This window comes from Megascapheus bottae, chromosome 13 (assembly GCF_031878675.1).
Source record: "Megascapheus bottae isolate mThoBot1 chromosome 13, mThoBot2.hap1, whole genome shotgun sequence".
Lineage (NCBI taxonomy): Eukaryota > Metazoa > Chordata > Mammalia > Rodentia > Geomyidae > Megascapheus > Megascapheus bottae.
In genome coordinates this window covers 54692482-55269197 of record NC_143521.1, presented here as the reverse complement: position 1 = coordinate 55269197, position 576716 = coordinate 54692482, and the positions used below count along the sequence as shown (strand labels likewise).

Genomic DNA, 576716 nt, shown 5'->3' with positions numbered 1-576716 from the left:
CTTTCATTTCCTTATGAATGGGGCAATGCCATTCTTTCTGATGAGAGTATAGAATTCCATGGTGTAAATATACCACATCTTCTTGATTCATTCATCTACTGAGGGGCATCTGGGTTGGTTCCGTATCTTAGCTATGGTAAATATGCTGCATTGAACATGATTGTGCTGGTAGCTTTAGTTTGCCTTTGTTTCTGGACATTTGGGCAGATGCCCAGAAGTGGGAGTGTTGGGTCACAGAGGAGCTCTATGTTTATTTTGTCTTTTGAGGAGCTTCCATACTCCTTTCCAGAGTGGTCTCTGGCCATAAAAGATATATGATTCAAAACAACTTTGAGATTCCACCTTACCCCAGTAAAAATGGCCATTATCAAGAAATCTAATAACAACAGATGCTGGCCAGGATGTGGCCAGAAGGCAAGTTACTACAGTGATGGTGAGAATGTAAACTTGTTCAACTACTCTGGAAAGAAGCTTATTTCTTACTCAGTCTCTCTGGCTCAAAGGAAACACAGGAAAACACAGCCTGGCCTTACTTCTCACCTCATTTCCTGAACATTGAATGAAAGAGAAAGAACCAAGGGAGAAAGAACAATCATCAGACTTAATGCATGCTGAGTCTGTAAAAAGGGACTGAGCATTTTCAGTTTGGGCCTCCTGTATTACCAGCATTCTTCCAAGCATACAAAAAGTTATTTTAAGAGTTCAGTTCATTTTATAGCAAAGATTATGCCAGTTCCATTCAGCAGATAATGTTGATAATGTATGAATAAATACTCATGGAAGTCATCATGAAGCAAGGAATGGATTTGATAAACAGAGAGGATAAGTTGAAGGTATCTTTTCCTATCCTCCATTTTTGTATTTATTTTTTTTCACCAGTCCTGGGCTTGAGCTCAGGGCTTGAGCACAGTCCTTGGACTTTCTCAAGGCTAGAGCTCTATCACTTGAGCCTCAGCACCACTTCTGGCTTTTTTTTCCATGTATGTGGTACCAAGGAATCGAACCCGGGTCTTCGTGCATGCTAGGCAAGCACTTTAACCACTAGGCCAAACTTCCGGCCCCTAACCTCCATTTTTGAAGAATTACAAAGGCTTGCTAGAGGTAAAGTCAGTAAGACCAAAGAGCCCATTCCAAGTGGTGGTTAACAGGTAATCAGGAAGCAGTAAAATTACCTAAGGGTGCTCATCCTACATTTTGACAAGGTTACTGCAGAAAGTCAAATACTCAGAATCCTGTGTCATTACTTAGATATAAGACAAACATCACATAACCAGCAGTTTTCCAGTGGCACCTGGCATTCTTCCATGCATATGGTTCATTTATATTTCCTGTACCCAGACATATTTCCCACAGGGTCCTGGGGTTCCCACAGGTTTAAAGAGTCCTCATGGGGGAAGCAAGATTAGATCATTGGCAATGAGTTACAGCTTGAGTAAAAGAAAAACACATGGAAGTGAGCCAGGTAAAACTTATTTACAGATATAATCTGAAGCTTGTCTGAAGGGAGAATTTCTTCTTTCTTAGGGAAAGGTAGTCCTTATGCCCTACTAAGCCTTCAACTGACTTGATAAGAACTACACATAAACTGCCTTACAGGAACATACAAATAGTCACCAAATATTAGAACACCGTGATATGCAAAATTAATTACCTTATATTCCTTTCCTGCATCTTTTAAAAAGATGGCTTTAAGGGAAAATATTAATTACACAGAATTGTACTCACAAATGATTTTAATAAATATCAACCCCTTTGTACAACTACATAAAGATAATAAATAAATTAATTAATTAATAATTAAAGCAGATTTGTAAGCATCTAGTCCTTTTTTTAAATTTGAAAAATGCTAAAAGTAGAGACTTTAAAGTTACATAAACCAGGGGAAAAAAGTAAATTTTTGTTTAACCCATGTCACCCTTTCCCTTGATCTCTCCCAATTTGTCCTTTCCAACCCACCAACAAGTTGTATATTTCATTTCCAGCATTATACATCTATTTCTTAAAAATTACATTATTATCAGCAGCTGGCTGGATAGAGTCACAAGTAGAAGATATATTAGATGAATGTTGACAGAAGTACAACTGTTCCTATCACATTTATTAAAAATAAAACTGATATTTAACTCTTCTTCAATCGGTCCTGTCTTAAGTAGAATATGTGTTGTCATTATAAATATGGGTTTATAAGGTTAGGAACTGTGTATTGAACTCTTGCCCATGAAGTGTAGATCCAATGAGGCTTTGGCTTAGCCAAGTTAAAGTATTTTAAGGATTAAGTATCTATTTTTGTTAAAGTCAGTTCAAATCACCAAAGTGCAGCAGCTGCTCCCAGTTGCAGTTGATCATAGACTCGGAGCTATTTTAAAATGTGAGGAACTGAGTGTTCTTTCTCTGGCTTTTATGAAGCCTTGCCAGGTGGTCTTAGCGGGCAAGTCACTGTAACTTGTCCTGACAAGAATCTCACCATGGTGTGAAACACAGAGTACATATAAAAGTGAAGAAACTTGAACCAAGTAACAGGAAATGAAGAGGTGCCTTAGGCTTAGGAGTTGACCTGATTTGTACTCTCATCTTTAGCGTTTGTTCCTTTATAGTTTTGCTTTACCACATTTCAGACCCCCAGAAATATAATCAGGAAGGCATCTGAGTTCAATATAAGCTGCAAAACAAATTCCAGTTTTTTGCATTTCTAGATAGCCAAGACACATACTCTTAAATTAGTGCCTTTGATAACAGAGATGTAGCTTCTAAGGTTAGTAAAATAAAGGCTAAATACTGATGCATCTTGCCTATAATATTAGGTACTATGGAGGCTAATATCTGAATATTGCCATTTAAACACAGTGTAGGATGGAAAATTTATTCTTATCTCCAACTAAACACACACATACACACATGCGTGCACAGAGAGAGAGAGAGAGAGAGAGAGAGAGAGAGAGAGAGAGAGAGAGAGAGAGAGAGAGAGAGAGAGAGAGAGAGAGAGGGAGAGCTAGAAATGCAGCTGTGTCTTAATTGGTAGACAACTAACCTGGAGCAAAAACTCTCTAGGACACCACAAGGCCTTGAGTTCAGGCCTCACTGTCAGCAGGAAAAAATGAATAATAAAATGTTAGAGAGAATTTTACTAACAAATAAGTGAAAACATACGTGATTGTAACCATATAGGAAATACAACATACTTTTGGATCTAAATAGAAAGTACTTCAGTAGAGTATTGATCACCTTAAAATTTTAATTATAAAAATCATTAGAATATGAACTGCTGTTACAGTAGCTAAAACATCCACTTTTTCTCTAGGAATTGAATTGTTTGTACAGTAGAAAATGTCCTTGTCTCTAAGATGGATTTTGTACCAATGAGGCCACAGAGAATGGCCAAGAAAGAGGGAACGTGATATATACATTCACTCAATGATTTTTATGACAGTTTAGAAAAGAGGTAAAACTCTGGTTAATATGGTTCTGAGTAGATTATGCCTTATTCTAAATCATGTATAAAAATCAGTTTATTTAAAGGAGATGAGATTAAGAGATCCCTAGGTATAGAACAAAATACTTTTAAAAATTGCATTATATTACAATGTGAAAGCTTCACAAAAGGACCGCTGTAGTAGAGGGAGAAGACAAGATGAAGAGTGATATTGACTGCTTAATGCTGTTCAGAGTATATTCCCAGTAGCACAGTGACTCTGATCAAGGACTCGGCTATCGTAGTCATTTGAGCTGTTGTACCTGAACTCCTGGGACCCCGAAAGAACCACCAGAGGCCGGAGCCAAAGCAAAGGGGCAAGGGTCGTTTATTACGAGTTCGAACCTGGACCTCCGCGCACTTGTTGCCAGTGATGCTGAGAGGTCCTGAGCAAAGATTTTACACAGCTTTTATAATCATGTACAAACAAGTTACAGCTACAGGCTCATGACTGGATAATATTTAGTTTGACATTTAGTTTGATTCATAAGTGTATTTCTGATTGTTTTGGGTATAGGTGACTAATGGTTGGGTCCTGGTGAGCGCTGGACCCTGTAAACAGGCCAGTTATTAGAATTTATGTACATTAATTGTGTTCCTGGAATAGATGTTTACCATGACCACTGGACTCTAAAGTTTTTACTTCCCAGAACAAGGTGGGAACAAGGTGGGCCTAGAGCGGGTTTCTTAGCTTGTCCATTCCTTCTTCAGAGCATCATAGAGATGGAGAGAGATGAGCCCAAGGAAACAGTAGCATTTACACAGGAACTAAGCAGGGAAGCCACAGGCGAAGCACAGGCTTTCCATAGGGGTTCTTCTAACCCCAGGATGGGTTTATCCTATTTAGAAGAGTAAAAGAGAACATAATATTGTTGAATAATGGATGATTTTTCTAAGACTGAGAAAGCCTTAACTTTTTTCATTTTTTTAATCAAATAGAGAAGTGAGCTCTCTGCTTTTGTGTATCTTCCTTCCTTTCTTTGTGTTGCATTCCTTTTCGTATCTTCAGAAATCTAGAGCATTAATCATAGATTGCCTTAGTTCATGCTTATATATAATGTAAAGTTTAAATGATAATTTTGTTAGATGTAGAAGTCATATTCAACAGAGATATTTTGACTTCAAAGATTTCAGTCCATGCTTTCCTTGACTCTAGTGTAATTACTATTTAAACTGACTGGAGCATGAGCTCACAACCTTGTTCTTTTCATGCTTTCTTGATTACAGCTGGTGTTCTGTCACTTCAACCATGCCTCTAAGTGTGGCTTTTGTCTGGTTATTTGGAGATGGAGTCTCTCATATCTTGCCCAGTGTGGCTTTAAAACATAATCCTCCAGGTCTCAAGCCCTGTAGTAGGTCATATTATAGTCCAGGTCTGTAATAGCTTTTAGACGTTTTGAGAGGTCTGTTACTATTTGTGGAGGAAAATTGCCTTGTAACTAACTTGGGAACTCACTCCTGAAGTTTCTGGTTTTTGTTTAGTTTTGTTTTCTGCATCTTAACTGTAAAATTATGTGGAGTGGTTCTTTTTATCATATCATTTTGGTATGCTACATGCTTCGTGCACTTGGATGTTGATTTCACCTGATTCAGAAAATAGTTTTATTATAATTTAATTGAATGAATTTTCTATGTCTCAGATTTTTGTTTCAGTTCCACCTTCTATACTATAGATTCATTGGTTTAGTCTTTTAGTCGTCTGAGAAGTCTTGGCTATTTGAGTTAGGACAAATTTCTGATGATTTTTAAATTACTTTCTGAATGCAATAACTATTCAACTCTTTTCTTGAATTGCTAATATTGTCTCTCTCCATCCCTGTCTAGAGTCTTCATGATTTGATTTGATTTGTTGAGTGTTTGCAATGTTTCCATTTGATTATTTATTTTAGAAAGTGTCTTTGTCAATTTTCTCATCCATGGTTCTTTAACTAAGTACCCAGGCAGGTTGTTGATTTGCTTATCTGTATCAAATTGATTACTTATAACTCTGGAAGCAACACTAATTTTTGCAATAGCAAAAACAAAATTTTTTGCCTCATTGTGGCACTTGAACTCAGGGTCTAGGTGTTCTCAGTGCTTTTTCAGGTTCAAGACTAAAGCTCTTCCACTTTGATTCCCATAGTCACTTCCAGTTGTCTGATGGTTAATTGGAAATAAGAATCTCACTGCTGGTTTTTAACCTTGATCCTCAGCTCTTACCCTCCTGCGTAGCTAGGGTTATAAGCAGGAGCCACTGGTGCGTGGCTATCACAAGAACTTTAATTCTTTGGCCTTTCAATAATTTCAAGATCTTTAGGTTCCATTGAGGACTAACCTTTGCAAACAGGCATGTTCCTTTTTCATCCCAGATATACTAAATGTTCTTCCTGTTGAGTAGACCATTTTCTTTAACGTAGTTCAGTGGCACAAGTTTCACTCTGAGAATGTTTAACACAGAATGACATCCCGAAGAAAGCAAGGAATTTTCTGGGTTAGCAGTTCTGTCACTCTGAGATTCCAATGGGCCCTTGGATCTGTACCAGTAATTTGCTTCTACATGGCAGCTAGTGCTGCATATTATGGCCCAATTTTACTTGTAATAACTAGTTTTAATATCTATGAGGCTTCTACATTTTCAGTTTATATATATTAATTATATATATATATATTTTTGGGGGGGCCATGGAGCTTGAACTCTGGCCTGGGCACTATCCCTGAGCTCTTCAGCTCAAGGCTTGAGCCACAGTACCACTTCTGGTTTTCTGGTAGTTAATTGGAGATAGGAATCTCTTGGCTTTGCATTGCCTGTGCTGGCTTTGAACCTTGATCCTCAGATTTCAGCCTCCTGAGTAGCTAGGATTACAGGTGTGAGCCACTGTGCCCAGTTATTTATATTTTTGCCAGTCATAGGATTTGACTTAAGTCTGGGTGCTATTCCTGAACTCTTTTGCTCAAGAATAGCACTCAACCACTTTGAACCACAGTGTCACTTCCAGTTTTCTGGTGATTATTTGGAGATAAGTTTCCTGCCTGGGCTGGCTTCAGTTCTAGCCGCCTATGAACTAGGAATATAGGTGTGAACCACTAGCACCTGCTTAATTTTTTCAGTTTAGATCGAGTTGAAGTAATTATATTCCTTAATACAGATCACATTGTTCTTTTAGTCAATAAGAACTTTTCCTTTAAACAAATGTACTTCTGTAACTTCTCTCTCCTCCCAATAAGCATCTCTGCAAATATATTTGATATTTATCTCTAGTTGTCCTACCTTTATCTAAGTAGATGAAAGGGAAGCCCTAGCTAATCTATTTAAAATCTCATTCCAACTTTTATCCCTAAAATATTTTCTGACTCCTTGCTTTGTACATTTTTCACATTTTGCATAGGTCAACATCAAACATGCATATATTTTGCCTGCTCATGCATTTTTTACATTTTTACCTTTCCCAACTGAATGTAAATTTCATGAGCAAAATAGCATCTTTCTGCTGTATCACTGACTTCAGGAGTAGGAACTGGCACACAATAGTTTCTTATTAAATATTTATTAAGTGAGTGACTGAATGAATGATTAAGTACTAAAACTAAATATTCGTTTTTTTCCTTGTTGTTCGGTCAGGCCATGAGGAAGTATATAACGTGCTTATTTGTATCTGGGTGCTTAAAATCCAGACGCATGGCAGAGTTTCTGATCAAGTAACTTACCTGCAGAAATCAGGAGGTGACTCCACACATTCTGGAGAGCCGATAAAGAGTGTTGTTGTTAATTAAAATTAAAGAAAAAATGGCATGGTATCATCAAGCTTCACGTATTCTATGAGGAACTGATAGTGGAAACATCTTTTCCTGCACTTTTGGGAGTATTTGGTGTTGAATTAATTGCTCTGATTGAATACCTTTACACTGTTAGATAAAGTTGCTTTTTTGTTTTGAATTGTTTTGTTTTGTGGCAGGATGTTGCTATGTTGTGCACTCCGGCCTCTAGCTCTTCATCCATTTGTCTCTGTCTCCTGAGTGCTAGAACTAAACGTGAGTGTCACACATCAGACTCAAAGCTTTTTTATTATCCATATTTTAAAATCAGCATCAACTAGCAGTACAAGGGCTTCATTCTGACATGTCTGTCTGTGCATACAGCATGCCTTAATTATCTTGCCCTCCTCTGTCACTCTCCTCATTCCCCTTCTCCATCCCAAATGAATCTCAATGAGCTGCATTGTTCTGTTATCATCCATGTACACAAAGTATTTTGACCTTATTTGTGACTCCCACTAGTGCTAACCTCCTGGAAAGGGTGGGTTTCATATTCTTGTCATTCACTTTTTAAGTGCATGTTAATAATTCAAAGGAGTTTCACCCTAACGATCCATGCAAATACTGTACTTTAATCTGATTGGCCCTCTAGCTGACTATTGCTTTCCCCATGCCCTGTATTCCTGATTATTCAGAGGCTTTTACTGAATTTCATTTGTTTTTACCTTTTATTCAGAGGTCAAGCATCAGAAATATAAAAAAAATAGAGCAAGAAACACATTTGATTCACTATCAACACAAAAGAACTTTGATTTGCAAAGCATTCTGCCCTACTCAGCCTTGGAAAAAGAAAGAAAACAAAGGAACAATGCATTGAATTGAGAAAACTAAAAATTACTGGTGAAGAGATATCCTGTCTTCTAAAAACTGCTGCTCTGGACTCCCGTGGAACATTATACATGCCTTCATGAATGTTCACTGATAACACCAGTTTATGGAAACATCTGCACTTTTGGTTACAGAGGCCCATTTACCTGTCTTTCTGCTGTTTACATAGAGCAAAGGAATTCTCCTTCAGTTATGGGCACACGAAGCTTATTCTTTTCTTCTTGCCCTCTTTATCAACCTTCTTTGTGACAAAGTGGCTTATTTTGCTTCTGTAGTCAAACAAAAGATAAAGATAAAGAATTTAAGTTTTTTTTTATTGTTGTTATTTGTGGGCATTGCTTGAACTCAAGGACTGGGTGCTCAAGGCTACTGCTATACCACTTCAGCTGAAGGGCTACATCTTTTTTTTTTTTGGTGGTTAATTGGTGATAAGAGGTTTATGAACTTTCCTGCCTGGGATAGTTTCCAATCATTATCTTCAGATCTGTCTTCTGAGTAGCAAATATTATAGGTATGAGTTAACTGGTGCTGGATCTAAGCTCTTTTCTTTTTTTGTTCTCTTTCTGGGGGCCATATTTTTCTCTTGAGTTCCTTGGAAAACATTCCCTAGACCTAAAGCCTTGTGGGAAAATAAAGTTGGATTTATCAGGATGAGTCACACTAAGATGTTTAGTTGTAGTTACAAAACGTCACACACTTTCCAACACTACTTACCATTAATGAAGCTGATAACTTAAAATCTGTTCTTTTTTCTAATTCTCAAGGTATTTCAAACTCAGAAAGAGAAACAGTACCAATTGTCTTTCTAGCATATACAAAAATAGATTTGAAGTCTTACTCACTTAAGTTTATAAGGAAAAAAATAAGTTGCTTTTTAAAGTATTGAAATTCCTTATCACCAGAAGTTAAGGTACCCTGTCCAGTTAATTTTGAGAGGCTCCTTTCATCAAGGAAGGGTCTGACTTATTATAAAGTAACAATGTTTCCTCCATTTGTGATGGAGATAGTTTACAGAGGCCTTGTGCTACACCATTCCTCTTAATATGAGATCTTACAAACTTTTCTTATATTTATGTATCTAATTAATTAGCAATGATTCATTATTCTAATTTCAGTGCTCAAGTGAGTCATCTTCCAAGTAGACCCTACAGGATATATTTGATTTACAAAGCAATAATAGACACAAGTTATTGTTATCAGTAATATTAATATCAAAACTTACATATATTATCATTACTTCAAGCTTGGTGACAGCATGCTTTGCAATGTCTCTTGCGATGAGAATTCTGTAACTTTGGTAGATTTATTTTCTATTTTAGTTTTAATTGTATAGATTCCTAAAAGGTGATCTACAACCTGTTATAAGTCAGTGATCCAAGAAGTATGACATGATTTTAATTCATTGATCATCTATCTATCTATCTATTTATCTATCTACCTATCTGTCTGTTTATCTGTCTCTATTATCTACTTACCTAGCTACTTACAAATTCTCTTTTTTTATTTTAAGGAGCAATCCTATATTTCATAGTGCTTTGTGCAAATGCACTTCAAAATAAATTCAAGCCCGGCAAATGGTTTCGTAATGCATCACTGTGTTATAGTGCAAGACTTTTCAGTTCTGTCTAGTCTGAACCAAGTGGCATGTGACTTATTCTGTCTTCATAATTATTATTTCTAGATCAATGCATGATGCTGATGAAACTTCTAAACCTTGGATTCCTTAGCAGTGAAAATAATATAAATCTAATGAACATCTAATGTCTAGATTTTCTGTTAATTATGGAAGAAGAAGCTAAGATATAACAACTGTTCAAGAAATGGTCCAAGAAACACACACAAGGCCAAGGCATTTGTCCAACTCGTAGGATTCCTTTAGTAATTTAAATCTTAGTTTGATAAAGATAATTGCCTGTTTAGATTAGAAAGTCAGTCGTTATAACAATGCTCCCCCCTTCCTCACCAAAGCTCAGCAAAGAATGGCATGCAGTCCAGAAATTGGCTTAAAGCTGTGTCCTTACAACTGAGAAGGCCAGTCACTTGGGAGTAAGATTTTAAATTTTTCAAAAGAAGATCAGCTCTAGCATAATAATATAGGATAACTTTCCCTGGAGCTATACTTTGTGTGTACTCTTCCTTTCTTGCCAGGCTTCCCTTTGTTACTCTGCTTTCATTTGCCTTACAGATTCAATATAATTCAGGAAGGAAGTCAGATTTGAAGATAATAGCCCCTGGCAATTCACCTAAGCTCTTCTCACTGGAGTCTGCAGTTACTTTATAACTCTTCCTTTGTGTGGTCCCAGCAAGAGTGACAGCTTTGAGACCCTGTTCCTGTATGGTACAAGTCTCTACACAAAGTTAAGAAGGATGTCTTGAGGAAGAATGGCACTTGAGGAAGACCCACTGACTGAGCCCGGGTCTTGAGCACCTGCCTCTTTTCCTCTTTGTGTTTCATCTTTTTACAAAGTGGTTCTAACATTTGGGAATGGAAGAAGAAAACACTTAAAATAATCTAAGACATTGACCTTTGGAAAAATGGGTTGAGAACTGCAGATCATAGTAATCCAGAAACAAATCACTGGAGTGGAGACTGCAACACACCACACCCTAAAACCTGTGACTGGGGGACCAGGAGTTTGGCCTAGTGGTGAGAGTGCTTGCCTAGCATGCATGAAGACCGGAGTTTGATTCCTCAGTACCACATACAGAGAAATAAAAAAAACAAAAAACCTGTGACTGTGCTAGTGAGAACTGGAGCAAACAAAGGCAAGCTCATTACATTTTATAAAATATCAAAGACAAAAGAAGGAACAATTGCTGGAGCAGAGACCTGCTTTTCCAAGCACAACTGCAAATCCTGATACAGAAACAGTACTAGAAGTGGATCATCGACAATGTCAATGCAAAGTTTACTTTTTAAGATATTTACATGATGATTCCTTACAAAAGTGTTTAGTGATTAAAAAATAAATAAAGGGAGCATGTGAGACCCTATCTTAACAAACTAGCCAATGTGCTGGTGCATATCTCTCACCCAGTCCATACCAATAGGAAAATTACATGTAAGGCAACTCCCTGGCCAAACAAGCTGGGCTGTGGTTGAGTTGATAGTTTGTGTTCCCGACAGGCATAAAGTCCTGAGCTAAAAGAATTACATTACTAACAAAAAGCAATTGTGATTTATCTAGTAAGTCGTCTACTAGAAATAACATATTATTGGGTGAGGAAAGTCGTTGGTAGAGTGTCTGGTAAGTGAGAGGGCATGAGTTTAATTCCTAGAAATACAGAGGGGGAAGGGAGAAGAGAAAGGGGGGAAGAGATAGGTTCACTTTCTAACTTTTCTTCATTGGCTTGAATTCTCTGTTGTCAGAGAAAATATCTTTATATTTCCATTATGACAGAGGGAATATTCAACAGAGTATGGTTGGCTAGCTGAAAGACTGGATTGATGAGTCAATGATCAGATAAAGAGGAATGGGTTGGGATGTAAGAACTAGAAGAATGCTTCTGCCCTTTGACAAATTGAAATTAGAATCATGATTGCCCCATGTTTTAGCTGGTTTAAACACTCATACTCTTAGCTATAAAAATCTACATCTTAAGACTTATGCCCAGAATTGTCAGTATAAAGGTAATATCTGTGAGATACTTCTGGTACTTACCCAAAATTTCAGTGTGAAATCTCTGTCATCTCTATCTATTGTGCATCTGTCTATCATCACCATCATCTAACGATCTAATTTATCTATCTGTCATCTGAATAAGCACCAACAATGATAACTAGCTTCATTCTCCATTATATTTTTTAAACATTTGTCGGCATTGTTTAGGAGTGAATTCAGTTCATCAAATTGCTAGGCAAGCATTCTACCACTTAGACACACCTTCCAGCCCCTTTATACAGTAGTTATTTGTGTCACAGGGTCCTTCTTTATGCCTGGTCAGCATTTTTACTATTTGTGCTTCCAAATGTTACAAGTGTATGCAAGTCTTGGGTTTTCAAGTATACCCCACCTTACCTGGCGATTGATTGTGATGTCCAGGCTGGCTTCCAGCTACAGCCCTCTTATTTCTGCCTCTCCAGTCACTAGGGATATATACTTGAGTTAGTATGTGGCACTTGGTAGATCCCCTTTCCGAATTAAAAGTAAATCAAAGCACACTAGCTCTGAGTGCTAGTCCTAATTTTCTACATGGCTATGCTCAAGTCACTTAATCTAGACAGAGAGGTTTTCATTCATGTAGAACAGGACCAGAAACGGCCATGGGCACACACTGGATACCCTTTCACACCATGCTGTTCATTATGTCCCGACTTCAACATGACTGAGAACTGAATGCAAATGGAATCTCCTCACCATCAGCTCTGCTTTGTTTTATTGAGATTTAGGTGTGTTTCTCCCCCAACCCTAAATTTTACTATTTTTAACATGGCTGTTCAAATGACATCCTTAAATATCAAATTTGGCATGTTTAAAATGGCCCATCGTCTCTCTAAATCATGCTTATCTTCACTTTTTTTCTCCATTCCCTTTTTTAATTAGTAACTTCCCCATTTGTCAGGAAATTAAGATGAAATTACTATTTGTGGGATTTTCACATTTGTATTATGACTACCTCAGGCTATGGTTTAGATTTTAACTATTTATGGATTACTTACACTCATTTCCTCGACATCATGGCATGTTAATGACAAAATGATTAACTACCATTATTGTTGGGGTTTTTAGACCTCGGTCCCTCCCGACCAGCCAGAGGGATAGGGAGAACACGCCAAGAACACGAGCCAAGAAAGGAGAGGGCCGGCTGACCTCCCACACCCAGCCCTCCCTCACCGGAGGACAATCAGATGCATCAGGGATTCCCCTCAAGGCAGGAGCTCATTTATTGAGGAAGTACATTCAGCTAATATAGGGTATAATCAGCACAGAATTGGGCAGGGTGGGGGAGGTCCATGCCTTTACATTCACTATAGGTCTCAGCAGAGAGTAATAAAGCAATAACACATTCGCACCTATTATTCATCAAATCTCAGCAGAAAGTGATTCACAATACCAACGAAATAGTTCAAAGTTAGGCATGTCATTCATAACATGACAGCTCATTTCTTTGTGTGGTTATCTTACTCAGTGATGCAGATTCACAGGCCAGCCTGACCCTGCACTCGGCTCCCAACACATTATCACCTTCCATCTGAATCTGAAATCAGGTGACAATCCATGGCCACTCTTCTGCAATTAGAGTCTGCCCCCAGCAAGGTGAAACATGGATTGTACCTACTCAGTATGTTTCTATGGTGCCTAGAAATAGGCACTATTCTTTGTTGAGTACATGAATGGATGTTGAATGAGGTCAATAGGTCAAAATCTAGAGACGAAATATTAAAAATAAAGCCATGACAGATAAAGGGAAGCTTGGTCCAGAGAAACCCCATAATGTGAAGATGTTTGTTATGGAATGTTCCACTGGGATTTCTCTGGACACTGCAATAGAGAGGAAGGCATTTTAAAAACCCAGACACAACTAAAAGATTCTTGGATGTGCAAAGTGGATTTCTGCATTTTCTCTATACTCCTTGAGTAGTGTGAAATAGTGGACAAAATAAATTCCCATCAAATTCATTTCTGAGTTACTTTTTACACAGAAATCACATTGCGACTATCATTTATCTGAAGCGCCACGACTAAGTGTTTTTGTTCATTCGTCACTTCACACGGATCATTTGCATGTTATGCAAATCAGCAAATGCATATTGTTTCAATAATGCATTTTTTAAAAAGTCACATCACCAAGGTAACTCGAAGGAAGATGATTATCATCAGCAGCCTGGAACATGATTTCTTTAGGCATTTCAAAAAAAATCTTGAAATACAACATATGGTATTCTTTGGGGAGACTGTATATGAACAGGCAGGGAGATGGGAGGAGAGGGAAAGAAATAGTCATTCTTGTATGCTTGAACAAGGCAAAAGACAAAGCATTACAAAAACATGTTTAGATCTCATGTCTCCCTTGAAATGAAAGTATTCATCCTCTAATAGGCTAAACCACTGCAAATTTATATATTGCCTATGTCTGGTTATGAAGAAATGTGAACAATGGAGGAGGAAGTGTAAAATGTCTTTCTTTTAAGTTGCCATTTTTGCTCTTAGCTGAAAGAGGAGAAGTTGCAGGTTATCTATGGCAGGTATTTTTAATCCCTCTTCCTCTTCCAGTCCAACTTCCTTTCAAGACATCTCTGTGTTTTTGACATATATCAACACCTCCTTACATCTCCTACATGAGACTCCTTCCTGAGTTTGCCTCTCAAAATTGCATTTTCCTTTATGGTTCCTTCAGTGAATCGCATTTATACTCACCCTGTAAATTCCTTCAGAGCTGATATCACTTTACATTTATTTTGTTCACATTTGCCTCCCCACATCAACTACAAGTTCTTGAGCCCAAGGAAGGTTTAAGCATCTCTACCTTCTCTATGTGCTGAGGAGAATGCCTGGAATACAAGCTTCAAATTTAGAGTAGAATTTCCAAATAACTTTATCTAAAACTATGCTTATTTTTATTTCCTTTCAACAATCAATTCATGGTTCTTAAATAAAATTGATCAAAAAGAAATATGGGTAGGAGAACACATCCTAATATGCTAAATTTTACATTATATAGACTCCTTTAGTGAACAATTTTAACATGATTACAATCATACTTTATTTTTTATTTTATTATCAGAGTGATGTATAGAGGGGTTATAGTAACAGTCATAATGTAATAAGTACATTATTCTTGAAATTTCCCCTTCCAAATCATACTTTAGGTACAGTAGTTACCCTATTGTTTCCCTTAATAAAATACTTGTCATTTATTACATCCTTTTCACAGGCATTCAGTTTAAATGCTGTGTAAATATTCCAATAAGTTATATGTATGATCATTTACTTAATCATTCCAATTTTGATTATTTGTTTCAGATTTGTTGGTTTTATAAATAAAGATGTCTAAAAACTTTGTTTGCAATGGTATTTCCAAATTTTGGATTGTTTGTTTAGCAACAAGTTCCAGAAATGCATTTTCTGGTTCTAAATTCACAAAGCATTGACCATTTTACTAACAACCACCTCCAAAAGGCTTTCCACAAGGGACATGCCAGTGGTGTCACCCACTAACTGTTTACATCATCATTGCCAGCCTCAGAGATGATGACAATGATGATGACAGAGAAAACAATAATGACATCTGGCCCTATTTTAAATTTATTGATGCCTTTCTTATATTACAGTATCAACGGTAAAGGTAAGATTATAAATATAAAGGTATAAGATAGCATTTCATGCAAATGTAAGCAATACTTGAATGTCTATCTTTTTGACACACGTAGAATAAAGTTAATTTTAAAATGAGGAAGGATCTGAACATGGAAGAGAGCTTTAATCCTTCTGGAATATTCGTATTTCTCAAGCTTTAAATTGCTGATCAATTCATATTGAGAAATAGCAATGGTTAAGCAATTTCTTCCATGTATTTTGTCATGGCCAGGCATTCTGGAACTTGACAGAATATATTCCATTGAGGTCTCTAGGGAATACAAGTGCATAGTCAATGACAGGTTCTGTCTACAAGATGCCATTACATAGAATGCAGAAAAGCAGTTTCATTGCTAATAGTAAACTTTCACCCTTAAATTAGCTACTCATTTTGCCAACCAATTAGTTGGATAATAGCAGTCTGACTAATCTGAAAACAAGTGTAGTAAAGATCACTGGCTCTAAAGCACTTCAATACAAATCTTATTATCAAAACTCTTTTCTTCTGGAAGAACGAGAGCCAGAACAAATTTTCTATTCCATTTAGATTCAAAGATGGACAATTGTAGCTCAGAGGTGCTCTGATAAACATAGCTAATAAGGCAAAGTTCAGCAAAATAAAACAACAGGATACAGGTATTTAAAAAGGCTAGGGTGGGGTGGGGTCAAAGGGAAAGGGATGGACAAATACAGAGGAGAAGAGGGAAAGAATGTAGTCAAGAATCCAATGTATAGTCTACAAAACTAAGAAAAATGAGAGAAGAAACCTGGGCGCAGTGGCTCACGCCTGTAACCCTAGCTATTCAGGAGGCTGAGATCTGAGGATCAAGGTTCAAAGCCAGCCCAGGCACAAAAGAACCTGAGATTCTTATCTCCAATTAGCCTCTAGAAAACCAGAAGTGGGGCTTGGATCAAGGGTAGGTGGTGGCCTTGAGCTGAAGAGCTTAGGGACAGCGCCCAGGCCCAGTTCAAGCCCCATGACCCACTAAAGAAAATAAAAGAAAAATGAGGGAAGAGGTGGGAGGACTGAGTAGGGAGAGGTAGGTGAGAAGTTTGAAAGTGGTAACATTGACATTGAGCTATATCGTACTCAAAAACTGCTTTGTTAAATGGTAACTTCTTTGTACAACTACGTAAAGATAAATGAATGAACAAACAAGCAAACATGGATTTTATCCTTCATCATTTCCTATCCTATTTTATAGGCTTAAGCAATCTTATGTCCAAATTTTCTTTCTCTGGCTTCCTCTCCATTTCTGGTCTGACTGCTAACATGAAAGAATTTGTATTTTATTTTCATGGTTTTCCTCTCTCTGGTCTTTACTTTCTTCTTTTATTTCAAGTGATGAATAATACCCTAGATAGGATTCAATTATTCTTTAACCATTTAACTACCCTAGCTAGGGTTCACCTATCCTTCAAGAAACTCATGGGATGGAGTTGAAAAGACTAGGCATGGAAGGAAGGAGGTAAGACAAAACAATGTTATTCCCAGTGTATTTGTTTGTTGTTTGATCTGTTTTGGCCCTCAGTGACCTTAGCAAAAGAGAAATTTGTAAACCAAGCACTGTAAGTGCTCAGTCCCAGGAGGCAAACACCAGTAAACGTTAAACTTTGAAGATTACAAAATTACTCAAATATGAATTGCAATGTCCAGGAGGTGGGAATAGAATTTTCTTTTTAGTTCTGGTCATGGAGCTTGAACTCTGGGCCTGGCTGCCGTTCCTGAGCTCTTCAGCTCAAGACTACCACCCTACCCCTTGGGCCACAGCTCCACTTCCAGTTTTCTGGTGGTTAATTGGAAATGAGTCTCACAGACTTTAGTGTCCCAGCTGGCTTTGAGCCAGGATCCTCAGATCTCAGCCTCCTGAGTACCCAGGCATGAGCCTCCATGTCCGGCTGGGAATAGAATTTTACTTCACCCATCTCCATACAGCTTTCCTATACAAAGGTTTCCAGGATTCTCTTTCAAGTTTGTGGCTGGAGGAAATAACGATGTGGTCTTAGGTTAGGGAATTGGGAAGACCCACAGATACCTCACAAACTTCCCAGGGATTCACAGTAAATTCCAGTGCACACTGGGCACATTTTTGTCAACCTAAATTTGAGCCGTGAAGTGTGCTTATTGGAAATGAGCTAAGATTATCACTGAGGCTAGGTGGGTTTTAGAAGTAGCAATGGTGTCTGCAGATAATCTCCTCAAAACCGTGTGGCACAGGCAGGAAATCTTAGTCAAGACAGGAAAGGTTTGCACATGGTGTAGGCAGAAAATCAGTACTGGGATGTTATACAATCTCTGTTGTTGTTGCATGTTCTATTAGTGAAATAGTGGTTAAGAAGATAAAAGGTTAGAATGAATAATTGTGACTGTCCCAGAAATGACAATGAGAAAACTTACAGTAATGTCCTCCAGACTCCTGTTTTCTGTGTCTTTCTCATTAACTATCCAGTGCTGCTCAGAAAAAAAAAGTAAAGATTCTTTTGAAAGAGTGGGACTCTTTTTGATGTCCTACATTGTCATTATACTATATTTTTAACCCCCAGAACACTACACACTATTAGCTTATCTGGGTGCTGGTGGCTCATGTCTATAATCCTACATCTGAGGATTGTGGATAAAAGCCAATCCAGGCCAGAAAGCCTGTGCTACTCATATCTCCAATTGACCAAAAATAAGCCAGAAGTATAGCTGTGGCTCAAGTAGTAGAGCAGTAGTCTTGAGTAAAAAAGCTAGACACACACACACACACACACACACACACACACACACACACACAATATTAGCAAATAAAATTTTCCTGAGACACACATAGGTAGATTATTCTACTGACATATTCAGCTACAAATACTCTCATGATCAAGGTCCAAAAATGACATAATTGACTAACTGAGATCATATTGAGGAAAAAAACTCCAAACATTTGTGGTATAGGATGAATATAAAGCAGGAGTGTGTAAGACCAGGCTTGTCTGACAGTATTATAATACAGGCTTCTAGTCACCAGACCCAATAATCTTTCCTTTTTTGCCACATACCCCTCAGCAACTCCTGTGGTCATTTCCTGTACCATTGCTCCATGTTTCTGGAGTTGCAACTAGATTTATTACAGCTGAATAGCCATTATTCAGAGGGCATTTGGCTACTGAAATCTGTCTGTTGTTTGCAGGCTTATATTATGCTCATATAAAGAACAATACATCAGCAAGAATGAACCTCCAAGACAGGAAAATAAAATCAGATTGAAAAGTGTTCAATGTAATAGCACAGCTGTTCCATTAAAATATCAGTTTTCTTTCCAAAGCCCCTTTTTAATCCTTTTTTCCAAATATTTATAGGGCAGAAAATCATTTTTGCTAGACTGTTTAGGAGCACAGAATTCTTTCTTGCTGCCTGCTTATTACTAAGGCTTGCCAGGAACACCTGCAATATCAGATAAAAGTTAAATCGTAAGTCAAATAGAACTTACAATTCCCAGAAGATGAAGAATCAGAAGGTTACATTTTTGTTTTAGAAAAATGAAAACTCTAGTCCTTTCAATACTGTTTCGATAGGGATTTTTAAACCTCAAAATTTGTACCCGATGACAGTGAGGATCATGTTAAAACATTCTGTTTTTCTTTTCTCTTCATCTAATCTTCCCAACAAACACATTATCAATCTGAAACAATATGACACATACCTTTTTGCATTCTGAACCTAGGTAACATAAATGTATGTAATGTATATTATATGTATAATGAGGCACATGGAACTTTTCTATTTTGAAAAGATGAATTAAAATACTTAAGCACCTGCTCTCACCCATATGGAAAAATCAATGATAAAAGATGTAAATAAGTCTGCCTTACTCCTTAGTGGAGATCTGAGCTTGTGTCCCAGTTCTTTTACCAGGTGACTATATCCATAATTCAGGAAAACAGGACTTTATGGCCTGAATAATGGTTTCCACTGATTATCTGAGTCCTAATTCCAGGAACCTGTGAATGTTACCTTACCTTACAAATGAAAATTTGCACATATGACACACTTTAGAACTTTGATGTAAGAATAATCATAGATTATCCACATGAATCTTGATTATGCAGTTTCAAGTACAGTTCTAAGAGGGAAAAAAAAAGATTTACTACATCAGCAAAGGAAGAAGGTAACGTGGTTACGATAGCAAAAATGTTACACTGATGATTCTGAAGATTGAGGAGGAGGGCAAGAGCCAAAAAAAGCAAAGGATGTTATTTTTAGACAGAAATAAGACACAGATTCATGACCTCACAAGCTTTGGACAAAGTATGGCCGTGTAGGCATATTGATTTCAGGCAGTGAACATTTGACTTTGATTTCAAGAGTTGGAAGATAATAAATGTGCATGGTTTAAGCTACTAAACTGATGATAATTTAGGGAACTAATAGAATATATTAATTATTTATTAAAATAATTCAGTGTGTTAGCAAATTAATTATTTATTGAATTAATACGTGGTATTGTAGGATTGTTGCTGGAATTAAATGATCTCTTGTGAGTCAATGCCAAACAAAAATCAGGCTAGGCATGTTAATTTAAGACCTCAAGTTTTGCTTTGTTTTGTTTTGTTTTCCCAGTCCTGGGCTTGGGCTTAAGGCCTGAGCAAGGTCCTTGGGCTTTCTCAAGGCTAGAGCTCCACCATCTGAGCCACAGCACCGTTTCTGGCTTTTTTTTTTTCCTATGTATGTGGTACTGAGGAATTGAATTGGAACTTCATGCATGCTAGGCAAGCTTTCTACCACTCGGCTCAAGACCTCAAGTTTTGATTTAGCCAAATCTTTCTGAAAGACCTAGAGCATAACAAAAATAGATAAATAGATTCACTTTATTTCCATCTCCTTTCAAAAGTTTAACATCTCATATTAAGATCTCAGTTATACTATAACAAATATTGTTAATATTTGAATGTTTTATGGGATACCACAAAAGCAATCCGTACTTCTTTGATTTGACCTTTACTATCGCTATAAAAACTTTCAAAGGTATAGCTTTCAGAACCGAACACCTTTCATAGAATTATAAGATAGGTACATGTATAGTCAAGCTGACTAACGTACAGCATGTACCTTTGAAAAATTAATTGACAAGTTAACAAAATGAATTCCAGGAAGTTGAAACATGTCTTATCTGAATAAAAATTGGGCTGTAGGGAAGGGGTAGAAGAATAGAGAGAAGAGTGAAGGGCAAATACAGGCAGAATACTTAGTGTACATACATTAAGATGGAACTCTAAAACTTGAGATAACAGGTGGGGCTGGAATATATAAGAGGGAGGGGAATGATAAAATAGAGGATATTGACAAAATTGCATTATACACAAAAATTGGCATGTTGAACTGAAATTCTTTATACAAGTAATTAAAGATAATAAAGCAAACATATAATTCAGTAAGAACATAAAACAAATAAATCATGTGTGTGTGTGTGTGTGTGTGTGTGTGTGTGTTTGTGTTTGCAGGCTTGAACTCTTGGCCTAGGCGCTGTCCCTGAACAATTTGGCTCAAGGTTAATGTTCTACCATTTGAATGACAGCTCCACTTCTGGTTTTCTAGTGGTTAATTGAAGATAAAATAGACAAGTGAAGAAATGCTCAACATCTCTGGCCATAAAAGAAATGCAAATCAAAACAACTCTAAGATTCCACCTTACTCCAGTTAGAATGGTCAGGGTCAGGAAAATGAATAACAACAGATGCTGGAGGGGATGTGGCCAGGAGGGATCACTACTACACTGTAGGTGGGAGTGCAAACTCGTTCAACCACTATGGAAAGCAGTATGGCAGTTCCTCAAAAGACTAAACATAGAGCTCCCCTATGACCCAGCAATTCGACTACTTGGCATTTACCCATTAGTCCAGAAACAAGGACCTACTACATCGATGTTCATTGCAGCACTATTTACCATAGCAAAGATACGGAACCAACCTAGATGTCCCTCAGTTGATGAGTGGATCAACAAGATGTGGTATTTATACACAATGGAATTCTATGCTGCTGTCAGAAAGAACGATATTGCCCCATTTGTAAGGAAATGGAAAGAGTTCAAGCCCCATAACTGACAAAGAAAGAAAGAAAGAAAGAAAGAGAGAAAGCAAGAAAGAAAGAGAGAAAGCAAGCAAGAAAGAAAATATAAAGCACCATTAAAATCCCTTTATACAACTACTTAATAAATTTCAAATGTAATATATAAGGGAATTGTTCATCCAACGGCTTTGAAAACACCAACTATAATGAGTAATAACCTTCATTTTCATCCACTGCCAGAGAAATCTCTAAAGAAAGCTCTCTTGCCTACTGGATATTATTTCTAAAACAAAAATATTATACAATTTAATTAAATCTCTCTCATCTCTCTTTTCCTTTGCCTTGCTAAAAAGCATCCTTCTCAAGTGATATCTCCTGTTGCTCAACACCTGAACTTAAATTAATTTCTTGGGGTATTTTTCATGGAGGATGAATCATCTCTGGGATAGAGTGAACAGTCCCACAGATGCAGATCTTCATATTAAGGCTTTTATTCTGACAAAAAAATTCCCCCAAAGTCTTCCATTCCTCTCATTGCATTCTCTATTACACACCTTACCTCATCTTGAGTTTGGAATCTGTGATTCCTCAACAAATCGGTTACAATAAAAATGATGACTTTGTTGCCTCAGCCCTTTAAAAAGTGGGCAGCATCCACCTCATGGTTTTTGTGATGCCTACACTCAGAACACAGTTGCTCTGTTGCACGTCATAAGAACAAGTTTTCCCATCCATATTTCCATCTTGACAATTGCATCCACCACTAGACATGTGAATGAGTCAGCATATAATTTATTTCAGCCTCTAGCACTGTGCAGTCCCTTCTCTTTCAAGCTCCTGGGGTAAGAGATAGAGATGGATGACCCTCCCAGTCCTGCATAAACTGCAAATACATGAGAAAAAGGATTGATTTTGATTATTTTATGCTACCTCTTTTGGAATGTTTCTTCGTATAGAAATGCAAAAGTGGGACGATTATTTTTATTAAAAAAGATCAACTTGCATGCAACGTGCTTGGCAGTCTAAGGGCTTCTGTGTTACAGGAGTTGTCTATGGGACATGGAGAAGTGGAAGACTATTTGACAGCCCTATGCATGTGTGTGCACAGATGTTCAAAGGATATATAGCATTCAGATGAAAGATGGACTGTTTTAAAACAAAGGAAAAATATAAGAAGAAACACAACAGAATTAAGGTTCCTATGCAAGAGGTCAGTGATTCAAAGTAATCAGCATGAAAGAAAGTTCATTTTTCAATGTGAAGTATCATTTTAGTGATTAGCCAAGAAGGTTGCCTTTTACTCACAGTTCCCCTTTTGCATGGTTCTAATGTCTTTCCTGTTGTCAAGGACAATGAGATTCATAAGACCACCTTAGTGAGACTACTTTAACATTCAAGGTGTGCTAAGCACATAACCTAGGAAGATCTATCACCAGAGACTCCATTTCATGACTGTTGCAGGAAACAATTGCTCTTTATGGCTACCTACATTTTTTCAATAACGCAGCAGATATCTTAGACCTATAAAAGTGTGACCCAGAGCCCAGGAGATTTACAGTAAAAGGACAAGATGTTGCACTCAGCAAAACAATAGTTACAGTTTCCAAAGTTATGGACTGGAAAACAGCACAAGATGAGGCAAGTCACCGCAGTGATACAAATGGACTCAGGAGAAATAATTGGAATGAATGAGATTCCAAAGACAGAGGCACACGTACTTATTGACTTACATTGCTTGTTCAAAGTGTAGACTCCTAGGAACAGCCATGAGTGGCTGGAATTCACAGTCCATGATGGTTTGGCTTGGCTCTACACTTCCTATCATTTTCCTTGGCAATTTTGACAGAGTGATATTAAACTAGGTATTGAATTTGGGGGAAGGAAAGAATTCAGTGATTCAAGATATGTTAGATTTTATTTATACAAAGTTACTCCTATTTAAAGTGAATTCAAGCAATTTGTCCTCTAGTTTCCATTCCCTGCGACAGGAAGACACAGGATGCTCAGTTCCCTTGTGATTAACCTGTTAACAGACTGTGCATATTGTGTGTAGAATAACATTCCTCAGTCATTAACTCTTCTTGTTCTGCTCAGAATTTTTTAGTCCAGCCTTGAACATTTTTTTCTTATTGAGCAAGGCTTTAGTATAGGCAGTTTCATATGTAAGATTACTTGAAGATAATGAAAAAGAAGCTACAAAGAAAAAAGAGGGAGACTAAATGGTTAGATCTGGTCTATTAAGTGTGAGGCTCTGAGTTCAATTCCTAACACCACTAAAAAAAAGTAGAAGAAGGAAAATACAGAATAAAGTAATTATCTAATCTGTAGAGAAAAGGAAAGAAATGGGAATCGTCACGTTAAGTGAAGTGAGCTGGTTTGATGAGGACAAGTTTTACACCTTTTCTCTTCTTTATAGACTGTCTGACATGGGAAAAAAAACAGGAAAATATTAAAAGGACTACTGAGAACACATGAAGGGGGAAAGAAAGAAGGGTATAAGACTGAGTAATAAGGTAATACAGTAAAAGGACCTTATATGAATATATAGTCATAATAAATCATCTATTATAAATACTTAATATATATACATACATATATATGCATATATATAAAGATCAATTTTGCTCTAGCTCTCTTCTAGTTGTGTAGAGTGGTCTTTTCTCAATCTGACTTCTGTCCTCTTATTTATCAGCTATTATTCCACAACAACTTACTTGTACTTCTTTTTTTTTGCCAGTTCTGGGCTTAAGCTCAGGGCCTGAGCACTGTCCTTGGCTGTTCTCAAGGCTAGAGCTCTACCACTTGAGCCTCAGCACCACTTCTGGCTTTTTCTAAGTATGTGGTACCAAGGAATCGAACCTGGGTCTTCACGCATGCCAGGCAAGCACTCTACCACTAGGCCAAACTCCCAGCCCTTACTTATACTTCTAACTCCAGTCCAGTATATGCTTTCCAAAAGATCCAAATGAATCTCTTTTTCTATGAATTTCTTGAGCTATCTAGTTAAGGTTATGCATACGCAAGATGGTGAATCATATAGAAGAAAGTACAGCCCCACACCCACTAGTCAGAGGAGGAAGTCTCTATAGGATGGAATATCAGCAGGAATCATTCCACATGGCGAGAGAACATGTATGTTTGCCATGGATCAGCATCAAGTCTCAGAACCCAAGCACGGGACCCTGGAGGAGCATGCTTCCTAGGCATGTGACTATTAATGGAATAAGGCTGGTGCCCATTTGTCACAAGGGTGCAACGAGTAAGAAAGCTGGTGTGAAGAATAAAAGACTACTGGAGTGGAAAGGATATGTGTTTGGACACATGAACTCAGGAGTAGAGTGCTCAATCAAAGGGAGAGGAGGGGCCTCACAAGAAGCAGCTGGTGTGGGAATTCAGAGATAAGTAGAGTGAGGAACGATCCAGATATCATGCAGACTAGTGAAAGGAGGAAGCTATCTGAGCAACCTAGGGCAAAATACAAGAAGACTGGCAGTCCACAAAGACAAGGTAGTGACAGAAAAATGAGAATTATTCATTGCCTATGGAAAAATTAATCAAGTCAATAAATATTCTAGAAAAAAGGAGAAATTTATTATGTCAGCGTATGGAGTTACAATATGGAAAGAAGAAAAAGAAAGACAGGAAGGAAGGAAGGAAGGAAGCAAGGACGGACGGGAGGCAGGAAGGAGTGAAGCCAATAATGCTGAATAATAATTATTGGATTGTACCTATTGTATGAACTCATAGCTTTATGGATTTCAGTATTAGAAATGTGTAGTGGCTATTGATATATGTGTAAATCTCTTTATGTGTGTAATTTGGGGGGCATCTCATATATCTATTTAAGTGTGTATGTCATTATCTTTCATCTGTCTATATATCCGTTTGTCCATCCATCCATCCATCCATCCATCCATCCATCCATCCATCATCTATCTGTATCTATCAAGAGATAGAAATAGATTTACACACCATATTTTTTTCCTTCTACTTGTGAACTAGCAGGGACACAAGAATATTTACAGTCCTTCTGGATCTCTTGGAATGTTGCCAGACACCTCCTTCAAAATGTGGTGTTTGTACATATTTTGATTTGTGTAGGCAGGTATTAATTCCAGAGATTATATGTCTGACTTTGAAAGTTAGAAGACGAAGGGGAACAAAGGTTCCACTTATATTTCTCTGTTTTCTGGGAGCACTCATTCTTAGAATCGTGTGATAAGGAAGTCCAGGGCTCAGAGAGGAAGTATGCTTCACTAGAACACATAGTCTTAGGACACAGAAGCTATGCTATAAGCGAGCCTAGGCCTCATGTCCATGACCTGGCTACAGTCTTAGACAATGTTTCAATCTGTAGTCACCCCAAATTAATACGCCTGCTCCTAGGTAAAATATCAGACAATTCTAATCTTGTTTAACAGATTCCTCTGAGAACAGAAATACACTCCACCAGCCAAGTCCTTCTAAGATTAAAGATTTATGACTGAACAAGTGGTTGGTCCAGGGATGTTGGGAATTGTTATAATGCTCTAAAATATTATCCGTATTTCTGTTTTAGGTATACTTTTCTTTCAGATGCTTATTAAATACCAAATAGAAAGTGAGGAGGATAACTCAGGTAAAGTTAGAAAGTTAAGAGAAGATTCTGAAGACATAGTAAATATATCTTGACTCGTCTTCCCAGCAATGACAGTATTGGGATAGTATTTCTTAATGCATTGCTTACCAAAGTGAAAATGAATAAGAATGCACAAAATAGCACAAATGTGGAACCGATATTTTTCAGTGCACAAAGAGAAATTTGACTGTGGCTGAAACCAGAGTACTATAAATATATGAGAATGATTCTGAATTAGAAAAATCAGTCCTGTTATGTGTCAACAACCAGATTGATAAGGACACCTCACATTTACTCTTTTTCATTTTCAAGAATATGCTTCTCAATTATGATTATGGATCTCAAGATTTTTTATCTCAACTTAAAAATTCACTTAACATAGGATGACAAGAAATTAAAGAGCCCTGATTGTCAATACTGAGATCAGAGATCCACACCAGTGATGAGCATCTTTTGCAGAATAGAAAACCACGAATAAACATCCAGAAATGGAATTATATTTTGTTTGTGCCGTTTACTCTCTCTCTTACTTCCTACATTTGTAAAATAAAAGCAATATTATTTGCCTTGCAGGCAAAGATAAAATAAACTATGTAAACAAGTTAAGACAGGGCGTGGGACAGAATCAGTTCTTCTGCATTAAGTGGATCTGAATTTGGGGAGCTCAAGCATTTGACAGAGTATATGATTAGAAGGTATAGGGCTTCATATTTTCATCTGATGGTATTAGTTCCCCTGTTCTGCTAACCTTCCAATCGATAGTGCATTAGGACTTCCACGGGACAGAAGCAGGTTGATTGACCAGATGTCACTACGAAGCTAGAGGCCAACAAAGAATGACGATGGAGCTGGAGCTTAGGTTAACAGGAGAAAGACAGACACCATTTCCTTAATTTTTTCCCCTAGGCACAAAATGATTTTATTTCAGGACCAGGATTCAGTCTGGTCATTTAGTGTATCCATCCTACACATCCTGACCAACCAGACAATCAATAAAAAAACTAATCTACCACAATATTGACTCCCTCAGGCAAAGACCCTCCTGAAATATTCCTGCCCCCCAACATTTGCAGATCTGTAGACACCTATGGAGATAACTTGCAGCATCTGCAAGAAAAACAAGTATGTGAACCTGTTCAATGGAGGATAAATAAAACTGTAAATCACCAACCTCACTTTTGAATTCCTAAAAAAAAAATGGAAAATCTGAGCAAGAAGTAGAGATTCTCTCTCATTTTCCCTCCCCCATCTCTCTCTCTCTCTCTCTCTCTCTCTCTCTCTCTCTCTCTCTCTCTCTCTCTCTCTCTCTCTCTCTCTCTCCATTCTCTCCTTTTCTCTCCCTCTCCCCTTCCCTTCCCTTTCTCTCTCATTATTCTGAAAACTTTACCAAAAATGTGACATGAAATTTATTTTCAACTTTACCTGGAAGATAAACATTGGTAAATTGCACCTTTACCTCTCAGACAAGTGAAAGATTGAACTATTTTATGTTAAGAAATTGCAAAGTGTGGGTATGCTCTAACTTTATGGTAAAGGTTGCCCACATCTTCTGAAATATTATTTACTGGATATTATTTCCAAGTTGAGTTAATCATTTACTTAGTGTCTACTCTTCAGGCTTTTCCCTAACATTGAAAATTGTGGAATAGAAATCACAGTATTCCCTGAGTTATAGAAGAGTCTGGGATCTAGAGTGAAATGCATATACTAATGCTTTTGATGAAGCATAAAAACAATGTGCTGAAGTTTGATCCTTTATTGGCTGTGCTATTCAACCTGGTCAATTAAGATGATTAGATACATTTTACCCCCAGAGAGATAAGTCTAAGGGACCTACCTGCACGTCTGCTGGTTCTAGAAGGTTACCTGAGCTACAATTAGGTCATGTTGCTATCCTGCATAGTTGGGTTGCTTTGAGCAAGCCCTTGGTCTTGGTTGTCAGGTTCCAAGTAATCAAAAGCCAACACTTTATAAAGTGTGTGTGGTGGTGGGAGGAGGTGGAGAATAATAAGAATTGCTCTTTTTCTTTGCTCTCTCATTCAGTCATTCCCCGAAAAAGATTTTTTTTTTTGAAGAACAAGGAGCCTCTTCCTTTACAGCACCTGTGCCCATTCCCTGTCTGCCAGGCTGATCCATATGTGAATCTTTTCAGAAACAATCATGTCCATAAAAGAAAAAGAAAAGGGAAAAAAAGAGTTTACTTTGCCTTTAAATGCTCCCAGGGGACAAAACATGAAAAACATTTCACCTGTCAATAGTGTTTACCTACACTCTGGAGAAAATGTAAATTTTGATGTTTTCTCAGGCAGTTGTGGATAACTTTTCATGGACAATGACATATCCGTGGACTCTGACATTTCATTTTGTGTGCCTGGGGCTTTCTGATTTCTCCTGTAACGGCTTGTCAAAATAACGAGATATCGCCTGCTTCTTTAGCACAACCTGCTTTATAACTGACAGTCTAATCCAGATATAGCCAAGTGTGTTGACCTAGCTAAACAGATCAAGAGGGATTTTGTATTTGTATTTTTTTTGGAATTTTTAGGGATGCATTGATATAAATAATAAATATCAAATTTTAGTATTTGTTCACCAAGCACAGTGAGATGAAAACAGTACAAAAATACTAGATGGGCCAAAAGGCCAAAATAAACTTCTTTCTAAATCTTTTTAAGTAAATAAATATATATATATATATATATAGCAAAGTGATATTTTACATAATGTTTAGTTATAGAATTTCCTTTTTGGAAGAAAACTGAGTGTAGCAATCAGTCTGAAGAAGCAGGGATCAGAAATCACCTAGATTTAAAGTCTTTTCTTGGACCTCAAGTGATTTAATTAATTGATGTATTTGCATAGCTGGGGTTTGAATGAAGTGGATCCTGGGCATCATAGATAGAATGTTGAACTACAGCATTAGCCCAAGCCCTGTGATTCTGAGTTAATGAGTCAACATCTCGGAGCTTGTTCCTTTATGCAAAGGGAGGATGGCATTCTCTTTACCATGCATGCTCTTGGCGAATATGAGAATTTTATATGGTTCTAGTAAAAAGCTAGTCCTGATTATGTACATGCTTGTTAATTTGTTCATGGCTGCTTTGTTCAACAAGCAATCTCTTCAATGTCATCTTCTTTCTCTCCTTAACCTATTACTCTGGTCTCTGAAGCTTTCTAGTGTTTGGTGCCTTCCTGGCTTTCTTGATGGGTTATCCCCCACTCCATCTATTCCATTCCTGCTGCCTGAGTGAATTACTGCCTCAAGGAATTTTTAATTTCCGCTTTCAAGATGGTGCTTCTCTCCTTAGGTTTTTTTTTTCAGAGCAGGTTTATTGCTTGTAGACCACCTTTTCCATATGTTCACCTCTCCTAATCATGCTCCCTTACTTTATTTTTTATCAGAATTCTTACCATAATTGGCTTTCTTCTTGGCTGTTAACTTCTGTAAATGTCACCTCCTCAATAGCCCCATTTTTTCTCATATTTTAGTTGTGTTGCACGCTTTTAATAGTGAGCCCATAATGAGCCTTTTAAGGAATCTTGTTAAGAGAATAATATAATCAACCAGTTGGTTAATGGATGACCGAATGAACAATCGTTTTATTTATACTTCATTATAAACATCAGAAAGGTGATCCATTAGTGCATACCATTACTCACAGCGATCTTGGTTCAAAGCTGACACTCACTGAAGACTTGGTGTTGATTTCTTAATCATGAAAGTTTTTTGTCATTTTTTTTAATGGTGGAGATTTTGTAAATCACAGAATTTTATAAGGATTAGAGAAATCATGCAATTAAAGCACTTGAAAGACATCTTGGAAAATGGTTGTTTGTTGTTCTTTCCTGTGAGAACTGAGTGCCATCTAACAACAGTGTGGACAGTTTGCCCTACAGCTCTCCCATCTATGTGTGTCTTTGTGTGTTTCATACGCATGTCTGCAGAAAACAAATGGTTTTCCTCCTAAGGTGAACTTCACTCCTCCAAAGTTATGACCTACAACATTTAAAATGACAAAATTCAGTGTTTTAATTATGTTCTCAGAGTTGTGTAACCTTCATCATATGTAATCTCCAAACATGTTCTAATCTCAAAACCACACCACACACCCATGAAGTCCAGTCAGTGTTGCTGAGTAATCTACCATGTGGATTTGACTATTTTAGACATTCTCTGTGAGTGGAATAACAAGGGTCTCATTTTCTTCAATTTAACTTACTGTTTCCAAGGTTCATCCATGCTCTGTCTTGAATTCATAATTCATTTTGGTTGTCAAATTATATTCCAATTATTCAATACAATCATGGTATGGTTTTCCATGAACTAGGTGATGGGACTTCACATTATTTTGATATGTCAGTATTTAAGACTAATGCTACTATGCACATTAATGTACAAGTGTGAGTATGGACATATATATATGTATAAAATGGGTGGTTATGTAGTAAATTTTTATCAAATAATTTGAAAAACACTGAGGCTTGTTTTCAAAGTGATTGGAAACTACTTCACATTCCATCTGGAAGTCAGTTCTTATTTGTGACAACAAAAATGGTATTTTGCATGTGGACAAAGTTATCATCTGCCATTTTTTTTGGCCAGTCCTTGACTTGAGCTCAGGGCCTGAGCACTGTCCTTGGACTTTCTCAAGGCTAGAGCTCTACCACTTGAGCTACAGGCACCATTTCCAGCTTTTTTCCATGTATGTGAGTACCGAGGAATCAAACCTGGGTCTTCGTGAATGCTAGGCAAGCACTCTACCACTAGGCCAAACTCCTGGCCCTCATCTGCCATTTTTATCTGCCAAAATAGAGAATGCAAAAGGACTTCCAATTATTACTCCAATCTTCCTTTTGTAATTCCTAACAATGTTAATCTCACATATACCTTCTTAGAGAAAGGTGGATCCGAATTTTCTCAAACAATCCAGCCTCTTAATTATTTAATTGTAAGAGTGTTTTTTTAATCATGTACAAATTTCTTATCAGCATATGATTGACAGTTGTTTCTTCTCATTCTGTGTTATTTTGAGAAGAAAAGTTTTAATTCTAATAAGACTTAACCTATGTACCGTTTTGCTGCTAGTCGTGATGTCCCATATAAGAAATTACACCTGGTTTACTACTATTGCTTTCTTCTAAGAGTGTCATTGTTTAACTCTTATGGTTAGATATTCAATTCCTTGAGTAGTTTCTAACTATGATGTGAGGTAGTGGTAGGTATAAATAAATAAATAAATTCCAAGACTGTTAGTTCTTTACTCTCAAGACCACACAATGCTATTCTTTCAAATCAACAGAAGCATAGGCACACGAAAGAAAAAAAAGACTGAGTAAATATTCACTTTTATTTTAAATTAAATTATTTCATGGTATTTTTAAATTATTTAAACATTATAAATTTAGCTCTGCTATAGATGGGGAAATTTTGGAAAAATACTTGCGAATTTTACTGATCCCACTGAAATATGAAAAACTCCATTACTTCCCATAGTCCAGTCCCATCAAACTGGAGGTAAGATTTCAGCTGACAAATCTACAGATAGCAAAATGTTCAGACTAGAATAGTGTCATCACAGAAGACAAAATGATTGCCATCTTTGGGAGGTAACTTCAAACTCATTACCAAAGGGTCAGTCTAGATCCTTATTTTCATGCTTTTAAGTGGCGACAATGTTAGCTCTTTGGGTCAATCACAAAACTAATCTCACAATAACACCAATATACCAGATTCTGCAGTAAGTGTCAAATTAGTGATGAAAATTGGTGTCAGGGAGCTAATCCAAGGACTGTGGGCTTCTTGGAAGAATGGGACACACAGAGTTGTCCTCTGACTGAGAATTGTATAATTAAATAAAAACGAGCATGACTTTGCCACTCTTTATACTTACTTGAGAGAGCAATTTACTCCCACCTATATATTGTATTCAAGATTTATTGTAAGGTAAAAGTCAAAAACCTTAAAAAATAGGTTGATGACAAGTGAGGCAGGTGAAACTGAAAAATGAGACACACCAGTAGACCACATGTCTGCCTTTTAATTCTACTTCCCATGTTGAGTATCAACATGTTCATTCTCTTCTTCCCAAATGAAAACTCCCCAATTGTTATGAAACAGATGCATTCACTGGAAGCGCATCTTTGTACTCAATATTTGATATTAAATTATACCACCGACTTTTATCCTTCTCTAGCGGTAATAAAATGTGGTGGAATAATTACACAGGCAATTATCTGCTAACATTTCAATTAGAGCATTCTGTGGTTTTCTTAATTGTCTTCTGTGGGGGTACCAAAAGTCACTCTTGAGCAGCAGCATACACAGAACACTACTTTATTTTTCAAGTCAGTAGATACACATAAAAAACCACAGATAGCACCCCTCAATATGAATTTTGGAGAGATTCACATGTTTAGAACAATTCTTGTTGTATTTTCCCTGTGGAGGAGCACGGAGGAGGCCACCATGCTGCTCTGCTGAGCACTTGAGTTCCCCCAAAATGTGTTGCACTGTTTTACAGCTATCATAAAAGAATGGTAAGCACAGTGACCACAACTCTTCTGAAATTCTTAAACCTCTAGCAGTAAACTCACCCCATAGGTCTTTCCTCTCTGTGGGGGACAGGTGTGAAGCTGCATATCAATCTGCAAACCCTTAGGATCAGAATGGCACCCCTGTGGGTCGAGCTTAGCAGTTAGTGCAGGCTCTTCAAAGTACATGAAACCCCACTGCTGGCATGGCTATGTCCAGTACTTTTCTCTCTTTGTGCTGTTTTCCAACCACACTTTTCCTTCTTTGTGTTTTCTCTTCTATGGTGAGGCCTCTCGGCAGTAATTTCTTTGTTTTAAGGGGAAATAGTTAGATCTTACAACTTCTTCAAGGGATCATCTACAAGATAAGCTGTTGCCTCGCGTTTGTTAATTTCGACTATTTTCACAGATTTAAAAATCTTTCATATTTTGTGAGTGTTTATTCTCTTAGAAAGACCTCTAGATATGCGAACTGGGGCAAGTACAAGAAAGATAAAGAAATGCTAAGCTTACAAAACTTGAGTGTGTGCAGTTTTGATATGCACAACACTCTGATATACATAACAAAATAACAATACTGATTAATTGGGATCCTTAAACAATTAAATACCAGGATGTAGCTGATGAAGTTTGCCTGATTGTCTGGAAGCAGAAAACAATGAGGTTATTACCTATTACTTGATTATTAATATGTACCAGGTTTTGGATGGGTTAAATGTAAAATATATTTAATTACATATATCATGTTAATTGTTTCTTAAAATACACAGCAATTAGAATAGTGATATTCTTTAGATACGTAATATTTAACAAGAAGCCATATAACACAAAGATATGAAAACAATGGAATCTAATTTACATTTGCACTGTCTCCAGACTTCTCTGGAACCTCCCTTCCCTGATCGAGACCAGCTTTTCTAAGTGTGGCTATATGCCCTGGAATCAGTTTTGCTTAAATTTCCTTTGCAACAATTTTCTTCACAAGATGGACACTGTAGTTCTAGCTGCTTACTAAGGAATCAGTGAGTTAATAGCTATGAAGGGCTGGGTCCAATGACAATGTCCTTATGGTTTACTTATTTAAATTAAGGGTTAGCATCCCTTTGCTTCTACGCCTAGACACCAAGGATGAAAAGTATGTATAGACATCAGAAAGTCTTCATGGCTCTCATTTTATTTGTTTTGGTTCCTGGATTTTAGTTTGCGGGACTTTTCTTTTTTTATGATTTAAATTTTATTGGTCATATTTTGTTTTAGATTTACTATTGTTGATAATGGGATCTGAATTCAAGGCCTTGTAGTCACCAGTCCTTTTTCCCTTAGTTATGCTTCAGGTTCTAGTCCCATGTATTTTGTCTAGACCCCCAAAGACCATGATTCTCTTTCTTGTACCTCCCTTACAGATGGGATTACAGGTGTATTACTTGTGTGGGCCATTACACCTAGGTTTTCCTTGTCAAGCTAGCTTATTGCGTGGGTTGACCTCTAACAGCCATCCTCCCCAGACTTGCCTCCAAAATATTTGACATATACATTTGCCTCCCAAATATACATGGCCATAGAGCCTGGCTACACTGTCTTGAATTCTAATCAAATGAGAGGCATGAGGGTCCGATAAAACTTAAAATCAATTTATTACAGCTGATATTTCTAATGTTTTCTGGATTTTATATAAAGTGTATGGTGAAGAGGCAGAAGTTGTTATCGACTGTTAAAGATTTGAAAACATGTTCTTTTAATTATTATTGTTATTATTTGTTCAATGAAGACCTCTTGAAGATGTTTGATATTTATATCTACAAATATAGTGATAGTTGATTGCGTGAAATTTTGTTTAAAAGAGTATCTCACTTTGTTATCTGATATATTGAATTTATTTGTATTTGGATATTTGAAATTTGATAGGGAAGGGGGGAAAACCAAGACGGGTGGGGGGTGTGGGGGGGAGAGGGAAATGGGTACCAAGACATGTGAAAGGGTATCAATGTATGTGAATTAATGCACCTTCTATCTGGAAAATATCATGTAACCCTTTTACTAATTACAATAAAAAAATGAGCCAAGTATCAAAAAAAAGAGCCTATTAACAGTTATAAATTGAAATAAATTGATTTTTTTCTTTAACCTTCCTCTCAGAAATTTGTATTTCTTTTATTGATCAACATTGTTTTTGTATTTAAAAGGATGCTGCCTAGATGATCATATTCATTCATTATTCATAAATTCTCAATTTTCCTAACATCTTGGAAGTTAGGAAAAGTTCCTGAGTTCTGGTGATCTGATGCATCAGATGTATTTAGAAAAAGTGGATGGAGTTATCAGATTCAGTCAATCTGACCTTCCCATGAAATCTAAAATTGATGATGATGAAACAAAATTGTGTATTCTTCTATAACTCCTACAGCCTCAACCTCATTTAGAAGTAGAAATGATGATATCAGATTGACTCAAGTACTACAAAATTCTTCTAGGAAAAAGGTAGTCAAGAAGCTTTCATTCCTCTGCCACCTACTTCTCACTGCCATTACAAAAAAAAAAAATGAAGCTTCGAGAGCTGTCCAACGTGCATTCAAATTTACTAGTCGGATAGAATATTCCTAAAATAATAGGATCAATTTGAAAACACTGAGTGAACTGAACAATTTTGTTCATAAACAAGATGATAAACATGTACTAAAAGGAAAACGCTATCTTATGCAAAGTATTCATTATCTTGCTTTGCTAGTTATTTTGGTCTCTGATTTATCTCCTTATTATTGGTTTTGGTACTCCTTCTTGACATGATTTCCTAGAGGTTATTTACATCCAATGATATTCAATTTATGTCTGATAATATTCGAGGCCTTTCATTATCAAGCTCCATTTGCCCCTCAATACAGGCCCCAAATCATGTTTACCAACAGAGACAGTGATTTTCAGTGGTATGATTTCATCTCAAAGACATTTTGTTCCAATAAGAAAATTTGTGTGAAGTGGCTTTGGGCCTATGGATAGCTTATCTGACAGTTAAACTGTGAAATAATGGCAGGAACTGTAGCAGTTCTGTAAGTTGGAAAAGTGAAGCCAAATAGGTGTTGACTTTTCATTTCTCAGGGAGGTCCTAATAGTATTCTAGTAATCCCCAGTCCATGGGCTTCCATTTTCTAAATGACACATATGCCAGCCAGAGTGTAAATCACAAAAGAATGCAACTATCACAGCACAGGAGGTCTTTCATCATCATCAAGACTAAAAATAAGAATTCCATTTCCTCATCTAGTTGTTTATCGAAAAACAAACCCTAGGGAGAAAATGCAATGATAATTCCTTTGCATCAATAAAACCACATTCTGTTCCCTTTTGGTTGCAAGCTGAAGCGATTGTCCACACCACTGACTGTTGTTATAGGAAGGTGAGATGTAGGAGTGGCTAAACACAGGAGAAGTGAGTTCTAGTGGCAAATTTACATATGTCCACATGAAGCAGATATTCTATAAGAATTTTGCCAAATTTTGCGGAACATTGAGAAATAAATTTATTTAGTCTGAAAGAAGACCAGCATCCTTGGGTAACAAAAGTTGATCTTAAATATCTAAAGAGATGGCACAAAATTAAGAAAAGAAAAAAATACTTTGTTGACAAGAAGGCTAAAATAAAATCTGTGTGTAGATGGGATATTGAAGATAATTTACAATAATCATCTGTCTTGTGGACGATGTGTCTGTATTCCTAAGAGATGTTTGTGACAGAGATAGAAGGTGAGTTTTATCCTAATTCGTTCTATTTCTTTTTAATTCCATCTGCTCCCACCTGGAACATTGGGAATAAATGATATATGATGGCTTTCATGATATTAATTTTAAATTCATTCTCTGTATAGAAAAAAAGTTAATCTAAATACCTGTAATGAAAGTTAAAAATTGACTGAAATTAAAATATAGTGAAATGCTCTTAATGCTAGAGTGGCCCTTTCAGACAAAGAAAGGACTACCAATTTATTCATAACCTAACCTATTTATGCGTTCTGGAAACTGGTCCCAAGGAAAACTTCAGCTTCATGAAATATGTGAAATTTTGTTTCATGTTTCCTGTGGTTCGCACTGCATCAGAAAACAGCCTCACTGTGTTCATTTGGAATTCCTGAGCTTGAATGGTGTGCAGGTTACTGTACTGAAATCATACTGTTTGTGGAGAAATTTCTCACTGTTATGATATCTTTCATTTCTACCTAATCGTCTAAGACAAGAATAGCATGTGGTGCCTAGGGGAAAAATTTTCTATTACTACCAAAATGATGCATGGTAGAAAGCAAAATGAGCCAGCCTCATTACAAGCTTCCACAAAACAAAGGGAAATCAGTCTTCAGAAGTGATACAATATAGCAGGGTTGGTAGTTTTAATGCATTTCTATTCAAGGTATTCATTTTATATCAAGGTATTCATAATGTGCAATACAAACAGTTATTGCAAACATTTGAAATAGCACGTGATACCTAATATTTTTAACTACAATTCCTCTGGAACATGTTCCTGTCAGAAAATCTCAGCTCTGTTTTTTTTAACCAATGCTGACTATAAATGAACAGCGAGATTATATTTAAAGACCAACTGAAAGTGAACTGAAAGATTATATTTAAGGCTGCAGCATCATAATCATTCATTTTGCCATAGCTGTTTTTAATCTCTATAAGAAAGGCTGTAATGTCACTTGATAAAACCATGAAAATGCTCCAATTTCTAAGAATGGTTAAAAGCAGAAAAGCTCATTTGATGCTTTAAATATCTGATGAGCTGTTAGATGACAGAGTTGAAGGGAAGATTGATTTTTCAGAGCCAAATACAGTCTACAGTAATAAGCCAATTTCTTGCTAGTGATTCATTTGAAGAAGCAATTTCTAAACATATTTTCATTAGCTTGCAATGAGCATCCTTAAGGTTTCACATCTCCTGTATCAACTTGACAGGGGTGCTAATTCACTCTGCAAAATGGGTTATTTCATGAGTATGGCAGTTACGGATCATCACCTGGGAATCCTACATACATAAAAAAAATGCTATTCCTATGAAATGTATGTTCTTCAAGTATGCATTTCAAAGGAGGCCTGGGTTTAGTTACACCCCAAACCAGGCAGAGCAAGTGAAACCATGTTTAAGAGGATTATATATGAAGGTTCATGTGATAGTTTCAAACTAAAAGTCATTCAAAAGCTGTGTGCTAAAGACATGGTTCCAAACTGGGGAGCTTGGGGAAAACCTCATGTGGGCTAAGCCCTCATCAAAGGGCTAATCTCTTAATAAGTTGATAGTTTCCTGGGCTCTTTAGGGGTGGGGCCTAAATGGAGGAAGTTAGGACACTGGGAGAATATCTTGAAGGGTGTATTTGTTTCCTGTCTCATCCTCTTTCTCTCTTACCCCATCCTCTTTTCTTCCTCTCTCTCATCCTCTCTCTTCTGCTTCCAACTCCCATCAGATGGGCAGCTTCACTTCACCACAGGCTCCATAACCTGCTGCTTCACCATACCATAACTTAAAAACAATGGATCCAGCTGAGCACAGAAGTGAGCCCTCTGAAAACATGACCCCAGATGGCAACTCTGTAATGGAGTTGTGTGCATCTGTAGACTCATCATTTGGAAACAGTGGAGGCTCTTAAACTTTATCCACAAATGAAGGACTACAGACATATTGATGAAGATTTATTGTCATTAGGTAATGAGGAGAAAATAAGAAAGCATTTGTTATAGGGCCCAAACCAGACCTTATCAGATAAATGGCAAGGAATTTCTGTCCACATCCTGGTTAGATACTCTGGCATTGGTATTGGTTTTACCAACATTATTGCTATTCTGTCAAGCTAACTGTAGTGATGGAGCCAGTGCTCTGCATTTTCCTGCAGAGCTGTTGCCTCAGGGAACTCTCTCATGTGTTTCCTGGAACAGGAAAGACAGTCCATAGCTCCAGCTTGACTCTGTGGTTGGTCCAGGCCCAGCAGCTTGTATTATAGTCTGAGGGTCCCTATATAAGTGCATGTATGGGGCTCACACTATCTGTCCCATCTCATTGTCCTTTAGAGTCACCTCTACCTAGGTCTCTCTTAGAAAGACTGCTTTCATTGCATGGTCCAATCCAGCTCAGTGTCTTCAAACAATCCAGCTCAATGTCTTCAAAGCCCATTTTTAAATCTATCGTCATATCTGAAAATTCCAGGACCAGTACATGTGCATGCTTTTGGAGTGGGGCTTACCATAACCTACAAGCCAAATATATCTGTAATTTTGAATTCTAGCTTATATAGAGGATTCTCCTTGAGCCTTGCCCTTTGTTTCCAGCATGTTGGATGATCTTCTTTTATACTAAGCAGTGTCAGTGAACCCAAGATTTTAGTATTAATCATGACATGACTTTTCTTATTTCCTAAATAATTTGATATAACTTGGGTCTTCCTATTTCTCACACCCAGCTCCTGCACAATAGTAAATGCTGAATGAAACATAAGGTTAAGTTCAATGAGATGTTTTCTAACATTCTATGTTTATGTTCTACTTCAAATGAAGTATAACCCTAAAAAAAGACTTATAAGCACCCATTTGGTAATTTTTTTAAAGGAAGAGATTCTGCTCTTAATCTGTGCTTTTCTTTGAATACATAACAGACTTGATGTCTGAATAGCCTAGATTTCTTCAAGAATTTTCAAGCAGTGTCTGACAGTGTAAGCAAGGTCACTAAGCAGATGAGCATGGAACAAAAGCCTTCACTGGTGGTAGAGCAAGTGTAGTGACAAGATGATGGAAGAAATTGCAAGTGGTGTGTCTGTCTTCAGCCTCTTCTTTTATCTCAGATGCTTTGTAAAGCTGCCCTCAGCTACAATTCTTAGAGAACTTGAGATTTAGCTCCCAGAGCAGTATGTTTTCTCATCTTCATCTGTTTGTCTAGTGTTGAACATGGCTTAACCCTCCTACAATGTAGGAATCTCTATTTCCCTCATGTATTCCAGAACACCGTTATATTCTGCTGATCCTCTTGGCCTAAATGAACTAGTTTATTTATTTTTTTTAAGTTTGCTAAATACAGGCGTGGGCAGGAAAGTTTGTAGGAAAGAATTTTATAGAGTGTAAGAGTTCTCGAAGCTGGAAGTCTATGTATTGAGGACTTTGGCAAGAGTCCTTACGGGACACACGAAATCAGGACATGTGTGTTTCTATATATGGGGGTCTGTTCCTCACCTTATTCATTCACCAAGATTCAATCATGACTTAAACTAATCTGCACACCTCCCAAAGACCACCACCTTTAAACACCATTGTTAGAATGCATGTTTTCCCTCTACTTTCCACCATCAACATACAACTTTGTATTAAACTTTGTACGAGTTGGAGGGAGGACAATAAACCACACAAAATATTCCTTCCTTCCTTCCTTCTTTCCTTCCTTTCTTCCTTCCTTCCTTCCTTCCTTCCCTCCCTCCTTCCTTCCTTCCTTCCTTCCTTCTTTCCTTCCTTTCTTCTTTTCTTCCTTTCTTTCATCTCAATTTGACTTCTCCTTCCCAGAGTTGTGAACTCTAATTTTTGCTTCCAGATGGGAAGCAGAAATGGGAATGATGGTCTTTATTATGGAGGGAGAGGCTATAAGCGAATGTACATAGGCAGATTCACTAGAAAGTAAAAAAATGAAGAAAATCAAGGTTTTGACATGGGTCTTCATAAAGAGCATCACTACACCCTAGTTTTGTTTGGGGAAAAATGGATTATAGGCTTTCTGACCTCCAGAATCATAGAGCAATACATTTGTGCTGTTTTAAGCCACTAATTTATAGCATTTTATTTACAGCAACCATAAGGAACAAGTACTAACCCTAATGCCAATGAGAAGATTCCCAGCTGATACATGCAGATTATTACAGAGAATGGTGAGAAAGAGCACTACTTAGAAAAGAATCATCACTAAATATATCTATATTCCTGACTGCTATATAAAAGTGTGTCATGTTGGTTTGTTCAAAAGATGTTTTGTCTAAGCAGTGAGCTCAAACAAGAAAATTCTGTTTAAATGCGATTGATAGTAATAGTTTATAATTTTGTAGGCCTATTCCCTGAGCTGTTTTGCTCAAGGCTAGCATTCTACCACTTCCGGTTTTCTGATAGTTAATAGGAGATCAAAGTCACATGTTCTTTCCTGGATGGGCTGGGTTTGAACTCAGCCTTCAGAGTAGCTAACATTATAGGCATAAGCTACCAGTGCCTGGCTATCTTTCTGTTTTAAGGAAAGAAAGTTCTTCAAGATGACAAGAGCCAGAAAGAAAGAAGAATTTCTGTCTGGATTTTTCCCTCACATTTTAAACTCTATGATTCAGATATGAATGTCATCAATGAGGAATTTAATACATTGTCATTCCATCTTCTCAACAGAATCTACATGTAATAGAAATCTAGAGTCATATATTGCATTAAAGTAATTCCTTCTCAAGAATGTGTCTAATAGAAAATTTGTTCATAGACAATGATGGAAAAATACACAGTGCTCCACTTTCTTACCGAACTAAAAATATCAAAATTGGTTTATCAGACTAGAGGAATGCTCAGGCTATAGAGTTCTCTCATGTCCAGCTGGTACATGATTTTGACATCAAATATCATTACTGCTAAAAATCAACACACATCAAACAGTATATATTTAATGTATACAAGACAATGAGTTTGGCAAAAAGTATATATCTATGAAAGCATCTCCACAATCCAGGCCACAAACATACCATTCTAAATGGAAATGTGCTTCCATTCTATTCATTCATTATTAGTAATATTTATAATCAAATCCACTAACATATTTATAACTTGCTGGAAAATACCATGTTGCTTCCTAGGATGTGACCATCTCTGCTTACAGTTGTCCACTCATCCTTGTTCTTTTTTGTGTGTGTGCTAGTCCTGGGGCTTGAGCTCAGGGCCTGTACACTGTCCTTGGGCTTTCTCAAGGCTAGAGCTTTACCACTTGAGCCACAGCACCACTTCTGACTTTGTCTATGTATGTGGTACAGAGGAATCAAACCCAGGTCTTTGTACATGCCAGGTAATCACTCTACCACTAGGCCAAACTCCGGCCCTTCCCATTCTTTTTGTTTCACAGAATTTAAGTAGCCCTCACTTGCTTCATTACCTAGTTTATTCACATATTAATTCCTGAGCTCCCAAAAGTAACATTACTATTCTCATCCCATCTTTCTGATCACTCTTCATAGCAGACTCAGGAGATCAAAAGTTTTGTCTGTTCGATGTCTAGATCTGAGTAGATACTCAAAAATTGCATATTGGGAAAAAAGTAATGACTACAATCTGACATTTTCACATTATAATCCAAAGTTAGGCCAACAGTCATTATGTAATTGTGGTTTAACTTGGTAAGTTATTTATTCAAGTTTTAAAAGCATTAAAAATTCTGTTCATGAGTCTTTGGGAAATTCAAAGACTTTCCTGATCTAGTACTTATCTCAAGTTTGTATTTCAGGCCCCTTAAATGTCCTTATTAAATACAGATTGAACATATTTTGTTCATGAATGTGGAAGACAAATCCAGGAGAAATAATTTTTTAATGTTGTTTTGATTTGTATGTCAATAGTAAATGGAAAGTTCATTTGCCTTTTGTCTTTGCCCAGTAAAATACTTTAGGCCACTGCCTTTATTCTTAAGACAAACTCACAGAAATTATCAGCAGAATGAGACAAACTCATCCCAGACAGCACATTTACCACAGCAATCGTTCTTGTTGAGGCAGTTACAAAAACAATAAAATGTAAGCAAATAAAAGAATAACAACACTATATTTTGGTATTCACAAGACTATATTATTACATAAAGAGATATATGAATAGTTTTTGTAATATGACAAATTATCTTAGCTAAATGATGGGTAAATATCACAATAAAGTCCAAATCTAGCAAATATATCAGTGATTCAGTCTTCAGACATTTATTTTTAAGTAGTGTCTGAATACAGAAAGTAGATTGGTTTTAAGCATTTTCCTAAATACCTAGTATTGACACTACATATGCTGTTCTAGAGCAAGGGGAAAAAGAAATTCAAATTAAGAATGCAAATTAAAATAACACTGATAACAAAATTAAAATATTAGAAAACATCACAAATATACAACTACAAGTTTGTCTGATAATTAGAGGCACAAAACTCAAAATCATATAAGCAAGCATAAAAGACAGAGGAAGCATGTTAAATTTATATATCTTTTCTAGGTTTGGCTTTTTGCTTCTGTAAAATTCAGATTATAATATTTATCCCCAAAATTAGTTATGGGAAATGTATCTATAATAAAATTGGTACTGGAATGCCTAAAATAATTTAATCTATATTGACCACGGCCAAAGGTAAATATTATTTCTGGACTGATGCATTATTATTTGTGCATCAGTATTCATTTTTTGAGAATATCATTCTTCAGGATTTTCTCTGAATAAATCTGCTAACCTTTTTACATAAAGACATTGGCTTTGGCAAATTCAGACAAAAACTTTTACATGATTGTTTCCTTGCTTAAACATAAAGGGGAATTTATCTTTAAGGCACAAACTTATTTTTTTTAATATTTTTATTATAATTAATATAAGGGTTACATTATATTCACCAGATAGAAGGTATATTACTTCACATACACTGATACCCTTTCTCATGTCTTGGTCCCCATTTCCCTCCCCCTCCCCCTATTGTTTTCCTCCGTTCCCTATCCTATTTCAAATAACCAAATAAACTTTTTTTTTTTTGTCAAGAAGGGGAAGAAATTAGATTTGCATCAGGGCTTACCTTTTTGCAGTCCAGCATCACAATATCCTTTGCCCTGGAACATCTTGATGAGAATAGTCTAGAGCATCACATTCAAAATGATAATCTTCTTAACCTGACTTTGTAGCTCATTTCTAAATCAAGCACAGGCTCATTTTGAAAGGAAAAACAGTCAAGGTGAAGGGTTCTGAAAATAAATGTGAATGTTGACTCTTTTTTCCTCTGGCCTTTCCTACATTTAAGAGGCTGGTTTCAGGGGTTTTTATTATACCACTCATCACTGTGAACTTCTAGATGCTAAATTATTTTATGAAAGTCCTTGGGTCATATTCCTGTATAATATGTCATTTTAATAGCCCTTTCCTAGGTTTGGCCCATGATTCTTTTTATTTCCCTTTGCATTTTATTTTGTAACAGGGAAGGAGATGTGCAAGAATTGCAAATAGGAAATATGTAAAAAGTACAAAAGGTTGTGATTGAAGGTCAGTCCAGATAGGCAAGTCCAAGAAACTCTTATCCTCAATTAACCACTAAAATCCAGAAGTAGAGCTATAGCTCAAGTAGCAGAATGCTAGCCTTGAGTACAAAAGCTCAGAGACAGTGTGGTCACTGTCCAGAGTCCACTTAGGACTCTCTCTCTCTCTCTCTCTCTCTCTCTCTCTCTCTCTCTCTCTCTCTCTCTCTCTCACACACACACACACACACACACACACACACACACACACAGTGGAAGAGAAATTGAGGCCTAGGATCTGATGTCAGCATTACTTTTCTTTAGAGCAGAGCGAGGAGCGAATAAGGAAAGGGAGAGAGGAAAATGACAGCTCTATGTTGCCTCAGCTGTGAAACAGCAGCCAATACTTTAAAAATGTGAGTGTATTTAACCCTTTGTGAACTTTGTAAACTCTTCCTCCATAACAACAGATACTGAGTGTAAGAAACAATAAAGGCAGTATTCAATTAACTCTCCAAGTGCATTATTCTGTAGTATATTGTATGTTCATTAGTAACGATTCATCCGTACAGCATTCCCGTACAATAAAGACAATAAGCATGGATCGGCAATCACCAATGAACAACCAAACCCTGGGAAGACAGTTTCATTTCTGGGACTACACTGGGACCCACAAAGAATGGACACCAAAATATGAATGATAAGCATAGAGAAAAGCTGAATTGCAATTCAAAGTCACAAAATCCAATAAAATAGCTACAAGGAATCAAAGTAGACTCCGTAAAACCAGAGCTCCAAATATCAGATTTTTTTTATAGATAAGAACTTATTCAGAATTAAGAAGTAATATATCCATTACCTGGTGAATGTAACCTTAACCCCTCTATACATTATACCCACAATGAAGTAAAAGAAAAAGAAAAAGTCAGGCAGAAAAAATATGTCAATTAATGTACAAATATATTGAGTTGTTATTTAGTTCTGATTTTATCTTTTACTGGAAGGTGATAGGTTATTTAATTTGAAAACTGAAGACTATTATGGAATCTTTCAATAAAATGTAAATGTTAAGGCTCCATCTTAGCCTTATTTATTTTTTGCAATTCTGAACTCTAGAACTTTGCCTCCATTCTCTAAATGATGCTCAGTTCCTTAAAAGGCACAGGAACTTTTCTCTAAAATTCCACTTTCTACAAGAGCTTTCTCTCCGAATTGTAGAAAATGGGAAATAACTTCTGACCTTCAAATTTAAACTATCTAACCAAGTCCCTTGTTCAATTTCTGATTTAGATCCAATCTTCAAATAATTGAAATTTGCATAAATTTACATAAGTATTTTATAACGATCTTAGAGCTTTATCTGACATCTTGCAGTACCAGCCTACTTCCTTCAAAAACACAAATGGAGGAAGTGGCATTGTGGATCAAAGGGTAGGGCAGTAGCCTTGAGCTGAAGAGCTCAGGCCCAGAGTTCAAGCCCCATGACAGACAAAACGAAAACAAAACCACAAATGGATTAGCCTCTAACCCTTTGGCTCACCTCTGCTATATGGTATGCAAGTGCTTTTTGCAACATCATTGCCCCCAGAAATTTCCTGAAGAGAAGCTAGACTGGGGCTTTTACTTCTCTTCTTTTTACTGTTGGGTAACACAAGTGTCAGGAGTCAGCTGTTCCCTGGTTTTCAAGACATAGATTGCCTAGAACCACTCTGATGCCAGTTTATTGCAGGATGGGAATGTCTAGTGTTTTATCTCATCCAAGAAATTGGAATCACTGTGACAAGACCTGTTCTGAAATCTATCTGTCCCACAGAAATTTAACGTATAGCTGGGCTCAAAGAAGTCACTGAAGGCTTCACCCTCAGACTAGAAGCTGTTGGTGCAAAACCATGGGATTGTTTGGTTTTGAAAGAAGATAACAGGATATGCTTGTAAAGTTTGGGGTGGAAATCCTGTGATGGGATTCTGACACACCAGCAGTGATGGGTGGGGGAAGTGATCAAAGATGAGCACAAGGTCGGATAGCCTGATGAAAGATCCACTGAACATGTTCAAGTGTATCAGAAAGCCATTATTGTGCAGAAAACCAGAGTTCAGAATAGATCTCCTCTGAAAGACAATGACTCCTTTGTCTTTATCCAGCTGTGTCCATTTGTAAATCTGTACACTCAAAGAAGACAGATTTTCCAAATATACAGGAATGATGCATCTGCTAAAAGCATTACAAAAGTTGGATGCTCTCGATACTGAATACAAACCATGAGATTTAGCAAACATCAGGTATGTGGTGAAAGCAAAGCACAATTTGAAGCATGTTCAGAAGTGCTGTCTCACTCAACCTAAGGGCTGAGTCACGATTCAGGCTGGCATTTATTCTGGCAGCTTTTCCAAGTGCACACAATTCTCAATATTCTCTTTTGGAATTTTTGAATTGTTGTAAAGTCAGGACATGGAGTAGAGAAGATCTAGTCTGTCTTCTCATAGCTATTCCCAAGTGAATGTTATAAGAAATGTTCACATGAAATGATTGCCATTAAACCTTCATGCAATACTTAATGCACCTTTTTTAGAATTGCTGGACTCCATGCACTTCCTTTAAAAAACAAATAAAGCAAAGAAGCATAGATATAGTTGATTCAGGAGAGTTGAAGTCATCATGGGTAGAGTAGAAATAGGAATATACATCTGCCACACCCTAAATGTCCTGACAGTTCCAAACCACATTCTCTTACAGCAGGGATTATCAGCTTGAGGTTATCACAACTTGACAAGACCACAAGGAGCCAAAGCACAGGAGGAGGGTTTCAGTCTTGTGTGATCCGGACATTTCAGTTCAGCACCTTCGATCCACTTCCCAAACACCCACTTGGATTCATTTCAACCAACACTGGAGTTCTCGCTTGTCTGCCATACTGACCTCCGTCAGTTCTTTCCCCAGGAAGTCTAGACAGGGAAAATGTGTAGATAAAATCCAGTGTTGAAATAATTGAGGCCTAGGGAGGTGTTGCAAGTCACGTGTGATCACAGACACTAAGGCAAGTGCCATTTCCTCCGGTAGAGGCTGGAGTGTAACAGGTGACAGCACCACGGCGGTCTCTGTGCCCATCTACTTCCTCCTCCGCCTTATCTCCCCCTGTTCAGTCAGCCTACCTTGCGATGTTTCTCAGTAAGTGGAAAATACAGCTGCTTCAAATAAAAACAGTCATTACTATTTGCAAAACAGTAGTTTGCTATTTGAAGAATGGGGCTTAAAATAACGCAAAAGATCACATGTGTATTCTGTCCCACAACCTTCCACTTTTGTATACACTTAAAGTTTACACGATTTTTACTGTGTGTGTGTGAGAGAGAGAGAGAGAGAGAGAGAGAGAGAGAGAGAGAGAGAGAGAGAGAGAGAGAGAGAGAGAGAGAGAGAGAGAGAGAGAGAGAGAGAGAGAGAGAGCTGAACTCAAGGCTTAGGGGTGATCCCTGAACTCTTTGCCCACAGCTAGCACTCTGTCACTTGAGCCATAGCTCCACTGCCAGGCTTTGTTCTTTCTCAGTCGCTAATCTACCCAACCTGGCTCAACACTGCCATCCTCAGGTATCAGTCTCCTGAGGCACTAGCAGCCCGCTTACATAAGTTTTTTTTACTTTGTTTCGTTTTGGGGTTTTCTTTTTGCCAGTCCTGGGCCTTGAATTCAGGGACTGAGTACTTTTCTTGGGCTTTTCCTTCACGGCTAGTGCTCTACCACTTGAGCCACAGCACCACTTCCAGCTTTTTTCTATGTCTGTGGCACTGAGGAATGGAACCCTGGTCTTGGTGCATGCTAGGCAAGCACTCTACCACTAGGCCAAACTCCCAGCTTAGCCTACATGAATTTTAAAGGTGCAGATTTATGTGAATTTTGTAGCAAACATTTATGAGACCTGTAAGCCTATCCATCTTCTAGAGATTTTTGTTGGGCATAGAGTCATTTTCAGTAAAATAGTAACAACAATATTCTGTAGACATTGAAAGAGATAAACACAGAGAAAAATACATATCAGAATGAAGAATTGGACAAACAAACTCCTTAAGCATGCAATTAACTATAGATTGACTTTCTAATTAAACATAGAGGCTTCTATGGCCTGTTTGGAAATACAATTATTGACAATCACGTTTACAAGGAAATGAAGACTTATTTTAGATAATAGATAAAGATAAGCAAGAGAAAGATAAAAAGGGTAAGTGAACATTTTTGCCCAACAGAATAAATATTGTGGCAAAAATGAACATGGTTTTAGGAACTATAGAGGGTGCTTTGTGGCACCCTCTTCAAGTAATGGACTTGAAGAGAAAAGAAAAATTATATTCGAACCATGTTTATTATCATTGGACCGTTAAAAAAAAGTTTAATCTGGGAAAATTTGTGCCAGGAAACCTTTGGACAAAAATTCCTTTTACAGAGGTTAATGTTGCCATATATATAATAATCTTTTCTTCCATTGTGTGGATAAACATTGTGTGGATAAAGAAAAAGTAGTGATTACTATTTCTTAGCAAGATAAATTCCAACAGAGCCATTCCTGCTCATAGAATTTCAAGGAAACCCTACACTTCTAATAAAGGACTGAAATTTGCATGTCATCCTCCATATTCTTCAAACATGAGATGGATCAGCCATCCCCTCCTCTGAATAAAAGACCTCATAATATCCAGCAAAAATATATTGTGAGTGTGTCTTCTCTCCTTCCAAAATAATAATATCAAGATGTGCTTCCTGCTAAGAAAGCACGAATGTATCTCATAAGCAGTGTGCTGGAGTCATTGTGGTAATTTCGATTTGGGTTTCATATTGTTTTGCATAGGAAATAAAAAAAGCAGAGTAATACTATTCTTACAGTCTTTTCCAGTTCCTCAGTAACACGAACGTTCAAATTTAACTTTCATCTCAAAGGAACTCAATAATGTATCCAGCCAACAGAAAGATATTGCAAGATTCCTGGGTAATTTCCAGATGAGTGCTTCACACTAAAATGCTTCAGCACTTCAGTCAGTCTTGAGCTGTTACACTGGGTGTTTATGATCTCCAGGATTCTTAATCAATTGAGAGTTCTGTAGTTCTAATAAAATTACCTAGAACTGGAAGTTTCCCCAAGATACAAAAAGGAAACTAGATTTAGGGAAATCTCAACCACATGAAAATACATTATTTTTTTATTATCTGTTAGGTAAAATCCAGAATAATTATGGAATCTCTCCAGTTGCCTTTAAAACCTTTAAGAGAAGGTTTTGCTATGAAAACACTGTTACCTATAATTTTCCTAGGAAGAACTATTTTTTTCTTCTAAAATTTAGTCATGTTTAAATCAGCCACTGTCATTTGTGACTCAGGCACTGTATATAATTCCCACATTTATTTTTGGATAAATTAAAGATGGAAACAATAAATCCTATTTTATTGTGAGTGAAAAATGTCAACACATTGTTTCTTAGGAGCTCTAATGTCTGTAATACAAGAATGCGATGATGTTTTTGTTATCAAAATGACAGTCACTTGGCAATGAATGACATGGCTGTGATGCCATTTAGGAAAAAAAATGGCCCATCTTGTAAAATTGGAAAGAGAATGGTGACCCCCTGGATGCTTGCCTTGAGTGTATCATTTACTATTCAAACCACCATTTATCTCAGATCTTTGCTTCCAAAGTCAGAAAGGTGGAATAAGTTGACTGAGCATAATCCAACTTCATGTAAGTTATACACTAACACTAAGAGATCTGTGACTTCCAATAGCTTTCCTCATCTTGCAGAAGTTATCGAAGATACAATGAAAATATATCCAAATAGAAAGCAGAGTGGGTAGGCCAACCCAGTCAAAAAAGATATTCCATGTCCTTAATATTCTTTTTCCTCTTGATAACATGGACAGATATTTCTAGTTGCTTAAGTGCTGAAGTAGACATGCACACACATATACACATACATCCATGTATGTATATACTTGACATCTTAAAATGAGCTAAAAGACATGATGAGTTTTCCTCATTTATCAATGGATTTTTGACTTGTTTATTCATTTTTATGCCTCTTGACCATTTCTTCTCTCCAAATGGTCCTTATACTTTGTTCCCAGGTCCTCACACCAGGAAGCAAACTACACACCTGCTGTAATTCCAAGGCTCCTGAGGTGCTTTGTTGCTCTTTCCCTCTAAGATGCCACCCCAGAGCAATTTTTCACCTTTTCAGCTCAATCAAATGCATTGACTATTTTTATTTTTACTACTATCATTTACTCCTATTTTCCTTGTCATATACAATGAGCAAAAATACCATTGTAACCACGTTTCTGAACATAAACTCTGTTTCTTTTCCATGGTCTCCTTTCACAAGTATAGAAGTTCATTTTCTTCAGCCAAGACTTCTGACTAGAACGAACTGTGACCTTCTCCTTTTATGTTCTCAAAAGGCCCATCTCACAAGATCATTGTCAGCTTAGTGACAAAGCTGGGGTAAACATCTCTGTGAGCTATATGAGCTTTGGATCTTGATCATGAGACAGAAAATTACCTGAAAATAACCGTGAAAGTTCTTTTGGCAATGGACACATTCATCTTGCGAAGTAGGTGGTATTTATATGGCTATATAAGTTTTTTCATGTTCACCAGACTGTATGTCTTGATCTGTACATTTTCTTCTCCCAAACTTTTACTTAAGTTTCGGCCTCCAAATGAAAATTAAAACCAGAAGCTAGAAAATCGATTCCATTACATAAGACTAACTAGAGAACCAAGACAAAGAAAAAGGGAATACTGAAGATTTAATATAGAGTGGGTAAAAAAAGGAATACTAAGAGATTAGATGGAAGGTAGAGGGAAATATGAAATAAAAATGACATTCTAATGAATTAGAAAAGGGTATTGAATAACATAAGCAAAGAAATATAAAGCTTAAATAGCCAAGGATTAAAGAAACTTTCAACATGGAGGTTTAAAAAAGGTTGATTTTATATAGTCTCAATAAAAGGTCATAAAAGCTAGAAGAAAAGTTATGCTTTGTAGATTGATCATTTTATTCCCTCCACTGTCCATAGCATGCACATTATTCTTGCCCTTGGGACTTAAAAAAAAACAGTTGTCCTTCTATTTCTTTCATTCTATAGCTCCTAAAGTACAAATGGAAACCCACTGAGGTGTGATCCAAACCAAGGTTTTATAAAAGACTTACAGTGCAGAAATAGTTCTACAGCTTTTAACCACTATGTAGATTTAACTCCATTAAGCAGGGGCAAGTAGCAACACCATTCAAAACGTGGAATATAAAGACATTTATGTATAAAGAAAATCTGTCCCCCAATGAGCAAAATTACTGTAGACAATTCACATGTATGCTATTCATTTTTTTGGTCATAGAACTTCCTTAGTTATCAAAGCAACTGTCCCTACTCAATACTTGCTGGGAGGCTGAGAATCAGTTTCTATGTATGGAGAAGAGCAGATTATAAATATTAATACACTCTTTTAGTGGGTGGTAGCTTGATATCAGCCATGGTGGGATTGTTCACACCATTCTAATCAATAAATGTGTCAAATAATTGTCAAAATTAAATAAAATAAGGCTGTTCATTGTTCTTTCTAGAGAACCAGTTTATCACTACACTGCTTGTGTTCTTGTTTTTCTTTTAATAGCGAATTCATTTTGTTAACTTTAATGTGTGTTCCCCATTAAATAGCTCTCCATGAGCGTTCCACACTGTAACTTAGCTTATTTTGGCCCCAGCAGTGAGTCATCCTGATGAATCATATAATTTCTATTGTACTGGTGGAGACATTAAATTCTACAAGCTTCATAACTTAGCTAAGTTCAGACAGAAGTTTATGTAATGTGTACTCATCAACACTCTGATCACTCTTGGAAACAGGAGGGTAGACGTTAAAAATTAATTTGAATATAGAAACAAGAGAATCAAGTTGATCTTTTTCTTGACAAAAAGGTTTGAGTCAAATAACATGTGGAGCAATTGCATATTGATCTATAGGACATACTAATATTGTTTTATTGTGAACATAAACATTGACATTTTACATACCAACTCACAATTAAAGAAACCTGTCCAATACATTATTATATGGTAATGAAATTTAACTTTTTTAGTAGTATCATGGTTAAAACTTTGAACTCTAGCCTTTACCTTGATTCAAATCCTACCTGTAACAAACTTCTTGCATTTCTGGAAATCTTACTTAAAGAAAGTCACTCAATAGCTCTTAGGTTTCAGTTTACTTTAAAAAATCATCAACAACAAACTAAAAACATGTCATAAAATATAGAATCTAGAATAAAATAAGTAGAGTAAGTTAATAACAGGTGTAACAAATCGTGCAGGTACTTGCTTATGACTAGTGTTAATTTTCAAAGTGATATGCATACGTATAACTTTAAATAAAATTAGCTTTTATTTTTCAAATTAACAATGAAATGAATCATCTATACAGGATTAACTCAAAATATTGTGATGGTGAATCTCAGTTGTGTGTGGTAATACATGCGTATAATCTCAGTAGCATTATTTTATTCATTTTAAGTTGGATCACATATTTACAAAATACTTAAAATCATGAAATAGTTAATGGTATCTACTTGGCTATTTGCAATTTCAAGAGTGCTTAGTTGTATTGTATCATTTAATGAAATCAATTGTTCATAAACAGAACTCTTTAATCACTAGGTAAATAAACAAAAGAATATTTGTCCCCATTTTCAAGTAACCAAATACAAATGTATCCAATATATCAGATAACAAAGTGAGATAGTGTGACAATATGAGATAACAAAGGAACAGCAAAAGAGATGAGAGTTAACATAGCACCTTAAGGACAGCAATCATTCGTTATATGGCTTTTGTTTCAATATCCTAGAGGTCCATTCAATTAGCTTCATAATATATGGCCTTCTGTATCAAGTTTTTGCCCTATTGCAAATCTTTGCTATTAGAGCCCAAGGTTTCTACTGGTTATGATGAATGAGGGAAACCATTGAGCCTAAGTTCCTTTGAGTCTGGCTTACTTCGCTTAATATAATTTTTTCTAAGTCTTTCCATTTCCTAACAAGACATGTGGACGGGTATCAATGTATGTGAATTAATGCACCTTCTATCTGGCAAATATCATTTAACCCTTTTACTAAATACAATAAAAAATATATAAAAAAAGAATAATCTGAATGTATTAAAGGAAGGCTTTCAGACAAAATTAGGTGATACTAGTATTTATTGATTGATTTATTTTTAAATTATAGTTGGCAATATTCATATACATATGAATATACTGAAATAGAATTACTTAAAAACAAGTCACTAGAACTCTCCAATTAACATTAAATGCAGCTTGTCATTAAGTTCATTTATTGTATAGTAATTGACTTAAATCATTACATTGCAAATAGTGTTTTCTTAAAATAATTTAATCATATCTACCAAATCTTTGTACTTGCAGTAAAATATTATTCTGGTTGCAAGTGAGAATGATTGGTAATAAAGTTAATGACTCCACTCTGAAAGAAATGAACAAGAGGAAGACAGCTACCAGCCAGGTCAGGGTGATTTTTGCAACAAAAATTAAAGCCGATTGCCAGTAGGCAGACACCTTGACATTTAGACAGCCAACCATGCCTCTGTAAAACCATGCACTCCACTGTCCTGTGATCCAAAGCACTGTAAGTTAATCATATCACTTCAAAACCAAGAGCTATAGTGAAGAAAATTCTGAGTAAGTATCATTTTGATTAGTTCGTTAGACACGTATGCGCACAAAACTGGCTGAGGTGAGAAAAGGCATCTAGGAATGGCTCCAGCCAGAACGAGCCCTGGAACTTCTCTGTGGACTTCTCCCAGACCTAGCGACTCAAGATCCCTAAGGTGCAACTTCCATGGAACTCGAGCCCCCTCTTCAGCCTCATTAGGCACTTGAGTGAGAAGGAATCAATTGTCCTGTTTTATTAATGTGTCCAGTGAGTAAGCACACTTTACACACCTCAGTGTAAGTCGGATGACCATCTCCGATGGAGCCATGAAGGGTGTGTAAGGACCAATAGTTGTATCAGAACCTGTTAACCACTGAGGCAGAGCTTTCTCTCAAAGAAGCGATATTGAACATACATCTACTATAGTAGAGTCAACATGCTTTTCTTCAAGGAGAATTCTAATAAGCTCCTCTGATTTGCAAGCCTTTAGGTTCACCCATCTTGTTCACATCTTAAGAGCAAACTCATTGGCCTGACATAAAATTTATCAAATTAAATGTGAAGTTCATTCTTTTCTATATCCACCATATTCCTTCCTCTATACTGTATCAACCTGAAACAATGAATGTTTCCCCAAGTAAGATAACAGAACACACACAAACACACACACACACACACACACACACACACACACACACACACACTCGTGTCAACATACATAAACTCACAAAATATGTACTTTTTCCTTGGTGATCTCTCTTTAACATGCCTCTTTTTATTCCTGTCTGGCCTTCCACCTCTTCCTGCCATTTCAGTTACTCCTAATTACTTGTTACAGTCTGAGGAAAATGGGATTTTTTTTCTATAAGTTAAGGGAGAGTCATTAATTCCCTTGTTCACATTTGAATAAATTTTGATTAGAGCAATAATGACAGTACTATTTGTGCATTTAATATGAATAACTTTTATGTAAACACCTATGCTAAAACACACTGACATTGATGTGGACTCCATGACTCTACATTGATGCTGGAAGGGTGAATTACCACTTGGAGACTCACATTACTTACCTGTAAGATATCATACTGATACCCGTGACAGTGCAGATTAATGGTATGGTCTTGCTCCCTTTTATCTTCAGGTCCCTGTGTTACCTTAGCTCTCTTCTAATGTCACTAACATATTTATCCTGGTTTCTCTACTTGTTCCCCTCCCATGGACACAATCTTTAATTTCTTTAATACATTCAGAGCTTGATACTAAATTTTCTTCAACTATATACATAGGTTTGCTACAAGAACTCACTTGATCCTGAGAGATCAGGCCAATATATGATGAGAGCATGCTAGTATTTTATCAGCAATCATTACCTTGACATAAGACTTCAACTTGGAGTATCCAAGTGGATTTTAGATATGCATGTCAAGCTGATCGATCCCAAAGCAAAAAAACAATCTTCATTTATCTTCAGTTTTCATAATTTTTCATATTCAATCCCTCATAAATTCTGAAGTCTAGACATTAGAAATGAGTCTGTGTCAACAAATTCTCACTGTCTCCAATACCACCAATTTCTTCAAACTATCATTTTCCATCCACACTCTCCAAAACAAAATCCTAACTGATGCTCATGCATTGTCCTCACTGGCTTAGAGTCTTTCCCTGTTATATGTGACAGTGTATTTTTAAACATAATGGTACTTTCATCACTCTTGCCTAAAATCTAACAGTCTCCCGTTATGCTCTGAAAAATATCCAATTGTGTATATGATTGGCAGCTGTCTAATTTTATGTCGTTCTGTTCAGCCAAACAAGAAAACTGAATTTCTTATCATATTTAAAGACACAACCACAAAAGGCTCCTTAAAAGGAGAAAAACTGCCTAAATTGGAAGCTCAGTTATGCCACATATAAATGTGAGTGATTTACTTGTCCTTGCTGACTCCATTGTCTCAAATTTAAAATGGGAATATAAAATAATTGTCCCTATTTCATGAGGCTGTAGTAAAGTTTTAAATAAGTTAGTGTACATTAACTGTATGGATGGGTCCCTAGAATATGGTAAATATCACATATATGTTTACTACCATTATTAATTACTATGTTATTTTCTTATAGACTACCAGGAATACTCTGGAAAAGCTAGGGATATTTTGTGAGGCTGCATCCCAAATATCTAGATCATTGTCTATCTCAGCAAAGGCTCAAGAAATATTTTCTTGGATAGAATGTAAATGAACCATGCATTCAAAGTACATGAGATATGTATATAGTAGAAATTCAGCCCACAACTGCCATTTTAATTGCTCTTAGTAATGTGAACTTTTGGGGCTGAGAGATGAGTAATAGGCCATGATAAAGTGAACACATGCTATGATAGAGGATTTCTAAACATATCATATGAATTACACCACATCATCCTCATAATAGTCATATGAGAGATAAGTTGTGTATGGTGTGTGCTGGTATCACCTCTTAAATTCAACACATCTTACTCTCAGTGTCTTTGCTTATAGAGGACTCTACCACTTGAGTCATGTCTCCTACCCTAGGTTTCTCAGAATTTTTATACCAAGGTGGCTTGGATCCTTCAGGTCTCAGCTTCCTGAGCAATAAAGAATATGGGTACAGATCTCCACATTCACTGATACCTCTTTTTTTTGAGAGAGATTAATTAATTGGGACCAAGGTTTGCTTAGATTTTAGAATTAGTAAGTAGTTCAGCCAAGTCTTTAGATCCTCAGAGCTATTTTCACTCTCCTTACCACAGTAAACTTTTACATTATTTACTTTGTGTCTATTTTGAATCCCCATGTGTATTCTAGGATAGACTTGTAATAAACCTTTATGAATAAAATGTATACAGGCAATTCCAAACAGGCAGAGGTTGAAAGAAACCTACCCGAACTGAAGCTGCAGACATTGTTTTGGAAGAAAGGAACACAATTTCACAAGATGAATATTCTGATCAATGCAACTGCTAAAACTTCTTACACATGTTCAAAGATGATTATCACACGTATTTTTGCATGGTGGAGATGTCAGAAACTCAGAGCTATTCTGGCTTCACATTGCCCTGCTGCTGCCTTCATGGTCCAATTATTGTAATTATTACTGCAAATTGAAGAGAATTCCAGCTTAACTGATCAGGGAATTAATGAGCTTTTAGGATACCAAAATACCTTAGTCTTACTCATTAGCATTCATTTTTTTGGACAAATGTGTTAAATTGCCAATATGATTAGAGTACTGTCAAAGGTATTTTAATTGTGACATACATTTTGTCTGATTATACTTATCTTTGCACATCTTCCATTATGAAACTTTAACTACCAAAGACTTTTGTCTGCTTTGTGTAAGAGTTTGCAAAAAGAATAATGAATTCCACAAAACAGACCCTTTAAAAAATATAGAGATTTCTTTTAAAACCCTCTTAAATTTTATCCACCATAAAGTTTATAACCTTAAAAATCAAAATTCAATGTGATGAATAGTGGAATAATTATTACTTAAATGGGAAAATATTTTAATTCTCTTTTCTGCCAGAAATTTCATGTGTGATAACTATTTTAATATAGGTAAACTAATTGACGCTATGACCTAATTGCACTATTATAATAGAACTGTTAATATTTCTGTTGATGTGAATTGTCATGCATAGTTGAAAAAGGAAATTTATATCTGAGACCTGAAAATGAAAAGTGGAGCATATTTAAACAGCGAATGGGGAATTATAGGAGCATGAATTTAGTATGAATACACATCTTTATTTAGCACTAAGAGGATAACCTTTTCCCTCAGCCACAAACTAACTCAGCAGCCTCTAGTTAATGCTCATGGAATTTGTATCCTACTGTGAAAAACTTCAGAAGCCTCTCCGACAGCATTCTCAAGAGAGATACTAAGACTATATAACTGAGAACAGAGGAATACTTTTTCTCATGATTGATATGAACATTTGATTAGCCATTTTCTCTACCGTCTGTAGGATCCTGGCCTTCAGGCTACTTTTTGGTCTCAGGCAGTTGCATCATTCTTACAACTGATTCACTAAGATGGGAAGTGGTTGCTAGTTTGGGATTTTGAGAAATATGAGTTCAAAATTCAGTTTGGACTCAGATTTGACTGTGAAGAATATGGTTTTGATACTTACCACGTGTACTTAATTCCATGTAAGTAACAGAAAACCACAACAAAGCAGTACTTCCATAAGAGGGAGGCAATGGTCCTTGAAAATGAACACATTTGTAAAACTAAATACTAACCCTCTAAGAAACTACCAAAATAAACTTTCTCAGAAAAGATGAAAATTTACCAAAAGTTTGAAAGAAGTTAGTATTGTTGAGAGAGCCAAGTGACTATGAGGGAGAGGGCAGTTCTGTGGTGCCGTTTTCCCATTTTCCCAGCCCTTTCTTTAGCTCTGTTGCAGTCAAGAAAACCAGCTGTCTCACAGCCATGGCAACAGTAAAAACTAGTAGACTGGATATGAACAGAGACATTCTGTAAGGTGTTAAATCTTGGGTAGTGAATACAGATCACTAGTAGAGTCTGTGCTTAGCATGGTCATGAAAGAAGAAAGAGAGAGAGGGAGAGAGAAAAGAAGACAAAAGGGAAGGAAGGAAGGAAGGAAGGAAGGGATGGAGGGAGGGAAAAAGAAAGAGAAAGAAAGAAAGAAAGAAAGAAAGAAAGAAAGAAAGAAAGAAAGAAAGAAAGAAAGAAAGAAAGAGGAAGGAAGAAAAAGGAAGGAAGGAAGAAAAAAGAAATGGAGAAACGGGGAAAAAGAGGAAGAGAAAAGGGGAGGACAGGAGAAAGAAAAGATGAGAGAAAGTGAAGAACTGAGGAGGAAGAGAAGAAAGAGGAGGGAGGAGGGGAGGTGAGGGAAGAGGGGTCAGGGAGGAAGGGATTAAAGCTCTATACTCAGAGAACTACCACAAATGACCTGTCTGGCAGTCTCATGGAAATGTCTTATTTGCAGGATTCATCACTATTTGGCATGAAATAGAAGCTATTTATGACAATGACTTGAAATCAGAGCTATATCCAGAACTCAAAAGAAAAGAAAAAAGTTGGAAGAAATATGAATAAATGATAATTATGATCAAGTCTTACAAAACTTTTACACATCAAGAGAAAGAAGTAGCTAATTCAATTAAGAAATGTGAAATATGTTTTAAAAAATATTCCTCCAAAGAAGATACAATATGATCAATAATTACATGAAGGGCATTCAAAATCATAAATCATAGGAAAATTCAAACCAAAGCACAATAACACATACCTTCCTTCTTTCCTTTCTTCCTTTCTTTCTTTCTTTTTTCCTTTCTTTCTTTCTTTCTTTCTTTCTTTCTTTCTTTCGTTCTTTCTTTCTTTCCTTTTCTTCCTTTCTTATATACGTATGTGTGATCTTTCACATCTACTCTCAAGATGGCATATAAAACCCCTAGTAGACAATAGTAGGGTAAGTGGAGGGTAATGTGGTATAATACATCAATAGTTCAACGTGTTGAATATGGTGATATGAACCAAAAATTCTAATCTTACATTCATATCCAAGATAATATAAAACATCTATCAACCAAAATCCTGGATATTGATGGTGGTATCTATAATAACAAATTATAAATAAAATGCTTTGTAACCATATTGGCAAATTAGAGAATCATGATAAAACAGAGATGAATCTTGACCATGGAATGTTAAGTGAAAAAAATCTACACATCTTGGATTCTCCTAGCAGAGGATCACAATAGCTCAAATCCTATGTACATATGGCCATATAGAATGAGGCTAAAGGAACTGACTCCAGGATATGGAAACAAGAGATTTTTTTGTGATTGTTGTTCTTAAGTTAGTATGTAATTTCTTTTCTCTTTTTTCCTTTATGGTTTATCTCATGTGGTTACTGTATCTGACATCTGTACCTGGACTATTGTATATACCTTTATTTGTTTATTTGAAATAGGGAAGGCAAGGAAAAATTAAGATGATTTGGAGGGGTGGGGAGAGGGAAAATGGGAGAAAAACATGGGAAGGGGCAACAATGTTCAAGAAGTAAAATACCCACTACCTGATGAATGTAACTGTAACCCCCCTGTATATCACCTTGACAATAAAAAAGAAAAAATCCACAAACTAAAAGATATATGTAGTATGATTCCATGTATAGAAAATTCCCAGAAAGGAAATATCTACTGAGACAGAAGTTACATGGGTGGTTGACAGGGTGTTGGTAAGGACTTGGTGTTGCAAAAACACTTTGAGTTATGATAAAAAGTGGTTGCATATGTTTACAGATATAATTAAAAAAGGAATAGTACACTTTAACATGGTGAGTTTTATAGAAGGTAAATTATATTTCTAATAAAACTAATATGTGGAGCTACAATGTTGACTAACTCATCCACAATTCCAAAAATCTCCCATTGCTGTATGTCAAAATATGCAGTGTATAAACCCCTGCTCTGTGTCAAGTGGAATGAATTAAAACTGGACTAATTGTAGAGTTAACTGGTTTACTTTTTATAGTACTGCGACATTGGTCCTTAACTTTGAGCAGGTAGTTCATTACTTTACCTCCAGAACATATGTCCCCCAGATCTAGGGATAGTGTCAGGAACATGAAAATGAAGAGGCCACGTTAATCGATGCATTCTGTGTATAAAATGTTACTGTTGGATGCACAATTCTGCAAATACAGTAAAAAAAAAAGCACTTGAAGGTATAATTTCAAAGCCAAACTTTATGTGTGTTCTAAATCTGAATAATCTGAATCTAACAATTAGAAAAGAGAATAAAGAAAAGAAGTATCTGGGTCATTTGCTGAAAGAAATGACAACAATATCCTGCTCATAAATAAGAAGTTTTAAATAGGACATTTTGTATTTAGTAATGTTTAACTGTGTCTTCCTTGCTGTGCTAAGTTTCACCATGACCATGACCTGATGGGGGTAGATACTCTTATTAATGTCTTAGTATCTTCAGTATGTGTATAAAAAGGAACATTTGGTGATGATTCCTATCATTTCTGAAGACAAAATTTTTTTTGGTCAGTCTTGAGACTTGAACTCGGTCTGGGCAGAGTCCCTGAGCTCTTCAGCTCAAGGCTACTGCCCTGCCCCTTTAGTCACACCTCCACTAGCTTTCCATCTTCACATTGTATGTCTCTATACATGTGACACTATCTGCTTGTGGAACTATTACCTCCTCCCAGTGGACTGTTTTCCAGAAAGATTACAAGATTACAGTACCTTCTCCCTATGATGTCAGCTTCTATCTCCTTCTCTCCGTGCTAGACCCTTCCAGAGTTGGCTCTGGGAACTCTGTCACTGAGTCAGATTCCCACTGTTTGACATGAAGTCCAATTTTGCATGATGAATTTAGTATGACTCTCTTTGTAATTTGACAGCATCCCCCAGCAGAAAAGCTAAGCAATCATTTTAGGGGATTCAAGAAGTCCCATTATAGAGTTTGCATAAGGAAGGTAGCTGCAACTTACATAAGGTCTGAGGCAGCTTGCAACTAGAGTATCAGAGCCATTTGTGTAGATAACAGAGGACATTCTCTTGTTCCACGTTTCTGTGCATGGACACATCAATCCATGGAACATCTTTGCCAATCTTTTCCCATTCATCAATTCTTTCCAAAAGAGTATGGCATTATTATATTGGCCACTTGAATCTGGATTTCAGTGGTTCTAATATCAAAGGAGCAACCCCCACCCCCCAACTCCAGAGAGGGCTCCTCAGGGAAGAATAGCAAGAGCACTAATTATGAGAACTGAAATTAAAAAATGAATAGCTTTGATTTGTATAACAGCTGTGAAATGGCGAAGTGAAGATGCTTCAAGTTCAAAGCATTGAAAGAGCCATTATTTTGCTGAGACAATTGCTTCCTTCTTTTAGAAGTGACTCACATTTCTGTAGTTTTAGAAGGGAAAGGCCATACGCTTGAAGTTAGTAGCAGTGTGCAAAAGGAATTTTGGAGCTATTACTTTTTTTCATAGATGGAAAGCCTAACACTGCATATTCCTGTTCCTGGGTGCTCATCTTTGACTTCTAACTTGACTTCTAACTCCTTTCTGTACCCAGCCCAGTATATTTTGAGAGAGTCTTTGCATTCATGGACGATTACTGAGTATGTCTTAAGATTCTTCACCAAAGTTGAACTGATTTGATTCTTAATGTGGGAAAATGAAAGTGGTCTCACTAGTTCCAGGCTATTCTCTGCTCAGTCAGAGGAAATGAACATACTGAAATCTGAGTCAAACCATGACATTTTCCAGCCTAAAGGGTTTTTTTTTTAGGAACTCCTTGTGATTTTCAAAATGAAACCTACGCTTTGAAATATAAGAAAAAGGGATCTCCACCATCTTATTTTACCTGTTCTCAGAATAATTCAGGTTCTTCCACGGTGCATCCTGTTGATCATCCATATTGAGTATCTTCACCTTCACAAGAATGTGCCTTGGTGCTCTGGCAAGTGTTCTCTTCTCTTCCAGATGGCCCTTCTCCTTTCCCTTGATTCATTACAGATTGGACAGCCAACTCCACATTCACAAAGAACCAGTACAAGAATCTTTCCAATCACTAGCATTGACTATTTCTCTACACCAGAACTTCAAAACTCAAATTCCAAAGTAACTCACATCATCATAAGTACTAGGGGTATGTGAACCCAGTTCTAGGGGTATGATAAACCTCCTGCAGGTTTAGTTTAATTGACTTTGAAGCATAAAAGATAAAATTACACTTGCCTTTAATGTACATTAGGAGAATTTATTAATATGATCCAGATAAATTTCTGGGATCTCATAATGTCTAGAACTTGAGGAATATAGTAAGCTGCTATATTTTTATTACTGTTTTCATCTTTAATATTATCTAATGTTATCATTGGCATTCTACTTTAATCTCCTTTTTCCAACACTCATAATTTCTTCCTCTGCTGGAAGAATGAGAACATCTAAGCTAGGGGTTACTGTATTTTTTTTCTGGACCTCATGGCAAAGAGGTAACAGAGAAAATGAGCCTTTGTAGTGATTTGTCTCCAAACTTGGTTACTCAATGATCCAGGCAACATTGCATGCCTGGAGCTTGCATAGACTTGACCAAAAACTAAATCGAATTAGAACATCTGTATACTATGTATGTATGTTTATACCATAAAATAAGTTTCAAATAAAAATGTGATCCACAAAAATAAAAGACAAGATGAGAGTAAAGAATTGGCTAACTTGGTGGAAGATAAATTGTGGGGGTGGGGGGAAGAGTTTAAGAAGGATGCTCATGAGATTACTTTTCTGGAAGCAAGTAACCAAAACACACAGACAACAGACACAGACATGCCTCCCCCACCCCCCACATACACACAGTGAATGGTTAAAAGACATTTGCTCTCTCAAAGTTCCTTAGGCTGGTGGTGACAAGGTTAGGTGGTTAGTTCTCTCAAGGACTGTCTTCTGGCCCCAGTGACTGAACACTTGCTGTTTCCTGTGGTGCCCATGTCACCATGCAGGTGTATCCTGGTGCTGTTTTTCCATCTCTCCTTTCCTCAGCCTATAATGATGCCATCGAGATAGCATTAAACCCATACTCCAATGGATTCACTAGTTTACTCATCTGTTGAAAGGCCCCATTGACAAAGGCAGCCACATTTTTGAGCAACTGTGGATTAGGATGTCAAGATGTGATGAATGTTGGAGGGCTATCATTCAGTCTGTATCATGAACCAGACAAGACAAAATCACCTCATAAGAGCAAGCCTGTAAAATATTCTGAAACGGGTCTATATTGTACTAGGTAGGATCCCAACTCAATACCACACATACCCCCTTTTCTCCCCTTATACCCAACACTTTCCTTCATTTCCTTTCCTTTTGATCTCTTCATTTTCTTTGTTTTTCCTCCAGTTGCATTTGCCTTTGGTTTCCATGGATCTGAGGACCCAGGGGGTGTTTCTCTTACATTGCTGCAATTCCCTTCATAGCCTTGAGAAGTGGGTATCGCCTATCCCAAGACCCCACAAGCCATCCTCCTTCTCCTACCACCCCTTTTACCTTCCTTCATTCTAAAATCTCTAGAAATTCCCAACATAATGTTGATAAGACAAAGATTGAATGCGTTGGGCCAACAGTGTGACCTAGTGGTAGTATTCCCCTAGCATGCATAAAGCCCTAGATTTGATTACTTAGTACTATATACACAGAAAAAGCCGGAAGTGGCACTGTGGCTCAGGTGGTAGAGCATTAGCTTTGGGCAAAAAGTGTCCAAGGACAGTACCCTGAGGTCAAGTCCCAGAACTTAAATAAATAAAAAAAATAATAGAAAATAGTTCTTTAAAAATTGATTGAACAGACCTCTGGAAATTGACATCTATTTCTAGTCCCCATGTTCCATTAGAAGGCTTTGTAAGTCTATTCAGTTAATCATAAATTTACTTAGTTATTCTTCAAGAGCAAAGATGCTGCTGGGATTTTTATTCTTAAAGTTCTAGCTTCCAAATAATGTTAACCTGTGCAGTAGGTCGATTCTGTCTTTGTGATTTAATGCTCCTTATTTCTTCAGGCTTCCTTGGAATGCAAACCTTTTCTATTTGGGTTAATTTCACACTTAAGATTTCACTGAAACTTGATTATTCCTTTTTTTTTAGTTTAAAGGATTAGCTCTGCTGAATGTTAGGTGTGATGATAATGGGAAAATATGTAATATTGTTTCATACAACTTTAAAATTAGTGGAATCAGCAGGAGAATGGAAGCTGAGTGTGTATCAAAACAAAATTTGTTTCTCTTAGATATGAGAGTCCAGACTCAGGTTTTAGCTGGGTTCTATGATTGTCTATGTTGCTCAAAACTGCCATGCAGTACTAATGCAGAAAGATGTTTCTGTATTCATGAAGGCCTTTCCTGAGGGATTATGCAATTAGCTTAGACCAGAACACAAACATGAGGAAGATAAAGAGAAGCATAAGAACAAAAAGAATGATTGAAAAAGACCTGAGGGAGAAACACACACACACACACACACACACACACACACACACACACTTATATCCCTTATACACATAAACGTATATCTAACACAAGGTAAAGGTAAACAGAATAAATAGCATTAAGAATCCTGAAAAATATGACAAATTACAGATGCAAAAGCAAGATAGAGAAAGGAGAGAGAGACAGAGAGGGGGGGGCAGAGATAGGAAAGAGGTGACCTATATAATTATGAAAAACCAAAAGTACCCTTAAATCCTGAATTTCATAAAGCTTATCACAGAGAATTGCCAACTTAATGAGCAATTAAGAAAAGACAATTTGGAGAAAAAGTAAGAGTAAAATTTTGTATAAAAATAGAATGTAAGCACTTATTAGCACAGGCTTTGGCGGAATAGGAGTCCTTTGACGACATCAGGTGGCAGCTGAGGTGGTGGTGGTACTGGGATGTACACCCAGGATCTACACTCAAACCCCAGTGATTGTTGCCAGAATGTGGGGGGGGGGGTAATTGTGATATTTGTCTTTGATACATCATTTTAATCTTTTAAATAATTTCATTTAATGTTTCATAAAACTTACATTATCATTCTAGAAAAAGAATAGAATGTAAGTATTCTTCCTAGGATTTCACTTAAGGATATGGAGAATTGTGATTTTCCACACTCTGGATTATTCAGTGCTGAATTATGCCATGTCGTTATTTCCCGAGTTTCCCATCTTGGAAATAAGCAAGCTGCCAAACACAAGAGGAATTTTTTTTCTTCTGCAACAGGAAATAGGAAGGTAAAAGAAACAAAGAAGAAATACACCCTAACTTGCTCTAACTGAGAAGGCATCTCTGCTTCTTATGGCTTATGTCATAACACAGTCATGTGGATGTGTGAACAAAACACACTTACTATGGCCACATCTTGAACACTAAGAACATTTCTTCTAGCACCAGGAGAAAAGTTTCCAGACACCCAAATGCTTTCTGTTCATACTGGATTCATACTGACTCATTAAAAACAGAACAAGATACACTTTTACAGTTATTTCACTTACTAAAATCTACATCTATTTCTGATCCGCTGTTTTGTCAGGTTATCTCACAAAACTACTTGAGATAAGACAAGGAGTTGACCTTTGTCTATTGAAATTTATCCTACATTTCTACCAGTCTTGTTTGTAACACTTTCTTTGAAGTATCTCTAGTTATTTGCATAGAAGACCCATGGAGTTAAGCACGAATAGCATGGTTCACTGGAAAGAATATAAACTGGGTTCCGTGTTAGCTTCCTCACTTGCACGAAGCATTGATAAATTTCCCAATTTTACTCTCTGTGATGAAGATGGTACCAATATCAGAGACTGCATAGTGTAGTTGGATTCAGCTACAGCTATTATTTTCTGACCAAACTATAGTAGGATTATTTTATGATCACACTGGACTGTCATGTCTAAGTGGCTAGAGGTTCATTCCACATAATATAGGATTGTAGAACAATTTCTTATTTTCTTTGGAATTACTATTTAGAATTGAACTTTAAACATATATTAGAATTTAATGTGATTTTCCCCCAAATGTGATGTTCTCTGGTGAATAAAAATTGGGAGAAATGATTTTGTAGGCAACTATAGCATTCAGTAAGGTAATACATCACATATGTTCAAGCGAATCAATATCCCCTCAGTGTGACTTGATTATAAATCAAAATTTATGATCCAAATACAGCATACTGTGTCCACAGTGTAGGAATAAGAGGAAGTAATATTAGAAACACACATTTCTGTTTCAAAATAGATGACCATTATTTGTTATAAAAGAATGGAAAGGCAACAGAGTGAGAGACACATTTGCATATAAAAACTAACATGTTCTTCCCTAAAAATTCAATAGGTCTGAGAATTCTAACATTATACTAAATTCTTTGTGTTCATAATAGCTAGTTGTATAATACTAACAAGGAAACATATTCCCCCAAAAAGCCTCATCGTGGCTATTATCTAAAAAGAGTAAAAATTAAAGAAAATAGGCTAATAGGGTCTCTAAATGTACCAGTACAAAGGCAGGCTAAATTGGCTTTGATCAGAGGGCTGGTTGGCAAGAGAGCTCCCATTATCAGCTCTTTAAATAATCACCAAATTTATATTTTGCATTCATGTCTCTGTGATACAATCACAAATCTATATCATCCATACCTCTGTAAGCTGGTTTTCAGGATGCTCATTCAAATGGAATTACAAATACATAATCAAATCCATTCAATTTGAAGGGTATGCTGATAATAAGGATAATAATTCCTGGGGAATTTTAAATTGGATGGGGGAGGTTATATATTTTATCTGCAACTTTTTACCCACTAAGGAACTAGGACAAAATATTCAAAGCCAAGCTTGTTACCCTCACCTTAAACTTGACCTTCTTCCATCTACTTGTTCTTACCTAGAGACCTTCCCATTTGCCAGGTTACCCAGGCCACGATCTTGCTATTATTCTCCATCCCTCCTTCCTACAGAGAAAACTCTCCTTAACACCTAAAAAAACCCTCCATTTCTCAGCTTACACAACTGTCACTTAGTTCTGCTTATCCTAATAAGCACTGATTCCTACAATGTCTCCCTTACCTATCCCCAACTTCAGACAATGAAGATAAAATCAACCATGTGACCATCTCCTAAACCAGCTTGTCACTTTTAATCACCTCTCAGTAACAAGAAAGGAGGTCCTAGAACATACTCAATTCAAGACCATTCTAAATCTGCCCCTGGTTTGCAGTAGAGGCTTGAAGTCATTCAATAGTCTCTTGCTCTTTAAATCCCAAGCCAAAAGTCTAAACACTCACTGTACTGCCTGATATGCAAAGAAAATTATTTTATATTTACATACTGTGGGTGTCTTCTCTACTACTGCACAACTAGTTGCAACTGATTGATGGGCTGCAAAGACTGAAATATTTACTATCTAGACTTTCATAGAAAGTGTATAATTGCTCTTGCTCTAGACATACTAAATTATTTGTTACGCTGTGGAACTCACTGTGCTCTATTTCACCATGACGACAAAATTAATCACCTCTGTCCAAAACACCCTTCTCTTTTGCAAAAGCCACTACGGTTCTCTAAAACCTCACTCTTTGTTTAGGCTTTGACACAAGAAACCTCCAAGTCTACCAAAACTGATAGGAAGCTCTCACTCATCTCTATGGCCATGTAGCCATCCATCCCTTCACTAGCTCTTTGCTAAACTGATCACTTATTTACATTGTGCAAAATTTCTCTTTCAAGCTGGTGAGGTTAGTGTCTCTTTTCCTGTTCAGCCTTAACACAGAAAAAAACCAAACAAACAAGCAGCTTCCAGGTGTCCAGTGTCATTTAGAGATTCCTGTTGCTCTGACATTCTTCCATTTTCCTGTGTTTCTAGCCTTGTGTGTGGGGGACACATACATGAAGCATCTCACTTTTGCTACTGCAATTTGAAAGTCATTGTGTAAAGATGACAATTAGATGACAAGTTAGAACTAGTCTATTACAAGACTTTGGGAGTAAAACCCAAAGGAAGAGTAATGATATGAATTAAAAATAACAAAATGATTCAGGAAAAGTTGCAAAGACAATTCAGATCATCAGAGGAAAACCTCACAGGTGCCCGAAATGATTTGATAGCATTGGAAATCACTTTATATCTTTATTCCTTTTTTTTCTTTTTGTGGGTTATGGAGATTGAACTTGGCCTGGGCCAAGTCCCTGAGTTTTTCAGCTCAAGGCTACCGCCTACTTCCCATTTTCTAGAAGTTAATTGGAAATAAGAATCTCATGTCCTTTTATGGCCGGGCTTTCAACCTTGATCCTTAGATCCTAAGTAGCTAGAATTAAAGGCCTGATCCAACAGGCCCTGCTAGATCTTTACTCTTATTGCTATTTGTTCTCTTTTTCTTTTTTCCCCCCACTGAGACATCTGGTATAACATATAATCAGATACTGATTTGTCAATGCTTATCATTATGTATTAATTCTTCAAGACAATTCACATCATTGTAGGTCTCTAATCAAGTCTGTCTTCTCTGAGAATGCAAAGATATTATCTGCATCCCTAGAAATGCCTTACAAAATGTACCCCAAGCTAGTAGATATTTAAATATATTTAGTATTGTAAAAGCAATTACATCTATGAAAAAAAGAGATTACACTATAAATTTTGAAGAAAATGAATAGGAGTTAGGAGGTAATGGAACAAGAATAGCTGCAACTAAAGTAGTATTTCTAAAGATAATGTGTATTTGTTCAAGTAATCAGCGAAGAAATAACTATGTAAATTGTTAGTAGCAGTTATTCTGATAGTCACATCAATAAAAAGGAGTAGTAAAATGGGCTATGATACTTTCTTTTTAATAATCAGGTTACCTTCTGTATTATTTTTTGTTCTAGGCACCATTTGATAATTAAAAGTAATAACTTTTATCTTCTAACCCATAATATCTAACAATTGCATTTTAATCTTTATTCATGGAATTATATTGGTGTTACTCTTATTAAAGTCAAAGTCTCATATAACTCTCTGAAGCTTCAATTCTTTAATTTCTCATTTTGTTTACAGTTAGCTCAACATTTGCTACATAGCTTAGGTCCACTGCTGAATCACTAGAGCTACAGTGATGAGGACAAGAAGGTCTACAGCTCCAGGTCATACTAAGTTATATAGCAAGACTCTTCCACAAGGAAATATTTGCTTGCTATCTCCCAGAAGTCTCCAGTGGCACTGAACCCCAATAGGTACCACGGCTGTTAGGGTGCTAGCACCCACTGTGTTGAGCCTCCTCCTCTTTGCTCTGTGTCATGCCCCCATTCTTTTACTATAGCACTTACCAACACTCTGTATATAAAGTATTTACCATCAAAAGTCCTGAATAAAGATTGGCTTTGGGCACAATACAATGTATCCTCATTGGAAATTGGATTATAAACCCTACAAAACACAGGCAAAGGTTTCTGGGATTAGATAGCTAACTTGCCAACTAGAAACAGAGTGAGTAATAAACTAACTGCCCAGTCGTCACCGAGTGTGTGGTAAGTCAAATGAAGTTGCTTGTCATCCTGATGAGTATCGATAGGGATTAGGTGTAAGAAGATGGATTGTAAGAACAGAGGAAATTGAAGAATTCTGGCTGCCAACAACAGTCGTAGAGTATTAAAGTAAGGAAGTTCTATTGAGAGTTTTAACAACTTCTAATCCAGGGCAGGTTATAAAAGCTACAGGGGCTCAATGACAGTACTCAAAAATCTCTCATATTCACTGTGAAGACAGACCTTCTAACCATCAGGTCCAAGAGAGGTTTTATAGTTGTCATGAATGGTAATTTCAGAACTCCAGCAAGTCTTCCACAGTAATGCCAGGTTCTTTGTCTCTGAGGAAAAGAAAACAGAGAGACAGACAGACAGACAGACAGACAGACAGACAGACAGACAAAGAGAGGAAGAGGAAGATCAAAGACATAGACACACTGGGAAGACAGCGTGAGAAACTTGAATTGGTGAATTCTACTTGAATTGTTCTGTTTTCCTAAACCTATTAAGGTGACAGATAAGTTTCTTACTATTTACTGAAGAATAATTGTATCTCATTTGAATACAGTGCAGGTGTTCTGCCCACAGACAATGCCAACCAGTATATTTGTTCCTCTCAAGATCTTCCCCATCTACTTTCTTAAACAGTATATATATCAACAGAAGGGGCTGTGGAGTTTAGATCAAGTAGTGGAGCACATGTCTGGCAAGCCAGAAGTCCTAAGTTCAAACCACAGTCCTACCTGTAAAAATTATAAATCTAGTATCAGCAGGGACCAAACCAAAGGAAATGTGTATTTCATTAACAAGATAGGTAATGCGCACCACCAAATATCAGCAGAAACCTGGTCTTGGTGCTCACACCTCTAATCCCAGCTATTTTTGATATGGAAATAGTAATATTATAGTGTAAGCCAGTCTAGACACACTCACCAAAAATGAGTGAGACTCTCTCTCAAAGAAAATTCTGAGGTTCATGGTACACACTTATAATCCTAGCTAAATGACAAATGACTGCAGTGGAAGGCTAGCCCAGGGAAAATCACATCTAAAATGTATGACTCCCCTTGAAAAACAACTAAAGCAAAATGGGCTAGAAGCACGTTTCAAGAGGTAGTGGAGGGTTTACTTTATAGACACCACACTCTGAATTCTATCCAAAATATTGCCAAAAGAAGTAAATAAATAAAAGGCAAGTCCTTAGAATATAACACTGTTGGAGATACACCCAAGGTTCAGAACCATTTGTAGCTAGATGAAAGAGATATTTTTTCTATGAGACACCATACTGTGATTTGGGATTTAAAGCCTAGTTTGTTTTTTGAATAATCATTGTGCACAAATATACTTTACTAGATAATGACAGAGAGATTTCACGACTGCTTCAATACAAGGGGTAAAAGAATTTCAGAATATGTGAGGCCAGCAGTGTTTGGTAGAGAGAATTATGTTAGCTACAAACCATATTGTGAACAGGAAATTCAGACAGTCAATCAAGGATTTAAAAAAATGACATTCCCAAGGGAAAAATGAGTAAGTTGAAAAATGAGTAAGAATAATGCTCCATTTATATGATTTTCATCTTAGATAAACAATCCAGAGATGATAGGTAGGACGCTGATGTCAGACTTTCCCATGGGAGCATCTCTCTGCGACCCAGTTTCCAGATCTAAGTTAGTTAATTGCTCAATCTGAGCCTATTGATTGAAAGGAATACCATGTCTATATATGAAATGGCCTTGTGGAGCCACAGAATAACGAACAATAGATATGTCTTTGCAAAGCAATACACTAACACTGGCATCTATTATAAGCAACTATTGGTGGGAGAAATGTCTAGATGTTGAGAGGATTCATGACTACAGGATCTGAACTACCACCAGTAACAGGAGAATTGCTGTACCCTCTACCACCACCCCGATACACCTTCTTTTAGACTGTGAATGAACACAGCATGGATCATACTTGGTCACCTGACACAAATATGCCTCCATCCAGTTTCTCAGTGTGCACGACTGGGCCATACCTGCAGCCTTGGAAAGCATAATTGCCACAGATATATTTATCAGGTGGCAGAAACATCCTATTGTCCCTCATCTGAGGATGAAGAGTTATTATGCTATAAAAGGCAAAGCAGAAGCTTGTGAAAATGTCCCCTCTCCTCATTTATAGTAAATCACAAGAATACCGCAACCCAGAAAAAGTGGCAGAGATTAATGTCACCCTCAAAAACTTTGAGGATAGGATAATGATATTCCTTATTACACCCCTGATTAATTTATCGACATGATACAGAAATAGATCTCACCAAAGGACGGTAGCCTGTTGTAAATTTAACAGAATATGTAATGAAATGGTGGCCTCGATATTTTTTGTGTTGAGGTCCTATGGGAAAAAAAACTACCACTCTTACTTATTTCTTGCTAGCTTGCTTATTGATCTGAGAAAATTCCACTTTCCAGTGCCTAGCAGGGAACATGATCACAGCAGTACACTTTCCTCTCACAGACAGGTAAAAGGAACTCTGGTCACACGGACATGCTGTTGTTCTTCTGTTCAGAATCTCACCAAGCTTTTTTCTACAAGGGCCTTGTTAGGAACAGCTTTAGACTTTTTAGACTAGAGTCCTTGTGAAAATCACCAGACTGCTAATGAACAGATATAGATATCATTTAAATTATCCCAATAAAACTTCTTATACCAAGATAAGTGAAAGACCTCATTTTTCCTGTGGATCAATATTTTTTTTGCAGGTCAACAATATACCAAAGGCGTCATGTCAATCTGATATGGTGGCCACAAGTAGCATGTAACCTAAATACTCTGAAAAGGAAACTATTCCCAGATTCTGACCCTCAAGCCCTGTAAATTACCAGAGGTGTGCCATATCTAAATCAAGAATGTGTCTTTCAAAGCAAACTTCAGGGTTTTTTTTTTTTAACCTCATGCTTCCCTCAATTAAGAAACTAGGGCAGCATTCAGAATTTGTATCACTTTTATCAATAGAGCTCTGACTCATTCATTTCATGACTTATAAGCCTGGTTTTGAGTGCAGATCAAACAATAGACCCCTTTATAATATATTCAGCAATGATTTCAAATGTATCCCAAGAAGAAAAAAGAAAGGTGTTCTTTACTTTAACGGTACTATGACTAAACATTTGAGAGAAGCACCTTTAGGAAGGAAGACTATCTAGCTCATGGTTTTGGAGATTTCTACCCGTGATTTATTGGGCCCATGCTATTGGATAGAACAACAGACAGACCCACAGAAGCCTATGGTCAAATTGCTCATGTTATGGAATACGTGAAACAGAGGGAGCCCAAACCAAAGGGAGCCAAGGAAAGACACAGTTCCCAAGGGCATGTCCCCAGTGACCTTAATTTCTTCAACAGGACTCCATCCTCTACCACTTCCCAACAGGCTAGACAAAACTTTTAAGGTGTCAACAGAATAATGCATGCCTGATGTCAGCTTTCTTAGAACCTAACCATCCATGAAAGTGCCCTTACAGATTCACCCAGAAGTGTATTTTACTAATCACTTGGATTATTCCTGAATCTAATCAAGCTGACAATGAAGATTAACCATCTCAGTGAACATATCTATCCATGTTTTATCCATGATAGAACCCCGCCTGCTGGCTTTTTGAAAAGCTTCAAAGTAGTGATGCAATCGAAACTCCCAAGGTTAGGAAGCAAGGCTTTCCAATAAACTACAGTTTGCATTTGAGAACTGCCCTTGACAAGCCACTGAACATATATAAGTAACTAAAATAGACCATGGGACATTTAATTAAGGCAAAAGGAAATGTTCAGCCTGAGCCAATCACCAGGAGTGCACAGAATTGATGAAACTGGGACTGCCAGCACTGAACAGGTCAGGAGGTCTATATAATTTTGTTCAAATGGGTGGTCCCACGCCCTGGGCTACTTCACATTATTGTAACGTGGTCCATTTTTTAGATTATACATTATAACCTGGTTTGGTAGTCCATGAATATCTCACCTGTGAGTAATAATTGGAACTGGATTATAAATGCATAAACTCACATGTCAATGCATGAAGAGAGTTGTCACAGTCAAGACAACCCTAGGCATGAATTGCCGTTAAAGGCAGTGCCCCCCCTCCACCCAGCAGAAAAATTGGGTAAAAATGGTCCTAGTTTGGAAAAAGCAGAGATGTTTGAGCAAGTGCTAATCAGGAGGAGCCTGAAGTTGAGAACAATGAAGGAAAAGGAGAATTTGTTTGGAGTTCTGGAACCTACAAAAAGAAAAGGGAATTCTACCCCAGACAAAAAGCTAAAAATTCAGATGGAGAGGATGAACTCACCCAGTGATTTCATTCGTGCACCCTTGCCACTGTCTTAGTGTCTAAACAAGGTGTCTACAAGTCCAACAGTCTTGGGGATAGAACAGAGGCCAACATGGAGTCAACATTATAGGTTTCCTTCAGTATGGATATTACATAAACTGTAGAGCTGATGCCATCCTCTCTAGCAGCAAAGTCATAAAAGTATGGACTAAGGCAGTCCTAAGGAGAAAGTAAATCAACCAACCCCTTCTAAAGAAGGTGAGTATAGAAGAATGCCACAGCAACAGCTCTTGTAAGAACTGATGCTTTCTAGAGCAAACCTTAGGTTACACATCCATGAAAGTGCTGCTAAGAATCCACATGCATCCCCATTGCCATCAGGATCCCTGGGTAGGGCTGGCTTGCTGGATCACTGCTAAGGAGTGCCTGAAAGTTTCATCTAGTCACTGGAATGGAGGTAGCTCTCACAAGGACAATGCCAGTAATTTAGCAAAGTATAAGTTGCATCCAATTGATGAGTAACACAAGATGGGGATTAGAATACCACTTGGTACTTACTTCAGAGCAGCCACAATATAAAATGGTAGATGTATTTATTCATCCTTTAGATCATTTAAATACCATATTCTAAGGCTTATTCTCAAGTGTATCTGATGTGTCCAGCAGGATAGTGATATCATGTTCAACATTCAAAAATCAATAATAACATGGACTGATTTTAGCCCCTTTCCGATCACGTCTTCACTCTCCTCCCCTAGTTTCCTGGGATCACTTTGCCAAATAACTAATTTTCAGTTGAACTCTGTCAAGAATTCAAATCTTTATACAATTAGATTTACAAAATTAAATATAAAACCAAACTAATTATTTAAATGATAATGCACACTTAAATTTTCTTTTAAAATACTCATTGTTGCCAGGCACTGAGAACTCATGGCTGCAGTCCTAGCTATTCAGAAGGCTGAAATATGAGAATTGTGGTCCAAAGCCAGCCCAGGTAGGAAAGTTCATGAGATTGTCTTCAATGAATCACTAGAAAATGCAGAGTGGAACTGTGTGGCTCCTTGAAAGCTAGTGGAAATCAGCCCAGCTATATTTATAATACGAAGCAATGTACCCTTTATCCATTTGAGAGTCAAATATACTTAAGTTAGAATATAGCATTCGGAGTTCTTACCAGAGTACTCAGAAGGGATAGTAAGGAAAAGAAATGAGACAAAAGATAGAAGGAAATCATGAGAGGAACACTATAGGCAGTTCAAGGTTGGAAGTAGTGCCATATTTAAAGCTGTGAGGGAGTCCTATCCATGAGTTACTTCTTCAGCTTAAAGAACATCTATGCAGATAAAATAGGGAACAATATTACATGCCAAAGAAGCAGCATGTAAAAATCACTCATGGTGATGTCATCCAGGGGGAGGAAGAGAATATTTCATTGTTCTTGGTATTCATTTATTTGTTTAGGGACTAAAATGGAACTTTGAAGGATTTGTTATTATAATGCCTAATTTTTTGCCTTGGAAGCATGTCCAGTTAACATTTCTTCTAGAAGATATATGAGCTTTCAACACTGAACCAATGAATATACTTCTGAGGCTCTTATTTCTTTAATAATAAAAATTTCATGAGGTAAGAATTACAGCAACAAGTCATGCTCCAAATAGTAAATGCATGTCTAAAATTCTCACATCTCTGTGACATATTTAGATGCTTGGTTCTACAGATCAACACATCTATCATTAGGGAGGAGGTGCAGTGAGAGAAGTGGCTGAGAGCATTCTCCGTACACTTTACAGAGAGAATCTGAAACACACACACACACACACACACACACACACACACACACACACACACACACACACACAGCAGTGGTTAGATTCACAAAGCAATATGACCCTAGAAGGTTTAACTCATATTTGAGTCACTCCCAGCTCCAGAGGTGATGATAGAGCTCAAATTAAAAGCAAACAAAACAAAAAAGGTATCTTGCTAAAAGCAATGTGGATGTCACATCCTGCTTCAAAATTTATACCAGCCCTTCCCTGTTGTATAGGGAAAAGCCCCATTCTATAGATCTGTTCTATTTTAGACCATACTTAAACTTCCAGTAATATTCAAGATTCCAATAGAAGGAAACATTGTTGTTTTCTTGTGTTTTCTCTTTCCCTCTCTAGTTGACTTCCTTTCTGCATTTCCATCAGTGTTTTACATGGCCAATTTTTTACTTCTTTCACTTTATCCAATTCAATGGATACAGTCTATACTATTGACTTTTTCTCTTCCTTCAGTCATTTTTGGACCTAACTCTAACCTTTCTTTTTCTAACTTTAATGTATAGAGGGGTTACCGTTATATTTGCCACATAGAAGGTGCATTACTTCTCACAGATTGATACCCCTTCTCATGTTTTTGTCCCCATTTCCCTCCCCCACCCCTTCCATCATTTATCCCCTCCTATTTCAAATGAACAAGTAAATATCTATATAATATACCAGGTAACAAAGTGGGATACTGTATCAATATGAGATTAACCAAAGGCAACACAAGAGAAGAGAGGAAAACATAGTACATTAAGAACAACAGTGACTCATAATTAAGCTCTTGTTTCCATGTCCTGGAGGTCCACTAAGTTGGCCTCATCGTCTATGTGCATAGGTTTTGAGCTATTGTAATCCTCTGTTAGGATAGTCCTAGATGTGTACTAATTATTACAAATGAGAAAAACCATTGAGCCGATGTTCCTTTGGGTCTAGCTTACTTCACTTATTATGATTTTTTTCCAAGTCTTTCTATTTCCTTACAAATGGGGAGATGTCGTTCTTTCTGACAGCAGCATAGAATTCCATCGTGTACAAATACCACATCTTGTTGATCCTCTCATCAACTGAGGGACATCTGGGTTGGCTCCATATCTTTGCTCTGGTAAGTAGTGCTGCAGTGAACATTGTTGTGCTAGTGGGTTTAGTCTGTCCTTGTTTCTGGATGGTTAAGTATATGCCAAGTAGTAGAATTGCTGGGTCATAGGGGAGCTCTGTGTTTAGTCTTTTGAGGAACCTCCATTCTGGTTGAACGAGTTTGCACTCCCACCAACAGTGTAGTAGTGATCCCTCCTGACCACATCCCAGCCAGCATCTGTTGTTATTGGATTTCTTGATCATGGCCATTCTAACTGGAGTGAGGTGGAATCTTAGAGTTGTTTTTATTTGTGTTTCTTTTATGGCCAGAGATGTGCAACATTTCTTCATGTGTCTATAGGTCATTCTTATTTCTTCTTCAGAGAAATCTCTCTTTAAGTCTTTGACTCATCTTTTAACCTTTCTTTAGTTAGATGCATACCTTGTTCTATCAATTTGAGGGAGAGTGAAGGAAAGAATGAGACACACAGAGAGAGACAAACAAAGGGACAGATGGAAAAAAGAGACAGCAGGAGTTTATGTGTTCATGTAGACTCTTCAAGCTACCAAATAACACTAGTCTATGGAGCTTCCACTCCGGGTTGCTCACAGAATCTAACAGACTGATGGCAATGATTCTTGACTCCTAATTTGTGATTTTCACTCTTCTGAGCAAGGAACTTAAAGGAGTTGAGTCTCCCAGTGCATCAAAATGAAGAAAGGTGCCACACTGAAATAATGTATGTATATTTTGTCTACTTTTTCTAGAAGTATATTAAAAGAAGATAACTGAAAATCCATTTGGCACTTAACAATGAGCATTTTCACTGTTAACATATCAGAATCCCTTTCTTTCCTAGAATCAATACTAGTTACATGTATTACTTCATTCGACATTCCAGTGACCTTGATAAATGAACATGATCATTTTAATTTTCAGTGTGAGAAATATTATCTCTATTTGCCCAAATAGTTTACGCACAGCAGACTCATTTCTTATCAGGACTCATACATCCTCCGAATCCAATACACTAAAACAAACTGCCTCAGCCCCAAAGATAAAGAAAACTATTTTCCCAAGATATTATGGATGAAGAAGCTTATGAATAATGACTGACTTCTAACAAAGTCTTATTATGTATCATTTTTCTAAAAATTGGACATGAAAAATAACATCTCCTCAAGATTCCCGAATGACTAAATTCTTTCCTGAAGATAACATACTGAGAGAGTCTCAGCTCATTTTTTAGGACATAGCAGAGTGATATAATTAACTCCATTATACAGATGAAAAAATATTTGAGAAGCTGACTAAGTCCTGCCACATCTAATCTAAAGAACTCCTGCTCTAGGGCTCAAAGCAAGTTCTCTGACTTTAGAGTCATGGTAGGTCCATAGAGTAGGACTACACAAAGGTAAAATAAAGCTCAAGAAGAAAGAAAGAAAGGCAGAAAGCAGGCAGAGACCATGGCAACTATCAGCTCTTCCTTGGAGAGAATGTATACTGAAAAGGACAAACACATTTTTTGAGACGTAGGGTGAATATTTGGAAGAAAGCTCCATAGACAGAATACTTACGACTTGCTTTTGAGAAACAAACATAAAGCTTCCAGAGATGCCAACGGAAATGATGCTGCTTACATCAACCATATCAATTTCCCCCTGTGTGGATGCTTGTACTAGGCTATTTCATCCTTTTTAGAAAGTACAGTGGTATTCCCAAATTCATTACCCTTCCAGAGCAAGCTGTACAGTTATACAAATGCTTTAGCAAATGTCTTTCAGGATCTTGTAATTCCTTTAAGGGGAGCATGGGAAACCCCTCGTCTGCTTGATTTATAAAAGGCAGATGGTTAGTAATTCCTGAATTGTTATTGATGTCTCCTAACATCTTCCTCAGCACCCTTAAAGAGAGTGGCATAATTCTTGAAGACGTAATATTACACCTAGGAATTGCTCTATAAGATCATTAATCTTTTGTCCGAGACTCTGAGTGCTCAGCTAGTGTTAAATAAACCATGACAAGAAATGAAATTCAAAATACTTTGAGTGATTTCGGCAAAATGCTCTCCATTTGCCAATTATACCCCACCATATTTCATTTTTATCAGTTGTTCATTATTCTTAGCTAAAAATACAGTGGTGACAAATAGTGTATCTCAGAGGAAGTTTTGTAATTTTCCAAAGAAATACGATCAATATGTTTGAGCCAAGCCATTGCTTGTATTTTGTACTTGGTGAAAGTAATATTATAAGTGATGATGTTGACTTTATTTTTAGTTACTGATGAATTTGTCTTTGGGAATATAAATTTAACTAAGAGCCTGACCAAACCCAAGTGGAATAATTATCAAAAAATATCTGCTAAATATAGAATGGTTTTTTTTCACCAAGAAGAAACACAATCAGTAGAAAAAAATCCTTTCTTTTTATATAGCTTAGAATCTACAAATTGAACTCAAAATTAAATAGACAAGAAGGGGACCTCTATTCCTCTTACCCCATACTTCCTAGAAATAAGCTAAATACACAAACACATACACAATCAAAGCAATAGAAAATATATGACTATTTTTCAATATTTAAATGTTGGAACTTCTTTGATACTGTGTAACTAAAAAAACCACAGTCTCTCTGAATTTCAATTTTATTATTATTACAAGTTTTTTGTAGGCAAGTGTTCACATATTGAATGCACTAATGATCTAAAAAGTTTAAATATTAAAATTCTTCTAATATAAAGAGTCATTCTGTTATAACATATAACTTACAGAAAAAGTGTTTTCCCAGCACCAAAACAAGTATAAAATTAAAATCATGTGTTATTCATGACTATTAGCTCTAAAACTATATAAATGTTAATAAACTTTATAGGGTAAAAATGCATATATGAATTAATAGATTTATGAAATTAATTAACAGCAATTTATATATAGACATCTATCACCCTTACAAGCAACCTGCTGTAAGTAACAATTGCTGTTTGAGGTATTCAACAGCATAATAAAATCCATCTACGCATCTTCCACCCTGCTGTGCTTCTGGGATCCATCCAACAGTTTTTCTGGTACTCAAGCCAACAAGCAGCTTGAATTTGAAGATTATCTTCCCTCACCATGGCTACCCCAAGCTTTAAGGGATTGCAGTTTCTGTTTCAATGAGAATTACCATGGAAATTTTGATTAGAAGTGAAATCTTCAAAGTTAGCAGGAGTGGTCATTTGTGCAAGGTGAGTACAGATAGTGTCACAGGTCACAGCCACATAAAGCTAGCCCACATTCAGCTAGCTCCCAGTGCAGGCACAGGGGAGCCTGATGGAAGTGCCGAGGGCAGAGGATTCCAGTATGAGCACCCTGTGAGATCAGGCTTGCATGGAGATAAGTTAGGCTACAGTAGACAAGACAAAACACCACTGTGAAGAATCTTCTTTAGGAGCCAGGAAGGTTTAGTGCAGGGTAGTGAGCTAAGCAGATGCTTGCTTGAGGCCAAACTTGAGGTTAGAGTGCAGAGTAAGAGACATAAAGGACTTCAGGAAGGAATGGAAGAGAAGGAAGATAAAATGATCCAGGAAAGAAGGGTAGATAGGGAAGATAAAAGAAACTTGGAAGGAGAGAGATGGAGAAAAATGAAGGGAATGGCGACAATGAAAATACATTATATTCATAAACTGACAGGTTGGATTGAAATCCCTTTGTACAGATACCTAACCCCCACCCCCACCCCATACATCACCTTGACAGTAAAAGAAAGTAATTGTTTTCAAAAGTTGGAAAAGTAAATAAATAAATAAAATGAAAAAGAAGAAGGAAAAGGAAAAACAAAAAGAAACCTGGAAGGAAGGATAGATAAGCAACTACATTGTTCCTCAACATCTCTCTTTCTCTGGACTGATCTTCTTTTCCTGAGTGATGGCTCTCTTCTAGTCTATCACACCGAGAGTGAAGTTCTTAAGTCATTTCTATGTCCAAAAACAAAAAAACTTAAGTTTTAGAATCCAGCAAAGTCAGATGCAAATCCATGCTCACAAGGCACTAGCTGCACAGGAGAAAGGAGTACCATCGTTAGATAAAAGCTCTATTGTGAGGTCTGGTGACTATTCAATAACAATGCTTTGCTTTCTTGGAAATTGCCCCAAGAGTAGATTTTAAGTATTTGAACCAGGAAAAAGTGAAGTAATCATATATTGAATAGGCTGATGAAGCCATTCACAATATGTACATATTTGAATATATGAATCTGATGTAATATATGTTATTTATATTTATATGAATGAAAATAACATATACTATCTGAATGAACCTGGAAATGTTGCAAAACTGTTTCCTAATCTACACAAGAGGAATAGCAAAGCCTGGCACAGTGGCTCAGGCCTGTAATCCTAGCTACGTCAGGAGGCTGAGATCTGAGGATCTCTGTTCAAAGCTAGCCCGGGCACCAAAGTCTGTGAGACATTTATCTAGAAAACAAGAAGTGGTGCTGTGGTTCAAGGGGTAGAGTGGTAGCTTTTTGCTGAAGAGCTCAGGGACAGCTCCCAAGCACAGAGATCAAACCCCACAACTGACCAAAAAAAAAAAGGAACAGCAAAAGCAAGAGTTAACGTTATGAAGCTTTCATGAAGACCTAGAGATAAACTATGAGCATTACAGCACAGCAGGCTCTCAGAAAAGGAGACTCGGGAATGATTACCTTCCTATCTTTACTCTGATAAGAGAACATGACTGGGAAGGAAAAACTAAACTAACAAGCCTCAGGGAGTTCTGGACATGGAATCTTCCCTTCTCAGAGTACAGAAGCAACATGCTGATATGAATAGCCCTCTTAACTACTCTCAATGTCCAGAAGCATGCTCAACAAAGGCTACGATCTCTTAGCCTTGGCTGGAACCATTGCAATTGCTTGCATATTCCGTGGTTGGGTATCTCTATTTCACTAATATCATACATATTAAATCCTATCTCCTGTCATGCTAATTAACTAAAGAAAAACTTGCTTTCACATATTATTTCAAAGTATTTATAAGCCATATTTTAACCCTTATGTGCTATCTAATTATGTACAGTTTTGATTTGCCTGAGTCCTCTGGATTTCTACTTATTATTAATTTTGAATTAAATGACAAGGTCTGTCAAGGCTTCCTGAATATACATTTCCTGGATAATGATGGAAATTGTAATAATTTCCAACACTCATTGTTTTCATTATGGGTTACTACTGAGCACTTCAAAGGGCCTATTCAATGCATGGAGAATAATTTGTCATTCTTAACAAATAAGAGCAGTTCAAGACTCAGATTCAGATAAGAAGTTGAGATTCATCCCATAACAATGCTATCCAGGTAAACTGAGCTGTTGAGCAAAGGTTCAGAATGCTATCAATGTAGCATAGGGATACAGTAAAGAAGAAAATCAGACAAAATAATGGAAAATAGAAAAAGGTTGTGGATAATTTTACTTGGGAACGAGCTGGGGAAATAATAGAAGTAGAGTAGAAGCAGTAGGCATGTATCTCAGCAGAATGGAAAGATGAAAATAAGAATTGACACACAGAAGTAAGATTCAGGATGCAAGGAGATAAAATCATACTTATACTGGCATCATGCAATTTTAGCTATGGTCACGGGCTATCACTGTGCTTGAAATTTTGCTAGAAGAAAGTAAGCCTTTTTTTTAGTAACGTTAAGCTAAACACAGATTTAAAAGGGATTTACAGAAGAAAATATGGGAATGATTTTGGAAGAAAGAACAAAGCAAAATTCCCTAATAATTTTATTTTTAATGGCCTTAGGTCTTAGTCATGGAATGTCAAGTAAATTGCATCCAAAATATTGGATTATCTCAATATCATTACTGCAGTTAAAACTACCAATAATAGTTACAGGATTTAGTGAAGGAGAGGATGAGAATGACAGTAAGTCAGGTGTTAAAGACATCGGAGAATGAGGGTTACCAGCTGGTTCAGAGTTGATGAGAACAATAAAGAAAGAAATAAGGTGGCATTGAGTAATAAAATTTAATGGCAACATTAAAGGAGCAACATTTTTTAGCTACAAGAGAAATTGCTTGGGAGTTGTAATGAATGAAAAGCAAACAGAAAAGAATTCCATCCAATACAAGAATTGATAAGGGCTCTCTCTCCCTCTCTCTCTCTCTCTCTCTCTCTCTCTCTCTCATTTGTATAGTACAACCTTTATGGAAATTTCTCAAAAAAATAGTTTTTAAAGCTGGTTGTGGTGTGTGGTGGGGAAAATCTCCAATCTCAGTATTCAGAGGAGATATTGGAAATATAATGAGTTTCAAGACAGGCAACATTACAAAACACAGAGTCAAATGAATGGTTCTTTAATTAAGAGAGATAGGATTGAAACTGGAATAAGAATAGTAATAAAGTATGTCATTGAACCTTCTTCCTGGGCACAATTGTTTTGCACTGGCAGGCATATGTCTTAGGACTCCACTATCTATGTCCCCTTCTTTCTAATATCGATACTTAATACATATTATCAGTTAGTGGATGTCTATATCTATATATTGTCCCCAAATTAGAGATAACCCAATTATTTTTTGTGGGTCATGGGGCTTGAACTGGACCTGGGCACTGTCCCTGAGCTCTTCAGCTCAAGGCTACCACCCTACCCTTGAGCCAAGCCCCACTTCCAGTTTTCTAGAGATTAATTGGAGATAAGAGTCTCAGGTCTTTTTGTGCCTGGGATGGCTTTGAACCTTGATCCTCAGATCTCAGCCTCCTGAGTTGCTAGGATTATAGGCGTGAGGCACCACGCCCCTGACTAAGATAACTCAACTTTTAAGCAGACAGTTTGGGCTCCATAGTGTAATTGGTAATAATGGCTAATATAATTTTTTGTATTGCAGCTGAGAAAAATGTGGCACAAACTAGCTTATCAAGCAAATATCCTAGTCATGGTAGGAGGAAACAAGTAATATAAGGACGCCTGATATGCATAAATAACTCTCATTTAGAGACCACTTGTCCTTAATGGAAATAGCAATCCTCTTTCTGTCTCCCTGCCTAGGGCTTCTCCCTATTGCCTTCTGCTATTGTAAATCCTGCCATCTAAAGAGACAGCAAAATTGATAGAGCATGCAAATTTTTGTTTTCCTTCTGTTTGACTGCAAGTCATTTTTCTGTTCAGAGCAGGTGGGAAGAAACTCAGTGTAAATAATACAATGCTTTGGGTCTGTGAAACTGTTGAGGATTGTGAATCTGTCTACAAAGATGATGAAGGAGGAGAGAGTGATATAGAGCGTGGGGGTTTGGGAACGAGACTCATTTGTCACCTTTTAGACAGGTAACACATCTTCTCTGGATTCAGGTGAAGACTGATGTGCCAGGTATTTACCTTGACAGTGCCTGCAAAGTACAGCAAGAGAAGGAAGAGAGGAAAGGAGGGAGGAAGAAAGGCTATTTTGTCTCCGACATCTACCACATGTGAGATACTATGCTATGGATAGATGGGGTGCTAGACAGACAGATAACTGATAGAATTTACACAAAATAGTAAAATATATATTAAAACATTAATATACATACATATATATGTATATACATATGATTCCTCTGATGGTGTCTTAGGAATTAATATTCCTCCAGGGAAATCCCTGCTATAAATACAGATGAGTCACCAATAGAAACTCCAGTGCCAGAAGATATAGAAGATATTAATTCTTTTCTTTTAGAGGAAAGACTACCCTGAGTTTTGTTTCCTTTTTTTCTTTTCTCTAAGTTGGAATGTTTCAGTGAATAAGGTATGAAGAAATTGAGACTCTCTCACCCAAGTTTTGGCCAATGCAGTCAATAAATCCATTTTTCTATTTATTGCTATTATATTCTGTTTTCTCTTCAGGCAGGTAATCATTTCTACACAGAGACAAGCATTCTGGCCCAAAGCTGTGGTAAAATTATTATAAAGATCTCTCATGTTTATGTCTTACCTCCTATTCAGTAGTCTTGAACTTCACATCCTTAGGATGAGCTGACCTTTTGGTTCTTGGTAAGCAAAATATGTACATGTATATATGTATCAAGTACAATATGTTTATATATATATGTTTATATTATATTTATATATTGTACTTATATATATATATTGAGTGATATTAGACTTAAATTATTGTAACATCTAAGCTATTTAGTGAACAGATGAGAATTTAACTGTTATAAAAAATATTGTAGTTGCTGGATGATTGTGATTCATGCCTGTAATCCTAGCTACTCAGAAGGCTGAGATCTGAGTACTGTGATTTGAAACCAGCCTGAGTAGAAAAATCCCTTTGAGACCCTTATCTACAATTAAAAAATAGAAGTGGCTCAAAGTAATAGAGGGAGAGGCTTAAGTGAAAAACACTCAGGGACAGTGCCCAGGTCCTGAGTTCAAGCCCCATGACTGGCAACAACAAAACAAAGTTTTATTTACAAATCTTATATAAACTGTATCAGGGATATTGCTAGAATTAATCTGTGTTAAAACAATAAGTTTAAGAAATACATTCCTCGGTCCACTTGGTCATATGCATCAAAGCTTTCCCAGACGAAAATGGAGCATTGTTACCACAATGACTACAGGTAAACACTCTAGAATGTTAGGCCCTTGAGAAGTAGAAAGCAAAACAATTGTTATAAACAACTGGTAAAAATCAGCTCTTTCCATAGGTTTTAGGAAAGTTATAGGTAGAATGGAGATAATGACACTTTGTGTGTAAGGGAAATGCTACAGGAAAATTAACTCTACGTTTGGATTTAGGAACTATTTCCTCAAGGGCTAACCCATCATCTGCTCCCCATCCATTTCCTCATTTGACCCAAGATGTTCTTTGAAATCACACACAAATTCAAGTACCAGCCCATGTCTTCTCTTTTAGCATGGAAAAATGGCCCAAATCATCTGTCTGTCTTCTTTTTAAAAAAAAATCGCAGCTGCACAGATCATGAAGTGTTTGTGTCATATATGTGATCAAATTTATATATGCCCTAGTTGAGTTCATAGAATTCAGTAAATGTTCAAATGCATTACTTTGGTTTCTTTCTTCCTCATATTTACATAAAATTTTAATTATTATTTACCTTGTAGTTATTCCATCCAACTTCTGTTTCCATGCTATTAGATATTATTTTAGGTTAGAAATCAAGTCCTTGTAACCATTGTGATATTAGTAATATTATTCAACATTTCAGAGAGAAAATAAATTTATATATGTTTTGAGAAAGCCTTTATTTTATTCTTAAAGTGTATCAATAAATTAATCAGCCTCTCCAAAAATGACAAGGATAAGCCTTAAAAATCTATGTAATTTGACAAAAATTAACACACAGAATGTCAGGTCCTCTGAGACACAGCAAATGCAGTACTCAGAGGAAAATATATAGCTCTTAGTGCCTACATGAACAAATTAAATTGGAGAAATCTCAAATCTACAATATAATGATGCACCTTGAGCTCCTTGAAAAGGAGGAATAAGTTAAACCCCAAACCAATAGATAGAACAATCAATTTAAATCAGAAATAAATGAATTAGAGTCTAAACAGCCCTAGAAAGAATCAGCAAAACAAAGAATCCAAGGAAAGCTCAGTATCAGATGGATTCACAGTTCAATTCTATAGTCTTCAAAGGAGAACTCACTCCAATACCACTGAAACTCTTCAACAAACTAGAAAGGAAAATACTATTACCAAACTGATTCTATGAAGCCAGTATAACCAACATCCCAAACCAGATTAGAACTCATTCAAGAAAGAGAACTATAGACCCATCGCTTTGATGAACATTGATGTAAAACTGTTCAATAAAAATACTGGCTAACTGAATTAAGCAACTCACGGCACCCCCGACACATACACACAAAAGAAAGTTTACACTGTGATAAAACGAGATTCATTCCAGGGCTCCAAAGCTAGTTCAATGTATGCAAGTTTATTAATGTTGAAAAGTTAAACCCATTTCCTCTAAAATCAGAAACAAGAAAAAAATATCCACTCTCTCTACTCTTTTTCCATAGAGTACTGGAATTCCCAGCAAGAACAAGGAGGCAAGAGATAAATATAAAGGAAATCCAAATAGGGAAAGAAGAAGTAAAACCATCCCTCTTTAAAGATGAAATGATTTCACAGTTAAAGTATGCTAGATTCCTCTTCCAAATTTGTTGAGGGGATCCAAAACTTTGGCAAAATAGCAGAGTATAAAATTAATGCACAAAAACAAGTATCATTTCTGTATGCCTACTGAAATCAGGAAAGCAGCTACATTTGTAATAGCTTCAAAAAAATATACCTAGGGGGACCAGGAATTTTGCCAAGTGGTAGAGTGCTTGCCTAGAAAGCACAAAGACCCCGGTTTGATTCCTCGGAACCACATACATAGAAAAAAGTCAAAGTGGTGCTGAGGCTCAAGTGGTAGAGCTTGAGCCTTGATAATGTCCAAGGACAGTGCTCAGGCCCTGAGCTCAAACCCAGAAATGGAAAAAAAGAGAAATGTACCTAGGAATTAACCAAATATGTGAAGGACCTTTATTATGAAAACTTTAGAAACAAGATTAAAGCAGATCTAAAGAAATGGGAAAAAAAACCTAACATGCTCCTAGATTGGAAGGATTAACATCATGAAAATGGCAATATTGCTAATTCAAAATCCCATCAAAATCCCAACAGCATTGTTCAGTGATATAGAAGATGCAATCCAAAACTTCATATGTAATAACAGAATACCTTGAATAGCTAAAACTACCTTTTGCAGGAAGAATAATGCTGGAGGAATATCAAACCTCAAACTCTATTACAGAGCCATAGTAAAAAAAAAAACAGCTTGGTGCTGGCACAAGAATAGGCCTGAGGACCAGTGAAACAGAATTAAAGACCAGAAATTAATCCACAGACCTATAGCTACTTAAAAATTGACAAGGGAGGCAAAAACACAGGTTGAAAGAAAGACAGCTTCTTCAACAATTGGTGCTAGCAGAAATTTCTACATACATACTAAAAACTGAAGCCTGTCCCAGAATCAATTTCAAATGCATCAAAGTCCTCATTATAGGGACAGTACCAAGAAAATATTACAGAAAGGGTCAGGGGAAGAAACACTAAGACTCTTAGGTATGGTTGATACTTCTTATATAAAGATCCAGAAAAGCAACAAATCAAAGACTGAATAGGAAATGTAAAGTCTTACAAAAAGTTATTATAAGCAAAGTAAGACATTTGTAGATGCACAATTTCCTTCATCTGTAGTAATCAGAATGTGCCTATAAATCTACACATAAACTCAATGGTAAAAGACAAAAAATTACGTGGGTATGATAAATTAAATAGGACTAAACATTCACATCATTAGACAAAAGGAGGATACTCTTAAGAGAAGACCACAAAGGCTCAATAGCAATTTGTATGTGATCATAAAAAATAATGATGTTTATCAAAATGAGCTCCAAGAAATGGAAACAACAGTGTTTTATTTTACTTTTTGTGATTTTTAAGGGGGGGGTTGTTTGGCTTTGTTTTGGTTTTACCCCTTTTGTTGCTGTTTTTGTGGGTTTTGTGTGTAAATTTCTCTGTTCTGGGGAACATAAGAGGATGCATAAAAATGGCGGGACAAAGGCTGAACTAATTCAACAGTGATATTAGACACTGTTGAATATAAATTACAGAACTTGTAGTCGGAGGTTTAAAGAGGGAATAATTTGTTAGAAAGTAGGGAAAGAGGTGACATTGTTATAAAAGAAATGTACCCATTACCCAACCTAAGTAACTGGAACCCCTCTGTACATTACTTTTACAATAAAAATTAAGTTACAAAAATACCTACCACCTCCACTGCACACCATTAGTGCTGGATTGAATATCTGAGATTGATAACCCAACCATGTTGATATTTAAAAAATAGTCATCACAACAGCTTCAAAAGAAACTATTCTATCATTAAGTAAGAATAATTCATTGAATCCTAGTATTACATTATGTTCAAAGTACTCTCAATTCCCTGTCTCAATGAATGTAAGGCCAATATTGGTATTCTCACTTAAATAAGGCTAATAAAGAATACACCAAAGAGTAATGTAAAATCAAATAGTCATTAAAACGTCTTCCTTTGGTGGAAGCTGAGCCCATAACCAAGGAACCAAAACACCAATCCATGTACCAAAAGAGCTGTGTCAAACTGTTTTGCAACTGCAGTAGCTTCCTCCTTCTAACAGACAACACAATCCTCTTTTTGTGGCCAAATTAGAGACCACATATCGATGTGATGAAAATGACAATTCACAGAAGGAGTGTGGATCCATAAATCACTTGGAATTTCAGTAAACAAGAGATCATACAATCAAGAAATTATTCGCTTAAACCACTGACATTTGGAAGCTGAAGATGATCAAAGGAGAACCCAGGCCTGTTGAACTCATTCGCTCCTTGAACACAGTCTTAGTAAGTCGGTTAAAGAACTGGATGGGATAAGAGATGTGAAAATATTAGAGGATAAGAGTTATTGTGCTTCAAACCTTGCAGCTGTGTTTCAATTAAATCATCAGCAGTTGTAAACAAGCCTGGACATTATAGCTGACTTCACTCCCTGGATAATACTCTTTTCAACAGGACAATATACCAGCTGGGTACGTCAAATTGTTATTTCAATTTTAATTTGGCAGCAAAATCGAGCTCTTGCACTACAGAAATACAGCTAGAATTAGACTTACTGGAAGCGAATTGAGCTTTGGAAGATAATTATTGGCCTCTGTACCCATTGCTCAGTTCAAGGGCAGAAACATAACAGCCATTGATGCATTTATGTTTCCACACTGCCAAATAACGCTTTGCTCTAAGCATCTTTCTAAAATTAGTCATACATACCAATATGTCCTGTCCCACTTGACATAGACTTGGTAGGTAAAACGTCACTCAGGTAAGTCAGTAAGTTACAAAAAGGAGAGATTTTACCCCAATTGACTGTATTTACCAGGGACATTATAAACCATCCTGTACATGAGATGTTGTGTTTTCACCCATTTTCACTGAAACTACATAGTTATTTTGTTCGCATACTGCAGCAAGTATTTTGTTCAGAAAACATGGATTCTGAACAAAAAAAATCAAATTCCAGTTTGCATAGTTTTGAAAAAACAAAAATGCATGAAAACCAATGGGTGAAAAATGGCAACAACAATTATACCAAAATAATTCTTTAAAAATTCAGACTGAAGCAGGAGAGAGATGACATTCTGTGCAACCCTTCTGAACAATAACACAAATACAGTACTTTTAGTGCATTGTTTTTCTTCGGTATGCCTATGTGCTGTCATTTATTGAAAAATAACAATCAAAAACTTCATTTATTGGGCTATATCAGAAAATGGTTAGAGAGATTACAAGTATCACCTCATCAAACTTTTATAAGGAGCACAGGAGATAAATATCTTCATCCATATTTTCCAGACAAGGAAATGGACATCAATGTCGCCAGCAGTTATGTAATGTTTAATTTTTGTTATTGTTGTTGTTGTTGTTGTTGTTGTTGTTGTTGTTGTTTTCCAGTTCTGGGGCTTGAACTCAGGGCCTGAGCACTGTCTTTGGGCTTTCTCAAGGCTAGAGCACTACCACTTGAGCCACAGCACCATTTCTGGCTTTTTCTATGTGGTACTGAGGAATTGAACCCGGGTCTTTGTGCATGCTAGGCAAGCAGTCTACCAGTAGTCCATACTCCTGGCTCTAATATGTTTAATGTCTGCTAAACACCAAATCATAAAGAAAGAACTGAATAGATATCATTTTTTCTTTGTTAGAAACCAGAAGTTGAAACATTAAAAGACATATCTTAATTTAAAGTTTCTGAAGCCAATTAGGGACAAATGTTTGAACTCCTGAGCCAGTCATATTTTTTCCAGCAGGTTGGGTTTTATTTATGGGGAAGGAGGGATCGCATGTGTCTACTGTCTAATGCAGCCTCAGAGTGATTATTTTACTTTTATTTTTTGTCAGTAATGGGGCTTAAACTCTGGGCCTGGGTGCTGTCCCTGAGTGCTCCACCCAAAAGCTAGCATTCTACTACTTGAGACACAGAGCTACTTCCCTCAGCCTGATTAAGACACCTTTCATAACCTTTACTGCATCTTTTTCTAGTTCACTGGAAATTCTAAGTAACCAAACTTACTTAACCCAGAAAGAATTGGCTTTAAAATGTCTATCTGCTTGACAGGCACCCATTTCTCATTCCTAAGCCAAAGAAGCCTTAGAAGTTAAAAGAAGCATAAATATTTTATTTGTAAATAGATGAACTGACTCTTACTAGACAAGCAAAATCACTTTGATGAATTTAGGCAAAATTTGGAGTAAGTTATTTTTGTAAATTAAGTAGGTCATGTGCACCTGGTTTCTGTAGCTAGGTAAGTGTAGATAGGGAAAAAAAGGTATTATGACCCAGCAATTCCACTCCTTGGCATTTACCCAATCATCCAGAAACAAGGACATACTAAAGCAACTAGTACAATGATGTTCGTTGCAGCACTAGTTATCATAGCAAAGATACAGAACCAACCCAGATGCCCCCTAGTAGATGATTGGATCAAGAAGATGTGGTATTTATACACAATGGAATTCTATGCTGCCATCAGAAAGAATGATATCACCCCATTTGTAAGGAAATGGAAAGACTTGGAAAAAATCTCATTAAGTAAAATAAGCCAGACCCAAAGGAACATACGCTCAATGGTTTCCCTCATCTGTAATAATTAGTACACACCTAGGACTCTCCTAACAGAGGATTACAATAGCCCAAAACCTAGATACACAAATAAAAGGATCTCCAGAATGTGGAAATAAGAACTTCATCTTGTATGATGGTTGTTCTTAATGTACTATGTTATTTCTCCTCTCTTTTATTGCTCTTTGGTTAATGTCATATTGCTATAGTGTCTGACTTTGTTGCCTGGTATATTGTCTGTATATGTATTTGTTTATTTGAAATAGGAAAGGGAAGGAGGGAAACAAGATGATTGGGAGGGGTAGGAGGAGGGAAATGGAGACAAAAACATGAGAAGGGGTATCAATGTGTGAGAAGTATCTGGCAAATATAACTGTAACCCTCTATACATTACAATATAAGAAAGAAAAACAAATAAAAAAGAAACTGACCTTAGCAAAAAATATGCCACTCTGTCTGAAAAATAAAGCACAAAACACACTGAGCACACAGTTCAAGTGGTAGGTTGCTTAAATGGAAAGTTCAAGGCCAAAAGTCCAGTCCCCAGTACTGCCAATATATACATGGGCATGTAAGTATTCATTCACAGAAGAAAATACGGAATAATAAAAAAAGCATTTTTAAAAATCTGAGTTCAGATGGTATTACCTATTTTGTTACTTTTGGGGTATAATATGAAATCTGTTCCCTGCACTTTTTCAGGAAGATATTATCCCCTTCCTACCACTTCACTTTCCTAAAGTGAAGTTCTGCTGAGCCATATTTTGCCATATCCAGGGTCCTCTCATTCTAGGTACAAAGCCCAGAAGCTACTCAGAATGAAACAGCCCCTCCAATGGAGCTTGGCTGTCCTTTCTCCATGGCTCAGCACATTGGTCTCATCCAGGCCCTCACCCTACTAGCCCATCAAGTCTGCTTCACACAGATGTCCTTAGAGGACAAATAAGTCCTCTAAATGAACAAGCAGCAGGAACATAATTTTATTATTATAAATGCTGTTCTCTATGACCTAATAAATTTGACCAACAGCCAGGAGTAGAGACTTGTTTGGAAATTTTACTTTACCTGTGAGTGCCAGACCTAACAGATGAAACCTTGACATCAGTAAAGAGCAACAACAAATTGGAAACGATTCTAGAAACAGCTCGCGCAGTGACAGCGAAGCATGACTACTGAGAAATAGCCCCTTTCATAGTAGTTTGTCATTCTTTGACATTGTTGAAAGATGCCTTATTTTCCCTCAGAATGATACAATACATACACACACACACACACACACACACACACACACACACACACACACACACGGGCATTCCTACAAGCATGAATAGACATCTAGCCCTGAACACACAGGTGTGTGCAATCCTTAGCTAGCTTGTACATGGAGGAGCTATGCATGTTCTCTCATATCCATGTTCACTTACATACATGTTCAATGCATACACCTTATGTACCGAAGTGTTTATTCACCTGTGTGAACTTCCACAATGGCATAGACATAGGCAAACCTGCACATTGTAAAGTCATCCACACAGGAAATCATTCATTCACCTCTGAATTGATAGGCTTGTCTGATTTGTCATAGGCTCATTCACATATCTGAAAATGTTTTCAAAAGGTCATGCATGCAGTTACATTTCTCAGACTTGTATTGGGATATTTTCAAATGTCTGCTATGAGCTTAAATAAAAGTTCAAGGAAAACCAGTCACAGATGGCTCATGCCTCTAATCTTAGCTACTTGGAGGCTGAGATTTGAGGGTCAAGGTTCAAAACCAGTAGGGTTAGGAAAGACTGTAAGATTCTTATCTCCAAACAAAACTACTTAGAGAAAAAAACCAGGAAGTTGTGATGGGGCTCAATTTGTAGATCACTAACCCTGAGCAAAAAGAAACTCAGGGGCAGAGTCTAGGCCCAGAGCTCAAATTAAATTAATACATTAATAGTCTAGGGAATAAACAACTAGTAAAATTCATTGAAGGTACATTTTTCATTAACATTGGAAACTGCAGCTGTTTCTATCTACTCAAAGTCATCACAGTGCAGAGTAAACAAAGGAGCCCTTTCCCTACTTTCTGGTTTCAATACATTCAACTGTGAATAGTTTTATCACTCTTTCTCCTTCTTCTCATCCTCTCATTGTTCTTCTCTTCTCCTTTATCCCTGCCATCACTCCTCTATTTTTCTTCTTTCTCCACTTCCCTACTTCTTACTTTTTTTCTTGCCCTTACTCTCAACCTAGCATTCAGGGTACTTGGGTAATGTTTATATAATAACAAGGTCTTGAAACATTTTATCAGACTAGTATTTCACTTATATGAAAAGATTCTGCCATGAATGGATGTTGTCAGCTGTGACTTAGAACCATTGATTCAATGGAGACACTCTATGGCTTCTAAACTGGTAGGTTGTGCACAAACCACATCTCTCCACTTCATCTGCATCTTGTAAACACCTCTGATAACTTGCTGATCTCTATCAAGAAAAAGACAGACAGATAGACAGACAGACAGACAGACAAAAGGAGGAAAGAAAAGAAGGAAGGATGGGGAGGGAGTAAAGAAAGAAGGGAGGGAGGGAAAGAAAGATGGAGGGAGGAGAGAAAGAAAGAAAGAAAGAAAGAAAGAAAGAAAGAAAGAAAGAAAGAAAGAAAGAAAGAAAGAAAGAAAGAAAGAAAGAAAGAGAAAGAAAGAGAGAAAGAAAGAAAGAAAGAAAGAAAGAAAGAAAGAAAGAAAGAAAGAAAGAAAGAGAAGAGAAAGAAGGGGAAGGAAGGAAGGAAGGAAGGAAGGAAGGAAGGAAGGAAGGAAGGAAGGGAAGGAAAAGAAAGAATGTAGAGAAAGAAAGAAAGGAAAGAAAAAAGGAAGGGAGGAACAGGAAAGGAGGAGATAGGAGGGAGGGAGAGAAGGAAGGAAGGAAAGAAGGCAGGCTGGTAGGCTACAATTACAAGTCTTCTTTTCTTATGATTATCTGGAGTGGAAAAGAAAACAGCTTCATTAACACTTCCACTGGGAGCAGAAGAAAGGGAAGAAAGAATATGTTGTGTACACCATAAGTGAGAACAGCTGGAATGGAGGATATCAGCAGCTTTATTGATTGAGGTTAGAGCCACACTGCTGGAACCCGGCTCTATAATGATTTCACGGATGATGAGTGGAGTGATTGGAGCGGAAGCCAGCGTGCAGCGTCCTCCACTGGGTTGCCTGAGTGACTCAGCTAAGCACAGTCAACATGAGTGGAAGATGGAGGCAGTATCTCACTGAACTGTGGGTAACACAAAAATAATATGTGTGTACTTCCTTCCTTATACCCATCAGGAATAAAAACCTTTTATTCTGTGAAATGACTACAGATCTTAATCATTAGATTATCTGAAATATGCGGGTAAATATCAGATACATAAAATATTCTCACTGAGCATTAGATGACTTAGGTCATCAAACATCCCCAAATGGACTCCGACTTTTTATGAAAGATTAGTACAAAAATTAATATAATGATGAACATAAAATCAGTATAAGAACGACACAAAAACCCCTGTTATTCTTCCTATAAAAATCATAGTTAAAACTGGGGGTGTAAGCCATTCCTCACTTTTTCTCCCAGCCTTACACAGCCCAACAAAGAGGGCACGTAGTACATGTGTTATGAGTCAATAAATAGCAATAGTGTTTGTGTAGGAACAAAAATGTAAAATGCTATTAAAGTGGTTTAGTTGAAATAATAAATAAATAAAATCTCAAAGGTGCTTCAAAAGCTCTGGGCAGGTTAGTGCTTTTTTGCTAAATCTTTTCAATCTGCCTAATTTTATACCTTAGCATACTTGAATCCCGTTGCCAGCTTCCACTTACTCTCCTTCCTTATAGCCTTCTCTCTGCCCCTTTTAGTCCAAGTGTATCTGTCTGGCTCCCTTTCTTTCTTACTGTATAAATCTACGCATCAAGCAAGGTGTGAGAGGCCCTCTGATATAATAGAACTACATAAGCTATAAATGTATCCTTAAATGATGTAAAGGTATACATGGCTTTGAACAATAATCAACTGTCAAAGAGAGTAAAGGTCAAAGACAGTTGCCTAAAAGATGTCTGTCATGGAAAATCTATCCCACAAAGGATATTCGACTCCCAGAAGGAAGTTTCACCCATAAAGAGCAATTGCAACCCCTGTTCATGTCATCATTCCAGAGCGTCTACCATATACCTTCCCGCAGCACTGTGATATAATGTTATATAATTGAAACAGGAGGGCCCCTGAGAATGTTTGTATTTTTCATTTCTGTACAAAAATTCTTTGAATTCACTTTTAAATTATTTTAAGTAGCTATGCAAAGGAAGTACCATTTAACAAAGCAGATGATAAAGAGAAAGGACCTTGATCAATGTCATTCTCAACATTTCCACCCACCCCTCCCTTACCCCACTTCATTCACTTTCCTTAGTTTCATTCTAGCCTCCCCTCTTCATTGGTCTACCCCTCTCTCCTTGTCCATATCCCTCTCTGTTGGATGCATCCATTTCCTGGTATTGATTTTGTTGGGTTTTGACCTAATCTTTCTAAAAGATTATACTGTTTGAGCTCTCCATAGAGACTATTATACTTTAGTCAATGCCTTTCTAACAGCTTGCATGCCAGCCAGGGTATTTATCTACAAGTAGGGGAAACCATGCAATCTTTGGTCTCTGGGTCCAGCATACTTTACTTTTAATATAATTTTCCAAGTCTTTGTGCTTCTTTCAGAGTTGTATATCATTCTTTTGAATAGGTGAGTAAAATTCCACTGTGTTTCTATACCATATTTTCTTGATCCCTTCATCCACTGAGGGGCATCTTGGCTGATTTCATATCTTGGTTATGGTGAATAATGCTGCAACGAACATGGTTGTGCTGGTAGCTTTACTGTAAGCTTCTTTGTAATCTGTTGGATACATGCTCAGTAGGAGCATGAGCCATTTATTATTATTGAGGAGAGAACTTGAGTTGCAAGAACCTTGGATGCTGCTAATCTCTGCTTTGTGGGAAGAAGTAAGGCTCAAATAACATAAAATCTCACAGCAGAGCTGAATAAGCTACTACCTAAGAAAGGTTCTGTTGATGAAGCAAGTGCTGTCTCTGGCATGATTCATTCTTCTGTATACAGCTATTTTCATAAGAACTCATTCCACTCAAAGATGAGAAGTCATTGCAAGGGATCAGCATAGAATTCATCATAAAGCATTGAAGACATAAAGGGGGAAATGGGGGAGAAAAGTAAAGCTGTGACTAAGCTTCACCAGCAAAAGAATGGTAGCACACAACAGATGTGAAGTATGAATAAACATATGGTCCATAAATAAAACCTCAAAAATATTCTTTTAAATGTGTATGTGAGTAAGCTACACGAAGAGAACCAAGAGATGAAACATGAGCTGGAGATGTCAGGAAATAAGTGGGAAAGTAAAAAGAAATAACAGCATCTACAGAACCAAGTACACACTGGAATCAACTCAACATCAGTGTGGCTGAAGCTGCTCATAACACAGCAAAGCATGAAAGCCTGAATTCCAAAAATATAAACTATTGCTGATGGCAGCTATGAAATGCAGGAAAGGCAATAGGAGTTTGTACTCAGGCAAATATGCCCCCTCACCACACATATACACACAAAACCATAGTGCCCACATGCTCTCACCCCAAAAGTGGGATATCCATGAGATAACAAACACTTCCAAATATAAAGAAAATTTAGTTATATACATTGAAGTGATGCACTATGAACAGCTTCTTGTCTTTTATTGCTTTTTTTTTTGCCAGTCCTGGACTTGAGCTCAGGGGCTGAGCACTGTCTTTGGACTTTCTCAAGACTAGAGCTCTACCATTTGAGCCTCCGCACCACTTCCAGCTTTTTTTCTATGTATGTGGTTCTGAGGAATCGAACCCTGGACTTCGTGCATGCTAGGCAAGCAATCTACCTCTAGGCCAAACTCCCAGCCCCAGCTTCTTGTCTTTTAATTTTGAAAATGATCTTTTTTGTGTGTGGGTCATGGGGCTTGAACTTGGCCTAGGTGCTATCCCTGAACTCTTCTGCTGAAGGCTACTGACCTACCCCGGGGCCTGGGAGTTGTCCCTGAGCTCTTCAGTTCAAGATTACCGTTCAACCCTTGAGCCAAGCCCCACTTCCCATTTTCTATAGGTTAATTGGAGATAAGAGTGTCAGGTCCTTTTGTTCCCAGCTGGCTTTGAACTTTGATCCTCATATCTCAGCCTCCTGAGTAGCTAGTATTACAGGAGTGAACCACCCTGCTAGCTTCATTTGGAAAATTATCTTTAAGTAGTTGTATAAAGCTATTGCAATTCAGCCCATTGAAAGGATTTGTTAATTACAGGACACCTTAGAGCATATGATACAATAATAACAAATACAAATATCTATAGTTGTTTTAAAATGTGCAACTGCATTCTAGCATTTTATTAAGGATATTTGGATTTTGACTAACAATATAATCATTTGCTTATATTGATTTTATATCTGTCTATTCTACATGAACTCCCTTAATATACTGGAGTAGTGATAGAATTCATGACCAGTGAAGCCAAACTGTTAAGAATTTTAAGTCAATTGTCTTCTTAAAATTTTATGCATATATACATGCATAAAAGAACAAACAGCTCTCCACAGATATAATGGAGAAAAGATGGTAATATTTTTAATTTCACAAAGTGGTAACCGACAAAAGTACAAAATACTGGTTAATGCTGATGAGTTTTCATGGTGATATTATCTATTAAAAACACAGTTGAGCTGGGTGCAATGGTTCACACCTATAATCCTAGCTACTCAGGAGGCTGAGATGTGAGGATCAAAGCCAGCCCAGGCATGAAAGTCAAGTCCCTAAGATTATCTCCAATTAACCACTAGAAAACAGGAAGTGGTAGTGTGGCTCCAGGGATAGGGCAGTAGCCTTGAGCTGAAGAGCTCAAGGACAGTGCACAGGTCCAGAGTTCGAGCCCCATGACTGGCAAAACACACACACACACACACACACACACACACACACACACACACACACACAGTTGAAGATCTATTTTAACTATTTAAATTAAAAAGATCAATATATATTTATTGCAGGATGCACTTATTTGTAGCTCTTAAATCAGATTCTTGTCAGACTTATTCACGTACTTCAATTGTTCATTTCAGATATACTGACATAATTTCAACAAGAGATGATTTCAAGATAACTCAGCACAAAAACTGTTCTGGAAAAGCTCTGCCTTCTAAAGCCACTGTCCTCCCTTTATCCCCAGGCTCCAGTGTAGTGCAATACCATACTATGGGAGCATGCTGATTCGTGGTGGGGACTCACCAGGCAGAACTCTTTCTGATAAAGTTATTAAAATGGATCATTTGGAATGAAAGGAGAAGTGTGATTACTGAACCATTGGCTGAAATCTCCAACATCATTCAAACGATCTCCTTGGCTTGCCAAGCGTGTTTTACTGCTAGCAATCTATAGGAGAATGGCAGCTCAGACATCGAGCAGTGTGGTTTTCTCATGGACATAGGTAGTACATTTAAACCAACTGCAGTCCCAGTGCCTGCTCCTGTATCACAAGTATTTTGCCTTGCCAACATTGAAAAGAGCCCATAAAAAATGCAAATGTCGTACAACAAAGGCACAACCCCAAAGGGAATGGGGAGAGCACTGAAGCATCTGCAAAAATATCCTGCCAAATTGCTGATTATTTATAGAGAAAACATTTTTAGATCAGGAGAGTGGATCATCCAGGCAATTGCTAAATATATTACAACATGATCTTTCTGAAAATGTATTCCCTGGCATAAAAGTCCACCATGGAAATTTTATTTCCTCAGTGAAGTTTTGACCCTGTTTATCACTTCTAGAGATACCTTCCAAAGGAGACTATGAGGTTGATATAAACTAATGAGTAAATACTTTGTGCCACAGAGGTATAGTAGCATTGATTTTTATAGAACTTACTTCTTGCTTCTCTGTCCCCAACATCAAAATATGTCTACATTGCACAACAAAGTTTTAAAAGTTAATGATATTCAGAAGCAGAAAGCTAGGGAAAAAATCCTTTAGAATTTATCGAATTCCCATGGAGATACACTTACCCTTTCCATTCTTGAATTCCATTCATGATAGTTATTTTGGTTCATTAGTGAAATATATCTTGAGGTTTTAGCTTTAATCTAACACTGTCTCTACAAAGTAGACTCGCAATTTCCATTGTAGAGGAAGCTTGGTGGGTGGTAAAATAACTTGCAGATGGGCAATGTATGAACCATAACAGATTTTACACAGGACTAGAGGCTAAAACCCCTCCCACTCTACTGTGCTGGTACAACATGGACAACGTTCCTGGAGTTGTTGAAAAGGAAAACAAGGAAGATTACACTTGAGCAAGAGTGAACCATCACAGGTCACAGGGATTTAACCAGATGACCTGACTTTATATGTGGATTTGATCAATGTGGCTTGGCCTCCTCTACACATTGCATTGCTAATAGTTCATCTTTAATCTAACCTTTCCCCAAAGCTTTGCTTGGTTTGACTTTCCTTCACAGGATCTATAACTGTTGGAAATTTTGATTCAGATGTATCCATTTTTTTTTGTTTCTCTGGGTCTGTCTATGTTGTTTGTCATTTACGGTAGAGAGTGTGCACCTATAAAGCTAGAAGTAAACACTTCAGTTGGTAAACAAGTGATTACAAATGAATTGACTGAACTATGATAGTCTCTACGGACAGTTCAAACAATATAAATTTTTTAAAGAGACTAAGTGAAAGCCCACAAAATCAGCAACAGGAAATGGTTACAGTCAAGATGGGGCAAAGGGAAGAGGTTTAAATGAATGGAAGGGGGGAGGTAATGGAGAATACAGTCAGGAATTCACTGTATATATGACAAAATTTTAAAAAGCAAGGGAAGGAGTTGGTCACATGGGGGAGACTGTTGAAGGGGTGACACTGATCAAAATGTATTGTATTCATAAACTGTTAAATGACATCTCCATTGCACAATTACTTAAAGATAATAAAAAATGGAAAAGCATTCAATAAATTTCAAAAAAATTACAAATATCTTTATGACCACTGGCATAAAGAGTTCACAGTTGTGAAAAATTCCATCTGTGCCATTATTTAAGCAATCATGGGGGGAAAAAAAGACTTATCCATACCGCTTTCCAAATGTTTTATCTTCATATATTACATTGCATATTTTTTCTTGGATAAAATGCACTATCTGAAAGCAAGAACTTCATTGTCATCTATTAATTATACTGGCTTTCAGGGTGGCAAAAAACCAATACTTGCAATATATTAATGAAATAGCAAATGAACAAATACCTTGTCCACAAATTTAGCTCCTGCCAGAGTGATCCTCCATGTGTGTCTGAGTCTTCTCTCCATTTTATTTCAGCAAGGAAACCAACTCTACCTACATCTTCCCAGTCACCCACATGCACGTACTTAAGTCATTAATTCACATGTTCAAAGTCTAATGAGCACCAGAAGCATGTCTGGTATTCGGAGTACAAAACAATTGGCTAACTAGGTTCCACTAATCAAATTTACATTTTAATCATACCCTTTGACATGGAAGGTTAAAAGTACTAATTCATAAGGAGATGCTGAAAGTAATGGAATTCTCACCTGGATTGAAAAGAACCATGTCATGATATAACCAAATCATGTGAGATTAAACATTGCAAACAAGGAAACAGGGACACAAACAGCATAAATTACTAGCCCAAAGCAGAGAAAATAAAGGTTAACTACTAACTATCCCCAAATCACCACAATTCTAATATTAAAATCTGATTCACCTCAAGAATGCGATCATTTAGATCACATCATTAGGTCAAACAGAAGCCTCACATGTAAAGCCTAGGTAAATGCCAGGCCATGGAACAACACCACATATTGTTTTCTCTCCCATTTGTCAAGCAAAACTTGTATCATGATACTTTCAGTGTTGTTGGGTGAAACCAACATGAATTACTTCCCCCTGACTCCTTATCCTATTCAGTGCCTAAAACTTGGGGACTGACATCTTGAGTCAAGAGGAAGTAATTCATGTGATAATGTGCAATCCAGGACAACTTTTTTTTTTATTTTTTTTATTGTAATTAGTAAAAGGGTTACATGATATTTGCCAGATAGAAGGTGCATTAATTCACATACATTGATACCCTTTCACATGTCTTGGTACCCGTATCCCTCCCCCCCCACACCCCCCACCCGTCTTGGTTTCCCCCCCTTCCCTATCAAATTTCAAATATCCAAATACAAATAAATTCAATAAATCAGATAACAAGGTGAGATACTATACCAATATGAGATAACCAAGGGATAGCAAAGGAGATGAGAGACAACATAGTACATTAAGGACAACAATCATTCATTATATGGCTTTTGTTTCACTATCCTGGAAGTCCTTTCAATTAGCTTCACATTATATGGCCTTATGTATCAAGATTTTGCTCTATTGCAAATCTCTGCTAGTAGAGCCCAAGGTTTCTGCTGATTATGACGTATGAGGGAAACCATTGAGCCTAAGTTCCTTTGAGTCTGGCTTACTTCACTTAATATGATTTTTTCTAAGTCTTCAGGACAACTTTTGTAAGGAATTCAAACATGGCTATTTCCCCTGTCTGTTCAAACTATCACATTAAAATAACTTAAAATGGGGATTCAATAAGCAATGGGAATTTCTCACAGTTCTGTCTGCTAGAAGGTCTAAGATCAAGATATCAGCCAACTTGCTGTGCATAATAAGGGATAGTTGATTCGTGAGTTAAACCTGTTCACTGTACCTTCACATGGTGATCAGGGGTCACTCTCCGGGCTACTTTTGAAGGGCCACTAATCTCACTACCCTCTTTCCTTCACAACCCAATCACCTCCCAAGGTTTTGCCTCTTAAAAATATCATGGAAATCATTAGTTTTCCATCCAACAATTTTGAGAAGGCCCAAGTATTCAGACTATGGCATTCTATTGCTGACCTCCTAAATCCATGCCATCTTGCAAGCTACATGTACACTTTCCTTCCAACAGTGCCAAAATAAATTCCCTTCAGTATTGAATTTAAAGCATGAATCCAAAGTCTCATGTTAACATCACTCATCACAGATGTGCGTGAGGCTCAAGGGCCATTTTATCCTGAGGCAATTTCTTCTCTAGCCAGGAAACAGTGAAATCAAACACATACGGACTTCCCAAGTTCCATGATAGATAGCACACAGGATAGACATGCTCATTCTAAGAGAGAGCAACAGAAAAGCAGGGAGGCTAAAAGTTCCCAAACAAGGCCATAATACAAGAGGGCCAAGGACACTGGCACTTAAGGCCTGGCAATAATCTTTGACTTCTTTGACTGCCCTCCAGGCCCACAGGGACCCAGCTCTACCTTCTGGACACACTGGAAGGAGGCAATCTCATATTCTGATCACACTTTAATAATAGTCCTCTCTCTCTAGGTTTGGCCATGCCCATTCTTGCAATGGTTCTGTGTGAGATCCAGATTCATGGCAATGCTCTGGGGGTAGACACACTTCACAGTAATGCCATGTATGAGTCATTTACTTCTCACTCCTCTGGGCTGGAATTGTATGTCAGTGGCTCCCTGGTGATTCCACATGACATTGAACTGATTGGGGATCCCGCAGTAGCTTCTCAAGCTCTAGAAATTTTGCACTATGTATCAGTGATGATGCTTGTTTGGCTTTGTTGATTTCTGAATTGCCCATTGCATTATTATTCCATTATTTTGGAAAGTAGACACTAGATGACTAATCTTTTGATCAAATGGTCATTTCACTGCAGTTCTCTCTTGAACAAACTACTGAAGTATTTTTATTTTATTCAAATATTTTATAGCTAGGTTAACAACTCCTTGAAATGTTTCCACTCTGATATTTTTTTTATTAAAACTTTTGATTAAGATGTTTCCTTTCTATCATTTATGTCACTTCTAATAAATTTAAATTTACAAAAAAGCTAAATTCAAAGGCTGGGAGTTTGGCCTAGTGGTAGAGAGCTTGTCTAGCATGCACAAAGACCTGGGTTCGATTCTTCAGTGCCACATACATAGAAAAAAGCTGGAAGTGGTACTGAGGCTCAAGTGGTAGAGCTCTAACCTTGAGAAAGCCCAAGGACAGTGCTTAGGCCCTGAGTTCATGGCCAGGACTCGCAAAAAAAAAAAAAGCTAAATTCAGACGTTCAGCATTACTCATGTATTTCCTCAGATACCCAATATCTTTACTCTCTAATTCTGACTTTTAGAACATGCTAGTACATCAACATATTTAACTAAATTCTTCACTACTTTAAAATAGAAATACCTTTCCTCCAATATACAGTAAAATGAACCTTACAAATGACCTCATCAAAATGTACTTTGCCCTCCATCTATCAGCAAGCACTGTGCTCATGACCTTTTAACACATTTTTATGATTAAGATTTTATTGTTCTACCTTTCTTTTCTTAGTCCCTAGTAGAATCATTTTTGTATATTCTATTCTGAACAACATAGGCCATTTCCTGTCATGACCTTCAAAATCCTTTGAATTTCTACTTACGCTCAATCCCAGAGTTGCTTACAAATATTTAGCTATTCTAAAGCATTTTCTGTGTACACATTTTCTGTCTTAGTTCATTAGAACTTTGACTGAAACAGCAAAATAAACCATAAACTAGCGGGTATATAAAAACAAAGAAAATGTTATCTCATTAGTTCTGGAGTCATGGAGAACTGGACATGAAACATAAGCTGACTTGGTGTTTGGTGAGAGCCTTCTCAGACTGATGGTCAGATCATGCTGTTTTCATCCTTGGATGGCAACACAGTGGCTCTTCTTTTCTAAAAACACTAATCCCACTTGTTTGGTTTTCGAATTTTAAACATCTCTGAAAGTTTAGTTTCTTAATACCATCACATTGATGGTTGATTGCGCTTGAAATAGGAATCTGAGAGGGAAAGAGAATATGAAACTCCAATCTATAAAATATATGACCATATTTTAAAGCCACAGGGGATAATGATATTTTTTCAGCCATCATTATGAAGGCTAATTGACATACAGAGAGAAAAATTGCTTAACATCATTTAGAATAAATAGTAAGTGCTTTAAAATAGAAGCTGTTTTTTTTAATTTTTGTCTCTAATATTATTATCATATCCTTGAATTATCTAAAGGAGAGGTGATACTGGCTTTTGTACTTTTTCAGGTGACTCATACATTTGTTAGTTGATTTCAGACAATATCCATTAAAATCTGAGAATTAAGTTGCTTTTACAATATAAGTTAAGAAACAGACATTCCACAGAATTATAACCAAAATGACATCAAAACTATATGAGAATGTCCTAAATTTTTTGGTTATTTATTTTTAAAATAAAAGCAAAACAGGGTAGAGAGTATCTAGTTCTCTCTTTCTCTCTTTCTCCCTCTGGCTCCCCTCTCCACTCCACCCGTTTTACATAGACAATATAACTGAGTACAGAAATTCCAATTTAGAGTTTGGGGTAGCTCTATTTAATAATTTGCATCTTCCACATGTAAACACTAGATGTGTGCGGTAATAACACACTTTCCTAATAATCCTCAGCAGAAGTAAAATCTAAATGACTTCCAACTTGCTCAAAATCTCCTATCATCTGTGACACTGGGGAAATTGACAATTATAGTCATGACCTTCTTTATTTATTTCTTCTTCCTCCTTTTCTAGGGAAGCTTTGTATTAACATATGTGAGAAAGCATATACAATTAGAAAGCAAAAATCGTAAAGTGAAACAAATGATAAAAGCCAGCTGTGATAATCAACATTACCCAGCTCTGAGGATGACAGTACCAGTAGGGCCGTACTGTCACCCTAAATGAATTTGAGGGATGAGTGTGTACTGGAGTCACTGGCAAGGGCAGGAGAGGAAACAGGAAGTCTGTGGGTCTCAGAATAAATCCATAACACCACAAGGATGTAAGGTATTCTACTACTAATTACCAAATTTCCATCTAACATGGAATCCCATACTTTAACTCCAAATTTTCAGTAACTACATTGAAGATAATATTACCATTAAATTCCTTTTACAAGTGTTCTCAATTCACAAAAATAAAAAATGATGTGGGACAGGAGTTTGCCCTAGTGGTAGAGTGCTTACCTAAGACTCACGAAGACCTGGGTTTGATTCCTCGGTACCACATACATAGAAAAATAGCCAGAAGTGGTGCTGTGGCTCAAGTGGCAGACCACTGGTCTTGAGAAAGCCCAAGGACAGTGCTTAGGCCTTGACTTCAACACCCCAGACCTGCAAAAAAATAAAAATAAAAATAAAAAATGACACATTAATTTTATTTGATCCTCACAACAGGAAATGGTAAAGGAAGAATGGTAAAAATGAAAATGCCTGAGCATGTGTGGGCATGCGTTTTGCCAATGCACATTTTGGATCTTTCTCTTTTTCTTGCTAGGGCTACAATAGTATATCATTTCTCTCTCTCTTTTTTTTTAAAAAAAATTGAAATTTGGTTAAGATCTACTAGGATAGCCCGGTGTGGTGGCTTATACCTATAATCCTTGCTACTCTGGATGCTGAAATCTGAGGATCATGGGTTCAAAGCCAGTCCTGGCACTAAATTTGGACTCCTCTCTGCAAGTAACCATCAGAAAACTGAAAGTGGTGCTGTGGCTCTACAGGTAGGGAGGTAGCTTTGAGCTGAATAACCCAGGGACAATGCCTAGGCCCAGAGTTCAAGTCCCACAATCGACCAAAACATAGAACAATAAAAAGGAAAAAAGACAGAAAAGGATCTTCTAGGAGCTCAAGCCAATGAACGGAGAAAAGTGCTGTCACTGTCACTTTGAGCCAATGGGTTTCCTATGCCTCTGTTTTCCTTTCCTTCTGGCAGGGAATTCCCACTATTATAACAAACAGGTGTTCTAAAAAGCTAGAAGGTAAGAAGAAAGGAAGGAAATGAGGAGGAAAGGAAATAATTAAAGAAGGAATCCTGTGTACAATGTTATGTACCATCACCACAATTATTACAAAAATTTTGCTAGAACCAAAATATCACATAAGGACAATAACCTTATGTAAAACTACAATTCCACCAGGTGACCTGCTCATCAAACATCATTTTTTTTTGCCAGTCCTGGGCATGAGCTCAGGGCCTGAGCACTGTCCTTGGACTTTCTCAAGGCTAGAATTCTACCACTTGAGCCTCAGCACCACTTTTGGCTTTTTTCTATGTATGTGGAATTGAACCTGGGTCTCCGTGCATGCTAGGCAAGCACTCCACCACTAGACCAAACTCCTGGCCCCTACCATCATTTTAAATTCTCACTTGTTACACTTTTCTCATTACTCCTGTAGACAGAGATTATTCTTTCAATGTGTCATGGAATTTTATTTGTTTTGTTTTTAATAACTACTGCTTCCTCAACTATTTGATTACTCTCATAATATATTGTATCATGTATAACCCAATTGCAGTGTTTTGTTATTCCTAAGTAATTTTTTCTTTGAAAAGTATTGACGATTATAGCTTAGTATGACAAGTTTATCCGTGAAATATTAAATCCATAGATAAATTAATACTTTGGCTGAAATAAAGTGAGTTTTCATTCAACGTTATCATTGGGCATGCTTCAGTGAGGTATTACATAGGGGAAGAATCTATGCAGTATGGAAGTTCAGGAGTGAATGATTTAATTCTCATCTCAGTGATCAGGTTGTAATTACTTCTGTGACCTTCTTACCTCAATTATCCTAGACAGAGATCAATCTGGGCTCCTTCGTTTCTCACTACAAGAGGTGATGAATTCATTACATGTGAATAGACACTGAAAGTCCCTGAATTTCTAGAATGTCTCCAGTTTTTCTCCCTTAAAACAAGATAATCAAAATCCATCCCTTATTGAGCACATTACATTCATCAATAAAGAAATCTATTCTGAGTAACATTATGCGAAACATAATTAAGTTTAAATATAGCACACCTCATCTATATCAATCCAAACATATGTGGAACAAAACTTTCCAGATGAGTTCAAGTGTTCAATTAATTGAAGCCCGCCTCTTAAGTTGTTTTACTTATTTTTCCATTTAAATAATAATTTCTCTTAAAACTATCATGTTCTCTTTCCTGATACCCTAAAATAGAGGAAAAAGAATGGAAGACATTAATAAAAAATTGGAAGTTTCAAGTTACCAGCGACTGGATTCTCCTCCATTCCTCATTATGCAAGTAAATAACTCCTATAATAAGATATTTGATATTAGGCTCTATATGCACATACACGTGTGTGCACACACACATACACAAACAAGAACACAATTTAATGGGGCAAGTTTTTTACACTACCTCAAAACCTATCTCTTCCCATGGTAAAATTATTAAAATGCATCACAAATATGTCTGTCAATTGATCAATGATAGAAAAGTATCAGTCAGTAATTGGCAACTGAGGTATGTCAGCACTAGAAACCCTGTATTTAAGAAGTGGCTGCTCTATGTAGTGCTAAGCCTGCTCACCAGAGCCTCGGAATATTTCACCGTGTGACACCGGATGTCCTCTTCAGCAATGGGTGTGATTCCAATCCTGCCTGCACGTCTGTTTCCAGCATATGAGGCACAAGGGAAAAGGAGGAAATGGACCTGGACCTTGGGAGAGGAGTACTGCAGCTGAATCAGTCTTCATTGCATATTCTTTTTTATATATTTTATTGTAATTAATAGAAGGGTTACATTATATTCACCAGACAGAAGGTACATTACTTCACATACATTGATACCCTTTCTCATGTCTTGGTCCCCATTTCCCTCCCCCCCATCCAGCCCCTCATCTTGTTTTCCCCCCTTCCCTATCCAATTTCAAATAACCAGATCATACATATATACAATATATCAGATAACAAGGTAAAATACTGTAACAACATGAGATAACCGAGGGACAACAAAAGAGATGAGAGATAACATAGTACATTAAGGACAATAATCACTGATTATATGGTCTTTGTTTCTATATCCTGAAGGTCCTTTCATTTAGTGTCACACTATATGGCCTTATGTATTTAGGTTTTATTCTATTGTAAATCTCTGCTAGGAGAGCCCAAGGTTTCTACTGATTATGACAAATGAGGGAAACCATTGAGCTTATGCTCCTTTCAGTCTGGCTTACTTCACTTAATGTAAATTTTTTCCAAGTCTTTCCATTTCCTTACAAATGGGGCAATGTCGTCCTTTCTGACAGCAGCATAGAATTCCATTGTGTATAAATACCACGCCTTGTTGATCCACTTATCAACTGAGGGGCATCTGGGTTGGTTCCATATCTTTGCTTTGGTAAATAGTGGTGCAATGAACATCATTGTGCTAGTGGGTTTAGTATGTCCTTGTTTCTGGACGATTGAGTAGATGCCAAGTAGTGGAATTGCTGGGTCATAGGGAAGCTCTATGTTTAGTCTTTTGAGGAACTGCCATACGCTTTCCATAGTAGTTGAACGAGTTTGCACTCCCACCAACAGGGTAGTAGTTATCCCTCCTGGCCACATCCCCTCCAGCATCTGTTGTTATTAGATTTCTTGATCCTGGCCATTCTAACTGGAGTGAGTGGAATCTTAGAGTTGTTTTGATTTGCATTTCTTTTATGGCCACAGATGTAGAGCACTTCTTAATGTGTCTACAGGCCATTCTTATTTCTTCTTCAGAGAAGACTCTCTTCAAATCTTTGGCCTATCTTTTAATGGGATGTTTGTTTCTTTGGAGATTAGTTTTGCAGTGATTCAATTTTTTGAGCTGTTGATATATTTTAGATATGAGGGCTCTGTCTGTTGTATGGTTAGTGAAGATCTTCCCCAACTCTGTAGGCTTTCTAGTTAATTTGCTAGCTATGTCCTTTGCATGCAGTTTAATGCAGTCCCACTTATCCAGACTTTCTCTGATTTGTTGTGTTTCTTGGTCCTTATTAAGAAAATTTGGATCTGTTCCAATGACACCAACTGTATCTCCTATTCCTTCTTGTAAAATTTTCAGTGTATCTGCTTTTACCTCGAGGTCTTTAATCTATTTGGAGTTAATCCTGGTGCAGGGTGACAAAGAACTTTAATTTTGTGCAGGTGCTTAACCACTTCTGCCAGCACCACTTGTTGAAGAGGCTTTCTTCCATTCTTTTTTTTTTTTGGCTCCTTTATCAAAGATGAGGTGGCCATAGGTCTGTGGGTTAATATCTGGGTTTGATTGCATATTTCTGACTCAATCCATCCTAGTTTTCTCAGGCCTTGATTATTCAAGGGTTCAGCCAAGCTATGACTGTACAGTGAGTGGAAGGATTTGAGCAGTGTGACCAACAAAAATATGTTCAATAAATGATAGCTAACTTTATAGTCAAGAGAGAACTTTCAATTTCAACTTACTGGCAAATTTCTAGTATTAATCTACTGCCAGATCCATGTGAGTAACTGAGAGGGATTATATCGGAAAACACATGCATGTTGTTCTGTGAACTACAACTGTAAATGTAGTATGTATGCATATGTGTTTGTATATAGAAACATGTAAGTGACTATGCATATTGCATTCATGCTTGAATATAAATATATCCATTCATATGCACAGAGGTATTATAATTTGTTTAACAGGGTAATTCGTGAAGATATGATTCTTTTCATTTGTTTTACTAGAATTCATTTTAACAGGTGTTCACTGAGTTTCCCTGATATCCTAGCCACACACTGGCTACTGGGATTTCAGAAGAGAAACACACACAGCCTTTTACCTTCCATTTCTTGCAGATTCAGGTAGATAGTTTATCAGAAACAAATTGTCAGGACTTCAAGGGATAATCCCTAACCCATAGCGAAGTGAAAATGTTTTAAGACAGACAACTAACACCCTCTGGCAGAGTCAGAGATGGCTTTTCTGAGATACAATCTGACCTGGCTTTCAAATGATAAGCTCACATTTCCTGGGTTGACAGAGGGAAAAAGCCTTCATGGAAATATAATAGATTTAAAAGAATACTCATGTCCTACAAACATTTCACTGTGTGTGGTCAGAAAAGTGAAAGATAAAAACAGGAGGATATTATGTTGATGGGTTAATGAATGGGCTCATTATACTCTCCAACATCTAGAAAACATTAACAACAAAAACAATAACAACAAAAACTCAACAAGTTTTTGACCTTAATGAATTATCTCCAGATTCCAAATACATATATTCTACCCTTTCAAACAATATAGCTTACTATATTTGTTAGTCCACAGAGTTCAAGTTCCATGAGGAGATATTTTTTTGGTCTTGTTTTTTCTTTCATATATTTTTACTGTAATTAATAGAGGGCTTATAGCTATATTTGCCAGGTAGAAAGGGAATTACTTCACACACATTGATAACCCTTCTCATGTGTTTGTCCTCATTTCCCGCCTCCCCCCATCCCCTCATCTTGTTTCTTCCCTTCTATTTCCTATTTCAAATAAACAAATAAACATATATACAATATACCAAATTACAAGATAATCTACTCTAACAATGTGAGAATAACCAAGGGACAACAAAAGAAATGAGAAATAACATAGTATATTAAAAACAACAATCACACATTATATAGCCATGAGGAGATTTTGATAGTTTTGTTCCTATTTTACAGACTACTCTGAACAACTATGTATTATGTACCTAAATGAGCTTATTGAGGTCTTCTTGTTCAGCAGGTCTGGTGACAGTTGTTGGAGACATACAACCTTGTGAACTTGTGTGTGCTCTCCAAGGGCACAAATTTTATCCAATAAGCAGAGCTGATATAAAAATAACTAGCTGAAAAGACACAATAGTTGCTACAATTTAATAAAATGCTGGGAGACTCCAAGTGGAATATTATCTCATGAGAAAAAGAGAGCCAACAGAGATTTCCATAGAGGTTTACATTGTACATAAGAGCTTCTGCAGGTGTGATTGAAGAGTGATACCAGTCTACTGTGAGTTAAGTACAGATAGAAATAATTGTGCCCTATTCACAATGACTTGGTTTACAATACTTTTTGAGTTTACAGTACTACAAAAGTAATGCATATGGCAGAATTTGTCATACTTAAAATTTGAGGTTCAGCTCTTTCCCAGGCTAGGAATATACAATATAATACTTCTGCTTTAAATAGGAATGCAAGGAAGTGTAGCTATCATTTCAGCTATAGGTGACCTACATGAACTGTGCTGCCTGCCTGGCCAGCATACTCAGTAGATTAGGTGTATTCAATGCAATTTCAAGTCACAGTACCAAAATGCATCTGTGGTAGACAAACTCCCATTGTAAGACAGAATCATCTTACAGAAACCGTGTTGCAATTTAACAAGAAGTCAGGCAGGCACCGACTTAGGTGACCCTTCTCTTGACAGGGCACTTGGGGAATCAGTGGAGTTCTCCCTCAAACAGGAGATTAGAAACACGCAAGGAATTACTTCCAAGTGTCTCTCCCCAAGCTTGTTTGCAATGTAATCTCTTAAAAAGAATGATCCTGACAGATTCCTGGCAGTGCCTGATGAGAGACATTTCTTGGATGAATTTACTGGCAGGTGCCTGAAGTGTGACTGAGCTGTGCTGAACCACTGAGTTGATTAAAGGTAGATCTATATGCTTCAGTCACCAGAGATGAGTCCTGGTTGCGGTTACTCCATTCAGAAAATACAAATACAAGGTATCTGTTTAAGGTTTTAGGTTTAAAATGTTAAAAATGTCAGGATTTTTTTTTCTTTGAGAGTAAGTGTGACTCACAAAATATTTGAGACATATATAAACTAAAAAATAACGTGAAAATTAACAACATAACATATTCCAAGTACTTGTCTGTTTTTTCTCTGTATGCTTTCTTTAGTCGATACCAAGTATACAAAGTTATCCAGTGTTTGATCAGATGATTTTTCTGTCCCCTGTATAATATATCAAAGTAAGGTATCTTAGCACTTAGCACATCAAAATGGAACTCTCATGGTGAAAGTCTTTGCCTATACTGTGAATCAATTCTTCTGCCAGCTTTCCCCATGCACTAGATAACTCCATCATTTGCCTGGGTTCTTAAGCCAAAATTCAGTTCTCCATCCTCGATTCTCCCTTACTCATCATTATCCAATGTTTAACTCATAATCAAGTTTGATTGGAGTAAGCATGATTTAAATCATTTTTTTTTTGCCAGTCCTGGGACTTGACCTCAGGCCCTGAGCTTTCTCAGAGCTAATGCTCTACCACTGAGCCATAGCACCATTTATATTTATGGCTTTTCCTGTGTATGTGGTACTAAGTAATTGCACCTAGGGCTTTATGCATGCTAGACAAGCACTCTACCACTAGGACACATGCCTGACCCCAATCATTATTTCAATCTATGTAGTTCCATAGTTCACTCTATCTTCCTTTCTCCATCCCATGTTCAAGTCATTATACTCTCTTCTTTAACCAATTGCAATGGCTTCTAACTGGCTTCCTCTAATCCATACTTTCCCTTCAAACACTCATTCACAATTTAGTGACAGTGAATTTCTAAAACTCTTTATATTTATGCCAGCACTAGAGTTTAAACCCAGAGCTTCACAACTGCACAACAGATACTCTATCCTTTGGGTCATACCATCATCCCTTTTTGATTTACTTATTTTCTAGATATGGTTTTAGGATTTGGTCTGGGGCCTACCACAGATTTTCTCTCCCTTCTCATTTCTGATTCCTAGAAAACTGAGATTACAGGCACACCTCACATGCTAATAATCTATTGAGATGAGAGTCTAAATAACCTTGTTTTGACTGTCCTCCAATCATGAATCTCTGCACATTCACCTTCGAGATAGCTAGAATTACAGGCCTATGTCACATACTCTGTCCTTTGGAAACTCTTCAGTAAAGAATTTCCAAAATTCATTACCGAAGCATTATAAAACCAGGAAAACCCTCGTATCAAAAATGTGCCACTTGGGGACGGGAGTTTGGCCTAATGGTAGAGTGCTTGCCTAGCATGCACTAAGTCCCAGGTTCAATTCCTGGGTACCACATACGTAGAAAAAAGCTGGAAGTGGTGCTAAGGCTCAAGTGGTAGAGATCTAGCCTTGAGAAAGTCCAAAGACAGTGCTCAGGCTCTGAGCTCAAGCCCAGGACTGGCAAAAAAAAATGTGCCACTCTATAAATACTGATTTTGTAACTAGAAACCTGTTACTCTATACTCCTGCATGAAAGAAATCATTATGCTATTTTTTTCCATTTTTGCTTGGTTTTGTCATTTACATACAGGAGTCACATAGTAAACATTCTTGTGTGTTTGCTTTCTTTCATTCTACATTAAATGGCTGCAGTATTAGGCAGTACTTGAAGTTAGTTATTTCTCCTGGCTCTAGAAGTGTCTGCTAAATGAATATGACATGATGTTTTATCGGTTCATTATGATATTGCACTAGCTGAAAAAATTTAGTGAGCATGATTTGGGAAATTAAGAGAAACTTAATAAACAGTATAGATTATTGCTGCTGCTCATGTTTTTAGAAAAATAAAATGTAATCAACAGAAGTAGTCTCAAGAAATCAGCAAACACATTTCAGGTATAACATGCCATTAAATTGGCAGCTGAAAAAAGTAGGTCAAAAGAATGCCATAGATATCAAAACTTGAATTTCAAGATGGATTTGAAAGATCAGCTCTTAAACTGAGTGGGAAAGCTGGGGAAATATATACTGTTGAGTTAAATCAAGATAAATATGTGAGGCCTCTTAAATCTTTTTTTCATATATTTTTATTGTAATTAATAGAAGGGTTGCATGATATTTGCAAGATAGATGGTGCATTAATTCCCATACATTGATACCCTTTCACATGTCTTCATCCCCTTTCCCCCCCACCCCCACCCCTCACCTTGTTTTCCCCGTTCCCTATCCAATTTCAAATAACCAAATACAAATATATCCGATATATCAGGTAACTAAGTATTGGATCTGTATTTCCTACCTTTCTTTTTCCTCAAATTTAGGGAATTGCAACATCTCTTCCAAGCTGCATTTATGTGACAAATACACCTTGATATTTTTCCTGGTGCTTACAGAGTGAAGTTCAGATGCTTCATGTGGTCTATCAGACCTCTTGACTTGATTTTCATTTCCAGCAAACCCTTCATGGCAACTCACTGTTTGGGACACCATGTAAAATTCTACATTAGGTTTATATTTCTACAGTTGCATATTTAAGTGCCTTTCTTTGTAAATTTGTCATCATCTACCCCAATCCATTCTCCACCACTCTAAATTCCAATGTCTATCTTTCAGATTCAAACTCAAGAATTGCTTCTTTGAATTTCATCTCTGATATATATATAATCCTCTGCTAGGATTGGCCACAATTATCTAGATATCATGTGTGTGTGTGTGTGTGTGTGTGTGTGTGTGTGTGTGTGTGTGTGTGTGTGTGCACATGCTATAATCACATAATTTGAATACTCCTTTATTGTTTTTGCTAACATTAGTGTATTTACTTGAAGCTTTTTGACATGCAATCATCCCTTAATTACCTGTATCAGCTGCAAATTATCGAAGTGCCTCAGGCACAGTTGAGTATCAGGGAGCAAGAAATGAGAAAAATGAGGATTCCATGAGTGAAGGTTAGTGAGGAGGAAAACTTTTCAAGATCCATCACAGGCATCTTTCTAGAATAGCATTCATTTTATGAAATGTTTTGCCTATAGTTTGGAAAAAGTCAGAGAAAATGCGATGCTATTTCAGTGGTTGGTAAAAATTTTAACATGACAAAAAATTCTGTACATGAACTTCAAAAATGCCTTGACAGTTAAGTCCAGGAAGAGGAATACATAAGATCACAATATTCCAAATAAAATCTAACATTAGGTTAAAAGAACTGGAGAAAACTATGAAATACATACTATACAAATTGAAGGACAACACTTATTTAGGATCCCAGGGGTTCTTTTAACTCTGTTGTTAGCAGCAAGGTAGGAGGTATGCCACCCAGAAATGTGAATTGGAGATTATAAAAATGTCTGCAGTCCAAAACAAAATGTGATATTTGTCCCAAAGGGAGCAACTGATAGATATCACTTCTTTTCTAGTACACATGATTGTATTATTTGATTAATAAAAAAGAGGTTTCATTTGTTCAGATCTGTATTCTCAGGGTACATATCATAATAAGTTTGGAGCCATAAAATGTCCATGTAGTGCTATATTTAGTGAAGAATTTTCTTTTTTCTTTTCGTGTGTGTGTGTGTGTGTGTGTGTGTGTTCTATCTTGGCTCAGGCCAAGATAAAAGATAAATACCCATTACCCTTTCTGTCTTTTTGTTCATTTTCAAACCTTCAACCTGACTCTATAAGATAAAATCTGAACACCTATTAATGTATATCTTTATGAAAAATAAGAAAAGCAATAGTAAAGGTCTTTTTATGTCTCCGTGTGTGTGGTAAAACATTGCAAGTGTTTATGTAAAAAAAAATCACATATGTGTTTATTTTGTCTTGGCCTATACTCATTAACTGAGTTTAGGAAGAAAATGCTCATTTGTACAGGCACATGCCAATGGTGTCTTTGGAAAAGGAAGCTGGCAGTATTAAAAATTGCCAATAAACACACATGAGACCCATAAATAATTTATTAATTAATCATACTATTTCACAGAATTGAGCAAAGTTTGATAAATAATCTGAATTGCAAATGAAAAATAAACAATACATTCATACACACTTGTCTCATAATTCAAAACTTCAAATAGGGTCACAGTTCACTTTAGAATATGCTGTACCAGTATGTATATTAGAACTTTAGAATATGTTATACAACTATATATAATAATTATTTTGTGAGTTTTACATAATTTCAAATGAGAAAAAGTACCTTTTCACCTCGAAATGATCAGACTTTGCATGCATAAAGCTATTACATTATTTTTCTTCTTTTTCTGTCTTATTTTTGTCTCTATAAATAGAGGTGCCCATGTTGGCTCTTAAAGAAACACCATACTGGTTTTGGTCTTATATTAAAATGGCTTAGAAGCTCTGGTGATTTGGAATGTTTTGAGTTGCTCTGTATTCCTACCATTGTGGCTCACACCTGGGGCCAGTTTGAGAAAACATACGTTAACCAGCTCTGTGAGAAGTTATTCCTGAAACTCAGCAGGGAGTTAGCTAATGGGAACAGGAAAAGCTTAAGAGCTGACCTCTTTGCTCTGCCAATGCCCTCTGCTCATGGCTCCCTAGGGCAAGAGAGTTGAGTGAGCTAAGAACTTACTATTAAAGAGGCGCTAAACTTTTGCTAAGCTCTTAATAATGGCAGAAACTGTCCACCCACAGGGACTTGAAATATAAGTAATGCTGATGCTTGCCTGGAATACGTTTGGAACACCTGCCTTCATTACAGAAAAAGAAAGCAACTCAGCAAATGGTAGGATCAACGCCATGGAGACTTCACACTTTCCTTGGGTTGGCATTTACATCTTAACTTCTGCTCTAGAAGGTTAAGGCTAAGGCAATGGAGGGCCAGATGAGGAACTCTGCAGCTAGATCGCCGCCTCTGTAAAATACTTTTCACTGTAAACTCTAGTCTATGTCATATCTGGCCAGGTTCATCATTTGAGAGCCTGGAGATCTACCAAAAGCCAAATGAAAGAGTCCCCAAATCAGATTGGAGATTCCAAAGAAAGCAGGATTCCAGTAATGTGAACTGGAATTCTGTTGAGCAGGCAGAGTAGAGCAGACATTGCAAAGCTCCAAGAGATTGGAAGGGACATGGAGAACATATACCAAGTCCTTGCTGCCAATATTGCAATATTAAGTACAGGTAACCTTAATTTGAAGTCTGAGAAAATTCACTGAGACTTCTGGCACATACTTATTTTGGAACTGAATTGGAGAGAGGAGTTCAGGATCTTATTATGACCTACATAACACTGAGAGAACAAGGAACAAGAAGAAGATACCAGAATTCTAAGACAGTGGGTCTCCAGGAGATAAAAGCTAAAGAGTCAAATATGACTCTCCACAACAAAATTTGGAAGATTCCAAGCATTGTAGCTAGTGAGAAAATTGATCTAAAAGCTAGAGACAGAAGCCATTTAGTGGAAATACAACAATCAGGTGTTGTCTTAGAAAAAGTAGTGAGAAATAACTGTGTGTGTGTGTGTGGAGACATTGTACCAGATGCGAGCGCAGCTGTCTGATGATGTTTTCAGTTACTGGACCTCCATACAAAAATCTTCAATCACTTAAACTGTAATCTCCTGATGATATTGTGGACCAGCTAGGTGGAGATAGGGACAAAAAAGGACTAAATCGACCTTACACACAACACATATCGAGGTGCTCTGCATAGAATTGTCCTAACCATATTTCCTTATAAAAGCAAATTGACTTGGAGTTTTGTCCTATTTTGTGAGGCTCTTATAAATTTGAAAACATGGGTGATGTTTCTGACTTAATTAGTGGTCAGAAAAAAAATCAATGCATATCTGTAGATAAAAAATGAAATGTCTTTAATATTGCCTTTGGTGAGATAATTCTAATTAAAGAATGCCTTCTGCACTTTTTTATTATGGCAAAGCTCAACTATATTTTAGGACTCTGAGAGGGGAAAAATTGATTATGCTTATTTTGGACTTTCTTAATCACTGAGGAACAAATCGAAACCTTCTTCTCTGAGTGTCTTTAATGAGCTAGACACAAATTGCTTTATAACCAGAACTTCAGGACCTCATTGTAAGTAGAAACTTTATGTGCTCTGCTTTACTGCCTGTTGAAGTGTACTGTCCATTTCTCTGTTTAGATTTCCTGTAGATGTCTACCTATAAGCACTCTTTACGTGAATTATCGTATGACCTAGTTCGCCTCAACTCAGGCACTATATTGCGAGAATAGACTCCCCATCAGATATATCTGCCATCTTTACTATCAAGATATAACATATGTGGCCCCAAAGCCATCCCTACCTTTTAAACTCCATTTTTCGCCCACAGAACATAGAAAGGGGAAATACCAGGTCTTTCTTTTCATTGATTCATTGCCTCTGAAAGCCTCCTCTTTCTTCTTCTCTCTCTCTCTGTGTTCCATATTTCTGTTAAGCCTGTCTGGTCAATGGCCCTACTGTTTGTCTGTTTTCTCTCTACTTAAAATTTAAAAGCATAACAATCCCTCTCTATATCTATGCCTTCTGACGCCCTTGAGATCGCCGTTCAAGCTTCTCATTGCATTACCTGAAAGCTTCCATTCTGACACTCTCAAAATGAGTTGAATTTGAACTGCTCCCATCTTGACACTTGTTTTAGGGAGGACATTTATCAACTGTTGTTTGAGGTGAATGGCATTGGAGAGAAGTTTGCATTTCAGGACACCCATTATGTTTGTCAGTTGCCATTAGTGCCATTACTGATATAAGCAATGTAAACAAGTAAGTATTTAGTAATAGCAATACTCAACTTTGTCTTTTCTTAGATTTCAGTTCATAATCAACTGCCTCAATTGGTTCTAGGTCTTTTGCTAAGACAAAAACAATATGGTAGAAGAGTTTGGCAGTGGAGAGATGTTCATCTCACACAGCCAGGAAGCAAGAAGAGGATGGGATAAGATATACCCTTCAAAATCATATCCCTCAGGCCAGGAGTTTGGCCTAGTGGTAGAATGCTTGCCTAGCATGCATGAAGACCCAGGTTTGATTCCTCAGTACCACATATATAGAAAAAAATTCAGAAGTGGTGCTGTGGCTCATGTGGTAGAGTACTAGCCATGAGAAAACCCAAGGACAGTGCCCAGGCCCTGAAACCAAGCCCAGGACTGGCAAAAAATCATATCCCTGTTCTATGAGGGTGAGCTTAACCTTGAACTTAGTATATTATCCTTATATATACCCACCTCTCAACACCACCACCAATGAGGGGCCAAGATTTGCATGCATGAGCTGTTCCAGAATGAATCCATATATAAACAACAACTCCTAGATATCTTTGAACCACATATACTCCCTATCCATATAGGGTAAGATTGGCTTGTTTATCATATTGTTTTCTTCATCCATTTTCTTGGAGTCACTTGTGGCCTACAGTTTGGGACAAGATTGAAGCTTCTGAAGGGCTATGGATTACAAATATCCTGCTAATTTTAAGCCTCATGGTAGGAAGGAACAGAAATATGGCTGTCTTGTAATGCTGGGAATGGCAAAACTGAGTCTCCTAGACAACCAGGCAGTGACCAAGGTAAACAAGCAGTACTCCAGTACACTCTGTTGCTAGGTTATAATGCTCCATGGGTTAGGTATAGTCAATGAAAGTTTGACTTACAATATTTTTCAACTTGAGTTTATTGGGATATAACCTTCTAGTAAGTTGAGGACACGCAGAAGATAGAAATGACATGTCCTTCCAGAACAAAAGGGCATGTTTGTTTGTAGTTCTGAAAAAAATAGACTTATTGTTTGCCTCTGCAACAGAAACTAACAGATTTTCCACCAGATAGAAACAAACAAATAATATGCTTTCCTTCAGTTCAGGACCCATTGAGTCATGTATCTTACCAAATTTGCAGGTGTCATCTGGTCTCTTCACTGCACCTTATAACAACTGGGATTTTAGAATATGGTTCAAAAATTAGTGTTTTGGCTATAGTTATTGGTCTAAGTAATACATCATCCTTTACATTTGAAAAGGAATCAAATGTCTTTTACCAGCACCTGTGAACTAGTAGCTACCTCATTCAAACACTACATCGAACTTCATATTCTTCATAACAACAATACCATTATTAAATATTTTTATTTGATGGAACAGAGATTTTGAAATTATTATATGTGTTAGGGGCTGGAAGCTTCCTTAAATATTTTCTAGTTAATGGTTTCTTTAAAATATCTGTATGTAAACCAGGGACAGTAGTCCATTCCTATAGTCACAATGATAAGAGGATTAAAGCTCAAGACCAACCTAAGCAAAATTGTTGATGAGATTTTATCTTAAAGGAAAATGGGGGTTTGCCAGATATTTGAGTGGCCAAAGTGGAGAGTAGAGCAAAAGACAATTATTTTGTGATTATTTTGTACCAGGGTATTATCATCCATATACCTTGTCTTACATAATTAACTAGGAACATTTAATATTAGAATCATCATGTGTTATTCTAGATCTAAAGACTTAGCAAGTCATACAAAGGAGACAAAGAATGCAAATTTTTAACACTGTGTCAGTATCATCTCAAGTATGTTGTATTATAATTCTTTCCATCTTCATTGGTCCATAAAGACTATTCCATACTCTTTCTCCAATCAAGAAAAAGTTGGGCATAGAATACAGCTTAATTTTCTTAATATAAAAATAGCCAGAAGTAACATGAAAAAGGATGCTGGAAATTTTTTTAAATTTTCATTAAGATTTTCAAATAAAGGTATATAATTATACTTCCTTCAAATAGAAAAATATTAGTGCAGGTTTCAATAAAAAATCACTTCATAATGATTCATGTTCAGTATTACTGAGTTCCCTGAGTTTTAATGTGAACTAAAAGGCAATCAATATTTGTTAATGAAGATTCTCTTTTTCTGGAAAGTTCTATCCTGTCATTCAGATCTTATGCAACCTTCACAGAGTACTCTCAACAGAACATCTGTAAATCCTAGTTAGAATAACAGAAGCTGAAGTCCAGAGTCTAGAGCCTTAGAGTGATTTTGGAGGCATACTGAGATTACTTATAATTATGCATGGGCTCAGAAGAGTACTTTAATTGATTCTGAATTCTAAAAATATAAGGGTTGTGCCTGTTCTTATTTGATTCTTCAATAATGTCAAAGACAATGTTTGGTAAATGCTAAATTGCATAGGTTGAATTCCTCAGACATAACCAGCTGCTCTAATTGATCCTGTAGAGAAAACTGCTCACTACATATTAAAAAGAACAGGAATATTGCAGTAGCTTGATTTAGATCACCGTAACAGATGTACGAGTGTTTTTCATGATCTGCTATCAATGTGCATGCAAAGTACATCTTATTTTTCTAAATGCATGCATTTGCATAAAGAAAAATTAAGAGTTATTTTGTTTTTATCCATCTCAGGAAAACAAGTGCCTTTTGTTTTGCTCAACTGGCAATATGGTGATGTTTTTCAAGTATGCATTCATCATTAAGGCAGAGAGAGGAAATTAAAGGTCAATGCTGGCACACCGTTTAAACACTTATAAAATCTAGAATGTTAATTAACTAGTCTCGGGAATTCATGTCGTATACCTATAGAAAAATAAAGCTGGTATATATTATATGCTGTTGTTCATAATATGTGTATAAATTGAATACAGCACTTTGTTAGTCATCTAGTGTTGATGTTTGCTAATATTTTCCTTTTCATTTTTGGTGTTACTGTTTCCTATTTTCCCTTTTCTTTTAAGGGTGAAAGTTTCAGTCTCAGAAATAAAATTTCATATTAATGCACAAAATAAAATAAAGTAAGATAAAAACACAGCTGTAAATTATAGAGTTCACATTATATCCCTACTAGATACTCTGCCCTTATTGCTTCCTACTCATATAAAATGTTCACTTAAATTTGTATTTCACACTTGTACCAGTGCACATACACAGACATACACACACGTATATATGCACATATAACACACACATTTATGACCACCTTGATATTGTTGGAAAATATTAAGAAAGTATTTGTGATGAGTCATTGAATACGAGTGGTAAAAATTAAAAATGTTTGCTGAACTTACTTACTCATGCATAAAGTGGGGAACTCATACTACAAACTCACGCATTGCAAGGATGCACAGCAAGTTAGAAAAACCAAACCAAACCAAACAAAACAAAACTCAGTTATGAAGCATCCCTTCATCTATATTAGGATTTCAGGATCAATTTTCAAATGGACACTTAAATCCATAAACATGTCATTTATGAATTTTTACATTTAGAAAATTCAACATTCATTTGCAGTCTTTTCAATCCTAATATGAAGGAAATGAAAGAAATAAAGATCTTTTTTAACAGAGTATATTTAATTTATATAACCACACTCAATAGATGTTTAGGCAGTTCAAAAATAAATTTAGGACGATGTTTCCACGAACATCTCTTTACTGGTTTCCTTGAGCTTTTGTATGAGATTGTCCTGAGTATGTGAAGCGGAAGACACCATAGAAGATAGACATTTTCAAAGATTTCTCTCTGAAGTAGCTCTAAGCTAACTACTTCCAGTCATGAACAGGAGTTTTGATTTCCTCATACCACATTCTCCTTATATACCATTATCAAATGTCCAAACTTTGACAGTCTGTAAGACTTATGGGAGCATATCAGTGGTATTTAGATGGATAAATTTAGTTAACTTAAATGCATTCATAGTATTTAGATGGTTGGGATTTGTCTATTTTGGTTTTGTTCTGGAACTGGGGCTTGAACTTAGGACCTTGGTTCTAGCACAGTGCTCTTTTGCGTGCACTCTATCATTTGAGCCACAGCTCCAATTCTGGGAGAGGATGTTAAGTGGAGATAAGAGTTTCACAGACGTTCCTGCTGTTGAAACCATGATCCTCAAAGTTCAGCCTTCTGAGTAGCTAGAATTATAGGCTTGAGTCACTGGTATTCAGCTGTTGTTTTAGCTTTAATTGTCCATTTATTCTTAATGTTGGGTTTATTTGACCCTTGGATATTTCTTCTGGGCAATGACTACACACATTATACCTTTTGTTTTATGTGAAAATGAAGAGAGCTCTGGTAGTAAAGTTGTAATTTTTTTTTCTGGGAAACCCCTGTCCTATGAAGTTGGGCACTGTATTTGAACTTTGAAAAAAAGTAGTAAAACAAGTTGATCTTCTGATTAGTTTCAATTTTTGAAACTCAATATATCAGAGCCCATGGAAGACTTATTTAAAATTGAAAGAATGGCCTAGCAACCTTACCGCTGATGGGAAATGGGTGTCCTCAGGTCAGGGCCAAGGCTTAGTTACTCTCCAGATTCAGCATAGTGAATATTCCTGGGATATTATTCATGGTTTGTGCATACTAACTAGTTAACCAGTTAGCCAGAGTCAACCAGTAAAGTAGAGGTTGGAAGCAGAATAAAAGGATCTCAGGAACATGAGCGGCCTTGGATGAGAAATCATATCCATCAAGACCACATCAAAAATTCAGTGCAACATTTTCCCCTTACAGTTCTTTGTATTTATTACCTTGACATCATCTCTCACAGAGCATAATTCTTAATTTCAATGAAGTCTAACTTACTCGTGTTTGTTTCTATTTTATGGATTATATTTTTGATGTTTCATCTAAAAAAGCCATCACAATACCCAAAGGTACCTAGGCTTAGATTTTGTTAGTTTCTAGGAGATTTATATAATTTTGACCTTGTGTTTAGGACTTTGATACAGTTTAAAACTGATTTTTATGAGTAGTGTGAGTTATGGGTTTAGGATTATTTATTTGATTATTATTGTTGATTATTGGATGTATAAGTGTTTCACAATTATGTATTAAGAAGACAAGTTCTGCTCTGTTTTAAGGCATTTGCTCCTTTACCAGAGGTTAGCTAGTGATATTTGATGCAGCCTAGCTCAGGACTTTATAGTATGTTCCATCAATATCTAGATTGGTCATTTACCTAATCTACTATACTATGTCAACTCCAATAGCATAGTATTTGTCTCCAAATCAGGTAGATAAAGTTTACCCTAAACACAACTGCCAGCATCAAGAGCATCCGTTTGGAAAATGATCTTGTCTAGAATCAGTACTTGGCTGCATTTTGGCAGAGAGAACTTATAATGGCCACATATTATGAGGTTATAAGTTATGTGTAAGGTATATCCACAGGTACCTCAGATCAGGAGGAAAATGTTCAGAAAGGTCTCCATTAATTAATCTGTCAGTTATAAAACCAAACAGAGGCATGAGTTACTGTCCCACAAGTACTATGTTACTTCCCAGGTCATAGCAGCAACACCAGACTTGTAGAAAACGAAGAAAACAGAGAAAAACTTAATAATCAGCAAATATTATGACCCTGCTGACATGAACGTCCTGAGTTCCATCATCTTCATTACCATTTGTTCTTTAGAAATGGTTTTCAAATGACACACATCCACAGATCGGTGATAAAACTTAATATCTGTAAAATTTTTCTGAATGATCAAATTGTCAAAGTCAGATTCATATCTCAGGTCGCACAAACATCTTCTAAATAATAGGATTTTGTATCCCATTCTAACAAAGAATTTGAGAACTAGCTGTTCTTAGCATCGCCGTTACCACCCATCCATCCTTTCAATCGTTTCTGCAAAGAACCTCACATGTCCAGTGAAAAAGGGATCTGGTGGAAATGACGATGGGATTGTTAAAAACGCAGTATTTTCTACTTCTATTGAAGTTCTCTCATTTAGCCAGAGTGAAGTGTGGTCATTTAAATAAAATACTGTTTCAACGCTGAGCAGTAACTTTGTGATTGTCCACACTTCTCTTGGGAAGTCTGTTTTAGGGCCTGACATTCACATCCCTGAGACAGGCCACACACCCTGTCTTCAGCAGCTCTTGCTAGGGGGGGGTCATATGAATTGTAATTGCTCTCAGCGGGGACTTGAGCTCAGTCAAGCAGATGGGGATGGTCACCAGGTCAGCCTGCCCATCTGCTCTGTGGCCCAAAACAGCCTGTGAGGAAACTGAACCAGGTCACAGGCTAGGTAAAGCGTTCTTGATCATAGGACCTCTTGGCACTTGGGTATAGTAAATGATATAGTAAATGATAAAGTAAAGTGCAAACTTAGTTATACCTAATTTCAAAATGTGCAATACTATCTATACCTCCTTCTAATTAAGCAATTCCTACAGTGTGCTAAAAGTCATACATCAAAGCTGGGACTTTAACCTAGGGGTAGAGTTTGATTCCTTGATACCACATACATAGAAAAAACTGGAAGCAGTGCTGTGGCTCAAGTGGTAGAGCTCCAGCCTTGAGGAAGCCTAAAGACAGTGCTCAGGCCCTGAGTTCAAGCCCCCAGACTGGCAAAAGAAGAAGTCATATATCATATAAGATGATGCTAATCGAAGTGAACTGCAAGGTATGGAAAAAGAGATTTTTCTTCATTGTTGTTGTGTTTAATGTACTGTGTGAAGTTATTTCTGTTTGCTTTTATTTTTTTCTCTTCTGGTTTATCCTGTTGTCACTGCATTTGATTTTAGTACCTTGTGTCTTGTATATACATTTATTTGATTTGGAGAAGGGAAGGGTAAAAAAAATGGTGAAACAAAAGACAAAAAAAGAACCAATGCAACAGAGATACTCACAAGGCAATACATTTGAAATGAACTTTACATGTGGGGGGGGCAGTGGAAGGGGGCAGGGAAAGTGGGAGAAAAATGATTTCAGTCAGATTCTAAAACTGTAAATGACATCCTAGGTCATCAAGGAAAACTAATAGTATTCACAGTAGTGAATCAGAGTACAGTAATATCACTCAAGAATATTATAAGTTCTATTAAATATAAATGTATAAATAGTAAAGATGAGCTTTGATTATGAATATTTATGGTCAAAATGAGAAAGTATTTGAATGAATAATTTTCACAGAAAAAATTAAGCAAATTTTGCACTCATTTTTTTTATAACTCTGTATCTTGTCCAATAAAATTAAACTGATTCCATCATGATTCAGGATTTCACAGGGTGGGACAAAATATATTATTGAATCCATCACCTCTTCTGTAAACAATACTGTAAAACCCAGAGCCACACAGTTAATCTTGCTTGATGTGGAAAGCAATTATTGTTTAGGTATATCTGAATGTACCACAAAGAATGTGTCCTTCATCTGGTGTCAAAGACCACGCTGACACCCCAGTCAACAACTTGAAGGTACAAAAGTCATCATTTAGGTGACATCTCAAGATATGCAGAGGTCTCAACCAATATTTTACTGAACTCACTTAGTAAGAAATCAGTCATATCTGCCTCTATTCCACAGTCCTGGCTTTGTTTAAATTACAACTTAAGGATCTGTTTGTCTTACCGCTTATACTCTTAATGATGCTGTCAACAGTGCTCTTTGCAAACACAGACCACAGGGCTCTAGTTATCGAAGGTTATGTAAATTGATTCTAGCTAAATACTATCAAGGATGCTAGACACACATTCATGTAGACCTCCTACTGGTTGTGAAAATATCAAAATGCTTCCAGAACAAATGGTACATAGCCCTTATTTACTATTCCCAACTCCCTAGCTCTATCCCCCCGCTAGGGTTCTCAGTTATGCTTTCACCTTGGCAGTCTTCACACCTCCCCACAGTCCTGTAAGTGAGAGAGAACACTGCTCTGTGTGGGAATCCAGTGACCAACCCCAGGGCTGAACACAGAATTCTGCATGAGATGGGTCAGTGTCTGTGCAGTACTACCCATTATTATTTCAAGCATTGCTCCTAGAAATGAAAATTTCTCCCATTTACAAATGGGCAAATTGAAGCTTAGACTTGTTCATAGCATCTTCTAGTCATGCAGCCTTGTGTGTCCTCGCAGGCAGCCCGGCTCTGCAGAAAACACTCTTGACGATATGATTAGACCCACAGATCATGAGATGAGATGCTCCTTGATCTCCTTTTGCCTGCCACGACTTCATAATCAACATTGGGAGAGAGCTTAGATTTTTTTTTTTGAGTCTGGAGTTTCAAGTATTTATTTCTCTATTTAATCTGATTGTGATACAACCATGAAAATATAATTCACAGTGAAATTATTTATAAATTCCAGCAGCTTTCAGATCCATCTGTTTACTGAGGCCCTTTAACTCTATAAATCATTTTGTCCAACAGAGGAAAAACAGGATCCATCAGCTATGTGTCAAAATCTCTTTATATTGCCAGTATTTGTTTGCTGAATGAAATTCATCACCTTATAAGTCAAAGCTGGTAACATGGAGATGGAAAAACAAACATTACCATGGCATCAGAGAATACCACTATTCTTCAGAACCAAGTGTTTGTTAAATCAAAGGAACTGAAAAATATTTAATGCATTGAAGGCGATACTTTCTGACCATATTTTTCTTTGTTCAATGAACACTTAATAAAATTCTCTAGAAATACAGCAAACATAACATTGGCCATAACAGTATAAATTATATTAGCTGCACTAATACAAAGCAAATATGTGCAATAATAGAAACATTGTTTCTCAAATAATAATGTATACATACTCTAGATGAAATAATTTGCAGTCATTCAAAGTTATGGTTGTGGAAAAATAGATAATAGCCTGTAAAATTACTGTAATGGTAAGTAAAAAAATCAAGAACAGAAAGTGTATGTGTATGTATGTTTGTATATGTGCATATATATCCTGACTATACACACATACACACACACACACACACACACACCCATATAAATATGTATATATATATATTTTTTCAATTCTTAATTACTTGTGAACAACCATGCAAGTTCATGATTTGAGGAGGGAATTAAAATTAATTGAAATAGATATTAACAGGTTGAATCTCAAGTAGAAGTGTAAGATATTTATGTAGTCATTATAAGGATATATAGCACATAAAAGTATATATATGTCTCTCTCCATATATATCTACACACACACACCAGAGATAATTGTTACACAAACACCATACTTATACAGGGATGACAAAACAGAGAGTAATGAGAAAACAGCACCAAAGTTGTATATTTCATATTGAGAATTCAATAGATAAAATTTCAAAGCCAATACAAACAAATGAATAGAAAAGAAACAATGAAAAGAAACACAGGAAAATAATAATTAGCAGTGTTTGGGGAGAAGAAGTGAAGTATGTTAAGATTTTTTAATACCACTCAAGTTTTCAGATCAATTACACATATGAACTTTGGTAAGAATACAATTTAACGACGTATCCACAGGAAGTCATAGAGACTAGGACTGTGGGTCTAAAGAAAAGACATGCACAGTCACGTGACATGATTACTGTGGGGTAGAACCCAACTTTCATTCCAGATAATTCCTATATGGTTTGGCTTCAGGGTGGGTCGTGGTGTCACCCTATACGTGGGAGCCATTTGTAGATGTCTGACAGCACTATGTCATGAAATGTTCTTCTTCCCCAAATACTGGTCCTCTCTGTGACAATTAGATCAGACCAGGAGATGTGAGGCACATCTGTACAGAGGATGATAGGTCCTTGAAATCCCCTCAGTGACAAACTCCTCCTTTCTCCAGTTGATGCTAAAAGTCATCCATACCAGCTGGGCTCGGTGGCTCATGCCTGTAATCCTAGCTACTCAGGAAGCTGAGATCTGAGGAATGGAGTTCAAAAACAGCCTGGGCACTAAAGTTAGTGAAGAAAAAAAAAAAAAGCTAAAGAGCTCAGGGCCAAAGCCCAGGACCAAAGTTCAAGCCCCAAGCCCCAGAAAAAAAAAAGTCAACCATACCACAGAGAAATTAATGACTCCCTAGTAACCGCTCCACTCCATACACTCTGTAGCTCCACCTTGGCACTGCTCCCCACTCTGTCATCATTAGTTCCTATTTTGTCATCCCCGATGGACCATGAGCCATGCTTGAGTTGAGCATGTGTTGAGTTATTCATGTTTGTGACCTTGGTATGTGTCACTGAAGTAGACACATGCCAGCTCTTAATTCATTTCTGCCTAATAATTAGCTAGGGCCCAGCTACCTATCAGGGGAGGTGGTATCATTAACTCCCACTGACAGGTGAGGACACAGAGTCTCAGGGGATAGGGCACAGTTGGGAAAGATGCTTGATCCTAAGCAAAGTCCATGGCTCATGCATGTTAACATAGGAGGGGTTTATTTGTCAAAAAGGTAATTGTGATCTTCTTCTCCTTTGTGTTTGCATTGCACAAAGAATCAAGATTTAACTGGGCAGGAGAAAAAGTCCCTGTATGGCCTCTGGTTTATTCTTGGCAGTTAGGTAAGCATAGTGTCCCATTGCAGAATTGGCTCCAAGGAGCCTCGGGGCACCTAAAAGTTAGTAACTCTCACTCTCCTGCTACAGAATCCCACAGGACTCCCAGCCTAGGACAAATTCTCCCTACTTTCAGTGGCTTCAGGTCAGGAATGACAAATGAATAGTGATGCAAATTGTCTGGCAGGCAAAGCCATGAGATTACAAAGGGAAACCACTTCCATGAAAAGTTCACAGGCATGAATGTGAATCCTTCTTTCTCACACTGTCTGGGGTCTGAGTGTTCTCTCCACTAAGATTATTTATAAAACACAGGGCTTCAAATAAAGATTCTACGAGCAGGTGGGATTGCAGCTGTTCAAATGCTGGCACTCAAGACAAGTTTAACGGAATGATTAGAGGTTTAATAAGAGTACCAATAAAAAGATTTTTCCAAATACCCTTCTAACTCATTTCCATGCCAAATGTTTCACACCAGTGAATCCCCACGGGATTTTGTTTTAATTTCTGTCAGCAATGCGAGTTCTCCACCAAAAGAGAATCTCAAGCACAGGTGTTCTCCGGATAATATTGTCCAAAGACAGCATGCTCTTTAAAGAATTCCTATATTCCTGTTATACTAACAAAATGCTTGAAAGCCATGGATATGGTAAACATGGAAAGTACCCTGTAACCTTTTATTTAAAATTAACCACGTTATTTAAGTAAACATCTAAAGATTCCCAGTCCAATCAGTGCCAAGCTTGCTTTGCACTACAAGAACAATTATCTAGTCTTAGAGATGGAGGAACATTGTTTCCTACATTTGAGATTTCTTTCTTGGCAAAGAATTTCAGGCCAAGTATTTCATATATCTCAAATATTGCTGTGTTTTCATTTATTCTCTAGACTTTCCTGCTTGGACCTTGTAAAATCATCTGTGCCTCTCCTTATGGTTTAAAATATGTAGAATACAATGATTATAAGTGTTTTCATTGTCTTATATACACCAGGCACCAGGCTGAGCCGTACATGTGTAGAGTTGATGATATGGAAAACCACATGAAGGATTAGTGTATGGGAGGCAGAACCTCTCATGACGCAATTGAGTATGAGTGGCTTCACATATATTTATGTATGTTCATACGCCTTTTTGGAGGTATAGAAATCTAGAGTAGGAGCCTGGTGAAGTGACTTAAGCTGTAATCCCAGCTACTCAGGAGGCTGAGATCTGAGGATCGCGGTTCAAAGCCAGCCTGGGCACTAAAAACCATGAGAACATGAGAAGTAGGGTTGTGGCTCAAGGAGTAGGGCTGTAGCTTTGAGCTGAAGAGCTCAGGGACAGTGCTCAGCCCCAGAGTCCAAGCCACACCACTGACAAAAAAGAAAAAAAAAGAAACACAATGAAAAGAAAATAAGAAAAAAAAAGAAATCTAGAGTGGGAGGGACCTTGGGGATTTGGCTTTATTGTTATGATTTTGAAGATTATTCCACTATCTTCTGGCTTGCATTGCATTGTTTCAAAGAAAAAATACATATCATCTTTTTATCACTGCAACTCAATCATCTGGAACTATCCTATTTTCTCTTAGTGCCATCAAGAAATTTGTGTATGTGTAAATAGATATAATAAACCTGAATATACTTATGTATAATATACAATATATAAGAATTAACTGCTAAGCAGTGATATAATATACACAACATTTTTCTAATATTTCTTCATTGTTTGTGTACATTAATGTGTTTGTGCACGTACATGGGTTCCCATAGACCTTTCACTTTCTATCCTTTTCAAATTTGAATTTTCCACCATTACTTTTCTTCAAAAGTACTCCAGCATTTCCATTTGCATGCTGATTCCATTTTTAGTAAGTCCACAGCTTCCTGATGTTTCGCTTTACTGAAGTTTATTGTTGTTTTCTTTTTTCTTTGTATTCTATCTTTGATATTTGTGATTACTTTGACTAGCAGTTCAACATTTGAGTCTTTTTCAGTGCTATATGGCAAAGAATTTCATGGAAAATATTTCATGTATCTTAAGCATCATTGTTTTTATTCAATTCTCTAGAAGTTCCTATTTTGACCTTGTAAAATAATGTGTCTCTCCTTAAGTAAGTTTAAAATACAGAATACAATTATTATAAGTGTTTCTACTTTCTTATCTGCATCAGAACAACAGGAAAGATGTATTAAGAGAATCTTAAAATTCTTCCAGACCTACCCATCAGAGACTTAAGTGTGTGAAAGAGGAAATTCAATCACTCTACATTCTCATGGAAAGACAGAATTTCTGAATTTCTATCAGTACACAGAAAGAAAAGTTATTGTATGAGAGTTCATTTCCTTGTCTTCAGTCACAGTTACAGCAGCAAATTAACAGCTCCTCTATATCAATTCATGTTTCCACAGAACATTATTTATACCATATTTCAACTGTATATACAGGTGACTCTCATGTCAGCTCTCAAATTAAATCTTCTCATGTACCTTTGATGAGTCTGAATGGATGAGAAGAATGATTAGAACTCATTAGATTAACAAACAAATATTAACTAAGCCACTTTCAACAAAGACGTTTCTGCACCTTAATTTCCTCATTGTCAAGTAGGAATGATATTGCTCTCACCAAATGTAAGAACAATAATCCTTTGAGAATAAAACATTTTATCATCACATTTTACATATATGGTGCAATGGCATAGTTCAATCATGGTTTTCTCTTTTATTACCACCTCTATAAACTATGCTGTTCTAACTTACATGATCTGAGATTATCCAATTTTACTTAACTACATTAGCTTTCCTATAAAGTAACAATTATTATAGTCAATTACAAACATCTATTATTTGTGTGTCTTCCAGCTAACATAAACGGTTAACAGAAGGCAGAATATGAAATCAAAAAGAAAAAAATAAGTCTGGAAGGAATAAGGATGTCTGTGGATTCTAGAAAGCAAACGTTTATTATGGTTCATTGCATAGAAATTGCCTACTCACCTTCCTAGAAGGAATAATAAAATGAAAGGCATCATTTGTTCAATGCTCCCTCTATATCAGGTACTATTTTAAGATTTTTTGTTTGCCTGATGTCATTTAATCCTTACAATATATTCCTGAAACTAAATATTATTATTACTATTTTACAAATGCAAACATTTTTAGTGTATTGAGGATATGAGTTAGGACTTAAATAAAAAAGCATTGGACTGCAAGAAGTATGCATTATTTAATATTACACAAGTTCTAGTAAAGAAAAACATGGAAAGGGGTAACAATGTTTAATAAATAATATATGCAACTATGTTATGAATGTGACTATAACCCCTCTATACATCACCCTGACAATAACATGTAAAAAACAGTAGTAATAACAAAATTTTCTATAAATAATTAGTATGTATGTACATATGTATATATGTACATATGTATGGTATATGCACATATAGCCTGCTAACCATTAGATTTATGATCCTGTTGACATTCATTGAGTTGGTCTTCCAAATTGAAAATAGTTAACAAAGCTCACTTCCTATTTTTTCTGACAGAGACAATTGGACTTAAAGATACAATGAGTTGAGTTCACATAGTGAATTGAGAAGTGTCATTGGTATATTTCTGCGAGATCTTTTCTTGACTATCTCCCATCTCTCCTTAAGTATGAAGATGAAAATGCTTTTGAACAAATTCAAAGAAAAAATTTATACTTTTAAGATTTATCCAGTAAAGCATCACCGAAGACATAAAAGTCAAGGTTAGAATTGAAGAGTAAATGTAGTAGTCTTCATAAAGGGAGGAAATCTCTTGTTCCTGGGAATATTCTCTTGTCCAAATCTGTAGAAAGTAGGATTAAATGACAAAATATTTTTGCAAAATATGGAATAAATGACTTAGATGTTGTATTTTACGTCATCTTTTCTAGAGCGTGTTTTGCATCAAGTTGGTTTGGTTGCTGCATGGGTTGATTTCTGTTCTTTCTTTAACATTTTACTTATACAAGTGTCATGTTGTGAGACAGCATGAGTCATGCTTTAAACAACTAGTTTAAGAGTATCTTGAACAGCTTTGGTGTGTGGCTCAAGTAAAACGGATGTCTCCAAGAATACATCCTGCAATCTGCATTGTACAACTATATTTGATCTAACCCAAATAATGAAAATCAATGGAAGTATTTCCGCTCTGAAGATACAATGCTAAGCATTGAAATTCATTAAGAAACACCAAAAACGTATGAATACCCAGGTGTAAGAAAATAATCACAAGGAAAATGAAAAATAATTTGAGATACAGTAAATTTGATTCCAGATGGATATGGTTGAATTTGTTTTCCCACCTGTTTTATATTATTTTAGTATTTATTACAAAGTTTTATGCTTAGAGCTAACAATAATATATGATTTGATTCTGCAATCATAATTATCTATTGGTATGTTTGACCTGACCCCTTTCTTCCCTTACAAAATCAACATCAATTATTCGTAGTAGGAACATTCCATACATAAAAGTGTGCTACCTAATAGATTTTATAACAAGAAACTCAAGGAAAAGAGAGAACACGAAATTCCAAATTATTCTGCTGATATTCCTAAGGGTTAAATGCAATATTCCCTTATAAATTGAAATAGATATATCAGTAGAATTACTATTTTGTTTTTTAAAAAATTACAATATACCTTTCAGTGCATGGAGCCAGTGCCTGCATGTAATTTAATTTAATTATCAAAGTTAATTAATCATGTCTAATTGGAAAGCCCATCATGAGTTCTCAGGACAGGTTAGATCTTCCCTAAGGGTCTGATGGGCAGATAAAATCCTCGATCATAATCCTTCCTGGTAAATCATCAATGATAGTCATATTCTGGTAAATAGCAGAAATCTCTATATTGATTTTAATTATGAGAAAAGTGTTAGACATTAACAGAAAGAGGTGGACAATTTCTGAAAGCCTAGATGGGTCAAGAGAAGTTTTACATTTTCTTGTATTGGTACATGTTAAATTGCATATAGGAAAGGCTCTCAGCAGTTTTCAGTTTGTTCATAAAATGTCGGCTGGCCTTCACCCCTCTTTATTGAGTTGCAATGTTCCTGGAGGTCTTTATCATGATGGGCCAGCTCTAGGTATGACTCTGACTCTGTGATCTTAGATTGAGTTCTTTCATCATTCTATGAACTGTTATCTTTATATTTAAGTGGTAGGCCTTGTGTATAGTCAGCAAATCTACTGGTGGCTGTAATAAATATGAGGATATACTGCCACACTTCCAAGAAAGCTTTCTATTTCTACACTTTCTCTCATATGGAAATTAATATTTTTAGTCTTCCACTATCTTTCTGAAATGCACTAAGTGACTCAGCTAGCTGCATTTGGTTTCTCCAAAGCTCTCTATAATAGATTTGTATAAGGTGACTGGAAATGTTTTTCAATTTCTTCCAAGAAAGAGAATCTAACTATATATAATGAATACCTCAGATACAACAGAATGTGCATGCATACTCTTGGCTGCTATGTAAATTCCCCTACCTTTATTATAATATAGTCTGAAGGGATCTAGAAGATAAACATTCTAAAAAAAATAGGTATGTTTCCAATATTTTGATGAAATTGTTACCTAGATAAGCAACAAATGACAAGTGTATTGAAAGCCTTGATGAGATTTATATGTCCAAGAATGAAGGAAATAACAATGATTCAGACTTTTTCTCTGTCAGTAAATATCTTTGTGATAAAGTACTCTGAGGCAAGCTGGGACATGTGCTCAAAGATTAAAACAAAAACAAATGAGTTCTTGCATCTTATAATCTTCCCATGTGGATGTAGGCCTGCTTCCTTGTGAACCTCACTGGATCCTGGAGGAAGCCTGTCTGTATGGGGGGAATGTGACCCAGAACCGTTTACCTGCTGATGTGGAAGACTGGTTGTTTTTCAGGTGAGGATCGGCAGTAGGTCCAAACACAAACAGATCTGCAACTGAGGCTGTGTGAGCCGGAAGACACTTGTGTTACGGGTCTCTGTACTGGTGTCTGTGTGCAGAAAGAATGTTCTGTGAGGTGTATAGAAAGACTTGAGAAAAATCCAACTGGAGCCCTCCAGGAGCAAGGCCAAGGCATTTCCATCCCAGAGAGAAACACCATTCATAAAATAGGCACTAGCATTCTAGGAAGCTTTATAGCATCGAGTGCAGAAGAGGACATGTATGGTATGAACCGCTCTGTTGCCCTCAGGGCCCTTCCAGTTTTCCTTTGGACATACAAATGTAGTAATGTTTCTGAGTATGGGAAAAATGCTCTCATAAAATGTAGAGAGCACAAAGCAGCCATGCTTTTCCTCTACATTTGTTTTCAAGTTTGATGTCAATGTTTAAGAGATCAAGTTATAGAGTAGCAAAGCTCCTATTAAGAAGAGGGGTGCCCATGTTAACTTTGGAAAGGTACACACTACTGGAAGAGTATCTTCTATTGATAGAATACCATTGCAGAGCAGCTTCAGCACATCAGTATGCCATTTTTACTGTCTATCTTTCTTAACGTTTTAAACAGTACCAGTTTAGGCTATTTCTCTTTTCCTTACTTTTTGTTATCCTTTTTTTAGACATATTAATAATATTGACTGTGACTTCTCAAGTTCAGGACATATAGCCAAATTATTCTCCAAAGGTAACTTGATTCTGATATTCCTCATTATAAATGAAAGACGGGTCCATGAGCTCCTTTTCTCTCAAACAATGGAATATTTGTATTATACATGAACAATGGGATTCTGAGCCAACAGGCATGAGGTATTTAAGAATATGCATGCAGGCTGCCATAGTGCTATAGCATATTTCTTCATAGCACTATCCCCTAAAGATTGAAACCTCCCTAGAGTGGCACCATTCCTGACTTCATGGTTGTGTTTTCTCCATGTGCCTGTCTCACACATATTCACTTAGACACAATCAACTCTTACTCACATGTAAGTGGAAATTATAGTGATGTTTTGCCTCCTTTGGTTATAGTTCAAGGTAAAGAAAAGTAAATTGAGGCTTATGAGTTATTGATTCGAAGCAGGGTATCATTTGTCAAAGCAGTCATTGGCCTCAAATATCAGCAACTCTACAAACCCATATGCCCCAAATCACAGATTTTTCTGCTCATGTTCTGTTATGGAAACACAAAGCCTTATTGATTGCATTCTGGAATTAAAGCTCAGTTCGATGGTTGCAAACACACCATTGCCTATAATACATTTATTTTTGAGACTAGTTTAACAGTAACAGCTAAGAAAAATCAATGTGTGGGGCCCAGCTAGACTGACCTTTAACAAACAAAATAACCTTTTATTTCTGTTTTTGTTTTTTTTATAGGGTTTATTTTTTGCCTGTATTTCTCATGTAATTTTAGTTCTACTCTTCTATGCTCTCAGTGCTTCATAGAAGAGTCAAAATTCCACAAAACTGTATTATGGTATTTTGGAGTGAAAATGATTTGATTGAAGCAAAAGTAGGAAAAATAGTGTAAGCTCTGTTATTAATGATTCAGCACAGAGGATTTCATTGAGCTATTAGTTAATGTATCTTCATATGTATTTATTGTCATCATCATCATCTTCATCACTATTTTCTTCATTGTTATTTTTTCTGTACTTATTTTTTCCCTATTTTTGCTACCTGAATAGGATGGGGTTTAAGTATGGGCAGGAAAAAAAACTAATCCGAACAAAGTATAGAGAGAGTCTCGGATTATACAGAAATATACAAAGTTCATCTAAGAAGTTCAGATTATTTTTCAAGATGTAAGTATGTACTAGTAGTTTATTCTATTTTGGTGGTTTTAGGTATTTAATTTGGGGCCTTGTATTCCTGAAACAGGTACTTTATCATATCAGCCATGTTCTTAGTACTTTTTTGCCTCATTTTTTGAGGAAGGGTCTCCTTTATATCCACCCCATATAAGGGCATATTACCAATTTTCTGAAAGACTATTGTTCATATGAGGAAGGAAGAAGACATGTGAAGCAATTAGAACAATTATCTCCTCTCTTGTACTATCAAGAGCCCCTCTCTTTTATTCCAATCTGTTATAATAGTTGTATTCAATTCCTTCCTCACAACTCTCTATATTTTCCTGGTCTGGGAAAACTTTTTCCTAAAATCTACACCACCTGCTTGTTCTACTTCCTGCAAGTGTGTAAGCCAAATCTTGAGTATTAGGCACATATTAATGATCCCAGGAAATTAAACTCCTCTAATACAAGTGTGAGAGGAAATTGCCAGAGGCTTCTTTATCTTTCCACAGAAGAAGAGAAAAGGCATGCTATAAGGATGCACACACACACACACACACACACACACACACACACACACACACACACCTCTCAAAAGCTGTAAGTTCATTATTGAATCTATCTTGCAAACCATCCTATTGAGAATGAGATTCAACGTATGCTGTAAGGTGTAATTCTCAATCTCAATTTACTGATTAGGAAATAGAAGCTATGTCAAGAGTTAGCTGAGATATAGAGGAAACACTTTTCTATTAAATGTTATCCAGATTTCAGGGCCAATGTACCTATCCTTATATTCAACTTTTCACTCAGTTGTGATAAGTTAAATTTCCTTTATCTCTGCCACTTTCCATCAGAGGTACCACTAGACTTAGAACATAGACTAATTTCTTTTGTTTCTATTTGATTTCTAGTTTCAAGGTGTCTTTAGAGGAACAGCACATGTTTGCGTCTCAGGTACATCTACTTGCTCACATGCATGGAACTGTTTGCTAACTTTGCCTTTCTGCTCTGTATCTATCCTGCCTATGTTGAATGCTTACTTGAGCTCTTCGTGTCAAACAACTCAATCTATCATTGTTAGCAGCTTTTCTTGTGCACTTCTGAGAAACAAGGGAACAAGATGGAATCAAGAGCTTTAATATTATCAAAATTCCTCTTGCTATGAAGAAAGAAAATTCTGGAGAAAGGAAATAGTAGGAAAGTTGTCAGTATCAGGATGGAATAACTTAAAAGCACCATGAAATGAAGTTCCTAGATTTCTATTATTCTCTTCTATAGACTGGTAGTCATATAAAGAGGTAGACATCTTAGAGCACAATTTCCAAACACTCTGTTTTTTCTTCTTAGCTTGTCCCAGAACCCATCTTTATTCCCTTCCTGTGGTCACCTCATCTCTTTTCTCTTCAAAATCTTTACCAAATCTTTTCCTTCATTCTGGTTTCCAGTCTGATTTTGCTGCTGTTGTTTACAGTAGGGCTTGAACTCAGGTCTTCAGTTCTAGTCCTGAGTTTTTTTTTTAATTTTTAAGATTTTATAAACATTGATTTTTACATCATATTTCAAATGTCATGTTTAACAAACAAGTATTCAAGAAAGGATTCTCTATGTGCAATCACTGGCACATAGATTGAAGAACAAAATTTAAATTAAGTGGAGGATTTCTATGTCATAGATACAATCTAGATAATGTAACATTATATCTATAGAGTTTATATCCCATCATATATTTTTATGTCTATGTAGTTATGTTTATATCTCCAAGACCCTCTCCATTATGTTGGGTACCCAAATGTTGAGTCATCGCTCTTGTACTGTTTGGATCTAGTTCTGTATTGCTCAAGGTTAGCATTCTACCAGTTTAAGCCACAACACTACTTTTGGTTTTCTGGTGGTTCACTGGAGTCTCATGGACTTTACTGCTTGACTGGCTTTGAACCAGGATCCTCAGATCTCAACCTCCTGAATAGCTAGAATTATAGGGATGAGCCACCAGCCCCTGGTATGGTTTCCAGTATGGGAGAATCAATAATCCCCCAAACATGGAATTCTGAATGACATGCTCTTCTTGGAGGAGCTACACCAACACCATAAAGTTAAATGACTTTTTTTTCTCATAATGCTCAATGGCGTACAGTACAGTGCTTACTGAACTCATCGCAGAGCTCAATGGAAGCAGTCAGGGCCTGTTTCTTGAGAAACTCCTTGTGTCTCTGTCCACCTGCACTTACATCAGGAAACCGTACAAACCCCTCATGCCATGTTCTCTCAAGCAGAAGAACAATTTTCTACCATTAACTGCAAAGTTTTACATTAACATACAAGCTTTCTCTCACCCAATTTTAACATTCTATTTTTCTTAAAATTGAGCAATGAGAGCACATCTTGAAGTTGGCATTAATAATAAAGTTTTTTTTAAAAAAGCAAATTCACAGTTCCACCGAAATTAATGTTTGTATAAGTAAATACGTGGTGCCAAATGCTGGAGTCTCCAGCTTTGAAAGACACGGGTATATTTTAGAGTACTTTTTAGTAAAATAAAAATTTCATTTTTTTCATGAGATCAACTAAAAGAAAGCAAGAAGCCAAGAAGAAAGAAAGCCAAGAAGTCTTTTGTAAATTTGGGGAATAAATCATTTGGTAGCCGTTTTCATTTTATCATGTTATATTTCCTGGAACTGTCCAGAATCATGATTTTCTGCTAGCTGTAAAAAGTGCTTGGATTTGGGGCCACCTAGATTATGTGAAACTTCCAAGCCTGTAGGAGACACATTGGCCCAGCTTGTGTGATTTCATAAAACGGATATGGTTTTTAGAGATGATAAATATTATAGAACAGAGGGAACTGTTCTTCCACTTTCAGAAGCATTGATCCTGTAAGTCCAGAAGATAAATGGACAGTATCTTAGTGTGAGAAAAAGAATACACATTAGCTACAAGCCTGAGTGCATCACAAGGAAGTATGCCTCCCCTAGTCCAATGCAATTTGGAGCATTACCTACTCTTTTCCTAAGAGATAGGAACTGGGAGACGTTACAGGGTGAGTAAGAGGCTTTCAGGATAAATACAAGGGTCTAAAGAGAGGGGAATGACATGTGACAAAGTCCACCTGGGCTTGGACAATGTATCAGTTCTGCTCCGTGATGCACGTCAATCACCCTTGATGGACAAGCAGCTAGGGAAAGCATTTACAATGATCGATTAACTTTTGTAATATTACTTCTATGATCAGTGTATACTAATTATACCAAATAGTGAGTGCCTTGTGACATTTTTAGACAGGTATGTTATGTTCTACCCTAGATAGAGAAGGAAAACATCAATGTGTCTGGTGTTTTCTAAACTTGTCCCCATCTGAGGAATGTGGTCTCTCAAAGCCATCAGAGATGTTAAACAGTAGTTCCATTTAAAATGGTTTCTATTGTATTTGTCACCAGTTCCTTTGGAAGGAAGAATGTAGTAGAAGAATAAGGAATCACATTTCAAATTATATAAGATTGGAAAACATGCTGCATAAGAACGGTTCACTCTTTCCACTGAGAGAGTTCATGTTTTTAAGGAGTCATCTTAGATTTCTCAGACCTTATCCTTTGCTCAGAGCCTTATATTTATATTTGCAATATCTCAAATTCCTAAAAAAATACATGCCTATCCCTTCCTCATATGAGAAATGTCAGAAAAGCTAAGGAACCCGTAGGTCAACACTAACTTAAAACATGGAAAAGAGACCCCAAATTGCAGATTCCTATTTTAAATTTTCTAACTTTAAAATTCCATCTCTGCCGCTTACTGATAGGATGTATGTCCCAAGTAAGAAGCTTTACCCTGAACAGACTGATCTTTCTACATCAAAAAATGTTGCAAAGTTAGCATGAAGTGGAAAAGCTATGCTCAGGAATTTTTAGAAGAATTTTTATATATGCTAGAAAATTTTGATAACTACAGAATAGGAAAGATTAAAATCTAAGACAAATACAATAAAATTTAACAGCAAAAAAAAGCCAGAGAAATGTAGGATCAAGTAAATAAGTGAAGTAACATAAATAATGAATGTTTTATCACATTATTTATTAATGAAAATATTCTTCTAATATATTGCTAAGGAAAATAAATGATAATAACATTGAAAAATGGGCACATTCATAAGCAAATATAATAGAATTCTGTCATAGCAAAAATGTCATTGGTTATGTTTTCTTAAATATTCATGGCATTACATACAGTATTTATGAATGTTAAAAACAAGATTATTTCACTATATGTGAAAATCTTATGCAAATACATGTTCCTGGGCAATGGTGGCTCACTCCTATAATCCTAGCTATTCAAGAGGCTGAGATGTGAAGATCATGGTTCAAAGCCAGCCCAGGCATGAAAGTTTGTGAGACTCTCATCTCCAATTAACCACCAGAAAACCAGAAGTGGTGATGTGGCTCAAGTGGTAGAGCATTAGCCTTTATCTGAAGAGCTCAGGCTCAGAGTTCAAGCCCAGAGTTCAAGGCCCACGACCAACAGCAACAACAGTAACAAATACATATATATATATATATATACACATATCTATGTTTATAAAATTTTAAATGTGTATACCTTATACATAAATTTTTGCAACTAATTAAAACATACTTCCATTACATATGTCATTGAATTTATGTATATGTACACATAAATAATTCATATCATTTAAATTAAATAATTATCTAATTTCAATTATTGAACATTCAATTGAAATTTTAGTTCAATGTATATATATATATAACTTACACTGATTATAATTTTATCTTTTAATTGGGTTATTCTCTTTAATTATAATTTTATGAGTCAATTTCATTTATATGTAATTGAAATTATATAAACTTCAAATGTCTATTAAGATAATCATGTTATTAATTAAAAGCACTGTAAGAAATTACCTATATATGTGTACTATGTATGTATATCCACTAGCTTCTCTTTGTCATTTCCTCTCCTATTTTTTAGTTTCTGTTACTGTGTTTTTGTATGTATGTATAAAATACAGCTAGGCATCTACTGCTGGTTATAAGAGCATTTTACTTTATTTCCATTAGAAAGATTGTCAGTGGCTCACATTCTCCTCACACCTCATCGATGCTGTGACCTAGAGGAGCAATGTCTTCCAGAGGGCTCCTGGGTCCATCCCACTTCTCAGTGCCAGTGTGCTGAAGCCCAGCTCTTAATCAGTGATCTGGATGTCAGGGCTCTGTCTGCATCCATGAACCGATTCCTTGACGGTTTATTTGATAGCTTTATTTGGAGTTGGTTGAAACTTTTACAGGCAGGATAACCTAGTTGGAAAAACGTCCTTCAAGGATGAGCAAGATTTTGTGATCTTATTATTTTTACCTCTCTTTCTACCTCCCTCTGTCCCTTCCTCTTTATCCCCTTACTTGCAGCTCTGCTCCATCAAGCCTTTTCTGTGACAGGGAGCTGCCTTGTCTCAGGTCCAAAGTAAGACATCCACCCATTGAACTTGCTGAAATCAGGACCCCAGATCATCCTCTTCAGGTGTTTGTCACACTGACTACTGCCAGAGACTCCTTTTTTCACTAAATTACTGCATACTTTTGTAAGTTCACTCTTCTGTTTGCAAGATTTTATTTTACTCTTTTAAAGCGTATTGAGCTTTATCTGGTAGGTCACTTAATAACTTTTGTGTTGCTTTAGACATTTCAAGAATTGCTTTTGAAAGTTTTATCTCATGGTGAGGAAGGTGCAGGATAAGACAGTGTATATTTTAAGAATAAATTCAGCCCCACACAGGGTACACGGCTTCTCTGATGTCTCTGTGCATCGACCTGTGTACCCAACAATTCTTTCCTTGAGTCATCTCTACTCACATATAATTTACACTATCTGTGCAAAATCCTTTGGCATCTACTTCCTTAGTACCATTTCTTTCTTTTGGAGTATTTCACTTCTTTGTATAAGCAGAACGCTGGATAATACAAATTAAAAATTCAGTAAACCAGGCTATCATAATCTTATCTATAACTATATGATCAGATTGTATTTAGCTACAGACCCCAGTTAAGACACTTGAGGCTGTTTGCTACGTATGTCCTTTCTCTTGGGGATTTAGCTACACCAAATGGTTTTTAAACAACTTCTGTGTGTGTGTGTGTGTGTGTGTGTGTGTGTGTGTGTGTGTGTCACAATTTCTTGAACTTGGAGCCTCAGAGTGATCCTTGAACTTCTTTTATCCATAGGTAGCACACTACCACTTGAGCCACAGCACCACTTCTAGCATTTTCTTGGTGACTAATTGAGCTTTTCTGACCAAGCTGGCTATGAGTGACAACCCTCAGGTTCAGCCTCCTGAGTAGCTACATTTTCAAGTGTAAGCTAACAGTACTCAACTAGAATTTTTATTTCTATTAGATTAATTGTATATATTTATAGAGTACAGTGTAGTACTTCATATATATAATAGGCCATGGTCAGATCGAGATATCATTCTCCTTTTTATAGATTCTTTTATTAACATGTAATAATAATGCATCATTTTGAGGTACAGGATAGTACCTCAAATAGAGACAATGTGTACAAACTAAATCACATCAATAAACCTTTGTATCTTCGGCTGATTATGATTAGAGACTTTGAGAATGGCCTTATTTTTATATTTAAAGGGAGATTTTATTGAAATTCTTATAGTGTGGCTGTGGTGTACATTGTCTGAGAATGGCCTTATTTATTGAGCAGGGTATCTGATTTTGGGTGGGGGAAGAACAGGATTCTCTGGAATTCCCCATAACACCTAAGCTGGAGGAGGAAGAGGCTGATTTCACACTCTTTATCTACATAAATCATGTTCTTACTTTCTAATTTTTTTCTGAATGCTTCCAAATGTGTTAAATGAGTTATTTTAAATATATTTTAAAAATCCTTTCTAGTTACATGGAAGGAGGGTAATTTGAAACTTTTTCATTCTATCATGATCTGGGGCTAAAATTACAAACTCAAGTTGTATTCAATTTTGCCTTCTCTAAGTCTATCTAGCCATGTTGTACAATATATAGTATTAGTGTTTCAATAATGAGACTGTTATTATGACATTCAATATGCCAAAAGATATGAAAAGGTTCCTAAATTTAATTTTAATCATGTACCATATTTCAGGAATAAAGCCTAAAACTAAAAAAATAGTTAAATAACTTCAGAAAATGTTTAATAATCAACTTGAAAATGGAGCAAAGGAATTATAAAAATAATTTTCTCTGTGAATTAAATTTTTAACAAATTCAGGTCTAATATTCAGGTCCAAACTTATTATCTAGCTCAAATTCATCAGAATATTTTTATACTTACCAGAATATTCTGTACTTCCTTATTTCTATGCATCTACCATCTGTATATTTGTAATTGTTTTTAACAATGCATCTATCTATCAACATTCCTATCTATGTATCTATCTTCTGTCTGTCTGTCTGTCTGTTTCCTCTTTCCTTCCTCCCTTGCTTCCCACATCTCTAACCATAACATATTTCAGGTTTTCTTTACTTGATACAAGGTCTAAATACAGACATGGGCCACTGTCCATCAGACAAAGATTTCAGAAGTAGATCATTGTTTGCAAAGTTTACAAAAATATGCAATAATGGCATCCTAGGTAACTAAATCAGTTAAAAATCATTAATAATATTCTCCTATTTATTATTAATATATAATTGTATGCACTTATGTATATCTGAAGCTTTATGTATTATGTATGTATATGGATAGATGTGTGCACATATCTATATACATATATGAATATTTATCTACTCTAACTTTATCCATCTCTTAATTGTACTTCTCTGGTCCTTACAGGAAGTAGTAGATGCAGGGGAGTTATCTCAGTGACAAAATAACCAGATTCCTTTGAAAAAATTTTAGTTCTCCTTTGCAGAAAATTATTTCTCTTCTTGCGGAAGAGGACATATGAATGAACACTTGACTTCACTAGGATATGTTAACCCCACACTGCTCTGAAGCTGGGATGAGCCTCTAGAGAGACTCGACTCGGCGTCTCTGAGTCCAGTAACTCGTGTACTTGAGCAGATCACTGACAGACGCAGAAACTAATGGGAAATGTGGATCACAAGAAGAATGGCAAGCTTTGTCTGACATTGCTCTTGCATGGAATCTCTCTGAAGGAGTCAGCTCAGGTACCTGGGAGAAGGATGGTGTTCCAGGAAGCCAGGCTCTACCACCTGGTCAGTTTAATACTGTGTTCATGAAAGAGATTCTGCTTCATGTACTCAAATCCCCCTGCCTCAAACTGAACTTGGCTTCAGTTTTACTTCCCTTTAGTTAGCGCCCCAAAAGGTCCATGCCAATTCTCTCACTAACACACTGGGCAGGAGGTACAGTAACATAAGTGTAGAGACATAGTCAGGGTGCAAATAAGCAGTGACCACAACAATTTGACTAAAACATCTCACCCTTGCCAATTTTACGAAACATATGCCCTTACACTTGTACGATCTGGATTTTCAAGGCAGCCTGGAAAGTTTTCTCTATTTTAAGTAGTTGTATTGTATATATGACTGTGCAGAAGCGCCCATCAATCAAAGTTTAGTCAATATTCCTTCAGGAAGAATGAAATTCGGAGCACCTGCTCTTTGAAAACCAGCCTGTATCGGACACCAACATTCCTGAAGCTATTTCTTGTGCACAATGAAAGAAAGTCGACATCAATCCACATTGCCATCCCCCTGCCATCTCCACCACCACCACAGAAGAAGAGCTTACTGCAAAGAAAGTCATGCCTCACAGCGGTGTATCTGTGTTTCTTACGTAACATGTTTCAGATATGATCTTGTGTTTCTTGTCTAGGCTGGCCTCAGGTCACCATCTTGTATGGACACACCCCACATGGCTGGAATGACAGATACACATTACTAGCAGGTTTGGCCCATTTGTACATTATTAGTATAATAACAACACTTTACAGTATTTCTTACACCCTTTTTGTCAACAATATCTCATGCACTTTCCCACCCCAAGAAGTAGATAATAAAAGTTATTTTTGTCCAGGTCTAAAAAAAAAATACCATGAACATGATTAAGTTAAATAGACAAGATAAATTGTTGATTTACTAAGACATGTCTTCTGTCCACCAGCTGTGGAATTAATTATACTCAGAGGCAGAGATCATGTGTGTATATACATGTTATCAAAGAATGAAAAAGAAATTTATAGAAAGTTATCTTTTCCCTCAGTGATTATACCTAGCTGATTGAAGCTTTTGACCCAATATTTTATTATCAACTTTCTTTGTAAAAGTAATTTTCACTCCGAAATTTCTCAACATTAAGAATGTGTTTGAAACACACATACAATATTACTCTTTTCACCATATGTCACCAAAGAGCAGGCTTTCCAACTCTCAGCTGGAAACCTTGGCACTGTCAGACAACCTCTGGGTATCAGTGAACATTGATTTGGATTTAAAAGACAAAGAATACTAACCATAATTGCTAAGAAGCTGTAAAACAGTAGGTGTACTACAAAGGAGTAAATTAGTCACCACCTCCATGTTCTCACTATTCAAATAAATTCCCATCACTGGAGACATAAGTTCAATATTGCCAGAGGCAGGATGAAAGCAAAAGACAGAGGACCAACAATCAATGGTGTTCGTTGTTGATGAGGAATACTAATAAAATAAAGCAGGACTATAAAAAAATAATGAGTTGCTAGCTACTAGAGTATACTAAAGGATAGAGTATAGAGTATAGTAAGACTTCAATATTTTATTTATTTTATTGTAATTAATAGAAGGGTTACATTGTATTCACCAGATAGAAGGTGCATTACTTCACAAACGTTGATACCCTATTTCCCTCCCACCCACCCCTGCTCTTTTTTATTTCCCCCCTTCCCTATCCAATTTCAAATAACCAATTAAGCATATATAAAATCTAGCAGATAACAAGGTGAAATATTTTAACAATATGACATAACCAAAGGATAGCAAAAGAGATCAGATATAAAATAGTACATTGCTTCAGTATTTTAATTTGGTGATACACTATGCAGTCGATAACCACATGTTTTTCATTTAACCATAAGATGTAACATTATCCCTTAGTCAAAAACTTGGGCCAGGATCACAATTTTTTAGGTCAGTCCATACGCTGACCTCTGACTTCCAATTTCTGGATTCTCCTACAAGAAATTCACTGGAATCCCTGGCTTAAAATGCTCAGGGCATTAGCTCAGTGGGTCTCCCTTTTCATCTACAGTAAACAATAACCCTTGAGTATCAGGACTCATTCAGGAAAACATTGTGTCCATTATGTCATTCACTCATTTATTAGTCAACTATGAATTCTGTCATGTGGCAGGCTGAGTTGGTGGGATATAATGGCCACCAACTTCTCCTGTCCCTGAGCTTTTCATCTCAAGGCTAGTGTCTACCACTTTGAGACACAACGCCACTTCTGATTTTCTGGTGGCTAATGGGAGATAAGAATCCCATTTTTTTTTTTGCCCAGGCAGGTTTTATTGAACTGTGATTCTCAGATCTCAGCTTCCAGAGTAGCTAGGATTACAGATGTGAGTTACCAGTGCCGGGCTATTTGTATGCATTCTTAGAAGAGTTGACAAGATGTAAGCTAATACAGTCATCAACAACTAGACTGAAGATAAGATAAAATAACTTTGCTTGGTAATACTGAAGAAGTCATTAAATTAGTGCATTTGATAAAGAACAATGAGTAATGCCTTATGATATCAATGATAGAGGTGCATTGCGCTATTTATGTTCCTAGAAAAGAAAATGCCACTGCAAAAATTCTTATCATGGACAACAAATGAGTACATTTGGGAAACTGACTAAAGACTGGTGGCTAATGACATAGGCAAAAATCAATAAAGAAAGGTAGAAATAATGTAAGAAGGGATAACAATGTTTGAGAAGAAATGTACTCACTACTTTATTATATAATTGTAACTCTTCTGTACATCACCCTGACCAAAAAAAAAAAATAATGTACTCATTACCTGACAAATGTAACTGTAAACCCTTTATACATTACCGACAATAAAATAAGAAAAAATGAGTAGGTAGAAAAGACAGGAAACTTTGTTGACACAACTATAATTTTTCAGCATTAGCATTTTGAGAACTTTCTCAAGAATGATTTCAGCCCAGCTTAGCTAAAGTGGTAAGGAAAGATTCCACAGTGCTTATACGTTATGAAATAGGCATTGGGGCCGGGAGTTTGACCTAGTGGTAGAGTGTTTGCCTAGCATGCACGAAGACTCGGGTTCAATTCCACATACATAGAAAAAAGCCAGAAGTGGTGCTGAGGCTCAAGTGGTAGAGTTTTGGCCTTGAGAAAATCCAAGGACAGTGCTCAGGCCCTGAGCTCAAGACCAGGACCGGCAAAAAAAAAAAAAGAAAGAAAGAAAGAAAGAAAGAAAGAAAGAAAGAAAGAAAGAAAGAAAGAAAGAAAGAGGCATTGTTCTCAGGGCTTTAATCCTGACATCAAAATATCATTTTATATTTGTTGGTAGAGAAATCAGCATTATCATTAATTAGATCTGGTAGCAGCATCAGCTGGCATACCTGTCCCCACAATGCTCTTTCCACAAATCTCTTTCCTAGTCCAGCCTTTGTGTTCTTTTTTTATATATTTTTATTGTAATTAATAGAAGGGTTACATTATATTTGCCAGATAGAAGGTGCATTAATTCACATACATTGATATACTTTCTCATGTCTTGGTCCCCATTTCCCTCCCCCCAACCCCCACCCCTCATCTTGTTTTCCCCCCTTCCCTTTCCAATTTCAAATAACCAAATACAAATATATCCAATATATCAGATAACAAAGTGAGATACTATAACATTATGAGATAACCAAGGGACAGCAAAAGAGATGAAAGATAACATAGTACATTAAGGACTACAATCACTCATTATATGGCTTTTGTTTCTATATCCTAGAGGTCCTTTCATTTAGCATCATACTATATGGCCGTATGTATCTAGGTTTTGCTCTATTGCAAATCTCTGCTATGAGAGCCCAAGGTTTCTACTTATTATGACAAATGAGAGAAACCATTGAGCCTAGGTTCCTTTGAGTCTCAGCCTTTGTGTTCTGTTCTTATTCATTATTTCCTTTCAATTGACCATAGATAGTAAGTGTAGTCCTTAACCTTTCACTTGTGTTCTCATCAATGTGCTGGTTCTGGTCTGTGTGTATGTGTGTATGTGTGTGAGTATATATGTGTGTATAATATATACCTCTTTATTGTGAAGTCATTAAGAGAACTAATTTCTACTTTAATTTTTTTGTCTTCATTTATCCTCACAAAGACCATGTGAGTATTTGATGGTTAATTGGAGATAAGAGTCATGCAAACTTTCTTATCTGGACTGGTTTCCAACTATTAGCCCCGGATCTCAGCCTCCTGAATATCTAGGATTAGAGGCATGACCCACTGGTTCCTGGTTAAAGTACTTCTAAACATTCTATCGTGCAGCTTTCTAAAGCAGTGTTGACAAAGACTCATCAATATCATGGATTTTAATTCGAGGTAACAAGACACAGGATTTAGTATGAGAAAGAGTAGATATACTTTACTTGAAGGTAAGGGTATGCATGGAGAAATGGGCAATGTAGGAAAAGAAGACAGCAATCAAGATGCTTTGTACGTATAACCTGATTCATTGGACTGTATCCTGTTCCTATGACCACATAATAATAAATAATAATTATATGCTCTAAATCAAATTCTAAAATTTTAGTTTTGCATCCTATATTCTTAAAATTGAGGACAGCTAAAAAGATCCCAGTCTGTAGCCCTTAATTCTCTGATTTTCAGTGAATCTGAAGAAGATTAGAAAATAAAATGTCAGTTTTATAACAAACTTCCCAGGTATCATACTAAATAAGACATAAAAATGGACATAAATATGTACAAAACCACATTCAAAGCAAATCTGTCTACAGTTGTAAGAACATTCATAATCAATGTTTAATATTATACAGCATATATAGTAAACTTATGATGTACACATGTCTACAAAATTTATATGTTATATATATTCTAGATTGTACTTATTTTTACTATATTTTACTATTTTTTATTTACTTTTACTATATTACCTATATATTACTATTTTTCTAATTTCTACTAAATTTCCTTATCTATTTTAAATATATTGCATGATTATTTTTCAGTTTAAATGGATTTGTATGACACAGTATGACACACACTGAAAGTAGTCCTATTTTTCTCCATGTTTTCTCTATAGTTATGAGAAATATCTTTTGCTGCCTGTGCCATCGGTAGAAACAAAGCACAATCTGAGTGAAAGAGCCTGACTCTGGTGTCCTCATATGAAACTGATAAAAGGAGAAAACAGGACTCTTTTTTTCTGTGCAAGTGGCCTCACAGACCCATCGAACAGGAATCAAGCCTTCTACTCAGAAGAATATGAAGGGAGAGTATGAAGTTCAGGACACAGAATGATTGCATCTCACTTGACTCAGTGGCATTCGAGAAAGAGGCGAGAACTTCACTTTAGACCGAGTGCTGGGAAGAGGGTAGAGAATCACAGCCTAGCAAAGAAACAAAGCATACCTGCTGACCCTGATCCCATGGAACATGAGAAGGGTGAATGGGATCCAAAGAAAGAGCAAAGCAATTTCAGGCAGAGTCAGACACCACAGTTAAACTAATTTTTTTCATTCCATCAGTCTGATGGCCAGTCACCATTTTCACAAGGTGATAAAACAGAAAGGAGCTCAGATTCACAAAACCTGAAGAAAATGTTTGGTCAAAAAATTTACCAGTGTGTAACACAGAGTGGTTAACTTACTGTATAGGCATCTTGAATTTCTCATCTATAAAACAGTTGATTAAGGTCTGTAAATTCCTTGAGACACAATTATTGAATGGGATACTTGTCATAGACTATGTATGAGAAATGCATGTTCATTTTATTTCACCTTATTACAACAGAGAGAATCTATTTGTTTACGCCTTTTCTTAATTGAAGGCCTAAAAACTATTATATCCTATTAAGAGTTAAGCATGCAAACTCCTTCACTGTAAACTGTAAATAGGATTATACATAAACACACACACACACACAGGCACATAAACATACACATCTCATTTACAAAATGGAAGGCTCATAATTCTGCATGAGACAGCACCCAGGAGATATATTTTAAAAAAGAAGCCAACATTTAAGCTGTGTTGTTATGGATTTGAATCATTGTCCAAAACCTCACTATTCGTTCATTATATGATCAGAAGGTATCATTTGTCTGCTGTTTAGTAGCCAAATACACTCTGATAATTAACTGAGATAAATATAAGCTGTTGGGAACACAGTGAAAGCTGCTGGCCTAAGCCAAGATGTGCTGAGAGGAGAACTTTCTGAGCTAAATATTAATAGATTAATGAGAATGTTCTAGGGAGAAAAGTAAGAATAAATGCAGCCTCTAAAAATCACTCTCGGTATAAAGAAATAAGGGCATGAAACTCCATGGCGTATAAGGAACAGTACTGAGGTCCAAGATTCAACAATAACCATAAGTAGTTGTAGTGATTTATTTCCCCTAAAACATATGTTAGAGTCTATCTCTATTGTGAGGTGATAAGCAAGAGGAAAAATCTGATTGTGTGATCTAGAGGTGGGTATCAGGAACTATTTAGGATGACAGGACAGAGCCGCCATAATGGAATCTAGGTGGCTTTGTAGAATAGCAAGACAGATCACAGGGTGTACACATACATATTGTTTCCCTCACCATGTGATGCTCGACTTATGGGGGACACTAGCAGCCAAAAGGCCATCCCCAGATACCTGTCACCATGGCCCAGCCCTGTAAGCCAAGCATCTCTTTTCTCATGTGTCTAGTATAGCCAAACTTTGAACCCCATTATTCTGAATCCAGCAAGAGGAGCAGCTTCAGAGACATCAGCATCTCTGGGACTGTGTTCTTGGGAAAATGTCAAATTAAATGGATTTCAGCCCCTAATTGTGTCTGGAGGATTTTCTCTATGCATCTGTCCTTCCTTCCTGAAGTGTTTTGCCATTGTTTGTTTAGGCTCTAGAGGTGAGATCAGCAGTTTTGAAAAAGAGAAGTAAAGGAAATGTCCGTGAGATTGACGACCATCTACCCTTTTTACAATTTCTCTCTTTTCTTTTATGATTGCTCTGGGAAGGAAAGCAATGTTTTAAAAGAGCAGAAAAGATTTAATGAAAAGGGGGCAAAAAAGAGATTAATTGAGAAGAGAATGATAGAGACAGCAAAATATATCAATCTAAGATGAACAAAATAAAGCAGCCAGGGCTGAGGAGAGAGAAAAAGAAAGTAGAAATACATGAGGGATAAGAAGATTTGGCAAATAATTATCATGACATTTGGGGCCAGGTGGCTTGCAGAAAAATAAAAGAATAAGATTCAAGAAAAAGAAGATTAATAAAAACCACTTTATTACAATGTATTTTTAATTCATTCTGCATTATTTACACTTGGGTACATGTACCACTTGATGTCATCTCTAACTTTGGAAGTACTAATATTAGTGGATAATGAGAGAATTTATAGTTTTCTTTGTATCTGAAAAGGAAAAATGAACAGGAAGGTGGGGACTGTTTGCTTGTTCACAAATGGTCTGCACTGATATGAAAAACACTACTCTCAATTCAGTCTTTAAAGTTGCACACCTTGACTTCTCAATACATATTCGTTTCAGGGAGAGACTTGAACATGAAGTCACAAAGTAAATCAAGGGGAACAGTGTAAACAGAGCTCTAAATCCATGACTGGAGTCTGTAATCGTAAACTGTATGAAGTTGCTGCACATGCATGAGAAGCAATAATCCATTGAGGGAAAGACTACTTTCATGATCTAGCACTGCACGATAAGATGTTTACAGCAGGACATAACAACAGGTGATGTGACTTGAGATAAGCCAGTTTCAGTCCTTTTTTTTTTTTCAATCTGTTGTGTATTTTTGGCATATATAGGAATAAGATGCTTTAAGTGGAAAATAATTCAAAGATGATTCTCAGGGAACGTATCTACAGAAGTAATTTGTCTAGAGAAGTAATTGACAAAGGGGATTAGCAAGCGCAGAAACCTGGCTGGGAATATAAACTGCTACTGTGCCTAGGGGATGGTGGTCACTAGCATGTGAAAACACCCAAGTGAGTACAGATAGGAAAATGAGGAATCAAATTGATGGTAGAGGGGCTGATGGAGACTGAATTGGCATCAAGGAGGGAAGAGTAGGTAGTAGAACCTGCCAAGATGGTGGAGCAGTTAGGTAGAAAGCACTCGGAGAAACCATCTTTAGTCTCTCAGAGGATCCATTTTAATTTTGTTTTGTAACAAGTAGTATGCGTATAGTAGTTCAAGTGTTAACGAAATTAAGACAATGACCTGCACACTTTACTAACCTCATACTATTTAACATTCCAGCTTTATTTTGATTTGCTTATTTTCAAAACCCACACCATATCTGGGGAATAATCTAATCAGATGAAACTAGCCATGTTTAGAATTGAATTGTAGTAGGTTGTAAAAGGTCCTAGTCAAGTCTTCATTTCCCTCTTCTTAATAAGCACAATGATGAACCGTTCACACATAGTTCCTTATTTCAGTCATTCCTATGAAAGAGAAAGGAACTGATAGTTTTTGTAGCATCAATGCAGGGTTTCTTCCTATCAAGGATCACTTGTATGAGGTGTTTATACATTGTTCTCTGAGGTAAATATTCTACCTTAGTGAATAAAATTTTCACCCCATGATCACATGAATAATTGTGAACGGAAACCCCACTTACATAGTTTAGTCCCAAATCCATGCCATTACATGCATAGTGTATGCCTATCCTTCTAACAGTAACCCTTAGGATGAAAGGGATTAATGCTATTTTCAAAGGGTAAGCACATTATAAAATATAAGATGTTGCTATTTCAAAGTCAGGGAGGAAAAAAACACACCTGACAGTTGGGAACCAAGCTGGCATTCCAAATATATCATATCTCAGAATTTTAGGCTGTGAGAGCAGCAAAACACTTCCAGAAATGTGAAATGAAGCAAAGAACTAATATTAAGAATGCTTCCATATTTCACAAAAGAGTTGTCAGTCATTCTAAATGTAAACTCTCCTGCCAGTTTTGCTAGCTCAAGTGTGTGGACCAGACAGTAATGAATGGAAATATGCATAAACAGTCTTTATTTGAATTATGCCCAATAATTTCTATACTCACTATATCTTCACAAATATCCCAGCCTACCATCCCTGCTAACAGGCAAAGTGATTACTTATTTCTTTAGAGACAGACAAAGGAAATTACATGAACAAGACAGGCTGTGATACCAGGTAGTGAGAAGTGGCAAGTAAATGGAAATTCTGTCTTCATCATAGTTACTATAACAAAACACCTTCACAAAACTACTGTTTTCTTTACTCCAGAAAAGCCTCCCCCACAAAAAAAATTAAAGAATGAGGAGAAAGGGTAACCAAAATTTTTCACACATTGAAGTATTTGTAGAAGCTCATATATCATAAGTCAAATGTTTGGTCTTTCTCTCATTGTCTTCTCTGGGAAGAAAATTAAAGGGAAAGTTGAATAAATCTGAATTGTTGCTTAGAATTGTGGCCATATCTAAGCATGACATTTTATCATTCCCATGTACTGGAGAAAAATCTTCCTTAATAGGGAGTATTAAAAATAAGAAGCCACAACCTTGTCATGATTAGCAGGACAAAGGAAAAGCTCACTTGAATCAGCCATCCAAGCTATGAAGGGGCTGGAAGCTAATTACATCACAGTAGACAATGAGGTGGTCTTTGTGGTTCCAGTTATCTCCGCACACAGGTGGCTCTATTTTTTTGTTGTTGTGTAATGTCCCATTAATCACAGCTACATTTGTTCCCTGCCTTGTGATTCATCATTGCCCCCCCACCCCGCCCCCAAACCATTTTCATTCTCCAGCACTCAAGATAAACCACTGATTTAAAGTGGCAGTGTCCAGCCTTGGCTATCACAAGGTATAGCTTGAATGAGGAGGGTCAATGGAAACAGACATGGACTCCCCACATTTCAGTCAACTCAAATTATTCCCAATGATTCAGTGTAAGCTGTCGGCTAGAGATCAGGTCTAACAATTACAGGGTGAACTCTTGAAATGGAGCTGCAAGTGCTTTTGCCTTTGGAATTTTATCTGAGCATTGTTCTTTGTTTTGTTTTGTTTTGTTTTTTTAAGATGACAAAATGTCAGAAATGAACTTTACAACTTTGTGTGGGGGTGGAGGAAATGAGGGAGGGAGTAACACTTCAAAAAAGAAATGAAATCATTATCTGACTTACGTAACTCTAACCCCTCCACACATCAACTTTATAGTAAAATTTAAATTGAAAAAAAGGTTATGTGCCTATATAAAGGTAAAATAATTGAAATTTGCATGTAAAAAAGAAAGTATGCAAAAAAGCAGTTATGTTTAGTGTGGGCACACCTGCCTAGGTATGGGGAGAATGTGGCAAGCTAGCCGGCTTGACCTTGAGCAAGTTATTGCAGCTCTTTACGTTTCTTCTTATTGGAGAAAACAAAGCACTTGGAAAAACTCAGTTTTAAGATTTTTCCTCTTTTTCTTAACTCTGTTTTTCTTAGATTTAGGATTTGGCATGGGAAGGTTAGTTTTTCATAAAATCACAACAAACAAACCACATAAAGTACATAAATGTTTTCAATGATTAAGACTTATTATTTGAAGGAATGAATTGTCTTCTGATTTCAGTTGCTTTGTAGCTGTTTCTTCAAAGAGAAAGTAGATCCATGCCAGCTAAAATCTATTTTTCCTTATTTCCTGCTAATTCTAACATGGCCAAATAATCATAAATTTCTCTAAAATATTTATTAATTATTTATATATCTTAGTATTGGTAAATTTATAATTTAGAAAACTGTTTTAAATTCCTGAGTTGGATAAAGGATCTTAATGTGCAACAAAATGGCCAGTTCCTGAAGGAAATTTTAGATACTTATTTAGATACTATTGATAGAATCTTTAGAACTACTTTTAAAAATTAATACTTTTTAGGGGCCAGGAGTTTGGCCTAGTGGTAGAGTGCTTGCCTAGCATGCACGAAGACCCGGGTTCGATTCCTCGGTACCACATACATAGAAAAAATCTGGAAGTGGTGCTGAGGCTCAAGTGGTAGAGCTCTAACCTTGAGAAAGTCCAAGGTCAGGGCTCAGGCCCTGAGCTTAAGCCCAGGACTGGCAAAAAAAATTGATACTTTTTAAAATTTTAATAATATCATATAAATATAATATTACACTGTGGACTATCTTACTCATTACATATATTGTTTTCACAGTTCTATGTTATACATGTTTAGATGGAGTATTGACCTCTACGCAGACATGAAAATTCATTGATGAATATAATCCCTACACAGAGCAGTCAACAAATATTGCTGGCAAAAGAATGCGTATTACCCAGTGAAGCAATGATCAGGAACTTTATATTTTTGACTCCTATTACCCCCATCCTCCCAGCCTTATTAAGAACTGTTGATTGCCATTCCTTTGACTTCAGGGACAAATATTAAGAGCTGAAATTTTCTGTTGACTAAAGTATGCCAGGGACCACATATCCATCCAGATTAAACCTGATAGTGTTTGTACAAAGCAGATGCCTCCACTTGGCTTTTAGATGAGAACACTGAGATTTACATGAAGTCATTCGCGTGAACTTACATGTATGCCCATTAGACAGCAAATAGAGAGCCATTCCCAGGTCCCTAGCATTTATGTCGTTTCCACTACTTATTTCTTGGTGTAAAATTTACAATGGAAGCCTTAGGGTTGCATGGAATGGTGGACTTGGACTATGTGACTCTGAGGAAATCACTTTATATAGCTCCTTTTATAGGCAATATGTCATCTACCGTGAGATCTCAAATTAAGAACCAGTTAAGATGAAAGGGACTATGGGGGAACATTCAGACCAATAAGACGAGGCTATGGGCAGCCCCACACAACGATCTGTGCCTTCAGAAAGACCAGTTCTTCTTAGCAGGAACAATTTCGTGCTTTGTAAGAGACTTGGAAACCTAAGCAGACATTGTTATTTTTAATGATGACATCTGGGCAATGCTGTTGTCACCTAGGATTTAAAGGCCAGGAATGCTCTTCAACATTCTACAATACACAAGAGAGCCCCTGGACAATAAGAAATCTTCTGACCCAAGATGTTACACGTCCCAATATTATCTATTATAGACAGACAATAATTAGCTTATATCACTGGAAAACACTGAGGACTCATTATAAATAGAAGCCAGGGTAGGGAGTTTGACCTAGTGGTAGAGTGCTTGCTCAGCATGCACAAAGACCCCAGTTCAATTCCTCAATACCATGCACATAGAAAAACGCTGGAAGTGGTACTGTGGCTCAAGTGGTAGAACATTAACCTTGAGGAAAGCCCAAGGACAGGGCTGAGTCCCTGAATTCAAGCCCTAGGACTAGAAGGGAAAAAAAAGAGTAGAAGCTGGAACATGTGTGGTTTAGAAGGGTAAAACAAAGAAATGGGAGGACAGGAGCATGGAGAGAGGAAATGTGGATGAATACATTCTTAATATGCAATGTACATATATGAATAGGGAACCAGGTAGATTCAGAGGTTAGGGGGGGTTGGGACAAAATGATAAAGGGATGACATTGGTCAAAATGCATTATATTCATGATTAAATCCCCTTTGTCTATTTAAGGATAATAGAAACAAAAAGAATAACAACAAAAGCTATTGAGCTTAAAAAGACAAGAAAATACGGTCTTGAAACAATGTCTTTAAAGATGTATACAGAAATAAGAAATGAATAAATACAAAGCATTCTATGACAGAAATGTGAATAATAGGAAAGTGCCAAAACTTCACAAAGCATCTCTACTTCCAATGAGAATACATGAATTACGTTTCCAGATAGTAGAATGAAGAAGCAGAAGTAGGCAAAGGATCAGGAAGGTTGTTTTGGCAAGGGCAGAGAGAATAAAGGACAGTATTGGGGCTGTGGTGCCTGTAGAATCTTATAAGAACTGGAGCTGTTCTTGGTGAAAAAAGCTACAGGAAAAGCAGAAGAGGTTCTTTTTATTTAGGTTCCGTCATGCAGTTGTGTGCAGAACAGATTGTGTGTGTACTCTGAAAGAACTGAGCTGATTCATAGAGAGCAAGAGGACCATTGTAATGGAACAGATGAGCTAGGGTATGCTGTGTTCTTGTGTAGTGACAACAGAGGTTGAAGATGATGGCCAGTAAAAAGATGTCTACAGGTATGGCTAAAAGCGTATCCTTGTGCTGGATGGATAATTTACAGCTATTAGATGAGAAAATCATCAGGCGTGATAATAGTATTTTCTCCTATATAACAGACGGATTTTATTTGCCACTGATCAGCATGGAAATAGTAACAAATGTGAGTGGAGAGAAACATTAAAGAAAAAATAATGAAGACATAAAAGTTAAAGTATAACTAGGATAGTCCATAATTTCTATGGTGAATGGCAAAACTGCCCTTATGGATACAGCACTATTTGTTTCCCAAGAGCAATAAATAAAATGATGTGACCCTCTGAAGATGAAAATCATTTTATCTTTTGTCAAAAATATTATTTAAAAATTCAAGATTGTACAGAAATCTTCTGAGATTCATACATATCTCTGCTTTCCTGTGTTATTAACTTAAATAAGGATATAATAATGATGTGACCTATTAATTTCTAATAGAAGGAATAATAGAGGAAATTGTTATTTTATCAAACTTATAGTAACTATAACATAATAACTTTCAAGAATATTAAGTAAGATAAACGAAACTGATGTGGTAAGAAGAGAGGAAACAACATGTATAGTAAAGTGTTAATTTAATGCACTATAAATGTATATATAAATGTAAGTTAAGATATACATACCATCTCAGGCTATAATGTGAAGGAATGGAATTAAAGTGAGAAAAATTTATAATAGTCCATTTCAACAGCATATTGGCAGTTAAATTATGTATATGTTTACATTTCCATATTTATAGTTCTGGTATTTTATAAATTTTTATAATCTGAATAAAATATTACAAGTTTACTGGAACAATGTTCTAAGAATATAATACATTATCATGCTCACAAAAAATGTGTTACTTTTTCTTTTATTTTTATGTCTATGAAGATATTCATGTCATCATAGATAATTCAAACTGTTTTCCACTTAATGTCCCATATTTGAATAATCTTCTCATATTTCTAGTGTGGTACTTTGCCCACTGCCACCAAAACTATAAAAGTTTCATGTGTCTTCCGCATTTTATGAAGAAGCATTTCCTTCAGGGAGTTATTGCTCAACTGTGAGAAATTTCCTTCAGTGATGAACACACCCTCAGGGAATAAATACTCAGGGAACGAATGGAAAATGGTTACAGGTTGGCTGGACACCGAAACTCAGCTACATCAACTACCTTAATCCTCTTGCTTTCTAATATTATAAAACAACATCATGGGGAAACTGGGATCCATTTCCCTTCCTTTATTTCAAATGTGAATTTTTAATTTCTGATGTGACTAATACTAATCACTTATAATAAAACATCCTGTTCTCAGAAGATAGACAAGTACCATGTAGCAAGGTAAATAGTAGATTACAGGTGTATGTAGGATTGATCACCTACAGTCCAAGTTCTGGAACATATATGGGGACAAAATCGGGAGTGCAAAAACCCTAGGAGTTTGGCCCACCATAGAGTGCCTGCTTAGTATGCACAAAGACCCGGGTTTGATTCCTCTGTACCACAGACATAAAAAAAAGCCAGAAGTGGTGCTGTGGTTCAAGTAGTAGAGTGCTAACCTTAGGAAAGTCCAAGGACAATGCTCGGGCCCTGTGTTCAAGCCCCAGGACTAGCAAAAAAAAAAAAAAAGGCCTCGAATGATCCCATACTAGAAAGATACAAGAGTGAAGACATAGCAATTACAGAATTACAATAAGAAAAAGAAAAGGCTGTGAAAAGATAAGAATGAATAAGTATACAAAGTTTCAGGTTAGCAATACCTTGTCCATGTTCTGCTCCACAAGGAAAAGGAGAGCAGATAGCAACTCCCACCACACCCCACAGGGTGAGTGCTCTCTGCTCCAGACTTATATGCAAAGCTGCCTTAAGAAGAATGTCAGTACAATGGGTGGTTGCAATTATAAGTACATTTTCATAACATATATATGAAATACAATTGAATTGTTTTCTCAAGGAGGCATAGCAACAGTTTGAGCTGGAGTAAGACCTTAGAGTTAACCATTTAAGGCTTCTTTGGCAAGAATGAAAAATGCAAACACTGTAGGAATTGGATGGCTTCCCCCATGATTTCAAAGGAGCCTTGGAGACGAAAATTAAGCTGAAGAGGCAGAATCCCTTCAGGCAGCCCTAGTAACAAAGCTAAGAGTGCAAAGCCTTCAGGTGCAAAGGAAAACCTAGTGTGTTGGATATGCTAGGAGCATAGAACACCTTCCAACAAAAGCCATAGGTAATTCTCTCTGAAGAGAGAAGATATGTGAGAAGCCCCAACACTTTTGGGGTCTCATCATGACATCTATGTTACAAATACCAGACATAACGCTAAAAAATGTGATGTTTTCTCTGCTGGGTTTCTATCCTTGCTTGGTCTGACCCTCCCTTGTTATTCCTTTGATCCTCTTTGATTTTATTTGTAATGGGGTAGATATGTATTATAAGTTAGAAGTGTATAAATTATTTTTTTATCTTACAAGAATTCACACTTAAGAGAGGGTCTAGGGTCTTGGAAGAATCTTTGAACTTAGACGATGAGCAGAAATAATTCCTTCCTCATTAAAGTAGTTTCTGTCAGGCCTTTGAGTCACAGAAATTAAATATCTGATTAATTCACATTCAGAATGTTAAAAACAATAAAACAAACCAAAAACATAAATCCCTATTTTCAGAAATCATCATTTTGTGAAAGTACTCTGCACAAAATAACCATTAGAGATATTTTTGAAAAACTCAACAGCATATAAAAGATTAATATAAAATTATCAGTTGAAAATGTCAAAAAGAACCATGAAATCTTCAAACTGAAGTTTTAAAAATCTTAGAAATAAACCCCAAATATGTAAGACACTCCAGGCAGGCAGCTTTGCTATGCCTGAATACTAAACAAGTGCTTGAAACTATGACAAGCTTTCCATTCCATCAAAACAATTTGGATAAATTTTTGCATGAACAAATTCCTATTGCATGAAAAAATGTACAAGTGGCCATAATAGAATGAAACAGTAAAATGTGCTTACAAGGGTGTGTTTATAATTTGCAGAGTAAATGCTAAGGTTATTGCATGAGGTTCAATCTATACATAGTTTGTTTTAGATCTGTTGCATTTAGATTTTGTTGAATCCTGCAAAGAAGAAGAGATTGTCAGTTGTGAGAGAAGGCTCTGTTTAAAATGTTACCTTTTGAGGGGGGAAGAGGGTCATGGAACTTGAATTTGGCCTGGGCGCTGTCCCTAAGCTCTTCACCTCACGGCTACAATCCTACCCCTGGAACTATAGCCCCACTTCCCATTTTCTAGTGATTAATTGGAGATAAGAGTCTCAGCCCTAGCTGGATTTGACCTTGATCCTCAGATCTCAGCCTCTGGAATGCTAGTATTACAGGCATGAGCCACCGCGCCCAGCTTAAATGTTACCATTTTTTTTTATAACTTGTTTTCTATGAAAATTACATGGAAACCTCTGCAATGGAATTTGGATCAACTGTCCTGGTATGTGAAGACTACTGAAGAGAACTACATAGATGCAAAAAGTAAGTGAAGCTGTTGATACCAGTTGGTAGAAAAGTTGTCCATCAAGGAGTGACAGCCTAGCAAATAGTATAATAAGCTGATAGACCAAATCTGAGTCACAACTAATGGGGAAGGAGGCTACACAGAATGAGAATATAAAGATGCACTGTGAATCTTGGCCACTACAACCTGATACAAACCAGAAAGGAGACTCACCAATTAGAAAGACATCTTTAAGAATTCCATCACTGTGTAAAATGATCAACTTTGAAATTCTGTCCTCTCATGACATGTCTATTTCACATGTACTGTTGCTCTGTCGTATTTCTCAGCTCATCAATGTTCCTGTCATTTTTATTTTATTTGCATCTTGCTTGAATTTTTCTCTTGACAAACAAAAGGACTGAGGATGTCTGTCCTGAACTTTCTGGTAAGAGTGTTTTAGCTTAGAAGGTAGGGATTGAATATGTCTTTTTCTAACCCAGATTCACTGCAAGGTAACAGTTTGGACATCTTTGGTAAAATACCTAATCTATACATTTGTTTTACATATGAAAGATAGGTGTTGGGTACAATCGATTTTGAATCACTTTAAGGATAAATCTTTACATATTATTTAAATGTACATAAAATTATTCAAGTGGATTTATAAATTGGAATAATGCCTTATTTTGGAGGTAATACACATTAAATAAAATGTGAAATAAATTAATTTGTACTAAAAGCCTTTTGACATAATGACATATTATAGAGATTCCTGTAACTTTTTCTTTGAGAATAAGTATTGCCAGATAAACAGTATGCTGTAAGAAATATACACGATTAGACATTTTGGGCATCTATCTATATATACTTTTTGTTAAAATATCAACTGGTAACTCTGAAACACTGTAGAATAGATAGAGATTGTCTTGTGATCATAACTCTGTTGAACTAAAGTATCTTCCCAGAATTGCTTGCTATTAGAAATATGGTTAAAATTTGAAACTGGAAGCAGCAGAAAACTGGCTTGCAAAATTTGTCCGAGAAGGCTTCAAGTAAGAATATCTTGGAAAAATAGGCAATGAAGCCTCAAAGGTGAAAGACTTGTATACTAAAATTTTTAAAGCATTTTTGTGAGAAATTAAGTATGTGAATAAATGGGAAGATGTACACTGTGTTTATGTATTGAGAAAAATATATTTAACAAACTGACCTGCACAATAAATATAATCCTAGCCAAAATTTCAGATACTGATTCCAGCAGTTATAAGAAAATGCAAGGACGGCATAATGTAGAAGTTTATCATTCTGATCATCATTGCGTTACATTAAGTTGTCATAAAGACCAACTCTCCTTACTGGGGGCTTCCAGCAACAAGGATGTATGTGTGTTCCTTCATAGAGATGCCAGTTGCTTTGACTGAGCTCAGATTCTCTTTTCACTCAGCAGCCCAGCTATCAGAATCCACACTTAACTCAGTGTCACAGTACAAAGAAAATCTAACAGTCTACGCAGCATAAAGGAGTCTTCAAGCTTCTGTCTGGGTATGACAAGGTCTCTGTCATTGCCCCTTCACATGGCAAAGCAAGTCACCAGGTCCACCTTGACAAGGATGGTGTGAGCTGTCTGTCTAGAGAGATCGCCTCCACCAGCCACGCAGGAACTAACAGAATTGCAAATTCCCATAAAGTTGGAGAAAGAAAAACAAAACACTGTACCTTTTAGGTACTATTGTCTCCAACCTTCAAAGTCATCAGTCTCCTCTTTGTGTCTCTGCCCTTTCGGATAATGTCCCTCCTAACGTTCTCTTACACTCTGACACACAACAGTTTGTATGAGGAATTTCATTTTCTAGACAAAACTATCCCAAACCTTGTCTTCTCATGAAGTCTTATTCTAAACTACAATTAGCCAGATACCAGGATGATTTGATGTGTATTTTCTATCACCTCTGCCTGCCTATTAGAGACTGGAACTACTGTAGTACTTGTAGGACTGGAGTTATGACTCAAGCAGTAGAATATTTGGAAGCAAGTTCAAGGCCCTGAGTTCTAACTTGTTACAAGAAATGAATAAAAAGATGATAGATAGATAGGTAGATGGATGGATGGATGAACACTTGATGACTAGTAACAGAAAACTCTCAGATGCCATTATCACCATATTCTTTGTTTCATGGCATTTTTTTTCCTTCCGCTACCTCTTTAACATCATCCAGTGTCTTTTATATATTCATTGTTGTAGCATGGAAATTTTGAACAAAGTATCATTCAGGGACTCACAGTTAAGTAGGAGTCAGAAATATTCCAACAAGAAGTTGCATTAATTAATAATTAATTCCCAGGTTAATGATAGCCACACAAATTTGGAACCAGAATGTCTCAACATCCTACCAGTAGTTCAGTTCAGGCATTTCTATAATCCCATTGAGGAAATGGTGAGTCGTATTCTCTCAACTGTAGAATGTCTTCAGGAGTCATGAACAAATTAACTTGCTTTGATCGTAACTTCTTGGTTGATACCTGTTTCCACAGTCCTCTGTGGCTCACACAAGACAATTCTCTCCATAGGTCCTTTTCCATATGGTTTTCAAAATGAACTATTTAGGTTCATTTTGAATACATTTTGAAACAACTCCCAGCATATTATCATCATTTATCAAATCATCATTAGCAACTTGACCCCAACCAATTACAGGTATTAACAGTTTGCTCTTTATTAATTAGATACTAATTTATATTAGAAATGTTAACAATGCACTATACTGCAGAATATGAGTTAACATAAGAACAACTTACTTAAATTAAGCTCCTCTCTAGTTGACATTAGAAATGGAAACGGAAATACTTCTAAACAGATGAACCTCTGTGAGAACAAAACGGCCCATTAGAATCGCACAACTGGGACAAGAAAACAGCTACAGGTTTTTGGCATTCTGTTCAGAATATACAAATCCACCAGGGGACAGGTAAAGTGCTCATTTTCATCGCCGAAACTGTTGGATCTTTTTATAAAAACAAGATTTTTTTCCCCATGATATAGGCTGATGGCACCAGAGGGCTAAAAGAGACTTAGCTGATAATCCAATTATCTGACATTTAGATGCCTTTGTGTAAAAAAAATAAAATAAAATAGACTCAGTTTTATGCAATGATTAAAGTACTATCCAGAATGTAAACTCTGCTCTTTCACCCTCACAAGTTTTTTAACTCTTTCTGGTTGAAAAAAAAAAAAAAGATGTTGTATTGATTGTGAAAGTCACATTGCAGAAGAAAAATTAATAGCAATTTTCCATAGACAGGGCTGAAACTTTGTCTTGGAGCAATGCATGGAAGATACATCTGAGTTACGAAATGGTGTGTAACAAGTTTCTCCAAAGCACAGAAATTAGAACAGCAGCGTATTTTATTACCTTGCAGTGCCCCTGTGTTAAGTTTTATGGAGTGATATAGCTGAATCAGGGTCTTTTGTGAGTTGCCCATCACAGTTCTGGCAAGAGTTCACTCCAATGAAGATTGTCTGGAAATAGCTGGAGATCAAATCCATTTCCAAGATGCCCCACTCAGATTATAACAGCACATACTCGTTCTCACAGTTCTCAGTCTTCTCATTGTCATAAGATAAGTGGGAAATAAACCTCTTAGTTGTGAGGGTTCTTTCTGTAGAGATGGAAGCATTCTAAAATCTACCCATAGTAAGCAGTGCAAAATTGTGAGGAGCCACTGAGATGCTGGATGCCAATGACTCATGCCTGTAATACAAGCTACTCAAGAGGCTGAGATCTGGAGGACTGGAGCTAGGAAGAAATGTCTATGGTAACCTACCTCTAAAATAATGAACAAGTAGGCTGGAGGCATGCCTCAAGTGACAATACCAGCTGAGCAAACACAAGGCCCTGAATTGAAAATCTAGGACGGGAAAATAGAGGCACTAGAAAACATGTCATTTAGAAAACACCAATAAATGCAGAACTTAAGAAGTGGGTACCTATCTACATTTGAAAGCACGTTCTAGAATGGACACAGAATGGAAGGAAACAGAGAAGGAAGGAGGAAAGGAAGGAAGGAAGGAAGGGAGGGAGGGAGGGAAGGGGGGAGGGGGAAAGGAAGTAAAAAGGAAACAGGTAATGGGAAAGAAAGGTCAGAAACCAAACAAAAGAGAATAGGAAATGGGAAATTATAGAGGAGCAAAGGAGAGAGGAAGAAGAGGTGAGGAGGTAAAGGAAGGAAATAGAAGGGAAATAGAAGGACAATGCTCTTGGAAAATACAAAGTAGTCATCTGTCATTTCAAGGGAAGGTTTGGCCATTGCTAGGGAATCTTGGAATAAAAATCAACTATCAGCTAAAATGCCTATGTCTAGAACTTAATTCTTAATATTTTTGCCACATTCTTGTTACTGCTGACAGCCTGGCCTCCGTAAGAATGGACTCTAGACAACTATGACCAGAAATTTAAGGGTTCCAGAAATACAATCCTCTCTCAAGTAACCTCTGTTTTTGGAAGTCACCATGTTACTGGCTACTACAGTTTTAAATAATTGCATACACTGTGCACTTACCACATAGAACTTCTTGCTTAGTGATCAGTTGAAACTACTTTCAAAAATTCTAAATCAGGATTGAGGTATAACAGTAAAATATGGGGACTCACTTCACTTCTTGAGCTAAATATTGCTCTGAGCCACCAGTTAACATTGCTACAATGTTATTTTTTGTGTATATGTATGCTATCCCTGGGCTTAAACTCAGGAGTTTGGGAGCTATCATTGAGCTTTTTTAGGTCAGAGCTAACATTCTACCCCTTCCAGGGTTCTTTATTGGTTTTGTTTTAGTTTTGTTTTGAGTAGTTACTTGGAACTAGGAGTCTCATAGAGTTTTCTGCCTGGTTGGCTTCAAATCACAATCCTTTCAGCTGCCTACCTCGTTAGAATCACAGATCTGGGGCACTCATCCTGAGGAAAGCGGGTCCAGTCACAAAAGCAATGGAGAGGCCAGGAAGGCCTCTGAAAATCTGTATTGGTCAGATAAAGTTAACCACCTTATATGAACTGGCTTTCCTGTGTGTATTGTGTGCTCACAGACAGCTATTCTTTGAAATGTTAGGCACACAAGGGCAAAGCAAGCCAGCAACTTACTGTCAGCACTGGTTATGTACTCTACCGTATTAAACTACTCTGCCCATGGTAAGCAGCAAAATGAAAATGAACAGAGCGCTGTGGAACACAGCCTGAGGTCACCCCTGAGTACAAAAGTGAGTGTCCCTCCCAGCTGTGTTTGCTCGTACTCACCTCTACCCTTTTCCCACCCCTCATTTCACCCCTCGCTTCAGTTAAATTTGATATCTTATGTTTGACACACTGCCTCTGAGCAGGTCTGTTTAAGAAGTCTTAACAACACATGGAATTCTTTAGAACTGGAAGACTAGAAGAACAAAGAAAGTCTATGGGAAAACATGTTGAGCAAAGCCCCCTACCAATAATGAAACAATGATGATCCAGAACATGTCTGAGGAGCCATGGTTGAAGGAAAGGAATTTGCTGTCCTTACTTGAAGGTTCCACAAAAGGGAAGCAGTAAGCCCTGGAAGAGACTGCAGAAGCTCAGAGTAAGATTTCAGAGCTTTGAAGTCTACCCTGTGTCAAAGAAACACCTCCTACCTGCTCCTCAGCAAAGAGTACGTGGGGTGGCAAGAGAAGAAATAAAAAGCATTAGGCAACTTGAAGGAAGGAGGATCTAAAGATTTTTATTTGAAATATTCAATTGCATCAGTGAACCTGAAATCTAGACCAGGATGCTTACTGTCTTCCTTATCATTAGAATAGATATTGGGATTAAAACTCTATTGTATTCCACTAACCTAAAGGAGTGGGAGGGAAATGGATGAGGAGGAGTAGGAAGAGGTGGAGGAAGAGGAGGAAGGTGAGGGGGGAAAGGGAAAAAAAGGTGGGGGAAGGGAAGGAAAAGGGAGGGAAAGAAAGGAAGACGATTTTTCTCTAAGTGATTGCTAAAATCTGTAGGCATGAAAGATGTCTCATCCACAAGCTATTTTATCATTTACAGCATCCTGGTTCTTATTTTTACTCCTTGAGGGAGGAAAGCAACTACTGCAATCCATCAAAGGTGAAAGTCCTCAAACAGCTAATTGGTTTTGAATTTAGTCTCATCAGGGGGTCAAGAAAAAATTTGGATCAGAGTTGACAGTTTTGAGTGTAGCCTTAATTTATTGTCTTTGAAACAAGATGAGATACGTTTTTCAGATGTGGAGGAGAAAATGATGTCCCTAGTATCTAATTTGCATGGTAGAAAACAAGCTTTGGTTATCAAGGAAAGTTTGCATTTGCATTAAAAGTTACAGTTAACTCTTGGACTTCCACAAAGTGAAGAAATGCCTAACATTTACTCCAGGGGGTGGAATGTGGCCCATTGGACACCAGGCCTGATCTCACCTTTAACAGCTCTTCCTTGATCCGTCTCTGGGATAGGATTTGTTTTATACCCCTCATTTGCAAGCCAAGAACCTAGTAATATCATACATGTTGTCTGTTCTGACAAACCATGTAGAAGCATCCCCTCCACCACATCCTGATTCCAACTAATGTGCTGACTTTTTCCCTGTAAAACAATTACCTTGAAGATTTCAGGTCTCATGCTTAATGGCTCCTATATTGCATGCACAGGCTGAGTTACTGGATTGAAAGAAATATATGGAGATAGATGAGACAGGGGAGAAGAAGTTTTGTAATTGAGAGTATTAATGAGAATTCCTAATAAAGACCCTTCTCCAGTGACAAAGACATGACTATGTTAATTGCAGAGAATTTGGAAACCCATTAGCTTGACCTTGACTAAATGAAACTGGAAGACTGTTAACAGATAGCATTGAAGTCAATTGCCAGAGGTCCCAAGAGATGAGTCTGACTGCAGACTTACAATGATTGAACACTGATATACAGCTGGTGTGTTAATAAGGGCTCAAGAGAAAATACGTGTGCATGTGTGTATACATACATATGTACATGTATGTGTATGTATATAATCCACACAAATTTTTATACATGGATGTATATATTAATGTATAACTGTATATACATCTGTATTCAGATATATTCTTTATCTATTTTCTTATATATAAACACACATATAGTTGCCTATTTATGCATTAATACATATATTTACATATATGTATCTACTCTATAAATAATAAATGTATAAAATAATGTTCATATATAAAGGGGTGAATGATAATATATAACCTATAAATTATGAAGGCTAAGAAATCCAAAATCTCCCTCTGACACTGATGTGTCATGCCTGGAAAGCCAATGGTGCAGGACACAGTTTAAGTGCAGACCAATGTCCCAGATCAAAAGATAACAAAATCAGGGGATCCTTTTTTTCCATTCTACTTTTTATTTGGCAAAGTTCTACTTTATTCTTATAGGTTTATCTTATATGATTCAGATCTTCTCTGGGATGTAATTTCCACCAAAATGAGTTGGAATCATAACAATCCAAATCATATAGTATTCCATGATAATCTACACCAGTATTTATCTATACCATAAACATCTACATATATCCATACATCTATGCTTATAGATAGAATGATATACAGACAGACAGATAAAACATCCAGACAGACTCTAAAAGTGTGGTGGAACTTGTGGTTGTGGAGTCTGGAAATAAACCCATTATTTTTCTAAACTCCCTGGAAGTGCTCTTGTGACTCATGACTAATAGCATTTCTTGAACTTTTCTTCAACCTACCTTTTCTCCATTCCCAGTATTGGAGATGGTGGATAAAAGGCCCTCTGCAGGAATTCCAACTTATAACTCAAGTTCAGTACACTACAATCATTGTAAATTTTACATGGATAAACATCTAGTTTATGTGATCCATGCCTCAGGTATCCCAATCAATATGTTAATTCTGTCATTACAATGAATAGAAGTATTTTATTACTTGATTCAGTAGTTAATGCGTGCTAAGGGCCAAGATAATTCATTTAAAATCTATAAGAACACTACAAGACACAGATAAGACAACTGAGAGTCAAAGATGTCAATTTATTCATAAGAAAATCAAACCCTTTGGGAAAAATCAAATCACATTTGAGACAAGGCCTCATGTATCACAACTCCCTCTACTTCATCCTTCCCCATAATGAAATTAAATGTTTTCACAAAGTCCTTAACAGACTCATAGTTATCACATTTCTGCTTCCTGCTTCAGACTCTTTCAAAGTCCCTTCAGTTATAAAATATCTATCTTTAACTAAACATAGAACTCCCCTATGACCCAGAAATTCTACTTCTTGGCATTTATCCAATCATCCAGAAACAAGGACATACTAAAGCCACTAGCACAGCAATGTTCATTGCAGCACTATTTACCATAGCAAAGATATGGAGCCAGCCCAGATGCCCCTCAGTAGATGATTGGATGAAGAAGATGTGATTGGATGAAGAATATGTGGTACTTATACACAATGGAATTCTATGCTGCCATCAGAAAGAATGACATTGCCCCATTTGTAAGGAAATAGAAAGACTTGGAAAAAATCATATTAAGTAAGCCAGACCCAAAGGAACACAGGCTCAATGGTTTCCCTCATTTGTAATAATTAGTACACATCTAGGACTCTCCTAGCAGAGAACTACACTATCTCAAAACCTAAGCATATAAGGTCATGTATGATGAGACTAAATGAAAGGATCTCTAGGATACAGAAACAAGACCTTTATCTTGTGTGATTGTTGTTCTCAATGTACTATGTTATTTCTCTTTTCTTTTGTTGCCTTTTGGTTAATCTCATATTGTTACTGTATCTGACTTTGTTCCTGGCAAATTATATACATGTTTATCTGTTTATTTGAAATAGAAAAGGGAAGGGTGGACATAATGACTGGGAGGGGGTGAGGGGAGGGAAATGGGGACAAAAATAATGAGAAGGGGTATCAATGTGTGAGAAGTAATGCACCTAGTATATGGCGAATGTAACTGTTACCCCTCTATACATTACCTTGACAATAAATTTTTAAAAAAAAATCTACCTTAAGTCTTATGCTTTACAAAGGTCTCAGGCACATTTCAAATTGCCTTGGGGATCACTTCTTTCTTCCCTTTCTCATTTGCTGAGTGTTCAAATATACCCAGTAGGTAAGCACGATGTCAGCTTTTTCTACAAGCATGCTGCTAAATCAGAGGTCCTGTATTTCAGTGGGTGCTAATTGGAGTTACTAAATAATTCCCTAGGATTCTGAAGCATACTAATTCTCAAGGTGTGCTTCTTGAAGCAACAACAAAAACAAATGAGCAGTTACCAGAAATGTACATTTTCAGGATCTCCTCCACACCTCAAATTCAAATGTGGAACAGGGACACAGACACATATATGTATGTGACACATACCTGAAATAGGGGCATAGAGACATGCACACCTAATCCTTGTTTGTCAGCTAAAGACAATTACAGGGTTTCCTGACTACAGTTTATGGAATCAGGACATACAAAATTTTCTAAGATTCACTTGTTCTCATTGATAAAAATTGGGATGATTATAATAAAGCCAGACTTTTGATAGTGCTTGCAGAGCATGCACAGATGGGAAGAAGGAATTTTATTTAAATATTTAAGCAGTATGCTCGAAAGGAAGCTGAAAACTGAACCCATGGGCTGTGAGTCACAAAATTTAAACGGTTAGAATGTGAAGTTCCAGAAGGACTTGTTCTTAGGTTGATTACTAGTGAGTGGGCCTCTCTACCATTACTTCTTAAAATGGAATCTGATACTTACTTTCCAGGTTCTTAAGGAAAACTATAGACTGGTACTAAGAAGTAGGGAAAGGCAAAATCCCATATATTTAAGAGCAATATAAAGGTAGAATAAAGGATACATCTGATCTGAAGAGGTATCAACTGAGGTCAGACCTTGGAGGAGCCTACTTAGAAAAGGTCCTACTTAGAAAAGGATGATTAACTTGAAGTCAACAAAGTTAAATTATACTATGTGAATTCCTGTGATCTTTATTTACCCTATGTTTTTTAAATAAATAATCTGACATCTTATGGCAGAAATAGAGATTTGATTTTGTAGTCCCAAACCAGGATAACATATAATAAGAAGTACTTGTAACAAAACTGGGAAGCGCCTCAGACCCCCTAATTTCAAAGAAGGAATATCAAACTGTTAACATGCATTTCCCTCAGCCATCTTCTTGGATTGACTTCTAATGATTCTCTTTATTCTCCTCAATTTAACAAGCTCCTAAATATTCAGCAAGAGTCCTGGGGAAGTGATCCTTTCCTCACATTTCCTGAGTTGAGTTTCTTCTGCGCTCTCATTGTTCCCAGCACTTCATTGTCTTAATTTCTAGTCACAAAGAGCTGTCAAGATGAAACTGGGCTTTCATCTTTGGTTGACACTCAAATGTCTTAAAACCCTTGGTTCCAAATGATTCAGAGAAACACATGGAGTGTTCTATTCCTGAGTTTTGTGATAATAAGCATCTACTTTCAGAGAGGAGACACAGCCCCATCCAAAGCATAAAAAGACTCAACCTGTTTCTGTTATGTTTCTTTTTCTAATTTTCCTTCTCCCTGTCCAGTTCTTCTTAGAGCTATCCATCATCACACCTGGTCTACATTGCAGTTTAGCCCGAATAAATTCCTTTTACCACAGGGAGCATTTGGTAAGATGTTAATGAGCTGCAGATTGTATTTTTTTGTCAATTGTTCATTATCCTTGTAGCAGAGGAAAGTTTCTCACCATTTCCATTATTGGATATGCTCTTATATTACTTTATGTGCATTTTTGCTCCATTTTATTTGCAAATTATATATAGGTATATTTATTTTTCATTTGTAGGAGAAATCAAATGTTTGCAAATGATCTGACACCTGCATACTTCTCCAGTGCATTTTCCTGATGTGTTTTAAGCTGTAATCATGTTCCCAAAGACTTTCTCAGTTCCTAAAATAACATAACTTTTGGGATATCAAACCCCACTGATATACAGTATTAATCCTGGAGCGAGGCCGGCAGATGGTGATAGGAGCCTTTAACAATAATGATGGTGGCTAACATTTATTCAAAGTTCCCTTAAGACAGGGACTATGCTAAGCATTCACCACAAAACATCTCCTACCAGAGTGAACATAAACATATTCTAGCAAAACTGTTATTTTCTCTTTAAAAACTCGTATTTTAGAATGTGAATTAATCAAGATTAATAAGAGGTTGAATTGTGATAATTTCATGCCTGTATATAAGTGTACTTTGAACAAATTCATTCACTCCATTATCATCCCATTCTTCTCTCCCTTCTCCCTCTTCCTGGCTCCCCACTTTACAATGTGCTTGGTGACCATTGCATCTCCATATGTAACATATACACACATACACATCACTGTAGGGAGCTCCCATATGTATCTATAGATGAAGACACTATGAGAGTCTCAGGAGTCTGTGTAACATAGACATGTTCCCTTCACTCTCATTACTTCCATTTTACAGATAATGAATCTTAGCAAGTTAAATGATGTGATCAAAATCACACCGCCAGTGAGTAAAAGGCCAGGAAAATGAGGCTCCAGCCTCATTTCCTTGTACTGCAGACTTCCTCTTTTGCAAATGGAAATAATACTGTTCTGTCCTCAGAGCTACTCAAGAAGATGAAGAGACACAGCAGATGAAGCACCCAGCAAGACACCTGCCAGCCTGCCATGGAGTGCGGTCTTCCTGAAGCCAAAGAAGGATACAGTCAGATTGAGAGTTGGAGGTTATACAAAAAGTAAAGGGAAAAGAGTCAAACAGGCAATCAAGAAGTTTGTAAGGATTCCAAACGTGGAACCAATTAAACGGGAAATCTGGTGATTAAAACCACAGCTCCAGGTAAGCTATTTCTAAATTTTCTTCAATATCTCCAAAATAAAACACGACTTTCCGCCTGTGTACACCCAAATTCATCGTGTTGATTCATTAGCCACTTTAGAAGACATATCCTGACCCTATGTGTAAATCACTGACATAAAATCTTCTATCAAACATGTATAGAGCTAAAACAATGGACGTTTGATTTTTTAATCTCCATTTTTGCCTATATTTCTCTCATCTTCAGCTTGCTCATCCTGAAAACAATTTGGCACCATGTAAAAAAAATCTGCACTTAATATCACATGATTATTGAAAAGAGAAGCAACTGTTTGCTGTTTTCCATGTACCAGGCTTTGTGCTAGGATCAAAATGCAACCCACTGAGTCCCCATAAACTCTTGAACAAAGGATCTGTTGGACACATGACAATATCTGCCTTAAGCCAGAGGAACTGACATTACCCTTTATCTGGCCTGAGCCCGGAGATAAACTCAGAGGAGCTCACTCTCAGACAGATCCATTCCTATACAGCCTACATCAATAAAGAAAGTCATATTTGTAAAATTTAAAGAAAACCACTTCTGTTTGTCTTTCTTCTACTTATTTTTTTATCTTACTGTCTGAGTAATGTATACAGGGTTTACAGGTAGTGGGTGTATTACTTTGTGCACATTGATACCTCTTCTCATGTTTTGTTCCCTTTTCCTTCCCCACAACCCCTACAATCATCATCAGGTTTCCTCCCTTCCTTTCCCTATTTCAAATTCTTCCATTTATTAATCTAGCAAATTGTTGTCCTCCTGTCACTCTGCATCTGCTTCTCTTGTTACATCACCTTTGATTTCTAGGGCTGAAATTAGGTCACTTATTTCCAGAGTGTCACGATCTTATTACTTTTCCAGATTGCTAGCAATAAAATCATAAAAGCTGAAGTCTTTAACATGGGAGCTGAGGGGAAACTGAGATTCCTTTTTATGTCAGAAATGTAGGCTCCCTGGAGGCTCTAGAAGAGCTGCATTTCTTTCGCTCCAAATTGTATCTCAGAACCAGCCACAGAAGACAGCATTTCTTGTTGCATTTTTTTTAGCATGTAAGTAGCTTGATTTCAAAGACTTCAAATGAATCCCGGAGGATGCATTACCACAAAGGAAAAGAGCCAAGGAGAGAGAATGCACTAAGCACTCTTAAGAGTCTTACAGGTTTGTATTCCACCATATAACTCAGGATACAGAAGGATGGAAGGGAAGAATGCTGGATTCACAAGTGGAATATGCATAAAGCACTCCAGGGAGCTTGGCTCTGGGTTCGTCAAATTGGCCGGTGTGTCAGTATCCGCTGTGTCCCGTGTCAGTGAGATTCTGGCTCAGATTAAGAAGTGTTGAGAGAAATCATGCTGTTGATAAAATCAACACTTAATTCTATGTCTGTTCCTTAGATCTTCACCCAGGACAGTCCCTTCCCATACTGTAAAAACGATCTCTCTCTCTCTCAGGGTGCCAGTGGCTCACACATGTAATTCTGGTAACTCGGGAGGCTGAGGTCTGAGTATCATGGTTCAAAGCCAGCCTGATCTGGAAGGTCTCTGAGACTTCACATAAGCAGAAAAAAAAAAAAGCCAGAGTTGGAGCTGGTAGAGTTCTAGTCTTGAGCAAACATTGCTCGGGGACAGTACCCAGGCCCTGAGTCCATGTCCAAGACTCGCGTGAGCACCTTTGCATGCACATGTATATGCACGCACACACACACACACACACACACACACACACACACACACACACATGCACACACACTCTTTTCCCATTCTTGAGAACATTGCCTATCAATGACATCTTTTTTCCAACTATCTTCACCACCTCCCAGTAATCCAATTAATTCCCTGAACAATTTCAAACACTTATCTCTCCCTCAATGTAAAGAAAATCCCAAACAGCACAGGATGTTCCACTGACCCCATGATCCCTCCAAATATTTCTATTTTATTTTTCGCCGTAGAATTTGAACTTAGGACTCTGCGCTTGCTCAGATTCTCTGAGACCTGACCTGAGCCATTCTGTAAGCTCTCCGTGATTTAAGTCTGTTCCGGAAGTTTGATAACTGCTATTTCATTTGCTCTGAAGGTTATTTTTAATCTTGAAATGGGGCACCTTTATGCTTCCTTTACAACCCATCAGTGTATGTTTTCTTTTGTCCTCCATCACGTAAGTGGAAATAGAAGCCTAAATTCATTTCCAGCTACTTTATTTACTTTCATGCCATTGCCTCCAAATTCCCAAATGGCTATAACTGGATTTTTGCATTAAACATATTTAAACATGCATTTTCCCCCCTTCTGTAAGCATTATTCTGTTGCTAAAGGCAGTATGTTGAGTATCAGCACCTAAAGTCCCCAAAGCTCTCTTGGTTCCCAAAGGAGAGCTAGCTTAGACAGTGGAAAATCCAACTATGTTACTAGTAAATCCAACAGTAGCTTAGGAAGTAGCTCACTGACAGAATGTAAGCCTAAAAGGCACATGGTTTGCCCTTGTTTTGGCCATGGGCAAAAACAAGGGGCATAGAACCCCATTCCTTCCTTTTCCTCTTTCGATTAGCTCCCTGGCTCATGGGGTAATTGGTTTTTCCTTGCCAAGCATTCTAGCAAACATCATCCAACACACCAACTTAAGGTCCAAAAAGCAATGATCTGCCTCAGGAGAGATTCCAAAACTCCAAGCCAAAACAAAAATTTTGAGTTTTCACAAAATTCGGGCCACAAGACAAATGCTATTTTAGAAGCAGATAATTGGACATATATATATATTCACATGACTGGGTGCATTTATAAATATATACATAAATCAGATTATGGTATATAATATATAATATATTCAATAAGTAATTAAGAAATGGAAAAAATGGAACTGTCTGTATTTTTTTAAGTACAGTTCTTAAAAGTTATAGCCAAATCTTGCTTGAATTATGTAGACAATGGGAATGACTGGAAATTTCCAGATTAGAAAGACATTTTTGAAGATACAATATGATACGAAAAACACTCTATATTCCTATTTCTCTATCATTGTCATATTCTGTATGATAAGTATAAAATAATTTTTATCTTATTCATATCCCTCATCATTATAAGTATCATCATGGTTGTCATGATGATAAAAAAATTTTAGAATTAGGCAACTAATATACAACGGATTATTTTTCCAGCTTCCCCTTTGATCTCGAAGCCCAGTAGCTTAAATTTTCAGTATGTATTTCTTTTCTGAAAACATTCATCAACAAGTTTAGCCGTATCCCAGTTCTCTGTTTCAACACAAGTTTATATTGTTCTTAAATAATTTATTCGAATGGTTATAAACTCTGGAGTTAGAGGGAGGAGGGAGAGAGAGAGAACAACAAAAAAAGAGAAAGAGAAAAAGCAATAGGAAGCAAAGGGAACAAACTAAGGGCTCCCTTTGGAAGTTAAAATTGCCACTTACCCCTTCAGTGTTTTCAGATTTAAAAGTCTCTCAAAGCTAAGTTGTTAGCAAGGGTCATAAAAGACATGGTTTGGTTTATAAAAGGATAAAAGGGCTTGGTGCCCTATATTTCAGTCTGTTTGATCTTACCGGGGTCTTCACTAAGAGAACACAGTTTTTTCCATATATTTTTATTGTAATTAATAGAAGGGTTACATTATATTCACTAGACAGAAGGTGTATTGCTTCACCAACATTGATACCCTTTCTCATGTCTTGGTCCCCATTTCCCTTCTCCCACCAACACAGTTTTAAATGCCATTCTCCTACATCCAAAACAAACAGTCTCACCTCCTGAAGATATTAGTTTTCTTGTTAGGAAATATAATAACTTACTGAGAAAAATATAGGTGAGTTATACATGTGCACAGATGGTATGGATTGATGTAAAAGCATATCGTTACATCGGAAGCCATCTGCTGCACACAAATACAAATGTTCATCCCGTACAATTTGTCCCACACCTATGTACTCAGGGAAGTTACATTCTCTTCTAGGCACTTTTCATGGGAGGAACAAGAACAGAAAATAGTACCTGTTATAATAAGAACTCAGAATAACAACAACTATAGCTGGAGATATCAACTTCTTCCAGGCCTCTTTCTGTGATCACTCCACACCCCTGCATAACTGGAGACTTCTGGCGGTGTCTACGATGACATCTTTATTTATCCTCTGTAACAATTCACCATTTGTCTTCATTTCGTATTGTTAGGAACCTCAGCGAATGCAGAAATCATAAAGAAACGTTTATTTACAACCAGGTCTCACAGATGATAAACAGGCTGAAGACAAGACGTCAGAGAAAAGAAAGCTGGAGGACTACATTTTCTCTAATTTTTACTTCTGTTTCTTCCTGCCCTGGTTTCACTGTCCCTGTGTATAGACATTACCAAAGCTCCAAAATGCTAGCAGCACTGCTACTTGGAAATCAGATCTGGGTTTTCATTGTATGCCTTAGATAATAAGTGAGCTGCTATTGATTTTAAATTTGACGGTGGTCTCCTAAAAGGACTTAAGACATTTTCCCCTGGGTTTTTACATTGGGACAATTTTGCTCAGATTTCCCTTTTATTAGAAACTGTCATTTGCCATCAATGGAAAGCTCATTTCCTTTTCAACCCCACCCAAAGCATCTGTCTTAACTGTATCTGAAGTGTTTGTAATGTGATTCCAGCAACCTTCGTGTTAAATATTGATCTTGTATTCAATCATTCTAGAATAAAACATTTCCCATTTTCATGTGTACTTCCCTATGGAGGCACATCCTTTCCAAGAATTTTTATGAAATAACTAATATCACTGGCTTCTCAAGAGCCATGAAGACCTGGTTGTAAACGTCTTGTTCCCCAATCAACCAATAGAACCTGAGGTTCAAGAGCCACACACATCTGAATAAAAATATTCAAGACATAGTATCATATATGCACTTTGGGAAAGCATATTGTTGACAAAAACTCACCATTTTGCCAAACACTATAGAAAGGAGAATAAATAACAAAAATACATTATTTGTTTTTATTGCTATCATGCTAGATATCTCTTGCTTTTTATGACTCTGGGAGTTTTTATACATATTTCTCAACTCTGGGCATAATAATCTTTCTCCCAAAATATCTTAACTATATCCCGTTATATCTGAATTCTCCTATCTTAATAGTTCTTTATAGCTTAAATTTCCAGATTTCTAGAGTAGAAGTGTAGATCCTTTACATTTAATTATTCCTACATAAATCATTACTTTTCAATACCAAGGATCAATTCTTTCCCCAGAAACTATGGCCTAGGTGAAGACATCAGGTATTACGGCCTTGTCATGACTGCATCTCACCAACACTCAGAGTTCTCTTGTATTCTTTTATAATATTATAATAGAGAGCCACAGACATAAACTTACAAATAGGATTATTTGAAAGGTTACCCAGAAAGCAGGAGTGTGGGAATGGGGAGAAATGAAGGAAACGGAAAGTATATATAAACCATGTTACTATGTTAGGCTGTTTGGTTTCCTTACTTGTGGAGATTTTCTGTAGAACTTTCTGGAATGAACCTCAGCACTACCCTCCTACAGAGGGTAATTGTTTTCTAACTTTCATTCCCAATTTTTAGTAATTCTCCCAGAGACATATTTTATGGTCTAAGGTCTGCTGCAGACCAACATAAAAAAGGGGGCCTTACATAAGACAGGTGTTATGGCTCATGCCTGTAATCATTTCAGAACTGCAACAAGTACATAAGCCAGGTAGATTCCAAAGGCTTCTAAGAAATCACAGTAGCAGGAAAAGGGTCTCCTATCCATCCTGAGGCCTGGGGCGAAGAATGCTATAAGATGCATGGAAAGAGCCGACCACTGTGACACCTAAATCAAAAGCATGGAGAGCAACAGTTTCTACGAAGGACATCAGAAGCACTATCCCCTTTCCACAGGCATTTCTGAATGACTCCCCATGGTGACTCACGCTTACTTCCTCTCCGTCCCTGGTTTCAGATGAATGCCCTGGGTTCAGATTTTGCAGTGGCTAACAGGTTTGTGAATGGCTCAAGCAAGGCTTCTCGAAGTCTAAGAACTCCATTCATGAGAACCACATCTTCCCCTTGCAATTTCCTCTTAGTCTTGCAAGCCCTGAATTCCATCCACATGGTCCACTCACAACTGACTGTAACCCCTCTGCCTCTACAAATTCCCAGAAATTTCTTTCTGTTCATCGTACCATCTTCTCTATTTAAACAACTATACCTGTTGTTGGCTGATGTTTCTAAAACTTTCCTGGCTGCTGTATCAATTGTGAAATGTTTTCTGATTGATCCAATATAAAATTCCTTCTATTAAATTCCTGTTGTTAAAACTAAGGAAGCAATTACTTCACCAGGAAATGCAAATGTCACCTGAAATATGCTCTTACAGAAAAGAAAGAAAAACATATTCCAGGCAATAGAGACAATGAACTACATTTTTCCGAGAAGTCATTGATTTTCAGTTTCTGCTTCTTCTGAATTAACTGCATATTCTTCTTAATCAACTTGCATGTGGTGACTTTATTGAGGTTTATCCAAAACAATGCTGACATTCCACTTCCTTTTCCAGAGTCCAGTATGACCATAATGATCCATCCATTTGCCAAGAAGACTGTGTGCAATTTGAACAAAAGTTTGTCATTGGTAGGTAGAATACACCTATAACCCTAGCTACTTAGAAGCACAAGAAGGAGGATCGTGGTCTAAGGTCCGCTGCAGACCAACATAAAAAAGGGGACCTTACATAAGACAGGTGCTATGGCTCATGCCTGTAATCCTAGCTACTCAGGGGACTGAGATCTGAGGATCGTGCCAGTGCAGGCAGAAAATGTCCATGAGACTCTTATCTCCAATAAACTACTCAGAAAAAGCCAGAAATAATTGCTTGTGGCTCAAGTGCTAGAAGGCCAGTCTGGAGTGAAAGAAGCTCAGAAACAGTACCCAGGCCCAGAATTCAAGCAAGAAAAGAAAAAGTCCTCATACAAAAAGTAACTAAATCATATAAGATAGATTGAGTTGTGGCTCAACTAATAAGTTTGCCTAGCAAGCATGAGGCCCTGAGTATAAATCCCAGTATTAAGTACATAAAAATATCCATACCCTAGGATTTCATATTTCTACCACATTAACAAATATCAGGGTTCCTTCTGTCCTTCCATTCTGGCATTTATCTCTCTATCTACAGTTCTAATCCTTGCTCATTCTTACGTTCTGCATATTTTTCTACATTATGTTCTCAAGTCTTGAACTTGTAACCAAAAATGACCAAGTGACCAAACTTTATAACCAAAATATTTGTTAATTTATTTTCCCAAGAAAGAAAATTGTGAAAGTCCAAGGGGTACTGGTCCAATTGTACTGACATGGGGTATCGTGTAAGACCCAGCATATGTGGGTAGCTCCATCTTTAAGGGGTCCAACTCTGCATTAGGACTCCTTAGACACAATGAGGCCCTGAGGTAATGATCAGTAAGCAGGAATAGGAAACCCACATGTTTTCACATCATCATTTTATCGACTTAATAATGAGGACATAATAATCTTATTTTTCAAACATGTTCTGAGACATTCTTGAATTTTTGCTCAATACATATGACCAGGGGAATAAACCACAAGTATACACCTAAATTACCACACAGCAGAGAATGTGTCCAAGTCTTCATTATTAGTATAGCATTCTTTTTGTCCCATGACAAACACATGATAAAGAAGACTTTAGCTAGAATAATCTTACAGTCAAGGCAATTAGTCTAACATGCCTCTGATAAACCATTGCTAATGATTTAATAAAAACTGAGAACATAAAGTTTTATTCTTATATTTCAGTGCTACTAGGTGTTTCCAATCCTATTCTGACAGCTTTTCTTTAAGTCTATGAACACATTCTTGAAGTCTAGCTGTGCTGACTCAGTCTCTGTTTCTCTATAGCTGGGATTATATTCATGTATCACCATGTCTAGCCCATAGCAATTCTGAATATCTTCAGCTACATTTATTTTTCTACAAAAGACATGATTTCATTTTCCTCATGGCCAAATAATACTCTGTTGTGTATATGTGCCATATTTTCTTTGTCCATTGATCAGTTGATTGGCACCTAGGATGATTCCATAGCCTGTCTACTATAAAGAGTGCTATTAAGAAATGGGTATCTGAATATCTCTATTGTATTCTATGCTGATTTACATTCCTTCATGAACATACTCATAAATGCTATAGCAGAAATATATAGTACTTCTATTTTTAGTGTTTTGAAGAGCTTCATACCGATTTCCAGAGTAGCTGCACCAATTTATTTCCTAAACAAAATTGTTTGAGGATCTTTTTTTGTTTGCATCTCTACCAATATTTGTTGTTGTTTAATTTTTTGATGGCAGCTATCTTACTGGGGTAATATAGACTCTCAATGTCATGTTGAATTTCTATTCTGTATCTTTCTGTTGTTTAATAGCCTAATTCTCTCTGTTATAAATGTTTAGGATGGGAGGGGGGGAAGGAAACGGGGACAAAAACTTGAGAAAGGGTATCAATGTTTGTGAAGTAATGAAACTTCTATCTGGCAAATATAATATAACCCTTTGATTAATTACAATAAAAAATATTTAAAAAAATAAATGTTTAGGACATCCAGGTACTTTGGCTGAAACATAGCATCAATACTCTTTAATTTCTAGCTCTCATTTTAAAAAACTCTTCTTAGGTAAATAATTTCTTCAAGTGCCATTTTATCATTCCCTATTACATAGTTTATATGTATTTTCATGCCCTGTCCCTTACATTTGTCTCATGAGACATATCTGTATAAGCCCTCAGCATTTTCCTATCGATTTTGAAATCCAAGGCAAATAAGAAATGTTCTAAAGAGAAGTTACCTAAACTATATAAAGCAAAACACAAAAAAGTAGGCCATGATAGTTACCTCTTAAAGAAGAAAAGAAACATAGAAACACAATACTATTTCCAAGTATTATTAAGCTTAAACTCTCAGAAGCTGCAAATACATTTTTTCTATAAAAGATTAATCTGAGATTTGATACACAGACATAGCTAACCCATGAAGAAAGGTGTGGGATAGAATAATACAAGAAAATTGTAAATACCCAGGGTGAAAGAGAGACTGCACTTAAGAAAATAAATCTATGATTTGCCAAATGGATAGAGCAACATGCTTGAAACCAAACGTTTGACATAGACTGTCATTGCTTGAATATTTGCCCTTAAATACAGAAGTACTTGAAGTAAGACACTCTCATATTTGGGGCATACTTCTACTTGGTGCAGATTTCTGCTCCCACATCTATACAATGAGGATAATGAAACCCACTCTGAAGAGCCAAAGTGGAGATGGCACCACAGAATCTGACACTGGCTATGTGACAGAGCCTAGGGAATCTAATTATATTATCTCCTGAACTCCTTTCAAAACACTGACAAAGGAATTTTTCTTACCAGGAAGAGAAAGAACTCACAGAAAGCACTCTTGGGGTAATAAAAGTCCTGTACAATGGAGATAGAATTTTAAGTAAGATACTCTGATTCCCGTGACCCATCACTGATAAACAGTCTGTTATCCTGCTTTCTAAGTAATGTATTATCTCTTGAAAGGTTTTCTTAAATGAGATAATGACTAAAATTCTCTGTGCCAGAGATCATGACATAATAAATAGAACTTTGGGCTATGGTATTATTAAATTTCTCACTAAAGACTATTACTATTATTAGAATGGGTTTCAGGCAATAGTTGATATAGTCTTAGCTCTGCCATTGACTTGACAAATGGCTTCAGGGATGCTGTGTCCTTTCTCCTTGGATTCATTTTTCTCCACCGGAAAAACAAAACATTCTCTATGATTTTGCCCAACTTGACTTTTTGCTCAAGAGCCTAAGCTTCCTATGCAAATGAGAGGACTATTTGTTAAAGAGCTTAGAGCAGCAATACTGGAGTCTTTCAGGACTTTAGACTGTTTCCTGAGTGCTTAGATTTTTAACAAGGGTTATGCAAAGGATGATGGACTTGAGAGGGATTAAAAAGGCCAGAAGTTACATTTTCAGTATTTGTTTCATTTAAGAAGTCAGAAAAAGAAACAGAATAGCGAAGAAACAGAAAAGCAAGTGGGAGAAAAAATCTTTATTTTCCATAGAGGCTCAGAGCCAAAGAAGTGGAGAGAGATTTTACTGCCTGCCCAAAGCCATCTTAGATGTCCCTTGAAATAAACTGATCAGGGTCTTAGCATGTATAATTTCATTTCACTAATAGTGGGTCTGCAGTATTAATTTCAGTTGCAAAAAAAAGTTTAAAATGTATTATATAGGCTCACACTTGAAGGAAAAAAAAATGATTCTTCACATGAATACACTTGCCTAAAGCAATGCTGGTCTCCGAGGGAAATCACAAACAGAAAGAAAATGCTACTTGACTACCCCCAAATCTTTGGAAACCTATCGAGGCTGAAGAAGAAAAAATAATTAGCACTAGGGGAAATTTGCTTCCTTTTCCTTAACTCATTTGAACAGATTCTGTTGGTGCTCTGCCCGTATCTCTTTGGAACTTAGCATCCTGTGATGCCAATGGCCTCCTGCTGCAAACATCTGTGCCTTTCTGCCTGGGCTTTCTCTGGATGAGATGGCAGCCGCCAAACCTCGAATGGATAAGCCACATCAGTAATAGTACATCATTTCATCAACTTTGCATTGGCTTCAGCGATGGCTTTGAGAATAGCCAGCCAGATTCCTGACTGTTCCTGATTCCAGAGAACTCATTGACAAGAAATGCTGACGGTTTTGTTCTTAAATCAAGCAGCGTCTTTGCACCAAGACCTCACTTTCTGTGAACTGAATCTAGCCAGGTACACAGTGTGCCTACACTACGAGGGAGCAGGTGATGTTTCTATGATGGTTCTCACTGAGCAAGGGCTATTTAGCCTTCGCCATCTAAGAAGCTTCCACACAATTGCCCTTCCCTAACCTCTCCTAAGTTCCTCCCCAGTTTTCTTTTCACAGGCAGTCCCAGCTAATTCAATCTTTGTACATTTAATTATGATTTGAGTTCTGCTTATCAGTAGACCTGGAGTCATACAACTCCCTCTCTCTCTCTCTCTCTCTCTCTCTCTCTCTCTCTCTCTCTCTCTCTCTCTCTCTCTCTCTCTCTCTCTCTCTCTCTCTCTCTCTCTCTCTCTCTCTGAGATCCTCCAAGAAATTTCTTACCCTCCAATGTTCGTCACATATTTTGACACTGGGAGAATACACCCTAAAACACTCATTTCTGGTTTAGTCCATCATACCCTGTGACATCCATATTCTTTACTGCCCACCCCAACCCACACCCACACCCACCCACCCCCCCACACACTCATACACACATACATATGTAATATACATACAAAGTATTCCTCAGCATGAAACAATTTTTTAAAAGCATATCTACCACTGGTTTACACAGAGAATTGGAAGATAATATTAAATTCTGACCTACATTTGAAGTTTTAGAGACTCTTGAGGTATGTATGTGAGGGAGAAGCTGAAATTAAAAAGAAATATTCATTATTTGGCCAGGTATGGTGGCTTATGTCAATAATCCTAGATTCTCAAAAGAGGCAGAGATGTTGAGAATCAGGGCTGCAGCTACTATAAAAAATTTTCCAAACTGATGAACATTTAATTCATCTTCAGAATTTCCCTATCAAGCACACAAACTCAGTGTTGACCCTGACGTCATTCTATGGAGCTTTTCCCCATGACTAGAGAGTTATTAAGTAGGATTTGGATCATGTTAGCTTGAATCTGGACACAAACAAAACAAGATTACCTAAGTGGTGTGATATTTTTTGTGATTATAAGTGATAAAAAATATCCATTTAAGACAGTCAAACTCATATCACTTTTCTCATCACATAGCCACATAACACTGAGGCCTGAACAAGAGAAAAATTCAAAGCATTATGATAGATTTATTACCTTTCAGGATCCCTTGGACAAAGATATGCACCTTGTAGGCCATCTTAAGACGTTTCCTTTTATAAGGCTGGCCTGATCAGGACAATAAATTCCCATGAGTATGTAAATCTATACCCTTGCTCTAGCTACTCAGTAACTACCAGGCATTGTTTTCTCAGTATATGAGTTCTTTCACTGGTAGCCTAATGTGCTTCTTAAAGATGGTGTGTGATCTTATCACTGAAGGAATCTGGCTTTATGATGTTTGAGAAAGCTCTTGCATCCTGCCTCATATCCCCTCCTGTGAAAGATTTTCACAGCCATGATCAGTGGGAGACAGGTATAAGTGGGGGTACTTCCCCTGTCTTTGCTAGTTGAACATAAGAGCCACTGATTCCTGAATCACTAATGGCATATGGCCTATGGTGGAATTAACATGGCATTAGTTCTCTAAGAAGCACTCTGGACCAGAGTGAGATTGAAATTACCAAGTGCATCTGTTGGACAAATTTGAGGAACATTATACAAGGCTCAACTTTCCAGTCATAACTTAACTCCAATTCCCATTTTCTTTCATTTTTCCCCTCATTTAATTATTTTATTTCTCTCGTCATTATGTTGCTTAAATTTGAATTCTCAAATAAACTACATGATATAAGTCTTTGCTCAAGATTCTTTGAAGAATCTCAAGCAGCACGCACACACACCCCCACCCCCCCACACGCATGCATGCGCACACATATAAGGTAGGTGTAAAGCATAGCATGTACTTTACTTTGTTTTATTAATTGGACTTCATATTTAAGAACACCTCATGGAATGTGATGGCTCAAAAGCACTAAAATGGGGTGATACTGGCTAGGTTATCTGTAATTTCAGATAGATGAGAGTGTGATGAAAGACAAGAGCAAAAGACAAATGAGAACAATATGATTAAACACAAAGCTAAGTGTTACTTCACTGTCAGTGTTTCTTAGTGACAGGTATCACCATCAGAACCAAACAATCTGATCTTTTCCCAAAGCATTGTAGTTACCATCTCCTTGTTAAGTTTGTGAAAGCAAAGAGGCTATGGCCCTGGGTCCTTGCTAACAAGGTGATTTCAAGGTTGGAAAGATTCCAGGAACTCATTCAGATGATTTCAAGCTAGAATGTACACTAGGACCTTGACCTAGCCTCTTGGGTGCCAGCAAAAGGCAGGCTGCTGGAAAGCATGGTGCAGAATTCTGCTTGATAGAATAACCATGCCGGAGGGAGGCTGGGATATGTTTGGTGTTGCATTCACTCCTAGAAAACCAGATGATGGTCTCACAGCAACACAGACAGTCGCAGAAGGAGAATCTTCTCATGTAGAAGATCCCAAGGCCCACATAGCTAATCCTAGTTGAGACCTGCAGAAACAATGGAGTGTTGTAACCCTCCTGTTTAGTAAAGCCAAGGAAGACTTGCAGGGAATCTCCACCAGAGCTGTAGCCAAATGCTGTATAGCCTGAGCACTTTAGAGAGATGTTTCCTGTGTCTAGGTCAACTGAGCAGAAATTCTCCCAGCACCTAGGCCTGCAGTCCTTCAAAATTGGGACTGTCCTCCTAGAGGATGTGGGTCAGTGTTGACATCTTTGCAGGCCACGCCTGTGTGAGGTGTCACTGGTCAACGGAAAGTAGAGAACTGGCCTGCTGAAGAGCATGGCATCGCATTCCACATCTCCATGACAAAGTTGTATCCTATCCCCAGAGGACAGTAGCTCAGAGGATGGGCAGTTGGGGGCTAGGGGTAGTTTTCAGTCTTCTTGGAGATTCTCAGAGGGCAAGATATCAAGGGGACCCCTCAATGTGAAAGTCAAGGGAAGGCTCTCCATCTTGCATACTCAGCATGTACCAGGTCCAGGTTCTGAAGTCTCTAAAGAGTCTCAAGAGAGAGCAAGTATTGTCATTCCAGACTACAGGAAAGGAAACAGTCTCCAAGACAGAAGCAAATACCCAATAAGTCATTTTGGCTTTGACTGCAATGCAAATCTGTTACTTAAGATGCCTAAATCAGAACTTAATCATTTTCCTTGTTTTCAAATGGAAATCACTTTCATTGATTGCATATAATTTTTTAACAAGGCAAGAAAATGTCGTCTTGTTCATAACTGCCTTTATGAGGCAATAATTTTAGTCAGTCTTAGTACTTATTTAATAAAGATACCATGATATTAGAATGGCTATATAACCATTAAGGTTTTACTTAATGTTGAAATAGTATGAACAATGTTATCAGGAAAATAGAATTGCATACTATTTTCACTGCTAATAATTATTTTGCACTTAAGTACATTTCATAATAAAGATTTCAATGACAACAGTCTTTGTGGTATAAACAGACAATTATTTCATAGTATAAAGTAAATTTCATGGAAAGTATGGATTTACATATTTGGGACTTATATGGCTTTTGGGCTGTGAAATCTAAGATTCAATTCCATTGAAGATCACATGCACTTTTGTGTGTTACCAAAAAAAAGGGATAAACAGACAATACATGTAATTTCTGCTTCTGAAGAGCTTTTAAAATAGTTTTTCCCCAAAATGTATCTAAAACATTTGAAATATTTGCTCCAATAACAGCCAGTTAAGTTTCTCTGTGCAATGCCAACTCTGCGCTGTCTTGATAAATATTCTGTTATTGGACATACCATCTTCCATTCCTCCATTCCCACAGCACCAAGGTTGAATTTCTGCCTTCTCCCAGTGTCATTATTCTCTCCAAAATCATGTGTTTCAAATACCAAGTTTAATGTTTGTTGCACTTATCATCCACCTACTGTATCTCGAGCTTAGTAGAAAGTTGAGAAGTGCCGGTTTCCTTGGACTAACTCCAGCCCTAGGAGAGGGGTACTGAGATGTGCCCACAGCAGCTGTATTTAGTGAGCACACTTATGTTTAGGATTCCTGACTTCCAGTGTTAATTCACCTGACATTGCTCCAACGTCAACTTTACTTCTTAACTAATTCTCCATTCATACCTGAGTTCTCAAAAGTCATTCAAGTTGAAGTTATTCCTAGACACACCTTTATGAGTTGTGCTCACAAAACGTGCAAGACCTGACATGAAAAATGTATGGCATTAGAAGCTTTTAACATGAACCCAAACCATAAACACATAGCTGGTACTGTGAAGCTAAGTGAATCAGATCCACCAGAACAGTGGGCCATGGCTGCCATCTACAGGCTGTCCTCTGTATTGTCGATGGGTACTGCCTGGACCCTGAATGCTGCATTAGAGAAACATTCAGTGACAGGACCAGTCATGCTAAGCTACCATGCACTGTGTTTACATAAGCAGGTAATTAGGCTAAACAGCATGCACCTCATCCTTTCTCCCCACCATCCAGAATACCCTGACTTGACCAAAACAAAAGTCTTCACCAAATCTGAACGCTGAGCTCTCTCCCTCCCTCCCTCCCTCCCTCCCTCCCTCCCTCCCTCCCTCCCTCCCTCCCTCTCTCTCTCTCTCTCTCTCTCTCTCTCTCTCTCTCTCTCTCTCTCTCTCTCTCTCTCTCTCTCTGTCTCTCTCTCTCTCTGTCTCTCTCTCTGTCTCTCTCTCTGTCTCTCTCTCTGTCTCTCTCTCTGTGTCTCTCTCTCTGTCTCTCTCTCTGTCTCTCTCTCTGTCTCTCTCTTTCTCTCTCTCTCTGTCTCTCTCTCTCTGTCTCTGTCTCTGTCTCTGTCTCTCTCTCTCTCTGTCTCTCTCTCTCTCTCTCTCTCTCTCACACACACACACACACACACACACACACACACACACATTTTTTCCAGGTACTGATAATAGTTAGAGTGCGGGATACCCACAGACATTTTCTATATATTCCCTCTCTTTTCTAGTGCAATGTCTGTCAGATGGCAGATATTCCACGAAGATTGAGGCATGAACACTTGAGGGAATTAAGAAATGGATAATCAAGATAAATGAACTCATTAAATCTGGGTTCTATGATTCAATATGACCTGGAAATGTGTAGATATTGGATTCTTATGTATCTACAGACAGATTTGTACAACTCTACATAAGGCTTTGCACATAGATACACTTGAACATATATGTATGCATGTACATATGTATGCAATATGTTTTATATTTGTATCTGCAGCATTGATGATAAAGCAAGGGTTAATACTTTTTATTAAAATCCTTAAAGCTATATATTTAGGAGCTTGTCAATTCAGCCTTAGGGTCTATGTGCTGTCATTTCATCAGACAAAGTGTTCTGAAAGATTCATTTTATTTATAAAGTAAGCGTGGCATTGAGGCCACAGTTATTACTTCACTTTTATTTTGCTCTTTCTGTGATTGATGGCATGGCTCTAGTCAAATGAAATAAGAACCAAGGAAAATGTGTAGATAAGATCGTTATGGACAGAGAATGCATAAAGAAGCTAGCAAATTAATATTAATATTGCTTCTCCCAATGGACCTGCATCCCCTTCTAAGTTCCCTACCTCATAATACAATCCTGAGACACTGTTTGGATTCTAAACTTTATTAACTTGGGAAGGAAGGGACCACTCTTCATTATGTTTCAAACACTGTGAGCCAAGCACTGTGTCTGGCCTGTCTAGGACTTATTGCATTTAATCAATCTTGCCAGCTCAATCATATTAGCACATCTTTTTTGATATACCCACTTTGTGCATTGTGACACTGAGCTCAGACAGAATATTTTGTCAGGATCATGATATAGCAGGCACAACAGTGCACTGGAAATAACTCATCTGGGAAAGAATCAGTTTCATGCAAAGTAATGCCACCTTGAAATCTGACCTCAGCCACGGTGAAACTGTTAACAATACATAAAGAAGGAATGGTCTGATCAGAGGCTGGTCTCTTTAGGGTAGTATTGATCTGAGAATCTTTGTTTCCTAAATTAGTATTGAGAGTTTTATTAGGACTGGAAATGCCTTGTGCTTATGAGTCCTGGGTTTAATTTACTTCCCTGCTGCCCAAAGAGCAACTCTGACTTCACAGCTTTCTGTCTTTGACCATCTGAGTTTCTCACCATCCGCCATGTTGAATAGAGACTAGGAGTTGAGTAAGAATCCCATGTCCAGCGCATTGGTAGTAAAGAAACATATCTCCTGGAAAACATCACAGCTTAGTTTGTTAAGTTACATTCTTTTTTCTTTCATCAGAAGTACTCAAAATGAAGACATATTTTAAAGAATATTTGAAATCAAATTAGCTCAAAAGACAAGCAATAAAGATTCCACAAAACCTTTCCCAGCCTTCCCCTGTCTATACCTGCACTTAGCTTGGAATACCCCATTTTTTAAAGCTGTTGTTGGTGTCTTCTTCCTAAATCTAAATAGGTGTATGTCTGCCTTCTTTTGTAATTTATTTTCATTCCATCCATTACTCACATTAATGGGAAAGAAAATGTCAACAGTCCATGAGTTCTCCCCACCCTACCTCTGCTACCGTGTCCTCTATAGCCCAGAAATATGCTGTCTGAGATGAACTTCATAGTTGAGAATAGGGAGGAAGGAGGTGAGAGTCTCAGCGGAGAAGAGGGAGAAGGACATTTAGAGATGACTGAGGACTCTTCTATGTTCATTCATTCTGATTACACTTGTGTCAGAAAGGCAAAAAACCCAATAGGATCCTTTGTTTCCCAGTTTTGATTCCTTTTTCTACTTCTTCCCTTTCTCCTTTCTCCTTCCTTTCCTCCCTTCCCACCTCTCTCTCTCCCTCATTCTTTCTTGCTCCCTTTCTTTCCCTCCTTTCCTTCTTTCTACTCTTCTTTCCTCTATTTACTTCCTTTCTCTCTCCCTCCCTTCTTCCATATTTTCTCCTTCCCTCCCTCTTTCCCTCTGTCTCTCCTTCCTTCTTTCCCTCCCCCTCCCTCCCTTCCTTTCTCCCTCTTTCCCTCCTTCTCACCTTCCTTCCTTTCTTTCTTCCTTCCTTCCTTTCTTTCTTTCTTTCTTTCTTTCTTTCTTTCTTTCTTTCTTTCTTTCTTTTTTTTGCCAGTCCTGGGCTTGAGCTCAGGGCCTGAGCACTGTCCTTGGACTTTCTCAAGGTTAGAGCTCTACCACTTGAGCCTCAGCACCACTTCCAGCTTTTTTCTATGTATGTGGTACCGAGGAATCGAACCCGGGTCTTTGTGCATGCTAGGCAAGCACTCTACCACTAGGACAAACTCCTGGCCCCTACCTTCCCTTCTTTCTTTCCATGCTTTTTAACCTACAATATATCTTCCAAGAGCCGAAGTTGAAAATTTTTTGCTTTTATGTTGCAATCTAGTGCTAACCTTTACCCCCAGAGAGACTATTTTCCAAGGAGATCATCACGAGGATGCATTTGGAGGTGATTTTCTAGGCAGTGGAGGTTTGCAGTAATGTCCAGGGCCCTGGGCATCCTCGGGGAGCTCTTGGGGAAAGCATGGAGGTAAGAAAGCTGGTTTCTTGACCTCCTAGCTGCCATGTGCGTGCTGTCTCATTGACTTCCTCAGTTTGCCACAGAAATAGGCACTGGCAGCTTGCTTTCATCCAGTCTCTGGAATTATGAGTCATTTTTCTAGACTCCTGCCCTTTACTGGCAAATTTCACAAACTTGAGTTGAATTCACAAACAAAGGCAAAAGGCAACAATAGAGTAAGGAGGGCTGAGATGGCCTCATTAAACTGCCGCCTGCTGGAAGCGTTGGCTTCTAGCACAGGAACACATTGGAACTGCACAATGATGTCACTGCCTAGAACTCACTCATGCTGCTCAGAGGAGATCAAGCCATGCCACCTGCGACTAGGAAGAAAGTGAGTAAGGAAATGGAAAAAAGAACAGAAGGCTTATCCAACAAAAGGCAGCCCACTGCCTCATTTTCTAGTCTTTGGGCTCTATCAGCTTGGGCCCTAATGAGCAGTTTTCCTGAGTTGTACAAGACTCAGTTTACCTCTAGGTGATGGACGTAGCTACCTATCCTTTCTTTTTGAAGATTCTACTGAACTCTGCAGGTGTCTTATGCCAAGGGATGAGAGGATTAAGTTATGCTCTCCAAAATTCTTTTCAGTCTCTGAAGAAATGCATGGATGGGGCTCTAAACAAACACAAGATGATTCTGTCTTCCTAAAGATTGTCAAGAAAGAAGAGCCTGCATGTACGAGCCTACCACGTACCCAGCAAAGGACAGAATCCGCTGAATGAATCATTTGACCCCCCATGGCTCCGCCTTGTTCAGATTTTGTGATGAAATCGACAAAGTTTCCATGAGACTCCAGGAGAAGTTTTGATTTCAAACAACACATGTTTTCATTTAAGATGACCTGGTGGTATCCATGGTATGAACAGTCACAAGTGTCTAGTTCATTTGAAGTACCCGTACCAAGCAAGTCATATCTGGATTTGTCATCTTTCAAAGGAGGGAGTGGCTGTCCAGTGCATTCCTCTTGGAAAATGGGGTACTAAGACTTAATTCTCCTCAGATAGACAGGAACCTAATGAAATAGTTACTTCTCTCAGTGACAGACAGAAGTTCTGAGAGTTGAGTTGTTAGATGATTTCAGGATTGTTTGAATTTCATAGATTTCCCAGAAGTCCAGAGTACTTAGCCAGCTCCACGTAAGAGTCATATGGAGCTTGTATACTCTCATCTATTACTTAAAATGCATGATAAATGCCAATGGGCCTTTGGATCTGGGACACTGTTCAGTTGATGTACTCTTGGTTTGTTTCTTATAACTATCCGTTATTTTTTTTATTTCTGTGATTCATAGTTCCATGTTAGACATAAGAGTGACAATGAAGTCATGCTTCACTCTTTGAGAAGAAGGACAAGACCAGAAACTCGGAGCTTTCTATTCTCAAATTCTAGGTAGAACACAACAAACCTCCATAGGTTTGGGCACCCATGTTAGTCAGATCTCCCTCACTATGACAAAATAGACAAGAGAATTAACTCATGAGGAGGGAAGGCTTATTTCCTTTCAGAAATTCAGAGGTTTCCTTTCCTGATCATTTGGCCCCACTCGCCTGGGGCTCATAGCAAAGCAGCAGCTCCATGTTAGGAGTACATGGTGAAGCAAATTGCTTGTCATGGTTATTGCAGGGGAAAGAGACGGGGAAAGACCAGAGTCTCTTTGTGTTTACAAGGGTGTACCTCCAGTGACCTACAACTCTCACTTTACATAACGAGCATCCTCTTGCTGGTAAGAAGGACAACTGTGTAAGAACATAACACGTACCTTCTTCTGATTGGGCTAAGGAATTGGGAGAATGTGGGATACAGAAAGAGTGTGACTCAGGTTTGACCTGTGTGGCTACCAACAGGTTACCCACTTAGGCCCAGGGAAACACTGGATGAGGAGCTGTAGCAATGTTAGGGATAGTAGCATAGCCAGAGTTACAAAGATGCTTCCTCAAACTCATTTATTAGGGCTCATTTCTGTGATCATACCATGCCTGCCCTGGATCTCTGGACTTGAGTCTCATATTTCTAAAGAGCTCTGTCTTTGATCCATTTGGAATTAATTCTGGTGCAGGGTGACATATAAGGATCCAACTTAAGTGTTCTACAGTTTTTTAACCAAGTCTGCCAGCACCATTTGTTGAAAACGGTATCTTTCTTCCATCCTATGTTTTTTGGCTCCCTTGTCAAAGATTAGGTGGCCAGAGGTCTTTGGGTTAATTTCTGGGTTTTTCCATTGGTCCTCAGGCCTGTTCTGGTGCCAATACCAAGCTGTTTTTATTACTATAGCTCTGTAATACAGTCTGAAGTTTGGTATCGATATTGATATTCCTCCAGTACTGTTCTTTCTGCTAAGGATTATTTTTGCTATACAGAGTCTTTTACTATTCCTTATGAATTTTTGAATTGCCTCCAAAAATAAATCCTCAAAGAAACAACCATCCCATTAAATGGTGGGCTAAAGACTTCAAGAGAGACTTCTCCGAAGAAGAAATAAGAATGGCCCATAGACACATGAAGAAATGCTCGACTTCTCTGGCCATAAAAGAAATGCAAATCAAAACAACTTTGAGATTCCACCTCACTCCAGTTAGACTGGCCGTGATCAAGAAATTCAATAACAACAGATGTTGGCGGCGATGTGGCCAGGAGAGATCCCTACTACACTGTTGGTGGGAGTGTAAACTCATTTAACCACTATAGAAAGCAGTATGGTGATTCCTCAAATGATTAAACATAGAGCTCCCCTGAATGCCCATTCCTAGACATTTACCTAAATTTCCAGAAACAAGGGCACACTAAAGCACAACAATGTTCACTGCAGCATTATTTACCATAGTGAAAATGAACCAACCCAGATGCCCCTCAGTAAATGATTGGATCAAGAAGATGTAGTATTTCTGCATAATGGAATTCTAGGCTGCCATCAGAAAGAATTACATCACCCTCTTCATAAAGAAATGGAAAGACTTGGAAAAAAATCGTATTAAGCAAAGTAAGCCAGACTCCAAGAAACATAGGCTCTATGGTTTCCCTTATTTATAATAATTAGTATATGTCTAGAATTGTCCTAGCAAAGGACCACAATAGCTCCAAATCTATGTGTATATGACCATACAGGATGAGGCTAAGTGAAATGAACTCCAGGATATGGAAAGAAGAGGTTTATCTTTGTGATTGTTGTTCCTAATGTGTTACATGAAGTTATTCTTTTCTCTTTTGTTCTCCTTATGGTTTATCTCATGTTTTTACTGAATCTGACATTGGTATCTGGTACATTGTATATGTTTATTTGTTTATCTGAAATAGGAAAGGCAAGGAGAAAAACAAAATGATTAGAGGAGGTGGGAGTAGGGAAAGTGGGAGAAAAACATGGGAAGGGATATCAATGTTCAAGAAGTAATGCACCCACTACTTCACAAATGTAACTGTAACCCCTCTGTACATCACCCCAACAATAAAATGCAATAATAATAAAAAGGTCTTGCTTTTGCTGGCAAACAATGGGTGATTTTTTAAATGCTTGTTAAAGTCTCCATTACACAGCAAAAATTCTTCAAGCTATTATATTGAGCCAAAAAGCCTGCTCAAATCTCCTTCTCAGCAACTAAAGGCAATCTTCCATGCATTTCCTCTTCTCATTACCCTGTGAGAAATGGGAATGGGGTAGTTTACAAAATAGGCTGATCAGAATTCCTGTAAGAAACTGAGAGTTATATGAGGTTGAGTCTATCGAAGTGGTAAAATCATTAAATATGAAAGGGAAGGGATTATATATATCCTAGAAGCCAAAAAATGTCAAAATGTACAATATAAAATGCATAGTATTCTATTTTGGACAACAAAAGCACTTTTTAAAATTGTATACTGCCTTGCAACAGATAATTAGATTACAACAATCAAATATTCTCTGCCAGTAGCTCTCCCGCGGTGACTAAGTCACCATTTATGCAAATGGCTGTTGTATTCATGGCTACAAGGTGTGTCCAACCCAAATCAGGGAAATACAGAACCGATCAATAGCAGAGTCCCATCAACAGCAGGTTCGCAAGTAAGCACATCCACGTAGTTCCACTGGGCCACATCCTGAAATCTCCCGAGTTTCTTTTCTTTCCATATACTTTAAGTTTCCATTTCGGCAGAGACTCGAAAATATTTTATAAACTTTTCTTCTCTGCTTAAGCTGGGTCAGATTGTATGACTCAAAATCAAGTGATATAAATAGATTTTCAACACAAAATCATACTTCCTAATTGAGATCTCCAAATATAAGAATCCCTTTATCCCCGTTTACCTTAAATCACCAATGCCATTTAAGTTCTAGTCATAGAATGGGGATTTAACAGAGAAAGGAGAGACCAATGCATAAATAAACGCAGGATAACACATACACTAGCGGAAAATTTTCGCATGCACATATTTGTCTTCATTTGAAAAAAAAAAGAGAAAAAATAGTGTTGTTTTAAAATGATTGTAAAAGGGATTTTTGTCACTAAAACATTGTTTAGCATTTACTCTGAGAGTGACTGGAAGATACTGAGAACAATTTTCCCCAAATTATTTTCCAGTAATGTCAGATAGGGAAGGCATGTGATAATGCATCTCTCTATGATAGAGCTAGAGTACTGGGTAAAAACAGGTAAGCTTAAGTCAGCACTAAAAGCTTTGTATCTAAAAACCTCCATGTATAATTACTTGACATTCCAAATATGCAACAAAATATGCATCTCTTTGAGCATCATTTTATTTTATTTTATTTTTGTGGGTCATGGGGCTTGAACTCAGCCTGGGCTCTGTTCCTGACCTCTTCAGCTAAAGGCTATCACTCTACCCTTGAGCTAAGTCCCACTTCCCATTTTCTAGAGGTTAATTGGAGATAAGAGTCTCAGGTCCTTTTGTGCCCAGGCTGGCTTTGAACCTTGATTCTCAGATCTCAGACTCCTGAGTAGCTAGGATTCTAGGCATGAGCCATTGTGCCCGGCTGAGCATCATTTTAAAGAGCCATTTGTTTGACAACCAGTTTAGAGAAGATTCCATAAAACATGTTTTTCTGTTTCTAATACAACTGATATAGGATTATAAATAAGGTCAAGGGAAATGAAAATATTTTCTCTGCTACTGTTAAGATTTGTGTAGGTGAATGTGGCTAATTGTTTAGGAGTGGTGGTTTTCCTAAATGTTCCACCTCGCATTCAGCAGCCTTGTCCAACCCATCACAAGCATATCTTGCCTCACCTACACATTCTGTACTGACAGACAAGTTTCAGAAGGAGGAGAAAAAAGAGACCAAGCCAAACGTCCCTAAGTTCCTTCTATAAGTGGCCAACAATGGATGCAGGGAATGGAAATATTTAAGTCAGGAAGTCACCTTAATGGATGTCCTGCCACATGGAAACAAGTATAGAAAAGGAAGTTCCACATTAAAAGACTTTGTGGTGTTTTTAGAGGTACAGAGATATAAAGGAGACATGTTACCAAGGTTCAAAAAACCAAAGACATCTAAAATGAGATGTTAACTTAAGCCTTTACCAATGTGCTGGCCTATTACAGAACACCTTCTATATGCAATGTAATAATGGCCATACTCTCACTGCTATCTTGAGAACATGAGATGGTGTGTACAATAGGACAGACATGATTTTAGGCACAGTGTCCAGATGAATTCACTTGTAAAAACAATGAGGTTACAGCCTCCAAAAACCTGTGACAGAATAGGAAGGAAAGGCAAAATTTGGTCACTCAAACCAAGTTAGTGTCAATGGCATGTAATATTTAATAATAATTTATATGTTAGGCAACATGTGAAATTCTTCTCTTATTTCATAGACATAAAAATAAGAATATATATTTATATGAAAATATCATGATGAAACATAACTTTTCTTTTTCTCTTGGAAGTCATGGGGCTTGAAATCTGGGTCTGGGTGCTGTCCCTGAGCTCTTCAGCTCAAACTACCCCTTTAGCCACAGCACAGCTTCCAGATTTCTGGTCATTAATTGGAGATAAGAGTCTCACAGCCTTCCTGCCCAGGCTGGCTTTGAACTGCAAACCTCAGATCTCAGCCTCCTGAACAGCTAGGATTACAGGCGGGTGTCGCTAGTGCCTGGCTTGAAACATTACTTTTTTGCAATAAGTGCACAACAATAAGGAAACAAAGAAATAGAAAAAAGAATGGATTGTATTTCTATGCCTCTGTTTGTGCAAGAATGAAAACCCAAGTGTGGATTACCGTGTAACTTAAGCAGTATCAGTCAGGATCTTGAGAAAGAATTCAGTCAGGGTTTGGGCTGATGTTTATTAGCACAGAGCATTGTTTTCCTAAAGTGCAAAGAAAATATACATAAGTGGAATAAAGAAGAGAGTCTTCAAGAAGCCAAAGCCCATACATTTCTGTCTCAGGAACCACCGGAGCTAATTTTTTGTGTCCACTCAATGGAAGAAGAAATAAACAAAGAGCTGTACATGACAGTGAGGCTGTTTCTGTACCATGTTGACCTCTAAATCCATATCTACTGTCAACAATATCAGCCAGAACCAGCCCATCTATTGAGGACTGGGGTAGAACAGACAAGGAAAAGGTCAATTCTCTCTCTTTTCTACATTGGGTTTTCCAATCTTCCCTTCCCTCAAATGGCAGAATTCTAGGCACTCAGACATTTGAATCCAGACTAAAATATACTAGTGGTGACTCTCACTCTCCAGTTTACATATGGCCCATCACGGGAATTATCCCATCATCCTATGGGCCAAGTCCACAGTAGGCCCCATCTTCAATATTCATATCCATATAGTACAGGTTTCATGTCTCTGGGGAACTCAGATGAATTAATATAAGCATTAACCTATCTTTGTCTTCATTTGCCAAGGATGGACTGTATTCCCATATGAAATTCTCCTTTTCTCTTTTGACCCTTCAAGGTGACACACTGCAATGATTTGTTAAGCTTTGTATCCTGAAACAATTCAACAAATAACTCCAGTAAAAGTTCAGGTGAGCAGAAAGACTGATTTACAAGGCAAAAGTTCAAAGATGATGAATTTCAAAGGTATTTCAGATCTTGGCCAAGGGACAAGAAAAAGAAGATCTGATTGTAATCTATGCATATTTAAAAGTCTGAAAGGAAGAATGAGTAGAATGAATAAAAATAATTCTTTTTCCCTCTTACTTTTTTCTATTCTTGATTTGCTGGGATAAATCCAGGAAGAGACCACAAAAGGACTAGAATATGAAAATGCCTTCAGATATTTAGGGCCAGACTCAGAGCTAAGATTTGGAAAGACTCCCACAGAGAAAAAGAATAATGATTAAAAGGCTAGGAAAATATCCATCCAGTTTCTCTTAAGGATTTTGTCATGTTCAAGCTGGATAAAGAGTGCTAAATCCTAAGTCAATAGCAGAGCTTATGTAAATAGTACATTGTTGGCAGGGGTGAAAAAAGAAGAATGGGTAAGATGATCTGAAAGTTATTCTGTTTCCACTTGGAGTGCAGTCCTAAGTGACAAACTGAAATTGAGAATAATATCAGTTTGAGTAAACTAGTATGAATTCATTACTATATGAATCAGGATATTTTTAAGGCAAATCCTTCTCATGGGTGTATCTGAAAAGAGAGAGATGGAAAACCTCTAGCAGATGGATCAACATAAACTTAAGGGTCGACATCATATTATTTGTTTGGGGATAATAATAGTCTTCATGCCAAAATTCAATTTCTGCATTGTAAAATGGAAAGTGGAAAATAAAGTAAGAAATATCAGGGAAGAAAAGGTAAAGAAATCTTCACAGCTGTACAATCATAATGGTTGTTTTCAAAAGCCACCCTTATCAAATATTTCTTTTGTCATCTATTGTACAGACAAATAAACACTATAGTTGGAAGAGTTTTGAGGTTGAGAGGCAGTTTTGCTGCCAAATTTCTATGTGTAAAAGATTATAATGTTTGTTTGAAATATGTATGATTTCTGTATTTTCCACCTATACAAGATCTCCTTGGTGCCTTCTTGTAAAAGAGAAGAAAATCTCACCACACCAGTGGCAATTTTGGCTAGATTTCTAACTTGATCAATGGAATAGCATCTCAAACAAACATTGCCCCTATGATGCGCCATTTTTTCTGCCATCTCTCTTTTTCTTTTCTATGAGGTAGAAAAAAGACTCATAATTAGGGTTTTTTTTTACTTAAATCAAAGGATAAGCAAGTAATAACGAGCATAGACACAGTCAACCATGACCCAGTACACATTTTCAAAAAGAAAAAGACTTTATGCCAAAAAAACTGAACACAGAGATTTTTGTTTTCTCATTTGTCAATGCCCTCAAAATTAACTACTCACACCTTTAAAAATTAGAAAACCTTACAGAGAAACTTCAGCATGCACATTTCAAAATCACAAATAAATAAAATAAAGTAGATGGAAATAAGGATAACATACTGTGTATACTTGCTCTTCTCAAAACTATTTCCCGGGCCAGGAGTTTGGCTTAGTGGTTAAAGTGCTTGCCTAGCATGCATGAAGATCCAGGTTCCATTCCTCGGTACCACATACATAGAAAAAAGCCAGAAGTGGTGCTGAGGCTCAAGTGGTAGAGCTCTAGCCTTGAGAAAGTCCAAGGACAGTGCTCAGGCCCTGAGCTCAAGCCCAGGACTAGCAAAAAAAAAAAAAAAAACCTATTTCCCTTAACCTGCAGTTATCTTGTTTCTTCCTCTATATCATCATGAATTTTGTCTATTGGATGCTACTGTAAGGAATATGAAGTCTATACTTGAATGTGAATCATAGCAAGACTCTTGGTAGGGATTAAACTTGAATTCTTCACCCAAAATTCCTATTCTAATTCATGAGTATGAGAAAGTAGACTAATACATTAAGCTCTGGAGCATGAAATTACATATTTACATAACTAGAACTTTAGAATAGTTCCTAATGGAAAGTATCCTGTATGAAAACTGCTACCTTCCCATACAGTAATGACTTTAGGGTGTTGTGGTTTTCCATAGGAGACAAACACCTAGCCAAACTTTCCTCGCCCAGTCACAGTAAATGAAACTTCTGTCATTTCCTCATGAATGTCAAAACATTTTGCTGCTATAATTCTGCATTTTGTTTTAGAGGAATGTTTAAAATCAGGGAGAAAGAGCTATTACCTTATATTGGAAATGGAGAACTCAATAAATACTACATGCTCTGAACCAGTCAAAATTCTAAATGGCAGTTTAGAAGCACTTGTACCCAAATACCTGTATTTTTTACTGAAGGGAATATAAAACAGTAACTGGATGTTAGATTTCACTGGGAAGATAGACATCAAAGAGTCAATGTCTTCTTCCCAAAAAATATCATTGATGCAAGTAGGAGTCCTAAGTCACAGATATTTATTAACAAGCTGTGGGGAAGTTCAGTAGTCCCACAATGATTAACACTTGGCCATTTCTTACTAGTTTATTCATGAAAAATATCCAATGGGGTAAAATTTATAGTTACGCCTTCTCCATTTCAAATACTGGTATCCTTTATGCCTGTGTCATACTATCAGATTGTACTCGAGTTGGGAAAAGGTTATTTATACAAAAATAACTAATAATTAGTACTAGTTCCTAACACAGGTGTTAAATATTTAAATATTTCTTTCTTCAGGGAAGAAATAAAAATACCATGACAAGCAGGATGCCAGTGGCTCACACCTATAATCCTAGCTACTCAGGAGGCTGAGATCTGAGGATCCCAGTTCAAAGCCAGCCTGGGAATGAAAGTCTGTGAGACTCTCATCTCCAATTAACCAACAGAAAACCAGACTATGACTCAAAGTGATATAGAACTATGCTTAAGCCAGAGAACCTAGGCTGAGTTCAAGCCCCGCAACACATACACACACACACACACACACACACACACACACACACACACACACACACACACGCACATTTCACAAGGTTCTCATATGCATAGACATACACAGCACCAGCAGATAGTATTTATATGTAATGCAGAAGGGCTTCCCAGCATAAAGAGGAACAAGATCCACCACCTTCCCTGGCTAGACCGCAGGCAATCTTACCACACATGTCCTGACAGGGCCTCTGAAGCACAAATTTCTAATTGTTGTTGTTGTTTTCTTCCAGTCCTGGGGCTTGTACACAGCGCCTGAGCAATGTCCTTGGGCTTTCTCAAGGTTAAATCTCTACCATTTTATTTATACACAATGGAATTCTATGCTGCTGTCAGAAAGAATGACATCGCCCCATTTGTAAGGAAATGGAAAGACTTAGAAAAAATCATATTAACTTAAGCAAGCCAGACTCAAAGGAACATAGGCTCAATGGTTTCCCTCATTTGTCATAATCAGTAGAAACCTTGGGCTCTCCTAGCAGAGATTTACAATAGAACAAAATCTAGATATGTAAGGCCATATAGTATGACACTAAATGTAAGGACCTCCAGGATAAAGAAACAAAAGCCATATAATGAGTGATTATTGTCCTTAATGTATTATGCTATCTCTTATCTCTTTTGCTATCCCTTGGTTATCTCATATTGTTACAATATTTCACCTTGTTATCTGATATATTTTGTATGTGCTTAATTGGTTATTTGAAATTGGATAGGGAAGGGGGAAAATCAAGATGAGCTGGGGGAGGGGGGAAGGGAAATGGGGACCATGTCAAGAGAAAGCATATCAATGTTTGTGAAGTAATGCACCTTCTAGCTGGTGAATATAATGTAACCCTTCTATTAATTACAATAAAAAATCTAAATAAAAAATGGAATACTGAATCAGTTAAAAGTGCTCTGAGAAAGGGGAAAGAGGGAATGGGGGCTGAGGGAGAATGACTTGGGCAAAATTGACTGAGGTGTATTTTTCCCCTCCCATCCCACATACACACCGTGTACGACTATAGTTTGTTAATTATATGAGTGATTGTTGTCCTTAATGTGCTGTTATCTCTCATCTTTTTTGCTGTCCCTTGGTTGTCTCATATTGTTACTTCATTTTACCTCGTTATCTGATATATTGTCTGTATGTTGATCAGGTTACTTGAAATCAGATAGGGAAGGGGGGGAAAACAAGATGAGGGGTGGGGGTGGGGGGAGGGAAATGGGGACCAAGACATTAGAAAGGTTATCAGTGTTTGTGAAATAATGCACCTTTTATCTGATGAATATAATGTAACCCTTCTATTAATTACAATAAAAAAATATATTAAAAAAGAAAAGAAAAAAAAAGCTCTACCACTTAAGCCACAGCACCAGTTCTGGCTTTTTCTCTGTATGTGGTACAGAGGAATCAATCCTGGGTCTTTCTACATACAAGGCAAGCATTCTACCAGTAGGCCAAACTCCCAGCCCCTGAAGTACAAATTTCTAATAAAGACAACTGAGTGTGTTTGTAATCAGTGGAATAATGTCCTCCAGAATGTGACCATGAGTGGGTATACGATTAAGAATATTAGGGTGGAAATATAATGCTGGGATTTTCAGAGAAATCTAACATTCCTTGTAAGTGAAAACTGGTTGTAGAAGATTCAGCAAAGGACCTGCAGCCACAGAAGCAGAGGTCAGAGTCAATGAATGTTGGTAGCACACAGAAGCTAGAAAATTTCAAGGAAAAAATTATCTTCCAGAGAATTCAAAGGAAACAGTTGTACCTGGATTTTAACCTTGCAACTCTCATTTCTGACTTCTGGTGCCAGAAATATAAAAACAAGTATTCTAGTCTCTTTAAGCCATTGTTTGTGGATATTTGTTAGAGCAGCAAGCAGGATGGAAGAGAACACAGTTTTCTGGCACCATAAATGCTGCTTGGGAAAAGAGGGTTCATGTCCTAAGAATAATCATAATGCGATCACTTATGTTTTGGTTCATACTAAAATGTTTGAAACTCTGGTTGACCTTTGGTAATCTAAAACAAAATCACTATTTGGAGGTAGCGGTTAAGGCCCTACTTGGAAATTAACCAGAAAGAAATTGATATCGCAAGTAGCATCATCCTTTCTCTCTATCTATAACAAATTCAGGGCCAGAGACATTCCATCCATTATTTTGCCATCAGTATGCACCAAAGTATTTGACGCATGATGAAATGTAATACATATTTATTGACTGACAACAGAACCTTGGGGCAGCCTTTGGCAAAAAAAAAAATCATGATGTGTTTTGAATTTCACCAAGGAACTCAAGAGTTCCTTGAAATGTTCCTTTCTCGAGAACTCAAGGACTCGGGTGCTTTCTCTGTGCATTCAAGGACTACCTTTACAATCTACTTCACCTGACCCCAAAATGTGGACTCTTCCTTCTTCAATCCCCAGGTCAATCAGGTACTAAAACCGAGCATGGACTGCAGCTTCAGTCTCTGAATGCTATATTGAAACTCTAGCCCCAAGAACCTACTAATATGGCCATAACTGGAAATGGGATCATATAGATATATTCACCTCAGTGTGAGATGATTGCTGAAAGGTTTAATTGAGGTTCTTGAGTTCCTCAGAGAGAAGGTGCAAAACTTAATCAAAATGATAGCAAAGTTTGTTCAAAATAGTAAAGTTTATTAAACAAAGTGTAAATGTCCTACTTTAGAAAAAAAAAAAGCAGCCTGTCTCAGAATGAAGATCAGCCCCAGATTCCTTTACGTTTTAGTTTTCTTATGGTTAAAGGAGAAGATTCTAGAGATTCCTGGCCCAATGCCAGCTCTCCTCGCTCTAAACTCAGTCAGATTTCATCACATGTCCAAATGTACCCTCCAAGACTACTTGACCTACAACTATTTAATCAAGCTTAATAACATCAGAGATGGAAGTAGAGAGATGTTACCAGCACCAAGGCTGAATGACATGCTAATGACTTGAAGCCAACTTTCAGTTATACTGGTATATTTGATCAGGTTTGAACTGGAGCCTCTTTTATGGGTTTGATAACCACCAGGCGTTTGTATGAGCAAATATCCAGATGGCCATTCCTTAGCTTTTAGCCATGAAAACTGATATGCCATTTGACACTTCCCTCCTTTCCTTCAGTACTTACGTCACATTTCCATTTAACAAAATGAAATAGGATTCAAGATTGGATTATGGTCAGTGTCCTTAAAAATAACAGGAAGATTAAAACAAACAAAAGGGATAGAACTAAGTGTAATCGAAAGCAGAGATTACAGGGGAGCCACCACAAGTATCAGGAGCAAAGAGTGGCCACCAGAACTTGGGAGACATAAGATGCTTCCTCTCGCCACGCCTCCACTAAAGCTCTATCTTGCTTAAATTCAGATTTCAGATCTTCTGTACAATTGTAGAACAAATTTAGGCTGTGTTCATTTATCCCATTCACAGTCACTTGTTATAGTAGCCCTAAGAAATAAATACATATGGCTGGACAGAAGGCAGAATGGTTGTTACTTAAGCACAACTCTGCTGAATCAACTACAGCCATGATTCCATCAACATGGGCAAATCCACTCCACTTTTTGTTGATTTGAGCTGCAAAAGATGGATCTATTTTCAGCATCCCAGTAGGAGGGAGACAACTCTGCACATACCCCTTACCTGGCAGAGTCCCCACCGCGGTAACCTGCATCCAGTGACATCATCTGATTCTAAAGTGAACTGTTAATGCACTAGCACAGCTGCGCTCCTGTTAACCACGGATTTGTTTTCTCATTTGCACAAACACAGACTGAACTACCTGTGATGCTTAAGGCAGGCAGTCTCATCAGAGAATTTTCTAGGTTTCCTAAATGTTTCCAACACCTGGGGCTCATGGTACATACATAATTCCACTGCTGATGGGCTTGGTTCTCTTGTAAGCACTTTGAAACTCTGAAAGCATAGTACTTACTTATTCAAAGTCCTCAAGAAACTCAACATTGTGGTTTGGAAATGAAATTTATCCATTAGAAAGAATGGTACTAGACTATATCTAAAGAAATGGAAAGACCTGGTAAAATTATGTCATAAGAAAAAAAAATCAGGCCCAGAGGGACAAAGGATTGCCCCAATGGTTTCATGTTATGGGTTTAAATGTCTATGTCTCCTAAAATTCACATGTTGAAATTTTCAACATCGTTGTGATAATAGGGGATAGGCCTTCTGAGAGATGCTTACATAAACATTGTGGAAGCTCTCAAAAATGAGATTAGTAGATTCATAAGAACAAAACCTGAGTTCTCTCTCTTTCTCTTCCTTCATGTAAGGACACTTCACCTATATACTAGAAAAGGGACCTCCACTGACATGGAATCTGCCATCAACTAGGATCTCAGATTTCCCGCCTTCAGGGACTGTAGGAAATACATTTTTTGTTGTTGTTTAAGCCATACAATCTACATTTATGTTATGACAGATAAAACCTGCATGCCTCATCTTTCCTTGATTATATCTTTTAAAACCTGCCTTCAAATACCAACACACTCTCAAGCACTGGTGACCAAGACACCAGCACTTTGAGATGACACTATTCAGCTCATAACAGTAGCCTTAGAGAAGAGACTTTTCTTGGATAAGAAAAATGGTACTCAATGCAAGAGCACAGAAGAAAAAAGTTGATTAACAATCACAGTAAGTAAATGGCTTGGTGGGTACTGATAAGTTCTATGGAGAAAAGTCTAACAGGACAGGAAAAAGCCATGATCTTCCATAAATACATTGTCCACAGATGTTTTCACTGAGCAGGGACAGTTAGGTAAAGACTCATAGAACAGTCAAGTGTCAAATGATTATATTTTATATATCATGTGGCATTTTACCAAACTTTGATTTTTTTAGAGACAGCACGAAACACTATAATCATTTTGCCATCTTTAGCTATTTCTGAGATTGAGTGTTTTTGACACTATATTACAGAAACAAGGTTGTTTATAAATCCCCCAAATTTTCTGTCTCCGAGTGACTTTCTTATTCTTTCATGGGTTATTAACATGTGAGCTTCCAGGCTTTTGGGGTAGCAGAAAAATCACTATCACTATTTGTGAGGTCCTTGTGAACCCCAGTGTTATTTAAGAACTATAACCATGGGTAAATTATTTTATTCAAGCCTCTGACTTTTAATCTGTGAAATGGAGGTATTGTTGCCTATCTCAAACAGTCATGATGAGATTTCAGTGTTAATCATTTTAACAACCGAACGTGCTGTTTGGCACATAGCAGGAATTGAGTAATTATCATCAGCAGAAGCATCATCACCTGTCATTATCCTTAAGTTTTTGCATATTTTCTGATTCATGTATTATCACTCCACTTGAAAGATGAAAAGTTTGAATTTAGTGATCTCCAACATCCTTCCTATCTCTAGCTTGGTTTGGCTTAAGTGCTAGTAGTTCAAAGGTCAATGCAGACCTTGTAACCCCAATACAAACACACTTATACAACTATAAAGCTGTGCTCCCAGTTACATAAAAATGAGTATCCCTAGTCTGTACCACATGAGTAAAATCAACGTAAAGCCAGGATCAAACTACAGAATCAGAACCAAATATTACACTGTTGAGGACTGAAGTGATTTGAAAAGGACCAATTTTAATGGTGTGGAACAAAGCTAAAGTGATGAAGGAGAGATCTGACTCTCAAGAGGAAGAAAAGATGAGACACAATCATAAATCCACTACTCTAAAGATGGAAACATGAAGTTAAAAAATAAACTCATGAACTGTCCTCAGGCTGAAGTAAATTCCAGAGTTTACAAGGTATACAACTATGAACCAGAAACGACAGGAAAAATCACTTTTGCTGAAACAGAAATAATGAAACAATAATCAAAGAACTAAAACAATTATTTCCAAAAGCCTCAGAAAGATACCAATGTGTTGTCTAGTGAAATACTTTATTTAGCATTGGATCTAAAATGCATTTTTGTTTAGTCAAAAACTGTTATCCAAAGCGATGTAGTCCATCGAAAAGAAACAAGATTCCGGGCCAGGCACTGGTGGCTTGCACCTGTAATCCTAGCTATCGAGAAAGCTGAGATCTGATGTTTGCAGTTCAAAGACAGTCCAGGCACGAAAGTCTACGCGACTCTTATCCAACTAACCACTAGAAAACCAGAAGTGGCACTCCAGAACAGTGCCTAGGCCCAGAGTTCAAGTCCCAGGACTGACAGAAAATAAAAAAAGGAGAAGAATCAAGAAATACACAGTCTGGATGTTTAAATTTTCTACATGGCTATTTAAAGAAAATAATAATAAAGGTAAGGTACCCAGCATGTATTAAGAATATTGAAAAGCAGTCCTAGATTCTCAGTAGGGGCCAGAAAAGCTTACTTACAGTGGGTGAGAATGGAAAACACTCAACGAGTATGCATAAAGTGTCTGAGGCTTCTCCCGAGGGAAGGAGATTAAGGGATCTGGACTCAAAAACCAAAGAAGGGAAGCTGTACATAATATCTACCCTTTACCATTCATCCTCATTCACTCTTCTCTCTCACTATTGTGCCTCTGTGTTTGTACTGAGTATGAACCATGCTGATTCCAGTTGTCATAACCAACTACCATCTTCAGCATTCATAAAGTACTTGCCTGACTCGCATAAATAGGCAGAGTCATTTTTCTTTGAGGGATAAAAATGTCAAAGATGGCAGGATTTAAACGAATCATGCGAGGTCCGCGTCTCACAGCTGGCAAAGCATCAGAGCCCGAACTCCTGTCCCAGCTCGAGAGCACGAGCTCAGTGCACTCTCTGCATGTGACAGTCACACGTGTGTGACGCTGCAGGGTAAACAGCATGCATGTCATGCTGGAATGTCCTCCAGACCTGGCAGTCTTTCATTCTCCCACATAAAATCAAGTAACTGTGTCATCTGACACACCTGTTTCCCATCTGTAAGGTGAAAGTTATGAAACAGAAGGAACTCTGTGACATAATATGTATATGTGGAGTTCACTTAAGTGAATAGCATTGAAAGTTTACCTCTTTCCTTTAAAAAACAAATGCATTCAGTCACATTTTTCAAATGAAGACAATGAATTGATGAGTACCTTTTCCAAAGCTTTTGCTCTGTCCACTAGATGGCGATGGCTCTGTAGAATTTCAATGGAACCCTGAGTTTTGACTAAAGAAGGACTTTGCCAAGGGCCTGGGCCAAGGTCTTTCCTGTACCACACTGTTGGAATTGATATCTTGATATTGCCTTATGATTTATAACCATGAAGCATATGTCCCTTAAATTTTCCTTTTCTTTCCTCAAAAGTATTTAGACAAGAAGGATGAGAGGTTGGAACAGTATGTCAAGAAAAATCACTTAGTATGCTTATTAAGATTTCACTGTGTAGCCTTGACAATTTGGGGACCAATTACAAATTAGCTAATGACAGAACAAACTTGAGATTACAGCTGTCCCTTAAGCTATTTCCCACAATGTTGAGAAGCTTGAGAGTCCAGGGGGAGAAATGGATTTTTTTCTTGTCTATGACATTTCTTTCATCGCTTCACCATTCTTTACAAATACCTTCCCCAGAGATCCCTATCTTCTCTAAAGAAACTTGTATTCCAATGTGTTGACCAGGAAACAATACAACAGTGTCGCCCCTTCCCTCACTTTTTTTTTGCCAGTCCTGGGCTTGAACTCAGGGCTTGAGCATTGTCCTTGGACTTTCTCAAGGCTAGAGCTCTACCACTTGAGCCTCAGCACCACCTCCGGCTTTTTTCTATGTATGTGGTACCAAGGAATCGAACCCGGGTCTTCGTTCATGCTAGGCAAGTACTTTAACCACTAGACCAAACTCCCGGCCCCTTCCCTCACTTTTTCACAGAATTTCCTTCCTGCCCCCCCACTACAGTTCATTTTCAAAATAATACCTAGTGAATATCACTGCTACATTTGTTCACCCTTTTTACCACCCTTCTTGTACTCCTCCCAACAAAAGACAAACATAAACAAGTTAAGGGTACAGAAAACAAAAACAGCAAGGAAAAAAAATATTGTTTCCATTCTTGGAGGTCATTTCTATCAATATCTTTTGTGTGTGTGGGTCATGAGGCTTGAATTCAGCCTGGACGCTGTCCCTGAGCTCTTCAGCTCAAGACTATTGCCCTACCCTTGATCCAAGCCCCACTTCTCATTTTCTACATGTTAATTGGAGATAAGAGTCTCAGATCATTTTGTGCCAGGGCTGGCTTTGAACCTTGATCCTCAGATCTCAGCCTCCTGAGTAGCTAGGATTACAGGCGTAAGCCACTCACTGCACCTGGCTAAATATCATTTTCTATGCTCTTATGCATGCAGCTATTGAGCCCTCATGATCTTCTCCTACCTGACTCAGGCAACTGTACCTCACCTCTGTACTTCACCTTTATAATATTAATATTAATATTAATATTAATAATAAATAAAATACACCAAGCTAAAATTGTTTCCACTGTCTATAGGGTATGCAAGTGTGTGGATTCAGTGCTCTCTATTTACCATTGAAGACTATACTGTTTTAATCATTCCTAAATTAATAGGGAAAACAGTATTTTGCTTTAATTTGCATTTCTTTGTTCAGTCATGCTTGAATATTTTCATGTTCACTAGTCATTTGTAGTTCTTCTATGAACTCTCTGTGTATAGTCACTGCCAATTTCTGAAGCATTTCCACATTTAAATTTTAGTTTAACATTAAACCCAACCATCTGAGAAAATGAAAATAAAGGTAATTCACTTGTTATGAAAATAGCTGGGACCTCTCTTTCTCAATGGAAACATCAGCAAAAGACTCTATATGACATAAATAAATACACTAATATGTAATCTGGGTAAGCTTCTGAGGAAAATATGAGCATAATTCAGAGAAAAACTGTACAGTATTTGTGAGAAGAGCAAACTCTTCAGCCAAACTTTTAAGTCAATCATCAGAAGTGCCTAGATGTCTAAGGTACGAGCCACAGTACTCACACCAAAGCTGTGAGGCGATCAGGTCAGTAGATGACTCTCCTATGAGGCCAGAGTGGAGATTCAGAACCAAGGAGGCTCCTTCCCCTGCCCTTCCCTTCCCCTTTCTTTCCCCTTCCCCTTCCCCTTCCCCCTTCCCTTCCCCCTTCCCTTTCCTCTTTATATCAGAGATTTGACAAACATAGGTTGAAGGATTGAAAGCCAGGTGTTCATACCCATAAGGAATTCTCTGAATCGTTACTAGTGACCACTGCCTAGACTGATGTTTATTCTATCAATATGTGACATGCATTAATCATGTAATTTCTAGCTTTAAAAAATATATGCATTCGCAGGTGCTGGTGGCTCACACCTGTAATCCTAGCTACTCAGGAGACTGAGCTCTGAGGATTATGGTTTGAAGCCAGGAAAGTTTGTGAGACTCATCTCTAATTAATCACCAAAAAACTAGAATATATATATATATAATTATATACATGTATACTATATATAATATATATATTTATACATATATAATGTATATACATATATAATATATGTATACTATATATATACACTATATATAGCCTTAAAATTATTTCAAAGGCTCACTCTTTTTTTACATCTTTTTCCAGAGTCCTATCTTGAAGACAAGGCTTTTGTGTTTTTTTTTTTATGGTTCTTTCTGATTTTTCAGATTTTATCAGAACTTTACAAACAACTGCAATGCATTTGACACCCTACTTTTTATAGCCATATCTTAGTTTACTTTACTATTCCTCTACTATGGAAATACATACTAGAGGTATTCTGACTTTTTGTTTCAGTTTCCTTCTACAGATGTGTTTATAGAGTTAAGACGAATCTTCATAATTTGCGGAAAGTCTTTGTTTCTTCTGAGATACCAAACTTGTCAATCACTGGAGGACAAACTGTACTGTCAAAATGTGAGTGGTAAATGTATGAACATTACTGATTTTATTCCACAACAATGTGGCATTTTTCCAGAGGGGGAAAAGGCTACTTGGTGCTGTGTAGGGCAAAAGACAACCCTTCATAATAAATTGGTATCCAGGGTTTGCATGGCCATTTCTACACCTCTTGCTTTCTGCTGTTTTCTTTCTCTTCTACAGTTTCCCACTTTCTCACTGGTGTTATGCCTGCCAGTGTCTGCATCCTGCATCAGCGCAGAATGCTCCTCATTCTCCCCTCTTCAATTCACTGACCCTTTGAGTTTCAGTCAGCCTTCCTGTGGTTACAAGTGATCATGGATGGAACAGGCCCTTGCTTTCCCTGCAGAAACAGAACTCAGGTAAAACTCGACTATAGGAAATGATGATGATTTGGTTGCTTCATACTGTGTAGGTGGTGTGACCACGTTTATCGTGCCCTTTGGAACACCCTCTGGGGTCAAGGCTTATGTCTTTATGAATATCCTTATTGTTCACGAAGTGACATGTGCCTCGAATATAGTCAAAAAGACACTATTTGTGACTGCTAAAAGGACCATTTTGAAAATTCTTCTTCCATGACTTTGTAACCAATTCTTTGCTTTTCAGTTTCTTTGTATTTCTAACCACCTCCTTTTCTAGTAGGCTGGTTACCCATTCTCAGCTCTTCTAAATTTCAGCTTGGCTATCTCACCTTTACTCGTCTTTTAACCACCTGTCAACCTGCTATGGCCAGTGCACTGATAAGCTTGGTAAGACAGACAATGCAAGATGACCTTAATCATAGAATGTGAGGAAGAGAAAGAAGCGAGTGATAACTATACTGGTGATGACACGAGATAAAAATACCCAGGGGAAAATTGGGGGCCACATTCAAACACATCCCTTCTTTTATGTGCTACTATGAGCTAAATGTTGGTGAATTTCCACCACAAGTACATATATGAAAATCTCAATTATAGGGCAATGGTATGTGGAAATGGGGTCAGAGGGAAGTAACAATAATGAAAATAGAGCCCTTTAGGAGAGGAAGAAGGAAAGACCTCGTCCTCCTTCCTCCATGTGAGGATAGGGTAAAGGCCAGCATCTGTGAACTAGGAAGAAAATCATCACAAGGAACTAAACTCCCTTAATCTTAGACTTCCCAGGCTCCAGAACAGCGAGAAAGAAAGCTGAGATGTCTAGCCACCCAGTCTATGGAGATTCAGTCATCCAAGCATCTAGTTAGCCATGAGCCAATCCACGACCAGACTCATGTAAACATTTCCATCTGTGAAATAGAATGCACGATGCTTGTAAACTTCACTTGCATCATACTTTACCAAACTAGTGAAGACAGTGAGAGGGAGATGCCTGGGGTGGGGGCGGGGGAGGCCCATTGTCCATTCGGGTTACTAAGTTTCGGCTGTGAGAAGCTAATGCTTTTTGCAGAAGCACAATTGTGAACACACTTCAGAGCACATCTGGAAAGGAGATAGAGCAGAGGGGGAAGAAGGCACTATTATAGTTATTATGAACTTTACAGTTCCCCAGAACTTCCTCAAAGTTCTAATGGTGCCTTTGGTTGACTCTTTGACCCTAAAATGAATAATCTTTGATATTCAGACTTTATCCTAAGGTATAAATAAATATGCAGAATTGCCTAAAGGAATTCAGATAAGACACTTGGTATGGAATAAATCCTGTGTCTTTAAAAGGTACGAGATGAAGTCGAGTCCCCAGGATACATGAAGGTTACTGTATTGGATGCAGTGGCTCTCAAGAGCTCCTCATGCTATGTGAGGCCATACACGTAAGCCCTAATCTGAACTGCCTTTGTCTTCACAAGAAGAGAAGACATGACTACATGAAGACTGTCTGTAAAGCCAAGAGAGGATGCAAAAGAAACCCACCCTGATGAAAGCTTTATCTCAATATGATGAGCAAATAAACTCCTGTTGTTTTGACAGCTTTACCTCTGGTGGTTATGTGCAGCTACCCATCTAATACAATGCCACAATGAGCACAATGCCAGGACACAGTCCCAGGCTTCTAATGAATGCTACTTTCATTTTTTAAATATGATGTATAGCAGGGCACTGTGGCTCTTGCCTGTAAAGCTAGCTACTCAGGAAGCTGAGATCTAAGGATCACAGTTCAAAGCCAGCCCGGGCACTAAACAACCTAACACTCATCTCCAATTAATCTCTAGAAAATGGGAAATGGCATTGTGGCTCAGGGGTAGTGCGGTAGCCTTGAATTAAAGAGCTCAAGGACAGTGCCCAGGCCCAGAGTTCAAGCCCCATGACCCACCAAAAAAAAAAACCAAACTATGTATAACATAGCCCAATGATAAATTGTAATATATTATCATATAATAAATAGCTTTGAATCACTCGTGAATCACTAAGCATAATTCTTCTGAAATTAGCCACTGAAAGAAATCTGATACTGGTCTGAATTTAATATTTGTTTCAAAATATCCCAAAAGTGATGGGGACATCTTCAGACTTCCTCCTCCTCCTCCTCCTGCTCCTTCTCTTCCTCCTCCCTTTCTTCACTTCATTTTCTGAATTGATAGAAATTCTAAAGCCAAACCCATGGCCAGGTATGAAGGGAAATGCAGTGTCAGATTCATTTTGTCTGAAGAGACCAGTACGGCTTTGTCAATAGGAGCGGCATGTGGAGTAGTGTGGTGGGAGAAGCTGGTGAAGATGCTTTCCTGGGTAAGGCCGAAGGTGTGTCACAGATAAACGTGGCCTCAGAGGACACAGACCTTGCTGGGACTCCGGTCTTTCACAGCCAACCAAACCTATGTCCTTCATGCTTCGTCCCGTATCTCAATGCTTAGAACTCAGTCAACACTACTGTCCTCTCTTTTCATCATTCTGGCCCATGGCAGATGTCAGCCTCACCATGATCATTCAAAATGTGCTGTCTGCCTCACAGGCCAAGAAGCAACTGTATAAAATTCTAACAGGACACAGGACTCAAATTTTAACTTTCTCACTCTAGTTTTGTAGACAGAAGCAATAGGATATGCTAATCAGACACATAAGACACATCTGAATTGCATAAGCATGGAGTAATAAAAATAGACTTATTTAAGTATAACAGACTAGAGAAGGACTTCTATCCTCTTTCCTTGCAATAATTAACCTTCTTGATTTTAAGATTATTATTGGGTGGAAACAAAAATGTAGAGGCAGAGCTGTACAACTATGTTTGAGGAAGAATTCTGATTGAGTCTTCTGATCTGGCTATGAGTCACAGCCTGGTAATCATCTAAATTTCACACTATGACTAAGGCTGAAGACCATTAAACTTCAGTTCCCTTCTCTGTCAAACAAGAGTCATAGCAGCTTTCTAGAAAGGTTTTATGAAGAATAAATTCAAAGACTAAAGAAAAAAAACCACTCGTGTAAGGTTGATGTCACTTACACGGCCATTCCTTTCCTTCTGTCTACTTGAGACTGCATTTCTGGACTCCGTCGTTCTAGAAGAAAGTATATATGTCTCTACCACACCTTATTTCTGAACTTTTTATATTCCTTGAGAGGACTCAGGAACACGATAGTGATTACTAGCATGTTTTTGAGTCAATATTGGAAAATATTAACAGCCACTTTCTGGATTCAAAATCGACCCCAAGAGCTGTCCCAGCATTTAGATGTGCTACTTGCCTTCCTAATTTCCCCACTGAATTTCACAGCTTGCCATGTTGGCAAGAGATATGGAACAAGGAAAAATAAATTTTGGGTCAAATCATATCCTGGAATTGGTCCCTCACTTTAGGTAGCCTGGGGTGACATCTCTACTGTACCAAGACAACCAATCTCTGCAGACAGAAAGCCTCTCAGGCTCTCGTTATTGCCATCCCTTATCTAATAATTAACCCAGTTCAATGGAGACATGCTTTCATTTCTTTGTCAGTTTGCCTTGTCTGCTCCTGGACTATGAATGGTGGTAAAAGAAAGTTCTGCCAAATCACAAAATGGAAAAAAGTTTGACGGGACATTTCATTTCCATTAACTGTATTTTTACCTGGGTGGCTTCACCGTGTGTATATATTAAGTATTTAATATGAAGTCACAGTCTAATCACTTCCAAAATGAATTTTACTATGTTATAGTAAATCGGAGACATGCGCCACACCTCATAAATTTCATCTGTATTAAAATAAAGGTCAGGTTCAAAGTTGGGGAGGGAGTGGGTATATGAGCTGAAAACGAATGCCTGGTTTTAAGTGTGTAGGGATTAAAATTTTTAATTGCTCAGCTCAATTCCTTTAATATTGAAATGTGTAATTTGCAACATTGGCAGATTCAAGAGAAAAGATTCAAAGGATGGAGAAAAAGTTTTAAAGTTTCTTCCAACTGCATGTGAATATAAGTCAGTTGGGTAGTGTCTCTTTTTAAGTTTTTAAATTTTCTTTCATCTGTACATAGTTGTACAAAGGAGTTGTCACTCAACAAAGTAGTATATGAATACCATGAATCTTGATCAGCATTGCCCCTCTTTCCAACTCTCAATTTTCTTAAGATCATAGCATTGAATTTTATAACTGCATTCTCCCCTTCCTCTTATTATTCATCTATTCTCTGACCCCCCATCTCACTCCCCAAGTACATGATTCCTTCTGTTTATCTGGCTGTGTTGTGAGTAAGCATTTCTGAAGGATTACATCATCTGAGTTTGTCCCGAAATCTACCATGCTTTGGTTCATACACTTGTGTACACATGGCAGTAGCTCTTCACGTTAATTCCTGGTATCCATCACAAAGGTTCTGATTCAGTAAATGTGTTATAAAAATGTTAACAAAAATCTCCCAGATGTTGCTGAAAACCAATTACAAACTAACTGTAGCATGTCCAGCCCCTTGGCACAGGCCCCTCCCTCTGGTTGTGACATCAGCAGGCCTTCCTTTTAGAGTCTGTAGCAAACTGCTCTTCATCAAGGAATGTTTTGAAAGCCTCATATTTGTAGTTTCTCTTGTCAGATATCCAATTACCTGTGTGTTTAATTTTAAATTATCACAAATTCAGAGTTACATAAGGAGGGATTTTATGTTTTAAACGGTTCTGTGAAGAAAAGAACCACAAATGAAACAAGGGTTCATGTAAGAAAATAACACTATGGTGGGGAGTTTGGCCTAGTGCTAGAGTTTGCCTAGCATGCACAAAGACTGGGTTCAATTCCTTGGTGCTACATACATAGGAAAAGCCAGGAGTGGTGCTGTGGCTCAAGTGGCAGAGTGGTAGCCTTGAGAAAGAAGCCAAGGACAGTGCTCAGGCCCTTAGTTCAAGCCCCAGGACTGGCAAAAAGAAAAAAAAAAGTAACACTAAAGGGAGAAGAAATTTGTTGGTTCACTCAGCTTTCTATGACAGAGGGCTCAGGTTGAGACCCATATTTTCATTAGCCAATTGATGTTCAACCTTCCACATTTTTAATGGGAATTGAACATCTACCATCTTCCTGGTTACAAGAAACAACAACACAGTTAAGATAAACTTAGAAAGTGGTTAAGTAAAAGAACACAAGAAGATATTCAGGTGAACATAACAACAAAACTTCCACAAAGCAGAGCTTGAAAAAACTTGTGATCACCAGACTGTAAATAGTTGAAATCCTCTTTTTGCTACCTATCCATTACTTGTGAGGTACATAGAGACTTGCATGTTCTAGTCACAGGCTTTTCTATGTAGCAAAGTATATGGTCACAGATCGCTTATATGCCCACACCAACATAATTCCATCGTGTGAATGGAAAAGACTTTTGTTTTACAGCACTATAGTGAGAAGATTGTATAGAAGGATCCATGCTGACTTGCCACATGTCTGATGCAACCATTCCAGACAAAGACAGGAGACAAGAAAGATCACGCCAGATAAAGTTTCAATGAAGCAATTTACGGAAGACTGCATGCCATTTAAGACATCAAATCAATAAATGCTTGCAACTCTGCAATTGCTACTCAACTACTGTTGCCATAAGTAATATTTAGTGAACTGTAAGTTCTTCTCCAACTGCAAAACAAGATTTGAGACCCATGCCCTAATGTCACACCTGTGCCACACTTAAGTTAAATGTTTGTTACCTTTAAGGAAAATAATTACAGTCTCTGTCATAGCAATTCATGTGGAAGGCTGAGCTGAGAACTCAATTAGCTTACCTCTATTCCCCTTGAAAATTCTAGCGGCGTTCATGGTCTTGTTATGAACGAACAAGTACCTAATCCTGGTCAGTTTTTGGGTCCCATTATCAGAGGACAAGTCTTGAATATAAAAACAAAGGGATAGTTTCAGGTCCATCTTTGAAAACCTTTAAATGAACTATTCTATCTCTATGCCTCTGTCAGTCAAATATTGCAAAGCTTCAGAGACTCTAGAAGCCAAGAAGATCAATAAAAATAATGAACACAGAAAATCCACAAGCAAGAAGAAAAGAATGTACAGACATCCCAGAGTCTTGGTACAGACTAGGACAGGATATCAGGAGAACAGAGAGATGGCCTTTTCCTCACAAGTTCTGTTCTTTATTAAAGTAAATCCTGTTGTATATCAGATCATATACTCTTCTTTCTTGATGAAAATCGAAAAATTCACTCCTTTCACAGACCTTAGTTGTAGAGCAGATGGATGGCACAAAATTCTTTTCTAGAAGAAGAGGTAATTGTAGCTGTTGCCATTTACATTTAGCTAAAAGATTGAATTCTCAACCTTGATTTCCCAATTCTTTCCAGCTACAAGAGTGTATTCCCAGTAGTGTATTTCCTTCTTTCAGCAATCCATCTCCTGTGTTATAAAAGCAGCTCACACCATCTAAAGATAAAATCACCCTCTGCCACCTCTTCCAGAATCATGTCAGTGACCTTGTGGTACAACGTCAAGTTTCTCACTGCACTGTCTAGTGTGCTACAAAGGCCATACACAAGAGCAGATTTGTGTTCGTCATCTCCCCTTAGCACGTCGATTTCACACACACACACACACACACACACACACCCTTGTTCAAATCGTTGAAGCAATTGCATGTAATATAGGATTGTTTTTCCTAAATAATTCAGAATACGGTATGACTTTAGTATTCATTAGGTACATTGCTTATTCTATACAAATGCAATCTAAGGATATATACAAAAATGCCAAAGGGACCACCACTGAATTCTTCAGAGGCAATAGTGAAGTGCACATTTATTTCTCCTCATAAAGTGAAGTAATTCCTGAGAAAATCTTTGTTTAGCTAGAAAGTGAATTTAATCATGATACAGAATTTTTTCTTATAAGAATTATTTTATTCAGAGTTTTATGGGTCTTTCCAACAGCATTTTTCACTTTTATCCAATTATTAATGCAATACATGTTCAATGCTAAGAATCTAGGAAAAAAATATAATTAGATACAGGGAGCATTAAAATCTCACATGATTCTTTCCCAGTTGCCACAGCAATATTTTACAGTGATAATGGTAAACTTTCCTGGGTTTTATAACTATATTTCTCATGCCCTTTGTTGGCTTTAAAAGTGATTTAGAAAGAACACAGCTATTTTTTTTACTTCTACTTAGTGGATGCTCTTAGCTTTAAAATACTCTTTAATTTCTAGTAGTCTCAAACCATAGCCTTAATGAAATTACCTCATGAATCCAACCTAACCATTATTAACATAATGGGAAGTTAGAGTAAAAAGAGATTTAAATTTAATTTCAAATTATGAACTAACAGATTCTTTTGGTAATTTTATCATCTTAAATACATGCATATCAATGTTTTACATTGCATAATTTTAAATAATTTTGTAGGACACATAAATGAGATTTTCTACTAAAACTAAGAAAAGAATAAAATGTGCTTAAAATATAATGAGAACTGATGAAGATAAATGTAGATATCTATGAAAAATTAATAGATCCTTTTCTAGTAGTCATTCCACCAATAGCAAAGAAAGGTAAACATCTCCTCTCCTTTACAGATAATATTAATATAACATCATGCTGTTCTCATAAGAACAAATTTAGTACTGTCACATGCTTCTCTAATTTGATCTTGAACTCTCCTTGTGGCAAATATCTATGAACTCTAGAACTTTCCAGACAGACTTTCAGGATAGGTGATTTGTGAGCCTTTCCCTTGGTAGCTCATTATCCTGGGTGGCCTAATTAGGCAAACTAATACCTAACCAGGATACTTATTTATACCAGCAAAGTCTCTGCAGTTCTTGTACAACCTAGGTCCAGTTCATTCTTACTTCTTATTACGTTAGCCACTGTCCAGAACAGCCTAATCGGAAAGACAGGTTAGTCTAGGTGTTTTGCTCAGGTGAGACATAGGGGAAGATGGACAACAAGAAACACCAAGTAACAGAGTTATAGTTATATACAGATCCCAAAGAAATGAGGGCAGCTGGCCTCCCTGACTCAACAGAAAAGGAAGCTGGGGTGGGCATTCATGCAGATCAATGGGTGAGGAGAAAAATAGAATCAGACAGAGCCTTTTGCATCTAAAGTTTTGTTTGGGTACAGGAGGTTACAAAAAAAGATTTGTATGAGGAGTTCTAACTGATGGCTGTAGAGCAGACAAGCCTAAGCAGTGACTGGAAGGTGGTTGGTCTTGCATTTACAGGTATCAGAGTTAGTGGGGATATGGTAACCTGAATACATCAGGTTACTTTCCACAGGAAGTGAGAGGTCGAAAATTGTGATGCTTGTCAAGGGTGGCTTAGTTCCCCTTCTATTGTGAGAAAGCCCAATTATATTTAAAGCAGAAGTCAAGACAACGTAAAACTAAAAAAATTCACTATAAGGAACTTAGATGAACTTAGCCATTGCTTTGGAAAATACAACCAGCCAAAACTGAAACAAAACTGAACAAAAATAATCTGAACATCAAGTCTCCATTTTTTAAAAAAATTTGAATTTATAAACAAAACCTTTCCCACAAAAATATCCATTCTTAGGTGATTTCATTTTCAATCCTAATAAATTTTTTTAAAGTAATAGCAATTTTACACATTTGCAAACGTTTACACACTTTTAAAAAATAGACAGTGGTAACATTTTCCAGTTCACTTTTAAGACTACTTGGCCTTAACTACAAGCTAAATAAAAATATTTCAAGGAAATAAAACTTCAGATTCTTTATGGATCCAGGTATAAGAATGTATAACTCAAATTATCAAATCAAATTCACCACTATAATAACACTTTATGTCCAAGAAATATTTAGAATAATGCAAAATTTACCTAATGCTTGAAAATTAGTCACTGTACCAGCATGACAAAGGAAAAGAAGAAATATCATGTCACCACATATATGAGTGAATAAAAGTAGTGGACATTTACAAAATTTATAAAATTTTTATAATCTATTTTGAATGGAATTTATTTAAGCTAAGAAAGAGTGTTTGTGGAGAAACCTTTAGCTAATATCAGACTTAGCGATGACACTTTCCAAGATCAGGGAAAAGAAGATCACACTATACCATTTTTGTTCACCATTGTATTAACTCCATAAGCTATTGCAATAACATAAATCCATTTAAAAGCATAATGATTTTTTTACAAAATCTCTTGATATTTGCAGATGATGAATGATTTATGTAGAAAAAATGTTAAGGAATCCTCCAAAGAATTGTAAGAACTAAGAAATGAATTATAGAAAAAAAACCTTCAAAGGATGCAATGCAGATATATAAAATGTAATTATATATTAAGATGCTACCAGTAGAACATTTAAGATGAATTGTTTAGGAATAAATTTACTGAAAGTCAGGCAAGCTATTATAGCTCAAAACTATAATACATTGTTTGGGGGAAAATCAAAGCAATGGAGTAATATTCCATGATTATTTGGATGATTCTTCCCAAATTCATCTACAGAGTCAACGCAAGGTTGTAATTTTAATGATTATCACCACATTGCACATATACAACAAAAACTAGCACAGTGGTGTATGCCTCTGGTCCCCACTATACTGGCAGTGCAGATAGGAAGGTTTGGCTCCCAGACTATCCCTATGGAAAGCCAGCTCTGAAAAATACCTAAAAGGCAAAAATACCTAAAAAAGCTAGAATCATGGTTCAAGTGATAAAGTACTTGAATAGCAATTTTGAGGCACTGAGTACAAATCCTGCCAAGAGAGAAAGATGATGACAAAGGAGAGGGGGAGAGGAAAGATGATCTATAATGTACAATTGTAGAGAACTTAGAGACAGATCTTAATATAAAAAGAATGCTGATAGGGCCTGAAGTTTGGCCTAGTGGTGGAGTGCTTGCCTAGCATGCACAAAGACCTGGGTTCAATTCCTCAGTACCACATAAACAGAAAAAGCCAGAAGTAGTGCTGTGGCACAAGTGGTAGAACTCTAGCCTTGAGAAAGCCCAACGACAATGCTCAGGCCTTGAGTTCAAGGCCAGGACTGGCCAAAAAAAAATACTGATATTCTATATGGGCATTACATCCTTCAAAAGAAAACAAGAAACAATCAGTAAACAGCACTGGAGCAATTTCATACCCACTTCACAAAATGTGAGTCTTAACCTCATCTCGTCACCACAGAATCCCTTAGACTTATTTTCCAGCCTTTTCATTCATCTTACTTAGGCCATAGAGGTTTTTGATGCTGAAGACCAACCTCCAAAGTGGTCTGACCATCCTCTCTGACTACACATCCACAACAATAACTGAACTTTGACAAGACACATCATGCCATTTCTCTATCACCTTCTCCATCAAGATTTTCACGACCTTAACCATTTCCCTATGGTCAATGCTGTCACCCAAAAATGGGCATCAATGATTATCTTAAATTCTGCACTATTAGCTTTGCCACTTAAATCTGGATCTTGAATTTTTTTTGTTCCAAACTCCATTCTGCTTACACAGATCCATTTCAGTCCAGCCTATTTCTCCTCTACCTTTTAGTGGCATGCAGTGGAAGTTTTCCCATCTAGTTTTGAATATCAGGTTTCAAAGTTCACATTTTCTTGTTCTTCACTGGGAACACAAAGCAGGTGTTTTCTGTTGTTTCATACATACAATATTTTAATCTACAAAACAAATTATATTTCTCCTACATTACGAGTAAAGTAAAACTTCCTATTTCTTATTCAACATCATAAATCAAATGTTTCTTGCACCTCATTCATAAAAACTCTTAAGCTGAGTATAATGCTATTGCAAAGGAGGGCTTTGGGGAAATGATTTTTGTATAGATTAAGTTCTAAGAGCAAGACTTTGATGTTGATGCATTTCCCTCTAAGATTTGGGAAAGAGGCATGTGTAGGAAAGGCTATATGCTTTCATAATGACAAAGCACCCAACTGCTTACGTCCCACACCACCTTGTTCTTAGATTTCCCACATGCTATATCCACAAGAAATCCGCTATTCAACTTCCTCATCTATCACATTTTATTTTAGCATGTTAGGACATCTTAGGAATTTGGATCTGTTTTTTTTTTAAGACTGGGGTTTGAAAATGTAAAAGAGGACATACAAGTTTTAAAGATCTGACCATAAGCAGTGGAAAGGTCCAGTGTTCTGTGCTGCGCAGAAAGGTTCCCTTGATGACCCTGACTCTTTAGCCTCATCCTTTACTTCTGAAGATCTCATGTTCTGAATATTTTGCTTCCTTGGTGGCCCAGGGTGAAACCAATGGCCCTCCAGAGCTCTGGTATTTTCCTACAGAATGAAGACACTAATTGAATATCAAAAATGGCAGTCAGGGCCCATGCAAATCTGGATGACTTTAACATTCTTACCAGAAGTTAGTACCTTTGCGCCTAGCTGTAGGTAAGTCTATATGTGGAATGAGAGATGGCAAGAGTGTGTACTGTGGAATGGGAGATAAAATAACTTTGATTGGAAAGACAGCCTTCTAAATGGCACTGATTGCCTCAAACAGCACGGCATGGGGCCACACTCATGTATTAAGATGGAAGTGGAAGAGGGAAAAATCAAGCAGCCCTTACCACCTGCAGTCTCCATGTTAAAAGGATATACATTTGCATATTTACTGTCTAGTTGATTTTCAGTGTGTCACTCTGCACAACAGAGATGATAACTTCCCTCAAAACCTTGAAACAACAACAAAAAAAAAGAGGGGATAGGATTAAAAATATTCCTTCCAAGCTTAGTGGGAAAAAAAACTGAAAGTAGTTCACATGAAATAATGAATGCATTTTAATTAATCTGAATGCTAATTGTAATTGAATGGGAATTCACCTATGAAGTTAAATGTAAAGGACAAATTAAATACTATTGCAAAATGTCAAATAGAAATATCGTCCCAGAGAAGGCTATGAAAATCCCTTAGCCCATCCTCAAGACATATTGAACTGAACTGGGTTTGTACCTGTCCTGTAGCTGTCCACAGTCACTGGGGCTGCAATGGTGTTTCAGACCAGTCTTAGGGCATTGGTCTCTGAGCTGAACAGGACTTCTCTAGGAGACTTTATCTCTAGCGTACTCCAGTACCTGCTACTGGCATCATTCATACCACACCGAGAAAGGATATGTATCTTAAATGACTGAAGGCATTGAAGGATCCATAGGATATACACTTCTCTTCATATAATGTTCAAATCCTGCCAGCCCTGCTGTCAGATTCTCTGTAGAGACAGACAGAGAAGGACGCTCCCTTCAGAATTATGATTTCTCTCATGGCTATTGCTCTTTGGTCCAGAGAAATGAAAAAAAAAAGATGTGACTTCCTTAGAGTCTAACACTTCAGGGTGATTAAACTTATTAGCCGATGATAGGGCCAAAGTACAAAGATTGGATTGCTACAACAGAACAAAGGCCAGGGGAAAACTGAAGGTCCAAAAAACTATATAAGGTTGATAATGCTGATGGTCTCATAAACATACCTGAGACAAACTGTGTGGTGAAGAACAGACTAGATGAAAGATGACGCCTCTGAGTGCTAGTTCTGGCTGTTTCGTACCAGTCAGTAGAGTAACCTCATACAAGGTCGCCCTTCCTCTGGGGTTCTGTTATTTTTCCCTACATAAAATGAGATTAATTATAACCAGCCTTGCCAGTCTCTGCAGACATTGGTGTAGCCCCTCCAAATGGAACATTTTATGATGACACGAATAGCTCTGGTCAAGGTGAAGAGTCTCACTTTCTGGTGAGATTCTTTCAGTATAAAAACAGATATAAGCCAGGAGACTAGAAAGTGCAATGTTTGAAGTAGAAAAGCAGCTTTGATCAATAAGAACAGATGGACCAGGCCCTTTGCCTTGTCTAGTACTATAGAAATCAGAAGAAGATTCAAGTCCTGTTCAAGAAAACACATTCTTCCCTTTGTTGTATTTGTAGCTAACAGTTACCAAATACTTCCCCATCCTAGGAACTGTGCTAAATACCTCATCTCCTGTAATCTTATAACTACTTTATAACGTTAATGATGGCTCCAAGCATGAGAAGCTCCAGAAAGAAATTCTATTGGTGGCTCTCAGATCTTGTTGCACATAACAGTCACTTACAAGGTCTGTTCTAAAAGGGCCCGAAGCTTCCCATTCAGCATCAGTTCTGCACATCCAGTCTTCAACACAGCTTGTACTGTAAGTAACCTGAAGTATAACCTGAAATATAAACTATTTATGCCAGAGGTTTTCCATATATTATTATCTGCTAGATGCTGGTGGACATGAAGACCCTGGAAAGCCTGGATTCTCCAAATATCTAATGGCAAAAGGCACCTGAAATACTTCTTAGGAATATAGGATCTGAGGCTTATCCATCAGTAGTTCTAACTCAATATCCTGTGTTGAGCTGAAGAATCCATATTGTATTTTTCAAGTTGTCCCAAGTGATTCTTAGGGCGAGAGAGATCTAGTTTCAGATAGAAATCTCGTTTCCATCTGATAAATTCTCTCAGGTGATTTAATAGCATCTTAGCCAAAGAGGAATTAAAGCTCAACTCTCCTTGTTTTCCCAAGGAAAAGTTCATTCAGTTCAATGCTGCCTTAGAAGAGCTTTTTCTGGTTTTTGCTCAGGTTATCACCTGGATGTGCACAGGGGCACAGTATTTGTTGAGCTCCTGCTTTGCAAAGCTATTTCAAGTATCCATGGCTTCTTCTCAGAGCCATGGTCAGGGCACACCCCATTTAAAGCGCATCACAAAGCTTTTGCAGAATGGAGCAGCTGCATGTCAAGTCTGATGAAGGGGGACAAAACAAATCCATGGAAACTGTTGTCACAGTCACCAAAACTGCTTAGCCAGCTGCAGGAAGCAAACAAATCCACTGAAACATTAACTCAGGCAGAAGGTTCCAGCTCATTGAAGGCAGGCTCATTTGTTTTCCCATTACAGCTCACCCACACCTACCTGGGCTGTGCTCACAGGGTTCCAGGAACGCCATGACAGAGCTGGGCAAGGCTGATGGATTTATGACACACGACCTTGCTGACATATTTACCAGGCCTGGCCTGTAGAAGGCCAGAACCGGGAAAAGGGAGAGGCCTTCTGGAAATTGAACCCACCGGGAACATCACAGGTAGAAGGCAGCTGATGAGGGAAGTGTCTGCTGGAATGTGTTTAAGCAGCATTTCTTCTTTGCCTGGCATTTGCAGCGGTGGGAAATTGCTCTGCCAGGTGCCAAAAGAAAGGGTGCCCTTTCCAGCTATGAAGCTCCTGCCTGGACCACCATGTCACAGCCATTTAATTTCTCTGGGCCTCTGTTTCCGTGTGTGAAAAAAAAATAGGATTTAGCTCCTTGAATGCGGGGGCAAAGGAGGGGGAATGTATCATTCTGTCTGTCTGTGTCTATGTATATACTTCTGGTTTTCTCTTCTTCCTCCTTCTCCTCCTCCTCCTCCTCCTCCTCTTCTTCTTCTTCTTCTTCTTCTTCTTCTTCTTCTTCTTCTTCTTCTTCTTCTTCTTCTTCTTCTTCTTCTTCTTCTTCTTCTTCTTCTTCTTGTCCTGGGGCTTCAATTCAGGGCCTGGGCACTGTCCTTGGGCCTCTTTGTGCTCAAGGCTAACGCTCTACCACTTGAATCACAGCAACACTTCCAGCTTTTTGGAGTAGTATATTGGAGATAAAATTCTCATGGGGACTTTTCTGCCAGGCTAGATTTAAACTGTGATCCTCAGATCTTAGCCTCTTGAGTAGCATGCACCACTCACACCTGACTTTTTTTTAACTTGAAGTACACATAGTATAAAACATGACAGGGTTTGTACTTGTAGAATATTTTTTTACATTTTTGATGAGAAAGAAAATCAGAAAAAAAGGAAAATACCACCTATGAAAATCTCGTGCTGTGAAAGATTATTTCTGTAACTCATTTCATTGATTGTTCATGAAACCCATAGTAATTGGAAACTATTATGTCTACTCCCTGGATAAAGAAACTAGGACTCAGAGAAGCCGTATCATGAATCCCATTGCATATTAGAAGAAGAATCATGCTTTGGCTATGTCTGAAACCGTCTAAGTAGTCAACAAATATATTCATTTTAATTACACAGATTATGAATGCCCCTCAAAGGAGAATTCTTTTATTCATACACATAGGATGACTTTTCTTTGAGTATTTCTTCTTGTCTATTTTTTCATCCAACATCTCCTTTAATTATTCTTATGTTCAAATCCTCTATATAATACATATAAAGGATATATATATATATATACATAAGATATATAAAGGTATGGCATGTGAAAACTTATCTAATTAGTCAAATAATTTATAGAAAGGGTGAACATGCAAAGAAATTGCTGCGTAAGTCTGAGTGTGCTGAACACATAGAAATTTTCAAAGGTGTGTGCAAGTCTGCAGAGCTTTTTAGGGCCTAGCTGAACAGAGAGAACACCCCTGGCCTCCTACAACCATCTGGGCGGGGAGGTAAGATTTAACACAAGGCAGAGGATGAGACAATGAAAGGGAAACTGGGCGGTAGGTTTGTTGCATCATGTAGAAGTCCCCCCTGTTTTATTTATCTATTTATTTGACAGCCACAGCATCTGTCCTGCATTCCTGGAAGAGGTCATTTGCACAGCCCCTCCTTAGACCTGTTGCAGGTAACTTCCATGAATGAGTGAAAGGATGAAGGGAAAGAGGAGCCTGCAAAACCTCCATCCCTTAATATAAACAAGATGTCATTCTGTAACCACAGGATATTCAAGTTTCTCCCACTAGCTGGAGTTAGATGTCTACACAGCATTCCTCCAGGGTAATAGACAGCTTGAACTGAAACATTAATTAAGGAAGTTCCAAAATAAAGGTAAAAGGATGGAAGTTTAGTATAACTTCTGTCTGGACAGTCCCCACCCCGGTATTTTAATACAGAGGAATATAAGAAAAGAAAATGCAATAATGGAAGTGTTAATTTGGGATAATTTTCATATTGACCCAGATCTGTGCAAACACTAATGACAAGACAATCACATTAGCTATGAATGTAATTAACATAATGCAGCCTAATGAAATAAATCTTGTGAAACCAAAAGTAAAAAAGTGCTTTCCTTTTCCCTAATCCTCTCTAATAAATGCAAATTTACTAAGAGAAAGTATTTTTGTTCATAACAATGCATTTACTGGATGAATTAACTCCATATTTACAGCTACAGGAATAGGAGAATTCTATCTGCTCCAAATTTTCCATTTTCAAAAACTAGGGGAGCAAAAATGTGTTCTCAGTTTATTCTCAGGAAAATATATGATCACATTATCATGATCTGTTACTCTGAAATATTGGATACAAAAAAGTCATTATTTCCTATGCCCTATAGGTCTAAGAAAACAGTCAAAACCTTAAAAGTGACCATTTTGAAATGCTTGACACAAACATTTCATATGACCTTTTCCTCACACATTTTTATTAGCATCAGTTAGTATAAGGGGGATTCATTTTAACAAGTCCAGATATGGTTATAATGTTGCTTGATCAGAATCACCCTTAAATCACCCCTGGTCTCTTCTCATACCAATTTTAACAGTCTTCTTTAGTCTTTTCATATATGTACATAAAGCATTTTAACTAGATTTTTCTTTCATCTTCTCTACTCATATAAATGATAACTAAATTATTCTAAATACAGAAACCACAATAGGCTCACTATGATGTCATTTACAAAGATGAAAATAGAGAGGTGGCTAAGAAAATCAAGCCAGTATATATTATTAACATAATAATCTACAAATATGTTATCTCTTCACATCTCCACATGATATTTGGAATATTTTGATAATCACATAGTTTTAGTGTTATTCTCACATATCACATTATTAAATGTATGCCTTTCTGTACTTACATTGCTAATTAGTTTTGAAACCTTAAATATCCACTGCTGTACTGGCCCTTAAGACAACTCTTTTCCTTTCCTTTCTTCTTTTTAGGTACAAGACCAGGATTCTAACATGACATCTGATATTTGGGATCATTAACTAGTGTTTGACCAACTGAGCCTCTCTGCGCCACCCCCTCTAGACCACTCTTATAACATTTATTTAATAACTTCACTATGGTAAATAGTGCTGCAACGGACATCATTGTGCTAGTGGCTTTAGTATGTCCTTGTTTCTGGACATTTGGGTAAATGTCAAGGAGTAGAATTCCTGGGTCAATTCTATGTTGTCATCAGAAAGAATGACATTTCTGCATTTGGAAGGAAATGGAAAGACTTGGAAAAAAATTCTATTAATTGAAGTAAGCCAGATACAAAGGAACATAGGCTCAATGTTTTCCCTCATTTGTAATAATTAGTACACATCTAGGACTCTCCTAGCAGATTACAGTAGCTCAAAACCTCGGTACATAGGTCATATAGGATGAGACTAAATGAAAGGATCTCTAGGATTGGAAATAAGTTTTATCCTGTATGATTGTTGTTCTTAATGCACTATACCATTTCTCTTCTCTTTTATTGCCCTTTGGTTAATCTCATATTGTTACTGTATCTGACTTTGTTACCTGGTATATTATACATATATTTGTTTATTTGATGTATTTTGTCAGAAATATAGCAATTACAATCAACAATAGCACATGGGACGGAGCCCAGGAGAGATCAAGCATAACCATCCATTTACCTCCTAACATCTGAGGAGTATACTAGGCAGGGAAGCTCACTGGATCCTTGGTACACCAGTTTTTCAAACAACTAGTCATAGAGAAATAAATACCTCCTTGGCTGCAATATTTAATCAACTCCTGTCCATGCTGATGTCAAACTTGATCCTGTTCTCAGGTCCCTACCATAAGGGGTGTTATCAGGACTTTTAGAGAGTAGCCCAAGACCCAACGCAGACAAATACACTCTTACTAGGCCAGGATTTCCCATAAGATTAGAAAGAGCAGTACAGGATTATAAAAGAAGACCTTCCAGCAAATATGAATCCATGGCTGTGTCAGGAAGAGTCCTCTTCAACACTGGATACTGACCCAGTGCTGCTTCTAACCAAGTTAACTAACTCTGACTACATCTTACCAAAAAGTAGGGTGCTGCTGAAACACAAAATAAAACAAAGGAATAAAACCTTAAGCAGAGCAATATAAACAGCTTAGATTTCCATCCCTCAGCAATAGACTGAGAGATAATAATGAGATTTGGCTGGTTAGTCAGCTAGCAATCCAGGCTTTGTAGTAATGCATTTTGTAATGCCTGCTTTATAACAATTTGAAGAAATTTTCGAAACTGAGGTCAAGACATATTCCTTATGAGCTGAAAAGAAGGGCATACGCAGATTGTATTAGCATGTGCTTGTTGCTATTGGATGAAATTGGCAAATATTAAATTTTAAAACTAGCTCTGGAAAGAATTTGGCTACTTGACAAGCAGAAAAATTAAGAGAATGCCAAAACCCAGAAAATTCAGAATTATATTGGGTGGGAAAGCCAATTCTTCCTAGACTTAGAAAGGTAAAAGATGAAAGTTAACGGGTCTTGTGTGAAAGATCCAGGAATAAAGAAAGATCCACTGAATAAAATGTCTTCCCTGAGCAAAGAATCCCACATGCTGCTTCAAAATGCTTGAAGATATCAGATGCCCTTTGCGAGATGGAGAAAGCAGCCTTAAGGTAAAGGAGAAAAACAAAAGAAAAGGTGAGATTTTTGTCCAAGGTGCCAAACAATTGTGCAATCACGACTTCCATGAACCGCCATCTGAGTGAATAACTATGATGTTCTCCACAAGAAAACCCTCCCTGTCCCCCTGTTCCATTCAGAAGTGACAGAAGAGGCAAAAAAGACAGGAAGGAATCCTGACAGGTCAATGCCATGAAAGGATGGGTGGCGGGTGAGGCCCTCTTGGTTAAAAGAATGGGAAGAACTTCTTCTCTCCCTGAATGGAGGATACTATAAATAGTTCCATCTGGCAAGAACTGGATTTAAACTACTATAAACTAGAAATAAAAACAGTGCCTTCTTTTCATATGAAAAACACAAGAAACAGAATTATTTCCTGATCCCCATTGTGAGGAGAAACTGGTCCCACTGTGATAAATGGAATCGACTAAGGAAAAGTTATCTGGTAAATCCCCAGATTTAGGTAACATTTTATCCAGTATAGAAAGGGTACATCTTCTGGAAGGGAGATTAAATAACTATCCAAAGGATTGCAAAACTACCCTGATGGAAATGAAGAGCACACAGTAGGAGCATGTCTCTCTCCTGTGCCTCCAGGGGCCTGCATGCTCTCTGCAGGCCAGGAAAGAGAGTCTAGTGTGCACATTTGGACAGTAAATGGAAATACATGACTACATCTGTCTAATTTTGCACTGGGGCTCCAACTTCATCTCTTAGAGAAAAATGATTGTCCTTGTCTCCCTAGAACAAAATGGTATTTTGGGATAGAGGTGGAGAGTATCAAGTGGCTAATTAAAAAGATTGATGGAGCGCAGAGCATGAGCAGAGCATGAGTCCACGAGCAGAGGAGCTGGGGTCTGAGGAGAGGCTTTTCCTGGTCATGTCTCCACCAACAGACAAAGGCAGCATGGCCCTTGTTCTGTAAGATGCAAACAAGAGAGGCCAAAGCACCTCCACTTTTTAAAATGTTTATTTTATTTTATTGTAAGGGTGATGTACAGAGGGGTTACAGTTACGTAAGTAAGGAGTACATTTCTAATCGAACACTTTACCCCCTCCCTCATTTTATCTCTAAAACAATTAGAGATCATCTAGGTTTAAATTAGGCCAAGTTAGCAGGACAATGTCACAGATTCAGTGGATTTGTAAGTAATTCCACAAATACTAATAGAGACATACACAAAGACAGGCATGGGTTTGCATTCTTGTGTAGTTTTTCATTAGAGAGAATCTGTTGTATATTTAAACTATGTCACAGCAAACTTCTATCGGGGCTAGGTTTGCTTGAGAAGTGTGGTACACAGAGCATGGCTGCAGCATTATCTCCTCTTCCAGAGATAATCAAAGACACCTTGAGGGTGGGGGATGGGAGCTCTCAAGAGCTGTGCCTACATAGAAGGGAGAAGACACATGTGTTGAAGAAGAGAGCTCAAGGCAGAGTAGGGCTACCATGATACATTCTCACCTCTCTATGCAACAAATCAGAATCCTGGAGTGTAGGGTGTATGTGGGAAAGGTGAAGAGCACAGAACATATGTAAGTCTCCATACTTGTGGCTCTTGGTACCCTGGTAAGCTAGATGAGCATGTCAGCAATAGTTGTTTAGTACCACATATCTAGGAAAAGCCAGAAGTGGAGCTGTGGCTCAAGTGGGCAAGTGCTACTTTTGAGTAACACAAGCTCAAGCTCAGGGACAGAGCCCAGACCCTGAGTTCAATCCCCAGGATTGGCCAGAAAAAAAGGAATGCCTTTGACCAGACCTAAAGGAAACAAAGCTGACAGCAAAACTCTGGGTGTAAATGGGATCTGTCATCCACAGATGATTTTGAATCTCATCTTTTACTCCCTATCTGTAACCTCCAGCTTTCTCTACGTAACATAGGGATAACCAACTTTCCTACAGGTCTTTCTCTAATGGCTCCATTCAGAAGACATATGTTGGCTAATGGAAGTCCCTAAAACATAAAGAGAACCTGAGGACCAACTCAGTGGTTGGAGACTGTGGCACATATCCACATGATGTGTGAGAGGCTATTTTGGGCAGCATTTAAGTTGAGATTTCTAATGCTGATATCTGTATACTAATATTGAAATTATTCTTTTAAGTCACAAGCACAGCCGGAGTATTGCTATAGACATGGTGGCTGCAGCCAAGCAAACTGAATGTCCAGTACAGAGAAGTCAGAACTTGGGGAAGCAAAAATGGCAAAAGGTGTGAATGTGTGATTGTTTCTGTGGAGGAGGGAGTGATGATGGTGACATGTAAACATTCCAAGAACACAGAGGAAAGGCAGCTTTCTAGGCACACATCACTGCACATGCATCTGTGTGACATTGACATGGACATGATGCTTGTGTTTAGGGTTTTCAACACCCATGTGATTCTTTTCATGTATTTTTATTGTAATTATTGGAAGGGTTACATTATATTCACCAGATAGAAGGTGCATTACTTCACAAACATTCATACCCTTTCTCATGTCTTAGTCCCCATTTCCCTCCTACCACCCCCACCCTTCATCTTGTTCCCTTCCCCTTCCCTACACCCATGTGATTTAAAACAAAGATCAATGTGTAGGAATTTGCTTCTTAAGCATTTACTTTATCCAGTTTTCAGACTTGACAATGCATACTCTATTTTATGGCACAGTCTGTCTTCCTAGAAATTGAAAGTGTGGAGAAGAGAAATCCTAAATAAATAGCCACTTCAATGGTATGATTAGATCAGTGCTATGAAGGATTAAAGGTGGGTGAATCTGAGATCGACACTTTCTGAGGATGATGAAGGACTCACGGATGAAGAAGCAGCAACAGAGAGAGCCAGAATGTTGGGCACAGAAGATAGGACCACATGTTAACACTGGAGCTGAGTACGGGCTCAGGATAGAGCAAAGCAAAAATACAAACTGAATAAAGATGGATCCTGACTATACAACTTGCAAGGTGTGAATCTCTGAAGAAACTGAGAAGATACATCAAGACAGACTCAAGAAAGAATGGAAAGATGTGTGTGTGTGTGTGTGTGTGTGTGTGTGTGTGTGAGAGAGAGAGAGAGAGAGAGAGAGAGACAGAGAGAGAGAGAGAGAGAGAGAGAGAGAGAGAGAGAGAGAGAGAGAGAGAGAGGGAGAGAGAGGGAGGGAGGGAGGGAGGGAGGGAGGGAGGAGAGAGAGAGAGAGAGAGAGAGAGAGAGAGAGAGAGAGAGAGAGAGAGAGAGAGGGGAGGGAGGGAGGGAGGGAGAGAGAGAGAGGGAAGGAGGGAAGAGAGGGAGGGAGGGAGGGAGAGAGAGAGGGGGGAGGGAGGGAGGGAGAGAGAGAGACAGAGAGAGAGAGAGAGAGAGAGAGAGAGAGAGAGAGAGAGAGAGAGAGAGAGAGAGAGAGAGAGAGAGCACTAAAGCACTCTTGGAAGCCTGAGAGGGTAGCAAAGCTTTTTTTGCCTGGGACGGGAATAAGTTGAGGATCTGTTCTACTCCTTGTATTTCATTCTCCACATTTCCAATTCCCGACCAAACTTTGAGAACCAGGAGAAGATATGAGGAGCTGCTAGTTGTCTGTACAGTTTTCCCTGTGACTTTGAATGCTTTTTATCTTGGCTTCCTTACCTGGAAGCAGAGATAACATTCTCTCTGTGTTAGTGTTATCATCTGTGGCTGTACAGGGGAGTTTGTCTGTGGTACTTCTACCCATGTGTGTGATACATTCCAATGGATCTCACCCCAGTCCTTTCTATCAGCCCTTCTGCCCACTCCAAGAACAATTTCAACTGTGCGCAAGGCTCTAACATCAATCACATTCATCCTCATCCAAACATTCATTTACACTCCCTCATCCTGCCCCCAACACGATCTGTCTTACATTCCAGCCATTCTTTATTTTAGTACCAAAGTTCACATGAGTATGCATAATATTGAAAGAATGACCAATTCCATTTATAGTATCCTTAAGAAAATTAAATATATAGGTATAAACTTAAGAAGGTGAAAGACTTTTACAATAAAAACTATAAGTCCTTAAAAATTAAAACTGAAGAAGACACTAGGAGATGGGAAGGATTAGCAGAAATCAATGTCAAGAAAATGGCCATAATACCAAAGCAATCTATAGATTTTATTCAATACCCTTCAAAATCCCAATGCCTTTCTATGGAGAAACAGAAAATCCAATCCAAAGATTTATATGGAGGTAAATGCCAAGAGCAAAGAGTCCTGATTTAAAAGATCAATGGTAGAGGTATCACAAATACTGACTTGAAATTCTGCTACAGAGTCATAATAACAAAAACAGCTTGTACTGGCAAAAAAGTGAAAAGACTAATTGAAAGGAATAGAAGACCAAAAAAAAAAGCCATACAACCACAATTACTTGATTTTGACCAAAAAAGAGCCAAAAACATGTAGAAAAGACAGCCTCTTCAACAAAGATTAGTAGGAAAACAGATGATCTCTTAATTTAGACCCATTACAACTGCAAAAGAATTAATAAAAATATATGCATGAGTGGGAATGGAATCCAGCCTGAGTGGGTTTAATGCCAATGCTTAGTGACTGTCAAAAATGATTAATTTCCTCATCCTTTCCCCATTATATTTGTGTAGCGTGTCCCCCAAATTGCCACTTTAAGAGGGGGGAAATAAAAGCAAATCACACAAACAACCCAGCTCCCTTTGACACTCAAGGGCAAGACTAACCTTATCCTTTTCTGGACTGCTACAATAGTTTATCAACACTTTATCATATTAATCACAGTAGATAGCAATTGTATTCAATGCAGCTGTTTTCCACTCAAGCTCAAGTTTCCATTGCCAAGCACTAGACATGTGCCACCTTCTATTGGAGTGAATGTCTATGACATGGAATTGATGAGCCTTATGGAAATGGCAATCATAGCAGACATCTTCCATTGGCAACATGATGTAGCACAGACACGGGATGTAATTGGCCCAAGGTAGTCAGTCCCACTTATTGCCTGACGGGGGCAGGGGGGGTGTGTGTGTCCATCCCTGGTTCTGGAAGCTTCTATAGCTTGCTTTCTCTAGGGTCAGGTAACAGAATCATGGGTGTCTTGGCAAAGGGAGAGAAGAAGGGAACATGGCAACTCTACGATTCTATTTCCGCCAGCCTTATTCTCTATATTTTCAAAGTAGGAAAAAAAAATATGTGTAAACGGTTTAGAATTCCCTGCAAATAAACCATCCGCTAATCCAGACTTGGACTGCCAGATACCCAGGCCATGATTACCTCCAGGAATGAAAAGAGGAAATAAATTTGAGGTTGTAAACTTCATCTTTCTCTAACGCAGTTGACAAAATTTTAAAAGCTGAATGAAACATGAAACAATCTCATTTGTTGTATCTAAGTGGTGTGTGTGAAACCTGAATTTTCTGCCCTGGGCATGAATCCTAGGATAGAACACGTCAGGCATGGCCATGTACCTCTATAGGCCAGAGAGACATGGTAAAGGGCAGAGACATCACTTCAATGTCTCTTCAGCCGTCTATAGGGGTGCAGACATTGGCCATAGGTTACATTGGGAGACTTGAGGGCAGGGGCTGGGAAGATACCTTTAGTTCAACTCCTCCCAAGTTATGGATGTGGAAGGACAAAGGGAAGCTCGCCACTTGGGAAGCACCAGAAGCTGAGGATGGAGAGAGGCTGTGTCTGCTCCTAACATTCCTTGGGTTTCTGGCAGTGGGAGAGGAGTTCCTCCTCCAGACTCTGGGGAGTCAGAGTCCTGCACTGGCAACATTCAAACGCCCTCCAGAAAAAGAACTTGATCTTCCCTTCCCTCTGGCAAAAGCTTGACAACTTTCTAATAGATTTCTCTATACTATGAAGACATAAAAGTCCGTACTTCCTGTGTTTCATTAAAAATGACCACGATAATAACAAATGAGGCCATGTTGTCCAGCTCTAAAATATCAGAAAGCAGTAGAAATGAGAAGACGAAGTGCAAAACTCCTGACTATACCAGTCAGGCCTCCCAGTCTTTGCCAAGTATCTTATTGAGATCGGGATGGAGAAGCATACATTTTCACCAAGAAATTAGCATTTTTTTTTCCTATTCACAAAAGGAGGATTGGTTCAATGGTGCCATCTGGTGGCCCTGTGCCATAAGGCATCTGAACTAGGGGGACTCTCCTTTATCTCTTATTTACTTATAAATAATTATGTTCAAACTCATTTATTTTGTTTGAATAGGCATCAGGTATCTTCAGTGCTGTCATTCACTTAATTTTCACAGTGACCTCTTGAGATATCCCTTATATTCTAGTTTGAGTTTAGTAGCTATTTGGCTGAAAGAAGATGGGGCACGAAGTGATCTAGCTCAGAACATTTACTCTTGCAGATTCCTACGTTACCAGTATGTGGAATGTTTTCTAGGTTATATTAAAGGTTAGAATCGAATCAAATGACATCAGTTATTCAGTGTCTAACACTCTAGCAAAGATGACCTCATTCAAAACTAACACAGCTTGTCAGAAAGCTCATTCTGGCCATTATGGAAAATTCACATTATAAAAACGATCTCATGAAAGTAACTGAGCAGTGGATCCAAATGGTTTTTGTAGCAGCCAATGTAGGCGCTGTTCCTTAGGTGGGTATAGCTAGAAGAGGATGAACTTCAACAGATATGGAGGGTGGAGGTTTTGCCACCTTGACTTTGTAGAGATGGCTGAAACTGGATTCACAAGAGAGTGCACAGGGAGGCCTCCGGGAATGCTCAAAAGTTAATTCTGGCCAGGCAAATCATCTTTGCCAGCCTATTAGCCATGTTAACAATATATATGAAAATATCAAATGACAGTATACATAGAATCACAAAGTGTGAGGCACATGACGAAAAGACAGAAAGAAATCCAATCCTAACTAGTTACATTCAAATAGTGGGATTGAACGTGATTTTGATTTTTCCTTTCAAAATACATTTGCAATAGTTGGGTGTTATCAATTGTAGAATAATAATTATATTATTGGTGGCATTATATTATGTGATATATTACTATATCCTAGGATATTTGTTAACAGTGACTTTAAAATAATTTTGTTAGTCTTTCATTGGAAAACTCTGAGTGCCCCTCAAATGTGTCTCACTGCTTCAAGTATCAGCCTCGGTGATGTGAACAGAGTCGACTCAGTTCCCATCACTCTCACTTCTGGTTCAGCATACTCAGCCAGAACAAAAGCTTAGATTCACTGTCAAAACTATACATGTAGGCTGGGCGCTGGTGGGTCATGCCAACCATCTTAGCTACTCAGGAGGCTCAGGTATAAGGATTATATCCTAGGAAGGAAAGTGCATGAAATTCATATTTCTAATTAACTGCCCTCTAAAATTAAAAGCTGGAAGTGGAGCTGCGGTTCCAACGGTGAAGCACTATCTGTCCAGGAACAAAAATCTCAGGGACAGCACCCAGGCACTGACTTCAAGCCAAGGAGCACAGACAAAAGAAAATAGACAGACAGATAGACAGAGATACAGTACATTTTGTACAATGTGTAAAATACACTCTATTATACATATAATTTATACCTACATTCAATGATCTGAATTTAGGGGGAAATACCTTCCACTGGCTGTTGAGATCGTTTCTTAGCTTCTCAGCAAGAAAATTCAAATGGCACAGAGAGTGCTGAGAATTGGGCTGAAGGTCTGGCGCCCCTCCTGACAGTACTGCCCCTTTCCCCAGCACTAGATGAGCACTAGATGAGCCTCAGAGATGCAGGGCTCTGCGGTGAGATGATCAAATCAGCTGCAAGTTACCTACAGCAAACTGCTAACTGCAAAGGCTGGAGAGCACTGATTTGAGAGCAATAAAATACTAAGTCAGCTTGCCAGAGCATCTCATCCCTGTTTTGCTGATCGGAGGACTGAATTTGCTCCCCAGTCCTGAAATAGTGGGAGAGTTGATGCTGCAATAGCAGAGATGGCACGCTTTGCTCCCAAAATCATCTGCCTGCCTTTGGGGTTTGGGTAGGATACGGTGAAGGACGACAGTCTGCCATCTTTCCCGTTGGCACTGGTGGCTGTCTTCAGCACATAGACCCTGTAACCAAGTGCTCCATAAACAGAGACAGAAGGAAAGAGACAGTATACATCACAAAAGCTCAGGGCTGCCACATGGGTTTTGTTTTTGTTATGAAGAAATGAAAGACGATACCAGAAGTGGAGGAAAGCAGATAAACATGGGAGACATTTTTCTAAGTCTTTAAGTATCCAGATCTTCACCAACTCAATACCTTCTTACTTGGCAATGTGTCCTCGAAGATACTCTGAATACTAGAAGAGCAGTGCTTTTCATAGAGCTAAATCCAGAAGTAGCAACAGCACTTGGGACTCTATTAGAAAAGAAGTAATTCCGGCTCCAGTCTACATCCACTGAAGTCACTGAATCCAACACGACAAAATACTCAGGCTTCCGTGTGCAAAGTCGAAGAGCCCAACCAAATGTGGTAGTTTCAACCCCAAATATTTTAGCTCCTTCCTTTGCCATTTGTTTCTGCTTCTTGGTCCCCAAGCATGTTGCAGGAGTCCACTTTTCCATAGTGGCTGACACAAAGTAGGCCATCCAAGCTTTTTAGATTCTGTTCTTCCTCTGAATAATTCAGGGGGAAAGTCTATCTTTTAGAGTCTGCATCCATGTGGCAGAGTGACAGGCCAATATTGAGATTACTTTGGTATAAATGTATTTCTAATATATATATAATATGCATATGTATATGTATATCTGTGTATATATATACATAAGTATATATATGTATAAATGCATATACGCATATATAAATATATGTGTGTGAACATATATATACACATATACATATATACATGCATGGAAAATGCAATCCCCTGAGCACCTGTGTTGGCAGGTAGACCCTGAAGAGGTGATCATCCATGAGAGCTCTGCCCAGGGCAATGGACAGGTGCCATCATTACAGGAGTGAGTTAGTGACCATGGAGATGAGCTCTCAATGAAATAAGACTTCAGCCCTCTCAGCCTCCACCGTGGAATGACACGGCATGAAGACCCCACTGCATGCCAGCCTCTTGCTTTGGGACTTCTCAGACCACAGATGTAACCCTCTATGCTTTAGTAATTTTTTTTAGTCTCAAGCATTCTGTGATAGCAATCCCAAATGGACTAAGACAAACTTCTTCTGTCAAGAGGACTTTGTCATGGTTCATTTATCCCTCTGGCACTTCTAGTCACGCTCTCTAGAACAATTACAATACAAACACTGATTGGGGATTTCAGTGTCAAGGTCTTTCTTTACCATCCTAGAGCCTAAAGGCGGACTGCCTTGATTTATCCTACATGCAATACACATATAACGACCCCTTCAAAAGCGAGATTCAGTGGAGGACTGCTTGCCTGATATGCATGAGGCCCTGGGACCTGGCAGAGGGATAAAACAACATAAAACTTAAGGCATAATGATAGGATGCGAGCGATGGGCAGAGACTACAGCCAGATAGTCTGGGTTTAAGTGTCTATCTTTCCTTTCTTTTCCTGTAACAGACTTGCTAGAAGAAATGATTTGTCTTCTCCTGGCCTTTGTTTCCTGGGAGCAAAACAGTAGTAATAATAGTAGGAAACCTTCACTGAATTGTTTTATTCAGTTTCTTATAAACTGTGCCATTATTTCTTTTACCATTGTAATTCCACATCAGAGCCAATGTTTTCACTGTTATTTGTTCTTCCTATATGTGAATTTTTTTCTGTCACTGATTTATTCAAGCCACCTTTGACTATTGACCCCACCGTGTAAAGGCACAATATTCAGCTTTACTGCTCTGTGATTAGCTACGTACACCTGCATGTGTACCCATACATGCACATATATGCCCTTGAATACTCTCAAGCTTAAATGAATTACACAGATCAAGAGTGTTTATCACTCATGTGTACACACATGTCCTTGAAGATAACCACAGGCAGAAATGAATTACACACATCACCAGTGTTAAAAGAAGCAATTTAGCTCCTACAAAGGTGACCTAAACGGAGAGACCACTGCTTGGCATCTGTAATGACTGAAGTATAAAATGTTCATTAGAAGCCACCAGTAGAGGGCAGAAGAATCTAATAAAAAGAACACCAATGGTCCAGGTTTGTGCCTCCTCTCCTAAAGAAGAGGGATTATGGGATCATGGAGGGTGAAATCGAGACTTGTCTCAGCCATTTGAGGCTGAATAGTAAGTAGTTATTCTATGATTGGTTAGACATCGAGATTTCAGAAATGAATAAAAGCCTAACCTTTAGTCTCGATGTGTTAAATGCAGCCGATGAAAGGTTAAGAACAATTATTACACAGATCTTCAAAGATAACAAATACAATGAACTATCTTATGTCACATGCCATGTCACGAGTGAATTATTACTTGGCTTCAAAGCCATAGACTTTCATGGACCTGACCTCCATTCACAAGAGAATCTGCTCAGTGGAGAGCCTTCAGAGCCACACCTTGGATCCACTCTAGAGTTCTCAGAAACTTCATGCTGTGCCAGCCCTGGCACGCCTGCCACTGCAGGTCCCTCTCTAGAGCTGTCCCCACTGCCAACTCCTCTGACTGGTTCCATTGTCTTTTTCCTTCCCTCCTCTTCCCTGTCTCATCCCACAGCTATCAACCTTTGTCCTCATCCAAAGTCCTTCTCTGAATTTTTCTTCTACCCACTCCAGCATGGGAGGAGCGCGTTCTGTAGAGGGAGCACTCGTAGAGGGTCTCCATTGAGCATCACTCCTCCGGTGAACCAGACCATCACAAAATCGCCCCTGCCCTTTCAAGAACCAGACAGTGCTATGAAAGGGGCTTGAGGTTCAGCTGCAGGTCTTCGGAGTCAGTGTGAAGCTGCGGTCAGTGACCTCCTCTCCCTCTATTACTACACACATGGCTCCAGAAGCTGGGGACTACTCAGATAATTTCAGGAATGGCGTAGTTCTTCAATGTGCATCTCCTGAATGACCATGTGATGAATGACGGAACACGATGCAAACAAGTTTTTCAGCCTCGCTGCCCTGCTTGTGCCATCTATCTCCCCCTCTCCACCATTTTGTTCTCACTGAAATCACTCTCTTTATTCGGCCAGATCTAGAAAAGTCACATGATGCTTCTCCTCTATTCGCTTCAGGTCCCCTAATTTAATATTCCTCATTGCGTATTTTTCAGCACACAGATTCATCCTACTATTTCTACGTTGGCAGCAGATACCAAACTACAAATTGTGAGAGAAAACCATGAGGGCCACAGGTGTGCCAAAGTTATGAGAAAGCAGCCTTTATGAGTAAGAAGAAAACATGGGAAAACAAAAGGTCTGTTTAATCAGAAAGTTTAAGATGGTTAAGTGGTTAATAATGGAGACTCTGAAATCAGGTGCCTGGGTTCAAATTCCAGGCCCTACGCCCACCAGCTGTGTGACCTGGGCAAAATGTAATTTGTTCTACTCCAATTTCCTCCTCTATAAAATGGAGAAAAGAATAGATTTTCTCCGATGAACTAGGGTTGGCTTACAATTAACCAATTAACCAATCCCATCTCCCAGTCCACTGAAAATGGACAGGAAATAATTTCAGTCACTACTAGCTAGGAGAAGCTATCTTGACTTTTGAAGAGAGCCTTGTGAACTTTGGCTATGCACAATATCAACAATACTTTTAATATGGAGGTAAGAACCTGTATCAGGAAGAATTAAATAATAGAATTAAACAAGAATGAAGAGGCCAGAGCTATTCTATTTTGTGAACCAACAGAACTGTATGTATGTATGCGTGTGTGTGTGTGTGTGTGTGTGTGTGTGTGTGTGTGTGTGTGTGTGTGTGTGTACATGCATTCCTGTGCATAAGTGAACCGGTTATTCACTATTGTTTTTCATCTTTAAGAAGGTATAGCACAGGAGTTTCATTTAAACATATAAATATGTGAGTATAATGCATCTTGATGAGTGTAAGTCCTTCCAGCAGTCTCCTTCATCTTGCCACTCACCTATTCCTTCATTGACTATTACAATTTGTTAGAAACAGCTAATTCCAAGTGATATGGCCAGTTTCTATCACTCCTTGGATACTAAAAGGCTCTAATGAAATGACTATGAGGCTTTCCGCCCTGGTATCTTTATTCTTCTAAGAGTTTTTCTCTTTAATTTCCTTTTTCAGTATTTTTCAATCCTCATTATATTTAAGAAATTACCTGGCATTCTTGATTTGTCTTTGTGTCATGTTTAAGTTTTTGATTCAGAAAATCTGTGATCAGACCCGAGGGGAACCGAACTATTTTTCCCCCTACAATTAATTCTACGGGATTAAATATAGCATGTCTTCTGTTTCAATGAATTAAAAAGATTTATGTAATTTAATCCATTTAATTCTGCTTAGGAGAACCATTATCATTCTTGTGATTAAATGTAACGCTTGATGAAAAACCATGATCACGGATTCAGAAATCCTGGTAATTGGCTTCAATACAGTCTCCTCATTCAAGGCAAGTCCACGAGGCCAGGTCAACAACATCAAGCATAAAGCTCCGTGAAAGGAGACTGCCACATGCTTCGGGCAGAAAAGAGTTTATTAGGGAAGAGAGCATACTGGCGGCTTGCACAAGATGGAAGGTTGAGGAGATGCAAGAGACACAGGGGAAGGGGAGGGGATGAGGAGGTGTGTCCACAGGAAGGGTGGAAGGAGGCACAAGTGTTCTGTTGTTTGCATTGAACCCATTTGAAGTGAACTGATTTGAAGACCCCTTAAGAGTTGCGCACGGGCGGGCTTCCAGGATGTCTCACTGCTCTCATATTCACATCTGCACAAATGAGGGCAAGGGGGAGGAAATCACTTCCCCAGAGCGAAGCTGCACACCACAGACACACCCATGTGCACCAGTGAAGGCACAGACACCCAGCTGATGGCGATACAGGCCTGTCCTCTCTGCAGGAGCCTGCCCTCCTCACCAAGCCAGTTTAGTAAATACCAGTGATGAACGATGCTCAGTTTCCTTCTCTCATTTACTCAAGGAAACCAGTGGAGCGGAGTCACTTCCTGTCATCAGACACATGATATCTGAACTGATGGATCCAATCACAGCAATAAATGCATTCATGATTCCAAGAGGCATAAACAATGAAGTATGTAAAGAGAAGGTCGCAGAGCACAAAGCCCCCCTGAGACCTTCCCTTGATAGACGCAGCTGAATCCCGATCTGAACCACCAGTGTCTTCTCCTCAAGATTTAGGTGTAGCCTCAAAATAGGTCACAAAGGGCCAGGATGAATCAGTTCAGTTTCCCCAGTGGCCAAATTAGTCACCTGAGGAGGTCAGGTCACAGGTGTAGAATTGAAGCGAAAGCAAAACAATGCACAGGTCAGCTTCTGTGTCTGCAAGCTGAGGTGGTGTGTATATACAGAAAATATGGAAAAAAAAAACCTTCCTTCAGAGTACCTTCCGGACATAGCTGTTTACTTCTCTGCCATTCTCACCACCTGGATTCAGACTGACTAATCCCAGGACCTCCAACAGGAAAGGAAACAAGCAGTCAGCAAATAAGTCCTGACTGAATTAATACTGTTCACCCGTGGATGTCTGCATGGATAACATCTCAGGGTGTTTTTTGAATACTGTTTGATTGTTTTCCTTTTATGGGGCAGTTTTATGATTCACAGTAAAATTAGGTGGAGTTTTCTAAGTCTTCCACTTTCTTCAGTCTCCCCACTCCCAGCTATGCACGCCAACCTTCCCCTCTAGGTGGCACAATTGTCACAAATCGATCCACCCACACTGAGCCTGAAGTCCAGACTTCACCTGAGAACTCATTCTTTCCGTAGTGTATGTTAATTATGTAAAGTGATTTCATTGTGATATTTTCTTACATGCAAATAATGTACTTCTATCAACTTCACTTCCTTACTCTTTCTTATTTTCTGTTCTTTTTTTTTAAAAAAATTTACTTTTGGGGGTGGTGGCAGACTAGGGTTCAAACTCAAACTCAGGAATTTTGCACTTGGCAAGCAGGTGCTATGTGCCTTGAACCAAGCCTCCAGCCTTCATTTTGCTCTGGTTATTTTTGAGATATGGTACCATGATTCCTGGTTCATGGCATGTTACTATTATTGGTTCTCATGCTGTCGGGTTTTTTTCTCTGTCTTTATAAAATTGTTTTTTAACTTATTTCAGAACTGGTAAACCACCTATCCCAGAAACACTGCTAGCTATTAACAAGAAATGCACATACTATTAAATATAATTTGTAACAATTTCTAGTTGTTTATCTTTTGAGTTAGGGACCATGCACAAATATTGCATGCTTTTAAATTAATTAGTAACTTTGAAGATAATTTGATTATAAAGTAAATAATGTCAAAACTAGGGGGTGGGAAGAGGGAAATGGGTACAAAAACATGAAAAGGGGTATCAATGTGTGAGAAGTAATGCACCTATTACCCTTTGAATGTAACTGTAACCCCTCTACACATTACAATAAATAAATAAACAAAAAATAATGTCAAATCGAAAATTCATAATAAGAGAAAATAAGATGCATTCAAGTTTCCAGCTAATCAGAAGTACTATCATTGCATTTTTTCTATCATATATGGAAGTAAATTTGTAAAATGTATCAACAAAACACAGAAAAGCATTTTGACAGGTGTAGAGAAAACATATGATATGTTTCAACATTGTGATAAATAGTCTCAATATACTAATTGTGGAAGGAACACGCATTCAAAATCATGAAGACTAACAAAACTCAGAGCCAATGCCATCCTCGTGAGAAGAGGCATGGAGCATTTTCCCCAAGGCTAGGAGCAAGACAGCAGTCTCCAGCTTTACAGCTCTCATTTGACACAAGCCTGGAAAAGAAATATGAAAATAAAAAGAAGGAAAAGTGCATGGTGACATTAAAGTGTCCATATTAGTTGATGGCATGGTTTTGTTCCTAGAAAAGCCTAAATACTCCACCAAATATTGTTAGAATTTATAAACAAATTAATAAATTTAGTAAATCAACATGTCGGCATATTTAAAAAAGCAACTCCATGATAACTACTGAAAATATTTACAAATAAATTTAACTGAGGAACTCACAGATCTATATAATGGAAGTTCAAGACCAATAGAAAATATTGTCAACTAGGTGAAAACGGAAAGATATCCTACTTATAGAACCTAAAAATCAACATCATAAAAATGACCCTACCATACAAAGTATTTCACAAGTTATTTGTAATTCCCACAAAATTCCAGTGACATTTTTCACTAGAACAAAAGAATTCTTAAAATTCACAAAAGACTCCAAAATTTGAACAAAATAAACACATATATCATTATATGTGTTCAGAACACACTGCAAAACGATCATTACCAAAACAGCATGTCTGGGGCTGGCATAAAAAGAGACACATAGACCAATGCAACAGACTAAAGAACTCAAAAATTCTAGTTTACAGAGCCAGCCGACAGTTTTAATAAGATGCCAAGAACATGCTATGAAGAAAAATCAGTATCTTCAGTAAATGATACTGGCAAACCTAGCTTTCTGTTAGCGTACAAAAAGATCAAGTAAACAATCCAGAAGATACCTACGTGCTAAACCTCGCACTGAAAGCTCAGTGCTCCATTGATCAGCTTCCCTGCATTCCTCTTTGCCCTGGCAACACACACAGGCTTTCCCTTAAACCCTGAGCCTCCACGCTAGAAAGTGAAGACCATACATGGAACCAGTCCACTGCCTCCATCCTCTTCCTACAGTCCCTAGAGGAGTACCAACAATAGTAATGGCAAATGTGAATCCATGAATGCCACATAAAGTGCATATAAATATAAACATTGAGGTACATACTAATGAATAAAATACAGTTAGTAAATATATAAAACAAAAGATATATAAGTGAATGGCCTACAGACCCGTAAGCACAGACATAAATATCACAAGGAACTGAAAGCTCTCGTGGTTAAAATGTTTCAAATTCAGTTGCCACTGCAAAGCCCCATCTCTGCAGTGATTGCTTACCACTTAGCACACATTGCAGTCCACCCTCAATACTACCGATGACAGATCGGAACCTACAAGAAAATAAGGAAGGTAGAAAAAGAGCTTCGAAGAAGAGCATCTTGTGGTTTAAATTCTGACGGGGCAAGTCTCTCAGGGAAGTCTCATAAGAACCCTGCCTAACCCAGCTGTGTTAATGAGACCAGTGAGGGGAGGCATAAGTGAGACAGGGAGAATGATGGAAAGGATGACACTGAGCAAGATGCACTGTAAACAGTCGGATACACGTGGCACACAGAAATCCCCTGCACAGCAGTCTGAAGATGACGATTTAAAAGTGAGTGAAGAGAGGAGAACTTAGAAGAGAGTAAGTACAGGGAAGTCATGGCATAGTCTACTCCCTGCTTTATTCAGCAAGAATTCTAATAGCCTGCCCTCCTCCCCAGCTCACCAGGTTCTCGTAGACATAACTCTTAGATTTCAAATCAAACATCCAGACTGACCACTGAGCTGACCATAGGCCATGGTACTTCAGAGCCAGATCTGGCTGACAGAGAAAACAAACTGAGGAAGAATTGTCTCCAAGGCAGAATTTCTAAAGCAGATCCTTAGTAATAGAAGAAAATAGCAACTCCCCGCCCCCCACCATACACCCCACTTCCCAAACTCTGTGAAATACGGTATATTTTCCAAAGTCAAGTGCTCATGGGTATCTATTGCCCTAAGAAGCAGGAGGCCAGAGGAGGGAAGGAGCGGTGTGAGCAGGCAGGAGGGGCTGTGCATGGGGGAAAAGTAGCCAAGAGACAGAGGTGTGTGGTCCTGCTACCTCTCCCTCTCACAGAAACTCATTTATCACAGTGATGGTTTCAGCTCATTTGCAGCCAAGTTATTGTCACCCTTAAAATAATGTGGCTTGACAAGGGGTAGGGGGGAGGAAGAAAAAGAAAAAAAAAAAAGAAAAGAAATCCTTGTGAAAAGTTTTCTAGTCATCACAGTCTGGAGTCAAAATATAGACTGCAGTCTCCAAACACTGGGCCCTGGGCAGGCAGGGGTGCATTTCCTCTCTCCCGCCAGGTTTTTGGTTTTCGAACAGGACATTAACATTTATGTCATGTTAACGTGCACCTAGGCGTGGCGTGTGGCCTCTTGCCACGGACACAGACAAACACATGCTCCGGCTCCGGCTCGCTAGGACCGCCAAGGCTCTCAGTCTAAATGGAGACACGTGTTTCTTTGCCCAGAGAGTTAATAGCGGGCGACGACTTAAATGTTTGGTCACCCCCCAGTGCACAGGCTCCACTGCAGATGTCAGGAAAAGTGCTCAATCTTGCTCTGCTATGAGGAGCCACTCATTTTCATCCCCAGAGTCAATGAATCCGAAGCCTTCTCAGCCTGGAAACCTCCTCCTCCCCTCCCCATCAACACATCTTGGCCACACCATTTGAGTCCCCTCATGGCAGAACAGTGACCTTCAAACATGTCTGCATCTTTGTTGTAGAGGCATCATGCAAACGTGGAGGCGAAAGCGTTTGTCCCGAGGGTTGGCGTACAGGGAAAAGGGAGGGTTCTGCCCTTTGGGGGTCTCTTTCTGGGCCGGACATCTTGCCGACCCTTGAATCTGGACTCTAGGTACCTCTATCAGACGTCAGAGCAAAAGTGATTTCTCACCCTGTGTTAGTGACACAGCACTGTGGGCTTTGTTTCAGACAAAAGGAGGCTGGCCTCCGTAGGGGGCAAGACTGAGTGGGAGAGACAGGGGAGGCCAGGAGGAGCTCCAGAAGGCCCCCAGTGGCTGCTGCTACCGCCATCTCCCCCTCCTCCTCCTCCTGCTCCTAATCCTTCTCCTCCTCCCCCTCCTCCTGCTCCTCTTCTTCCTCCTCCTTCTGCTCCTCCTTCTCCTTCACCTCCACCTCCTTCTACTGAAAGTAGCACACCACAGAGCTTCAGGCTTCATCTGCCCTTGCCAAGAGGTTCATCTTCCCAGACCAGACCACTAAGACCATCTCATTCTTCGGGAAGACACAAAGACATCCACATATCACCCTAGCCACTAGGGGTCTGGCTTGTGTGAGCTCTCTAGAAGAGCGCTCTCGTGTTCCCAGGGTCTCCTGGAAGTCCTTCCCTGATCCTCCTTCGCTGTTTGGTGAGGGCTGGGCTTCATGCCTGCTCCTGTGCTACCCTCCTCCCTCAGCCTCTGATGAGCATGCACATGTTACTCAGGAAGTATTTGGGAAAATGCAGTTTACCACATGCACTGCAGAGCGTGGTAGAGCTGTGCCTGGTGCAGTTGTTACCACGGTAGTGCCCATGTGCATAATTATTTTAACAAGTTATCTGATCACCAATATATATATTGGAATACCATAAATTTCTACATGCCCACATTTATTTCTCCTACAAATGCCGACGATAAAAGGAAAAGCCCTATATTTCATTCAATGAACAAACATATATTTATTGACTGGCATACAGGGGAGTACATGCTAATATGTCATACTACTAGACATTAGGAGTTAAAAATAGACTCAAGAAAGAAAGTATAAATTATAAGTATGAGAAGTAAATGTGAAAAATACAAATAGAGTTATCAGAAGAGTTGGTAATTATGAACTTCATTTTGTTACTTTTTAACATACAGATTTTTGAGCATTTTAAATTTAGAATTGTATGATGACAGAACATAAAATCTTTCAAAACTATGTTTTCCATTTTCCTTTACATGTCCATATTTATATTCTCTAGCAACAAGCCATTGGTAATGTTTGCAGAATTGAAAATCCCCAAAGAGCTATACTTGGTCTCGGTAATATAAGTTCATCTTAGAAAACGTTAATAATTCACATGCAGTGATAAGATTAAAAGTAAGTTCATGACCAATGAGAAACTGTAATCACTTAAAATGTTAGCTCTTTAGAATTTTAAAAACTCTTAAGGAGGATTATTGTTTTAAATGCACCAAATATTATGATACATTTATCTAAAATCCATTATTGAAATAATAAGCTTTGAAGTGAGAAGTTGGAGAAAAGAACAAGTGCATATTATTCTATTGGTTTGGGTTTGTCTAGATTCAGTAAGTAGAAAGTAGATGAAATGTTTCTTCCTTCTTGATTCCTGACAGATGAATACAGACATGGTTTTGCTTGTTTCCCCATGAAAAGAAGCAAGACTTCAGCTGAGAGTATAGATTTTAGATCTCAAGGCTTTGTTGCAAATGTTGAATAGTCTAATTTCTTCTGCTGCTTTGTTACTTGAACTCTGTGAACTACAGGGTGATTTATTTTAATGGCGATTTTTAAAAGATTTTATTAACACTGATTTTACATCATATTTCAAAAGTCAAGTTTAACAAATAAGTATTCAAGAAAGGGAGCCCTATATGCAATCAGTGGTACATAAATTTAAGAACAAAATTAAAATTAAGCTGAGAGTTTGTATGTCATAGATACATATCAATCTAAATATTATATCATGGTCTACAGAGTATATATCCCGTCATAGATTTATATGTCTATATCATTATCTTTATATCTCTAAGATCATGTCAATGACTTTGTGTACCCGAGTATTGAGTCATTGCTCTTGTACTGTCTGGATCTACTATCCATTTATCAAGGAGACCATGCACCTTTTGTTCCTTTGGTCTTGGCTTATCTCACTCAACATGATTTGCTCTAGTTTCATCCACTTCTCAGTGAATGCCATTATTTTATCTTGTCTGGTGATTACACAGAATTCCATTGTATATATGTGCAACAATTTTTTGTATCCATTCATCTGTATTGGGGCATCTGGGTCATTTCCATCGCTTGGCTATTGTAATAGTGCAGAGATGAACATGGCTGAGCAGGTGTCCTTATCCTATCCTGGGTTATGATGCTCAGGGTAGATGCCCAAGAGTGGTATGGCAGGATTGTAGGGAAAGACTATTTTAAGTTCTTTAAGAAACCTCCAATGTGGCCGGGAGTTTGGCCTAGTGGTTAAAGTGCTTGCCTAGCATACACGAAGACCCGGGTTCTGTTCCTCGGTACCACATACATAGCAAAAAGCCGGAAGTGGTGCTGTGGCTCAAGTGGTAGAGTTCTAGCCTTGAGAAAAAAGTCCAAGGACAGTGCTCGGGCCCTGAGCTCAAGCCCAGGACTGGCACACACACACAAAAAAAACGAAACCTCCAATCTGCCTTCCAGAGTGGCTGTACTAGTTTACATTCCCACCAGCAGTTCAATAGGGTTCCATTTTCTCCACATCTCTGCCAGCATTTGTGGTTGTCTGAGATCAGAATATCAGCCATACTGATTGGGGTAAAGTGGTATCTTAGGGTTGTTTTTATTTGCATTTCCTTTAATGACCATGGATGATAAGAATTTTCTCATATATTTCTTTGCCATTTTAACCTCTTCCTTTGATAGGCCTCTCTTTAGTTCCCTTGCCCATTTAGTAATTGGTTTGTTGTTTGGGGGGGGATTAGTTTCTTGAGTTCCCTGTAGATACTGGATGTTAAACATTAGTCTGATGTATTAGTGGAAAATATCTTTTCCAAGTTGGTTGGTTATCTTTCTACTTTAGTAGCTATTGTCTTTGTCTGTTCGAGTCTCTCTCCAATCTGTTGTGACCCTGGGACTCTGTTCAAGTTTTGCCTTTGCCTATGAGTTCTAGCGTCTCTCCTACTCTGTCGTGTACAGTTTCAGAGTTTCAGGTCTGATGCTGAGATCTTTGATCCATTTTGAGTTAATGTTTGTGCATGGTTACAGGCTGGGATCAATTTTTAGTTTTCTGCATGTGGCTGCCCAGTTTTCCCAAGTACCAATAACTGAAGAGGCTTTGTTTATTCCACTATATATCTCTGGCTCCTTTGTTGAATATAAGTTAACTATAGGTATTTAGTTTTATTTCTGGATTTTCTATTCTGTTCCATTGATCTTCTGGTCTATTTTTGTGCCAGTATAAAGCTGTTTTTGTTATTATGGCTCTATACTAGAGTTTTAAAGTCTGCTATTTTAATACCACTTTCATTGCTATGGTATTTTGCCTAGAATTGCTCTGGCTATTCTAGGTCTTTTGTTGTTCCAGATGAACCTTTGGATTATGCCTTCTATTACAGTAAAGAATGTCCTTGGGATTTTTATGGAGATTGCATTGAAATTGTTTATGAATTTTGGCAGCTGGGCCATTTTCACTAATGTTGATTCTCCTAAAGGGTGGTTTTTAATATTCTATGATTTTCTTCTTAGGATTAAGAGAATGAAAATAGAGCTGTGTTTTTGGTTTGGTTTGGTTTCATTAGTAATTAAACATTACATGTGTAGGAGAGTTCATTTGTTGATCATTTTTTCATTGGAAAAGTTCCCTATCAGTTCAAGTTCCTATCAACTGATGGAGTTATTGTTCTCGTAGTTTTTTTTTTAAAGAATGTATGACCTTTGTGCAGTGAATATCTAGCCAAGATTTTTCCTACTTAGTAGGCTTTGTCACCAGCCTGATGCTTGCTTCTTTTATTCAGCATTAGTGTTTTAATAGCATGCCATCCCACTTGTCAGTTCTTACACTTATTTCATGAGTGATTAATATCCTAATCAGAAAGTTCTTGTCTAGGCTGAGATACTGAAACTTTTCCCCTATTTTCCTTCCAGTAATTTCATACTTTTAGGTTTTATATTTAAGGATGGAAAGAAGATATTTAGTCTTCTTAGCACTATTTTTTTTTTGCCAGACCTGGGCTTGAGCTCAAGGCCTGAGCACTGTCCTTGGACTTTCTCAAGGCTAGAGCTCTACCACTTGAGCCTCAGCACCACTTCTGGCTTTTTTCTGTGTATGTGGTACCAAGGAATCGAACCTGGGTCTTAGCTCATGCTAGGCAAGCACTCTGCCACTAGGCCAAACTCCCAGCCCCTTAGCACTATTTTTTATGGAAGTAATTTTTTCCAATGTGTGGTTTATAATAAACCAAATGGCTGTAGCTCTATTTGATTATTCCTGTATTTTCTATTCTATTTTATTACATTGGGCCATCTCTTCATGGGCCAGAATTATGCTATTTTTCTTTTTATGGTTATGTAATAATAGTTTGAAGTCATATATATGATTTGTGTAGCCCTTTCTGTTCAGGGTTGTTTTCTCTATAATAAGTCTTTTCAGTTTCAGTATGAATTTCAATATTGTTTAATCTATATGTGAAACCTTCCATTGGGATTTTGGCATTGGGATTTGGTCATTAATTGTGCTAATCCATGAACATGGTACATGGTTTTGTTCATTCCCTAATATTTTCTACAATTTTTTTTCTCTTATAAGTTTGCCTGTAAATTTCTTTAGCATCTTTAGCTAAGTTCGTCACTAGGGATTTTTATTTCTTTTTGAGTTTATTGTGAATACTATCATTTTCATGGAGTTCTTGTCCAAGCAGTTTCTTGCTAGGAAAATAATTGATTTCTCAGTGCTAATTTTGTATCCCAAAATTTTTCTGAAAGTGTTTATCATATATAAAAGTCTTAGGTTAGAGTCTTTAGCTTTTCTCCTCTAGTTCTTTCTTTCTTTGAAAAACTAAGTGTTCTATATTTTAAATGATTGCCCATTTGATGAGGTATCAACTTAAACAAGATCAAAATTAATCATTATGTTTCTTTTAACTACAGCAATAAGCCTCAGATTAATTTAAATCCATTCACCATTTTACAAAGCATATACTAATTTTGCTTCACAGTCCAATCCTCTTTTAACTTTCCCCATGAGATGAACACAAATATTTTATGCAGATAATATTTATTTAAAATTATATACAAAATAATTGGTATATATAACCATCATTTTCACTTGCTCTAAAATTTTCTGCGTAGGATCTCTCAACTTGAAATGGCTGGAAAAGCTTCATTTTTATGTCTACAATAATTTTTGTTTGGTTTCCATGGTCAAAGTACAGCGTATACATGCAATTCTAAGTTAGTAAATAGGATTTTTTCTTAGCCTACTTAAAATTTATTCCATGCTGTTTCATATTTAATTATTGCTGCTGATTGGCACATATTTTGTTCAGTAGCTCTTCTTTTGTATTTCATCATTTTTTTCATACTGATTTTAGTAAATATTTTGGATGACATCTTTATTGTGATAATGATTTTGCTGCATTTTTTGCTTAATACTCTTCATAGTTTAGGCAGGTGTAATGTGTTATCTTTTAATAATTATGTAAAGTTATTAATGTATCATTCACACTGCTGTCTCTTTTCTATTATCTTTGTGCTATCAATAAGTTATTGGAACTTTTCATATTAACATCTTTGTCTTCTCTTTTTCTCCCTCGCTTCCTTTTTTTCTTCCTCCCTCCCTTCCCCTTTCTTATCTGAGAAGAAAGTATAAGACATATTTTGGTGTTTATATTTTACTTTATGATTTCTCTGCTTAACTGCATTTCCTTCTTTAATATGCCAACTGACTTTTTAATTTAAAGGCTATTTTCTTGTGTGTGTGTGTGTGTGTGTGTGTGTGTGTGTGTGTGTGTGTGTGTGTGTTATTTTATTCAGTATTAAGCCCATGATGGATTTCCTCACAGTTTATAACAGATAACACTTTGTTATCTGATATATTGAATTTATTTGTATTTGGATATTTGAAATTTGATAGGGAAGGGGGGAAAACCAAGACGGGAGGGGGGTGGGGGGGGAGGGAAATGGGTACCAAGACATGTGAAAGGGTATCAATGTATGTGAATTAATGCACCTTCTATCTGGCAAATATCATGTAACGCTTTTACTAATTACAATAAAAAAAGTTATAAAAAAAGATTTTACTCTTCACTATACACACAACTATGTTTATTCAACACACTAAGGTTACTTAATTATGGAATCCCAAAGTGAAGATCATTCACAGGCCATGTCCTTATTTCTAACTGGAAGACAATGTTCTTTCTGTACCCTCATACAAGTGTGGACCTTCCTTTGTCTCACTGAATGATCTCAAATGTACAAATACTATTAGGGTGTATCTTTCAATACAAGTTTTTCTAGTTTAGTTTTTTTCTTGGTTTGATAAAGATCATTAAATACCACGTACTCATCATATTTTCTACTTTGAAATTTTTAAATAAAATTTTCTCTAGCAATCCTTAGTACTATTGTTCTCTAAATGCTTTGAGAATTTATACTAATTGAGTTATATAATATTATGTTGCTCATGATCATATGGCCTCAATAGTGCCTCCGAAAAATAACGGTGAATAATAATGTCATATATTTGGAGTAGAATTGTTTAGCGAGAACTTTAAATTTTGCATAGCTTAGAATAAACTTCCTGATAGTCTCTAAATGTGCATAAAATTTCTCTAAAAATTGGTGATATTTAATATCCTAAAATTTCCTTGAAAACTTTAAATGTTCATTACTGACTACTTAAAAGCTCTAAAAGTTATCATACAAACATAATCCAGCATTGCTAATCAAAATAAATTGACTAAATAAATTATCTGCTTATATAATAAATATTAAACTAATAAAGAGTATTCCTGTTTGGAGAACTTCCATGATGTGAGGTGAGGGTGCTGAACGAGGTGCTAATATACAATAATAACCTAATTCCTTCTCTAGGACTATATCATCTGTCTGTCTACCTGAAAAAGAATCTAAAAGGAAAAGGCTAAAGCAAAATGTTAATTGTAATTTTTTCTATATGGTAAAATTCTCATATTTTTGGTATACCCTTTATTTTTTCAAACTTTTCTTTGTATATCCATTATTTTTCAAATTTTCTATGATGACAATAACACTGAAATCATGCAGAAAATGTGAATGTTGTGATTATTATCCCACAATGCACAGTATGTTCGAGGGAAAATAAAAAGTAAGGGAAGAAGCACAGGGATGAAGAGGAGCTGGGGATGTCTTGACACATTTACTTTCGAGTAAATTCAAGCTGAATGGCATTATGCTGATCACTGCAGGCACTTAAAACTCATCAGCTCTAAGTCTGCAAACATTCAGGAAAGCAAACAGACAGCCAGGGGTTCCAAATAAAAGCACAGGGCAGAAGTCAGCAAAGATCATTATGGCCATCTTCAAAGGCTTGCAGGGACCACACATTTGGGTGGCCGCTCACATGGACACCATTCAAGAATTCAGAGGAGGAACAGTAAGACCAGAGAAGGCCTGGGGGGTAGGGGGGTAAGAGTTATTTCCTGTGCCAAACTGCTGTGAGCTTAAAAAGAAGCTAAGTGATGTCACATTTGAAAGGGACCAAAACATTACTGAGAGTGAGTGGTGCTAGCACAGTTCTGGTATTAGGATCTAGTCTTTTCTTTCTCTCAGTTTCTAGGCATGGGATTTTGGTGTCTAGAAAAAGAATCTGCTCAAGTTTGTCTACATGAAGCACGTTCTACTATAAAGACACAATTGAGTCATCTCACCAGTCAAAGCATCTTGTTTTTTGAGGACTATATCACTACTAATGTTGTGACTCTCCTTCTAAATTTTATGTTCAGCTCTGTCTACAGCTGGAGTTTCCTGCTTCACTGAAATATTTTCTCCTCCTCATTTTGTGTCTATATTTTAATTAACTTATCATCTGGGTGGTTCTTCATTTTTTTAAAAGGATACCCTTGGATAAATTGGGTCAATGTTTCCACAGCAGCATCGAAACTGCTGTAAGTTATGTCTTTATAAAGCATGCTCCCTTCCACGGGCTTCACATAAACATTACTGTACTTGTCATTTGTGGTGGGCAGGCCGACTGCAAATATTTATTAGAGAAAAACAGCTATGATTACTTATCAAAATACTATTGTGTAACATGAGGTATCAGACCCTACAAAGGGATTAAACAGGAAAAAAAGTATTTCACCTACACACATGGCAGCCCACTGAATTATGTGCCATTAGTCTCCCTACAGTGGTTAGTAATTACTTGCATACAGGTACTTAGATATTTACCATACCACCTCATCCATATACAAATGTGACAAGAGTTGGCATTGCTTCCTTGTTTTAGCAATGAGAAAAAAAGTGATTGGGATTTTAATAATTTGTCCAATGGATTCACAATGAGAATGAAAAGTTATGCTTGTCTGACTGAAATTTATAATGGTTTTCTAAATCCTCAGGTTAGCTTATAGTCAAGCTCTGGTTTAATCTGATTCATCAAACTTCAACCTTCATATTTCTCATCCACAAATCAAGAACATTTGTCAAGAAAATTCTTTGGTCCAAGTGTCATCTTTTAAAAACTTTATAACATTTGACTTAGTATTTGGTTCTATCCTGTTTAGAAAACAAGTCATCATTTTTTTATTTCCACTCTCAAATAAATGTATGCTACAAGTAACATTGGTAATTCAAATAAAAGGTGATCTTTATCAAAATGAGATTTTTAAGTAGTTACAAAATCCATTGCCAGGAATTCAAAGGTTTTAGATATGCTGCATCTAAATAATGATTATAAAATAGATGTCTTAAATGAAATTCATCCAGCACATGATGATTACTTCTACACTAACCACTAGGCAGGTGGTTAAGAAGAACTGGAAGTAGAAGGCTCTGTGGAGCAAGTGTTGCCTAACGATAACAGTAAATCCAACCAAAAGGATGGGATGCTAAACTGCAATCGATGAGATTTCTATGTTTGGGGGCCTGTGGAAACAACCTAGGGGAGGTAGATTGAGCATATTGCCAAGATTAATGATTAATTTGAATCCTTCACCATCACTGAACTCCAGATACAACCAAATGAACCTGCTAAATCGACCTGAAATACTTAGGATTGTTGCTTCTTCTCCTTTTCTTCAGTAAGTCCACATTCTTCAAGACAGCAGGGTGTTTATAAAGAGTAAAACCTAAAGAGGAAACAGAATTCTAATTCTAAGAGCCAAAGCAAGCCAGCGCCTTGGGGAGAGCCCATTTGGAGCGGAGTGCAGCTGTGAGGCTTTTTCTCTTGACTTGTGTGGCATGGAGCTGAGAGAGTGTAAAGGACGGGAAGTGATGTGGAACCGGAATTCGGAATGGTCCAGGTCCCACTGCAGTAAAAGTCTGCCTGAGAAGCAGCTGAGTACATAAAAGCTCATAAAGAAAACCAAAACAATGGTATTCCCCATTGTGACTGTTTAGTCTTTCTGCAGAGACTCATGGGGTCCTGGCTATTATCTATTTTTAATATCACTTGACCTGAAAATTTATGCTACCATCTGGAAAAAGGGGAAAGTTCCCCGCCCCCCAATGTGACTGGGAATGAGGGAAAATGATGAGGGAAGACTAACTGAAGGTCTAACTTCTTTACATGAGCACATGTCATTCACATGAAACAAAACACTTTAGACATTGCAAATCATTTTGCATAATTACAATAGTCCTTTTCCTATGTGATTAAGTACTCAAATGAGAGTACTCACATATATCAGACAATATGAGAATGTTGCGCAGATATTATTTTTCCTTTAAAGTAGAGAAAGAAATAGGGTGTCATTGCTAAAGATGCATTATACTCATAAATTGGTAGTTTGAATTGAAATTCCTTTGTACAACTACTGGAAAGTAATAAATAATTTTAAACGTGCTTTAAAGAGCTGTTGCTATTTTTTTGTGGCTTTCCTTAAACTTTTCACCATTCTCTCATCTCTAGTATGAAAGATCCCATTTGATTTTGTACTTAGACTGAACTAACTATCTCATGAAATTCAACTCCATTTTTGTGATTCAATGATTCAATCAAGTGTCTAGTTTAGGCTTCTGCGTCAGAGACTGTTGATAGATACTTCACATACAAGTATAGATAATCCCTGTCAATACCATCACAGAGGGTAAGTGACGAAGAAACAAAGTTTAGAAAGCAAAGTTTATTCACACAAAGTACATACAAAGTTCATACAAAGTACAAACCTGATCCAGAGGCATTAGAGAAGAGGGAGATTTGATGTAAATTAAGTCAAAGGAGGGTGAGAGCTGGGTAAGGGACTAATGAAGGGTCTACAAAAGTTCTCTTGGAAGAATAATATTGATTTAAGAGTTGTAAGTATGGACAGTAATTTGCCAGGTGAATAGGGAGAAAGGTCAGGACAACTCTAATTACAAAAATTGGTATTTCCTTATATTGCAACAATTCCATTAACCATTTAAACTCTACAGTGAAAGTAAAAATATAAGTGTAAATGTCCTATCAACAGACTAAAAGGCAAAGGATATGTGGAAGACATATGACAGGAATATTGGGAGATCTTAGAAGAACAAATTCTATTGTTTGGAATGATATGGATGAACCTAAAGACACAAATACTACATGAGGCCAATCTTTATGCTCAGAAATGAAGGGACGAAGGATGAAGGTAAACAAATGCAGCAGTACTACTTACTAGACACTGTGTTGAAAATTAACTATAGGGCTTGTAGGTGGGAAAGGGAGGAGAAAACATGGCAAGAGTTGACACTGTCACCTCCCTTCCTGGTATCCTGCTTCAGGGCCCTATCCTGAGACCTTGTCCACACAAGAGACTGTGGGATGAAATCCTTCTAATAGTCTATGAGGTTAGTATCACACTGGTGCCCCAAAAAGACAAAGTCAGAAAATAAAGCACGCAACAAGTCAACAGTCCTGAGACCTACCCAGTGTACGGTTTCTTAACAAATACTAATAGACAATTGGGTTCATAGGAGATAGCCAACAATAAAATAAAATTCAAAGAATGGAAGAAAATATTTGCAAACTATTTACTGGATAAGGAATTAATATTCAGAATATACAAGAAACTCAAAATAATAATTAAAAAATCCACAACAACAAGAAACTTTAGTGAGAAGATAAACTGGATACATGTTTCTCAAAAGAATATACACTTTTTTACCAAGGGTTAGGACATTAAAAAGTAATCTGAATTGCAATCATCAGGAAAATGGAATTTAAAACCACAATTAAGTATTATCTCATCCCACTTAGAATAGCTTTTAACAACAACAAAAAAAAACTAAACCTAAAGGGGACTAATAGGATGCAGAGAAAAAGGAACCAATAGACACAGTTGATGGTAATGGTTACTGAGAACATTGTAGAAAAAAATTCACAGTTTCCTTGACTAAAATCAATCAACTATATAATTTAGCTACAGGTCAAGGTAAACACTGGCTCTTATATGGAGAAACCATCCTACTTAGAAAAACTTTGTATTTCCTCTTAGAAATTTTAAAAGCTTTTGTTTTTTCATAGAGATAGTATGTTTCATTGTACGTACATAAATAAATGACATTATTCAAGATCTTGCTTATTGCTGCATCCTTTGTTTTATTCAATTCTTGCTCTTCTTTTATTAATTTCCCTACTGTTTCTACTTCCTTATCAAAGATCTCAGGCAATGTGGTGAATTGATAATAAATAGACTTGACTCTAACTCTTCAACCCTCTCTACAAGTACAAAAATTTTCACACTATACAAGCTAAAGCCAGGTCTTTGAGCATGCTGGGACCAGCTTATTTTTGCAGTGTCTTGTACCCTCCTTGATCACTTCATGGAGTTTATTTCTCCATGTTATTAATATTCCCTGGCCTCTAGTCCTTTGATGGCAGAATGTGAGGAAGTGATGGCATACACATTCTAAACTCAGCTCTCAAGGGACATATTATGCTTCTCAACTTCCTCAACTTCCTTGTGTATCATACAGAAAGTCTGAGAAAGCTCCCTGTAGGATGAGGAGCAGGGTGGAAGAGTAGTCATTGCAGATCCGATCTTGAGAGCCAGTTTACTTTAAACATATAGTCAGATCATCTGAGATCAGTCTAGTCCACCAAAATCTTAAACAGTGAACCAATTCACTATAGCCAAGGTATGAAATCAGACCAGATGCCACTCAGTAGACGAACGGATCAAGAAAATGTGGAATCTATACACAATGAAATTTTATTCAGCCATTAGAAAAAGCGATATTAAATCATTTGTAAAGAGAAAGAATTTTAAGTGAAGTAAGCCAAACCCAGAGTGACAAAGGATATATGCTTTGTCTTGTATGTGGAAATAAGATTTAGCTTATAAGCTTGTAAGTAAATACATTGGGTGGTATGCAAGTATATACAAATGTACTAGCTGAAATATGGTAGATTCAATGGAAAACTCAAATAGTGTAATTCCTTAGAGAGACAAAGTCATAGTTCAACAAAATAAACACCAGGAAGCAGGTACTTGAAAGTGGTGGAGCAGGTCAAGGGGAAAGAGGTAGATGAATGAAGTTAAGAGGAGGAGAATGCAGTCAAGATTCTAATATACACAGAATTAAGAAGAGTGAGGGAAGGGGTAGAAAGAGGAAGAATGGGTGAGAATGTGGAAAGAGGTGACATTGACCGAGATGTATCCATAAACTGCCTTATTAAATAACAACTCCTTTGTACAATTACTTAAACAAGATAAAAAATACAAAAAAGGAGCTACTCATGGTTAATGAGCAATAACATCCATTGCTTTAAACTATTAAGTTTTGTGGTTGTAATAATAAAAGATATTGTCGGTTTAATCTGGTTCAATAGGAAAAGGGAAGCAACTCTAGGGATTTTACCAGGAAGGAATTTATTACTGGGAAATAGATGTATCCCAAACCACTAAAGGACCTTAGAGACTGGCTGTTGACTAGAACCATGACTGCCTTTCAGGAAATCTGCAAGTGTATAAATCACAGGAACTACTTGTTAATGTTCTTAACTGCTTTCCTCCCAAAGTAAATAATGTTTAGGAGCTTTTCAAGAAAGCATAGAAAGTCACAAGGCATTCTGTCCTATTACCCAACTTACTCTCCAAGAAAAGAATAATTGCCATTTCCTGCTATATACCTCTCATTTTCAGTCTAAATTGGAATCTTGCTGACAGGAATTCAGATAATTGGGATTAGTAATTGCTAATTTTTAATTCCATCCTTCCTTGTCTATATCTTTTATTGCTTTAATTTATTTATGGAAATAATTCATGAATTTTTCTATATTGTGTCCCTGTTCATTTTATCAAAAAGGAAAAATAAATGCATGCATATATAAGCATATATCCATATATCAGCAACTCTATAAGACAGAACTGTCATTATTTTGTGAACCATACCATAAATATTCTACCCTATCAGGATCTTCTTTCAAAACTCTGGTGAAAGAGCCAGGCATGCTGGTGGACACCTGTGACTCTACTGACGTAGAAATTGGGAGGTGCAGATAGGAGGATCAGAGTTCAAGGTCAGCCCTGGGTAGAAACCATCCCCCCAATAAAAGAAGAAAGCAAAAGGGGTTGGAGGTGTTGCTAAAATTATAGAATGTTCACCTAGCAATCAAAGCTCCTAGGCTCAAACACCAGTACCACCAAAAAAAGAAAAAAAAATCTAATGAAATGCTTCTTCATAAACTAGCAAAGCCCTCATTTATTTTTTGGTTAGAGAAATACAGTCTACAACGTACATAATTTAATCAAATGTGAAATACTGTTACACATGAAGTAAGTCTCCATTATCCCTCCCCCACTATAAAGTCTATATTGGTTTGGCTAAGCCATAACTTTATGTATATTGTTATTTGTTACACTGTGCATTCCATGGAGAGGAATGACTTAGTTTACAGTTGCTTTGCTGTTTCTGATTAGTAAGTGTTGCCTGATTTCTTCCTGAAAAGGGCATACTAATTGCCATTCACTAGTTATATGAATACAATGCAGAAAATGCCATTATCATTAGCATGCACATCCTCACTATATCATGAATGAAAAGTATTGTCTCATAATTCAGTCTGCATTTACCCAACCCCATGGAATCATATGCATCATTTCATCAAAGGACTTGCTTCTGATTTTCCAAACTTACTAGTTTAACTGGTTGTGAATACAGGCCTTCTGATAGACTGCTTCTGTTTGAATCCTGTGATACTCTTTTTCTTTTATTTTCAAAGAAAATATATCTGGCATCTGCTATGCAAGCACAAAGCCTTGAGTTCAAACTCTAGTACCACCACGATGGGTAAAAGAAAGAGCAGGGCTATGATCCAGCTGAAATCTCCCTTCAAAATTCACCTACATAAAAATACAAGCAGAGAAAAAGTAAATAGCAACTCAATTTTATTTCATTTCTTCCACTCTCTGCTCCCAGGTACTTTTGACTTTGCTAACCTCAGGACCAGGAGCAGAGCTGCCCAAGTGATGAATTTCACTTTCAGTTCATGGTAAGGGAAAGACGAAGTGCACATGCGTGGGGAAAGATGTGTATTTTCTTTCTCCATAAACATTCTTTGGTTCTCTTTGGTGTAAGCTATTCCTGGGGTTTTCAGCATCCAAGGCACTTTTTATAAGGCTTCTCATTGGCCCTGAAGCTCTCTCTAATCAATGACAAGAATATTTTTTTCTCCATATTCCTCCACCAGATCTGCAAATCAAATTGATTGGCTCTCAGTTGTCCTCAAACTCTAGCAGCCTCTTTGTTTAGAACTGACATTTTGGAGAAAGTGGGGATCTGAGAAGATAAAATATATGTGCTTGTACATCTTCCCAGGTGATGAGTTTATCATCGTGATGGTTGCTTGTTTCCCAATCACTTTCCTCATATAAACTCAGAGTCAAGTAAGAGACAAATAGTTATGAATCTTAAGTCTCTATCCACTCAATGTGGCCTCCAGAAGGTAGAAACTGGATTAGTTTTGTGGACTAAGGACTAAAGCTTTCTCCTACCCTAAACCTATGTTGGATGACATTTTTCTACTTAAGTTTCTTACATAATTGTGAAGAAAACACCTACTGCCACTCTCAGCTTCTACTGATTCAGATGGAGTATAGCAAACATTCCCTAAGCTGGTCTCAAACTTTCAGCCCCTTGATTTCTGATTCTTCAGCAGGTAAGATTAGAGGCATACACCACCCTTTACTTTTTTGCCAGTCAAGGGCTTGGGCTCAGGGCCTGAGCACTGTCCTTGGACTTTCTCAAGGCTAGAGCATCAGCACCACTTCCAGCTTTTTTCTATGTATGTGGTACCGAGGAATCGAACCCGGGTCTTTGTGCATGTTAGACCATTAGGCCAAACTTCCCAGCTCCAAGGCATACAGCATCTTGAGCAACCTATCTGCTAATCCAGAAGTTAGGCCATCACATTGACTTCCATTGATATTGCAAAGGAAAGCTCGAGATCCTGAGGACATTTTCAGCAGGGCAAGAACCTAAGCAGAGGGCCAAATTATGGGAATGTGCCAAGTTGAGTCCTGGGAATAGAGCCACAGCCAGGACCCTAACAAAAGTACAACCAGGGGAAGCTGCAGGTGGGGTGCACAGGTAGCCTGTAGAAAAAAGAATATGACCCATGAGCAGCAGAACCATAGCAAGGGGCTCAGCTCCTCAGGTAAATGGGGATCAAACCTGAATCAGACTGTACTGGATTGCATGCAGACTTGTTGCTTTAAGAATTAATGTCTCAATATGTTGGAAATAAACTTTACACCTTGGGAGGGGGTAAGAGAAGGGAAAATGGAAGAAAATATGAGAAGTGGTAATAATGTTCAAGAAGTAATATACTCACTACCTTATGAATGTAACTGTAACCCTTCTATACATCACCCTGATAATAAAATTTTAGAAATATGAAAGAATTAATGTCTCTCCTGCTGGGTTTTAGTCTTGTTTTAGGCTGGTTGCTCCATTTTAGCTACCCATTTCTTTCTTTTAAAATGGAAATCGTTAGGGGTTGGGAATGTGGCCTAGTGGTAGAGTGCTTGCCTAGCATGCACAAAGCTCTGGGTTCAATTCAGCAGTCCCACATACACAGAAAAAAGCCAGAAGTGGTGCTGTGGCTCAAGTGGTAGAGCACGAGCCTTGAGAAAGCCCAATAACACCACAGCAACCAGGCCCTGAGTTCAAGCCTCAGGACCATCAAAAATGGGGGGGGGAACTTCCCCTCTATCTCATCCCACCATTACATTATAATGTAGTTTATTTTATTTGTATTATTACTTTCTTTTTTTCTCTAATAGTTTGCATTGTATCTCAGCAGAAACTTTGAGCTTGGGTTTTTGAGTCAGGCTGGGAAGAGCTATGACTTTGGAACTATTTGGGAATGGAATAAGTGAATGAACTATAAAAGATGGAGCCAGAATGATATAGTTGTACAAAATGAATGAACTACAAATGATGGAAGCAGAATGACATAATTGAGTGGCATGAATGAACTGTAAGAGATGGAGACAGAATGATGCATTTGGAAAAGGATTTGTTCCTCATATGCTCACATACTGCGAACTTGGTCACCACTGTGGTGGCAATAATCATGAATAACTCATCAGAGCTGGGATGGTGCTTACGCTGGATCCTTGAGAAGGATGCATGAAGTTCTCTGCTTGGAATGTTCCCCATCCTGTGACAGCAATGGAAAATGAACAATGCCCAAGGCCTTTCAGGGTCTATGTCCACCTCTTTTCCCAGCATCATCAAAACCCTCTGTCTCTCTGACCTTTAATCCTATGTTTGGCCATGTCATCAAGGGCACATTTTCTCTTTGTAGAGCTTACTCTACTTCTTGGGGCTTTGTTGGACCAGCTCTCCCTATCCCAGAACCCACCACCATCATCATTCTGCTTTTTTCTGAGATGGTAAAAGAGGTCCCAGGAGAAGGGTAGTTGGCCCAAGTAATTGTCTCACAGTCCCCTGCCTCTTCATTTGCACAGCTGCTCAGTTAGGCTCTGTTTGTCCAGAAACTAAAAGGTTTTCTTCTCTACTGCATCCCCTGTGCCTATCACATTGCCCGAATTTTAGTAGGAACACAAATCCAACATTTGTTAAATACATGAATGAATGAACATAAAAATATCTGAATGTCTTAGACTAAGAACCCTATGCTGCAAGTGACCAGGATATAAATCTAAAGGAATATATTTTGGAATTAGGAGCTCAAAGTCTAAAGAAAGGAGACTAAGGCCTTCTCCTTCTGGCATTCCCTTCATTTTCCCTCCTTTGGTGGTCTGCTTGGACCACAGCCATCAGAGTCCCCAGTGCCAATTTCTCTCACATTATGAACTGATGTGCTCCATAAACTACCCATAATGTGCTGCAATACGGCTCCCTGCCTTTCATGTTCACCGTGAGAACAGTCCACTCTGCTTACATAGCATCTTTATTATTTACTTGGAATTATGGTGCTGCAGGTCAGGAAAAGGGAGAGATTTGCTTTTTAGGGCCAGATACTTGATTGTAGTGCTGTTCAAATATGCCTTTTCCATGTGAGTTGTCAGAGAGTTTTGCCAATATATTTCTTATCTGCCACCACTGGGACACTATCTCTCATAAAACCTTTCTGCAAATACTTAATGAGTATCTCATATAGGCTCTAACTTCAATGGGACTATAGAGACTGTCCAGCCAAGTCTTACTTTACAGGAAAAACAACAGGGGTCCTAGTGTGAACCCAACTCTCCTCATCTCCAAATGATGACATGACTTTTATAGATGCAAGAAACATAAAAATAATGCTATCCCCTAGCACCCTGACCCATATAAGGTACTAAGACGCCAATAGATTGCTGTCCCTCGAAGAATCTTTTATGTAAATTCCTCTTTGAAAATCATGGACTGACTTTCCTTCTGCTGCAAGAGAAAACACCTCACCTGATTCATTCCCATTGCAGTCTCATTGTTGTTGGAGGGATGGGTTGGGTGAGAGGTAAAACAATGTCCATAATTAAGTAATTCTGAAGCTGCTGGAGGCATTTTCTTCCCCGTTGTACCTACTTGGAAGCCACTCCTAACAGGGGGTCTTACTAAAGATCTCATGTGCGTAAATGGGAGCTCCAGGATTTAGTTCGCCTCAGGCTGCTGTAACAAAATGCATAAGCTGTGCTGCTTCCTGGGTTGCAGATAGCCACTTTCTTGCTTACATGGACTTTGTTGAGCGAGTGATCATTTCAACATGATCTTCTAGATCCTGAGTTATCCTAAAGCTAATTACAATTTCAAAGGTTCCATGTCTGGTGATGGGGGAGAATGGACTTCAGAAATTCTACTTAACACCAGCACATAAAAAGTTGAGAGAGGGGGCACATTCAGCCTAAGCCATATCACATTCTATGTAGACAGGAACATGTAGAAAATACCTTCCTAATTTTCCCCTTTCCCCTCACTACTTTTCCAAAATGTCTCTCTTTATAGTTTATTGATTTTAGCTTTCCTAGACATCCTTATTTTCATCCTCACCTTTCAAAATTCCAGCCAACCATCCGAGTTCACTCAAGTCATATAGAAGTTAATGAAATCTCCCACGTATGGATATTACAGGGGAGGATGGTGGAATCTGGGTTCACTCTCTAATGTTGACAGGGCAAGAGGACTTCTGAGAAGTGTAACTAATAGGCCACCACGAAATGGAAAAATATAAAGAGATTGTAAGAGACATGAGGAGGTTATGAAAATATGGTGGTAAAACCTAGGCTTGAAACAATGTCTCTAAACCACATCCCTGATCTTGTTCCCCTAGCATTCAGTGCAGAAGCACAAGCCATTGGTAGTCACATGATGATGCATGTCCACGAAACTTCACCGTCTCAGTTTCTGTGGACCCTGGCCTCCCCTAAACCTTGAGCACCATGGGCTTGCGATGTATGATGCTCCATGTCCCAAGAACACAGGAACTTAAAAGCATTTATAGGATCAGAAGAGGAAAGGGAAGAAACAAAGTTTACCATAAAACCTGATGTTCACTAGGTCATATCTGGAAGGGGTTGAGAAAAGAGGAAGAAGGGACAATGCTTCTGAGCTGATTCAGTCTCCTGATTGCCATTCAAACCACTAATGAAGAACTCAAGTGGGAGGAGCTAGGACTTGGGTCATGGGAGAGGAACGAGATGGGGCAAGTGTCTATTCATTTGAACTTGACATAGGCCAGAACATCATGCCAAAGCAGAACGTGAAGTTTCTATAATCCCACTTCCTTGGAGGGCATGTCTCCAATGACCAAAGACTTCCCCTTAGGCCTCACTTCTTAAAGAATCCACCACCTCCCAAGAGTATCACTGGGGGAACCAAGCAGTTAGATATTTGTAGATATTTGTCACCTAAACTAGGAGCTATAGACTGAGCTCAGTGGTAGAGAACATGCACAAGCACAAAGTCCAGAGCTTTTATTTTTTTCTCTCTGTCTCTGTCTCTCTCTCTCTCTTTCACACACACACACACACACACACACACACACACACACACACACACACACACACAATCATATGCACAAACAATAGTCCTTTGATTTGGAACTAATTTTAACTCAAAATTACCTCATTCGGCAAAGACCTTGTTCCCATGTAAAGTTCTATTCTTCGATACTAACACGATTTCAATATAACTTGTTGGAAAGGCACATTTATCCTATAATAGCAAATAAAAGCAATACAAAAGTCAAGTTGTTAATACAGGGATATAGGCAGGAAATGAGGAAGATCTGTCCTCTTAGTCTCTTTCTCCTCAGAAAAGTGACTGAGGAAAAACACAAACTAATTCATGCAAGGTACTTTAATACAAGTCACATTCTGTAAGGGTTGACAAGAGAAAGAAGATAGCATGATGTACAATAAGAATTGAAATTGTTCTCTGAACACACTGGATCTTCACCTAGAAGGATAAGCAAGGATGAGCCTCAGAGTCTGTGTGTCCCTGGAGAACATTCTGGGCAGATAGAACAACATGACGAGGGTCTAGCACTGTGAAAAGGCAGGGGATTTAATGAACTGTTTGTACCACCACAAGAAATTACACTGTCTACTCTGAATTCCTGCTTTCTCCCAATCTGCCACCTTGGAGAAAGAAACAATGATGTAGAAAGTGTGGCCCAGAGTGTTTATTTTCTGATTGGGTATCTCCTTACCTGCTGTCCCATCATCAAGCCCCAGAGGCCTTGGGGTGTACTGAAATGTCTAAGCTGGGAGCAAGGATTAATGGGTCCCAGGCTGAGGAGCTACAGGGTGGGGATGCCTGCATCCTTACAGAGATGCTATTGTTCCTCTCAGAGACTGCGCCCCACCCTCTCGCACCCTCACCACTGTTTCCCCAAGCAGAGTGTTTATGTGTTGAGTGCAACACTCCATGGACTTGAGGCTCTAATGGGGTGTGAGAGGGGGCCTGGGGTTTTTCATCTTGCTTTCAGCTGTACAAACACCCTGCGCTTTCCCCTTCCACTCACGGTCTAAGCTCAGTCCTGTTAAGATCTCTGGCTGCAAGGTGTCAGCAGGGACTCCGCACGTGGAAAAGGAGGACCCGCCAGTGCCTTCTACCTTCCAGCCCAACACATCCTCGGGTTTGTTTTCTCAGACCCCACCTAAGCCACCCAGTACACATTTGGGCACTGCGTGATACCCTAGGAATCTTCAGCAGCAACAGGATGCACACACGCTGTCTAAGTCAAGCAGAGTCTGCTTCCCCAAACCCGGCATTTCTCTTCCCTTCACCGAGGTTTGCTTTTCTTTCTTTTTGCTTTGAGACATCTTCTACACAAGCAGAACCATTTAGGAATTATCTGGACAGATTATCAAGTCCTTTCACCTTAGGACAACAGTAGATTCATAATGAAAAGGTATAAGAAAAGAGAGGCATGCAGTAGGCAACTTCTCCTAGTCACTTAGTACAGCCATGCAAACTCACCGTGGTATCTCACAATTTGCACAAGGACGTGGAAGTCATTATTATTTACCATTACAAAAACCAAAGTGTGTGAGCTTTTAGTGTAACACAGGTATTTCTTGGTCTTAAAGCTAGGTTTTTTTTTCCTCTTTCAACTATAATGTTTTATCATTAACATCCTAAATAGATAAGAAAGAAGGAAGGAAGGAAGGAAGGAAGGAAGGAAGGAAGGAAGGAAGGAAGGAAGGAAGGAAGGAAGGAAGGAAAGAAGGAAGGGGGGAAGGAAAGAAGGAAGGGGGAAGGGAGGGAAGAGAGGAAGGAAGATATTAAAGAAATTGTTGTACTATATATTAAAGATAAAGAGAAGGGTGTATACATATGCAATCATGAAATAACTATGAATTTAGTGAAATACTGCGACTATTTGGTATTTATAAATAAAAGATAATAGATTTAAGCATAAATAGTTAAGAACTGGTATCCCAAGAAGTGTCTTCAAGTCTAAGCTTCGTTACTTTAGAATGAGCCATAACTATGTGAATAAGTGAGGAATCTACATTATTTTTCTCATCTCTACCTCATACCACATCTAATCTTCTCCTCATGCACTCTACAGTATGAAATCACAGATGGATCATGGGCAATTGAAGTTTACATGCCGCAATTGTACTAATCATGATAATTAAAGCAAGGTGTATAACAACTTGTCCCCAAATTTAGTATCATAAGGCAACATTTATTTATTATTGCTCTTAGGCCCAAGGATCAAAGGGCAGATGGTCGATCGATGTTCTGCTTTGTTTAGTTGTGTGCAACCTACTCCATAAATTTCCCACTTTCCCTAGAGAAAAGTTCTTGTGATGTCTAATGTGAATGAGTTGGGCTTGGAGCTAGCATTCTGACACTTCTTTCCACCTCCCATTAGCCAAAAGGAATTACACAGATTCACTGAACATGAAGGTCATCGTACGGGTCCACTTGTGTCATTCACATTTTTGTGTGAACAAGCTCAGCTACTTGAATGTGCACAGCACTTGTGACTTACTATTTGACTCACCAAACATGGCAAGGGTGAGACATGCTACTACCCAACTTTGTCTACTAGTAGACTTTTGGTAGCTGACTGAAAAAGGAAGTAGCCAGCAGAGGAGGGCTCACATTGTAGGGGAAATGAGATAACTTCTAAATGGTGAGCAGCAAAACCTGTGGGGGGGGGGACATAAGCTTCATAGCATAAGGAAAATGTCTGTCAATTCTATCTAAGGGAAGGGCATGCTTTGGGAAATATTCCTGTCTCCTTGCTCAACTCTTATGAGGCATATCCCACCAGCTTCTTCTCCTCTGCTGCACTATTGTGTTGTTCATTAAGTTTCAACAGTATAACAATCCATTTGTCACTCCCTGTATGTCAGGTTGTCTAAATGACTTTCTGAAGCCTCTGTTATTTGACTCAGAATTCAGGTTATGCCTGAAACTACATATCTGTCCTTAGTGCCTGGAAAAGGAAATACAAATCACATCATACTGAAACAGCACTCTTTCTGAACGTTCCCACTATGTCTCCCTTCCTAACATTTTTTCCACCTTCCTAATATATTCTAAAGACAAGGATCAGGATAACGTAAATAGACCCATTTAGTGACAATGTCTCTGTAACTTCCAGACAGATGTTTTTCAGTTTAGATGTTAGCTGAAATTCAAAATTTGGCAAGCCCACTTTGTTATTTTCATTCTCTAATGTGCGCTTTGGGACAAGGTACTTTTCTTGTCACCATCAGCAACTGCATCCAGAGAGCAAAATCACACAATTATGGCTGCCTCTGAGTGTTGTTGGAGAGATACTGAGACAATGACCTCAAAGTTGAGTGAGTGTGCAACGATCCCCTTACTCCCAGAAGGGGGAGAAGTCTCTCCCTGAGGTTGATGTTAGCAAAACAGTGAGAAGCTTAGACGCAAGGAGCAGACAATCCTGAGTTCAAATTTCACATCTGTCATTTCTTAGCAGGGTAATTTTGTACAACTTAGAGTTCTTCATGCTTAGATGAGCTCATCTATACAAAAGGGATCATGATAATACTTTATAATGGTATTGTGATGCTTAAATAAGAAAGTAGACGTAAGTGCTTAGACAAGGCCTGCCAACTACAAAATTTTCAGCAATAATGGTTGCTATTAATATAAACGATACACTCATTCTTCCACAAATAAAAGCTAAATTATATTCTAGAATTTTTACACACAATAAAAGGTATAATGATAAATTTTTCATGCAGAAACATTTCTTAAAAAGAACTTCAACATTAACTATCACATAACATACAATCTCTGAGGAAAATAAATCTATGAGATAATTGCTATTTGAAATAGCACAAGAGGAGAGCCACATGGTACCAAATATAAGAAGTTATATAGATGTGTGTACTGCTTATGAATAGGGCATTGTATTTTTATATTTAGCCCAATGACAGATTATGTTATCACATATTCTTTCATCTGTCTGGCATGATGACTCATCATCTATTTCAGAAAAAAGAATCAACCTGTTCTGGAATTGGCTTAAATAAGCACTGTACAAGAACTGGGCATACTGACCTATGACAACTAGACAATAAGCTCTACAGCCTCTGGGTGGTGAATGTGTTAGATGCAACAAGTTCTTAAACCTTGTTTTAGTGTTAGTAGAGTTCCTGGAATGTCTTCCTGTGAAAAGGAGAAGATGATAGTTTACTGTACTTTAGATAGCCCACAAAGTGATTTAACTTTTATACAAATTGCTAATGGGAATACATCCAGAACAACTTTCCCTTGAATTGACTCAAAATTAGCTTGAATCTTAGATATTATCTCTCCCAGCTATTTCCAAATACATTCTTGTATTACAATCTTTGTTGATAAAAGATCAAAACTCATGAAAAAGAAAAAAACACATCACTGGGATTTGACAAATTATTTTGAAATTATATTGAAAAATATTTACACTTCTGTTACCTAAGGAACAACTTGTAATGGACTGAATTCATTGTATACAATAATTTTCTTGATTTGGGGCCCATATTCAAGAACACTTAGAGCCTGTGTGTTATAATCCTTTGAATACCGCTCATATATTTGTGTGTACATATACATGTGTATATTTGTACCTGTATATATTTTTTATTAACAATAGGTTTCCTTCTTAAACCAAAAAAAGAAAAATTAACTTCCTTTGAGTCAAAAATTAACACAGAAATGCAGAAATGTAGCTTCAGTCTATTAGGTTCTCCACTGGCTCATGTTTGATGGCATGCAAAAGCCTGATGAAATACATCCTTAATGTGTTAGTCAACACATTGAGCATGCAATAATTTGTGCAATGAGGATTAACTACATAGTCATTTAATCATCATAATTACTCCATATCTTCCAAGATATGTTTCTCAGAAAATAGACTTGTTATAAATCCAAAGGAAGACCATATTAAATAATATATACATACTAAAATATGCACTATATAATAGTAATATTATATACATAATCATTACATACTATATGATATATACTATTTGCTACATGTGTATAGTATATATTAGTATTCTATAGTATAATGAATACAAGTAGTACTGGGAAACTAGGCCATTCATACTTGAATATGCCAATATGGGTTTTGGGTTTTGGGTATCTTCTGCATCCATTTTTTGGACCATAATTCTAAACCCCATTCTTCATAATTCATTCTGGGATTTCTGAATGTAAGCCATTTGGTGATGACATGAAAAAAATTTTGCTGGGTTCTTCTTTAAGATATAACTTTCCAGTGATTATTAACCAAAGCCAAGTTTTTGCCCCTTTACAAGTTGAGAAGTAACAACACACTAGGCACAGAACAATGTAGAGGAGTCCCCGCCTTAGGATGGCAGCTAAGGCTAACTGAAATGGCATTAAGGGTTAGACTGTAGGCAAATACTGAATAAACTAAAAGAAATGACAAATGATTTAAAATTCAGGACATGAAAAGCTCATTTTCTCAAAAAAAAAAAACTCACCGAAAAGTCAAGATTACCGTAGAGAAGTTGAAAACTGTATTGGTGATTAAAGCTAAAACTGAGAAATTAGGTCAATTTGAAAACAGTGAAAATAAAAACAAACTTAGAAGATACCAAGTGGAATTACATCTTAGACTCCCCCAAAAGATCAACCCTATGAATTATGAAAATAGATGAGGAATAAAAACTAAGAAGTACAAGCATTGAGAACTTGTTCAACAAGATAATGGCAAAAAGCTTTCCAAACGTGAGACAGAGGTTTGTAGAAACCCAAACAGGCAAAATCAGAGAAGAAACACCTAGATATAATTTAGTAAAAGAATAAACAAAAAAAGGAACAATACAATACAGAAAAAACTTCAAATCTGTGGCCAATAAATCTCACAGAGAAAAAAAAAGAATAAAGAAACAACATTGAAAGTTTCAAAAGAAAGGAAAGCAAAAACAAATGGTAAATCCATTAGACTAACAGATTTTTTAATATCGACACTGAATGAAAATAAGAAAGGGAAAGACATAAGCCAAACCCTGAGAGATAATTACCAAAATATGTACCCAGGTAGACTCATTTTCAGAACTGATAGAGAAATAACCTTCCATGTAAACAGGGACTAAATTAATTCATGACTACTTATATGTCTCCTGCCTGAGGAAGAAAAAAATAGAAAAATGCAAGGGAGAATAACCCTACTGGAATACTAGGTTACCAGGCAGAAAGACAAAAGAAGCAAGCATTACAAAAGCGAAAAAACAAACAAACAAAAAAACCCAACAACAACAGAAAATACAGTACAACTTTCAATATTAATGTCAAATATAAATGGTTTCAAATTTCCATTCAAAAGACAGAGAATAGTAGTTTGGTCCAAAAACTCAGATCCAAGAAACACATCTTACTAAGCTATGAATTTGCATGAGAGGTGGAAATAAGCTATTCCTAGAAAGAGGACCTGCTAACAAGTTGGAATAGCCATCTTTTTTTTTTTTTTTGAACTCAGGGCCTGAGCACTGTCCTTGGACTTTTCTCAAGGCTAGAGCTCTACCACTTGAGTCACAGCACCATTTCCAGCTTTTTTCTATGTATGTGGTACCGAGAAATTGAACCCAGGTCTTCGTGCATGCTAGACAAGCACTCTAGCACTAGGCTAAATTCCTGGCCCTCAAATAGCCATATTTATATCTGATTTAATAGACTTCAAGCAAAAGTCAGTTCAAAGAGACAAAAAGATTACTTAACATTAATAGATTGAAACTAGATCCCTGTCTTCTCCTACCAGAAGTAATTCATGCTGGATCAAAGACCTAAATGTAAGACTTGAAACTCTGACATCACTACAGGAAAATATGAAGAATACTCTAGAACATATATACATAAGAAATAATTTCCCGAAGAAACTCTAATAGCTGAGCAAATAAGAGCAAGGTATTGTAGGTGGAATTGCATTGAACAATAAAGTTTGACACACCAAAGGAAACAGATGGTTTTTTACTGATAGTCTGTGCTAGCATTCTACTTTGTGTTATTGATGTCACTCCGAGAATGCTTCATACCAATAATTTTATAAAGAAAAGTCAACATTTTCATATGACTTGAAATTTTACTTATATCCTCTTGTGCAAGTTAAGACAGATTTTAAAAAGACAAATAAAATTTTATTTCATTTTTCTTTTAAATTTATACTCCCCTAAAAATTTACAGGCTGTAGAGGCATTTACAGGGGACATGCATCAAATATATTTATAGAAACTGCTAGCCATTTCAGAATGAAAGGTAAGCAATCAGAATTTCCCATGAAAATCCTGACAGCTACTCTTAAAAGTAATTTTCATGGCAATTTTATATCCTGCCCACCTCATAAGGACTTCTTATCAGTTTGCACATTTTATGGTGGTTTTCACAGACATCTGGGTGGCCAGCTCAAGTTCCCATTTCACTTTAGTTCCTGGTTATCAGTAAACTCTATCTATGAGTTCCGACTTTCCTATTTCTGTTTCCTCATTAACAAAGGAACAATGGCATAAATAATTCTTACCTACTTAACAAAGTTAGCATAATCAGTACTTTCAACTTAATTAACGATTCTCTGAGGCAGAAAACAAAGTGAAAGTTTTTACAAGATCAATTAAAAATAATTTGGGACCATAAATATATACACCCAGCCTTTATAAGAAATGTTTCTAAAGAATAAATAATGAAGTGGTATTGTGTGAACTACAGTTTTTACTTAATATCCTTTTTCTGTGCCTAGCATGTCATGGAAATATTTACACATTGAGTACGGAAATATGATATTTTCCCACCTACTTGGTGTGGACACATAAAGAGGCCGACCAGAAGAAAACCCACTGTGGAACACTAGTTTGATGGCACAATTACTGACATCTCTTCCTTTATGTATTGACTTTATTTCTCCACAGTTTTCACAATCTGTGGTCAACTATGGCCCCCAAACGGCATTCTAGATGTAAACAATTCATGTTTTTACATACACTCTTCTGATTTCTGTAATCCAGGTGCACTGTCCAGATGAGTTTTCCCAGAAGGTGAGGGTAAAAATCCATTTAAGTGGTGAATCCAAGTTGAACACCACACATGCCCATGAATCACAAGGTAATCTGTAATTTCTTAGCTGATCTGTTAGTATCACAAGGAAAGAGAGCAGCATTCAATAAAATATTTTGGCAGAGATAATATTCAACTATCTTTTATTATAAGAGGCTGTGATTACAATGACGTATCTGTGTGGATGTCTGCGTGTGCTCAAGCTGAAATTTGGGGCTTCGAGTTTGTGATTAGCTTTCTCGCTCATGGTTGACATTCATTCTGTTCCTTCAGTCATGGCCTCCAAGTCTAGCTTTTTGATATTTAATTGGCAAGTCTCAGGATTTGTCCGTGTGGACAGGCACCCAGCTTTCTCTACTCAGTGCTCAGCCTCCAGCACAGAAGAATGGTAGGCATGAGCCACTGGTACTGTTCTTAGTTTATTATTATCATTAGCTATTGTTGCCAGTCTCTTATTGTGCCTAATTTATCATTTAAACCTGACCACAGGTAGGTGCATATATACATAAGGAAAATTGGTATATAAAAGGTTTAGCAATATTTACTCATTCAGGCATGCACTGGAGGAACATGAAGATATCCATCTGAGGTAAATGAGGTCCACTCTAGTGGCCCAGAGACAACTCTCACTCTAAACACAAGCTGGAATATGGGGACTGAATTGTATCATGAAAATCAAAGACCTGCTGCAGAAGAAGCTGTGAGAGTTTGTCGTTCCCAGGAAGATTGCCTCGGCTGCCAGGCTGCCATTCTCACCAACTTGGAAAAAAAAATTGACAGGTAATATTTCTTCTCAGTGACCTCACTTGTAAGAGGAATGACATATTAAATAGCTTTTTCTGAACAATTAAAAGAATTAAGAAATGAGAAGCACTCAGAATAGTGACCGGCACATTGTGACTGCTAAAATGATCAGCTCTCTTCTTCTTGCCTATTCAACAGAAGGGATTTCTTGCTTGTGAAAAGCATTATCATGTAGGGGAGATACCCTCCACCCACGCCCTCTCTGCATAACTCAACTTATCTTTAACTACAGCACCATGCAAACATTAATTTCAGGTATAATGAAGTGCAAGCTTTCATGAATATGTTCCCGAATGAAACACATAAGTATCTCCAGCTTCTCCAATGAATACCAAGGACAAGAAAGGAGAGAAGTCTTCACAGAATGACCCTCTATTAGCCTGTGCTGTTTAGGCAACTGAACAATGGCTTAGTTGTTTCTCTTTTTCTTTCTCCATTTTCACAATAACCAAAAGTGCTACTGACCTCTCTCTAATTCTCTTTCTGCATATATCATGGGTCTACACACAAATATACATATATATAAACATTTGTAATGCATACACACATACACACATTTATTATTTTGTATTTTGTATTATCTATTACAAGTATTGTGGGAAGGGATTTCAAGTCAACATATTAGTTTATAAGGACAATGTGTCTTGATCAGTGCCACCCCCTCCATTGCTCTCTCCAACTCTCCCATCATATCCTCTTCAGCTTATCAATTTCCATTTTCACATAGGGACATCTATATTTTTAGAACATATATATTTAGAACTGTTTGTTTTCAGGTTGTTTCCCAAATTGAGTATTCTGATAGGTATTTATCTTAGCTATTTTTCTCTCTTTCTTTCTCATGATCATATGGGGCCCATCACCTCTTGCGTAGCTCATGTCAGAAAGTAGATTTTGAAGGAATAAAGAAATGGGTGGGTTTCATAGAGCCATGGGGCTATGAATCCATTACACTAGAAAGAAAACCAAGGCTCGAAAATTTATGATGTTGCCTGACAACCTGCTATTGTTTTGTGGTAGACACAAGTCAGGAACTTTCAGGGAGTGCCATTTTTCTTTTTGTCTTCCACTTTTTATAAGTGGTGCTGAATGATGGAAGAAATGGGAGAGGAAACAATTCAAATGGCTGGTGGTGAAAGTAAATTCATAGAAGGCATCCTGAGAGCCTGGGAAGTGACCTTCCCCCGCAGCGGCAGGCACGTGTTTTTCCTGGCACACTATGGCTCTGAATGTAAACACACATAGAAGTTGATATTTCATGACTTTAAGCATTTGTCTTAAGGTGTTTTGTATATGTCAGTAATATGTGGAGAGACAGAAAGATTAAAAGAAATTTCTTGTTAAACATATTTTGAAAAGTTCTCTATTTCTCCAGCACAGTTTATTTTTTGACTCTTTCTCAGCATGCAATCCTGACAATTTGAGGAGAAAAAAAAAATCTCTAACAGACAAGAGTCCTTTGACACGAATTCCTCTGCACAAAGGACATCTGACACAAGCTGCCTCAGTTCAAATCCCGGCTTCACTTCTTCATTACCTTGAGATGTTGGCAAGCAAAGTAACATTGGAGGACCATTTTCTCATCTGAAAATGGACTGCTGAAAAATTTTAAAACAACAATGATACATCCTTCACTAGGGAATCAACAGACGAACAGCTGTTAAACATGATATGTGAAGTATTTAGCACATTGCCTGACACATTTTAAATACTGTATTAGTTAGCAATTTGTGGGGAACAAACTCACTTCATCACTCAGTGTCATAAAACCAAAGGGACCTGAAATGTTTATCTTATAGAATTAGACCGTGAAATGATAGGTGGTGTTAGGGAAGTATAGAAATATTGGTGTGACTATACAAAATTTCAGTTAAATAGAAGGCATTAGTCCAAAAAAACCTATTGAACAACTCAGTGGCTGTAGTGGATAACATATGGCGTTCTTGAAGAATACAGCTTCCACTGTCTCACTCTGATTCCTTACTGCTCCTTCTCCTTTCCCATATAGCACTCTGATTGCTATAAGCTTATAAATGGGGGCACACTCTCCTCAACAACTGTTTTTCCTCTCTGTTGTTGCATTGAGTAGTGTCTGCTTGTTTATCTATAAATAAAGGCTAGCCTATGGAATCTATGTAGCAATTTTTTAATTCTCTCTCTCTTTTTTTTTGCCAGTCCTGGGGACTGAACTTAGGGCCTGAGCACTATCCTTGGGCTTTTTATCCCCCTCAGGGATAGCACTCTACCATTTGAGCCACACCACCACTTCGGCTTTTCTATGTATGTAATACTGAAGAATCAAACCAGAATCTCCGTGCATGCCAGGCAAGCACTCTAACCACTAGGCCAAACTCCTGACCCAATTCTCTTATTTTTTTTAGTTGTAGACTCTCCATTCATCTTTTGATAGGTTTTGCATTGCTGCTGGTATTTGTTATTCTTCATTAAGCATATTCTTTCCTTTAATTCTCCGAATGCTTCTCTTCTTTTGGAAAATATATTGGTAATATATTCTTTGAAATCTATGTCACATACATGTGTACATGCTCAGTGATAACTTTTTATGGGTGCTTATTTTCCACCATGTAAATCATACATTATCATGTCTGTATGTCTTTTTGTTTCTATGTATCCCATTTTCTTTTAAAGAATTAAAATTATTATTAGATAACTACTTGATGTGTTTTATATCTTTCTATTGATTTTTCCCTAGTACTAGTTACCATGTTTGAAATCAAACAAATCCTTTCTTCCATACTATGTATTAGCTAAAAACCCAGCACTTTATAAAGCTCCAAGCTCCTGATATTTTAGCCTAGTATCCTTAGCCTCCCCCTTTATGTTTATTACTGCCAAATCATCAGGAAATAATTGGATGGTCCTTCTACTTGGATTCTTCTCTTCTCCTCTTCTTCTCTCTCTCCCCTCCTCTCTCTCTCGCTCTTGCCCTCTCTCCACCCTCCCATTGCCTTGATTCTGTAAGTTCCTCCACATCTTCAGCTTCTTGCATCTCTTTAACTCTACCCTCTGAACTTCAAGTCAGTAAATCTTCAGGTTTCTATCATGCAAGCTACATGTTTGAGTTTGTTCTTTTGAAAATTGGTACAGCCATTGATTTTTCCCAATAAAGTTTGGTCTTTAAAAGATTGGCCCTTTCTGTTTTGCTTGCATTTTCATCTAGTCACAGGAGAATCCCAGTAGTATCCATAATGGGGGATTTGCACATAGTCAAATTTTAGGGCCAATACTCTGTCAAATTAAATTCTGTTGTTGGTTTTTTTTTTTTGACACCTTGAGCTAGCAACACTGTGGTTTGCCCCTGCCATGATCATGAGAAATGTCCCACAAAAATAGTCACAAGTTTATAATCCTCAGTTTTTGGTAGAAATATGTAACTATTATACTGTCTTCTCTGTATGTTTTGGGATACTTTCAAGTGAATTTAGTTGGTTTCTTTTAATATACTGTGTCTAGAATTTCTACAATTTCTCTGCAGGCCAGATTCTGTCAGCACCAAGTCACTACATTGAAAGCATGTGGAAACTGAGTGAGGCTCATCAGAACTTAAAGAGGACAAAAACAAAAGCTGTAAAGAGGAATATGATCTTACATGTCAGATCTATCAGTCATTCATGGATATTTTTTGTCAGTCATGGGACTTGAACGTTTCATGGATATTTCTCTAAAGATTTACAAATGAGTATGATAGTGCAGTAGAATGCAAACATACACAAAGCTGACAGGTTTTTATTTGGTTATTGTTATTGTTATTATTGCTGTTGTCATTGTGACAGCACCAAGTTGATAGTTTTACAACATGGCCAGATACAGATTCCTGGAAATTGCTCCAATAACCAAAACTACAAGAAACCAACCCCCTAATCATAAGGAAAAGCAAGCATATATTTGGGATATGGTTAGAATGATGCCTAAAATTGAATTCAACAAAATGCAGAAAGTACTGGAAACATTCAAGAAAGAAACTGAGAAGCCAGTGGGCCTGGAAAGCTTAAGAGCCAGTAGAGACAGTAAAAGAAATATTCTTAGCAATGATTCTGGCTACCAAAATTTCATATATAGAATACTATTTTCAAAATCTGTGCAAATACAAACAAGTTATCAGTTGTTAATTATTAATATTCACTTGTAAGAAACTCCATAGATACCTATATACTGGATCCAGATTTCAGCAAGTGTCAGTCATATGAACAGAATTGAAACATGGAGGGCTGGGATATAGCTCAGTGATAGAGCACTTACCTGTCAAGGACCACATTTAATTGACATCACCAGAAAGAGCATGGACATTAACAAGCATGCAGGAATTGGGGCCGATCAGTAATATACATCTATACAGTTTGAAGTAAGATAATGTTGAATGGTTGTGAGGGAAACTAAGTTCAATACTGAAATGCTATAAGAAATTTATATAAAAACATTATATAAAAATTTATATAAAATATCAGCATCACGAAGGGTGGAAATCAAATGACACGATTTCACCTTTTCCTTCCTCCTATTTCTCAGGGAAAATAAGGAATTAAGTATATTTGCTCATAGAAGACACAGAGAGGAACATTTGATCAAACTGAACACTCGGAGTTTCTCCTTTAATTTTCCCAGCTACAGTGAAAGGCTGTGACTCAGAAAGGTTTCTGCTTATGACTTAGAGACTCTACAAGACTAGGTAGGACCAGACTACCTGAAAAATAATGAAACAAGGAATTGTACATCAGTGAGTCCTGACTTGAAAGTTGAATTCATAAAGAAGAAAGAAAGCAAGGTCCCTAACATTTCTATGCTTTCCATCTAAGAACTTCAAAGGATTAGGAAAAGAAGTTATGTAGAGAATAAGAATAACAATCTAAGAAATAACCAACCAGGATGTAGAAATTTAACTTTTACATGCATGTAGTGGATATAACAATTGTAAACACATATGCACCAAATTTCATAAAGCAAAACTAGTTGACACAGAAGAATAGATCAAATCTACCACAATAGTGGATAATACTCCACTCTCTACACAGATTGATCTTCCAAAAAATAAAAATCAATAAATTCCAGAATGAACACTATTATTCAAATGGGGACCTTTCTGATATCCACACAATGTTACACTGGACAGGTGCAAAATACATGTATTTTCAGCAGGCCATGGCAGTTTCTTCAACTGGATATTTTGTAAAGAAGTTTTGAAAGCATAAGAAAATTTAAATGACTCCATGTATTTTATTAGGAGACAATGAAATAAAACTAGAAATCAACAGCAAGAAAAGAAGGAAAATGTAAAACACACACAGAGACTGAAGAGTACACATTGAGATGATTATAGACTCCTTGAAGAAAAGTGGAGGAAATTAAGAAATCACTACAACCAAATAGAAGATGAAAACACAATGTATTAGAACCTATGGGATATAATAAAAATGATCCTAGGAGGTGCATTAATAATTACAAATGTCTGCATTAAAGGAAGCATAGAGTCCAGTAACCGTCTTAGCGCTGTATTAGAGGAAGAATGGATTAGGTTCCTTGATGGGCTGGATTCAATGGAAGAGAGAATTGATCCTAGGAATTGCCCTTAAGTGGTAGGATTGATGGTAATGCCACACTAAAGGTGAGGAATGGAGAGAAAACCGAGAAATAACTGAGTTCGATTCCTAGCAACACCAAACTGTTGTTTAAAGAATTTCGAAAATAACTTAAGGCACGAAGAAGCATTTTTGGATCCTTTATATGCCAATGGTGTTTAAAGCTAAACTCAGCATGAATAAAAAAGTGAATGACATGGGAAGTTGAAAGCACAAGATAAGGTGTATACTAAGTATTACAAATGCTTCTCAGTATATTTTTTGTATCTAGAATAATATTCATTCTGTACTCAGGATTTTTATTAAATAGATTTGTAAGCATATCTTCTCATTGACTAGGCAAGAAAATTCATAATCAGTTAGGTGCCAGTGGCTCATGCCCTAATCCTTGCCTCCTCAGGAGGATGAGATGTGAAGAATGAGGTCCAAAGCTATCCCAGGCAACAAAGTCTCTCATCTCCAATTAATCACCAAAAACTGGAAATGGAACTATGGCTCAAGTGGTGGGTTACTTGTGTTGTAAGTGAACTCAACCATGAGAAACAGAAACCACTACTTAAGAGGCCAAATTTTGAATCTTCATTGGAGAGCCAGCGATTACTGGTGGACTCCTGTCTCAAAGACCAGAAGCCCCAAATGCAGCTAGCGCCAAACTTATATAGGCCAAAAGCACACACGGTGTGTGGAGTCAAACCCAAGAAAAGAGTTGTACATGAGGACACATAAACCTAACAGAAGTATTAAAGAGAAACAAATATTTATCTAGGGAAACAATCAGAGGAAACCAAAGGCCAATTATCTAGAGAAGTGCAAATCCATTCTCCTTACTTCACTAGTAGTGAGCAAAAACAAGCTCATAAATTGAATCTAAGCTCTGAGTTCAAGCCCCAAGACTAGCTACATACATACATACATACATACATACATACATACATACATACATACAATCAGTACCATCAAGAGACTTCATCAGGCCTCATAGTAATACTATGCTTCATGTCCCTTTGCATTTAACAGTTACTTTGTTGGTCATATCAACTACGTATCACTTAGCCCCATGCCATTCCCAAAACCTGTCTACAGCATCCAGCATAGCAAATATAACTAGTGTAACAATAGTATAACTGGAGACCAAACATTTGCTTTTAATGAATCTCAGTCCATTTAAAATTAAATAGCCATACATGGCTGGTGACTACCATATTGGTATCAGTTCCAGCAAGTTGACTTTTACAAAGAGGATTGTCCATCTTATTTTATCTCAATATCAAAACTATTTGGAGGCTGAGAGTTTGGCCTAGTGGTAGAGTGAGTGCTAACCTAGCATGCACAAAGACCAGGGTTCAATTCCTTGGTACCACATACATAGAAAAAAAGCCGGAAGTAGTACTGAGGCTCAAGTGGTAGAGTTCTAGCCTTGAGAAAGTCCAAGGACAATGCTCAGGCCCTAAGCTTAAGATCAGGACTGGCAAAAAAAATAACTGCTTGGTAAGTTTGAAATATATAGAGCTGGTGCTCATCAAATTTATTGTAATTCCTGAGTCCACTTACACTGAACGATATAACCATGAGAATTCTTGGCCTTGCAGATGTGTCAAGAAAGCCAAATGATCTCTGCATGGACTAGTCTATGTAGGCTTCTATAACAAAATGTGTACAGCTGTGTGATTTAGAAAGAGTAAACATTTATAGTTAATTCATGGTTCTAGAGGCTGGAAATACCAAGACAATGGAGACAGACAACAGATTCAGTGTCTGTTTTATATACCATCTCTATCTATCTATGTATCTATCATCTACTTCTACTTCAAAAAAAGATGAAGTAGATGGTGTGTTATTTTTATACCCTGAAAGGTCAGAAGGAATGACCAAGCTCCTTCAGTCCTAGCAAAACTAAGGACACTAATCTCATTCTTGAGGATACAAACCTCATAAACTATGAAGTCCCTACAGCTCCACCTCTTGATGCCATCCCTTTGGAATTTAATCTTCAGCATATGGATCTGGGGTGGCTTGTCATTTTAGATAATACAAGGCCCCCTGTATTGTGCCTTTCTCAGTGTATTCAAGGAAATGTGTGTGTGTGTGTGTGTGTGTGTGTGTGTGTGTCTTATGGCAAGTTCAGAATTCAAGATACTCACCTGCTGCTTACTAGATCTGTGACCCCAGACAAATCACATAGCTACCTCTGAGCGATAGTTTGTTGACACATATGAATACTGCTAATTGATTGATTTTATAGTAGCTAAAGCCAAGAATAGGAAAATCAAGCTAAGCTATAAAATAGTTTTTAAGTATATGGTGTTTTGGGTCCACAGATTGGCAGTTATCTAAATATCAGGAGTCAGTTATCTTGCACTGTACATGTGGACAGCCTTGTCTCTGGAAATGCTGGCATATGCTCATTCTACTCCATGATGGGAAATAGAACAAATAAATCATAAATGATTAATTTAGACTTCCCTCCATGCCTCCCCGTTAACAGCTCGAAGTCCCCACCACATAGCAGTTTTGGTGATGAACCACTGCGGTAGAACCTTCAAGACGGCGCCTAACCCTTGTCCAAGTACAACCAGCTGTGAAAACAAATTTAATTCCACCAACACTGCAAAAGAGCCAAGCTTTTTCCTAGGTTACAGACATAATGTTCTCCCCATTCACAGGCATCCAAACCAAATACCAATGGCTTCTGGGGATAAGCATATTAAGTATAATAGACAGATTATCTGCTAGTTTACTGAAGGTGGAGGAAGAGCCATTTGTCATGGTTTTACTGGAAAATGAGACTGTATCAAAGGGAGGGTGGGTGAAAGGTCACCAGTTCTATTGGCACAATTATTATCTTTACATAGCTGGAGTGGCAAAAGAAATGATCCCAAACAGAGCAAAACAAAACAGACCTCACTGGAGCACTTCAAGATGGGCCCCAAGAAGCCATCATCTCAAACTCATTGGCTATGTCTTAATTTATCATCTCAGGCCTTGTTGACAGGAGTTGATTGGGTTTTCCATCTACCCAAGCTGTAACAGGTTTCATCGTGGAATGTGGTAGACATTGAAAAAGCTGTTTTGTGGGAATCTACCATCTTGAGGACAGGAACGCCACCATTTTGCAGCACCTGCTCCAGCACCACAACTGTGTTTTCTGTATATCTCAGTCATTAACCCCAAAGTTATGTTTGCTGTTTTACAAACAAAACAACTGGAGTTTACCCACACTGATGTATTATGGCTGGCTTCTGTGCTTTCATTTACTGTACTAATGAAAATGGTCTGAACGATGTAATATAATGTAATGTGTACACAAGGCACTTAACAGGCAATGCCTGGTTTGTCTTTCTGTTGGCATTTTGTTCACATTTCTATATAATTTCTTATCTTGGAAAGCAAAAAAATCTTAAGTAACTCTTGGACAGTTCCAGCTAGTTTTCCTTAATGCTGTGTTCTTGGGCCTTATAAAAGATCACAGCTGCCTTGGACTCAGAAGCAACAGCTACCCCCCTTTGGGTGAGGTACTGTCTGCAGTCTTACTTTCCTTCACTTTCTGTTCTGAACATTCCACATCACCTGCTTGCTTTGCACATAGCATCCCCACATCCCTCCACTCCTGATGGAGAGTTGAAAGCTCTACTCCATCACTTACAACCATGGACAAATCGATATTTCCCATCATTAGTTGGTGAATCATAGGCTAGACTCTTCCATTTGTAAGAAGGAGAAAAAGTGCCCATTTTGTAAGTTGTTAAAATGCATTTGAATACTGGAATTGATTTGCTTTGCCAGTTTAGGAAGAGTTCTATTCTTAAGCAATGCTTTTTATATAAGAAGACTATAAAATGCAAGTATATAGTAGAAATAAGGTTATTGAACGATAGCCTGGATTTAATGAAAGTCGGAGTGCTGGGGATAGACTTGGATAAGATAAAAAGCACAGGAGAGCCCATATACATTTATTTGTTTATTTGAAATAGGGAAAGGAATGGGAGAAAACAGGATGATTGCGAGGAGGTGAGGGGAGGGAAATGGGGACAAAATATAAGAAGGGGTACCAATGTGTGAGAAATAATGTACCTACTACCTGATGAATGTAAGTGTAACCCCTCTGTGCATTACCCTGACAACAAAAGAAAGAAAGAAAGAAAGAAAGAAAGAAAGAAAGAAAGAAAGAAAGAAAGAAAGAAAGGAGCTAAATGATACAGGCAGAAGAGGGGGGGATTTCAATTAAGGTTTGAATCATGGGAGGATGATTTTATTATCCTCTTACACCTCCCTTGAGAAAACCATCATTGAACACAGGAGGAAGTTAATGTGGTCTTCAAAAAAAGTGATAGAGCCCTCACAGATACCATTTATCTGTTTTCTTTGTATTATTGAAGTACTTGAACAAAGCCAGTTAGGAAAGCAGTTTATGAATACAATATATCTTGACCCATATTTAACAAGAATCTTCTCTATTCCAGTCTGTCCTGTGCAAAAGACCCAGTCCTAAACCAAAGATTAGATAAATTAGGTTAGATCAAACTAAAGTAGATTAAAAAATAACAAGAAATCATCACACATAGATCTTTCTCTCCATCAATTTTCTCGAGTCTAGTAAGGGAAAGGAAAACATAGACACAAGTAAAGCTACCGAATGCACCATGGGTATTGAGTGGAAAACAGTATTTCAGTAAATAGAAGGTATAATGGTGGAAAATTCCATATTTCATGTTTTCATTGCCTTAACCCCAGATGGTATATTCTTGCTGATGATACTTTCTTGTTGTATCCCTTATGCTAAAGGGTGAGTGAGGTCCCTTGTGATTGATTGTAAGGACACCAATTGCCTTATGCAGGTTTCCATCCTCATAACCTACATTCCTACTAAACCCCACTTCCTGATACCATGGTCACACTCGGGGTTGGAGCTCAGCAAAGGAAATTTGAGATGTCCACACATTCAGACCACAGTACTATAGCAGACTAGACTTCCCTCACCACCAGGGAAAAAAAAATCTTACCTCTATGAGTACATGCTTTTCAATACTCATGTTCTATAAATGTCCCTGACCCTGAGAATCTCTTTTGAGATTCAAATACACTCCCACAAATCTATGAGCCTGTGGCTCTCACATTCTATCTGGTACAAACACACCTGAATGGCTGGAAAGCCCTATCAGCTCTAGTATCTGGTGTTGGCATTTGTTCTTCACTTTTTGGGCTGGTGAAGCAGTGATGCTTCCCATTCTGAGCTTTCCAAGTATCTAGCACTATTTGGATGAGCCATTTTCCCAGCCTGTGCAATATTTGAGACATGCCTATGCTAAAAATACCATTAATCTATAATTTAAATTTAACTAGGCACTCTATTTTATCTACAACCCCTACTAAAATTCTTCATTGATAGACACATACAGCTATGTTTAAAACTGTGTACTCCAATAGAATTCTATGCTGCAGTCAGAAAGAATGACATCACCCCATTTGTAAAGAAATGGAAAGACTTAGAAAAAATCATATTAAGTGAAGTAAGCCAGACTCAAAAGAACGTAGGCCCAATAGTCTTCCTCATTTGTCATAATCAGTAGAAACCTTGGGCTCTCCTAGCAGAGAACAAAATCTAGAGACATTAGGCCAAATAGTATGACACTAAATGTAAGGACCTCCAGGATAAGGAAACAAAAGCCATATAATGAATGACTGTTGTTCTTAATGTACTGTTATCTCTCATCTCTTTAGCTGTCCCTTGGTTATCTCATATTGTTACAATACTTCACCTTGTTATCTGATATATTTTATATGTGCTTAATTGGTTACTTGAAATTGGATAAGGAAGGGGGGAAATCAAGATAAGTGGGGGGAGGGGGAAGGGAAATGGGGACCATGTCATGAGAAAGAGTATCATTGTTTGTGAAGTTATGCACCTTTTATCTGGTGAATATAATGTAACCCTTCTATCAATCACAATAAAAAATAAAAAAATAAAACTGTGTACTCCTCTCCTCAAAATAATCATATACTGAAACCTTAACTTCCAATATGGCTTTATTTGGACCTAATGTCTCTAAGGAAGTAATAAAGTTAAATGAGGTCGTAACGGTATAGCTATGGTAAAATCAGTATTCTCAGTCTCTCAGTCTCTCTGTCCCTCTTCTTTCCTCTCTTTGTCTTTTATCTTTCCTTCCCTCTCTCTTCCCTTCTCTCAGGTATCAAGAACATATACCCAAAAATACAGATTGCTTTGAAGGCGTAGTTTGTCAGCTGCCTGAAAGGCAAAAGAAGAGAGATTGGAATGAACTAAATCTTAGTAGCATCCACCCAGCAAAACATGGAGAAGTTGGTTCCTAAGACCCCTTGTCTGGAGATTTTATTATGATAACATCTTCAAATAAATGCATCCTTGAAGAAATGCCATGATGAAGGAGGGCACACAGGACACTATATCAGTAATTGTCAATTATTGAACAAATGTCAGGTTTAGACATTCGGGGTCTTGTCTCATGATTGCGTCTTAGGCTATGTCTGATAGAATCTGCTTCAACACATCAACCCATGCTATCACTGCCTATTCACTTAGCTTCCTCCCTACTTTATCTTTAAGTACTTGTACATAGGAGTTGCCATTGAGTGAATGAGTTTATACATATACTGCCTCCTGATCAATTTCATGTCTTTCATCATTCTTCCCCATCTTTTCAAACTTCTCTAACCTTAAGCTAAGACCTTTCAACCAGCAATGTTCAACATTTCCCACAAGCACCTATTCAGAAAAAGAAATGGACACATGGTGAAATCTGATATTAACCAAGGTATTTGAGCTTGGGACTTTGACAGTCCATAGGAGAATAAATTTCATTTTCAAACATTTCCCCAAGGTTCAACAATCTGATCTTCTCTCACCACCCTGACCAGGGACAACCCCCACCCCATCTGAGTGCTCATATCTGGGCACTGCTTGCATGAGATCAAATGCTTCCCTTTGGAGCAGGAGCCTTGGAGGGCCCTCACTGACCCCTACAGCTGGAATGGGACAGCAGCCAGATGGCCTGGCATTTCCATGGCTTCCAGCTTGTCTTCATACTGCTGCCCATAACCAGCAGCACCCAAATTCTCAAGGGAGGCAGACTTTCAGAGAAGTCCCTGCTGCCACATGGGAGAGACGAACCCTTTATCCAGATGAAGAAAGAAGGTTCTAAATATCTTTACAGGTTTTCAAACTGCCAGCAACAGTCTCAGAAAAATACCTCGTATATTGCTTCCCCCCACTAGCATTTAGTTCCACCTGGGGACAAAAATGCCCACACTTTTTTTTAAAACCTCTGAGGATTAAGAGAGGTCAGGGATCACAGACTTATGGCCACAAAAACAGATTATCCTGTTTCCTGACATTTCCTTTATATTGCAGCTGCTTCTTCCAAGATCATGTTGTTCTGCACTCTTCCATCTGATCCGACACCATGTAAACAAGCAACACTCAGTGGGAAAGAAAACATGCCAGCAAATGATTTCAATACAGTTGTAACTACACAATCCCTGAGTGACAAATTCTGATATTAGAATAGAATAGAGTATGAATGGAGCAAATGAAGGAGAAATGTTTATTGGCACCAGTCATGTAATTATGTGACAGCCGAAGTATTTTGTTTGTCTTCATGACAGAATCCATCCCATCTGAACAGCCACCCTGTCAGGAAATGATTGTAGGACTACTTTCCACAACAATGAAAAAACATGTCCTAGATCATTTAACGTCAGCATTGGAATTCATATTCCTCTATCTCATTGACAAACTACAGGGTATATATCGCTAATTACACAATTAGCGATACCACCGTTGATTTCTGAAGAATGATTTATTTCATTCGATCTTTAGCTACTTTTGAAGTGGTGAAATTGAGATATGAAGAGGTTAAAGGATTTGCCTGTTTCAAAGGTCTCAAAAGTGATGGAATTGATCCTTTCTTTTTCATGAGACTATAGAAAGGAGCAGTGCATTTTTAGAATGAAGGTAATAGTGAAATGAATATAAGAGGATCGTGTATGAATAAAAAATTACATTGAGTCCCCATTTGGAATTAATTTGTCCCAATCCTCATCAAAATGTCTTTTTCTCTTACATTTCTGTGTGTGTGTGTGTGTGTGTGTGTGTGTGTGTGTGTGTGCATGTGTGTTTATTAGCTTACATTAGTTATACAGAGGGGGATTTAACTATGACATTTCCACATATGTTTACAATGTATTCCAATCAATCTCACCCTTTCTATCACTTTTCCTTTCTCCTGTCCTCACTTCCAGAAACAGTTTCAACAGGTTTCATTGTTCTATTTCCATACTTGCAAATAATCTATTTTGACAGTATGCAATCTCCTTCATTTTCCTTGTTAGTACTCACTCCCCTACAGAGCCTCTTTCTCTTTCTCAGCTCCTCCAGTCCCCTCTTGATCAACAGCTTACATCAAGGGACTTTACACTGTTTTCCTGGGTACTACAAAATTATTCATTCTCTTTTTCTTTGTCCTTTCTGCCTTCTTCTTTTCCTACTGAGGCAAACTCTTTAAGTATAACAGGCCTACAAAAATCACAGTTTGTATGCTGCAGTATCATCAGACAGGTCATAGCCTAAATTTGGAAGATAGAGATTAAGGAGCAGAGAAAGGAAGGTAGCATTAAATAAATAGCCACTAAAGTGAGTGGGACATTTGGCCAGATCACAGAGTGGTGATAAATTTGGAAAATTACAATTGCATGACATATTTTAAATACCTCCAAATAACAATTCTCAAGAAATAGATATAGCTCAGTGGTAAAGATCTAGGCTCTGGGAGAAGTTCTGCTTGAGTTTAGAGCGGAACATAAGACATACATACTACTACGAACCTTGTGAAACTCACCTCACCAGGCAACAGAGAATGAGAGTAATCATTATACTCACGTCATTTGCTATGGAGATTTAATGAGCACATGTCAAAATAAATGAATGGATGTCATAAATTCACTAAACAATGCAAAGCTTTAAGAAGTTGCATATCTTAGTATTATGGTTTAGATCTTAATCGTCTTTTATTAAAGACACTGTAGTGAAGACTTACTTTTTAAGGTGTGATTCTACAGGAAAGGATTGGAACTTTTAGAAGGTGGAGCTTAGTAGAAAAGTCAGTTTACTGGAGACAAGTTCTTAAAGGGGACATGGGAATATTGTTTCCTCTATCTGCACTTATAACCTGATCACCTGACCTCTACCATGACATTCTGCCAGACTGCAGCCCAAAGCAAAGAAGCCCAATAACCACATCCTAAAATCCCTGAAACCACAGCCCAAAGAAACCTTCCCTCCTTTACAGTTGTTTATCTCAGCCATTTTTACAATGACAAAAAACACATAAATATATTGCTATGATATATGCAATATTAAAACCAGCATAGTTATTGATAGTTTCTGATATGGAAATTAGAGCTATATCACTAAATTATTTTTTATTTTACTTATTAACTATCTGAGTCTTCTTCAGCTAATAACATCATTACAATGAGTATACTCATCAAATTAAGAAACAGCTAATCAGTAGGCATCAACTGTAATGTTTCAATTTACCACCATACTTTTTGAAGGAGGCATATACTACAAGGAAGGGAGAAATATTACCAGAAAAGGATTAAATCAAGGATAAGGATAACTTTGGTGAAATCCTTGCAAAAGTAGATTGAATCACATAAACTCTTGGATGCTCAAAACTGGGATTATGTCTCTGGTCTCTTCCATCACTCAAATGGAAGTTATTACATTCTTATGTTGTCTTGGTAATGCAAGTATTAGCGACTATTATTATTACAAATAATTTGATATGTGCTCTTTCCTGAACTGCTGCTTCAGTCATTAAATTCAATTACCTCATTATATAAATTCCCATGAATTACAACCACAAAAGGCATGTATAAGAATGGCTTGAAAGAAACCAATGTGTCAACTTATGCATTTATAAAATAATCAAAACTGCTGAGGCCATATGGTAAAAGGTCCAAGGTTCGCTGCCTGCTTGCCCCAGTCTTTCCCTGTGACTTCCATTTCTATCTCATATTTTGGAATATTTATTTATATTACGTTTCAATGAGGCCCTTCAGCCCCTAAAGGGGACATGGAGAGATTCAGTTCAGAAGAGGGACTTGGGAGAAATAGCCCCTATTTCATGCCGACTAACATTTGGAGGCTGTTGAGCTTTCTGCCAGGCGGTTTCTGTCACAGAATAAACATGGAGTTTGAGGGTGGCCCAGGGGCTGACATCCCTTCTAACCTGGGTACCTCACAGAAGCCCTCGGCACCTTCAGCTCACGGTCTGCAGGACAGATCAGCAGAATGTCACAGGCCATTTATTCTGATGACCTTGTTTTTCTCATGAAGAACAGGAGGACCTGAAAGCATGGCGATGTTCTCAAGGCCACAGAATGATTTCAAGCTCCTAGTCAGAGACCACATTCTCGGCCATCCTTTCCTTCTCATTCAAGCATGAGTTTCTGACAGGAAAACAAGGGTAATTGTGAATAACACTGCATTCACTCTTCAGTCACTTTGCAGGGTCATGAACATACCTGGAAATGGCCTTGCTGAAGCAGTCAAACTGCAGGGCTCAGTGGTCAGCAGACTTTAGCTGAATCTCATTTACTCATTTACTTATTTATTTTTTAAAATTTCCTTTATGCTTAAAAATTTAATAGCAGCACATTTCCTTTTCTTAACATACCCTCTATCTCCTTCTATATGAAACAAGGATAATAATTCCAACTAAAAATGAAATGGGATTACATATGCCAAAGAGTAAAGTAGAACTTGGTGCAAAACAAAAATAGGAAAACTCTATTTACAAAACAACTCCTTTCTCCTCCTGTAACCCTTCTAACCCTTTTGAGGTCTACATCCCCAAAGCTTGGTGTTTTAAAAGATCATCCAAATATGCTTCATTCAACTTTTGCCCTTTTTACTAGTTTTCAAATGAATCATTGAAAAACAAGTGCCACTAACATTGCTTTGCCAAAAACTGAGCAGAGAACCCTCAAGAGTAATGGAGTCAAAGAGAGCAGATAAAGCACCCACAGACACTTACCTCACGTGTACATTTACTAGGAACCTGCTCTCTAAATACTTTGCCAGAAAAGTAAACCGTTAAAAGGAAAAGCCAATTATTTTTAAAGGCCTATGTCTGTAAGGGCAATGAGGAACGGACAGAGCTCACAACACTGGAAGCTGGAAAGCAGATGCCTGAGTTGAAGTAACTGACTTAGCAGATCCACACCCACAGGCCTGCCAGTGGAAAAAGCAGAGGAGCAGCTTGATTTACACTGAGGAATCCCCAAAGGCTCAGCAATTGTCCCCATCATATACTTCTGAGTAGAGGAGGGAAGACAGAGCAAGAGAAGCAGTTAGAGTGCTATTCAGTCCCATCCCCAGAGACCTTGCCCTTCAGAACGCATTTTTATCACTCAGGCAACAGGGACGATGGACGACAGGCACATAAGGCCTGAGGAATGGGTGCCATAGCAAGAGATGGCATCCTCAGCGATGCCATGTTGTCATGCCTTCCCTTTTCCCGCATAGAAACTGGAGTGCTGGAAGCCAGGCATGTCCAGTAGATTAGAAAAGATCCTGTACAGACTGTATAACAATTGGGTGCATTTTATGAAAAGTCCTGAAACCACTGGCTTCTGAGTCCCCTCCTCCCCATAGCAAGCACACAGTGGTAACTCCATGGTGTAAACTCTCTAAAGGGGGAAAAATCCCATTTGACACACATGATACTTCTCATCAGACGCTAGTGTCCCCATTTAAAAGCTGTCAATCACTGGAAAACACCTAACACCAAAGACAAGCTTTTACTATTAATCAAGATGCAGTATATCCCTAAACTGCTTTGTTGAAGGACTTTTTTAATATAATTTTATTGTGATTAATAGAAGGGTTACATTATATTCACCAGATAGAAGGTGCATTACTTCACAAACATTGATACTCTTTCTCATGACATGGCCCTCATTTCCCTCCCCCCTCCCCCCCACTTGATTTCCCCCATCCCAATCCAATTTCAAATAACCAATTAAGCACATATAAAATATATCAGATAACAAGGTAAAAAATTGTAACAATATGAGATAACCAAGGGATGGCAAAAGAGATGAGCGATAACATATACTTACCTGGCAGGGGAGATACCATGATCACAAAGGACAACCTCTTGTACAACTACTTAAAGATAATCTTAGGGGGGAGGGTAATGGGTACCAAGACATGTGAAAGGGTATCAATGTATGTGAATTAATGCACCTTCTATCTGGCAAATATCATGTAACCCTTTTACTAATTACAATTAAAAAAAAGATAATCTTAAAAAGAAGCTTGTTAGAGGGGAAAGGCAGAAGAAAGAGATGAACTAGAAAAAGAGAAGGAGAGGGGAAAAGGGAGGAGGGAAGGGGGAAAAGAATCCAATACTGTACAGACACTTTACAAAGTGCTACCATTAGTAAGCAGCCAAATGAGAAGAGAAGAAATGTAGTCTATAAAAACAAGAATAGACAAATTAAAAAACACTGCCAAAGAGGACCAGAAGGTTCCTAGAATTCTGAGAAATATGATGAAAAACATGGAAGTTGAAGGGAATGAGTTTTTGGAGATAAAACCTAGTAACTATTATAAAAGGCAGAACAAAATGAAAAAGTTGGGCACTGGTAGCTCATGCCTGCAATCCTAGCTATTCAAGAGGCTGAGATCTGTGAATGGCAGTTTGAAGCAGCTGGGGCAGGAAAGTCCATGAGATTCTTATCTCCAATTGACTAACAGAAAACTGGAAGTGGAGCTGTGGCTGAAAGTGGTAGAGCACTAGCTTTGAGCAGAAAAGCTCAGGGACAGCACCCAGGTCCTAAATTCAAGCCCCACCAAGGACAAATAATAATTCCTAAAAGAAACAAATCCTTTTTTCCCTCTAAAAGCACATGACTCTCTGTTCCAAAGGATTCAGCATCGCCCATCCACAAACTTTCACTGCAAGACTTTACCATGGAAGTCTTTCAGAACGTGGGGAGAAAAGATAGACTTTATGTACAGGAAGAAGAACATTTCAATTTAACACCCGAGCCAGAAGGCTATGGGGAGAAAAGTTATCCATTTCCCATATGTGACAGCTAAGCAAAAACAATGTTGCCAATTTTGAATACAGATGCAACAAAGTATTTTCAAACTGATAAGGTCTTAAAGTTCCGAATTATGCATGGCTTCTTAAAAGCTGTGGGTTAGTTTTTCTTCCCTTTTTATATTTATATTTTTGTTTTGTTTTGGGTGAAGGAGGAAATAAGCCAAGAAAGAAGTTTCAAATAAAAGAAGCCACTCAAAATAGTGCCAAAGGCCATATTACATTATGGGAAGGACAGAACAACAAGCTTACTTAAATACAGCCATGGAGCTATGGAGCTGGGAGGAAAGAAGGAATTACTATAATAAAATTATTTCTTAAATATAATTTTCAAAGGCATTTGGGTTGAGCTAATGAGGGTTTACACAAAGAATAATTAAGACTTGATTTTATCTTAAGTATAAAGAAAGTTAGCCAACAAACGATTAAATCATTGACTTTCGGGGTTATATTTTTCAGGAAAGTAAATAGAAACACATTACTTCATATGCTTATAGGAAGTATATATATGAAGCATGGACTATGCATCATAATGACAACGTGTTGCTAAGTATTCACAAAATCAGTAGCCATGTCTATCAGGGGAAAATGGAGTGATATAAAATCCAGAGGCAAATGAAGGCATTAAGAGGACATGGGCATGATAAACGAAAAGAAGTAAGACTCTCCCTTCTAAATAGAAAAGTTAAGACAAAGTGTACAAAGCAGAAAAACCTAGAAATATATAGTCATGTTATTTGAAAAACAAGAGAAATACCAAAAAAAATGTATTTCAAAAGCATCACAAACAGTTGCCTCTAAACCGGAAGAGCCACTCTGTTGTTCTTAAGTCTTGTGAAATTATTGGGCCCCTCCTGATCACATAAAACTTAAGTTGGAATCTAGTGCACTTTATGCTTCTTCCTCGAGGCTGTTGCCTATCTCTCAGATATAAAGTTAGATGCTATTTTTAGGGTTTTTTTTTTTTTTTGCCAGTCCTGGGCTTGGGCTCAGAGCTTGAGCACTGTCCCTGGATTTTCTCAAGGCTAGGGCTCTACCACTTGAGCCACAGCACCACTTCTGGCTTTTTGCTACTTATGTGGTACCGAGGAATCAAACCCGGGTCTTCGCGCATGCTAGGCAAGCACTTTAACACTAGGCCAAACTCCCAGCCCTAGATGCTATTTTTAATGACCTTCTTTTTCTTAATCACTAACCAACAGTCTCCACACTACAGGCAAGTTAATGCTCTGTTGTCATGCTTATTTCCATGTAGGTTATACTTAAATCATCAATAGTAAAGTTAGGGAATGTTCGTCACAAACAAGGGCCTCATCTTTCTCAATAAGCCAATGGTATCATGTCACCTTACTTATCTACCCATTCCTCTGCCACGAACAGCATTTCTTTTCAGTAGAGAATCATGGAGGCAAGTCACTGCTCTCTGTTCCCCACTAGAGGGAAATGTTGGTCTTTTTACTAAATTCTCACAGAACTAGGAAACAGCATCAGGCAGGGTTAGGAAGAATTAGGAGAAAGTCACTCTCCCCTTCCTGGAGTGGAGAATTGGGGAATATAAAGGAATCTTGGGGCCCAACGATGTAAAGTCTCCTTTGTACTCCTTTCTACAGTTAAAAAAACACAAGGTCCAAAGGCTAAGGCTGGGTTACCTCATGGTATGTGGAAGCTGGGAAGTTACCTGCTAAAGCACTTTCTTCACTGACACCAGCCAAGTCAAGAATGGACTAAGAGCTGAGAGGATTTTCCTTTCAGTTCAGCACCACTAATCTGTGTTACAAGAATAAGAACGTGTACCAGTTGAATGATCCCAGTGTGCATGCTTACACTGTGTATTTTGCCACATGCAGGGATATGAGGTGCTCTCACCTTTTGTTACTGAACCAGTCACAGATCTGTACAGCAAGAACAACCATCTTCCCCTTTCCCTTTACCAGGAAAGTAAGGTGCAGAGAAGATGAGTTACTTGGCTACAGTCACAAAGAAAGTGATTATCAGCACAGGGATGCAAATCCAGGAAATGTATCTCCAGACTTTCAGACCATAATCATTACCATGGCCTGCAGCCTCTCCCCATCAGTATAAAACCTGCAATTCGTGGAAGAACACAAACCAAGCTACCTGTCCTTTCGGGCCAAAGTGGCTTTACCTCACTTTCGGTCAGATTTGTCCTCCAACAATGCAATCATGCAAGACTTGCTGGAGTGCTACACAGGGCTTCTCTGCATCAAATGCTATTCTCTTCTGAGATTCTCAGAGGATTACCAGACAAAATGTCAGAGCTCATAATTCCCACGGTTCTGGAGAACATCACCAAAACTTATCATTGTCCACTTCTCTCTTAACACTCAGTGAGGATCCAATCTGTGTCTGCCCTGTTTGTGATGAAGTTCTTCAACCCACAAACGCAAGGGAGACACTGTCCACGGACAGACTTGTGGGCCACCAAACCCTGTCATTTCATGAGCTATCCTATCACTGTTCAACCAAGCACATGGAGTCCATAGCCTTTATTGCTTCTGGAACAGGCAGAGGCCTCATGCTTCCCCATATGGGACGGTGAGTTGGTTTAACTTACAGCCCCAGACCTTGGGCTGGGAGAGAGGGCTTGCTCTTCAAGACAAGCATTGTGTTCAAAAAGGACTGGGGACTAAAAAAGTTCACAGCAATATTGGTTTCTTCTCCATGATTAGAGGCATCTCTGCCCAGAAGCGAATCATTTTCCATAAGTAAAGTCAGTGAAATATTTACAGACAGGTAACAGATGCTAAAAACATTTCCCAAGTTTCAGTCAGCAGGATAATTCCAGAAGTGTTTCCTGTGGGGTGAAAGCATCCATATATACCCCTCCAATCTCTCCTCCACATGTAGACTCATATATGTATTTGTGCATGCACCAATATATGTCTTTTTATGTCACTGGGGTGGCCTTGGACACTTGTGTTGGCTAGATGAATGCTCTACCCACTGATCCATGCCCCCAGCCCTTTTTTACTCTAGTTATTTTTCAGACAGGGTCTCTCTTTTTTACCCAGTGCTGGCATAGGACCACAATTCTCTTGACCTACCTCCCAAGCAGCTGAGATTGCAAGAGTTATCACATCTAGCAATCTTCGTCTTGTTTTTGTAACATTGATTTTATTGCGGCACACAGTTCTGGGGATTTTAATGCATGTCACTGAGATCAATAATGTTACATCAAAAGATAGTTATTCCTTGACAGTCACACAATTTTTATTTCTAATCACTGGCAACCATTGATTTATTCTCTGTCATTGTAATTTTGTTCTTCCTCAAATATAATCTTAGAATATATAAACTCCAAGGTGGTTTTTGTTTCACTCAGTATAATGTTTCTGAGATTCTTCAAGTTGTTTGATGTGTCTAGAGCCCATTCTTTCATATTGCTGAAAAATATTCCATTGTATAGATGTACCACAGTTTGTTTATCCAAATTCTGTTTCAGGCATTTCTAAACAGAGCTGTAACAAAACCTTCCTTTTATTATGAGCCAAAAGTTGTGTGTAACTCAGTTTAACATTATAATAAATTGCTTACAGATTTTGCAGATTAGCTGTATTGTTTGCATATTTATCAGCAAGTGCATTTAGATTTTTCATTTGTTAGGCCTCCTCCTCATAACCTGTTTTCCAATATTTGAATAATTTAAAAAACTAATAAGTATCTACTATTACCTATCATAGTGTTAATTTAAACTTCCCTAACACATAAAATGATTATAACATGGGATATCTTTTAATGTATTGATCTGTCAAGTATATACACCCTTTGGTAAGTATTTGTGCAAACATTTTACACATATTTTAATGGATTTTGCTTTTTAAATATTAGTTTCTGATAATTTTTAAATATATTATATATTTAGTACATGTCAATTGCAAAGTATATAATATGTATTTTTTATCAGTACATGACTTGTTTTTTATTTGCTTACCAGGATTCTTCACAGAGCAAATTATTTTAAATTTTTTATTAAAGAATTTATTAACATTGATTTTTACAGCATATTTCAAATGTCATGTTTAACAAACAAATATTCAAGAAGGGAATCTCTATATACAATCACTGGCATTTAGGTTTTAGAACATAATTAGAATTAAGCTGAGGGTTTGTATGTCTAGATACATGTCTATGTAATAAGACATTATGTCTATAGAGCATACAATTTATCATTTTTTAAAATGAAAATTATCCTTGAGGGTTCATATCTAAGAATTCCTTTCTTAAATTTAAGTCACAAAGATTTTCAAAGATCTATCAATAAACACTTCATATTTAAATTCCGTGGCCCTGAGTTAATGCTCACACTGAGTGAGATTTAGGTTGAGGTTCATTATTTTGTATATGAATCTTCAATTTTTCCAAGACAATTTATTTAATGGAATATTCATTTATTTCTAATAAATAACTGCTTATATTTTGTCAGAACTCAGTTGGCCACTCACACGTGGGCTTATTTCTATATTTTCTTCCATCAATTATGTACATTCACCTACCACATCTTCAGCATTATCCCTTTATAATGAGACTTAAAATCAGGTAATATAAACACCATGAGTTTATTCTAATACTTTTTATGATTCGTCTTTACTTGATTTTCTAATACAATTCTACTACCATTCACATGAGGTTAGTTCTAGGGTGATTTGGGGGTAGGTTTTTTGTTGTTGTTGTTGCTTTTTTTTTTTGGTAGATTTTCTTCCTAAAGTGTCCTTTGATGTTTAGTTACCTGAGAGCTCCTATCGCTGACGATATTATATTTTCTTTTTCTACATCAAATTCTATGATCTTGTTTCTTATTTTTCTTCTGTGTGTTGTCATGTGTTGAATTACATTTTACTACTTTCCAAATACCACCTAATCATGCCTTCCCTGAAAAAAATTCCACTTGTTTCTCATGTATTATTTTCATATATTGCTACATTTGCCTTACAAATATTTTTTGGATTTTTGTTTGTTGACACATGAAGTATTTTGATTGTAGTTTTCACTTTTGTATTTCTAAGTATTCACCTGAGACTATTACCAGTCTCAGAAGTGAGTTTAAGTGTCAGTAAAACATTGTCTAGAATTGGTATGGTTTTCTCTCCATGTATTTACTGCAGTGATCTAATTTTCTCACCTTTCCTGAGATTTCTCCCAGTATCCTTTCCTTCCACCCCCTACTCTCCCAGTGGTTCTCAAAGAGTCCCTCCCTTTTGCACAAACACCATTCTTTTATTTTTTAGGTCTACGTTCTTCATTTGAGAAGACAACTCATAACATCCTTCTTCCTCAATCTGATTTAACGTGATCTCAGTTTACTTGACATGATCGCCAGTCCCATTCTCTGCAAATGACATAATTTCATTATTCTTTATGGCTGAGTAATACGACATTGGGTAAAATATATCTAGTATTGTTAAGATAGGATTATTTAGAAGCATGTCCTTTAATTTTTTGAGGGCTTGAGATCATTGTCCATTGTTCTTCATTCATATATTTATTCTTCTTTTGATCCACTGGGAACTGAAATAAACTGAATGATTTCAAGTATTACCTTAAATTTAAATTCAGTAATTTTTGCCAGTCCTGGGGCTTGAACTCAGGGCCTAGGCACTGTCCTTGAGCTTTCTTAGGGCTAGATCTCTACACTTGAGCCACAGCACCACTTCCAGCTTTTTTCTGTGTATGTGGCACCAAGGAATCGAACGCAGGGCTTCATGCATACTAGGCGAGCACTCTACCACTAGACCACACTCCTGGACACCACATTAAGTATTTTTAACTGATACAAATAAGTTTCTCAGTCACACTGGCTCATCCCCATTCCTGTCACCATAGGTGTACGCCTCTCCTGCTCCCCCAATCCTAAGTCCTTCCTTTTCTACAAAACTGCTCTTTGGGTGCTTGCTGCTTTGTATCATCAACCTCAAAGTGGCTTGGTCCATCTTAGGTTTTTCTTTCCAGTATCAGCCCATGGGTTCAGGATCAAATTTGTCCTCGAAAAGTACAGTTACTCAAATTTGCCTTCATCCTTTAGCACTGTTGGCATGGGCATTAGCCCTGAAGCTTTAGAAAATCACAAGTCCTAGAGAATGTTCTATCTGGACCCTTAGTACCCTCCTTTTCTAGCAGTAAGGACCCAGTCCTCCAGACACCTTACAGGTTCTTATAGACCTAGTATAGCTCCCACTTTTTGTGCCACCCCTAATTCTACCTCTCAGCATGTTGGCATAGATCTTTGCTCAAATCAGACATTTTAAAATAAAGAAATGTGGAAATTCTCACTTGGGTTTTCAAGCACTGACATGGATTGTTTCGGATCAGGTTGTCATTCTTAGTAGTTCAAATGAAATGTTATCTTCACTTCTTTGTATAGTACACATAAATTAGAAAATGAAAAATGTCTGAATAACATTGTATGTAATAAACTCTTATGTTTGTTTTTTCTCTAGGTAAAATATCCTTCTATACTTCAAACCAAAAGTTAAAATAATGAAACCCCTCCTCCTCAGGTCTTCCCACAAGATCTAGAAATCACACCTCTAATTTTGTCTTCACAGGATCAACTTTTCACATTTTCTGTGAGATCATAAAGAATTTGTCTTTCTGAGCCTGGTTTACTTCACTTAATATAATTATTCACTGTGAATCTCAACCACTTAAGGGCATTTGTTTCGTTCCCATCTCTTAGTTGTTGTGAAGACTGCTAGAAGTCACCAGAGGACAGGCAAGCATCGCTTCAGCACACCCATTTCCTTTTTTTACTTTATACTAAGACGTGGGATTACTAAACCATATTGTAGGTCTTTTCTATGTATTTGTCTAGTTTGGCAGTACTGGAGTTTGAACTCATGACCTTGTAATCACAAGACAAAGCCCTCTACAATTTGTACCATGCCTCAATCCCTTTTTGCTTTAGCTTGTTTAGTTTTAGGTTTAGGCTCTTGTATTTTTGTCTGAGTTAGCTTTGACCTTGATTCTATTCTCTCCCTCCCAAGCAGCAGGCATTACAACCATGAGCCACTGTGCTTTGTTTCCAGGTAAATGGTTTTGTTACCTTTCTTTGGTCCAGACTGGCCTTGAAGCATGATCCTTCTATCTCTGTACATCCAAGTAGCTGGTATTCCAGGTATGAGCCACCAGGCCATTCCCTTAGCCTAATTGAAATTTTTATGAGCCTGTACACCATTTTCTTTTCCTACCTACTAGTTACAAAACAAGTCCTTTATCCTTTCTAGATTTTGCCTTTTACATAGTAGACATTCTTCCAAGAGTGAGGTGTTAACTCATGTGGCTTTGATTTGCATTTTTCATGATAAATAATGACATTTTCATAAACCTGTTGGTTATTTATATATCTAATTTAAAGAATATTTATTCAGGTCCATTATTACTTCTCTTCTTTTATTAAAAAAATACTAGATCTGGGGCTTGAATGCAGGACTCAAGATTCTTTTCACTTATAACGAGAGCTCTACCTAACACTTGAACCATATGTCCAGCTCTAATTTTGGCTGATTAACTGGAGATCAAATCTCAGACTTTTAATTTTCTTGAAGACTTTGTCCCTTGATCCTCAGATCTCAACCTCCTGAGTAGTTAGAATTACAGATATGAACTGCTGGTTTCTTTAACTTTAGCTATTTATTAATTTATTTATTTAGGTCATGTGACTTGAATCAGACCCTTCTGGGCACTGTCCCTTACCACTTTTGCTCGAGGCTGGTGTTCTTCCACTTTGAGCCACAGCTCTGCTTTCAGTTTTCTGGTGGTTAATTGAAAATAGAGTCTCACGAACTTCTTTCACTGGTAGGCTTTGAATGATGATCCTTAGATTTCAGACTCCTGAGTAGCTAGGATGTGCCACTAGGGCCCAGCTTTAATTTTAACATTTAATAGAATACTTCTTGTTTAGATGGAGAAAGAGAAAAAGAAAGAGAGAGGGGAGGAGGAGGGAGGGAGGAAGAGAGAGATTCTGCCACTTTGCGATGTGGGGTAATTGTATGAAGCTGCAGGCTGAAGTATGAGATTCATTTTTAATGTATCTCAAATTTTAAGGGGGCATATGAAATAGGGGCTTTCTCCCCATTATCTGGGCTACTAGGAAATTTGTTCTCACTATTAATGCCATAATGAATTACCAAGATTCTCCTGGGGCTCCCCTTGTCTCTCTCAGTACCTGGGAATTGTTAGATCTAGCTTGTGAGAAACCAGAGGAAGAGATAGTAAACTTCCCTGCAAGTTCTATGATGCTTTGGACTTTGATCCTCTGCTCCACCCATTCTGATATTTACTTGGTGTAATGTTCAAAACAGCTTCTTTCACCCAGCTTTTCCTGCTGCATTCCTTCCTAAAGCAAGGACAAGGCATGTGTGTATTCCTTCTTCCCATTTCTGAAAGTCTATCATTGCGTTCATTTTTCTATAATTCAAAACATCATTCTAGGCCTAGTCTGTGTCTATCTCCCCAAGTCTCTCACTTTCCAGATGACTGTTAAAGGAGACTCTTCTTAGCCACAATGCAGCAGTGTTGTCTCATTTCAAAAGTCCAGTGGACATGGAATAACATCTTAATGGTACACGTTAGAATTGCACAACACAGAAGCTATTTCCTGTCGCCATTGACCCATAGTAATCCATCTGTTTTTGATCTGCCTACCTTGTCATTTCTATTTGTATTATTAACTGCGACTTAGAAGTTCAGATCAAGTATTGGTGTGAGCTTGAGTTGGGTACTGAGCCATTTACGTTGTCATAATGTCCCGCAATTGGAATTAAAGAATGTTAATTTGATTGGCTGTGACTTCTTTTAATCACTGCTCTTTTCATGTGTTGTTTCTCACTGCCAGAAGGAAATGAGTGATTTGCTGAATGAAGGAACAAATGGGGAAAGGGGAAAAAATAAAATGTATTTGTTTATTTTATTGTTTAGAAAACATAAATAATGTTCTCATTTCTCTGAATAATCTTACAAGAATATAATTATACTAGAAATGTTTTTGTGGAAATCACTGTCCTTCACATTTCCCGTCCCTGCTAAGGTGAATTGCCTGAACCTAGAAACTCAGCTGTCACAGCCAGTTAAATTGGATGGTTAATTGCTGAACTTTGGCTGTCTTGAAGGCTAACTAACAACCTACGGCTAGTAAGTAAAATATAAGGTAGGTTAATCATCTTAAGCTTTCAGGAATTTGGGGCTTAAGATATTAAAAGAATGCAGCCAACTGGAATTAGAATGCCATATGAAATTGGGACCAGAATGACAAAAGTCTTGGCCAACATGATATTAATAAAAAAATTACAGGGAAGAAACAGTGAATCCATACCAAAGTATCATTCCTTAGATTGGCAGAGATCTTACTGGACTTTCTTTATGGCTACAGTAACTGACTGTACACACACAAATTCTTAATGTTATAATGCCTTGACTTCCATATGGTTTTCTCCTACTTCTATGAGTGGATTTCCATTGTTCCCTATCTCCCTGTAGAAGCAGATGCTCCCAATGGCTGTTGACATTCTTTTAATATCTTAATTCCCAAATTATTTTATTTAAAATAAAAAGTATATAGTATGTGTCAATCTCAACCTTATAGCAATTTTCTAAAACAGCGTAAGGTTATATTTCTATAGACAATACAGCATTCTGTTAAGGCAGCAGATTGTTAACACAGTGGTTTCCAATTGATAGACATTAAGTACCGTGACAGATACTTGCCTCCTCTGCATGCATCTGTCCTCGTGATTGTCCACAACACATGACACCAGTAGGATGTCTACTCATTATCTTTCAGAATACATCCAAAGATCCATTTCTGTGTGCTAGCCCCCAAAGATTTCCTTGAATCTCTAATTACATCCTACATGGACATCTATGTACAAATCCTTACGTTCTTTTCATTCACTTTTTCTCTTACACACACACCTGTTTTTGTCTTTGATTTCCCTAACTTAGTCAAGTAGTTTTTTCCTCCTTAGCCAAATTTATCACCATCCAATAAAATATCCCAAAGGAAATTCTAGGCACAGTTATTGATCTATCTTTCCAGTAGATAGTGTCAGTAGACACCATCAGCAAATATGACGAGTCACCACATTTACAAAATGGGTCCCATATTATTTCCATGCACAGCATTCATCATATACATGTAGCACACACTCTAAATGGCAATTCTCATAAACGAAGTTACTAAAACCCACTCCAGAAATCACTCCCTGTGTGGACTCTTGTCCTTGCTTATGGAGAAAAGAAAAAACTTATAGTACATATACTTGCAAAGGTTTTCTATTTTATGAGAAATGTTTTTTAAAAAAACACAAATTATATTACCTGGCTGAATAGATGAACAATGACAGATCAGATATGGCTGAAAGTGTTTTTTTTCCCTTATAAGGGAATAAGATAGCAGAGTCAGAGCCCTAATGTGCCTACATTTGGCAGATGTGCATCCAGGAAGTAGATGGAATATTTAAGATATAGTAAGCCCAACAGATATAGAGAGAAGGGGACCGAGACCAGCCTTCCCCATCTCAGTATCCACCCCACCTCAATGTCCCTGGACTGGTTGGGCCTCTTACAGGCCTATGGCCTCACAAAACACACCTGCATTTCTAAACCCAATTCAGATGTCAAAATACTCTGGATCAAACAGTATTATAAAATATCATTAAGAAAAGCATAAAGTTCCCTAGAATAAGTCTTCTGAAATAAGTATAAGACCTTCATGGTAAACGCATTTAAAATTCACCCCAAGACAAATAAAAAGTTAAACCTATATTGAGAAAGACATCATGACTTTTCGTTGAGACTTAACATCATAAACATATTCTATTTAGATAAAACTAGATTTTATGTGTAAAAACAATGAGAAGATCAATGGGGAAATGTATATAAATCCAAAAGGAATTTCTGCTGAAATGGACATAAAAACATATATCACAGAGAATAAACAGGATAATTTTGAAAAAAAGAGAATGGTTTTAACATTGACATTTTTCAATGCAATGGATATTGAAATATGATATAGAGTCAGGTACTGGTGGCTCATGGCTGTAATCCTGAAATGTGAAGATTGAAGTTCAAAGCCAGCCTGGGCAGGAAGTCATAAGGCCCTTTCCTCCAATTAACCACCAGAAAACTGGAAGTGGCACTTTGTCCCAAAATGGTTGAGCACTGCCCTTAAGCAAAAATGCCAGAGGCAACACGGAGGCCCTGAGTTCAAGCCCCACAACAAACAAATATATATATATATGTTATATATTGTATATAATTACATATACATAATATATATGCTTATGTATATTATGTATATACATTGTGGATATGGACAATGAAATCATCATTTCACAGCTCAGAGTAGCCTTGCCTGTAAAGTTCGTGTGTGTGTGTGTGTGTGTGTGTGTGTGTGTGTGTGTGTAGTTGGTCCTCTAACAGGAAACCAATCATTGATCTGTTTGATTATTAGGCACATTCTTTCTTATGCATCAAGTAATTTATCAATGGAATAAATGAGCAGAAAGATTTTATAGCTCTGTTCTTTCTGGCCCATCTACACTATTCCCTATAATTTTGGCTCAAAGATGGATACTCAATTACAAAATTCCCTCTTGAGAGGAGAAGAGACATGATGTAAAGAGCAGAGCACAGCACATGGAAATTTTAAACGACTACACGTTCTTACTTCTCTTTGAGCATAACTGGAGCAGCTGACAAATCAGACTGCTGTCATTGGATTGTTGTATTGGAAAGCTTGAGCTATGCACAGAATTGAATGGAGCTCAGCTTTGCTCCAATCAGGACAAAGTAGAACTTGGTCAAAGGGGGAGGAGTTTGGAATGTGGGAATAAAAAGAATTTGAAGACAGTAAAGCCAGGCCTAAATCACCAATTTTTAAAAAATAGAAATATAAACATGAGAATTTTATGTTTTTCTACCTTTGTATTTGCATTAGTTGTGCCAGGAACTTTTTTGATATATCTATAGATAGATGATAGATAGATAGATAGATAGATAGATAGATAGATAGATAGATAGATAGATATAGTCTCCATTTTGAATACCCTCTCCCCTCCATTTCTCTCTCATCTCCTCCCTTCACCTTCCCAAAGGAACCCCAACAGTCTTCACTATTCCAATTTCACATATGTACAAAAATATTTTTACCATAATTACTTTCCTTTACCCCATTTCTTTGCCTTCTTCTCACCCACATGTATCCAGCCTTTGGACAAAAACTACTTTGCATTACTGCTGTTCCAAAAGGTTTCGTGGTGGTATTTAACACATGCACATAAAGTAATTATTATTTTCTTTTATTGGGTGATTAGACTATGATGGCTTACTAAAGCACTGAGATTCCATTTTCTTGCCATTAATACAATAAAAACTAACAGAGCATAGTAATAAAATGGTGGTTATCTTAAAAACTGTGTTCAAACCCACTTTCTAGCTATTTGAACATGAGCAAGTTTCTTCATTCTGAGCCTCAGTTTCAGCTCCATGAAATAGGAAAAAAATGTTTCTGTCATGGCATTGTCTTCAAATATTAAATAAACTTATCCTACAAGAAGGGTATAGAAATTTATCCAGTCCTTAGTAAGTCTTGCTACTGGTAATAATAATAATAATAATAATAATAATAATAATAATAATAGCAATAAAATCTACTTGCAAGTGACACATCCAAAAGGCCCTGTTAATGTCATTTTCTATCATTTTCTTTCTGTCGCTTCAGCTAACACCCGACATAATGGAATCACATGAACAGAGATAGTCCAGCACAGTTGGATTAACCACAACTCCAGAGTGTCACAGCAAAGCATTGAAACAAGATGGAGTCTAAGATTAGGTAAAAGGAATCCCCAAGTTTCCCTTCAAATGAAAGATTTCATGAAAATCTAAAACTTGTGGAAAGCCTGTCAAATGGGAATTACGGGCACCCAAGACTTTCCTGAAATTTCTGATTCATTTTCCAGGGTAAATGTGGCCCCTGGTCACCTAACAGAACTCTCCAAATATTAGGAACACATACGTGCCCATAAACACTCACACATTAATGATATACAGAGGAATCATTCACAGCAGTATCATTCATATGTTGTAACAAAAATCTTTTCACCACAATGACTGTGGTTGTCAGGGAAAGAAATACTCTTGTTCACTCCAGTGCACTCAGTTAGCCCAAATAAACAATGGTATAATACCATGCATTTATTCTATACCCTTTGGGGCAAGGACTCACATTTTATACCTATTTCTCGTTTATCATAGCCACATTCCTGGCAAGACAGGCTGCTCCTGAGAGAGGTAATGGCACTGAGCTTGTGATCTCAAGGCGGCGGCTGGGTGGAGAGCTACTTTCTGTGTGTTACTACATGTGGTGTCTATGTGTCATTCAGCTTTCCTCTGCCTGATTGAATGGCCTTCCTTGACAGACTTCACATGTCACATCAGGCGTCATCGCCTCAGGTCTCAGCTGTTTCCCTTCACCATGAGACCACTACCCATGGGAAGTTAAAAGCATTCAGGCTCCATGTGACAATTCTTATGTTGTGTTTCAGCAAGGGAACCCAGCTGACTGCACCATACCTAGGGGGCAATTCATTGTAGCCCTAGAGGTCAGTTGGAAATCTAGCCTCAGCCACTTACCAGCTGTGTGACCTTGAGAAAATGATTCACCTGTTCTGAGTTAGCTATCCTAGAAAATAGGCCTTATAAAATAAAATTGGCCAAGCTGTGGTGACATGAAGGCAAGATAAAGCATGTAAATCTCTTAATACTAGTAGAACCTAAATTAAGAATATCTACATTTATTGTGAGAATCATAGTTCCTCAAGTTTGGCAAGATCTCTGTTTACACACTTGTAGTAGTACAGGTTCAAATATGGGAGTCCTAACACTCTCCCTCAGAATGATTGTATTTGAAGATAGTTTAAAGAGGTACTTGATTTAAAATGAAGTTACTAGAAGGAGTCTGAATTCAGTAAAATTGGAATTCTCATAATAAGCAAAAGTTAGGACACAGAAACACAGAGGAAAGGCCATGTGAGGAAAGAGATGGTGGCCATCTGAAAGCCAATGAGAGGTCTAAGAAAAAAACCATTGCAGTTGATACCAGATATTGGTCTTCAAAAGTTATAGGAAAATAAGTCTCTACTATTTAAACGACTCAGTATTTGACATTTTGTTATGATAACTTTAGCAAACAGGTGACTCCAGTTCTAGTTTGTAGTCAGTTGTAAGCCCTGCATCTTAGGCCAATCAATAATTTCTAGACATTCAAAAAGGCACATGAGAAAATGGACAGTGTAACTGAGCAATGTGAGTAAGTTGCATAAACTTTTGATGACAGAGTCCCATCAACACCTCCATCAGTGGAATGAGTAAGAACAAGCTCTAGATGTGAGACAGATTAGTGCATGTCATGTCTACCAGTTAATGGCTGGTGAAACTAGACAGCCATGTATCGCTATGTGCTTCACTTTTACTCAAGTAAATCCATCTATCTTCCACATCCTGCCATTCTTAAGAACTTGGATCAAGTGTATGGAACTTTATTCATTTCAGTAGAATCATTCCAAAGCTTTTAGGAAGTAGGTGGAAAAGAAAATTATGTTTTCATGAACATTACTATCATCACAATGAAAAAAAATAGAATCCAAAGATATCGTGCCATCAAAGAGAAGGAAACCTTACCTTGACATTTTCTACTCAGATGCATTACACAGAAATAGGAACTAATATTTCAATGCATGCCAATTTTTCTTATCCTGCATGTTTTCAATATTTGGTACACAAAAAATAAATTGAATGATTCATAATTGTTATACTTTTGGAAAAATAATTCCAGAGATATGAAGATATGCTTGTTAATAGCTGGATAATATGCAGTTAATATTAATGCAGCTTTTCAAAACACAGTACAAGAATCATTGCCGTCAAAAAGTCATCTCTCCATGGGAAGAGATGCTAAATCATCTCAGGTCTTGTTTACACACATTTTCCTTTGATAGGGAGGCTCTCCCCTAACTTGGGGAATGCACAGGAGTACACTGATTTAAGATAAATCTTTGACATTTGAACTATTATTTTATTATAGGTAATTCCCTAGCAAAATAATTTCTTACCTACCTTGTCAGTGGTGGGAACTAAATAACATGTTTTAAGGGTTTGTGGGATTCTGAGATGTAAGTACCATGAAAATGTCAAGTTGTTATGCTATTCTAATCCAATACAAATTGTCAGAGGCTAAAGGTGCACTTCTGGGGACTTGGGGAGTTCACAGGGAAAATGCAGAACTTCTACACAACATTTTCCACTAGGAATTTGAGGAATCTCCAAGGCCTGCTTCACATAACAAAATGGTCTTGTGTTTTTCTACTGTTGGCAACTAAAGTGATGCTACCATGTCACTTTACATGCCGAAACCCCCATTTCCATTTTCTTTCATTTTCTAAATAAAAAAGGAGGGACTAGTAACAAAGCAGTTTATGAATATAATGCATCGTAATGAGTTTCACTCCCTTCAACATTTTCACACACACCCTCTACCCATCTTGACTATATTCATCCCTCCCCCTTCATTCATTTACCCCTACCCCTTGGCCCCAGCCATAATGAAAGTGACCTCCCAAGGCCATCATGAAGATGTGAGGATGGCCACTGGACAAGGTATGGCTTACAGGCTTACTTACTACATGGCCTTCTCCTCTAGAGAGAGATTCATTAAATGGAAGTCTAAGGATGTCATGTGTTATATTAAAAATCTAAAGCAGGTTATTCTACACACATACCGGAGGGATATTTTATTAAATGCACAAATGTATATGTCATAAGGTTGTCAACATATTTGCTACTATGTATGGGCCTGGCTTCAGTTGTTTAGAACCTAGTATGACCACATAGTCTTCGCCCAGTTAAGAGCTCTCTGTGAGGTTTCTAACTAGTGATGTGTTCCTCACTTCACTCACCTAAAACCCAATACATCCCACAACTTCTAACTAGGGTAAGATCCACTAGTCAAGGCCATAGCCATGTAAACCATTTCCTGCTTCATGCATGCTTTCCTTGACTTCTCTACATCCCCATGGGAAAGCTTCAAGAATAATTGAATTCAAGGACAGTCTTGCTGGTCCTCTCTTGATGCATACTTTGTGAGCTCACTATAGTCTCTGGGCTCCACTCCCTGCCCTGGTCCCAGGCACCACCTTCCTTTCTCATGGATCTGTTGTTTTGTCCTTTCGATGCATCTCTTGACCAGCATACCTAAGCCAAACCTTCCCTCCAAATGAAGATAGTTCCAGAGACTGGCTACTTTAGTATGTAATTACTAGAGAGTAACTCCAAGAACAAAACAGGAAAGATAACCATAGTAAACTCAACATTCACTGATTCTATTTATATTGGCTGACAACTCTGAAAAGTTCCTAACCAATACCAAAAGAAAGTCTATCCACCATCCACTCTTTGTGTAATGCCTTCAACATTTTACCAACTATTTTAGGCAGTACAGTTTATTGAGAAAATAAAAGTAAAATTGCACACACACACACACACACAGTCCATTCTTGCTAAACGTCCTTGGGCAGACAGACCCAAGGACTGAGAAAATTCAACATCAAGCAAAATAATGATCCATGATGAAGGGGAAAATATGAAGGAAAAAGAAAAGTTCTATTTGGATCATAGATTATGATTTGAGCAGGTGAAGCCTGACCCAAGAAGATGCTGAACAAACAAGATGTTGGCAATAGTATATACAGCTCCACAGCAAAGAGTCTGGGGTATACCACATATGAACTCTGGAAACAGGTTTTAATCCAGTGCTTGAAATAGGCCTGTTTAGTTGGGTTAGTTCTCCTTGGTTCAATGTGGGTATGTTAATATTAGCTAGGAATTCATCCATTTCTTCTAGATTCTCAAATTTGTTGGCGTAAAGGTTTGAGAAGTATTCCCTCATGATACTCTGGATCTTGGTAATTTCTGTCGTGATATTACCATTTTCATCTGTGATTTTGTTTATTTCGATATGCTCCCTTCTTTTTTTGGTAAGATTTGCTAAGGGTTTGTCAATTTTGTAGTCTGCTTTGATTTTAATAATTTGCTTCCTTCTAGTGGGATTAGGGTTGGTTTGTTGCTCTTTTTCCAGGAGCTTAAGGTGACACATTAAATTGTTGGTTTGCGATTTTTCCAATTTGTTATTGTAGGCACTTAGAGCTATAAATTTTCCTCTGAGTACTGCCTTTGCCATGTCCCAAAGGAGCTGATATTTTGTGTGCTCCTTTTTGTGAAATTTCATAAACTGTTGGATTTCTGTTCTGATCTCTTTGATGACCCATTGGTGATTCAACAATGTGTTGTTCAATCTCCATGAGTTACAGGGTTTTCGTTGGTGGAGTTGTGTGTTCAGTTCCAATTTGATACCCTTGTGGTCTGAGAGAGTGAAGGGAATAATAATTTCAGTGTTTCTGAATCTGTCCAGGTTTGTTTTTATGGCCTAAGATGTGGTCTATTTTGGAAAATGTTCCATGTGCTGCTGAGAAAAACGTATATTGTGTTGTTGCTGGGTGGAATAATCTGCAGATGTCTGTTAGATCTAGTTGGTCTATATAGTTGTTCAATTCTAAGGTTTCTCTGTTGAGTTTTTGCCTTGTTGATCTGTCCAAAGGTGAGAGTGGTGTGTTAAAGTCACCAACAATCACTGTGTTTCAGTCTATGTATGGTTTCAGTGTAAGTAAAGTTTGCTTGATGAAGTTCAGAGCTCCGGGACTCGGTGTGTAGATATTTAGGATGGTTATGTCCTCCTGGAGGAAAGATCCCTTTAGTAGTATGTAGTAACCTTCTTTGTCTTTTCTCACTAATTTTAGTTTGAAGTCTATTTTATCTGATATGAGGATGGCAACTCCAGTCTGTTTATGGGGGCCGTTAGCTTGATAGAGTTTATTCCAACCTCTCATTTTCAAAAGATGTTTGTTTTTTGGGGTAAGATGTGTCTCTTGAAGACAGCAGAATGATGGATCTTGTTTTTTGATCCAACTGGATAATCTATGCCGTTTAATTGGAGAGTTAAGTCCATTGATATTGAGAGTCAGGATTGAGAAATATCTATTATTTCCTGCCATTTTTACAAGCTTTCATTAGGGCCTGTGTCTTGATAGCAGAACTTTTGTTCTCTGTGCCTACTCTTTGGCTAGTATTGTTGAGAACTAATTACATAAAAATATTGTGGATGATTACATTCATTTCCTCATCAAATGCTAATACCAAAACTTCTAAAAGAGCTTACTTAGGGAGACAATGTTGAAACATTGAGTTAATCACTTTATCCTTGAAACATGAGTTGTTATATCAACATCTATGTGTATATTTGCACATAACAAATACAACTCATAAGAAGTAAGAAGGACTGAGAGTTTGGCCTGGTGGTAGAGTGCTTGCCTAGCATGCACAAAGACATGGGTTCAATTCCTTGGTACCGGACAAACAGAAAAAGCTGGAATTGGTGCTGTGGCTCAAGTGATAGAGCACTGGCTTTGAGGAAAAGACCACGGACAATTCTCAGGCTCTGAATTCAAGCCCCAGGATTGGTTAAAAAACAAACTACATGAAAGCGTGGAGAACTTTTGACAAATGGTCTACCATCATCAATCTGCTCTAAAGCAATGGAGCTTAGAAAATAACCTATTTTAAAGGAAACATTGCTTCTCTATTTTCCCCCTCTGGAAAAATTCGTATGGGTCAGACAACACAACCCATATTAGACTCAAGCCTGAAGGATAAAGCATAGGACTGGAGAGATTTTGGTTTCCCTGGTCCTTCAAGAAAGCCCTGATCTACAGTCTGGCTAGCTGCCTCACCAGGGCCTGGTGGCATGGGGAGAAAGCAGAGTTATAAGAACTTTCCCTGTAGGGTTGGGTGGCCTGTGCAAGCTAGGATTTCTGCACAGCACGACTGTGGTTTCTGCTAGCTCTGAAGATTGCCAGAATGCTTGCAGGGATTAAAAACAGGAAATTCAATGATCCACATAAATGATATTTTCCTAATGGTAATATTCCTCACATTTAAAGGACACAAGTCCTAGAATTGTGCAGGAAAATGAGACCCCTCCTGGTCTTCCTTTCATGTCAATAACTCCACTATGTGGGTCCTATGTCATTTTTACACCCACTCAACCTGTGACATGTCAACTTGAGCAATCTAGATGCTAATAGTGTGGCCTTTACTTCTTGTCCTAAGCTTACAGGGTCATTCCTTGCATGGACAGTCACTCTTGTGGGCTGAAAACCAGTGTACATTCATTTAACAGATTTGGAGATTTTTTTCAAGCTTTTTATGAATGCCTTCTATCCTAGTCTAGGACTTTTGTGTTCCACTCTATATTGAGAGGGTTGTGGCAGACATTGTATTTGGTTCCATAAGGTTAATGAATGTGGAAGAGGCATCAGAATATTTCTGAAAGCCCATTTTTAAAATGATTAAGATAGTTTAAAATAGTCTATAAAGAAAATTAAGTAAATGGAATTCTATGCTGCCATCAGAAAGAATGACATCACCCCATTTGTAAGGAAATGGAAAGACTTGGAAAAAAAACCATATTAAGTGAAGTAAGCCAGACGCAAAGGAATATAGGCTCAATGGTTTCCCTCATTTGTAAGAATTAATACAAACCTTGAGCTCTCCTAGCAGAGGATTACAATAGCTCAAAACCTAGATTCATAAGGCCATATAGGATGAGGCTAAATGAAAGGACCTTCAGGGTATGGAAACAAGAGCCACATAATGTGTGATTGTTGTTCTTAATATACTATGTTATTTCTCATCTCTTTTTTTGTCCCTTGGTTATTCTCATTTTGTTACAGTATCTTACCTTGTTATCTGGTATATTGCATATACGTTTATTTGGTTATTTGACATAGGAAAGGAAAGGGGGTAAACATGAGGAGGGGAGGGAGTGGGAGGAGAGAGGGAAATGGGGACAAAAACATAAGAAGAGGTATCAATATGTGTGAAGTAATGCACTTTCTATCTGGCGAATATAACTGTAACCCTTCTATTAAATACAATAAAAAAAGAGTAACAGTTAAAAAAGAGTATTACTATAATGTTTACAAACCTGTCCCACAGAACTAATCAGGTACACAGATACAAACAGAGAGCTAAATATCCATTGCACAATTTTTCACATTATCAGAATAATAAAATATTCAATAATACTGAACAAGTAAATTGTGATACATCAACAAAATATATGACTACACAACTATTATATTTTTAAGAATATATGCTAAAATGATTACTTATCAAATAATATCAGGAAAAAGGATTTGGAATTAAACCAAGATTTCAGATTTGAGACAAGCACCTTGCAACTCATACCATAATCTCAGCTCCTCAGGAGGCTGAGCTTCAATAGATAACAGTTTGAGGAAGATCAGGCATAAAAGCTCATGAGATCCCAGCCTCAAAAATAATCAGCAAAAATTCAGGATTAGTATGTGAATTAATGCACCTTCTATCTGTTAAATATCATGTAACTCTTTTATTAATTACAATAAAAAATAAAAATTAAAAAATAAAAATAAATAAAAAAATTCAGGATTAACTAGAGCATTAGGTAAGCCAAAAGCCAAAAATGCCAAAAATGGGTTTATCCCTGGTACTACCAAGAAAATTATTTCAAATTTGTGTCCTTGACCAGAAGGAAGTAGATATGCATCTATGTGTGTGTACACCAGGATAACATTGAGATGATAACAGAAAATAGCTCTACATTTCCTAACAATTATATTTTTTCTAGTTTTAAGTGGAAATGTTCTTTTCCACTCACTATTAAGTATTGCATCACATTAAGCCATATTATTTCATAGTGATATAAGTCAGAGGCCTTCCCATTACAAAGTCCATGGGCCAAATTCAACCTTCACTCTATTTTTCTAAATAAAGAAACACAGACATCCTCATTCATTCATGCAGTATCTTTAGCTAATGACAGAGCTAATGAATATTGACAGATGTGGTAGAGTGACCTCAGCATTTATCTAATGGAACAAAAATAAAGCCACAGTAAAGCCACCAGTAAAATAATGTCTATTGTGGCACTTCTTAGCATAGCCAAGATATGGATTCAGCCCAGATGCCCTCAATGAATGAATTCATCATGAAAATGTAGTATATATAAACAATAGATTTCTATTTGTCCATCAGAAGGAAGGATATGGTACCATTTGTAAGGAAATGGAAAGACTGGGTAAAAAATTACATAAAGTGAAGTAAACCAGATCCAAACAAAGGTTGCAGTTTCCCTCATATTTGTAACTAGAATGTACCTATAAATTTATAAATAAACACACTGAATAGTAAAAAACAGTCATAAAAATACACTGAGACGTACAAATTATATAGGTCCCTAGGCATTCATACACAATGAGACCAAAGTAGGATATTCTTAGGAGAGGATCACAAAGGTTCAATAGTTATAAGCATCTAATCATATAAAATATTTATGGAAATAAACTCCAGGAAATAGAAGCAAAAGTTTTTATTTCTTTGTTGCTGTTTTTGTTTCTTTCTCTTTTGTTTTGTTTGCTCATTTATCTCTTTGGGAGGTAAGCGAGGGCCCGGAAATGGAGGATCACAGGCTAAACAAATGCAGTGGTGGTACTCTCTAGACACTATGTGGAAAATGAACTATGCAGTCTGTGGATAAGGACAGGAGGAAAACACTGGGAAAGAGCAAGGGCAAGTGTGACATTGTCTAAGAAGAAATACACTCTTTACCTGATTTAGGAAATGGAATCCCTGTGCAAGTCATCTTTATAATAATGATTTAAAAATGCATGATAAAAGAAGTTGTAGAGTTCCCAAAGTATTGAATTGCATAGTAGATCATCCTCCATTGGCAGTCAAGGCACATGCATGTGTTCTCCATCTTCATCAACATGGTGGGATCAAACACACTATCTTCTGCTATTCAGAGTTCTTCTTTCTGACCCTTATCTTGGAACAGGCAAGGAAATGAAATGACATGTTGTTGAAGCAGTATATGTGTTTTCTTCTATATATGTTGAAAACAGAGCAAAGAACTTGAAAGTTTGAAGATTTGCACGTTTCAGACCTCCTCTAAGTCTGAAGGATGCTGAAACATTTATTTTAGAAAAGAAATAAAAACAGTCTGAGACTGGAGCAGCAGCAGCATATCATCTCCTTAGCATTGGGGGAAAATAACTGGGAGAAAGTGATGATAAATGCTATTAGATATCATCATCAAGGAAAATTATAAAGTCTTTTCCTCTTTTGAATAACAACTGTGCAATTGTATCAGCCTCAGTTTCAATGAGATTTTTAATCCTTCATTAGGTTTAGGACATACAAATTTCTGAAAGTGAGGCAAGTACGGGGTCTTTTACTGTCCCTCATTACCCAGTGGGTTAAGTAGATCCTGGGACACAATGACCCTGGCTGGGAGCCCGAGCCGGCAGGTTCCTCAAGATGCCCCAGGTAAGCCCAAACACAGAATGAATAATCTGTAGTTTTCTCATTTGTACAATGAGGGATTATGAAAAACCCAAACTTTCAGGTTCGTATTATGGTAAGTAGGGAACTAATATTCATGTGAGTTGTTTAGCTTTTTGTGTGGAAGTTGTGTTCCAAGTGTATTTTATTATTTCTACTTAATGCTCGACAATGTGAGAGGTAAGCCATGTCCATTCAAAATGCGTGTATGGAAACTTTGGGTGATGAGCCCAGTAGATTGCCAGATTTCCCACAGCTAGTAAAGGAAGTGGCCCGTGTACACCATCATCCCATTCCAAAACACAGGACTGATAAGATTAAGTCTCAGGATCATGACTTGGAATCATCTAGGTAACAGTCCACAAGAGACTAATATAGAAAACTGGAAGAACTTCCTCAACTTTTGTGCTTGGCAGCTCCATTTTTTACCCAACACACATGTCTCAGTATCTCTGACGGAGGCACAATGATGACCTGGGCCTGTGGCCACACCAAGCTAGCCTGACCAATCAATCTAGTTCTTATGCTCTTAAACTCTGCCCCAAGTTTCAATTATTTCACTCTACATGTCTTGTCCTCATTTCAAAGGCTGCTAAGGCCCCCATTTTCAGGTTACACAAACAATCCCCCAAACCAACTTCTACCAAATCACAAGTAATTGAGCGAATTATGCTTCCCAAACACCCATCTTCCTTGTTGTGCCTCAGCCATCAAAACCCTTCTGGCATGCGCTGTAGAGGCCCTGGGCTTTCTGGCCTCTTCACTGGTGTTACTCTAATTGGCACTAATCATTTCAGTAAAAGGCAGGCATCAAAAAGGTCTCAGCAATCAGGGTCTCCTTTGACCCTGAGCTCTGGCTTGTCAAGTTCAGGAATTCCTAATCCACCTTGTGGTTTATCTAGACAGCTTGTTTTGTCTGCATCTTTTCTTCTATTAAGAACTCAAGGGACCAGCTGCGTTCGTTACAATGTCCCTTTGCCAGTTTCGACACACCAGCTGACCACATGGGACTGCTATGTGTGCCTTTCCCCTTGGCAAGTTGTGTACAGTAGAGTGACTGACAAGAGAATGCAGGTCCTTGCTGTGGCGGCCTCCCCCACACTATATATTTCTTCCTCACACCTGGGAGACAAAAAGCTGGACACCCAGCCTGAACCTTCCATTTCATCACTTTTGTTTCTGCCCCAGGGTGAAAGGCCAGGCAGGTGACAAGAGCCAGGTCACAGGCCGTGCTGTCAGACAGTGGGAAACTTGGGCCCTCCAGGGAAGCTTAAGTGGATTTTTCTAAGTGTTTGCAGTCCTTGCTCAAATTAATCCATTCGGTGTTAAACCTTAAGCAAAACATTTTCTTTCGTGAAGGAGAAATATAAATAAATGGGCACCTGGTGACATCAGTAAGACTTTTTCTCCCTAGAGGATTTAGGTGTTCCTGTGTCTTCTAGCAGATCCAATTTCCTGTCTCCAGAATGGTTTCTTTCCTGGCTGCCATCGCTGTAAGTCCTTGCATCCTGAACAATCACAGACTCTCACAAAGAGGAAGAGACTAGCAGACTGTCCTCACACATGCTCACCCTTTGTGCTCTCCCTTTGGGGAGAAATGAAGCTTTTTTGACATCTGACAGGGAAGAAAAGGCACTTGTGAAAGCCTAGTGTCCTCTCATTCACTAAGTCACCAGCAAAGAATGAGGCTCTAAGTCAGGGTACCAATGACCAAATTGCTATGAAATTGTCATCACAATCATGTAATACCATATGCATGTTTCTACCAACTTTAAAGAAGAGAATGGGTTTACTTATGTGATGTAGATTAAAATGTACAGAAAAACTGAATTCTTTTTTGGGGGGCCAGACCCAGGGCTTGAACTCACATTTGAGCAATGTCCTTGAGCTTTCTCAAGGCTAGTGCTCTATCACTTGAGCCACAGCATCTATCTGGCTTTTTCTATGTATGTAGTACAGAGGAATCAAACCTGGGCCTTTGTGCATGCTAGGCAAGCACTCTACCACAGGCAAATCTCCCAGCCACTAAAACTGAATTCTAAAGCTCAAAATGGAGCTAGACCAGCACCTGGGAGTTAGCCTGTGTTGAGACAAGTTCCCTGTCCTCCTTTAGTTTCTGATGACTCTTTCAGTTCTCTATCTCAGGAAAAGTCTACCCTGAAATCCTCATTATCAAAGCTTTACTCTCGCCTGGGGTTCATCATGGTTTCTGATAGGTGAATATTTCTTATGGGTTCAAATGTTGCCTCTACCCAGTGCATTCATGGAAAGGAATGAAATTATGGACATACTCATTTGGGTGCTGAGTTAGGATTCCTCTGATCAGAAATCTGATTGGACTCGCTATTTACAAATTCTGAGAATGACTCTCTCTTTTCGGAGGGGAGAAGGCCAGGAGAAAAGGATGCAAACTGGTTCCTGACAATTTCTTGCAACTGAGCCATGCTTCCAACCCCAGCAAGGCTCTTTTTAAAATGTGTATTAATGTAAGCTAACTGTGCAAAGAAGTTTCATTATGATAATGGCTAATGTATTTTGATCAGATTCACTGTGTCTGTGCTACTCTTTCTTAATCATTCTCCATCCTTTAAAACAGTTTTTGGTGGGTCTCAAGGTGTTATTTTCATATATATAATGAACTTCTGTAATACCCACTGTTTTGCCACCTTCTTCTTTCTTCCTCCTCTAACCCACTAGATTTCTTCAAACAGACCTACCCCTTCCAATTCTGTTTTATTACTATTACCATTGTTATTACTATTATTATTTTTATTGGCATAGACTTCATAAAAGGGAAAACATACAATATTAGTCTTTCTGAGCTTGTGTTACCAACATCTGTCCATTTTCCTACAAAGGACAGAGATTTATTCTTTTTATGCCTGAAAATATTTATATACGTATCCATACTTTTTTATATATCCATTGTTGAGCACCTAGATTTTGGCTATTGTAACAAAAATCTTTTGCTAGCTTATTCACCAAACAAGTGATTAATATCAAGAAAATATAAAGAACTTAAAATTAAATTTCAAAGTAATGAAGTTAATAAATTTTCTGAAGAAGTACAGATAAATGTATGTGAAGAAACATTCAATATTTTCACCTTAAAAGAAATGAAAATCTAAAGGATTTGAGTTTCTGTTTTATTGGAGTCAAAACAGTAATCATCAAAGAAAAAAAGCAATAAATACTGACAAGGATTTAGGTGAAAAGAACCCTTTATTCACTTTTAGTAACAATATAAAGTAGTTCAGCCCCTATAGAGATCAGTATGAAGGTCCTTAAAACCTAAGAAGACTATCATAAAATCCTGCTAAATCACAATTGAGCATATGTCCAGAGGAACTGAATCAACATAGAAGAAACTTAAGGAAGCCTGGCTCTTATTGACAAGAAATTTATAGTCCAATAGTGATTGTGAAGAATAAGGTCAGACATATATACATATTAACACATGGAGAAACATATGCTAGACATATGCATAGACATATGTGCAATAGACACACAAACATACCGATATAAAGATACATATATATATGCACACCATATAATCATTCCCATAACACAGAAAATGAGGATTTATGGTAGGTGACATGATGGACACTAGGAAGGCTATGGTGGGAAATACACAGAGAGGTCTCTACTAAAATCGTGATGTCAGTGTGAACTGGGATGACTGGAGAAACATCTAGAGTTTCTGGGGAAATGGAGAACAAGTAAAGGAGGAATGCTCTGCAGCTCACCAGGTTCTGGCTTGGACAGTGAAACAGGACACAGTTGGATTCAGGCTGGGGACACGGAGTTCTGGGACTGACTGCTGAAGTGCGAATGTGCCTGTGACCCTTGCACAGGATGTGCAGCAGCAGGCAGGCATCCTGGACTGGAGGAATCTTGAGCTGAGGATGGGAATAGGACCAGTGACCGCGGAGGAGACTCCAGCTACAGTCTTAAAAGCCTCGTTCTTTGTCGTTTTCTGGGAATTGAGCTGTCTGTTTTGTGTATGGATCAGCTCTAAGGAATGGTTGATGTTAGAGATTGTCAAACAAACTACGTTGCCAAATAAAAACGCTATAGGAAAGCTAGCAGAACCCTCTGCTGATGTCAGGGATAGGGACATGAACCCCCACCCAGAGGAGTTTCCATGCCACCTCTGACCTTTGCCCCTTCATACAAGTCCTCTGAGCTCACAGTCAATGTCCACCACCTTGTGCTTCCCAAAGCTTTTCAGCAAATATTTAAAAAGTGGCCAAGTATAGGAACAACAGCCTCACTAAATTTGACAAATGGACCCTTGCTTTCCTACTGTGCCTATATCGTTTTCCCATAAAAGGGGTATGCTTATAAAATAGTAAGGATGGGCTATGATGATGCCTAACATCTGTAATTGCTATGGTCTAGGGTCGTGCTGAGCAGGATAAAACACTGAGGAGTTGAAGTATCAGTTATTGCCTCTAAAGTACTATGTAACAACTTACACACAAATTTAGGAGCTTAAATCATGATTATTGATTGTGTCACTGCTGTGGGTGCTAGGCTGTTTCTTTTGCTGTGTTTGAGCTTATTTGGTCAGTTTTGTATCTATAGTTCTGAGGTCCACAGTGCCCTTCAAAATGCAGAAGAATGTGTGTGCTCTGATGGTGGCAGAAAGCAAAAGGTAAATAGACCTTGAAATATGCATTAAAGCCAGGCCTTAAAACTGGCACCACCTCATTTCTACCCATATCCCACTGGCCAAAAATATGTGACCTTCCACAAAGGCATGGAAGGAAGAGGTAAAGAATTTGTGCCAATCATTTAATTTACCTCTATTCAATACTTTTATCATTCCTATCTCCCAGGCATAGAATTCCATACACAAAGAGCACCCACTTAATATTTAATGCTTCCACATATTCTTCTTTATTATTTTCCAATCTGCCAAAATAGAAATTCATGACTCTGCTCCTGTTTTAAAGGGTCCCACACCATCTGTTGTGAGGAACAGACGTTGATGATATGTCAGCATGGTATAGGAGAAGTCTTTACCAGATGCTGGAGGGGAGGGTGACCGGGATGGGACAAGTCACCTGGCCAGGGAGGGCTGGCAACATTGCATGGATGGAGGTTATTATGTCAAAACAGAGTGTATGAGGACAAAGAGGCTATATTTTTTAATAAGGGAGATATATAAGTTGTAACAAGTATACACATTGTGTCCCGTAATAAGATGTCTAAATCAATAAGAATCCATGAGATGTGTTATACAGAGCAACAATTCTCTTGATGTTTCCTAGATCTAAAATTGGAGAAAAACCAATGTGAGGAAGGGGGAAATGTCCGGCAAAAATCATCAAATTAATGTGTAAAAGAAGGCATTGATTTTAGCACATAGGCATGCACCCAGGAGTGTGTGTACACTCACATATACACATACACTGCCTAACACTCTCAGAATAGATACTATTACAGGGAGAAAAAAAAACATGGAAGCAATTTTGGCCACTTTCTCTAATTGCTCACCCGATAGCCCTGTGGGATAGGATTTCAGCAAGGGTGTCACACACAGTAAAATTCACCCTGGGACCTATGGCCTTTGCTTTCCTCTTCGTCTCTCAGGTGTACTTTTCCCTCTCCTGTGGAAGTCTCCGTGACTATTATAACTATTACTCTGAATGCACACTGGCATCTCCAGATGACTGGAACAGTAAGTATGCCACATGGTCTGGCCAATTTAAGAGGGCTGAAATACCACCTGGAGATGTCCCATACCACAGCTCTGGACTCAGTCATGATGGGTCAAAGTCTCAGGCTTAAGAAGCCACAGTCTTGTACAAAAATGACAAAGCCAACACATAAATCTCCTCACCTAGTCACAGGGTGTTTCATATGTTAACTGCAGGGCTAGTCATTTGAATACATCGTCTCAAATATTCTTAGCATCCTCTGAAGAATCAGAAAAATGAACACCAAAGAACAAAACTTTCAAATATCTATTTTGTTCAATAAATACATCCTGTGTAGTGTCTATTTGTGTCTGATTCTGAACTCCCAACCAACTGTTTAGAAGACACCCAGTCCTAAGAGTGCCATTCTCTTCAACCTGAGAAGTAGACAGTAGAATTTAATAGAAGAATAGGCTACAGACAACAAGACTTTGAAAGCCAGCATCATCACCAATTTCTTGCAAAGCACTGGAAATATTCCATAACATTTCTGGAATTTAGTTTCCCAGCCCTAAGTGCACGATAATTGGAGCCACCTTTCAAAGCTATGTGAGAACAACCTGAGGTAGTCTAATAGCAATGTCATCTGATTCTGGTGTGGTGGCAGAGAGGCATATCCTGTCTGATTCTAGCAGCACAGTTCAATCTGGGGACTTCTCAGAGTTACTGTTGGGGCTGTCTTTGTTAAAAGAACTGAAAATGAGAGAGACTTATGTAGGACAGAGAAGGGAAATGGAGCTATGCAAGAATATAGCATCAGGGAGCATCTTATCCAATAGGGCTTTCAGTGCTCCTTTGAAAGACTAGAGCTATCGGTCATTCACTGTTGTGCACTGGAGGCAAGGATGAGGAAGCCTTGACTGGGTTGGCATATCCTTCCGGAATAAGTGACCTTAATCACTAAAGGTCCATCTTCCAGTCAAGGCTGCCGGGGGAGCCATTAGCTGTAGCACCTACAGTCTTAGAGGAGGAGCATACCAACTGGACTGGCTAAAGATGTCTCTGTGTGTCTTTACCATCTGCTGTTGCACTATTTACATCCTGGGGGATTCTCGTATGCATAGACTGAGCAAGTACAGTGAGGCAGACAATGCTGCAGTCTGAAACTTCAGTGTCCCATACAAGTTCATCTGGTCAAGCTTGCTCCCTAGGGTGGAAGTCAGGGAGTCATATATGGGCAGGGCCTAGTGACAGCCTTGTAGGCCTCAGGTCGGTGTGCCTTCTAAAAGCGCCATGTATCCCTGTTCCCCTCCTCCTCCTGGTCTTGAGTGAAGCGGCATGGCTCTGCCTTGTGTTTCTCATCATGAGGCACTGCCTTTCTGCAGGTCTAAAACCAACTGGAGGGAAGAGTGACAGGTGACATTCAACTCCAGACTGAAACTCTCAAAATCGTAGTGCACATAATTCTTGTTCTATGCCGAGCAGCTCAGCTATTGGCTTCCACAAGCTATTGGTAGAGTGCTAACTTCCAATCTGTTCCTTCACAGTAAAACACAGAGGAGAAGTGAGCCATGCAGAGTAGGGGCTGTGACCTTGTGGTTAGGAAGGTCAATGCCTGTCCATTCGGGCAGGCCTGACTGCCCCTGTGTGACTGTAGGAGATTTCACTGGGATGAAGCCCATCAGCTATGAAATTAGAGGCAGAGTATGTGTTAGTAAGGACAGCAGAATGTTTGTTCGTGGTCCCAAAATGCAGGCCATCTATAAACTCAGACTATGACCTTACTTGGAATGCAGATCTTTTCAGATGTAATTAAAAAATTTCAGATGATATCTGTCCATATACGGCTTGTCCTAAATCTCATGACAATTTCCCTTTAAAACAAGAATGAAGGTTGCGAGACACACAGAGAAAATGGCATGCAAAGACTGGCCAGATCTGAAGCACAGTCCCAGATCAAAGATTTCCAAAGGATGGAGGGAGTCAGCAGTAACTAGAAGAAAAGCATCGAACAGATTCCCCTTGGAGCCTCCAGGCTGGGTTGACACTTTGATCACCATGGAAGCATTAATGTCTGTTGCTTTAAACCTCTGCCTTTGGCCACTCATTAAGACAGACTTAGGGCATCAATGTAATTGCTGTGTAAAATGATAAGGATTGGGCTGGGAGTTTAGCCTAGTGGTACAGTGCTTGCCTAGCATGAATGAAGACCCGGGTTTGATTCCTTAGTACCACATATATAGCAAAAAGCCAGAAATGGTGCTATGGCTCAAGTGGTAGAGATCTAGCTTTGAGAAAGCCCAAGGCCCTGAGTTCAAGGTCCAGGACTGGCAAAAATGATAAGGATTGAGCTAGCTAATGCAGGCAAAGCGCATAGTACCAATGCCAGAACATAGCAGGGAATTCATATTGAGCTTCTAAACACCATTACACTTATATAAATGCAAACATGCACAAAGGGCATAAAGTATTATTTATGATGGGCTGTGTGAGTTGATGTACAATCAGAATTAATGTACCAATCCAGAAGCATATAATACATAGTTTCAATCAGGGTAAAAACGGCACACTCACACATTTGAACATTGCAGGTATCATCCATTCTCACTAAGCTTCACACTGCTTTTTTGTTCATTTGTTTGTTTGTTTGTTTGCTCTTAGAAGTTGCACTCTAAGTGGATAGTCAAAAATAAGACTTGAAATATCCTCTGTTCAAATACAGGGCTTTGAACATCGATGCAATGTTCTTGAGGATGTGGGTGGTCTCTACAGAGATTTCCTGAAACAGAGTAGGTACAAATGATTTGCCTAACCTGTCTCAGGAGTAAAAATCTGCCTGCCAAGCAAATGCATATTCTACACTTGGCACAATCGGTTCTTTGGAGGATGAGGGCCAGCCAGTACAGAAGAGGGTTATGGAGAAAGCTCCAAAGAAGCCAAGCATTTTCTGGGACACTGTGCCTGCTCTTTTGTGTGTGTGTGTGTGTGTGTGTGTGTGTGTGTGTGTGTGTGTGTGTGTGTGCCAACAGCAGTAGCCTTTCCTTCTTTCCAAAGAGCTAGAGATGCTTAAGGTAAGCTCAGGTCTTGGCAGTAATGAAGCTCTCAATTCAAAATCCTCTCTCGAGGGAAGTGATCCCGAATGGGAAGTGTTATGTTTGATTTCTTCTCACTATGAAATCCAGATTTTGCACGGCTATAATGTTCCCTTTTTGGAGATTGGTGGGGCCAATCTTTAATTCTATTTCAACCATGCCTAATGCTATATCCTGTCGCTTTAATAGTCCCCTCCCATTTCTTCATTTACCTACCTTCCTTCCCTTAACACTTTGCCATTGAAGAGAAATTCAAGGACCATTCTTACCATAGGACTTTTGAGTCCCTCAAATCTGTTTTGCATATGTCCAGAAGCAATATAGCATTTTTATTTTATTTTAAGTTGTGTTTACCAAGCTCATATCATGCACTCCATCAGGCAGTGGGACTCCCCTGGGCTCTTTCCAGAAAATTAAAAACATAAATTAAATATAAATGGTCAAAGCCACAGAACAAGCAAGGCCTTCTTAGAATCCAGGGAGAGGAGTTCTATTACCAGTACTGGCTTCAGAGAAGAGGGAAGGTACCTGTAATTCTTGTTCTCTTGAAGGTGTGTGCTTTATAATGGTTCCCCATTCACACCCCTGACCTCCCCGAGGAGTTCTTAGCTGCTTGATTTTCTTGGCTGCAGAAGGACTGCATTTGGGGGTTAGCACATTCTTGCGACCCCTGGGGTAGATACATTACACTTCTAGCAAGAGTTTACATTCCTTTTAACTATGTTTCTGGATTTTAATTTTGCCTCATTCTATATGTTCAAAGAAGGCCTGTCTGAGGAGAATAAGTCTGTACTTAGAGAGCGGCGCTTCCCTGAAGATATAACATCTTTTTCCCCAAAATGTCTTCCTTTTATTATAATAAAATGCTAAGGAAAATTATGACCCAAGGCTTCCTCAAACTTCATTTCTATTACCTTCAACCTGAATCAGGCAGATTGATATACATGAGGACACATTCTATTCTCTGTGCCCTACCAAGATTAACAACCCACTCATTCCAACCCACTGAGCATCTCCTGCCAATGCATAGTAGCTGCCTTTTGAGAAGTGGAGGCCAGGTGCAGATGCAGCAGGGTGGAAGGGACAGGACAGCATATGTGCTGTGTGCTTGCTGTTCCTGCTGAGGACTGTGTCCTATTCATCTCTGTGTCCCTGTGACTTGCCTGGCATATAGTGAGTGAGTACTCCACAAATATTGGTTGAACTGAATTGCACTGCTTCCCTCCCCATGACCTCTTTCCAGACCTCACAATGGCTTTCTCTGACTGGGAGGAATAACAGGAGCAAGGTCGTCATCTAATGGAAAGTAAGAACATGAGGAATCTTGAGGGCTGAGCTGGCATTGCCTCCATAGCCCATAGACCCAGTTCAGTTATTCATCCCAGACTCTGTGTCTACGACACGAGGCTTTTTATAATCATTGTGTCCTTGTGGCTCCTTCTTCCTTCCCCACAGGACTAAAGCAGGTTCTCCATCAGCTGCCGGCAGATACCTGACCAGGATGCATCTTGTAGCTCCCCAACTTATGTCTGCCTAATGAAGATCCAGTAATCTTTTGCTTACTTGAGCCCCAGGAATACCCTTCAGTTACTTGTACCTGAGAGGTCCAGAGGCTCCTTCAAATTCAATGTAGGGTGGTAAGTGAGGGCCAAAGGGTATTCTGCAGCCACCACCACCGACGTTGCTGTCTTCCGTCTCCTTCCACACCCATTGCCCTCCACCTTCACAAATTCCTGTTTCATTACCTCAGATAGCTCCGTGACATTTGATGTGTTGGGGTGGGGAGGTGCGTTCTGTATTTAGATGCTACTAGCCCTGGCTTCAAACTTAGCTTGTTATTTAAGATCTGTGCATCTCAAGACAAATTACTGGCCTGCTCTGTGCCTTGTTGATTGCTTATTTTCTTTTCATTAAAAAAAAACAAACATGTAGGTAGATCCAGACACTGGTATCTCATGTCTATAATCGTAGATCCTCAGGAGGTTGAGATCTGAGGAAAAGCAACACATAGCCAGAAGAGGAACTGTGGCTCAAGTTGTAGAACACTACTGGACTTGAGTAAAAAAGCAGAGGGACAGCATTCAGGCCCTAACTTCAAGCCCTAAGTCTGACATACACATGTGAAAACAAATAAAAAGTGCCCCAACTTCAAATCACCACTGGGGGGAACTAGACATAATGATCCATGTATGTATTATACATCACATCTAATAAAAACTCAACCGTTCCAGTAATTATTATATCATCTGAGGAGCTAAAACACAATAAAGGAAATGTATACACCCAAAGAATCCATATACAAGAACACAGCATGGGATCCCTAGGTCAAGATTTTGAAATGACAGAAACCCTGTAAGACCATGTCCATGACTTGAAAAAAATATTTTGCAAAAAGTAATCAAATTTTCCAGCAGCAAATCAATACAGATTATTTTCAAACAGAGAGAGCTAGAATAATTAAAGCCAGATTAAGAAAGTATATATCACTTCATTCTTCTAAGTAAAACTTACATGGTCCTCACTACAATGTCCCAATAATTTCAAATGCAGATATTAAAGTTGAAAAGTGTGAATTAGGTTTCTTAAGAGTTATGGTTCTCATCCCTATTCCCCTATCTTCCACAAACCCTCGCCTCATGTCACCAAGAGGTGTCTAAATCAAAAATCTTAAACAAGGCCTTCAACCAATAGGTGAGGGAAAGCCTAAGTTGCTGATCTATTCTGGAGGTCTCTAATTCGGAGTCTGGGACTCATAGGGTTCCTCTCATTCAGTTTATGGCTTTCCACAGAGAGCTCCTGGCTGAGGGCCTTTGCAGAGGTACCTGACAAGGAAGAGTTTGCTGTTACCCCATGGTCAGGGCACAGCCAGGCTCAAAGTTCCTACCTCTGCCACCACACACCTGAATAAGCATCTGGAGAGGGCGAACACCTCTCCCCAGCCTGGTGTGAAGTTGATGGAAGAAAAATAACAAATGTTTCCGCCAAGAAGACCCAAACTTCAGCTGTACCTGTTAGAGAAACACTGGCTGTTTTCAAAGTCACCAAGAGCCCAACACTTGGGTTTTTCAGCAGTTCCTCAGAAATGTGTTTGAACAGAAATGTTCTATGGGAGGGCCATGTCTAGATGCAAGTTTCTGGCCTTCCCATGAAGAAGACATCCCTTAATGGTTGTTTCACAGCTGATTGCCCAGGCCTCTCTCCATTCTTCCCCTCACTGAAAGTCTGACCTTCATCATGTTGCTTGTGCATTCATTGGTTTCTAGACACTAAAATCCCACTAAAAGTAGCAACACTGCTTGGGGTTATCGGCATTAGGAGGAAAATGACAGAAATATTACAAGACAAAGAATGGAGGAGAATGTAACTGGACCTCCTAAGCAACTGAATTTCATAAAAGGAATATTTTCAAGATCAAGAGCTCTCGTTGCTCCATGCCCCTCATTTCGCTTCCTTGGAAAATTTTGTGGACAGTTACTTTTGGTTTTCATCTCTGCTTCTTGGCCCATACTTATATCTTTTGTATGTAAGCTTACACATCTCACCAATTAAGGTTCCCAATAGAGACTAGTTAGAACCCCATATCCCAGCAAATATCTATATGAAAAAGTAATGTCTCTGAGTAAACACACTCAAAGTTCCAAGAGATCTAGGAAACACAAGATGCTTCTCTAATTGTCCACAAGGAAATACTCCATCGTAATTCATATCTCAACCCACAAGAAGCTTCGACACATACTGCTTCCTGACAAGCAGACTTCTAGGCAGAAGAGACTTCTGGGTGCATGAGAGGAGAGCATACATGGTGACATGCTCATTCCAAAAAATGTGTCACTTGGGTAGATTTTAAGGTCCTGACAGGCTGTGCCTTGGAGTTTGAGTCCCCTCTGTTCAATGTAGACGCTGAAACAGCATCACCAAGCTATGTCTCTGTGACTTTCCTTTCCTTACCTTCTGCTTCGCTTGCCCTTTTGTGATAAGCATGCTCACTCTCTAGATAGATCAAGCCTGTTAACCTTTGCCTGCTGCTTTGTGGGAACTAATCTATCTTTTCAAATCAATTTGGCGTATCTTGCCTCTGGCCCAGTTTTCTTCATGACATATCTCTCCAGGGGCAGTCCCTCTCCTAGAGTGTACTTGTTCTTGTCCCTTAAAGCCTACCACCCATACGCAGATCTGCATATTTAAAATGCAACTAGATATTAAAGTCATTACCGAAGCTTTCCAAATGGGCAAATATTTGCCTCAATTATTCTATTTACAATTCCAAAAATATTTCTTCTGTTGAAGTCTGTGTACAAGAAGTGGCTCCAAAACCATTTTTAAGGGAGTTTTGACATCAATGAAACGTTATGCTGGCAGGGCAAGTGAAGAGCTTGATTAATAAAGAGTCTCAGTGTTTTCAAACACATATTCCAAGCAGCCTCATTTGAAGAAAACCACAAGCGGAGAACGCTTTGCTGCTCACATTCACAAGGGGGTTATGTATTTCATTCCCGCTTACACAGTCCGCTTACTTTGGAGCTTGGGTAGGAAAGAAACATGGCCAGCAGAAATAAGGCTACATTCAGTGACCCTACCCTTCCACCCGCTGGCCTGATGGGAGAACTTTTTTTAATCCCTTTTGCCACTGTGTTCTTCATTTTTAACCTTTTAATACTTAATAATTCTGTAGAAGACCATCACTTAAGAAAAGAGAGCTTACTTAGGGTAACATTGCGCCAGTAATCAGAGGTTCTGAGATTCCCAACTTCAGAATTTCCAGGCAGCAGTGTTGGCATGGTATACAGAAAAGTAATTGAGCATGTTCATGTTAATTACTTTGAAGTGCTTTCCTCTTTTCCAGTGCTTTACAAAAATACAGCAACTTAAATTGGGTCATTATTTCATATGTCTAAGATTCTACTCAAGCTACTTAAGGGAGCCACAGAAACATAGTCAGAAGAATTAACTTAAAATAGTTCCAATCACTCCCCATAAAGCAAAAATGTCGGTTAAAAACAAAGAACTTAATTTTTTAATGAATTGGAAATGCATAAAATTAGGGAGTAATAAAAATGAGAATAAAAACAAAATGAGAAAATGTGATCAACTCCCTTCGTTTTGCTAACATAGCCTGGGTATTCAATTGAATTGATCAATGCAGTTTATTTTCTTCTCTTGAAAAAAAACTTGCTACAAAATATTGAATTTCACATAATTATCATGGCTATGAGTTGTAGAGAAATTAAATTATACAACCAATTCTCTAAAATTACAACTTATCAGAAGTTATGCAGCTAGTCATGGAGAGAACAGATCTGTAAATTCAAATCATTTACCTATCCTACTTCTGGGTACCATGTTTACCAGGAATAAGATATAAACTGATTTTTTTTTAGGAAAACAGATAAAGGGTCTGTGATTCATTTTTGTTCAAATTACAATCTATTCCTATTATGGTGTTTACAAGTATGATTACAGTAATAAAAATCAAGTGTGAGTATATATGTATGTGTACATATGTGTGAATGTGTGTTTAATGATTGCTTCTGTGACTTCAGCTACATGAGACTCTGAAACCAAAGAATGGACAAAACAACTATACAGATTGCTCTATCTACAGATGGACAAGTCAGCCTACATAAAGGCTCACGAGTAATGGAAAGGAGAGACACTAAGATCATTTATTCCATATTTATATAATTTAATCCCTACCTCCTTGTTTTTAGCCTATAATGATAATGTTTAATTTCTAATCTCATCATTCCCCTTCATTATCAGTGAACTACTGGTAAATTGTGGGGGTTTTTTATTTGGCATATCACTTATCTCTTGCTGCCTTACAAAATCATATGTCATGTTTGCTCACCCTGCTCAGGAGAAACTAAGGCAACAGAGCTCAGCATCAAGGTTCTTTGTGTAATGGAGCTTTCAACTGGAATTTTAGGTCTCTATTTTCAAGATGTCACTTCAAGACATGTTAGTTGCCTTTGGGTCTGGAATGTTGGTGGGGATGTCAGCAAGAATGCCTCGGATTCACTCTTCCTAGTCTGTTAGTCTCCTCCTAGCAGCTCAGAACAGAAGGGGAAAAAATGGAAGTCCTCATAGACCTGTAACCAGAGGTTTCAGGACTTCACTCCTACCGCATTATGTAGATTAGAGCAAATCAGAAGGGTAGAAAGATTTGTTGTGGGAAAAAGATCCTACCTTGGCACAGGTAGAAAACATGCTCAAAAAGCTATGGGGAGCCAGGAGTTTGGCCTAGTGGTAGAGTGCTTGCCTAGCATGCACGAAGACCCATGTTCAATTCCTTGGTATTATCTACATAGAAAAAAGCCAGAAGTGGTGCTGTGGCTCAAGTGGTAGAGCTCTAGCCTTGAGAAAAATCCAAGGACAGTGCTTAAGCCTTGAGCTTAAGCCCAGGACTGGCAAAAAAAAAATCTATGGGGAAGATTACAGGTAGCCATCTTTTTAGACTGCCTAGTATACAATATACAACACACTTTCCCATTCAAATTTCTCAATGGCTCTTTATTGCTTAAATAGTAACACCGAATGCCTTTGTGAGACCTTCCAAAAATCATGTAACATGAGCTTAACTTCCTAGTTATGATTTATTCATAGATCTTTGATTCCAGTAAAACCCTCAAATAATTAATTCACAGAATTCCTCTAGTGCTTTAGTACTTTATCTTTTCAATCTAGTCTCTAATTACATATATGTGTATGCTTTTATACATATAAATATTCCCCAGTATCCTCTCAATACCCAATATCTTGTTTCACAGCTACTGGTCACTGTCTATCATCCAGGCATAGTTCTACTTTTCTACCCGTGATCTTCTTGACTGAATTTAAGGATAACATTAAGTCATAGATTTCTTGGCTCTGTTCTCAATGTTTCTTCCTGATCTCTGAGTTTGCTCTAGTTCCAGCTTTTCAGATTCCAAGTAACTTATCAGTTCTAGTGAATCAGCCCCCATAACTTGTCCCCACAACTTAACACCCTCCTTTAATTCCTTTTTCATCCCTCAACTTCCCAACGTCTTTCAATTCCTACAAAACTGACAACTGCCATAATCCTTACATTTCCTAGTTTACTCTGAAATGTTCCTCTACTTTTATGTATAAACAGGTCTCTACTAGTAGTTTTATACATTGTGGTGGAATATATGATTTCCATGAGAAAAAATTGCCCTATCAAAACTTTTAAACAAGAAATGAAAATGGCCTAATGTTATCAATAATTAAGGAACTTAAAAATCATATGATGAATTATTTTCACAAAAGCTTCAGTTTCACATAGTTTTGTGATTGTAGGATTTTATTGTAAAGTAATAATTATTTTTACGCCATTTAGACTGATTTAGAGACTAGAAGGAAAAGTAGCACTGATAAATTATGTACGATAGGGCCAGGAGTTTGGCCTAGTGGTAGAGTGCTTGCCTAGCATGCACAAAGACCCAGGTTCAATTCCTTGGTACCATAAACAGAGAAAAAAACTAGAAGTGGTGCTGAAGCTCAAGTAGTACAGCTCTAGCCTTGAGAAAGTCCAAGGACAGTGCTCAGGCCCTGAACTCAAGCCCAGGACTGGCAAAAAATTATGCAAGATAAACCACGATATGAAACCATAAAAAGTAAACCTATAATTAAAAATAAATAAAAAATACTCTTTCTGATGAATATGATACTAAAATACCATCTAAAATTCTAGCAAATTTAGCCCACAGATTGTTAGAAGGCACTATTACTAGAAAAAATGGGCACTCTTCTTTCAGTGGCAATGTTGCAGTAATTATATTAAGAAAAATCTTTCTATTCTTAGCTGGCAAAGGCAGTTTCTGAAAGGTCGTATGATAGTGGCCTGCAACATTGCCACTGAAAGAAGAGAAACTGCAGCATGGACACTGGTGTGTACATTTGCTATGGAATCTGCAAGGGACAGCTTACGTGACTTTCACAAACTCATTCAATAAGCAAGTAAAAGAGTTTGGAGTTCTACAAAGTTATACCCAGGAAATCCAGAAATCCTACAGTATATTCATCCCTAAAGAGTAAATACTTTTGTTTTCACTTTATTATTCCATTTTTTTCTAGTAATAGTGCCTTGATTTTCTTTTTTAGAATCTACATTGTGATTATTGTACACCATCTCAGTGTCTTGCCAAACTGTTCTAATCAATGAAAATATAAACCACCACTGGGACTTGAGCTCTGTTCTCTTCCCTCCTTTCCTCTCTGTCCTCCATACACCTCTCTTCTACTTCCTTCCCCACCCTTCTCCTCTTCACTCCCCTCTACTCTCTTCTCTCCCTTACTCCTTTCCTTTTTCCCTCCCTTTTCTTTTCATCTTATTTTTCTCTCTTCCCTCTTTTATCTTCCCCTTTCTCTTCTTTTCCTTTCCCTTCTCTCCTCTTCCTTACTCTATTTTATCTTCTTTTTCATTGTCCTTTGTTTCCCCATTCTATATAATTTGAGTCCTTCATGATGTAAACAAGCTGATTCAATGGTTCAACCTTATTGCCCTTAAAGGTGAAGTCTCCGTAGGCCTTGTCTTTCTTCCTAGGGGTTCTCCCATGTCTCCTAAGATAAATCTTCAAATTCCATTCCCAATCTCTTAACATAGACAATTAATATCAACAATCATAATACAAATGGATATTAAATTAGTCATCAATGAGAAAATTATAAAGCCTTGAAAAGAATCTGAACAAAAATTTTCTTGTTCAAAGTGTTGTTTCTCTTTTTTTTTCTTTTTGGTCTATCGTGGGGCTTGAACTCTGAGCTTGGGCACTGTCCTTGAGCTCTTCAGCTCAAGGCTATTGCTCTACTACTTGAGCCACAAGGCCACTAAAATGTTATTTTTCTAAAGTGAGTCAGTGCATGTTCCAGCCACACAGTTGTTGACCAGGTGTATCTATACTTAAACTTAACCAGAATTCTGGGCTCATACCATTTCCAACCTTTACTCTATGTCTATACATTAACATATTCATTGATTGGTAGTAAATTAGCATGCTTGATATTTTTTTGAATTAATTTTTTTCCTTACCCCTGCCCTAGGTGTATCACACTGGCTCTTGCCCCTAAGCTGCTTGATGGCTGCAGTTTCTGTCTGGCCCATCCCACAACATTTGTAAGATAAATTATTCCTTTAGGAATAGCTTTGACATTGTATTTAAATCTACATTTAACAACCTACCAAGAAACCATCTGATAATCTTCAAACTTCGCATATAACCTTAGCCTGCAGTTCTGCTATTACAGATGTTGCACTCTTCTCAAATGAAATAAATGTGTTGTTCTCTTCAAGATACTATGTGCTCTTGCCATTTAGCCTGACCCAAATGTCTTTTCCATTCCCCTGTATTTTCCAATCCTCATGTTGTCAAATCCTACTTACCTCTACAGTCCATCATGATTATCACTTCCTCCTAAAATATAGCCAAAGAGCTAAAACTCGCATCTCTACCTATTTAGGCATACTTAGCATCTTCTTTGTCTATTTTTTTTTAAATCTTAACATGTCTACCCTTACCAGAGACACACATGTACCAACCCATATATCTCAGTTGTTTTTGTTTTTAAGGAAAACTTGAGTACGACAAGTGAGTGACTGACAGGAATGGAATGTTATAGGCAGAAGCACATATTCCCCAAACTCAATTCATTAAATGTTGGAAGATAGATAGGGTGTCGTTACTGAGAATATTTCTAAGAAGGCTCTGTGTGCATGAAGACTGCTTTGAGTTGCTAACACTGTTTGTGAATTGTGTGGTCACAGCCCAGTGACCAATGTGGTCAGCTGAAAGTATGCTGGTGGCCACACACATGTATGATGGACTGCCAAGGATGAGTGACAGCAGTGCCATTGTTGAGAGAAGCCGAATAAAAAGATGTTTCTCATTCTAAAGTCCCATGCTTCTAAGACTTCTTTATTTTGTGGATGACATACCCCAAACCTCCATGGTCCCTAGCACCAAAATTCACACAACAGAGTAGACAAGGCATGGAGTGCAAATTGTAATTGAAGTAGTGATCAACCTTGTACTAGTCACAGGATTTATCAATCTTTTCCTTTAACTGTGAAATGAGTATGAAAATACTTACAAAGAAGTGTCATAGTTTCAATCAGTTGAGATTGTGTATATCCAATATCAAACACAATGTTTAGCAATTTTGTGTTCCTACTAATGGTTGTCTACTACTATAAATATATTTATCTCACATTCTTTGTGTGATGCACTATGATATGTGATGGCTAAAACTTTAAAAGCATGTTGTATCCTTTAGGAGTGGATGGGTTTACAGAGCAAGGTCAATTATGGTCTCAAAGATATCGTAATTTGGTTCCTGGCACATTTAATATTATCTTGAGCAGAAAAGTGTAGCTATGTTAATAATTTTTAGATGGAGATATTATCCTTGTTGACATGACTACAACCACAAATATCAGCATCAGAGACTGTAAGGATATATTAGACAAAGAGACCAGGAAATACATTCACTGACACTAGTGAAGTAATTGGCCAAAAGTATGAAATGCAGACCTACAACAGCAGGTTAAAGAGTCAGAAAAGATTTTCTTTCACTATCTCTGGGGGTCCTCCAGCCTTATCTACACTTTGATTTTGGTACAGCAACATAGGGTAGATAGTTCCAATCACCATCATCACGAGAGAATAACTTCCTGTAGTTTAAACTACCAGTCATGTGTCATGTATTACAATGACCATAAGAAACTAATGTAGATTTGGGTACCAGAAAATAAGGTGTGGCTATAACAAGCATCTAATCATGTAGAGTTGGCTTCAAAATTGAAAATGGTAAATGTAATGGATTTTTGAGGCATGGACTCAAGGAAGGAAAAATCCTAGATTGCTTTAAACATACTACTTTCAAAAGAATGACATTACAGACACGGTGTAGACTCAGTAAAACATTGAAACAGGGAGTACATTATAGAAAAAAATTGGGAAAAGCAGGATACTTGTTCTATAGGGGCAAAAATATTCAATTTATGTCTTACAGTTGAGTGAAAATAAAAACTAACAAACGACAAAAAATGACCATGGATAATTAACTGAATAACTCTCCAAGGAAAATACTGAAGGTGGGATCTAGTTGCTTATTATTGTATAAAGATGAAAACAGAAAGGAAGAGATGATCTGGAGAGAAAAACAAACAAAAAGGAAAGAAGATTTGATGACTCAAGAAATCCTCAGCTTGCTGATAGTCTGAATAGTGTTGAAAGTCAGAGTCACTGTTAGGGAGTGAGCTTACACAAGGTGATATACTGGGGATGGTGTATTTAATAAAGCACCGAAATATAGTAGAGAAGCTTTTGAAGGAATTGCTCTGAAGGCAATGCCAAATTCTGTAATCTTGGAAATTAAAAGCAAAGGAAATTCTTTAGATAAGACAAGAAGTTAGGAGGATGAATTGATAAATATGTCAGCAGCAAAGGCAGAAAAGTGAAGTGTTTCATACTACATGACATTTCTCTTTTTGACAGGTAAAAAACCATTATCTGCTAAAAGAAAGAAGGAACACTAGTAACAATCTCAAGGCTTGAACTAACCTGTACTGGAATAACTGATGATAATGATGTTAATGAGGCAGGGCCAAGAAATGCTAATAGTTCAAGAAAATAATCAATATGCATTTATACATGAACATACTAACATGCATTTACCACAACATAATGTGAATTTTGAAATTTCAAAATCAGTTCCAGGAAATAGAGTCACTACTATAATTTTTATTTTTACTCTAAACCTTGGGCTCTCCCAGCAGAGATTTACAATAGAACAAAACCTAGATACAAAAGGCCACATAGTATGATACTAAATGAAAGGACCTCCAGGATATAAAAACAAAAGGCATATCATGAGTGATTGTTATTCTTAATGTACTATGTTATCTCTCATCTCTTTTGCTGTCCCTTGGTTATGTCATATTGTCACAGCATTTTACCTTGTTATCTGATATATTGTATATATGCTTATTTGGTTATTTGAAATAGGATAGGGAAGGGGGGGAAACAAGATGAGGAGCAGGGTGGGGGAGGGAAATGGGGACCAAGACATGAGAAAGGGTATGAATGTTTGTGAGGTAATGCACCTTCTGTCTGGTGAATATAATGTAACCCTTCTATTAATTACAATAAAAAATATATGGAAAAAAATTAAGTATAGGCTGGAAGTTTGGTGTAATGGTACAGTGCTTGCCTAGAATGCACAAAGACATGGGCTCAATTCCTTTGTTCCATATACATAGAAAAAACTGGAAGTGGTGCTGTGGCTCAAGTGGTAGAGCACTAGCTTTGAGAAAGTCCAAGGACAGTGATCAGGCCCTGATTTCAAGCCCTAGGACTGGCAATAAAAAATAAATAAAATTTAAGTATATAACATAATACATCATATGCAAGGCAACATAAGATTATTTAAAGTGTAACGTTATATACCATGTCTAACATAATAAATACATACTATAGGGATGTATGGCATATTAAATAATATAAAATGAAATTGGGAATCAAATGATCACTTTTATTTTTTATATGTGGACTGAATGCTTAGACAAGACTAAAGGTAAAAATTCTTAAGAGATAAATCATGGACTTAAATCATGGTTGGTCTGCTTTCTTATGTGTTGGGTTGCTTGATCATCTCAAGTTCTCTCTTAAATAAACCCGCTCAAGTAGGGTGTGGTTTCCCGCCTTCACTCCCAGCATTTGGAGGCTTAAGGTAAGGCCTACCTATTGAAACAGCGCCAAAACATGGAAAATCTCTTTCTGAAATCTCTGTAACTCTCCATCCATTTTTCCAGTCAACCTGGTTTGCCCATGCTCTTATTTCTTCACAAAACTGTGCTCATAGTGCTACTTTGGGAAGCAAAACCCAGAAACTTGTGAGCCAGAAACCTTTGTCTCTATCCATTCCTCCTCCTCCTCCTCAAGCCTTTTGTCCATCACTCACCATGACATCTCATTCTAGTCACTTGTTTTGCTATAACCAGGTGCTGCATGTTGCTAGAAGCCCACCAGTGGGGTGACTGCAAAGACAGTGTGGACTCAGATAACTGAGTTGAAGAGCTGATCCCCATTCTCAAAGAATCAGCATACCACTGAGTGCTCTAGGCACAGTCCTCACTCGCACTCTGCTTTACTTTACTTAGTTCCAGTCAGAAGAGTCTGAGTCCACTCCTACAATCAACTCCAAGTTTATCGAAAGAACACTGGCAGGGAGAAATCTTGGCTGAATGCCTGGGGGCAGGGATAATTAAGATATCACTTTGCACAGGGACTAAGTGAATTTCCATCTGGAGTTGGCTGCCACTCTAGGCCTGGGCACTCTTTGACAATACAACTTATTTAAAGACATAGACAAATTGACACAGCCAAAAGGGCATGGACACAAATAGATGTGGGCTTTAAATTGAGACCACTCGAAGAACATTAATAGAACCAGGTGATAGTGGCTCACACCTGTAATCCTAGATACTTAGAAGGCTGAGATCTGAGGATCATGGTTCAAAGACCGTTCAGGCATGAAAGTTCATGAGACTCTTTCTTATCTCCAATTAACCACCAGAAAACTGGAAGTGGCACTGTGGCTCAAGGTGGTACAGCTCTAACTTTGAACTGAAGAGTTCAGAGACAGCGCATCCAGGCCAAGAGTTCAAGCGCCACGAATGACAGAAATAAGTAAAATAAATAATAGAAGTGGAATGGCTTATTCTTGAGGGGAGCTGTCAAAAGAGACATTTGCCTACACATTCATGAAAGGTTTGGTGCAAGCCGGGGAGACTAGTTTACTAAAAAGGAAGAATGGGAATTACCAAAAGAAATGTTGGGTTTCGTTTCCTTATCCTGGAGGTCCAAAAGCCATATAATGAATGACTGTTGTTCTTAATGTACTATGTTATCTCTCATCTCTTTTGCCATCTCTTGGTTATCTCATATTGTTACAGTATTTCACATTGTTATCTGATATATTTTATATGTGCTTGATTGGTTATTTGAAATTGGATAGGGAAGGAGGAAATCAAGATAAGCGGGGGGAGGGGGGAGGAGGGAGGGAAATGGGGACCATGTTATAAGAAAGGGTATCAATGTTTGTGAAGTTATGCACCTTCTATCTGGTGAATATAATGTAACCCTTCTATTAATCACAATTAAAAAAAAAGAAATGTTGGATTTCTGGGAGCAAGTAGGCAATGGAACACACTCCTAGAATAAGCCCAAAGTCATTCTCCATAGGCGCATTCAAGGTGGAGGAAAGATACACATGTGCCCCAGTGAAGAGGAAAATCAGAGGCCTAACTCCAGTGGAACCCAGTGATAGAAGAGCAACAAGTCCTGCTCTTTAACAGCAAATCACAATCTAAAGACTGGTGTGAAAGCAGGTTAGGGCAAAATTGGGGACTGTTGGGTGAAAATGGAAAGGATGGTGAGTTGTTGGAACCAGTGTTTCTATAGTTGTCATGAACTAAATTCAAACTTTTCTTCTGCAGCTTGACAATTTAGTACAGTTTCTTTCTGAGATTCATATTCTTAGTATATAAAATAGTAAGCATGGTGGTCATTTCACAGAGGCTGATATGAGGATCAAATAAGGCTGTAGCCATGAACCACTGTCTCCTTGAAGTTACAGGTAAATGGTGCTCAGGATAAAAATAGGAGCTCCGAGGACAAAAAGTAAAGCAGTGGAGGAGAAAAAGGAGAAAGAGAGGGAAAGAAAAAGGAGGAGGATGAGGAGGAGGATGCGGTGTCAGTGGTTAAATAATAATACAGATGAGGATGTAGAGAAAAATTTGCTGTTGTTGGTAATGTAATTTAGTACAATTATTATGGAGAATGGTATGGACATCCTTCAGACAAGAAAAATAGATTTACCAGAGGTAATAGATGACAATTTAGCCATAAGGATGAATGAAGTCTTACTGTTTGCAACAAAAAAAATTCATAAAGCTGAAAATGATTACATGAAGTAGAGTAAAACAACCAAAAAAAAAAAAACCTCACAAGTACTCCCTGCTTACATGAGGGTCCTAAAAATGTCACCATACGTGTCAGGGCACACATCTGTACTCCATCTACCTAAGAGGCTGATGGGTGATTTCTGAAGCCCAGGAGTTTAAGAGCAAACTCCATTGAATAGAAGCAAATCTAAAAGAACAATGGAGTCAGGTGCCCACGTCTCATGCCTGTAATACGACTACTCAGGAGGCTCAGATCTGAAGATTGCAGTTTGAAGCCAGGAAAGTCTGCAAGCCTCTCACCTCTAGTGAACCACCAAAAACCAAAAAGCTAGAAGTGCAGCTATGGTTCACGTAGTAGAGTACTAACCCTGAGCAAAAGTGTTCAGGGATAGTGCCAAGGCCTTTAGTCCAAGCTTCCAAGCTAGCAAAACGGAAGTATAATAACCAATGTTAGGAACTGGGAGATAAGACAATCAGTACAAATGCATACATAGGTATGTATCACACCAAACCCCATTAATGTATATAATTAGCAGAGTTTATTGAAAATTTTTAAGAAAGGCAAACAATGGCTCAAAATTACACAATATCAAAAATACCTAATATCAAACCACATACTATCTAAAAGGACAACCTTATTTTTTTATCCTAAGGTAGTTATAATTATAGCAAGGTAAACTATTAATAAGTAACATAGGTAGCCATTATAGCCTTTAACAACCCCAGCAAACTATAGAGAGGGAACTCTTCACAGACCTAAAAATGCAACTCAAAAGCTTTTCAGCTACTTAATCCAAAATATTTTAACTAGGATTGCACAATATAAAAACCCTAAGGATCATAGCAAGATTGGTCATAACCACCTCACTTTTCCAGGCCAAATTTTTAGTGCTTTGCTTGAAGTTTTAGCTTATATCATCTTCTGAGTGTCTTGAGAATCCTAGGAAACTCACAGGGGTGGGCGTAATATGTTGGTGTATGTCTCTTTTAGATAAGAAAAGCTGGACTGAGAAAGATTACATCAAAAAGGAAATGAAATCTATAAAGCAGAAGTAACCAGGATCTTAGTGTCTCAAAATATGTGTTTGGGCTCAGGCCAGTCACTGTGTTTATATCTGTGTTCAACCACATATGACTGAACCCCTGTGCAATGAGGATCAATTTGTGTAAACTTTCATAGTAATTCAACAGAATGATTCCATGTCTGCTGAGTTGAAATGACATAGCCTGCTTGTATTTTGTAATCCTTTCTTATCTAGTAATGTTAATCTTTACTAATCATATACTTTTAGGGATGTAAGTCGTGGGGCTTGAACTCTGGGCCTGGGTGCTGTCCCTGAATTCTTCAGCTCAAGGTTTGCACTCTACCACTTGAGCTACAGCGCCACTTCTGGTTTTCTGATAGTTAACTGGAGATAAGTGTCTCATACTCTTTTGTGCCCAGGCTGGCTTTGAACCATCATCCTCAGATCTCAGCCTCCTGAGTAGCTAGGATTACAGGCGTGAGCCACCAATGGTATTTTTTAAATATGATTGTAAAAGGTATGAATTATTTAACCACTTTAGGTTCTTACTTCCTTGGAGTTAAAACTAACATTTATCTGATACTTAAAGTAGCAGTGCTTTTAGAGAGATGCTCAGTATAAGTCCCCAGAACCTTAACTAGAAGTGGATGGGAGGTAGAAAGAGTTTTCAGCAGCATCTTCCAGTTTTCCTCACTGCCCTCTTCAGGGGTAGTATATTTGCTTCTATCTATTTTAAATATTAGGATTTTGCTTTAAGATTACCATTTTTAAAAGACACCTTAAAATCCTATTCTTCTAAAATGTACAAATGGATTTGCATCTGTCTTATAAATTAATCTGCATGAGCTTTTGTATGGCAAAGGACATAGCTAGTAAACTAATCAGGAAGCCTACAGAGTGGGAGAAGATCTTCACCAACCAAACAACGGACAAAGGCCTCATATCTAAAATATATCAACAACTCAAAAAATTGAATCACTCCAAAACTAACCTCCAAAGTAACAACCATCCCATTAAAAAATGGGCCAAAGACTTAAAGAGAGTCTTCTCTGAAGAAGAAACAAAAATGGCCTATAGACACATGAAGAAATGCTCAACATCTCTGGTCATAAAAGAAATGCAAATCAAAACAACTCTAAGATTCCACCTCACTCCAGCTAGAATGGCCAGGATCAGGAAAACGAATGACAACAGATGCTGGAGGGGATGTGGCCAGGAGGGATCACTACTACACTGTTGGTGGGAGTGCAAACTCGTCCAACCACTATGGAAAGCAGTGTGGCAGTGCCTCAAAAGGGTAAACATAGAGCTTCCCTATGACCCAGCAATTCCACTACTTGGCATTTACCCAACCACCCAGAAACAAGGACATACTAAACCCACTAGCACAACAATGTTCATTGCAGCACTATTCACCATAGCAAAGATATGGAACCAACCTAGATGTCCCTCAGTTGATGAGTGGATCAACAAGTTGTGGTATTTGTACACAATGGAATTCTATGCTGCTGTCAGAAAGAATGACATCGCCCCATTTGTTAGGAAATGGAAAGACTTAGAAAAAAATCATATTAAGTGAAGTAAGCCAGACTCAAAGGAACTTAGGCTCAATGGTTTCCCTCATTCGTCATAATCAGTAGAAACCTTGGGCTCTACTAGCAGAGATCTGCAATAGAGCAAAATCTTGATACATAAGGACATATAATGTGAAGCTAATTGAAAGGACCTCCAGGATAGTGAAACAAAAGCCATATAATGAATGATTGTTGTCCTTAATGTACTATGTTGTCTCTCATCTCCTTTGATGTCCCTTGGTTATCTCATGTTGGTATAGTATCTCACTTTGTTATCTGATATATTGAATTTATTTGTATTTGGATATTTGAATTTTGATAGGGAAGGGGGGAAAACCAAGATGGGTGGGGGGTGTGGGGGGGGAGGGAAACGGGTACCAAGACATGTGAAAGGGTATCAATGTATGTGAATTAATGCACCTTCTATCTGGCAAATATCATGTAACCCTTTTACTAATTACAATAAAAAAATAAAGCAAAAGAAAATAAATTAATCTGCATAACAGTCTTAGCAATATGGGATACTATTTCCTTTTTACACATGAAAGAAAGAAGTTCAACTTGCTCCGTGGCTGGTGGTCACTGGTGATTAATGACACTGGACATGGATGAGCATGAGGACTCCATGCCCAGGGACTTTCCTGGCATCCTGCAAAGCATGACATGCCCAGAAGCCAACATTTTCCACCTCTCTTTCTCATAGCTTTTCTTCTAGTTATTTTCCTTGGAAAGTTGTATATCAGTAAACAAAAAGAAAAAAAAAACCTCCTCCAAATAGTTCAACGATTACAAAAGCACGTTTCATAAGCAAGAAAATAAAATTTTACTTTTTAAGCAATAAGATTCAGAAACATTTCTGCTACTGTGTATGCACATGCATGTATGTATGTGCATGCATGTGTGTGTGTTTGTATGTATGTGTGTGTGTGCACGTGCACACATGTACTATGAATGCTATGAGTATAGGTGTTACAAGGTGAACAGGAACCTGCCTCAAATTTACACAATGAAATTCTGACATATATTACTTGAGAGTAAGATTGTAATTTGGAGAAGAATCTTTAAAGAGATCATTAAATTAAAATTTGATAATTAAAGTTCAATAAAACTCATCTTTTTATAGGAAGAAGAAAATTAGTCAGGGACATACAGACAATTTTGAAGTCATAGGGAGGAGATGGTTGTTTGCTAGACAAGAAAAGAGATTTAGAATTGACCCTTACCTACAAGCTTTCAGAAGAAACCCTCCTTGATCTTGTCCTTTAATCACAAGAATTGAGAAAATGTATTATTGTTTAAGGAGACTTACTTGTGGTAACTTGTTATGTAAAACCCTATGAAACAAATAAAGACTGTATAGTATTTAAAATACATAGAATCTCTAAGAGACACCATATATTGTAAGCAACAAAGTACATCAATTGTTTTTTTCTATCTCTTTTCGGGAACTCTTCTATTCTCAATCAAGTCATAATTTCCAGATTCTTTGGTTGTTTTTCAAATTCTACATTGTGATAAGTGTTGAGACTTCATACTTAAAAATGCTTATCACAAATATTTGGCTAGAGGCAACTGAGTCCTTTGGTGATTACAAACCAAATTTCTGGAGAAACAGAGGGCCATGACGCATCCTCCTTATCTCAAGATTCATTGGAAAGGATGATTTAGATATCAATATTTTATAGTTCAAAAAAGTACTGGACTCAGAAAAGAAAGTTAGAGCCAGGACCAGTGGCTCATGCCTGAAATCCCAGCAACTCAGGAGGCTGAGATCAAGGTACAAAGCCAGCCCAGTCACAAAAGGACCTAAGACTCTCATCTCCAATTAACCTCTAGAAAACGGGAAGTGGGGCTTGGCTCTTCAGCCTTGAGCTGAAGAGCTCAGGGACAACGCCCAGGCCTAGTTCAACCCCATGGCCCACAAAAAAAAAAAAAAAAAAAAAAAAGAAAGAAAGAAAAAGAAAAAAGAAAGTTCCCGAGTTCTCCAACTTTCTGTCACCATTTAATTGTGTGTGATTTTATAAGGGTCTTTGCTTTTATTTACTGTGTTTTAGAATATAGACTATAACACTGAAACAGTGTAGCAATAAAACCACAGTGAGATGATGAATATTAAAAAAAACCAATACAATGCAAAATCAAATAAAAGTTGGCTATTTCCCCCGTTCATCTCCAAAGTATTGCATCTATAAGCACTTGGATTGAATCAGCGAACATCTCAAAACATCATTGGAACTAAGTTGTGAAAGGAAATAAAATTGCCAGAAGATTGTTTTGGCTCTTCCTATTTGTTCAGATCCATACATGTAGAAAAATCACTTCCATCATCATACATTTTCATTCCTCACTACAATATTCTAAAAGGCAAGAATGAAAAGCTCTGGGTTTTATTATGACATGCCAAAACACTATGCCGTTTAGTGTTGAAATTATTCATCATCTTCTCTCATATCACTTCTGTTGGCTCAGCTGTCTTGGACATGTCAGTTCTTTTGCTTGATCCAACTTTGTTAGCGACAAGCATCTCCTAATTCTAGGCTAAAACAATACACCCTTAAGAAATGTAAAATGTTGCTTTGGGTAATGATTTGAATACAAACTCAAACATTATCCTTTAATTATCTGCTACTAACTATGAAGGCATAGCTTTCTTATTAAATAACTAATGGGAGGCCAGATATTTATTTGAAAACAGAGATGCATGGAAGTATATATTGTAACTTGTGACCTCCTGTGAGTTCTACTGAGTTCTCAGCATGATTGTGAAAGTGGATAATAAAAGAAAGTGTCAGCTTTTGTGAAAATGGTATGGTAGTTTGAAAAAAAGGTAGATTGGACAATTACTGAGTAAATAAATACATTGTCATAATCATTTTAGAAGCCAATACACATAGCCCAGGAATTAAAATGTGCTAATGAGGTAGTACCTGACAACTTACTTTATTTGCTAGGAGAAAGGTCATCACATAAAGTGTCTTATACTTACAACAATTGAGCCTAGTTGTGAAGAGGGAAGTAGCCATGTGAATACAAGGGCAGTGGAGAGTCTAGGCATAGAGAAAAATAAGAGAAAATTCTTAGAGGTGGGAATCAGCTTGGAAGGTTCAACAAATAAGAAGCCCACAAGAATGGAGTTTGTTTTTAGGGACTAAATTGAAAGTTGAAACAAACACACAGAGAAAGTCTTGTGATGCTTACACCATTTGAGCATAAAAAAGTGGGAGTAGTTAGTTACTGGCATGTCAGACATAAAGAGCCAGACATGCTCCACTTTGGAATTGGGGTTTTTACCAATGAAACAGTTTTTTTTGTTTTTTTTTAAATATTTTTATTGTATTTAATAAAAGGGTTACATGATATTTGCAGATAGAAGGTGCATTAATTCACATACATTGATACCCTTCCACATGTCTTGGTCCCCATTACCCTCCCCCCCCTCTTGATTTTCCCCCCTTCCCTGTCCAATTTCAAGTAACCAAATACAAATGTATCCAATATATCAGATAACAAAGTGAGATATTGTGACAATATGAGATAACAAAGGAACAGCAAAAGAGATGAGAGATAACATAGCACCTTAAGAACAGCAATCATTCATTATATAGCTTTTGTTTCAATATCCTAGAGGTCCATTCAATTAGCTTCATACTATATGGCCTTATGTATCAAGTTTTTGCTCTATTGCAAATCTTTGTTATTAGAGCCCGAGGTTTCTACTGGTTATGATGAATGAGGGAAACCATTGAGCCTAAGTTCCTTTGAGTCTGGCTTACTTCGCTTAATATGATTTTTCCAATGAAACAGATTTATGTGTTAACATAATGAAAGAAGGAGATCCCAGACAGCTAGTAGGATTGACATCATTTGCTGTGTTTCAAAAATAAATACTAGTGTGAATTTGTAAACACAGTAAAGTGAGGAGCCCTCCCCAATGTATATTCTTCACTGAGGACATAAGACACAGCAAAAACTCAGAGAAAGGCTGGATTATCATCCTGTCAACCGTGTCTGCCAGTCTGACCAAAGGCATTGGTCTCTTTTCTCAACACTCCTGGTTCATGTCCTTCCTCCCATTTTTGTTGGTTAGTCATGGGGCTTGAACTCTGGGTCTGGATGTTGTCCCTGAGAACTTCAGCTCAAGGCTAGTGCTCTACCACATTGAACCACAATACCACTTCCAATTTTCTGGTGGTTAATTAGAGATAAGAGTCTCATAAACCGGGTGTGGTGGCTCACACCTATAATCATAGCTACTCAGGAGGCTGGGATCTGAGGATTGCAGTTCAAAGCCAGCCCAGGCACTGAAGAATGTGAGACTCTTATCTCCAATTAACTACTAGAAAAGTGGTTATATCATTGGCTTCCCAGATGTCCATATTTCCAATGGCAGGTAATAGGTTACCTTATATCCCACCTTCACTCACTTGAGTTAGTAGCCTCTAATAAATCTTCATATAATTTATATGTATACATTTGACAGTAATGTATGATATTTAAAATATTAAATACAAAGAAAGAGTAAATTGTATTGAAAGTTGCAAAGAACAAAAGATATCACATACAATAGGAAATCCATCAGAAAAATAAACTTGTTTCAATAGAATCCTTACCAAAAAAGAACTTGAAATGATATATTTCATGCTCAGAAAGTTGACAACTGTTAACCAAGAATATTCTATCAAGTGAAGCTATCATTTAGATCTAAAGAACTAAAAAAATTCCCACAAAAACAATAAAGCAATTCATAGTTATTTGACCAGCAATATAGAATATACTCAAAAGAATCCTACACATAGAACAGGAAGATCAAGAGAATATTTGAGAAAATAAACCCTACAATATAGGCAGATAACATAGAAAAAATAGAAAGGATTCTAAGACTAAAGGTTATTTGCAGTTGTTTGGTTTTATTTTAGTGGAAGAAATTAATACACATCTTTCCATTTCAACACTCAATGTCAATGGAGTCGATTCTCCTATCAAAAGAGAGAAGGAAAAATGGGATTAAAAGGCAAAACCCAAACATTTGTTGCCTGCAAGAATACATCTTAATTACAAAAATAGATTTGGCTTAGGGTGAAAAGTTAGCTAAAAGTCTTAAAAAAAATTAGACTTTGAAAGCAGGTATGATTCATTACATCTGATAAAGAAGAATTCAGATAAAATTAGCCAGATGGGCAATGGTTACTCCACATTTAAAAAGGAAGATTAATAATATTCAGCAAAAGGTCATACAGTTATTGACATTTTGGACCCAATATTATTACACTCAACTTCATTAAACAAATATTACTAGAGTTAAAACACACAAGACCATAACATAACAATAGTGAGTGATTTCCATACCTTTACTACTAACGTAGCTATAGTTAGTCATCCAAGCAAAATCTCAGAACAGAAGCCTCTGATGTAAACAATGCTGGAGACCAAATGGTCCTGACAGACATCTATACAATATGCACACTGCATCCAGCATAGTACACTTCCTTCTCAGCAACCATGGAATTTTCTTCAAAATAGAACATATTCTAGGACATAAAGCAAGTTATAAATAGCCTTAAGAAAATTGACAATACAGTGGACATGTACTTTACAACTTGGGAGGGGTTGGGGGAGAGAAAGTGGCAGAAAAACATGGGAAGCAGTAACAATGTTCAAGAAGTAATGTACTCAGTACCTTATGAATGAAACTGCAACCCTCTATGCAGCACCATAACAATAAAATGAAATTTTAAAAATTCTTTAAAAAAAGAACAAAAAGAAAATTGGGAGAAACCATTTAATAAGATTTTTTCTAAGTCTTCCCATTTCCTTACAAATGGGACAATGTTGTTCTTTCTGACAGCAGCATAGAATTCCATTCTGCATAAATACCATATCTTGTGGATCCAGTCATCAACTGAGGGGCATCTGGGTTGGTTCCATATCTTTGCTATGGTAAATAGTGCTGCAATGAACATTGTTGTGCTAGTGGATGTAGTATGTCCTTGTTTCTGGACAATTGGGTAAATGCCAAGTAGTGGAATTGCTGGGTCATAGGGGGGGTTCTATGTTTAGTCTTTTGATGAACAGCCATACTGCTTTCCATAGTGGTTGAAGGAGTTTGCACTCCCACTAACAGTGTAATAGTGATCCCTCCTGGCCACATCCCCTCCAGCATCTGTTGTTATTAGATTTCTTGATAATTGCCATAATCAGTATAAACCTTGGACTGTACTAGCACCTCAAAACCTAGATATATAAGGCCATATACAATAAGGCTAAATGAAAGGACCTCCAGGATATAGATATAAGAGCCATACAATGTGTGATTGTTGTTCTTAATGTACTATGCTATTTGTCATCCCTTTTGTTGTCCCTGGGTTATCTCATATTGTTACAATATCTTATCTTGTTATCTGATATGTTGTATATATGTTTATTTGTTTATTTGAAATAGGATAGGGGTGAGGAAAACAAGATGGGGGTGGGAAATGAGGACAAAAACATGAGAAAGGGTAGCAATGTTGGTGAAGTAATGCACCTTCTATCTGGAGAATATAATGTAACCCTTCTATTAATTACAATAAAAATATAATTAAAAAACAAGAAAATTGAAATAACCCCTTAATATATCAAACCAAAGTGAAACTGGAGCTCAGTAGCAAAAGGAACTTCAGGCATTTTTTTCTTTTTTTCCCCTACACTTGAACTCAGGGCCTGAGCAATGTCCCTGGGCTTTCTCAAGGCTAGTGCTCTACCACTTGGGCTGCACTACCACTTCCAGCTTTCTCTGTGTATGTGGTACTGAGAAATCGAACCCAGGGCTTCATGCATGCTGAGCAAGCACACTACCACTAGGCCATGCTCCTGGCCTGCAGAATGAATTTTTAAATGTGAACAATGAACAACACATTGTTCAATAACAAACTCACTAAAAAAAATAAGGTAGGAAATCCAAAAGTGTATAGAATGCAATGAAAATGTCCCACACCTGTGAGACAAAGCAAAAGAAGATTGATAACTATGCACACCTATATGAAGATAGCAGAGAGATCTCAAACTAATACTCTAATAATTTACTTCAAGTTCCTACAAAAATGAAAAGTAGCAAAACTCTAATAGATCAGGAATACACAAAAAAATTAATCAAATAAAAACTAAAAACTATACAATTAACAGTAGAAAACTTGGTTATTAAAAATAAATCCTTAGCCAATTTTATAAAACAGAGAAGGGAAATGCCCCAAGTAAGTAAAATTAGAAATTTTAAAAAATCAAAAATAATGCAAGAAATAAAAGTAAAGTCCACAGGAACATGAGGGACTATTTTGAAATTATACACTCAAGCTATAAAAATCTGGATGAAATAAATATCTTTCTAGATGAACTCAGTCTACCAACATTGATTCAATATACACATATTCAGTCACGTGACCACGCACATATGACACTCTTGACAGAATGTATGGAATACAGTAGGACATATGTATGTAGTGAGCCCATTTCTCTGAACACACTGAACTAAAACAATCTGGAAAATGTCAATATCATGCCATCGACTTCCATAAGAACCTAATAAAGTCTGGAGCAAAGACATTGGAAATGCTCAAACCTCAATTTTGTTGCATAGTGAAATAGATGAAGTTCTACCACTCAGACACTATCTAATCTTTCAGTAAAATTTTCTCTGCAAGGGATGCCTTAGAAGAAAAGATTTGGAATTAAGCATAAATTGTCTTTGTAAGCCTAGACTCCAAACTCAACAAGTATCCAAAAGGAGACAAATTTACAAGAATTTTCCCCCCTTTCCCAAGCCCCTGGATACAAACTATCCTCTGTGAACTAGCCAGGAGAAAGAAATCTGGCTTTACACTGTATGTAATCTGGAGAGCAAGGAGAGAAACATTTAAGCTGTTATTCAAACAAGTTTCATTCCAATGACTACTTTCCTCTCTGTCTAAATCAATTATTGTCACCATTGACATGACCATCGCTTGCTGAGCTGATGGGCAGACCTGCCTCCGTGCTTTTTTCCTGGTGTTTCCCTTCCTTCTTTCTTTCTCTTTTGGTTGCTTTTGGTTGACAGTTGTTCTGTAGTGTTGTTTGTTTTCCCTCTGCAGTCAGCCCCACAGAGTTGCTTTTACGTGGCCATAAAATAAAATGAGTACACACAGGAAAGGAAACTCTGTTCCAAGTCAAGAACTAGAGGGCTTAGCTTCAAAGGCACTCAGCTTCACAAGCAGAGACCTGTTTGAGGGACCTCTTCAATCCTATTGCTTAAAGATACAGTGACCCTTTGCTTGGTCATGTGACCAGGCCTACAGTCCACCAGAGTTAGACATGGACGGACAACTCATTTGCCTTTGATTCTGGGAGAAATGCTGTTTTCCAGATGACTCCTGGGAGCTAACTGTCCCCTCACATGGAGTCAATATCCCTGTGCATGTCTGCTTCACAGTGATGCTACTGCTGCTGCTGTTAAATAATCCTGAAGAAAAGGAGGGGAGTGAAAAGAAAGAGCTGAAGTATTTCCTAATATGTAGCTATTAATTTGAATCTGACCAAAGTTCATACAATCCAGCCATCTCAAGTTGTTTTGTGTCATTCTCAGCTCTGATAACCAAACATGACTTGATGGCCAACATGGTAGCATGATTATATCTAAGAAAAAAGATTATACGCTTTGTTTTCCTGATCATTTCCTGATGAACTCCAAGAAATGTAGGTTAAAAACTCAGTGGGGTAGTCACGAAAACAATATGGGGAATTGAGGGCATCCATAAATGTATTTATTCCTAGTCTTTGCTTATTTTCTGCGTTTCCTGCATTCTCAAGCACATTAATACTCTTATTCAGTGTTTGGTCTGCCAAATCCATAGAGTTTACATACAGAGATGGGGGTATTATAGTTACGTTTCATGTTTTCATTTTGAGATTATGGGTTTTATGGGGTTGGGGGTTGAATGCCAATACCAGGGCTTTTTCACACAGGGCTAATGCTCTGTTACTCCAGCCATACTTCAAGTCCTGGCTTTTTGTTGATTAATTGCAGGTAAGAGTCTGTTGGATATTAGCTGTATTATCTCTATTTGTAGTCTCAGCTATTTTGAGCTCTCAACTACTTTGAGCTGATACACCTACTCTGACAAGAGGATGTCCCTTCCAACTATGCCTTCTGGTATGCATCTCTTTCCTCTGATAAAAAAGGGAGGGGTCAGCTCTGGTCTCTAGAAATGTCCCACTCCCACTTTTTCTTACCTTTTGAAAACAGAAAATTTTCCTGATGCAGCCATCTCTCATCACTGCACTGGAGAGGCATACACCATCTTTTTTGTTGTTGTTGTTGGGATAATGTATAGCGGAGTTACAGTTACATTCCTCAGGTTGTCAGTACATTACTTCTCACACATTGATATCCCTTTTCATGTTTTTGTACCCATTTCTCTTCCCCCCATCCCTCCCAGTCATCTTGTTTTCCCCCTTCCCTTTCCTATTTCAAATAAACAAATAAACATATATAAAATATACCAGGTAACAAAGTCAGATACAGTAACAATATGAGAATAATCATAAGGGCAAAAAAAGAGAAGAGAAGTAACATAGAACATTAAGAACAACAATCATACAAGATAAAGCTCTTGTTTCCCATCCTAGAGATCCTTTCATTTAGTCTCATCCTATATAACCTTATGTACCTAGGTTTTGTAATCCTCTGCTAGGAGAGTCCTAGATGTGTACTAATTATTAAAAATGAGGAAAACCATTGAGCCTATATTCCTTTGGGTCTGGCTTACTTCAATTAATATGATTTTTTCCAAGTCTTTCCATTTCCTTACAAATAGAGCAATGTCATTCTTTCTGACAGATACCATCTTTTTTGCAACATCTTTCTGCTATTGCCTTTTCCTCCTGCCCTTGGTTTTTTCCTATCCTACACTTCCAATTTCCATTTTGTGTTGAACTTTCTGCTTTTGTCATATTGAAAAGTGACATTGCCTCAAGAGCAATGTACATACACACACACACACACACACACACACACACACACACACAAATAGGAATTCAAAAAGTTTTTTTTAAAAAAGTGTGTTGGAATTGTCTCCCTATGCTGGCTATGAGTCTTGATCCTCAGATTTTATCATCCTATTTAGCTACAGTTGTAGATGTGAGTCTAGCATCCATACTGCTTCTCCTTTTATTAACACAGAAAGGCTGTATTTTTGTAATATGCAAATGCTGATTCCTTTTCACTTACCACTTCCACTTTTACTTCACCTGTGTCTTCTTATATTTTATCATAAGAAGCATGGAGGGGCTAAGCAGCTCCATATTTCACTAAGAAACCTCACACAGGTATCCCATTTTACCAGCCAGTCACAAAACATTCAGTTACAAACATCATTCAGTCAATTTTTTGTTCCTTTTTTGCCACTTCACAACCACAATTAGCGATTAATGACATGGTTTTTTTTTTATCTGAGCCATCACCAAAATGTTCTTTATCATGAACATATCTAAAAAAAATTGTATATCACTGTTTATGGATCATCTAAGAAGACAGAAGCTGTCTTTGAATTTTTCTTCTTTCTTTTCTGACCCTGCAATCAAATTGTCTCTCTCGGTCGGCTTTTCTGACATGCACCTTGTAATTCCTGAGACTCTACCCTGAGTTATCAAGCCACTTAGGTTTAGACTTAGCACCAATGACTAGCATGGCCTGTTCCTTAAACAGGAAATATTTATTTCCAACACATTTGGCAGCTGGAAGACCAAGATCACGGTTTCCAGCACAGGGGTCAGTGTCAGGCAAGTGTTAGCCTCCTGGTTTACAGGCATGGCCAACTTGGTGTCTTCCTTCATGCAGTTGATAGAGATCGTGCTGCCAAATTAACTTCCAAAGCCCCTTTTCAAGTTCTGTGAGAACTATGGCTCCCACATGCAGAGACATGAAAAGAAGAATTTACAAAGGACTACTAACGTCCACATTTTATTTGACATTTGAAGTCGATTTTTATATGAAGAATTTTCTTCAGGTAAGCATACAGATGCCTATGAGTATGTTTCTAGACCTTATTTTATGCTAAATATCCATTTGTATAATAGATTGTGGTAAATATTGATACATAAATCATTTTTTGGTACTAGGGATTGAACTCTCGCACGTACGTGCGAGATAAGTGATCTACTACTTGAGCTATGCCTCTAGCCTTGCTTAAGTTTTGCTAATGTCAGTTAACTTGATAAGATATGTTGGCAGACTTGGAGATTTTTGGAAAATTATTCTACACAAACATCAAGGTTTTACTGTGCTAAATAATCTAGATTCTGAAAGTCTTAAATTACAAAAATTACTTATGCACTTAAGAGCTGACTATATTTGAAATAGCCACCAAAAATATATTTGCTATATATCCTAAAGTCAACATTTCTAAAATTTCCTCAAGGAATTCCTGAGACCTGTGGTAACACAGCGAGGTAAGAACTGAAGATCTCTTCTCCTCTGTTATGTATAGAATGAAATAGTCACTTCAAGACAATACATTGGAGGTCTTTCGATCCCAAATTATATGGGTGGCCAGGTTCATCTCTGCAGTCCTCTTCATTACTACTTGGTCCATAATTAAAGCATCAATCAACTTATTATAGAGGATGCTAATCACAGCTCTCTCAACCTGAGAAACAAATCTCTGTACTAGGAAAACCACTGGGACATCAGCATCTAGACAGAACCAACCGGGCCCTAAGGAAGAGGCAGACCTCCACCCCAGAGGTGTTTATTTTTCCTTTAATCAGCTATTGAAGCAACACAGATGTGTTGAGGGCTGAGAGCCTTCTCCCTAAGCACCAAGGGAACAGAGCTGGAGATGAGGCTCTCCGGTGAGTGAGTGCAATGTTGGAGACAGCCCTGCACTTTCTCAACTCAGAGCTCAACTCTCAGCAGCTCACCACGAAGGCTTCTTGATGAACTCTGTCCCAGTGAGACTGGACATTCCAGGAAAAGATAATAATCAGTCTCACAGATCCCTGTGGTCTGGGAAGGATGGATAAGGATAGGGGGGTCATTGGTTTCCCAAACTTGGAAGAACAATGAGCAAACCCTTCTCTACATGTTTAAAATCAGCTCTGACATCCTGTGAATGAATAATGGCAGAGTGGAACAAATTGTTTCTTCCTAGTGTTCTTTCCAGGGACCTTTTTTTTTTTTGGTTCAGTTGTGGAGGTTGAACTCACGGCCTGGGACCTGTCGCTGAGCTTTTACTTTCAGGGCTAGTGCACTACCACTTTGAGCCACAGCTCCGCTTCTGGTTTTCTGGTGGTTAATTGAAAACAAGAGTCTCCCAGAATCTCCTGCCCTGGCTGGCATTGAACAGCAATCCTCTGATCTCAACCTCTTGAGTAGCTAGGTTTAGAAGCATGAGCCACCAGCACCCAGCTTCCAGTGATTATTTTCTATATTTTCTTGTTATGAGTATAAGGGTCTGCCTGTTCACTTCCTTAATCATTTTTTTTGTTGGTCATGGGGCTTGAACACTGGGCCTGGGCATTGTCCCTGAGCTCTTCAGCTCAAGGCTACCATCCTACCCCTTGGACCACAGTGCCACTTCTGTTTTGCTGGTGGTTAATTGGAGATAAGAGTCTAATGGACTTTAGTGCCCAGGCTGGCTTTGAATCGCAATCCTCAGATCTCAGCCTCCTGAGTAGCCAGGATTACAGATGTGAGCGTGCCCGGCTTCCTTAATCATTTTAACTGCTAGCTACATTCACTTAAATATAACCTCATCAAACTTCACATAAGTCAGTGTTCTGTTCTGTAGAAGTGAACGAGATAGGAGGGTTTCTTAGCTGTCCTAAGGACTCATTCCTTCTTTACAGTTATTAATGACTCTTCAGCCTGTGTCAGCCTAGACTCCACCTTCACTGAAAGCATTCATGTGACCGCCAGAATACCTTCATAGTCTAAGATCTGTGACTTCATCTCAGTCTTCTCTAACCAAACCCTTCGGTTGCATCATACAGGCAAAATTTCTCCACCTTGGAATATCTGAGCTGATAAATCTTTCTCAGATTTCTTCCACTAGGGTATCTAGTCTTCCTCAGTCTTCACTGACATGCTTGCTTTAATCATCCACTCATCACTCTGTTTCTCACCCTCACTACCTACCCTACATCTCTCAGTATTGGGATTAAATGTAGCTAGGCAACTGCTCAATCACCTGAGCTACAAACCTAGTCTTTTTGGCTTTATTTAACTTCTCCAACATGATATGATTAGGATAATCATGCTTCATTTCCTCTTTGAGCAATTTTGTCTGTATACAGCTCCAACTGAAAATTCTGTACAAGGTCTCCAGTGCTATTAAATATAAAACTGAAAAAAAATAATCTTCCTCACAAAAATGAGGATACTTTTCTCATGTGCTGTATTTTCTTCTTCCTTTTCCTACATCCTCCAACTTAACAAATGGCTCTACCATGTCCTCAATGAAACAGTGTGTCGTAGGGAGGGGAGGAAAAGAGAACACTAGAAGTTAATCTTAACCTAAATAATGAAGCCACAATCTTTCAGCAAATATATAAGCAAAGACAGAACTTAAATTCAAGACTCCTGACTCTATAGACAGTGGCTTTTCTTTGTATATCTCCATCCTTTTCATGTTCTGTATATTTATCTTTTTGTGTTTACTTAAGCAAACACTGGCCAATATAAGTTTTCAAGAACTATTCAAGAATGCTGATTACATATGATCAGATTAATTTCAATGATATCCGTAGTATATATTATCCCTCATCGCATCCCAACTGGTCGTTTTCATGTAAATAAAGGGCTCTGATATGTACTACAATTGCTTGTAGAGTCTATTTTTATGAACAAGGCAACGAAGCAAAGTTCACAGCCGAGGCCAGGAATATTTTGCCAACAGTTCACTTAAACAAGTAAAACTTTGACACTTGCAATAAGTGGGGGAGGCCTTTCCATGAATTGCTGCTTTATTGAAACCTTGCCCAGCAGATGCAGTTTAAGTGGAAAGAAAATTTCTGTTGCTGTTTATAAGGCTGGAGGGAGGGGTCAAATGTCAACCACGGTCTTCTTAAAGTGGACTGGAAGAGCTTTCCTCTTCTCTAATAGCCTCCAAAGCGAAAGAGCACAAATATCGAGGAATTAAATAATTCTATTAGGAAGGCATGATGCCTTTCACAGCCTGCAATCCTGAGGGTTGCCATGGATATGAACTTCAGAGTTTCCACAGCATTTCTAAATATTTGCCGAGAACCATTTCCTGTTTCGAGAATGACAACAGTTTGACTGAGAGATTGAACACATTAGTGCTGGTAAATTAATCCAAAAGGATTGCATTCTATTAAAGTCCACACTCAAATATGTGACAATAATATTTTGTACTTGGCTGGCTGGTTATATCTAGGAAGTTCAACATAAAGGCTGAGTATTCTCTTCCTAGGGCTAGGGTGAGATAGTGCTGTGGAAAGCAACATAGAAAGATATTCTCTACAAGTAAGTCATGGAACTTAGGCATGAAATCCTCTATTCAGGAGACTACAATCTGGCTTTCTCCCAAAATGTGCATGGTAAGGTGAATGCATTCAGAAAGAGCAAACTTTCCTCCTCAACCCAGCCTCCTCTTAACCTTCAGCCCCCTCTCAAATGATTTCATTAGTCAGACTTAAAAATTTTTAACTTATTTGGCCCCCTCCAGCTGCCAAAAGTGTTCATACTGTTGCTAGGATATACTAGATATTTTGAGTCCTAACTGTCCAGTTTCACACCTTGGCATAACATTTCAACCATATTTACTTCGCAAAAGAGAACTAATAGCCACCATTTATTAAATGCCTTCCATGTGGCATATCCTCCATGAAGTTATTTGCAAACACTATCTCTTTAACTATCATAAAACCTTTGTTAGTATACTTTAGTCTACAAGGATTCAAGACAGAGAAGATGATACTAAATTAATTCTCTAAAGTCATGTTTTGAAACTATGAGCAGGTTGATACGCTTCTCAATGGCATCCATGTTAGGAATAAAGGAGCTTTGACTGTCACTCAAGTAGACCCAAGTGCAAAGGTTCTGCTGTCCATTATGACATCATGAGTAGCTTTCACTGACAGCAAACTCACAGTCCAACTGAAGATACAGGATAGAACTGGAAATGTAGAGAAGCAGCTGCCAGTGGAAAATGCAGGACCAGGAGACAGAATAAGCTCTTGTTCTTAACATCCACTGCAGTGTCTCAGAGGAGCACGTGATGGCATCAGGGGAGGACCAGAGAAGTCATGTATGGCATTGCAGGATACTCACTCACCATCCCCAGGCACTCAGGCTGGAAGCATCCCTTGTCTTTGAACTAAAGACTGTTAAAGAAGACTTTCACTGGAGATGGGGTGATAACTTGGAGAAGACATTGCAAGGGAGAATACAACAAAGTTTCTCACATGGGATAAAATTAAGAAATGACCACACTTTGATGAATAAATAGATCAGGTGTCAGGTAGAAGAAGAGTGTTTATGCTATGGCTACTGAAGTACCCAGGTCAAGAATTTTTTTCTAGCAAACATGGTTCTACCTTTGTTTGTTTCTTCCTCTACACGCCAGGCCCTAAACAATCAGATCTCAACTTCAAATCCTCCAGGACAACACATTCTATGGAGTACTCAAGAAAGACAAATTCCCAGTAACTAGATCAATGGAACCTAATGGTATAAAAAAATAAAATCAGACTTTTAAGTCAGATGCGGTGAGACACATCTGTAATATCATCTCTCAGAAAACTGAAACAGAAATGTCTCAAGTTTGAAGCACCTGTGCTTTCCCCACTGAGACACTGCTTCAAAAAGTATATACATGTAATAATATAAGGCAGACTCATCCGAGTCAGACAGATTGTTGGGGAGGTGGGATGGGAGGGGTGCTCCCATTTGTCTAAGAGATTCAGTGTAAGTTCAAAATCATCTCTCCTATCCAGCACCCCCCATTTTTCTTGAGCACTCAGAGTCTAATTCTTAGACATCTTTGTCTTTCCCTTCCTGGCCTGATCCTCCTTTTTCCCCTCTCTACTGATATGCCTATATCCACTTATTCCCTTGGATATGTGTGCTTTGTCCTTCTCTGACATACAAATGAAGACATCCATTGAGTTCTAGTTGAGTACAGCATGGGATGACCCCAGAAAATACAAGGACAAGTGGGGAAAGTAAAGTATTGAAGCCTCCACTTCCTCCCTGACTGACCAAGGTTCTCCTCAGAGCCACAGTGATGATTTTCTCCATGGATCTGTCCCTCATATGTTTTCTAGTCATTTCTTGTACTTGCCATTTTGGTCTGAAAGATATAGTAAGGCCTACCTAGCATTGCTTATCTCTGGATGCTTAATTTCCCTTAGTTCCCATAATGTTAAATATACCTAGCTAAATGATTCCTCTTTGTTAAAAATTTCTAAAGTCAAAACCATTTGAGCAGAATTTTGAGTTTTTGTTTGGATTTGTCCAATATATATTTCTTCATTCTTCAGCCAAGCAGATCTTAGAACTTCCCCTCTGTAATAAATAAGCTACACCTGATTTCTTCTGGCCTTGTTCCACACCATCTATTCTATCATCTTGCTTAGGTCATTTTTCCCCTATGGTGCTTTCTAGAAGAAGACCTTGGATTTCATGTGAACCCCATGTGGCTTAGAAACAGGGATAGATCATGCAAGTCATTATGCCTATGCATAATGCATCTGTATTTAAAGTCTTTATAAATCAAAAGCATAAGAAGACTCATGCGGGGCCAGGAGTTTGGCCTAGTGGTTAAAGTGCTTGCCTAGCATGCACAAAGACCTGGCTTTGATTCCTCGGTACCACATACATACAAAAAAAAAAAGCCGGAAGTGGTGCTGAGGCTCAAGAGGTAGAGCTCTAGCCTTGAGAAAGTCCCAGGACAGTGCTCAGACCCTGAGCTCAAGCCCAGGACTGGCAAAAAAAAAAAGAAGACTCATGCCATCCTGTGTAGCTCCATCTTTGACAATTCATCACTGTCATTTGCTGAGCTCTAAGTTGCGTTTTCTTATTCCCTGAACCTTTGGCTGTGAATGTGATCTTGACACTTTAAGAGCCATCCTCATTTTCTGTACTATTAGCATCCATTTATTTATCTATTATCAAATATTCACTGAGCACCTGTTGAACTGTTTACACAGTGAACTAATGGCTGGGGATGTCATGTTGAGCACAATGTAATACAACGCCTGCTACTCTAATATTCTTATGTATGTATTTTTGTGAAAGGAAATTATTGTGGATCTACCACTCAAACTTTAGCCCCACCAGGGTCACAGTTGACTATATGAAGCCCCATCATGCAGCTGGAATTTCATAATCCAGTGCCCTGTTCCCGTCTCCCTTGATTGCCTTCCTAGCCTTCAAACACATTCTAAAACATTCCTAACCTCCAAAACATTCTACCGGAATACCAGGTTTTCTGATCCCCATCTTGCATGCTGAATACCCTTGCTCTGGTGGTCCCTCCACTCATTCTTCACCTCACAAGACATCTAAACCATTGATCTTGTATTATCCCTTAGCTTTCTTTAGTATTCATGACAAAAGAAGAAGTAAACTCAAAAACTGATAGTAAGCTACACATTCTTTTTTGTTCGTTTGTTTGTCCGTTGCAGGACATGAACTCAGGGACTAGACACAGTCCCTGAGCCTCTTTGTACTCTACTTGAGCCACAGTGCCACTTCTGGCTTTTGAGTGGTTAATTGGAGATAAGAGTTTCACAGGGATTTTTCTGCCTGGCTGACTTCCAACCATGATCCTCAGATCTCAGCATCCTGAGTGACTAAGATTACAGGAGTGAACCACCAGCGCCCAGCTAAGTTACAGATTCTTGAGGAAATTAAGAAACCTTTCAACAATATCAAAGGAAATAAAAACTAATACAAATCAAATTATCAAATAAAAGTTACAATAAGTAACCCAGTTATAAAATTTAAAACTTTACATGCTTTTGCTGGGAGTATAAAACTAAAATAACAACTTAAGTTTGAAAAAGTTAGCCTTGTTCTACTGTTTAGTAGAACAGTACTTCTAAATCCTTTAACTCAGAAACACTCTCACCCTGATTAGTAAATACTAATTTTTTGTTGCATTGAAGATAGATTCCTCCAAAGAAGAAATAAGAGTGCCCAATAGACACAGAAACAGATGTTCAACATATCTGGCCATAAAAGAAATGCAAATCATAACAACATTAAGATTCTACCTTACCCCAGTTAGAATGGATAGTGTAAAAAAAAAAACTAATAATAACAGATGCTGGCAGGGATATGTCCAAAAGGGAACACTACTATTACACTGTTGGTAGAAATGTAAACTTCTTCAATCACTCTGGAAAGCAGTATGAAGGTTCCTCAAAAGACTAAAAATAGAGCTCCCCTATGACCCAGCAGTCCCATTACTGGGTATTTACCCACATGATCACAAACCAGCCTGCACTAAAGCCACTAGCACAACTGTGTTCATTGCAGCACTGTTTGTCATCCCAGTTACCCCTCAGTGGATTAATGGATCTAGAAAACATAGTATATGCAATAGAATTCTGTGCTTCCATCAGAAACAATGGTACTACCCCATTTGTAAGAAAATTGAAAGATTTGGAAAAAACTTAATAATAAGTAAGTCACACCCAAAGAAACATAGGCTGCATTTGTAATAATAAGAATGTGTCTATAAATCTACACACAAATCTAATGGATGGTAAATGACAAATAATTAACTAAACAGCACTCTAAACATTCACATAGTGAGAACAAAGAAGAATATTCTTAGAAGAGGATCACAAGATTTCAATAGCTATGTGCATATGATCATATAAAATGATGCTTATCAATGCTGGGTGCTGGTGGCTCTCTCCTGTAATCCTAGCTACTCTGGAGGCTGAGATCTGAGGATTAAGATTCAAAGCCGGCCTGGGCACTAAAGTCTGTGAGATTTTTATCTCCAATTAACCACCAAAAAACTGGAAGTGGTGCTGTGGGTCAAGAGGTAGGGCAGTAGCCTTGAGCTGAAGAGCTCAGGGACAATGACCAGGCCCAGAGTTCAATTCCCACAACCAATTTTTTAAAAAATGATGCTTATCAAGATGTACTCCAAGAAATGGAAACATGAGATTTTTATTGTGCTGTTTGATGTTCTGTTTTCCTTTGGTTTATTTCTTTTTGCTGTTTTATATACTCTTTATTTTATATATAAGTTTATCTGATTTAGGGAGAGGAAGAGGAAGCACAGAAAAGAAGGGACAAGGGGTGAACCAATTCAACAGTGATATTCATTAGATACCATCCTGGAAATGAACTATACAAGTTGGTAGAGGAGGGTTAGGAGGAGAAAAACTGGGAGAGAATATGGAAAGGTTGACACAGTTAAAAAATAAATGTATTCGTATGTAACTGTAACCCCTCTGTATATCACTTTTATAATAAATTTTTGTATTTTTGTAAAAATTAAGAATAGCAACAAAAATTGGAAGCAGGAGATAAACATAGAACCATTAACAATAGCACAGACTAATACATTAGTCTCTCTATGTTCATGGGTTATAGTCTAAAACTTTTGATATATTTGAAACAATAAATAATACCAAACACAATACATACTATGGTTTTCCTATATGTTCACACTTATGACATAACAATTTTTAAAGTAGACACAATAGCAGATTAATAATAATCAGTCCTAATAAAATGAGACCATTATAACAATGTAGTGTGTAAAAGTTATTCAAATTATGAATAATTATGAATTATATGTTTCTGGAATATTATATGTAATATTTTGGAGAGTGGTGAATTATTGGTAATTGATGTCACAGAGTAAAACCAAGATAAACTAAAATACATATATGTACATATATATGACTATTGATTATAACTATATAAATATACTAAGTGAAATAATAAATAACAAAAAAATCAACTCTGTCCACAAACAAATATTGAAAATGAAATCACAAGAAAAAAGTCAAAGAGGAATCTATAAGCTTAAAACTAAGTTAAAGTGGCCGGGAGTTTGGCCTAGTGGTAGAGTGCTTGCCTAGCATGCACGAAGACCCGGGTTCAATTCCTCGGTACCACATACATAGAAAAAAGCTGGAAGTGGTGCTAAGGCTCAAGTGGTAGAGCTCCAGCCTTGAGAAAGTCCAAGGACAGTGCTCAGGCCCTGAGCCCAAGCCCAAGACTGGAAAAAAAAACTAAGTTAAAGTACACAAACAGTATTTATTAAACATATAACATATAATATATAATGATTATATATAGTGTATATTATATATAGTCAATAAGCATTGTTTTTCAAAAGAGAGGAAAAAAAGGATATGAATAGCAATTACTCAACTGGTAACACAGGACTGAGTTAGAGCAAGGATCCCAACCTGAATGCAAACCTTGAACTTGAATCAATGGGTATGCATTCAGTAAATAAACAAATAGAAATACATTTTCACATACATACACATAGAAATGTACAAATTCCATGCAGCTTTCATACACATTAAATACTTTTCCTTACAGTAGTATTACCAGTTCTCAGATTGGACCCTGGAAAATATTAGCTCTTTAACCTGGTATCATCAACATCTTCAAAACCCAAATGTCTTGCCAATGGATAATTCTGTCAGATTCCTTCCCAGCATCCTGTGTATTACTTCCTCCTTCATATTCCACCACACTTGAGCATGAAAGCCTGTTACTTCCTGGGTGTTGCTATCCTGGTCCATCAGAGAGGAAAACAAAACTACAGACTTCATAAGGGTTCTTGTGAAGATAATTTACAGATTCAAGAAAACAGAAACCTTCACAATATGATAGCTCTTACTACATCATCAATTAGGGTAATCTTTTCATAGCAAAATTAACACAGAAAACACAGACGAAGTTGTCTTGCAATGTGCAGACCTAGCGGCTCTTCTGAGAGGCCTCACTGTTTGGGAAGACCTAGCTACTCACACGATTGTGCAGCCAACATCTCAAGTAAGCCACCCACGGGTTAGGAGCAGAATTTTGTGTTGCACAATCATAACGCCTGCCAAAAATGCCCCAAATGTAAGCAAAGTACCCAGAAGGAAATAGGCTTGTGGTCAGAACTAAAGTGTAAAGAGAAATAAATTACATGCCATTAATGAAAATGAAACCTACTGAAGTAGTAAATTGAGCATGTATCTTGGGCTGTCTGGATCTTTATATCCTAGTCTACACAAAAGATTCAAAGACTGGGCTTTGAAGTCAAACTTCCCAGATTGTGTCTTGAATCCACTGGTAACCAACTGTCTTCCTTGACTTGGTGAACACATAGCAACAGTCAGGATAGCCTCAGTAGACATAACAACAGCTCTAGTAGTTGAAAAGATCACATGAACTGATCTTTGCAAAGGGCTTACTTAGCCCAGTAACAAACAATACAACACACTGTCATCATTTCCTTACTCTATCAGGGCTTTGAAACCCAGGCCCTCTCTCACTTTTTCTTGGATCCTTAGATCTCAACACATCTGACTCATCCAGAGTATACTCCAACAGACAGTTGTTGTTGGTTTTTTTTTTTACTACATTCTTGATGACCTCAGAGAATGCAATCAATTCTTTAGTGTTTGTATGAAATTTTAGTGGGAAACTTTTGGAGTTAATTCATCTGTACTCATGTTTAAACATGGCTTCCATGGTAGCAAATAGGGGAAAAGTCTATATTTTAAAAGGTTTCAGGGACTGCCAAGAACTGTTATAAAACAATATTTTGATGAGTTATACAGTAAATGAATCAGAAACATATGAGCTTAATTTCCCTGAAAATACATGTGGGTTTAAAAATGAAAGGAAAGGAATGCTGGCACAAGTTGCTATGCCAAACCCAAAATGTTAGAAAAATATTTTAAGATATTAGGATGCACAAATCCTAAATGCAGCCTAATTTGCTCATCATTTAGTGGCATATTCCCAAGGTACCTGTTGAATCTCTTCTGTCATAGTTACAATGAGGAAACCCTAAAATATGGGGAGTAGAGAGCATAACTTAGGCCAAGTAAGCAGAAACTCCTAGACTTCAGGCTAACTCTGCCACTGGCTAGCTGCAGGAGTCCAGAGTAACCCCTTAGCGTTCCTGGACCTCACTTCAGAAAATCAGTCCATGACTTGCAAACCAACAAGAGTTATTTTAGAATTAGGCTTCAGGAAGCAGCAATGAGCCCAAATGAAAGATGCCTAAGCCAAACAGTGAGGAGACAATGCCCTTAGCTTAGAATGGGGCGAGAGCACAGGGAAACCTAGACCTATGTGTTGGGACAGATAAACCCACGGCCAGCTAAAGAGGAATCTTCAGCAAACATTTTCTTGGTATCAATGGCAGGTTACAGAATTACTGCATAGCAGCCTCCTGGAATGCAAATGCCTCCTCTTCATCCAGGGAGGAAAGCGTCTTTAAAGACATATTTAAGATAAAGATGCAATGGTGCACACTAAAATTCCAGCTACATAGGAGGATCACAGTCAGGCTGCCTAAGCAAAAAGTATAATACTCTGTCTGAAAGATAATTAAAGTCAATAAGACGGGAGGGAGAAGAGGTCACAGTCACAATCACAGTTCAAACAGTACAGTGCCCAGCAATCACAAAGCCTGAGTTCAAACCCCAATACCTCCAAAAAGTAATAAAGAAGAGACAATTAAGGTTAAATAAGAGCCTAAGCATGGTGTCTTCATCCAATATGACTGGTGCTCTCACAAGAAGAGGAAGAGATGTGAAGGATACCCCACCCACGTGGGTCAGAGGGAGCGTGCACACAAAGACAGAAGTCACTCAGTCCTTATACTAGCCATGGAAGTGACATTTGATGAGGCTCACAAACCAACCAGTATGATTTGGACGAGGACTTCAAGAAGTAACTATTGGCATACAAAGCACACTGTGGGGTCATCTTTGACGCTGACTTCTCCAGCATCTGCACATTCACCTCGTTCCTCTGAGGTTTGACCCCATCACTCCTTCCTTTTGCAAGTTCTAGCTGTCCTTCTCCCTTCTGAGCTTCTGCTCATTTTCTCTACCAGTCTCCACTTTCAAGAGAAGAGATGTGCAGTCAGCAGCTGGAGGAGGAGTCTTCCTTCAAGGCCTCAGGAGATCACCACTACAAACAATTCCAAGATTTTTTTTAAAGGCGTTAGGCTTAACTTTCAAAACAAAAATGCTTATGCCACTTAAGAGAAATGACTGTACTTACCTTTCCACAAATGACTAAAGCAGAAAGTAATTGGAACACCCTAGGTAGGATTGGACAAAAAAAATGTCAGCTCTGTCTGAAAGGGTTTGGTTCCAGTGGATTCCAATTAAAGACTTCCACCTCAGGGCACAACAAAGCATCCTAATCACGTGGATTCTTTTGAGAAAAAGTGTGAAGTGAACAATGAGAAGACAGGTCACAATCACATTATACGTCGGGCCATATGGACCCAGAAACTGAGTTCTGTAATGCAACAATGATACTTATTTGGCACTTAGAAGTAAACTATACAACTTGGGGGAAAGGGAGTACAAAGGGGCAGATGGGGAGGTTCAGTGCTTAAATAGAAATATACTAATCACCTTATGTGCTATAACCTCCTTGTTCATCACCTTTACAATAAAGATTTTCAGAAAGTAAACAAAAAATTGAGTTCTGCATGTCTTTCATACAAAGCCTAAAAGCATGATGCCCACAGTATCAGAAGAGCTCAAGAAATGATGGTCTTTATTTCTCTTATTTTATAATCATTTATGTTATTTTACAGTGATAATATATTGGAGATGTAATTAATATCTATCTCCTTATCAAAAGTAAGCTATGCAGATATAAAATTCCTGATAATTTTTTTCATTTTGATCAGTAAAATAGCAGCTGTGATCATTCAAGCATTGTATGACAGCATTCACACTTTACCTCCACTTCTTGCACCTTTAATCCAGTTGAACTGGATCCATTTTTCTGTATTTCTACTTCTAGCCTTACATTGTGACTTTTCAACCCTTTGTTTTGCAAAAATGCCACCATAGCTCATTGCAGTCCAAATGTCCTCTATTAATTCCTTCTGGCTCATTTCCTTCTAATATGTGTGCAGTGACATGTCAACGAGATGCAGGAGGAGTGGCAGATGAGTGACATTTTTCATGAATAAAGGACTGCAGTGAGTTATCTAAAAAGAGGCGTGAATTACTGCACAAAACAGGAATACAGGTAACTCATGGTTGGTGGGATGGTTTGGTCTGTCTTTTCTGTCAAGAACACAGGGTAAATCAGCCTTTCTTTTTCACTATTCTGTGGTGTGACTTATGTTTTCATACCTGTCATGCTGAAGTTATAAAAGGGCTGGAAATGACTACTTGGCTGGCATCCATCACCCAAACAAACATGAAAGAAGCAAAGGGCAAAAATCATATATCCATCTGAGCCTGCCCACTAAAGACAGTGCTATGGAAGCATCTCAGCATGGTTTTCATTGTATTTTCTTAACAGAACTCATGGTTATTAGCACCCGTTGCCGTTGCTTTGAACATTATAGCTCTAAGTCAAAATCAAGGCCCTCTAGGTAAGGGAATAGAAGAGAAACAGAGAGTGAATAACTATCAACGTTTCTGCTTCAAATAACCCAAAAGCTGCTGTGATGGATTTACAGCTACCCACCATTGTGTTCTGGAGACAGACAGATTTTAATTGTAATTGTACAGATCTGTGAATTTTGAGCCAATTAAGTAATTCTTTCGACCTTTAGTTTATCCCATGTATGGAATAACAATATTTATATTACAAAATCAAATGTCAAGAGATAGAATGCAGAATGTTAGTATTTATTGAGTAAAGAGATGAGTGAAAGAATGTAGGGATAATACATGGTAGCTATATGAAATATGGTAACAAGTTTTGTTCAGTACTGGTAGAATAAAAGCTCCCTTGTTATGAAATGTCTTTTATAATGATTATCATCAGAAGATAGAACTTTTACAATTTGCTCATTAGTAAATGTTCCTTTAGCAGTTTCATTTCCCCTCCCCAAATATTCATTCTTTCTCAAATGAACATTGTAAGCAATTTAAAAAATTGAAGTAGCCAGGCATTGGGGGAGGCTGATATCTGAGGATTATGGTTCAAAGCCATCCTGGGCACTAAAGTCAGTGAGACTCTTATCTCCAATTACTCACTAGAAAACCAGAAGTAGGGCCGTGGCCCAGGGTAGGAGAGTAGCCTTGAGCTGAAGAGCTCAGGGACAATGCCCAGGCCCAGAGTTCAAGCCCCATGACCCCCCCAAACACACAAAAGTTGAAGTATTTTCCTTGGGAAAAGTACTTACTATATTGCCAAACTAATGAATATATTATATAGCAGTTAAAACTAACTTCTAAAATTTGATTATAAATGTGTTAGTGGTTTCATAACTAAACTATAATACATTAATAATAAAATATCTGGTACTATTCAATACTATTTCACAATTACATCTGGAAGGAGATACAAATATAAGAAAATTACTTAGAAAGCTAGAAAAAAATCGAAAGCAAAACTACAATCCAACTACTGATTTCTCTCATAAAGTTATTAAAACAAATTTGTTACAGGAAAATATCTAAAAGCTAAGAGTTAATTTTTCCTATCTTAGCCAACATGACTACAACATAAAAATATTGATTATCCTCAATTTAAAAAGTATGGCAGAATGTAATTTCTAATTCCAAAAGGGTCTCTAAAGAGTAACCAACTAAACAGTAATAGAATCAGCTTTTGAAAGAAAACTCATTATTGCAAATGAAGAAAATAGAGTCTTTTAACATTTTATATTCACATAGGTAAAACTTTCAAGGCAGCTAGAGAGAGATGAGTCCACGCAGGGGCTGAGAACCAATGCTGTAGGTTTATCTGCAAGGATGATGCTTAAAAGGCAGGACCTTTTTGACCTGTTCAGTGGTAGGTTTACATTGAAACTGTTATAAATTATTACAGAGGTGAAGCCAAGCCAAACAGTCCAACATAAATATATCTGCAGACATACTGACTACTATATATTCTAAACACTGTCATCTAATGAATAAACAGAGCGTTTTAAATCATTTAAGAAAATATATTTATTCACATAATTAATATATTTTTCTAAAAAAAATTCAGTCCCTCCAAAACAAAGCAGGCTTCTTATTATAGGGGATTAAAAAAAAAACTTATATTTCCAAGTCACAGCTTTCCTGTGATAAGGGCCAGAACTTCACACTTCTGCAAGGGATATATGAATATTTTCCAGTATGGATACTTGACTCATCTTTACCTATTGAAACCATTCCACTGCATACAGAAGTTGAATACTTGAGCCCCACCATTTTGGCAGACTGACAGCATCTGTCTGAACGGACAAAGAAGAATATAATAGGACGGCCTGCTTTTCCAGTAGCAAGACTGTTGGCTTGTCCATATCCGTGAATCATAGCCAACCAGTGCAGACCAAATTATGTGGTCTGGTTTTATTTGCCTAGCCATATAACTCTGGGCTTTAAGTCTGCTCATTGTTGACCAAAATGTTAATTGTGGCAAAATAGTTTGTGTCTGGACCAAAGGAGTAATACCAGGGTAACCCACACATAGTGAACAGGAATTCATTCGTTCATCAGGGCAAGAAGGAGGAGGAGGCAGGGCATTGTTGCCAAGGAAACTCTTAACCTCTGACGTCATGAAGTCCCTGGGAGGTCTGTGTTGAAGACAGCTTCAGTGGAAATGTTTGCAGGGGCAGCAAGAAGGCTGTAAGTTAGAGCAGTAGCGACTGGAAATCGAAGCTTCTGTAGTTAATATTCCTTTCCCCTTTGTGTTCCTGTATGAATATTGTTGCTCTTTGTCTCCTGATTTCCTCAACCTATTACACCGAGTAAGCTTGTAATCATCTGCAGCCCACTTCTGCCAAGAATAACTTTCTTTTCCCCCAGTGATAAACTGTCTACAAAATACTGATAGAATCAGTAAATGTTGGACTTAAGAGAGGAACAAGGGGCAGGGGTGGGGCGAGGGAAATGGGGACCAAGACATGAGAAAGGTTACATCAATGTTTGTGAAGTAATGCACCTTCTATCGGGTGAATATAATGTAAACCTTCTATTAATTACAATAAAAATATATGGAAAAAATAATAAAACTCAACCTGCGTATGTGAAAAAAGAGAACAAACTTAAACTGTAATAAATGACCATATCTAAAGAGAATATGAAATTTCTCATAGGATAAACACATCTGAGTTTAGGATTGGGATCTGAGTGGCTAGAAGAAGGATTCTTTTTATTCAGAATATTTACTTGGAAGCTTAGCAGGAGACAAAGCCTGTCTTAGGCCCCAAAATTGTTCAAGCTGGTATGAAGATACGAATATACATCTTGGTTTTGAAGAGCAAATGAGAGCTGTTTCCTGTTTTATTTTTTTTTATTTTATTGTAAGGTGATGTAAAAAGGGGCTATAGTTATGTAATTCAGGTAATGAGTCGATTTCGTTTTGAACAATGTCCCCCCTCTCATGCTCTCCCAGTTTTACCCCTCCTGATAGTTCATTTCCAAAATAATATCCAATGGGTTTCACTGCCGAGTTGGATCACACTTTGGCCTACTGGTTCCGTTTGCCTTTCCCTTCCTCAAATCAGATAAACTCACATAAAAGACAAAAGGTATAGAAATTAAAAACAGTGACTAACAGGGGGAAAAATGGAAGAGGAAAAACAACCACAAAAAGTAAAATAAAATGCTTCTTGTTTCCTGGAGTTCATATCAGTAGCATCATCGTCTATGATCATGTGCCCGTAGCTATTGAGCTCTTGTGATCCTTTCCTGAGAACACTGCTTGGAATCTGGAAAGTGACGTTTCTGTTACTGCCTCCCTGTCAGTAGTGAGTGGTGGATGATTGTGAGGGAGAGATGCTGATGGAGAGAGATGAACACAATATTACCTAGGACACTGTGTCTGTTTCTCAGTTCTATCCAGATAGAAATAGAATGCACCAACCGAGTGATACAAAGCAACCCTGCACTTCTCTGGGTAAGAGAAGTCTGTTAAGGTGTCAGCAGAGGTGGTTGGCTCCTGTGGCAATATTTAAGGGAGCATTTATTCCAAACTTGTGTCCTAGCTTATCGTGGTGTTAACAGCCAACATCTTTCCATGTATTGCTGTAATCTCTGCCTCTGAGGTCTGGCAGCCATCTTTTGCCTGTGAAGGTTTCTCATCTATGTTTAAGGAGACAATACCTACTGCAATGGATTGACTCTTCCCTGTTAGTCATTCCTCTTGACTCATTGCTTCTGCAGTGAGCTTAGTTTCAAATCAGGTCATGTTCTGTGGTAGTAGAACCTAGGATTTCAACATGTCATTAAGGGTAATAAAATTCAACTCTAACACTAACCAATGCTTAGCTCTTACTTATACAATATAAAATTTCAGCCTTCAGTTCAAATAACAACCAGCAGATGTTAAGTGAAGAACAACATTGAAAGGATGCTTTCAAGAAGATTAAGACAAGATAAAACTACTTTTAGTAATATAAAGAATTGTTTGGCTTTTTCTTTACTCTCTTTTTTTTAATGACTGCATCATGATCATTTTTCTCCCCAGTTCTTTAGAGTGTGATATCTTCATTGATGGGGTATTGAATATGCGTTTGTCAAATTTAATAAAATATTTTATGTTGTAGCATTAGAGAAAAATTAGCACATTTTCCAAAACAAACAGTTTGTTTTAATATTTCTACTGTATTCTTTGTAGTTATTATTATCTGTATCTTACAATCTTAGTATCACATTATTGTTTAAAATTTATGTTTGGAATTCCAAAATGATCCTTATAAACTGTAATAAAGCTGTATTAGTGACTACATAAATAAAAGCACACATATTTTATAGACTCGTGCTTTATATACACATGGTTATGTGCACACCCAAGCAGAAACACAAGAAATAATTACATATTTTTGGACCTTAATTACACTTATATTTTATGATAGACCACTGCTTTCAAAAAGGAGATTTGAATGGAAAAGGGAACAAGGAAAAATACAGTCATAATATTCAATGTACGTATGTGATAAAGGAAGTGGGAAATGTAAAATGAGTCTGGGGAAGACAACAGAAAAGATGGGAGAAAATCATAGGATCACCAGTATTGAATTCCACAACGAATGCCGAAAACAACTGCAAAATATTCCAGAACAGTGGTTTGCTCTGGAATACAGCCTAACTCCTTTCAAAGGAGCCCAAATAAAGTGTACAGGGCCGAGACGTACCTTCTAAGCATTGGCTTTTGTTGCCCTTCTCCAGCAGCAAAGGAAAAAAAGAAAAAGAAAAAAGGCAAACTTGCAAAACGACCCCCTAGAGACTGCTTGGTATTTGAGCCTGGCTCAAGGCAGAACATATGAAAAGCCCTGTGTGAAAATCTGTTTTTGGTGGGAATCTTCTGGCCAGAAAAGACTGCCCCAATCCTCTTCACAAAGCAAACAAGCTTCTGAAGACCTGCCATGCACTTCCAAAGCAACTCAAATCCCAACACAAGGAATTTAAACTATTAGTAATATAATTTCCTTCACGAACAGATGTTGGACAAGAGAGAATCCCAACTAGGGCAGTTCCGATCTCAGCCCTTCCTCTTCGACTTAAGCTGCAGGAATATTTGCAGAAAAGTTGGGGCTGCATTAAACCACAGCCAAACAGAGCTGTCCTGGATGTTCAAGAGGAACGCATCCTTCCCCACTTGAAAAGCATCTTTGCGGTCAAAGGTGTTTCCGGTGAGAATGGAATCCAAGTCTTTGACACAACATGGCTCTTTGCTTTAAAAAAAAAAGTTTCCCCTACCTGTTCAACCAACAAGCAAAGATGAAACATTAAGTATTTTTCCATGGTTCTTCCCAAAAGCAAAATGCTACTTCTGTTGCAGCATGAAAAAGGCATGGCAGTGTACAAAGTGCTCTCTTCCCCAGTTTTTTATTTCATCCTCACAGGGACCCTGAGTGTGAGATAGGCAGAGAAGCCACTTGTTATAGGAGAAAATACAAAGCACTTGGAATCAACAGAACTGAGCTTAAGCCCACTAGCTATATGAATTTATGCCTGTTAAGATGTAGGCCAATTGTGAGAAATGAAATCTCAAATAATAGTAGTTTACACAAGATCAGAGTCTGTTTAGCTTTAATAAATTACAGTGTGGATCAAAAAGGATCCAGACTTCTTATACTTTCCTTATTTTAAAGCAAGTATTTGGCATCTCCTAGTTTAAGGTAGTTGCTTAGCCTTCAGATATTCTGTCCCCATTCAACTATCAAGAAAGAAAGGTATTTGAAGGTAAAGAATACTGCCCACTTCTCATGGAGAGCTACATAACATTCTACTCATATCATGCTCATGATAATTTGGTTGTGTTGCCATAAGCACCTGCAAGGAAAGAGATTCTTAGATCCTGAGACCTGCTAAAATTATAAGCTCTGTGGTGGAGAATAATGGGGAAAAGAACTTCAAGAGACACCTACTGGGCTCTCCTACAACCTCAACCAAGTGAGATGACCTTACTAAGCTGGGATGTTTTTTAAATGTATAATATATGTAAATCCTGTGTTCCCAAGTTGGTCCTGATTGGTTCTCAGCTTCAGGACAGATGGTGCCTGGACACTCTGGGTTTCCAAGGTATCAAGTATGGATTGAAGTAGCATTGAATATTTTAGATGAGATAAAGGATTTCAGAAGTATATTGCTGGAAGAATCTACCAGTTTTAAGGTCTAGGGTAAGTGTAAGAAATGATAAGAATTTAATGAAAATTAAATATTTGCAAATGTCTTATAAACTCTATGTCACCAGCAAAATAAAATACAATAGTATCATGGGCATAATAATGTGAAATGGCAACTAGAAAGGTTTCCATGGGAAAAGACTAGGTTAAATCCTAACTCTGTGATTTGTTGGAGGGGTTGATATTGACCAAATGTCTTAACCTCTCCAGGCCGTGGTTTTCTCATCTGCAAAAGGAGAATGAGAATAAGTGATGTGTGTTGTTTAGACTGTTATGAAAAAGGAAGCAATACATGAATGTGCCTCGAACCTAGCTTGGCATACACCAAATATTCACTGTGTAGCTAATGTTATTCTGAAGGTTATTGTACTTCCCCCCAAAGTCAACTATCTACTTTATCGGTCTATAGTTGTTATTTTGATTCCACCATTGAGATCCTTTGATGGATGGCAATCCATCAGTCATTACAATCATTCCAAGCCAAGCAATAAATAAGGACTGGGGTACCTACTGCCTATTTCTTATGAATAGTGCCATAATTACTTTGTATTGTTATAAGAAGAGACTCTGCTTCCCCCAAGCTCATGATGGACAAGCTGTAGACACAGGGCTGAATTAGGCCCTTCTGATTTTCTATTGTTTAACATCAGTCTATTTGATATTTATATCCCTACTTGATATTCATTGATTATTTGCTTATATTATCTATCTGGAAGCAAAGTTCTATATGCACAAGTTTTACCTATTTCACCACAAGATGTTACCTGCAGGATAACACTCTAGTCCTCCATCTTTTTATTCTTGTCTAACTCTCCTCTCATTTCCTTCCCTCTATATACTCCCTTTCACTGAATGAATTCTTTAAGTCTTCTAATAGAGGTCAGTTCACTCCCATAATCCAAGGACTCTTAAATTCTCTATTTTCCCTTCAATCATCTCCTTTCTTCTCTTTACTCTGTGCACAACTCAGACTTCATGAAAGCCCAAATCAGCAAGGAATTATCATGACTTAATAGAATAAAGAAAGATATAGTATGTATTCACTTCACTGAGATCCATTTCTCTAAAGAATAAAATCACAATTTATTTATAGTATCTCCCCATTCCTATTGGATGAGTAAAAGCATGTAAGCTTTCTCCAAATTTCCAACTGAACTCTCAGTTTCCAAGCTTTCACCAGAGAGAAAGGGAGAGGGAGGGAGAGAGGGAGAGAGAGAGAGAGGGAAAGTAAAGAGAGAGGGAGAGACAGACAGACAGACAGACACACAGAAACAGAAACAGAAACAGAAACAGAAACAGAAACAGAAAGACAGAGTTGACACTTTGATGGTATTTTAATCCTTAACATATGCAATAATTGATGCTCCTCAAAGTAGCTTAAGTAACATCAAACTAATTTCCATTGGAACCAGAGTATAATTGAATATAACCATTTAAAGCACACTAAATAAATACTGCCAGAGAACTTCTTTGCATCCTAAGTTCTACTCTTTGCTCAGATTTTTCTGACTGCTCTTGAAAGCCTGAGTTCAGCTGCAGTAGATCTCCTGGGGCTTGGCTGTATATGTGCACACATAACTATTATGTTCTACTTTATGGCACATTCTCTCCAAATAACTACATGTACCTGACCTCATGCCTGCTTTGGGAAAGTGGGACAATCTAGCTTAGTGTGTATTTGCATTACATGTCTTGGAAGTGAGTAGATGACAGGAGGCAGTCTTGGTGCTTACAGAGGACTCCCTGAATTTGTGAAGAACAGCAGTTTAAAAAACTTCACATTAGGCAATGTCTTAGCAAAGATGTGGAAAGGCTTTTGTCAAAGACGATTCGCATTTTAGTTTAAGGAATATTTCTGCTGTCAAGTTATAGAAAAGGGTGCTACAATTTTAGAAAAGGGTCAGAAAGCAAAGTATAAATTTTATCAAGCAGAAAGAGCACAGGAATGGAGGTAAACCTGAAGATAAATTTCAGCTCCAGTAAATGATGTTTAGGGTAGGGCAAAGACTTTATAATACACTCGGTATCACTTCCACTGGCCATAAAATAAAGGCAATAACAACATTAGGAATACATGATCTATGGAACTTTTGGAAGCCTGATAGAAGACTGATAGTACAAATGTGATGGATTGTGACAAAGTGAAAGGGAACCTGTTTTGAGAACGGCAGATCATCCAGCTACAATAAAGTAGAAGCTTAATTCTTGGATATCGCTCTTTGCGCTGGAAGCCAAGGATCTAGCCTTTGGGAGTCTAGAAGTTACCATTTCTTAGGAAATAAGTCAAAATGTACATAGTACTCTGTAGCCAACAAAATGCTATTATAATGGGAAGTCTGAACACTGATATCTAAAAATTGAGTTGGAATGGAGGACATATATAAAAATATTTTCATTGACAGTTATCTCAAAAGTTCAAAAGAATTGTAGGAAGTTGATATTTCATTAAATGGAATGAAATGTGTATGTATACACACATTGAGTGTGTGTTTGTGTGTATGTGTATAGGTAGGTAGTTCTGAGAGATAAAGTTTAGAAAGTAGGAGAGAGATGGTAAAGAGAGAAAGGGTGACAAAGCAATGGAAGAAAACAAGAATATTGAAGATGTAGTTTCAATTATTTACATGGATTGACTGTACTGCTATATCAAAACTTCAGAGAAAAAAAGCCATGCCTACTCTGGTTCTGTCAATCTTTTATATTTTTAGTAGTTGTGAAGGGAAAAGTGACTATTTTTAGATCAACAGCACTGATGAGATAAAGGAATAGCCATAAGACTCAAAGGAAAATTTCAGTTAAAAAAGGAAAATTAGAGTTAAAAAATGACATCAGAATGTAAGCCTCCTACTCTGCTCCAGCTTGGACAACACATAGAAATATTTGGAAGAGCACAGGAGATCACTGAGAATTGTAAGCATAAAACTGGAGGGTAGAGAAATATTATATCTCATGTAATTGTTAGAAGGTAGATGAAAAAGTAACATTGTTAATATTAAAAAGAATATTAATTGAAATCTTTATGATAAATGATACATCCATCTCCATAGAAAGCTGAGCACTAATCAGAAGTGTCATTAGTTCAATAAAGCAAACTTTATAGGTTTGCTTAGGCACATCCCCTCTAAGACTTATAAAAAGGCTGGGACCCTGCCACAAGCAAGGTTCAGAGATAAGATTGGAAGATGTTGTAAGAGCTTTGGCTTCATGAACAATTCAGCCTTTAATGGATTCATAATTTGATGGAATTATCAAAAGTAACAGAAATACTAGGGGCAAGTGGGCCTGTTTGGAGGCATTTTTGTTCCCTGAAGGACATATTTTCTCAGATTATTTTCATAGGGAAAAGAATTTTGACTACCACAAGAATAAAATTATCTTGAAGAAAACCTGCGTCAAGATAACATCAGCATGTTTTTGAAATGAGAATGACCTTGGCAAATCAAGAATGAACTGCCCAACTTTCTTCTGCCCTGTCCTCTACACAGCACTGAAAAATATTGGCCATGTCTCTGTCTATATTTTCCTGGTTGTGCTTTTTCTGATGAATTACAGTTAGCAATTTCATGAACGTTAATCTAGTGTCTGCTACTTAACCTTACACAGGTGAGTCTGTGAAGTAACCCTTGAGGCATTTCATTCAATTCTGTGGACCTGGTTCTTTCATGGTTGACTGGTTTCCACAATGGAGTGTTGACTTTGTGGTTTAATCACCAGAGAAGAGCCTTAGTTCTCTTGTTTCCATGTCTTTTGAATGGAATTTGATATAGTCTTATGTATGGAAAACTAAGGTGATGAACTTGGTTCAATAAAGGCTGATCCATTGTCTTCCCTCGTGAGATCAAACGACCATTGCAATCTGTTTCTGAACAAGTACTTAATAAGGACTGGCAGAGCTGTAAGTGCGAGCACAGACTGCTTTGTCAACTGTGCCAGAAAAGTGGATTAACAACCACTACATCTTCATTGTGTGGGCTGTAGTGTAGTTTCAGTAGTATCGTTGGGATGAATGAAAAGACTACTGTTTACACCTGCACACATCTAGGTAGAAGCTTTGATTCCCAAGTTGTCTGGAAGCTAAGATGAGTTCATGTGAGCCTATACAAGTGAGGAATCACTACATCAACTCAAGACACTAGTATGAAATTCTCTTATACATTTATCTGTACACACTTGTCTGTCCTATTACTGTAAAATCTTTGAAAACAGGGTCTATATCAAATAAATTCTTTCCTCTCTCTAGAATCTAGAAATGCCTAAGACTAAATGATATTCAATGCATTTATAGACTAGACATTTAAGAGACAACTGATCTACCCATTTCAGAACTTGCCTTGCCAGTGAAATAACTAGAACCATTTCTACTAAGAATTCATCCTTTTGTTTTATTTGTTCCCAGGGCCTAATATTTCTTTTCTTTCAAAGTAAACTTTTTGTAAAGGAATAATAAAATAATGTTTGGAGACTGAGGTGTTAGAGGACCTTCTTTTTGATTTGATATTTTTAGATTGTTTTCTTTTGATAACAGTACTCTTAGGCCAACATCTGGTAAACATTTCCCTGAAAGCGATCCTACTAACAGAGGGAAGTTATTTATTTCCCAGAAGTTTCAAAAATTTGACTACAGCCTAATACAAAAAGCATAAAGTTAATTCAATTTTTTATTCTAAAATTTCATGTGCATTTGGCTACTTTTAAAATATGCCTATTGACTTCATAAAATTTTCATAGTAAAGAAGAACTTCTGATCCCTCTGTATAAATGAGAGAAAATACATTTAGCTACGCATGCACTTATACTTCAGGTAACTTCCCTAATCCATGCAACCCAACTTGGGATTTTTTAAGTTCGAAATATGAAACAACATCTCCAAGCAACAGCAAGATTTTTCACATTCTCTCATATTCATTGTGAAACGAAATGTCCTCTAATGTTGACCAGCCATTTGGAAAATAAATCTAACTTTGGGTCAGATTCTGCTTCCCAAATCTTTCAACAGACTTTTTAGTTAAGCTCAAATTATTCTCCAAACTACATGTTGACTTCATTTACCTTGTCATATTTGATCCCTATCAGCCTTTCAAGACCAGCCAGGTAAAGCTTACTATCCTCTTAAATAGAGAAAAGGACAAGAAGGTTATGAAATGTACCAAGAGTCATACAGGTCATTCTAGTGTCTCTTCCTTCCTCCATAATTCCTTAAAAGAAGAAATATCTTTGAACATTTGTAGAAACACAAGCTGTATTTAAAAAATTATGACTCAACTGAATTCGTTATTCCAATGTCTGATTGAAAGTAAGAATTGGCAGCACAACTCTTCTGGTATTCTGAATCCAGGATCATTAAAAACTACTTGGGTTGTAGTGCAAAAAAATGCAAATAATTTGACTAGAAATATTTGTTCACCACTTAACAAAACAGCTTTAGAATATGAAAATGGAACTGTGCAGCGCCCATCCCCCACAAAATATCTCCTCCAGAGTTACCATTGAGACATCAAAAGACAAGTGTTTTAAATTCCTTAGGGCTAAGCTGAAGACAATGTTCGTAAATACTAACTATGTCTTTTTTCAGAGTAATCCAATCTGATATCAAAAAATTCCTAACTGATTTGGATCTACTTGAAAACCAAGTCTCCATTAAGATCAAGTATGTTCTTTACCCGGAATGGGACACAGTGACACAGTAAGGGCCCAATTCAGCTCAAAGAGACCTTGACTTTTATTATCCATCAGGCAAGGTGAAAAACTCACTGAAACTGTAATGAGATTAGATTTAACATAAACTTCCTGAGCTGAATTCCATTATTGCTAAAATAACTACAAGAGATTCATTTACATGTTTCCCAGAATTCCAGTGTGGGACCTTATTCAGATTTTAAATTGCAGAGTATTGAGAAGAGTCCATCTCCCCCCAAGGTGTCAAGAATTACTTAAGTTTTGTTCCTAGAAAGAACACTATTGGCCTATTATTGTAATCTTTTTGCTAACATAACATATTCTGATAGAACAAAAGCAAATACTACTTCTAATACCCGGAAGTAGATAGCATCACTTTGTACAAAGTTCATTTCTCTGTTGGGCACTAAATTATGTTGGAAAAATCAGACCCAAAGTGAATTTAAAAACTGTAACCCCATATACCATCAGAAAAAAAATAACTGCATGACAAATGTCATACACTTACGTCAAGAATCATTAATGGTTCAAACACCTGCTATGTAATCTCACTCAGTTAAAAGTTTTTAAGTCACCCAGGGATAATTTCAGTTTTTAGGATAGAGAGGAAGTGTGATATTTGGATATGGTTCTTAGAAGTAAAATTTGGCTGTAAATAATACACTTGTAAAAAGGACTAGTATAGTATATCACATTCCATTTAATTAAGAAAAACAACATGGTGCAGAATTGAACATATGATAACTACCAAAGGAACAAAACTATTTGTCTAAGATGATTAGGAGGGGATATAGGGAGGAAGAGTGGGAGAAAAACATGAGAAAGGGTATCAATGTTTAAGAAGAAATATTCCCACTACCTGATGAATGTAACTGTAACCCCTCAAAATGTTACCCCTACAATAAAATACAATTAAAGAACTATTTGTTAATTTCATGATATTTATTCATTCACTAAACTTATTACCTTTTCACTATTTGATATTTACTTAATAATTACAATGAAAATACACCCTTCCCCCTCGCCCCCCACCTGAAGTATTCAGATGTGTTTGGAAGTGCTCAAGACCAACAAATAATTTCAGGATTTTATTTTTGTATTCAAGGAGGAAAAATAAACATATAATGAGGCTATAAAGTGTAAAGTACTGTCAAATAAAAAGACAAGCATTAAGCTAAGGAATTTGAGTTTTACCCCATATACAATTGTGAGTTATCAGGTCTTAGAACAAGAAGACAACAAAACAAAAAAAAAAATTCTGGGTGGGCCTTGGGACTTGAACTCTGGGCCTGGGCGATGTCCCTGAGATCTTCAGCTCAAGGCTACCACCCTACCCCTTGAGCCTCAGCCCCACTTCCCATTTTCTAGTGGTTAATTGGAGATAAGACTCTCCATGACATTTTAGTGCCAGGGCTGGCTTTGAACCATGATCCTCAGCTCTCAGCCTCCTGAATAGCTAGGATTCCAGGCATGAGCCACTGCACCCAGCAACAACAAAATTTTTAAGCATCAAAGGTTATTATTTCTTCTAGCTGAAGAAAACCAGAAGTAACACTCAAGTGGTAGAGCAGTGGCCTTAAGCTGAAGAGCTCAGGGACAGTGCCTAGGCCCAGAGTTTAAGCCCCGTGACAGACCAAAAAAAAAAAAAGTTATTTCTCAATGTAGAAAAGAAAGAAAGAAAAGTCATTTTCTACTATAATAAGCATTTGCCCTTCCATAGCCAGCCTTCACATTCCGTTCATGGTTAAGAATGACCCCAAAACGAGCTATAAACCTGCCCCTAAGCTACCACCAATAGGGTTGCCTTCTGTTCCAGTTCTTTTCCCAGCATAGTTTAAACAGTTCTTTAAGCATACAGAAATATAAATAGTGCATGTTTCTGCGTCATACGTAATACTTCAAATATAATTGCTCAAGTTTTAAAAGATCTGGTCTCTAGGCAAGTTGTACTTGCCTAATGACTGTACAAGTATCTTTAAATTGCCATTTAATCATCCTGCTCTCTTATTGAGGAAAAACTATAGATGGTGTGAAATTGCACCATGTTTATTATTTTCCTTCAGACACAGACATGGCACCATAACATTAAGAAGTCATGTCTTTGGCCATATTCAAATAAATAAAGTACACTAAAAGCCATGATGTATGAAGGATTGCAGCGTTTCCATACAACACTGAAAATGTAGATGCAGACATCTGATTTTCTCAGTTCCTTCACCAACCTTTGCAGCCTGAACCACGTGAGACACAAAGAGCTTTTGTGACACGCGTGCTGTGCATCACAAATGGAGAGCCCAGCCAAAGAAAATATACAGTTACCAGAAGAATAAACGCAGGATGGAAAGCACAGGGGTAGCATCAATCGATGTCTAATATGCCATTGGTCCCATCTGGTTAGAATCATATCATCAAAATTAGAGCTGCAGTGAACCTTCCAGGTCATCTCATCCATCCTCCTGGCAACACAGTTCTCTTTATAGAGACCAAGTGCAATTCTATTTCAATTCTCGTCTCAAAGGACAAGAATTCCACAGATGCACTGGATAAGATACCTGTCATATTTAAAGAGGCCAGCATAGTAAAGGATTCATCCAGTAAACTGTGTTCAAGCTTTGAAACATAACGGATAGGCTTTGTCAAGCAGAAATTTTCCCAGTACAAGACAAGCTTGCAGAAATGGTAGAATCACAGGAGGTGCAAAGAATTGCTGTGAACTACATGAAATTGGAAAGGAACCCCAGAACTACACCAGATAAGCACCCCAAAGGCCTTCTTCTATCTGACATAAGATTTTTGACCGGTGACCAAAATCCAACTAAGATCTTGGAAGAATATGGACATCTAAGCCATAGGTCCCTACTATAAATAGCAGAAAACATGTGCCCCTTATTTGAGAGATGGTTAGGCATAGGGAATCAATTGACGAGAGTAACCCTACATGAAGAGCCAGGCAATCTGAACATGGGTCAAACTTCCAAGGGTTTCAAGGTCAGCCTGTGGAGTCCAGGGTATTGAATGAAAAGAAGTATGATTTAGTTCTAACAGGCTTAGGTCACAAGGAAGAGGGGCTACAACAGTTGTCTTTAAAACTGACTTTTTGTTGTTTAAAAGAATTAAGTGAGGACATATATTTAAATATATAGTTGTATATATGTTTATATGTAATCATATATTTATATAAGTTTATTGTTTTATAAATATTGGATTCTATTTATGATTCTATACTGATATGTATATATATTCTGGTTGATACATGAGACAGAATTGAAGAGCAGGGTATGGAGGTGGCCTCTTAGTCAAATGCACTCATCATGGTGAAAACCCTTGCTACATGCCTCTGGGCCCCCTGCATTGATTTCAAACACCACTTGTATAGAATTAAAATTTCAATATGTGAGGCAGGGAGTTTGGCCTAGTAGTAGAGTGCTTGCCTAGCATACACGAAAACCCGGGTTCAATTCCTCAGTACCACATACATAGCAAAAAGCCAAAAGTGGTGCTGAGGCTCAAGTGGTAGAGCTCTAGCCTTGAGAAAGTCCAAGGACAGTGCTCAGGCCCTGAGCTCAAGAGGACTGGCAAAAAAAAATTCAATATGTGAGTATTCTGTGGTGGGGCATCTCAAAAAGAAGGAATTACAGCTCTTGAGTGGGGAATTACACCCGAAGTACTCAGCTGCTACGTTTCAAATCTCATTTGTCTCCCTCAACAGAACCTTCCCTACTCTGTCACTGAGAATTGATCCATCTGCTTTATATGAACATTCTAGTGATGGAGTGCTACCTACTTCTAATGTTTTACCTACTCTGTCTTTAGGGGAATCTACTTGTCCTGGTGACTCTACTTCCCAAGTCCTAAATCTGAAAGCCTTACACCCTGGGAATGCCTCAAGTCCTAAGCAAACTAGAGTGCTTAGTCATTATAGCATTATTGATCAATCAAAATTATTTAAACCCTGTACAATGAAACAAAATATGACTTACTGTCGTTTCTGGAAGCCAACCTATTTGGCCAAATTCATTATGTGTAATTCAGCCAAGGTGTGTTGATTCCTTCTGGTTTTCTCTACCTATACCAAACCACTAGCTGACTAAATTATAAACCAACAAAAAAATCAATCTGAACTTGTCATTTTAAGCTCAAAAGGACAGGGCATGCTAGCAATGACAGACTAGCAAATATCCTTATCATCTAAATAATTTCCTTATTTCCTTTGCAAACTTATAGCATTAGCCTCTTCAGGTTTGGCAGATTCCCAAGGTTGATTTTCATAATACAACTAACGATAATAAACTAAGTGAATTTCTGTTAAGATGTGGAATGGACAAGAATAATTCAAATATCAATAGCAATTAAGTTTTTAATAGGAAATAGTTGAATAGTTTCAAAGAAAACAATGCTACATCTAAGATTTCCCCAGAGATTTTAGCTTCTCTCCCCCCCCCCCCCGCACCATCTTTTCTTTCTCTCTTTATTGCTTGTGAGTCTGAGTGTCCCACTTAGTCTCTGGGGAAAGAAATAGCTTCTACATTATTGGGTACAGAGGGACCACTGGAGCCAGGAAATTCATGTTTTATAGGATTTCCCCAAATCAAAGTAATGCAAGAGTCAACACACTATCCTTTCACACTCACTAGGCATTTTCTGGGAGTGTTTTATAAGGAAAACCAACTTTTTGCACTCAAAGTCATATCCATATCATTTCTTCATTGCTTTGTTTCCTGCTAAAAATCAACACTGGGACCATAAGAGCCCAGAAGACTTCTGAATTAAGCAAAGACAGGTCTCTTGATGCTGGTATGATTTTCTGATTCCTTATAGTGTCTATCTTATGGATAAGAAGAGTTCACTGAATTATAGCTTCAATATGTACTTCTCATAAAGGACCAAACATAAATGAAAGAAAATAGAATAAAATCTGGTTATCATGATGAATCTGAGAATACTGAGAAGGGGATTGTTTCCTTGATTCTGTCTTTGAAAACGCTAATACTGTCTTGTAAATAGAGTAAGAGTTCTGAAGTCTCAATTTTGAAGGAATGGGATATTAGATTGGGATCATTTCATTCAGTCATTATATTTCACACATAGAAGCTGATGTCACCACAGTAATGGCAGAGAGGGGAAGGCTGCCCTTCTGCCTTCTTCCTGTAATGCAAGGTGCTCAAGTAGTGATTCTTCAACTTTAGGGGAGGCTGCACAAAACCCAATATAAATGCAGATGCATTCAAGATTTGTATTTTCAGAGGTTTACATGCCTCAAGTGGATTATCCAGGGAACTCTGTCATCCATTCTTTCAGGATGGATGGCTGCCATGAGGAGATCTCCATCACACCTGCGATGTCCCCATGCTACATGAATGCCTACATTAAATTTCTTATGGAAAATTTAATTATTTTAAATGATTTGTTCCTTGTCGTGTTTTTGTTTACCCTTGAGCTTTAAACAAATTTTGGGCAAATAGCTGGTTAGGAATCTAGGATTCAAAGTTTGAAATTTGCCTAAGGAATTTATGGGTCCTGAGTAATGCGATTGAAATGAACCCCTTAGGATATGTATATTTGATTGTTCAGTGACTCAGATTACATGCAATGAACCCCACAGGATATCTATATCTGATTGTTCAGTGACTCAGATTACATACACAAACTTAGGAGAAATGACAGACTGTTTATGGTAGTTCTCACATGGGTTCTACAGTGACAGTATTCTGTGTGTCTACAATAAGCAAACATAAAAATGCCTCATATTGATAACTATAATATTTTATTCTCACATCAAATATAGTAATAGACATAAATGCTAAAATATGTTGCAACAATGTCAAGTGAGTTTGATTACCCACCTTTTACAATGATAACAACAGAAGCCCAGAGGCTCTGAAACATTCCCCAAGATTCTTAGCTAGTACAGCAGTGCTCTCTATCAAGACATATCACCCCTTTCCATGTCAACTCAACGAAACCCTTAAGCCAGGATAAACTTGGCAATTTCTATAGGCATTTTAATTACTATAACCTGGCAGATGCTAGTCACATCTAATACCTGGGAAAAGAATCCAGGAGGGGCCAGGAGCATAGCCTCGTGGTAGAGTGCTCACCTCACATGCACAGAGCCCTGGCTTTGATTCCTCGGTACCACATACATAGAAAAAGCTGGAAGTGGTGTTGTGGTTCAAGTGGCAGAGCACTAGCCTTGAGCATAAATTGTCCAAGAACAATGCCCAGGCCCTGAGTTCAAGCCCCACGACTAGCAAAAAAAAAAATATCCAGGAATGCCATTAAATACCTGTCATGTATAGAATAAACAGCTACACCATAAATGTTCCTATAACCAAGAATTGTAGTGTTTCTGGAGTATTTCTTACATTGATAAGTACCTTGTCTTTTCATCTTTTAATTTTTATGTTTTAGACTTCAGTCCTAAATGTGCACCTTTGCAACTTGGTTTCTTATTGTTGTTGTTTTATTTTATTTCATTTCATTTTATTTTCTTGTTGATTAATGTATAGATGGACTATAATTAACATTTGTCAGGTAGTGAGTGCATTATTTTTCTCACATTGATACCCCTTCTCATGTTTTTGTCCCTATTACCCTTCCTCCATCCCCTCCCAACCACCTTGTTTCATAAAACCCAGATGTCACGGCCCCATCCCAGACCACTGAGGCTGAATCTCTAAGCAAAATATATTAAGCAAGTCATTCATGTGGTTCTGAACCATGGCCAGGTATAGAAATCACCTCATAGCATTGGAGAAAGAAAAACAGCTTCCTCATTCCTGCTTTAGGTTCCTCAACACACACAGCCATGACAATGACTTGATCTGAAATACAAGGGTCCTTCCGTGTATTCTGTGTGTGAACACATATTCTATGCGTGCCTTCCTAGACTACCTGGGAGAGGATACCAGAGTGGCCCTCCCAGCAGTGCACCCAGAATCTGGGGAGGAAGCTGTACTTTCTTCTCCCTTAACTTCCACATTCATTGATGTACCAAAACTTGTCATTCCAAGTGCCTTCATATTTTTCCACCCTCTCCTCTCTCTCTCTTTCCCCCTCTTCTCTATTTATAACATGTTAATCCATAACACAACATTGGAAGACTCTTTTCTGTAATTAAAAGAGTTAATTATCAAGGTTAGACAAAAGGGAAAGAGAAACATGGGAGATAACATATAGGCACTTACCATGTGTAAACCTTCAAAGCACTCCATAAGAGGAGACAGGAAAGTGGTCCCTAAATTCATGTCACACTACTACTAACAACAGCAGGTCCTTAAATCCAGTACTCCTCCTAAACCCTAACATGTTTCAGTTAGTTTCATGATCTTTGCCAGGTCATCTTCCTAATGGTTGGCCTGCATTCCAATAGCCTGACATAAATCTTTTCCATTGTTTTCTTTGCATGAATGGATACAAGGACCAACTGTTCCCTGTCACTCTTATACTTCCATATACTTGAAGCCCGAGAACCTCTTCTAATTCTCTAATTAATCAATCCCTCTTTCACAGGCGGCATGCCATTTCCATTCATGGAGCAACCACAGATTTCTGACACTGTCCTTGGCACCAGGATTGTCAACAAGGAGGAAATGACAAGGTCACCACCACTAGGGCACTTGAGTCCAATAGACGCATGACAGATGACAAGCAGGCAAGCCAGCTAAGTGCATTCTCTGAAGTCAAGTCCTAAAATAAATAGGAAGGCTGTGTGTGAAATGAGGCAATAGTCCAACAGCCCTCTTACTCAGCTGGGCAACCTTCTTAGAGAAATAAACAGCATCCTTTTAACCATCCAGACAGGCTCACAGTTGAGCTGATTTATCGGTATCATCTACAAACAATATTTAACTTCATCTAAGACAGAACAGGAGCACAAATATTGAGGTCTGGGTCTGTAACCTTTCCTCCGGCACTGAAATGTTTATGGAGTGTTCAAGGCCAAGAAAGAAACGTGGGAGTCCTCAGCAGACACCACCAGCCTTGCTGGAGGCTGTGCCCCCACTCACTTGTCTACCAGAAGATTCCAGAGGATCTGCATGAACCAGCCATGTGTCTCTTCGAGTTAAATCAGGAGTGTTTGATTCTGAATTCTCTTGCATTTCTCCATACTTATGTGACATTAAAAAAAAGAAATGTATGTTTGCTCAATCTCTATTTTACCTGATGTCCACTAAAGGGAGTTTTGCAGATTCTTTCAGCTTAACATTTTTGAGTTTTATATGGAATGAGTATTTCTTTTTTCTTTTTAGCCAAATCTTTACTCATGGAACCATTAGGTGAATGTGAAAAGCAGAGACAATTGAAGATAAAGGTGATATCATGCATGTATCCTAACTAGCCAAAGTGTTACCCACCTCACAGAAGAGAGTCAAATAGAAAACATCTCCACAAATAATATTCATGAACAAAATGGCGAATGTTGAAAACACAGCTCCATGTGGCAGAAGCAATCTGTTGAACACATAACACTAACCTTTTTCCTGGAAAATGGATTTCACTTGGAAAACCCAATCTCCAATCAAAGCAGTAACCCTTTTTGCACAACTTTATATTTTCAAATTTCCTACATTTCAGACTCTATTCTAAAACTATCCATACTTGAATTAGATCTACCTCTGGTTAGCCAATGGTGGCTTACATCTGTAATCGCAGCTACTGAAGAGGATAAGTTCTGAGGATCACAATGAATGAGTATTTCTAAGAGATAAGATGGGATCAACATTTCTTTTTAACATTTTTGTTGGCATATATCGGTTATCCGTGAAGTTTTATTGTTACAGTTCCATGTATACTTACAAAGCATTTCTAATATACTTAAACCTTGTCATGCTCCCTAATCTTCCCCACCAGTTCTTAAAAGCATTTCAACACATTTCAATGTTCTATTTTCAAATATGAATGCAAACTATTTTGATCATATTTACTCTCTACATTCACCCTCTCCCCACCTATTGGACAAGATCTGTTTTATATTAAAGTGTATGTTCCTAATTCAAAGGGATTTTACTATGGTAGGTCATTGTATATACATGTTGTAATTAGAATGACTCTATTATTCACTTTCCCATGCCTACATCCTCCTCTTATTTGATAACTTTCAGTGAGTTTGCTTATGCCATCTTCATGTACAAATGCAATAGACTTTGAGATTTTCATCCTTTATTATTATCAGTTGTTCTTCACGTAGCCCTAAAACCCTCACACAGTGGGATCCAGTTTCTTACCTTCATCTATACAGATGTATACTAAGAAGAAAGAGAATTTTCATTCTCCATTCTCCTCAATCTCTGCATTTCCCCAAGTATGTGACTGATGATAATCATCAACACCAGCTAGGAATATAGTACTGTTAGACATTTCTCATGATCTTACGTGCTTTCTTTCCCAACAACTACAGCATTCAAATTTACGCCTGTCCCAGACACGTGTCCTGAAATTGTGCTATGTGTGAAGAAAGAGGTATCATACAATATTATGCAAAAACAGGACCTATGAAGTCTACTTCCAAAACACCAATGTTGTCTCAAGATGGAAGCTGAGAAAAGAAACAATTGTCTTCCCAAAATAGATGTAGGCATTTGTAAACATCAAAGTCTCCTGCTGGTTTTGCCTAAGCACGCCTCATAGTTCTGTCCTCCAGAAACAACAGCCCAATTTCTCCTTTGGGGCCAGTAACTCCCTTCATTCAATGCACATAGTTTAGGAGTAGACAAAGACACCACTGAACACAGTGACCGGCTGGCAATGGGAACACGGCCATCACGTGCTGGTGAGAATTAAATTAAAGTGGGGTTGGGGGAGGGAGACTGCTGGGACCGACTATCCACAGCAAGAATGGTATAAGCCTAGAACTGTCATGAACCATCCCACGAAATGTAAAGACAGGCCAGTATGAAGAAAGCAGAGCTAGGAGATGGACAGATGGAATTCTGATGGCATGGTAGAACGCTTTGATTCAGCACAAAGCTCCTTTTCACTTAAACAAGCAAGTCAAGTCCTTTTCAAGTTAAAGCCAGCTTTCTAAGGGCCTCTGTACTTGAAATCAAAAGATCTACCAAACTTGCACACTGAAGATCATATTGGCCCTGTGTTTTCTTCTTGAAAAAAAATCAGCAGACATTTTCACAGCCCACTCCCATTTTCTAAGCCCACTTCCAGTTCTATCACTCTGTGTACTTGGTAACTTAATCTGGCCAGGAAAAGGCCACCTAGCACAAAGCTCAGCAAGTGAGAAATCAGATTCAGCTAAATTTGGTCATCAATTTATCCATTGTAATCTAGCTTTACAGGAAGTGAAAGCAGGAGGACTGTGGTTCAACCTTAACCTTGGACAAAAAGCTTGGCAGGGGCCAGGAGTTTAGCTTAGTGGTAGAGTGCTTGCCTAGCATGCTCAAAAGACCTGGGTTTGATTCCTTGGTACCACATGCATAGAAAAAAAGCAAGAAATGGTGCTGTGGCTCAAGAAGTAGAGCTCTAGCCTTGAGAAAGCCCAAGGACAGTGCCCAGGCCCTGAGTTCAAGCCCAGGACTGGCCAAAAAAAAAAAACCAAAGTCTACCAGGAAATAGCCAAAATGAAATGATGAAATGCCTTTCTTAGCACACACAGGCCCTGAGTTTTAACCCCAGCATAATAAATAAATAAATAAATAAATAAATAAATAAATAAAGTGACAAAGTAATGACATAGAACTTTAATTATTTTCTAAGATTAAATTAGACTACTACTGTGTTCATTTCCTGGTACATAATATATAGCTGTTTCATGACAGCAGCCTTCATTGATTTATTAGTTCAGGGAACCAAAAGCCATATCTAATATGAATATGATAATGTCACATTCTCACAACCACAAAGTTCAACCTGTCTGTAAGCTTGTTCCTCTTTCTCCTAATGCTTACAAGTATTAAATTCTAACATGGGTAGTCTCCTTCCCACCAGATAGCAGACTAGCAGCTACTAAGACTAAGATAAAGAAGGATGAATTATCTATTTTCATTCAAGGATGTCACTCTTTTAATTTTGTTTCTCTTTCCCTTCACATGCTTACTTAAGATCCAAGTAAAGATAATGTATAGTGGTGTTATATGCAGGCCCCATTGGAAAAGATTTAGAACTTTATCTTTTGCTTCTGTCTCTACTTGTAATTTGTGCTTAATTTACTCGGAGATCCATGATACAAGGCACAATGGTGTTTTTGATTGAACAGTGGAAAGGAGTAAAATCATAATTTCTGAAAGTTTGGGGACTTAAAAAATGCAGACGGCTGCTGGCTAAAGAACTGAGAAATGTTTAAGTTGGGAAAATATCCTAGGTAATGGAGCCAGAGAGCCTAAATCAGTGGTAAATACTGCTAAGCCATCATTACACACTAATAGTTATTAGTCATCTCTCTGTTTTTAAGGGAAAGCTTAAGGGTCTGAAGTCCAAAATGTAGACTCCATTCTCTCAAACAAATCAAAATTCCCAACCCCTCCAACAACAGAACTCGCCAAGAGAACATTAAAGGTCAAGCTAAACCCACAAAAGCATAGCAACACAGATTTCAAAGGCCCTGAATGGAACAACACAATGAAAAGTCACCACCAGTACATTCTGAGCAGAAGAAAAGGGTGAGAGCTTGATTTAAGGTCAGGATCTTAAGGGACAAACACAGCAAAGAGAACTGGGAGCCCTAAGCCAGACCATAAGCACAGTGGCCTTGAAACCTTCTGACTTAGCTGGAGTCTTTGCCCCTTGTGGCCCCGTCTCAGACTACTCGGTCACAGTGGGGTTGGAATATCGAGTTGCCCTCTTGGCGCCTGTACTCAGGACTGACTGTGAGGATCTAGCCTTGAGTGGATAAGACCTGGCTCTTGCCCAAGTCCATAGTGACTTGCCTGCATTGCCCTGAAAATGTCATTCACTCTGTCCAACCCTAGTTTTACAAAATAATTTCTACTAATGAGGTCAGGCATCCTGATTACCCTGCATTTTATGATTTGAAAGATGCCAAGAAAATACCACTGGGATTTTAGGCAATATTATATATCTCCCACTGCTTAAAATACTACCACTTGTGAGTATATGTAATCTGTACCTACTTCTTTGAGTGCCAACTTCATGCAGACATTGTATTAGGAATAAGCAATACAGAGTTGAGGTTATTTTTAAAAAATAAATTCTATACTTACATAGTATTTCGGAAGAAACACTTCATTCAACATATAAATAGCATGTTTATATCTATACATTCACTCAAATCAGGAGTCTGCTACATGATTAGTGAATGAAATTCTAAGACAGAAGTGTAAGCCTTAGTTAAGGTCATTTGAAAGGGATCAAGACATGTGGAAGGGTATCAATGTATATGAATTAATGCACCTCCTATCTGGAAAATATCATGTAACCCTTCTATTAATTACAATAAAATATATGAAAAAAAGTCACTGAGAGATAACTTTTTAAATGAGGTTTAAGTGTACCATGAAGAACCTAGTCTATACTATTGCAGACAAGAAACTCATATATAGTTTCTAAGTTGGACCAGAGCTTGATTTATGATAAAACTTGAAATGGAAAAGAGCTTGCTGTGGATGAAGCACAGCAGGTAAAGTGGAGACAGATTTGGATGAAGGACGGACAGAGCTAAGGACAGAACACATGGGATTTGGCTGGCCGTGGTAGGGATATTGGTCTATTTGATAGGACAAGGCATTAAAGATCCTAAGCACAGGGTGACAGAATCTCATTATTAAAATTATTCTTATCTCAATGAGATGGAAACAATGGTGGAAGTTATAAGAAGGATTGTCAAGTTTGGTTTACCTTTCTCGTTTGTAAATTACATGAACGTGAAGATTCCACCTGTTTCATTCACTAGCCTTCCTCTGCTTCCTACCGGAAATGGACCATGACCTTAAAGGGTTCTGTTGAATAAAGATAATGAAACTCTGGAGAAAATAATTACAGTAGCTTGGAGTTCGTGATAGAAACAGAGTGAGAAGTAGAGGCAAAAATGAAGAGCAACATATAAAATGCATGATACAACACATATGATATAATACATAAAGTAGATGACATAAAGGATGATGGAGAGGACAAATGAAGATCAGCACTCTGGCTTAAGCAACATGGCAATGAAAAATGCACTTCCTTGAATGGAAACCTTGTGGGAGCCAGGGAGATTGGACTATTAGCCTGAAGAGTAAATCAGAAGGATCCACTTGAGGCCTGTGCATGGGAAAGAATGTGTATTGTATTAATGTGTAGCATTGCTGTGGCCAACAGCTGCCTGAGGCAACAATCAGGAGATTTAAGGTAAAATCATGAGCACAATGTACAATGTCAAACTGAAGAAAGCTTAAGAAACAAATGCCCGTTTCTAAAATATAGGGTGCAATGAAGTTCATGTTCAAGAGGAAATTTTTGCAGTCACTACCACAAGGATTTCCCTTCAAACCAAGAGAAAGAAGAGATCCTAGAGAAAGAATCCATGGAAAGAAATGTAGAAAGGGGCTGGTCCTCTTGACAGTAGAAACTTTCAACTGTTAGAGGTCATGAGAGAGAAACTTTCAACAAGCTAAAGATCTAGGAACCACAGAGAATGCAGGAAGACAGGAGTATATAGAGCATAGCATCTGAGACGGGAGATTAAAGAATAAAATTAAGTAGTAAATGGATGACTCGATTAAATGTTATGGTCAATATTAGTTTCCTAATACCATTAAAAGAAATGATCACATGCCTGCAATCCTAGCTACACAGGAGGCTGAGATATGAGGATTGTGGTTTGAAGCTAACCCAAGAAGGAAAACTCAGGAAACTCTAATCTCATTTAACCATCAAAAGCCATAAATGGAACTGTGGCTCAGGTGGTAGAGTTCGAGTACCAACACTCAGGAATGGTAATAGGCCCTGTTTTCAAGCCCAAGGACTTGCAAAAAAAATAGGAGAAAAAATAAAGAAAAAAAGAAATGAAATGATCACAGATAATACCAGGTATTGAGAGACTTGTGGGGATCTCACAGAGTTAAAATCAAAGTACTGACTAGAGTATATTCTTTCCAGATGATCTAGAGGAAACCCAGCTTATTGAACCCATTCTCTGTAATATCTCCATCTAGATATGCCACAGACTGTTCTGGACAATATAATACCATCTATGTTGAATGTGCTACTTCTGCCCTGGCCATGAAAGCCTGCAAGTCTTCTTCATTGTCTTTTTCTGATGAGCTGGTGATGTACAAAGGAGAATTTATGCTACTTCCTACATATGACTGACAAGAGCAGGCCCCTTGCTAGGTCCGGGTGGGTTAAGACAGGAATACAACATAGATTTTCATAAAACTAAGTCTTTGAAATATGGAGATATTACACTTTTCATAGTATCTTAACATTGGACTAGACTAGAAAGAAAGTCATAAAAATGAATCGCGAGACAGTTGATAAACTGAATCCAATGTAACCTGTAATAAAGTAGATACTTAAAGATACTATTGAAAAGCCAGAAAACCCTATGCACATGGAAAGTAAAGTACACATAAGGATTTTTAACTTTTTGTCACTAAGTAAAAGCAATCAGAAATGACAATGAAAACTTGAAAGATGTGTCATAATCAAGTTCAAAGATTCAAATACTCAAAGTTCCAGTATAAAGCAATCTAAAATGTGGCATGGTATCGAGCATTTAAGTAGGAGAAAAGTGAGTTGACAAGAAAGCATTCTCTATCAATTCTCAGCAAGCCAAGGTTAGTTTCCTTTCATTCTGAGTTCAAAATACCACTTGATTCTAACAGTATATGTTATGATTACATTGATATCACCATGGTACTATAAATACCATTCACTTTCAAGAATTTTTGCATTTAGACAATAAACTCATAAATGCATAAGGTAGGATTTGACTGTTGAAGGTATGACCGTTGTAACTGTACAGTTGAAACAACATGAGGCCTCAGGTAGGCAGTGATATGCATGGTATTGTAGCCTTCATTTCAAAAGAAAGCTACAAGAAATATTCTGAATTTGCTGGATCAAGAAGTAGGATTTTAAACTTAAGCCGTAACACAACCAGAAAGCAGCCAGAACCCTATTTTTCATGGCAAAGAGTCAACAGACACATCAAAACATATATACATAATAACATAGCATTTAATATTATTTTAGCCATAATTAGATGAAACAAAAGAATAAAGAATCCTACTTCTTAAGGTCATTGAAATTTTCAAAGAAGGTGCATACATTACTTGTGTAACACAGCCAGAAGAGACAAAGCAGGTATGTATGAAGAGAAGGTTATAAAGATTTCAGTTTAAATGTGTTGAGCCATTTATTTTAAATCTTTAGATCAAATGAGACCTTTAACCATAAGCTCTTTTGGAGTGATATTATAAAAAAAATTGACACATATATACTACATACAAGAACACTTTTAGGTACTTGCTTTGAAATTGACATTTTCATTTTGAAAGCAATTTTGTATGTCAGTGATTTCATATTTGTTCTAACAAATTCACTGAACATATGAAATTAAGCTTGTACTTAATAAAAGCCAAAACATTTTTGGCATGCTTTTTTCCATTGCTCATTACTAAAAAATCTCATTTTAGTTTATGCTTTTCAGTGTCTTCTCAAGTGCTTACATTACTGAAATATTTGGCATTGGGGGTTGATAAATTTCCTATAGATCCTTAAAATCCTGTTACTTGAACTTGGTTTGTCATTCAATTCATAGGTTTCTTTCAAATTCTTCTTTTGTTGACAGTACCGCATGGGGTAAGTCCAAGGAAAAGCATACCAGCAGGGAGATAGTACAGGCCCAGCCACTGGCACAGGCAGAGAGGTCAAGATTAAGGGAGGTTATTTAATGATGATTAAAGGGTTGGTCAAGTAAACCATGGAAGTGGGATTAAATTCCTTCTGCAGATTGCAGGGAGAAAGGAATGAGAGACAATGGCAACAACTCAACTCAGGCGATGATCACACACGAAGACAGAGAACAAATCAGACACTAAAGAAGGGTCAGGAAAGAAGATGTGAACGCTCTCGGAGAAGAGTCACTTGAGGACAGAGACTATGGTTCACTGCTGACTTTTAGTCCTCTACATGATCCCATCTTAGACTCTTGACAAATGGTTATTAAGCGAGATAGAAGTTGAAAACGTAAAGTGGAAAAGGAATAAAGAATATCTCGGAGCTGAGAGATAACATACAGAATACACTGTCTCTTAAGGGGAAACCAGGTCCTTTCCGCACTCAGTACTTTCGAGTCCATCTACATGTATGTGTTCAACAAATAGCTGAGAAGGTGCATGCTGGAATGGATTCACAGAGGAGCACAAAACTTGCAGCAGGAACTATCCTTATTTTGTAGAATAAGGAACTGAGCCTGGTGAGTAATTTACCTCCATAATCCCTGCTACTTGAGCAGAAGAAATTAGAATAATCAAAGTTCCAGGCTATCCTGAGCAAAAATTTAGTAAGACTATATCTCAAGCATTAAGCCAGGCCCAGTGGTAGGAGTTTATTATCTATATCATGTAGACAGGATCCTAATAGTCCAGGTCATGATTGGCAAAATTGTGAGATCCTATTCAAAACATAAACAAAGTAAACAAGGATGGGAAATGTAGCCTTAACTTCTAAACTTTGTGCCACAAAAAGCGGGGGGGAAGAAAACGGGGAGGGAAATGGGGAAGGAAGGAAAGAAGGAAAGAAGGGAGGGAGAAAGGGAGAGATCGAGGGAGGCAGATAGAAGCACACATAGTTTTTTTTTTTTTTTTTAAATATTTTTTTATTGTGATTAATAAAAGAGTTACATGATATTTGCCAGATAGAAGGTGCATTAATTCACATACATTGATACCCTTTCACGTGTCTTGGTACCCATTACCCTCCCCCCACCCCCCAGCACACATAGTTTTGCATCCCAATGAAGTGTGCTGGCTGCTGCCTGAAGGTGACTCAAGTGAGAATTAGTGCAGCCCTGGGAGGCAACACAGTAAGAGGCCTGGGCTGAGACCAGCGGCTATAAGGGCAGAACACTGACTGCTCTCCATGTCTTGGCAGATATGCATGGTCTCTTGCGGATTATCATGAGCAGGGGACATAACTGAATTTCGTGTGTGTGTGTGTGTGTGTCTGTGTGTCTGTGTCTGTGTGTGTGTGTGAGAGAGAGAGAGAGAGAGAGAGAGAGAGAGAGAGAGAGAGAGAGAGAGAGAGAGAGAGAGAGAGGAGAGAGAGAGCGCAAAAGAGAGAGAGAGAAATTGAACACCACTTAAGATGAGACCAGAGGGACAAGGACATGCACAGATGTTACAACAGATTTTTTAAAGTATCTCCCAACTGTGCCAGTCTGTACCACTCCCACTAAGGAAGTGAATGGAGGCCCAGGCACAGGAGGACAAGGAAGGAATTACCTCTGAAAAATCCAATCTAGACAAGAGTCCAGAGAGGGCACAACTATAACCCACTCTCTTTCAGAGGTAGAGATCTGGTCCACTGCAGTTCCAGATTTGCCCCGGGCAAAAAGTTAGCAAGACTGCATCTCATCTAACAAGCCAAGTGTATGTTGTCCTGGCAAAGAAAGAGGCATATGGAGAACGACTGAGGTTTGAAGATGGCAAGCAAAAGCACCGCGCCTTTTTAGAAAATACATAGGGATGACTGTAGTTTATAGCTCAAGTGGTAGAACACTTGCCCAGGAAGCATGAGGCCCTGAGTTCAAATTCTGGTTCTACCACGGAGAAAGAGTTTAGAGAGCTGAAAGAAGTTCAAAAGGCGTGAGAAAAGCACATGAGATGAACTGAGCAAGCGCAGTCAAGTATTTCAGCTCCCCCCCCACACAATTTATAACCCCAATGATCTGAATACACTGGATCAGCCAACTGAGTTTTGAGGGTTGTCAGGGGTCCCCTTTCAGGCAGAGAAGAGCGAGCTCATTAAGCACGTTAATCTCTCCCGCCTAGGTCATTTCCTGCAACACTGAATGAATCATATGGTTCCCTTCTCCCTGTCCACACGGCCTGGGTATCGAGGCTTGGAGTGTAGGGTCTGTTTTCCAGGTGCAGTCACCAGTGCCACATAAAGGGGATTATGCTACTTCCTGTAGCTCGGCTCCTCACACAGGCCAGCCTGGCCAGGTCTGCTTTCCTCATGGCCTGATCACATTACAAGCTAATATCTAATTTGAAAGTTCTATGTCACACCTCTGTTCACAGCACCGTGGCTTTCAAGCGAGGACTTACTTCTCTTTCCTCTTTCCAAATTAGTTGAGCTCCCTCCTGTGAGAGCCCCAGTGCTATGGAATGCACAACTGGGCAAATTAAACTGAGATCCCCTGAATGGCTATCTGACCAAAAAAGTAAGGACATCCCTTAGGTAACAATCCCTTAGGTAACAATTTGAAAAAGAGAATTAACTCTCCCACGGCAGAGCAGCCTGAAGTCCAAAATAAAGAAAGTACATTTCCTGAACTAGAACTCAGTTTTTAACATAAACATTGTTACTTGTTCTATTCTCAGTTTCCCCATCTGCCACACAAACAGATAGGAATAAACGGTGTTGAAGAACTTTTTAACATATAGTATTTGGGGCTTTGTTGTATAATTAATGGGTAAAGTGTCATTCTGAGAATTATCAGATACAAAGAAGAAATATTATAGCACTTTAAGTATTCACGTTAATAAGATTCAGGTGGGCGTAGTAGGAGAATAGGTCCCCATATATGTCAACTTTATTTTGGTTGAGTTGCATAGCAGTTCCATTTCTCTCCATTCTCAGGTTTGTGCTACTTGCCATTATATTGTGGCCCAGTCTGATTCTAGCCTTGGTTTGGGCAAAGGTGAAACTGGTGAAGACATATGCAAGATGAGATAGCTGGGATCATTTCCTATATTCCAGCAAAGCCCTATGAAAGACATGTTTAGATGTTTGTCTCAGAAAAAGATGGCAGATACATGAAACAGACCCAAACCACAGGCATAAGACTGACCCCAGTCAAATTGCCAACTCCTGAATTACTCATAGCTAACTTCTACCAAGTCCATCCTAGATGATCTCCTTATCTCTTGATAAGCTAGAAGTAAATACTTATCACTACGTGTCCCTGACTATGGGAATGACTTGTCACACAGCACTATCTTAGCAGCTAATACACACCTGAACTAAGATTTAAAAAAAAAATAATTATTATCTTTGGAAGTGGACTGTGGCTCAAGGGGTAGGGAGGTAGACCTGAGCTGAAGAGCTCAGGGACAGTACCCAGGGCCAGAGCTTAAGCACCACAACTGACAAAAAAAAGAAAGAAAGAAAAATTATCTTTAAATAGTGGAGCAAAGGAGGTGCCATATAACAAGGTAGCTTATTACTATAATGCAACTTGATCACTGTCACCCTTTCAACATTCTCACCCTGCTCCTTCCACCCAACCATATTCCCTTACTTGTCATAATTTTATAGTATGTACAGGGAATCCTTGACTGCCTTCTCCCTTCCGTCAGCTACCTTCTTTCAGCTACTCTTCTCCCCATGGCCCCATCCCCTTCCTCTTGGATATACTCATTCCCTAGGGTTGATTTTGTTTCTTAAAGATTATACTATTTGAGCTCTCCATAGATCCTATTATACTTTGTTAATTCATTCTACCTGATGTGTTTTCTTATAGATATATAGTATATTCTATTTACCACAAAAGACGTCTTGTAATTGGTCTCTGGCTTATTTCACTGAGTATAATTTTTTCAAGACGTTTTTAGTACACACAGTAAAAGTAACATCCAACATCCTCTGTGACTTATAGTTCTCTATCTTCAGTTGCTTTCCCTTCATCTTTCTTTTCACCTCTAAAAATGACCTCTCATCCTCTGCACCACTGCTATCTCTAATCTTCTCTCCAACGTTCAGATGTCATTCTTTCCGGCCTATTCTCTCTCAGAGCACTAATGTGTCTGTTGTATGTCGTTATCTCCAAGAGTATCTTCACGCAGAAAGACAGGCTTAAGAAGAGGACCTAATTGTCTTCTGCAGTGTAGGACTCACCCTGCTTTGGAGAAAGAGTAGACACATGCCCACTCTGGCAGAAGTGGAAGACAGGCATAAGAATCCTGAAAGTGATCTGTGTGGCTCACAGTCCGAGAGGTGACAAAAAGGATTGAGGAGACACATCCATCTTTCAGGAGCAGTGGGGAATGGCAGGCAGAGGTGCAAGAGTGGACTGTCCTTCACAGGGCTTAGTATCAGGGAAGTGGAATCCTCCCTTAGAAACCCACACAGATTTGCACAGGTTCATCCACAGAGACTGTAACAGGAGACAAAAGATCCTGAATGTACAAATGTCATCTAGAGACTCCCTGCTGGAGATTCAGCCCCGACTTGTGATAATATTGGCTATTGCTCTAAAATAAGGTGAACAATAAACGAATGCATTTACTTACAATTTAGGTATTGAATTTTATTATACTTTTCATAAATGCTAAATATACTCCTACAACATTACTTTCATAATACTTGTTCACTTTATTTTGGGCTAGAGACCAAAATGTTCAGTAGACTTCTCTTCTTATATAGGAAATTTCTCATGAAAAGAACTAAAATAAGTTTTTGTGAGTTCTAGCTGCTCAGGAGTCTGAGATCTGAAGCTCTTGCCTCAAAGCCAGCTGGAGCAGGAAAGTCCATGCGACTTTTCAATTAACTGCCAAAAGCAAAAGCTGAAAGTGCAGTTGTAGCTCAGGTGGTAGAGCACTGGCAATAAATAAATAAATAGCACAAAAATAACAAAAAGTTTTTATGGGCAATACATGAATACTCCTGGGGAACAGCAATCCCAGGAGTGGTAGATAATATTTATACCATATAAGTACATCACAGTGATTTATAACAGTGTGTGTTTAGTAGATGTGCATTCAAATGTGGATGTATTTAAATAAAAGGAATAGTGAACTACTAACCAAACCAAGGCACTGTTTGTATTTCAAATTATATGTTCAGTATTTATTGAGGAGTACATGGAAATATTTGTGAAATAATGATGGACAGATGGATGGATGATGAGTAGATTAGGAAAGCACACAGTGAATATTCACTATATGCCAGATATTTGCTAGACTGAGGAGATGTAAACAAAGTTTAAATTTCTTTACCATTCCTAAAGCATCCCAGATACTATGATATTTTAAATATAAGTCCAAAATATATTATTTAGCTCCTGGTGGGACAGAATATATTATCTTTAGGAGAAATGTTCTATCAAGGGTAGAGACCCACCTACTTTTGTGACTATGACCATGGCCTTTTGACAGAATATTCTACGTATATTAGCTCTAAACACTGAGCTTACAGCTTGGACAAAACTCAATCTTAGGTGACTTTCTCCCCCACCAAAATGGCAAACATCTGAGCAGTGTCTTTTTCTCCACACGTAGCATGGTGCAGGCACTGAATAAATATCCATGCTCACTAAATGACTGACTAAATTAAAATGTAAATTCTAATTGAGAACAAGAATTCTCTTTGAACTATTTATTTTTGAGGTACAAAAATAAAAATGAACGAATGGATCAAGATCACATATCTGTTGGACAATTATTTAAAATATGGAGACCTTGAGCCAGGAGTTTGGCCTAGTAGTAGAATGCTTGCCTAGCATGGATGAAGACCCAGGTTCGATTCCTCAGTACCACATACAAAGATAAAAGCTAGAAGTGGTTCTGTGGCTCAAGTGGTAGAGCTCAAGCCTTGAGAAAGTCCAAGGACAGTACTCAGGCCCTGAGCTCAAGGCCCAGGACTGGCTAAAAAATAATAATAAAATATGTAGACCAACTTATTATTCAGAGTTGTGATTCTGATGGGACATTATGTGATAACCATAACAAAACCAGAATAACAAGGCTAACAATCAAACATCAGACCAAGTCTCAGATCCATAGCCTCGCAAATGTATCTCCATCTCTTCCAGGTGCTTTTCCTTCTCCTACATGATTCTCTCTGTAACTGTTCTTTCTAAGGTTCATAAGCACAAACTAGAATCCTTTAACACAGGTCCCCATTTCCCATCCTCATAAAATTCCCTGATCCAAATGGTATACTACTTTCATCTTTGCAACAAAGAACTTGAGGCTTGAAAACGTTAGATGATAGGGATAGGAGGTCCAATCCCGGAAGACAAAAATTCTCCTACTTACTGGACATTTGTTAACTCCTTCTGTTTTACTGTTTTGTTGTAGAATGAGAACAGCTCGCAAATATCTGACTTAAAAGCTACTTGGAAGCTCTTGACTTTCAATGTGATTCTACTGTACATCTCAGTTTTCTTATGTGATCTACCTGTGAAGGTTACTGCATGAATCTCTCCATCTATTGGAGTGCTTAGGTACGAATAGTTATGTCAAACAATCTTGAGTGATTGTTGTTCTTAATGTACTATGTTATTTGTTCTTAATGTATTATGTTATTTATCTTCTCTTTTGTTGCCTTTTGGCTAATCTCATATTATTACTGGATCTGACTTTATTACCTGGTATATTGTACATGGGTTTATTTGATTATTTGAAATAGGAAAGGGAAGGGGGGGAAACAAGATGATTGGGAGGGGTGGGGGGAGGAAAATGAGGACAAAAACATGAGAAGGGGTATCAATGTGTGAGAAGTAATGCACCTACTATCTGGCAAATGTAACTGTAACCCCTCTATACATTACAATAAAAATAAACAAATAAAATTTAAAAAATTTGAAATTTGATAGGGAAGGGGGGAAAACCAAGACGGGAGGGGGGTGTGTGGGGGAGGGAAATGGGTACCAAGACATGTGAAAGGGTATCAATGTATGTGAATTAATGCACCTTCTATCTGGCAAATATCATGTAACCCTTTTACTAATTACAATAAAAAACAAAAAAGGAGAAAGAAAAAAAAACTAAGGCCCATAGAAGAAAAAAAATAATAAGCATGTCAAGTAAATGGTCATTTCTGAGGTTATTGTTTATACTTAGGAATTTGTTTATGAGTCTGCTCTTTCTAATAAAATGCTCATATGTTTTTTGTATAGGATATACTAGGGAAAAAATTTTTGTCTACTCTATAAATGATGAAAAGGTTTTACACACCTGTTACAAAAACCTCTGGAAGAAAAGACTTGTATTCAAAGGAAGTGGCTGGATAGTACACGCTGGTCTGTTTGAGATCTGGACTTACTGCAAAAGCTCACAAACTAAGGAAAAAGTCCAAGGGATCCATGAGGAAACATTAATTAATGAATACATACTCTGTGTATCCAGTGCTTATGGTAAAGTTTCTATGGTGAGCAATAAAAGAGATCAATTCCACATTTTAAATTCTCTACCTAACTCTGAGCCAAGAGGAATGAGGCCAGAGCACAGAGCACCATGAGTCAAACACACTAGGCATTTTATGTGCAATGTCTCATTTTTTTCCATCTGTGAAATCTGTTCTGAGTTGAGTTATCTTTCCCTTAACTTCACATGTTGGTCTGGTACCTCAAAATGTGACCCTATCTAGAGATGAGAATCCTGAAGGGGTATTCACTTAAAAATAAGGATGTTAGAATAGACCCTAAGCCCCCAGAACTTACGTAGCCTTCCTAAGCCCCTAGAACTTGCATAGCCTTCTACAAAAAGAAAGATAGAAAAAAAAGAAGGAAAGAAAGAGGGAGGGAGGGAAAGGGGGAAGAAAGGGAGGGAAGAGAGAAAGAAAGAGAGAGGGGGGAAGGAAGGAAGAAAATTTAATGGGCATACAGGGAGAATGTCATGTGAAGTTGAAGGTAGAAATTGAGATGATGCATCCATAACCAGATATATACCAGAAATTACCAGCAGTGCTAGAATCATGGAGAGAGGTCTGGAACAGATTCTCCTTCACAGGTCTTTAGAAAGAACCACTGCAACACCTGGCTTTGAACCTCTAGCTTCTATACCTGCAAGACGAGTATCTTGTTATTAATTTTCTATCAAATTGACATAATCCCTTAGAATGAAGTATTATTTTCTTTACTTGCAAAACAAATGCTTAGAAAGTGTGGCTATCTTGCTGTATGATTGACAAAGTCAACAGGGAAAGCCTTATTCCAAATGCCCTGATTTGGTAGTATTCGGGTTCCATCTTTACCCTCCTTCTCAGATGTTTAAAGAGAAAGGCTGTCCTTCACAATGTCACTGCCCTGAATGGAAATGCCTTCTCAGCTGTCAGGCCTGTTTTACAGAGTATCCATTTAAATCCATAGAGAACATTAAGAACTATTGACCTACATTACTCAGAAATAGTTCAATAATCATATTTTAATAATTACAGCTAATCTATGTCATATTTCATAGCAGTTATCCATAGTAGTTCTGGTTTGAGGTTTTGTTTCTTCTTCTTTGAAGTACTAAGGATTGACTCAGGGACTTGAACACACTGTCACTGTACTCTGTCACTAAGCTACATCCCCAGCCCTTAGTTCAGGTGTTTAAATAAACTCCCACAAGGGGATTTTACTGTTCCAGAGGATGAATACATGTGGAAAAGTCAAGAGATGTGCCAAAGTCAGGCAGTGAGCCTAGCCAGATCAGAAGTAGAACCAAGAGATTCTAGTCCACTTTATATTGCTACCATGCACTCAACATTTGTGTCTTCAACAACTGAAACAGCTACTGCCTACCTAAAAAGTAACAGAAGCACTGGACAGAGGCGAGCCAACCCAGCAAGCATGGCCTTTGGAGTTGGAAAGGTATGCATTCAGTGCAGCCCCTCAGCTCCTCCAGGTAACTGTAACGTGAGCTATTGTGATGACTGAGGCATTTGCCATCCAGCTGCATGACTTGCATTGTGTTATTCCAAAGAAGCCCTGATTCAATGTCGTCTCTGCCATTGGAGCTCCCTCGATTTCCTTTCTCAATTAATTCACATATACCAAGGCTGGTGTGATAACTAACACTTCAGAGATTGCTAGTTTTATCTTAGTGAGTGGAAATAATTGTGAGGGATCTTAAGGGGCGTAAGCGACAAGATTCTAAAAAGCATTAAATAACTATTTTCTGACAAGTAAAAACTACATCAACCTCAATATTCAAGAATTTATCATATGGACATAAAAAGTCCATATGTCTATAAGGATAAAAAACGGAAGTAAGACAGTATATTTGCTCCATATAAGTAGAAAACACAACCACCACTTTGATTAATATGACCATCTTGGGTCTTATAATTTTACTTAAAACTCTGAATTTCATTGTTAAAAAAATTACCTTGTGGGAAACTCATTGTAAGTTAACTCTGAACATAATTTTAAATCTTCTCATCCACCCAGTTGTATATCAAAAATGTTTTAACCCATGTTCCTATAAAGTACCTTGTAGAAATATGTATTTGTATCAGAAGAGTTCTAACAAAAGCATCAAAATACATGTATAATCAGTTAGATATCTGATGCCTAGAGATTCTCAAAAGATATATCTCAAAGATTTCCTTTGGAAACCTACCTCAAATAGTCACTCAACTTTCAAAGTCAATACTTATTAATGCTTGTACATATGGTATTAATTCCACATTAATTCTGTCAAAAGTGATATCATAGTTCAAAGTTCCAGATGATGACATCACTAAAACAACTTGCTTCTCATGAGTGTGGGACCACTCAGTGCCAAAATCTAGTTCAATCTATTCATCCGTCTATTCTGACAAGTTCAGTTTAATTAGTTCATGGCCTCATAAGGAACAAGAGACTGGCTTTCAGTCCAATTGCCAGAGCCATTTCTATTCTCTTCAACTTAAGGGCCAAATGCTTACACTGCTTTGCCCAATTTATACCTTTGCCTATAATTACTAGTCCCCAAGGTGTGATTGTCCTTTTTCATAAGAGTTTGTGCAGCTGCCAACATGAAGCTGTAAATAAATTGTAATACTGTTGCTATGAGGTGTAAAAATCCCACAGCTCATATCCAGAGCCTTGTATAATAAACTCAAGTAAACATTCCATTTCCTGCAAGCGATTGTGGTCTGTGACTAGATTTAGAAAACAGGGCAGTAAGTCATCTTTCTTTAATGAGTCGTTGAAAACAAAGTCGGATCCCATGAAACCAAAACCTGTCCTTTGACAAAAACAAACAGATTATTTGTCAAAGACCTTCCAAAGGGAAAATATATTTTTCAATAGCTTATGATCTGAGATGCAATTCTGTAGTCATGTGGAATTTAAACAATTGTGACTCCAATTCCCCAACTACACCTACTCAAAGGAGTGGGCTTCCAGTAAGGAAAGCAATGTACCCTTGGAGGCACGGACAAGATAATCACATGGGGGAAATTTAGCAGCTTATCTGCAACCTCTGTGCTTCAGTTCCTTAAGCTGCGATTTGGGAACAATGATATCTACCAAACCCGTTTATTGTGACCACCAAACAGAGTAGATGGGAAACACCAAGCAACAGTCCTATCTGACAGCTGATGACACACAAAACTGTTTTCCTCCTCTATTTTTCTTGTAATAGGCAGAAGCCACGTATTGCATGATTTTTCTCTACCTATGTGATATGTAAAAACTGGAGTGAAAGCCATGCTTTCCCCTGTTTGTATTCTTACAACTTCTGCTCCTGCTTTTTAAATGGCTTTACCTTTGAAAGATTAATGAGTCACCCAGAAGATAACATCCAAAATTCATTAAGTTCCTTGCCATTTTTGCTATCCTAGTTCCCTTCATATGAATGTGTTACACAATTATTTTCCTTAATTATACTTGAATTTAAGAAAATTCCCATCAGAGTTTTGTCTGAAGTCTATCAGACTCAGAAAGAACCATTGCCTAGACTTGAACATAAAGCAAATGTTTACATTGGAGCCCATATCACTAATCAATAACAGTGGGCCCACAATTCATAGCCCATATTTTATGGTACAAATTAAGTTAATGAAGATTAGCAATTCAACTTTATGTGGTGAAGAGAGAATATAAATATGTGGGGACAAAAGATATACTTTTATCTCCAGAATTTCCATGTACCCCTTGCAGTTAGCTAAGGACCATTTGATATTCCTGGTCAGTGAGCCACATGCAGAAATAATATGCATTATTTTCAGCTTGAAACAAGTGAAGTGTGCCTCCTCTACATCTCTCCCTTTTCCAGCTGTAGGGAGCCTGGAAAACATATTCCAGATGATATGAATACAAGATGTAGAAGCACTTGATGTAGCACAAGATGTAGAAGCAATTGTGTGCTAGTGATAGATTAAGTGTTGCACTCGTAATGTGTCTATTAAGGATGCAGGAGTTGTTTGCTAGAGGATGTCATGTCTTTCCATGAAACCAAGATTCACAGTTCACTTCACTTTGTGTTTGTAAGAGTTTATCCTGGACTTTTTAACCTTTGTTAATCCTCGGGTGTCATTGAGGGTAAATTGGAAGAAAGGCTCCTCCCATCCTCCCCAAAGCTGCAAGTGATTCCTTCCTATTTATAGTTTCCACAGGAAATCCATCACAGGTATCAGAATAGAACCACTTTCTTCATTTTCCATTACCACCAGTCAGGTGGCTTAAAATAACCAAAATGTATCTTCTCACAGTCTTAGAAGGTGGCTGTCCGAAGCCAGGAGGTCCACAGGAATGCCTTTCATGTGAGGACTTTAGAGAAGACTTTCCATATTCAAGGAGACTCCTGGCCCTGTCGGCCTCTGGGGACCCTGTGTTTCCTGGATTCCTTGTATTGTGGCTCTGCCTTTCCTTTCCTATTGCCTTCTCCTCTGTGTGTCTAATGAATTTCTCATAGGATTTTGTGCCCAGGAAGGTAATTCAGGATGATCTCCTCATCTGATGATTTCTTAGGCACTGCTACCAAAAGCCTTTCTCCAATTGAGGTAACATGCAAAGGTCCTGGGAATTAGGATCTGGACATTTGGGGAACCCATTTTTTACACCTACTATAGTGTCTTCCAGGCTGACAGGAAAATGCAACTCATCCTCCTTCTGAGTTTCCTTCTGGAAGTAGGTCCTGGCCCCTCCTTTTTTCTCAGAGGTTGAGACACAGAAGGGATCAAGTGTCCCTTTAGTTTCTAGCAGCTCCTATTTCCCTAAGACTCCGACATACACCTGGATAAAGTGCTCATAGGAACTTCAGTAGTTTCTAGGTTATCAGAAATATCTTCAAGACATGTAATGGCACCTGAATCCCTAATTCACAGGATCTGGCCATTCCAGTTGGCAGTTTGTGAGCATATTTTCCAATTTCTAAGAGTAATCAGATGCAGACTTAGTGCTGGATTCCAAGTATATAAACTTAGTTATTTTGAACTTGTCAATATCTTGAGACCCGGGGATCGTTTTGGGTTTTTTGTTGTTGTTGTTTGCTTGTTTGGTTGTTTTTTTTGTTTTTGTTTGTTTTGTTTTGTTTTTGCCAGTCCTGGGGTTTGAACTCAGGCTGGAACTCTGTCGTTGGGCTAGTGCTCCACCACTTGAGCCATAGCACCACCTCTGGCTTTTTCTCTGTATGTGGTACCAAGGAATCAAACCTGGGCCTTCATGCATGTCAGGCAAGCACTCTATCACTAGGCCAATCTCCTGGCCTGACGCTGGGATCTTTCTAACCAGAGAGTTATTAATTTTTTAATCTCCCCATGTAAATGTTCCTATTGGCTTTGATAACAGTATCCTAAATTGACAAGTTAATAGAGTAATATTCAAGAAGTACATATTGAAATCATCATTAATAATCAGGATATTGAATAATTCACTGGTGTAAAACTACAATTATATTAGAACAAAAAAGACACAAATCTTCAAATCTTCTCATTAAACCTGTCACTTTATAAATAGAAAAGTGGAGCTTGCCAATTGGCAAATGACTTGTTCAAGATCAGTCAGCTGTTGTATTGTGAGTCATAGTCAAGTGGTACTTTCTACAAGTGTCTAAGAACACTGAGTCCATGGTAGAGAATGGGTTTGCATTCTCGTCTTCACTGCTAACTTTCAGGAGCTGCTCTAGGGTGGCCTCTTGGCCTCAGCTTCCCACTCTGTGGCTAGATTACCATCCTCTGACTATTAGTGAAGCTTGGTAACAGCCCACATAAGTAACCCCCAAGCAGAACAAATTCCTTTGAATCAAAAGCATGCTGTGTCCCTCATCCAGCATGTTCAACATGCTCAGTGACTGATAAAAAAACAATGTTCTAAAAAATTCTAGGACAATAATCGATGCAGTCAGCTCTCAATTGGTAAAAATAGAAAGTGATGTTCCCTCAAATGACAGGAGCATTCACACAAATAGGGACGATGAGCACAAGGTTTGGAACTTCAATTCCTGGATTCAGCGGTAACAACGGTTATTTCCCCTGACAGGACAAATTACTTAACCTTTCTCTGTGCCTCAGTTTCTCTTCTCTACAAAGAGATGAGTATAGGTATTTATTGCATGGGGTTAAGATATGAATCACAGAGACTCTAGCTAGCATAAATTGGCTAGTAGTAGGTACCATCATTATAATTTTGCTGTTTATACCTGTTCCTAGAATGTCTTCCAATCTAATTTCTTTGTTTGTGTTTCCAATACAGTTTTGGAACTCTGTCATTATCCTGAGTTTCCATATGTTTTGCCTCATTTTGAATTATTATAAGAATGAAGATCACAGAGATATTTGGATCAACTTATAAATGTTCAAGTTTAAAAAGGCACAGAGATAGCCAAGGATAATATATTAAGATTACATCACATTGCATCCAAGTACTCCTCTGATACTCTAGAAAAGCCCAGCCTTTGAAAGCACATGCCAAGGGATCAGGCACATAGCAAATGAGCTTTCCAAAGCTTGTCCAGGAGTGATATAATTTAACCTGTGGTTGTCACTTAGCCTCCTAGGATTCATTTGGGAATGTCATTGTCTATTTAATCTGTCCTAAAAGCCTGTAAAACTATAATTTTATTGGCAACAAATGACTACATGTTTATAACCCAAAGGTACCACCATGACTAAAGAGAATGACTCACGTCCCTTCATCACTCTACTGGAGTCTTGCCCCAGCATACTCTGTACCCACTCACTATCAAAATTCAACATATGTTCCCTGACGCTTCAAATAATTCCTTAAAGAAAGGACTCAAGTCTACAATAACGTGTCATGTTTATGCTATATAAGTATTCAGAAACTGAACAAAATACACACCAAAAAAGTATAATCTTGGATTCATTTTTTATTTGTTTGTTTTATTGGTACCAGGGTTTGATGTCAGGGTCTCATGCTAAGCACTATGCTGGCCCTCTATAATTGAGCCACATCTTCAGCTTACATTTTGTGGTTCCTTTAAAGATGTAATCTCATGGAATTTTCTAATGGGATGGCTGACATCTCCAGATCTCAGTCAACTGAATAGCTAGAATTACAAGTGTGGACACCTTGTGCCTATCTTGATTAATTTTGTAGCCAGAAGAATTTCCAAGACTTCTTCAGAAAAATACATAAAATGAAAAACTTCAAATTTGAATATTCTAGTTATAGAGAATCACACATGAGGAATTCCCAGACTTCATTCCACTTATTGAAATCATTCAGCAGCTAATTATAAGCAAAAATAATTATAAAGAGCTCAGGAATATAGCTAAGAATTTGTAGTGAAACAGTGAAGGATGACCACAAAAACAAATGAAAGAACAGTGTAACTTTGCTGGTATCATCCCACCCCAGGCTGGCATTGCTTAATGCTCAGTGGAAACAGCCTGTGTATGCTTCTGGCAGGCAAAAAGAAAAGCAGCTAAATCATCATCTTCACCTTCCTTTTCAGATGCTCCCCATAAAATGCCTCATCAGTTTCTCCATGCCTAGAATGCTGTGGAGTGGATATATCTTCACTGAGATAAAAGGAGTCAGCTAAGAACAAAGGAGAGGAGAGGAGCATTAGCCAGTGGTGAGAACCAGCTTGTTCCAGGGGTCTGTTCTACAGTGGAGCCTTCAGAGCTGCCACAAATACCACACATTGCTATACAGACATTAGTGAATAGCGTACTGCACAAAGGACACGAGCCACTTTTACCACCAAGGAAAGCACCAACCAGAAAAGTTGTTTCAGATCTCTATTGCAGACATCACAGTTTTAACCTTTTCAGATACCAGATGATGGCCTAAGCCATCATCCCTTTTCCTTTCCTCCCTAGCTGGGACCACCACTGACAACCAGTTCAGGTCAGAGCTCAGTCACCACACAGGTGCCTGAAAATGGCCCAGGTTCACTCCACTGGTCCCAGCACCCATCATCAAGTACATACCCACTGTTGACATCGACCCTGGCTCCGTGGACCTGAAAATTCTTGCTGCCAGCTCCCATGCAGCAGCTACATTAAAGCATTCGATGTTGAAGGAAAGGTGTAAAGGTATCATTCTTGCATGGGCTTAAAGTTAACCACTTAAGGCACACTGTTATAAGTACGAAGTGTTATATGTAAAGCTCACATTAACACAGAGACAAGGTCTATAATAGATAAGTACACGACAAAGTGATGGCAACCAAATTGTTCCACTAGAGGAAACCATCACACCACAAAGTCAGAAAGCAGGCCATATAGGAGAAAAATAAATATAAGTATTAGAAATAGCAGTAGTGAATGGAGGAGGGCTTTAAAAAAAGCATCTGCTTTTTCCCACAGCCAAGCAAAAAGGTGTACAGAAATGAATTCATGGGGAATTGCCTTCCACAAAGAACTCTTCTTCATGCAAGCTGATGCCAACCCCAAGTCTATATGATTTTGAAAAGCCTTTGTTGTTTGTTTTTGTGTTTTGTTTTGTTGGTCCTGGAGCTTGAATTCAGAGCCTGACCACTGTAGTGGTCTACCACTTGAGCCACCAAGTCCAGCCTTTACTGTGAATATGGTACCAAGTAATTAAACCCAGGGTTTCATGAATGCTAGGCAAGCACTCAATCATTAAGCCAAACTCCTGACCCTGAAAAGGATTTTGTCTCTAATCCTGTCATCTGACATTACATCCTTCCTAAATTGAAACAATATTTTAAATGCCAAGCTAGTGATGGAGAAGGGGATACGGTCATAATATTCAACACATAGCCTGCAAAATTAATAAGAGTGAAGGAAAGAATAATGAAAGAAGTGACATCAATCAAGGTACATGATATTCATAAACTGATCTGTTGAATAGCAACTGATTTGTATAACTACTCAAAAATAACAATGTAGCTAAAAAATCAATCAGAACATGAAGCTACAGAGATCCCTCAATTCTTTACTCTTCCTCCTGTTGAAATACTTTTTATAAAGTTAGCTTCTCTTTATCACTCCTGATTCCTTGACCATTACCCCTTCCTTACTATTCCAAGTAACAAGGTGATAATAATGTATGAACGTAATCATCACTTAGTACATATGAGCCAGAATTAATTACTAATTATATCACCATTCAGAATGTGTTACTGCAAAAAATCCATCCTCTTGCCTCCCTCTGTCTCTTTGCCTTATTTTCCCCATGTGAACTTCTATGTCCACATTTCCTCTCTTTATAGACAAGAGTCATATTGGATTGTAGCCCATCCAGATGGCTTCATGTTAACTTGATTACCTCTCAAAAGATACTATCCCCAAATGAGATCATAGGCTAAGGTTCTAAGGGTATACTTTAGCTTATGAATTTTAGGGAGATAAAAACTTAACCCAAAACAAACACTATTATTCAATCTGTTCCCCAGACAAGTTCCTTCCAAAAGGAAATTGTTCTTGGAGAAACAACCATGCCAATTACAGATTGATGATCCTAAGCAAGGTGGTGACAATTGTGCTAGAATTTTGGTCCACTAGATGATATCTGTATTCATAGCTGCTTGACAATTCTTCCCAGCAAAGTGCATCTCGATCCTCAAGAAAGCAGACATTTTCTTGGCAGTCAGTCTAATTCATATAGCCCATCCAAGCCTCTCTGGCATACCATGACAAGTGAAGAACACATTTGCAATCCACGCAAACTAACTCTCTTCATAATTAAATGAGTCTAGAAAGATGGAGGCAACGGAAACACAATCCTTGGAAAAGTGAAACTAAAATTTCATGTTTTATTATTAATCACTGGGCATTCCTGATTTATCTCCGTTTTCATAAATCACGATTACACAGTAACAGCTGTGTTTGCTACAGCATATAAAAGAAATTGATCTTTCTTTTACAACAAAAAGAAGAAAATTAAGATTTAAGTGTGTGTGTGTGTGTGTGTGTGTGTGTGTGTGTGTGTGTGTATGTGTAAGGTTCAACTCAGTGCCTGGGCACTGTCTCTAAGCTTTTCTGCCTAGCCTAGCAGTCTATCACTTGAACTACAGCTCTGCTTCAGGCTCCTTGGTGGTGAATTGGAGATAGAGTCTCACAGACATCCCTGCCCAGCCTGATTAGAAACCAGGATCCTCAGAACTCAGACTCACGAGCAAACGCCCAGCAGGATTTCAATTTTTGATAAATAAAAGTCTCTAAAATGTAGCTGGGTGTGTTGTCTAGTGGTAGAGTGTCTGTCTAGCATGCACAAAGCCCTGAGTTTGATTCTTTGGTACCATATAAATAGAAAAAGCAGGAAGTGGTGCCATGGCTCAAGTGGTAGAACACTAGCCTTGAGAAAGCCCAAGGACAGCGGCCCTGTCCTGAGTTCAAGCCCCAAGACTGGCAAAAAGAATTTCTGAAATGATGACTGGCTCATAGTGAGGAATAAACAATTTTTAAAATGTAATATATGAGAGAGTGGGGGCAAGAGTGGCATGGTCCAAAAAGAAATGTACTCTTTACCTGATGTACGTAACTGTAACCCCTCTGTACATCACCTTTACAATACCAATAAAACATTTTAAATGTAATATGTGAATTACCTTAGGATGGTTTACATTTTAACACTACATCTTAGGAAACACATAGAATGATGAAGCCAATGAAGAGACACGGCTATGGTTACAGAAAACATTTTGGGGAGCCACGTAAGGCTTGAGCTGTGGAATTGGTACATTTTTCTTGGGAAATAACAAGGCACATTTAGTTTTATTTCATCAGATATCTATGGTAAACCTTCTTCTTGGTTTGCCTATGGGTTGATGTATAAGCATCATGTGATATACAAAAACTTAGTGTTGGTACTCCAGAAACCTTGACTTGACTGCTTTGGCACTTTGTGTGTAGGGGGGCGGGGTCATGGGGCTTGAACTGTGCTTGGGCACTGTCCCTGAGCTCTTCAACTCAAGGCTACAGCCTTATGCTTGAGCCAAGCCCCACTTCCCATTTTCTAGAGGTTGATTGGAGATAAGATCCTTTTGTGCCCAGGCTGGCTTTGAACCTTGATCCTCAGATCTCAACCTCTTGAGTAGCTAAGATTACAGGCTTGAGCCACCATATCCAGCTTTCTTTGGCACTTTTTTTTTGTCAGTTCTGGGGCTTGAGCTCAGGGCCTGAGCACTGTCTTTGGGCTATCTCAAGGCTAGTACTGTACCACTTGAACCACAGCACTGCTTCCAACTTTTCTCTATGTATGTAGGGTACCGAGGAATCAAAGCCAGGTCTTTGTATATGCTAGGCAAGCACTCTACCACTAGGCCAAACTCCTAGCCCCATTTCTTTGGCACTTTTTAAGTTCACTGCTTCTGCTTGGAGCCACTGGAATTTTATACTCAGAGCCTCTTACTTGCTCAGAAAATATTCTGTCACTTGAGGCATAACTTCAACTCTCTGTGTCCTATTTTTCAAATAATGTCTTACTGCCCTTGAAAACATCATCTTTGTATTTCTATGTTCTTGGATTACAGATATAAGGCACCACAACACATACAGGTTGATCATATTTTTATATGTTTATTTTTTTTGCTAGATCCAGGACTTATACTGGGCCTGAGCACTGTCCTTGGGGTTTTTTTCCTCAAAAAACTTGAGCCACAGCACCATTTCCAGCTTTTTCTGTTTATACGGTACTCAGGAATCGAACCCAGGGCTTCGCACATGCTAGGTAAGCACTCTAACTCTAGGCTATGCTGTTGGCCCTGATTATCATTTTAATGGTGTGTGTGTATGTGTGTGTGTGTGCAATGAATGACCACTGGAGAGGTAGAACACAAATGCCAGAAGTCTCCAGAAAGAAGCACAGGAACCCCACTGTGGTCAGAATACCAACCTTTCAGGTCTAAAATGTGAAGCAAGTTCCAGATTTGGAACATCTCTTTGGGCCAAGACAATATAGAAAATGTAAAAACCCCATATGGAAAATGCAGATGTGTTTTGTAGAAAATTATGATCTGAGATCATGAGAGATGAAAGCTTTATCAGAGGTTCTTGCCAGCACTCCTCAAGGAGGACACATGGAAATAGACCAAAGCAGCCTGTCAGGCCATCTCTGCCAGGGAACGTATTATTTTAAAATGTGTTTGTCATCTATCCTGGTAATTACAACCCAAGCCTGTAATATATTGTGGATATTAGGAACTTGAAATGTTGTGTGTTGGTAAAGACTTGAAAACCTGTCAATATGTTTCTCTCTGTGTCGGTCTCTGCATCTATCTCTGTTTATCTCTATCTCTCTGTCTCTCTGTCTCTCTCTCTGTGTCTCTGTCTGTCTCTCTCTGTCTCTCCCCCGCCTTCAAGGGTGTAACTCTTGATGTCCAACCTGCTGAAACATCAAAGGAAGGAAGTGTGGTAGAACATGCCACCCTCGTCCAGAGCTCTCCTGCTTCAGCATGCCTGCAGTTGCTTGCTATTGTTTGGTCACTGACTTGAGTGCATATCATAGGTATTTATACCAGGAGAAACAAGGTACCTGCAAACCATTACATTCCAATGTCTGATCAAGACAGACTCTTAGCTTTTCTAAATCTCTGTGTCCCTGATTGAATGATCTAATTACGGGGGGATGGGAGGGGCAGGGAACCACAGTTTTCAAAGTATAAGTGTTTAGACTTGGTAACCTCAAGCAATAGCATGTGCTTGGAAACGGAAATCAAGCAATCGCAAGTGGCAGAGGCCATGTTAGCTCTATGCTGGCCCTGAGCCTTGCAATCGTAGTTATATAGGGTCTAGGACAAGCTTTCCTACAGAACCTGGGGTCTTTTCCTTGTACTCTGAACATAGTCCCCGGTCCTCAGTTGACATAATGCTCATCTGAAATACCATTTCTCAATTACAACTTCCCAACAAATCCTTCTTTATGTCTGAAATACTCACATCTTGAAGAAGTCATATGCTGATTAAAATAGTCTTTGAGAACACAAAATCTAGCCTGGTCTAGGTGTGAGACCCATAAACACACTGATCTCAACCCAATTACTTACTGCATAGTATATATAATGAAGTGTATCAACAAGAACTCCCACATATGGAAACAAGAGGTTTTTATTATGTCCTGTATATAGTTTTTCCCCATTCGTTTTCATTTATCTTAGTTTTCTGTACCTTGTGCCTTGTATATAAGATTATTCAATATGTGGAAGGGAAAGGGTATCACAGAAACCGTAGGACAAAGGATGAATCAATGAACCATTGATAGTCACTTGGGACATTTGGATATGAACTTTACGAATTGAGGTGGAGGGAAGTGGGGAGGGGTAAGTGGGAAAAAAATGAGGGATGGAGTAGTAGAAAAATAAACCAAATGTACTCATTACCTTAACTACGTAACTGTAAACCCCCTGCTCATCATCTTTTCAATTAAAAAAAAAACACTTCTTAAAGTTGAAAGTAATCAGTCAAGTAAGTACATAAAACTTGTGCTCTCAGTACTGAAAATTCTTCATATAATTAATATAACTCCCTTGTAGAATGATTTGCAATCTATAAACACTTTGTTCAAGAAGCACTTAAAGCTATGAGGTGAGCGTAAGATATCATAAAGGAAAAAAAAGGAACTTTATCTTGAATTAAGCAACAAGGAGTTCAGTTGCAAATTTCTCCCTGCACTACAATTTCACAGAAGTGAAATGTGAGTACAAAGTGTGCCCATTGGTAAAATGGCCATAAACACTTGAAAAAGCTTTCCCCAGCATGAATAACTCAGTCATGCTGGCCAGGACACTGGTATTACAGACTGCCCTTACTTATAAAAGTGATCACGATTTTGTGTGGGGGGGGGGTCATGGGGCTTGAACTCTGGGCCTGGGCGCTGTCCCTGATCTCTTCACTCAAATCTACCACCTTACCCCTTTGAGCCAAGCCCCACTTCCCGCTTTCTAGAGATTAATTGAAGATAAGAGTCTCAGGTCCTTTTATGCTCAGGCTGGCTTTCAGCCTAAATCCTCAGATCACAGCCTCCTGAGTAGCTAAGATTACGTAAGCCACTGCGCCCGGCTTCATGATTTTTTTTTTAAATCTATGAGAGTGCAAAAGAGATAGATATTCTGAAAAAAAAAACCATACTATTTTAGTTTGTGTCTTTTCCTGAGCTAGCAATGTACAGTGCAAAAGTCCCTCGAAAATGCTGGGGTGCCTACAGCCAGCTGTAACTCCCACTCAGCCACACCTCTGACTCTGACACCAGGGTAAGAGACAGACAATAGTGCAGTGTGTGGCTAAGGTCTAACATTTGATTGGGGGGGGGGGTGTATGCAGGCTGCCACTGGGGCTTGAATTCAGAGCAAGGGCCTGTTCCTTACCTTTTTTTGCTCAAGGCTAGTGCTCTGATACTTGAGCTATAGCTCCACTTTCAGAGTTTGTTTTTCTTATTTGTTTTGCTTTTGCTAATTAATTGGAGATTAGACTCACAGACTTTTCTGCTCTGGATGGCTTTAGCTACCAGCATCTGGCTTCATAGATACTTTTAACTGACAATATTTTCAACATTCAATGGCTTTATCAGGGATAACTATTTTAAGTTAATCTCTATTACTATTAAAGACAGATAAGACCTATAACTTCAGTTCATCCCTTGAGAATGTCCTCAAGAACCATGTTTTTCCAAATCTTGTCCTCATTCTTGACTCCTGTTAAGATCGTTTGTCCGCTTTAAAACATTTGCCGTATTGTTGAGATCACGTAAAGTTTTGATGAAGGGAAGAAAAGAATGGAGAAATGAATTTTAGTATTTATAAATAATCTTTTCCATTGAAGCACAGAAATCAATTATCAGGAAGAAATTACAACAAACACACGGAGTACCTGAAGAGAAAAACAAAACAAAGAAAAAACTAAGGAGCCGGGGTTCACAAACAGCAAGACCCAAGACAGTTTCTGGAAACATCAGTTGTGAGCATGGAAGGCACAATTTTAAGCAGGAAAAGGCTCAAAAGCTTAGTGTCCGGCTCAAGACTCAAGTTCTGATTGGCCTTGTCTTAGTCACATGACCACTCATTGATCAGAAGAGTCAGGACACCCAGATCCACACCTCACCATGGGATGTAAGAAGTACAACTACAGATCTGTGTCCAGGAGGATAGGCAGGATGTGGCACTGTGGCTCATACTGATAGAGTGCCAGCCTTGAGCTGAAGAGCTCAGGGACAGCATCCAGGCACAAAGAAGGAGGAGGAGCAGGAGGAAGAGAAGGAGGCAGAACAGGAGCAGGAACAGGAGGAGGAGGAAGGGCAATTCATAGTGGGTGTAGTAAAACTATGTGATGGTTATATCCAGGCTCCTCTTAGCAACCTGTGAAACATTATGATGTCCATTTAATGGAAGGGAAAAGTGAGGCTCAGCAGGTTTAAGCAACCAGTCCAAGGAATTGGAACAGGCAACTTGTCTGAGTTTAGAGCTAGGGCCATCACTATTACACGTTTTTCCCTGGCCATAAAGGCTAGGCTTTTTCCACTTACAAATTTGTGGAGCTGGGCCTTGAAAGGTGGGTGGGATTCCAAATGGCACCAACATAAAGGAAAAAAAATGTGGGAAGTGACCAAGCCATGTGCTTTGCCGTCCATCTGACATTTGCAGAGCCGGTATCCTTTGTAAATGTAACAGCAAGGAAAAAAAACACAAAAAAACCATGCTCAGTTTCCTCTGAGACTCACAAACATTCTGCTAAGGGAAAAACTATCCAGGGCAGCATTTGCTTAAATTAAAAGAAACAATAAAGAAAAACTTGACATCTATCCCTCGCCAAAAGACTGAGCGTTAAATAACATTTAAATTTGGCTTTGATAAAAATAAAATACATGTTGTCTTGGATAGCTATATTTAAGCAATTTTTGCAGGCCTCAGAGGAAAGTAAAAATGTCTTAATTGCTTCCTCATTTTTTACATACTCCATTATATTGAACCTTAGCAGCATCTGTCACCAAATTACCAGCATTACAAAAACACTATATATTTTATACATGGAAGAACCCCAAATACCTGAAAATACCTACAAGTGTTTGAGGAGCCAATGGAGCACTCTAAAAAATGTGTTTAATTTCTAGTTATGCCTGGGTGTATGTGACACACCCTAAGGTCTTGTATTTCTCTTCCTTCAAAATATGGAACATTCCATGAAAGTGGTCTATTTGCATCAGCCTACTCATTTAGTTCGTTTATCTCCTAAAAATCAAGGATGGTTTATTCCCTTAATGTTTTGAAACAGCAAACTCTTGCCCGGGGAATTAAACAAAGGATGAAATTAACACTTCAGAAGCTGCTAATAAATACTCAGTTCACAGAGCTACTGTGTATTTTTTTCCAGCAACAAGGTACTAGAGAGGCCAAGGGCTGCAATCCAGAATCAGTTTGCTTGTTCAGGACAGGCAAAAATAGTGAGAGACTTATCACCGGCTGTATAACCACAGAGTATTTAATTGTATGATTAGATAGGCGCCATTAGCAGAATGATTATGAGCAATCATGCAATTTGCTTTGTAGAGAGATGATTGTAATGTTCCAAAACTCATTCTGGTGATGGTTGCATACCAAGATCATAGTAAGAGCTATTGAATCATAACTTCAAGTATGTAAATTGCATTAGGTATATCTTAAAGATATTTTAAAATAATTTTTAAAAATCTAAACCCTAAAAATAATAGAAGTAATAATAATTGATGTCAAGCAAAGCACCTTGTTCTCATAATCTCAGCTACTCAGGGTATAGAGATAGCAGTTAAGAGACCAGTTCATACAATAAGTTGGTAAGATTTTATGTCAATACATAAGCTCAGCATGATGGTTCATACCTGTCGTCCCAGCTATGTCTGAGGCTGTAAGTAGGTAGATGATAGTGTAGGTCTCCCCAGGGGTGAGGGGGGGGGAATGCAAGCCCAATCTAAGAAAAAAAAAAGAAATGCAAAAAGGGATAGAGGCACAGATCAAGTGATAAAACAGCAGCCGTGCAAGCACAAGGCCTTGAGTATGCCAAACTATAAATAAAAATAATGAAACAGCAGAAAAAAATATTTGGCCCAAAATATATCCAAAAGATTCAACCTCCTTGCTCTTTCAAACATAATATATATTTTTTTCAGGAGCCATAGCCTTGAGGCCCCCCCATCTCCTCACCACTCTAAATAATCTCTAAAATACAAATAAAAGAATGAACAGATGCCTCACTGCTTAGTTTGCATTCTAGCCTTGCTTCCTTTGCTCAAGGATTCATATCTCTGCCAAGACTACTTCCATTCACCCTGTTCCCTGGAGGCTGACAGTCCTGAAATTGAAATGTACTCCTTTTTATTAATCCCAAGTTGTTCCTGGATCTTGATAGTTTCATCCACACATCTGCTCCTGAGCCTTTTCAGGACACCTGCCTTTCATTTTTCTCTTCACTTCTGTCTCCCACTCATCTCTGAGACCAAAAGGATAGGCTGGCTTTGTTTCAGTGGGTCCCATACCTAACAAGAGCTCAGTAAATATTGCTGAAATGAAAGAGGCAAAGGAATAAGCATGTTACATGTGGCAAGAGATACACCCACTGAGAGGAAGAACAGGGCAATGTAAACAATAGAAGAGCATGAGCTCAGGACTTCAATATGCTATTCTGTTTCTGGCAGTTCTCATTGCTCCCATTAGACACATTGTTTCTTGTGCCTCTAGGTCCCTTTTCCTTGCTTCTTGCATGCTTTGGCTTTCTCACTGCACCTCAAGTCTATCCAAAGTATAGTTGGACATAGATCATATGATTAGACCTTCCCCACATGGCCCCAGGTTTCCTGGGCAAACGATCCTACCAATAAGCCCAAAGGTAAAGGCAGAATATATTGCCAGTTGTTTTTTCTTCTAGTGTCCTTTCTTTCACTGTGGGCTCAACACTTTTGGTCCTCAAAAGCTAAGTCACAGTCACCTGCATTTTGAAGCGTTCTCTGACTCGGCCCCTCTGGTCTGTATCCTTCTAACAAGCTAGAGTTCAACAACTCTTTCAATGTGGGTTCATCATAAAAATGATAATCATGCCAGAGAGAAGAATTAGGGTAAATGAAAGACTTATCTGAAACAGTTTTAGGAAGGCCAGAAGGCACATGGAAGATGGTGGAGCCATCCAAAGATTAGTAATACCTGAAACTCCTACATTATATCTCAGCTCATAGTAGACCCATGGGAAGGAAAGGAGGGAGAAATCACATTTTCTCCCTCTAAGGGGGATTTTAATGTTCCCAACAACAGAATGTGTTTACTATTTCCCTATCAATACTACCTTCCCCATTCCTTTTCACTGACACATTACCATGTGAGGCTGTGATACAACACCTCCCTTTGGTGTGAGGTGGGCACGTCACTAATAGGTTAATCTGGTCATAGCTGTGTCTAAGATAAACATGTAAATGTCAGTAAGCAGGATTCTGATGGCTCCTTTTGCTCTTTTCTTCTCTATTCTTGAATGGTGGCTGATTCACAGATGCCAACACACAAGGAGTAAATTTGTTTTCTTACAAAACAAAAGTTTGAGATTTAGGAGGTTTCTGTTAATACATCTAAACTGGATAATACAAGTACTCATTGTTTTATGCCATCTCATAGAAAGTTATTCAGGAATTCTCAAACTTCTAACCATTATATACATTAAACTTAACACAGCTATCACTTCTAACATTACCTCTCTGCTTTCAAACAAAGTATTTGATTTGTCCCGATTTCTATAAATAGGAACAGGATCTGACACTTTTCTAAACATGCTCTGTCTCTCAACTGCTCATGACAGTTCCATAGTTTTTATTAATTTTTAATATTCATCATGTAATTAATAGATAGTAAATAGATGGCATATGTCTTGGGGAAAAGAACCTTAGGGCTAATCTGTTTCAGACCCTAACTGACAAATTATCCTTACTCAGATTTAAGACTCTCTGTGATACCATAGAGAACAAATCTCTAAGGAACTTTTCTTTTATAAAATTTTATTGTAGACTGCCTAAACATGAAAACACTGGGGGACTCAAGATTTCAGAAGATCCTATGTCTCTAGTTTATCACAGGTCTATATTGTTTAGTCCTTGGTGCAGAAAAGCAGTAGATCTTCAGTAGATAATTACAGGGAAGGGAAGGGAAGGGAAGGGAAGGGAAGGGAAGGGAAGGGAAGGGAAGGGAAGGGAAGGGAAGGGAAGGAAAGGAGGGAGTTCATGGGCTAGGCTAAAAACCTTAATGGGTTAGCCACTAAAGTAAAAAGTGAAGAGAGAAAAGATACAATACCAAAGATGCACAGGAGTCAATGTACCAAACACTACCTTCACTTAAACACAATACATACAGTGACAGCATCAGGCACCTAGGAGGTAAGAAGCCATAAAATGGCAACAGGACCCACCCTCATGTCAGAAAAGGCTTTTCACTTCTCAAAACGTTTGCACATCTATCAGGGCTATTTTCAGAGTCATATTCAAGAAGTAGCTATTTAGGGATTACAAAATATCAGTCAGGTGAGATGTGTCCCCTTAAGTACCATATAAAAATGGTTCAAGAAACTTAATAGAAACAGGAGGATAATAAAACCCAGGCTTTCATAAATTGGAAATAATGGAGGAAACAGAGCTCTTCAAAGTTTCTGTAGACATCCCAAGAGATAGAAATTTAAGACCACAAAGACCTTCTTTTTTCTGAGTCTTGAGTGTAAGCCTTAATCATTATGTACTAGTCAAGAACATTATTTCTATAAAAATATTCTATAAATCATATCAGTAGTTTTTGTTCTAGAAGGTTCTGGATGGGTCTTATATTAGTCTGAGACCAGATGAGAAATTTAATAGTAGAGATGCACACCTAGTACTTGGTGGTCTCAGTTATTATTATTTCGACCTTTTTCTATTTAGAATTTATACAAACTTATACGGCATATTACATTTAATTAATTGAGTGTTTATGCGTTAAGGAGTTATTTATTTGTGACTATAGTGAAATGTCCAGGATTTATGATGGGAACATTTTAGAAGAGGGACATGTGTTTCCCTTGGTTTTGTGTAGCTTCATTCATTATAATTTTCCTGATGTTTTGCCTACCATATTATTAACTTCCCCAAAGCAATGAAATACCAGCTTGTCTTCTCACAGCAGAGAAATGAGAGGAATAATTATAAACATGGAAATCCCAGTGAAAACATGTTCCTATTGAAAGAGGCTAGTGGTCCAAGAAGGAGTTCCCTGGATTTATGGAGATCATTAAAAAAAAAAAAGCAAGTAAATACACAGGCAAACAGATACATTTTTTTATCCAGCATCTTGGATACACCATAGGCAGGAAAAATAAGTTCTATATAAATAAATAAATTTATATTTATATTATATATATTTTTAGTGTCAGACTGGGAGAGAATTTATATTTTACTAACATTATAAAGTCCAATAAATCATCAAGGTTGCAAGTGCGTGCCATGCATAAATATTTAATAACTGCAAAGTGTCCTTTTCAAAATATAAGAGTTTGTAAGCACAGTGTTTGATTTGTAACGGACTCCAGGGGCAACGCTGAGGTGTATTCCTTGTAACTCTTGGCTACAGAAGCTCTCTCAGTCATGGGAGGTGGGAAGAGGGGTGGGGATAGTGCTAGGCAAACTTCCATACCTGTCAATGCAAAGTTGTGGGGGGAAGCTGGGAAATCAATTGCAGCCAGAACCATAGATCAGTAGTTCTTTACAAAAAGCGGGGGCAGACAGGACCTCCACATCCTTTGTGTTTATTGTTCAGCCAGGTGCTTGAGGACCATCCTATCTCAGCCTGGGTCATGCAAAGGCACCAGCAGAGGGGAATGTGAGGAGGGAGGAAGAGGACAAGGAGGGGCCAGGAAAGGCTGTGCAGAAGGCCTCTCATCAGCCTGGCCTCCAGCTTAGAAGTCTATTTGTACTGTGACATCTTGCAGTCCCCGTTGTTATTTCTCACAACATCATGGCCGGTGTCAGCACCCTGACCATCCAGGGGGCTTCTCATAAAAGGAAAAAAAAAACCCAAAAAACAACAAAAAGGGCCCCTTGATTTATATTCTTCCTTCAAAAAAGCTCCCTGACTTTCTCCTTATTTCCCTTGCCTACTCTGTTATTTCACTCTCATTTACACAACCTCTCTACCAGCCACCAGTTCCAAACTCATATTTATTAAGAGGAAATTGAGATTGGAAATTAGTTTCTAGGCTCAATTTATCTTCTCCAAATCTGTCTCAAAGCTACTCCACAATGTGAGGCTATTTCTATCTGTGCAAATATGGAGAACAAAGGAAAACTTGCAAAGAAAAGGCCCAGTGATGAGGTAAGAGTAAGTGCATTTTCTTAATGACAATATCTGTATCAGTCAGTCTCTCTGTCTCCATCTCTCTTTCTTTCTGTGGCCCCCTTTTCTCTTTCAGATCCTAGACACCCACCTAGATCAGGAGAGAGCCAGTATTGCAAGAAAGTAGACAAACCCTAAAACATCAGAAAAAAACTGCTGGATGAGACAGGAAATAGAGAGTATAGGAGCTAGGAAGACATTAAAGACATTATCAAAGGAAAATCCCTTTTACATTATGGCTGAACAAGATTTCCAGGGAAAGAAATGTTACCTTAACTGCAACTCATGTAACTAACTCCTGTTCCTCTGACTCACTCCTTTCCTTCTATCTCCTGGTTAGAAGTCTTTGCCTATACTAGTCAAAAAAGAAATAAGAAATTACATGGTTTTTTTCTTTACATTACCAAGACTTCTTCAAAAATGAGTCTTGGTTGAATAATTCCCTTGATGAAATGGTATGTTCAATGCTTAAAAATAGAATTTTTATTTACTCTTGTAACACAAGAGAACATTTGTGATCTAAATAAGGAAAGAAGAATTTCATATAGTATATACAGTATATTCAAAAGTTTTGAAACCAAAAAATGAAAAACCCTTCATAGGAAATATGCTAAATTCTTATTTTCCTTATTTATGTTTCCACATTTCTTGCTTGTTGAGTGTTCAATATTAAACATATATTATCTATAACCTGATAAATAACTTTAAGTCCAAAATAGACTTTCTGGAAGTCTTTTATTTGCTTAGATAATGCAGACACTATGCTAGGATCTAGGGGGTACATGGGTGAATGACATCTGACTTGACCTGCAGGAAACCTATAGGGAGCAGGGAGTGACACGTTTAACTGAGCAGCCACAATGAAGCAGGATGAGGGCAATGAACCCTGTGTTCAGAGCTATAGGCTATGACACCAAACCTTTACTCTGAGAGCATTGTGAAAAAGAAGCTGAAATTCTAGAACTCAAGCCGCAGTATAAGAGATTTAGAAAGATTTCACATTAATCACTAAGCTTTGTCATTCTCCACGCAAAATGTAGAGACTTAGGAACCTCTGATATTCTGTCTTATTCTTTAAATCACTAGCTTTTATAATCTTCATTATAAACAAACTTTCATAGAAATTACCCAAATGTCTTTCTCAAGCACCTAATAGCTAGATCTAGTGCTAGCACTGGTGCTGAAGCTCAAACTGAGTTTGTTATCAAATCATCTCAGTGGTCATCTGAAGGAGCAGGGTCTTGACTCTATTCATATGCTGGCCTCATTTAAACCCTGGCCCAGATCCCATGAGGAATAGCAATATTAAACTTTGCAGTCCTCTGATTTTCAGACTCTGTATTCAGTGCAGCCAAGCTATAAAATTCTGTAAGAAAACTTAACATGACTTTTAGAGTCTGTATTAGACAATCAGCTTTGTTTTGTGACTAGATGACACTTTGTATCTATACAATGTGTACTGTATTTTAGAGAATTAAATGTGTGTCTTCTAGAATGTAACAGCATTACTATAAGATAGTTTAAATTAATATATTATAAATTCAATGCAAGTGATCTGACAGATGGTCCCTGTTAAGAGAATAAGAACTGAATGAATTCCATAATTCTCAGAATATGCATAAAATGTTGTTATGGTAGTAAGTCAATAAACTGTCTCCTAGTGACTCTGGCCTCATGACCTTCACATTCTCTTGTAATCCTGTGTATATGGCTTGTCTAGTTATTTGCTTTTATTGAAAAACTTGGCAAAATGATGTTCCTTTCCAGACTGGCATACCAATCTATAAGTTCTATCTTGCTTCCCTCCCCTTTTATCCTCTGGGAGATAAGCTGTCATGTTGTTGAGAGTACCCCTAAGGAAAGAGCCACATCACAATGAGCTAATATTTCTAGCTACCAGTCAGCAAGGACTGCCAATAAGCATGAGTGAGCATCAAAGTAGATGCCCTACGTATCCTATCCTTGAAATGCCTAAAACAGATGGCAAACCCTGAGCCAAAGAGACCAGCCATTTGCATCCTGATTCACCCACCACAAAGACTATTCCTTCATAAATGACCTGTTGGGCTAAAAACTCTGGTGATAATTTGCTGTGCAACAACACATAAATAGTAAAAATTATCTTCTTTCTGACTCTAAGATAATTTCTCCATAAGTTGTTGCTAAAATATATCCTAAAATTCCAACTGAAACCAGATCACTAAAAACTGAAGGTATAATGGCCTTATTTGTTGACAAAATATCTTCTCTGAAGCATATGGAATGGATAATTAAGCATAAAATCAAGTGATCTTTGTCTTGGAGTGTTCTGTACATACAATGTGCTGACTTGTTATATTTACCATTTTATTCTCTTCTCATTAGAACAGAAGGTCTGCAAGAGGAGGGAACTTTACTTAACTGACTTTATGCATCCCAAGGTCTAAGTCCAGTACTTGGTACATAGACATTACTCAATAACTGTTTCCTCAGTGAATAACTTTTACATGTTTAAAAATCTAATTTTTATGCAGAAATTCTACATACAAACCACAATCTGTGAGGCTTACTGTTTGTTTCCAAAGCATTCCTTCCACCTTCCTCAATTTTCAGTTTTCCCAAAGGTGTTAATTCTGTATGGGGTTGTCTGTGTCTTAGGGTACATTCCTCAGCAGCAGAATCTGAGACAAGTATTTGCATGAAAGAGACCTATTAAGGCTAGCTCCAACTATTTAATAATACTGTATTGTACACTTGAAATTTGCTGAGAGTATATATCTTAAGTATTCTTACCACAATAGGCAATTATGTGAGGTGAATGAGTATGTTAGCTCTATTATGGCATATATCTGAAGGGATAGATAGATAGATAGATAGGTGTGATTTCAGGTAACTCCAGTGTAATTCCACTGGGGAGTTTTTAATCTCATCATCCCTCAAGTTTCTCTTACCCCTAGGTTAGAGAAGTTGAACTTTCATACTTCCATAGTAATTACCCATCAATCAAGGGTTGTCCCAAAGATGAGAAGTCCCAAGAATCTCCAGCTGTCTACACGTGTGAGTAGAACCCAAATCAGGCCACCAGGGGCACTGTGCCGGCCTTATGTGTAAAAGGGCATAAGAGCTAAGTGGGGAAATGAAGAGTCAGTGATAGGAACATGGAAATTCAACAACCCTACATCACTCCCTGTTGGTCCTACTCAAATTCTACCCACGCTTGAAGGGAATTTTTTCCCTGTGTACATTAGCATTATGTGATAACAATATACTTGAAAGAAAAATGCTTTAGCATTCTCATTCTTCTGAGTGAAGAATTCTGTAATATATACTCTTTCTAGAGATTCCCAAAGCGATTGAGACTTAGTTGGCCACCCAGAAGTCATCTTTCTAACAGCTTAGGTTGTCTTAGTTTCCTAGGCATCTCTGTCTCCTCTTCCATACTACTTCTCTCCAAGAGCACTTCCAAAACAAACTACAGGCACTCAAATTCTGGGCTTGGGGAATCCTAGGATAGTTTGCATTACTTCATTCATGAACATTTATATGCTCAAAGCAGATAGCCAGACTGATGGTCCAAAGTAGTAAATCAGTCAGGTGGAGGGAGTAAATCTGCACAAACAGCCTGTCCTGAAGCACCTTTGACAGTGGGTACATCGTCTGTCTACTGACAGGCTGCCTTGGGTAGAAAGAGCTCTAGAGCACATAACAGAAAGGGGGTTTCTGATTCTAGCACAGCCACCAGCACCCTCATTAGGCTCATCGTTTCAGCTCACTGATCTGCTGTTTTTCTCTGCCAGAACCTTACTGGATTGGAGTATTAAATCCCTGTGGCCTGATCCCCATGATTCCATGAGAGGAGATGAAGTTAGGGTGTGTTTTTCAAGGTGTATAATTAACAAACAAGCACAGCTCTGGCCTTGTGTAAAGCACTGTTTAATTGGGCACATGAGATGTTCCAATCTGTCTAGACAGGCTTCTCTCTTTTTTTCCCCAGGATGTCTTTAGCCACACTTGCTTTGACACTGTGGCAAGGTAGCCTTTGGCTTCAGCCTACAATTTTGTTGTTGATAGTTCAGATGTCAGAGTTAGCTGTACAAGTTTCTTTAGTTTTAATGCTGTTTGTCTTTCCAAGTGGAACTAGGAAGATTTCCCTAAGGAATATGAACTACCCAGCTACCCAGGGAGGTAGTTCATATAACAGCAGTTATATGATATGGCCCTACCTGTCGATCACAAACCAGTGGGCTCTTTAACTCTTTCTCCCATTTCCCATCTCTGCCCTTGCAGATGAAAACACCTTAGAATTGACAGGGAGGAGATGTGAAAGAAGGGGAGGGGTAGGGAAGGAGGAACAGAGGAACAAGAGGAGGAGTAGGAAAAGGAGGAGGAGGAGGAGGAGGAGGAAGAGAGAAGGAGGAGGAGAGAAGGAGGAGGAGGAGAGAAGGAGGAGGAGAGAAGGAGGAGGAGGAGAGAAGGAGGAGGAGGAGAGAAGGAAGAAGAGGAGGAGGAGATGGAGGAGGAGGAGGAAAAGATTAACTGATCAGAAGCAGAAAAGCAGTGATTTTGCTTTAGTGACTAGCTTCATGCTCTATGGCCTGACAGACAAAAGTAGCTCTTTTTCATGGGTACTTTGGGAGTTATTTATCTGAAGACCCTCCCTGGTCCTCAGGTATAGGCAATTCCTCTGCTTATCCTCATCCTAGATTCCCCAGTGATGGCCTCTGGTATACTAGGTCATCTGAGTCCCAATGGTTATTCAAGAATCCTCTCGGGCAAGCTTCGGAATGGCTTCAGGTTTGCTGTGACCCTCTAGTGCCATTCATTATTCATTGTTATTCATTGTTATTCATTGTTATTTCTCTCACACTCTTCTCTCAGATTTGTCACGGGCTGTGATCACAATGGGGGAGAGTTTTGCTGTGGTAATAGCCTACCCTACTTTTTGAAAGCTATCAACTTGTAGGGAATATAACTAGAACTTTATGAAAAGTCTTGTGACCACTTTGGAATGCAATTGGTAAAATAGAGTTGCTTAGGATCCCAACCCATCACTCTCAACAACAGATAGATGGGGTTAGGTTACATCTTCAAAAGAATTTGCCCCAAATAAAAATTCACATTAGTTTGCCTTAGTATTTAAAAAGCATACATACCACAATGAAAGTCCCATGATAACAGAGTGAATATTACCAAATAAATAAGACAGATTTCAGCAAACTGAAAACTTTTCCAATTAAAAGATTCTATCAAAAGGAACCAGGAAAGCTGGCACCGGTAGCTCATACCTGTCATCCTAGCTACCCTGGAGGCTAAGATCTGAGAATTGCGGTTCAAAGCCAGCCTGGGCACTAAAAAGTCTGTGAGACTCTTATCTCCAATTAACCACTAGAAAACCAGAAGTGGTGCTGTGGCTCAAGGGATAAAATGGTAGTCTTGAGCTGAAGAGCTCAGGAATAATGCCCAGGCCCAGAGTTCAAGCCCCACAACCAATACACACACACACACACACACACACACACACACAGCACAAAAGGAGCCAAGAAAATCATACAACGGAACAAAACATATATTACAAAGAAATACAATGTGGATGCAAAAAGAATAACTATCACTCAAATCTAAAAAGTCAAACTATATAGAGAAGCAAAATACTTGAACATCTCACAAAGAAACAGGGATAGGTGTCCAAAATGCACAAGATGAAGTGTTTTCTTTCATCTGCTCAACACAGAGAATCCAGAGCAAATACGCGCTTCCTCCTCCTACTTCAGAGCCTCCTCTCTCTTCTCTTGAACTGTAATAATGCCTTCCGGCTTTCATCGTTCTGCGATAAACAATCTGATTTCTTCTAGGTTTTGAATCTCAGCCCCATGAATTCTGGGTTAATGGAAGTCACTTCATTCGAAGGTAACTTGATTACAGACATCTTGTTCTAAGTCACATCTTTCAGGCTTTTTTCTACCAATTAGCTTACAACACTCCTAAAGGAATCAGCTCAGCCAGGACTGCCATTGCCTTGTTCGCTGTGGCCAACACACACACTTAATTCAGTAGAGAGGAAACTGTCCAAGACTCTGTGAGTTTGAAGGATCTGGTACCAAGATGGTTCAAGCAGAGAGAGATTTACAACAGACTCAGCCTTAGGGGTGGGGGGGGGACTTGTCTGAGCTCACACCATTCAACCCTGAGCGAGGTTGTTTCTCATCAGTGTGGCCAGCAGCTGAAAGTCTCACAAAATTATTACACTCTGATCATCCTACCCTGAGAACATATCCAGCTCTTGGACTGTAAATAAAGACTCTGGCTCCTTCAGCTGAGCTGCCAGTGTTTGATATGCTCCCCAATAGAGTAATATATTTCCATCATTGTCCCTGAATTTGTTGTAACTATTAAGGTGGTCATACATTATATATACATATAATTCATTTTAATGGGCTTGAATGATGATAAAAAAGATACTATAATATAGTCTGATTAAATCTGCCCATAAAATGTTTGAGTCTGTGAATGAGTTTAATGACTTCTTTTTTTCATATATTTTTATTGTAATTAATAGAAGGGTTACATTATATTCACCAGATAGAAGGTGCATTAATTCATATACATTGATACCCTTTCTCATGTCTTGGTCCCCATTTCCCTCCCCCCAAACCCCCAGACCTCATCTTGTTTTCCCCCCTTCCCTATCCAATTTCAAATAACCAAATACAAATATATCCAATATATCAGATATGACAAAGTGAGATACTATAACAATATGAGATTACCAAAGGACAGCAAAAGAGATGAGAGATAACATAGCACATTAAGGACAACAATCACTCATTCTATGGCTTTTGTTTCTATATCCTAGAGGTCCTTTCATTTAGCGTTATACTATATGGCCTTATGTATCTAGGTTTTGCTTTATTGCAAATCTCTGCTAGGAGAGTTCAATGTTTCTACTGATTATGACAAATGAGGGAAACCATTGAGCCTATGTTCCTTTGAGTCTGGCTTACTTCACTTAATATGATTTTTTCCAAGTCTTTCCATTTCCTAACAAATGGGGCAATGTCATTCTTTCTGACAGCAGCATAGAATTGCATTGTGTATAAATACCACATCTTGTTGATCCATTCATCACCTGAGGGACATCTGGGTTGGTTCCATATCTTTGCTATGGTAAATAGTGCTACAATGAACATCATTGTGCTAGTGGATTTAGTATGTCCTTGTTTCTGGATGATTGGGTAAATGCCTAGTAGTGGAATTGCTGGGTCATACTTCCTAATATCATGGGTGTCAAACAATCTTTTCAGTGCTAGGAAAACAAACTCATTTCTCCCAAAGAACAGATAGTGGAGAGGAACCAAGAGATTAAAGTATCACTAAGTATGTAATGATTCTAATCAGTAGTAATATTTACTGTAGTGATCCTGCAAACCATGATAGGAAAGAGGAGTATACCTTTGCCGTTGGCCAAGTGTCATCTAATTCAGTATTCAAGCCAATAAGGAAAGGATGAGACTACTTTTGATTTTAACATTTCGCAAGAATATCCTTGGGTTGACCTCTCAGAGAGAAAGGAGGTTTTCAGTTGAGGAAAAGAATTGTGCATCAATTGCAAGATCTTCAATTGTGTAAATTGAATTATGTACAAATACCAGATTTTCTACCAGGTAATTGACATTATATCATGTGAAAAATGCTATAGAAAGAAGTTTGGGATAAAATACCGAATAGCTTTAGTCATCAAAAATTTTCATTTTCTTGAAACCATTATATATAAAAAAACGTTTACCAGTAATAGTAAGTAAAAGGAAAATGTAGAGCAGTCATTTATAATTAGAACAAGAACTAACAAATTACTTTTTAAAATGGGATATCTTTATTACCTGAGATTTTTCTGTGAAATAATCACCCTTTTAATCAATATCCTTGAATCCTTTAAAAATTCCTCTTAAAATTTTTACATGGGGCTCTTAAATATGTAAAGAATTCAACAAAGCACTTGGTAAAAATGTCATATAACCGTAGCAACAAGCCAGACAACGCAGTGACAAGAGAAAGCTATAATATAGCTGGTATAACAGTAAGTGGAGCTGCATCATAACAGTAATAATAATAGATATCATGATAATTAACCTTAGAAAATGGTGTTTAGCTTTAAAAATATCTACTCGGTCATCACCTCTTCCCAGCTTCATCACCAAATTCTCCAATTCTTTTCTACAGAATAAACAGTCTAAAAGGTAACTTCTTTGTATAACTGCATAAAGATAATTATGGGAACATTTTTAAAGTAAAATTTAAATTTAGAAGGAACAGTCATATTTGTTTACAAAGCTTCTCTTTCTTGAGCAAAGCTATCTACCCATAAAAATGTGTATCTTTTCTCTGACAATGCCTCCTTAACACTTCATTCATGTTTGATCCATGTAGACAGCTCTGGCATTCAACAACTACCCGGCTCACCGCAAAGGTTCCACTAGTTTCAGAATCCTTCATCTAATTCTATGGAATGTATGGAAAGTGCTACAGTGCAGTTTTTAATCATTTTATTCTTCTAGAGGAATAATGAAGGATAAAACTACTTACAATAAATGTAGTAAATATGGTGTCTTAGTATTTAATCACACAGTCTGTATCTCAGGAATACTGAAAAAGGAACAACCATGTCCAGAGGACATCTTAGTGTTTTTAACACTACAGGGTGTTGTGGTTCGTGGCTGTACTCATAACTGCTTATGAGGCTAAGATCTGAGGATCAAGGTTTGAAGCCAGCCCTGGCAGAAAAGTCCCTGTGAAACTCTTATCTCCAATTAACCACTCAAAACCAGAAATGGAGCTGTGGCTCAAAGTAGTAGAGCACTGGCTTTGAGCAGGAAGAGCTCAGGAAATGTGTCCAGGCCCCAAATTCAAGCCCCATAATTGAAAAAATAAAATAAGACATCTTTTGTAAAGAAATGAAATCTCAAGTTTTGTGAAGAGTACCTAAGGATGTTAAAGGAAACGCACAGTGGGACGACATGAGGCCTCTCACGAAGCAACTGGCAGAGGAGGAAGAAGGGACCATGACCTTTCCACTCTGTCAAGAAGACATGTCAGGGATACAGAGAATAATTCTAACATGGAGGACAATGAAGTCCAAAGAAGTCAACTTATCAGCCAACCACATGATCTGTAGGTGTGGCAGAAGAAAACAGAGATGCGCCCATGCTGTGGGGTGTGGGGGGCTTGTGCCTTCATCCAGGTAGGTGTAAACTATCAACCTCTCACATATCCAGGTGGACAAGCACTGGATAGACAAGAAATGTGAGATGGGCAAGTGGCAAGGGTACCCTGAGTGAAACAAGTCCTTCTCTGTTTCATTCATGAGCATTTGTCTTATTTTAGGTGTTAGGGATGCAATAGCAAATGCAAGGTCACCAGCAAGCTCAAGGAGGAGATGTATGTCAAATAAATCCATATTTGTACAAAATAGCTGAGGTATTTCAAGTATTCTCTTCATGACGACATCCATCTAAAGAGCTTTATGGACGGGAATTCACTGTAGTCTCATAAAGCTCTATTACACTAACTAAAATAGAACAAAATGGACCAGTAGAAAAGATTTACTACAGAAGTATAGTTTCAAAGGTAATGGGAAAGACAAATAAAGAAACAGAAAATGCTAAGACCGTTCAAAGACTAGCCAAAATAAGACAGGACCATGTCAAGGAGGTATATTTTAGGGGCACAGAGCCACAGTGCCCTTAGAGGAAACCAAATTCACAGAGACTTCCCAACAGAAGCTGGGATCAAGGAAAAATAGCTTTCATTACATGGTTTTCCTCTTCTTTGGCATGCCCATCTGCCAATTATGCATTATTATGTACTGAATGTTTAATGTGGAACTATTGACATACTATTTAACAGATTGAAAAAAAGAGAGCTTCCTAGAGTTAGGGCAATTCCTCAAAGACAATAATTAGCAGAACCAATATTCAAACAATGAAACTTCTAACTTAGCTAAAGTTCTTCCTACTCGTGTTCTTATCATCCAATGATGTGGGATGGACAAGGCCACATAATGAAAGAAGAAAGCAGAGAACCTGTTTATAGGGGAGAAGCTTCGGGCTAGTGGGAACTCAATTTTTTTATAATGAAATGAATGAGATGCCAACAAAAATCCTTTTCAATTCTTCCTTTGCAAAGGCAACTCCACTTGTATTTTGATCTTTGACCTGGACCCACACAATTAATTCCACATCATATTTCTGCATATTGCTCTCCAAGGAGAATCAAGTTTACACTTCCCTGCAATCCAAACCATAACAGTACTTAATTAGGTGATAATTTATGTAGTACTTACCATGAACTCTTGGCACTTGCTCGAGAAGGCTGTACAAGTATACACGTGTTATCACCTGACTACATCAAGAAACACGGCCTGAGCATTGGCAAGGTGTCTTGGGCTTTACAAGGTATCAAATGACTTTTATAACCCTGTAGTACCTGGCTTTCTAGTAGGCAGAACTGTCTCTAGTGTGTATTAATATACTGAATATTATGCCCACATGTGCTTAAAACACTGATTCTGTACATGTCAAAATGACAAGGAGCCTGGAAAATCAGAGAAACAGATGTTGAATGAATAGTAGGCCTTCTCAATGCCCATCATTTAACCTCCGGGAAAGAGTGCAGCCGGGAGGCATATTTCAAACTTACTCAATGGAAAATTACCAGAGTCTGTGCTGATAACATGCCTCTGGACACTGACTCATTGAGAGTAATCTAGCAATGGTCCGCTCCCAGGTACTCCATGAAATCTACAAAAGGCCATGGTTGTATGACCCCAGAGTGTTAAAGATGCTCATTTAAGTTGGCGTTAGTGGCTCACGCTCAGGAGGCTGAGATCTGAGGACTGCGGTTCAAAGCCAGTCTGGGCAGGAAAGTCCGTGAGCCTCTTATCTCCAATTAAGCAATAGGAAACCAGAAGTGGCACACTGTGGCTGAAGTTGTAGAGACTAGCCTTGAGCTGAAGAGCTTAGGGACAGCACCCAGGCCAGAGTTCAAGCACCACAACTGACAAAAAAAAAAGATGCTGATTTAAATAACACACACTTATTATCATGAGAGGTAATCCTAAAGAAATGAAAGCAGAGACAGGTGGACATGCAAACCAGAGTTTAGGCATTAGAGACAGGGTCAACTAAGCTTTCTAGTCTGTTAGTCTTGTTGTATAGAGGAACAAAAGAAGAACAGAACCTAAAAGCTGTAATTTGGGTTCTTGATTACAGCTTATATCTGTCCCCTATTTAAGTTCATTTCATAGTAACAATACAATAGCTGAACTGGACATCTTTGATGTCTCCTGTTGGTGGAACGAACACAAAATAAGACTTGAGTAGTGCTCTGAGCATCACCAGTTCACTCCAAACCCGTGTCCCCAGTCAGCAAGACAACATAGCTCATATATGGGATGTTTTGATAAAGGAAATCCACAAAAAGGAGTCCGGCCATACCTGGGTCTGGTCTCCTACACCACTGACAGCTACCCCACTGGTTGCAGATCACTCGATGGTTTGTTCCTTTTCTGGGTAAGGGCCACTCCTCAGTACATCATCCTCAGACCTATCATTGAGCTGGAATCTGCCCTCATTTCCTAGTTTGGGCTCCTGTCTGGTTTTGTGAGGTTCTGGCCATTTGCACGGCCCGGAGCTACAACTACAGGGCTGTTTGTGGGTCCCTCCACTCCTGGCTGCTTCCATGAGAACACCAAGGTCCTTCCGGCTCCCTGAGGACCCACTCTCCTGAACTAAACAGAAAAATACACATCTGAGGGAGAAGGGAGATGGACGCAAGGTTGATCATGGGCACCAAACTGCCATTTGGTGAAGGGTGAAGTTGTAGTATACTGCTGGATGTCAGGGCGATTTTAAAGATTGTGAATATGTAACTGAAAGACTTGATGCTGAATGTTTTCATGATAAAGAAGAGATGAGTGTTTAAAGAGGTATGTGTAGTTACCTGCATTACAGAATGGACACATGGAAAAAAACATATTACTAGTACCGTGCAACTATATATGGCTTTTAAGTATATATTAAAACATTTAATTTAAAAATCCAATTCTGATATAAAATGATGAGTCTCTCCTCCTTAATGTGTTTTAGTCAAAAATGAAAGCAGTATCTTCCTAGATGTTATTTCTAGACAAAGCTAGTGGGCCTTTTAAATAATATTAAAACCAAATCGACATCCTTGTGCTTATTCTTTCTTCAAAAATTCTTTTGCATCAAAAATGCTTGTAAAACATTGTGATATGTACTCTGGAGAATTTTTTTAAAAGGTATAATGAACATTCCCTTTGTGAAATTTATACCACAACTCTAGAAATGAGGCACAAGAAACTGTCAGCTCTGGAAGACTTGCATCATAGGAGAACAGAATCTCTGTGCTGCAAGATTTCAGAAATCCACTCTAACAGCTCTGAACACAGCATCTCTGAACTCCTGACTTTCATATCAAACCACTTTATCTCAGAACAACTCCGAATTGTAGCCACTTCTTAGATAAGACTGAAATTCATATATCAGAGGCCCTGCCAATAAGTGTACACTAGACTGTGTGAGAAAAATTATCTATATCTCTTATGCTAGTTGTGCTGGCTATCAACTATTTAAAAGAAAACCAAAACAAATACCAGGAACCAGGTACTCAGAAGTCAGAGGGGTCAATGAATGAAGACATAAAGGAGGGAAATACAGTCATAAAATTCCACATATATCCTATAAGATTAAGAAAATTGAGTGAAGGGGTAGATTGCAAGAGAGAAGAATAATGAAAGGTTTTACATTGATCAAGACATATAGGATATGGAAACAAGAGGTTTATCTTGTATGATTGTTGTTCTTAATGTACTTTGTTATTTCTCTTCTCTCTTGTTACCCTTTGTTACAGATATTGTTACAATATCTGACTTTGTTACCTGGCATATTGTATATATGTTTACTTATTTATTTGAAATAGGAAAGGGAAGGGGGGAAACAAGATGATTGGGAGGAGTGGGGACAAAAACATGAGAAGGGGTATCAATGTGTGAGAAGTAATGCACTGACTATCTGGCGAATATAACTGTAACCCCTCTATATATTATAATTTTTAAAGGCATACATTGATCAAGTATTTATATACTGCCTTGTTGAATGCCAACTGCTCATACAACTACTTAAAGGTAAAAATAATTTTTAAGAAATCATAATTAAATAAGACTATTTACCACTATTTCTAACTCTGCAATTTTTTTCTCTTTAAAAACATGACATCTCTGATTCCTTAAGTCATACTTGATGCTATATAGTTGCAAGTAATTACAAATATGCATGATAGTTACAATCCTTCTGTTAATTGCTGGGGATTGTCCTAACAAGTATCAAGACAGAGACAGAGAGAGAGAGAGAGAGTCAGAGACAGAGACAGAGAGAGACACAAAGAGAGAGATCCCAAGATCTCTAGACCTACCTATCAGACAGCAATTCTGAATGTGGTCAATTGACTCTCTCTTCTTCTACATAGCTGCAGTAGCTTCTTATTGACCATATATGCCCATCTCAGGTAAGAGGGCAGCAACAAAGACCCAAAGAAATGCTCACTTTCAGAATACTCATCATATTCCTTTCAATCGAGTTCAATCATCCCATCACCCTGAGAAATGAGATTAACAAAGCAAGATGTTGTAAAACAATTTGTCTCCAGCAAAAACATAAGAAGGGTTATCAGTGTGTGAGAAGTAATGCACCTACTACTTAATGAATGTAACTACATTCCCTCTGTACATTACCTCAATAATAAAAAATAAAATGAAAGAAAAAAAAATTGTCTCCAGAAGACATGTGGTAGCAGACATATTAGGGTTTATGTTCCACAGTACCACTCTCTGGCAGGTTTCAGGCATCTCACCTGCAACGTGGAGTTAGTATGGATTTATGCCAGTCACTCTGCTGGGTTCCAGTAATGACTCAAGCTATGTCCTTGCCCTCATGGTTTTTCAGTTCGAACAGAAGAGGAGTAGAGGTGTGATAAAGGGCAGGTTTCCATATAGTTCATACTGAGCAGCTCTTAATGTGGTAGTTAGAGGGAGTTTGACAAATGTGAAGGCCTGGTTGAGGGAGGAGGATAAGTGAGACAGACTATGAGAGAGGAAGTCCAATGAGCAGGGACATTTAGGAAGCTCTCCTTAGCGACATTAAGAGTGGTAGACTTGCCATGCAGGTATTCTCACCTCATTAGCTCTCTCATCTTAGTTATAAAGACCACCCTCTACCTCTAGCCCAACCCATGAAAACGTTAGACACAGTCTTCCATTATGGACTATCCTTCTCCCCACCACCACCCTCCCACCCCACCCCCCACCAAATCCCACCCACAAACTCAGAGCCTTTTCTCAATAGCCTCATTAAGCAAGCAGCACCTAGGAGAAGGCCAAGGAAAAGGCCTCCGGCAAGTTTGTCCTCAGATTTTTTTCCTGAGTTTCATTTCTCTATCAATTAAGCCATAGACCTAGAACCTCACAAGGAACAAAGGTCACCTTATATTACATGCTTTCTGAATGATTTTCAAAGTAAGATTTTATGCTCCTGCCCAAAAGATCCCAGAAAATTAGAGATGTTGCCATTACGATTTAACCTGCATTGAAGTGTTAGCAACTTACTCAGGATGGGGACTCTGAAGGAGGGACAAGAAGCTCATAATTTAGAATACAGTGCCCAAGTGCTAGATGATGAAAGCAAGTAATTAATTCTCCCGCAACTCAAATGTCACCCTCTTCCTCAGAGGACAATGATAGCAACATTGCATCGCGCCCAAGAGATGGGAAGCTTTCAGCAAATAGTAGCTAGTGCTCTTAACTAGTCATTTTACGTTTAATGGCTTCTTTGAAAACACTGAGTACATATTCTTTCCCAGATACTGTACAGTGTTGGGGAATGATAAAGAAAAGCAAGTCTCTCCTGAACCTCCAGAATTCAGAGCCTGATGGGAAAAGGATCATGACAGGAAGCAGATGGCTTTCTCACTGAGATTTGCAAAAGGATTTCAAAGGAGATATGCTGGAGAGGTGTGATCAGGGTCAACGAAACTCATAGGGGATGCTGAGACACCCAGAGAGAAACTAGAGCAGGATACTATGTATGTCAGCTTGAAGAGGCAGAAGAACAGACAATTTCACTGGAGTATGCCCAGTTGGAATAGGATTCTCCCCTGCCCCCCGCAAAAAAATAAGGATTGTCAAACATAGGCAGAAGGAACCTGAGTGAAGAAGGGAATGAAGGAAATGCAAACATCAACCACCCATCTCTTGCCCTCTTGATATTACTCTAGGTAAGGGGGTTAGAAAATTAAGAACAAGTAGTGGAATTGCTGGGTCATAGGGGAGCTCTATGTTTAGCCTTTTGAGGCACTGCCATACTGCTTTCCATAGTGGTTGAACGAGTTTGCACTCCCACCAGCAGTGTAGTAGTGATCCTTCCTGGCCACATCCCCTCCAGCATCTGTTGTTATTAGTTTTCTTGATCCTGGTCATTCTAACTGGAGTGAGGTGGAATCTTAGAGTTGTTTTGATTTGCATTTCTTTTATGACCAGAGGTGTTGAGCATTTCTTCATGTGTCTGTAGGCCATTTTTGTTTCTTCTTCAGAGAAGACTCTCTTTAAGACTTTGGCCCATCTTTTAATGGGATGGTTGTTACTTTGGAGATTAGTTTTGGAGTGATTCAATTTTTTGAGCTGTTGATGTATTTTAAATATGAGGCCTTTGTCTGTTGTTTGGTTGGTGACGATCTTCTCCCACTCTGTAGGCTTCCTAATTAGTTTACCCAATCATCCAGAAACAAAGATATACTAAATCCACCAGCACAACAATGTTCATTGCAGCACTATTTACCATAGCAAAGATATGGAACCAACCTAGATGTCCCTCAGTTGATGAGTGGATCAACAAGATGTGGTATTTATACACAATGCAATTCTATGCTGCTGTCAGAAAGAATGACATTGCCCCATTTGTTAGGAAATGGAAAGACTTAGAAAAGATCATATTAAGTGAAGTAAGCCAGACTCAAAGGAACTTAGGCTCAATAGTTTCCCTCATTTGTCATAATCAGTAGAAATCTTGGGCTCTCCTAGCAGAGATTTGCAATAGAGCAAAACCTTGATACAAAAGGCCATATAGTATGACGCTAAATGAAAGGATCTCTAGGATATAGAAACATAAGCCATATAATGAGTGATTGTTGTCATTAATGTACTATGTTATCTTTCATCTCTTTTGCTGTCCCTTGGTTATCTCATATTGTTACAGTATCTCACTTTGTTACCTGATATATTGGATATATTTGTATTTGGTTATTTGAAATTGGATAGGGAAGAGGGGAAAACAAGATGAGGGGTGGGGGTTGGGGGGAAGGAAATGGGGACCAAGACATGTGAAAGGGTATCAATGTATGGGAATTAATGCACCATCTATCTGGCAAATATCATGTAATCTTTCTATTAATTACAATACAAAATATATGAAAAAAAGAAAATTAGGAACAAAGAAGTCATTTCACTGCATTTCTGTGGCTTGCTAACTATTTTACATGATCATCTCACATTAGAAACAAGGATGAGAATAATGGGAGGTAGCTTTCCCCCACTGCTCAGGAGAGGTAACAGATATTAACAGATCTAGTGGCTTGTCCAAGTCCACAGTGCCTAGCCTGGCCTTGTAGTGTGACACACAAGCAAAAAGTCCTCCTCTCCCCTAATCAGTCCTTCTATGAGTTGCACAAGGTGTTTCATTTTGACCCACCCATATTTTCCCCCATCACTCTCTCTCCTCTTCCTTTCCCCTTATCCTAAAGCAAACTAACCAAGTTTTATCATTCTGCTTTCATACATGAACATGAATTGCTCTGACCAGGTTTACCTTCTTTCACCTTTCCTTCACCCTCTTTCAACTCCTAGTAATATTACCCATGACCCACAAGGGATCTGTTTTACATTTCTATCATTTTTTAGGTCTCTGTGAATTGTTCAGAGACATTTCATCATGATATTTCACACAGGCATTATTAGGATATTCAGATTGGCCCCTCAGATTTCTCCCCTTTCGCTTTCCTCACCCCTCTTTTCTGCAAGTTTCCAGAGACTTTCCTTATGCCATGTTGAGATCACATCAGAGAAACTCTTGTGGGTTTAAATCTACTTCTAAAAGGCTGGGCATGGAATCCACAAACAATCCATTTGGAAGCAAGATTTACTCTCAAGCTTAGTGAAATAAATTGAGCAGTGTGAAGACAAAGGTAATAGATAATGAAAGATTATGAAATTCACAAGTGGTTCTAGGGAGAAAGAAAGCCAAAGGAACACTCATGAGACTGCAACATACAGGTATAGTCAATGGGAAGGATTTTAATAGATGAAAAGGTGAACAGATAATTAATGAGGCTTTTAATTCCACGGAGAAGACAGGAAGAGGCCTGGTGTGGTTGAAGTGGTGGGAGTGGGAGGTAAGATGGGAAAGAATTCCCAGCTGAGAAAGGGCCTCTGGTCCATAACAGTCAGGAGGAGTGACCCTTGACACTGTGGTGGTCAGACCAACTTGTGAAGGAAAATATGGCTTCGTCCAATGGGCTGTGGTACGAGTACAGAATGGTCTTTGGCCCTTGGAAACACTATGAGGTCAAAGGAAAACTCTAGCACATGTTATCCTTCTGCCAGTGTTGCTTTGTGTGAGTCTCCAGCACATAGAAAGAAAGAGATAAAGGAGCAGGAGAAAAACCGAGACAAACAGAAGAAAGCAGGCTCCAGGGGAAGAAGACATACAAAGAAAGTCCAAATCAGCTGAGACAAATCTCCTTTGCTAGGAGATCTAGAGTGGATTTCAACAACGGAAACACCTGCACTGGAGAAGTCTTATTTGGGTTCTATCTGCCTGATCTTGGATGCCCTCAGTAAGTCACTACATATTTCTGTACCTCTGTTCCTTCCTCTGTGTAATATCTAAGAAATTTCACATTACGGTTATCCTGCAATGCTCCGAGCCCTGTGTATGCTTCAAGTCTCCCCACAGGAAGAGCAAAACCAACCTTCCATCCTTCCAGCATAACTTCCTTACTTTGCCTCACTGACCTTGTCTCTTTTGACCACAGAAATCTCACGGACTTTCTAATTCATCTGCCTCCCTTTGGAAAACATAGCCTCCCCACCTGCTAGATGTCAGCAACACAGAGAAACTGAGAAAAATTTACAACACAAATTTCCAGCCCCTTTAGGCATCATCTTATGAACGAGTATCTCTCAAGGCCTTGGAACTGACTTGGAATATGGTATTGGTGGATGCACATAGAGACTGATATCTTGGAATATCTGGGTCCTAGGGATGTTTAAGCTGAAAGCTATGAGCCTCTTCTCAGAAACTTGTGAAACTGGCTAGGTTTGGCCTACATGGTGATATCTAAATTGCATGATGATTAGGGGACTTGGCTCATTCCAATCACCAGGAATCCAGAGATTTTAAATGACATTTCAATGCAGAAGCTGAAGAAGCTGCCTGCTACATTTTTGCTCCACTTGCCCTGCTTTGTGTGGTTCTGACAGGATTTTCAATCATAGGACTTCATCTTCTCAACTATAGGCAACATGGTCCTGACTGGCCAAGCCTGGGAAGAGGGCTGCATCTGGGGAAACCCAAGAAGTCTTTTGAGGTCTCTAAACAGATCATGGGGAAGAGAGCCATATTCTATTTTTCTTGGAAAACAATTGGTCCCACCTAACTGTATAAGCAGGGAACCATCAGAAATGATTTGTTCTCTTATGAGGGAAAGAATAAGTCTAAGCAGGAACCTAGAACAGAAAAAAGGTAAGCCAGACACCAATAGCTCATGGCTGGGAGCCAGCTCAGGCAAAGGCTGGCTTCTTAATCAATATCTCGATATTGCAGCATTTGCCTGTCATCCAGCTACACGGGACACTGAGAACTGCAATTCCAGACGAGTCTGCAATTCCAGCAAGTTCATGAAAATCCAGCTAGGCATGAGGGCGTGATCATTCAAGCTGCTGTGAAAAACATGAAATCTTATTGTATATTTGGTCCAAGCCCATGCCCACATGTACAGACAAGAAGTGAAATCCTCTATCAAAAATTAATCAGTTACAAGGAAGAGGACTGTAGACATGGCTCAGTGGTAGAATATCTCTCTAGCAAGAGAAAGGTACTGAGTTCAAACCCTAGGTACTGAAGGAGAAAAGGGAGAAGTAGGAAAAGTGAAAAGACAGTCTTCCTTATCTAGTTTACATCCCTCATCACAGCCATGAGTTTTATTAAAAAAATTAGTAGTATTGCAATTATTTAGTAAGATGGCAGCAGTGGTAGGGTGTTTGTGTGTGTGTGTGTGTGTGTGTGTGTGTGTGTGTGTATGTGTGTGTGTGTGTGTGTGGTTTCTAATACTTGCGAACAAAATTCAAATGTTCTCACTCACACACGACAGAACCATAAACTGGTCTGGAGTTGGGCTTCCTAATAGGCTAAAGTCAAACACGTCAAAATAGGCATCAGTCTGGCTGTGTGGATCCCACCAGAAGGGGATAAAAGGTGTGCTGGTGCTCATGCTTCTGCTCTTCCCCAGCAGATGATGAGGGGAAGAGGCCAGCCACAATGAGGGAGTCTGGAGACATCACCTAATAAGAAAAGCACGACAGCTGGTACACACAGGTAGCCTGGCAGATTCTGTGTACATTCAGTCCTTGCCCTTCCACAGCATCCATTGCAATGGAACTCAAAAGTCACATAGGTTTCACACAGGAAGGAAGGTGTGGAGAGGGTGGGCTAGGAAACTTCTGGTACCAGGATGGAGGCCTTGCTATAGAATGCATACTTCATCTCTTTTATGTGCCCTGAGCCTAGAGGCCCAGTGGGATGGTGACAGGGGAGTCGAAAAGTGTTGCTGAGAAACTAAGGTAGGATTGTATCTGCACTGAATTCATGAAAAGATATGGCCATGTAGCTATAAGCAGCAGAGAAAGGAGAGACAGGGCTGAGGTGGAAGATCAGGGCTCTGAGTAGGACTGGGATGGAAGATACATGGTACTGTCTCTCTCCAACCCACACCTCCAGCACAGAGAAACACAAGAGTTACATTAGGATGGCCTACAGAAATCTCATAACCTTCTCTTTCTAGTCTAGAAGCTCAATTTTGTAATGGCTTTTAAATTATTGTGTTAAATGTTTTCTTATTTACTGGTCTTCTATTAAATCTATGATTCTATGTCTTTCCCTTCACTCTCAACACCTGAAGATTGGGGTGCATGGGCCATTTAAAGTGTTGATGTTATCTATAAGGTACTTGTGCTTGGGAGGCAATCAGTTAATATTCACTGGAAGAATACATACCACACAATAACGTGCCAGGGTTTCTTTTCCCCTCCTCTATTGTAAAAAAATGAGTTAGAAGAAAAGCAGCTATTGTTCTAAACTATTTGGAGCAGCAAAACATTTTTTTACTGTAAAATCAGCAAGCTTCTATTGCTCTAGGCTTGTGGCCAGGTCTTTAAAATATTTTTGTTATAGGAATATTTTTCTAACCATATTTGCTATAATAAGACTTGACCTTAATTTGTTCTTTTACCACAATTCAAGTCAACAAACTATAGGAGGGCTAGAAGGAACTAATGAAAAGTAACATGAAATGAAGACCATCTACTTTAAAAGTATGTTCCTAAACAACAGTAAATGTCACATAGTCTCATACAAACAAACACGCATAACATAAACAAATATACAAAGAGGGAGATAAGAGGAAACTCTTGTTCCCCTTGTGAATTTAAAATGGACCTTCGCATATGAAAGATTTTGAGAACTCCCAAAGTAGTCTAACGAATCATTCTGTATTTCTTGACTTACTTGAACACAGCACCAAATATCTCACAATAAATCAAGCTGTTCAATACACCAGAAACGGATGTAGTGAATTCCTTCATTAGAGTGACAGGAACCTAGAGATAATATGAGACAGTCCACTCCACTTTGTCTTTAGAAATGATGTGAGCAATCCTGTACTGGATTCCAACTCTACCACCCAAGACTAGAATGTAGGCAACTTTACTGAACTCTCAAAGCGATGCTCTCTCACAGTATTTGTTTAGCTCACTCTTACGTGAAAGCACTCTTCTAATTACTTAGGTATACAACAATATGTGAAGAAAGAACAAAAATGCTTGCTCTACAATATAAATAAAATATATCGCAGCTAACTTCAGGATTAAATGGAGAAAGAGGGCTTTTCTTGTTTTTGTGGGTTTGTTTTTTTTTTTTTGCCAGTCCTGGGGCCTTGAACTCAGGGGCTAGGCACTGTCCTTGAGCTGTCTCAAATGAGACTTCAAAAAACTCATAGAAAGCAATGACTCTCTGTAGTCAGGATATCTCCCCTGGACTCTACAACTAAATTTTTAACCAATTCCTACATACTGACACTTCCACAGAAGCCCTCTGTCCTTTGAAATCGGTTCTTCCTCTACTGTTACTCACTGTGTTGATGAGACTACACCCAATAGATCCATCTGCCTCAACAACTGAGAGTCAGCTAGTCATGGTATTTTCTCTTCCATCCCTCCATGGCTGCCATAATGAGCCAAGGAAGAGCTAAAATGGGTGACATTTGATTCACTTTGGGAAAGAGGAATTAGCAATTCTACTCCTAAGTCTTTGCCTAAGAACAGTGAAAACTTATGTTCACACATATACCCAGATGTTTTGAATAAGATTAGTCCTATTCATCTAAACAAAGTAGAAATAATCCAAATGTTTATCAAACTGAAGAATCAATAAAAGAAAATGTGGTCTATCCATATAAGGGAATACTATTCAGCAATAACATCTGCCAAACTCTGCTACATGATGCACTGTAGTAGGTGAAAGTAGCTTTCCCAAAAGCCATATGTTGTATGATTCTATTCATGTGGAATGTCCATAACCCATCAAGTCCACAGGCAACTCTATAGAAGTGGAGAATAGATTCGTGGTCATGAGACACTGAGGGGATGAAGGAATGGGGAGTGATGGCTAATGGGTTTGGGGTTTCTTTTGAAGTTTATGAAAATGTTCTCAAATTAGATAATGCTGATTGCTGGACAAATCTGAATATTGTAAAACCACTAAATTACAAATTTTTAAAGGGTAGATTTTATGATTTGTGACTATATCTTGATAAGACTGTATTTTTTTCAAACCTGTGGCGTGTGTATAGTGTTCCACAATCCCCAGCACATTTTGTCAAGTATGCATTAGATAAGAGGCCTGAAATGCAATATCAGCTTTCTTCCCTAAATTTGCCTTAAAAGCAGATCATATGAAGGAATTACTGTCTCACTTTAACCACAGTACTAGAAATCACTCGTGTGTTTAGGGTAAAGAAATAAGGAAGAAGAAAACCTCCTTAAGGTATAACCATAATAGTACAAACATGTCAGAAAAGAGAAGATTCAATTATAAACTGATAATTTATCAAGAATGAGAGTAAATCCTGAAAGAGTTCTAAGTATGATAATAGACCTATTAGCGATGCCAAGATAAAAGCATGAGGTCGGGGGCAATGCCAACAATCTCCCAATTTGAGATTAGTGTTAAAAGCCCTTGTGTGCAAAATTGCTGTTAACTTGAAATTAATTCCACAGCATTAATTTCCAAGGGCTCCGAGCCACACTCACCAATGGAGACAGGCTCTGGTTGGCAGTTGAGCCAGCTGGGATCCATTACTTATTTCATTTTTTTAAGCCACTGATGTTTCCATTTTTTGTAAAATTGTTAAAAAAAACAGAGGTAGATTGTTAATCAGTTATTATCTGGCTTTTTACTTTTTCTTTCTCCATGTAAGAATTGGGCATTTGGATTCTTAGTAATATCTGTTCTTATTTGCAGCCAAATTCCATCTTCTGTTTTCACTCTTGGGCTGTGTTTGTTCTGGGGACGCCATACTGCCAGTCAGACTAGTGGGTAGGAAACTTGGGAAAATACAATAGAACTGAAATTGCACAATCACTCTCCTGGCTCACTGACAAAGCCAGAAATAAGAGAACAAGAACAAAAATATATATCAAAGGGGGAAAATCTCCTGTGTGATTTATAATAGTGACAACCTAGGTAATAATATATTTAGTATATTGTATTATGGTTATTACTCATGTAATTACAATAATTATTATATTAGGATGTAGCAACATAGTAACAGGCACTTACAGTTGCTATGAATGTACCACATACCAGGCACTGTTATAAGCAAGCTAGATGGAGCTAGCTTGTCTAGCCAGCCAAGTAGATAATTTATCATTCCCATTGCAAATAAGGAGTTTAAGGCGTTTGTGTATGCACAGTGTGTCTTTGTAACTGAACAGGGTCAGGGAATTAGGAAGTTGTTTCCTAATATTTGCAGCAGTTGACAAAACCCATTTCCGCAAGCTTCATATAAAGTATTTAGTTAAGGGACACATTGATGGAAGTATGTGTTTTGGCTCAAAGAAATCCTTTCACAACTTAGGAGTGGTTACTCTAATTAGTGGCAATTAATCAGAAATCTGTGGGGCTCTAGAAACTCTGAAATAAAAAGCTTAATCAGATGAACTACTCAAACATTTCTTTGATTACCAGGTATGAGGTCGGGGTTGTCCCCATCCATTCTTTTTTTTTTTTTTTTTAACCTACCAGTTTATTCAACAAGATACAGGAAAGACGCTCACATAAACTCACCCAAAAGTTTCTTGCTTGGATGAAAATCAAGACTTAAGTAAGCAACAGGGAGATGAGGATAACTATCAGCACAAATCGGGCCATGGAAATCACATGTTCAAGACTTCCAGCCAATCAAGTGTTTCTCCATGTCACTTCATTGGAGAGAAGTTTGTGTGGCACTGTAATCTGTCCACTGAAAAGGGCATTTTATATCATCCGCTTAACACTGCAGATGAAGTATTTTATTAAATCTGATGTAAGCTAAACACTTAACATGAACTCTTCACGCCTACAGTTCGAAACATGTTCTGTCTTAAGCCAATATTTAAGAAAAATTTGGGCTGTTTTTTCCATTTTTAAGTATTTAATCTGTAATAAACATACAGAATGTTAAAGTACATTTCATGTACAGTATGTGTTAAGTGTTAAGAATGTATTCTTGAGCTGACTTATTTGAGCCTGTCAGACTTTCCATTACAAGCCCTTAATTTAAGGAGGTTTTACACCAGTCATAAAAAAAAATCTTTTCATGCAGATATTTCAGGTGAAATATCTCCCCTTCTAGAAACCCTTACTGGTTTTTAGTTGAAGTACAATGGGAGAAAAATTGGCTCCATGAAACTGAGAATCAAAGAAAGCATTTTTTTTTCTCATAGAATTTTAGTAGTGGGCCAGGAGTTTGGCCTAGTGGTAGAATGCTTGCCTAGCATGCATGAAGACCCAGATTTGATTCCTTAGTACTACATACATAGAAAAAAGCTAAAAGTGGTACTGTGGCTCAAATGGTAGGGCTCTAGCCTTGAGAAAACCCAAGGACAGTGTTCAGGCCCTGAGCTCAAGCTCAGGACTAGAAAAAAAAATTAGTAGAATCCTAATTATGTTGGTGAAATAATTCGTGTATAGTAAGGCATTTTCTTAAAAACCATAGACCCTACTCAAAAGATGAGGAAAAAATAAATGATGGCTAAAATGAACACCTATGTGCATTAAAATTCTATGTAGACACATCTGAGAGCATCCCAACTAACTTCAAAGGAAGTAGATACTGCAATTACCTGAGTGTAGTATATCATAACAGTTTTCAGGTAGAGCATGTCTCTTCTTTTGCCTGCATTTTAGAATTCTGGAGGGTAAAACAATTCTGGTCATAAGTAGGCTCCTTCTTCCAGTCACTGAATAATATTTTTTAACTATATTTCCAAGTGGTACTTCTTTTGTGGGTCATGGTGCCTGAACTCTGGACCTGGGCGCTGTCCCTGAGCTCTTCAGCTCAAGGCTACCACCCTACCCCTTAAGCCTCAGCTCCACTTCCCATATTCCAGTGGTTAATTTGAGATAAGAGTCTCATGGTCTTTAGTGCCCTGGCTAGCTTTGAACCTTGATCCTCAGATCTCAGCCTCCTGAGGAGCTACGAATATAGGGGTGAGCCACCATGCCCAGCTTCAAATGGTATTTTTTAAATGTGTATGTCCACATTACTTAGATTCTTTAGAAGCAAGGACATTAGTTGTCTGTGTGCCTTCCTCTCACCTATTCTTACCTGTCCAATGCAATTGGGAGAAATGAAAAGAACTTCACAAAAAGTCCAAAAGAACCTGATGCTTGTATTATTGCATAGTACATTATACATAGCAGATGCTTCAGTTGTCTATGGCAGCACTTCTCAATGGGACTTCTCTGTAATCCCACAGACCTATATAAGAAAGATTTCATGAACAGATTCATTGGAGAAATATTCCTGTTCCAGGTTGGATCTGCAATGTCCATCGAGGGCTCATGTGTAGAAAGAAAGAAGGCCTAATCCCCAGCCAGAGGCACTATGGGAAGTGGTGGGTTTAGAAGGTGAGACATAGCTGGAGGTAATAAGTTATTAGGAGTATGCTCTTGATCTTGATATTAAGACCCTGATTCCTTCCTATCTCTTTCCAGTTGCCATGAGGTGAGTACCTTTTCTCTATCACATGCCCCATGACAATGTTTGGTCTCACCATGGGCCCAGAAATAACCACACCAAGCAAGTATGGGCTAAAACCTCTGAAATCATGAACCAAAACAAATCTTTCTTCCTTTAAGTTGATTTTCTCAAGTATTTTGTCATAGCTATGAAAAGATAACTCAACAATCAGCTCAACAGGAAAGAAATACAGTCCTGGCTTACTCTACTTTTCCCTTGGAGAAGACTGGCTATAGATGTCCAAGAGGCTCTGCTGGCCAAGTCAAATCCAGCTCTTCTCTGACCACATTAAGTATGGCAGTATCTGCTTTGTCCTGAACATAGGCCCTCTAGCCCTCACACTAAACTGCCTCCTCAACCTGTGGGGATATTTTGGTCCATGTGTGTCACAGTCACAAATTTTACTTATCCATTTGCTCAGAACCAAAATAAGGATGAGAAATGTTATTTATTTTTGAAACTCCCTAAACACCAAAAGAGAAAAAATACCTAAAAACCCTTTGTAGTCAATTGCTTTTCTGTCAAACGTTGTCTTCCTTCCAAATATACCCAAAATACCCTCAGGCCTTCAGAGTAATTATGTTTATGATCATTCATTTCTTTCATTAGTCTAGAGCAAATACTGTTAGACCTCAAGAAAGCTGATGTTCCAAAGTCAACCTCAAGCTTGGAATTGCAAGGAAAGAAGTACAGATTAAAATAGAATTGGAATCAACTGAACCCTGGATACTCTCTCTAATAAGAGCTCTGCACAGGAACCACATCTTATACTGTCTTACTGTACAGCCTATAAAACTTAGGTGGGCTAAACCTTAAATTATACCTAGAAGACTTAGCAGCAAAGGCAATGGAAGTGTCAGGACATAAGAAAAGAAGCCCAAATGCAACAGAGACATTGACAAGTGTGTGGAATGTTTGAGCATCAATTTCTAATTCAGACATAATGTCAAAGAGTGAAAATATCCTGACTTCATTCACTGGCTCAACAAATATTTATTGAGCACTTGTTATAATCCAAGCCTTGTTGGGAGACATTATGGATACTGAAATGAGCTAAAGAAAAAGAGTCCATGCCCTTTTGAGGTTTGCAAACTAATGGGAAGATAAAGGCAACCGTAAAGATAAAAGTAATTAAATAAAACATCCAGCATCTTGGAAATTTCACAAGATCAAAGTCAAATAATGTAGGAAAGCCAGGAGTGCTATGTACTAAGAGGACTGTAATTCTGAGTGACCAAGAAGGCTTAGTTGAGACCATGGCACTTGTGCAAATACATAAAGGAATGGCAGTTAATTGAAGGAAATACAGGTAAATACAGGTAACTGGAAGTTCACAAAGAAGCACAAAATACAGATATCACTACCAGTATTGTACTTAGGAAATTCGGTATGTAGAAGAGAGAAGTCTCGCCTAGCTGTCATATCGAAATGTCAGAGCTTGAGTGTCTTCAAGGGTACTGTTCTGGAGAGCAGGACGTCCAAGTTCAAGGAGCCTGTCATTTCAGTTGCTGGTAAGTGCAGACACCCTTACCATGTTAGTGCCTGGCCTCTTTCAGTGCAAAGCAGCAAGTGTCTCAAGTGTCTCTTTGCAGGAGGGCTCTAATCCCATCACCAAGGCTTCACTTTCATGTTTTCAGGTAACCCTGATTACGTCCAAAGTCCCATCTCCAAACATAAGTGCACTGGGGATTAGAATGTCCATAAAAAATTTGAGGGCTCACAGGGCAGTCCATAGCCAGGGACTACAATAGTTCTACTTCCTGCTGCCTTTTTCTCCCATATAGGCTCATCTTGAAACTCATATATTCTTTCTGTATCACCTACCATCCTTAGGGAAAATGGGAAAGTAACAGTGTAAGAACCCTTCTTTGGCCTCGGCCAAATTTTGCTTTTAGGTGTGTGCTGTCATCTTTCATACATCATAAGCACTCAGGTTACTCTCCAGAATCTCAGAAAGAAATTGAGACAAGCTTGGGTCTTATTTTAACATCATGTTCTGCCTGTCTATGACACATGCAGCACATCTCTAACTTGAGATCAGGTACAGGCATTTTTTTCAAAGTCCAAGCCAACATCTTTGTCCTACCTCCAGCTATCTCCCCCACATTAGCCAGGCTTCTCTGTCCTGCTTGAGATAAGCTTCCATATATTCTCTATGTGTTAGCTAAAGGCAAATATAGCTTACATATTTAGCCTTATTGTATATAAATAAGGCTATATATATACACACATATATATATGCTTAGGGGATTTAAAGTAAAGAAAACAAATCTCTCTCCATGAAAAGGAGACTGTCAAGACTGTTATCTCTCTATGAACTTAAAATAAAAATCAAGCATGAAACTCAAATTTGAGCAATGAACTCTTTGTTCTACCTGGTAGCCACAGTCTCCCCCAGAGAAATGAATGGCACTGATTCATTGGGTAGAGGGAACTGCCAGGCAACATATTTTATGGGAGCAAGGGGAAAAAAACCTTGTTTTAATTTTTTAAAAAATATTATCTCTGTTGCACCTATAGGAAAATATATCTGAAAGTGAAGAACAGCAAAATCCCAACAGCAGAAATGGTCAACTGTGGCTAAGGCCAGTGAGGAGGCTACCAACCAAATAAAAAGAGAATGCAGAAGGCAATGAGTAGGAGGATGAGGGAGAAACTGAATTCCGAGTGGAATTTTTCCTCTTCCCACCAAACACATAAATAAGTAAAATATTTATTAAAATATCAAACAATCTATAAATCTCAGATCGCTTGTATTACACTGCTGACAGATCTCTGACACTTTTGTCAGTTCACTGGGATGGAAAATACTATGATATGAAAAGCATGCATCCCAGTGTTGCCCTGGAGTTCATAAGCAATAAGTAGGATTGTAAAGAATCAATAATAAATTTCTACCTGACCTTAAGAGCACTTAAGAACTTAAGGCATATGCAACCTCAAGAAGCAAGCTTTTCCTCTTGCTTAAACACATGTTATGAAAGACTGCACACAGTAGGAAAAGGAATGTAAGATACATTTTGTCATTATATCTCGTGTACATATTAATGTCAATTCTGTACCGTCTCATCTTTTATTCAATGCTTCACCACAGTGCTTCCCAGCAAATAGCTGGCCTGATCAGGAGAGCTAGCAGGAAAATTCCTTAGGCTTTCCTGGGTAACATCATTAATGGGAAAGTATTATTATAAATTTGAAAGCTAGAAACTATGTTTGGTCATCTGTAGGTCCCTAATGTTTAAGTGTCTTCTAAATAGAAATGAGCAATGGCTCATTCCTGTAATCCTAGCTACTCAGGAGGCTGAGATCTAAGGATCAAGGTTCAAAGCCAACTCGGGCACAAAAGGACCTGACACTCTTATTGCCAATAAACTTGTAGAAAAAGGGAAGTGGGGCTTGGCTCAGGGTAGGGCAGTAGCCTTGAGCTGAAGAGCTCAGGGACAGCTCCCAGGCAGAGCTCAAGCCCCATGATCCATAAAAATAAATAAATTTTTAAAAATCACATAATTTGGAAGAGTGTACAATAAGCAGACTTTCACATTCAATAGGAAAATATTCATGGAATGTAAGCACTTAAAGACATGTCAGATTCATGTAGTGAGGTCTAGCTGACTTAGAAAACTGAAGCAATGAGAATTTACACTTTGCTCCAGGTCTCTGAAAATATATGGTAGTAACAGAATAGAGACTTGAACTTGTGCCTTTTATTCTCTCATGTCCTTTCTCCTCATTGTTTTTAACTATATGTTTTATTATTATTCATAAAAGGAGACAAGGTTGTTGTTTTTATCTCATCTTCAATTAGCTGTACAAGGGGGTTTTAACATACCCATTTATATATAAAGTACATCGTGGTAAGAGTCAAGCCACCATCCTTCCTCTTTTATTTTCCTTTCCCATACTAGACTTATCAAATGTTCTTGCTCCATTTTGACCTGAGCCCTCAATAGTGTTATGAACACATGCATCCTCCTTCCTTCTCTGTGCATCTACCCAGCTTCTGCCAGTGCTCACACCCAAGTCAGAAAGAAAGACAGCCTGCTATGTTTACACATCCCAAGAGGATGGGGTACCAATGTGAAGCAAGAGGCAGAGAGAGCTGGGAGAACTATGGACAAGAGCCTTTCCTGTGCATTTTTTTCCAGTCCTAGGCTTGAACTCAGGGCCTGAGCACTGTCCTTGGACTTTCTCAAGGCTAAAGCTCTACCACTTGAGCCTCAGCACCACTTCTGGCTTTTTTTCTATGTATGTGGTACCGAGGAATCGAACCTGGGTCTTCGTGCATGCTAGGCAAACATTCAACCACAAGGCCAAACTCCCAACCCCTCCTGTGCATTTTTTTATGAAGGAATGGCTGGGGCAAGCCAAGCCAACTCAGAGTTGGCTCATGTGAACAATTTCAGCTGGACTTCGCTGTCATTGTCTGGTATCTTTCCCTGCTAAAATTATGGCAGGTGCATAACAACCCAGAGTGTGAAAACCATGGAGGTGGTAACTGGAGATGTAAGACCTATATTGGCTGGTTTGCATATAGAGTAACACTCCTGAACAAGTTCACAGTCCCCAGGTATTAAGTAACCCTGTTAGAGGCATGAAATGACACACTTAATATACTCACTAAACTGAGCTTTATAAGTTTTCTCTATATTGAGATTTCAGGTTGGCTTTGTGGATTTATCTGCCATCTCTCAGATATGGTACAATAAAATCATTAGAAAGGGGTTCTCCACTTTAAGTTCTTTAAGTTCCGGGTCCTCAGAGCTGTGAAAAGTGTCTTTTGGATTTTAATCTAGACAATCTTTTCTGATTATTTATCTAAAACTGAAAGCAGGAAATGATTCATTTGATTTCTGCCAATCCTGGAGTGCTGCCACTTTGGGCTCAGGAAGACTCAGCTTCCCTTGGCAGTCCTCCCTTGCCAGATGATGAATGAAGTCCTATGTTTGGTGCTAGCTAAAATTTTATAGGGTCTAAAAAAGCAATTTATACATGCTTGAGGAGGTGGCTGCATTTTTTTCTTTCTTAGTTAGCTCTTAGTCACAGCAGGGCACATCATATACATATATCACATCAGGAGGTCATTACACAGAAAGCTGGAAATGTTGCTCTGTAGGTTGATAAACGCTCTCAGCTTCTATGAACCTGATGTATGCTCCGGATCCAGCAAATAGGCATTAGCTGATTTCTGTATTTTCTTAGTTATTTTCACACCTCAGGAACCCATGACCTTCAATGGGATGTTGTGAGAAAGAGAAATAGCCTATCAAAACATATTCTTTGTTTCGAGAGTCAGTATTGGAATTCACAGAGCAGGCCAGTCCTTATCTCTTACGCATCCTGGCATGGATTGGATGGCCTTGCATACTAGCCAATCAAATAAGTAGTTAAGAGTCAAAGCTAACTCAAAGAACAGTGGCCATGAGCCAAACCAACCACTTACTTTAAGTGATGAGCTCTGTAAACACTTACGACCCACCAAACCGCATCTATTTTCCATGTTTTGTTGAGTTTGGAATGTTCTTTTTTTTTTAATATCCAAGCTGTGATCTATTATACTTAAACTTTAAGATATGTCTCAATTATCTTCCTGCTTTCCATCATGGACGAGGTTTTCCCTCTCCTCTTCCATTTTCATCTCTGAATATATTGCTACAGAATACCACAACTGAGTCAGGAGAGGAAAGCTTAGGGAACAGCTCTGCCAAGCTTTGTCAGAGATACCTGAGGCAACTCCCTCAAATATTAGCAACAGATCTGTAGGTCAGGAGAACTATATAATAATATGGAAAAATTTTACGTAAGTTTAATAAAAATATAATCTACAAATAATACCCAAAGAAAACTGTGTTATATGAAGATTTTGCTAGTCCATTAACCCATATCACTTAAGTCCTCAGCTCCTAGACATGCCCTAATATTTAGTTTTCTTGGAGCTAGTGTTAACTATGATTAGACATACTATTAACTTTCTACTAAGTTGCACACAAGGAGCCACGTGAAAAAGTATTATGGCTATTTCCAAGTTTACCTATAAAATGCTATCAGGAAAACCTACCAGTTCTTTTCTCCTATGACAAAACTCTAGGAAGTCCTAAGTCTAAGATGCCTGAGCCACCTAAGAGTAGAGTACTGGGCTTTGAAGCACAAACTAGAGAAGAGATGTCCTGCAATGAGAAACACCCTCCTAAACGTTACATAGCGGAGAATTAAGATCTCATGTGTTACCTTCTGATTTCTCAGTCACTTCTCTATTATTACATACAGCATTATATTAACTAATGTGAGATACACACACACACACACACACACACACACACACACACACACACACACACACACACACACTTGCTGGTCCTGGGGCTTGAACTCAGAGCTTGGGCACTGCCCCTGAGCTTCTTTTGCTCGAAACTAACATTCTACCACTTGAACCACAGCACCACTTCTTGTTGGTTTTTTTTGTTTGTTTTTTTCTGTTTATGTGGTACTGAGAAATCAAACCCAGGGTTTCATGCATATGAGCCAAGCACTCTACCACTAAGGCACATTCCCAGCCCTTAATATGCTATATTTTTAATGGGCCCACTAATACACACACACACACACACACACACACACACACACACACACACACACACACACACACACTGTTAAGTAGGTCTAGAGATGGAATGGACACAGCATTTTAAATGTCCTGTTTGGCTTGCCTCACATGGGAGTTCAATTCTTCCTCTCAGATGTGAGTGGTACTGGAACTCAAGCAGCACAGAAAGATACACAGACCAAGACATGTGGAAAGACTGTAGCCAAATGGCCGCTTCCTGAGCACCTGAAGGGGCCCTTACTACTGACACAGCCTGGAGTCCGGTCAGCACTTCATCCTGTCCCGTGCTCCAGCTCTGTGGGGCGCTGGCTAAATCCTTGGAGTCTCACCCCCTTGTAGTCCATTTAGCAAAGAAACCCCTCACCCATGTCACAGCTCAGCAGTACCTGCTGACTAGAAAAAACACACAGAATTAAGAAATAGGGCTGCCAGTTAGGTTGATCTCATATTGTTACTGTATCTGACTTCGGTACCTGGTATATTCTATATAATTTATTTGTTTATTTGAAATAGGAAAGGGAAGGGGGAAAACAAGATGACTAGGAGGGATTGGGGGAGGGATATGGGGACAAAAACATGAGAAGGGGTATCAACATGTAAGAAATAATGTACCTACTACCTGGCGAATATAACTGTAACCCCTCTATACATCACCCTGACAATTAAAAAGCATCAACCTAACCTGAGGGGTGCTTATGCTAAAAAGCCAAGAACCACTATCCCTAAAAAGGAAAAAAAGACACTAATAATGCTAAATACAAAACAAATTTTAAATATTTCTCATGGCAGAATTACACAAACAACATCATGGCATGACCAATAAGCCCTACCTTTCTTCTTAGGAAAAGATAAAACATTGTTTCATGAATTACCACTTCTAAATAATTTAGTATTATATATGCTATACTGCTATAATACAGCATATTTACATTTATAATATGTCATAACATAATATAAAATTACACACCCATACACAATGCATATCTATAATAAAGGTGCAGGAAAATTAAAAAGAGAAGAAATAGGGCTGCCAAAAAAAGTTTTAAAGAAACAAACCTCCGTATGTACCATGGGCTGTAATGGATACCCATCCTTCCTAGAAAGAAGCAAGCACAGGTTTCTAAGAAGCCCCAACACAGCAGTTATACACAACCTCTTCTGTGCAAAGTAGACCTGATGATTTTCACATCCTCTGTTTAATTTGATGTTTAATTAATGTGGTAGGCAATGCACGCAGTTGCATCCATAATATATATTATAATCATAAGATCCATTATATCCATAATATGCATAAACTGACTCTGGGGCAAGGAGAACTCATGAGAAATTTACCATGGAGACTCCACTTTTATAAGATATGGCTCCTATAAAGCAATGTTCTGGAAGTCTTAACCTCCAATGTTTCAGAACATGAATTTATTAGGAAATAAGTAAATGCAGATGTCACTCATAAAGCTAAGATGATGTCAGATTGAAATAGGGTGGGTACCCAATTCAACATGACTGGTATAGCATTGTCACATGAAGAGTCAGGAACACAGACAGAAGCAGACCACATGAGAGTAGAGGCAGTGACTAACAGGATGCTGCCACAGATAAGTGGACCAAGGGCTGCCAGAAGCTGAAACAGGCTAAGGTTTAGGCCCGGGAGCTTTAAGGAGCACAGTCCTGATGATGATATTTTTCTAGGTTTACCAGCTTTTTATTTTATTAGATTACAACCTTCAAAACCAAATATGTAACAGTTAATATTACCCCTTCTTTTATTACATTATTATTGTGGTTATTATTGTACTTAAGAAGAGATCCTAGTTAGGGAATATGGCTCAGTGATACAGTGCTTGCCTAGCATGTAGGAAGTCTTATCTTTTATTTCAGAGCCCTGAGAGAATTAAGATCTGTTGTTATAAGCGATTAGTTGGTAGTACTTTGCCACAGGAACTAATATGCACTATGATTTGTGTTTTTTTTTTGAATACGCTGCAAACACATGTGATCTCATCGTTATTTGGGGGAAAAATAGAGGAATTCGTGTGCTTATTTTCAAGATAGGAAAAAAAATCTCAGACTTAGTATTAATTGCTAGTGAAGCAGCTTCTCTAGTTTTCTGAGCTGCTATACTCACATATCTTACATTGCCTAATTTATAAAAGGGAGAATTCCATTGCTCACAGTTCTGGAACTTGGGAAGGATGGTCTCATGCATGCCTGGCATCTGTGAGGTTCTGTTTTTCATAGTGTCATCTCCTTGTATCCCAACATGGAAGATGGGGCAAACACGATCCCCTTGAATGGACTGTTAATCTCACTCAAACTTAAACCTCCTACCTCTTAACATTCCTGCGTTGAGGATTAGGTGGCAACAAATATTTTGAGTTGGACAGATCATTCAATCCACAGCAATAGCAGAGAAAACACTCAAAGATGGGCTTCGCCAGGGGAAAAACTATGACATGTCACACATGCTGTGATGTAGATATAATCATCTTGTATGTGTATCCATCCCTTAGTAGAACTGCAGGAGCTCTGTTTCTGAATACCCAGGACAAGACATGGAAGTTCATGAATTCCTTTGAAGAAAAATGACACACTGTTTGCATATAACCTCTGAATACGCTCTAGTATAATGAAATGTTCTCTAGACTCCTATTTATCACAACAAATGCAAGGCAAATGCATTTAATTAGGTATGTTGCTGGATCATCACGGGAATCATTTTATAAGAGGAAAACAAGTACACACGCTCAGTGGAGATACAATTTCCTTTTCAAATACTTTCTATCGGTCACAATTTGGGCAGATGTGGACCTCGTGGACTCGGGGAACTATAACTTTCCCATGACAGTTTTCCTTGCACAAATGTGCTCGTCTGTGACTATATATGAAACACATGGACATGTATGCAACATGGCTTACATACATCCTGCTCTTAAATGCCTCCATGTCCTTCACACACTTGTAAGTTAGTCCCTCAAGAAAGCAGTCACACATGATGTAAGTTGCACCCCAATAAGGAAAAGACATTATGGCAAGTGAGGCTCTTCTGAAACTAAAGAGCAAAGATATTCACTCAAGTCAGCCGAGTGGATCCCATAACGGACAGCTCCAGTGACAAGGGACACGGCTAGACATGAGGCTGAACCTGTGCCATGTGGGACAATTTTATCTCTGGTTCTAAGTCTTGCAAGCAGGCTGATGGGACAATGAGATCTGTAGCAAGGGTACTACGGTCAGGTCGCCTCCTGTCTTACCTCCCAACTCCTTGGATAGGTTCTTAGCTTCCAAGCTTTATGTGACAGAATTAGACCCCAACAGGAAAAAGAAAACTTTTCATCTCAGCTGGAAAGAACTAAATACCATGGGTCCTCGTGAGGAGAAATGCTTACCACCAGCTTCTATCTTAGCCCTGGGGTACAGAGCCAGGACAAAAGCTGAAGCAAGCCACTTAGAGGAAAGCAGGCTCCCATACTGGAAGGAAGGGAGAGAGGGAAGGAGGGAAGGAGGGAGGGAGGGAAAGAAAATGCTACTTCAGGAAGACAAATAAGTGTTTTCGATATATTCTTAAAATACAACACACAAGCAGGTTTTCCTACCAGTTTTACATTCTCAACTGCACCAGTTTTCAAAGTAGCCAATTCCTCTGTATTCCCCTGCATAGCTGAATAGCTATTTTAGAATAATGAATCATGGTTGTATATAGGGTTTTTCTCCCTCATGTATCAGGTGTTCAATCAATACCCTGTTGATTCTGGTGACAGATTGACTAATCCTGGATTTCCAAGGGCTGAGACCCCTTCTACATCATACCATGTGCCGCCCAAAGCTCCGGGAGGCAGAGCATGTGGGCCAATCTCCTGCTCAGGGCATGCAGAAGAATGCTTCCTCAGCTCAGCTCAGCCAGGCCTTCTGTCGCCAAGCATTCCTAGTCTCCTGACCTCAACTCTGTGTAGCCAGCTCCTCTATGACATCACCAAATGGCCTTCTGTCTGCATTATTTGAATTACGATTCCCTTTGCACTCATTTGTGGGAGTGGAGGACATTCATAGGCATGGTGGGGGGGGCAAGGGGAGGCTCACTTCAAATAAAGCATATCTCAATTAGAAATGGAAAGAAAGAAAGAGGGCAAGTGTGTGTATGAAGGAGCCCCATGGCAGAAACTCAAGTCTCTAAGTGATTCTCCCTCCCTCTGCCCTCCAGCTTGGAATGAATCATGCTAACTGAGCTCAGGAGCTGAACAGAGGCCAACACCTCCCCCATGGGCAGTCCCTACATCTTAATTAAAGTCTCCATAGCTCCCATGCTGCTGGAGCTGGCCAGGCCCCCAGGATGGATGCCCAGGCTGGGGGGGTGTTGAGCAAATGCAATCCAATTGCAAAGGAGCAAAGGTCCTGGTGCAGGAGGAGGGACTGGGACCTAAGCCTCTGAAGTCAGAGAATCTACACCTTCTCCCTACTCAGGCTGAAGCAGAGAATCAAGCTTTTCCTCATGAAAGTGAAGTTAAGACTTAGCATCTCTCAAGAGCACCACAAGGGAGAGCACTCCCTCATGAAGAGATCACTGGTGATAATAAGTCAGTTACCAGCAAAGAGGTCAGGCCTGCATGAGTTCCCAGACCTCACAGGGAGCATCGACTTCCGGTCCTTGTAAACTATGGAAATTTAGATTTAAAACGGGCTTTGTTTTCTTTAGAAAACAGAGAGGTTCTGTAATTTCCTAATCACATAGAGAGTAACTGTAGAAATACCGTTTCAAATGCAAGTTCATCTGTTCTGGAGTGTCATAACCTTGCCTCTGTGTGTTTCAAGACCCGATAAGATGTTTCCACCAAGTGATTAAAGATCATGGAAAGTGTAATCACACACAGTTCATCTCCTTTACCTATACATAGTTGAGATTATTCATCATATTTCTAGCCAAAGCAGTTCATACCTTATTACCCGGTGAACCAAATTTTTAAAAGTGAAATAAACCATCCACTTAGAATAAGCACACTGACTCAGAACTAGACAACAGTACCACAACATATAAGAAGACTATAATGAAAAACAGATAATAGATCGACTGGGAATATTCTCCACTTTGAAGCAGAAGGAGCCTTGAACCTGCAGGATATTGGCCTATGTAGAGGAAGGGAGAGTGGAGGTCAAGGTCATGAGTGAGCAGAGCCCTGAAGAACAAGGCTGCTCCCACACTGAATCTGGCAATCCTGATTGCTTTCATGCTTGGACCTATTGCCTTATTTACCTAAGTGAGACTACCTGATCTTCATAGTATAATCACAACCATCAGGAAATCTGAAGTTATCCGCCACATGTAAAAGACCAATGTCATAACAACAAGAAACCCAAAGTCCCCTCCCTTCAAGACTGAGCCAGCACTCACTCACTTCAGAAAGATAGCACAAAATTATTATTTGAAGACCTGCAATGAGGGAGCAGTGAAAAATACAGACTAAGTAAAGCATGTATTCCTCACATGGTGCCTTTCTCCTCTGCTGAAGACAAGGAATGTGAGGTTATTTCAAGCTTACATCAAGTATGAAGTCAAAGCCCTGGGTTTGTCTATAACATTTGAGCCATACCCTTCAACCCTTTTTGAATTACTTTTCTTTTTCTAGGCAGGGTCTCACATACTTTCCCAGGGTCAGCGTGAGACTGTGATCTTGTTTCCAGTGAGTAGTCGTGACATGTCACTACTCTTGCCTTGATTTTAGAAAGAGAGTCTCACATTTTTTGCTGGAAAAAGATTCTCACTAATGCTTGAGGCTGGCTGCAAACCACAATCCTCCTATATTTCTTTCCTAAATACTGGACTTATAGGCATGTGCTTTTATTGTCTTAATATATCACTTCGTTTATTTTGTTGACAAATTATTCATACAAGATCATAAAATGTCTGGCATTATAGTTAGAAAACAAGATTTTCAGCATGATAAACATTTGGGAAATACCTTTGAATTATAAAAGTTCTGGTTTTATTGTAGGGCTCCTTTTTTAATATGAAATTTGGGGGTTCTTCTTCCCTACTTAAGATCTGGGTCTTGAAATTAGTATCTGACACCTTCGTTCATTGGCTGGCTCTCTGCCACCTAAGCCATGCTTCCAAGCCTTAGGTTTAGCCCAGGCTGGACTCAACCTCTTGGTCCTTCTCATTGGTCACTAGTTTACATCACTACAACCAGCTGAGATTTATTTAATAAATGTCCAGCTCAAATGATGGAGATAAAGAGTAACAATTGTACAATCTGATTAGAAGAAGGATGATTTTAATTGTAACAAAATCATACTACTTTACATTTCTCAGTTCTTAGTAAGTTCAAAAGGAAGCAAAACTTAGTTTTCAAATGAAGAGTGCATTTAGTATCACACCATCTGAATATCTCACCAAGATACCAACAAATGAATGTGGAAGAAAGTCAGAAGCCTGGTGCTGGTGGCTCACGCCTATAATCCTAGCTACACAGGAGGCTGAGATCTGTAGGTGATGGTTCAAAGCCAGTATAGGATATCCATGAGACTCTTAATCTCCAGTTCACCACCTGACAACCTGAAGTGTAAAGACTAGCATTGAGCAAAAAGTGCTGAAGAGCTCAAGCTGGCCAAATAAAAAGGAAAATCACAAAGAGTAAACACAAAGTTGGGGGATATAAGGAGCAGAGGGCTACATGTAACCAACCTAGAAAATACAAGCGCTGTCTGCCACAGTTCCCCCAGGAACTGTGAGCTCCAAGAATGAACAGCTACAGGATCCTATGGGTTTGGTCATAAAGGAGGAAAGGAAAATGAGCAAGCAGCTTGAAGCATTCTTTGTAGAAGCATTATATCTTCCATAACTTTCCCTCCCCTCCAACACCAACAAACGCAGGTTTCTTCTCTTGGAAAGGAAAAAAAAAAACCCAAAGGGCATGTGGACAAGGGATCAGGATAATCAGGCAAAGGTTAGCCTGCCTCATGTGCAGAAGACACACAGAAGCCAGAAATGTTCTCCTAGTGTAAACACTTCTTGTGTCTCCATTATCTGCCTTGCTGCCCTGCCAGAGAAGCCTTCTGTATGGATGGTATTTCTCTCTAGAGGTTTATATTTGCTAGTCCAGTGATCAGGAAGAAATCTATTTTAAATGATAGTTGGTGTGAAAGGTCTTTGGTCTTAGACTAGGCCCTAGTTATGGTTCTTGTAATAAGATTCCTGAGAGCGCTCAGAGTCATGAGGAATGGGGAAACACATCAGACTGCTTCCACACTTGACTGCCTTCCATCCCTGGGAGACAATCTCCACCTCCCTGGCTGCACTGTAGGTGGAAGGGTCCGGATTAAAGGCAGGCCACTGAGAGCTTAAGGGTATGAGGAAGATGAAGTTATTAAGAGCAAGTGCAGATAACTTTTAAAGGAATTTGAGCAAGCAAAATGAGACAATAATGTCCGGGATCTATGTGAGCAAGGGCTGAGATAACAGAGCTAGTTTGCTTTTGTTATCATGTGGAGTTTTCTTATGTATTTGAAGGTTCATAAAAGTGATTCAAAACAAAAGACCTATATTAAGAAGCAAAAAAGAAAATCAAGGAAGATAAAGTAAGGAAGAACCGATTTATGAGTGTCTGACCATTTATATTAGGTAGTTATGTGATTTGTTTATAGCAAAGCCCATGTTTCAGATGAGAAAACTGAGTTGAGTGGGAAGAAGCAGGAGCAGAAACAAGACTCAGAATTCAGCCTGTCTCATTTCTAGCAGGCCATGTTCATGAATTCCATGAGTATCAACTATCAGTACCAGAGATCAATTATCTAGAACTGGCACTCAGATCTTAACAGTGAACACTTAAGACAAGGCACACATCTATTGATCTTTCATCCAACTTCACCATGTCTTAAAAGCTAGATTGAGGTGAAGGATGACTTGTCAGCACAAACACCTTCAGAACTATACAAAATCCCAGTAAGTATGCAGAGAACAACTGTGCTGGAAGCTTTAGGCATCTTTACAAACATTTACTTAGAGTGAAACCTCTTGGTATTTGTTACAGTCCTACAACAGACAAAGACTAACACATCCGGCAGACTCGTTTACCTCTGCAACTTTGAGCTAGTTTTTAGCCCCTGCTGATGGTACCCCTGAGAGGTCTCAACCAACACAATGAAAGGTGAGACTACACACAGCAGATTTGTTAAACCAGGCTAGCACATTCAGAAGGAAATATCACTCCTACATAGCATTGCCACTAGCAAACAATATAATATTTATTAACCACTCCACTGCCTGGAATACCCTCTTGTAACCTGTAAAGATTAGGAGGTAAAGGCCATAGGAAACATGAATTTGCCTTCTGCAAATACAGACAGGGAGTTCTTTATAGTTCCATGTAAGTTGAAGCAGTGCATGCTCTCTTGGAAAGGGATCATTTTCCGTATCCCCTCACCTCCCTGTCATTCAGGCCCCAAGAGTTGTCATTATGGCTTTCCTTCCCTTCATGTCTTGCTCTGGTCTATGCACAGCTCCCTTTCCAGTTATTTCAGTTGAAATAACTGGAAGTCAGTGAAGCTTGAGGTCTCCAAGGATATGAGGGCTAAGGAAAGGTTGCTAGCACCTGCGGGCCGTACCTAGCCTTGTCCTACAGGTGGCAAGTCTGCTTAAACATATGAATGAATGAATGAATGAATGAATGAATGAATGAATGCAAAAAGGACAAATAATGCACCAATAACAACAGAGGTGATGAATACAATGCAAAGATGAGTAAAACAGAGTTCAGCAAAGCTGGAGGCTAGCCAAGCCAACTTAGTCAAATTAAAGGATTTGAACTTGTTCTTTCCTTGTTGATATACAGCTAGAAAGTCAGGCCAGTTGTGTGTGTAACACACTCCAGTCCTGGAAGCCTTCAAATTATAACTAATGAGAGTCCGTGCCAACCTGACTGAGCTCCCTCTCCCTCCCGAGCAGTGAGTCAGGTGCTTCATTCCCCTGTAGGCTTTCACTGGCCTCCACCTTGACATCCAGATTCTCACTGGAGTTTTACATTCATACGCCCACTTACATGTCTCCCCCGCCATGTCAGACTTTACCTCCAAAGCTGAATTCATGGCTTTCTTCTTGGTGATGGTATTCAAGTTTGAGTTCAAGGCCTTGTGCTTGCTTGGCTTGCTCATTTGGCTGGCATACTACCACTTGAACTATGCCTCCAGCCTGGATTTTGCCAGTTACCTTTGAGATAAATTCTCAGATACTTTTCCAACCAAGCTGGTTTTCTGGAATCTTAATCTTCCAGACCCCACCCTCCTGAGTACCTGAGGTTGTAGATGGGAGGCACAGATGTCAGCCTATTCTTTCTTTAATGGTTTCAGCTGTAGTCGTTATGATGATGCTAACCATCCACCCATGGAAGGTAACCAACCAGGCTTCACTCTCCACCGTCCCCTTGTCCTTCCCTCTGCACTCACACAGCTCATCTTCTAAACCCTCCTGACTTTACCTCTTACGTTTTTGTTTTTTTAAGTAGTCACCTTGTCCCATCTTTACTACTGGTAATACCAGGTTGTCTTACTCGATTACTGAAGCACTCCTCCTGGTCTCTTCCTGCTTATAATGGTTCCTGTTCTCACTAACTTCCAGACCTGGTGCTTTATTTCTTCTCTTTTGTTTCTCCCTCTCCCTCTCCCTCTCCCTCTTCCTCTACCTTCCTCTCCCTCCCTCCCTCCCTCTCCCTCCCTCTCCCTCTCTTTCCCTTCCCCTCTCTCTCCCTCTCCCACTCCTCTTCCCCCCTCCCCCTCTTTCCCATTCCCCCTCTCTCCCTCTCTCTGTCCTGGAGCTTGAACTCAGGGCCTAAGCTCTGTTCTTGAGTTTCTCATCTCACACCTAGTGCTATTCCACCTGAGCCATGCCACCTCTTCTGACTTTTTCTCAATAGTTTATTGGGGATAAAGAGTCTCCTGGACTTTTCTGCCTGGGATGGCTTCAAACCACAATCCTTAGATCTCAGTCTCCTGAGTAGCTAGGATTATAGATGTGAGCCATCTGTGCCCCAGGCTCTGACTGTGTGTTTCCAAGTGTTCAATGATTCCTCTTCCCACAGGACAAACTCTCACTGTCCACCGTTTAGTAAGCTCTAATAATGTTTGGTTTCTAGGGCTGGGAGTTTGGCCTAGTGGTAGAGTGCTTGCCTAGCATGCATGAAGACCTGGGTTCGATTCCTCAGTACCACATACATAGAAAAAAACCGAAAATGGTACTGAGGCTCAAGTGGTAGAGCTCTAACCTTGTGGTGAAAGTCCAAGAACAGTGCTCAGGCCCTGACTCAAGCCCAGGATTGGAAAAAAAAAAAATTGGTTTCTAGTTCGGCTCCCTCCTCCTTCATTTTCCTATAAAACATTTTAAGGAATTTATCTACTTCTTCAACCTCACCATAAACTATTCTAATGCACACACTCATCTGAGGACAGCCAGCACATTACAGGAAGTAATATTCACTGAATGGAGATAAACTGTGTCAAGCTGTGCCATGGAATCACTGTAGGGCTCTGCAAATGTCCTGGCCTTGCGCTTTATCCTGTGAGCCTTGGGAAGGTTAGAGCACCGACCCTGCTGAGTTCGAGGGAGTTATTTTGTGGAGAAGAAGGTTGTCCTAAAGATGCCATTTTGGTCAAACTGTTTTTCTTTTCAGGGCTCTGACCACAAGGTGTATTTGTGTACTGAAATTATTTTCATTGCTTTTTTAACTATCTCTCAAATGTCTACTACATTTTATGCTCATTCACCTATGATCTAGTGCCTAGGAGAAGAAATGTAACATGACTCCAGTTGCTTCTTGTCAGTGGATAATAAAGGCATTCATGACATCCTCGATGACCATTTATTCCAGTACTGGTGATTGAACTCAGGGCCTTATACTTGCTAAACAAATATATGACTCCTTTTTGCGTTAGATTGTGAAGGTCTCATATTTTTTATCCTGGCCAACCTTGGACCACAATCTTCCTATCTCCTCTTCCTCTCCTTGAGTAATTATGACTATAGGTAGACACCACCACAGTACCTTGGTTTATAAAAATGGGTCTTACTACTTTTGCCTGTACTAGCCTCAAACTTCTATATTCTACCTTCTTATCTAGCTACCTGCTTTCCAAGTAAATATTTTTAAACTCATCAAAAGTAAACTGGGTCGACTGAAGAACAGAAAGAAGATAGCTAGCTAGCTAGATAGATAGATAGATAGATAATATGATAAATCGATTAAAGCAGAATATTAATGATAGCATCCTTGTGGTGGGTATATGAGTAGTCACTCCAGAATTTTTTCAACTTTTTTATGTCTAGAAAGTTTCTAATCAATTTTGAGGAGGAAAAACAGTATTTAGGACAAATAGTGACTTCTCCCAAGTCAAAATGACTGTTGAGGAAGACCAGATGGACAAATGACTCACTTTCTCCGGTGATGCTTGTGACAATTCCTCCAGCTGCCTCACTCCACAGCCCCAGACACACGTAACTGACAATGGCTGCCAGTGTTACCCTGCTTCAATTCCAAATGCTTAGTCAATCAAAGCAGTACCTTGCCCATTACTTCAGCAATCCAGAGCTCACTGTACATGTACAGCAGGGCGCAGAGCTTGTCCCTGTTGGAACCTCTTGTTATTCTTGAGGCAGGAAGTTGAACTTCCCCACCTGCAAATGAAACTGGAAACCTGCTCTCCCACCCCCAAAAGTGGCTTTTGATTGGGGGAGAACTTCTTTTTCATGTATACAAAATGCTTTTCTTCTGTCTTAGTGACTTGGCAAGAGCCATTTTTTTTTTCTCAGAAAAAAAAAATGCTGAAAAGTTACCTGGGAAAACTTCAAGATTGCTCATTAAGAGAAAAATCACCTCCATGAAAGGAGGTCATTCTGTTTTGTTTTCCAATCTTCTTGATATTTTGGATTTTTTTTTTTTAAAAAGAGTTTTCTTCCAAAAATTCTACCTGAGTCAATGTACCTATTCTCTGGCTTCTCCACGTTGGGGACTTCTCGTAACTTTGCAAAGAGAAGGCAGTTGTTTGCCCTGCCTGGGGTCCACACTGATCCTTTCATGCAAATACATCTTTCTACTCCTGTGGCCAAGTACCTCGCTGTTACTGCCACATGTTTGTTCAAGTGGTGAGGAAATATTAAATATCACACGTTCTCAGCAGAGACCAGACAGTAATTGTCAACAGATGGCAGCAGTGGGGGACTGAGAGAGCCAAAGAGTCTTCCCCGCAGGGGGCCTTTGTGCCTCTCCAGGCCAGTCAGTGGTTACCGACCTGGGCGGACAGGATGAGGTTCCTTGTTGAGCCCTCTCCCCTCTTTCTCATTATCTTAACTTTTGGGAGGCTTTCATTCTAAACAAGGACTTCCAGGCTCTCTCAGATGTGACAAAAGATGGGGGGGGGGACAGGGCAGGGGCACCTAGCAGTGTTTGGAATAAAGGACGCTGTGGTCACATCAAGGGTTTTAAGTGTTGCAGGAATGTACAGAACTTTGCTTTTCTGTAGACAAAACTCAATAAGTACCTGCTGAAGCCTTGCTCTGTTCTGCATATCGACAGCACCCACAGGAACATCAGTGTGAGAAGATAGGAAAACCTGCTTGGGAGAAATGGACATCAGACTGGAAGATGATCACTTACAAAGCAGCTGCTCTAAATGCAGCCATGGAAATACACGCATGCGATATAATGTCAGAGGACTTTTGTCTACAGGTAGCAGTTACTCTGGGCTTATAAATAGGCATACATTTGTTCTACAAGGACAGCACATGATGGCAGGTGAGCTCTTACTCCTAAGGACGCTTCTAGAAAAGTGTGAGGCGAGCAAGAATAGAAAAGGGAATTCTCCTAGCAGGCTATGATGCACAGGCCATGGCTGGGAAGCTAGAGGCAGACAGGCATGGGAGAGCAGCCATTGTGAAGAATGGTTGTTGGGTGATCCCAGGAGCCCTTTCTTTGGCCTGTACATTTGTTACCTTAGTATTTGTACCAAGGCACTAATAGTAGAAACTAAAGGTTGAACAAGGCTAGGAGACCCTCAATCAATTTGGAGTGTATCACCATACCATTTGAAATGATGGATGTACAGGACAATTTTCTGTATATAAAGTCTTCCTTGGAAGACTTCCTTAGACAGCCATAAAAGCTTTGTTCAGAAGGGTGTGGACTGGGTACATGCAAAGAATTGTTTTGGGGTTATCTCTTTTAGTGAGCTAAAATTAGACAAACTATAAATGAGACAGAGCAGCATAGATGAAGGAGTCTAGTGACATCTTTCCATGGCTTGAAATCATGGCTATGCAGCAGTGAAAACAGATTTTCAAAGCAGTCTCCATGCCATGAAAAAAATGTGCAAAAATATTTAAATAGACCAAAAATAATGACAACTATGTGTCCACCACACAAATTTGCTTCATTTTCTAGTTTTTAGGCATAAATTTACAACTAAAATTTTACTCCTTTCTGGTCCTATTATCCTACCTCCTTACAAACTATAAATTGTGCTTCTATTTTAATACTTCACATTAAACTTTTACAATTTATAAGAGCCTAAAATCATTCACTACTAATATACTCTAAGAAATATAATACATTTTAACACATTTTAACTGCCTAATTTAAAGCCAAGTTTCTTATTTTCCTGTTATCAAGATTCAGTTCAGAGCGAGGATTCAATATTAGCGTACCCAATGCTATGGACATGGTACTGGAAATATAAACACAACTACATAGACATAAAAACTTATGACTCTATAGACATAATATTTTATTACATAGATTAATATGTATCTATGACATACAAACCCTCAGCCTAAGTTTAATTATGTTCTAAAACCTAAGTGCCAGTGATTGTATATAGAGATTCCCTTCTTGAATACTTGTTTGTTAAATACGTCATTTGAAATATGATGCAAATATCAATGTTAATAAATTCTTTAATAAAAAAAGATTCAGTTCAATAAGTTTCATTTTCCAATATTCTCCATCTTCATTAACTAATTATACCAGCATATTCTGCTAATTTCTATGCTATTTTCGTTTGCATCTCTTCCTTCTTTGCAGTATACCCATTGCTCAATCTTTCTTAAGCATTTTATCAGGCGGCCTCCAGCACCTAAACATCAAACTCCCCTTTCCTCTTGGGCCATCTGGAGACACCTTTCCTTGGAATGTTCCAGTAGTTTTTAAGCATCACTTTTCAAGACACACCTCCTGCTTCTCGTTTTTCAAGAGTTTCTCCACAGCGGCCTCTACCACCTATCTCCCAGCTCCTTCATTAGCCCCTCTCCCTCCACAGCCTGTGATCTACTTGAGAGTAGGTTTAATCAACTTGCTTTTATTAAACTTGGTTTTAATAAATTTGGGTTATTTTACCTCATGCACCCTCTCAAAATGTATCAGTCAATATGTAGGGAATGAGCAATTAATGAATGCCCTATTTGCTTGATTTTTAGAAAGTCCAAATACTCAGGGTCTTACATTCACATTCCTAAAATCTACCAGCAAAGATAAAAGTAATGAGTGAAATGAAGACAACTTTTCTCTTTGAGTCATCTCAAAGTGCTAACCCTCTACCCGGAAGGCTAAAAAAAAGGTGAATTGAGTCTTTGCAATGTCTCCCAGGTCTGTGAAACCCAAAGGAGTTTGCTCTTCTTGCCATTTCAAAAGATAAATAGGATTTGTGGAAAAATTATGCAAACTTTCCTTGGAAAATAAAAAGATTTTTTAAAAACCCACAGGCAAACTTACGAAAAGCCAAAATCAACCAGCTTCATTTTACATGCAGACTTGCTACACCTCACTATAAAGTAACATGGATGATTAAATCTCACCAAAACATAAGCAAGTCAAGGTACTAGGCTTCTCCAAAGAATATGAAAATTATGTGTGTATATTGCTATAAACACACTCATATACACACAAGAATAACATATTGGGCAAACTGAGAAAGAAATGAAGAAACAAGAGAATTTAACCAATGGGTATTTTTGGGGGGGATAATTAGCACTTACTCTCCAGAAGCAGAAACAACTTATCATTTTTCTCACAAACACATCTTGTGCCCAAGATCCCCTCAATGTGCACTAAGTGTCATCCGCTTTGTCACGGGCTCCACTTCTGTGATTAACATGTCAGGTTCAGTTTGACTTTCGCCTCCTCTGGAAAGTCATCAGCTGTCCTGACATGCCCCATTGCCCTCTCTACACCTCCATCAGGAAGAGTGCTGGGATTATTTCTCCAGGTTTCCGTCCTTCATCCAACAGGGGCCCATCTGAGGACCACATGTTCTCAGCCATCAAGTGTGTGCGCCTCTGAATTCCAGAGTCAGACACAATGGGTAAGGAAAGGTTTTTCCACTGAGTGAATGAATGAAGCTCATGACCAGAAGTTTACTTCACATATTTTCCATCACAGAACAAGGTAATAAACACTTTATCAAAAGGGTCCTCTGAAAACCCAATCTAAATGGGTCTATGCGTTCAAGAGTTGCCAGCTTTCAATTTGAATAGCATGGACCTCTCAAAATTAAACAGGCACCTCACCATTCTCCCCCCCCCTTAAAATTACCCATTTACACCAGCAAATAAACACTCCAATGACATGTTTTTCTATTAAAAACTCATGGGCCTTAAATTTCTTTTTAATCACAGGCTTTAGTATTATTACACGTGTTCCATTAACGGGCATGTCCAATGAATTCCCTTTCATAAACACTAGTAAGTTCAGTGCAAACCAGCCAGGTGATTAATTTATAATTCTTGACACATTAGAGAGGTGGGCTGGAGGTAAGAAGCAGCGAGTGGGCCCTAGGATGGGCAGGTCTCTGATGCCAAGGCTGTGGACTCACACAGAGAAGGACGCATGCACATGCACACACGCACACACGCCACTCCTGAACACCCACTGTGTTGAACTGGTACAGGATCCAAACTTGACAAACGAAGGCCTGAAGGCAAATAACAGAGCCTAAACTGTTACAGGTTCCTTTTCCCATAAAAATAAGAATAACGAATAAAAATAGTTGGAGACCAGCCAGAACCTAATGCAACACAATTTCCAAATTCAGCATCCTCCTTCCTCCCACACACATACACCCCAACTGCTCTACTGCCGCCTGTTTGCCTTTTCAGGCAAGGTACTTACCCCACCTCGAATGAAAAGGTCACCCAACAGATGCTGCAATCATCATTGCCCAAAGCATCAGACCTTCTGCCTTGCACTTCTGAAACAGTGACCCGTTCTGCAAAAGAGAATTTTTCAGACTGTCATCAAGCTGTCTCTAACTTGCTGTCAATTCCTTCGTGAACTTCCTCTTGGATAAAAAATGGTTGGCTAAGAGGATTCCTCTGTCTTCTATTCTTTTTCTGTTTTTGACCTAGATTCTTGATTCACATTGAATTCAACTCCAGCTGCTTGCTTACTAGTAGTGGGCCTATCTCAGTTTTGCTCTCTATGCTTTGCTTTTCATAACGGTCATGTCTGCCTCCCAGGTTGGTAGGAAGAGCTAAAGGAGAGATTACATACAAAGGGTCTAGCCTATGTAAGCCCTATGTTGAGACTTAGTTATAATTACTAAATAATTTCTGGGGTGGCACCATTTACTTTTAATTTCTTATTTCCACATCTCAGAATAAAGGAAAAATAAACAATTAAAAATTAGATCAAGTGGTGTTGAACACACCTGTATGTAAAAAAAGAGCTGGTCGCATGTCTGAAGTGCTATGATACCTGCCTAGCAAGAACAAGGCCCTGACTTTAAACCCAGTTTCCTCCAGAAAAGAAGGTAAATTAACATTTTGCTGGTCATGAGATGGAAGAGGACCCAAGTCGGGATGGATGTGTTTCCCCAGCACAGAGAGTATAAATGTCACAGTGCCCATTCTGAATGGTTTTATTTGTGTTTTGTTTTTTTGTCAGTTGTGGGGCTTGAACTTTGGGCCTGGGGGTTGTCCATTCTGAATCTTTAAACACTGTTACCTTCTTTAGCCTGTGAAATCCTCGCTAAAACTTTAAATAATAATAAAAATAAAAATTTAGATGCACACAGTGCCTTTGCCACGTGGGTCTTGGCAACACAGCCTCTTCATCCTTCAAGTTCATGGTCACCAAAAATCACATATAAAAACCCAATGCCTAAATTACTACGGAAAGCGAACAACTCAAATCGTCCTGAGATGTGGTCATGCTGGGTCACCTTCAGATCCCGCCGCAGTGCCCAGGCTGAAGGACGGCTGGCCCTGCAGCCCTCCCCAGGGAGAGGAGACAGAACGAAATCAATATCCCAACCCCTACCACTGCAGAGCCTCGCAGGATCTGAACCCAGGACAGAGCAAACAAACCATTCACATGATTCAATCTTTCAATATCCTGATTCATAAGCCAGTTTCCTCCCCCATGAGTCATTGGAAACTGCTCTTTTAAAAGCAGACATTTATTTTGCTTGTGTAAACATTTGGATACATCACTTAATAGTAATAATAAGGAAAAGTTAACAGAGTGCATCAGATACTCCCTATGTACTTTTATAATGAGTGAATGAAGGAATGAATGAATAAAAATCTGCAGTATATTTAAACCTTGTATGTTTAAAGAAAAAAAAACAAAGGGAGAATGAGAGAATTCAATGACTTTCTGGAACCAGAAACAACACTCATATCATTTCATTCTCCATACTACACGCTGAATCCTTGTACTCAAACCTGGGTCTCTAGATCTCACAGCCAGAACCTCCACTGAAGACCTGTGTGACTCTGAGTATCTCTCAGCCTTTCTGTGCCTCTGTCATCTCATTTGCAAAACGAGCTCCATTTCAGCATCTGTGACACCTAGGTTTTCAGCTTCTTAGTCACATTACCCTGACTGATCCCTTCCCCAGCCTAATTTTTCTGTTTCCTCATCAATAAAATGAATTTAGCAGTCACAGCCTGATTCACAAATGTAATGAGCTGCATAACATCCAGACTGATCAAGTTTACTGGAGACTTCATCAGGATAGCTGAGCAGTGCCTGAACATGTCTCAGGAGGCCAGCTGGCAAAGAAGGCCAGCTTCTTTATTCTCTCTCTCTCTCTCTCTCTCTCTCTCTCTCTCTCTCTCTCTCTCTCTCTCTCTCTCTCCCTCCCTCCCTCCCTCCCTCCCTCCCTCCCTCCCTCCCTCCCTCTCTCTCTCTCTCTCTCTCCCTCCCTCCCTCTCTCTCCCTCCCTCCCTCCCTCCCTCCCTTTCTCCCACTCCCTTATTCCATGGTACTGAAGGATTGAACTGAGGGTATCACACTTGTTACACAACTACTAGTCTTCTTGCTTTTTTAATTTTCATACAGGGTCTCGCGCTTTAGCCCTAGTTGGTATGGACTATGATCCTTCTACCTCCACCTCCCAAGAAGCAGATTGCTGCGGTGAACTACCATACCCATGGGTCCTCCTATCTCTGCCCTTAGGACTGTAAGAGTTGTCCACTCCATGCCACTTACCTGCACACACGGTATGGACAATTACATCATCATCATCACAGCCTCCCCTGGAGACAGAATGACAGCCATCCTCACTGCAATGAAGATAATGTCAAGAGGTCAACCCAGTGCCACATTTCACCTCCGACACCCAAGAAGACCGTGCTTCCCACCAGACTCTCCAGCCAGGTACCAGTAGCTCACACCTGTAATCCTAGCTACTCAGGAGGCTGAGATCTGAGGGCTGTGTTTCAAAGCCAACCCAGACAGAAAAGTTGTGAGGCTTGTCTCCAATATACAACCAAAAATCCAGAATTAGAGCTGTGGCTTAAGTGGTAGAGTGCTAGCCTGAGCCACAAAACCTCAGGAACAGAATCCTGAGTTCAATCTCCAGGACAAGCATACCCACACAAAAAGAAAAAGTAGGAGAGGGAGGAGAAGGAGGAGGAGAAGGGGGAGGGGGGTAGGAGAGGGAAGGGGAGAAGATGACAACTACAATGACTTGGTACTTAAATTCCAGTTACTAGAACCCAGGCAGAGGGAAGTTATGAACTTGCAGCTTCCTAATGACCAGCATTCACAAACCTTCTACATTCTCCGTCAGACAAGAAAGTGCAAAAAGAAATAAAATGTAAGTGTGGCAAGATACTGCCATTATCTGAGACATAAAAGATAGCATAAATTATCCTGGCCAATGCAGCTATTTTTACAGAGGGGAAAGTGAGGCACAATTATGGTAGCTTTGTGCAGCTGGTATTGGCACTCAATTGGCAGCTGGCATTTGAACTCAAGCAATTGGCCTTAGCCTAGGAGCCTAACTAATCGCACGTATCAGATGGATTGCGGATAAACCAGAGTCATTTCAGTCAACTGCGTATTCTGATTGCAGAAAAAAATCTAGGTAACAGCATTTAGGAATATCACACCATTCCAACAGTCCTAGGCAAGTAGAGAAAAGCAGCTCTGCACAATGCGCTGTCCTAGTTATTCTGTGTCTATGTACAAGCTACATACTTAATTTTGACCCAGATGGTCCATGGTGTTTTCTGTTCATTAAATTCCTCAATATAACTTTATGGTAGAATGTTGGTCTTGTATTTCATACAGTCCTAAGAGTGCTAGGAAGGGGGATTAAGCCACCCAACAACACTGCATGGAACTTATTAACCGGCAGAATTCACAGCTCTCACAAGCATGGAGAGAAATGGAGGAGGTGAACGTGGCCGTCAAAGATGGCTGTGGAAAGAAGGAAGTCAGTCTCCATCCATGCGAGCTCTGAGCAGGCATCTGCAAAGGTGGCATGTCCACACACATTTCCTTTCCTTCACTGTGTCGCTCTGGGAAGCCACCACTTGGGGATGGACAGTTTGGGTCCAGCAACTGGGGTTCTGAAATGTCTCCGTGATTCCAGAGCTCACTCATATCATCATTAAGAAAGTGCTTCTCAACTAGAAAGCTAGAGATGCAAAAGGCCAGTGAGTTTGCTGTGTTTAGAGGCAACATCATTCCTCCCTACCCCACCGTCACGTGCTTTCACCCTGCAGTTCTGAATCTAGTCACCCGTGCCCTCTGGTCCTAATGAGTTCAGGTCTATCTGAAGTCTTCTGTGAAATCCCTCAAGTTTAGCTTGGCCTTGAACCTTTGGAGAGGATAGGATCAATGAGACAGGACAGATATACACTGTTAAGCTGCGGACAGTCCAGAGTCTCAACACCCCCCCCCCCGAAATAAAACAAAAAACACCTGGTGACATCGCTGCTTGAAATCCACACAAGAGGAAAGTGAAACAACACAAGGGGGGGGGGCGGAAAGAAGACTCTCCTCCTTCCTTCTACTAGGAATCTACTTGACATCTATCTACAGCACATTTCTCCAAAACATAATGGCTGACAGCAGTAAGCCTCCTGGGTCCTGGGTGTGGATGGGCAGAGCTTGGCTGAGTGTCCCTGTGTCACAGGCTCCAGGATGTTTCACTGAAGGTCACCAGGGGCACTATCATGTCAAGCTGCCCTACCTGCATTCATGCAAGCATCTGACGTCACCAGTCTCTTGAGCCTAACTTTTGAAAGTGCATTCATAACATACACAGAATTGAGTGGACGGGTGGGGTTGGGAAAAGCGGGGAGAAGGATGAAAGGGGTGCCGCCCATCTAGATGCACTCTATCATCAACTGATATGCTGAACTGGAGCCCATTTGTACAACTCCATAAAGAGTTTTGAAAGTAATGAAAAGCTGTACTAGAAAAGTCTTTTAAAATTAACCTCCACAGCAGCTGCGTCCTCCTGAGAGATGGTGGGGAGAGAGAGTGACTAAAAAAGAAATCTTCAGCCATTTTGCACTATGGTCTGGAAATGAAATCCTATCACTTCTACCATTGGGTGTGTGTGTGTGTGTGTGTGTGTGTGTGTGTGTGTGTGTGCATGCATATGTGTTAGAAGTCAATCACGAAGTCTAGTGCTTGCTCCTGGGCAGGGAAAAGCACTAAATCTTGAATAGCAGGAAGCTGGGAACTATTTTAGGAACTATCTTCCTCCTCCTCTGCATTTAAATGTCCTTGAAAGTAGAGCTACTTGCAATAAGCTGGTTGTTTACTTTAGCAGATTATGACAATCTGGTCATGTAGCCTTTAAAAATATGACAACCTCAAGTGACAGACACTCAAATGGATGGGAGCCTAAACAATGTGGAAGTCCATTCACTGCAGTGACTGCTGAATTGTCAACACTCCCTGCCCACTGTGGGCAGACTGCGGCACACTGACTGGTTTAGCATCCCAACCACATCACGAGAACGCACAGCGCTCTCCTCTCCTTCCTCTCTGCCACCCACCTCACTGATCGCACCCAACCACTTGTTTTCTTCTTGGTCATAAGATGGCTGCCAGCAATACCTGACACAACATGTTTCCTGGGAATAGAAGCATGGAATAGAAGCAGGGCAGCCATTTAAAACAACACTTTTTAAAGTGACCAGGGCCACTAATGAATAGGTAGGCACAAAGCAGAACTTCCTAGAAAAATCAGAACACTTGATCACTCTAGATGTAAGAGGGTTTGGGTTTTTTTAAAATCAATGTAATAGTGTTAAGGTTAAATCACTGGTGCATTCCTGTACTAACAACAGTCTTTGAGGCTTCCTGGGAGTTCATCCATTCAGACATTATTTCAAGAGCTACCAATTCATATTTTTAAATGACTATAAAGAATAAGGAAATGAAAAAAGAATCTGGAAACAAAATGGACTCTGTCAAATCCACTGCTTAAAAATCAAACTACTATACCTTGGGTTTTTAGCTCGGCATATACATAGTAGATCTATCACTTTTGGAAAACTATGTAACTTCATGAATCCCAATGAAGATTCAAGAAAGGCTTTATGCTTGTTCCTGTTATAATCTCCCCACCTCTTGGATTCTATTCCTATCACTTTTGCAAGATATCTTAGAATTACATTTGATTTGTGTTGAGAAAAACAGAGGAGCATAGAATAACTGCAGAAACAGATTATAGAGAGATGATAGTTTGGAAAATAATCTTTTTCCACCTTTTATTGCGATCTAGAACCCTGTAACTTACAGTTGCACTGCCTTCAACACACACACACACACACACACACACACACACCATTTAATTCCTTCAAAAGGAAATATCCATCTGCCAACTGCACGGGGAACTCCAGTGTAGTGATGTCAGCCAACTGTCTTGTAAAGGGTTAAGTCATAAATATTTTAGGTTGTATGAGCCAAGAGGAAAAATCAAAGATAACACCCATGTACTTTCATCACAAGAGAAAAAAATAAATTTCCACAAGCTTTTTATGGTTGACGCTTATACATACTACATTAATAAAGATTGAGTATTTTTGTACTGTTTTTAATGATGAAAATTATTTTGGATAGATAACATTTTGCTAAATCGGAGATCAAGAGTAGTGTCCCTTTTCAACAAAACTGTCAAAAATGTTCGTCTGTGAATGTTGATGGTAATAATATGAACATACTTCCCCTCTGAAATAAAAGTATTCCTTTTATTTTTAACTTGTTGATATAAAAAGCATTCTGTGCTTTGTCTTCTTAGTTCACCCTGCTGTAATAGAATGCCATAGATTGGGTACCTGTCATACACCTTCAGGTGGTCTGCACATAGCATTCTCTCCTTACATCGTCACACAGTAGAGAAGAGAGAGAAAGCAAGCTTCCCAGTGCCTCTTCTCTGGAGGACATAATCCATTCACGAGGACTCCAGCCTCTTGACCTTATCAGTTCTAAAAGGCCTATGTCCTAACACCAGCATAGTGGGGATTATGGTTTCAACATGCATTTTAGGGGACCTACACACTGAGTGCCAACTATTCATTAACGAAGCATACAAATGCAGCAAACAATGGAGGTGTGGATTTGCCAACTCTGACCATCTTGCTATGAGGGCAGTCTTGTCTCAGTCTGCATGGAGTGGTCATTACCAGGTTAGAATGCTGGTATTCCTCTATCTGCTCCAGGTACCGTTTTTCTCCTTCATAAATAAGATTAAGAGCTGTAATTCATTTGATGGGAAAGGAGGAGAAGGGAAGGAGAGAGAGGATGGGAAGGAACAGAAGGGGAAAGCTAAAGTGTTGTACACATATTCTCTCACTAAATTCTAACAAAACCATACCGTGTGTTGCTATCCCTGTTTAACAGATAAGGAGGTTGGGCACACAGGTGAGGTGGTTTCTCTGATTTTCCAGGGCAGCTTCTCACTCAGGCCAGTGAGGCAGCATCTGAAGTCCAGCCTGGCGGACTTCCTAGACTGGCTCAAATCCCCAGTTCCAAAAGCCGGTCCACCTCTCCTCATCCTCATATCTGGTTTTTGTTTGTTTTGTAGATTTCCAGAGATAACCTCATTTCAACCAATGTTTTGGTGGAAAACTAGGAGAAAAGGGCTGTTCAGGGTTGAGAGGCGTCGTGGCGCTGGAAGTGTTGGTAAAGAAAGAGCTCTTTGTCACGGGTGTGGCCTCCAGGACGTAATCTCATTTTCAGCTAATCAATTCATATACAGCAAAAAGCCTAGTGTGCCTCCTCATTAGCCCTGGGCTATAAAGAAGCGGGTTCCAGGCTGCTCTGAATCCCAGGCTGGCCAGTACCTCCCTGCTCAGCCATTATCAAATTGGCTGGCATTAATCATTTTTAATGGCCAGTCTTTGGTTTTGGTTTTGTGTTTAAGAACAACCAGGCTCCTCTGGTTTCTGGAGTAGAAGAAAACAATCAGGTTTCGTAGAATCTCTTGCTTGCTTTCTTTTTGAGACCTAAGAGGGAAGGAAAGGGGTTTGGGGAAGGTGGGGGGGGGGGGGACTGAATCAGTCCTGTCAAGCATTTGGCTGTGACCAGCAAAGCAGGCCATCCAGAAGGGACCTTTCAGCAGAGGCCTGCCGCAGGGGGACCGTCAATGGCCCCTTTCTTTGGGAAAGATGGATTATTTTAAATAAATTACAGAGCACTTTTGCTGAATAAACAGCGCCTCTGCGGCTGCGGGAGGGAGGTGGGGGGGGCTGCACATGCTAAATTGCACCACAGAAAATCCTAGCAGACCCTGGAGGTGGAGGCCAGCCTGGGATGGGGCCGATGGGCCCGCAGCTTCAGGCCAGGCCGGGCTGGGGCAAGGCTGAAGGGCAAGGCCCGGGGCCAGGCAAACTGTCAGCTTAATCGGGAGCATGCACTTATAATACTTCAGAAAACCACAGGAATGGACAGGGCCCAGAACTGCCCAAGGCCACCTCACAAGGCAGCCATCTGCGCGTCACTCCCATTTGCCTGTGATATCTTCAGTTCCCCTAACGCTTCTGGCTTGGAAGCTCATTCAAACATTACAGAGATTCTTTGGCTTAAGCAAGAGGTCTTGGGTCGGCTTAGCGCCCAGTCCCCAACCCTCCCTAATCCATCTTCCTCTCCAACACAAGGACACACCTGCCCCTCAGGACACTCCCTCTGGCCTTCCCTCTGACCAAAGAATTAAGTCGAGATTTTGAAATCCTGGAAGGAAGGAAGGAAGGAAGGAAGGAAGGAAGGAAGGAAGGAAGGAAGGAAGGAAGGAAGGAAGGAAGGAAGGAAGGAAGGGAGGGAGGAAGGAAGGGCAAGAAAGAAAGAAAGAAAGAAAGAAAGAAAGAAAGAAAGAAAGAAAGAAAGAAAGAAAGAGAAAGAAAGGAAAGAACTCACAGAACTCACAGCACAATCTCACCTTGTTTTCGAAACAGGTTAAAGTGATTTATGACGTGTGGACCTGGAGTGACTACAAGCAGGAGTCGGGCACAGGCTGGAAGCAGGAAAGGGCATTTGAAACCTTTCCAAGGAGCCCGGGAATACCAGAGATGATGAAGAGCTGCACACACGAGCCAATCGAGTCAAGAGAACAGGTACCGCTATGTTTTGTGGGAGGCAAGGGTATTACTTTTGACAGCTGGTATTACAGAAAGTAAAATGACTCACACTTGCTAATATGCTCAGGACCGAATGGCAATAAGCACGCAGCTACCAGCTGCCTTGAAGACCTGCACCCAGGAAAGGAAAAGAGAAAGGAAGGCAACAACAACAAGGAAAAAGATGGATAGAGTCAGGCCTCACAAAAATCACAGGCTCTGGGGTTTCTCTTGAGATTTTCAACACATACTACTTTAATAAGGGACTTACCACCCGCCCCCCGCCCCAAATGTAGCTGTGAAATTCTTCCCCAAGGTGACACAATTAATTGCACTTGCAGTTAACACAATTAAACTGTAGCTGAAAGACTGGCCCGCACCTAATAAATCTGGAACATTCAGAGGGATAATCAACTTGATCAATCATCAAGTGGCAGCACCTGAGAAAGTATATAAACGACCAGGGTCGTGGGAAATGACGAGTAATTAAGGACCATTAACAAGTCAGGCCAGCCATCTTAATTTCCATGCCACATTGTTTTGGAAGCCTCTTCTTATCACTTAATTTTTGTGACAAATTTCAAAGACTGCTTAAAAGATGTTCATTTTCAAATATCCCCCAAAGAAGGAACTATTCAATCCTCCGACCCAATGTCAGCCACCCACACTTCCCATAACCCAGTAGGATTATGTTAACTAATAATGTCACCTCATCTCAAAGAGTTTTAAAGTGGGAAAATAAGATATGCACCTAAGCAATATTACTGATGAGTTATTTACCCCCTCTGAGAATTAGAATCACCATATTAAAAAACAAAATTTAGGGCCGGGAGTTTGGCCTAGTGGTTGAGTGCTTGCCTAGCATGCACGAGGACCCAGGTTCGATTCCTCGGTACCACATACATAGAAAAAAGCCAGAAGTGGTGCTGAGGCTCAAGTGGTAGAGCTCTAGCCTTGAGAAAGACCAAGGACAGTGCTCAGGCCCTGACTCAAGCCCAGGATTGGCAAAAAAAAAAAAAAATTAATGAATTTTACTGGAGTTAAAATGTTGCTTCGAAGATTATAGGGACATACAGCAAGATCTCCCATGATTGATGCCCAATAAAATATGTGAAATATTTAAAATAAATAAGAAGAAAGCAACTAGGTCCCAAGGCTTATTCAGAAGTTCTGGAAATAAGAGGGAGAATGTAGCAAACAATGCTTGCAAATCACAGAATTCCTTGGTTCTGTGGTGTTGGAGGCTTAGGATTTGGCTCTGGAAAAGGTGAGGAGCCCCAGATGGTTTTCAGTGTAATGGCCGCCATGCTATCTAAGTCAGTTTTATCACAGGAGTCTTCTGCCTGCAGGAAAGGAAAATATCCCATGGAAGTAGAGATAGGGGAAGAGGATGCCCATGAAGGTCAAGATGTAAATTAGAGCGCTGTCAGTATGACTGCAGATTTATTTGTAGAACAGACATTTAATGAGCACCATTATATGTATTAAATATGTTCTCTAGCCAGACACCGTGCTCAAAAATGTAACAGTAGAGCTTACATGCTACATAGCCTGACAGCCAGGAACACAAGTCACTGGCACAATTTTTCTAGGAATCAGGACACACCAGAGAGAAATGGGAATATCAACATAGCAGAGAAGAGCTCTGGAAAAGAAGAGTAAGGCGAGGTGATTTGGACTTGGAGATAAAACCTCTAGATGAAAAAGGAAGAAACGATGTGAGAGGAGCACAGAGACATGAATTCGAATGTCAGAATTTGAGAAATGTGGAAACACTTGACGAGATTTTAAGGTTTGTATTGGGAATATGAAGCAGGTCAAATAAGTAGATATCTAATCAGGAAGCTTCTAAGGCATCAAAATCAAAGCTCAGATCTTACCCCATAGGCTCCAGGAATATCAGAAATTATAAGCAGGCCAGATAATATCTATAGATATGTCAACATAAATACAGATATATGGCAGATGTACATATGGTATATGTATGTGATATATGAATATAGAAATAGGTATTGATGTAGATATAACTGCAGAGAGAGAGAGAGGGAGAATTTTGTTTCAAGCATGTTGAATCGGACACCCTAGCTGTCTATATGGAAATATTCAGTATATAATTACAGATGTAATCCCAGCCTGTGAAGATATATATAGATTAAAAGATGAATTTCAAAATTGTTGCATAAAATGACTAGAAGAGACTTCCAAATGTTTATAGCAGTCTGATAAAGGTACAAAAAGAGTAGAGGACTCTGAGCTTAATTGTATACACCTCACATCTAAGAAGAAAAACAAGACAACAGAAGGCTGAAGAGAGAGCCATAACTCTGCAGTGGTTGGGAAGCCAGGAGAGGAGCATCAGTAGGCGTGGGTTGATGAGACTGAAGACAGAGCTAATAAAAGTCAACAGAACAATCCACAGGTAAAGACATAAGGAAGTGGAGCTTGGCAGAGGGAAGGAGGCTACAGGAAAAGAAGTATATGAAGCTGAAGACTCATAGCTGAATCCAAAAAAAAAAAAAAAACAACCCTCAATATTCACCAGAAAAAGTAAGGTTAATTTTTCCTTTAAAATAACAAATAATTCCATACAAGACATAGTTCCCTGTGTCGTATATGGTTCATTGAATAAGAGCCAAAGAAAGTCTGTATTGAACAGGCTTTTGCATCAGGAAATGTCTTCTGGGTGAGCCTGGCCTTGAAGGACAGGCGAAGGCTGCCAGGAAGAGAGATCACAATCCACCATTCCAGTAGGAGGAAATACCAGAGCCAGGTCCTAGAGGCTGGAAGGAGTACGAGGGCTAGACAGGATAGCTAAAACTCTCACTGTCAGATACAGAATACTAGTTTAGAAATAAGAGGAAACAAGATAGGATAGCTTGGAATGGGCTAAAATATGCAAGGCCTTGAAAGTCAGGTGGAAAAATGTTTGTATGATGACCCAGCCTTAAGTTGCAGCTGACAGCTATGCACATATCTTTAGTTCCATCCAGTTAAGAGCCAGCTCACAGGCCTATTGAAGCTCATTTATTTATTCACTCATTCATCTAGTAAGCAATAAGATGAATTCTGGATTTGAAGAGGTCTTAACAGATCACCACAGTAGGCCCTATTCTTCCTTCTAGTGGAATATGAATGGCGGCCAAGGTCAGATTCTGTGCTAGAATCAAGAGCTGAAAAGCCATAATCTAGTATCAGCAATAGCTCCTGGGAACTGAGCTTCAACCTCTTTGGATGGAAAACTAACTAGAACATGGCTCTCAGCTAAGGACACAGATCCTTCTACCACCAAACCTTCCAGAATAGGAGGAGGAATTGGCTGTGTTAATCATTAATATCCATTCCTCTGTGCTGAAACCCCAATGTTGCCTAAAATGCATGCCAACAGCACCGACCACCCCATCCCTGCTAGTCCATGAGATTGTCTTCTGGCTTACTCCTTCTAGCAGTTCTGGTATCATGCCTGATGGTTATCTGTACAAACGTTACTCACAATCTGCCTTCCTCTCTGGGATCTACCTCCTTGTGCCTCTCCCACACACCAGGGGCATGTTTGACACCCTCCCAAATCTCAATTTCCTTTGCTTGCTGCCCTTTCCCCCGCTCCTCTCCCAGCTTTTTTTCCCTTGTACTCTGCCTCCAATGACTTTGCTTGGTTTCCTTGAATACTTTTTTTTTTTGCAATGTATAGAGGGGTTGCAGTTACATTCACCACATAGTAGGTGAATTACTTCCCACACATTGATACCCCCTCTCGTGTTTTTGTCCCCATTTCTCTCTCCCACCCCCTCCCAATCATCTTGTTTTTCCCCCATCTCTTTATTATTTCAAATAATCATATATTCAATATAACAAAGTCAGATACAGTAACAATATAAGATTAACCAAAGGGCACCAAAAGAGAAGAGAAATAACATGGTACATTAAGAAAAACCATCACACATGATAAAGCTCTTGTTTCCACATCCTGGAGATCCTTTCATTTAGTCTAATCCTATATGACTTATGTACATAGTTTTTGTGCTATTGTGATCCTCTGCTAGGAGAATCCTAAATGTGTGTTGATTATTACAAGTGAGGGAAACCATAGAGCCTATGTTCCTTTGGGTCTGGTTTACTTCACTTAATATGATTTTTTTTCCAAGCCTTTCCATTTTCTTACAAATGGGGCAATGTCGTCCTTTCTGAAAGCAGCATAGAATTCCATTGTGTATAAATACCACATCTTGTTGATCCACTCATCAACTGAGGGGCATCTGGGTTGGTTCCATATCTTTGCTATGGTAAATAGTGCTGCAATGAACATCATTGTGCTAGTGGATTTAGTATGTCTTTGTTTCTGGACGGTTGGGTAAAAATGCCAAGTAGTGGAATTGCTGGGTCACAGGGGAGCTCTATGTTTAATATTTTGAGGAGCCGCCATACTGCTTTCCATAGTGGCTGAACAAGTTTACACTCCCACCAGCAGTGTAGTAGTGATACCTCCTAGCCAAATCCTTGCCAGCATCTGTTGTTATTAGATTTCTTGATCATGGCCATTCTAACTGGAGTGAGGTGGAATCTCAAAGTTGTTTTGATTTACATTTCTTTTATGGCCAGAGATGTCGAGCATTTTTTCATGTGTCTATAGGCCATTCTTATTTCCTCTTCAGAGAAGACTCTCTGTAAGTTTTTGGCCCATCTTTTAATGGGATGATTGTTCATTTGAAGATTTGTTTTGGAGAAATTCAATTTTTTGAGCTGTTGATATATTTTAGATATGAGGCCTTTGTCTGTTGTATGGTTAGTGAAGATCTTCTCTTACTCTGTGGGCTTTCTGTTTAACTTGCTAGCTATGTCTTTTGCCATACAAAAGCTCTGCAGTTTAATGCAGTCACATTTGTCCAAACTTTCTTTAATTTGTTGTGTCTCTGGGTCTTTATTAAGAAGTTTTCAACCTGTGCCACGAAGACCTAGTGTATCTCCTATTTCTTCTTGTAAAGTTTTCGGTGTATATCTGCTTTTACCTTGAGGTCTTTGATCCATTTGGAGTTAATTCTAGTGCAGGGTGACAAAGAAGGATCCAACTTTAGTTTTCTGCAGGTGCTTAACCAATTCTGCCAGCACCACTTGTTGAAGAGGCTATCTTTCCTCCAGCTTGAATCCTTTTTTGCCTAATAGATTTCTTAGGCACTGGCTGAGGGTGCAACACCTCTCTTTCCTTGGGCACTCTATTGTACTGATGAAGAAAAGCTCAGGCTTCAGTTAAAATTCTGCTTCTGGACCCAGTGGTTAAATGTGGCTGGACACATTCACAAACAGCCTGTGACATCTCTCCTTTCCATCTGTTCTTCTAGTCCTGCAAACCAGCTGCCATACCTGCTCCTGTCTTCAGAAACCCCCAAACTTTCTATCTTTCTTATTACTCTCCAATGACATCCTTATATCCTATCTTAAATGAACTCCAAGATAGGAAACCAAAGGTTTATCCTTGTTAGTGTTGTTTTCAGTGTACTATGTGAAGTCATATCCCCTGCTGTTGTTGTTGTTGTGTCTGATTTGGTACTTGGTGTAAAGGGAAAGAGAAAACCAAGATGATGTGACAACAGACAAAGGGTGGACCAGTGTCATAGCAATGTTCACAGAACAGTATGGAAATGAACATTACAACTTAGGAGGGGGTGAAGGGAGGAAAAGTGGAAGAAAACCATGGGAAGGGGAAACAATGTTCAAGAAGTAATGTACTCATTACCTCATGAATGTAACTCTAACCTTATTTAAAAAAAAAACTTTAATGGAATGTGTTCAAACCTACTCACCTGAGCACCTTTTGTCTGTGATTTGGGGAATCTGGAGGAGGGACATCAAATAATCAAATTAAAGAATTACTCCAAACACCAGCACATCTACACCTTCTAATTATGGCTGTCACACCTACAGATCTGCTGGCACATGTATCTATTCATCCTGCCTCTCCACGGTGTGAGGGAATGAGCTGGCCGTGCTCCTGGCTAAGGGTAAGCTAGGTCTAGAATAGTCACACACATCTCTGGTGGTCCTGGTACATTTCCTGAAGGAGGTGGGATTGGGAAGACAGAAGGATTTCTCAGGTATATGGAAGAGAATGTTCAAGAACACTGATGTACTGAGATGATTTGGGGACAAGTTTTACTGGAATATGTATATGCTGAAGTGGCTTCTATGATCAGTGTTGCTTAGGGCTGAAACATCCCAGGCAGAAGGAGACTGAACAAGTGTAAGAGTTGAACTGTCTTTTTTTCCAAGAGCTACACATAGAACCCAGCACCTTGCATGTTCAAGACATCATTGAGGTGCATTCTCAGCCCTTAGTGGTTTGAGACAGAATCTCTTGATGGAGCCTCACTGGCCTCGGCATTCTGAAAGGTGAGCCATGAGATTACATGTGTACACCACCTTAGTTCTGCAAGTTATGACCTTGTGGCTACTTTGGCAGAACTTAACTTTGAAGGTTCAGAGCTGGATTAGTCCAATTCACTGAGTCCTTTCATTATAGTGCCTGGCACAATGTCTGGAAACAGTGATCGTAGATCATATCAGAATAGTAGCTGAAGTCTGCTCCAGTAATACATGTGACCTTTTTCTAGCTGTTTGGGGACAGTGTCTAACATGGCAGAGATAGTTCCTTGTCCACCCTACCATGCTCATGACAGCATTTCCTTTATGACTGGAAAGAATGAAGCTGGATCATATGTAAAGGCATTAGCCCAATAACCAACAGATACAAGAACTCAATAAATGCTAAATATTAATACTATTATTTCACGACTATCTGGTGATCATTTAACAACCCTCACTTTCTTCCTTATAACACAGATTTCTTGTTTTATAAGAAGCATTGGTGCTAAACATACCACCTAGAAGTTTCTTTTCTCTCTGCCTTCAAGAATAATAGCCCTTAGGGTTGGATATTTAGCTCAGTGAAAGAGCATTTGCTTGGCAATTGCAAAGTCCTGGGTTAAGTTCTCACTCTGTGAAAAAAATGAAAAAGAAAAAGAAAAAAAGTAGCTCAGATCATGCATACATGAGTGATAGTTCCTTGCTCTGAGCTCCGCCATGTTAAACAAATCTCCATCTCTTTTTCTGGAGGGACCCTGTTGTTCTGCTCTGTCTTCCCTCTTTTCTTTTGCTGCCTTGTTTGAGTATTGAGCCTCCACGGGAAGGGTCCTCTGCTCTGTGTTCTAAGATTACTGTTTTCATTTCCCTGACTGTTCCATGACCCAGATGTGGCCCTCGGGGTGAGGGAGCCCTGGAGAGGGTGCAAGCAGCAGGGATTCCATTAAAATACACAGCAGTCATGCAGGCAAGTCTGCTTGGCTCCTTTCCGCCTGCTCTTACCCCTTCCTCGCCCCCTAAATATGATCATAACAGCACAGAGCTATAAAGTTGCTTTTCATAGCACACACTGCCTAGCTCCCTAACAAAGTTCTGACTGTCACGAAGAAAAGAAGGACATTGTAAGGAAGGATCAAAGGAAGGAGTGTTGAAGAGAGGCAGTGTGGGGTAGTGCAAAGATCCAACCCCACCCAGGGAAGCAGGAATCTTGCTGGTTTAAGACAAAGTCCACCCTCTTATGCCTCAGTTTCTCCTTTGGTGAAACAATAGATGAATTCTAGATTGCTTTACCCTCCTTTCTAGCCACTAAACACCGAAGGATTCTGTTAGACAGCACACAGAACAGGAAGAAATGCTATCTACTTATTTTGGAATGCTTAACTCTTTACCAGCCTGGCAACTTGAGATCTGGAATGGGGACATGCCACAGACACAGCCAGAGTCATCTGTGTATCTCAGACACCATTGAAGCCCTTCAATTGTTTGTATGGTTTATCCACCCCACAGCCTCTCAATGCTATCAGTAAACATCTTCTAACATGTAGCACATACTTATATACTAACATATAATATATATTTATATACTAAAATGCAGTATATATGTGCTGAATTAATAAACAAATACAAGGGTAAGTTGGGATTGGGTTCTTCATCATCATCCATTATTCATCCTCACACTAGTTATTGAGCAATCGTGAGTTGCAAGGCCCTGGAGATATTTGAAAGAACAAACTAAACCAGATCCCTATCTCAGTGGAGTATACAATTGAGTTGGAAAATACAGCACCAAAGAAATTTTTTAAGAAATATTTTCTTAGAAAAATGAAAGTAATAGCGCAAACCTTGGTACATAAGGTCAAATAGGATGAGACTAAATGAAAGGATCTCTAGGATATGGAAATGAGAGCTTTATCTTGTGTGATTGTTGTTCATAATGTACTATGTGATATCTCTTCTCTTTTGTTGCCCTTTGGTTAATCTCATATTGTTACTGTATCTGACTGTGTTACCTGATTTATTGTATATATGTTTATTTGTTTATTTGAAATAGGAAAGAGAAGGGGGTGAAAATAAGATGATTGGGAGGGAGTGGGGGAGGGAAATGGGGACAAAAACATGAGAGGGGGTATCAATATGTGAGAAGTAACACACCTACTATCTGACGAATGTAACTGTAACTCCTCTTCTATACATTACCCCGACAATAAAAAATAACATTTTTTTAAAAAATGAAGGTAAGCAATAAAAAACAAGGAGAAGCTGGATGCTATTTTAAATATAGTGTGATCAGGACAGGATTCCTTCATTAGGGGACATTTAAGCAAGACTTAAAATCAAGGGATGTAACCTGCCATGTAGCAATGGCATAAGATACGAAGTCCTTTAGAGGAACCGAGGAACCGGCTTGGAAGAAGACAGAGACTGACTGGATCAATGGTGTCTGAAAGGAATTCAGGATTTGATAAGAGTCTGGAATCCAGAAGAAGTGTTGAAAACAGAACAAGGGACAGAGGAGATCTTGTGACTCATAGATGAAATCAGAGGCTAGTTACATTGTAAACATCACTGCAGTCACTGCAATGAGATTCAGACAAGAAACATGGAAGGAGCGTGAAATTGATGTGGAGCAGAGGGGAACATGGGAAGAAAGACTGCACCTGGCCTTGGAGAGAGAAGGTATTCTAGGCAGGGAATTCTAGGCCAGAAACCCATGTGGATATGAATGTAACTTTATCCCCTCTATATAGCACCTTGACAATAAAATTTTTTCAAAAAAAATAGTAAAACTTGATAAGTAATACTAAAAAAAAAAAAAAGAAATACATATGGAAAGAAATCACTAGATAAAGGGTAGTGCCTCTGAGGGGACTTGAGTGCACATTTAGAAACATGAAATCTCCCCCTAATCTAAAGGATGCACTGATCATGTGTGGAGGGCCTGTGAACTTCATGCTGAGGGGAATGGCAGTCCCAGACAGCTACAAAGCAGATGTATAGAAGCCTCGGAACGGTGGCTTTGGAAAACCCACCCAGGGAAAGAATTGAGCAAGGAGGCCAGGGACTCTGAGGTTGTCAGGGATTGACTCATAGATGCCTGAGTGGGGAAGGAGGAGCAGGAATAGTAAGAAAAGAGGAGACACAAGAGATTTTTACACAGGCAGACACAATAAGACTTAAAAGCCAAAGCAAACAGGAGCTATGGCTTCCGAACGTGCTTCCCACATTATGGGTCAAGCTCTACTACACATTCAGATGCTCCAACAGCTCAGGTCAACACAAAGACATCTGACTCCAACTAAAACCAAGCCAGCTATTTATGTCTTTAAAGAAGAAAAATCAGATACCAAGAAGGGAAATTAACCTTTCCCTCACAGAAGCCATAAACAGCATCCAAATGTAGAGGAGAGCAAAACCGCTGGCCATGTGTTTAAAGGAAACATGATATCATTGGCTAGTTGAGACACTACCCAGCCGGGAATCAGGCTCCAGCATTAAAATTCTAACACATGGGGCTCTTGGAAAATTAAAAATAGACACAGTGGGATAGAAAGACTCTATCGAAATGGATAAAGCGGGAAGAGAAATGATCTATGGAACCAGAGCTGAGAAGGCAGCTGGGAGAGAAGTGACTGAAGCAAAAATGGCCACAAGAGGAATGGTTATTGGTCACCAAAGAGTGATGACTCAAAAGAGATCCAAAATTGCTCCTGAGGATAGAAATAGGAAAACAAGAATATGATCAGTCGGGGAGTATCATTTTCTCTAAGTGAGGCTGTTAGAAGCCAGGCTTTTCCTGGAAGACTCTCAATTACTGCTGTCCACACCCCCTGTCAGTGTCCTCATCTGTGCCCAGGAGACACTCAGATATAAGGTGAGGGACTTAAATCCCCTGAGAAACTGCAGAGTGTTCCTCTACGCAGTCATGTCTGGGAAATGAGGTCAGGTAAGAAATAAAGGTGCATACCTAGGGCCTGTCTCATTTGCCTTCAGCTGTTAGCTGCTTTAAACCTAAACAAATGAGAGTGACACTTACTCAAAATTTGAATGTCTTTTGTAGTTCTAATGTCGTAGCTACCAGATATGCTGTACACCACCAATCTTTCCACAGGGGAGGATAGTCGAGGGCCTCCACCCTCAGACAGGTGGCAGTGAGGTGCCTGCTGCTGCGACACAATTTTTCTACTCTTTGCATCACAAGAACAATGCCAAGTATAAGAAGGACACTGAATAAGTATTTACTGATTGAGTGGAGGAGCCCCTGTCCAGAAGGGCACAGCTCTATACAGCCCAAGTGTAATATCTAATATCTAATATTAGGTATATTACATATATGTATATAATATAGCCATATATTCTATATTATAATATTGTGTGCTGTATGTATATATTATATATATGTACACATGCATATATAATATAATGCATCTTATATGTACATACTATATATGTACATATACATATATATTATATATGTGTGTGTATTTCTTTTTTGTTGTTGTTTTGCCAGTCTTGGGCTTGAGCTCTGGGCCTGAGCACTGTCCTTGGACTTTCTCAAGGCTAGAACTCTACCAATTGAGCCACAGCACCATTCCCAGCATTTTTCTATGTATGTTGTACCAAGGAATCAAACCCGGGTCTTCGTGCATACTAGGCAAGCACTCTACCACTAGCCAAACTCCCGGCCCATGTGTGTATATTTCTAATCAATATATTAGCACACATATAATCATTATCATTGCTTTCTGGACACAACAGGAAATCATTTTTGTTACCACTTTAAAACAGTAAAGTTACAGAAAGCCAAAAAATATATGAAGTGTGTATATACAGTCTCATTAGTATGAGAGAAAGAGAGAGGGGGGGGTATGTAGTTTTGCTATGTAGTCCAGGCTAACCTCCAATTCAAGATTCTCCAGTCTACTGCAATCTGGAATTACAGGTGTCCAGCCAAGATGCTGGACACATAGATAATTACATTATAGGAAGCATACACACATCTTGTGGGGTGCAGAAAATAGTAATTCCCCTCTTTCAACCTCAAAAAAGTTAAGTCACTTGTCCAGGGCCACACAGTCCAAGCACTGAGCTGTAATGGAGGACATCTGTTTACAAGCGATTCAGAGCAGTACTGTTCCAGGCTTCACCATCAGACAGAGAAGTGACACAAGGTACATCTTCCTTTGACCCTGTGGGGATTTTTTTCTTCTCCTAAGCCCTCTGTCTCTGGCCCACCCAATGTGTAGCTGTGCTCACAATTTGGCTGTGACTGCAGGTGTTCAGAGGCCTGCAGAGTCGCTGGCGTGGGGTGCTCAGGCAAAGGCTACAAGTGGGATGTGGTTTCAGCCATCATTCCATTAAATAAGCCGGTGCTCGCCACAGATCACGAACTCTCACCAGCCACTCTCCTGCATGACTAGTGAACTTCCTCTGCACTCTCACAGAAAGGCACACTCTAGAAGGCTCTGCTGCAACTGCCCCATCCACATCTCCAGCACGAGGATTCCTGGTCTGCAGCCATGCCCCAGTTCTCAGGGTTTCATTTCACGAGCAGACCTGCAAGGCCCCAAAGTATCAGAGTCACCCAAGGTAGTGCAAAGGCCATAGCCTAATATGACCTGGGTGGCCAAGACCCCCTGCAAAATCCCCTGAATCTTCAAAGCACCATAGTGCTGAGAGCTGAGTACCTCTCCTTTAGGAGAGGATCCTTTGTTGAATTTAAACCTTAAGCAAGAGTCCAGAACTACTCAGGTTGAAGTAGGACCACGGATTCCAGTCTGTCTTCCCCTCACACCCCACATTGCTCCTGAGATAGTTTCTCAGAATTCCTAGGTCTGCAGAGCATAATTCCAATCCTCTGAACTGGTCTAGTGCAGTCTAGGTGCTTCAGAGACAAGGAGCAAAGATCAGGAACATGGACAAGTCCTTGAACCTGAATGATCTAGTTCCCCTAAAATTTATGTGCTGAAACCCTAAGTGCTGGTCCTTGAAAATAAAAAGATCCTGAGCTCTCAGTCCTCAAGAATGGAATTAGTGCCCTTATATGTGAGGCCCCAGAAAATCGCTTTACTCCTTGTAGCATTCCATCTGAATCCTGCTAAAGATTTAGTTAGAAGAAAGCTTCCTCTTTTATAAGGGAGACACTGGCCTTCAGGCTGTATGGTGCCCCAAAGATTCCTTGCAGGTGGTCTTGACCATACCCTCATGGTGGGCAATGGCTGGAGGGCATAGCCATTTCACCCCCATAGATGTCAGCTAGCAAGTCTGTTAGTATTTTAATGTTGAATTTCCAGCCTCTTGACTATGTGATTTAATATTGCTGTTGTTTACAGACCACAAGCTCATGGTATTTTGTGACGGTACCCCAAATGGACTAAAACACCCAAACCCCACAGTTAGGACATGCTGAGACTACAAATCTAAGCTCCTCACACTTATTCCATGCTCTGCTGCCTGCCACATGGTACTATTTTGGCTTTATAAATACAAAAGGCTAACCAGGCGTGGTAGCTCATGCCTGTAGTCCTAGCTACTGAGGAGGCTGAGATCTGAGGATCTAGGTTCAAAGCCAGCCCAGGCACAAAAGGACCTGAGACTCTTATCTCCAATTAACTTCCATTGTTTCCATATCCTGGAGGTCCTTTCATTTAGCCTCATCCTATATGGCCTTATGTATCTAGGTTTTGAGCTATTGTAATCCTCTGCTAAGAGAGTCCAAGTTTTGTACTAATTGTTACAAATGAGGAATGGGGCTTGGCCCAAGGGTAGGGCAGTAGCCTTGAGCTAAAGAGCTCGGGGACAGCGCCCAGACCAAGTTCAAGCCCCATGACCCACCAAAAACAAATAAAAAAGGCTAAACTAGTACAGCCACTCTGGAAAAAAGTTTGGAGGTTTCTCAAAAAACTAAAAATAGACCTTCTCTACAATCCAGCCCTACCGCTTCTGGGCATCTACCCTGAGTATCATAACCCAGAATATGATAAGAATACCTGCTCAGCCATGTTCATTGCTGCACTCTTCACAATAGCCAAGCAATGGAAACAACCCAGATGCTTCACTACAGATGAATGGATACAAAAAAAAATGTGGCACAAGGTTTAAAGAAGACCTTCAGTGTTGCCCTGGCAGAGCAGGCTGGGCTCTCAAGTTATAGATATATGTAACACACTGACTTACTGTGACCTAGCAAAGGCTGCCAATGGATATGGGTTTGGTATGGTCAAAATAGATCTGAGAACAAAGTCTTATCGTGGAGTGGAGTTTTCATGCATATACTCATACAGGGAAAGCGTCAGGCAATCTAGAGAGCAAGTATAAGATCTGTAACTATGGACTTACCTTCACCCAAAAATGGAACACAGACAATACTCTTGGGACAGAGCTCTCTTTGGAGAATAAGTTGGCTGAAGGGTTGAAACTGACTCTTGATACCGTATTTGTACCAAACACATGGAAGAAGAGTGGGAAATTGAAGGCCTCTTATAAACAGAATTGTTTCAGTCTTGGCAATGATGTTGATATAGATTTTTCTGGACCAACCATCTATAACTGGGCAGGGTTGGGTTTTGAAGGCTGGCTTGCTGGCTACCAGATGAGTTTTGACACAGTCAAATTCAAGCTGTCTCAGAATAATTTTGCCCTGGGCTACAAGGCTGCAGACTTTCAGCTGCATATTCATATGAATGATGGCACTGAATTTGGAGGCTCCATCTACCAGAAAGTTAATGAGAAAATTGAAACAGCAATAAATCTTGCATGGACATCTGGTAACAGTAGCCATTTGGGCATTGCTGCTAAATACAAGCTGGATTATAGAACTTCACTATCTGCTAGAGTAAATAATGCCAGCCTGGTTGGACTGGGTTATACTCAGACTCTTCAGCCAGGAGTCAAACTGACCCTATCAGCTTTAGTCGATGGGAAGAACTTCAACACAGGAGGGCACAAGGTTGGGCTGAGATTTGAATTGGAAGCTTAGTGGAATCCTTGGTTTTGTATCAGAGTAAAATAAATTAAAGCCATCACATTTGGGGGAGAAAATGTGGTACATATATACAATGGAATTCTACATAGCCACCAGACAAGATAAAGTAATGGCATTTGCTGAGAAATGGATGAAACTAGAGCAAATCATATTGAGTGAGATAAGTCAATACCAAAGGAACAAAAGATGCATGGTCTCCTTGATATGTGGATATTACAAGACAGTACAAGAGCAATGACTCAATATTCGGGTACCCAAAGTTATTGACATGGTCTTGGGGATATAAATATAAGTACATAGACATAAAAATCTATGATGGAATATATACTCTATTGACATAATATTATATTATATAGATTGTTATGTATCTATGACATATAAACTCTCAGCTTAATTTTAATTATGTTCTAAAGTTTATGTGACAAGTGATTGCATATAGAGATTGCCTCCTTGAATACTTGTTTGCTAAACACAACATTTGAAATATGATATAAAAATAAGTGTTAATAAAATCTTTCAATTAAAAAAAGAATATGAAAGACATTCTCTAAATAATCGTTTATTTGTCCATCTTTTTTTTACCAATAGCGCTGGGAATGGTTATCTAAAAGCATTATACTCTCTCTTAGAAAATTTCCATTAGCAGCCAGAAAAACTAGCAGGAGGTAAAAAGAACGATATGCAATACTTTTCAAAAGTAAAAACAAAAGCTTTGCCTGCTCTCTTTCCTGTCTCTACCCACCTGTGGGTCTCCTGTTTGCTTTCAGACCATCTCCACGTGACCTCCTCTACACAGGCCTTGGAGGAGCTCAGCCTAACCATGCTGACGCCTCTGTAAGTTTGACACCCAGGTTCATAGCACCAATGAAACACCTACTCTCCAAGATTCATGAACACGCTCATTTTAACTCCCACATTCTTTTCTTCCTCCACAGTTCCAGGTTCTTTTTAGTATCAGGGTGGAGTTCCAGATTCTTGCCACCTCCTAGAGGTGTGGTCTTAGCCAAGACACTTAACTTCCCTGGGTCTTTCTCTTTCACCATGGGGTAGTCATCATGAAAATACATGGATATCATCTGACCTGCAAGAACTACTGAAGAATGGCAACTAGTATCCTTGTCAGGTAAGGGACAAGTCACCAGGAAGTTGTAAGGTAATCAGTCAGTAAATGGTTTGTGGCAGGATGAATGCCCAGTAGAGGGACTGGGTGAGTAAATAAGTAGGTGAAGTGATACACCTATAGAGATGATACAGAGACTATACCCTTTCCTAAACATTGAAGAAGTGCCATTTGGTATGCAGGAGAGCACACTAACATTTTCCCTAGTAAGGAAAGTCTTGGTAGAGCCAGGCGCCAGCGAATCATGCCTGTAATCCTAGCTACTCAGGAGGCTGAGATCTGAGGATCCCATTTCAAAGCGAGCCCAGGCAAAAATGTCTGTGAGATTCTTTTTTTTTTTCGATTAGATTTCCTTTACCGCTTATTTATTGTTTCATTAACTATTGTATAACTTTATAAAATTATACATTGGAATGAGTTATGATATTATGTTTTGATATACAGACACATTGCATAAAGTTTAAACCAGGTTAGACAACACTCACTTCCTCACAATCACTTGAAACGGGGTCATCAGTCTGCTACAAGTTTGTCTTGAAATTTTTGTCTTTCATTCCTGCTACAGGCACTCATATTTCTCTAAGCAATGTCAGTTCAAAAACCTGAATCTATGAATTATTTAAGTATCAATAGCTATGAGCACATGGGAGAATATTGTTCATGAGCCTCTCCTTTATTCATAGTGTAATATTTAGCCTGAAGTTTATAGTAGAACCTTCACAAAGCCAGAATACCAACGATTGAGGATGAGACTCCTACGACAGCATTATTTCTAATTAATTCAACCATCAAAAATAACCAGCAGAATGAAAATGAAGATATGTCTCTGCTGGGTACAGTACATAACTATTTAATAAGAATTTATAATCCATACTTTCCTGACATTAAAAATGTATACATGATGGTCAGTGAGACCAGACAAAGTTTTAAGAGCCTCTAGTCTCTAGTATAAAGTATACAAGTTCTGTAACTAATATTTCCTCTGTAAGAACTAAGTTTTTAAAGACTTCAAATTCTTTCTCTGGTAGTGAGCTAGTTGATGAAGAAATAGATGGCTTTTCAAATAAACCTAATTGCTTTAGAAATCTCTTCATAAGGTGAGTTCAAATCACTGTAATTGATTTGAAAACATTTGCGAAATTCCAAAGATGGAAGTAATTCATCTTGATGATATTATTCTAAATTTAGAATTTTATCTTTAGACTAAACTAAGAATCTTTGTAGATGTAAGTTGACCACATGATCAAATAGAAGAATAAGAATGGCTTTTTAAGTCTTTGGTCCATCTTTTAATGGGATGGTTGTTACTTTGGAGATTAGTTTTGGAGTGATTCAATTTTTTGAGCTGTTGATATATTTTAGGTATGAGGCCTTTGTCCATTGTATGGTTGGTGAAGATCTTCTCCCACTCTGTAGGCTTCCTAATTAATTTACTAGCTATGTACTATGTTATCTCTCATCTCTTTTGCTGTCCCTTGGTTATCTCATATTGTTACAGTATCTCACTTTGTTATCTGATATATCAGATATATTTGTATTTGCTTATTTGAAATTGGATAGGGAAGGGGGGAAAACAAGATGAGGGGTGGGGGGGGAGGAAATGGGGACCAAGACATGTGAAAGGGTATCAATGTATGTGAATTAATGCACCTTCTATCTGGCAAATATCATGTAATCCTTCTATTAATTACAATGAAAAATATATGAAGAAGAAGAAGAAGAAGAAGAAGAAGAAGAAGAAGAAGAAGAAGAAGAAGAAGAAGAAGAAGAAGAATGGGATTGAGCACAGATGTTTACTAACCAAAGACAGAAATAAAAAAAAATTATGTCAATCCTGGGGCTTGAACTCAGGACCTGGGCACTGTTCCTGAGCTTTATTGGTTTTTGCTTTCAAGGCAAGTGCTCTATTACTAGAGCTACAACTCCCCTACTGTTTTTGTTTTGTTAATTAATTAGACAAAAAAGTGTCTCATGAGCTTTCTTGATCTGGCTGGTTCCAAGCAGCAATGCTCAGATCTCAGCCTCCAGAGTAGCTAGGATTAGATGTGAGTCACCTGCAGCCAGCAAAATCCAAGTATTTTTAAATGACAGAACATGGAACATTTGGAAGTAAACATCACTCGGAAAGTTTCCTGTACTTGTTTCTGTTTCAATATTTGGAAGTATAAAATTAAGCATAAAGCACAGAACCCAATTCTGTTCAGACACAAATCTCTATTATCTGGACAGACTGAACAAGTAATAACTTCTTTTACTTTCTTTTGTTCATAACAGACTGGACTACTTCAAAGCAAATTCACAAATTAGCAGTGAGAAGACCATAGTCTAATCTTATATGCTTGTTGGCTGTAGATTGGTTGCAACCTTTTTTTCCTTACAAATAGAACAAACTTGAGCATCCATTTTTAAATTTTGGGGGGGCATCATTATTTGCAGATGTTAGAAACAGAGGGAAAAATACATCTCTGCAAACTCTATAGACCATTCTAAGTTCATTCAATATTAATCTTTCTCTGTCACATTTCTCATTGGAAATCCAAATACTTTGTTCCAAAACCAAAATGCTCTTTTCATAATAAATTTTAAGAAATATGACTATAAAAGTAAAATCTTGTTTCACTACTCAGAAAAAAGCTAAAAGTCATGCTGACGTAGAGCTCTAGCCTTGAGCACAAAGGCTCAGAGAGATTGCCCAGGCCCTGAGTTCAAGGCTAGAAAAAAATGTAGAGAGAGAAAGAGTGAAAGAGAAGAGGGAAAGAAGGAAGGAAGGAAGGAAGGAAGGAAGGAAGGAAGGAAGGAAGGAAGGAAGGAAGGAAGGAAGGAAGGAAGAAAGGAATGGTAGAATGGAAATGCTACACTCCCCTGCTATCCACCAACTTTCTTTACTCTGATCTCAACCCAACATGGGCACAGAGTAAAGTAGGTAATTCTTTGACTAAACATTCTTATGAGCCTAGTCTACCAAACTAGGGAAACTCAGAGTTCATAACAAATATAAAGAGGTATCCCTACTCTTGTGGACTTCTGCTCAAGCTAAAGAAAGACTTAAATAAGAGAACAATTCTTGAATAAGTTATAACCATGGCATTGGAGAAGTACAGAACACAATCAAAGGAGAGTGCCCAGAGCCTATGCTGAGCAAGGATCTGATGACTGCAGGAGCGCTGGGAGAAAAGGAGAAAGGCTAGAGGGTGGGACATGGGGAGCAGGAGGAAAGGAGGCAAGAGTGGAAGGAGGGAGGAAGGGAGGAGAGAAGGGACTTTTTGATATCCTACGATATCACCCCTTAATCTTTTTTTATTTTAATTAATAAAAGGGTTACATGATGTTTGCCATATAGAAGGTGCATTAGTTCACATACATTGATACCCTTTCACATGTCTTGGTACCCTTTACCCTCCCCCCCACCACCCTCACCCCTTAATCTTAACCAGAGATTATTCCTAGACTCATGAAGCATCACCCAAGCCTTAGCTCAAATCCTGAGCCTCTTATTTGCACCCGTGTCTCTGCCCTGCTAAGTTCATATACCTCACCTGTAACAGGAAGGGGGTAAAAGTTGCTACTGTTGAGGGATCGCTGTGGAAAATAAATGCAAGGAGACTTCTTTGTGGGTATTTTTGGTGGCAATGGGATTTGAGTTCAGGGCCCATGCCAGACCCCATTTCCTTTTGCTTTAGTTTATTTATATTGTGTTTTTTGGGGGTGGCTGACCTCAGACTACAAACTGATCTCCCCCTTCCTCATAGCTGGGATTACAGGAGCCAACCGCCATGGCTGGATTGTTCTTTGAGGTAAGTCTCACTAACATTTTTGCTCAAACTAACTTCAAACCATCATCTTCCTGCCTCCCACTGATTTGGGATCACAGGCATATGCCAACTTGACCAACCCACCAGGATATTGCTATCCTAATGAATATAGTCATGCAGAAATTTCAGAGGATGCTCTCTCAGTTGGGAAGGAAAAGTAAACTTGATTATTTTAATAATTTGCTTACAGAGCTTTAGTAAACAAGACTGTAGACCTCAGAATTGTAAGACATAAGACAAGTCTCTTGTCTTAAGTCTCCTTAGACTCCCCACAAAAAGGTCAGCAACCCCAACTGCTTTAGTATAGAAGACTTGAAGCGAACGTTTCAAAGACCACACAGCCCAGTTATTTCTGCTCACTGTTTAACAGGAAAATCTCTGCTTTTGACCAACTACTCACCTTAGAACTCATCCATATTACTAAAACCCCACAAAATAATTTTCACTTTGATGTGAGAAGCATGGACCATATTAACCTGCAGTATTTCAGGACATTCACCATCACAGAAAAATATTTCCTCTCAAAGTAATAATAACCTAGTAATCAAAAGTAATAACAACCTAGTAATAGAAAGTAATTACAGGCAGTTCATGAAAAAGGCATTCGGAACCAAATAAACACCTTCATATTAGCCAGATTTCCTGAAACCATCACACATTAAACTTTATTCAATGGACTCTCAATGGGCATTTCCCAGTATTGACTAAGAATAGTCACCCTTAATGGAAGCTTAGCATGGCCAGATCTGCATGACAGCTCTATGAAGTAGGAAATGTGACTAGCCCCACTTGACAGATGAGGAATCCAAACCACAAAGAAAAAGAGCAATTTCCCCAAGGCTAGTCTCAGCTGGCTGGGGAAATCTGGTGTCAGGGTCCTGGTCATGGCCACTATACTGGGCTCATTCTGAGGAGTGGGTGTTCAGTAGAAGAGATGTCAACAAGGCAATCAGCAGCAATGCAGAAGCCACCACACCAAAGATGATAATTGAGAAACCCAAAGGAGCAGACACTGAGAGCTCTTTGTGCACAAGGCAGAAAATAAGACTTTCCTCATGACTCCTCTATTATTCCCACCACAACTTGGTATGGGACAGGACTATTCTCTATACCATAATTTAGTGAGAGAATGTTTTCTGCCTATTAGACAGGTGAGAAAGGTGGGAATTTAGAGACAAACGGGGAGAAGCAATCTGAAGGCTACAGCGATGAACCCTGGTCATGTCTGTCCTTCTGGAATCACGTGTTCTTCTTTTTTAGTGCATTTTCCCATATATTTTTATTGTAATTAATAGAAGGGTTACATTATATTCACCAGATAGAAGGTGCATTACTTCACAAACATTGATACCCTTTCTCATGTTTTGGTCCCCATTTCCCTCCCCCACCCCCACCCCTCATCTTGTTTTCCCCCCCTTCCCTTTCCTGTTTCAAATAAACAAATAAACATATATATCAGGTAACAAAGTAAGATACTGTAACAGTATGAGATAACCAAGGGACAGCAAAAGAGATGAGAGATAACATAGCATATTAAGGACAACAATCACTCATTATATGGCTTTTGTTTCTATATCCTAGAGGTCCTTTCATTTAGCGTCATACTTTATGTCCTTACGTTTCTAGGTTTTGTTTTTTTTTTTATTGTAAATCTCTGCTAGGAGAGCCCAAGGTTTCTACTGATTATGACAAATGAGGGAAACCATTGAGCCTATGTTCCTTTAGTCTGGCTTACTTCACTTAATAGGATTTTTTCCAAGTCTTTCCATTTCCTTACAAATGGGGCAATGTCGTCCTTTCTGAAAGCAGCATAGAATTCCATTGTGTATAAATACCACATCTTGTTCCACTCATCAACAGAGGGGCATCTGGGTTGGTTCCATATCTTTGCTATGGTGAATAGTGCTGCAATGAACATTGTTGTGCTAGTGAAGTTAGTATGTCCTTGTTTCTGGATGATTGGGTAAATGCCAAGTAGTGGAATTGCTGGGTCATAGGGGACTTCTATGTTTAGTCTTTTGAGGAACTGCCATACTGCTTTCCATAGTGGTTGAAGGAGTTTGCACTCCCACCAACAGTGTAGTAGTGATCCCTCCTGGGCACATCCCCTCCAGCATCTATTGTTATTAGTTTTCTTGATCCTGGCCATTCTAACTGGAGTGAGGGGGAATCTCAGAGTTGTTTTGATTTGCATTTCTTTCATGGCCAGAGATGTCGAGCATTTCTTCATGTGTCAATAGGCCATTTTTATTTCTTATTCAGAGAAGACTCTCTTCAAGTCTTTGGCCCATCTTTTAATGGTTGTTTCTTTGGAGATTAATTTTGGAGTGATTAAATTTTTTGAGCTGTTGATATATTTTAGATATGAGGCCTTTGTCTGTTGTATGGTTACTGAAGATCTTCTCCCACTCTGTAGGCTTTCTAGTTAATTTGTTAGCTATGTCCTTTGCCTTACAGAAGCTCTGCAGTTTATTGCAGTCCCACTTATCCAGACTTTCTCTGATTTGTTGTGTTTCTTGGTCCTTATTAAGAAAGTTTCGACCTGTGCCAAGGAGACCTAGTGTATCTCCTATTCCTTCTTGTAAAGCTTTAACCTCGAGGTCTTTTATCCATTTGGAGTTAATCCTGGTGCAGAGTGACAACGAAGAATCCAACTTTAGTTTTCTGCAGGTGCTTAACCAGTTCTGCCAGCACCACTTGTTGAAGAGGCTGTCTTTCTTCCATTCTATTTGTTGGCTCCCTTATCAAAGATTAGGTCGCCATACGTCTGTGGGTTAATATCTGGGTCCTCAGTTCTATTCCATTGGCCTTACATGTTCCATTTCACCTAGTAGGTGCTGTTTTACAGGACAGTCAAAAGCATCAAAAAATGTTCTTGCTCCTAAACATAGAACAGCCAGTGGCTCGCTCGGCCTCAAAAGGACCAGGAAAGTTTTACAGAGAACTCAGTAAAGGAATGGGATTAGGAAGAAGCATTGGGACAGGCAGAAACTACAAATCTGAGAATAGGTATAGGCTGTTCACAAAAAAACACAGATCTATGAAGTGTTTGCATGTTCAGTGGCAAAATCTGGTTAAAGATTGCTTAACTGTGGGTTACAGCATAGGAGAGGCCAAGGGTGAGGCTAGGAAAGTGGGTTTTGAGTGGAGGCAAATTTTGAGGGAATTTTGCATAGCACCTAGCATTTATACTAAGTAGAGGTCTATGAGGACTCAGAAACCTGACCACTGTGTTCAAAGCCTCTGGGATATTCATGAATATTCACGTTGTTTCACTCTTCTCTAGATAACAAATTCCACCCAGAAATTATTTGCAGTGTATGCCAAGGTAGCTTATATGATTCATACTTGTATTCTCAATACACAGAAGACTAAGACAGAGGATTTAAGTTTAAATCCAGTCTGAGCTACAGAGTGAATTTAAGTCTGGTGTCAGTATGATAAAGATGTGACTCAAAATAAAAACTGAACTAAGTATCAATGCTTAAGCCTATAATTCTAGCTACTTGTGGGGGGCAAAGATTGGGAATATTGTTGTTCCTGGCCAGCCCTGACACAGAAATTCTCAAAAGACCACCTCAAAAGAAAATTCCTAGCATAGCAACCCATACTTGTCATTTCAGCTATAGTAGAATAGGAGGATCACAGTACAATTAAAAATAAAGACCCTTTCTCAGCAAAAATCAGAGCAAAATGGATGGAAGGATGCTTTCAGTGGTAACGTGCCTGCCTAGCAATGGTGAAGCCCTGGATTCAACCCCCAAGACAATTTTTTAAGTAGGTTGGCTTTTGTGGAGTATAATCTTGTATCAAGGTCCTCAAGGAATTTTGTTACAGTTACTTATATAATCTCAACTTCCTTGCTTATGCCTTCTTTTTCCATTCATTATGAACATCTCTCCTAATTTGAGCTCTTTGGTCTAAGTTATAGATGTAATGGATAAACATCAGTAATAAGACCTACAATAACAAAACGTGCCATTAGCCTACTCTCTTCGCTGTAGGCTGCATCTGGAATGTTTCTCAAAAGTTCATCGGTTAAAGGCTGGATCTCACCATGAAGATACTGGGAAGCCAAGCCTAGAGGAAGGAAGTTAAGTTTGGAACATATCTTGAAAGGGCATATTTAGATGCCAGTGGGCCCCCTCTTTCTCTCCCTTCCTTTCTCTCTCCTTCCTCTCCCTCTCTCCTCACTGGCTTCCTCTGCCATCCTAGATGGCGACAGAGAGCAAGAGAGGCCAGGTTCTGATTTGGATGTGGTGCAGGAGGTGATTTTCTAAGCTTTCGAGGAATGTGAGGAAAAGCCTGGGATAGCATTGGAGTTAGAGTTCTTGATGGAAGTGGAGCATTGGTTGAAACAAAAGACTAAATCTAAGTCCCACACTGACAGAATAGCTGCAAGAGCAAGCCCTGGGAGAAAGGGATTGGATGACAGACCCCTGTAGGTAACATCTCCACTGAGACACATAGACATCTGTAGGTTCAGTGATCTGTCTGACCTCTATAATGAGGGTCCAAGAGAGTGACACCACTCAGAAGAGAGCAGACATTCTTTTCCACAAGTTCCTCCTGAAGGAAGACAGCTTAGCTGACCCTATGTTCAAATAGGCAGCAAAGAGTTTACCAAATCCTTATTGTTCTTAATGCTACAAACAATGCTTTGTGTTAGTGTCCTGGCCACTAAATGGGGCTTCTTTTCCTGAGTCAGCAAGGATCATCATCAAGATGAGGATAAACCACTACAGCGTCCGTATCCTTTGTGAAGCAGGCTACACTGCAGACCTGCTCAACTTCTCACTTGAACAAGTTACCAATTGTTGGAAGCCTGCCAAGACCTTTATTTCATTGGATGGTTGGATCATATGATTAAATAACCTTGACCTGTGTTTCTCAGTGGAGTTCTCAAATGGTACTTGAGGTTCCTGAGTCTGCACTGAGCACCAGGAAGAAACAAACCTGTCTTTATGTCATATAACCTAAAGCTGATCTGAAGACACTTCGAATCCAGGCAACAACCCAATGTTCACAGTGGCAGGCCCCGAGGTCTAATATAACAAAAATGGTGAGGCCTCTAGAATCCAAAGAAAAACATTCACACACAATAACAAGGCTTCGTGATGTGAATATTGGGTTGGAGACCATAGATGACTAGTTTTTAACAAGATGCTCAGTACCTATCCCCGCAGACCACAGGATCTAAAGCCAGGATACCTTAAGCTCCAGTGTTATTGAATGGACCCCATTTTAGCATCAAGATTGCAGAAGCCTCTGTGTAGAGCAACTGAAATCCCTCAGCCTTCAACTCCAGCCCATGAGTCTCCTTTGTTCTTCCTCAGACGAACCTCCAATCTTTCAAGGCCTTTGCCTTACCAAGCCCTAGGCCCACATGATTCCCTCCTTCACTCACTCCAGTGTTTACTGCAGTACTTCCTCCTGAGAAAAGCATTCCCTGGCTATGTTTTATAAAACAGCAAACCCTCATTCACACTCTTCCCTTAACACTGTATTTTCTTCTTAGCAATACAACCATAGAGAATGAGCCATGGAGAATGGAGAATGAGTCTCTAAGATATACAGAATCAGTCTTTTCTCTTTGCACCTAGAACAGAGTCAGCTCCCTCGAAAGTGTTCAGTAACTATGAGCTCCAGGGAGTGTCACAGAGCTAGACCTTGAACCATTCATTCATTGTCAGCCTTAGATCCTCAAGGCAGATTTCACGGCTCCAGGTCTATTCTACTTCATCAGGACAATATATAATTTCAGCTTCTTTCATGCTGCCTTCCCTCATGCTTCTCCACTTTATCCTACCTAAGCCCCGTGGAGATGTTTGCACACCTCAGAAAATGGTGGGTTCCAGGGAAACCCCCGCCTCCCAGAGGAAGAGCTGAGACAAAAGGCCTGAGTATACCACCTCCTTTGTATGTGCTCTTCCCAAATACCATTCTTTCACCACTGACTGCAAATCTGATCCAATTTAAAAGGAAAGCATATGAACTGCTCATCATAGGGAAGGGACCTTTTAAAAATAGGCAGGCACAATGAAGGAAAACGTCTATCAATTGAACCTGGAAGAAATAGGAGGCATTGTCCTCACAATCGGTTGTAGCCCGGATACCTGAGTGACAGAGGACTCAAGTTGCCTCCATCTTCTATAGATTCTGGATGATCAAGCCAAGACCTTGCCAACCCTGAGGCGCCACAGTCAAACCACAGGAACTCCAGCCAGCTCAGTCTACCCCACCCCACTCTGCCATGGGCCAGAACATGTGAAGCAGTGCTGAAAGAAGGAATGCCTAAGGGACAGGGGGAAAAAGAAAAAGAAAAAGGAAAAGACTCAGAGGTAGATGTAGCCAGTTAGGAAATTAGCCAAGAGTCTGATGGACACAAGAAAACATACCAGGCATAAAAGCTTGGTTGGTAGATTAAAAAAAGAAAAAGAAAGAAAAGAAATTGGTGAAAAATAAGAACAGACTAAAAGAACAACAACACATTTTTTTAAAGTTTGTTTTACCTAGAATTAATGACAGGAAAGCCCCATAAGGGTGGTTCTAAATGCTTAATGCCCCATTGAATGTCAGCATTCATTTTCCCATTCATCTGTCCTTGCAGGTGTATTATTTCTAGTCCCGAGGATGAAAAGAAAAGTTGCTTTCCACATCTTTTATAGTACTTAAACATACATATTTCCATGGCTTCATTGCCAAAGGTCCTACCTTTCATCCAGAACCCACAATAACTAATCATGTTACTGCCGAGTCTAGGAATTGGAGTTCAGAGCTAGTGGGAGTGTTCGCTTCCATCCTATGAGAGGTCTTTGCTTTAACGACCCTTAGAGTTAGTGATTTCTCCTAAATATTTATTTCTCCCCAAGGAAAATATTTCTTTAAGAACTTTCTCTCTGCCCTAAATATCCACAACTCTTGATCTGTTTTGCTTCTATTTGTCCACTTAGAGCTTTTGCTGGAATCAATTTTATTAATTTCCTTCTGAAAATTAGCAAATCAGAGTAAATCACAGAGCACTTTCTTACTCTCAACCATGTGATTCCCTTCATTTTTTTTTTTTTTGGTTTCTCTCTCAGGGCTAGGTCACGAAGGCTCAAATTCACACTAATTTCTCTCTAGAACATCTCTTCAAATTGAAAAGAAAAGAAAGAAAAAGAGAAAAGGGAGAGAGGGAGGAAGAGAGGGAAGAAGGAAGGAAGGAAGGAAGGAAGGAAGGAAGGAAGGAAGGAAGGAAGGAAGGAAGGAAGGAAGGAAAATTTAAACTAAACTTAAGAGTATTTTGAGTCAAACATTACACTTGACCACTATAGTTCAACATTTTCCAAAAAGAAGCATCCATTAAGATTCAAAACACTATTTCCATAGTAAAAGACATTACTTAAATAAAGTACTGATAGCTCATACCTGTAATCATAACCTACTTGACCGCTTGTAAGTGACAAGAGAAAACAGATTGTGTAAGATTGGGAGGATTGTGATTCAGGGTCAGCCTGGGCAGAAAAGTTCTTAAAACTCTATTTCAGGGCCGGGAGTTTGGCCTAGTGGTTAAAGTGCTTGCCTAGCATGCATGAAGACCCGGGTTCGATTCCTTGGTACCTCATGCTTAGAAAAAGCCAGAAGTGGTGCTGAGGCTCAAGTGGTAGAGCTCTAGCCTTGAGAAAAATCTAAGGACAGTACTCAGGCCCTGAGCTTAAGCCCAGGACTGGTATTAAAAAAAAAAAAAACCCTCTATTTCAACAGAAGCATCTGGATATGGTAATATGTATTTTCCATCCCAGCTATGGTAGCAGGAAAAAAACTGAATTGAAGTCCAAATATACACCTGGATGAGTTTCTATTTAATCAACACAAAAAAAGATTGGAGTCATGATTCAATGGCCAAGCCCCTGCCTAGCAAGTGCAAACCCCTCAGTTCAAACTAGTGTAATATAGGAGGAAAGAAAGTGGTGGGAGGGGAAATGGAGAGAAAGGAAGGAAGGAAGCAAGGAACGAAGGAAGGAATGAAGGGAGGGAGGGAGGGAGGGAGGGAGGGAGGGAGGGAGGGAGAGGGATTATCCATCAAAGTATCCAGATCTTTCTCTCCTATCATCAAATTGAGTGTCAGATACAAATTTGTGTATTGTGAGACTGCTCAGAAGATTCCTGTTGAGTCGACTGACCTAGTGCAGCCACAGTGAAAGCCATGTTTTAAAGCTGGCAATGCCACGTGCCCCGCATGCTGTTCTGGGAGCAGGAGTGGCTCACTGAAACCTGCAGCTTCTGCAGGCCATGACTTTGATGCATGAAAGAGTGGGACCAGACCGTCCCTCAGATGCACAAGGCCTCAATATTCCACATGGATTCCGTTTTTCAATTCCATGATTTTCAATTTTGCTTTATGAGAATGCAATATTCACCCACTATCCAGGGACCACACCTCACAATTAAAAAGGTAATAAAATTAAATTAAAAATGAAGACTTTACTGGCTGTAGAATCAGTTTCCAGAACTCCAAACCTGGAGATTCACTTTGAGGGTTTTCTGTGGCCCTCCATTTCCTCACTGCTGTTCCAATGGCAGCCGGCTTGTTAACTGACTTTTATCGTCTGTTTTCACAACAACCTTGAGACTCCTTAGAACAAATTGCAATGGCAAAGCAAGCTATCCAATTGGCAGCTAGGAAACCCAGATCTCAGGCCCCAGAGGTAGGGCCAACTCCTTAATTCCAGCCTGATGATCGGATAGAAGTCATTGGAAGGTTAAGTGACTTTATGCAATTGCCTGGAAACAGCCAGCGTCTGCCACAGGATTCTGGACACTTCGTCTTTCCTCTTCGGATGGGGTTCCATTCTCCCAGCCGCTCTTCTTCTCTGAATGCTTTTTAATCTGGCATGAGCCACAAATAAAGGAAATCGTGGTTTTTCACATCATGATCAAGTTGATTTTTCCTCCATGAATAATAAAACCCGTTTGTAGCTAGGAAGGTTTCCCATTCCAGCCTGCATTGTTTATGCCTTGAACTTTCCACGGTTCTTACTTTGGGATGTCAGTGTTTAACACATTTGCATAATTCTGCGTTTTCTTTCAAGATTCTCTGTCATAACTATTCATTTTCCCCCCTCACTGACTAAGTTGTTGAAAAAAGAAAACTGTGTTTCGAGGCCAGTCCAATCCTACCATTTAAAAGCTGGCAGGATCTGTCTTCCTCTTTCCCATGGGAGGATTAATTTGCTTCTTTTTTATTCTCAAAGTTTTATGATTCCAAATAAAGGATATAATGGTGCCATTGAGAGTTGGGGAAATGTGCTAGATAAATAGTCTATGTGGGAACTGCTTAAAATGAGAATCCAACTTTTGGGAAGGAGGTAGAAGTGGAGATTTTTTTTTAATCATGTGAGTGTGGCCTATTAATGATAAAGGAAATTTCCTCCTTCTAATGAGTCGTGCTTTTATAGACTGAAGTGAGGGGAGAACAGTTCCATTTGTGTCATAAATGTAAGGAAGCTGAAATCGTACTCCCAAGAATGCAATATGTTTAATTTTGAAGTTGAGGGAGAAGCCATTAAAATGTACATTATTTCTGGGAACTATGACACAGGGACTGGGTTTTTAATCTTGATTTCATTGCCTAAACATTGACACATTTAAGAAGCAGGCTACAGTTGTGGCCAGGGAACTAATTGACCAAGGGAAGCCATTTGAATAAGCACTTTGGTCATGTCAACACTAATTAGCTCTTGACTTGGAAAGAGCCACCAGAGTGATGATAAACCAGTCACATCACTGCTTCAAGGGCTCCATTCAGCATCAAAGGACATTCCTTAATGGCCCTTTGGAATGTCACAAATGTTACTAACCTTCAGAAGCTTATAGTTAAAGGTCAATGAAGTAGACGTTTACTAAGTAGGCACAACAGGCAAAGCATTGTGGGTAGGGAAAGCCAGCCCAGGCATTATTCTTCTGTCCTGGAGTTCACAAGCAATGAGTTAGAGAGAACACACTCTAACTGGTCGACATTCACTCTGTGAAGCTAGGACTCTAGGATGATTCATTTTCATGCAGAGGCTTCGCATTTGAAGTGGACCCTTGATCAGAGACATCAGATTTGAATCATATGATTTGATTCCTGACATCCTGTGCCATTGTTTAGATCCTCTGAAGGCTTTTCATCACACCTCGGTTATAATGCCATCTCTTAACGATTGCTTTGGACCCCTGCATGCTTTAGATCTTCCCAGGTCTCTGACAGTATCTCCTAATCCTGGAGGCCTGGACTTCTCTCACTTCTCAGGCCTTGGTTGTTCTCAGGCTCCAAATGGAAGCATAAGCCTCTAAGCCAATGGTTCCTCTTCCCATTTCTGGCTGATTTAGCATCAACTCCTCAACTCCTTCCCTCAGCACTCAACTCAAGTCAGGCCTCCTGAGAAAATGATTTCCTCATAGCATTAACCACTTCCAAGTTATCATCTGTATTCACTTACTTCCTTATGTGCCATTTACTACAATATTGTAGTAAAGAACTTGGGGTCTCTGCCCCTGCTGCCTCTTTCACCTCACACTGCTGACAAAACGCATGCGTCTCACATGGTTTTCTCTTATACTTCCAGCAAGCATGTGCCAAAAACATGACTCCCTCCTGTCTCCAATCTCCAATGCCACATTTTACAACATTCTTCCAGAAGAAATCTTCTACCTTCACTGAAAGTTCTGCAAGAGCTAGAAAGGCCAGAGCTCTGTACTGTGTGATTTCTGTCCTCTGTCATGTGCTGGGTAAGTCCATCTCTAAATGTATCTAAAAATGTCAGCCATCCCATCTGAGTTCAGCCAGCCAGTTCTGGCTGACCCCTCCAAAAGTGGGGGGTGTTATCAGAACACCATCACAGAGCACTTAGGGGCCTCAACTCCTAGATAAACTCAGTAGGGAGATACAGGGCGAAGCCTAGGGCCTGGTTGTTTGTGTGTTCCTGTCAGACCAATCAGTTTCATGGTCCTGCAGTGTTACATGGACTTCCTGGAATATGAGATTGCACAGATCTGCCTTCGTGGGCACTAGTGGCTAAAATGGGAGCCGTTTAAGGAATCATGAGTCAGATTCTGTATATAAAGTCCATGTCCCAGGGAGACGCCAGAGTCCTGCTGAGCATGGGAAGATTTATCTTCCCTGAGTTAGACCATGACCCCTGCTCCCGCCTCCTCCCTTGCACCAATAACAATGCTATCTCACTCCCTAAAGGGCCCTCAAGGTCTTAGAGAGGCCCTTTAAAACCCAGAGCTGAGTGTCTGAGTGACATTTTAATTGCACTGGTTACAATGAGGAGCCATATTAACTCTTTCAGGGAAAAGTGGGCACTTTCATAAGAAGGTGGCTCAGTTAGGGAGGATGTGCCAAGCAGAGAGGCACAGAGAAGGCCCTTTCCATCTTCCTCTGCTGCCCACTGCTCCCTTCTCTAAGAACCTTTCTTGCTTAAGTATTTGTAGTTATCTAACTTTCATTATACCTTGATTAAATGAATCTATGCAAGCATTCCAGAGCAGCACTAGCCTGGAATCTGCTAACCAACTCCCCATCAAGTGATGGAAGCTCATATGGGTCCTTATTTACTTTACCCAGAGGCAGCCTCATTTGATTTATTACACGTGGTTTCCACCAAGAGCGGACAAAATAATAATAATTTGGAAATAAAAGGATTATCCAAAAGAAGTATTTGTAATTCCCACATGCGTATTATATAACTCATGGATACAGAGAAGTCCTCAGTCAGTCCCATATTATTATCATCAGTTTTGTTGAAATAATGGTGTTCAAAAAGCAAAGCAAAAGCAATAGTCGTACTTCTGAGCCCCAAAGGGCACTTAATACGCTTAAGTGATAAAGTGAAGGCTTAGATTTGTTGAAAAGTGACATCTTCTTAGCAGAAAGTGGGTTGTGGTACAGGGAAAAATAAATCAAGCATTTCCAGTATTTGAAGTACAGTATGAAATAAATGTACTTCAGATTTGCAGAGGGAGAATATTGGGGTTTGAACACTGAGATTTGTACTTGCTACAGCTTGAGACCACCTCTAACTCTTTTATTTTCATTTAGAGGGACACAAAGGTGGCCTCTACCTAACCAACCTTGTCATAACTTCTGATGTCTATCACTCCCTTCTCAAAGACCCTTTGTTTGGCTGAGTCTTTATAAAACTTGTTCATTTTAAATGGAAAAATATACCCTTCCAGTGCACCCAAATCCCCACCATTCCCTTCAGTCTCTTCAAAAGATGCCTTTGCTGCTCTTTTACAAACCCTCAGCTTCATTTTAATTATGTTCTAAAATCTATGTGATTGTATATAGATTCCCTTCTTGAATATTTGTTAAACATGACATTTGAAATATGATGTAAAAATCAATGTTGATAAATTCTTAAATTATATATTTTAGCTTTTTATTTTAATGTATACAGGGGTTACAGTTATATTCGCCAGATAGAAGGTGTAATATATATATATATATATATATTCTTTAATTTAAAAAGATGCCTTTTGTTATATTCTACACTCCCATTTTCATGGTACATACAATAATGCTCTCTTAACAGTGAGCATGACAGTATTGATTACTTTTCAGTGTTGTTTTTGCTTTTGCCTGGTTGAGACTGGACTGCAATCTTCCTGCAGTGGCTGGGATAATAACCATCCACTACCACACCCAGCTTTTTTGTTGAGAACAAGGTTCACTAACCTGTTTGTGCATTTGGAGTGTGTATGTGTGTATGTTTCCCAGGCTAGCCTGAAACTATAACCTTCCTACTCTTAGCCTCCCACCTAGCTGGAATGACAGGCCTGTGCCTCATGATGTATAGTTACGAGATAAGGTCTCATGGATGTCTTCCTTGGAGTGTCCTTGAACAGCAATCCCGATCCCAACTCCCGATTAGCTAGGATTACAAGTGACCCACAGGCAAACAGTATTAATGTGTACAACTATCACTGTGTGACATTAATTAGCCTACTCCATAGGAATGTTCAGTTGTGCTGTACCTACACTATAAGTAATCTGAGTGATGTTTTAATGTATTTTGTAGACGTTGAGTAATTTTAAAATACTGAATTTTTTTTGCACATCCTGAGCATTCGTGAATGTTTGTCAACTGTCATTTCCTTGGAACCATCTGTCTTCAGATACTAAGGATAAGTTCTATCTCAGTTCTCCTCCCTGTGTCTATCACCAAATCTTCATCTCATCTCCCTAGAAGTGCTGGAACCACTTTGTCTTTTCATCATATGTCTAAGGTACAGAACGTGGTATTTTGATACAAACACTGGACTCCAATCAAATGGATTTACATATCCATCACAACTTCCTGACAGGTCTTCCCACAAACACAGGAAATACACCCTACACTTCCAGTCTCTCAACTAGGTCTATGTCCCTGGACCCCATATCTAGGTACCCATCCTCAGTTGTAGCAACCCCAAAGATTCTCCTCCATAGGAATCCTCCAGGGAGCCACTTTGGGGAGGAGCTCTGGCTTTTCAAAGAATAGCTCCAGGAAGGCTGTCTTTTATGCCTCCTTAGGAGCATGGCCCAGGGGTGGTGCTTCTCCCTTTCTCTCCATGGAAAGCATGCAAATCTCAATGGAAAACATGGTGTGAGAAAACCAACTGTCTATTTCTATGACTTTTGAATGCCAGCTCCAAGCCCATCTGTCTTTATTTCTTGTAAGAATTCAGTATTTCGTATACTGTGAAAACAAAGGTATAGATACAATATTTATCTATCAAGGACATTAAAAAGAATGGTGGGGATGTGGACACCTCAACAGACAGCATCTGTTCCAAGCAATTCATAGCAAATAGGAAAGAAAAATCAAGAAGTCCCAAAAACTATGTCCATGTGAAGTCTCATTTTCTTTCCTTTTGTTTATTGTTGGGATGATGTATAACAGGGTTATAGTTACATTTGTCAGGTCGTAAGGGCATTACTTCTCACACATTGATACCCCTTCTCATGTTTTTGTCCCCTTTTCCCTCCCCCACCCCCTCTAAATAATCTTGTTTCCCCCTTCCCTTCCCTATTTCAAATAAACAAATAAATGTGTATACAATATACCAGGTAACAAAGTCAGACACAGTAACCACATGAGGAAATCTCATTTTCTTTATGATCAGGTAAATGTAAAAGCAAAGCAAATGAACAATGATGTATAGGATCTGTATTCAGATAGATAATTTCCTAAGATATCGTTCACATTACAGATTTCCTAAGGGTTTAAGGTCCTTGTGCCACTCCATTTAAAAAACTGATCTAAATACTGCACAACACACTGCTCAGTCTTTAATCCACAAGAGTGTGCATTGTGAATTTCTGGGAGTATAAACCATTTTCTTTAATGCCTATGACCATGAAGACCCTTCCTTCAAGGACCATCTCGAGGGACCTCTGAGTCCCCAGAAAAAAGCTTGGAAAATGTTTGACTCAGGAAAGGGGACCTCAGAAGCTGCTGGGGCTGCTCCAATTGCTGGCTGAAGGCCAGGGGGACAAAAGGAGCCATTGTGGTCCATAGGAGGACCAACCCTGCTCTCCAGGAGGCTACACTGTGGTGGTAGCCGAGTCCTTTCTGCTAATAAAGCGTGTGGTTGCTGGACCTTGTGTACATGTCTCATTTGCAGGCCTCACAGCGTGACCCCGTAAGTCTTTCCTTCTTTTCACAACAAACATGAGGCCTGGGGGAAACAAACACAAAGATGCACCCCTCTTCTTGCAAAACTTCACACTCTGCAGGAAAGCGGAGGCAGAACAGAAAAATACAGCATTGTACCACCGGTGCTCTCTAACTAGAAGTTGTTCATAGGGTTATGGGACTAGAGAAGCAAGAATAGCTAGACTCCAGAATCAAAAAAGGTTTCAAGAGACTGGGCCATGATCAAGGGTCAAAGGGTGTCCCCTAGAGAATGTCACCTCAGGAACCACTTCCTTCCCTCTGAGGATGCATATTTGGTAAGGGTCTGGATACATTTGTCACTGTTGCAACTGAGAGGGAGTTTATTTGCTATCTAACTCATGGACTTGCTACTGTCATCTCCGGAAGAGAGTGCTTAGTTGAAGCTAAGCACCTAACAATGCGCCGATTCCTCCCCACTCACCCACACACACAGTGCAAAGGTTGAGAAATTTTGAGCGCAGAGGTATGAAGACACCAGTTAACCTGGGCACCTACAATCATGTGATTTACTTATTAAAGCCAACAAGACCATCTCCTTTCTCCCTTATTCCAAGTTTCACCACCTATTCAGTCTAAGCAGCTTGCTTCAGTAATGTTTATACAATGCCTAAACTTCAATAAGTACAAAGTGCATTAATGAAGTCTATTTGCCAAGGAGCAAAGAGATTTCGCATTACAGACTTTGGAGATAAGGATGATGCAGTGAGCACAAACACATAGAGATCCTGTGTCAGACAGAACAAATTACCATACCTTGGTGATTGCAAACAGGAAACTTATTTCCTCCTAGTTCAGGAGCCAGCAGATTAAAATGCAGGTGTTGGCTGAGTTGGTTCTTTATAGGGCCTTCAAGAAGAATCCTGTCTTGTCTCCTCCTGGTTCTAGTGATTCCAGCCGTCCTGGAATATGTGTAAGAATAACTCTTGTCGACGCCTCCATTTTACTTCTTGTCATTCTTCACTTGACCTTCTCTTCTTCTGTCTTTTACAAGGCTAGGCATCACTTCTTTAAAGCTTATTTGGTTCATTCAGAATGATCTTGTCTCCGGATCCATAATCACATCTTCAAAGATCTCGTTTCCAAATGAGGCCATCTTCACCAACAAAGAGGTTAGTATTTAGACATGGCTTAGGCAGCCCTGTCGGGGCACCTCGTGCTGCTGCAGTAGGCATCCTTGGCAGAGAGGGAGAAGCAAGAACAGTAAGAGGAGAAAGGCTTCTCCAATGGGTTCATCATTCCTCCTAGACTTGACATTAACCATTCTATTTCTCATGTGCAATTCAATAAGAGAAAAACAAAATGTTAAGGGCATCTCATTTGGGGACTACAAAATTTCTGTGTAAGAATTCATGTGTAAAGAGTCTCACACCTGTAATCCTAACTATTCAGGACAATGAGCTCTGACAATGATAGTTCAAAGGCGCCCAGCAGGAGCATCTGTGAGATTTTTATCTCCAGTTAACCACCAACAAGCCACCCACAAATAAAGCTGTGGCTGAAGTGGTAGAGTGCTAGCCTTGAGGGAAAAAAAAACTAAGAGGTAGTACCCTAACATCAAGCCCCAGTAAAGGTATATATGTGTGTGTGTGTGTGTGTGTGTGTGTGTGTGTGTGTGTGTGTGTGTGAGAGAGAGAGAGCGCGCGCACACACGCACACACACACACACACACACACACACACACACAGCTATAAGCAACTATAAGCAACATAAAGTTTAGGCCATAGACAGAGAAGTCAACAAAAATGCCATTTAATCAGCACAGTATCTGGAAGTTTTAGGTCTCTGATATCTGCTCAGGGCAAAGATTCCATCTGACCTATGAGTGGAAAGTCTCATTTTTCTGGGAATAGAGTAAAATTTGAAAAACCATCTAAGAAGCTGGGGAGGCCGCAAAGTACCTTAGTTTGAGCCCAGTCCTCAGAATTGGAAACACTGAGCCTCTGTTTGAAAATTGGCCCTGTCACCTTAAATTATTCCTACTTCTTGTCCTGACACAAGCTTAAAAGCCTGGTCGCATCAAAGCTTCATTGGTGCGAGATGGGGCATATTTTAACATGACAGATCTAAAAAGCAAGCTTTCGGTACTCTAAATGAATAGACGATTTTGAAGATGGAAATGACTTCTGGAATATCCTGCAATCCGAAGCTTCTCAATAAATCTCATGTAATAAATTCTCCCCAGGTCTGAAGATCTAGTCTTGGGGTTACCATGTGAGTCCCACAGCCATAGTGGAATGAGGGCTGAAATACATACCAGAGAAGGCAGGAGACCAAGAGTAGCTTTGAAAGTGACTCCAAGATCACGTCACCAAAGAAAACAGGGTTTTAGAAGAGGGGAGATGAATGGTCAATTGACAGGCAGTTCCCTTCAGACCTTGAGTCGGTAAAGATGGGACTCTTCCATTTTATACAAATTCTTTGGTCCTTGGAAAGGTAGGAGACCAGGTGGAAAGGTTTACTGCTCTGAATGGCTTTCAATGTAATAATACTTAATACTCCTTTTTGAAACAGTTTCCTCTTTTTCTGAATATTTTCTTGGGACTGTAACCCATTTGTACATAAAATTGGTTGGAAGTGACATGTTGAAAAGTCCAGCAAACACTGTGCTGCACTCTGTTTTCAAGGAATATAAAATTGGACTCTGTCTGACACCTTGAGTGTGCTTGTGAAAACAGAATGTCACATCTCAAAATGTTATTCTTGATAGTTCTCAAAAAATAAAATAAAATAAACAGACCTCTCCAGGCAAACAGCCCCTTTGTACTCCTGTTTCCAGGGAAATGCTGGAATCATATCATGGTTTGGTCTTTCTTACTTGGTTAAAAGTCCAGCTCTATTGGGAACCCTCAGAATTCAGGAAATAATCTTTATCAAGCCAACAAGTGACATCTGATAGATCCTAAAGACAGACTCATGCTGCAGGCCTAGGTGAGGAAAAGAATTTGTATAATTATTCTACCATATATGAATATAGTATTTTGCAAAACTAATCATAACTTAATTTTAAAATGACATTGAAAGGCTATAACGATATGATATACACAAAAATTAAGGCAGCTCTCTAAAGAACAGTTTGAAAACTTATCTCACAAAAAAATTAATGTCCACTGAAAACACATTAACATAATCCCATGTGTCCCTCTCCTAACTAAAATTATGTACTTGTTGTGGATCTTATTTTGTGCGCCATCCCTTTTCTGGCTAGGATACACATAAGAAAATCTCAGCTATCATGTCATTTACCTACAAATACTTGAAAGAGCATATCTATTGATAAAAAGAACATAATCTCCATGTTATAATACCTGGAAAATTAACAAAATTATGTCCTACATGTAGATTTTAGTTCATACACCAAGTTTCATAATATTTATTTCTAATCTAGGTAGAAAAATCATTTAATGATGGCAGGTTGGTTTTGGAATAAGGCACTTAGACAAGGGTGGGATATGAAGAAAGTAGGAAATATAATACTTCCTTTGTAAGTGTTGGAGCATGAATGCAGAGTCTCCTGTAACTTATTAGAACTACCAGTTGTTATAGTACCTGGCTGTATTCCTAGCACTTAGGCAAAAGGATTTCAGGTTTGAGGATAGGTTGGGTTATATAGAAACACACCACCCCAAAATCATATATATATATATATTTATATGCACAGACACACACACAAACTTTTTGTGTGTGTGTATGTGTGTGTGTGTTCCTGTAGAGGCATACACAAAAGAATTTTGATTCTTCTTAACTAGTTTTACACATTGTAAAGTACCTGCAGAATAATTTAGTAATCTAGTTAGGCATAGATTCTATAAAACCACACATTAACACAATTTAAGGGCATTAAGATATGATTCCAATTACTCAATGTTCGTTATCATTTAAAAAGGGTAATTAGGCATTACAAATTTTAAAAATCAAATTCATTAGAAAATATGTGAAGTCCTAAAGTAAACTGAATGGTATCTATGTCTCTAAATTTAAAAAAAATATCCTAATCCCCCAAACCATAAATATTACCTTTCATGAAAAAGGAATCTTTGCTAGTGAAATTAAAATAAGGATCCTGAGAGGAGAGTGTGTACTGACTACCATAGTAGGTTCACATTGAATGAGAAATATCCTAAAAGGAGAAAACATACAGAGAAGAAAAGTGGGTCTACAAGCCAAGGAATGCCCATTTCACTAGAAGCTGGCAGAGCTTCCAGAGGAAGCAAGGCCCTGTTGGGGCCTTGATTCCAAACCTCTGACCTTCAGAAATATGGGGGGAAAAGCATTTTGTTTAAGACCTCCAATTTTATGGGCAGTTGTTAAAGAAGCCACAGGAATCCAGTACAAACTCATATGGGTAGAAGACAGAAAGAACACTGGGCTCTACTAGTCTTCTATTGTAGCAGAAAATTGAACTGCAGGTAGGAAGTAGGGAGAGAGAAGTGCCCAGGTGAGAAACAAGGGGCCATGATATGAGAAGCCTTCAGAGTCACAGGTAAGTTGAAATTTGGCCTGAAAGCTACTAAAGCCACTGAAGAGATCTTTAGAGCAGACACACAGAAGGCACATTGAGCAGTTGCCTCAAGAATAAAGGGAAAAAAATGAAAGCCAGCAATGTCCACCCTCACAGCCAGCTGTACATATTGTGGTTCCAACTGAGAAACCTACAAACTATTTGGGAAGATGGATACTGGTGAAATTATCATCTCAACAGAGTACACAGAATGTCCTAAAGAAAAGGGATTTGGCATCACTAATATCCTACTCTCCAAACACAGATATGGAAAGGGCTTTCCTGAGGAGTTTCAGTTGACCTGAAAATTTATGAAGAAAAGGTGAATGTGCAGGAGGGATCACTACTACACAGTTGGTGGGAGTGTGAACTCATTCAGCCACTGTGGAAAGCAGTATGGCAGTTCCTCAAAAGGCTAAACATAGAGCTCCCCTATGACCCAACAATTTCACTACTTGGCATTTACCCATTCGTCCAGAAACAAGGACATACTAAATCCACCAGTACAACAATGTTCATTGCAGCACTATTTACCATAGCAAAGATATGGAACCAAACCAGATGCCCCTCAGTTGATGAATGAATCAACAAGATGTGGTATTTATACACAATGAAATTCTACGCTGCTGTCAGAAAGAAGGACATCGCCCCATTTGTAAGGAAATGGAAAGACTTGGAAAAAATCCTATTAAGTGAAATAAGCCAGAAGGAACATAGGCTCAATGGTTTCCCTCATTTGTCATAATTAGTATAAACCTTGGACTCTCTTAGCAGAGGTTTACAATAGGGCAAAACCTAGATACATAAGGCCATATAGGATACGGCGAAATAAAAGGACCTTCAAGATAAAGAAACAAGAGCCATATAATGTGTGATTGTTGTTCTTAATGTACTATGTTATTTCTCATCTCTTTTGCTGTCCCTTAGTTATCTCATATTGTTACAATATCTTACCTTGTTATCTGATATATTGTATCTATGTTTCTTTGGTTATTTGAAATAGGATAGGGAAGGGGGGAAAACAAGATGAGGGGAGGGAGTTGGGGGGAAGAAAATGGGGACCAAAACATGAGAAACAGTAGCAATGTTTGTGCACTTTCTATCTGGCAGATATAATGTAACCCTTCCATTAATTCCAATAAAAATATATTAAAATTAAAGAAAAAGAAAAGGCAAATGTGTTTATTTGGATATTGGAGCCATGTCTTATGCTTCCTTTTTAACAAGAACATAAAGAAGGTAGTAATCGAGTGGTATGTATGTAAAGACAAACGTTTACAAAAGACAATTTTCTATTTCATTGTATTTTGTTAGTGGTACCGAGGCTTGCACCAGAGGCAGTTTGTACCTACTGGGCTACTTCTCCAGCCACTTGAACCATCCCATCTCCATCCCTGATCTTCGCTGGGTATTTTTGAGACAGGCTCAGGCCTCTCATCTATATATGCACCTGAGCTGTATGTAACTTAGCTACTCTAAGAGTTCACGTTAGCAGTGGGATCACAGGCATAAACCACCCCTGTGGGGATAGTGTCTCACAGATTTTTCTGCCCAAGCTGGAATGGAACGGTAATCCTCCCTATCTCATCCTCACACAGAGCTTGGAAAGACAATCCCACACCACTGAGCCCAGATACGGCTCAAGAAGAGATTACATCATTTTTTTCTGCCTGGGCTGTCCCCAAAATCTGATCATCCTGATATAATTCTTCTAAGAAGCTTTGAGTCACCTGTCCAGTTCAGGTTTCTAGTGTTTAAACAATACTCCTGACCGCTCCACTAAATTGTTGTTGTCATTAAAGAGTACTTTATTTTTTTCCCTACAAACAGGAAAGCATAAGTTTTAAGTATAGAGAGAAACCTTATTTTCCAATAATCAACTAGCAAGTGCCTGTCATAACAGAAGTATGAAAGTCTGGTCACCATTCAATGAATTTGACCCTGAATACAAGTGAAACAAGGAAAGTATTCTGTTCTGAAATAATCTAGCCACTCTGTCTGTTCTCAAGATATGATGAACCAGGTAATTTTCTGTGTAGGTTTGGCCTGAAAATACAAAGGAAAAGTTCACACAAGGACATCGTGTCTGTTTGGCCTAACCATGGAGGGCTGTTTGCCTTACCCATACATTTTTTATTGTCCAGTTAAGTTTTGAGTGATTCCATTGATGGGACTTTCTGCCTTGCCCATGGGCTGTGACTCATTCCACCATCAAATTAACAGCTCTTTTGGAAAATGTGTTTTCAAGACATGGCCAAAAATTTCCATGGTTTAATTTCATCCTTTTTTTCCCCCGAGAAAGTCTTTGAACAAGTCCAGTGATTGTACAAATGAGAAGAGCTCTTATTTCAAGCGACGGCAAATGCCTGACCAATCTATCACTTTCAACTCTCCTCAATGCCAATCTCAGGTGCCTTTCCCTTTTCCCCCTCTCTACTATCAACACTTCCTCCAGTGTCATGCATGCATTTACAGGCTGTAGACACAGTCAAATCACAGGACTTAGTGAAAGGTAAAGACACACACGTGGGCTCTCTGATACTCCAGGGAGAGCAAGATTGTTCCAGTTGGCTCTCTTTTTTTTACTTCCTTTGTTTATGAGAGTAAACTAAATGACTTTCTACCTAGAAGGATAAAGAGCTCAATCTCTTTAAATCAATATGAAACTAATTATACATCTGTCTACAATATTCAAGCCATAGACATGAGTGACATGGCTCGTTGAGAATCCTGGGATGCAGAATCCTGACCAACAAGAAAAGAAAACCAGAGTAAAGTGTATCAATCAGCTGTTTCCCCAGCAATGCTGTATAACAAGTAGCTCTATAAAGTGATAAGCACCGGTACATTCTCATGCTCATGAATCTATCCATCAGCTAGGGAAACTCTACTTTGGGTCTTAGATGAGGTGGGCTTGAGTGGCACCAACACGTAAGACTGAGCCTACCCCACATGCCTTCCCTTTTATACATCCGGGTCTTCATAAGGAACAAGGTCAAACCAGTGAACACACTCGAGCTCCGTCCGTGCTCCATCTACAGACCAAAATAACCAATGCGGCCAAAGTCAATATCAAAACATCTGAAGAAACTGATATAGGTCTATATATATGTTTAGTTGACACAATGCCTAGTAAGAATGATTTCTGGTATGCACATTTTTGAAGGGATAAAAAAATGTCTTATGAGATCAATTGCCTTATTCCATTCAGGCTACTGTTACAAAATACCTTAGACTGGATCATTTATAAACAACAGAAATGTATTGCTCTTAGTTCTGAAGCCTAAGAAGATGTGAGCAGATTCAGAGCTGATGAGTTCTTACTGTCTTCTCCCAAAATGGTGCCTTCCTGCTTCATCTTCACTTGCGGCAAAACGCGATCCTAATCTTCACACAGAGGGGGCAAAGCCACTCCCTTCCGTCCTCTTAGTAAAGACACTCTTCCTTTGCCTCCTAAGCGGGGGTTCCAGTCCACTTTTCCAGAAGTCCCATTCTGTATTAACTTTCATATTGGCTATTCAGTTTCCATACAGGAATATGAGGGATGGCACGCACAGCACAGCATTAACCATCGTCCAGAAGGAAGCACTCCAGAACAAGCTGGCATGCAACTGGGGTTAATTTGTGGAGGGAAAGATTTGGGCGAGCCCTAACTGCATGCTTGGCATATCTTTTCATTCGTTAGATTTTTTTTAACTGAGCTATCATCTTAAGACTCCAGATTGATGTCTTGCTACATGTATTTTGTAGAATACCAGAATATATTCTGAGGAAAAATGTATATAAGGAACAAGACCAAGCCAGTGAACACATTCAAGCTCCATCCATGCCCCATCCTATAACAGTCTACTGACCAAAACACCCAATGTGGCCCCCAGTATCAAAACATCTTAAGAAATCTCTACCCACAGCACAATGGAAGGGAAAAGTGAATGCTGATAAGTAATCACTCAGACCAAGATATGTTTTTTTTAAATACATAAACCTAAAATGAAGTATAATTTCCTACAGAATGGTATTCAGGAACATAAAGATTATTCTTTAATTAAGTGGCAACAGAGGGAAGCCAGTGGGAATCAAGATATGCCTGATGCCAAAGCTAATGACCTGCTCACTATGTTCAATGTCCCCAAAAGGTAACACTGAAACTGTGCTTAGTGGATATTTTATAATATATATATATATATATATATATATATATATATATAAATTCAAGCCGGGTGCAGTGGCTCATGCCTGTAATCCTAGCTACTCAGGAGGCTGAGATCTGAGGATCAAGGTTCAAAGCCAACCCTGGCACAGAAGGACCTGAGACTCTTATCTCCAATTACCATCTAGAAAATGGGAAGTGAGGCTTGGCTCAAGAGTCAGGTGGTAGCCTTGAGCTAAAGAGCTCAGGGAGAGCTCCCAGGCCCCACAACCCATAAAAAAAAAAAATCAGAAGGGAAAGAATAAAGGAAAACTGGAAGGAGAGAAAGAAGGAGGTCAGGAGGTCAGAGGGCAGCATCTTCCTGTGCCCTACCTAGAAATGAAACACTCGCTTATGGGGGGAGGGGGAGAGAGAGAGAGAGAGAGAGAGAGAGAGAGAGAGAGAGAGAGAGAGAGAGAGAGAGAGAGAGAGAGTGTGTGTGTGTTTGGGGATACACAGGCTCGTCATTTTATACGAATGACCCAAAGTCCCATCACAATCATCATGTTCAAGTTCCCACACAATGTGGACCCAACCTTCTCATTAGAACATCTTTCTTCCCTCATAGTCTACCAGCACCAAGCTTCTCACCAGTCCTGGAGCACACCTCTCTCCCTGCTATTATCCCTGCCTGGATTCATCGACCCCTCCCATCTCCACCAAGTGAACTTCTCATCCTTCAGTGTCCAACCTTGTTATCAACTCCTCTTGTGTTTTAGATCTTAAGTACCCCAAAGCCGAATGCTGAAGGTTTGACAGCCCGTGGTGCTGGGTGGAGCTGAAGGACAGCCCCTCCCCCTGCCAAGTGGCAAGGACTGGAAGAAAATAGTTGGTTCCTTGTTTCTCTCTCCTTTTTTGCATCCTGCCACCCTGAGGGAGCAGCTTCCTCTGCCACAGGCTATCCGCCATGACGTGCTGCCCCACACCAAAGACCACACGAACCAGTGGCCGTGACTGAAGGCCAAGCTCCTTCACCTGCTCTGAAGCCATCAACCAAAATAAATCTTCCTTGCTTTGGAATGATGTCACAGCAACAGAAAGCTGACTCACATCGCTCCTCTGCAATGCCTTCTGGAGTTTTCACAGGCCACCAAGTCCTTTCCTCCTCTAGGACCTGAGTGCCATAGTTACATTTACATGGCTACTTGTCTGCGTTAGGGAATGCCTAGAAAGCAAGCAGAACATGATTTCTCAGTGTCTGTGTGGATGTTTCCAAAGAGATAGGCATCTGAAGCAGTAGATGGAATACAATGACTCATCTGAGTAACAACCATCCAACTGGCAGGTGCAGTGGCTCAAACCTATAATCCCAGCTCCTTGGGAAGCAGAAATCAGAAGAACAAAAATTAGTCTTTGGGGCTATAACTGGGTATGCCCAGCACCCCTGGGGTACAGGGAAGCACATGCAGGAGGATCACTAGCAGGGCAGCCCAGACATAAAGGGCTACCCTTCCTCAAAGACAACCAATGCCACAGGGGGGCTGGAGGCGGAGCTTACGTAGTAGACCACCTGCCTAGCAAGAACAAGGGCCTGAATTACATCCCCAGTTCAGAAAGAAAAACAAATGGTGGTCCGCCTTACCAATGGGGTACAACAGCAAAGAAAGCAGCAGACGGGGCCTAAGGAAGTTCTCTTCTCTAGCTGGGACAGCATCGCCTTCTCCCCTCAAGCTCAGAGTTCCTGGGCCTCAGATCTTCAGACACATCAGCTCCTCCCTGCCCTATCACCATCCTTACTCCTGCCCCTGCTACCTATGCTGCAACTTGCAGACTAAGATTCAGTTGTACCTCTGTCTTTCCTGGACCCATAGCAGTCACCAGGACTTCTTGGCTCCTACCACAAACCTCCTCTTACACATCTATACATAATTTATTGATCCTGTTGGTGACAGGATTTTGTCAGTCTCCAGGGGGCGGGGCAGACCACTATCAAAAATAAGGACTTTTCCTCATTTGCCTGGCTCAGTCTTACCTGTCCTTCAGCACCCACCTTCTCTATAAAGCCTCCCCCAAATCTAGGTAAAATATGTGCACATCCATCAGGCCAGGAACAGTTAAGAGGCCACTCACAGGACCGTGTGCTTGAAGGCACAGACCAGAGCTCAGGTCCAGCTGGCTGCTGCTCTGAAATTAATAGGCTAAAAACATAGCCAGAAAGAGAGTCAGCAACTCAATCCAGGAAATATGAGAGGGTGCATATAGTCAAAAGATCCAGGACCTGCTGCCAGATTAAAATCTAAGCAACAGAAGAATAGAACGAAGACGTATGTACAAAACGGAGCTGAGACAGTTCAAGAAATGTCATTGCTTTTATGTGATCACTTTAAGGTGCCAGAGCTCCATATGTCCTCCCTCCTGTTTCCATGGCAATCAGACAAGCCTTTATTAAAGAGTTGATCTCAATATTTTCATCTGTTGCTCCCCTTAGTCTAGGAGCAAAGTTCAATTCTACAACCTTCTCCTTGTGTCACCAGTTCCTAGTATGGAATACCGCTACAGGGAAGGCAAGAAGAAAAAGAAAGACAACAGGGAAAGAAGGAAAGGGCAAGGGAGGGGAGAGGAGAGAAGAAGAGGAAGAGGGAAAGGAGGAGAGGGGAGGTAAAGAAAGGGGATGTGCTTCTCAAAGTTAACATGGCTATGAATTCTTGCTTTCTGCCGCCTCTGATCCACAAGCCAGGTTGTCTTTCAGGGGGCTATGCATTTGCCAAGGGCCAGTTGATTGTTTTGCTCCACTGAGCAGACTTACACATGATATCCTCTCCATTTTCTCTTCCTTAAACCCAGCCCATCATCAGCATAGTACTTAACCTCCAAGAAAGAAGGCAAAGTCAATCCCTTCCCACAGTCATCACAGCCCCTCCTGCTTCAAATGCCTGCTGAAATCTCCCAACCGTTCCTCACTGGCCCTCTTCCTTCTTCTTCTCTACTTTCCTACAAAAATCAAAGTCTTATTTTTTCAGTGTAAGTCAAGAGATGTCACTTCCCTATCTGAAATCCTTAAATTATGCCCCATAAAAAATGCCATTGCAGGGGCCGGGAGTTTTGCCTAGTGGTTAAAGTGCTTGCCTAGAAAAAAAGCTGGAAATGGTGCTGAGCTCAAGCGGTGGAGCTCTAGCCTTGAAATAATCCCAAGGACAGGGCTCAGGCCCTGAGCTCAAGCCCAGGACTGGCAAAAAAAATGCCATAGCAGCTGGGTGCAGTGGCTTATGCCTCTAATTTTAGCTACTCAGGAGGCTGAGATCTGAGGGTCACAGTTCAAAGCCAGCCCAGGCAGAATGTCCATGAGACTCTTATCTCTGATTCTTATTATCTCCACCAGAAAATGGAGTGAGGGCTAAAAGTGGTGGAGTGCTAGCCTTGAGCAAACAAAAAAAAAGCACAAGGACAGAGCCCAGGCCCTCAGTTCAAGCCCCACAACCAATTAAAAAAAAAATGTCATTGCTTTAAGTTTGAATCAAAGTCCTAAAAGTGGCTTACAGGATTCCCTATGGTCTAGTACCTTCCTTCCCATCTAATGTCATCTTCCTCTACCTCACTGAGAACACTGAGTTCTACCCATTTTCCTTTATTATATTTCTTTTACACATCATACTTATTTCCCACTCAAGGGCTTTGAACTTGTAATTGTCTTTTTGTGTGGCTTTCTCCATTCTAAGAGCATCAGCTGTTCAAAGAGATTTCTCTGGTGACCTTAGTGAAAGCAAAATGCACAAGCACATCCATGACTATACACCTGTACACATGTATTCACCAATAATCTCATATATGCACAGACACATCCATGTGTGCACACACAGATGTGTTCTCACTGACACACAGACACATGAAGACACATACCCATATCAACACACATACATTTGCAGCAAACATTCACAAAAGACATGCAGAGCAGCATGTATACCCAGATTTAAACCCTATACACATAAAGTTGAAAGTCAGTTAAATTGTTCAGGCTAAACATGTAATATTTCATATTTTCTTCCAAAAATGCATTCTCTTAATTTTCCAAGCATTGAGTATCCCACAGAAAGCTTTGTTTTAGTTGAAGAGCTAAGAGAATAGTAGGAATAAAGGTCATTTTTCAAGCTTTCAGCATAGTCCCCAGTGTTTTAGTTTAAGATCAATAGAGATTTTATTTAATATTCTGGCTCTCCAAAAATGAGAGCATGATATCTACTCTGACAACCTGAGTCCAACAGCCACTAAGAAACCAAGTCTTGAGCTGAGGCACCTGAGAGTTCACTGGGCAATTCTTATAAACATTACAGGTCTTCTGAAACCTATGAATTGCCTCCATTTAAACTCAAAAGCCCCACAACATGGTTCCTGGGGCCTGTAAATCCTGTGATACCAGCCATAATAATTCCCTTGGCAAGAACTAAGCTTCACTTCCCGTGGCTCATAAAGGCCCTACCTACACTGACCTTTCACATCCATCATGTGCCTATGAAAGAAACCCAGACCTGGGGTCCAGAGAACCAGAGCTCTGCCTGGCAGCCAGCAAGTGCTACAGGTCCCCCTGCTCCAGAGTGTGAAACACTGAACCCTTCACTTTCTACCCACTGGGAGGAGAAACACCTACTCACCCACAAGAACCCGGGAAAGAAAATCACGAGACCCCAGCACACATGGATCAAAACACTACCCTCAGGCTAGGGAAAATCAAGCCCCAAAGAGATCATCCTTTCCCCAAGGCCATTCAAGTCCATAAGCAAATATTTATGTCATAAACATTTCATAACTTGATAAAGTATCATATTGCATTAACCTGTTTACTTAGTAAAGAATAAAACAATGGACATGAGATGCCCATATACACTTATAATAAAAGCTAGAAGATTTTTATAACATCTTATTTGGTAAGTCTCCAGGAAAATCCTTTGTAGGTTTTCATTAGTTTAAAATTTATCTCCAACATTTTTCTTGAAATACTACTCATCTTGTATTTCAGTGTATTACACTATGAATTTAGTACAGTGTGGCATTGCAATACATGATACATTGCTTAAACTTCCCATTCTCATTTCTATGTATTTCAAAAAAAATTTTAGTTATACTTTATTGTCAGAGTAACCTATAGAGGGGTTTCAGCTATATTCTTCAGGTAGTGGGTGCATTACCTCTTGAACATTGATACCCCTTCCCATGTTTTTCTCCTACTTTCCTTCCCTCACCTCCTCCAATCATCTTGGTTTTCCCTTACTTTCCCTATTTCAAATAAACAAATAAACGTGTATACAATATAGGAGGTAACAAAGTCAGATACAGTAACCACATGAGATAAACCATAAGGGGGAAAAAAGAGAAAAATAAGCAACTTTACACTGTATATTAAGAACAATAACCACAAAGGTAAGACCATTTGGAATGTTTAGGCTCTTTATATGTTTTCAGGTCTTCACAAAATGTATAATGGGTTATCATGCAAGTTTTGTTTCTTCTATATGTGTTTTGCCACCTGTTATCCACCTCCTCCTCTTTCTCTTTCTCGCTGTCCACTTCAGTGTCTTGGGACCTTTATTCTATATTCCTGATGACTTTGTTCATATTTCACATATGAGAGAGAACACCACAGAGAACTGTCCCCCTGGGTCCAGATTGTTTCGCTTAATGTAGTATCCTTCAATTTTATCCCCTTTGCTGTATGTGGCAGGATCGCATTCTTCTTTGTGGCTGAATCCGTTCCATTGCCAAACAAATCATATTAATACACTGTGGCTATGAAAACCAAATGGGAATTAAGGGGCCTGGCATTTCAATTCCCTAAAGTTCCATGACCCATAGAACTAATGCAGTATTGAAGTTGCCACAGGTTTGATCTGTTTGACTTTGTCCTAGAATGATCATTAATAGTCTTCTTTTACCAACAAAGGCACACCAATCAGCACAGAAAAGTACATGGTCACCTCAGCCAATGCTCTCATTTCTCTGATGATACTATACCCCACAAGGGATAGGGGACTGATCCCATCTGATACATTCAGATACTCCTGGTTATTTTTAATGTACTAGAAGAATTCTAGAATACACAGTCTTCTCTGCCCTCTCAATTCCAAATGCCTGACCTGGTCCTCCTACCAGAATCCCTGTCTGGGCAGGGCTGTGATGGCTGCAATGTGTTAGTCCTTGAAAAGAAGGTAACACTGATCAAAATGCATTGTGCCAATTTTCTGACTTGGGGTATGGAAACCACTTTGTACAACTATGGAAATAAATAAATATAATCTTTTTAAAGAATTAAGGTTATTCTTATGGGACCTCCTTGACTGTTCTTTCTAGACAGTTAAAAAGAACAAGCTTGATCTACCTCACTCTCAAGCACCCTACTTCAAGACATGATCTCTTCCTCCTGTATATGTTTCCACTATTAGAATTCCATCAGCCAGATCCTGAGCCAGTGCTTCCAGCCTGCCCTTGAACATCTGAAACTGAAGCTAAATACACTTCTTCTTAAAATAGTGTAAAAAATAAAATATATACCATCTTATGAACTCTAAACTAACTAAAGATGAGACATGTATATACAAGTAACAGTTCATACCAGTAACAGACTGAACTGAAGTTTATTATTGACTTAGAATTTGAGTGGCCTATTGTCCAGAAACAAGGACCTACTAAATCCACTAGCACAATGATGTTCATTGCAACACTATTTACCATAGCAAAGATATGGAACCAACCCAGATGTCCCAGATGTTGATGAGTGGATCAACAAGATGTGGTATTTGTACACAATGGAATTCTATGCTGCTGTCAGAAAGAATGACATCGCCCCATTTGTTAGGAAATGGAAAGACTTAGAAAAATCATATTAAGTAAAGTAAGCCAGACTCAAAGGAACATAGGCTCAATGGTTTCCCTCATTTGTCATAATCAGTAGAAACCTTGGACTCTCATAGCAGAGATTTTCAATAGAGCAAAACCTAGATACATACGGCCATATAGTATGAAGCTAATTGAAAGGACCTCTAGGATATAGAAACAAAAGCCATATAATGAGTGATTGTAGTCCTTAATGTACTATGTTATTCTCATCTCCTTTGCTGTCCCTTGGTTATCTCATATTGTTACAGTATCTCACTTTGTTATCTGATATATTGGATATATTTTTATTTGGTTATTTGAAATTGGATAGGGAAGGGGGGAAAATAAGATGAGGGGTAGGATGGGGAAGGGAAATGGGGACCATGACATGAGAAAGGGCATCAAAGTATGTGAATTAGTGCACCTTCTATCTGGTGAATATAATGTAACCCTTCTATTAATTACAATAAAAAATATATGAAAAAAATAAATAAAAAGAATTTGAGTGGCCTTTAGACAGACTGAATAGTTCCAAATTCCTTAAGTTCTTATAAGATGGACCTTTTCAATAGGCACAAAAAGTGTACTCTAAGATGAAAAAATCCACCAAGTATTTATAGTATGTATCACTAAAAAAACAGAAGTTCCATAGATGAGAGCATTTATGTTTTAAGAGCAAAGATTGAAGTAAACAAGAGGAAGGAGTGCTGGAGGAAATAAGTTGTCCCAATTTGTTCTTGATAATGCCACTGGATGGATGACCCATGTCCTCGTTCACAGATCGAGTTCTACAGATAAGAGTTCTACAGCTTGCAGCTTTAGAACAGCATGGCACCAATCCTGATGAGGGCTCCCTTGGCTGTATCATATCACCGACAATGACATCATGGTGAGAGTACATGCAGAAGAGCCCGTGTGGTTGAGATGTAGACTCAGAAGTTGGATTTACTCTTACATACCAACTCCCTCTCCAGGTAACCAGAGTTCCTTAAGAACTTCCTTAATCCCTTCCAAAGGCTACCGCCCCCACTTAGCTCCCCCTAGACTCGACCTTTTAAAGGTTCCACCACCTCAATCCCACCACTCAGAGAATCATTCCAGTACATGAACCCCTGGGAATGAACACAGCCAAACTCCAGCTCATAGAGCCATTCAAAGTCACATACATTGAGCCTTAGTTGCCACTGAGCTCTGCATGGAGAAGGGAAAATCTGATTGTACCACACATACTGTCAGCACTTGCATGCACCACAAGAATTATGAATTTCCAGTACCCTCCCTTACTTAGGTACTATTTAATATATATACATGTATATATATACTTTATCCCATATTAACTCTGAGAGGATTTATGGAATGGCTAAATCCTTGGGTCAGTATATTCAAACCTCAAACTAACAGGAAACCCAAGGAGTAGCTGCCGAGGGAGGGGAGCACTTCGGTGGGCTTTACTCCCACTTGTCCTCATCCAAGAACCACCAAGGGCAGCTTGACTTTAGTTTCTTTATACCCTGCTGCCCTACACAAAGCTCCACTGTGTGCATCATGAACCCGCAGGCTGCGAGCTCTGCAGGAAAAGCAGAGGGCAAAAGCCTCAGAGACATGTGACTTCAGCTAACTCTACACTTTTCCACCTCCTTCCTGGACCCCTCCTCAGAGGTCCCCAGCACCCCAGCACATTCTGAGAGCCCAGTGCATCTGTGCCCTGCATACACGACCGATTCTGCCAGGCTGCCCTTGGACCGCTCTCTCTTTTGTTCTGATGGCCAACTTTAGTCTGTCTCTGAAGAGACAATGTCTTTGTGTGACAAGGTGAACGACAGATGTGGAGATGTCCCCTCAATGTTTGCTACCTTCTGGTGACAACTTCTCCCTCTGTGACTTGTGCCTAACCCACAGAATACAGAAAATGTAACCAGCTGTCACTTTCATAAATACAGTCTGTTGACTTCCATCTTGCTGGGAATGCCCTTTGCCTACTTGGATGATACAAAGCAACTGTTTGTGCTGGCCTATAGGAAAGCCCCTGGAGGAAAGAACCAAGGGTAGATGACAGTTTAAAACCAACAGGAAACTTGTCGACTTACAGCAATTTGCAAAGAACTGAATCCTGCCAACAACGATATGAAGTTAGAAGTGATTCCTACCTCAGGAAAGCTTCCTCAGGTGAGATTGAAGCACTGACCAACCCCACTGTGAGTCTCCCAAGAAACCCTGAGGATAAAGCTAAGTCATGCCTGGATTTCTAACCCAAAGAAATTGGGGAGGAACAAACCGATGTTGCTTGAAACACTAAACAACCAAGCATTACACAGCAATTGATAACTAATACAGACCTTAAGGGCAGATGCAACTCTATGGCCAGAGTAATGGTTCAAAAGATATATCTAGTTCCTCTACTCCAAACCTTCCTTCAACCTGAATGGAAGAAACAGAAGTAATGCTCGCCCCAGGCTCCTTGTACGTGCTCTCATTTAACCCACACAGCAGTCACCCAAGGACCAGGCCATTAGTCTCATGTATAGACAGTAAAACGATAGATTGAGCAGTTTATTCAAAACAACAAAGCTAAGAAATGACTAAACCTGAACTGTGCCTGCTGTCACATGAATAAGCAAAGCCAGGAAACCTTGGGTAGATAGACCGAGGAGATAGAAGAGTTCTTTGAAAAAAGGAAAAAGAGAAATATGGAATGTTTCTGTGCATTATCTGGCCCTTGAAAAATTGGATATATGGTGAGATAAGGTTGCTTATTCAATGTCAGCATTCTGAACACCAATGGACTGTGTGAAAGATGTTTAAAGCACGTAGCTATCATTCTAGGCAGTGTCGTATTGGCTGAATGACATGAGGCTGCACTACCCAAAAGAGACCCTCTCCAAAACCAGACTCCACCACTCCTCCTGCCCCATCTTAAGGTAATACCCGCCCTCAGCAAAAGCAGACCTTACTTTTACCTCACCATTCCACCGTACACCTCCTAAATGTAACCCCATTATCCTCACAAAATCCTTCCATTCCAGAAGCTACATCAACCTTTGAAAAATCAAAAAGGCAAAAGGTGAGGGCTAACAACTCAGAAAAAAAAACAAAACAAAAAACGAGCAAGGATGTGGAGGTGTTTCAAGCATGTTCTTAAAGAGAAGCCCTTGATAAATGGAGCATGAGCATTTAACAGAGAAAAGCGCCAAGAAGTCAGCCTCTCCCACCCCTCAGATTTATGGATTTTCCAGCGAGAGGCAAAAGCATCACTCCATCATGATCAAAGCTCAGAAAGGTGAGAAGAAAAGCGAGACGAGCAGAGATTCCCTTGGAATGGAAGCATGTCTGTTTTATGTAACATACGTGGTCTGTGTTCTAAAGAGCTTGTTGCATAGGGAACCCAGTTAATGGTCCTCATAAAATAAATACTTCCTCTACATTAAAAATACAAAAAGATGGATTCACTCACTGCCTGGACTGTATGAAACAAAGGTTAAAAGTTCCACTGGGTTTTCTGTGAGTGGAAAATAACTTTTGATTCATCAGACCAGAGTCCAATTTTTTTTTTTTGGATGCACTGAACACAGAGTTTAGGAGCGCACTTGTGCTGCGACCGACTATTACATAAACTACTTGTATGGAAGCTTTTGTAGTTGGATATTTGAGGCAAAGTAGGCTAGAAAAGACTGACTTGAAGGATCATAAGTATACCTGAGCTTCAATAGTTCACAGAAGTCTGGAATGTGTCTCGGAACACTGCATAAATACCATATGATACACAGACTTCCTCATTAGCAATTGCTACTTAGTGTGATGACCATTATAGGAAAACTACTATGCAAAAAGGAACTATTATGAAAAAAGGAACAGACAAACATTTCAGGTCTAAGGAAAGAAATATTGAAAAGGAAAAGAAATTATCAAAAGGTTTTGTGCCTCGTGACTTATATTTCAGCCAATGCCAAAGGAAGCAAGGGGATGCTTAGTAACACTTCATTTCTTCACCTGTCATAATTGCTCATGGATGTGTGTGTGTGTGTGTGTGTGTGTGTGAGAGAGAGAGAGAGAGAGAGAGAGAGAGAGAGAGAGAGAGAGAGAGAGAGAGAGAGAGAGGATAACACAGTGGGCTGAGGGTGTAGAGCCTTCGCATTCCTCTGTGAAATGGGACTCTGATATTAAGTGTATTGTCAAAGCCACCTCCATTCATTTAGTTATCTCCTTATTCAGATCATGTTAATGGATACAAAGATAAACACACCATTGGCCCTGTCCACCAAATGCCCTAATCCTGGAGGGAAAATGGGTCACGTACATGGAAAACAGCATTCTCCAATACTCTCCTTGCGAGCGCTAACTTTCATAAGAAAATGGTATCAGCGGATGAAACTTTGGTTCCAAAATATAGGATGTTGTAAGGTCTCCATCAACAGCCTTTCTACTAACATCAGCCTTTCTCACTTTTAGTTACTGGTGACCTAAGTTTATCCATTCTAGTAGTCAAGTCTATTCTTTGTTAAAAAAAAAAAAAAACCTTTCAAAGAGAGGGACCATCAAATACTACCAAGTAACTGGTGAACAGGCAAGATCTCAGTGTCATCAGAGTGCCACCCTGATTGGAGAGCCAGTGCTCCCTAGAGCCCTGCTGCAACGGGCAGCCCTGCCAACAGGAAGTTGCACAGCGTGGCACCTGGAGAGTTGAAGTTCAATTCTGGATCCTGTAACTTAAAACGTGTGTGACTTTCGGTGTCACATGATGCTGCCATCACAAAACGACCCACACAGTAGCTTATAAACAACAGACACGAACTGATCACACTCCAAGGGCTCCATCAGAGTTCCACCGGATTCGGGGTCTAGGAAGTTTGCTCCTCCTAAGGTCTCGGCACTGCTGTGTCTGTGGAGGGAAGGCCATGGGGATTCTCCAGAGCCTCTGGGACAAGGACACAAGTCACAGTCATGAGGGAAACACCTTCCATGAGAGGCAGGGCGGGGGGGGGGAACACATTCAAACTGTAGAACTTTATCAATCCAGCACCTCTGTGACCCTATCTTACCATCTATAAAATGGATCATAGGGGATTCACGCAAGGATGCACAGACAGGCCTGCTCAGGCCTTAGAGCACAGTAGCAATGGAGGTGCTCCCTCCTTCTTTCCTTCAAACAAGGAAACTAAACTAATCCCATCCTCCTCTAGGAGGGGAGGACAGGGGAGGGGAGCACACACAGAAACAGAACCCAGCCATATCAGGGAAGTGTGAGGGCGTTTGTGTAAAGACCTATTCCAGCTCATGCAAGTAGAACTGAATAATTCATGTTTGCACCCAAGGCAATTAAGTGGCCAAATCCCACAGACATCCATCTCAGCTTTAGACATGGGAACTTATATTAAATTTTTAGTGGGCTTAGGACACATCGTTCTAAAACTAAATAAGATTGAACCGACGATGAAAAGCACACCAGTTTTCTCAGCTCGAGGTTCCAGTGTTTTTCTTAACAGAGCATGAGTGACCCTTCCTCTCTCTACATACACGTAAGACTTGAAACATTTGCTCTTTTTCTAAAAGACATAATGAAAAGAAGTCCAATTGTAATTGGCAGTAAGAAACATTGCATCCCTCTGCCCCTTGCTCAGGCACAGAGCCATCGAAGTGTTATGCCATAAAATTTAATTTTTGAGTTTTGAATGATTTACACTGGAACAGAACATATAAATCAGAGCAGAAACCATTGCTATGAATAGAGATGTATGTTTTCCCAACATAGCTAAATGAAATATATGGAAACACACTAAAAGACATACAATTCTCCAAAGCAGCTGTAATTGAAGTTAATGGTGCTTGCTTGCAAACCAGTGAATTCACTGATTCCTGCATGCCTCCCTCTCCTTAAGGCGACGTGATCAAATGGACATAATCTCTTCTTATGAAAAGTTAATCATGTCAAGGTGTTACAGTGATGGACCTGGGTTTCTCACCTTGTTTGCCAGGTCTGTAACCCTTTTCCAGCATTTTCACTTCTCTCTCTCAGTATCAGAGTTTGAACATGAGCCGTACCTCTAACACCTCCACACTCAGCTTTTGGCTTTAGTTATGTTTCACACTGAATCTTGAGTTTTTGCCTGAGACCAGCCTCAAGCTGTAATTCTACTGCCATGTCTGCTGGGGAACTGGAATTGCCCAGCATTGTCTGATATGTCTAAGGTGTTCCTAATTAAATGGGAGTTATGCATATGTTAATTTGAGGTAAGTTAGCCTACATTTAAAGCATTCGTATATGAGAGCTTTGTATATTTCATCCACACTGAATCCTTCTTTATCATATTACAGTTCCAGTGGCAGGTCCTCCCCCCTTTGTCCTTTCTGGCCACCTCTCTGTTCTCTTCTTTTCTTGTTTTTCACCAGGACCATTATGGTGGTCTCTAATTACCTTTTTGCTTCCATTATGGGGAGAGAACTGAAAGGGACTGCCCAAAGCATAACTTGAGTCATGGGGCTTGCTTTCTTAAACTCTCCAGTGGTTTCCCACTGTAGCACTATTTTAATTGTTCAGAGCACAGTAGCTCTGGTCTCATGTAATTCCATTATAATAAGAAAAGCAAATGATCACAAATGGTACTAGAGTGTAGCAGAGAAGGCATAGAGTGAGGCATTGGTGGCTCACACCTATAAACCCACTGCTCAAGAGACTAAGAGCTGAGAATAGAGGTTCAAAGCCAGCCAAATCAGAAAAGTCCTTGAGACTTTTATCTCCAATTAACCACCAGAAAATCAGAAATGAGGCTGTGGCTCAAAACAGTAGGGCCTTAGTCTTGAGCAAAAAACGTTCAAGGACAGTGTCCAATCCCTGAGTTCAAGCCCCACAGATGGCAAAAATATATACATAATACACATACATACATACATACATACATACATACATACATACATACATACATACAATACAATACATGAATGCCAAAGGTCAGATGGATTCATTGAGCGGAAGTCTAATCTACATTTCAAGGAGTCTAGATAAGACTAAGACAGGAACATGAGACAAGGAACATTACAGGAAAGAGCCTTCCCACAAGACCATAGCTGGGCCCAGGGCTCTGAAACTGGAACCCCGTTAGGGTGTGAGAAGAATACTCACAGCTCCTGTGAGTGGAGCTTTCATAGGTCCAAACTGAGTCATGGGGTCTGCAGATTATTAAAGGTTTTACCAGTTATGCTGAGGAATTTACCTTTTCTCAAAAATATAGTGAAAAGCTATTGGAAGATTTGAATCAAGGGAGTGGCCTTTTTCAGCTTCTTAAAAATCTCATTCTAGCTGCTATTTTGGAGGTCAATTGGTGGGCACAGAGGCAAGATCATTAGCTCAGAAGGTCATGCCTCAGGATTGGATGGTAATCTTGGAAAGGAGAAAAGGAACAGCTTCTCAGCCACCAGCAAATCTGACAGCAGTGGAGTAGGTGTAGAGGAGTTGAAAATAAGGAAATTGAGCATAATTCCTAGGTGATGAGGTTTTGCACAGATATGGCCCCAGTACCCACCTCAGTCCTGACCTCATGAACATCTGGTGATTACCTAGATTGTGGAATGAGGAAATGGGCCCATTCACATGTGGATAAGTGAAGAGAATGCTCACCACACTCTAGAGCAGCACTGTGTGAGTGAGATCTGGACAGGAACTCTCTTTGCTACCTTGTGAGCCTCAAACGCGTTTACCAGGGGCACAGCAATGGAGAGGTCTGGACTTGAGAGCAGGTAAAGTTGAGTGAATCAACAGGCTCTTGTTTATGATCTAACTCACTGTTGTCCTTAGGTTATTTTTATTGCAATTAATAGAAGAGTTACATTACATTCACCAGATAGAAGGGGCATTACTTCACAAACATTGATACCCTTTCTCGTGTCTTGGTCCCCATTTCCCTCTCCCTACCCCCGCCCCTCATCTTGTTTTCCCCCCTTCCCTATCCGATTTCAAATAACCAAATAAGCATATGTACAATATATCAGATAACAAGGTGAAATACTGTAACAATATGAGATAACCAAGGGACAGCAAAAGAGATGAGAGATAACATAGTACATTAAGAACAATAATCACTCATTATATGCCTTTTGTTTCTATATCCTGAAAGTCCTTTAGCTTCTCTGAACCTCAATTTCTTTGTTTCAGTCTCTGCCTCTGATAAGTGCTGTGTGGCCCTGGGCAAGGCATGAAACTGCTCTGAATCTCAATTCCCTCATCTGTATAATGGAATGAGTAATTATGACAAATTCTATCATAGGATGGTTGGGGATTTTAAATACATGTACACAAATGTGGTTTGTCACCCTGAGGATGACACAGACTGGAGGACAGCCATCTGCCACCATCTGGATCAGCAAGGTGAAAGATCTACCTGGGACCCAACCGCTCCACGTGCCTGAGGCCATTAACCCCTTTCACAGAGTCTCATGTCACCATCTATCTCTGCCACTTCTCTCACCAGGCTGTGTTCCATTCTGTGTCTGTAAGAATGTGCAAAGGTTTAAGCGCTGGTAGGGAGAAGCCTGAGAGCCCTACCCAGTCTTCAGTGAAGTCTGGAGGAAAAGCATTATGGGCACTCTGCCCTAACTGAGGATGACGGCTGGATAAATGTATTTAAATCTGCAAAACCCAGGGTTTCCTGGCTGGCACCCTGTCCTGCTCTCGGTGTCCCACACCTGAGGCCCACTGGGCAGGCAAGCAGGCTGGCAGGCAGGCAGACAGGCAGGTGGAGAAGGCTAGACCAAGAGAGCAGGCAGAGCCAGGGGACCAGATATAAATCCCATCCAGACTTCCTTTTCTAAACCCAGGAAATACCAGTCAATTTATATCTCATCATCTTAACCCTGCAGGTCTGGTTAATGGTTTGACCCATGTATTCTTTCCTTTTCCAAAATCTTGTCCTGTTCCCTCTTAACTTGATTTACTCTACTTACTCCAGCTGCTGATTTTGGCAGCTTTTCCAGCTCCACGACCACTGCATGCAGGCATGGTCCTGAATGACTGCCACTGCAGCACAGGGACAAGTGTGCCTGCTGCAAGCCCCAGAAAGTGCCACTCTCTACTCTCCTAAGGTGTAAGGCTGGAAAAACACCCTGCTCTCCCCTCCCCACACACACCCCCACACCCCACCTCGCTGTGCTTTCAACACCCAGGCACACTTTGGGATGCAGCATGAAAGGCCAGGCTAAAAGGGATTTGTATTTTTACACTGTATTTGAGCTTCATGTTTTATCTGGACCTGGACCTGAACAGCGAGACGATGGGGAGAGAGAGGGGCTTTATGAACTCACAACCAAAATAGACTGTTTAAGGAGGGCTGAGTGAAGTCACAGAATGTGCCATGGAAAATACTTTCAAGGCATTTTATAAAGTTTGCACCCAAAAAGGTGCCTCAGCCAAACTGGACCAGCAGCTTCCTATACTCAAATCCTCCATTTTTCCTCATAGCTTAAAGACTTAAGAAAACAGTGAGGGCATGTCCTGAAAAGTTTCTTGATCCCTACAGTCACTTTCCTATAAATGTGGCACAAAAGTGACTTTCTCAGAACTCAGCCGCTGCCTTCTTCTTCCTTCTCCTCCTCATCCTTGTCCTCCTTCTCCTCCTCTTCTTCCTCCTCCTCCTCCTCTTCCTCCTCCTTCGCCTCCTTCTCTCGCTTTTACCCTTACCATCGATCAGCCGTGTTATCAGCTGACTCTTGCTCCTGAGATCTGGGTTCTCCATGCGCTTTTCCTCTCAGCCTGCGGAGTGGGCTCCCTGAGGCCCTGAGGAGCTCCAGGATTTGGATCCGTTTGGAGTGATCTTTGCTATGTCCCTGTACATCTCATTTTTCACAACCCTGTAGGGGAACACAATGCCACAGGGGCCATCCACATAGGGACGCGCTTTCTCCAGGTCTTTGGCCACTTCATTGTTGACACCCTTTGCTTCCTTTCCGTCCTTTGTTTTCAGTTCTGTCTGCCTCAGACCTCCCCTCGTTAGAAAGCCTTGCCTGATTCTCCCTACTCTAAGACCATCTCTTGGCCTTCTCTTCTGGTCCTCTCCTTCAAACTTCAGTTCCTCTATCTTGGCTAAGACTACTGGTTGGTTTATGCCGAGTGAGTATCCTGGCCCTGGAGCTTGTTAGCCACATACTCTTAATCAAATGGCTTAAATCTTCTTGCACCTTAGCTTCCTGCTCTATAAAATACAAACAATAGTATTTATCTCACAGAGGTATATGGAAATTGAATGTAAAAATATGTACGGAAAGCAATCAACCAGATCATTATATTCTACGTTCAAGGAAATAAAAACTGCTGGATTATTTGTTGCCCAGTCGTATCAGTACCTGAATCTACCCAGAACTTTCCTCAAGACTTCAAAGAAACATTAACGTGTGGTCTGCTTTCATATCCCGCATCCTGCTAGAGAAAAATGGCTAGTCCGTCCGTGTGCTGTAGTATGCTTGTTGCTTTCTATGTTTGTGATGACCAGTTTCATGTGTCAACACAGCTAGTTTACTACCATCACTTATGCAGATATTTTATAGCTGTGATTTCCCTCTGTTACTGGATCCTTTCATGTGCAGAACTAAGGGTCCCATGTTTCTTGATCTGAATCACTCTTTCCATTGGTGACTTATTAAAGGAAATTGTCATCACTAATGTAGGTATATCTGATCTGATGATTTAAAATTCTCTAGAGCACAGCTAAAATTCCCAAAAGAAATCCACCAGTGGATTCAGTGTCCACTCCTGGCAGAGTTCCAGCACACACCGTCTGATGGCTTCCCAGTAGGTTTCAAACTTTGTATGTCATACACCAGTGTTTTCTTCAGAATAAATCTTTATCTCTCTTAATATGCACATATGTATGCATACAGTATATATCATATGTAGCATATATAACACATTAATGCATTATATATATGTATATATATATGAATATCTACATGTTTCCTATTGGTTATGTTTGCCTCTAATGAAAACTGATAAAAATCAATACATTTTTATTAGCAACTTCATTGCTGTGTGATGGTTAATTTTATGTGTTAGGCTGGACCATGAAATCCATATTTATGTAGTCACACATTATTCTGGATGTGTTCTGAGTAGGCTTTCGATGAAATTAAAATGTAAACCAGCAGATGCTACATGAAGCAAATTTCTGCTCTACGTAGATATTCCTCTTTCCAATCAACTAAAACTTGAGTTTCACAAAAGACTGCTCTCTTCAAGTAAAAGAGAATTTGGTTTGCAGAAGTTTTTGGACTTGAGCATGCAGGATCAGGTCTTCCCCAGGGCGCCAACTTGATGAACTCTGGACTTGAACTGTGGAATTAGCTCTTTCTTCCATATCCAGCCCACCAGCTCACTGTGACAACCTTGGATTTTTCAGTATTTTCTGTATACATCCGTCCTATTGATTCTAATTCCCTGGAGAATCCCAACTAACACATAGCATTCGGTCAGTTGTTGCCACTGGAATGAGTCTTATTATTGCTGTCCATATTAGTACAAACATATACTGGTGTCCATGACTATGTGACTCTTGCTCTTTATTATTAGTAGTTTCATTATCAGGATCAGGATTAAGCGACCCAGGGTCAGAGGGAAATGTCTTCAAAAACCTGAATTCTAATGACGAGCTGAGCAGCACAAATTCCAAACCCTCCCCACTTCCCCATGTCCCCATGCTATTGCCCAGGTTGTGGGGGCCACACCTGGAAGGCATTCAATAAATATTACTCCAGGCAACGTTGACAAAGTGGAAGATGTGCAAAATGTGATTTCCTGACAATGTGGAAAATTAAAGGGACAGACACTTTAGGGACTTTTCTTCAAACTGAGAATATTTTCATGTGTCCAATGCAAGGCCATTAAAATAGTTTCCACTGGAGCAATGAAAAGTCCATGAAGCGGGAACACATTACAGATGAGAGCCATCACACATACGTGCTGTAGGTCAAGTATTAAAAGGATAAATGTTCCACGCAGGAAACATCTGAAATTCAGCGTAGGTTATGAATGGAGTTTCTGGTAGGTAGGAGACTGTGACTGGTCTCAAGTATCATTTTCACATAGTATCACGAAATAGCCACAGGAGACTGGCCTGTGACAACATGAGAAGAGCCACCTCAGCTCATGTTCAGTCTCATTTTCTCAATTTGAGGGGTTTTGAGTCAGAAATTTTCCCTTCATGTTAACAATGTTTATAAGAATATCTTATATGTCAGACTCCTCCTGATGGCCCGGGGGGGGGGGGGAACATCAGACTGATTCTCTTCATGTAATAACTTTATTATGACTATAAAATTAAACTGAAAATCTATATTGCATTGATTTGTCTAAATCAACCATACATTGATTGATATTGGCTATGGTTATTAGCAAATGTCTTCCTCCCAGACAGAAGGAAAAGAAGAAAGGAGGAAAGAAAGCTATCAAAGTACCTTCGGTGTATGAGGGACCTGAGTCCCTCCTTTCTCCACAAAATGAGCTGGCATATTTTTGCAAGCCTACCATTCTCACCTGTAATTCCTCCATTAAGAATCCTATCTCCTGGGCTCTCATTACTATAACTAGACAACACACATTTTTTGAGGAATCAGGTTGTTGTTTCTACCTCTGGCTGACATTCAAAAATCTTCTAGGACTAGGGTTGAAATATTAGCAAATAAAAATGCAAATCTGAGTTCCAGAAAACAGTGAATAATTTCCATATACTTCCTGTGAAATATTTGAGTCAGAGGCATACTGAAAAAGAGACTCATTGTTTATCTGAAATATAAATTCACCTGGACCAATGTGTATTTTTATCTGGCAACAATCTGGAATGCCTTACTTCTGACTCTACTTGCCTTGGGGAATTCTACATTAATTGCTATAAGATGTTCCCCTATAAACACATGGGCACATTTCTAAGGGTTTTTGTTTTTTTTTTTACTTTTTGACGTCTCCTTCCTGCGTTTCCAGGTACACTATGTTTACCTTTTGCACCTGTCCTTGCTCAATGTCTGTGAAGCTCAGTATCTTTCGAGATGATCAGTGATTTGTTGTCACTGCTGCTGGAAATATTCAGGAAGAAGAGTTCATGATTTTATTTAGATCTTCACACTTTTCCTTCTCTTTCCAATCTCACAGAAGTATCAGTGTCCTATCCTTAGAGGTAAGCTACAATTCCTAAGGGACTCACGGGGACTAAATCCCTTTCTGACTTCATGGCAGACAGATCAAATAGCTTTCCCTGTGGGTGAAGGAGCCTCTTGGAAAGCAAAGAGATAATCTGTGGGACAATGGCTCAAATCCTGGAGAGAACATGTTGAAGGTGATTCCTTTGGAGTCTTTTGGCTTCCATGATTATCCTCTCACCCCACCCTCTTCAAGAGGGAAGGAAGATGCAACTTTCTTCAGTGGAGAGTCCTCTTGTAGCTTCTACCTCTTTCGCAGTCCAAGATGGAGTCTGACAGGGCCCAAGGCTCCTCATCAGGCTCTTGCCTCTCCCCCACACATGCCCGGTCTTCTGTGTCAACCTTTGTATGTCTGTCCTCCTGCTTGGGAGTCTCTTGTTTCAGATTCTCTCCTGCTTCATTCCTCATCTGAGCAGAATATGGGACCCACAATGCCCTCCCTTCCTTCGTCCCCCTTCCTTCCTCTGCTCTCTGTAGTAGCAAACCCTTCTAACCTGTGATGCTGTTTACTTGTTGATGTGCCTCCCGGAATCCCTGCCATAACACTTGCTAAGGGCAAGAGTTTCTAACATTGTCCTTCTCTACTCAAAACAAAAGGATGGGATGTGGTACACAACAAATATGGCAGAAGACAGGATCCCAGAAATGAGAAGGTAAATTTCGCTCTGCCTCAGGCCCAGGAAAGGTGGCAGGACCTTTTGGGGATGTAAGCATCAAGACTCATGTGTACCTAGAACTGAGCTGGTGCCTATGCCTAAGCATGGGACCAAATCAGTACAGTCCAGTGGCCCCAGGGCCCATTAGCAGCAAGCATAAGGTCCACTGGGCTGCCCAAAATTGTGCCCAACAGAGGTCAAGCCTGGAATGGTTTTTAGTTGTAAGAAAAAAGAAAAGGGAGACTCAACAACATCTTAGTAAAATCTAATCTTTGACCACCATATGAGACAGGGTCTTGAGGGTATTTCATGACTAATTTAGAGAAGCTAAGGGTATAAGACCTTTACAAAACCAATTAGTAACATGTGCTTTGTCATGTGCCTGTGAAAAACAACTTGGCCAAGTGTATAGCAAAAATAGTCAAGTCTTGGTGTCCTACTTGCTAATGAGGTAACTTAAACAATTCACCTCTCTGGGCATGAGTATTTCATCTGTAAAGTCAGTCCGAATATGCTAGAAGATGCTATCCTAACAAACAGCACCCATATCTTTGTGTTGTGAAATAATAAGGGAACAATTCTCCATCATGCTGATGTGCAGCACAGGCGACAAGGAGCTGTGCTCCTGTCATCACTCTGGACTGACAGGACAACCATCTTCTTGTGTGTTTCTGGTGGCTCCAACTCAGAGGACAGTAGCTCCAAAGGGACTCTCGGAGACCCTCAACGACCATGCCCTGGCGGTGGCACATACCAGGTTGACAAAGGATTCATTGCCAGAACTAGTCACTAAATCCCACCCAATAGCAAGAAGATCAGGAAGCCAATGAATGTCACAAGAGAACAGGCTGGGAGATATTTCAAAATAATCCTACAACACACCACGGAACAGACGTGAGGCTAGAATGGCCGGGGGAGTAATGCCCATGAATGGCCCCGGCATCTAAAATGACACAATAAATCAAGACTGAGGGTTTGCAGGGAAAGGAAGACACATGTTGTGTTCAGTCCCTACATCACTGCCTACCAGGCCTTCCCTTAGTAGGGGTTACTAATGGAATGTACTGACATTCTTATTGTATCTTATACAATATACTTTGTGCCATCAAAGATCTGTGAGGGAGGAAAAGAAACAAACACAAATATGCACAATTTTAGCATGGCTTAATTCCTTTCCATGGGTATCTAAAACTATATCACCAATATTTACCAATGCCTTCTAACTACTGGGAAAGCACTGTCTTAGCATTGGGAATACAGAAGTGGCACTAACCAAGAGTCTCTACCCTTAGTGAACTTACATCCTAAGGGATGAGGAGGCAGACACTAAGTATGTAAATATATTTGACAACTATTTAAATACGTGGCAAGCAAACACTTTTGCAAATAGAGATGAACTATCCTACTACGAGCACTGGTACTGCAAGAAGAAATGAGTTTACTGTGGTAGTCAAGGAACCTCACCTAAGGAGAATTCTTACCAACAAGGAGATTGCCATGGAAAGAGCTTGTCCTAAGCAGAAAGACAAGAACTGAAGGCAGGCAGAAACAAGAATAATATGTCTTCACTTGGGAATCAGAATCAAAGCCAGTGTAACTGGATTCTTAATGTACAACATGAGATCAAGGATCGGGATCTTAATGGGCCTGAGTCATGAATAAAGCTGTCTTTTGAGTCACAAAGATTCAGTACAGAGTGGGCTGGGGGGCGGGGGACAATCAACAGGGCTTTAGCTTGTAAAGCGCCTAAGCACCTAAGCAGAATCCGTGAGTAATGATAACCCAACAGTGAAACTGCAGTTCTGCACTTCAAAAGAGAATTCAGACAAAAGCTGAAAATCACTGACATAGGATGTGAGAATAAAATGTCTTTTCAGGAACTACAAATAGCCTTTCTGGAATACTTGCTGGACAAATAAAGGTCAAATCTTGCTTCAACAACAAAAAATTAAAAAGCTGGGCACTGGTGGCTCATGCCTGTAATCCTAGCTATTCAGAAGGCTGAGATCTGAGGACTGCGGTTCAAAGCCAGCCCAGACACCAAAGTCCGTGAGACTCTTATCTCCAATAAACCACCAGAAAACTGGAAGTGGTGCTGTGACTCAAAGGGCAGTGTGCTAACCTTGAGCTGAAGAAAGCAGGGACAACACCCAGGCCCAGATTCAAGCCCTACAATGGACAAATGAAAAAAATGTATATATATATATATATATATACACACACACATACATATTATTGTTGGGATAATGTATAGTGGGGTTACAGTTTTATTCATCAGATAGTAGTTGCATTACTTCTCGCACATTGATACCCCCTCTCATTTTTTAAAATTTTTTGTGGGTCATGAACTCTGGGCCTGGGCGTTGTCCCTGAGCTCTTCAGCTCAAGGTTACCACCCAACCCTTGAGCCAAGCCCCACTTCCCATTTTCTAGAAGTTAATTGAAGATAAGAGTCTCAGGTCCTTTTATGCCTGGACTGGCTTTGAACCTTGATCCTCAGATCTCAGCCTCCTAAGTAGCTAGGATTACAGGCGTGAGCCACCATGCCCAGCTACCCCCTTTCATGTTTTTGTCCCCATTTCCTTCCCCTACTCCCCACCATCTTGTTTCCCCCCTTCCGTTTTCCTATTTCAAATAAATAAATAAATGTATATACAATATACCAGGTAACAAATACAGTAACAATATGAAATTAACCATAAGAGCAAAAAAAAGAGAGAAGAGAAGAGAAATAACATAGTACATTAAGAACAACAATCACAGAAGACAAAGCTATTGCTTCCTTATCCTAGAGTTCCTTTCATTTAGTCTCATCCTATATGACTATATTTATATAGAGAGAGATACACATACATATATATACATATATATATGACCTTACTTATGTAACTGTAACCCCCTTGTTCATCACCCTTCTGATACAATAAAATTTGAAGAAAATTAAAGAAACGTTGCATTGAGAAGAGTTACTTTGGACATGTCAGTGCCAAATCAGATGTTCTGTTGTTCCAAACAGCAAAAGAACTGTCCAAAGAAACATGAAAGATGACACACACGGTCTTACCACAAAATAACTGGATTTCTTTTTTCTTTTTTGTTGTACTTGGATTTGAACACAGGGTTTTGAACTTGCTAGGTAAATACTCTACCCCTTAAGCTACTCTACCAACACAAGACGTATGGACTTCAAATACAAAACAGGAGAGTGGGAATCAGAAATCAAAAACTAAACACCTTCAGTCAGAAGAAGTTCATTCTGCTGTGACAGCAGCAACTATCAGTGGTTTAAACCCTGCTACATATCCACTAAGTGTCGGCAGAGGGCTCAGCCTATCAGAGTCGCGTGCCTAAGAAACTAGCCACCATCTCACCGACAGCAAGTTTCAGGGAAGGAAGTTACAGAGGTGGGGAAGTTACATAGCTCAGAAGAGTTGGACATGCTTTCCCACTCCTGACTCATCAAACCTGCCCCAGGGGCAAAGGCATCAGACAGCATCATCCTACCATGTTCCTTTCCTTTGGTTCTGCCTGTTGCCCCTCTCTGACTTCTGTATTAAGGTCACAGGGACAAATAATTTATAATATCATCTACTTTCAACAATAGTTTTTATCCTGTGCATGTAAAAAGAAGGCATAGAGACATCTAAGTAGCATGCCAAAGGTACCACAACTAGTAGACTCAGGAGCCAAGATTTAAGGCTGGGTACAATTCCAAAGCCATTCTTATTCCTTCCACAATACCACACAGCCATTTATAGCCACCTACTTTCCCTTTAAAATTAGTAGGTATTTTTATCTTGGCTAAACCAAAGAAAGGAGGAGATACTTTATTTGAATAATATGTCTGAAGTTGAGAAAAAGAATAAGTATAGAAAATATTCAACTGGCCCAAAGTTATTTGATCTTCTTTGTGTTTTGTGAGGGAACAGAGAAAAGTGGAATGAAATACAGGGTGGATAATGGCGCTCTGAGATCATTGGGGATGAATGGTGATAACTGAAACCTTAGGCAGGGATTAAGATGTATGGAATTTGCCCAGTCTGACACTTAGCTTTCATGGATTTGATTTCTTATGAACCATAAAACAAATTTTATCTATCTATCCATTTCTAGGACAGAAAGATCTGTCCCTAGAGATTTAAAAAAATGGTTACATGTTCTTTCTTCAAATGACAGTCTTTAGTATTTCTTCATTATGGAAGCCTATTGGTTTATGTTTCAAGTTGCTGCAGTTGGAGATGCTTCCATTCAAAATTCTGTACACATTTGGTCTTCAGTGAGAACACAGAATCATCCATGCTGTTGCAGAGATCTGACTTAACTTTATACAAATCCATGTGCTGAATTAGATGTGCTATATGTATTTGTAAATTGTTTTCTGCTTGTTATAACCTATCTCCACCTGCAATTACAACCTAAATTCTGAGAAAAGTCTGAGTTGTTTGGCCTGCACCGCCAGTGGTAATGCAATGCTCTTGGATTCCAAGCTCTATTTCTCAAAGTTCTTGGGCGCAATACTTCACTTGAGTAATCTTCCCACTTCCAACCAAAAGGAGAACAGAATATACAAAAGAGAAACAGTGAGTTCTAAAACCATAGCCCATAGAATTCTGTATCTTCTTTTATTACTAGACAGGTCTTTCTGATGCCAGTCCACCATCAGTACAGCAGGGCCAGACAAATGAATGGGCCTTGCTTGGACCTGTCAGCAAAGGCCATTATTTTTCCACCGTGAGACTTAGCTATCAGAAGTATGAACAGAGTAAAAACCCATGTCTTCCCAATAATCAAAGGAACAGGTAAGTGAGGAAAGGTAGGAAGTTTTGAATACTACGGCAGCCCAGCTCCTTCGCACACAGAGAGGAAATGAAATGCAGGCTTCTAGAGGTAAAATGACTCATAACAAAGCCAAGCCTGAGCCCCTGTCTTTCTCCAGTTAAATAGGTCCATTCTAAGGAAAGGCTTCATGTTGACACTCATTCCTAGAAATGAATGTTTACTGCTCATCTCACCCATCACATAGCTCCTCTTCTACAGCTCTTTCCACCTGTAAGGTCACCTCTGCTCTGTCAGGAAGACTCCAGTATTGCTGGACAGTTTCCTGTTAAGGTGACATTCCCAGGTCAGATTAATTTTCTTCACTCACAATCTCTCAAAACTTCATTGGTTATGCATTCCACGAAAGTCATTGCTTATAGGTTTCACCTATCAAATTAACTTCCAAATTTCTCCCAGTCAAGGAAGTTTCCTCTTTCCGCTTTTTGTCTACTCGTCTAAGAATAGAGGTCCTATTCTATTAAAAGAATCCTGATTCTTAGTAGGGACTGTCTGAGCCTCTAGAGAGCAAGAAAGTGCAGTGATTGATTAGCAATGTCTGTCATGGAAGGAGTACGTAAGGAAGGGAAATTGTTCTCTCATTAACTGGCTGAATTAGAGATGAATAAATACACAGATGGTGAATCAAGTAACAATGTATATTTATAATTACCACCTCCAAGTTTGGAAGATAATCCTTAAAACACGCATGTGCATGCACACACACACACACACACACACACAAATGACCTCAGAATTTTCTCTTCCCACAAAATGATGGTCCAATATTTAGTTCCTCTATTTTTTTACATTCGCACACTAAGACATACAATCCCTACGCTCATGCTGGAAAAACACTCAGCTAGAACCAGACGTCAAGGATGCAACTAAATCACTGTCCCTTAGTAACCAGGTTTGAGGTAACAAAAGAAGGAAGTAGAGTTTCCGAGGGGAACCATCAGTGCCTGGTATTTATCCAGATAAACTGTACAAAATTGAGAATTTTAGAATTCATGTGGCTGATTTTTGCCTTCAGAGCAACATGGCAAGAACAGATAGCAGTTGGGCCAAGCGAGCTCCTCGGAGTCTCTTAGCTCACCACTCTAGTATTCTAACAGATTGTCCTCTTTATCTCTACCATGGACGCCTTGGTCGGCTTCCCACCAAAAACAAAGAAAACAGAGCAAGCTGGAGGGAATGCAGGGAAAAGTGGCTATCTATTGAAGCAGAAATGTGTTTATGTGACTGAGCACAGGAATGGAGCTCTACCCAGGAGCCTCTGGGTCCAGCTTAGACCTCAGAGAGAGCAGGCGGCTGACACATCCAGCCCAAGTCATGAATTACTCTACACACGAGATGTTCATGGTCTCCCTAAAATACAATCTCAATCTCTGGGGTCCTTGGGCTCTATGTACCCTGCCTATAACTCTACTGTACCCTCAGGTTTCCTTCCTAGTTTTACGATTATACCATTTTATTCTTTAACAATGGCAAACTGAAAATTGTACAAGATTCAAAATAAATTCTTTCCTAATGAAGACATTAAGCCAAAGAACAAAATTTCCCAAACATCATTTCTATATACATTTCAATCCCTTTCGTTCCCTCCCACAAGCTGCACTAACAAGATACTGTGAGTAGATTTACTGAAATTCATCGTCACTGTCATTAATTTGTTAGTCCAACGTAGCATATAAGCAAATTTATATACATTCATTTACTTAAACATCATGACAGTCCCATGAGGTGGTTTTTATTACTTCTGCTTTATGGAAGAGAACATAAACTCAGAGAGATAAATGACTTTCTCAAGGTTGCACAACAAAACCAAATTAGAATAAAAAAGTAAGATGCTTGAGTATGAAATACAAAAAGATACTCACTGCCAGGAATGTGCAAGTGCCATCTTGTCCTCTAGGTGGGTGCCACCTTAAAATTTTCCTCCTGTTCATCTCTCTTGCCTCACCTTGGTCTAGTCCCATGCAGCATGGCAGATTTACAGCAGATCCTCCTAGTTTTACAGCTGTGGCTAACATCACCCATCATTGGTAGAGACAAATACCTCTACCTGTGAAGCCCTCTGCAAAAGACAAGTCTCCACATCAGTATCTTTGGGACCTGAGATTACTAATGAGCTGCTTAACCATCTGGGCCCAATGAGCATCATGGGAGGTACACAATGTGTACCACACACACACACACACACACACACACACACACAGATGCACACACATTAATTTCACAAAGGGATCCTTCCTGCCATAAGAGAACCAAGCATTAATCATGCTGAATACTACAATATAACTCAATATCCTAAAAGTAAAAGCTATTGTTGTAACTGCCAACAATAAAAAGTAAGAAAGTATAAGAAATTGGCTCTGTTTTAAGGCTAAATTATCAATTAATTCCTTCTAAAACAGAAATGGGACATAAGTATGCTCAACTTAGAAGGTATGACTGGATACCAGGGCCAACGCCTTAGCCCCAGCTCCTGCCTTGATCCATCACGCTTGTACTTGCTCACCAGGGGTAGGGGGAAAAAAAAAACACATGTTTTTTGAAAGCTATAAGCCTGAGTGCTATGAAGCTTTACACCACTTCCGAGGGCCAGAGAAGAGAGAACAATTTAGGCTTCTGCATTGCAGAGATAACCATCTTCCCTGATCCAGGGGGAGGAGAAGGAAGACGTGGGAATCGTCCAGTGCTGACTTTGTCAAAATTACCCCAATTATGAGAGATATTACCTAAAATGGCTCTTTTCCCTTGCCAGCCACAATTTCCCATTGTAATTTTCATCTTCATCTGAAAAGCAATTTTACCAAAAAAGAAAATGATATATTTACTCTGAAAATGGGTCTCTGCCAGATGTTGTACATGATGCCAGGTCTGCATATCCTGACGGAGGTGATGTAGCACACATCTGTGAGAAGCCACTGGCTTCTACAAGTGGCACAGCGGTGGAAGACAGAGCCATGGAGAGAAACAAAGCTACAATACTCCTCACAAAGCAGGAAATAGCTAACATCAAAATGCCAAAGACCAGCCTGGAAATATGTACAAGACTATCCTTAAAATCCTAACACTAGGAGCCAGGAGCGTGGCCTAGTGGTAGAGTGCTCACCTAGCATGCACAAAGTGCTGGGTTTCAATCATCCAGAAACAAGGACATGCTAAACCCACTAGCACAACGATGTTCATTGCAGCACTATTTACCATAGCAAAGATATGGAACCAACCAAGATGTCCCTCAGTTGATGAGTAGATCAACAAGATACACAATGGAATTCTATGCTGCAGCCAGAAAGAATGACATGGCCCCACTTGTAAGGAAATGGAAAGAGTTAAAAAAAATCATATTAAGTGAAGTAAGCCAGGTTCAAAGGAACATAGGCTCAATGGTTTCCCTCATGGTCATAATCAGTAGAAACCTTGGGCTCTCCTAGCAGAGATTTACAATGGAGCAAAACCTAGATACATAAGGCCATATAGAAACAAAAGGCATATAGTGAGTGATTGCTGTTCTTAATGTACTGTTATCTCTCATCTCTTTTGCTGTCCCTTGGTTATCTCATATTGTTACAGTATTTTACCTTGTTATCTGATATATTGCATATATGTTTATTTGGTTATTTGAAATCGGATAGGGAAGGGGGAAAAACAAGATGTGGGGTGGGAGTGTGGGGGAGGGGAGAAATGGGGACCAAGACATGAGAAAGGGTATCAATGTTTGTGAAGTAATGCCCCTTCTATCTGGTGAATATAATGTAACCCTTCTTAATTACAATAAAAAGTACATGAAAAAAAAACAAAGCACTGGGTTTGATTCCTGAGTACCCCATATACAGAAAAAGCTGGAAGTGGTGCTGTGGCTCAAGTGGCAGAGCGCTAACCCTGAGCAAAAAGTGTCCAAGGACACTGCCCAGGCCTTGAGTTCCCAGGACTGACAAAGTTTAAAAAAAAATCTAACACTATTTTGTCTCCATCTACCAAAAACCAAATCATGATTTTTCAATTAGGGCTTGCACATGGATGTTTTCATCTTTGTGGCGAAATGACAGAGAATGGTGTGTGGAGACATTTGTCACTCTGATTCATACAGACTCATTTCAGCTCAGTGTTTTTGTAAACATGCAAACGCCTGGTCCTACCTCAGACCAGAAGACTGCATTTTAACAAAACCAACCCATGACTAAGGTAGCATGTGAAGATCTAGAGAATAGTATGTTCACTCCAAAATTAGAAGTGAGGAAGTGTCTCTGTGGCTGAAGGGGTAGGGTGGTAGCCTTGGGCTGAAAAGCTCAGGGATAATGCCCAAGCCCAGAGTTCAAGTCCCATAACTGACCCAAAAAAAAGCAAAATTAGGAGTGAAACTGAAGACAGATAATCATTATTTCCATTAATGGAGCACTGATAATATGCCCAGCACACTCTGAGCTCTTTTCCATATATTGGCAATAAATCTCTAAAGAGACCTCAAAGGAATGCATTACCACCCCCACTTTCCATATGAGAGCGTTCATACTCAAGGAACCGCTAGAGAATATATCAAGTGTCACTACTTAATAGAAGTTGGACAATGAGGGGGAGAAAGAAACTTTATAAACTGTGGGTGGGAGTGGTAATGAATGCAGCCACTCTGGAAGTTATTATGGAGACCCTCAAAAGTAGAACTTACTCATGAAGCAGCTATGCCATTCTTGGCATATGTGCAAAGAGAAGTGAGTCTAGGTATATGCATGTCTATAGTGACAGCATTAATAATAGCCAATCAACTGATGACTGAATTTTAAAAAAAAAGTGCAGTGTGAATTTCTTTACAACTTTGGAAGCCCCGAAACTCTGAAAATGAATTACTTTTTCTGGAAATAACTTGACCCAGGAAATTCTGATCTGACCTAAATTCATTTGCAAGCAAAGTCTTACTAGAATTTATATTCTTAATGTCAATATGTCTTGGTGCATCTAGTTGTTTTACCTTTAACTGAATTTGTGAACTGGCAATGCTGTTCCTTTCAGTTTCTAAAAGTTGAATCTATATGTTACAGTTTGAAATAAAATAATCGAATTCCTAAAAAATGCAGTGTATGTACACATATACACAATGAAATATGCTACTCTGCCATAAAATAGATTGCAATTCTATCATTTGTAGGAAAATTAATGGAGTAGGATGGAGACTAGTATATTAAGTGAAATGAGCCAGATTCAACACAAATAAATGATTCTCCTCTCAGATGGAGAATCTAGAGGTAAAAAGTAGATGATACATACAATGTCATGTGATACAATGTGATATAATATGCTATTTGGCACAACACAACATGAAGTAAATGTAAAGGAGGAACTAGTTATGGGCCATAGATGACAGAAGAGATGGAGACCTGAGGAATGATGCTTCCTGTTTCCTCCAATGGCAGCCACAGTGTATGAGTTTCAAGTCCTCCTCCCCATAGGAAGGCAGCCTAGAGCCCTGGATGCCCACCTGCTCAGGGGTTCTTTGTAGCCATAGTTACTCGGGCGATTACTGAGAATGATCTCCTGGTACAAGAACACGCGTGCACACTGCCCTCTATAGCTCTTTTTCTTCTCTACTTAAGGTACAGCCAGCCAAACCCTTTCCCCCCAGCTCGAAGGGGTTAGTGGCGCCAGGCTGGTCTCCTGTATAATCACTGAAAACTAATTCCTCATTTGTGTCAGAGACACGGCCTCAGAACACCAAGCTCAGACATTCCCTCCTTCCACCCCAGCCCAGTCTGAAATGTTCTACCAAAGGTTGCAAGAGAAATAAAAATTAAAATACAACCTGTACGATGCTGCAGCTGGCCACAGACTCTGCTCTGCAGGCTGACACCTGGGAAGAAACCCATTCTGTACAGAGATTTCACTGTGTTCAGATGGAAACTCCTCTCCCACCTCCTCCCTCCCCACTTTCCTAACAGAAGACTGTCTGCCTAAAAGAAGACCCTAGCCCAGGGCAGCCACCGGGGGTGGGGGGACAGGGGGCTGCCGCTTGGAGACTAGAACACTTCACATCTTTCCTGGGCACTCCCCAATTCTGCTCCTTTTATTTGTTCACTTGTTCTACAAGGCTGACTTCTTGATGCTTGGCAGGCTGGGGCTGGCAAGAATTCAGAGACTGTTTTAGAGATCCCCTATTACATACATGTCTTGTTCTAGATTTGTCCTGGTCAGTGGTGGGGGGGCGGGGAGGGCAGGTGGAGTAAAGTACCAGTAGTGTCACAGTTCCTACAAGGTCACAGCCAGGATCGAAACCTAGCATTGATAGTCAATTACATTTCAGGAAAAGCTAAAGAAGGAGGGAGGGAAGGAGGGAGGGAGGGAGAGAGGGAGGAAGGAGGAAATTATAGGAGAGAAAAAGGGAAGAGTATAAAAGGGAAGGGAAGAAGAGAGATGTCAGGCTTCTTCCCTTCCTCTCTGCCTTCTTTGTGCATCTGCAGTAACACTATAAGTTCACTGTGTGATTCCTGAGCTTTGGGGGACTCTACATGACAGTGCTAGAGCAATATTTGCAGTGCCAGGCAGAATTTTTTCCTATGCACTCCCATTAAAGCCATCAGTAAATTAGATTAGTGGTTTTGACATTTTTCTGCCTACTTGCTGCCCTAAGTCTGTACATAGAGCCCCCATAGTCCTTTCTCACAGCCCATCTTAGTGTTTATAAGGTGGGAGAAATTGTGGGACTTACCTGTCGCTGCGCCAAGGTCAGAGGAGCAAAGCACAGCTTTATTAGTCTTTGGAAACACTCCCAATAGGAGGCTCCTTCTTACACACATTCATTGTAACTGGTGAAATACCTTTGAGCAGCTCTAACCCTGCTGAAAAAGTGGGCTGGGGCCAGTATCCCTCACCTAATATATCAGCACAGACCTCATTCCCTTCACCTCTTCTCATCTCTCTTCTGCAACCAGGAGATATGAAGTCATGAAGAAGCCATTCTCACTCCTTTCCCCCAAAATGTGGAACGTACTTGACACTGAACGTGCTCCTTAGATTGACCATGGGCAGGGACTGGAAGTTTAGTCAGTGTTAGAACAGAACAAAAGGATTCTGTCTGGTATTCTCTGTTCACAACACAGGGGCAGGTGAGTGGGCACAGCAACTCCAATGGACTAAACAACCTTGCCAACAGGGCAGGGAGTCTCCACAGGATAATAGCAGGAGGGCCCTGGAACTCAGGGCCTTATAACAGCAGCATTCATTGAAAAGATTCACTCTCCTGCTTTAAAATGAATACTAATTACAGATGTCACCCGTGACAACCCAAACTTGCATTCAGAGAAAAATAATTCCTTGGCAGTTCTTCCCTGCTAAGAAGCCTGTGAACACCCTCCATTAGACAGAGTAAGGGAAGGCTCCACTTCTGTCCACTGTGATTCTTCATCTTCTTCAAGGCCCCACAGGTCCGCTCACCCTGTGATATGCCACTTTCCTTCTAGCAGCAAGGATGTATTTGCAGCTCCACCATGTTTTTTTTTTCTCTAAGCTTCTTTGTTATAGAAATAAGAAGCTGCCCGGCACCCCTGGCTCTTGCCTGTAACCCTAGCTACTCAAGAGACTGAGGTCTGAGGATCACGCTTCAGAGCCAGTCCGGGCACTAAAGTCCATGAGACTCTTATCTCCAATTAACCACCAGAAAACTGGAAGTGGTGCTGTGGCTCAAAGTAGTAGAGCGCTACCCTTGAGCTGAAGAGTTCAGAGACTATAGCCAGGCCCTAGGTTCAACTCCATGACTGACAAAAAGAAAGAAAGAAAGATTTTAATTTGTCAGCTTTTTGCAAAATGGTCAGATGACAGCAGGTCATGTACAATGGATTTGCTCCACTGGCTGGAAGCAAGGTGGTTCAGTATTTCCAGTGTAACATTAATGAATATTCTCCCGGTGTGCCGTGAGGCAGAATTCTCCCTGCTTAAGCTCCATGGTCTCTGTTAACCAGCAAGCAGGACTCCACAGAGAACTGTTGGGACAGTGAGGTTTCTTTTCCAGTATTACTCGATCTGGCGCAATAGCTTTCCAGAAAATAGCTCACCTTTAATTAAGTGACTGTTTTCACCTAAACAGAGCTCTAAATCCAAGTCAAACAAGGTAGGGTTACTTTGAAGACCATTTAACATGCCAAATACCAGATATGAATTTCTTACTCACAAGTCACTAGGATAAAGAATTTCCATTATCACAACCAGCTAAGTGCAGCAAACGCCTACAAAACAGGAGAACATTTTGTAAACCCTAGTGATATGCAGAATATAAAAGAGACTCTGAAACTTCTGTAACAACAATAATAACAGCTCACTAAAATGGGCAATAGTTCTCAGTAGACATTTCTCAAAAGAAGCCAAATGAGAGACCAACAGATAATTAGGAAATGTCTGACATCACTAATTCTTAGGAAAATGCAAGTCAAAACTCATGAGATAACCACCTTACCCAGAAAGGATGGCTATTAGCAGAAAGACTAAAGAAGACAAATGCTAGTGAGGACGTAAAGAAGGAACTCTGGTGTACTACTGGTAAGAATATATTACTACAGCTACTATGGAAAACAGTATGGAGGTGACTCAAAAAGTTCAATGTAGAATTACAATATGATTAAGAAAACTCAGTATTGTACACCTATCCAGAAAAAAAATGAACTCAGTAAGTGGGAGGGAGGGAGGGAAGGAGGGAAGAAGGAAGGCTAAGTATGTAAGTTCCAAAGAAACAACCATGCAAAACCAATTTTTTAATGCCATTCAATTGTCTCCTGGATTCTAAGATTTCTAATAAAAAGTCATTGGATAACCTTATTGAAGCATTTTGTCCATGATCATTCTTTTCTTTTGCTGCTTTCAGTGTTCTTTCTTTGTTTTTGACTCTGATGTGTCTAAATATGGTTCCATTTGAGTTTGAATTCATTGTGTTGCTTATGCATAAACTTTGAATGTTTGCCATATTTGAGAAATTTCCATTGTTTCTCAAATATTTTTTCTTTCTCTTTTTCCTCCTGCTCATCCTCTCTGTCTTCCCTTCCCTGCCCTGCCCTGCCCTGCTCTGCCCTGCCCTGCCCTGCTCTGCCCTGCCCTTCTCTCTGTGACTGCTATTATGTGGATGCTGATATGTTTGACAGTTCAGGTCTCTCAAGCTCTTCAGTCTATATTTGTCTTCCTTTCCCTTAGAAAAGATATCTCAATCCACCTGCTTCAAGTTTTCAAATTCTTGCTCTTGCCTGCTCAAAAATTCCTGCAGTAGAATTTTCCCATCAGTTGTTGAACCCATATTTCTCCTTAGTTGCTTTTCAGAGCTTTTTTATCTTTTACTAATATGCTTGATTAGCCAAGATTGGCTCACATGTTCCTTCACTTGTTTAGATGTGTTAACCACTAGTTACTTTTGATACAGTTTATACCTAGTAAATGAAACCCCTGTTTCCCCAAAGACTGTTTCTAGTGGCTCATTTTCCCTTGTGTGAAAGTCATATTTTCTTGTTCCTTTACGTATCTTAAAATTCTGTAAAAATTGAATGTCTTCATTACTTTGGCAAATCAAATTCTTGTTATTGCCATTATTGATTTAGTAACCTCACTAAATTAAGGCTATAAAACCTGTATTCCTTATCATGTGTCAACACAGAAGTTTCAGCTTTGTTAACTTTGTGTCAGTTAATAATTGGACAATGATTCTTTAATGCTTAGAGCCAATAAATCTCTCTTTCTTGGAGAAGAGGCTTTGTATGCATGTTGAACAGGCCTGTCACACTCAGCTACAGAGTAAGTGAGCATCTCTGCCGTATCCTTCCATTTCTTAGTTGCTAGTGAGAAGTTAGAGCCTTATTAGGTCTTTACTGCGGATCCACCTATCCCAAAGCATGCACATGGGCTGCTGGACTCTAAGGAAATTGTCTGAACTTCTTAGAGCACATGATTTGGACATGATTAGTTTTTTAGCTTTTCCTGTTAACCTGTTATTTGCCCCCAGTGTTGTCCATTCCCCCAGGCAGCCATGACATTAAACAATTGGCCCTGATTGGTTTTAGTAAATGGCACTAAGGAAAAAGTTGTTTACGTAGGTAACCTCTGAATCTCTTAAATAAGCTTCAAAGGATTCTCCTGGGAAGCCAGGAGACAGGTCAGAGAATGACAATTCTCTGTTCTGCCACCTCCAGTGGCCACAATGTTAGTGTTCTTGCTGCGATTACAGGCTAATTGTTTTCAGGGTTTCAAGGGAATGAGAGAAGAGAAAATTAAATTTTCACTATTCCAACTCTTCTCACCAAGATTCAACTGTGTTTCTATGAAACCGCTTACTAGATTTCTCACAATCTCTAGTTAGTATCCACAGCTCTGAAAAGTGTATTATATTTATTAAGAGAAGTCCACCATTTTCACTGGACTCTAACCTACACTCATTTTATATATTTTTCTGTTCTGTTTTATTTCTTTAATTTTCTAGAGTTTCCTTTTGGTTCCTTCCACACAGTTGCCTTGTTGGACACTTTCAATCAAGACATTTTTTTAAATGATGTCAGGTCTTCTTTTACCATTGGCCTTATATAGGGTTTTATTAACTATTACTTAGATTACTTCATCAGTGCCCAAGACAATTCCTCTAAAGCATGTCTTATTCTTTCTCATGTAATGTACTCATCACACCATAGGCAGACTGATGGTTTTGTAACATTAATATGACTTTCATCCCTTGTTTAAGCTTTTCCATAATTACCAGGATAAAGTCCAGACATAGCTATGACAGGAAATACAAGACCCTCTTGGTCCTCGCAACTCTTACCCTAGCCATCCATAAATATGCAATTATATACAAATTCATATACTCATTCATATTCTCATCCCTTACTCGCCTGCAGAATCAATTCATTAATAACTTCAATATCTATTTTCTAATTACAGAAGCCTTTACATATCAGTCTTAGGCAAGGCACTAAGAAAGGAAAATGAACAAGAGAAGCAAATTTCTTCTTTCTGTGGACTTTACAGTACAGAGAGAAACTAGCAATCATCACAAAACTAGGTAATTATAGGATGTTGTCACTTCAATGAGGGGAGTATGAAATAAAAGAAACGTAAGAAATCTTAAAAATCAATCTTGAAAGGAAAGGTCTCTCCAATAAACAAACAATTGTTCTGTGACCTGAAAGATGACAAAGAGCCAATGAAACATAAAAGAAAAGGACTGACAGTATAAAAGCCCTCAGACCCAGAAGAAATTCCAAATAAAACCAAAATCGAGACCAAAATGAAACCTAGATAAAATTCAAATAAAGAAAAATTGTTCCAGAAACAGCCACCTATTTTAGTGAACACACACACACACACACACACACACATACACACTTAATGTTGGTTCCTCAAGTGAATAACTGCTGAATGGACCAGCTGACAGATGGGAACTCCTTGCACAGAGCTATGACAAGGAGAAGTCTGTGGGAAAAGGTGCTGTTATTTAGCTGGCCCACCCCTGCTGAGTGAGGCCAAAGTTTCCCTTGGATTCATTCCCACCTGAACTTCCACCCTTATGAGCTAAAAAGGCCTTTTACACCCATGTTTTATACAAAGAAAGAGATGAGGATTAAACACCAGCTGCTTACGGTTGGGTGTAGGGAAGAAACACATATGCATATATGCTTGGTTGTAAACTGATTGAATTTGAAAAGAAACTTAAAACTTTCCATCCATGCTTCACAGAGTTGTGATCCAGCTAAGGAGTGTTGGTAAGCAAAGATGGTGAGGAGAACGGGAGAGTTTTCCACAAAGAGGAGTGTTGACTGAGGAGGTGAGAGACCCTTGCCAGTGCCCAAGTATCCAAGACCAAGCTGAGTCCAAGGATTCCTTGTAGAAGTGGAGCCACCCAATGTGCCTGGGAGACTTCTCCCTGCTAAAAACACTCTGTGTTCATGTGTTTTAGAAGTACCTCTTGAAGGCCTACAGTGAGCCAGCCCTTTATCTAAGCCCAAAATCAGTCTGTGAATACGTACGGATTCCTATAGAATTGTAGCTCAGGGAGGACAAAAGACAGACAATAGTAAACAAATGGCTAGCAGACTTATATTTGTGTCAGACACAAGTGCTATGAATAAAACTGAAGTGAGAAATGGAATTAAGAAGTGCTGAGAGATTCTGTTTCTAACCAAGACTGAGTAAGGGGAATCAGATTTACCCTTCCACTTAAAACAACTAAAAATCTTGGTAAAGTAAATAAAACGATGGTTTTCCAGTCACTGGTGATGAATGACAGTGGTTCCTGAGAGAGAGGAGGCAGATGAAGTGAGCTTACTACTTGGACAGAATTTCTAGAGTGGGGTGACGAGGAAGGAACACAGTCAGCAGCCAGCAGAGCCTCTGAGTTGAGAAGATGATGCCATCTGGGTGGGCCAGACAGGATGGAGCAGTTTAGGGAGAGAACTCTGATGGTCTCAAAAGAGTCTACTCAGAGCATTCAGCAGAGCATTCGCTCGCAAGCAGCTGCTGCGGGGAGGCTAACCCAGGCAGAGGAAGCAATGACTTGAGCTAGTAGTTGGGAGTCTGGTGCATTCTAGATGCCTCCACAGCTTTGGCACTCCAGGAAAGAACAGGAAGAGATAAGTCAGAGCAATGGCAGGCAGCTCAGAATTTAACCACCAGAAGGACTCGGGCTTTTTCTCAAATGAAACAGGATCCGTAGATGGCTTTGAGTACAGGAGTGGTATGCCGTAACACATTTTCCTTTACAAGAGTCCCTCTGGACACCTGCTGTCCTTTGGATAAATGTCCCACCATGCTTCGTATTAGATAGGCACGGTCTTGAGGTTGGGTCTATATGATAAGTGCTGCGGACATGTAGGACGTGGGGACCACTTGGTCATTGGGTTTGGGTTGTACCCTCAAAAGGAAGTGTAGGAACCCCAGTCTCTCCATCCTCCTATACTACTACTGCATCCTGGATGATGAGGTGAGCAGTTTGTCCTTCTATGTGCTTTTGTCATCATCTACTACCGTTGCTAGAGGAACAAAGATTGGCAAGAATTGGACTTAGAGTCTCCAGAGCCATCAACCAATATGAAGCTTTTCCCTTATGAGCCAATTTCCTGAGGTACTTCAGCATAGTCACAGATACTGGACCAATGAAATACTGTCTAGAAAATGGTGAAAGCCTTGAAGCACAATTGAAGTTATTGCTGTAATCTAGACAAGAGCTAAAGGTTAGAGGACTAGGGTAGAGAAATGAAAGAAATGAAAATACTTCATATTCTAGATATATTTTTGGGAAGCCAACAGGAATTGTCAAAGGTTTTCTTCCAGAAAGCCTACTGAATATTGGGAATTCTTTTTTTTTTTTGCCAGTCCCGGGCTTCAGCTCAGGGCCTAAGCACTGTCCTTGAACTTTCTCAAGGTTAGAGCTCTATCAGTAGAGCCACAGCACCACTTCCAGCTTTTTTCTATGTATGTGGTACCGAGGAATTGAACCTGGGTCTTTGTGCATGCTAGGCAAGCACTCTACCACTAGGCTAAACACCCAGCCCTGGGAATTCTTTCATTTGGATTTGCTTTGCATTTTTTCACTCTCTACTGTACTTCTTTTTGGAAACTGCATTAGGAGGAAAAATAACAATTAGAGACCAGACCTAGTTATTTCTAGTTGCATAGACAAACTTCCAAAAAGTGTTACTCCAGATTCGCATATAATACCTGAGAGACTGTCAGTAACCCAATTTATCACATCAAGGAATAAATGAAGTGGAACTGTGGGTCATCTTTTAAAATTTTGAAAATTTGTAAGGAAATGGAAAGACTTAGAAAATATCATATTAAGTGAAGTAAGCCAGACTCAAAGGAACATAGGCTCAGTGGTTTCCATCATTTGTCATAATCAGTAGAAACCTTGGGCTCTCCTAGCAGAGATTTACAATAGAATAAAATCTAGATACATAAGGCCATATAGTATTATGCTAAATGAAAGGACCTGTAGGATATAGAAACAAAAGCCATATAATGAGTGATTGTTGTCCTTAATGTACTATGTTATCTCCCATCTCTTTTGCTGTCCCTTGGTTATCTCATATGATTACAGTATTTTACCTTGTTATATGATATATTTTATATATGCTTAATTGGTTATTTGAAATTAGATAGGGAAGGGGGGAAATCAAGATGAGCGGGGGGGGGGAGGGAAATGGGGACCATGACATGAGAAAGGGTATCAATGTTTGTGAAGTAATGCCCCCTCTATCTGGTGAATATAATGTAACCCTTCTATTAATTACAATAAAATATATGGAAAAAATCATAATCCATTTACTCATTTTAGTAAAATGAATAACAAAAAAATCTTAGTAAAAGTAAATAGAAGAGGTTTAAGAGAGGTTATTTCTTAACTAGATAAAGAATTAGTTACAATGGTTCATACTGTAATTCCAAGAAACTGGATGTGCAAGGGTGAATGACCTTATGGTTTATAGATGTCACCCTGTCAGTGAGTCTTTCCATAGCTTTAGACACGAGGCAGCTTTTTGGGTCTTTTTTGAAGGATTTCACTTCCTCAAGATCCCAGCTCGTAAGATCATTATCTTGAGGACTGGGACTCACTCAGTATATGGATCTGGAGGATACATGAATATTCAAATGACAGCAGTGGAAAATGAACTGGCTCCACAATGGGTCAGTCAAAGGTCTCGTTGGCTTCAGCCAAGTAAGAATGAATGATGGAAAAGTGAGGAAAACCAAGTAAAAGTTCATTTCATAACTGAGTTGCGTTGGATGAACAATGAGAAGTTAGGGTATGTTTCTGAGCTGATGACTAACATGAACGTAATAGAATGGCCCAGAAGCAAAAAGAACTGGAGGCAAGAAGAATATTTTGAAGTCTTGTAAACTGATGGTATATATACAGGAAATTATGCCAGAGCTGCATGACAGATCACAATACAATACATGTGATACATTCTAGGGAGAAAACTTGAGAATGGGCCAAGTTTGAGAATGGGCCACATAGAAAAGACAAGAGAAAAGGTTTCAATTATAAAACTTTCATTTCTCAGGCTTTCCAAATAAGTCTACTTAGTAGTATCACTGGGGAATAATACGATAACTACTTTGTTCCTCTGAGTGTTTTCACATCCATTATTCAGTTGATTTTCATAATCAGTCTAAGGCAACAAGGGGATAGTCTACCATCTACACTTTTTGTGTGACAGTCCTGGGGTTTGAACTCTGGGCCTGGGCACTTCCCTGAGCTTTTTTGCCCAAGACAAGCTGTCTACCACATTAGCCATATCTCTGCTTCTGGCTTTTCGGTAATTAATTATAGGTAAGAGTCTCATGGACTGGGATGCCTGGGCGAGCTTTGAACCACAAATCCTCCTGTTTTTGCCTACTGAGCAACTGAGATTATAGGCATTCGTCACCAGTGCCCCACTTACTATCTACATGTTAAACATGAGCAAACTATAGGCCAGACTTTTGGTTTCCAAAAGTCACACTCAGTGACAGGCTCCATTTACTGATTTCCTGCTGTTGGTCCTGGGATCCTCACACTCCACAACAATCTGTATCTCTCATGTGTCATTCTTTAATAACAACCCATCAACTTGTTGATTAAAATTATTCCAATGGTTGAATTGACTTAATATTTCAGGGAGAAAGCCTATTTGAAAGGTCACTGTGGCTTGGTAAAAGTTTATTTAATAAATATTTTTCTTATTTGGAGGTTTTAATTTTAAGTATGTGGTCTACTCTTTTTGTATGATTATTTGCTCAAAAAAATTTTAGTCAGCAACACACCTCATAAAAATTTAATTTGTTTCAGAGCTCCTTTTACTGTTTAAAAAAGCACAAATCAGGCATTCTTGAATTTTGAGTGTGGTGCCCATATAATTGGACTCTCTCTGAGGAAGGCCCTCCAATGTTGTAGTGAAATTGCTCTTTTTTTATGAAAACAACTCTCACAGAGTATCCCATATTATTGCAGCACTCACAGTAAAGGTATACACATGAGTCACTCACAGATGGCATGGCTTTCCCAAAATGGCGGTGCTTATTTCCTGACTCTAGAAGAGAATCTGTTTCTGAATGGGATTTTCAGGGAAGCTGGAAGGCAGATAATGACACAGAAGTAGATCAGCCCAATGTTTGAACCCCAGCTCTGCCTCCCACTTAGACATGTAACTGAGCAAGTGAACGCACATCTCTGGGTTTCATTTCTTCACCTCTGTCAGGAAAAGGCTTAAGTTCTGCATCACGGGTTATTTCATGGATGGAGAACTTGAAACTATTAAGCCTAGAGTGGGTTCTCGTGGAATATTTACTGCCTAATAGTCTGAAAGACAAGATTTGGCAGGAAGCAATCACTGGGCTCCTAGCACCACTTAGTTGGGGATTAGCACTTCGACCTCGGGCTATGCTCTCCTACAAGGCCCCAAGTTTTATGCTCAGAGTCTCTTACCTTGTCCTAGTCTATAGTCAAGTGCTTGAACAATAAGCTTGTAAGGTTTACTCAAACTTGTGGAGCAACAGCCACAGCATTTTTAATGAAAAATACTTGGGCTAGGGCTGGGAGTTTGGCCTAGTGGTTAAAGTGCTTGCCTAGCATGCACGAAGACCCAGGTTCAATTTCTCGGTACCACATATATAGCAAAAAGCCAGAAGTGGTACTGAAGCTCAAGTGGTAGAGCTCTAGCCTTGAGAAAGTCCAAGGACAGTGCTCAGGCCCTGAGCTCAAGCCCAGGACTGGCAAAAAAAAATACCTTGGGCTAGTTACTGTGGTGGGGATTGAGGGTCTACAGATACCGAATATGCACACTCTTCTTGCACTATTAGAACTCACTTTCCAGTGAGGACTGCAGACAATAGATGGACAGCAAATAACAAGAACAAATGTGAGAAAGGCACAGAAATACTGCAGAATATTAAAACATGTAGTGTTACTAGTGGGCATATATCTGAAGGAGGGTATATCCACATACGAGCAGAATACCTAAACATCCATGTTTATCACAGTACTACGTACAATGGCTAAGCTGCTGTTTAATCATTCTAAGTGTTCAATAACCTTTTTTTTTTTGGTCAGTCATAGGCCTTGAATTCTGGGCCCGGGCACTGTCCCTGAGATCTTCAGCTCAAGGCCAGCACTTTACCACGTCGAGCCACAGTGCCACTTACAGTTTTCTAACAGTTAATTGGAGATGAGTCCCACAGATTTTTGTGCCCAGGCTGGCTTTGAACGTCAATCCTCAGATCTTAAGCCTCCTGAGTAGCTAGGATTAAGGGTATGAAGCACCAATGCCTGGTTTCAATAACATTTGAATGGATAATGAACACATGTATATAGACACTTGAGAGTATTACTCAGACATAGAAAAGAGAGAATTGTGTCAGCTGCAGTAAAGCTTCATAGCTTCAGTTGTTTTCACAGATGTCTCAGTCTACTCATTGAAAGGCAAGGGTAGGGCAGGACTTTTCTTTGGATGTAGGGCAAAGGTTAAGCTCAAAGAAACAGGTAAGTAGACTTTGAAGGTCATGATAGAGAAGAACAAGACTGGACACATTCAGACATCATTTGAGAAGTTAACAAGTGCAGGGAAACGAACATGGAAAAGACAGAAAACAAGAACATCTTAGAACATTGCTTTAGCCAAGTGGTACCTTGCAATGCTATTCACTGACGAGAGTAAGATAGGAAAAGGCGTCATGGAAGAAAGGAAGAGATTTAAATGCTCCTACTACACACGGATCAGGTATACACGAATGTGGGTTCCTGTGGTAAAGAATAAAGGGCAATGTTCTGACAGTTCAGATCTGTTGTTTCATCCATCCACAGAGCTTTTTATTGCTCTCTTACAAAATTGCCTTCACAGTTCCAGGGAATCTTGTGTCAAAATGAACTATAAACTCTATCTCCTGGGCAAACGTAAGTTCTGCAGTTATGGCTCATGTTAAAAACAAAAACGCAAAAGGACGGGAAACAAAGACAGCAAGTGGAAGAGAAAGGCCAATTCCCACAAACCTCTTGAAAGGCTTCACCAAAAATCAGTATCTTTTGTTGAAAACAGGTTCGTTTGCTACCCAAGAGTTTCCATACAAAGGGATAGTAGTTTCAACACACAGTCAGTCTCCCTTGAAGACATAAAAAACAGTCAAACGGCCTTTGGGAGATGGCTTCTAAAATGTTTGACAGTGGGGGCCAGGAGCATGGTTTAGTAGCAGAATGCTTGCCTCACATGCACAAAGCCCTGAGTTCAATTCCTCCATACCACATACACAGAAAAAGCTGGAAATGGTGCTGTAGCACAAGTGGTAGAACATTAGCCTTAAGAAAGCTCAGGACAGTATCCAAGCCCTGAGTTCAAGCCCTAGGGCTGGAAAAGAAAAGTTTGACAGTGGCTATTTATTGTACACATTGTTCTTCAGTTGCCATCAGTAATTGATTTTATTTATTTTGGTTTATTTTCCTTCACATGAATTATACTTGGAAGAGTAAATGAAAATGTCCAGAAAAGCTTATTTAGAATATATCCTGGAAACCGAGCTAATTCCAGCCAAAACTGACATCTAGCCTGCGGCCAAGACAGGTCTTAGGGTCCTCATTTTCTACTCAAAGAATCTGAGTCATCTACTGGTCAGAAAGTGGGAGCTTCAAAGCTAAACCCTGGGCAGCGGGACCGGATCCAACACAGTGGCTTTTCTCTTCTGCACAAAATGAGCTCACTCAGGAGAGGGAAAGAACAGAGGGCACAAACGCAGCATGCATCTTTTCTACTAGTCCCAGTGCTAGAGCAAACAATATTCCAACCATGCAGACACAAGGGAGGATAACAGAGCAGCCGATGAATTGGGACAGAGGATCAAGAATCAACAGTCCCTTCAAGGACAAGGGTGAAGCACAGAGGCCTTCCTGGGATCTGCAAATCTCTGAAATATGCCAGCAATAAATAAGACTCTGATCTCCAAGGACTGGATCTGAGATATGCTTCTTAGGGGCAGGCCAAGTGGACTTTGTTGCTGGTCTATGGGTGAGAAGTTTCCCATATATGGACCAAAGATAAGTGGGGAGAGGGAGGGCTATGTTAGAGGCTCCAGGCCCATTCTAGCTGTGCTTTCTGTAGGTGGGTGCTCTGGCTGCCCACCATGAGCAACGCTTCCTCTTGAATATCAGCAAGAGTCAGCAGTGGGCTGTCCCCAGAACCTGAAGATGAGCTCAGATGAGTGAGTGCAAGAACCTCAGGTTGCCACACTGGACTCTCATAAGGGTATCCATTCATTCATTTAGATATTCTTTCATTCCCTCATCCTCTCAGCCAACATCACTGTGCCTTATTCCACACCAGACATCAAGGGAAGCACCAGGAAATCCAAACACAATTGTTTACCTCTCACTCCCTCATTAAATCTGCAGACACCATTTGGCTGTGGCTTCAAATGATAGGACAGAGTCATAGCAATGTGCTATAGAGCACATATCTCATCCCTGATCATATGAGGCTGACTGCCTAAAAGCAAGAGGAATTCTAGGGGTCAGTGGTACATCAGACAAGTACCTTGGCCTTCTTACAGTCATGATCAGGTTAGGCATGGCAGCTCCCAGCTGTAATCCCAGCTACCCGGGAGACAACTAAGATAATCAGTCTGAGACTAGTCTTGCAAGAGGGGAAAAAAAGGTCTTACATCTGAAAGCAAAGGGGGATGGGAACATGGTTCAAGTCGTAAAGAGAAAGCTTACACAAAGGCCTAAATTAAACTCTAAAGACCAACAAAAAAAAATTGTCATACCCTTTCCCCTTCCACCAGAGTGTCATGAGGTCGAGAAGAAAAAGACACAAATGTACTGGATAAGGCCCTATCTAACACTCATGCAGTGGCAGCTAGTATTCTAGGGGTTATGGGGAGGGCTTATGAATTCCCTCAGAGCTATTTACCTACAAAGAAGGTACCAAAAAACTGTATCAAGTTACAGAGTCCCAAGTGAAGGAGCAGGGCCTTTCATAAAGGAGCCACTGTGAGCGCAGTGACTTATTGAGTGTAGAAGACCAGTGGGGCTAGGCGGAAATCATTTCCAATTACTCTGGAACAACACTGGGGTTCACAATGGCATTTTTGTAAAGCAAAGAACACCTTCACCAGAGCTGGCCTTGCTCAGGTGTGATTCCATGTAGGGCAGAAACTGCTTACCTGGTTTAGCAAGAACTGAACAATGCTCCTGTGATTAAGATACGTCTACATGCTAGGAGAGAATTACTGAGTCCATGGGAAAAGCATTCTATGCAGGTCTCTACCAAAGTGGTAGAAAAGGGTGTCTAGATGCCCACACACATGAATTTCTGGACATTCTCATGCTACTTCCATATTACAAACACAATACATGCCCATTAGTAATAGCCTACATGAAAGCAATTTCTTCTTATTGATAGGTGAAGGAGGGAAGGAAAAAGGAGATGTACAGAGCGCAGAAATTTCATTAACATCTGTATCAGCAGGAAGCTGAAATCACTTAGCCAGGTTTCCTTGGCAGCTCTGACACTCATCCCATCCCCTCCCCACGCCAAATTCAATCACTGCAGGACAGAGGAGGCTTCACAGGCAAGGGTCTCTCTCAGGCCGGATCCAGCTGAGTTTCTGCACCATTTTTGTCACCTGGATACTGTCTCCATCTCTAACATTTTCACAGTCCCATGATGCTCTGTGCTTAATCCAGTCTTCACAAGAACAGACTGATCCTCTTGTGGTTCTGCCATGTCATAGTCAGGATAACTATCAGCCTCTTTATCCGAAATTGCTTAGATTATTTTCTCTGACTTAGTTGACTGTGTTTATAAGAGTTTCACTACCGGTTGACCAATAGCTATAGTACAGCTCCCTGCAATGTCAAAACTCAAGCACACCTGGTAACCCTCCAGCAAACACCCTGAAATTACACCTGCTTTCGTTACCAGAACCCAGGGAGTGATTTTTCCACCTGCTGCTGCTGCCTCTGATGAAGCCAGGAGAGGCAAATATGAATTGATCCATTTTCTATACTAAAAAAATATTCTGCACCAAACCACACACATCAACACATCAACAACTCTGTTCTTATTTCGGAGAGACAGAGAGAAGTGGAATGGAGTGGGGGTTGGTTTCCTGTCTAAGGCAGCCCTGGACTTTCTTGGTGCACATTCATACATGGACCACTTTTAGCTCACACATGCATTCTTCCAGCTGACACCATATCATTTTTTTTAGTAGATTGGGTGGCTTCCATGTCATCTAGTTCCATGCCTGATGAGAGTGTCCAGTCAACCACTTGGCCTGTCCCAAATCCTTCCTGACAATCGGTCTCCGATACTAGACGTCTCTCCATCTATTCCTGTTGTTTCTGCCTTAGCTTTGGCTACAACTTGATGCAGAAATCAGTTTCTGATCCAGATTCCACAAAATGTTCACTCACAGCAAGATGTTTCTGAGTTTGAAGGGATTTTAGCTGAAGATCATTAAAGTCCTAGAAAGCTCAGAAGTTAAAATCTATGATAGTTCACCATAGAAGCATATATTCATGAGTTCTTGCACAAGTCCTCCCCAGCTTCTTCCTCCACGTCCTTCTACACTGGCTCCTCCCACAGGAAAGTCCCAATTGCCCAACTCCTACTCAGAGAAGACAATAACCTACGCCACGACTCCTTCCAGCCCTGTGAGTCTGTCCAGCTTTCCTTCCCCACACTTGTTTGAATGTTTCTCCATAGCCAGGCACAGTGGCTTGTGCCTGGAGCCTTAGCGACTCAGGACACTGAGAACAAGAGTATCACATTGTAATGCCTGCCTTGGCAAAATAAGTTCAACAAGAATAGCTGGTGATACACACCTGTCCTTGAGGCTACAAGGGGAAATGTAAATAGAAAAATTGTGGTCCAGGCTGATCTGGGCAAAAAGTGAGACCTTGTCTCAAAAAAATAATCAGAAGTTGACTTATCTCACTCAACATGATTCGTTCTAATTTCATCCACTTCCCAATGAATACCTTTATTTTACCTTGCTGTTGGCTATGTAGAATTCCATTGTATAAATGTACCACATTTTTTGTATCCATGCATCTGCAGTAGGGCAGATTGTTTCCATCACTTGGCTATTGTGAATAGTGCAGCGATGAACATGGCTGAGCAGGTGTCCTTATCATGGTCATGGAGATATAAACATAACTACATAGACATAAAAATCTATGATGGGCTATATACTCTATAGACATAATGTTTCATTACATATATTAATATGTATGTATGACATACAAACCCTCAGCTTAATTTTAATTATGTTATAAAATCTATGTACCAGTGATTGTATATATAGATACCCTTCTTGAATACTTGTTTGTTAAACATGACATTTGAAATATGGTGTAAAAATCAATGTTAATAAAATCTTTAAAAAAATAATAATCAAAAGTTTAAAAAAACATGACTCTAGTGGTACAGCACCTGCCAATCAAATGTGAGGCCTTGAGTTCAAACTTCAGTACTGCCAAAAACAATTGTCTCTCCAGAGCTATTTGCTGTTGGAAGGCAGAGTTCAACCCTCATTATGAGATGAGCAGAAGTAATAGCATACACTCTCCATTGCAGTCTCCACTAAGGACGAGCATGGAGTCCCTGTAAAAGTCAAGCATGCAGCTAGTAAGTAGAAGGGAAGTGACTCCAACAACTGCAGCAACCTGACATGGAACATGGGAAGACTGATGTTTTCACACAATCAAATATTTTGAAACCTATACCACTACACCCATATACAAAGAAAATCTGAAACTAAACTCATAAAACAATACTACATTACTAGGTGTCATCAGCTCCTTTCTGGTGTGTTTTCTTTTTCACTCTAATTTTCTTAGCATATGTTAATTGTGCAAAAACAGTGAATTGCATTACAACACCGTCATTCATGTATGTAAAGTACTTCTATCATACTTAATCCCCTTACTATGGAGCCTTCGTTGTCTTTCGATGTTATGCAACATCTTCTTTTAAAAATATTGTCTTAGTTCCATGTTATAGTTTGTTCTGATGCAATCTTCACAACTCCATTTTGCTACGATGCATGTTTTATGCTTAGAAAGCAGAGGCTCCTACAGTGCCTGAGCGTCACTCGTCCAGTAAGTACCAAGAGCAACACCATCTCGATGGGCTGTGTGGCAGAATAATTGGAAGTGGCTTGAAAAAGCTCTGGACCCCTCCTGAGGCATGAGGCAGGATACGCCGTAACTGCACACATTCAACTGATTTCAATCCTCATGAAAGTCATCTTTGCATAGGATTCTAAGAATTCTCGCTTTTTCATTCTGATGCTAGAATGAACTTCTGTTCCAGGGGTTGATGCCAAAGGGCTGTAATGCAAAGCTACCTCCAGCATCAAGGCTCAATCCCAAGGGACAAGCCAAAAATCTACCTCTGCCCCCACTCCCCAGCTGCAGCACTGACAGGTCTCCACTCCGAGAGAGGCTTTCCTTCTCCAAATTGTTTATTTATTTGCATGAATTCTCACAAGGCTAATGACTAAAAGAAAAAAAAAAAACTTAACTCTGACATTTGTCTACAAGAGCTCAGACTGGTGAAAAAAAAAATGCAAAGCCCTGAAGGGACAGTTGCATGAACTTGAGAAAAAGGATTTAAACCAGAGCAAGAGGTCATTGTTAGAATCAGATGGGAGACAAGTTCAACTGCAGTTGATCTACACAAGGCCTAGACACAGAAAAAAAGGTAAATAAATGAAGCATATACCTCCATGTGTTGAACTTACAGAATAATGTTTTAACACACATGAAAACATATACACATTCACACACCACAGTACAGAGTTTGAGAGGCATTATAGCAACAGTTTGTAAGTTTACAAACAGGTTTATAAAAGTCATCACAGATCCATTACAGTGTAAGCTGTTTTCATGCAGAAAAGCTCCAAAATTTGTTGTTGATATTGCTGCAAATGCAAGAATATAATCATATTTATATGTCAAACATCATCAGTATAGAATGAGAGACTGGAAAGGCAGATCTTGTCCTCTGGAACTACATTGACAGTAAGACATTGACAGGAGGGAGAAAGGGACAAAGGGAAGGAGGAAGGGAGGGGAAGGGAAAAGAGAAAAGGAATGGGAAGGAAGAAACAGGAGAGAGATGGTGAGACAGAGGACAGAGAAGGGAGGGAGGGAGGGAGGGAGGGAGGGAGGGAGGGAGGGAGGGAGGGAGGGAGGGAGGGAGGGAGGGAGGGAGAAAACTGAAATGTTTACTATGCATAAATACATAAACCGTGTCTCTTGGGTACATAGAGCGCAGAGGGCATGCTGAACTCAGCCCATTGAAACCTGAAGCAGAGCAGGAATCTCCCACCCATGAAAGGAGGTGAAGAGAGCTGAGATGGAGGCAGATATAAAACAGCTGCCTGAGCCAGTGGGCAGCAGAGGTGACCATCAGGCAAGGTCAGTCTGCCGTGGAGCACTAGAGCCCACTGTTTACAGCACAAGCACTTTTTCACCTCCTGCACTCTAGCTGGGGAACTCACCAGCCCCTTCCTAGGCTTTTCCACCCCTGTCCCACATCTGGAAAGACTTCAGGCAGGTGGCCGCTTCGCAGCTCACCTTGAGATTTGCCACTCTCACAACCACTCCTCTGCACTGCGTGATTTGAGGGGAATGAAAACTTTATTGGTATCTTTGTTCAGTTTTCCACTCTCCTAAGTATGGTAGAAGGAGCCCCGGTTCTTCCATCCTGAATAAAAGCAGAAGTTGTTGCTCCAATCTAAATGACAACGGTCTGGAAGCTGCTTAAGCCAGAGTTGATACTTCAGCTCTTGTGGCTTCCTGTCCAGTCTCAGTTACCAAAGGTGTCCTGACCAAGCGAGGTGTTCTCTGTTGAAGTTGAGGACACTCTGCTCCTTCCCCAGTTCTTCTCATTCATATATTTCCCCCACCCACATCTCAGTGGCATCTGCCCAGTGTCACCTCCATCCCTTCTGCTTGTCATCCTCTATCCAGGAATTGCCATTTCCTCTCTGTGTGATCTTCCCTCTCGTCCCCTTCCCCACTATGATCCACACAGATGAAATGACATGCCCAAGGAGTTAATTTCACTCATCACTTAATCACAGATGATAGATGGCTACAGTAATTTACTAGAGGCTTATAAAAATACTAAATAAGCAGATTAAAGAAGCAGGAGGGAATTAACTGCTCATCTGCACAAGATTCTTCGAGGACTTTTCCTTGTGCTTTGTGGTCTGTAAGGTTCCACGTTTATGTCCAGTTCCTGTCTCCCACCTTTTCCCTAGACACCATTGCACCGAATGCTGTTTTATTCTTTGAGCACATCAACCATTTCTCTGCCCCAGAGCCTTTACATGTGCCGGTCCCTCTAAATAGGATTCATTTCTCCTACTCCTCAGAGAGCCAGGCATTCAACCTTTTACCCTGCTGAACTGTCATCTCCTCAAAATTATTCTCAAGATTAGCCACTCCGTCTGATGGAGACTGGGTCTTGATCTACTGGGGAAAGCTATAAAGTCTACTACAATCTGGCCCATTTTTTTTTGTCTGTCAAAGGGCTTGACCTTGGAGCCTAAGTGTTGTTCCTGAGCTCTTTTGCTCAAGGCTAACACGCTATCCCTTATAGCGCCACTTCTGGTTTTCTGGTGGTTAAATGGAGATAAGAGTCTCACAGACTTTCCTGCCTGAGCTGGCTTTGAACCATGATCCTTAGATCTCAGCCTCCTTAGTAGCTAGGATTACAGGTGTGAGCTACTAATGTCCAGCTAAAGTAGGCCATTTATAACGAGTTTATTGGCTCACAGTTTTGGACATATGTTAGGGCTGGTTCTGAAAGGACAGGGGAGTGAATTTTAGCATCGCCTATCAGCTGTCATATTATCCTATGTAGCTCACTATTTAAAAAAAAATTTTTAAGAAAAGGAGAGGAGAAAGGAGGATCAGGCTAAACAAGGAAAAGAAGAGTGCTACGGCAGAGAAAAAGAAGAATAGCAAGACAACAATGAAAAAGGAAAGGAAGAAGGAAAAGAGAAGAAGAAAAGGAAAATGATGAATAACAACAGTAATAGGAGAAAACTAAACACATTTTTTTAACAACAGGTACTAAAGGA

The 576716-nt window shown here is 38.7% G+C and overlaps 2 long non-coding RNA genes and 1 pseudogene across 2 annotated transcripts; 1 reads left to right on the top strand and 2 right to left on the bottom strand.

Moving 5' to 3' along the window:
* Positions 1-142220: 142220 nt before the first annotated feature.
* On the bottom strand, positions 142221-460271 carry LOC150055970 (uncharacterized). Its single transcript, XR_016537493.1, has 3 exons — positions 460035-460271; positions 145865-145991; positions 142221-142416 (listed from the first exon to the last, which is right to left on the bottom strand). It is a non-coding gene; the product is annotated as an uncharacterized LOC150055970 (long non-coding RNA).
* On the bottom strand, positions 448302-450744 carry LOC150055971 (uncharacterized). Its single transcript, XR_016537492.1, has 3 exons — positions 450692-450744; positions 450207-450274; positions 448302-448427 (listed from the first exon to the last, which is right to left on the bottom strand). It is a non-coding gene; the product is annotated as an uncharacterized LOC150055971 (long non-coding RNA).
* A 35821-nt stretch (positions 460272-496092) lies between the features above and the next one.
* LOC150055969 (non-selective voltage-gated ion channel VDAC3 pseudogene) lies at positions 496093-496864 on the top strand (annotated as a pseudogene).
* The last annotated feature ends 79852 nt before the right edge of the window (positions 496865-576716 follow it).